At 37.1% G+C, this 535,552-nt stretch overlaps 2 protein-coding genes and 2 long non-coding RNA genes across 6 annotated transcripts; 2 read left to right on the forward strand and 2 right to left on the reverse strand.

Annotated features, from left to right (window-relative positions):
- Positions 1-5,088: 5,088 nt before the first annotated feature.
- Positions 5,089-50,415, reverse strand: PLPPR4 (phospholipid phosphatase related 4). Of its 2 annotated transcripts, XM_004026186.5 has the most exons (7): positions 50,033-50,414; positions 26,556-26,741; positions 17,815-17,944; positions 15,453-15,648; positions 13,707-13,764; positions 12,763-12,936; positions 5,089-8,982 (listed from the first exon to the last, which is right to left on the reverse strand). In XM_004026186.5, the coding sequence occupies exons 1-7, from the start codon at positions 50,252-50,254 to the stop codon at positions 7,657-7,659; spliced, it is 2,292 nt and encodes a 763-aa protein (XP_004026235.1). In that variant the 5' UTR covers positions 50,255-50,414; the 3' UTR covers positions 5,089-7,656. The 2 variants fall into 2 exon arrangements, with proteins under 2 accessions (XP_004026235.1, XP_055230658.1); XM_055374683.2 differs by lacking the exon at positions 12,763-12,936 and having other exon boundaries at positions 50,033-50,415.
- A 114,131-nt stretch (positions 50,416-164,546) lies between these two features.
- LOC134756905 (uncharacterized) lies at positions 164,547-310,038 on the reverse strand. Its single transcript, XR_010130345.1, has 3 exons — positions 309,669-310,038; positions 169,295-169,389; positions 164,547-166,629 (listed from the first exon to the last, which is right to left on the reverse strand). It is a non-coding gene; the product is annotated as an uncharacterized lncRNA (long non-coding RNA).
- LOC129529496 (uncharacterized) lies at positions 197,481-206,087 on the forward strand. The gene is made up of 3 exons (XR_008675031.1): positions 197,481-197,594; positions 197,766-197,843; positions 205,803-206,087. It is a non-coding gene; the product is annotated as an uncharacterized lncRNA (long non-coding RNA).
- On the forward strand, positions 309,272-421,745 carry PLPPR5 (phospholipid phosphatase related 5). 2 transcript variants are annotated; one of them, XM_019020746.3, is made up of 6 exons: positions 309,272-309,879; positions 357,551-357,683; positions 360,948-361,198; positions 392,143-392,319; positions 399,285-399,419; positions 421,013-421,745. In XM_019020746.3, the coding sequence occupies exons 1-6, from the start codon at positions 309,643-309,645 to the stop codon at positions 421,043-421,045; spliced, it is 966 nt and encodes a 321-aa protein (XP_018876291.1). In that variant the 5' UTR covers positions 309,272-309,642; the 3' UTR covers positions 421,046-421,745. The 2 variants fall into 2 exon arrangements, with proteins under 2 accessions (XP_018876291.1, XP_004026234.1); XM_004026185.5 differs by having other exon boundaries at positions 309,448-309,879; positions 399,285-399,404.
- Positions 421,746-535,552: the final 113,807 nt, after the last annotated feature.

The raw sequence follows: 535,552 nt of genomic DNA on the forward strand, positions 1-535,552 counted from the left end.
TTGGAGAATATTTGGAGGAGATCTGATCTGATTTTTTTAAGAAGTTCACCTTGACTGCCACCTGAAGACTATAAGGGGAGCCCCAAGCCTGGATAAGAGTATCAAGAGCTGATGGCGAGATAGCTAAGGGTAAAGGCAGTGATGATAGGAAAAAGCGATCATATGTTTTGGAGGAAGAGCTGATAAGACTTAGTTTGAGAGTGAATGGTGAGAGAAAAGAATGCATTAAGGACAGAGTTTAGAATTTTTCTTTAGCAGCTGTGGTGGGAGGGTGGAGAGTTAGATATTACTAAGAGAAATAAACAAGTTTGGGAGTAGGAATCAGGAAGCGTATTTTGCAAATGTTAAATATGAGATAGTTATAGATATTTAAGTAAAGATATCAATGAAGTAGGGAGTTACATATATGAGTCTAGAATTCTAGGGAGAAGTGAGGACTGGAGATAAAGAAGCCACAGAACACTTCCAAATAATAAAACTAAGAAAGAACATTTATGTGCTGCTTACTAAATGTCACATAGTATTTTAAATATTGTACCTATATTTATTCATTTAATCCCCATAACAACCCTAAATTATTATAATTATTGTACAGATAAGAAAACTGAGGCACACAGTAGGTGGTGCTGAAATTTGAGTACTTGTCAGTCTGACCACAAAGACTCTCACTACTCTAGAATTCTGAAAAATACTGTGATATTCGAGTGGCACATTGAGTAGCAAGAAGAGTGCAGTGGATATGCCAGGTACAAAGAAATCACTGTAGGTCCTGGTCTATTATTTGATTTTGAATTAAGAAAAAAACCTTGCATGCTTGACTATACAGAGGGTTTTCTGTTTTTTTTTGTTTGTGTTTTCTAAATGTTGGAATAAGTAGGTGTACTTTATTGTCACTTGCCTCCACAAAGATTACTGTGGAGGTGGGAACATCTGAACAAACAACTGTTGCTAAATCATATGTATTGTGAGAAGACAGCTTGTTCCAAGAAATCTGGCTTATACTATGTCAACACTTTTTAAACATGCTTCAAATAAGAAAAAAGGGAAAAACATAAATAGCGTAAGTTTGGCTTCAGGGTCTCAGAGTGGATTTTTGAGAAACTGGAACTTCAGGGCACAATCAAGTGGACAACCATTCCTTTCTCTTCCAAATAAGTCTCATTTACTTATTTTATTTATTTTTTATTCACAGTAGATAGAGCACACTGTACTCATTCAATTATTCTGTATCTATTAAACACCTGTTGTGCTAGAACTGCTTATAAAGAACTTACAGTTCAGTGTGTAGTAAATATTCAATGTCTCATTTATCAAATTGATTAATCATATAAATTGTATGATTAAGTAAATGCATTGGTCATACAGATCAAGGATCTTTAAGTAGTTTCAAAAAGGAGAGATGAGGTTAGCCCTTTTAAAAAATGTACTAACTCTAGTGATGTCAGAAGATTAATTATTTGATTATTTAAAAATGTTTAATTACCTATCTATCATCTATCTATATGTCTATCAAACAGGTTTTCCTGGAGAAGTAGTAGACTATAGGAATTTACAGGTTAGATTGTGAAGAGTTTTGAAGCTGGTATGACAGAGACTGATCATTAGTCCCCAGGAATTATTCTCATCCTCTTCTACCTACTTAGAAAAGATGCACACACATTTTAGCTGGGCCCAGGGCCTCCCAGCTAGAGAGTACATTCTTCAGCCTGTCTTGCAGCAAGGTAATCTATTAGGTTCGTGCAAAAGTCATCGCGGTTTTTGCCATTACTTTCAATGGGACCAACATAATAATTACTTTTGCACCAGACTAATAGTTTGGGCCAGTTGGGTAGATCATAAATAATGGATGCCAGTTATGCCATCTTCTTAAAGGTAAAGCTACTTATCCTTGACTTCCTCCCTCCTACTCCTACTTCTGCTTGGAAATTGTGGCAATTAGAACAACCTTGAAAGCCATGTATTAAAGATGAAAATCCACCTCTCCAAATACAGATTGCTTGTATCTATACTGTTTATTACATGAGATAAATTCATGCATTGTATAACTGTTTGGTGTTGGCTTTTTCATTCCATATAATTCTCTGGAGATTCAATCAAGTTAGTGGGGGTATCAATAGTTCATTTCTTTTTATTGCTGAATAATATTCTGTGATATGATTATATAATAGTTTGTTTAATCATTCACCCATTGAAGGACACCTGAGTTATTCCTAGTTTTTGGCTATTAGTAATAAAGAAGCTATGAATATATATGTACCATTTTTGTTGTGGGCAGATAAGTTTTCACTTCTGTGGGATAAATGCCCAAGAGTGCAATTGCTGGGTTGTGTGGTTAAGTGTATGCTTAGTTTTTAAAATAAATTATAAATATGTTTTTCAGAGAGGTTGTACCTTTTACATCCCCACCAGCAGTATATGAGTGATTCAGTTTCTCCACATTATTGCTATTTTTGATATTATTACTATTTTTAATGTTAATCATTCTGATAGATGACTACTGATATTTCATTGTGGTTGTGATTCGCATTTTCCAAATGGCTAACAATGCAGAATATCTATTCATGTGTTTGTTTGCCATCTGTATATGCTTTTTTGGTGAAACTTCTGTACATATTTTTGTCCATTTTTATTTTACTTTTTTACTTTCTTAATTTACTCTGTTTTTTTCTACTGTCGAGTTTTGAGAATTATTTTAATATTCTAGATTTGACCTTAAAAGCATGACTCATAAAAGGAAAAGTTTCACTGGATCTAGTTTGGGTCAATCAAGTGGATTATAAATGACAGTCACTTCTATATCATCTTTTTTTTCCCTCCTTCTTCTTCTTCTTCTTCTTCTTCTTCTTCTTCTTTTTTTTTTTTGACAGAGTCACATTCTATCACCCAGGCTGGAGTGCAGTGGAGTGATTTCTGCTCACTGCAACCTCTGCCTCCCAGGTTCAAGGGATTCTCCTACCTCAGCCTCCTGAGTAGCTGGGATTACAGGTGCCTGGCACCATGCCCAGCTAATGTTTGCATTTTTAGTAGAGATGGGGTTTTACCACATTGGCCAGGCTGGTCTTGAACTCCTGACCTCAGGTGATCCGCCTGCCTTGGCCTCCCAAAGTGCTGGGATTGCAGGTGTGAGCCTCCATGCCTGGCCTTATGCCATCTTTTTAAAGACAAAGAGGCTTACCCTTGACTTCCTTTCTCTCATTCTTATAAGGAAGTAGCCAGGCATACAAAGTGATAAATAGAAAATGAGATTTTATACAAATGCAATTTTCATATTTTCTCTTCTTCAAACTCATTCATCTAATGGTCAGTTGTACCATTTTGAAAATGTAACTTTAGAATTTAGATACATTTTTCTCATAGGCAATGACAGAATCTTAAGGTAGGGGAGTAAAGGAGATGAAAAGGGCATTCAAGTTCGTGAAGTAGAATTGGTGGCAGAACTATAGTTTCACTTGTCATTTACTGTGGTGCACAAATACACAAAATTAGGAACTTTCTTTGGCTGACAATTGTTTCGACAGTGAAATAAAAGTCACTTCTATATCAAATGGCTTATCTAAATATTCTTTCAACTTGAAAGCATCGTCAATGGGGAGCTTCTATAAATAGATCTTACTTGCAATCTATATACTATTACTGAAATATATGCTTTCTTCAAATGGGAATATTTGATCCTAGGGCATTTTAGAATCTTCTTACAGAATAAAGGCCGAAACATATTTAAGCAGAGGAAATGAAATATCCAGTCACAGACAGGCCTTTGACAATTTTCCAAGTCATGGTTGTTGTTTTTTTAGATTAAATCATCTTAATTCATTTAGATTTTTTCATTTATATTAATTACATTACTCTCTGAATCATGCATACATATTCATATTCCCTTTGACCTGTAATATGAAATTACCCATAGACATCAAGTAAAGACTTGACCTATAAAAGACAGAAATAGCAGGGCCCTTAATGATAGCTTCCTAGGTGTATAATAACCAAGAATCTACTCACCTGTTGCCTCATGAGAAAGGTACTAGGACTAGGGGTATATGTATACAGGTCACCTGTTTTGATATGTTATGCAGTGAAATAGTTGATGTAGGCTTTCAGCAGCCCCAGTTGGCTTGCTTCTATTAACTTTGTAGTCAAAGATGGCAATACGAATTAGTTACTTATTTTAGATCATCAAGTTGTTTCCTATTTTCTTACCAGTTTTTGCTCATTGGATAAAATACATAATGATAATCCATAGAAATTGAGAACTTTAGGACATCCTTTAGAAGGGAAATATGGCTGAATGTCTCCATTTTAGAAATGAAAAAATCAAGACCTAGAGAAGTTTAATTTAAAGACCTAGAGAAACTGTATTTCACCCATTATATAAGATACACATTGTTTTTTCGCATGTTAACTTCTCTAAAACCAGGGTGTTTCCTACAATCAATAGTATCTTACATTGGCTGTTGGCCAGGTAGTGATTGTGATGTCGTTGGCTGGTATGTATGAACTTTGTTGCAATTGGACAGCTACATGAACTTGGTGGCATTACTGGATGTTTGTAACTTCACATATAATTCAACAAACTCCTTAGGACCATTTGAGTAAATCCTAAGTTCTGGTTGTGGTCTAAAAACTTGTGCTAATACCTTCCAGTGAGATGTACAAATCATCAGCAGTAAAATTAATATAATGAGCCTTAATGGCTTGAAAGAATATCGTGGAGTTAATGGTGAAGCATTCTTTTAAGAAAAGCTGCAACGCCAATGGCCATGATGACATAAAGGTCTTTACTGTTTGGGAAAATAAGTACATCAACTACTCTTAGTCAAGTCCTTCATATTTTCTTTGTCATACACTGTAACATTGACATGCAAAAATATGTGTAAAGTATAAAAGAGCTCCTTTAATAAACATAAAAGAAAATTCTAAACAATAAGAAAACATGTCATAGATTGAGAAACTTTTCTTTCTTAGTTGTAACCCATTCCTAAACAATTATGAATTTAATCAATTCTGATTTTTTCTTATTTCCTCAGTTATTTTCCTATAAGCCAAGCGATTATCTATTCAGACTCTGAAGTAAAAACCAAACTATTCCAATTTTGATGAAGAAATCTAATCTTTATTTCTATGATTTTAGCACAATATACTCACACAATAGCTTTTATCTGTACTTAACAAAATACATTTATAGCACTTTACAAACTTTATCAGTTTGGAAAACATTGCATAACATTTTTTTAAACACAATACTTTATATATACTATATATATTTTCATAATTTTATTTATTTTAAAAAGATAATTAACTCTCTTTATTCAATACTTGGTTTTATCAGTAAAGCACAGCCTAACAAAGGAAGAAGTGCTCCCATTAGCAAATAAGATAAATAGAACACTAAGAAGAGATACCACCTTTTAGTCTGATTTATTTTAAATTAAGGTACCAGTGGAATGTAAACAAATTTTTTTGTAATTTTTGTTTTACAAAAGACATGTTATCAAATATACATGCAGAGGTCTGAGTTCTAGTGTCTATCATTATATGTCCTTAACAATGTGGTACAATTTGTTAAGTCATTAAAAACTGTAGCCTTTGGCACTTTGAGTAGAAAAAGAATATATCAATATTTATGTAAAGAAAAAAAAACTTCAATGACTAGAGAAGTACTTTAAAATCTTTTGTTAAGAAATAGGAAAGATTAGGAAATATCATACTGCACCTGAAATGCTGCAGCAGGGGTTTTTGTTTGCTTGTTTTTGTCCTTCAGAGTACTAAAACCAGCCCACCTTTCCCTCTACAAACAGGCAAAAGCCAGTATGAGCGTCATGATGGCGGTGGTGGTGAGAAGTGGGGAAGGCAACATTTTATTCCCACTCCCCTCTCTGAGAAGGAAATTGCCAGAAGGGATATGGTTGAGTCCATGTTTTATTGCCAGAGTTTTCAATTCTGCTGGTTTCAGCTAAATTCCTAATGCCTTAGAGGTTGGTTTTTCTAGAAAGCTCCGCCTTTATCATGTGGAAATTGATAATGATATGATACTATTCATCTGTAAACAACTCCTTCTGTTATTGGAAAGTGAGCTAAGATCAGATCAACCATCTCTGTTGTTTCCTTTCATCCCCTTGGCAATCATCAAGTATATATCGGAATTCTTATGAAATGGCGTAAAAAAGGTTTAATACTAAGTTCCAAGAACTGAGTATGTCTTCATACTTTAAGTTGGAAAACACTCCAAAATATTTTGTTTTTATCTTCTTCTTATCAATGGTATTGGTTTGCTTTGATTTAGGCTCAAGGCTTGATTCAGGATAGGTAGCAACAATGGTTGTTTGCATGTTAAACTAAAACTGCACCTATTCAGATATTTTGAAGAAAGTCATTCTTAATTTATACCGTGAGATACTTTTACTTACCAACATGCATTTTTTTTCAGATTCTTCCTCTTGGTGTCCAATTATCAAAAATGTTTTAGAGACGAGTCAAACTTAACCAGTGTGGCTCTAATTTACTGGTCATCAGGATGTAGAAAAAAAAAGTTAATAATGTAGAACCGAATGGGACTTTTAGATTACTTGTTAAGATGGCAACCTATGCCAGCTAGTTGTACACATCTAAGGGCAAACTTGACCAACATTTCTGGCAATGTAACCCACAATGTCAAGTTTTGGCTCAGATTTCTCGTTTGCAAATTCACAGCAGTATATTTTGCTCAAGGAATGCCAATTGTTATTTTTGCTTTTAAAATAGGAGAACATATCTATAACTTCAAAAAATTAATCAATAAGTTAAGGAGAAGCCATAGAAAGCAAAATATGATCACAACAATTTTAAAAGATTCTCTAAAATAATATTTATAAAATTATGCAAATTTACTCACTAAGAAAACAGATTCATTAGCAGTACCTATCCTTAAATAAAAAGTAAGCAGCAGAAAAACTATGCAGAAAAGTACTAGTTATTCCCTTTCACTGAAAATATTTCTACACAATTTTTGATGTTGAAGAAAGCAGAATTTTGAAGAAACGCACAAAAACCTTTTCATTTTTTGACTGTGACAGAGCCACTACAGAGAAGCTGCGGGGTGTCCTATTCTAACACAAAGCAGCCAGCATCTTCTTAATAAAGTAGCATTTCTTTAACAAGGAATTGCACACCACTATTTCACAGCTAAATAGAGTTTGAGAGTTTACATTGTATATGTACTATCATCAGCACCACCCGTATTGAGCTGTAGGTGCAGATTCTGCAAAATGAATATATAATACTGCATGGCCTCTGCTGTAGGGAAAACGTGTGTGTTCTGGGTTCCCACAGCTCACTAAAGAAAAATCTCCAAAGTTGGCACATTCAGGAAGTAGAATAGTATACATTTGAAGAAAACCACTTTCTTTTGATACTGCCCTCTGCAAAACCTTTTAAGTTTGACGACAGGTCTTAAGAAAATTCTTCATATCATCACGTTAGTTAGGTTCTTGCATTGTGCTTTTCCCTCTCCTTGATGTGAGATCTACAAGTTTGAGTATAGCAGTTCTGAAAAGTTACAGAGTTCTGGGCTGATGGTAGACAATCTAGCTTGGTAAGACTTCCCAATTCGCTGGAACAGAACACAGGTAGAATCAACATATGGTCTTTTGGGAGTAGCCCTAATGATGGAATGGACATCACTTAATCCTTATAAGCCCGTGTGGGGGAGGTTCCTTTGTAGAAGATATTTCTAGTGTTTTCGGGGCTGTTGCTTCTTTCAGGGATTAGAATGATGTTGCCCTTTCTCCTCAGGGTGGAGTCGCGGGAAGAAGAAATGGACAGCGTCTCTGAGCCAATTTCGCTGCCCTCTACTGGGGTGACGCGGATGGTGGTAATTCCGTGGTGGTGATGCTCATTGCTATCAATGTTGCTTCTCTTGCGATCTCCAGAACCAAAGCTGTCTTTCAGAGACTCACAGCTTTCTGAGTCCCTGTTGAGATCGTTGAGCTCGTAAGTTTGGCGAAGGCTGCCCTTTTCAGGGGCTTTCCACTTCCAGGAGCCACTGCCTTCACCTTCAGTGGACGGGATCTGTATGATGGGCCTGTTGTTCTCTGGGTGAGCCTCAACCCTCACTATCCCACTGGGCTCATGGTCTGTCAAGGTTTTATAGCGGATGGAGCCAGTGCAGGAGACGGTGCTGCCTTCAGTGTTCTTGGGGCTACTTTGGAGTACACCCTGCTGCTTGGACATGGCTATGACTTGCATGATTCGGGGCTGGCTGTTGCTTCTGTTACAGGCCACAGTCTTCTCAGCAGCTTTTAACCACTTGGCCCGAGCAGAGCTGCTTTTGGGGGAGGTGCTTATGTTTTCCTGAGTCTCCTCAGGGATGTGCACCAACTGTGAGGACCCAGGACGGGACTGAATGGACACTCTTGGCCCTCCAGGCATGCTGTTGTTACATCCGGGGACAGCGCCAGGCTGGATTTTGAGGTACTGATTGCCAGGACCATGGTGGTCTCCATTCACCCCTACCCTCGATGGCTCTGAGCTTGACCTCATTTCTATGGATCTGGGTGGTGACTGTCCAGGCTCAGGCTCTATAACTTGCAAGGACAACTTTCGACTTTCATTCTTATTCTTCCACTGGGTGAGGAGCTGCTTTGATCGAGCGGAATCCATAGAGGCATGAATGCTCGCATTTCTTCTGACAGGGTCTTCTACAGATGGGGTATTGGCTCGCGGCAAGGTATTGCTGAAGGTAACCATGTTCTCCTTCCCCATGGGGCTCCGTGGAGTAATGATTTCCACATCAGCATTTGCTCTTTTGAGATTTGTCAAAGAGCTAGCATCTCTGTGGTTTCGGTTGAGGATGCCTTCTGTATGAGCAATTCCATCACTGCTGCTACCATTTTTAGCAGATAAAAGTCGGTTGGGATCTTGATTGAGGTCTGTCAGAGACCTGAGAGCGTCTCTGTGCTGAAACATACTCTCATCACTGGGCAGGAAATTCCCCACAGCATACAAGCCCTAGTGTTTGAGAGAAAGCAATAAATATCATGTACTAGAAGACAGTCACTAGGGTTTCCTTAGAGTACCCACTGAAGTACATACATAGGTATATGCTTCCTATACACCATTGACTAGTACAAATAATGAAACATGAAAACTATATTTTTGCAGGGAAATACTTTGTAAGTTATATCATAAATCACTGCATGAATTGCTCAGCAATGTGAACCCCATTCTTTTCTCCATCCTACTGGATGTTCTTGTCAATCTTATCCTGTGTATATTTTCAGAAGAAAAAGCAGACAAGAGAGAAATAAGGACATTTTTTTCTGCTTTTCAAAGCAATTCATTTTTCTGGATTTAGGAACTTCTTTTTGAGTGACATCTCAAATGGCTTAAATGATTTATTTTACCTTCCATTTTCAATCATATGATGGAAAGTAGAAGAAATGTACAAAATATAGAACAATATATCATTTATAAAAAATGATATCTGGTTTTGAAAGAAGGTCGGAGACATATGTTATTACGACTCACACTGACTACAGCCTTGTGTGCTCAGCATTGTACAGGGTGTTCTTGGAAGACAGGGCAAAAACCGTTGCCAGATTGGGGCACCTAGATTCTTTCCTGATTTAAACTTGGTCATAAATTGGGAAATACTGTTTGATCAATTTAGTATCATTGCACTAAATTTGAGCCAGATTTTATTTAATTTTGTCTTCATACACAGTGTATCTTTTTTTGTTTGTTTTAGATTTGGGAAGCAAAAATTTGGAAAAGGGCTAAAGTTCAGACTCAAAATCATTACCCTTTTGGCACATAGAAGATCTAATCCCTGCTGGACTTTCAGTTTTTGAGATATTTGGTATTAGAGATAAAAAATCAAGCAGCAGACACCTGTTTGTGTGCTAATTTCAAAAGGCAGTAACCACACTGTCTACTACTCAAATTCAAAACAAAAAAATATTGATTTAACATTTTATAGAATGCTTAACAATGAACAAAGCATTGGCTTAGAACTGAAAATTTTCCAATTTTAGGGCAAGAGTGCAGACAGAAATGAAATAAAGTCAAGCTCCTGCCTCTTCAAGTATTTTAATTCCTGGTTGAAACCTTCTTCTAAATATCTGTCTATTCTCTCACCAGAATGAGCAATCCCTACCTCATGTTCTATTAATAATTGTACTTAAATTTGTAAGTTGGGGAAGATCCTCCACTAAACTATAAGCTCTCCATACAAGTACAGCCATGTGTCATTTAATGACAGGGATACATTCTAAGACATGCATTGACAGGTGATTTTGTCATTGTGTGAACATCATAAAGTTCACTTACACAAATCTAGATGGTATAGTCTCCCACACACCTAGGCTTTATGGTACAGCCTATTGCTCCTAGGCTACAAAATCCTACAGTGTGTTACTATACTGAATACTCCAGGGAATTGTAACACAATGGTAAGCACTTGCATATGTAAATATAGAAAACATATAGAAAAAATTCAGTACTCTAATCTTATGGGATCACCATGGTATTATATATGGGGTCCATGGTTGACCAAAATATCATTATGTGACACATGACTGTAGTTGTTTAATTCTTGTTATGACATGGGAAAGAGAGTTAGTATCTTTATTTTGTAGGTGAAGAAACAGGCTTCTGAGAAGCTGTGTAACTTGCCTAAGTGGAGGAAGATTTGGATTCATAACCAAATCCTTTGCGCTATAAATCCCATGCTAATTCCAGGACATCATGAAATGACACACATGCAAAAAGCAATACATAAACTAGAGAGTGGCATTTCCAGTCTCCTTTATTTCTTCTGCAATGCACGTTGCCAACTAACACTCCCAAGGGCAACCCAGGCTTATGCACAATTCCTGGCACACCAACTTTAATTTGATCCCTTTCTCCTGCAGCAAAGAATGCATGCGAGTAAGAATAACTTTTCAAGTGACAATCTTGACTGTGCTGGTTTATGAAAATAAAAAAACTTATAAAATTATAGCACACTTCAGTACTTTACCTGTATTTCAGTAATCATTTTCTTGTAATGCCTTTCCAAGGGCACTAAGACCACATGATTGAGAACTGTAGCTACAGATAATTTATTTTTATTTCTGTCAGTTTCTTTCATTATTGCCTTTTCCTCCGCATGTCACTTGTTTATTGGTATTCCCTGGCTACCTTTTATTTTTATGACCTGGCAGTTTTATATACCCGTAGTAACTACAATGGTACTTCCATTAAATATCCCTCTCCAGTACTGATTGCTCTTTTGAATTCCAGAAGCAACTACTCAACTGCTTATTGATTCAATTGATCCCCTCAACTCCCTTTACCCCACAAATCTGCTTCATCTGTCATTTACCTGGTCTGCTAATGAAGTCATCATCTGTCCAGTGTTCCATGCTGGAAACCTGGCCATTATGTCTCATTCCTCCTGTTCCCCCACCTTCCACTTCCACTTGCTCTTTCAGATGCCTGTCTCTTTGCATATGTAGTTTCTTCTTCTTGAATGCCCTCCCTTCTTTCTTTACCCCATGGAACTCCCATTAAAAACAACAACAACAACAACAACAGCTACATACACACACATCACTTTTGTGACGTCTTTTCTAACTTCCTCAGGCAGTTTGCTATTCCTAAAATACTTTGTTCATACCCTGTTATATCGTTTAACATGTTGTAACCATCTATATTTATGTTAGTCTTTACATTGTAAACTTCTAAAGAATACATCTCAATAGCAAAGACTTGGAACCAACCCAAATGCCCAACAATGATAGACTGGATTAAGAAAATGTGGCACATATACACCATGGAATACTATGCAGCCATAAAAAATGATGAGTTCATGTCCTTTGTAGGGACATGGATGAAATTGGAAATCATCATTCTCAGTAAACTATCACAAAGACAAAAAACCAAACACCGCATGTTCTCACTCATAGATGGGAATTGAACAATGAGAACACATGGACACAGGAAGGGGAACATCACACTCTGGAGACTTGTGGGGTGGGGGGAGGGGGGAGGGATAGCTTTAGGAGATATACCTAATGCTAAATGATGAGTTAATGGGTGCAGCACACCAGCATGACACATGCATACATATGTAACTAACCTGCACATTGTGCACATGTACCCTAAAACTTAAAGTATAATAATAATAACAATAATAAAAAAGAATACATCTCATTTCTCAGTGTTACAATGTTCAGTATAATCCCTGGCACGGAATAGATATTGAATAAATGTAAAATGCATGAATGCATGCATGCATGACAAAATGAAATGGACAATCTCAGTTTCCTTATGCTGAGGATATTTCCCTTAGAGGCAGACCAGGCTTGAAAAAAGAGTAGTGTTAAAGAAGTCAGTATTAGTTGGATCACAGTTACATTCAGGTGCTAAATTTGTGGTGTGGGGCAAGTTATATAACCTTTAACTAAATTTTTGCTTTCACTAACCTTACTTTTGGCAATAATCACTTTCCTCATCTGTAGCATTATAATTATACTATTAATAGTAGTCCCTGCCCACCTCCTGTTTGGTTGGCATTAAGACAAAATTCAAAAATCTTTCCAAAATTACAATTTCTGGCTCATAGTAAGAGTTCAATAAATGATTTTGTTGAAAGTGGGATATGTGTTTTGGCATAGAATGGAGATGCGGCCAGAGATTTTCTCATTAATATAAAATATATCACAAGGAAGCTATTATAGTGCAAAATATTCTATGCATGTTTTCCATTTTAAACTTTGGCTTATAAGATAATAGTAACTTATTTACCAAGTACAGTGCAATTCCTCCTCCTATTAAAAAGCCACAATAGACATCAACTGGGTGGTTCTTATACTGAGTTATCCGTGTTAGCCCGCAGATTATTCCACAGATGATAAATGTGAAGACCAAGAGAGGTTTCAGAAGCTTAGAGGAATCCGTTAATGTGGAATTGAAGTACATCTTAAAAATGGAAGAAGTGGGTTAAGTATGTTAGAAAGGCCATTTTATTAGTAAATTATAATCAAATAAAAGTTAAAAGTCTGATACAATTGACTTCAGTTTTACTGTTTCACCCCCTCTTCCTATGGCTATGTTCTGTACCTGCCAAGAAGGGATATGCATGATGAAATTTATCAAATAAATAACAAATTAATTACACGAAAGTTGGAAAAATACCAAAACAGTAGAGTTAACCATTTAACTGTTTAGTCTCCATGTTACTTGTCATATAATTTTGCTCATTTTTCTTAGGAAAGACTTCACGGACTATTGTACAAATTAGATAAAATGACTATTCTTTTTACAACATTTCTAAATTTACACTGACCTAAAACTTTTTGTTACAGAAATACTAAAGTAGCATATGTGTGTGTGTGTGTGTGTGTGTGTGTGTGTGCACGCTGTATGTCTTTGTGGGTACTTATTGTGATTCTTTCAAGTTTTGTAACATTCCTATAATTCACAATATCCTCCTATGAAGTACAATATTAAAGGGATACCAGAATAAATAAATACTATTATAACTGTGTAGAAGAATTCTTTTACTGTACTATTTTTTATAGTAGTGTTTAATTTCTGCTTTGGATGCCATTGTATTGAACGGCTGCAGTGCTAAATTTACCATTCTGTTATTACATGGCTATATCATCTAATTAGTCACCTGGAGACAACATTCATTCCTCAGATTTTCTGTAGAACACAACTTAACCAAAAAAGAACCAGTTACTTACCGAAACATACACAGCTGCAAAGGCAGCAAGGGTTGCATGTTGAGAAGGGAAGGACTTTCTGCCAAAAGAAGATAGTCAAATTATGCCTTGTAGTTCAGATACACTGCTAGCAATCATCTCAAAGACACTGAGTGGTTAAAATGTTCAACTTAAAAGTCACAAGGCAATAAGCAATAATTTTACCTTCTGTCCAGCTTTCTGGTGAAAGACCTTAGTGATAAAATAAATGCTGCTAATCACCATTAATATTAACAAATAGTAGTGATGTACTTTCCAGTATAAAAAACTGCTAGCTTGGCAAGGGGCCACTTCATTACATCACTAGAAGGATGGTTGAAGTACAAATGGATTGGAAAACATCATTGTTCTTTGGTGTAAGAATTATACCAGTTCTAAGTAACAGCTCATAAAACCTAGGGGTTTAAAGCTTTAAACTTTTTCTATGCTCCTAAACACATTGTTTTATTTACATAAAAATTTTAAAAAATGAAGTTATTTTCTCATGGCATTGGATCTAAATGTGTTTTGTTAATACTCTAGAAAGCATAAGAAAAGTCTAATTTTAACAAAATGTTTCTCTACAAAATTAACAAAATGTAGTACACTTTACAATAATTTCATCTCAAGAATTATAGATCATCTTATTTAAACAGTTTAAAGAGCAGGCAAAGATAGTGAAGAGACTCTGAAAAGGGCAGGCAAAAGAAGAATAGAGATTTGTTTCAATGAATTAAAAAATTAGAAAAAATAAAATTCACTTAAATTCCTAATGCCTAGTGCCTTCCTAATTATTTGGTACCATGGTAAACAAGATCCCCATTCAACAGAGATAAGTTAATGTAATAGGACTGAGAAAAAAATAGAGGACATAGGTCTTGACTGTAGGTCCAAAATTATTGAATGATACATGAGAACCTTAATGTGTATAATCACAAAACATCAGGCTTTAATTATTCAGGTGTACCTATTAACTTATTTTTGACTCTTTAGTCAATATTTGGGAACTTATTGAATGGAAAATTCAATTCTTTCAATAATTGATTGGCCCTTATCCCTCTGCAGTTTATTTCTTTTGAGGCTGTAAACTACTGTCTCTTGTCATGTAAGTTTATTTTTGCTTTATTTATTAAGAAATTTAATGCATTGGTAATTTCTTTAGTTTCCTTTATTTTCTGACATGTAAGGCCAGAAGCTATGCACACCTGGGTTCATTCAAAGAATGAATGAAGTTATGGCACAGAGTCTGGGGCATGAGTTAGATCTGATTCAAAGAAAACATATGCAATCCTAGATGTTACCCCTTCTCAAACTTTACAAAAAGGAAAATTCACATTTTTTTTATGGAACATATAATGGAGACATAACTTTCATATGTGTTTAGTTTTTAAACCAGTACAAGAGTTATATTGACTGCCAGCCATGACTGACTGTAAATATTCTGAAATAAACCATTTATAGTAACCTAAAACCATAATGAGTATAGGATTGATCACAAAACATGGTGGAGTTTGGTGAAATAGGGACTAGTAGCAAAAATGTGAGGCTGAAATTTTGAGACATAGAGAAGAATTTGGAATAAACCCCCAATGAGTTTCTATGGTTTAGTAATTGAAGAGATCATTGAATTGAAAAGAAAAATAAAAACAAAATCATTATGACTGAAAAAGGCATGCTTAAAGTGATACTCCAAGCAGCAATTGAATAATGAAAACAATGATGCAGAGTGTTTTTAGATCTGTTTCTAACCTGCCACTGTTGATAACTGTGAGGTCAGATCCTGAGCAAATATCTTCCACAATGTAGGAATTTTCTTTGCAAGATACATTCAGAGAGGTATAGTTTGGTTTGCACACAGTCAGAAAGTAAGGTGCTTGATATCCTGTGGACAGCTGTATGATATCCGTAATGAGAGCTGTAGAGCATAATCCAAATACATGAACACCTATAAGCAAAATGAAAGAAATTGTTACCAAGTTGGTGGTTGTGTCAGCATCAAACATATTCATTAAACATTAGTGAATTAAGATCTTAAAATCTATTGTGTTCATTTTCTCTAAGTTAATTTCAAGAAGATAGTATAGAAAATTCCTAAACTTCTAAACAGATACTTAAGGCCAAAATAAAGGCAATGAGTATCTCCAAAGTAATAACTTTAGGCACTTTTGTTAATTTGGTGATAAAGTGCCAATTCTTAACATTAACTGTAAGTCACTTGTCAGACACTTGGAGCATGCTAAGGTATGATTTGAGAGGGACGACATGTGTGGAATGAAGAAAAATTTAAAGTAGTTTTAATTTGCTTAGCATTTTTAAGTTGCCAGGGTTATTTCTCCCTGATGGTCTCTAACACTAGCCACAGTTATCACACTCTACAGAATCCATTCTAATTCTCTTCTAGCTGTGATCATACTAGGAATGCTAATTAAAACAGAGAAGAAGTCAGACAGGCCCTAACGTGGAAATGACAATCGTATCCTAGGTACACGAATGTGGGGAGCCCACGTGTGTGTTTGGAATTTGGACACAATATTCTTACATATCTTGGTCCAAATTCTTTTTTCTGTCTCTCCTAGGACCAGTTTTAAACCATGAAATAAAAAAATCCTTGCACTTGTACATGCAAACTCCATGCCTGCTTGAAGTTGTTTGCTTGGCCTTATCTTTGGGAGTCCAGCTCTCTGCTCACAGGCACATGATCTGGAACTTTCTCACTCTAGGTTTTCTTGTCACCCTAGATTCATTCTGACTTGACAGCTTGCATTCTGATTCATGAGTTGCTCATAGAAATCATTATGAGAGGACCAGGGTAATTCTTCAGTCACCGCCTCCAGACCAAGAGTGCTGGCTTGCACATTACCCTGTTTTGCATTTTTCTTCACTGCTTACTGTCACCTAACCACCATTCCTCCAATCGCTTCTCCACCCACACACCTGGGATTCATGACACAGAAACTTTATTTCTACATTCTAATTCCTAGAAGCATGCAAAGACTTACTTTTTCCTTTGGATAATGGACTTTCTAGACCTGTCGCTGATGCAGGCTCTGGAACATTGTTCTCTAGGGTAGAATGGATCATCCTTCCAGTCGAGAGAGGGTATGTGGCCCTTTGTCCAGAGTATTTTGTTACATTAGGGAATATTTTCTCTGTGTGCAGCTACATGTCCTGGAGTTTTATTTCCTTGCCTGAGTTTGCGATGCTGTTAAGCTGTCTATTGTTTTCTTATCATCTCAATGTGATGGTAAGAAAATGCTTAGTGGAGCAGAGTCTGGGGCATGAGTTAGACCTGATTTTTCCTCTTGTGGGAAAGAAATTTGTGTATAGTTATCTACTAGGGATTAAGCAAAGCCATCAGTTATTTTGAGCTTACGTGTTACAGGTAAAAATAACTTTATGCAGACTTATTGGGAATGAATAGAAAACATTCAGGTTAGTGTGATGTATTGTGTGTGACTATTCAACTATATTAAAAAAATAAAAGACCTATGACTGGAACAACATTAGGATGGTCCAATGCTAAGCAGAAGAGATGAAGGTTTGAAAACTGGTTTGATTCAGATGCTGGTAGCCCGGTCTATAGATTTTCTATAGGTCTCATAAAAGATGAAAGGTAACATTAGGGGCTACAACCAAGGAAAAATGGCCATGATGCAGTACTCAATAGTGACATTTCAAAGTGTAGTAACTTCTGGATGAAAACACTCCAGGACAATTGAAATGGAATCACTAATGTGGCTAAAGTAATTTCTGAAGAGTTGTCTATTCATTCTGGCCTGCTGACGTTTGTTCTCCATTTTGAAAAACTGAACACAGATCCAGTGAAACCATTTTAAAATAAATTCATACTTCAACCAGAGCTAAGGCAAAAATAAGTTGAAACACATGGCATATTAGCTCTCAAAACAAGGGCTACAACTGTAAATAACACATTTCAGATACAAAACCCAAATTTTGGTGTTTTAACAGTTTCTTGTACAATATAAAACTCATCATGTACTGAAATTATACATCTAAATTATAGCGTACGAGACTTAATACCTATAATTAAATATAACATTTCAATTTGGAAAAAAAAACATTTCTTTTCTTTGTGGTTCCCCACACCCACCAACGAATCTGACAGCTCGTCTGAGGAAGGAATTGAAGTTGCAGCCTCCAGCATTAATGTTGGGCTCTAGTCCGACCCCATTTCTTCTTTTGGAGAGGCAACAGTAGAGAATTCCTTCTCCTACCATAATCTGCAAAGATAGAAGGGTATTCAGGAAGAGGCATGTTGGAATACCTATTAAGCCAACAGGTATAAAGGAATTATATATCACTTTTTAACATATCGATTCAATAAAGTAAAGATGTAAATTTTCTTAAAAGCTTTAGAGGCACAGCAATTTCTTCTGAGAATTTGATCAAGCAGTGAGAAGTAAGTAATCAGGCCACTCTAATGAGATTTTGTAGGGTCTTCTGGACTCTCATGTACTGGAACATTTTACCAGCAGATTAGGTCCATAAACCAATTTGGGATTGAGCAGAAGGATCAATCCATGGAAAGTATGTGAGTGTAGAAAGGTGCTTTCTATAGCATAGCTGTCCCATAAATATTTCTGCAATGATGGAACTATACTTTGCACTGTCCAGTACAGTAGCCACTACCCATATGTGGGTATTGATCACTTGAAATATAGCTACCGCAAATGAGTAGGTGAATTTTTAATCTTATGCCATTGTATTAATTATTTAAAAATTAAATACACTTAAATATAAAATGAAGTGGCCACAGGTGGCTAGTGGCTATCTTATCAGAGAATGAAGATTACAAGAGAATCTAGGCCAGAAGGGTAGTATTTCCTAGATATAGACGTCTAAACAATGTGTTCACAATGTCATACAGTAGTATCAAGAGGACTCTCTTAAGATAAGGAACATGGCACTTTGCTGCAGGATTTTAGGACCTGTGAGATCAATGAAGGATCTCAGTATGATTTAGGCATGATTTCCTTCAGTAAGTTTTCTCTGAAACCTCTTACTGTACCCTAAATTGAATCACATCTCCGTCTATGTGGCTCCCTTAGCATCTTATCCTTCCCTCTAGCATAGCTTTATGAAATTGTTCATTTGGCTGTCTCTCACTAGACTAGGGCCCTCTGAGGGAAGAACCATTTCTTATTTACCTTTCACCTTCACTTGTCAAGCACAGTGCCTGGCACGGTGAGAATTGCATGTTTGGCTTTTACTGTGGGACTCACATTTGCTAACTACCTTAGGCCGTTGGGTTGTCAATTATTCTGTACAACAGAAGCAAGATTTAAAATTATCCATTTTATTCATGAAAAAGCCTTTCAAATATTTGAGATAATTGTGCCTAAAAGATTGTTGTGAAATTAAATATTGATTTGCTATAAATGCGTGGAGCTGAGGAAAGTACAATTAATGAGATACAAACAGTCTCTTAAATGAGATACTAACAGTCTCTTAAATACAACTAATCATGTCACTGTAAATACTATAACCCTGATTTGGACTGAAACAGGTTTTCCATAGAAAACCTCTCAGTTGTCATTACTAGCTTAACATTTATTTTATGAAGTGTTCAAAATTATAGTTTTTTTTTTAAAATCTAATGACAGCAAGCCTATGGCCTTCTGCTTTGAATGCTTAAATTGCTATATTTACTTCTGTAGGGAATATGGTACATGTTTAATTACAAAGAATCTTACTTTGTATTAAAAATTTAAAGAGTAATTATCATAGTAGAACTCTACCCATAACCATATGTGTGAAAATCATGTGGCATAATAAACTATTTTAAGATCAATCATTATAGAAATAATCAAAAGTAATTCATTTCAAACCATTGGATGCTGAGTTAACCATTTATACTTTTTGAAAAATATAGTCCTACATTAGCACTTCAAGTTAGACATAGAAATTCAATAGGTTCTATACTCTGTGTAGACAGATACAACATAGTACAACAATTACACAGAATAATATAACTGCTACCTCAAATTCATCATTTCCAGAAAATTAACCACTTATTCTTGAAATGTATTGTATTCAGCTAAAAGAGGTTAATTTCACCTTCACTTCTTCAATAAAAATTCTGTGAATAATTTTTTTTCTCTCTGTATAATTATATTTGTAATGATTCACATCTTGTCCATGAGTGTTGAATTACATAAGAATTTATCTGTATAGAAAAGTGTGTTTTGTCATACAATACAATAGTCATTATCTCAAATGAGCTTGAGACCTTGAGATTTCAGGAGTTTTTTTTTTTTTTTTTTTTTTTTTTTTTTTTTTTTTTTTTTTTTCAGACTGAGTCTTGCTCTGCAGGCCAGGCTGGAGTGCAATGGTGTGATCTTGGCTCACTGCAACCTCCGCCTCCTGGGTTCAAGCCATTCTCCCGCCTCAGCCTCCCAAGTAGCTGGGAATACAGGCATGCACCACCAAGGTTGGCTGATTTTTGTATTTTTAGTAGAGACAGGGTTTTACCTCGTTGTCCAGGCTGGTCTCAAACTCCTGACCTCAAGTGATCCACCTGCCTCTGCCTCCTAAAGTGCTGGGATTACAGGCATGAGCCACCGTGCCCGGCCAAGAGTTTTATTTTAGTTGTTTGAATATGTTCAAAACTCATATGCAAAGAAAGTGCTTCAATACTTATTTGTCTAGACCATGTAATGTGGATAGAGGTTTCTTGCCAGTATTCTGACATCACCCAACCATCCCTCTCATTAAGCAGGACATTAATTTTCTCCTCACACTCACTTCTGTCACTTAACCTCAGCTAATGTCATTCACGAGTTTTCAAAATAATTCAATTTGGCATAAAGATAGGTCTCCTCAGGGTATAGGGAGATGTTTCCCAGTGCGTTTCCAAATGCCCAGCTTATTTCTCCTTTTTTTTTTTTGAATGGCACAGTGTTGTACTGCGGTATGGTGTCAGAATTTAGGTTCTGATAAGAAAATTATTTGCTGCTGTTGCATTTGTAAACAGAAAACAGTTTACAACAAGTATCTTTTCACAATCTCTGTTTTGTGCTGTACCCAACCCTGAAAAGGACGCAATTTGTTGTTGTTGTGGACAGGTTTTGGGAGGAGATATTATAATGACTAGTTCAGGGGAGATTTTGAGAGGAAATGTATTTCTTAGTACTATAAGGACCCTGGCCATGGAACAGTCATCATAGGGAGAACTCACAGTCCAAAAAGTCTTTCTTGTAAAACAAAACAACAAAAATTATTATAGTATTCATCATAGTATCTTCAATGTTTCAATTTTCAATGAATGTTTTTTGGAAGCCCTAACATGTCTAATATTCTGCATATTGATTGTGTAGCCTCTTAAAGCTAAGGCTATCCCAGGAGCTAGAATTAAATTCTGATGGAATTCTTCTATGAAATTAGATATATTAATTCTTTAACAATGTGTAATAAAATTGTATTTCCAGGAAGAAAAAGCGCACTTTTTTTTTCTGTTCACATAGACTTCATGAAGATTTATGATAAACCCAAATAGTCTTTCTTGTTTTCTCTGAGAAATAATCTCCAAAGAACCTAAAACAGAATGCTTGTTTTATCACTCTAAAGTAAATGAAAATTGAATATTAAGGAATAAATTTTTCAATTTAAGGGCAATTTCAGAAAAATAAAAATATACATTTCACATAAATGAAATACATTTTTCCACTTCCATGTATAACATCACGAAGACAAGTTATTTTTAAACATCTCTCAAAGCATTAAAAAAATCTGGGAAGCAAATACTGAATGATTCATATTTAAATTCCTGCATACAAATCAGCCGATCTTTTTATTCATATGAAGGTCCTTTTGGAGAATCTGGCTGAAGGGAGGCCTTTTGTTTTGCTTTGCCTTCCCCTCACTCCACGTGGCGGGTGTCAGCTCTCCTCACACAAGTCCTTTTGGACACTCATTCCCAAACAGAGAGTTCTGCTTACCTCCCTACCCCTTCTCATGACCCCATTTTTGGAACAGGCTTATGCCACCCTAAAGATAGAAAAGAAACTGGCATCCTTGAAGTCAGAAATTAGAGCCTGTTATTTTTACTTTCAGGAAGAGAGAGGGAAAGGAGTTAGCATAGCTGTATATGTAGGAAGATTCGAGATAGAATTATGGTTCTAGAACAAGATGACTGCAGACACTGGAGGATCACTGCTGAGAAAATGTATGTTTGGGGAGAAGGCCTTCCAAACCAAGAAAAAAAAAATGAAAGTAGAGTGAAATCTAGAAGTATAGTATATGTTTGGAGAGAAAGCTGTGACAAAGTGTTTGATGTCAGCAAAGTCAAATCTGTCTCACCATCCAGTTGGTTACCTAAAACCTATAAAACCAGTGTGGTAGGAAAGAATTGCTGTCATCTTGGAGTATCCTGAAGTGATATAGGGAAATCAGGGATCCTGAAGTGTAAATAGTCCCCTAGTTTGCCTTTCCTTCCATGAAGAGGCATGCAGCAGCTATGGAGGTTCTGTGGAGATGCAGGAATTGAGTGGCACCTTTCTGGAAGGAGTTGGCACTGGACTTCCTACGTCAGCCTGGTGGAAGGGAGCCATGGTGTATTTTCCCTTTTATTTCTCAGGCCTCAAGAAAGAAAGTTTTAATGCCAAATCTCTCAGAAAGCATCTCAAACTTGTATATTGAGAATTTATTATAGGATGTGAAGGAGTCAACACAAGCAGGCACACAGTGATGACACCAAGGTTATTGTCCCCAGGACATGTACCAGTGTCAGCAAAGGAAGCAAAATGAAATAAATAGTGCTGGTAGGGAGTGCCACAACTAAATTTGCTTTCCTAGCAACTTGATAAAATACCCTGGAGGAGAAGGACTTCTAGATATATACAAAAGAAATTGTTTCAATGATTACATATCAATACAGTTTTTATAACAGAGGCATGATCATTTGTGTAGTATTTTAAGTAATTTATCTCAAATTCAAATATATCAATTATAATAATTTTGAGCACTTTTAGGATAAGTGCTTTCTGGTGTGACAGTATGATACATTTAAGGCATCTATATATAAAATTTATATATATTATAAACTCTATCTAAACTTTTATTTTAAGTTCAGGGGTACATGTGCAGGATGTGCAGGTTTGTTATATAGGTGAACACATGTCATGGGGATTTGTTGTACCCAGGTATTACACCCCATATCCATTAGTTACTTTTTCTGATCCTCTTCCTCCTCCCAGTCTCCACCCTCAGGTAGGCCCCAGTATGTGTCTTTCCCCTCTATGTGCCTATTTGGTCTCAATGTTCGACTCCCAGTTATGAATGAGAACACGTGGTGTTTGGTTTTCTGTTCCTGTGTTAGTTTGCTAAAGATAATGGCCTCCCGCTCCATCCATGTCCCTGCAAACGACATGATTTCATTTTTTTTATGGCTGCATAGTATTCCATGGTGTATATGTACCACATTTTCTTTATCCAGTCTATAATTGATTGGCATTTAGTCTGATTCCATGTCTTTGCTATTGTGAATAGTGCTGCAATGAATATACGTGTACATGTGTCTTTATAATAGAATGATTTCTGTTCCTTTGGGTATATACCCAGTAATGGGATTGGTGGGTTGAAAGGTAGTTCTGACTTTAGGTCTTTGAGGAATCACCACTCTGTCTTTCACAATGGTTGAACCCACAACAGTGTATAAACGTTGCTTTTTCTCCACAACCTCACCACCATCTAATATTTTTTGACTTTTTAATAATAGCCATTTTGACTGGTGTGAGATAGTATGTCATTTTCGTTTTGATTTGCATTTCTCTAATGATCAGTGATGTTGAGCTTTTTTATCATATGCTAGTTGGCTGCATGTATGCCCTCTTTTGAGAAGTGTCTGTTCATGTCCTTTGCCCACTTTTTAATTGTTTTTTTTTTTGGTAAATTTGTTTAAGTTTCTTACAAATGCTAGATATTAGACCTTTTTTAGATGCATAATTTGCAAAAATTTTCTCCCATTCTGTAGGTTGTCTGTTTACTCTGTTGAAAGTTTATTTTGATGTTCAGAAGCTCTCTAGTTTAATTAGATCCCATTTTTCAATTTTTGCTCTTGTTGCAATTGCTTTTGATGTCTTCATCATGAAATCTTTGCCTGCGCCTATGTCTTGAATGGTACTGCCTAAGTTTTCTTCCAGGGTTTTTGTAGTGTTGGGTTTTACATGTAAGTCTTTAATTCATCTTGAGTTGATTTTTGTATATGGTGTAAGGAAGGGGTCCAGTTTCAATTTTCTGCATATGTCTAGCCAGTTATCCCAGCATCATTTATTGAATAGGGAATCCTTTCCCTATTGCTTGTTTTTGTCAGGATTGTCAAAGATCAGATAGTTGTAGGTGTGCAGTCTTATTTCTAGGTTTCCTATTCTGTTCCATTGGTCTATGTCTCTGTTCTTGTACCAGTACCATGCTGTTTTGGTTACTGTAGCCCTGTAGTATAGTTTGAACTTGGGTAATGTGATGCCTCCAGCTTTGTTCTTTTTGCTTAGGATTACCTTGGCTCTTTGGGGTCTTTTTTGGTTCCATATGAATTTTGAAATAGATTTTTCTAGTTCTATGAAGAATGTCATTGGTAGTTCAATGGGAATAGCATTGAATATATAAATTGCTTTGGATGGTATGGCCATTTTCATGTTATTGATTCTTTCTATCCATGAGTATGGAATATTTTTCCATTTGTTTGTGTCATCTCTGATTTATTTGAGCAGTAGTTTGTAGTTCTCCTTGCAGAGCTCTTTCACTTCTCTTGTTAGCTGTATTCCTAGATATTTCATTCTTTCTGTGGCAATTGTGAATGGGAGTTCTTTTTTGATTTGGCTCTCATCTTAACTGTTGTTGGGGTATAAGATTGCTAGTGATTTTTGCACAATAGTTTTGTATCCTCCGCCTTTGCTGAAGCTGCTTATCAGCTTAAGAAGCTTTTGGACTGAGACAATGGGGTTTTCTAGACATTGGATCATGCCATCTGGTGACTAGTCAGCAATAGTCTTACTTCTCTTCCTATTTGAATGCACTTTATTTCTTTTTCTTGCCTGATTGCTCTGGCCAGAATTTAATACTAGGTTGAATAGGAGTGGTGAGAGAATGCATCCTTGTCTTGTGCTGTTTTTCAATGGGGAATGCTTCAAGCTTTTGCCCATTCAGTATGATGTTTGGGTTTGTCATACATGGCTGTTATTATTTTGAGGTATGTTCCCTCAATACCTAGTTTATTGAGAGTTTTTAACATGAAGGTATGTCAAATTTTATTGAAAACCTTTTCTGCATCTATTGAGATAATCATGTGGCGTTTGTCTTTAGTTCTGTTTTTCTGCCCTGGTAAAATGACTGTATAATATGAATTTTTTGTTAAAACTTTAGTAAATAATAGGAAAATAATGTTATTCTGAGCAATATCGCACTCCAAGAATGTTTTATTAGTTTCAGAGTCTCAGCTTCTTCCAAGTACGTTATTAATAGTTCTAGTAATCTGACAGTCACTATAGAATAACTCATTAATTTTTAAAGTGTTTAGAGACCTTTTAAATATGATAAAGTTCTATGAAAATTAAGTTTCAATTTTATCTTCTGAGAATATTTTATACACTATGTATTTGAATTGTAAACAGCATATTATAATTATTTAGTATTGGGGAATTAAAAAAATCCATAGCTACATAAAAGTATAGAGTTTAGAACATCTATGCAGAGACTCTTCTTAAACTGCTGCTGTACTGAACCTGAATAGGCGAATTCATTAGAATGTGGAGCTTTCAAATAAAGCTTTTAATTTAATAGCCATTTCCTTTGACATTCATGAACATGCTAAAAGCAAAACAAGAGTTTTTCACTGTAGAAGTAAATACCATTTCCCTTGAAAAGTGTTTTTGGGTAGTATTTTTGGGGCCAAAGAGGTGGTGAAAAGGGTTGGCCAGTCTTATTTATTAATAGATTTATCTAAAAGTGTGTTACAATGTATATTAACACATTGAAAACAACTATGTTTTGAATTCAGTTCCAGTACATTAGAGCATTTCTTTATGTACATATTTTATCTATTTAATTATTTATTTTAGATTTTTTATTGATACATGATAGATGTACATCTTTTCAGGGTATAGCTGATAATTTGATACATTCATATAACATGTAAAGATCATATCAAAGTAATTAGGATATTCGTCATCTTATATATTTATCTTTTCTTTATGCTAGGAACATTTAAATTATTCTCTTCTAGCTATTTTGAATTCATGAACATATTTTAAAATGCAAATGCCATTTCTGAATATAAAACAGTTTATTATTTGAGTATGTCTGTATGTATGTGTATGTGTGCATGCATGCATGGCTGGAATGAGTTTTTATATCTTTATAATTATTTATGCTTAGTATCCATAATCAATAAACAGTGATAATCTAGTAAAAAATAAAACTGTGAGTGATAGCAAATGCACTTTTGGAAGAAAGTCTGTTGGCTATGTAATTTCTCCCCCATTTTTTCAGGCTTCAGATACTAAATAAACACATGTGAAGTAAGTTAATTAAGAAGTATATCAGAAATGTCCTATTAGCCATTCAAAGAGAATTATAAAGTTACAAAACTTTTCATAATGATTTATAAAAATAAACACTAGGAATCGATCATTTCTCCAATCATAAAATGTTTAAATTTTAATGCCAATAATGTTAAGCTATTAACTTCCACATGATACTGTCAATATATCTCAAAGACATGACTTTGATTTAGGATTTAGAGTTCACGTTTTGTTTGCTTTGAACCCATTTATTATACAAATGTGGTGATTTTTAGTTTTCCAGTCTGATAAACACAATTTTGGGAGTAATTCTTACCGTAATTGCAGGTCCAGCAAAAGCCAAGCTAAGCAACATGAGGAATGGAATTGCCTCCTGGGTTGGTTCAATGTACGGCATGCTAAGACTCCGGTCATAGCAGCTAAATCCAGAGTGTACAGGTTTGAAGACATCTGTGAGTTCGAGGAAATAGAGGCTAACCACCGATGATGCCAATATAGGCAACTAAGAATGAAGGACAAAGAAGATCAATTTATTCTACCTGATATACAGGGCATACATAGAAAACAAGTGGCTTTCTCTTCTTCTCTCACTATTCTTCTCCGATTCCAGAGTTAAAAATCGTTCATAAGTTCTATTACTTCTACCTTCAACATGGATTCCAATTCACCCCCCTTAGTCACAGCCTGTTACGCGTCTATGTTGACCCCAACCTTCTAATTGGTGCTACACCTCCACTCCTACCCTCCCACCGTACCCATTCATTTTCCACACAGCATTCCAAAGGGTCTTGTAGAAATATTTCAGATCAGACAGGTCAACATCACTGATAATCAGAGAAATGCAAATCAAAACCACAATGAGATACCACCTCATGCCAGTCAGAATGGCGATTATTAAAAAGTCAGGAAACAATAGATGCTAGTGAGGCTGTGGAGAAATAGAAACGCTTTTACACTGTTGGTGGGAATGTAAATTAGTTTAACCATTGTGGAAGACAGTATGGCGATTCCTCAAGGATCTAGAACCAGAAATACCATTTGACCCAGCAATCCCATTACTGGGTATATACCCAAAGGAATAGAAATCATTCTAGTATAAAGACACATGTGCATGCATGTTTATTGCAGCACTGTTTACAATAGCGAAGACATGGAACCAACACAAATGCCTATCAATGATAGACTGGATAGAGAAAATGTGGTATGTATACACCATGGAATACTATGCACCCATAAAGAGGAATGAGATCATGTCCTTTACAGGCACATGGATGAAGCTGGAAGCCATCATTCTCAGCAAACTAACACAAGAACAGAAAACCAAACACACATATTCTCATTCATAACTGGGAGTTTAACACTGAGAACACATGGACACAGACAGGGGAACAACACACACCAGGGCATGTTGGGGGTTGAGGGTTGAGGGGAGGGAACTTAGAATACAGGTCAATAGGTGCAGCAAACCACTAAGGCACACGTATGCTTATGTAACAAACCTGCACATTCTGCACATGTATCCCTTTTATTTTAGAAGAAATAAAGAAAACAAACAAACAACAACAACAAAGTATTTCAGATCGCATCAGTCTAGTGGTTCCCACTCAACTTGAATAAAATCCAAATGCCATCCCATGCAATGCAAGTTGCTTCATGCTTTGGCTCTTGATTCTTCTTGTACTACGTTTTCACCCCTTCTCAGCCCTCTGCTCACTGCAGTCTAATTGGTTTTCATTCTTTTCCTGTAATATTCAAATTCATTTCTGCCCAGGGTCCTTTGCGCTTGATGTTTCTTCTTCCTTTTGTGCTCTTTTTCTGGCTCTTTATACTACTGCTTCTTTACATCATTTAGTGATGCCTTTCTGCACGCTTTACCCAAGGTAGATCTTGATCTATCCTTCACTCTCTACTTTATCATCTTGCTTGATTTTTTTCATGACACTTATCATTAACTGAAATTACCTTGCCAATTTAATACTTCACTTATTTATTTTTCATCTCTCCCAGTCTCCCACTGAAATAAGTACTCTATGAAGTGAGAGTCTGCCAGTGTTATTTATAAGTCCTGGCACTTGGTAGGCAGGGAATACATCATTTGATAATTTAAGGAAGCAATCAATACTTGTTGATAACTAGATAATTGAATAAATGTGTAAACCTTAATTTAATTACAATAACTAGACTAGAGTTAACAGAGTTAGCTAATAAAAATACAAGTCACCCAGTGAAATCAGATTTTCAGATAGCAATGAATAATTTTTAGTGTAAGTATACCCCATGCAATATTTGAGAGATAGTTACACTAAAAGTTATTCATTGTTTATCTGAAAATCCTGACTTCACTGGGTCTCATCTATTTGGTCTCCCTAAACTAGGCACAGTGTACTTTCTAGGTTTTGTGTACCATTTTTGTGTTTAATTGTTTATTCATTCATGTGTGAATGTGCTAGGCACTAATGTAGGTAGATATAGTGAATAAGAGATAGACGTGGTCATCAAGGAGCAATAGCTTAGTGAGAGACCTGCTCTCAGCTAAAGAGAAAATATCACACATGCTTAACCTAGTGCCAGACCTTCCAGAACCCAAAAATGTGGACTTACATAACACTCAAAGAACTGCATAGTTTAAGGCTTTGTTCCTTTGGAGGATATAATATTTATTTAAGCAAACAGGAAATGTTTTTGATAAAGACAATATTAGCTACCCATGATTTCTGATTGTTCGGTTTGAAAAAACAGTTTTTTAATTTTTATTTTTAGAAGACAGCATTATGTCTTCTATTCCCAAGAGGTCTTTTTTTTTTGTAGTTAGGAAATAATTAGGTTTACTGGAAAAAAAAGAAATACATAGTGAGTAAACTTGCATAATCTTTCTGTTTTTCAGATGGATTCTTTGCAGAGAACAAAAAGTATATCAAAAACATTTAGTTTTTCTTATCGGCTATTATTCGATCACTTCAAATATCTGATCATTTTGCCTCACTACTTCTCTCTCCTATAGTGCACGAATAGTAGCTTTCAGTCTTGACCAATAAATCAGCTCTTCACGGTGCATGTACATTATTGAAATTTCCACTTAAATCCGTATAAATATACTTAAGTATTAATTTAACAAATACTTCATAAAGTGCTTACTACGCGCCAATATTATGTTTTAGAAATTTTAATTAATTTGACATATTTTAAACTCATTTAACCTAAAACTTTCTATTGTGACATAAGATAGTTGCTATCAGTATCCTCATTTTGCAGGTGGATAAGCAGTTACATATCGTAAGTGACAGAGGTGGATTTTGAATCCATGAATTCTAGTTCCACAGTCAACAATATCTGGAATAAATAGTTTATAAATATTATTAAGTATAGTTGTTATTGTTATAACCAGTAACAATAATATGTTCACTAAACATCACCTTTCTCATGAAGCTTTACTTGATAATACCTTTTGAGAGTAATTTCTTCAGTTTTAATCCCCTAGTACTTCTTTTTAGGAAATATTTACCCACTGCTCTTTTTTATCTGCTATAAACTAGGTTTAGTCTTTTGCTTTGCTTCCCAAACTAAAATCTCCTTAAGGCAGGGGCCTAATCGTGCTGATTTCTATGTTGCCACTGATATACGTCATAGTGACTTCCAAATATATATGCATGTATCTCTATATATACATATATGCCACATTAACATATGAATTAAAGTAATTTGTCATAGTATTATGCATTAGTCTTTTCAGCCAGTAGCCTTCCTGAAACTGACAATTTTTCCAATTATATCATTTTTCTAATTATATAATTTTCCATATATACATTAATATCTTCTATATTTCTATAGAAGCATGTTTTAAAACCTTCATTTTTTTTCCTAATAAGAATCTTTTTTTCTCTGGGCGCAGTGGCTCACGCCTGTAATCCCAGCACTTTGGGAGAGAGGCGGATCACAAGGTCAGGAGTTTGAGACCAGCCAGACCATCATGGTGAAACCCCATCTCTACTAAAAAGAACCTTTTTTCTTTTTGATGTTTATTTATCTTATTTTTTAAAAAGCATATTTACTCTGTTCCTTACATCATTTTGTTTGTAATAGTTATTTGTATAAAATCTTCATTATATTCATTATATTTTGGAAAAAAATAATTTTATACGTGGTGTTCCCATACTGTAGTTTACTACCCAATGTAATGAATTAAATGACAATGTTTATTTCTAACATAATTGTCTTCAGAGTTACCTTTTTATCTTTTGAAATGCTCAACAACAGATTTTTTTTTGAGTATAAGGAATTTAACAGACGGTATGTGCCAGTTTCGGCATACATATAGAATTGATATGCACATAATAAAATTACACAGACTTGTTTTGATTGCATTTAAAATGAGATTTTGAAAATGAGATTTAAAGAGATTTTTTAAAAATCTACATAGCCAAGAACTACAAATTTTATTCTCTAGTCATGATACAGCCCCCAAAAAAGTGTGAACCAAGCTTTTTTTGTTTTGTTTTTTTGTTTTCTGAGACAGAGTCTCGCTCTGTCGCCCAAGCTGGAGTGCAGGGGTGCCATTTCGGCCCCCTACGACCTCCACCTCCCGAGTTCAAGCGATTCTCCTGCCTCAGTCTCCCGAGTAGCTGGGACTACAGGAGCGTGCCACCACACCCGGCTAATTTTTTGTATTTTTAGTAGAGACGCGGTTTCACCGTGTTAGCCAGGATGGTCTTGATCTCCTGACCTCGGTGATCCGCCCGCCTTGGCCTCTCGAAGTGCTGGGATTACAGACGTGAGCCACCGTGCCCAGCCGAACCGAGCTATTTTTATGCAGCAATAGAGAGGAGGGAAGTTACCTGAGGATTAGGAAAGCGGTTTATTTTCAAAAGGAAAAGACTGATTCTTATAATTACCATCTGCTAAGGAACCCGTGAGTGAAAATAATAGAGCAATTTTTAAGAAGAAAAATTATAACTGTTTTAGAGAACAGGGCAAACAAAAGAAAGGTGTCTTAAAATACCACATTTGCTAGATAATATTGATTTTTCTGATGCCAACTTTAAATAGACAAATCTAGATTATATATCCATTTTAGTGAGACATTTTATCAAATCTATCATGATATTTTATCTAGATCAGATAGCTTACTTGTTTTTAGCCTGATTATAATAAAGACAAACTACTTTTCATTGGGGAGAGTTCAATTTGCTCTGAGCCTAGGGCAATACAGATCAGTTCCATTCTTTGCCTCTCTCATAGCCATTGTGAATTCAGAGTCCTATAACATCCTTTTGAACTGGTGGAAACCATAGTCACAAAGGGCCAATTAATATGTATGGTATTGGTGCCTCATCCATTTATTCATTCAACAAATATCTTTGATAGCCTGCTAGTCCCAAGCCTTGTTCTAGGTCCTGGGAATACAGTTATGATAAAACAAAATATCTGTTTCCATGAATATTTCATTCTAGTTGAGGAAGCCAGGTAAACAATATATATTTCATATATATAATATATATTATATATTAAATATATATTTCACATATATAATATATATTAAATATATATCAGAAAGATATATATATCAGAAAGAACACATACTATAAAGAAGAGGGCTGTGTAATTAAGTGCCTGAATTCCTATTTTAGATCTAGGAAGACCTATTTCAGTAGGTGCCATTTAAGCAGAGACTTGAATGGGCAAGAAAGAACTAACCATATGAAAACCAGGTAAAGACCATAATCAAAAGGCGGAAGTGATACAAAATGAAGTCAGAGAGGTAGATTTGGGACCAGATGTTGCAGAGACCTGACGTCCAAGGAGGAAGTTAGAATTTTATTTAAAGTAGGATCAGAAACATTCTGGAGAGTTCAAGCAGAGGTGTAGTATGATTTGAAATGTGTTTTACAAAGATCACTGGCTGTTAGATTGAGGATGATCATGGTGGGTCAAAAGTAGGAATAGGGTAAAAATTTAGAAGGCTGTTCAAAACTCAACAAATATTTATTAAATACCTAGTAGGCATCGGGTACTTCTCTAAGTGTAAGGGATGTAGCAGTAAACCAAACAGAGAAAACTCCGTGCATTCACAGAGCTTACATTCTAGTGGATGCATGGCAATGGCGGAAATCCAGGAGAGATGAGACAGCATGTACTAGAGTTTAGTACTGGAGATACAAAGAAATCGGCAGATTGTTGATATGGTTTTGGAGATAGATATGACAAACCTTGTTTATGGCTTGATCAATGAAGAAGATAAAACAATAAAGGTTGATTTCAAAGATGGGGTTTGAGGAATTAGGCCAGTAGTGTCATTCCTTGGGATAGGGAGAAGTTTGGATGGAAAGAATAGAAGATTCTGTTTTGAAAATATTAAAACTGTTAAGTCTCTTAGTTACTAAAGTAAGAGGTCAATTTGGAGCTAACAGGAGAGTCCAAGGCTGGAGGCATAAAGCTGAAAATTATTGGTACAAGATGATTTAAGCAGCAAAATCCTCACTTTTGGGGAACAACACTATCATAAGAGATTTCAAGGTTAAATTATTTTAGTTTTGATATAAGTAATGTTACAAGAAGTCAAAGAAAATAGTTGTGTATATTCATGCCAAACATATGCAAGAGCTATTCTAAGAGATTAAGGAAGATTTTAATATTAATAACACATTTAAAATGAGAGGCTTGGAACCAACTTGATAAATATCCCAAAATCATATATAATGTGAAATTTGAAACAAAAGCAGAATACATTGAAATTCAATTAAAACTGGGAAAAATACTAGCAGATCAAAGCAATTGTATTAAAGCCTGTAGCCATGAAGAAGATTGTCACAGGTCAACACACACGTGGTGAGGGAATTTTCTACTTCCTACAGTATGATCTTTAGTGGTATTCTGTAGTATTTTTTGCCTTGTAGCTAATACAGATTAATATTTTCTTCAAATATTGATAATAATAATAACATAATATTAGTCTTTATGGTATATAAAACTATCCTCACTCTAAGTATAGCATATTCAGATTGGCTGCAAAGAACTTCAAAAATATAGATTATAAACACAGACTAACACTTGAAGTGTCATTAAGGGAAATAATTGCTCAGAATGAGTCTGCAACATTACTTAAGGTCTAGAAATCTAAACTAGTTTTTATACATAAAACGGATGTGGCTTGTATGACATGAATAGATACAAATTGAAACAGGGCAGTGTGATTGAGGGAAACCAGTGCTGGCCTCAGAAGCAGGAGAATCCAGTTTCTCCCCTCATTTATTCTGCCAGCTTTTGGGATTTGGGAAAGTCACTTAACCTTTCTGGGCTTCATTTGTTATCAGTGAAATGAGGGGTTTTTTTACATTGCCATCTAATACTGAAATGCTTCATATACTGCCATGAATTAAGAATCATTTCTCTCATTTCTTTCACACTGTCACTGCCTTATATAAAGCATTAGGGCCTTTAAAAAAATCTCTATTCTCTTCATAATTTGTTTCATCCTCCACAATGCTTCCAAACTAATTTTCCTAGAATTCACACCTCATCATGCATTTAATGGTGCCCCATTAATAACAAAATAAAGTGCAAATTTTTTAGAATGATATTTATGACTTTTTAAAATATGGCCTTGATCTGCCTGTCTTGGTTGATTTTGCTTTCCACCTACTCTCCACTCTCCTAAACCAGAAAGACAGCCCATGTTCCCATTATATTTATATTTCAAAAAGACATGTTCTAGTCTCTGCTTCACATTATGGTTCCACATTTATTTCTCATAAAAATTGTACTTATCCTTTCAGGTTGAGATCATGTAATTTTTTTCTCCCTGAAACCTTCTCCAGGCTCTCCACTCAGAATTGAAGATTCCATCTCACATACTTCATATATAACTTTATCGAAGGGTCTGTTAGTCTGCCTTTGATTATAGTTATTTATATATTACCAACCCTTGCCCTAAGATCAAGTACTCAAGAGTGAAACCTTTGCAATTCACCCAGTGCTTTTAATGTTTTAGGTGTCCAATAAATGTTCACTGAATTTAATTGAAAGAAATCAAGAAATTATGATTAAAGGAACAAAAAACATAGGCAATTTCTGAAAAGTACACAGCATGTGTTGAGGACTTAGGTGCCAGATACTAGTTAAGTTTAAAAGATCGCTATATTCAATCTACACTGTATAAAGTATCTATTAGTATCCCCAGATTACAAATGAGAAAACTGAGGCAGAAATAGGTTATATAAATTGTGCAACAGCCACAAAGCCCCCAAATTGGGAACACCCAGACTCCTACCCAGGTGTCTAAGTTGGGAAACATGCTCAAAATTCTTTGCTCATGGAGCTCAACTGGCTTTCCTCCTCCACACCGCTAAGATAACTGCATGTGGGGTGCCCATGTGGGGAGAGGGGGTCCTAGGGGAAAGGTGCAGTTTGAAAAACGCCGCTCTGTTTCTCTTAATTCTTATTACTCTTAAACACATTCTCTACTCACTTATTCTTTATCACCCAAACATGAAAATTGCTTTGTTTGTTCCAATCTGAGATCTGTCTTTTCTAGAGCTCCTCTCAGTTTCAGTAGAATTTATTAGGTATGTACTCAGACCTAAAAAGCAAAGGACATTTACTGAGTTTTTATTTAGACGTTTCATCCTAATTATCTACTTTAATTCTTAACCTCCTTGGGATCCTTAAGATAAATTTAAGATAAGGACCATGCCCCAGATAAGTAAAATAGCATGCCTGGCTTCAAAGGCCAGTAATTGAAACCTGGTCTGCTAAATTCCTGGAAGCATGCACCGCCGTGTATCCTGCTGTCATTCTGCCACATGTCACCATCTGGCACTAGTCTGGTGCTTTTCAGGAAAGGACAGCCCCAGGCTTCAATGAGATTGCCAGTTTAAAGGACACAAGGTGAGAGATGGCCATGTGTCAAGGGGTTTCAACGGCAACAACAGGAAAGGGGTGGCAGGCACTTTCAAATCACACTCTCACTGATGTGGTGCCCTCAGGTCCTGAACGTTATTCCTTGTGCAGTTTCTTTGAAGTTATTTGTATTATTTTGGTTTTGGGAATATCTTAAGAGCATTTAATTATATTTTGGATATGGTCTGCTTTTATTTTCACTTTTGTCTTCCCTAGTGAATGATTTCTAATATAAAGTATCAGAAATTAGGCAAACTTAAGGTTCCACATGTTTTCCTGCTTTTAGTGCTTCCTTCGGATCACTTTCTCTGACCATACAGAGGTATCCTGATGAATGTCTAGATCATAGCAATTGTCATATGGGATGGCAGTTGTTCCTTTACATTCTCTCTTATTCAGCGACAAGATCCTTGAGAGCAGAGAAATAGTCTTATCCATCTCTTTATCCCTGACATACTAGGTGTCCCCAATATACAATAAACGAATACATACATGGACAATTTGAAGAGAGTTGCCAAATGTTGAGACATTCTTGCAGTATTGTTAGGAAAATATCCACCATTTAAAAAGATCTTCATTTATTCTACCACAAGAAAATGCTTTCTATTTTGAATTTCTGGAACTCTAATGATTTCATTAGCTTTAAAAAAATCAAGAAACTTCTTAAATTGGATCCTCCATAGCAATGATAATTAATAGAGAAGAGCTGCCTCACCTAATAGATGTATTAGGTTGAATGGGAAAAAATCTGTTCTATGTTTTTATACCTGAATATGAAACTACATCTTTACAGCTCTAAAAGGACCAATACAATCACACTGATGTAACAGTAAAGTCAAAAATAATGATAAATGGTTGTTTTATTACCTGAATATTGATCTAGCACTAGGCTTGGGGTAGTTGGTTTTGTACTCACCAGACTTAACCTCAGGTAGTGAAAATTTGTTCTTCTTACATAATTAGACACTGAAGTATGTGCATTGTCTTGGAAAGCATTTTATTCTTTAAACCGTTAGAGACTAAGACCTGAGGCTGAGAATCTGTATTTCAATTATTAAAAGTAATTGCTTTTAAATCCTTTCTTCCAGCTGTAATTTCTCTTCCCTTACAACATACAGCTGACATTTAAAAATTTGGGTAATAATAGTAATTTAATGATACTAATGTTTGACAGGTACCATTTAAAGTACTTTATATGTTTGAATTCATGCAATCTTCACAACACCTTTTTGATGAAGATACTATTATTACTGCCATCTTACAGATGAGGAAACTGAGATTACATGAGATTACATGATTTGTATGAGGTTATACAGTAAGATTCCATGATTTGTATAAGGTTATATAGCTTGTTAGCTGGATTACAAACTCAAGAAATCTGGCTTCCCAATTCATGTTTGTGATTATTGTACAGAATTATTGTATTCTACCTCTTCCTAGAAGCTTATACAATGGATCAATGGGTTTCCAAAGACATTGAGAAATAACAAAATAAAAAAGAGAATATTTCTCTTTATAGATAGTTAATACTACCCTACAATTTCGATAGTGCGTGATATTGTATATATTCTTCATATCCTCTAAAAAGGTAAGATCTTAATATACTTAGATTAGTGTTTTCACTATTAGTGGGATTGCTGTATTCACACAGAGAAAGCACACAGATGTTCACCTTGTAATAATGTCAGGCAAATGTGACATAACTAAAACTTCTACATGAGCGATCTTCAAAAGTCATGGAACATGTATATTATGAAAAAACTGAATGGATTTCAATTTTTTTGCACCAAAATAAGCCCATACTCACTCATAACATATCTGAAAAAGATCTAGTTTGAAGCACTGAGAAGGATGAGATATCAGTTTGAAAAGAACCCCTGTCAGAGCAACATGAATTCTGCTAAAATTGAAGCAAGAACATGCATCGAATTTATGATGAAGCTTTAGTAGAAGAATGGCAAAATCATTGATAATTTGCAGAAAGTTTATAAATACAAGAAATCAGCAGTTTACAAATGGATAATTCATTTTAAGAAGGGAAAAGACGATGTTGAAGATAAAGCCCACAACATCAGACCATCCACATCAATTTGCAAGGAAAACATTTGTCTTGTCCATACCCTAATTGAAAAGGACTGACTATTAACAACACAAACAATAGCCAACAACATAGACCTCTCACTTGGTTAAGCTTACACAATTCTGACTGAAACATTAAAGTTTAGCAAACTTTCCATTCAATGGGTGCCAAAGCAACTGTGGCCAGATTGGCTGCAGACAAGAGTAGAGCTTTCAATGGACAAAAATAAACAGGTAGGATCAAAGTCCTGAAGCATTTCCTCAAAGAACTGTAACAAGTGATGAAACATGGTTTTATCAGTATGATCCTGAAAACAAAGCACAATCAAAACAATGGCTGCCAAGATGGGAAAGTGGTCCTGGCAAAGCAAAAGTGGACTGGTTAAGAGCAAAGTTCATGACAACATCGTTTTGGGATGCTCAAGGCATTTTGCTTGTTCACTTTCTGGAGGGCCAAAGAACAGTAATATCTGCTTATTATGAGAGTGTTTTGAGAAGGTTAGCCAAAGCTTTAGCAGAAAAATGCCCAAGAAAGCTTTGCTAGAGAATCCTTCTCCACCATAACAATGCTCATCCCTCTCACCAAACAAGGGCAATTTTGTGAGAGTGTCAATGAGAAATCATTAGGCATCCATTTCACAGTCCTAATTTGGCTCGTTCTGACTTCTTCTTGTTTTCTATTCTTAAGAAATCTTTCAAAGGCACCCATTTTTCTTTAGCTGATAATGTGAAAAAGATTGCAATGATATTGTTAAATTCCCATTAGCATCAGTTCTTTAGGAATAGACTAATGGTTTTTATCATTGCTTACAAAACTATCTTGAACTTGATAGAGCTTATGTTGAGAAATAAAGTTTATATTTTTTATGTTTATCTTTTAATTCCATTTTTTCCATGAACTTTTAGAAGTCTGCTTGTATTTGAGTTATAGCATAAGAGAAGCAAATTTCTGACTTTGAGATTTAAATTGACATATAATCTTAACATTATATACACAGGAATGACTGAATTAAAGACCATCGGTGTTTCTAAATTAATTATGTTTTCACGATGTTTATTAAAATAAAGTATCAATTTTATTATTAAACCATTTTACTTAAACATTATGAAAGTTCATATTTTCTATTACATTCAATACTTAACAAATACTTTTTAGTATTTTCCATGTGCCTGATACATTTTATTTGACCTATTAATTATCCAGAAAAGGAACTTCTCATCTAATTTCAGAGATTAGAATGCTCTAGCATATCACAAGCTTCTCTTCCCTCTAAGCTTGTCTCCTACATACACATCTTTATACACACTTAGATGCCCATTATGAGCCCTTCTTCAAAGTTAAGTTTCCAATGCTGCTGAAGGCCTTGGTTATTTAAGTTTCATTTTTGAAAAGGCTTGGTGTATGTAAAAGAGATATTGAAGTTGAGCACTTAATGTGGGACATTAATAACTTCTATTTTATTTTCAAACATTTTAATGCTGTGATTATGTTAATTAAAGTAAGTAGGATTGTGTTATGTGTTTTACTGGAAAATGTCAGCCCTTGTGATTCTTAGGGTCATCTCATATGAGGTACCTCATACCCCTCTCCCTCTCCCTACTGTGCTGCATCGACCTCTGGAATCTTAGGAAGGTGAAGGGTAGTGGTGGAGGAAGAAACAGCCTGCTGAGTTTGGTGGGCTGGGGGATTTGGAATGAGCAGTTCTTAAAGTTTTTTGTAGTCCCATAGAGTAGGCATTTTCTAGGATGTGCTACACTTGGCCCTTCTTAGTCATGTTGGAACATACATTTGAGCAGTGAAGTCTTAGCAATCTCTTCCTCTATTTCTGAACAGGACTGAAAGAACCACTAGCCTTTAAGGTCAGCCAAAGAATAATGTGGCCAAGGCCAAAGCCAAAGCTGAGGTTCAGTCCAGGCTCTGTCTCCCTATGTTAATTAATTAAGCTGCTAGATTTATTGACCTACGCAACGACTAATCCATCACAGATTTATTGAGAGACTATCTGCTCTCAGCTATTTGCATTGTTCTACAGGCTGGAGTTTAAAAATAAATAATAAAAAGAATTTTTCCCTAATTATGTCCTGGGCCAACCATCTAAAAATTACCAGAACCACTATTATCTATGGAATAACCATTAGTCTGAGACTGAAATATTGAAAGATGTAACACCATCAAATAATTTTTCTTCATATACATAAAATTCAACTGGAAGCTAGAAACCAAATGAGGTCTTAAAGCAGAAGAGTTTTCAAAAATTCATCTCCCTATAATATATTGTTTATAACAGATTGCTGACCATCCTTTTTATCAGGTTTTGCCATGAAGAAGACATTATTTAGGTCCAAATCTTCACAGTTGGACGTTCTCCATGTTTTAATAACTCAAATCTCAGTTGCTACAATACAGGCATTTTCAGATCATCACCCAAGGGATAAGTAACCTGTTAATTCTTCAGGGTGTATCCAACTGCCTTAAAAAAAAAGATTCCAATGAATCATACAATAGCCTAAATGAGATGACTCGTTCCCAAAGACTAAATCTAATTTATTCATCATTTTTAGAAAGCATAATATTCTTTATTTCACAGATGGTTCAGTTGAGGCATGGGAAGATATTTAATTTGCATTGAACAGACACTGCTGCTGATGAGTTTATATATGATATTTTAGAATTCTGGAAAGATAAGAATGGCAGTGGCTTACAGGTTATGGGCCTACCAACAACCTTGGAGTAGAGACTTTCAGTAGAGTGTTACCTGGGCACTGTGTATAGAAGACACACAGTAAACGAGAATTCCCCTCCACTGACTAGGTCAAGGTAAGGGTACTGAAAAAAAGTGGTCTCTATTTTGTGAGTGTGTGCATATGTCCCTCTATCTATAAAAATGGGCAGGAGTTCCAGTAAATATTTGTTGTTATTGTATTATACATTGTAATAAACTGCTCCACCATTGTATGCACACTGTATAAAACATACATAAATGTGTGATACCAGTAAAAAACAATCAGGAGAACCAGCCCCTTTCCAGGGAATCAGGTAGCATCTAAAGCTACCACAAAGTTTACTTTTGACAAGATGGGAGAGGGGGTGTTGGTAAATGGGACAGAGAAAATTCATTTACTAGGCCTGACTTTGCTTTAGAATTCTTGGCCATATTTTATAATTTGCATATGATTAAAGGGTCATAATTACTCTAACCTGATCACAATAGTTCCATCATTTTCAAATGAGAAAAATGAGGCTTAGAGAAAATAAGTTAATTGCCCAAGATTCTAAAGCTAATTGGTAGATCAAGTAAAAAAGAAAACTATATTCTTTTAAAAAAGTAAAAAAAAAAATATATCTAATAGTTTGTTTTACCATAGGCATAAAAAATTGTCTGCTGGTATATGCACCTTATGTAACTAAAATAACTTTCTATGAAAATTAAAATTGCAAAGTTCTTTGCTTCAGTGATGCCTTTATTTGAAATTTCAAATCTCAAACAATCCATAGGTAAGTCCTAGATTATAAAATGAACGTAAGTACAATTAAGAGATGAGGACTCATATAGACCTTGGATATTGATCTAATCTTCAACTGTTCAATAATCCACAAGGCCGAGCAATGTCTCTGATAGGCAATTTATGATCACTTTACAAATAAAAATGTCTCCACCAGCTGATAAAAGACAGTTAAAGAAAAATTTATGTTCATATGATTAGTCCTATTTTATTACATCCAGTTAAAATTTATTGAAATTCTACTATAGACCGGAAAGTATGCCAGTTATGATTCCATTTTGTTTCTATTACTTTTACCAAAAGTCACATCATAAGCAACTGATAAATATTTATTCAACACATAAATAAATTGTTGTAAGATTACAAAACAGGTTATACCCTGGAATTTCATTTTAGCATTCCTTATTGAAGAACATTTAATATAAGATCAGTCTCTTTTGGACTCTATCCATGAGGACTTAATTTCTGAAGCATGCCTAGGATTTCATTAAATGGCAGTTTACCTCTAAGCAAACCCATAGCGCAGACTTTTGGTAAGAGCATTAAATTGTTAATGATATAGTCACATCTACTTCCATTGCTCTCACTCCCAAACATCATTCTTCTGTTAAATGTATGATTCCATGTTTACCTTTTCCCACAAATACATTGATTTTAATTACTTGTCTTTCCCCTTTTCTTTAATTTATTCTTAAGTGATCTAAATACCAGTTTTACACAGGCAGAAACCATCTTGTTACAGCAAATAAGAAAGCCATTATCCTCCTCTATGTTGCTTGACAGCCAACCAGATAGTAATGGACCTAAGTGCAATTGGTTCAGTCTAATTATTGGTAAGAAAAACACCTCAATGTTAGTTCTGCCAAAATTAGTATTTCTATCCTTGGCATCCATATTACAAAATCCACTTGACCATGAAAAGATTACTCCATTCGATAGTTATCTGTAAATACATTTCTCAGCTAATTAATACCATAAAAGGCTACCATGATGCTCATAATTAGACATTTCACAGTTTAAATATCACCTTTTTTTTTTCTTCTGACCAAGATGAAAAATAGCACTACTTGAGTTTTAGGCAAGTTTTTGGACTTCCCTGAGTCTTCATTACTTAAGTTTTAAAATAGAGTTTATATTTACTTCTCGGTTGCATTTAAAGGATCAGATGAGATAACGTATGAAAAATTTACATTGAAGTATAAGGGAAAATTCAAAGCTATTCCATAACTGATGACATAAATTATATTCTTACTGCTTCCCATGTTTATACTTCCCTGTACTCTCTGTTAGAGACCTCATGTCAAGGGAGTTAATTGTGAAATTACAGGTGGGCACTTAGGCAATGAGAAAAATCCCTCCTAATTTTCTAATCTTTAGCTATTACCGTGCTTTTCAAAGAGCCTAACAATTTGGAACAGTGGAAGATCCATTCATAATTGCTTTGACTTGTTTAATATAAGGTGGTCATGAAATGTGTTTGGAAGTTAGCACAAACAGCCAGCACAATTTGTTCACATGTAGAATTAGAATGACCTGTATTTTAAATGTTATAATCCAGAGGGAAACTTTCTAATATAAGGAATTCTAGAAATAGTAATAATTAGGAAAGAGCACTAGAACAGGAGTCAGGAGACCTAGGTTCTATTCCTGATCTGATATTAACCAGTGTGTCCTTAGGTAACTCTGGCATACTTGATGTGTCCAAAGTTTAACTCAGTTAACCTTTTCAAAGCAAAATTTTCTTAGGTGGTAGAAGAAACAGTGAGGCCATATGTTCTTGGATCACATAATTTTATTAGACTTATCTCTGTAATAAGACTTTTAAACTCTGTAAGACATTTGCTCACCTTTTAAATACAAAAGTTGCTTGAGAAATAGCCTACGCTGTATACATATGCTGAGAGAAAATGTGTTTGCTTTGAGTAATATTTGTAATACATTTCCAACATAAACAGCAATAATTGTGTCTCAAATAATCTTTATTTAACAAGCCAGCTTAGAAAACCAAAATGTTTAAAGGGGTCTCCATGGTTTGCTCACAGATTGGATCTCCATCTCACACACACACACACACACACACACACACACACACACACACCCACACACACACACACTTCACTCCTACCTTCAATTTTCTAATGCTTTTTCTTCTAATCCTGCTTGACTTGACCTCTCTCTGTTTCTATTACCTTGTTGAGTTTCTTTCTTTCTATCATTTGGACACACCTACATATTCTACTCTCCTAAACTCTATTTAAGTTCCAAGTCTTCCCTCTCACCCCCACCCACTGATCCTCATTAATCTTCATCAGAGACTCATGGGTGCCATTTGTGCTTGCCCAGAGGAAGCTTATTTTTAGGGGACACTGTGCCTTCTAGACATGTCAAAAATTAAACCAGTTACTATTAAGTAGGAAACACCACTAACACAGCCAAGTTTAGTAGCTGAATGTAGAGAAAAACTCTGTTCCAGAACTCTGACAGAGCCACAAACAGACATGTTTCAAATGCATGCATCCAGATACCATGAAGCTAGCCAAGTCACAGCACAGACAGGGCTCTCCATTGCACTTCATCACTAGGTTTAGCATTGTTGTTGGAAGCATGTGTGAGACAGTATGGTGTAGTCATAATGCAAGAGCAAGATGGACAAGCTCTGAAATCCTGACTCCCTCACTTCATTGCTATGTGTCCCTGGTAAAAACAGTAGCTCTCTGAGCTACAATTTCTGATTCAAAAAATAAAGATAACAATGCCTTCTCAGTAGGGTAGTTCTCAGGACTAAAAATAATGTATCTAGAGAGTCTGCCATATAAAGAAGACTTGAAATGAACTATTCTTTGTTATTACTATGATTATTATCATCATTATTAAAATCTCCTTGAAATTGGCAGAAACCAAGTATTTTTTATTTCCTGATAGAGAAAAGTAGAAAAAAATCACATTTTGAGTAACTTGGCCATGAAGAAACAGTAAGATAGTGGTGGTGTTTAGGAACAGAAAATAATTCCCTAATAGCAAGTGCTATGTTCGATGCTTAGATTTGTAGAAATGTCCTCATTTAACTCTATCTCTAAAACTTAGGACTCTGTTCTCTATTTATTTTGCATCAGACTTTATGCATTGTGACTTTGAAAGAGAAGAGACTTGCCAACTCATCTCATTTGGCAGGGTTTGAAGTACTTCTTTAAGCAGACTCTACTTCTATACAATCTAGAGAAGAGAAAAAAATCTACAGCTACTATTTTGGTATATGCAATGCAGAAATGTGATTTTATATTTCCTACTGATGCTAAAGTTTATGTAAAAGGGAATAAGCTAGCAATATTTCTCAGCAAGAAAATCAAATGAGTTATATAATTTGTACATAGATCATGAGATAGAACAGAAATCTTGTGAATTAATGTTTGCTACAATTAAAAACCTGTGGACACTTTCCAATGGAAAGAAAATAAAAATTGTATTAAGGTTTTGTCAAGATGCCACAATTTCAAAATGTGTGTCTTTGCTCAAAGGCTTGTTGAACTTCCCCAGGTAGGATGGCAACAGAGTAGCAGCAATGGCTTCTTCTCCTGAACAAACTGTTTAGTTACTGACCTTATAGTAATTAAGCTCCATTAACAAAATCCTGCAACGTATCTACTGCTAAGTACACATTCAAAGTAATGAAAACTTTCTGAGTAGGCCGGGTGCAGTGGCTCATGCCTGTGATTCCAGCACTTTGGGAGGCTAAGGCAGGAGGATTGCTTGAGCCCAGGAGTTCGAGACCAGCTTGGGCAACATGGTGAAATCCTGTCTTTACCAAAAATTATAAATACTAGCTGGGTGTGGTGGTGCATGCCCGTAGTCCCACGTACTCAGGAGGCTGAAGTGGGAGAATCGTTTGAACCTGGGAGGCAGAGGTTGCAGTGAGCTGTGATCATGCCACTGCACTCCAGCCTGGGTGATAGAGCAAGACCCTGCCACACACACACACACACACACACACACACACAAAAGGAACGAAAACTTTCTGAGTAATCTTAATTTTTTGAGATGAAAATATTCTGAATTGGAATGCTTCAGATACTGTAATTTTATGCTGAGTGGAGAGAGAGATGATATTCTTACTCCATGTGTATTTGTACATACCTATGCACAGAAGTGTGTGCATACATATGTGTCTTTGTGTGTTTTCTCGTATGAATAACAGGCAATTTCAAACTCTTTTCTCTATCTGTAGCCCTGTCAAAATATATTTGCATACAGGTCAAGCGTAACTCTTCTGCCTTCATAAAATTAGCATCAGGTTTGTTATAAAAATGTTATATCGTATAGCAGAATGTTTAAGTAAAAAGAATCTCTTTCCCATTTATTTCATGTTAGGAATTTATATTTTTTTAGGTTTAAAAAGATAATTTGTCATTTGTTTACATTATATAGTGAATTGATCTTTGAGCAGGATGACTAATGAGAATAAAATTGTGAGCCTGAGCCCCAGAGGGACCGCTGTAATCCTTTGCATAAAGGAAGTGCACTAGCCCCAGACAACCAGCCTTATCACATATAATATTGGGCTATGCCCAAATAATTATAAATCATTCTACTATAAAGGCACATACACACATACGTTTATTGCAAAACTGTTCACAGTAGCAAAGACTTGGAACCAACCCAAATGCCCATCAGTGATATTCTGGATAAAGAAAATGTGGCACACATTCACCATGGAATACTATGCAGCCATAAAAAGGATGACTTTATGTCCTTTGCAGGGATATGGATGAAGCTGGAAACCATCATTCTCAGCAAAGTAACACAAGAACAGAAAACCAAACACCACATGTTCTCACTCATAAGTGGGAGCTGAACAATGAGAACACATGGACACAGGGAGGGGAACATCACACACCAGGGCCTGTGGGAGTTGGGGGGCTAGGGGATGGATAGTATTAGGAGAAATACCTAATATAGGTGGCAGGTTGATGGGTGCAAACCACCATGGCATGTGTATATCTATGTAACAAAACTGCATGTTCTGCACATGTACCCCAGAACTTAAAGTATAATAATAAACAAAAAGTTTGAATACTCTTTTGTTAACTCTAGGTATACTGCTGGCTGCAATTGCCACTGTAAGTGATACAGCCATCACTTGCAGTGTACTTGGGAACTTTAAGGGCATGATAAACCTTTTCTCTAGTGGAACATTGCTTTTTACCTGCTTTTCTCTTTATCCTAATAAGGTGTGGGTATGCTTGTCTGAGAGTTCTTTTCACAACTTGACCTTTGTTTTCCCAGGCTGTACAGTGTAAAACTGAGTTAAGAAACTTGCTCATAAAATGAGGTGCAAAACTAAAAATCATCGTATTTTTCAAATCACCATCTAATATTACTGTCAATCATAAGCCATTTCATTAGTAAGCAGCAGCATAAACCAAAAATGTAAGAAAAAAATAATTCTATCCCTAAATTCTATCCCTTCAACTTATGTGTGCTTTAACATCAGGTATCGTGGTGAACAAGGACAAGATTTCTTGGTTTTAGTGGCTGAACACCAACACCTCAGCCTAATGCCCATTGGGGTATAATTAGAGATACCTTGACACTCTGCAAATGGGCTGCCAACATCTTTACTCCTTCCTTGCATCTATCCAGAGTTCTTGTTGAGGGGCACTAGCCACTAACTGATGAGCCAATGTGGGGAGTATGCACTGTCCTCCAACTCTTTGTTCTTGGACACTCCCAGTGGAGGAGGAACTGAGCTGAGGAAGCTGATCTGTTGCCAGAGAAAACTGTATCACCCTGTTTGTCAGTGTGCCCTTGCCTTACTACATCTTCCTTTTTTACCAGTGAGAAACCACAGAAAGTAACTTTGCCTATGTGAATGTTCTTTCAACAAGTTGAGAGAGATTGTTATTGCAGTGGTGAAGAGCGTGACCTTTGAGTTAATACCCAGCCCTGCCTCTAACTTTGCTTTATAAAATTGGGCAAGTTGTTTAACTTTTATGAGTTTCAGTTTCTTCTTCAAAACACAGATAATAATGGCCTCTTTCTTAAAGAGAAACTTTGAAGATGGAACAACATGGTGCATGCAAAGCATTTAGCTTTATTGTTAGTACATACTAAGTACTTTATAAATGGTTGTCATTATTATTGTACAAACTGTAAATAGTACTTCACTCTCCCCATTTGTGTCTATTAATGCAGGTCCATTTCAAGAAGCCTGTGGAGCCCAAACTATTTCTAGAAATTGGGGAGAAGATGACTTCTTCTCAACAATGGGAACTCTTAAGCTAGACCTTGTCAGGACTTGATCCCTTAAGTCCAAACTATAAGTAAAATCATTTATTTCAGGTCAAGAACAGTTATAAGAAAGGAAAGGAACTAACATATCTTGATTGCCTACCATATCTCAGTCATGATCCTTTAACCTCATAATATATTCAATATTCTAAGACGTAGGTATAATAATTTCTCTTATGTATGAATACAGGTGTATTTATATTTATATTATGTAAATTCTATTATATGTGAAGAAACTAAGGATGAGAGAAGTAACTTGGGCAGAATTATTCATGTAGTATCTGGCGAAGGTGGTGTTCGAACCAAGTCAATCTGTCTGCAAGGCCCAGGATTTTCCTAGAGCATGCTGCCATTTTCCTGACACAACTCAGTCCATCTTGATTTCAGCCCCCTCTGGCTCGAGTGAAAGTTTCCCTTCCCTCATTTTCCCAATTAAAGTTTCTTCACATCTCATACCTCTCATGAATTAGTAGTTTAAAACTTCTAAACTCCTTGAAAAAAAGGCAAAGTGTAAGTTGCTCATGGTGTCACTGACTTGAGAACCAGGGACTGTTTTCTCCTGAGATCTGTTTTGTTAGCCTCTTCTTGTTACTTAAATTGTGGTTTGAGTAACAGAGAAGGCTAAAAATATGTGCTTTAGACTGATATGTGATGGAAGGAGATTCACTCATGTTTCACTTTTCCATCTTAATTTCTAAGGTCTTGGGAAACTATGCTGTAAAGCAAAGTGTCATTACTCTAGAGCATTTTACTAACATGCAAATTCAAGCTATGTTTATTCATCCTACGAAGGAGATGTAAATTTAGTGCATTCTCACCACCTTCAAAATGAGTCATTTCAACGGAGCGTGGTAGTGCATCTGGTCAAACCCTTAAATAATTTTTATACTAATGCAGTCTCCCATTTTCTGGAGGCTCTTTAGTGGTTCATCATGCATTTAATTTTTAGGAAGATAATTTGCAATCCAATTGTGTGGATCTGTCTTTGATGTCTGTTAACCCCAAGACACAGTGTCATCAATGCTCATTTAAACTCCATGAATTGTGTTCAAGTAATTGTTCTACAGCTTGCCCTGCTAAGGAATTCATAGAGGGTATCTGAATAGGCCAAAGTAAAAGTAATGAATCTGGGCTATTTCCACTCATGGAAAAGAAGTAACAATTGTGAGATGTCTGTTCCTAAACACACAATTCAAATGCATTATGAGGCACTTGTACTTTTAAAATTCTTGCTTAAGGGACATGTACTCCAGTTAAAGGTGCCTCAAAAGCGCCCACGTACGTTCTGTAAAGGCACATCCTGAATTCTCTGGTTTGCCTCCTCTTTCATGAGAGCATTTTCCTTGAAGCCATATAGCTGCAACCCACATGTAGTCAGCTTCTAGCTGACCTCAGGTGTGTTCCTTCCTGGAGATGGAACTCAGCCATTAACTGATTTCTCCTAGACAAATGTCATTGATTCAGACACAAATGAAATCACTATAATACAAAACTACACGGATTAGCCATGCGACAAGTGGTCTGATGGATTGAACTTGAAGGCAGGTATCTCATCTTTCTATTCCTTCACCCTTTTCATCATGGAATCTTCTGCTACCTACATTTTTCTTGAGAAAGCTCTTTATTATCTTTCAACAAAAATTACCTAAACCACGTTCCCAAAAATCTCTTGTGAAAAGAGAAAGGATAATAAATGGATTCATTATTTTAAATACATAGATCTTTTTTTTTTGCTTCTTTTCTATGGTTCATGAATGAAGGGGTCACCCATCATTTCTCTGAAACTTATGCAAGTCACATACATCTTTCTTGAAACTGAAATTATTTTAAAAATTTATGACACTTCTACAAAACTTCCAAATATATTGTTACCTATGAGAACAGTCCGACAATGTCTCTTCTCCCAAGTTTCAAGGCAGTGACTATTCCTCAGCACAGATAAGCCTTACAATCATTGAATACAGAATCTACTGTTTGCACTTGGAAGGGCTAAACCTCCATATTTGGCTGAAAAGATGGCCAGAGAAGGATATTTATGATTCAGCAACAGTCTTATATTTCTCTATGCAACCCAGACTCTAACTAAACAGAATATAGTTTTGTGCCTAAAACCATCTGATTTCCTTAAACCTATGCAATACAACCCTTCAGTATCTGTAATTTAATAAACCTCTTGCTTAAAAATGTCTTCGTAATGCAATGGAGCACAGTACATGGAATCACTGTATCTGCTAATCTTTATAACACTCCTATGAATTGTTTCTCCCTCAAATACTGCATTTTGGTAAGTTAGAGGGTCATTACGGATACATCTGCATTTAATTGCTTATCTGTAATACTGCTCAGCACAGTAAATACTCAGATACAAATCATGTAAAATCAGATGATGTCATAGATTTAAAATATTATATATAGTTATGTATACACACATATATAATATGTATTTTTTACTGTGGAAAGAGTCCAGTACATTGATGATTGATGTTTAGAGATGCAGATCCAATTTCAGAAGCGTATGTGAGCACCATAATAATATAATAGGAGAAGGATTTGGGGGGGGTGGCAGGAGCAATAAAAGCAATTAATATTTGTACTATGTAAACACCTTCAACCCTCATATGCCCTAGGCATAGCTCTGTGCACACGGAGTTCCCGACACGTACTCGGCAGGTTGAAGACACAAATCCCGAAATATGGGCATCATGGCCCCTCTGGGGCACTAGCGGACGTTGTGCACACAGGCACTACAGGAGGGCCAAGGAACTAAAACCACACTCACTCACACAGGTATCCCTTCCCTGCAGGCCACCCAGCAGCGACACCTCTAATGGTAATCACCCCGGGCTGACAGGTATTCACAGGCACATTCGGGGAGCTGCTGTGAAATCTAGGGGAAGAGGGGAGGGTCGGGCATTTGGGGACAGCCGCGCGCGCCCGGCAGGATCTCTGCGCCTCCAACACTGTCCAGGACCTGAATTCGCTCAGGAGATGCCCAGAGGATCTGCATTATGCCAAGGCACTGGGCCAACTCACCTCGACGAAATAAAAGCAGGGCAGGAGGGTGACGCTGTCCTTGATCACTTTGCCCTTTGGCCTCTCCTTCGCCGACATCCCTGCCGCCTGCCCGGGTCTGCGTCCTCCCCCGGGCGAGGTGTGCACAGCGCAGCTGAGGCGAGCTGCCTCCTCCAGCCCCAAGCGCCCGGCACCGCTGATGTCACATTCCCCGCGGCCACCGCTGGAGCCAGCGCGCTGCATGCAGCGCCCCCGCCTTCTCCCCGCCCCTTTTTGCAGCAACCCAGCTATTCCCTGAGCGGGCCTGTCCTCTTCCTCCCCTAGTCTGGCTCCTGCTCCCCGTTTTTCTGGCGAGAGACCACGTCCAGCTCCCTCCTCCAAGCTGTTGCTGCAATGGCTTCCCCTCCCTGTCACCCTCCCTCAGCTCTCTACCGCCCTTGCGACGCTCCAAGGCTGTCGGAGCTTGACGTCAAGAATCCGAAAAGGGGGACGCACTCCTGGTTTCTGCAGTAGTTAGGCTGAGGAGCTAAGCCACCTAGTCTCCTCCTGGGGAACCTCCTAGGTCACTCTAGGAATGCTATTAAAGAATGCTAAGGATCAGAAGCCCTGCTCCAGCGCGCTGACCCATAGCAAGAAAACCAACCCCTACCTGCACGAAATGAGATCTTGGATCCCCTACTGAAAAGTAGGCTGAGGTAGGCATTAACTGGCAGCTGCTTGCTACCCAGGAATGACAGCTCCTACGGGGGATTCTCTGCCTAGGAGACTCCTTATCTCCCTTCCATATCGAAGCACCCACTAACAAACACTATCGGTTGTGTGGGAATGATGTGGGTTCCTTGCATCCAGAGAGGCAGATGTGTGAATGCACAGGTAATGGGCATCCTCACTGAGCCCAGAGGCTCAATGTTCTAATCTCACTGTCACACCCCCAGAACAGTGTCAGTATTGCAATCATAACAGTAAAAAGAAGTATGTCTTCAGATATTAATAATCTAAAGTCCTTCATCTTGTTGGCAGTATAAATGGCTAGTCTCAATTTTGTGATTACTTTGGCAATCAGAAGTATCAAGTTGATATAGAAGAGAGAAACACCCAGCAAACACAAGACATGATATTTTACTAATAAAGATAACCTAATTTTGTGATCACATGTCCCAGACCATTTCCAATATCTCCAAGTCTCCATTTCAAGCATGTGATGGCCAATTCCCAACTCATTTATCCATTTCCCTTTTTTAGTTGCTCCTCCAATAGGTCTTGGGCAGTATGGGACCATCCTATCTAATAATTATACTCGTTTCACTGCCAACACCACCTCTTGCCCCCACTTTCCTCTGCCAGGCTTGGGTTCCAAAGTCTAGCAATATAATTGCTTGTTTCCGCCTCCCAATTTGCCATACTCACCTGATAATATCCCGGCTTAGTTGAACCCAATTCTCTGCCCTTACCAGAGCAACTGAAAGTGGCTGGAGAAAAACACACAACCGCATGATGCTGTCTCACATCCAACTCATGACCACAAACTCCAAGTAGGTCCTGGAGTTGCCCCCACGATTCTATAATTTTTTCTGTCCAGCCATTTTCCCATTCACAACTTCTCACTTCTCAAATCTCCTCATTCTCAGTTCATGACATTAACTCTTATTTCACTTAGAAAATAGAAGTAATCAGAAGAGAACTACATCTTCTTCCTAAACTCAATGCTTGCCCTCACCCCCCACCACACACAGCGACCGCCATCTCTTGCCTAGACTGGCATAACCTAACGGCCTTCTAACTGTTCTACCAGCTTTTACCTTTGCCATTCCCACAACCTACAGACAATTCCCTACGCAGCAGCCAGAAAGGTCCTTTGGAAAGTAAACCCAATTGTTTTATTCCCCTTCCCAAACCCTCCAAGAGCTCTCTTCCACTTCAATGGAAAGTCCAAACTTCCCGTCTCTTCCTTAAAGCCCTCCCTGGCCACCTGGCCTGGTTCTAGGACCTCATTCACATCACTTTGCACCTCAATGGTCTGGCCGTTCCAGCCTAGCCTTTCACTGCCTCAGGAGCTTTGTACTTACTGTTCCTTTGTCCAGGAACTCTGTTCCGCCAAAATTGCATGGCTTAACCCCTCATTTAATTCATATCTCTGCACAAATTTTAACTCCTCAGGGAAGTTGTGTTTGATGCACCAAGTAGATTCATAATCTCAGACCTCTGTTACTCTTTATTCTTTTATACTATTTTATTTTCCTTCATAGAATTTGTCACCATTTGATAGTATATCAAGTATTTCTGTGTCCTTTTTTATCTTGTCTGCCTCACCCACTAGTGAACTCCATAAAGTCAAGCACATTTTCATTATTATGTTTTCTGTTAACTAGAAGTGTGCCTGGCAAAGAGTAGGTTGTCAGTACATAGTGAAGAAATAAATGGAACAATAAAATTAAGTGATGCATATATAACCGTATAGCATAGTTTTTCACATAGTATATGTTCATTAAGTGCTTGTTGATTCTGTTTAACTATTACATTAATCAGTAGTTATACTTTTCATTACTACCAATGTTAACTTTGTCTTGTGGAGGGGGTGGGTACTGGAGGCCTTTCTTTTTTCAACCTTCTTGGTACCTCAAGAAAATTTACAATCTTTGGTGAGGTAAAAAATAAGCTAGAACATATTAAACTTAAGAGAGATGTTATCATCCTGGAAACTCAGTGTTTTTATTTGAGAAGAGGTGAAATATAAGACTAAACCTATACCCACCTAATTTCAATAGCAAAAAAACCTGAAGGTATGTGATAAAATATCAGAGATGTATGCTGACCATACATCAACAATTCAGCAAATTGTCAAAACATCAGAAAGGTACCCTTTTTTTCCTCCCTAGCTGGTCTGCCCAGATTGACCTGCTCACATTGTCAAGGATCAGGAAATGTTTCAGAATTCAAAGCCAATACTTATTGTAAATCCTTTATCTTTCGTTAGGTCAGATTCTCCTTCCTTCTGTCTCTCTTCTTTTGAATTTTATTTTTCTAATATATAGCATTTCATAAAACAATCAAGCTAAAGAGTCCCTTAAATACTAAACACCATAGTAATGTCTTACATTGGGGTAACAGTTTGATATATATTACCTACTTTCACTTTTGATACTCAAAACAATGCAATGAAGTGAACAGGGCAAATGATTTCCCTATTTTATAAAAAAAATCAGTAGACAGAACTCAGAGATAGAATAAATAAATAGAAAAATTTGAACCAAAACAGAATAAAATTTGGAGTCAGAAGACATGAACTTGAGCTCAGGATTTGTAATGTTTGAACTCTGCTCATAAGCAAATCACTTAGTATCTCCAAGCTTTAGTTTTCTATTATGTAAAATGAGAAGAGTACTGGTACTATCTGACAACAATGCCTGGTAGCTTAATTGTGACGATATATGTGAAAGCACTTGGTGAAATGTAAAACTAGCTCATCCATTCATCAGTCCATCCATTCGACCTACAAGTATTTATTGATCCCCGGCTATGTGAGAGGCATATTTCTCACAAGACACCCACTGGAGAAAAGAGTATATATGCTTGTTGCCTTCATAGAATTCACAGGCTAATGTAGGTGAAGAGAAGACAGACACAGACAATAAATTAGTAATAGTAATAGAAAACACCTCCATGAAGCTCACTATGGAATAAGCATCATTAACAATACTTTGCATCTTACCTCACGTTGTACTCACAAGATCCTTATGAAATTAGTATCATTATTATCACATTTTATAGTTAAAAAACTGAGACTCAGAGGGGTAAACTATGATTTTATGGAAGGACCACAGATATAATTAATAGGGCTGAGATTGTTGAACTCAGTAGGTTGCAGCAGGCTATGTGATCTTAAGGGCTACACCTACTGCCTCTCTTTACAAACATATAATTATATCTTGTGATATAGACTACTAAACAAACAATTAAGGTGCAGTTGTAATCACAATGAGAAACTTCTTAAGAATGGTGGTTGTGGCACTATTCACAATAGCAAAGACTTGGAACCAACCCAAATGTCCATCAATAAAGAAAATGTGGAACATTTACACCATGGGGTACTATGCAGTCATAAAAAAGGATAAGTTCATGTCCTTTGCAGGGACATGGATGAAGCTGGAAACCATCATTCTCAGCAAACTATCACAAGAACAGAAAACCAAACACTGCGCATGTTCTCACTCATAAGTGGGAATTGAACAATGAGAACACATCAACATAGGGAGAGGAACATCACACACTGCAGCCTGTCAGGGGTGAGGGGCTAGGGGAGGGATAACATTAGGAGAAATAGCTAATGTAGGTGACGGGTTGATGGGTGCAGCAAACCACCATGGCACATGTATACCTATGTAATAAAACTGCATGTTCTGCACATGTACCCCAGAACTTAAAGTATAATAAAATAATAATAACAATAATAATAAAAATAAAAAGAAAGGTAGTCAAGGAAGTCCATGAGAGGAGTTGACATTCAAACCATTTACAGCACAGAGGCTACTAGAGAACACTCCAAAACTAAAAAATATGTTTCATCCCATCTTTACCACATAAATTCACATTGAAGCCAAGTGCAAAACTTTTATATTGAATGTTGCTTCATGTATGCTAGTTGCAGCCCTACATTATAATAGTGACATTAAAAACAATTTAATGTGCCTCACAGAACTTGAACATTTTCAATGGAAATCCTGTTTCAGTGCATTCGAATGAAAAATGGCACCCACTGAAAAAGCAGCCCTCTGACATTTCGCGAGACAGAGTACTTCATAGCACAAATAACCTGGAAAAAATATGCCTGAAAATGCATTTGACACTATTATTTAAAGTGTCAGACTTCTCAGATAAGAAAGAAGTCGTTTTTCTCTATATTGGATTTGTGTGCCCATAGCCAAATGCAAACTGCTTTTCTGTTTCCTGGCAACTATTTGCCCTTTGGGTATTTGCATGACATTTATCTTTAAGGTCATAAAAATATATTTAAATTAGTTACGTATTTCTCAGATATCAGCCCACTCCACCACATTTTAAGCGGACAATGTAAGATTTTATTGCATTTTTCTAAATGGAAGAAACTTAACATAATTGAATATGCAGATGTGTGAAGCAGGAAAACCACTGAAATGAGAAGCTTCTGAAGGATGAGAAAGTGATGTTTTAGTTACAGCCTCATCATTGACTAATTCCACGGCTGTAAATAAGAGCATTTTAACTCAGGGACTCCGTTTCCACATCTAAAATGAATAGGTTAGAGGAGTGAAATGGACATCTGTTGTGTGCTTGTTCAGGAGCCATCATTCCTTCTTTTTGTGATGGTTTCTTGAATTTTCATGATAAACTGTCCCACTTCTACAGTCCAAACTAGGACTGTAAATGAAGGTATTCAGTCAGCCCTAGGCCAGATAGGATAGTGACCAAAATGTGAGCAACTGGACCCTGTTCCCCAGGAATCTGAATCTTGAGGAAAGTGATACAGAGACAGAAAATTGTTGGTGCTGATGCATGATAGAAGAAAAGAGAATGATAATTAATGCTGGACTTTTGGTTCTCTGAACTGTCCTTTTTACCTTTCCCTTAAGAAGTCTGGCTTTTTTCTTTTCTTTTGTTTCTTTTTATATCCCCATTTTCTTTCCAAATATATCCTTTCCTCTCCTCTTTCCTGTCTTTCTCATTAATTTAGCCAGAGCCCATTTTCTGTACCCACAACAAATAAAAACATTTTCTGTGCCCACAACCAAACAAAAAAGTCACATACCTTTGATAAGAAGACATGACTTTTTTGTTTTTTAATCTAACATCAAATTTACCTAACGGCAATTCTTCTGGCAAGAGATTCTTTTTCTTTTTTTTTTTTTTTTTGAGACGGATTTTCACTCTCTTGCCCAGGCTGGAGCGCAGTGGCACGATCTCAGCTCACTGCAACCTCCACCTCCTGGGTTCAAGTGATTCTCCTGCCTCAACCTCCAGAGTAGCTGGGACTACAGGTGTATGCCACCACGCCACGCTAATTTTTGTATTTTTAATAGAGATGGGGTTTCACCATGTTGGCCAGGCTGGTCTTGAACTCCTGACCTCAAGTGATCTGCCTGCCTCGGCCTCCCAAAGTGTTGGGATTACAGGTGTAAGCCACCATGCCTGGCCCAGGCAAGAGATTTTTTAAATATAATTTTACCTTTTTTTTATTTTTTTATTTTTTTTACTATCAATGACTTTTGTCCACTATGGTCCTCTGTGATTCCCTATCAGGATATGGTAGAAGCTGATTTACATGAATCTACAGAGCTTCATTCCACAGGAACATATCTTTGCCCTGGAAATCAGTGGCTTCCCCAGGATAACCTATAGCAGTGATACAGGCAACAAAATAAAAAGTTCATTGCAGAGTTGTGTTGTGCATTGTCATACCAGTGTGTTGTGAATGGGTTTCAACTGTCCCATAAGATATTGATCCCCTCAGGGCCTTAGCAGGGTCTGTGCAAAGTCTCAATGCAGATTGCTTCCGGTTGCAATAATCCAGGTTCAAGGTGGAACACTGCGTGACAGCGAGTTCAGAAGGCTATTAAATCAGGAGAGAAACAACTTCAGAATTTGCTGCTGCACCCCAGTGTACTAAATATATCCAAGAGGGAGCCCACTACCTGGAAACCCACTGGACAATCAGCTGCAACATATGTTATTGCCCAAGGAGCACCGGGCACACCCCTAGGTGTGGTCTGTTAAAGATGCTTGGAGAGTGGAGAGATCCAACGCTTCTCCTCACGGGTACAACAGAGGGTAGAGAGTGCTATTTCTGTCTTCTCTCTGTAAATTCTGTCCATGGGTACAGATAAGTCTTGTTTATGGCTTCCATGCTACCTGCATAGCAATGGCTCTAAAAATGAATGTACATTCTGCAAATAAAGCATTATTTTTCTTTTGCAATATGTGATAAAAGATATTTAATTGGATTTAGAAACATCTAAGTTTATCACAAGAAATTTAAACATTACTTTTGTCAGTGAAGGCAGTGCTATTGAATTCTTCACATGTAATTTCAAGGGTTGTTGTATTTTTAATGATTATAAAGCAATAATATCAGATTTTTATCACCTAGTTGTGCAAAGTTTCTCTTCAATGGTTATTATCAAGAATTTAAAGAGGTCAAAAGTAAAAATTCTGATGAGAAAATGTATGTAGCCATTCTCTGCACAAGTAAGCTCAAGTAAGCTCAAGTTTCTCATTTAAAAATTGAATAGATTTTATTTGGAAGTTTTAAATTTAAAGTATTTATCCAAAACTTGATTTTTCTTCATGTTCATATACTACAAAAATGTGATGCATTTCCTACTAAGTTCTGCACAGCTGCCTTCAATTCCCTTTTAAAACATTTACCTTGCAGTGTTAATACACTAGTTTATGTGTGAAAGGGTTGAGAAATACACACATATAAATTGGCCATTCCTTTTTCTTCAGTGTCACACTGCAACTGGTTCTCTACTATATTCCTGGAAAGTAACAAGCAGCAGCTATTTAAAGTATAAGATGATCCAAACCACTCAATCTAAAAATCTTGTCATCATCCTTGATTTATGCATGCCTGTGTCCCTTATATTTAGTCTCCAAATTCTTTTGAATTTCCAATGAACTTTTGCCCTTTCGTATTTTTCTCTTCCGTATTTCCATTAGCATCAATTAATGCCTGGTTTCCTACAAAAGTCAGCTATGGCCTTCAGGCTCTTCCATCATACAACACCCCTCTGGGTAAGCCCTGCCCCACTAGACACTTGTCTTGTGTCCCGCTCTGCAGAGATGTATCCTCTCCTCTGATGAGCTTGTTTGAGCTGCACTTGCACCATCTTTGTTCTGTTCCTGTGCCTTCTCACATGCTGTTCTACTCTCCTGGAATGCATTCATATCTCACGTTTCTGAATTTTGTCCTTGCTACTCTAGCTCTCAAAGGCATCTCTCTGAATACCAGTAGACCTTATTTTGACTGCACAATCTAGCACAAGACTATAAATCATTTTATTTTATTTGATATATTCTCATCTTGTACTTCCAATTGTAGGAGTGAATTGGAGAAACAACACGTCATTTCTCTTTTCTCCATTTCCTCTTTTCCATGTCTGCTCTTACTGTTTTGTTCACTTCATTATTTCAGTGACAGTATCATAGCCTACTGGCTAATTTCCCTAACTACGAATCTTCCATTTTCTGATCAAGTCTATAACTTTGCACCATGAAAATTCTCTTAAAGCACAATTTTGATCATGCCACTGTCTTGCTCAAAAGTGCTTTATGATTCTTCATTGCCTATAAAATTGTATTCAGTCTTTAGCCTGGCATACAAGGGCCTCTGTCTGGCCTCCACCAATCTTTCCATCTTACCTCTCCTTCTCCCTGTACAGACACTAACTACAGACATCCTAGGCTACATGGCATTTTATAAACCATATTCTCTTGCATCAAAGCCTTTTTTGTACTCTTCCTTTAATGATTTTTCAAATTTCAAACCAAAGTATACTCCTTATGAGATTTCCTCAAACTTTCCCTCCTATGTGATCCTTTAGAGCTTTCTTTGGACATTTTTGTAGATCACGTATAAAAATTTTGCCTTGTCTTATTTTCCCCCAATAATATTTTTCTTCTTGAAAGTATAAGCCATATCTAAATCACCTTTTCTTCCTTTTTGAACCCTTAACATAGTATTTTGTACATATCAAGAGTTCAGCGAATCTTTATTGAATAAATAAATTCATTCCTTTTACCCTTCCTTCTACAGTGATGAGTATAACACTGGAACAACATAAATATTTTGAGTGTACAATTACTGATTTTATAATTTATATAAGCTAATAAGCACCCTGTCTCTCTCCCTTTCTCTCTCCCGACACTATGAGAATGCTATCGGCTCCAACAAGAAGTGCATTCTCTCAATCCTTTAGTAATTATCCATTGGTTGCATAGTTAGATTATGTATTATAATTAGTACAACATGGGAATTTTGAGCATCTCTTTGGAGCTGCTGAGAAATATGCTTCAGTAAAGTAGATCTTTATTGTCCCCTCTTCTCTCCACAGTTTCTAGTCCCATGCCTTCTCTTAAATATTGCATCTTAAATTCTACTAAAGATTTGCTTCCCCTTTGAAGTTTTCCGGGTTTGTTCCCAGGCTAAGACAGCTCCAAATGGTTCTATAATCTATATGTTAGTTGTCCTCGTTTTCTCTACCTGTGCATCTATGTGGCTCTTGCATACATCTTCCCACCTGTCCTGTTCTTCTTACTTGTTGAACTCTTCTGTGGGCTGGGATTTTATTTGTCACATTAAAATACAATTTTTCTTTACACCCTCTCTTAATTTGACTGTTGTGATGATAGCCATTATGTTTCAGAACCAATTGTAAGAAAAATTGGGGCAAAAGTCCAAATGATTTTAGAATAAATTAATAAAAGAAAACACCTTTCTGGATATGAAAAACCACCTTTGCTAACACTCATACAACTTTCATGTATACTATTTGTTATCGAAGCTCCTATCAAAAGAGCTGAAGCAAGATTATTCCTAAAATTAAGACACTTCATAACTTTAAAATAAAACACAGAATTAAAGTTTATTTCAATTTCACAGCAGTACGTAAAATACATAAAAATTGGCCAGGCGTGGTGGCTCATGCCTGTAATCGCACACTTTGGGAGGCTGAGGCAGGCAGATCATTTGAGGTGAGGAGTTTGAGACCAGTCTGGCCAACACAGTGAAACCCCATCTCTACTAAAAATACAAAATTAGCCAGGCATGGTGGCATGCACCTGTAGTCCCAGCCACTTGGGATGCTGAGGCAGGAGAATCACTTGAACCTGGGAGGCGGAGGTTGCAGTGAGCTGAGATCGTGCCACTGTACTCCAGCCTGGGTGACAGAGTAAGACTCCCTCTAAAAATAATAAAATAAAATACATAAAATTATAGACTTTAAATAATTTTTAACCCTTTAGTTACTCCTTTGATATAGATTTGTTCATCGACAGTTGAAAAATGACTCTATTTATACTGGACTCCTTTTTGATACATAACAGTAACACAAGCTCGATTTCTTTCTTTCTTTCCTTTCTTTTCTTTTTTTTTTTTTAATGAGGTCTTTCTTTGTCGCCCAGGCTGGAGTGCAGTGATGTGGTCATGGCTCACTGCAGCTTTGAACTCCTGAGTTCAAATGATCCTCCCACCTTAGCCTCCTGAGCAGACAGGACTACAGGTGTGTGCCACCATTCCTGGCTAATTTTTTTTTTTTTTGTAGATTTGGAACCTTACTATGTTGCCCAGGGTGGTCTTAAACTCTTAGCTTCAAGTGATCCTCCCGCCTCACCCTCCCAGAACACTGGGATTACAGGCATGTGCCACCACTCTTGGCTGCAAATGTGATTTCATATAGATGTGGAGTCACAAACAACAGAGAATCTCTAGTCCTGTCTCTGCAAATATGGAGACTATGCTCACTTAATCTTTAGAATTCTCAGATTCATTGACTTGCCCTTCACATGGAATTGTATGTTATTAATTTATCGTTCAATAAAATGTTCTTTCATAAAACTTTGACTTTGATCCCATGTATAGGAAATATCTGTCGCTTTGGTTTGCAACTACCCCTTCTTTTGAGAGAGGTCCTCTCTTCCAAATACAAGCTAATATGTGGTCCTGAGACATCCGGACATTTTCTGTTAGATTGCACCACACTAATAGTGGGGTGAGCACACAACTGAAGTGAAGCCTATCATTTATGCTACCCTATATCCTCTGGCCATGGAGATTTGTCCAGAGATGATCACGAAACCAGTAGGAGCCTATCTGAATACCCAGGAGTTTTCTAACTAGAATCAAAGGAGAAGAGTGTCCTTCTCTTTCTGGTGGCAAAGCTGTACAGATGTAAGTACCAAAACCGCCTATGGTCATGTCGCCTCAAGCAAATGAAGAAAGTCTTACACTTGTGAAAGAGAATAAAACTGGCATTAATAGAGAAGAGATGAGATATAGAAATTCTCGAGAGCTTTTAGTCCCTGAGTTCAATTACTTAGAAGAAGAGCTCCAACACAACCTTCTGTTCAACTTTTGAGGTTCAGTATGTGAGTTAGTAATCACCTCCTCCCCCAACTATTTTTGCCTAAGTTACTTGTTTGTGAGTTCCTTTCACTTATAAACAAAAATCTCTGTGCAATATACACTTTATAAAGTGCAAACAATATAGAATAATACTAATGATGTTGTAAGATTTTTTCTGTGGGAGTAAAGTATGAAGTGTTACCAATCAGTATCTGATTTCAAGCTACAATCAGTCTTACTATGCCATCATCCTGAGACGCATCACAATAGACTACAAATTAAGCCGTAACACAAGTTACTCACCACTGCATAATTTGCTGCCACCCACAACTTGCATGGAGAGGTGATGACAAGGATGCCCATCAACCCCTCTTCTATAGTAATTCTGGAGTTTCTCTACTTGCAGGCACATATGTCTTGCCCGTGGGCGCAGCTCACTGGGGTTAACTGCAGCTGGCAGATTTTGATTGGTGAATTGTGCAAGTTGTGTGAGAAGCCAGCAGGTGTGAGGTGATGCCAGAATAAAGATAAGTAGGGCACTGGCAAGTTAAAAAGAATCAATATACAAAGCTTTGGTTTAATTTGCATTTTAAAAACTTGAGCTCCTATTCAATTTAGAATGTCTAGCCCTTCCAGAAGGGACTTCTTGCATTCCAGGAAAATGAGCTCACACCTGAATAAGGGTTTCTTTTGAACAAGGCTAAATTTTATTTTTATGAAGACAAATTGCAAGTTTATTCTACAGGAAAAGAGAGAAGTCATCTTGGAGCAGATCTTTACTTTGAAAAGGGTTGATCTAGGCAAATGTAAATAGAATAGGACCCAACATCCCTGAGGAAGACTTATAAGGCCAAGGAAGCCACGAAAGTTGTTTGCTGTGGTATTTTGAAAAATGAATCTGTTTGATTTAATTTAAAAAGCTAGGATCCTCATGCAAGAAAGTGAAACCAGCCCAATTGTCTCACAGAATTGATATTTACAGTTTAATAAACATAGAAACTGAACCTCCTAGTCTTAATGTTTTTTTTAATTTTTTTAAACTTTTATTTTAAATTCAGTGTTACATGTGAAAGTTTGTTACATAGGTAAACTCATGTCACAAGGGTTTGTGGGACAGATTATTTCACCATCTAGGAATTGAGCCCGGTATCTAATAGTTATCTTTTCTGCTCCTCTCCCTCTTCCCACCCTTCACCCTCAAGTAGACTCCAGTATCTGTTGTTTCTTCTTTGTGTTCATAAGTTCTCACTGTTTAGCTCCCACTTACAAGTGACAACATGAGGTATTTGATTTCCTATTCCTGCATTTGTTTGCTGAGGATAATAGTCTCCATCTCCATCCATGTTCCTGCAAAGACATGATCTCATTCTTTTTTATGGCTGCATAGTATTCCATGGTGCATATGTACCACATTTTAAAAATCCCATCTGTCATTGATGGGCCTTTAGGTTGATTCCATGTCTTTGCTATTGTGAATAGTGCTATAATGTACATTCATGTGCAGGTGTCTATATGGTAAAATGATTTATATTCCTTTGGGTATATATCCAGTAATGGGATTGCTGGGTTGAATGGTAGTTCTGCTTTTAGCTCTTTGAAAAATCACGATAATATTTTCCACAATGGTTGAGCTAATTTACACTCCCACCAACAGTGTATAAGTATTCCCTTTTCTCCACAGCCTCACCAGCATCTGTTATTTTTTACTTTTATTAAAAAGCCATTTTATTATTTTAAAATTATTAATTTAAAACAATATATTAATATATAATTAATATTAGAGCAATGTATTTTATTAAATTAATATTATGTAATTATTGTTTATTATTAAATAGCCACTATGTCTGATATGAGATGGTATCTCATTGTGAACCATTCAGTCTTAAAGGTTGAGAAACATATTTGTCTTATCTGGATAGATAGATAGATAGAAAGATAGATAGATAGATAAAGATGATAGCAATGGAGACGATAATTTCCTGCATTCCTTTCTCAGGAAATCGACTATCAGGAGTCCCAAGTAGTATCAAGGAACTGAAATTTACTAGATCATTGCTTCTGGACCAGGAGACACCAGATCCGTTATTCATCATGATTGCCTAACCAACCACCTGCTGCCTATTGACCAACTCCTCTTACCTACCCATCCCTAATTCTTGTTTTCCTGCACTTTAGCTACATTCCTTCCCCACTATATAAACCCCTTATTTTGATCGATTGGGAAGATAGATTTGAAACTCCTCTCCCATTTCCTCAGCTGTAGCACCTTGTATGGTGTTGTGCTTTGAGGAACCATGAATCAGCATAAGATTGTGAAATAATAGAGCTCTAACCTGGCAGTCCCAAGGTGGGGCACTACTGGAGTCTGTGTCAGGCTCCAAGTGAGGGAGAGAGCCTCAGCATCCTCGAGGTAACTTGCACTGGACCGTGGAGGACCAGAATGCAGCAGCAAATAGAGCAAAAATGCCTCAGGCAAAAAGAAGCTTTTCAATTCTCTCTCTTCTGACATTGGAAGTGGACTCAGCTCTTTGATGAACCAGTTAGACCTTGGGGGTTTTGGAGCCCCTAGAGCAGGGGCTGGTGAATGACTGGCTCACAGCCCGAATCCAGCTTGCTTTTGTAATTAGTTTTATTGGAACACAAATACACCATTCCTTTCTGTATTGTCTATGTCTGCTTTGACCCTACAATGGCAGAGTGGAGTAGCTGTGACAGAGATTATGTAGCATGCAAAACCTAAAATATTTACTCTCAGGCCCTTTATAGAAAAGTAAATCCTCATCCCTGATATTCAACAGCTTCCACAATTTCCGTCACTTCATCTATCCTAATTCTCACTAATTCTGAATTTTAGTCTCTGAGTTTGGTCTGAACCCATGTGATTGATCTTACTGTCCCTAGCATGGACCATGACTTTTTCCTCATATACCATTTCTCACTAATTTCCCTCATGGCCAAGTTCTTAAACCACATTCTACCCAGCCACAATATATAGTGTTTGACTCTTTAATGTCACATTCTATGGATGTGAATTTCCTAGTGCAGTGAATTTCTGACACGACTTTAGACACACAGGAATAACAAGGACACAAAGTAGAGTTTAAAATTTATTTTTATAAAAAAGTTGACAGAAATGAAATATATTCCCTAATATGCCATAAAATACAGTGAAGTAATATTTTAATATGATATTTAAATTTCAGACATCTACTTGCCTCTGCAAATATTATTCATAGCAAAATTTAAACCTTAAAATGTCATAAAATGGCAAAAGCCACTTATAAAAATATCTTTAATTTATTCAGTCTGTGCTGAGTCTTTTGTAAGTTATTTAAAATGGCATGCAAATCAGAGTAAATTAAACATTATTTCATGAAAAGCATATTTTTAGATGTAATCAACATGTCGTTTGAATAACAGTCTTAATGTTATTTAAACACCGAAACCAAATGTTGTATTGATTAGAAAGGAATATGACTAGATTTGATGGAAATAATGTTGTTTTCTATTGTTGACCAGCTACTCATTGCCATCATAACACAATAACAATTTCAAAAGTATATATAATGATATACATATACATGTATCTACACACATATATGTTTATGTACATGCACATATAAGAGAGAGATAGCTGCATTTTCATCCATATTTATCAATCAAATTTAAGCTAAACTAAAAATTTGATAATTGAACAAATATTTATTGAGGGAGTATTCTAGACAAAGATAATTTTTCAAATAAAATTGGCTGGCAAATAACTTAAAATCACAATACATGTAATGAGTTAAGTTCACACAAATGAGAATCAGCAGAATTAATATACAGAAACAGATCCAAATTAACTCTAGATATTGGATACCTGAATAAAACAAGCACTCTGTAACTGTTCATGGAGATAAAAGTGGAACCAATTTTTTCAAGGGATTTAGGTTTGCATACTTGAAGAGGAACTATCTAAAAATTATGTAACGGAATGATTACATAGATAGGTTTAGCAGTAGATTAGACCCTGATAAAAGTATCGAAAAAGAAACATGATAAAAATGGCATGTAAGTCAAGAAAAGCTTACATAGATCTAGAGTATTCTAAGTCTTTGCATTTTCTCATAGAAAAAAAGAGGAAAAGAAAATATAACACGTAGAACAAATTAAAAGCATACAAGGAAATGGAAGATATATATTTAAAACATATAATATGCATACTGTATATAATATATATTATGTATATAATTACATGAATTTATATTGACTAAGTTATATAGTTAAAATGCAAGGATTAACACATGATATTTAAAAATTAATTTCATCCTATTCACAGAAGATTTTGAATATTTAAAAGTATAGATAAGAGAAATAGTAAACCATACAAAAACTTAGCCAAAAGAAACTAAGGTAGCTGTATTTATTTGCAACAGTATAAAAAATTATGCAGGCCTTAGAAATTAACTTAGAGTTGTGCAGGACTTCGGCAGTAAAAGTTAAACATTTTAATGAGATAAAATAAAGTTCTCGATATTATACTAAGGGAGTAATACTTTTTTTGGAGTGAAACACTCAATAATAAAAAAATGTTAGTTCTCCTGAACTCACCTATAAATTCAAGACGGTCTCAATAAAAATCCTAAATATTTATTTGAGCAACTTGACAATCTATTTCTAAAATGTATATAAAAATTAAAATGCCATGAATTTAGCCTTTATTAAAAAATTGTTGATTAGACATTATGGTCATCTGTTTCCTCAATTTCATAGAAGTATATTAAAAAATATTACCAAGACATAGCAAATGACTCTAAAGTATACCTTCCTCATTCACTTAAAACCACTTTGTTTATCCAGTAAAACTTATATGATGAAGGAGTAAAAGTAACTCTATAAAATTAGGTATTATTTACATTTGGAGGTTGCCCATTAATTACAAGTAACAACTTATATGTTTATGCCAAAACTGTTTGAAACGGCACTCAAAGTACTCTAAAAATATAAAAAAAGAGAAATTGACACAAGAATTCTTACCAAGAAATTGATAATTTTTATGATTAAAACTTAAATTTACAATTTTGAATTTGACTAACATAACTCTATCCGAGGAGGATAAATCGATCCTAGTTAATTGAAGCCAGTTCAAAATTCAACATATTAAATCTTAGATTGCATTTGGGGATCTTGCCTACTGCAGCAAGTCAAGGTGTCTGAAAATTATATCTGTCTTTTATAAAGGGAAAGGTGATTGCCAATAAGCAGATGAGAAAGGAGAACAGCATGGTGTTTTCTGAGGTAGACCAACTTTAGGAAAGAGTTTATGTGGCAGTTTAGCACTTGGACAATATTTTTTAAAAAACTGTGCAATAGAGAAGTCTTAGTGTATCGAACAGAATATCCATTACTCATTTTAAAGACCTCAGGTATAAATGATATGGTAGAAGGGAGTACATGGTATGACTTAAAAAAAAATTTGGACTTGCTCTGTATACTCTTACTGCTACCAAGACTTTAAATTTTATGTAATGCTAGTGACACCCGATCCTCTCTCTAAACTGACATAGAGCTGCTGGTGGAAATATCATTTTAATGCCTCCCAACTCCCATATGACCTCACATGATTTATCTTTCCTAAAAAACGTTCTTCCTGTATTCCTTTATTAGATTCACCCAGACACCCAAGACACTTTTCTTATTTACCTCTCCTATTGGCCCCTGAGTCCTGCTAATTTCTTGAGATATCCTCTCATTTATGTCACAATGCCCTAATCTCTTCTCATTGAGAATACTGCAAAATCCTTCCAACTGTTAGCCGTGTCTCCAGTTTTGTGTCTAATTAATCACTGTATTCTATTGCCAGAGTAATTGTCAAAAATGCAAACCTCAGCATATTATACACCTATGATCACGTTTTAATGGTGTCCCATTCCATTCAGCAGTGCTTGTCAAACTTTTCCATTTTTCATAAGAGGATAATAAATTTATATCTACAAAAGAGATAAACTTAGTTGAAGACTTGTATTTTATTTTTAATTCATGTGAATTAAGGTGTCATTCTGTAATATAATCATGTGTGGTGTTTTTAAAATTTTATTTATTTTTAAAATCATCACATTGTAATTGCACATTGAATCGTGTGTATTTTAATTATTTACCATTTAAATCTGTTCACTGCCTCCAAAGGCCTCCATACTTGCATTGATGTCTTTCCTCCTCTCCCCATTATAAATATTGAAACTCTAGAAAGTTGTCCTAAATTGAGTTATTTCTCTGGCTTATCAGATATCTTTTGCACACGAATGTATCCAATCCCCACATATTTAAGAATAATGAATCTACAAGACAAATATAAGGTTTTACTTATATTTTTAGTTTGCTTTTAAAATTGTAAAATATAATCACCCATATTCAAAAATACAGAGACAGATGTATAATTTAATAAGGTACAACACGGTTAACTCCAGAGTAATTTTCAGGTCAAAAAGTAGGAGGTTGCCAGCCTACCAGAACCTCCTGATGTGTCCTTTCTCTAGAGCTTGATTGTTTCACTCAACATGATATTTTTAAGAGTCCTCTGTGTATGATATGTAAATGTAGTTCTTTTTTCTTTTTTTCTGTTGCCTTTTTTTCTGTTGATTCTTCTGCCTCAGTCTCCCAAGTATCTGGGATTACAGGCATTCACCACCATGCCTGGCTAATTTTGTATTTTTAGTAGAGACGGGGTTTCTCCATGTTGGTCAGGCTGGTCTCGAACTCCCGACCTCAGGTGATCCACCTGCATTGGCCTCCCAAAGTGCAGGGAATTTAGCATGTGGAAATACCACAATGACTTAGGCATTTCAAAGATTACAGATAGTTAGGTCAGTTTTTGTTTCTGGGGATTCTAATCAGGCTTCTAAGAATATTCCCATACATGTCTTGTGGTACACATGTGCACTAGTTTCTCTAGGGTGTGTACCTAGGAGTGGAAGTGCTAGTCATAGAGAATGAATATTTTGATTTTACTACATAACATCAAACTGTTTTCTAAAGTGGTAGTACCAGCAATGTGTGAGAATTCCCATTGCTCCACATATTCTGTAGTGTGAGACTATTTAATTGCAACAAATGTGGTTGTTGGTTTGTGATACCTCATTTCAGTTTTACTTTGCATTTTCTAAACTTTTTTTTTTTTTTTTTTTTGAGACAGAGTTTTGCTCTTGTTGCCCAGGCTGGAGTGCAATGGTGTGATCTCAGCTCACCACAACCTCCACCTCCTGGGTTCAAGTGATTCTCCTGCCTCAGCCTCCCAAGTAGCTGGGATTACAGGCATGCACCACCATGCCTGGCTAATTTTGTATTCTTAGTAGAGACAGGGTTTCTGCATGTTGGTCAGGCTGGTCTCGAACTCCTGACCTCAGGTGATCCACCTGCATTGGCCTCCCAAAGTGCTGGGATTACAGGCGTGAGCCACTGCGCCCAGCTGCATTTTCTAAACTTCTAATGAGGATGATCACCTTCTCATACATCTATGGGCCATTGAATAGTCTGTTTTGTGGTGTGCTTGCTCAAATCCTTTGCCAGTTTTTCTATGAAGGTTCTTGTCATTTTTGTTTTTCATTTGTATGCAGATTTTTAAAAATATCTTTTGGATATGTTTTCTTTGCCAGTTTTTTCTGACAAATACAGTCTATCACTTTTTATTTTCTTTATGATATCTCTAAATGACATCATAAAGCTCTAAATCCTAATGATGTCCATTTGATTAACTTCTTTCTTTATAGTTATGGCTTTTTGTGTCTGGTGTAAGAGTTTTCCAAGATCTGAAATCAAGAAGATAGTCTGTTAATGAACTACTAAAATTTTTAATATGTAGGTCTATAATACTCCTGGAATTATTTTTTTATGGAATGAGTTACAATATTTATTTCCCAAAACATACTCAAATGTTATAACATTGTGTATTGAAAAGTAAAACTTTCCCTTTCACTTGGCTATAATACCACTTACATAAATCAAATGTCTGTGTATACATGAGTCTCTGTGTGAGAATTCTATTTTACTCAGTCTATCTATTTTGTCTACCCAAGCACCACTGCCCTGCGATCTCTATTGTTACTACATGACAATAAATCTTGTTATAAGGTAGAACAATTCCCTTCCACGCTGTTCTTCTTTGGGGGCTTTACTTATAAATTTTAGAATGAACTTGTCAAGTTTCACAGAAATAAACAATCAAAAACAAGAAGAGGTCTTTAATTGAAATAGCATTAAATCTATGGATCAATTTATGGAGAATTGACCTCTTTACAATATTTAGCCTTCTAATCCATGGACACACCTATTTTTCAATATATTTTTGTCTCCTGTAAAATTTCCCAACGATGATTTTATAGGGGGTTTTTTTTTGGCAGAGGTTTTTTTTTTTCATCTCTTTTCAAAATTTATTCGAGGTATTTGGTATTGTTGGTGTTACTGTGTACATGGTATTTTTTTCCTGTTTGTTACTGTTGTATAGGAAAATGAGTTACATCTGTTTATTGATTTTGTATATAGAAACATTGTTAGACTCTGTCATTAATCCTCATGATTTATCTGTAGTTTTCTTCATGTTGTCTGAGAATGACAGTTTCTCCCCCTCATTTTAAGCTTTATACTATCTTCTTTTCTTTTTTTTTTTTGAGATGGAGTTTCACTCTTACTGCCCAGTACATATTCAAAATACAGATGTTTTATAACTTGTCTCCAATACTTCCATTATATGAGATCCTGTGGATCTTTGTTTTGTCTTTGTCTCTGCTGGTTGTCACCATCAACTTTTGTAGGCCTGATTGTTTTTAAACATATTGGTAATTATAATTGAAAAGTTGTTTTTCAATGTGTTGAGGAGTTTATGTTAAGGTCAGTTCTGACATAGTAGTTTTGCAGTTGCTTCTGCTGGGTGACTGGTAGGATTATCAGCCTGAAATCATTTTAAGTCAAGTTGAGATTTCCTGATTAGACAACTTGAAAAAGGGCTGCAATTCCTTGAAAGGGCTATACTATTTCTGGTTCACTTTTACCCTGAGGATGTAACCTACCATGGTCCTAGCTCACTGCGGGGGGTAAGCCCCACTTGTTGCCTGCTCTGGGCTTCTGTCACTGTTGCCCTACAAGCAACCAAGATGTAGGTTCTGAATTTCCAGTATTAACAAATGCCTTAAGACCAAAAGTAGCTTCTGTGCTCAACTATCTCTCCAGGTTCTTGTTTTCTTTTTCAATTTTGGCTTAGTAATTAATCCTTACTCTCTATTAGCTCTTCAGTATTTTTAAAACGGCATAGGGGAGAAATATATATAATATATTTTTTATATACAGTGTGAAAAAGCTAGGATTTCTTCTGGCTGCAAGTAATAGCGCACACACACACACAAAAGTGGCTTAAGCAAATAAGGAGTTTGCTATTTTTCACATGACAGTACCAGAAGTTGGTAGTCCGGGGTGGGTACAGAAATTCCATGAATCCTTCCTGAACCCAGGTTTCTTTTACTGTTTCCTGCATTCTTACTTTGAGCTTATTTAGTCACAAGTTGGCTTCTCCATCTAGGAGGAGGGGAAAAGGCCTAACAGCATCAGAAATGGGATAATGTAATTTTCAAGATGGGCACATTGCCTAACCCAACAAAATCACAATTCTGACATTCAGGTGAGCAATTAGCAGTTCTGCCTAGTGTTTGTGCAGGTAATATGTGAATGCTAAAGAAACAAGTAAATGTAAGGCAATGTTTTTATATTTGCTAAACATGTTTTCTTCGAATAAATTTTAGATATATTTACTTTCAAGAGCATATGAAAGTTGGAAGAAAACTTAAATTTCACCTAATTCAAACTAGAAATCGGATGCAGAATGTTTTTCTTTAACATCACTAACACATGTTTACTAGTTTCTTCATGACAAATTCTGACTTCAGGTTGAAAAAGTTATCTGGTTAACAGATGATAACCAGCTTAGCATATTTTCTAGAAAACATACTGAGAACAGAAAAATAAATAATAAAATAATAAAAACATACAACACTGAACATTATAATTGTTAATCTTTTGTTAGAACCAGAGTAGATTTTCCATTAATTGAGAAATGTACTTGATATCTTACTCATGGTTTGTTTCAAGAAGATAAGCAATTCTTCCCATCTGAGAAAAGATAAAAAAATCTAAATTCTTCTTCAATCAAATGGCTCCTGGCTCAAATAATTGTTTTGTACAAACCAAGAAAATGAGGGGCTATTTTTTTTCCTCTGGAATTGCTACTTTGTGGGGTTATCCTAGTGTTCCTACATTCATTCAGAGACTACAACTTCCAAACACAAACAGGGAGAGACTTGCAATGTTGCACTGAATTCAGATAACTTAATTCCCCAAGTGAAATACAGTAAGCAGGATCAGAGGAAGTCTGAAGAGCTAGATTAAAGTACATTCCAAGGATTGCAGTTTTTCCTGGATTCCAATACATTACTGTGGGAGAGAATCAGATAGGAGGAATTAAAAAGGATTTACCTCAGTATAGCAGAACTGCACAAAGGGCATGCTTTGTACACAAAAAAAGACGGTGAGGTAGCCATGCATGTATACTAGCCATCCACTCATTTATTCATTTAGCAACTATTTACTGAGCATCTACTACATGGGAGAATAGGCATGGGACATACAGCAGTAAACAAAACAGACTAAGTCCCTGCCTTTCAAAGAGCTTACATTCTAACAGAAGGAAACAGACAAATATAAAAATAAAGATTTGTCAAGTAGTGAATATGGTGGGGTAAATACTACAGAAAGGCAATCTTATGAAAAAATGCTCAACATAACTAATTATCAGGGAAATGCAAATTAAAACCACAATGAGATACCACTTTACTCCTACAAGAATGGCTATAATAAAAATAGATGATGACATGGATGTGGTAAAAAGGGAACACTTTTACACTGGTGGTAGAAATGTAAACTAGTACAGCCACTATGGAAAACAGTATGAAGATTTGTTAAAGAGCTAAAAGTAGAACTACCATTTGATCCATCAATCTAACTACTGGGTGTTTATCCAAAGGAAAGAAGTCATTATATGACAAAGACACATGCACACACGTTTATAGCAGCACAATTCACAATTGCAAAAACATGAAACCAACATAAATGCCCATCAACCAATGAGTGGATAAAGAAAATGTGGAATATATACACCATGGAATACTACTCAGCCATAAAACGGAATGAAATAATGGCTTTTGCAGCAACTTGGAAACTTGGAGGGAGCTGGAGGTCATTATTCTAAGTAAAGAAACTCAGATATGGAAAATCAAATATTGTATGCTCTCATTTATATGTGTGAGCTAAGCTATGAGGTTGCAAAGGCATAAAAATGATCTAATGGACTTTGGGGACTTGAGGGAAAAGATGGGAGGCAGGTGAGGGATAAAAGACTACATATTGGATACATTCTACACTGTTACAATGTACACTGCTTGGGTGATGGGTGGACCAAAATCTCAGAAATCACCACTGAAGAACTCATCCATCTGACTGAAAACCACTTGTACCTCCAAAACTATTGAAATAAAAGACAAAAAAATGAAAGAAAGTCCAAGATCAAGACACCTGCAGATCTGGTGTCACTGGATACCTTGGTCTTGGTCTTCCCAGACTCCAGAACTTGAAGAAACAAATTTCTGTTGTTTATAAACCACCCAGTTTGTGGAATTTTGTTGTACCAGCCCAAGTGAACTAGGGCATTTAGTTTCACTTTTTTGTAACTTGAGATAATGATATCTTTATTTTATAAGTCATAGACTTAAGCTTTTGCAAATAAAAGCATGAGCAACTAATGGAGCTAGAAAGTGCTGGAGTCAAAAACCAACATTTGGAGGTCTTTGTAAATGTCCAAAGACCATAATATTTTCCTTTTTTAGGGCTGCCATGCTGCTTAATTGCAAAGGATACTATTCACAGAGAATTCTGTGTCTTGACCAAGAATTGTACAGTCAGGCTACTTTCTGGCCATTGTTTTGTTATCCAATGACACCATTCAAAAAAGAAAAAGCAATACACAATCTAGCCTACAGTTTCAGTTTATCACTCCCTCACATCTCTTCCCATTGTACTTTGTATCTATTTGAATACTCTATTCTAGCATCTATTTCATTGTGGTACAATTGTTTGTATGCATACTGGTACCTCTCCTTATGTCGTAGGTTACTTGAAAACATACATAGAATATTAGTCACTTTTGCTTCCTCAGTCTTACATAAATATTGTCAGTGAACCAATAAATTTTAAAAATTAGAATTGTAAGCTTCCTTTTCTTTTTTTTTGTCTGTGTATGTCTTTTCTCACATATTTCTAAGACGTGACACAATATAATTTAGCGTCAGTTGCCAAAACAGCTCCAAACAGTTTTATCCTCTTATTTAGGGCATGCTTGTGAATGGTCTTTCATGTGGTTTTAGTAGTCATTCTTTTAAAAGAAGCTAGTATTGTAACCATAATCATACATCTGGACAGACACAGATAGTCCATTATTTTTTTAAAGCCAACCAAAGAGTTTTTCAAGCTGTTTGTCAGAACCATTGAAGGCAAAATATTTGAACTTAGCTTAGGCGACAGGGGTTGTGTGATGAAGAAAATGCACCAACATTTTTAATGATTCTTTCTCTACACATCTTAAATTCTCTATTCATAAAACACATGTTTATTTCACAAGTATCTGATACATAAAATTTGGCATATCTATGAAAACACTCAAAACACTTTGCTATATAGTGATAATTATTTACATATTAGTGCATAGAACACATACTCTTTAAATTTTGTTGGACATTTGAGTTGTTATCATATTTTTTGTTCTAATTAAAAAATCCACAACTCTGATTATTTCTTTAGGATTAATTCCCAAAAGTGGAGAGGGGTTTGATTAATTAATTAGTACTTTGAAAATCTAATACATGGTGTTTGGAAAGTTTAAGTGGCTTAGTCAATTTGTGGCAGGTCTTTTATGACTACCTTGATGGAAGAGCTACATACATTAGCCCTTCCTTCTCTCTGTGCCAGTGACTCTGCGATTCTGCTAGAAATAATGACATTTATCCTCCTTTGTAGCCCAGCTGTGGTGGCATTTCCTCCATTCTGTTTTCACTCTTAATACAATCACATAAGCGTTACAATTTCCAGACATTAGAAAAAATTATTGTTGGTGCTTCATATGCTGTCTTTTCAACACTGATATACATTTATTATTTTATTTGGATTATGCAGTCTCAATGGAACTCTGCCAATAAGAGGAATCAAATGTGCGTCCTCAGCCTACGGTATTGATTCTGCAACACAGAGCGGGGATGGGGGAATGAGAAATGCTGTTGACTTGCTCCGCCTGGGGGCATGCTACAGCCCTCAAATGGAAACTGGAGAGAGAGAGAGCACATTGTTCTTGGCCTCACCTGCCTGGAATGGAGCGTTCATGATGTCGAGCTTGAAAGGAAAGGGAGGGCACCTGTCATGTCACCTGTCAAATGCCACAGACTCATGCTTCTTCAGATATTTAGTATATTTTCTTGATTGAATATGTTTGCACTTGCTGTATGCCCTAAGAACAGTTTCCAGAGATTGTTAAGTGATTTTTAAAATATAATTTTCCCAGCTATGGTTGTGACACTGGGAAAAGGATCTGCTGAGCTCCTCACACTGCTATTCTGGAAGTAGTTCTCCAGCATTTTTTTTAAGCCTCTTAGTTCTAGGGTAGTTATTATGCAGCAAAGGGTATCTGAGGCATCTGTTATTATTATTATTGTGATTATTACTCCTATAACCATTTATTTCATTGAGTATATATACTCTGTCTATGAGTACTCAGAACAGTAGGGATGTATATGGTGATAGTAAAAGACACTACTTGTATAACTACATATTTAACAATTCAGTTGGTGATTCAAAAGATACTCATGAAATATTGGGAGAAGGGAGATGGAATTAACTAATATTTATTAAACACGTCTTATGGGTCAAGAGTTTGTATACACTACTTTTTTATTTTCTCAAAAGCACTGAAGTAAAATACATTCTCATTTCACATTTAAAGAAAATGAAACTCGGAGAACTTAAATTATTTGCGCATGCTGGCTCCACGGCAAGTTTAGAGTTGAGATTTCAATCAACATTTAACTGATCCAAGTCTTTGATTTTCTTACAGGTTAGTGATCAACCAACAAACAGAAGACTATAAGAAAATGTATAATAGACCAATTTAAAATATAAATTTCATAGAAATTTAAATAATGAAGAATCTGTTTGAAGCTAAAATCTTATGGAGACTTGAAGGAAATAGGAACTGAATTGGACTCAATATTAATTATAAGAGAATGTGTTGGTGGAAAGGTTTATTCTTGAAAGGTAGCACATGGAAAATAAAGGTACGGTGACAGAAATCCATTTGTCTGTGGAAAATAGTAGGATAAGTTTGGCCAGAATTAAAATGTACCTATGATACATTTATGATAGGTGTTTGGTAAATATGTGGGAGTTTATGAAATTGTTCTTGAACAGTAGGTAGAATAGATTCAATGGGTCCATCAATACAGGATTCCTTGATGCCTGAGGAATGTGAACTTTATCTAAAAATTGACCACATGGTCAAGATCAGAAAGGCAGGAAAATGAATGGAAAATAGATGGTAAAAACGGGATTCCTTGATTGCTTGAGGAATGTGAACTTTATCTAAAAATTGACCACATGATCAAGATCAGAAAGGCACGAAAAAAGAATGGAAAATAGATGTTAAAAAACTAGATTAGTTATGACTGTTCACTTACATACTTATATTTGTATAGTCTGACTGGAATAAGTTCCTGTTGATTTGTGGGGTAAATATTTACAATTAGAGTAAACCATTTACTCCTCTGAAACAGACAGGTTATAAGGTTACATAAATTTAAACTATTTGTCTGAATAGAATCAGAGATGAGAACACGGCCTTTAAACAATAAAGGTCATTTTAATACGACACAAATCAGTTGGCTTACTTGCTACCTTAATCCTATTTCAATAAATGGTCTTTTGTTACTCTCTTGACTTAACCAGCCACCAGAAAGATTTATCCATCTCAGACCCTTACAAGTTGACAATTGTTTGACACTCAATTCCTAGGTTCTATGTCAAGTCCAAGAATTTCCAGTGGGCTCTGGATAATAAGTTAATGGAAGCCTAGTCTATTCTTGAGAAGCTAGTGGGGCGTGAGGGTTGGGGGAACTAAATGCCCAGGTAAATTGATTGTCTTTTACCTGCCGGGAAAGGATTTGCTGAAATTAAGTACATATCTTGAGTTAGGACCAGGTGAGCTGGGAAACCAAAACCATAAGTCAGAGAAGGAAATCTAAACTGTTCAACAAAAGTAGTGTTAGAATGAGGAAATCAGAAGGCCAGCAATAAATAAGTGAGATACCTAAAGTTTGGTTCTAGGCAAATATCATAGATGGCCAAGGTTGGCTTTTGAGAATTTTGTATTAATTGATATGTGGGAGGGACAACTCATGCAAAAGCTGGTAGCAAGAAAGAGTACTTTAACAGTGAAAAATTAGCAACATTTTTAAATAAGAGAATCACTTTTTATAGAAGAATACAAAACTAAAGTTCATAGGGCAGGAACACCTCTAGTAATAAGAAACATGTTACTTTTTGAAGAAATCTATTCATTGTTGAACATGTCGAATTTTAAAAACTATCTCCCTTGTATTGCACTGAACTTGCCATCACCAAATGGACTGCTAAAAGTGCCTTCCACATGACAGATCTTCAATATTTGATGACAGCTAGAGTGGTTCAATTTTAAATCTCTCCTAAATGCTAAATCTCTTCGTCCCATCAAGTGTTTCTTGTGTAATGTCAACTCTTTCTCTGGAATCATTCAGAATGTCAGTATTTTTTCAAATGGTCACTTTACGCTACAGCATCCACAAGCCTTTTCCACCTTGGTCTGAATATCACATAACACACACAAGTCAGTATAGTAAGCCAGTAGATATTAGATTCAGAATCCCAAAGACAGCTCAGGCACGTATTAGATGTGTGTCCTTAAAAAAGGAAATTAACCTTTCTTAGCCACTCTTTCCTAATCTGCAAACAGTTGATATCTTTGTGTAGTTATAAGAATTGAATGACCTAATATTTACATCTAAATAAGTGCTATTATTAATAATAATCCAATGTATTTTTATCAATTTAATACTAGTATCTTGTACTGGCTTTATGTCTACTTGAAGCCCAACATTTTTCATGTGAATTGCTTTTAAGCTAGATTGCTCACATGTTGCACTTTTGCAATTAATGGCTAAAAACAGGAATTTACAAGTTTCCCAATCCTATTTTGTTTTTGACAGTTAAGCCCACATTTACAGTGTATTGAAAAGTTTATGAATGCTGATCTGTGAATTGGCTGAATTGGCTGAATCTTCTGAATTGGCTACCTCTAAAACCATTATGAAATATTCAGATTTCTTTCTTTCAATGGACATTTATGGAGTTCCTTCCATGTGTCAAAATGGGCATAAGAGACAGCAGAATCAAAACACATGCAATTTGGTGAATATTATAAGTCAGCTGTGGATTCAACAAATATTAATTAATATCTTTATTCTGAACCTATACTTGTGTTAAAGGTATAAAAGTATTATCTCATTTAATCTTCACCCTGCCCTATGAGGTAGATACTATTATTATCCCTGTTTTAAAGATGAAAAAGCTGAGCCTATATGCCTAACTCTAAAACTTTCTTACTCATGAAATCCTAAAAGGAGAAGTTAATTGCCACTGTTCTGTGAAAGATGGATGGTATATGTAGCATGTGCTTGGAGTACCAACCTCATTTCTGGCTTAAACTTTTCTTACTTTTCGTTAATTGTTTTCTTTTTCTAAATGCTGTTTTCATGTTTTAGTATAAATATTATTATAGGCTATGCTAAATTTCTTTTTGGAACAAGAGTGAAAGCAAATAATCAGAGTGTTTGATAACAATCATTTCTATATTTTCAAGCCAAGGCCAAGAAGAAAAACTAATAGACATGACTGACTTCTTTAGGTGACATAAATCAATTTTCTTGCATATCATTATTTAATGAACTACTTACTCACATAATACTTGTTCTTATTCTCCATCATTATATCACAAAAGACCATCCAGTGCTTTTTTGAAATCTAGAAACATATTAATTTCTCCAGCATTCTCCTTGTCTACAACTGAGATCATCTCTTAGAGAAGAAAAGAAAGCTTAGTAGTGCTGGGTTGCTTTTTAATAATTCCACAACGAAAACAAGCTACCATTCTTTGCATTTCTAAGACACACGAACCATCTGTTTATGTCTTAGGGTTTCTTTCTGAAGCATCCACTTGTAAAGTGATATTCTTATTTTCAGAATATATGGTATTTTGTGCTGCTTTGAATACAATGAACTAGATTATTTTTGCTGGTGAACTTCTCTTGAGGACCTCCCCAGCCAAAAAAAAAAAAAAAAAAAAAAAAAACACCTCTTTGGACAGCTCCACTTACTCTCAAGACCTATTAGGGCACCACTTTTGAAACTGTTTCTAAGATGCTTAGGAATAAAGAGCTTTAATGACTTACAATAATAGTTTACAAAATGGTACCTCAGTGATTCGGGAGAGTTTAATGTGCAGGCAGGGCAGAATTTACCTACCAGCTCAGTATCAAGGAGTCAAGCTTCATGATTTCTAGGCTAGGCTTTGTCATTAACTGATTGTGTGACTGTGGCAAATCATTAACCTTTCTAGTTCTCAGTTTCTGCATCTGAAAAGTAGGAGAGTTGGGTCGCGTTATCCCCAAGAGTTGCTGCCTGCTTCCCGAAGTCATGATTTACAAGAAGAGACTCAACCTTAATATCCAGCAAAACCAAAGGATTATATGGCAATGCTGTGAGTATATATGTATACATAATATGTAGATCACAATAAATTAAGTACCATAATTAGTGGCATAATAAAGCTTAATTTATTATTTGAGACAGACCCTCTGAAATATATTCTTTTTTCACCGTGTATTACACAATGTTCCTCTACAGGTCTGTTTTCTACTTCTTGCTTATTTAAAATTGTTTTTATTAAAATCTCACCTTTTGACTGCAATAGTGAAACAACTACCCCTAGAAAGCACTTGCATAGACTCTCCAAAAGAAGAAAAGTTGCTTTTTAAAAATTACAGATTAATTTACTACATGACTTACTGATCAAAGATTTGGGAGTGACAAGGTCAGAAGAGATTTGAGACTCATAAGATCGATATAATGTATGTTGAAAAGTCTAATGGTTAATAAGTAATAGTTAAATTTTAATCTAGGAAGTAACTTGAGCTTCCTAGGTTCTGAGGACCTCAGGTTAAAGTCTCAAAAAGATGGTCCACCCTAAATTTTACTGGCATAACAGTTTTTCTGAGACTACAACCAGAAATTTGCTTGTGATAGAGCTTAAGTCAATCCTTATATCTCTATTCACAAGCTCCATCATTGGCCTTCCATGACTATATGTGTAATGCATTGGTTTCTAGAGCTGCTGTAATACAACTGTCTTTCCCTAGATAGGTGCCCAGTAATACCAGCTCCGCCAGCAAACTGGAAATTCTGGAAGCACTCTTAGCAATATTTTGTGTCCTGCAGGTTGCCAGAGGTATTTTGCAGAAAAACTAGATTTTTATATTTTTGTAACATTTCATCACTGGGTTAGGGCTCCTGAGAATGCACCAACCAGAGGCTGCTACAGAACCCCTCTTCCTCAAGGGAATACCTCAAGGGTTGAGTCAATTAGGGCTTTGCAGAGATTGGCTTACATTTTGTGAAAACTTTAAGACAATAATTCCAGTACACAAAAGTGTTTATACCATGCACCATGAAAATCATCAGCAATCACTCCGGCAGTATTTACCATAGGAACACAATAATGGTTCCACTCTTTAAATTGTTACTTGCGTTTTCAGATTACTATCATCATTGTTGTTATTTTTAATATTGAAGGGAAAGGTGCTAAAATTATTTTGTATCAACCATAGATAAGAATTTAACATTGAAGTTAAAATTATATACTTTCCTGGGAAAAGAAGTTAAATACTGCATTCTTTTCAAACCTAGCTTCACAGAACAATGCATCCTTTACAAATGCATTAAATATAAAGTAATTTCTTACCCTTTCATTTACAATTTTGTATTTAAAATGTGAGAGAAGGTGCTATACAAGGAGAGAAGAGTTTTAACAGGCGAGCTGCAGAAAAATACAACTTTGGATGAAATCTATGGTGCAGTGTGAGCATTTATACCAATAGCATTCACTAGTAAGTTTCAACAAGGTCACCTGCAGCAGAATTCTACTAACTTGCCCAATTTTCATGTGAAGCTGAATTTTTGCAAAGTAATGATAATATTGTTTTGTTCTTGATAGTAGAAAATACAAGAATGGTACAAGTTGATCAAAACTAGCATCCTGAGAATCCTGATTCAATGTCAGTAGCTTAGCTTTCATTGTAATAAAAGTTACCAACCATTGTATTTGCTGGCAGTGAGTTAATTCCATAATGGCATTGGCTATGATACAGTTTAAGGGAAATTGTGGAGTAGAATCTGTCAGCACAAATCTTGAGTAGGAGTAAATGTTTTGTAGCACACTGTGTGCTTCCATGTCCATCTGGCATTCTGAAATAAGAAAAGCCAGGGAGGTCTACAAAATGTGCCTGATGGTACGTTTGAGAAAGAGAAATTCAGAAAGTGATACATATTCATATTTTTGTTTTATTACAATACGTATTAGCAAAGGACACTGGACTGGACTGGCTATAGCTTTATTTGCCTAAAATAAATTTTAGAGAGACTCCACCTCACAATGAAGACAATCATGTTGTTTACATGCCTTTTAATTTGTTAACAATAAAAAATTATAAACAAAATTTTGATGCTAAAAGTGTCAGAGGTCCAGTTGCCAGACCAAAATGGAGACATATGCTTCTCCAGTGCACAATGCCAACCTTGCATTGTTTAATTTTATCAAATTATATATGTATGTAACATTTTGATATAAAATCCTCAATGCAACAACAAAAACAACTTGAAAACAAAGAAAATGATAGAGGAAAAACACCTTTACTCCTATTGCCAAAAGATGATCGCTTTAAACATTTTGGTAAGAGCCCTTCCAGTATCACACATATTTACACATTCAAATTATATATGCATTTCCCTCCAAAATATTGCTTACATATTACTTTGTTGCCTATTCTATTCATTTATATGGTAATATAGCATAGACATTTCCACAGAACTGTAAATCTTCACCTATAGTTTTTATACCACTTATGTTTATAAATTAGCTTTCTAACCAGATTCTAACTTGATGTTCATCTAGTTGTTTTTGAAAAATAATCTGCTTCATTGCTGGATGCAACACCACTGCTTGCTCATTGTGGTTGGAATAAAGAGATAAAACTTCAGGGACACCTGCCACGTGGCAGCTGATGCACCCAGAGAGCCTTCGTCCTCATTGTGTACCCACTGGTTAGCCGATGGGCAGCATGGGGCAAAACTTTCATCAGGTACTATTTCCTGGGACAGAATCCAGAATGGTTGGGATGCACCCAGCATCAGAGAAGGACATTTCATATTTCAACTGAAATAGTGTGTTGGAGCTCTGTTCATGTGAGGGTTATTAGTGATCATCAACAGCAGCCAGAAGTGGATGGTAAAAGGCCAGCTCATCTGACAGAGTGGCATTTTGCTTGGAAAAAGATGATGTTTTAATCTCCTAAACACCTCTTCTATATTCTGAATGTCTCTCATAAATTCATATGTTGAAGTCCTAACCCCACAGGTTAAAATCAGAAAATAGGAAGTGATTACATCATGAAATCAGAGCCCTTGTGGATGGGATAGTGCTCTTATAAAAGAGACCCTGGAGAGACCCTTGCCCTTCCCATCATGTGTGGACATGGTGAGAAGGCACTGTTTATAAACCAGGAAACAGGCCATCACCAGAGAACGAATCTGCCAGCATCTTGATCTGGGACTTCTGAGCTTCAGAACTGTGAAAAATAAATTTCTATTGTTTATAAGCTACCAAGTATATAATATTTTGTTATAACAGCCCAAACAGACTAAGATAATCTGACTAGTAGAAATGGCTATCATTAAAAAATGCTGTTGCCAAACAACTTAGCAGCACCCACATTTTCTGTTTCAAAGCTTTTGCCCCTATTTTGGTGTCTATTCCCTCCATCCTCCAGGCCCAAATTCCAAATGTGGTCCAGTTGCCCTAGACTCTCCAGCCACTAGACACAACCATTTCCTATCTTGACTCTTACTAAAGTATTGTCAGAATACATATGCTGTCTTTCTCAAGCACATTTTAAGTCTCAGCTTAATCATTATCTCTATGAAATATTTTCAATTCTCCACTTCACTCTGTCCCCTGAGATTTTGTATTCCTAGTGTCACATACAGTGCCTGGCTCACAAAAGCATATCAAGAAATATTGTGGAACTAATGGCTAAATGAATGAAAGAGTGATGTTTAAAAAAAGAACATAAACATGTATTTCTAGTGACGCGATGGAAAGCTTCTTGGTTCAAGCGTCTCTCAAATCTCTCAAATCTGATGCAGAGTTTTGTGCCTTTTTATAAAATCAGACCTGAGTAGGCAGCACAGGGTTTTGCAATATCCTAACGTTGACACAAGACCTCCATTTAGTAGCTGGAGCTGCTTTATTGCTGCTGAAGGCTTAAGAAAATCAACTTTATTCTGATATTTTCTAAACTCAGGAATTAAATAAAGCCTAAGGCCATTGTATTGGTGTTGTCTGTCTCATTTTCTTCTAGGTAAGATAAAGCTCCTGTTTGTCTACCAGACAGGCTTTCTCAAAGACTGAAGAACATAGAAACAGCTCCAGGTTTTTGATTTCCACAAAGCAATGTGAGGGAATGCTAGAGATAATAGTAATACACACTGCCTTCTCTGATTAACCCTGTCCCCAAATTCTGGCTCCAGTGGCTTTAGAAGTATACATTTTATTTAATGGGTATGATGTGCCCAAGCAGTCCACTCTCTTTCATTTACTACCCACTGATTGTATTATGTCTAGTATCTTGCTTATATTTGCACAGTGTCTCATCTTTTCTACTGATACAAACAAAGTGGCCAGGACTATGTCTTATTCTGTATTATTTCACCTGCTCCTAGAAAAGTACCTAGAATATAAGGTGACTTAAATCATTTCCTTTCCTAAATGCTTTGCAGTCTATCTGCTACTTCCTACATAGATGACATCAACTCTAGGACACATTTATTTAAAAAAATAGTTGTCTTTCCTTTGTTAGGTTATTTCTCATTGGAAAAAAATTATTGCTGATGTTACAATAATTGATTTTCTTTTAAAATAGCTGTTATTCTTTCTTAAGGAAATAATAATTGTGACATTTTAATAAAAAAATATTCATTCTATGGTTTTTGTAAGAGTGACAGCACTGTGAGTATAGATTAACCTAACCTCTTTACCAGAAAAATTTAGTTATCCTTTATCTCTTCCTCTTTTCCAACTCATCCATCCATCTGTGAAAGTTTTTTTTTTTTAAGATCCCAGCCTATTGATTAATCCCAGCAAGGCCTCAGCTGAAGAAAAGAGAAGCCAGAAAGTTTAGTGTCTGGAAGGGCCACAGAGTAAGTAGATAAAGGCCAGAAAGCTAAAAAAGCAGAAAGTATTTTGTAAGATTCGGAGAAAACATCCTAGGTAGAAAATTGAGTGAGAGAGAAATTTCTTGTTCAACTCAACTCAACTCAACTCTATTCTCAGAGAAAAGAATGCATGAGAAGAAGAAAAAGTTACCAGAATATCCATGTTAATATGGATTAATCTAGTCCCTATAGTAATCATTATCCATTTCTTAAAATCAGTCCTTCAAATGTTAGGTATCAGAGATAAAAATGTATAAAGAAGCCAAACAGATTGAATCCCTGGGTGGGGAAATATGACTTTTACTTACTCTCAGATCTTGTCATTGCAAACAATAGTTTTGAGTTAACTAGATATTCTTTAACTTGAAATTTTTCAGCGAATAATATGGGTAAGATCTTAGGAAACGTCTCAAAAATAATAAGAGCATATGAACAATTCTTTATCTGATGACAATATTCATTTGCCATTAGCACTCATGTGAGTTAATTATACCTTTTAATAAAAAAACTCATTATTTTTTATCTTGGTTTGGTGAAAAAATGTTTTTGCCCTCCTAGATTCCAAGTCTGTTCTTACATTGGAGAAGAAAATGGTATTTTTTTAATTCTCAAAATGCTATTTTACCTGAAAAATTATACAATTAAAAACTAATAATGAAAAAATTATAAGTGTAAAAGACCACAGGGGATATTTTCTAATTTAAAGGCAACATCCAAATGATACAATAACAAGAAGCTTTCTGTGTAATTTTTTTTTGTCAAGGAACCTATTCAAGCTTATTAGAGAGGATTTTATATAAAACTTGGAGGGTTTTCATAACAAAGCATTTATTTTAAATAACATAATTTTGAGAAAACTCTTTTTTTCTTGACAGTACTGATTCCTCAAATGTTTCCTTAGAGGAAAGGTTTCTAATAAATAGACAGAAAAACTGAAGTTTAAAAAAATCCTTCAAGTGGATATAATCTCTTTAATGTAGCCATTGACTTTACAGTTTTTTTAACCTAACGTATCTTATGTGAAGAGGTTTCCTCCACGGTTAATACTACATACTTATGGCTTCCTATTTTGCTTAGAGAATAAATTAAAAATTAATGTTGATTCTATAAAGTTATATTTGCTATAAGGAGATACAAATGAGCAGAGTATTTTGGAACGATTTGAAAATTCAGAAACTGTGGCTAGGAACAAGTCAGTGGTAGATAAAATCTCTCCTTTTAGTTGATTTCAGATGCTAGCAATACATAAATATGAACCAAGCCAAAACCATTATAATTTTGAACCCCAGATGGAAGTTGTTTATGAACAACTAGAGAACATCCAGTTTATTTATAGTACAGAAATCATTAACACTTGAAAAACAGAAAAAAAGCAATTACTGTATCTCCAACCGCGTAATGACCATGTTAGACAGAAGAATCACAAATTTAACTGCATTATTTTTAAATTTGGAAAACGAGAGAAAAATAACACTTTCAAAATTATAACACAAAAAAAGACAATTAAGTTGCTGCCATTATTCCTCAGGACAATAAAGTTCCAGTTTGGAAAAGACATAAAAGAATAAAAGTCATTAGAGAAATATTAAAATAAAATTAATCAGATGACAATAATTAGATGATGAACATTCTTCCATGTTTCACTCTCTCTTTCTTCTATGTCATGTATCTTCTTATATCCTTTCTTTTCAATTTCCCTTGTTTTGAGAGTCACAACTTTTACAGCCCTTTTAAATATTTATTTTTTCCTTTTATATTCTTTCCAGTTATCGTGTGATGTTCCACCACAATGTCCCTCTTTTCCTTCCTTTCTATTTGTTTCTTTTCTATTCTCCTCTTTGTCACTGCAGAAGAAAGAAGAGTACCATTGGAAGGAAGCTCTAAGGAAACAGTTTTCTACTTAGAAGAATGAAGAACTTTTAGAAATGTGAGCATTATCTGAAATTGACGCAAACAACTTTTCCAGGAGTGACCCCCTTGCTTTAAGAGATGTGCAAGAAGAAGATGGAGAGTTAATTATCAGAAAAGTTGTGGAGAAAGCTTATATTAAGTAAGAGATTGAATTGAATGACCTCTAAATTTCATTTCAGTGCTAACATAATATGCTTCTATAACTGTCTCTAGAGCAAAGCAGACGGAGAAACTTCCCATGATGCTGTATCATTCAGCACTATTTACAGAGGTAAATGATCATTCATATCTATTTTCCCCTCTGACTAGGAAAGTGAAAAAACCTTCACCAAGACTATACTAAACAAGTATTTGGTTATGCTCAGGTTAGATAAATCTTTTTTCTGTTCTGCTTTTCTATTTTCATTTTATCATCCATTTTTTTTCTTCTTTCTCTTGCTTCTCTTTTTCTTGCCGTATACCCATCTCCTCAGTTTCCCTCTTTCTTCATCTCATTCTCTTCTCTTTTCCATCTTTTTCCTTTAGTCCTCATCCTATTCTTTCCCCTTTCTTTTTGTACTCCTGTTCTTACCTGAGGGCTTGCTTTAGGCATTACCATTCAGTCCCAGAGCTCAGAGCAATTAGTTATTAGAGAAGGAAAGGAGATACTCTCTGGCCTGTTTCTGAAAAGATTACTTCTCATCCCTCCCCTCCCTTGACACCCCCTCCTACCAATGCCCGCTTTCCCCTTTAAATATTGATTGTATCACACTAGCCGCTTCCTAATGTAACTGTGGCTGGCACTCTGCAGAGGCAAGGGGAGCTGCAGGTTCTGTAGCAGGTAAGTGACTTGTACATGTTTTCCTTCCATTACTTGCTCTTCTGTAGTCTCTGGGCTTCAAGCTTGCCAAGGACAGAAAAACCCTTATGTGTGTCAATAGATTTACTACCCAGGGAGAAGCTCCACTTCTCGTGCAAGCTATAAATTTTTCTGATACTTATCAGAAAGTGCAGAGGCTATTCTCCCAGCAGGAGGAAATGTCGGCTTCTGTTCATCAGAGGAACAACTGCTCAGTCAAGATTCCAGGCATTGATGTCTTGGTGCTTCTGAGTTGAAGAAAGAAAACCCATTAGATACAGGGCTCTCTGCTTCCAAATATTGTTTATTCACAAGGCATCCTGCTGAACTATATCTGTGCCTACCTCTCTCATTGGTTTGAGTGTGCCCAGAATAAGGGCAGTGTATTTTCTGAATTTCAGTGCAGCAGCAGCAGGTCCTGGAGAATTATGAAACAGCTGAGTGCTTAAATGTGTATCACTTAATTATGTGCCACATGTAATTTCAGAGCAGTTCTATTTATAGTGAAACTTTATTTTTAAAAAGCTTGTATTTCAAAGTGGGAGGCGATACAAATCATTTTAGACCCTGTAATGAGCTTTAAAATGTGACTCAACGAAGCTATAAAATTGGGCAGCACTTCTAATGGGTCACATTTAGATCAAGATGGCAAAGAATACATTAGTGGCATAAAACCAAGCCCAAGGGCTGAAAATTTGAGACTTTTCTTGGTGAGTGTGTGTGTGTGTGTCTATGCCTGTTTGCATTTTGCTGTGTGTGTCGGTATGTGTGTGCGCTTGTGTTTTGCAGAGAGGTGATTATTGCTCGGTAGTAAAGATAGAGATGAAGTCAAAGGAAATTCAGGACATCTAACAGAAACTGGGAATTCATATAAATATCAAACAAGGTCAGATTTAGTCTGATGCATATTCAAGATGAGTTACTAATGAGGAAGACATAGGTGAGAGGTAAGTATGTGACAGTGGGCAGGAGGAGCAGAGCTCAGAGAGCTGAAGTAAAGGAGGGCCCTGTCTGGGTTTTTGGTCATGAACCAGCAGCCAGGAGAGAGGGGAGATCCTGTGCCTTCTCCTCCACTAAGGTCAAAATGTGTGTTTATGTATGTCAATGTGTGTGTGTGTGTGTGTGTGTGTGTGTGTGTGTGTCCATGTGTTGAGGAGAGGAGAAATAGCTAGCTTATTAGAGGGCCCTCCATCTCTTGTAGGCAGATAGATTCCTATCTTTTCCTGCTTTGGCTATGGTATAAAGTATGACTAAAAAAAGAGATCTATTTTTTTCTTCATTAAGTGAAGGCAGGAATGATTGAGGACTGTAAATCATTTGGGTGGACCTAGAGGGATACTCAAAAATACATTGATCTGTTCTACAAGTGACTGTAGCCCTTCATCACCTAATGAGGAATAGCTGTTTGTCTTTTCTCCTCCTCTGTCCCCATCCATCCCACATTCTACCCATGGAGATTGGTCTCAATCTCTAGCAATTCAGCTAGAAACGCAGAGAGTGTGCTTAGCTTTAGAGTTGGCACAACACCCAGGTCTGTGGGGGAAGTCATGATAAGGAGAATCAGTGAAAACAATTTCAGAAGCATGATCATCAGTTGATTGGATGTTTCTATTTTCTGGGACTGACTGTGGTATAGGGGAGATAGAGCTGCATATTTCTCACTGGTCTTAGCAGCTCTCTCTTATACTTCCTACTCACTTGCGCATCTACATTCAGCCTGAAATTTTACGCCTACTTTTAGGCCCAATCTCTAACCAAATTTGAATTATAATTCCAACATCCCATCCGCAATGCTTCTCCTTTCACCATGAATCTTAGCTCAGTGCCCACACATTTAGGTTTGCCAAAGCAAACTCATGCCAGTAACGGTTTTAAAAAGCAATCAAACAATAGCCAAGAGATTAAATGCATTTTCAAGATCTAGCACAATACACATTATGGAAGTAAGAATGAGAAGACTGGATTTAATCCAATGATCCGCAGCAAAATATCACTTCTTCAATTTTTTTAAAAAAGCCAATCTCCTTAGATATGGCTTCAAGGCCTAGAGTAGTACTCTGAAAAGATGAAATTATATCTTGTGGAATGTTACTAATTAGTTTTCTGTGGTTTGATTTTTTAATACTAAAAGATGAGGTATGAATCTGAATATTAGCTCATAAATTAGAGTATTGTCATAAATATCACTATTAACAACAGATAATATGGCAGTAATAAAAATTACTAGTAATAATAACATAGCATTATACTTATTTAGAGATTATAAATTCTGTGTTATGTTCAACGAGTGCTTAGTATTTATAGAATGCTAATATTTTTCGCATATATGCTTTTCTCGTTCTTGTAACAATTCAGGAATCTTGTCTCATTCACATCTAAATCTTTCACATGCCTAGTACTGCAACTGGTGATACGGACTGGAGGCAGGGAAATACTTGGTAGAAGAGGGTGGGGTCCTTGGCAAGGACCCCACCCTCAAGCCTGGACCCTTGGCCCAAAGTGCAAACTCTCCCTGTTTTCTTGCCCGAATGTTGCCTTTTGGCTCACCCCACCCCCTATCCTGTGCCTGTAAGACCCCCAAACCCCAGACTCAGCACACACACACACACACACACACACAAGAAAAGAAGCAGCTGGACATCAGAGATTATGGTCAGAGAGGAGTTCTGCCAGGGATAATCAGAGAGGAGCTCAGCCAGGGAGGGCTGGACTCCAGGGGAAGATTATCTTCCCACTTTGCCCCCTTTCTAGCTCCCCTTCCCACTGAGAGCCACTTCCATTGCTCAATAAAGTCTTTCACATTCACCACCCTTCAATGTATTTGTGTGACCTAATTCTTCCTGGACGCTGGACAAGAACTTGGATACCAAAGGGAAGGATATAAAAGGCTGTCACCCTGACCCTCCACTGAGCTGGTTAACACTTAGCTGTCCATGGACAGCAAATGCTAAAAGAGCACTGATTGTAACACACATTCTTTTGTGATCTGGGGGTCGGGGGGGGGGAGGTCATAGACACCCCCTACTGGACAGCAGAGCTAAAAGAGCATCATAACCCACTTGGATGCTGCCACAAGGCCCACACAGAGCCTGCTCCCCACTAGAGAGGAGTAACTGGCCAGTTCCAGCTTTTGTTCACTCTGGTTCCTGCACCCGTCCACTCATGGGCTCCCTCTCATAAAGCACTGAGCACAGCAGCTGAGTAAATGAGCCACCCCATTTGTGTGTCCTACGAAGGGGTCAAGGGAATTCTCCCCTCTCACTGGTACATAGTTGACAAGTAGCAAATATTTGTTGGCTGAGGATGAGCAGCACAGGCTTAATGTTTGCTTTGTGAATTCAGGACATATATCTATGACTTGGCCATCATCTGACTTAGCACAACCTTCTACAAGAGCAGACATTATCAGTTCCTACTGTTCACAGATATCAGGTCATACATTTTATAATAAATGTATGCAAACTGTGATCCCATGCCAATTTTAGAAGTTGCCATTACTGAATCTTCATCTGGAGATTGCCGGAAAGGCAGAGTTTTCTTGTATTCATATATTTATGGAGCATTGAGATTGGAGCAGCAATAGTTGGCTACCAAGAGGAATTCTTCCCAAAAATGACATTTTACAAATTTGACTTTCACACTTGGAATGGCTATGCAATCTTGCCACTGATTACTGGGACACTGCTCCAGGTTTCTGAGGATATTTGCTTAAATAAATAGTTCCAAACAGATTTGAAGTTATCTAAAATATTGTTGATAAACATTCTGTTATTCTTAAAAAAATTACCAGGGGAGATGATGGTGCCCTTGTAGGAGCAGTGACAAAGATAGACACCTGGGGGGTTGCTACGTGAGTAAGCACTTTGAGCCCTAGTGTCTTCATCCCACCTCAGATGTAATTGTGAAGAAGACACTGGAAGCACATCAGAAACTAGAAACCACTATATAAATGTTAGTTGCTATCATATCTGTGAAATAGAGGTCACAATAGTACATCTGTCTCAAAAAGTTGGTTGGAGAATCAAATGAGATAATGTGGAAAGAGATTTTGAGGACAAGAGGCTTTTCTATTCCCTAATAAAACTAATACTAAAACGTCCTCTTCAAGGACATCAATATCTTTTTCTGATGACTAAAATTAGCACAGATCTTCCTACAGAGTTCCATGGCAGTGGCACAAATTGAGTAACTGTTGCCATTACATGCTTATTGATTGAGTGCTACACTATCAGCTGCTTCTTCAACATCAATTCTCTGTGATTCAATGGGCACAGTATTAAAAAATGCCATCAAAATTATAAAACCCATATGCCAAATAAGTTACCTGTTTCTTCAGCATCCACTTGTGCTCTTTAAAGAGCTGATAACTTCAAAAGGTGCCTCCTTGGCCAGGCATGGTGGCTCACACCTGTAATCCCAGCACTTTGGGAGGCTGAGGCGGGAGGATCACCTGAGGTCAGGAGATCGAGACCAGCATGGCCAACGTAGTAAAACCCTGTTTCTACTAAAAATATGAACCTGGGAGGTGGAGGTTGCAGTGAGCTGAGATCACGCCATTGCACTCCAGCCTGGGCAACAAGAGCAAATCTCCATCTCAAAAAAAAAAAAAAAAGTTGCCTCCTTAGAACATAAATCATTGTAATTGGAACTTTGAAAGTAATAAGGTAACTAGAATGATGAATAAAGCACAGTTGGGGAGTTTCAAGTATGAGAGTTTATATTTCCTGTAATGCCTGTCTTATGAGAAATTGGGAAGTCAAACAATATCTGTAACAAACACATGTCATATGAAATCCAATTGACTATTAATTATTCTTTTTAGCAGCTACAAAGTCCTTTCATGAATAGATTTCAATTTGCCCCAAACAGAAAGAACAGACATTGGTTGGATTGTATAGCATTTACCTTCATAACTTCCTAAGTCAGACTAATCCTCCAATTTTCAGAGGCAGATATGCTGCACTATTTAAGTAAAGCTTCCATCATCCTCATTGGTTCTGAGTATACCAATGGTTCTTCTGCCCCTCAAGGTCTTTGGAAGGGGCAATTAAAAAGTTAGAACCAGTTTTGTTTGCCATATTTAGGGGTCAGGAAGGAGTAAGAGAAAAGAAGAAATGATGTTTCTGACTGCATTTGTGGTTCCCATGTTGCCTTCGCTCTTACAATGTCCCTTGCTTACCAGACTTGGCAATAGGAGAACTGCCTTTCATACTCTCTTCCCCACACACTCAGTTCTAGGTTAACAATAAAATATCAGTTTAAGAGGACAGAAACTATAAACATAAATATGGCATAATAGATAATGAGGTCAAGTGTCTGAAAACACTTTTTTGTAATAGAGTGGGTACCTCTGCCACCAGTCTCTTCTAGAAACATCACTCGAGGGACTGAGAACACTTGACCCCTTTGGATCTGAGGAACAGGACCCCAATTCTCATTTTCAGTGGCCTCCAGGAACCAGTACAATCTGAAATAATTTTATAATGTATATAAATTATTTTTTAATTCAATATAGATTCTCTGTGCATAAACTGCAGAGAAGCAGGCAAATTTTTGATTGGCCATATAATTGGAGTTAATGTTTCTATGTAAAGTTAATTTTTTTTTTCTTGAACTTGGACTTTACTCTGTTGGATAATATCTGTCTCTTCTCCTTCTTCTCTTTAGGACCGTGTCTGAATTAGCTAGAGGGATATCTCCAAGTTCAAGGAAATGGTACATATCATAATCTATCCATAACACCTAAAATTAGCGGCTCTTATCTTTGAATCCTTGTTCAAGAGTCCCCTCAAAAATCTTAATTTCCTACAGGCATTTCATTGGTTTGAGCTCCCTAAATTTTATTAACCCTTCCTCTTTCGAAGAGTCCATATATTTCCCAGATTCTTTATTTCCCAGTCCCTTTTTATCACTTTTCTCCACTGTGCCTCTTCAGGCTCTCTATTCCACATCAAGCCTACCCACTTAACCTGCTTCATTCCATCTAGAGATTTTTAAAAAATCCATTTAATTGTAAAGTTATTGGATCAGATGTAGGTTAATCTAGTCAGAGCTAACCAGTCTAAGTATACATTTAAAGACTTGCAATAGGCACCACTCAGAAAAGAGGAAATTCCTTTTCATTTATTTTTGTCTTCTTTAATTTTTTTTAATTCTTAATTTTTATGGGTACATAACAGTTTTATGTATTTAGGAGTACATGTGATGTTTGATACAAGCATACAATATGTAATAATAAAACCAGGGTAACTGGGATATTCATTACCTCAAACACTTTTCATTTCATTCTGTTGGGAACATTCCAAATCCACTCCTGTAGTTATTTTGAAATCTACAAAAAATTTTCTTTCAGCAATGTTTGATAGTTTTCAGTGTACAAGTCTTTCACCTACTTGGTTAAGTTTATTCCTAAGTATTTTATTCTTTTGATGCTCTTGTAAATGGATTTTTTTAAAATTTCTATTTTGAATTGCTCATTGTTGGTGTATGAAAACAGAATTGATTTCTGTTATGTTGATTTTGTAGACTGCAGCTTTCATGAATTTATTTATCACGTCTAATAGATTTCTGTAATCTTTAGAATTTCTACTTATAAGATCATCTCATCTGTGAATAGAGATAATTTTACTTCTTCCTTTCTAATTTAGATGCCTTTTGTTTCTTTTTCTTGCCTAATTTTTCTGCCTAGGGCTTCTAGTATTATGCTAAATAGAAGTGGCGAGAGTGGTCATCTTTGTTCCTGGTCCTAGAGGAAAAGTATTCAGTTTTTTTACCATTAAATATGATGTTAGCTGTTGACTTTTCATATATGACCTTTATTATGGTGAGATATTTTCTTTCCATTCCCAGTTTGCTTAGTGTTTTTATCACAAGAGTTTGAATTTTGTCAAATGCTTTTTCTGCATGGATTGAGATGATCATGTGATTTTTAATATCTTCATTTTCTCAGTGTGGTGTGTCAAATTTTCATGTGTTAAATCATCCTTATATCCCAGGGATAAATCCCCCTTGATTGTGGTGTATGATCCTTTTAATGTGCTATTGAAGTCAGTTTGCTAATGTTTTGTTGAGTATTATTTTTGTATCTATATTCATCAAGGATATTAGTCTGTAGTTTCATTTCCTTTCAGTGTCTTTGGCTTTGGTATCAGGATAATGCTGGCCTCATAGGAAGAATTTGGTAGTTTTTGTTGCTTCTTTTTGATCTTTTGGAAGCGTTTGAGTATCCAAAGTAATCTACAGACTTAAATGCAATCTTTGTCAAAACCTCAATTGAAATTTTTTTTAGAAGTAGATAAAACAAACGTAAAATTGATACAAAACTACAAAGGCCATGAATAGCCAGAACAATTTTGAGAAAGAAGAGCAAAGTTGGAGGCTTCACACTTCCTGATTTCAAAACTTATTACAAAGCTACAGGAATCAAAACAGTCTGGTACTGGCATAAAGACAGACATACAGAAAAATGGAACAGAACAGAGAGCCATACCTTTAGTCACCTGACGTTTGACAATGATGCCAAGACTACACAAGGGGGAAAGAACAGTTTCTTTAACAATTGGTGTTGGGGAAACTGAATGTTTACATGCAAAATGAACCCTTATCTTAAACCACACATAAAAATCAACTCAAAGGACATTAAAAACTTAAATGTAAGATCTAAGCTATAAACCCCCTAGAAGAAAACATAGGGGGAAAGCCTTATAACTTTGGTCTTAGTAATGATTTCTTGGATATGACACAAAAAGCACAGGTAACAATAGCAAAAATAGGTAAATGGGACTACACCAAACTAAAAAGTTTCTGTGTAGCAAAGGAAGGAATCAACAGAATAAAAAGGCAATCAACAGAATGGGGGAAGATATTAACAAATCACACGTATAATAATGGGTTAATATCCAAAATACATGAGGAGCTTTTAAAACTAAATAGCAAAAAAAAAAAAAAAAAAAAAAAAAAAATCAATTAGAAAATAGGCAAAGGACTTGAATAGACATTCTTCAAAGAAGACATACAAGTAGTAAATATGCAAAAAGATGTTCAATTTCACGAATAATTGGGGAAATGCAAGTCAATATCACAATGATATTTTACCTCATACCTGCTAGGATGACCATTATTTTAAAAATACAGAAATAGCAAGATTTGGTAAGAATATGGAGAAATTGGAATCCTTGTGTACTGTTGGTGGGAATATAAAAATGATACAGCTGCTATGAACAACAGTATGGAAGTTCCTAAAAAAATTCAAAATAGGACTGCCCTATGATCCAGCAATCCCACTTCTTGATAATCATTCAAAAGTATTGAAGAGATGATCTTCATTAGATATTTGCACTCTCATTTTCATTGCAGCACTATTCACAATAGCCAAGCAGTGGAAACAATTTAAATATCCATTGATGGATGAATGGGTAAAGAAAATGTAGTTTATACATACGATGGAATATTATTCAATCTTAAAGAAGGAAGTCCTGTAATATATTACAATATGAATAAACCTTGAAGATACTATGCTAAGTGAAATAAGCCAGTCATAGAAGAACAAATACCATATGATTCCACTGACATGAAGCATATAAAGTAGTCAAACTCGTAGAAACAGAAAGTAGAATGTTGGTTACTGGGAGCTGGAAAGAGGAAGAAGTGAAAGTTACTGTTCAATGGGTATAGTTTCAGTCACACAAGATGAAAAATTCTAGAGATCTGCTGTATAGCAATGTGCATATCATAAACAGTCCTGCACTGTACACTTAAAATTTTGTTAAGAGAGTAGATCTTGTATTACATGGGTTTTCATTTGACTGGAAGAAAAGACCCAAGCCTGGTTGGTGGTGGTAGCAGGGGAAGTTGGGGTGGTAATGTTTGTTGCCGTAATTGTTGTTTTGATCAAAGATTTAGGGTATTACAATTTATCAAAACCAAAAACTCTATTTACACAAAACATTTTTGAACCTTAGCAAAGTTTCACTTCAATTGTTTCCGCTCATAAATGACTCTGACAAAGCCAACATACAAAAAGCTACCATGGCTATTGTCTAAAGGCAACGTGGAGGTCACTGAGTATTTGCACATCTCCAGAACAAGAGGAACTGCTTAAAATCTCCCCTACTCTAGGGTGAGGGCAGAAGGGGGTGAGTTTCAAATAGATGAATAAATAAGTATCTAGCTCTATTATCATGACTGACGGCTCCCAGGCAGAAACTCAGGGCTCCCTAGGCGGTCAACTGGACTCTGCCTGTGTTGGGAAAATGTACTAAAAAATAAAATCTTCTTTCAACCTAGAAATCCTTTCCATAAAGGTAGTAGAGAAAAAAAAAACGTACTATTAAGCATTAAACCAGCATGTGATACTCATCATCAGCAATCTGCATAAGAGATTGCAAAGGCAGAAAATAAATCTCACTCTTTTCTGTAGCTAAGCAGATACAACCCATTACATCCATGTTTTCAAGATAAACAATAATTAGTCCTCAAATAACAAGGCTTGACAACACCTTTGGTCACACATAGTTGATCCCTACTTTATCTGATTAGGTAATTGAGGTGACCATCTGTGTTATCTAATTGGCTTACAATTAGGAAAAACAAACTTCTCATGTTTTTATGACAGTAGGTGGTTTTGCAACTTGGAGCAGGTTGCCTGCCCACTGAAGTTAGACTCCTACATTCCCACAGAAACTGGAAACTAGGGGTGCTATGTTTTTAATGTTTACATTTCAAAGAGATGGATCCCTGGTCCCTGAAAAATACATTCTTAGGTCATAAAGCTGACAAAAGGCCTATCTTATCTTTAAAGAATTTATATACGCTTCAAAGGGAAGAGAAAGTATTTACAATGACAAGTTTTCTAATGTAAATATTCTGAATAAGAGGAGAGGGAAATCTCTTCTTCTATTTTCAGCTGCCAGAATTAAGCCTCTTATTTTTAATGCATATTTGTCCTTATGCTCTAGCTGACAGCTTGGAGCTCCCAAGGCAACCCGAGTGCGTGAGGGGTGTGTTTTGGGGACTTGAGGAGCCTCAGATTTTGGGAGGGCCCATGTGCCTGACAGCAATGGGCAAGAGCCAGCACCATCTTCCCACTCCAGCCACAGGAGAGCCAAGCTGGGCTCTGGGTTAAGGGTTGAAAGGTGAGTACAGGGAGTTTCACAACCTCAGCAGCCCCTACCTCTCTAAGAAGGCATTTGGGAACCTCACGTAGTGTCAGGTGGCAAGGCCTAGCTATGCTCAGCTTTTACTTAAATTATAATATTTATTGGCTTATTGGTGTGGGGGAGAGGGAGGAGAGAGAGATTTTTTTAATGGGGGAAAACTGGGTCCTTTCTATGAACTTTTTGATGAATGTGTATTTTAACATGACTTGTATTTCAAAAGGACTAGATTTGAATCCTGTGTAAAGCTGTCTTTGGAAGCAGTTTGTTAGTTTTTTTTTTCAAAAGTTAAATTTCTTCTATTAATTGTTTCTCCCTAAGCTCAATTTAATTGAACAGCTGAGTCCTAGCCAGCAGGTTTTAAAATCACTTGTTAGACCAGAATCCATTCTTTTGTTCAGTGAGTTTGTGAGAATAAACCTAGCTGTCATTTGAAATGAGGGCATATAACACCCTTGCTGCAGTCCTAACTTTCTTGTTACCTGACACTACACCACTGGATCGGTTGCTCAGTTAAAGCATTTAACCCAGACCAAGTGATAGTAGCAGGTGTTTGTATCATAAGGCAAGATCAAGTTACATCACCCTCATCTATACAAACTCTGCTTTACTTTGGCTATTGCCACTATTAGTTCTTGATTTTCCACAGATAAACCGCTGTGTTGGAATTACAATATAAATTGCAACGTGCAAAGCCCCAGCTGAACGGAAGATGCTTTTAGGGGGACAGCCATTATGAAGTTCTACTCTGAAGTGGTTTGAATTTCTTAGTATGAAATAAATATATGTTAGCACAAAAGTTGCCTTAGCTACTTTATATTATTCTTTATATTATTTCTGATTGTTAATCACTTTCACTCTTATTCATTTATAAAATACACTCAAAATTTATTCACATTTGCTCCCTTTCCAAATGATAATTCTCTCTCCTCAATACTACTGAGCCTTCTACTTCTTGTATCATTGACAAGTTTTAGCAAATTATAGCCTTCATTCACAACCCTACCTAACATTTGATTCCCCTACCTAACAAAAGGTAATAATTTCCAAGCAATGAAATGGTAATATGGTAATTCTCAAACAAGAAATAAAATGAGAAATATGCCTGATAGTATAGTTACTTCTCTATATTTTGTATCTCCACATAGATTTTTAAGTTTCCTAAGAAAGAGGCCATGTTTTCCACGTCTGTCTCTCACAGTGACTAGTAAAGTGTCTAAAACATTGCTTTGTACAGTTAGATGCTCAATAAATGTTACGTTGACTGGAAGAAGAAATGCACGAGAAACAGATCCCCTTCATGATAAAGAAGACATCTCTGAATATCAAGGAAGTTGTGGTGACAATTTTCAAGATATTGAATTCATTAAAATGACTAATATTCTCATGCGTTTTTTGAGGACAGAATTTGTTCAGTTTTTAGATAAGAATTTGATTTTGTATTTGTTTGGGGGACTTATTTAAAACTTATAAGTGATCTTTTAATTTTAAGGAAGGGTTGAACGATACAGTCAACTATGTATTACAAGTTAACACAGAGTCAAAGTAAAAATAAATTGAATTAAATTAAAATAAGCCTGGAGTAAGTAATTAAAGGCTATTCTTTTTCTTTTCCTTTCCTTCCCAGAAAGCTGAACAATAGATGTGTTTGTTGAATATATTATATCTGTAACAGAAAGCGTTGACAAGTGGTCTTACAAGCTTATTTAATTCATTAAAAATTAATTATTTTTAAAAACTGATATCTTTACTGTATCATTAGTATAACAGATAGGCTAGTTTCTTCTTCCACATCCCTCCACTAAAGGAATTATTCTTACTATTTATATGTGACATTTTTCTTAATCAGAGAGCGGAAATGAATCTGCAAGCCTTTCTGGCTCTTGTGAACTTAAGAAAATTGGCATAACTGGTTTGAGAGAGTAAATGAAAAATGGTTTTTCTAATGCCCCTTTAAAATCAATCATATTGAACCATAATTTTGCTACCCATATTATTATCCTATTACTCTAATAAATAAAGGATTGATCAATATTTCCAATTCTTCACAATATAGTATATGACTTTAATATGGATTTCATCACCAGTGAAACTAAAAAACTGTATGTATTGTTGAATTATTTTTTCTCACTTCTCAGTATGGAAAAAGCAGGGGCTAGTGTACTGGGTCAAAAAACACCAAATAAGCGGTTCAGAAAACAAGGAAGGTGAAGAGCACTAGTATTTATTAGGTGTCTCTAGCATATTCAACCCCTTACCTCATTTAATCTTCAAAATAAACTGTATTGACTCTAGTTTAGAATGAGGAAACTGGGCCTCTGTAATTGTGTCTAAGGCTTATAGCCAGACAAAAAGTGGGAGACCTAAGATTAGAATCTAAATTTCTCTAGCTACCAAATAGTTGTACTAAACTATGACAGCACAAAGATGAGTCAGCTGTGAAAAATAAGACATAGAATGGGACTGGAATAACTTAGCATGCAAAAGTGAATGGATGGGGGAACATTCACGTTTTAACTACACCAAGAATAGTTGCACAGAGGGTGAGAAAAAGATGATCTCCAAGAGAAGCTAGGAGAACGTTAAAATGGAGCATGAGGGATTTGAGTTAGATTTGTGAAAGAAGTCTTGCCTATGAGGGCTGTAAGATGTTGTAGGAGATTATTGAGGGCAGGGGCTGCCCTTTTGAAAGTCTCTGTACAGAAGAGATTCTCACCTATTTGTGAAGATATGGTTAGAGACTTGGGGAGATTACACTATGTGGGTGTCAAGGGCACTTATTTGCCCTGAGTTCCAGTTTGTGGTGTCTGAGTCTCATCCCTGCCTCAGTTGACTTGTTAGTTGAAATAAAGGAAAAGGACTTGAAATCTGGCACAAAAGTAGAGTCTGTCGCTGGTGAAAGATTAACAGACTAGCTGAAAAACATGTGAGAATATAGATTTGGTATGACCAAAACAGCCTTAATGTTCTCCACAGCTTGAACAAACATTAGGCAGGCTTCTTTCTGACTCTAGGCTCCTGACCTCCCTTTTCTTAGAGCATTTGCTTTAGAAAACATAATTTTAGATTCTTTCCCTGCCCCTCTGAGATATAAATTTTTTTAAAAAAATACTTTTGCCAGAATTCATTCCTCCTATCTAACTGCACATTTGTACTCATTGACCAACTGTAGTTAACAATATTGTATAGTATATTTCAAAATAGCTAGAAGATTTTGAATTTTGTCACCACAAAGAAATAATCATTAATGTTTGAGGTGATGGATATGCCAATTACCCTGATTTAGTTATTACACAATGTATGCATGTATCAAAACATTATATGGTGTCCCATAAATATGTACAATTATGTGTCAATTAAAAACAAAATAAAACTTTGACAATCCTTTTGCCAGTTTAACATCCCAGGACTATCTTTCTTAAGGGTCTGAGAGTCATCCCTTTGAAATATAATCACCAAGGAAGATAGGATTCCTATTTCCCAGTTTCTGTGGGAGGGTGGGAGCCAAACTTCAGTGGATGCCTTGCTCCAAGTTGTAAAACTACTTACTGTCATAAGTTCAGAGAAAATTCACTTGTCCTTTAGGTAAAGCCAATTAGCAAACACATCTGACCTGTGATTCCCTCTTCTCAACTCTTAAAAACTCCCCAGGCCTTTGTTTCAACAGAGTTGAGCTGAGACTGAGCTCTGGCGTCATTCCCCTATGGCAATAGCCTTGAATAACATCTCCCTTGCTTGTTTAACTTTGTCCAGTGGATCTTTCGCTTTGATAGGTATTATAATACATCCTCAGTTACATATGATTAACTTATAAAAATTTGAAAGAAGTAGTAATTTAAGACAGAAAGTATAGTAATTTTCAGTTGTGCCAAAAACAGAATTAAAAATGCTTATGTAATTTTACAGGAAGACTTCATAGAGAAATTGTTTCCTTCATTGCCTGTATTTTATTTTTCATTTAGGTTTTAATTAATTAAGTTGATGTGCATCTTAGAAATATTAACATATCATTTCATGCTGGTTTTATGCTGAAAAGGCACACAATCTCCTTCTGTTTAAAGTGGAGTTTTTGAGAAATGATAATTATTTTGCTTGTTCTCATGCTTTTAAGTTTCTTATGAAGTAAGCTCTTTATTTTGGGGGAGAAAAATTATCCTGGTAGTTAAGCTCATTGATAACACTAAAATTAATTGATCATCAATCTTTTACGTAATTTATTAAGGTAGACATGATGTTTTTGAAAATCTCATTTGAGTTTTACTCTTTAACATGCATTCTATTGCCTATCAGGTTTTATCTTTATGCAAGATATCATAATACATTTAAAAATTCCTTTATAAAATTCTTTTAAAATACATATAAAGATTCCTTTATAAAACACCTTTATAAAGGTGTACACATTATTGTAATATTATCAAGCCAAATGTCTCAAGTTAAATGACACTCAGATTATTATTAGGTTCCCTTGGCTTCTTTTCACTTGGGCTTCTAAGAATTACTGCATACTAGTATTACGATAATATTTTGGATCATCCTTGGTTTCCCAAGCAGATACATGAGATTTGAATTCTTAGAGTTGAGTCCAAATTATACTAGATCTAGAAGTCAGGTGTTCTTGAGTAATCTTTTGGGCCACAACTGAGTCTTCAGTGAGTCTTTGGAAACAAGCATTAGCTTAGCTAGCCCATATTCCCCACTACCTTTTATTTTATTTCATCAATTACAGCTAAGAAGATTTGCCTCTAACCAATAGAGTTTTATGTCTAGAACTAGTTTTGATTTCAGACTTAGCCCCCAGGTTTCTTCTGGTAGGCAACTCTTTTCAGATGATTCCATGTAAGTTTAGACAAGCATAATGACTTTTGGTCACATTTGAGATAATTAACTCAGTCTCAAGTGATTTAAATTGTCATCTCTGAACTTGTATTTCCTTTCTCTGGGTAAATTCTAAAACCATAAACGTTTTAAGAACACTAGTCAGGCATCTTGAGGCTGAGGTGGTGTCCATTTTCAACCACCATGTCATGAAGCCACACAAGGAGTCCTGTGAAGAGGTCCACATGGCAAGAAACTGAGGCCTCTTGGCAATAGCCATTTGAGTGAACCGTCAGAAAAGTGGATCCTCCAGCCAAGACTTCTGATGAGTGCCGCCCAGCTAACATGATGACTACAAAACTTTTAAGGACCACTGAGCCAAAACCACCCAGCTAAGCTGAATTTCTGATTCATAGAAACTATGAGATAATACACACTTGTTGTTATTTCAAGCTGCTAGGTTTAGGGATATGGTTTTGCAACAATAAATAACTAATACAGAGTCAAAGATGTGTGTGTGTGTGTGTGTGGTGTGTGTGTGTGTGTGTTTCTTTCCTATGGTGGGCTGTCTTCACTATATTGGGGTATTAACAGTTAACTACTGAGTTTGCGTAGGGCCTGAGTTTGGGAGAGGGGAATGGGAGTAGAGATCGTCAAAAGGAATATATTGAAACACATTTTTTTTTATCATATTGTCACAGAAAGTAATATCTCTGAAGAGATGGAGGTAATGTCTTAAATTTAATAGTAATGACGCCCTCAAATCCATTTTCCACATTGCAACCAGGAAGCTCTTACTGAAGGGTAAATCAACTATATAATTCCGCTGCTTAAATCGCTTAAAAAGTCAAAGCCAGTACTCCATAAATGGTTCACAAGACCTCTGTTAACCTGCGCTGTGCTTATCTCTTTAGCCATGATTCACCAACAACTCCAGTCTCCAATCTCTGGTCTTAGGCTTTTTCTTCTGCATGGAATTCCAAACTCTTACCCTGACCTTTTTGGACTCCAAGTTATCTAGCCGAGTTTAGGTCTCCTTCAAGACTTTCCTGACACCCTAAACGCAGTTAGATGCTTTTTCTCTAGGCTGCCATAGTATCCTTGCTTACATCTGAAATGTCCTTTATTGATGAATGTTAATATTACCCTCCTAATATCTATCTTTCCCAGTATAGTATAAGAAATTTGAGGGTAAGGATTGTATCTGTTTTATTTTGCAACTTCAGTGCACATTTGGGAAAATAATTATTATTCAATGAAGACCTAATAAATTGAAGAATAAATAAACACAAACTTATTCCAAGCCAAACTGGTATAATGCACACAAACTTTCCAAAAAATAAATGATACTTTCTATTCATTTTTTAAACATATAGCATTACAAATGCTTGTAAACTTTGGGAGTTATTTCATTAGCAGAAAAGTCAAGATTGCATTCTTTGAGCATCACTAAATCTTTTAAAGAAATGTGATATTTTCCTTTGGGGTTATTTTAACTTGTTTATTAATGATATCCTTTGTAAAATGCATGAAAGGTTTTGTGACATTACAAATGTCCTTTTCATAAGCCTTATCATTAATCAGAGCAGCTAGATATGGGCAAAAATTGCATTATAGCAAAGAGAATTGAATGTTCCCTATAAATTCAATGGTTCAAGGCCTTTTCTTCTTAACATAATTCTCACTGAAGCAGTTATGCTCTACGTATACACCATAGTCTCACTGGTTGTCAGAAAACATTATTAATCCCATTCCAAACTTGGACCCACTGTTGTGATTCTGTATCCAGAAGGAAATAAAATATTTCATGCTTTTACATTGTCTTAGTTCAGGCTGCTATAACAAGAATACCATAGACTGGGTGGCTTAAACATCAGATATGTATTTCTTATCGTTCTGGAGGCTGGAAAGTCCAAGAGCAGGGTGCCAGTGTGGCCAGGTTCTGGCGAGGGCTTTCTTCCTGGTTTCCTCACATGGTGGAGAGAGACAGTGGGGGTCTCTTCATCCCTGTATAAGGGCACCAATCTCATCATGGGAACTTCACCACCATGACCTCATCCAAATTCAGTTACATCCCAAAGGTCTCACCTTCCAACCCTATCACATTGGGAATCAGGGTTTCAGTATATGAATTTTGGAAAAACAGAAACAGCCCATAGCAGATATTGACCCATGTTGGATTGTAAACTGGTATAAAGGGAAAGATTTTTTTTCCCTGTCATCACAATACATTGGTTCTGGCTCTGTGCTGTTGGGTCTTTGGCTTTAAGCCAGGAATCTAACCTCTCTGAACCTGTTTTTAATGATAAAATGGGTGTAATAATTTCCATATCACCAGATCACTAAGCGAATTAAATAAGATTATATATCTTTTCTATTATGTAAAATGATATACAACTATAAGATGTTAAAGTATAGTTGTTTACCACATAAGGACTTTTGGTCAGTGATGGACCATATATGACCATAGTCCCATAAGATTACAATGGAGCTGAAAAATTCCTATCACCAAGTGACACTGCAGCAGTTGTAAAGTCACAAACACATATTACTCATGTGTTTGTGGTGATGCTGGTGTCAACAAACCTACTGCACTGCCAGTAGTATAAAAGTATAGTGGATACATTTATGTACAGTACATAATAGTTGATAATGATAATAAATGACTAAGCTACTGATTTATGTATTTACTATACTACACTTTTAATTTTTATTTTAGAGTGTGCTCTTTCTACTTATAGATTAAAAAGTTAACTGTAAAACAGCCCCAGGAAAGTCCTTCAGGAAGTATTCCAGAAGAAGGCATTGCTATTATATGAGATAACAGCTTCTTGTATATTATTGCCCCTGAAGACCTTCTAGTGGGACCAAATGTGGAAGAGAAAGACAGTGATACTGATGGTCCTGAACCCATGTAGGCCTAGGCCAGTGCATGTGTTTGTGTCTTAGTTTTTATCAAAAAGTTTAAAAAGTAAAGAAACAAAATTAAAAATAGAAACAAGCTTATGGAGGAAATATATAAAGAAATTATTTTTTTACAGTTGTATAATGTGTTTGTGTTTTAATCTGTGTTATTACAAAGGAGTCAAAAGGTTTTTAAACAAGTTTATAAAATAAAAAGTTACAGTAAGCTAAGATTAATTTATTACTGAAAAATATTGTTTTGTAACTTTAGTATAGGCTAAGTATACAGTGTTTATAAAATTTACAGTAGGGCTGGGTGCGGTGGCTCACACCTGTAATCCCAGCACTTTGGGAGGCTGAGGTGGGCAGATCATGAGGTCAAGAGATCGAGGCCATCCTGGCCAACATGGTGAAACCCCATCTGTACTAAAAATACAAAAATTAGCTAGGCATGGTGGTCACGCACCTGTAGTCCCAACTACTCGGGAAGCTGAGGCAGGAGAATTGCTTGAACCGGGGAGGCGGAGGTTGCAGTGAGCCGAGATCGCGCCACTGCACTACAGCCTGGTGACAGAGTGAAACTGTCGAAAAAAAAAAAAAAAAGAAAGAAAAGAAAAGAGAAGAAAAAAAAGTTTATAGCAGTGTATAGTAATATCCTAGGTCTTCACATTCACTCACAACTCCCTCACTTACCCAGGGAAACTACTTACAGTCCTGGAAGCTCCATTCAAGGAAGTGCCCTATACAGATGTACCATATTTTGCCTTTTATATATCTTTTTACTGTACCTTTTCTATGTTCAGATATGTTTAGCTACACAAATACTTGCATTGTGTTACAAGTGCCTGAAGTATTCAGTACATAACATGCTGTACAGGTTTGTAGCCTAAGAACAATAGGCTCTATCACATCGCCTATACGTGCACTAGGCTATACTACCTAGGTTTGTGTTGGTATACTCTGACATTTTTATGACAACAAAATTTCCTAAGGATGCATTTCCCAGAACATATCCCCATTATTTATTTATTTATTTTATTTTATTTTTTTTGGAGATGGAGTCTCACTCTGTCACCCAGGGTGGAGTGCAGTGGCATAATCTCGGCTCACTGCAACCTCCACCTCCTGGGTTCAAGCAATTCTCCTGCCTCAGCCTCCCTGGTAGCTGGGACTACAGGCACACACTGCCATGCCCAGCTAATTTTTTGTATTTTAGTAGAGACGGGGTTTCACCCTGTTGCCCAGGCTGTTCTCGAACTCCTGAACTCAGGCAATCCACCCGCCTCGGCCTCCCAAAGTGCTAGGATTACAGGCGTGAGCCACCGTGCCTGGCCCATATCCCCATTATTAAGTGATACTTGAATGTAAATCTAATTTTTGGTTCCCAAGAGGAGCAAAATAACAACAAAAACAATTATAAAAACACAACTAGCATTTACATTTTATCCAGGTACTTTCCACATATTAACTCATTTACAATTAGCATTGAATTTTATCCAGGTACTTGCCACATATTAACTCATGTAATCCTCAAAACAACCCAGTGAGGTAAGTATTTTTATTATTTCCTGTTGTGGTTTGAATATGTTCCCTCCAAAATTTAGGTGTTGCCAGTGTAATCGTATTAAGAGGTGGGGCTTTTAAGAGATGATTAGACTTATAAACAATCGCCATTCTGACTGGCGTGAGATGATATCTCATTGTGGTTTTGACTGGCATTTCTCTGATGATTGGTCATAATGAGCACTTTTTTTCATATGTTCATTGGCTGCTTGAATGTCTTTTGAGAAGTGTCTGTTGATGTCCTTTGCCCATTTTTTAATGGGGTTATTATTTTTTCTTTGCTTGTTGATTTAAGTTCTTTATAGATTCTAGATATTGGACCTTTGTCAAATGCATAGATTGCAAACATTTCCCCACATTCTGTAGGTTATCTGTTTTACTCTGTTAATAATTTCCTGTGCTGTGCAGAAGCTCTTTAGTTTCATTCCCCTACTTGTCAATTTTTGTTTTTGCTGCAATCGCTTTTGGAGACTTAACCAAAAATTCTTTGCCAAGGCAGATGTCAAGAAGAGTATTTCCTAGGTTTTATTCTAGGATTTTTATAGTTTGAAGTCTCACATTTAAACCTTAATCCATCTTGAGTTAATTTTGGTATATGGTGAAAGGTAAGGGTCTAGTTTCATTCTTCTACATATAGCTAGCCAGTTACTCCAGATGTTGGTGAGGCTATGGAGAAAAGGGAACGTTTATATGCTATTGATGGAAAGGAAAATTAGTTCAGTCACTTTGGAAAGCAGTTTATACATTTCTCAAAAAACTTAAAACAGAGCTACCATTTGACCCAGTAATGGAAATAGATCATTATACCAAAAGACACATGCATTCATGTTTATCACCACACAATTCACAATGGCAAAGACATAGAATCAACCGAGGTGCCCATCAGTGGTGGATTGGATCAAGAAAATATGGTACGTATATACTATCGAATACTGTGCAGCCATAAAAAGGAACAAAATAATGTCCTTTGCAGCAACATGGATGAAGCTGGAGACCATAATCCTAAGTGAGGTAACATAGGAACTGAAAACCACATATTCTGACTTATAAGTGTGGGATAAACATTGAGTACATAACATGGACACAAACGTGGGAGCAACAGACACTGTGGACTACTAGAGAAGGGAGGGAGGGATGGGGCATGGGATGAAAAGCTATCTATGCTCACTACTTGGGTGCAATATACCTATGTAACAAACCTGCACATGTACCCCCTCTATCTAAAATAAAAAATCACATTTGAAAAAGAGAGAGAGAGATGATAGGCCATGAAGCTTCCTTCCTCATGAATGGGATTAAGGGCCTTATAAAAGAGGCTTTATGCACCATGCAGGGAGCTTGACCTTCTGCCTTCCTCCATATGTGGATGCAGCCAGACAGCTGGAACCTTGGTCCTGGACTTCCAAGCCTGCAGAATGATGAGAAAATCAATTTCTGTTCTTTATAAATTACTCAGTCTGTGGCATTCTGTTACAGTAGCACAAACAGACTTATAAATTCACACCTTATAGAAACTGAGGAAAAGAGAGGTTAAGAAAACGACTAATGATTTTGTCTTGATTCTTACCAATCATTTTGATTTTTAGCAAAGGCAGATAATACATTTTAAAGATAATTTTGCTTCAAATTTATTTAATGCTTGTTAATCAGAACTTTTACTCTCTTGCTGGCAGGCTATAGTAACCCAATTCAAACTACATTTCTCAAATAAAGAAAATTTATTGGTTTAGATGACTGAAAAGTCTATTGTTAGATTTGAACTCTTTCTCCCAACTTCTTCACTTTGGCTTTCTCCTGGTTGGCTTCATTCTCAGGCATAGCTTGCCCACTGGCCACTGGAAGCTGGAAGCTAACAGTCCCAATAGCTCCAGAAAATGACCTGGGACCTAACATAGTACATGTGCCCTCCCTGAACCAACCACCATGGTCAGAGTTACCTACTAACCTCAAGTTTCTTGTCTTCCCTCTAATGAGAGGTGGGTCAGCATTACTCAAATTATAGGGAGTGGCTTTGGGTAGGGCAAACCCAAAAAGGAATATATACCCACCATAGTAGTATCCCACTGAACAATGCATCTCACAGAAAATACCACTCTTTAAAAAGAAATTCTTTATATTATTAACAGTGTTTTCTTTTTATAATGATACAGAAAAATATATACTAATGGTGGAAAACACAGAACACACACTATATAAAGTTTATGTTATACCTGTTGAAAATAGAATTATAAAAACTGGAGCGAAAATATAAAAAATGAAATTAACAAGGTCCAACTTATCAATCTTTTCTATCATGGATTGTGCTTTTGTGTTGTATTTAAAACTCGTCCCTGAATTCCAAATTTATGTAGATTCTTGTATTCTTTAGAAGTTTTAAAGTTTTTCATTTTACGTATAAGCCTTCAATACACTTTGATTTAATTTTTGTGAAAGATGTAATGTCTCTATATAGGTTCAGCTTTTTGCATTTAGATGTTCAATTGTTCCCCTGCCATTTTTTTGGTAAAGATTATCTCCTTTCCTTTGCAGCTTAGATCAGTTGACTATATTTGTGCAGGTCAACTTCTGAGCTCTCTATTCTGCTCCATTGATCTGTGTGTCTACTCTTTTGCCAGTACATCATCTTGATTTTTACCTGATTTTTGTTACTTTATAGTAACACTTGAAATCAGGCGGTGTGAAACCTCCAAGTATGTTCTCTCTAGGTATTATTTTGTTTATACTGTTTTTTGCCTTTTCATATAAACTTTAACGTTAGTTTGCCATAGCTCCTAAATAGTTACTGGTATTTTGTTTGGGATTGTATTGAATCTACAGAACAAGTTGGAAAGAGTTGACATTTTAACAGTAGTGAGTCTTTCAATTCATGAACACAACTATCTCATTTATTTACATATTATTAAATTTTACTCAGCATTTTTTTAGTAATTAGGTAAATATTCAGTAAAAAACTAAAGAAATGTGAGTAAAGTATTAATTATACTTAATGACTTAAATATTAGTATTAGTTCATTAATTGTGACAAATGTATCATTATATTGTAAGATGTATTAAAGTGTTTTCTAAATGATCCTCCAACTGGGGTTCAGGCCTGAGGGCCTGAACCAATGCCTGGGTTGATGAAAAGGTATGGGCATCCAAATTATCCTCTCACTAAGAGTTTAGAGGCTAATTCTGCTCTTTTTAAAAATACACATGGTCTTCCAATTTCATATGCTCAGAAAATTCTTATGGTGACTGCCTTCATAGTACAGAAAACCAAGTTTACAAAATGTTGTATATCACCCATAAAGCAAGTTTTATGCAATCCTAAAATGCATTTGATACTTATATATATTAAGGCTGTTTCTCAGGCTCAGTCTTGAATAAGAGTTTTAAAACTCAGGTTCTAATCTAGATCCTGCCATGGCTTACTGTGCTACCCTGGATGACTTACTTAACCTGAGTTACTTTCCTCATCTGTCAAATTGGATAGTAATATTTTTCAAGCCTAAGGTTATTGAAAAGATCAAATCAGAAAATTATGTGTCAATATGTTTTGCAAGGCATAAACATCTATAAACATATAAACAAAGAATAGAATTTTTACTTGTCACTTGAAAAACTAGGAGAAAAACATTTCTCTGAGATAGGAAGAGGATCAATCATTTAAAAATATTTTATTCTCAGGAAAGAAAAGTAACTTGTATTAGAGAGCTATTTTGTGATAGAGTATTTGCACAATTTATTTCATTTCAGTGCCATCCCTGTGCCAGGCACTGGGCTAGGCACCAGGAATTCAACAATGATTAAACTATGTGATCCCTCATTTATCCCTTATGAATACCTTTCTTTTTTAAGAGAGGCAGGGTCTTGCTCTGTCACTTAGATTGCCACATCAGGCTCAGTGCACCATTGGACTCCCAGGCTCAACCGATCCCCCTGCCTTATCCTCCTGAGTAGCTGGGACTACAGGCGCGTGCCACCAGGCCTGGTTTTTGTTTTTTTTTTTCTTTTTTGTAAAGACAGGGTCTCACCATGTTGCCTAGGCTGGTATCAAACTCCTGGCCTCAAGTGATTCTTCCACTTTGGTCTCCTAGAATGCTGAGATTATAGGTGTGAACCACTGTGCCCGGCAGCATACAAATACCATTTCGAGCAGGCAGCTTAAATTAGTCCAGGTTATTCAAGAAGCAAATGCCAAGAGGGGATTAAATTTGCAAGTTTGTTATTTGGGAGACTGCCTACCTTACCATATCTGATTAAAATATATCCTGAGCACCCTTAAAGCATTTTATTTCCTTCCACACAGGTGTTCTCCCAGGGCCAGGTACCAGATAATGAAGGACAACCTTTAAACCCTACATCCCACTGAAATTATTCAATCAAGCCAATCCTACACCTGCTCACCCTGACTTACTCATTCCTTCCCACAGAAACTACAATAAAGGCTTATGCCCACAGTTTTCTATGCTCCCTCTGTCTCCTACCACAACCTGGCACACCCCTGTAGGGTCCTGGGCAGTGTGATATGCCTCCTGATTCCAAGAAACTGTAGGTATCATTTCCATATGTTCTTACCAGGTAAGCACCAGGTTGGGTTGGGAGACAGAGGGAGCAGAGGAAAATGTGGGCAAAACCCTTTATTGTGGTTTCTGCTGGAAGCAATGGCTGAGGCAGGGTGAGAAGGCTGGTTTGTTTCAATAATGTCAGTGGGCTCTAGGGTAAAAGGGCTGTCTTTAGTTGTCTGGTACCTGGTCCTGAGGTGATTAGGGCAAGTGGATAGTGACCCAGAGTGCAAGAGCCAGATAAAGTAGGTGGTTGGGTGTAAGGGCTTTGAATTGGTAGATTTGAATCCGAAAAGCATGCTAGTCTAGCAAGTTGTTGAATTATCTCTGGGAACTGGCTAACCCTGGGGGAAGAGGGAGGAATCCCTCCAGGTTTAGTGGACTCCAGATACCAAAGCATCAGAATACAGAAAATAAAAAGACATGGTTAATATAGAAAGGAGCCAACAGACTGCGACCTGAGTCTGATCCTGAGAGAGAGAAGGTTGTGTGGAAATGTTCTAGAGAACCAAGCAGCCCAAAGAAGGTTTGGCAAGGCACCTGGGGAATATTCAAGCTGAAGTTTGCCAGCAAAGGAATCTCACATCTCCCAGGAACAGGACTGAGAATCCTTGTCACACTCAGTCGCTGGCTGAGGCATGGCCTCAGTGCAAACGCAGCCAGTGTTTCAAGGAGCAGCAGCAGGAGCATGTGTACTTCCTGTACCAAAGGGACTGGAAAACACAGTTTCAAGACCTCCACTGAGCATCATCTTTATTTCACAGGAGGGAAAACTGCATTTCAGAAAGTTTGAGAAACGTTCCCAGAGTTACAGTGCTAACAAATGGAAGAGATGGAGTTCAGCATCAAAAACCTTTGCTCATACCCCATGCAACATGTCACCCTAGTAACAGACAAGCTACTTACCAGGCGGGGCACGTGCATCAATGTTTCACGTACTTAAAAAAAACCTTTTCGAGGTGTGGCCCTTCTGGGTAGCTTCCGCCAATTTCCTTTATCAGTGTGAATAATCCTTCTGCTGTCAGTTGAAAGTGAGTGAATTCATCAAGAAGCTGATGAAAAGAACACAACGTTGAATGATGGTTTTCATTTTTCAGACATTTAGAATTTAGGTGTTCAGCAGAGTCCAGATCACTTTAACATAGTAAGTTTAGGAAATATTTTCCTAAAAGGAAAATAAGCAGTGTTCTTTATCATTTCCACATGTTTATTGCTTGATATTAGTGGCCACTGACTTAGACACCTACAGTCACTATGTTACTCGCGCATTGTTAACCTTAGGATCAAGTACTCCGTTGGTTGGGGTTAAAGAGGTCAAGGTCATTGGCTTAACCATCTTGAGGTTCACGTTGGCTTTATCCAGTCCTAAGGTCACAGACATTATTATTATTATTATTATTTTTAGTAAAGTCAGCTATATTGCAAAGGCGTATGCACAAGAACACCAGCATGTATTAACACCCTGTTAGGATGGATTCACTATTCATTTACTGCCCACTTTTAGGCATAGGCCATGAGCATTGGCCATATTCACAGGGTTAAGTCTAGTCCAGAGGATGGATTTCACACATTCCCATTATGTCTACTCATCTTTGTCATCAGACTCTGGTGTGGTAGGCTTTGTCTATAACTTTGAAAAATGTAAATTACTATACAAGTATACATTACTAATGTTGAATAACTATAATTGTATGAGATTAATGTATGTCTTATAATTCAGCAAGTATTGGTTTGTGTGGTAGGCAGCCTCTAAAAAGATCCCCAATGATCTCTGCCTTCTGGTATTCACATCCTTATAAAATCATTTCTCCTAAGCATGGGCTGGATCTAGTGACTCAATTTAAAGTAATAGGGCAAAGTCCTTACACCTTATACAAAAATTAATTCAAGATGGATTAAAGACTTAAATGCTGGACCTAAAACCATGAAAACCCTAGAAGAAAACCTAGGCAATACCATTCAGGACATAGGCATGGGCAAGGACTTCATGTCTAAAACACCAAAAGCAATGGCAACAAAAGCCAAAATAGACAAATGGGATCTAATTAAACTAAAGAGCTTCTGCACAGCAAAAGAAACTACCATCAGAGTGAACAGGCAACCTACAGAATGGGAGAAAATTTTTGCAATCTATCCTTCTGACAAAGGGCTAATAACCAGAATCTACAAAGAACTTAAACAAATTTACAATTTAAAAAAACCCATCAAAAAGTGGGCAAAGGATATGAACAGACACTTCTCAAAAGAAGACATTTATGCAGCCAACAGACACATGGCAAAATGCTCATCATCACTGGTCATCAGAGAAATGCAAATCAAAACCACAATGAGATACCATCTCACGCCAGTTAGAATGGCGATCATTAAAAAGTCAGGAAACAACGGATGCTGGAGAGGATGTGGAGAAATAGAGACCCTTTTACACTGTTGATAGGGGTGTAAATTAGTTTTCAACCATTGTGGAAGACAGTGTGCTGATTCTTCAAGGATCTAGAACTAGAAATACCTTTTGACCTGGCGATCACATTACAGGGTATATAACCAAAGGATTATAAATCATGCTAGTATAAAGACACATGCACATGTATGTTTATTGTGGCACTATTCACAATAGCAAAGACTTGGAACCAACCCAAATGTCCATCAATGATAATGATACACTGGATTAAGAAAATGTGGCACATATACACCATGGAATACTATGCAGCCATAAAAAAGAATGAGTTCATGTCCTTTGCAGGGACATGGATGAAGCTGGAAACCATCATTCTCAGCGAACAATCACAAGGACAGAAAACCAAACACTGCATGTTCTCACTCATAAGTGGGAATTGAACAATGAGAACACTTGGACACAGGAAGGGGAACATCACACACTGAGGACTGTTGGGGGTTGGAGTGCAGGGGAGGGATAGCATTAAAAGAAATACCTAATATAAATGACAAGTTGATGGGTGCAGCAAACCCGCATGACACATGTATACCTATGTAACATACCTGCACGTTGTGCACATGTACCCTAAAACTTAAAGTATAATTTAAAAAAATAAAAAAAGAATAGGGCAAAGTGATGAGATGTGACTTCAGACATTAGATTACAAAAAGACTATAGCTTCCATCTTGCCCACCATTCCTCATCCTCTTCTGCTTGGAGACCTTGATGTGGAAGAAGCAAACTGTCCTGGTTGGGGGAAGCCCATGTAGGAAGAAAATGAAGTTTCCATCTAATAGCCAGTAAGGATACAAGTCCTGCCAGTAGCCATGTGAGTGAGCTTGGAAGTGGATGGATCTTCTGAGGCTTGCCAACAGCCCTGTGATTGAACTCAGAAGCAGATCCATTCTGGGTCAAGCCTCGAGATGACTGCAGCCCTGGCTGACACTTAGATTGCCATCTTGTGTGAGACCCTGAGCCAGAGAATCTCATTAGCCGTACCCAAATTCCTAACCCATAGAGACTACGACATCATAAATGCTGATTTAAGCCTTAAGACTTTGGAGGAATTTGTTATGCAGAAGCAGATACCTAATACACCTAGGAAAGCACGTTAAACATTTGGGATGTGAAGATTTGCTGCAGATTCATAAAGGACTCGCTTGAATTTTCAATGCTACTTCCCTCCCTCAGTGCCTCCAAAGGACTTGCAACAGCAGAAGTGGGAGGAGGTGTTTTTCCTCCTTTTAATTTAAGAAGTATCCATTAGGTTTTCTCTGAACGTTTCATATTAAACAATTTCCATTATTAGGTAATCATCTACTGCTTATCTCAGAATAAATTGGAAAGAGCTGAATTTTGTAACATATTTATGCTCCTATTCAAATCAGAAGAAACCCACAAACCTCTATTTTAGAATCACCAGTGAAAGTATAAGAACGTTTTGGAGTTTCAGTTGCCACTGGTGTGTTCAATAAGTATTTTTCACAGGCATACATTTATTTGTTCTGTCCCAAAGTATGGCATAGCATAGTGCTTTACAAATACCAAACATAGCACCTTATAAAAAGCCATTAGGGGAATATTAGCTCAAAATTCATTGATTTGAGCATAAATCAATTTGAAGATTTTGTGACCTGTACCACATCTTTTAGGCTCAGCAAAAATAGTTTCCATGTTGTTATGAAAGCCTAGAAAAATTGTGAACAGTTTTCCTTCAGCAAAGAGGTGCTGCAATGTAACAAAAACACCATGGAGTCAAACAGATATAAATTTGAAGCCTGACTCTTGCATTTTATGAGCTGTGTGACACTGGGCAAAGTCACTTCCCCTTTCTCAGTGGTTTTCCTTGTCTCTAAAGCAGTGATAATTAATCTCCTGGCATTGTCAAGAAAATGGAATGAGACATTCTTTGTGAAGCAATGTGCTATGCACATTGCAAGTGGACAAGAAACAGAAGCTACTGTAATTGCTCAAAAACCCTTTCACATTATGAAAACTCTTCTAAAAAGCTTTCAAACATCATAGCAGATCAATCACCCCTGAATTTACGCTGATCTCCCATTTTACCTCTGCTTATCTACCATTTTTTGTCCACAATTTTAGCTCCTTCTTTATGTTTTACTTCTTGCCAAACACGAAGTGAAGGGAATATAAATTGCCCAGGCTTAAAATCTCCACACTGGTCCATCCTTTCCTGCGGAAAGCTATGGAAGACAGAGGAGAAATATATTAATAGGATAATCCCTACACACAGTTTTAGAGTAAGATTTATGTAGCATTATAATTTATGAGACATTTACTAATGCACATATAAGTGTGATCATTTGGATTTCAACCTCATATCACTAATTAACTCGAGTGATGTGTTATATGTTCACATTCATTTTATTAACGAGAAAGACAAATTTTTAAAAGCTAAATCATATTTGATGTAACTATGACATACATAATATTTTAAAATAATTTTGAGAGTGAAATGTACAATTGGAATGTGTCATTTGAGACATATTTTAAAAGCTATAACCAGGTAATAATGTTAACATGGTAAGTTTCAGCCATGGTTTTTTAAAGTATTTCCTTATCATGGAGATAGGTCAGACAAAAATATGAGTCTCCTATGGCCCCCTCCTCGCAAAATCTAAATTAGGCTTCACTATCATTCTCTGCAATTATTATCTGTTTATCTTCACAGCTCAGAGTTATGGGTTTACTTGGTGATTTATATTTTTAATGTTCCTACTAAACTGTTAGCTTTAGGAGGACAGGGATTGGAAATATTTGTTTATCATGCAATACTCAGCCCAGCCCTTAGCACGGGGCTCAACAATTACAGAGTTAACATATGTGTTCATGGGCTAGTTTTAGCTGATTACTTTTGTGCATGTTTGGAACATTGATGAGCATTCAGAAACATTTACTGACCATAGGTTCTGATAACTATATATAACTGTGTATGTATGAAAAACTGTACATGTAACTACGTATATACAACTACAACTACAATTCTTTATATATATTCCAATTTATTGGAGAGGAATTATGTCTTGATCCAAAATTTGAAAAACTTGCATCTTAAGATTGCAGACTTTAAAAGGTAAATCATTAAGAATTCCAGAGTCAACCTTGAAGAATGATAGCAATTAGTAGAGGTCTTCTTAAAGTCTTAGTACCAATAAAGGGAATGATTTTGAGACTTCTCATTCTACCATACAGTCAATCTCTAGATACCACACAAGATGATTCTGATTGTTACAGCTAGATGGAGACTTTGTCTTGTTTGCCGCTGTATCCCCAAGACATACAGCAAGACTAAGCATATAGAAGGCAGTCACTAAACAACCGTTGACTATACTGCCCAGTCAGTGTAGATGATTTGCTAAACCAAGCAAATTAATAGGCTCTTCCTGTGTTGTCTTAATTTAACAAGTACAATTTTGTGTCACCTAACAATGGGGACATGCTCTGAGAAATGGGTCATTGGGCAATTTCATTGCCGTACAAACATCATAGAGTGTACTTACACAAACCTATATGGTAGAGCCTACCACACCCAGGTGATATGGTGTAGTCTGTTGCTCCTAGACTACAAACCTTTATAGCATGTTACTGTACTGAACGCTACAGGCAATTGTAACACGATGGTAAGCATGATGTAGCTACACATATCTGAACATAGAAAAGGTACAGTAAAAAGATGATGGAAAGATTTTAAAAGGTGGTACACCTGTGTAGTGCACTTACCATGAATGAAACTTACGGGACTGTAAGCTTCCCCAGATGAGTAAGTAGTGAGTGGTGGGGCCTAGGGCACTACTGTACACTACCAAAGACTTTATAAACACTGTACACTTAGGCTACCCCACATTTATAAAACAATATTTTCAATATTAAATTAACCTTAGCTTACTGAAATTTTTACTTTATAAACTTTTTAAATTTTACAAGCTTTTTGACTTTTTTTTTTTTTTAAGATGGGGTCTCTCTCTGTCACCAGGCTGGAGTGCAGTGATGCAATCTCCGCTCACTGCAACCTCCGCTTCCTGGGTTCAAGCGATTATCCTGCCTCAGCCTCCCGAGTAGCTGGGACTACAGGCGTGTGCCACCATGCCCAGCTAATTTTTGTGTTTTTAGTAGAGACGGGGTTTCACCATGTTGGCCAGGATGGTCTCGATCTCTTGACCTCGTGATCTGCCCTCCTTGGCCTTCCAAAGTGCTGGGATTACAGGTGTGAGCCACTGCACCCAGCCAACTTTTTGACTTTTATGTAATAACACTTAGCTTAAAACACAAACACATGGTACAACTATACAAAAATATTTTATTTCTTATATCATTATTCTATAAGCATTTTTTCACTATTTTTTAAATGTTTTCAACTTTTTAATTCAAAACTAAGACACAAACACACACATCAGTCTAGACCTACACAGTGTCAGGATCATCAGTATCACTGTCTTTCACCTCCACATCTGGTCCCACTGGAAGGTCTTCAGGGGCAATAATATGCATGGAGCTGTCATTTCCTATGATAAAAATGCCCTCTTCTAGAATACATCCTAAAGAACCTGCCTGAAGCTGTTTTAGTTATTTGTTTAATATGTAGAGGGAGTGCACTATGAAATAACAATTAAAAGTATAGTATAGTAAATACATCGCTAGTAACATAGTTGTGTATTATTATCAAGTACTATGTACTCTACCTAATTGTATGTGCTATACTTTTATATGACTGGAAGCACAGTAGGTTTGTTAACTCCAGAATCACCACAAATACATGAATAATGCGTTGCACTACATGATGTCACCAGGCGATAGAATTTTTCAGCTCCATCGTAATCTTATGGGACCACTCGTGTATAGGTGATCCGTCACTGACCGAACTGTCGTTATGCTGTGCGTCACCGTAATTTTGATGATGTGTTTTGATAGCAGTAAAGTGATCTCTGGATTCAAAAGTGACATATGCCAATAAATAATCTTAGAGAAGATACGTTTAGAACACCTTATTATTAGTTTTCTAGATGTTTGGCAGAAATACATATGCATAAATAGCTTCTAGTTATTCAGTTTGGAAACAACAGAAAGACATTTCTTCATTATGACAGGTTTTAAATGCCAACAAAAAGAGAAGATATTTAAAAAGAGTGCTCATTGGGTACAGAGAATAGTTCAGAAGATAGTATCAGTTTAAAAAATACAGATGGTTTTAGACGATGTGTTTGCTTTAGAAAAGAGAAAGGTCAGTCATGTGCTTTAATTCACCTTGAAGTGACAGATAATTTTGATAAGGCCATTTTGAAGCATCCAAGTCAAAGTAGTCCTACCAAAATGTAAGAATTTTATTACCAAATCATATTTACAACACGCATCTTAAGTTTATTCTCCTTTTATACTATACCCCCTTTCCACTCTCCACTTCCCAAATAAGGAAGACTTTCCCTTTTTACCTTAGTGTACCTTACTGTCTGTGTGTTGGAATTTTTAATAAGTATATGTAGATTTTACAATCAGATATTTTTATGTAAACCTGTTTTTAAGTCTTTAAGAGCTAACATTTATCAGAGTTTTTCACTTGTTTCCCATGATTGTCAAATAATTTAATGACATTGGGCTTTTTTGTTGTTGGTGGTAGCTATTACAAATGGGATTTTTAAAATTGTCTTTTTTGGATAGTTTGTTGTTAGTGTGTGGAAACACTACTGCTGCTTGTGTGTTCATTTTGTATCCTGCAGTTTACTGTATTTGTTTATTAGTTCTAACAGTGGTGTTTGTGCATGTGTGTGTGTGTTGTGTCATCTTTAGAGTTTACCATATATAAAATCATCATGTTGTCTGCAAACAGGGACAATTTAACTTCTTCCTTTCCAATTTGGATGCCTTTATATCTTTCTCTTGCTGAATTGCTCTGGCCAGGATTTCCATTACTATGTTAAATATAATGCTTCTCTTATTGATAACTGAGATACTATTAGACCTTAAAAATTATTTTAATTACATAAATGAGGCCTAAATATACTTATGTTAAAAACAAACAAAAGAATTCTGCTATGGTTACAACTCATGATTTACTTGTTCACCACTTCCAGTTGCATCATTATCCAGAGGTAGTGATGATTATCAGTGTGGTGGGTATCCTTTGGTATTTTGGATTTCCTTTTATATAAACTTTATGCTGTTACATATGTAATATGAAATAGGTATATAAACTTTATGCTATTACATATGCTATTTTATACATATTACAAATGTTTCCACATTTCCATTTTTAAATTTCAGTGCCCTTTGCAAATTTTCCATGTTAGTACTTATAGATGAAATACTAGAAATGTAATTGAGGATTTCCTCTGCAATTTGTACTAAGAAAAACATCATATTTTTGCCCAAATAGTCTTTCTTATCCTATCAATTTCTAAGACACAACTAATCAGATAAAATTACCAAAATCAGGAAACCTAAAAAAGGCCCTAAAGGTAGTTTTGCTGTATAAATGTTAAGTATGTCAAGCTGGAAATTCATCACTGCAATGCTTTTAGTTATCCAGCATTTCACACTGGAAAGCCACCTTCTTTTCTACAATTCCATGGCATATTTAGAAGTGTTTATAGAAAATTTATGCCTCCAAAACAGCAAAAAACCCTTTGAATCCTAACTTTAGAATTCATCATTTTTTATGCATTCATTTACGCCTTCATTTAATATTACCAAGCTAAAGCTATGTACAAGGCACTCTGCTAGGGGCTAAGAATGGGAAGATAAATACCTAATCCCTGACACAAAGGAGCTTGTAGGTTACTACATAAAACACTTAAATAACAAATTCAGTGGAGTGTTATAAATGCTGTGATAGAAGTATAAACAGTGCTATGGGTGCACTGAGGAGAGAAGACTGTTTCAGACCATCAATTAACCAATATTTATTGGCCAACAATATGAGCTAAGCACTGTGCTAGGTGCTGTCATTACACAGAACTTTTTTTCTTTTGTAAAAATAAAGTATTTAAGTGTCTTCTAATCTTATTGCTTTTCTGAATATGTTGGCGAAATACAGTTCAGTGATTAAGAGCAGAGATGCTGGTGCTAAGCTGCTTGGGTTCAAATCCTTGCTCTGCCCTTTTCTAATTGTGGGATCTTGAATGTAACATCACAGTTTCATCACTTGCAAAATATGGATATTAATCATTTCTGATCCATAAAATTGTGGTAAGATTAATACATGTGAAGCACTTAGTACACTGTCTGATATTGATTAATTACTCTAAATATGTTAATTTCTATTTTGTCATTTTTCGTGGCATTTTAAAAGAACTCATTAGGCATTTTCTCTTTATCTTCAGTTTCAGATGCTCAACATTTTGTCCTAGGTTAAATTTTCATGGACTGCCATAAAGATTGTCATATGTAGTCACTCATTAGTGACTTAGAGAAAGACAGATTTAATCTAGATATCTCCATGATGAGGGCAAATAGTCACTCTGAAAATAGTTTCAAACCAGTTATACATTAATAAGCATTGAATTTGTTTCTGGGATGTACTATCAAATACAATATTTCTTTTAGAAAGAAAATAAATGAAGATACTTCAAAACAAAATACGCCATGAACACTTGTGCACGTGCACCTGTGCATGAGGGCATGTGCACACACACACACATACACAGACACATTTTTTTTAAAATTTTTATTTGAGGTTTGGAGGTACATGTGAAGGTTTGTTATATAGGTGAACTTGTGTCACGTGGGCTTGTCATACATGTTATTTCATCAACCAGGTATTAAGCCTAGTGCCCACCTAGTTATTTTTTCTGCTTCTCTCCCTCCTTCCACCCTCTACCCTCAAGCAGACCCTAGTGTTTGTTCTCTTCTTTGTGTTCATGAGTTCTCATCATTTAGTTCCCACTGATAAGTGAGAACATGTGGTATTTAGTTTTCTGTTCCAATGTTAGTTTGCTAAGGATAATAGCTTCCAGCTCCATCCATGTTCCTGCAAAAGACATAATCACATTCTTTTTTGTGGCTGCATAGTATTCCATGGTGTTTATACATACCACATTTTCTTTATCAGATCTGTCATTGATAGACATTTAGGTTGATTCCATGTCTTTGCTATCACACACACTTCCAACCCAAATCTTGTTTGAGTAGTTCTCCAAGAAACTTCATGGTACAGACATTATAAATACAACATTTAAAAAGATCTAGCACTTCAATCTCTCTTAGCTTGTGCAATGCTGCTCCTTGGCAAAATTGACTATAGGCCATCTCCATCATGGGACAGGTAATAGAGTTGCCAGATTCAGCAAATGAAAACACCAGGCACTCAGTTAAATTTTAATTTCAGAGAGATAATGAGTACTTTTTTTAGCTTAAGTATATTCCATGTAATATTTGGAATGTACTTACATGGAAAAACTTACATGGTGTTTACCTGAAATTCAAATTTCACGAGGCATCATATATTTCACTTGGTAATCTTAGAGGGGACACATCAAATCTGTTTCTAGGAATGCTTTCTCATGCTGTTAGATTCTCTTGACTATACTTCCCTCCCACCATTCCTGTTCCAGCTCTTTAGAAATATTTCTTAAAAGCCTTCATAAATAATCACATTTTTAACATTTAAGTTTACTGAAGCAAATGGTATAGCCATCCCCACAATCAAATACTATCATATCTATCATTTTCTTCTGTCCCTTCACTTTATTTTCTCCTCAATTCACCTCCATTTTGATTCCTTTTGGCCTACGTTCGTTTTCTTTCTTTCTTTCTTTCTTTCCTTCCTTCCTTCCTTCTTTCTTTCTCTTTTTTCTTTTTCTTTTTTTTTTTTTAACGGAGTCTCACTCTGTCGCCCAGGATGGAGTGCAGTGGCACGATCTCAGCTCACTGCAACCTCCGCCTCCCAAGTTCAAGTGATTCTTCTGCCTCAGCCTCCTGAGTAGCTGTGATTACAGGCACGTGCCATCAAGCCCAGCTAATTTTTGTATTTTTAGTAGAGACGGGGTTTCTCCATGTTGGCCAGGATGGTCTCGAACTCCTGACCTCGTGATCTGTGCGCCTCAGCCTCCCAAAGTGCTGGGATTATATGTCTTTGGTTTAATGATTACTTTTCTTCCTTGGACAACATTCCTTCTCATTTGTTAAGATGAGGTGTTGGAGGAAAAGGATGGAAACAAATATTTTTAAAAATCCTATTGAGCCTAGATATAATGTCTCCCTTTATTTCACTCATTCTTTGCTCTTGTCCTCATCTCCATTAATTATTTCTTCTTCCATTGTCCCTGACTGATTCAATATGAATACTGGACCAATCCAAATGTCGTCTTTTTTTTTACCCTGGAATCTGAGCATTATAATGGGAACTGCAGATTGATGCCACTATAAATTGATAGTTTCTAACCAAAAATGTGTATTCAGGTCTGCACAGAAATATCCTATTGTTTTATTATTTTTTTTTTCTCACTGGCTGTCTTCTCATTGTCCAGATTGGCTATTTCAATTTTTTTATTCATTTCAAAACTTTCTAATTCCAGGCTTCACCCTTTGCTCTTAGGAAATAACTTATTCTTCAATTTTGCACGGAAAATAGAAAATAGAAACCATCACACAGGATTTTCTTCAGCTTCCTTAAATCATATATACAATTTGCCTGAACTCATTCTTCCCTGATGCTTGTGTTTGCAATGGAAGAGGTGCCATTTCCCAAGTCTAAAGTTGAGGATTCTAAAACTGCCTGTTTCCTGTGTTTTACACTCTTTTACTTGTATTGCTAACATTTTTCTCCTTGATATTTCAATTGTTTAAGAAGATTTAAACATATGATAGTTTAATCTTTTTTTTTTTAACCTTAAGGAAGTGAACAAGACCCTTAAGTTAACCCTACAAATCAGTTTAACCAGAGAGCTACCTCTTTCTTTCTCTTCAAACTCAAGCATTTTGAAAGAAAAGAGGTATGTAGAATAGCCATTAAATGAGGTAAAGTCCTCATTTAACCATTTACCATCTGGGACATTAAAATTTGCTTTTTATCTTTCAAATTGAACTGTTTTCACAAAGATTCTCATTGCCATACTTGCAGCCTTATCTAATAAAAATCTTTTAGTCTCTATTTTATTGATCTTTCTTTAGCATGTGATGGCCTAGATCACCTTTGGAAATGTTTTTCTCTTGAATTCTGTGATGCCACACCTTCCATCTTATTCTTCTTCCTCCTTCCATTATGCCTATGACTCCCAAATCTGTCGACCTAAACTACATGTTTTAATTTCTTATGGTTGTTGCAACAAATTACCATACACTGGGAGGTTTGAAACAACAGAAATTTACTCTCTCACAGTTCTGGAGACTAGAAATATGAAAGTAATGGGATCATCGGAACAACACTCCCTCCAGAAGCCCTATGGAAGCACCCATTCCTTATCTCTTCCTGCTTCTGGGGGCTGTTGGCATTTCTTGGTACAATGGTCAATTTTCTGTGTAAAGTTGGTGAGGTTATAGTAACCAGTGATTTAACCAAACACTTAACTGAGGTGTTGCTGTGAAGGTATATTGTAGATATGGTTAATATTTACAATCAATTGGCTTTAAGTAAAGAGGATTTTTAGACTAGCTAGTATAATACTATTATTTTCAATTAGAAAAATATATTGTTAATGTCAATGGAGCTTGCAAAGAAAGATTTTATATTCCTAGGTGAGTCTAGTTTTCCTGGGGTTCACCCGTACCTCTCAGCTCTGGCCTCCTCTGTGTCATGAGGGCTCTTCTCCAGCCTGGCTCATCACCATGCTTTCCAACTGTAGAGGGTCAGTGTCAGCAAGATGTGAGCACTGGAAACTACAAAATACTGCTTAGAGAAATCATAGAAGGGCCAAATAGATGAAAATATGTACATGTTCATAACTGACACACATACTCTTGAAACCTCAATAAAAATTCAACCAGGGATTATTGTGTAAACTAACAAGTTGATTTTGAGATTTACATGAAATAGTCAAAGATATAAAAGAAACAGTACAATCTTGAAGGAGCAAAAAAAGTTGGGGACTATCAGTAAAGATGCAGCTAATAAGACAATATAGTATAGGAACAAGGATGGACAAAGAGATCAATAGAACAATATAGAAAATCCAGTGGTAGCCTCATACATATCTGATCACTTGATCTAAAACAAAAACATCAATATATTCAGTGGGTAAAAGGGTTGTCTTTTGAAAAAGTAATGTTGGCCAACTGGATATCTATATGGGGAGAATGTGAACTTTGGTCTCTACTTCATATACCACACTTGAAAATTAGTTTTGAGAGAAAGTAGATACCTAAAGGTAAAAGGTAAAGTTTCTGTTAATCAAAAACTACCATAAAGAAAAGGAAACATTATGCCACAGAATAGAAGAAAATACTTGCACACATATATCTAAAACATGTCCAGAATATATAAAGAAACCCTTCGAATCAATAAACAAAAGACAAGCATAACAAATTTTAAAATTAAAAATGAGTTAAAGAGGGATTTAGCCCAGGAGGATATCTAAATAATCAGCAAGTATATGAATAGGTAAGGAATATCATTACTCATCACTGAAATGCAAATTAACATAAAAAGTGGTAATATTTCCCCTGACACCAAATAGTTAAAATTTATAAAGATTGACTACATCAATGCTGGTGAAGATGAGCAACTAGAACTCTCATATTTTGCTTTTGGGGAATATGAAATGATATAAGTCCTTTAGAAAATTAGCTGTTTTTGCTAAATCTAAACATAAACCTGTCCTATGACCCAGCAATTCAACTCTGGAGCATACACTCAGAAGAAATGAGTGCATACATTTACATTCTGTCATACACACACTAAAGATAAAAATGTTTCTGGTAACTTTATTTATAGTAGCTGAAAATTAGAAACTACTCTAATGCCCATCAATAGAATGAAGAAATAAGTTGTGATATGTTCATATAATGAATTCTACCTAGCAGTTAAAAAAATGAAATAATGGTACATGTAACAATATGGTTGAATCTCAGAGACGTTATGCTGCATGAAAGAAGTCAATTATAAAAGAGTGTGTATTGTATAATTCAATGTATAAACTTTAAGAATAGGCAAAACAAATCAATAATGGTAACAGTCAGAATATTCTTTATTTTCTGAGATGGGGTAAACTGGGCAGAGGACAAACAGAAACTTTTGTTTTGTGTCTTGATCTAAGTGGTGGTTGCATGGGGACATAGTTACATAAAAATTATTCAGGTTTTAATTTAAGCATATATACTTTTTATCTATGTTATGCCTCAGTTAAAAATGTAAATAACAACTATAAAAAATACTCAGGTTACAATTACGTGAAGTCAAATTCAAGATTATAAACTGTATTATAATGTGATTCCTTATATATAGGAAAAAGTGCTAGAAAATTAAAATAAAAGTGGTTACTTCCTGGACAAAACTGTTTTGGTCTAATGTGTATATTTGTGAAGAAATAATGCATTTTTTTATTATTATACTTTAAGTTCTGGGATACATGTGCAGAAAGTGCAGGTTTGTTACATAGGTATACACGTGCCATGGTGGTTTGCTGCACCCATCAACCTGTCATCTCTATTAGGTATTTCTCCTAACACTTTCCCTCCCCTAGCCCCCCACCCCCTGATAGGCTTCAGTGTGTGATGTTCCTCTTTCTGTGTCCATGTGTTCTCATTATTCAACTCCCACTTATGAATGAGAACATGTGGTGTCTGGTTTTCTGTTCCTGTGTTAGTTTGCTGAGAATGACGATTTTCAGCTACACACATGTCCCTGAAAAGGACATAAACTCATCCTTTTTATGGCTGCATAGTATTCCATGGTGTATATGTGCCACATTTTCTTTATCCAGTCTACAATTGATGGGCATTTGGGTTGGTTCCAAGTCTTTGCTATTGTGAACAGTGCCACAATAAACATATGTGTGCATGTATTTATAGTAGAATGATTTATAATCCTTTGAGTATATACCCAGTAATGAGATTGCTGGGTCAAATGGTATTTCTGGTTCTAGATCCTTGAGGAATCACCACACCGTCTTCCACAATGGTTGAACTCATTTACACTCCCACCAACAGCGTAAAAGCATTCCTATTTCTCCACATCCTCTCCAGCATCTGTTGTTTCCTGACTTTTTAATGATCGCCATTCTAACTGGCAGATTGACCATTAAGAAGCATAATTTGCAGGTGAGAATTTCTGGCAAGATGGTTTTTTGGTCTTTTGTTTTGTTTTGGAAGCTGGTGGAAGAGCGACCTGTGTGCCCACGAATGGGTATTGTAAGCAATCGGCTATTTGACAAGGCTTTAATATAGACATCAAGAAACACACCCACCTAAAATGGCCGATAAACAATTGGAAATCATTTGGTTGCATTATATACTCACCTCAGGAAAAGATAACTGTGTCTTACTTTAATGGGGGACCAAGTAGGATTCATACGTTTTTAGAAAAAAATATGCAAATAAGTATATACACCTACTATGTGCCCACAGAAATTAAAAATCAAAAAAGAAAAAATCATAAGTAAGTAGGTGCAAAAGTGGACAACTTTTGGACTTAGACTTGAAATCAGAAGATCGGGCTTGAATTCCAGATCTAGCTCATAATGGGCATGAAATATTCAATAATATAATTTACGACTAATTTTCTTGTATATTTAAATATCTTGTAAAGATAAAAATGAGGCAAGTAAGATGTTTTTGAACTGGAAAGCATTCAAACAAAGCATATTGTTGTATGTTATTATAATAATAAATAGTTGTGTGTGTGTGTGCGGGGAGATATTGTAGAGACTTCCACTCAGAGCAAGTCTTATATATGTTTTATACACTCCTACACACACCATTTCTTAAACCCTTCTGCATTGAAAAGCCTCCTTCTTAGGGACATTAGCTCCTTCCTCTCCCAATGTGATTTCAGGGAAAGTTGGTATATTACCTGTCCCTGCCTCCTAACAACAAGTGATTGGTCCAGACCTTAGAAATTGACCCAAGTCTGGACAAACAGAATATTCCTTAAAATTTTATGAACTAGATTAGAAAATAGACATAGTTCTTCTTTGATTGTAGAAATATGAAAATGTATAATATAATAGCTACATTTCTCATCCAGTAGAAGTAGCCCATCCACAGTGAGAGAATAAACCAGGTAGGAAAAGAGAAGCTGGATTACAGAAAAAGCAAGTAAAAGAGAAGAGAGCATAAGAGGATGAGAGGACATGAGAGAGTGATCTGGCAGTCTTCACTCTGTCATTTTAGTTGTTTCTAAGCTGGGTTGCATCTCTGCTCTGTCCACTCTTCATAGTTCAACCTGAGATAGCCCAGTATCCTTGTGATGAATTTCTCCCTTTACTTTAAGCTAGTTTGGTTTTGACCATTTGCAAGCTAAGGGGTTGACACAAGCTGAGTTCCTTAGGAAGCGAACTCTGAGATGATGATCGGCATGCAGAACATTTGCTCAGGTGTGTTCTTGGGATCAACTTCTGTGAAGGGAAGGGAAGACCGCAGGATTGGATAGAAGGAGAAGTTGAGATGTAATGCAATCTCAATGAAGACCTCAGCTGACCTGAAAGACAGCCTGGAAGCTGGAATGGCCTTAGACGTCTGTTCTAATTTGGGGCAGGAGATGTTTTCCCCTGACATTCAGCAGTCATTAAATGTAAGCCATGCTAGAAAGAGTGTGTAACTTATGGTGAGACATTTTTCTGCAACAAAGGCAATCACTGAAGTGGGGTGGCAGTTGAGGGTCATTCCCTGGCCATACTACCAGCAGCTGGGGGAGTAAACTCTCCCTTCCTGAACTGGGGATCTGGGTGGCCCATTACAGAATCCCCATAGTCCAACTCAAATCCTTTCTATCTGCATGGGTTTCAGGTCTACAGAAAAAAACACAAGCTCACCTGCAGGACTTGTGAATGTATCCTTAAAGTTAACTTAAAGTACTACAAAAGTAGTTACTAAAATTGAATGCTTCTTGAATTCTATGTTATTTCATCATCATATAAGCTGTTTAATTTTCTTTATTGAATTTCAAAGCAGAGTTTTCAAGTCTTCAAGTCTTGTTCTGGATCAGAATACTCTGTGGAGCTTGTTAAAAATACAGACATATGGGCTGCACTTTGGAGTGACTGAAACAGAAGTTCCTGAGTAGAGCCTGGGAAATCATATTTTTAAAAGCATATAAATGGCACAGGCCTTTTGAAAGGCAAGATCAACTCCTAGATATTAGTTGTAAGCTCCAGCTTCCATTGGTTTATTATTCTTTAAACTACTTAAAAAGAAACAAGCTATTCAAATGTACAACTTATTACAATGCAATTAGTGACTAAAATAGGCACCAAATTCAATGTCAATAAGTAACCTATGATTCACTGGCCCTTGCACTGACATGATAAACTAGGACCCTGTGTCTCCCAAGCTCTCAGAGTAATCCTAGGAGCAATTGTGCTTTTGGCCATGTTTTTCTCCTTCCTGCCTTCTGTTTTCTTGGTCTTTCCACTGGGCAGTTGCTTTAGTTGGCAGCTGTCACATATTGCTTTCACTTCCATGAGATGTCATTTACAATAGGCATGATAATCATTTCTACTCTTGAGGACAACAGTCTTCTCCAAACTTTGCCACCGCAAATGGGCACCACTACTGCTTGCTTTCCTGGGAATCAGCAGGGCCATCTCAGCTAAATACTATTGCCTATTCCACTGGGTGCTGCTGGTGATGCACTGGGCAAATGCAGGGCAAATAGATTCTGGCACTCTACAGTAAATTGGGGGAAAAAGGTACTCTCATTTTTTTTTCCATTAAAGATAAAATCAGGTATATTTGAGTGAAATATATCTTTTACTTTAGACTTTCTGCCTTCTCCAGAATTCAAACAAGGACAGTATCAGAAACAATTCTGAGTGACAGTACGTTATACTCAAAAATCTTCCCCTATTCAAATTCAGAAATCTGTTACTAGATGTGTGTGTCTACCTGTCCTGTGTTTTAGAATTAGCTTCTCTTGGAAGTTCCTTAGTCCTTTAAATAGTTAGGTTTCCAAAGGTCTGTTTGATAAGTTGACCAAATATACATGTTGACATGGTTTGGCTGTGTCCCCACCCAAATCTCATCTTAAATTGTAGCTCCCATAATTTCCATGTGTCATGGGAGAGACCCAGTGGGAGATAATGGAATCATGGGGACAGGTTTTTCCCATGCTGTTCTCATGATAGTGAATAAATCTCATGAGATCTGATAGTTTTATAAAGGGGAGTTCCCCTGCACATGCTCTCTTGCTTATCACCATGTAAGATGTGACTTTGCTCCTCATTCTTCTGCTCCTCATTCTCCTTTGCCATAATTGTGAGGCCTCCCCAACCAAGTGAAACTGTGAATCAATTAAACCTCTTTCCTTTATAAATTTCTCATCCAAAATATATATAAAACTCAGGCCTGATGCAGTGGCTCATGACTGTAATCCTAGCCCTTTGGGAGGTTGAGGTGGGCAGATCACTTGAGGTCAGTTCAAAACCAGCCGGGCCAACATGGAGAAACCCCATGTCTACTAAAAATACAAAACAATTAGCCAGGTATGGTGGTGGGCATCTGTAATCTCAGCTACTTGGGAAGATGAGGCAGGAGAATCGCTTGAATCTGGGAGGCGGAGGTTGCAGTGAGCTGAGATTGTGCCACTGCACTCCAGCCTGGGCAACAGAGTGTAACTCCATCAAAAACAAAACAAAACAAAACCAAAAAATCCAAAAAACTCAATATGCAACAGTAAGGAAACATACAAATCAATTTTTAAAATGGGCAAAAGCTTGGACACTAACCAAGAAGGTTATAAGGATGGCAAAGAAGAATATTAAAAATGTTCAACATCATTAGCCATAAGTGAAATGCAAAGTTAAGCATTAATGAAATACCACTGCACACTTATTAGAATGCAGAAAATAAAAAATGCTGACAACACCAAGTGCTGACGAAGATGTAGAGCAACTAAAACTCTCATACATTGCTGGTGGTAGTGAAAAATGGTACAGCTATTACATGAAATGCTTTGACAGTTTCTCATCAAGTTAAACATGTAGTTATGACTCAGCAAGTCTGATTTTTTGGGAAATGAAAGCTTTTGTTCAAACAAAAACCTCCATGCAGATGTTAATATAGTAGCTCTCTTCATAATATATTCCCAAAACTGGAGACAGTGCAAAAGTCCTTCAATGAGTAATGGAGGAAGAAACTATGATACCTCAGTACAATGAAACACTACTCAGCAATAAAAAAGAACAAACTATTGATTCAGATCAGAATTTGAATTAATTTCAAGTGCATTATAATGGGAAAAAGAAGTTAGTCTCAAAAGGTTGCATATCACATGATTCCATTTGTATGAAATTCCCAGAAAGATAAAAGAAATGGACAGGAGATCAGTGGTTGCCAAAGATTAGGGGAATGGAGTGCTGTGATTATAAAGAAATGACACCAGGGAGTCTGAGGTGATAGAAGGAACTCTTTTCATATCCTGATAATGGTGGTAGTTATTTGAATCTATAAAAGTATCAAAATTCAAAGACCTGTACAAGAAAGTCTGTGACTACATGATAATTTAAAAAGCAAAAATTAATATTTTTTAAATCCCATGCTTACAACTTACAAAGATCTGGATGAGTTTGTCAGGTTCTAGCTATAAGGAGCTTATACAATAACATTAGAGGTATTTTCTCTTGCTCGACCTTACAGTTAAAAATCTAACCAGGCCTCTATGTCTCCATGTGTTAAATCTATATGTTAAACATTTTTTGTGTAAGCTATATTTTCTTCCCTTTATCTGTGTTGGCTTCATTTTGAAAAGCTCTCCCTATAAGATGACAATAACTTCAGGTTTATGTTTGCCCTACAAGCAAAAAGAAATGATCTCTGGCCAGGTGTGGTGGCTCATGCCTGTAATCCCAGCACTTTGGGAGGCTGAGGTGCGTGGGTCACCTGAGGTCAGGTGTTTGAGACCAACCTGGCCAACATGGTGAAACCTCGTCTCTCCTAAAAATAAAAAATAAAAAATAAATAAAAAATCAGCCGGGCGTGGTGGTATGCTTCTGTAATCCCAGCTACTTGGGAGGCTGGGCTGAAGCAGGAGAATCACTTGAACCCGGGAGGCAGAGGTTGCAGTGAGCAGAGATTGCACCATTGCACTCCAGGCCAGGCAATAGAGCAAGATTCAGTCAAAAAAAAAAAAAAAAAAAAAAAAAAAAGAAAGAAAGAAAAGAAAAGAAAAAGAAAAAAAGAAATTATGTCTTTCTCAATAGCTTCAGAGTTCTCTGGGAGGAAACAATTTTCTTTGGCAAAGCTATGTCCCATGCGCATTCCTCAATGTATCATTTGGCAAGGAGATAGAGCTTTCTCTTTGTCTAGGCATCCGTTTTATGTCCACTGTTGAGCCAGCCCCATTCATTTCCAGGCAAGAATGAAGCAAATGAGGTTGACCAAAGGCATGCTGGACAGACATAAAACATATGTCATCTCTCTTGGACTTAGTGCTGGGGAAGACACTTAACTTTTCTTTGTCTCAATTTGACCACACAAAAAGGTAGTAATAATCATACTTTCTTCAAGCAATGACAACATCTATCCAAAGTAAGCTGGATTGCAAACTGGCTGCTTTATTTCTCCCGGCCAACATCATAGGATGTTAGAGATGGTTAAAATGAATGAAGCAACAGTGCCATAGTATCTACATTTCATGCCTATAAAAATCACAGGATGCTAGTAATGAAAGGGTTCATGAAGAGTCACCTGCCTCAGTCGTCTGATTTCAGGAAAAGTTATACTTGCACATTTCTAGGAAGGAGAAAAAAATACATGTTTATGATTTTCATGGCATAGTATTCTATGATAACTCTTGGTAATGTTTTACCACCTTGATTCCATTCTCAGGAATCTCAGAAATGTCTTAAACTCAACTAGTCTTTCATGTTATTGCTTATATGAAATAACATGAAAACTCACATCCCATTTTTCTATCTTTACTAATTTTTTAAAAAGGAAAAATATAACTGGTCACTCTATTTTTAAATATCTTCATATATGGTACTTGAAAATGTTATTAAGTCATAAATTCCTCCACCAATCATTTGTTCTCCATACGCTAAACTCTTGATCCACTAAATTTTCTTTACAAGTTGCATTTTTTAACACTTTGAATATATATATTTTAACTCTTCAAAATTTCTGAACAATCTCTTTCAGGGCAGCAGAAATCTGAGCTCTATCCATTTTTTCAGTAACAACTAAAAACTCCAGAAATGTCTTCAGAAGACGAAAAGAAGCATGTGTCTGGAGAAAAGGTTATTCCAGGATTCTGAGGGAGTCCCAACACTTTCCAGACCATCTGGCTGAAATCTAATTGCTAATGAAATGAACAGATTTTTTTTTTTTATCCACAAGTATAGCCTGAAGGGGAATTAAGCCAGGGTTTTCGAGAATGCCTGGCACAAAAGAGCTGTTGTCAAAGAAAGCTAAAAAGAATAGTGATAATGATAGTACATTAAACCACACAAAATATATATTTTCATTTGCTTTTGGAGAGGAGAGTTAGGGCTGCTTGTGTAATGAATTATTATTACCCACTAAGTCAGCTGCACTAATTAGAATCAATTTAATTTCTCAAATCTATTATAAAAAATGAATACTAGCCAGGACTCAGATTTTTTTTTTTCCTGAAAAAAACTGATACTGTAGCTTTAATTGTGCATGGAACTGAAAAGGTTGTCATGGAGATGGGAATCTGTGATAGGCCTGCTCCACTTCGCTGGCCTTGTTCTGAGCCTGAAGTGGAAGGTTCTATTGTTAGAGTAGGTTTTCAATTTCTTGCAATAAAACCTGTGTTTAGATTTTTTTCAGTGCAATTTTGTTCACGCTGCTCTCTTTTGTTTCATCAAAACAGTGAGAGTGCATATAATGACAATAATGAGACCGTTTTAGAATATTCTATTTGTGATTGTTGGGGAGCACACAAAATGGTGTCCAACGAACTCTGATAGTCCTGCAGGCTCCTGCAATAGTTTGGAAACGTTTGCCACCTAGTGGCGGCATTTGAGAAATGCTGAGAGATAGTAAACATTGTTACCTTTTGGCTAGTAGGAAGCAGAAAGAAAAGAGTATATTGTTCATTTCTTTTTTTTCTTAAGATATAGAACAATTCCGATTTCCCATCCTTATTTCGTTATTTAAAAAATAATATTTTAATGGTATTTGCTTATTTCATTTAAATATTGAAATTACGGACATAACATTGTTTATATCTTTCTATTATATTTTAACAATTATAGAATCTAAAGTAATATCCTGGCTTTTATTTCTGACTTTTTTGACTTCTCTTTTTTTCTTGACCTTGGGGTTTATAAATTGTGTTTTATTTTTGAAGGACCAACTTTTGGTCTTCTTTATTAATTTTATGTTTGTTTTCTCTTCATTGGGCTTCTGCCTGTGTCATCTTTTTCTTCAACTTTCGTTGGATTAATTTGCTTTTCTGATTGCTTCTTCAGATAGATATGTAGAGTGTTGATATTCAATATTCTTTTCTAACATATGCACATAAGCCTGCACATTTTACCTACGCATAACTTTAGTTATGTATTTTGATGTGCCAACCATGTTATCATTTATTTCCACACATTTATTTCCAAACATTTTCTAATTTTCATTGTGATTACTTGTTTTCACAACCGTGTTTTAACACCTATATACATGATAGCAATTATTAAGGTTTTTTTCCGTTTATCTTTTTGTTACTGCTTTCTAGTTTAATTCTACTTTCTGCAGAGAATAGAACCCCCTCTGAGATTTAAAATAAACACATCCATCAAACAAATTATTATTTAATAGACTTCTGGCCACTATTTACACCTGGTGCTTCTCTTCATGCTGTTGCTTGGAATACCTTTAAGGATCAGCTAACATGTCAATTACCCAATAAAATATTGGCCAATTCCTTCTTTTGATATTTCCTTAATCACAATTAATTTCTCCTTCTATTGTGCTCCCACAGCCTTTTGTACTTACTGCTGTTACAATACCGCTTCCATTGCATTATATCTAGAGGTAAGCGTGTGAGTGCATTTAGCCATCTTTTGCCAGATTAAGAATTTCCTTGAGAGAAAAATGCTTTATTACTTTTTTATTCCTCTGTACCTACATTACTAGCAGGGGTGTGGTAGGCTTCCCAGAAATATTTACAAAATTAATGAATTGTCTGCCTTTTACTTTTCAGCCCCTCCTGAACCATTCTGCTTCCCGTTACCTTTATTCTTTTTATTCCTCCTCATTAGGATGGTGTCCCCTGCTACAGGGCCTTTGCAAACGGTTTCATCTGCCTGGAATAACATTCTTTCCTCCCCTTTTTCACCTGGTTAACACCTACTCATCCTCTGGTTCTCAGTTCAGATATCTCCCTTTGAAGGAAGTTTTAACCCAGTCGCTGACCAGGTAATTCTCCTTATTATACACTTTCATTGTATAATATTGTTATTCTTAGTGTTCATAACATTTTTAAAATTTTCCACAAAAATAATTATAAAAGAGAACTTATAAAATCAATCTTAAAAAAATTTAACCTTATTTAAAAAAAAAACACAGACCAAAACTATTTGAAGGGAAAAATCCTCATTTGAATACTTGAGTTATTGCAAAAAGAATCTCCCCTTAGCCTATATATATATTGAAAACACTCCGTTATGTCTCTTGGTGGAATTTTCACAGTCTCTCTTCAGTCAGTAAATGCACAAACAACCCTGAGCACATGTGTGGGTCATTATAGTGAAGAAAACACAGGCTTCAGATTCAGATCTGGTTTCCAATAGTATGGCTATTTCAAACCGTGAGATCTTGATCTTAGAATTTCGATTTCTTCATCTGTTAAATGGGTTTAACAAAAATCGTTTTATAGGACAGTTGGAAATATTAGCACACCCTTATTTTTTTTAAATCATCCTTGTTAATTCTTGCTAACCAAAATGTGCTAGGAAAGCAAAAATAAATAAGATATCGTCCTGGAACTCAAGTAGACTGGTGACGGAGTTCAATACATAAATCAATGATTATTACGATGAGAGATAACACTGAGAGGTACGGATAATCCAGGACCGTGGACAGGTGGGCAGTGTGGTCAAGCAGGGATGGGTCCCCCAGTGCTGTCAGTGGGGGTAGGAATAAGCAGATGCTGTTGCCAATCTTCTCTTATATTAGAGGCATATTTGCTAGTACACGTTCTAGCACACTGGTTGGGCAAAACCTTGTATCTTTCCAGACACTGGGCGCACGATTTAGGGCATATCTTTTAATCTCTATGTGCCTCAGTTTTGTCCTCTGTGATGATAGTAGTACCTAAAACTTACAAAGCACTTACTAGGTGCCAGACACTCTTCTAATTGCTTCATGTATCTTAATTCCCTTAATCCTTACAACAACCGCATTTTACAGAAAAGGAACCAAGGACTGATAAAGTTAAATACCAAGTATCTTGCCCAAAGTCAAAGAAATAATACAAATGGCAGAGCTGGGATTCAAACTCAGGCAATCTTATCTCCAAAGTTTCATGCTGAACCATAACTGACTCTCTATAGTGCAATGAATAATAATAATAGCTACATATCCAGCACTAACCACATGGCCTGCACACAGGAAGCATTCCATCAATTTTGGCTTTGATTACTATTAGTTAACTCTTTAATTTAAAGTATTTTTTAAAAATTTAATTGTCCAGGAAATATTTCAAAATCTTGTTTCTCTGGTTTTTACCAATAGATGTAAGCAGATTACTAATCATGGGCAATATTTTTGACTTTCAAGAGCCCTCTTGTGGAAGAGTATAATAATCCAGGATAGCATTTTTATTTATCTAAGGATTGTCATATATGTGAAAAGAAATCCTAAATGTAAAGAAAATTCATTATTTTTTCAATCTGGCATCACACTTGGTTTCACTGAATGTAGGAAATATATTATTGATGACTCACATTATGAAATTAAGTAGGTAAAACATTGCAGTGCTGTAAAAAATTAAAAAACAATTCCACAGAAAAATTGAAATCCATTTTGTAAGTAACCGCAGAGCAAACTGCATGGCTTAACAAATAGTTCCTATTAACTTTTAAAATTGTCAGAAAAATTCTGAGTTAAAACATTACAGGTAAAAATCTACTTATCTAAAGAAAATAATTACAACATTAGCATTTAGTATGAAGCGATAATATTCTTTTGTGTCATTTATTCATTTTAAAACAAGTTTGACTAAGGAATTAAACTTGAATAAGTAATAACCCTGAATATGTTTAAATATGCTATAGTGTTTAAAAGGTTCTTAGAGCAATTGAAGATATGAACTGATTAAATATTAGTGTCTAGATGAATCATTTATTAGATGACTCTATTGTGAGAATTAATGCATGCCTTTTACCCAGGAGAAAATATTCCCCTGGCAATGAGTATTTATTTGTCTCTAATGTTCCCTGGTTTGTTATTGCAGAAATGTGTATCACAGTGACTTTATCTCTACTTTCGTTTATAAAATGATGCCGCTATCTGCTCTGAAAGCAGGGAGACAGCTGCACTTTCTAACTCATGTTTCTGAATCATAATGAGTGGTCCTAGCCATGTGTTTTTTTCTTGTGTTTTTTTTTTTCTTCTCATCTCCACTCTAAAAATAGAGATGATATGAAAAACCTGCAGTTCTTTCCAAATGAAATTTTATGTGGTCAAAGGATCTTTTAAATACAAGCTTACTATTTAAGTAATTTTCAAACCTCATCAATTTAATTTATTAGGAAGAACTCAATGTTAACTTCTAATTTTCTTCCAACAAAGATATTTACTGAGCATCTATACTGTTATTCAGGTAATGTACTAATGTTTTATGGCCATTATCTCTTATTATCTTTACAATAAAAAGACACCATCAATCAGGGTAGTTAAGTTTCTCAAGTTCCTAGAAAAAGTAAATGCAAAGCTGAGACTGGAACCCACACCTGTCTGACTTAGTGGTTTCCCAGCTATTTGTCAATGGCTTCCTTAATGCCTTAGAGACCAGGAAGCATCTCGGGTGCTTCCAAGTTTTGGGGAAGGATGTGAGAAGTGTCTGAGCAGGTATAACTTGGGTTTTCAGCATGTTGCAGAGAAATTTTTTAATGTTTCACATTTCGAGGTTCTCTGAAATATTTTATTTGCAGAAGAGTAAAAGAGTTCTGCAACTAAAAACAAGATGAATACCACTCTAACTACATATACTTCTCTCTTAATTTCTATTTCTCTGAATAGGGAGGGTAGAAGTTCCCTTCAGCGACTTTATTTCCTATCACCACCATCCCCTTTTTCCATCTTCCTGGCTTTCACTACAGGTTTTCTCTTGAGTTCCGATTTAGCTTGCTTTAGTATAACATACCCAAGTATATTACAGCTCCGAAGCCCTACCCATGTTTCTCTTCCAGCTACACTTGAGATGCAAGCTAGAGAATGAAGAGGTAGGGCCTAATAGGAAGAGGAACCCACACCTGGGTTCCAAGACCAGGTGGAATATCCAGCTAATATTAACCTGTTAGTTATCTCTCAGAAATCTACTTCCCCATCTATAAAATGGGGATAATAGCATTCACGTTATTTTGAGGATTAAATGGACTACCCCATGAAATTCATATATTAAAGTGCTAAATGAAAGTTAAAATATTAATGTTCTTTCTGTGTGTGTGTGTGTGTGTGTGTGTGTAAGTGTGTGTGTGTTTTCTGAGACAGGGTCTCGCTCTGTTGCCCAGGCTAGAGTACAGTGGCACAATCATAGCTCACTGCAGCTTCAAACTCTCTGGCTCAAGCAATCCTCCTGCCTCAGCCTCCAGAGTAGCTGGATTATAGGTGTGCAACACCGTGCCTGACTAATTATTTTTATTTTTGTAGAGACCCTGACTGAAAATAAAATATTAAAATAAATAAGTAAAGTTACTGGTGGGAAAGTCTCGGGGCTACAAGTAAGCATGGGTTGGAGAAGCACCTTAAATGAGACTGGCAGGGAGGCAGAATCCTGGTGACCAGGTTAAAGAATCTGGATCTTATCCTAAGCATCTCTCAAGTATCATTTTCTCAGGTCCTTTCATCTTGATTTAGTTCTGATGGAACTAAAAGAGTGTAGAAACCTTCTGTCCCTAAGAAGAAGAAAAATCCTAAATTAAACTACTCCATAAGGGAGAACAGTAATTCAAGGAGGGGCTAAATGACTTGTTCAGTGCTTTCCTCTGAACCACCAGTATTGCTGAGTATTTCCCATGAGCCCCCTAAGTTCTTTTCTAGTGCTCTAGTTTACAAAATATGATCCATGGCTAAGTGTCTGATTAGGCTCATAGAGAAACCCCATAGAGGCATAGTTCAATATTGCACTAAATGCAGTGACAATAAATTTACTTAGGAAATTTATTTTATTTCTCTTTAGTAAAGGGAATAGTTGCTTTTGCTATCAGAAACCTGTCACTTTCTTCTAATATTCTAGTTCCCGATACATCTTCAAGTAGAATTTCTTTTAAAGAAGACTTGTGCATGGCAGTTTTATTGCTTGGAAGCTCAATTTGTTACTGGGATAAACCCTGAGTAAAACAAATGGTATGTTTTCTGAAAAGCCTCACAGCTATAGTTTTTCTTCCTGTGTATGTCAAAAGAGATGAAGCTAGAGAAATAAGCAGGAAGACAACCTGGTTAAGATGGCTTGGAAATCTCAACATTTAATGTCATTTACCATTAGCAATGGAACTAAATATATCCAGAAATTATGTTAAGAAGGTGAATTGAATTAAAAATTGAGGTAGTAGGAAGAGAGAGATAGAAAAAAAAGAAAGGAAAGAAAGAAAGGGAAAAGGAAGAAACTCAGTTTTTACATAACTACATCAAAAGACAAAGCATCCTACCCTAGATTAGTATAGTGCATGAGAAGCTTTGAAATTACAAAAACAGATATTAATATAGCTCTCACTATTGAGTAACTACTAGGTGACCAGGTATTTAAGAGTATTATCTCTGATCTTCACAACAACCTTTCAAGATAATTATTATTGTTTATTTATTTATTCATTTATTTATTTTTGAGATGGAGTTTCGCTCTTGTTGCCAGGCTGGAATGCAATGGTGCGATCTCAGCTCTCCGCAACCTCCACCTCCCGGGTCAAAGGATTCTCCTGCCTCAGCCTCCCAAGTAGCTGGGATTACAGGCATGCACCACTGCGCCTGGCTAATTTTTTGATTTTTAGTAGAGACGGGGTTTCTCCATGGTGGTCAGGCTGATCTTGAACTCCCAACCTCAGGTGATATGCCCGTCTTGGCCTCCTAAAGTGCTGGGATTACAGGCATGAGCCACCACACCGTGCTTCTAGTTAATTATTATCTCTGTTTTATAGATAAGACTACTGAGACTTCAGGCCAAGTAACTTTCTCATAGTCACAGAGCTAACAGGTATTGATAATGAGAGTCAATCCTCTTCTCCATTTTATGATAGAGCCCACATTTTTTTCTTCTGCTGTAAAATCTCTAAAGAAGGCCTCAAATGTGACTACTACTGTTAAAATCAGCCACAGGAATTTGTGTTTTGAATGCTACATTAAACAAACAAATAATCAAATACACCCACTTCCCATCTCCAGTAGATGTCTCTATCCAGGTTATTTTGTGTGATCTCTACCTCTATCCCTTAGGAGCATCCATTATCACGGCTACCATCAGGAAGTGTAACATGGAATCTCAAGTTTAAGATCACTTTCAACCCCTTGACTAGTAACTATCTTTCATAGGTAGAAACACATTTGTTGTGAGCCATTACGAGGAAATGTAACTGACTCCCAGGTCGCCAGAGATAGGCAACCAGGTAGGAAGTGATAGCAAGAGAGCTACAACTTCAAATCCTAATCACTTTCATTCATAGCAGATGTAAGTTTCAGGACGGCAGCCTGCAAGATTCTTTTGGGTAGTAAAGATAAAATCACCCACATATACCATGGATTTGCCATCTGGAGTGTATTCTTTGGAACTGGTATATCTGAGTTAAAAAAAAACTCCTTGGCAAAATATTGCTATCCTGTTGCCATAGTCATAGTTACATTTTTTTCCATTTTATCATGTGTGTGCTTTTTTTTTTTCCTTGACCTATTTCTGGGATGTATTTTAAAAATGGAAAGAAAGTTCAAGTTGATGTGATAACAGCATCTGGTTTCCCAAATTAAACAAGCTACCTTTATTACCTTTATATTTCCACCTTATTTTCCTTTAAATTATTAGTAATAGAAGTCTTTTGGTATATGTTTGGATTTTAAAACTTAGGTGAATATATTTTGAATCACATTTCTAAAATCAAGTTGATATTCTTGAAGTAATTTATCCATTGAAATTGCTGAGTATGATTCTATTTCTGATATTAGAAGTAAAAAAGATATAGAAAATGATATCTAAATATTTTAATTAGACAAATATTTATGAAAAGATTTAGCAAAAATATTTGTGAAATCTATTTTCAGTGGTTTTAATTTTTGCTTCAAGGAACTTTTAAAACATTGAGATCATTTTGTTATTTTTGTCAGATAAGAAATACTTAAATTTCCCAAACTGTACTGTGAGTGGGTATATGAGTTAACATGTATCCCTTAGAATTTGTTTAAGTTTTGTTCTTGGTCAAACTGTTAAAAAGCCCTGTTTGATAAAGAAGAAATTAGAGACTGATGTAGATAATAATATGTTAAAGATTTCCTTGTCAATGATGTAAGAAAAAAAATCTTGTTTTATACAAACATGCACAGATACACATATGTATGTATACACACACGTAAATGTATATATATTTACCGCTATATCCATGTATTTCTAACTTCTAAACAAATAAAAATTGACTCAATTGCCTCCAAAGTGTGACTAAAATATAATAAAATTCTCAGTAATTAAATAAAAAATTAGATGGCGCTGGAAGCCATTATTCTTAGCAAAGTACCCTGGGAGCAGAAAACCAGATCCCACATGTTCTCACTTATAAGTAGGAACTAAATGGTGAGAACACCTGAACACACAGAGGAGAAAAACGCACACTGGGGCCCATCAGAGGGTAAGGGGTGGGAGGAGGGAGTGAACAAATAATCTGCACAACACATCCCCATGACACATGTTTACCTATGTAACTAAGCTGCATATGTACCCAAGATCCTAAGAGTTTTGTTTTTAAGAAAGAAGGAAAATAAACGAGAAAGAAAACAATAAGGATATTTAGCCATCTAAGCTAGGAGTATCAAAACACTTTTCTGTCTTTTAACATCTTCCTTAAGTTATTTGATATTGAGGAGAGGGAATAGAAGTTTCTAATTCTATATTTTAAAATAAGTCCTGTATTTTATGTTTATCACATAGGTACTTGTTTCATGAGAAAATACCTTAGCATAAACTTTGCAATATAAAGAACTCAAATTTCAAGCTCTGATTATGTCCACAAAGAGAATTTAATATATTGTACATGTGAGAATATGGTTTCTTTGAAGAACCTCAAGATTTGGGGGGTTTTCTGTGGACATGGAATTAGTTATTAAATAATGAAAGTTGGGCCAGTAGTTTTATTGACTTTATCTGACAAATTTCATTAATATTCATAAGATTTTATTAACAAAAAATTTTAGTAATGCTTCATTTTGTAATATACTTTGAATAAATAAAAGAAACTCATAATAATTATTGTATCTGTTTTCATTGGGACCAACTAGACTCCAAGTGCTTAACATATATTAATTTTGGTTAATAATTCTCCAAGACATTCTACAAGGTAGTTATTAACCCCATCTCACAAATAAGAATGACATAAACATCCAGAGGTTAAGAAAATAGCCAAACTCATACAATTCATTAATCAACCTCAAGGTTGCTTTCAGAGCCTGTGCTTTTACTATTAGACTGTCTTTCCTGTAATGAGCATGTTTATTTTCAGCCAGTGCCAACTATTTTAGCGCTAATTTTAGGTTGCACTGCATGTGCTTGTAGTCTCTTTTCTATTTGGATCAGTCAGGGTAGACTAGGATTTGTCGTGGTAGCAGTTAAACTCTAAAATGTCCATGGCTTAAGAGTAACCATGGTTTATTTCTTACTCATGTACGCTGTCAAGTTGACAACTGGAGCTCTGCACTAAAGGTCCCAGGAAGACTGAGGCTCCACCTTCTGGAACCTCACAGGTGCTTCAAGAGAGGGAGAGAGAATGGGGTGTGCCACAGATTTTTCAGTGCCTTTACCTGCAACGACGCAGTCACTTCTACTCACATTTTATTGCCCAGAACAAGTCTGAGGGCCCCATATAACTATATGGTCTTAGGGGAGCACAGCTTCTCTTATGCAGGGAAGAACAGGGGAACTGTTCATTGGTGAACACTAGTAATATCTACCATAGCACTCATATTGTATGTTAATTCTAATTAGCCTTAAGAAGTCTGGTAGGTATTCAGTGATATAATTTTTAAGACTATGCCCTCCAAATTATTTAGGGAAAAGCACATAGACTATATAGCACATACATTATAAAAGGATCAGAGGGAGCACAAAAACAAGCACACAAGCACACAAGCAAAAAGAATTAGATAAATGAGGGAATAAAACCATGCATAATTATTAAAAATATTGATTAGAAAATAACATAAGGACAGAATTAAATTTTAAAAAGATGGTGTCAGCTCTATTAAAGAAACAAAGTCCAACTACAATGCATCCTATGCAGATGAGTCATATCTAAATCTAGTTAAAATATGACTAATTTTGTATGAGTCAAATACAGGCAAAAAGATAGTAGGAGATGAAATCAGAGATGTGCACAGAACGGCAGGTATCTTAAATAGCTTCACCACCAAATATGAAAGAATCGAAATCAGTTAATTAAGCGTCCAAGCCAAGAAAGTGGGAAAGATCACCAAAATATATGTGAGGAAAGCAATAGGAATGTTTTAATAAGAATATTAATGAATTTTGGAACAAGAGGGGAAGGCAGAATCAAACACAAATTCCCCAGGTTTGATTCTTGGAAAACAGCAGCAGTAACAACAACAACAGCAAGATATCAAGCTTTATCAAGCATCAACGATAATTACCCAAAACATAAATGTCAATGTCACAAGAAGTAGTGTACCTTTCTTCTTTCACAAAAAACCTATATTTTGAATTTAATGATTCTTAGATATATGTCGTTGCTAACTCCAACCTATTTTCTTCTGTTGCCAATAAATTTGATAATCCAAATAAAGAGAAAAACAAAACCGACAATAACAAGAAAATTAAATCATGAAAGATAGGAATATTTCAGAAATTAGAAACTCATAATTTTCTCAACTAATGAATAATAAATTCAATAATATGTAATGAATAATAACTAAAATCCAATATAAACTGATATTGTTGATAAAATACAAATTATATAATTTGATACAAGAAGAGAAACATATCCAAAGTCCAATAACTGGAAAATATTTTGAGAAAGTTGTCAAGAGATCCTTGAACAATATTTCCAATCAAAGTGATTTCAAAGATATATCTTTCAAAGCATGAATAGAAATAGAAACATTGGTATTTAAACTGTGCCTGATTTCATAAAAAGAAAGAAATCTTTTCAATTATTTTGCAAAGTGAGAATTACACATACACTGGAATCTGAGAGAGATAATATAGAATTAAAAAACAAATCTTTCTCTAATCTGTGCAGATAAAAACCCCAGTAAAACAAATAATAATTTAAAAACAAAATTTGACTATTGATGCAAAAATATGGCATACTCCCCAAATGGTTAACATCATAATGTATTTAATATTTTTGTACATGACCTAGTTGAATTATTCTTGGAATTAAGGAATAGTTCAACATCTGGAATCTATTAATTTTATTAGTTATTTTAAGAAGTTACAAGAGTAGGTAAATGATCTTATCAATGAGTACTAAAACAGGTTTGCTAAAACTCAACTATGATTCCCTTTTAAAAAATCATAAACAGTCTGGGCGCAGTGGCTCACACCTGTAATCCCAGCACTTTGGGAGGCCGAGGCGGATGGATCACCTGAGGTCAGGGGTTTGAGACCAGCCTGGCCAACACAGTGAAACCCTGTGGCTACTAAAATACAAAAATTGGCTGCGAGTGGTGGTGGGTGCCTGTAATCTTAGCTACTCTGGAGGCTGAGTCATGAGAATTGCTTGAACCCGGGAGGCGGAGGTTGCAGTGAGCTGGGACCGTGCCACTGCACTCCAGCCTGGGGTAACAGAGTGAGACTTTGTCTCAAAGAAAAATAAAATCATAAACACAAGATGGATATCATTTCTATTTCTTATACACTAAAATGATACTATGTTTAAAAGTGTCATAATATTAAATGCTCCTTAATGTATAACTATGATATATATCTCATGGTTTGCAAAATGCTTTATAGTGAGCCATAAAAGTATTCTATTAAAGTCATGAACTAGAAAGACACAGATACTTGCTACCATCTCTGTTATTTAATATTGTCAGAGAAATGTTAAAGGAGTTAGAAGTTAAAGAAGGAAATACAATGTGTATGCACTAGAAAAGAAAATATAATACATGATTGTCTCTAAATGATATTGTTATATGCTATGCCTAGAGATGCCAAGAAATTAACTGAAAAACCAATAGAAGCAAATAAGAGAGTTTGATAAATTAAATTGCCAAATAATCTAAATAATGTACAAGGTAATGTAAAAGTCTCTGTAATGCCAACAACCGCCAGATAGAGGGAAATGAAGGAAAAAGGGATGTCATCTACAATAATAATACAATGATAATTTCCAAGGAAAAAAAACTTTAAATAAATTGTACAATATGCATATGTATAAGCCACAGACTTTACTAAGAAGTATAAAATAAAATTTGAATGAAAATAGAGACATCTTCTATTCTTCATTTGAAATTCTTAAATTAGAAAGATGTTGATTTTACTAAATTAATTTAAATATGCAATGTAGTACTACTCAAAATCCCAACAGAAAGTTTGGAACTTTATTACGTGATTCTAAAGTTCATCTGGAAGAGTAAGCATGGGGAAAATTTAAAATATAGCAGCAATGTGGTATATAGTAATAAAGCAGTGTGGTACTGCCTCAGAATGTGGAAATCAATAGAAAGGGCCAGATGTAAGAGATAAATCAAGTACATGTGGGATAATTTTCTCATAAGGTATATGATAAAAGTAGCATTTCAAATTAATGGCAGACAAATAGATTATTCAATAAATAGCATTGAGATAACTAGCTAGCCTCAAAGGAGGAAGTGAAATTGTCTGTAATAGCACAGACGTAAAGCCTATTGATTTGGCTCCTGGTCCTTCCATTTCTCCACTGCTCACTGCCAGTAACCAGGAGAAGCCATCATCACCTCTCCTGGACTAGAAGAGTCTTCTAGAAACTCTCCCCAACCCAGTTTTCCCTTTAACTTAAATTTAAACAAACATAAAACAAACTATCCAGAGTTTAAAAGAATAGAAATTCAGATTAAGATATTTATATTAATAGGAATTTTCAGAAAAGTTTTCTGAGATGTATTACTAATTCCATAATTTTATTTATGGTTATATTATAAAGCCAGTATTTTAACAGTATCTCACCAATAATATGATTTCAGACCTAGAATGAAATTTTGGAATATAATAAAGTAAGGCTTCTATGTTCAAATACAGTCACTTTTGATTATTCTCTGATTTCACAATAAGAAGTAAACTTTGATGCAAATAATATACAACATTAGATGATACAGAAACATTTCCCTTGGTTCGGAATAGGTTATATTTATTTTTGGAAGTAGATTTTTCTTTGCAACAGTCACATTTTTTATAGGTTCACACTGGGTGAGGGACCAGACCTTAGCACTTACAAAGTATGATTCTGTGATCAGCTGTATCATCTTTTCCTGGGGACTTGCATGGAATGAAGAATCCCAAGAAACATCCTGTAACTATTGAATCAGAATTTGAATTTTCACAAAATCCACATGTGATTCTTAAGAACGTTAATATTTAAGAAGCACTGAACCAGAGTGTCTTCTGGGATAATCTCAGATTTGAAATTTTCTTTCCATAATACATGAAATCGCAGGGAATAAACAGCTCAGTGTGTCTTTCTGTTTGTCTACCTCTTTTCTACCCCTTCACCAAATGTAAAAATTAATATATATCACAGAAAATGAGAATTGACAGGGATGTTTTGCCCTATGTTCCATGATATTAAGCTTAATCAAGCATCAAATATACTTACCCAAAACATAAATGTTAATGTCACAAGAAGTAGTATATTTTTCTTCTTTCACAAAAAAAGATATTTTGCATTTAATCATTCTCAGCTAGATGTCATTGCCAACTCCAACCTATTTTCTTCTATTGCCAATGATATATATATATATATATTTAAATTTACAATTCAAAGCATTGTGCAAAGATGAAAACATTGAAACAATTTGATTCAGTCAGTATGTGCATGTGTTACTACTCTCTATGACATTTATAGTCTCTCCCGGCAACAAATATGACTTTACAGTTTATGAATGACCTTGAAAGTAGTATGAAATTGAAACCTGTATCCCAAATTTTGAGGCTATGCTTCTAAATTTGTCTATTTTATATATATCTACCTACCTTGGGGAGACAAATTTCTTTTCTTTTCATTCTTTCGGTCAAAGTAAATTGAACAATAATTATGGGTGTACTTTTGTGGCATAAGTACTTTCTAATCTTTCTCTGTCACAGCAGGAAATTGCTTATTGGTATTGTGTATTTCATTTAAAAGCAGATGATCTACCCAACAAGATAAATCTTAGCCATATGCTGGCAGCCTGACAAAAATATCCTAAACAGAAAATATGTTGAGAAAATAAGGTACTTAGAAAATTGTCCAAGCTGCCAGTGTTTTAGGGATTTGGATATTGCAAATATATGCTGCTCTCCTGGATCTCAAGGTACACAATGATTTTTATTTTTTATAACAATGCTGAAACTCTCGTTTTCAACCACTGGAGTTTTCTCAATGTGTTTTCTTAGACCATGAAAGAAGGAGGAATCTCCTTTTTGTTCCAGAGGGAAACTTCATATTGAGTAATTCCTATAGAGGAGACATAGAACTTCATGGAAGGAGGAGAAAGGGAGGCAGTGTTGCTGGTCTCTGAGCCACAGTGTGGTGGTGCAGGGTGAGTCTGGGAGAGGAGATGGCATCACATAGCACTCACGTTGTGGCCTCAGGTACAATGGGATACCCGTGGCTACACTCTATCGCATCTCTTCATTCATCTTCTCAGCAACTCTCCATTGAACACTTACACTGTTCTAGACACTCAAGAAAGAGCACTCATTAAGGCAGACAAAGTTGCCTGCCCTCAAGAAGCTACTATTCTAGTGAAAGAAGACAAACAAAAATAAATGAACCAAAAAGTGGAATATTAGAAAATAACAGTTATGAGAAAAAAGTAAAGTTGGGGTGGGGCACAGGCGGAATTAGGAGGGGTCACTGTATACGGCTGGTCAGTCACCCTTCAAGAATCGGTTCAACACCATTTGAATCTCAGAGTTCCCCTGTGCTTTATAAGATGAATGCTGATAAAAGATTCTCCCTCTCCATGTCTATAGGAGATATCATTACAGCCCTGTGTCTCAGGACTAATTTCTTTTCCCATTTTGTTCATTTATCCATTCAGCTATTTTTAAACAAACATATGCTTGATTTTATAATGTCTCACCTCACAACCATCTAAGGGCTTACTGTCTCTCTCTTTGTAAAATCCCAAATCCTTATCATGGCCTATAAGTCCCCTATCTACGAGCCCATGATCTGGTCTGCTGCTGTCTGACTTCATGCCCTGCCTTTCTCCTCTTCGCTCACTCATCTCCAGCCATCATGGCTTCCTTGGCACACCAAATCTTGCCTCATGGCTTTTACACAACTGTTCCCTTTACCTTAAAGGTTTGTTGTCCAGATATCCACATGGCTTGCTCTTTGGTCTTTCCTCAGTATATTTTCAGAGAAGCCTTTTTTGAGCCTCCACCCCCACCCCCATTCACCCCATTGATCTGTCCTCTTCCTGGATCTCAATTTTATTTATAAACACAGACTGGGTATTTACATCCCTAAACTGGATGATTTATGAAAGGCTTCTCCATGTAGCTGACACTTATGCTGAGGTGCTGATATGGTTTGAGCCTCTGTCCCCACCCAAACCTCATGTCAAATTATAATCCCTAATGTTGGAGGTGGAGCCTGGTGGGAAGTGATTGGATCATGGGGGCGGATTCCCCCTTTGGTGCTGTTTTTTTGATAGTGAGTGAGGGTATTAGTCCATTTTCATACCCGAGACTGGGAAGAAAAAGAGGTTTAATTGGACTTACACTTCCACATGGCTGGGGAGGCCTCAGAATTATGGCAGGAGGTGAGAGGCACTTCTTACATGGCAACAACAAGAGAAAATGAGAAAGATGCAAAAGCGGAAACCCCAGATAAAGCCATCAGATCTCATGAGACTTACTCACTACTATGAGAACAGTATGGGGAAAACTGCCCCCATGATTCAAATTATCTCCCATTGAGTCCCTCCCACAACACATGAGAATTATGTGAGTACAATTCAAGTTGAGATTTGGGTGGGGACAGAGGGCCAAACCATATCATCCCACCCTTGGCCCTCCAAGATCTCATGTCTTCACATTTCAAAACCAATCATGCCTTCACAACAGTCCCGCAAAGTCTTAACTCATTTCAGCATTAACCCATAAGTCCACCGTCCAAAGTCTTATCTGAGAAAGGCAAGTCCCTTCCATCTGTGAGCCTGTAAAATCAAAAGCAAGCTAGTTACTTCCTTGATATAATGGGGGGTAGAGGCATTGGGTAAATACAGCCATTCCAAATAGGAGAAATTGACCAAAACAAAGTGGTTATAGGGCCCATGCAAGTCCAAAATCCAGCAGGGCAGTCAAATTTTAAAGTTCCAAAATGGTCTCCTTTGACTCAATTTATCACATCCAGGTCACACTGATGCAAGAGATGGATTCCCATGGTCTTGGGCAGCTCCGCAACTGTGACTTTACAGGATACAACCTCCCTCCCAGATAGTTTCGTGGGCTGGCATTGAGCGTGTGTGGCTTTTCCAGATGAATGGTGCAAGCCATTGGTGATCTACCATTCTGGAGTCTGGATGGTGGCCCTCTTCTCGTAGCTCAACTAGGCAGTACCCTAGTAGGAACTCTGTGTGGGGGCTCTGACCCCACATTTCCCTTCTGCACTGTCCTAGCAGAGGTTCTCCATGAGTGCCCTGCCCCTGCAGCAAACTTCTGTCTGGGTATCCAGGCATTTCTATACATTATCTGAAATCTAGGTGGAGGTTCCCAGACCTCAATTCTTGACTTCTGTGCACTTGCAGGCTCAACACCACATGGAAGCTGTCAAGGCTTGGGGTTTGCACCCTCTGAAGCCATGGCCCCAGCTCTACGTTGGCCCCTTTCAGCCACAGCTGGTGAGGCTGGGACACAGGGCACCAAGTGACTAGGCTGCACACAGCATGGGGACCCTGGGCCCGGCCCACAAAACCATTTTCTCCTAGGTCTCCAAGCACGTGATGGGAGGGACTGCCATGAAGGGCTCTGATGTGCCCTAGAGACATTTTCCCCATTGTCTTGGGGATTAACATTCAGCTCCTCCTTACTTATGCAAATGTATGCAGCCAGCTTGAATTTCTCCTCAGAAAATGGGGTTTTCTTTTCTATCACATTGTCATGCTGCTGATTTTTCTTAACTTTTATGCTCTGCTTCCCTTATAAAACTGAATGCCTTTAGCAGCGCCCTAGTCACATCTTGAATGCTTTGTTGCTTAGAAATTTCTTCCACTAGATACTCTAAATCATCTCTCTCAACTTCAAAGTTCCACAAATCTCTAGGGCAGGGGCTAAATGCTGCCTATCTCTTTGCTAGAACATAACAAGAGTCACTTTTGTTCCAGTTCTCTGTGGGAACACAGAGCCAAACCATATCAGCGAGTTATCCTGAGATCTGGTTGTTTAAAAGTGTGTAGCAACTCTGCCCTCCTCCTCTTCCTCCTGCTTCAACCATGTGAAGACATATCTGGTTCCCGCTGGCTTTCCACCACGATTGTAAGTTTCCTGAGGTCTCCCCAGCCATACTTTCTGTACAGCCTGCAGGAACCACAAGCCAATTAAACATCTTTTCTTTATAAATTACCCAGTCTCAGGTATTTATAGCAGTGTGAGAATGGACTAACACATATGCAAATGACAAAGATGGATTCAGTCAGTGAAAATCAGAAGAAATGCTTTCTAGGCAAGTGGAAATTGAGGCAAAAGGTCTAAAATGGGAATGAGCTTGACACCTTTGATTTACAAGAACATCAATGTGGCCAGAACAAGGAGGACAAAGAGCAGCAAAGTTTTTAGATAAAGTTGGAAAGATAAGCAAGGGCCAGATCATGTGAGAACTCGGTTTATAGTAAAGAGTTTAGGTGTTATTCTACATCTGATGGGAAGACTTCATAGAATTTTAAGCGGGAACTATTTAGGCAGGTAGTATTTTTCAAGAATCACTTCAGTCATGCAGTAGTGCTATTATTATAGAGACTAGGAAGTTGAGAGAAGGAGCTGCTTTGGAGGAAAATCATGAATTTTGCTTCAGCTCTCCTTGGTATGATGCACATATAAAATATCCATATATAATAATTAAATATCCTGAAGGTCTAGGAAAATACTATGGCTACAATATTGTTAAAACGAAAGATGGAGATTGCTGGCAAGATGGCCGAATAGGAACAGCTCCTTTCTGCAGTTCCCAGTGAGACTGACGCAGAAGGCGGGTGACTTCTGCATTATCAACTGAGGTACCCAGTTAATCACACTGAGACTGGTTGGACAGTGAGTGCAGCCCACGGAGGGTGAGCTGAAGCAGGCTGGGGCATCGCCTCACCCAGGAAGCTCAAGGGGTTGGGGAATTTTCTCTCCTACCCAAGGGAAGCCGTGAGGAAATGAGCCTGAGGAACCATGCACACTCCAGTTGAGACACTGCACTTGTCCCACTGTCTTCTTTGCAACCCGCAGACCAGGAGATTCCCTCCGGTGCCTACCCCACCAGGGCCCTCAGTTTCAAGCACAAAACTGGGCAGCTGTTGGGGCAGACACCAAATTATCTGCAGGAGTTTTTGTTGTTGTTGTTGTTGTTGTTTTCCATATGCCAGTGGCACCTGGAATGCCAGGCAGATAGAACTGTTCACTCCCCTGGAAAGAGGTGCTGAAGCCAGGGAGCCAGGTGTTCTGGCTCGCAGGTCCCACCTCCAAGGAGCCCAGCAAACTAAGATCTGCTGGCTTGAAATTCTCGCTGCCAGCACAGCAGCAGTCTGAGATTGATCTGGGATGCTGTAGCCTGGTGGGGGGAGAGGCATCCGCCATTGCTGAGGTTTGAGTAGGCGGTTTTATGCTCACAGTGTAAACAAAGCAGCCAGGAAGTTCAAATCGGGCGGAGCCCACTGCAGCTCAGCAAGGCTGCTGTGGCCAGATTGCCTGATTTTCCCTCTCTGGGCAGGGCATCTCTGAATAAAAGGCAGCAGCCACAGTCAGGGACTTATAGATAAATCCCCCATCTCCCTGGGACAGAGCACCTGGGGAAAAGGGCGGCTGTGGGTGCAGCTTCAGCAGACTTAAAAGTCCCTGCCTGATGGCTCTGAAGAGTGCAGCGGACCTCCCAGCATGGCGTTCGAGCTCTGCTAAGGGTCAGACTGCCTCCTCAAGTGGGTCCCTGACCCCTGTGTATCCTGACTGTGAGACACCTCCCAGTAGGGCCGAGAGACACCTCATACAGGAGAGCTCTGGCTGGCATCTGGCACGTGCCCTTCTGGGATGAAGCTTCCAGAAGAAAGAACAGGCAGCAACCTTTGCTGTTCTACAGCCTCTGCTGGTGATACCCAGGAAAACAGGGTCAGGAATGGGCCTCCAGCAAACTCCAGCAGACCTGCAGCAGAGGGGCCTGACTGTTAGAAGGAAAACTAACAAACAGAAAGGAACGGCATGACCATTCAAAGACCCCATCTGAAGGTCACCAACATCAAAGAACAAAGGTAGATAAATCCACAAAGATAGGGAGAAACCAGCGCAAAAAGGCTGAAAATTCCAAAAACCAGAATGCCTCTTTTCCTCCAAAGGATCATAACTCCTCACCAGCAACAGAACAAAACTGGACAGAGAATGAGTTTGACGAATTGACAGAAGTAGCCTTCAGAAGGTGGGTAATAAAGGAGCTAAAGGAGTATGTTCTAATCCAAAGCAAAGAAGCTAAGAACCTTGAAAAAAGGTTAGATGAATTGCTAACTAGAATAACCAGTTTGGAGAAGAACATAAATGACCTGATGGAGCTGAAAAACACACCATGAGAATTTCCTGAAGTGTACACAAGTATCAATAGCCGAATCGATCAAGTGGAAGAAGGGATATCAGTGATTGAAGATCAACCTAATGAAATAAAGTGAGAAGACAAGATTAGAGAAAAAAAGAATAAAAAGGAATGAACAAAGCCTCCAAGAAATATGGGACTATATGAAAAAACCAAACCTACAATAGATTGGCATACATGAAAGTGATGGGAGAATGGAACCAAGTTGGAAAACACTCTGCAGGATATTATCCAGGAGAACTTCCCCAATCTAGCAAGGCAGGCCAACATTCAAATTCAGGAAATACAGAGAACACCACAAAGATATTCCTTGAGAAGAGCAACTCCAAGACACATAATCGTCAGATTCACCAAGGTTGAAATGAAGGAAAAAAATGTTAAGGACAGCCAGAGAGAAAGATCAGAATATTCACAAAGGGAAGCCATCAGACTAACAGCAGATCTCTCTTCAGAAACCCTACAAGCCAGAAGAGAGTGGGACCAATATTCAACATTCTTAAAGAAAAAAATTTTCAATGCAGAATGCCATATCCAGCTAAACTAAGCTTCTTAAGCGAAAGAGAAATAAAATCCTTTACAGACAAGCAAATGCTGAGAGATTTTGTCATCACCAGGTGTGCCTTACAAGAGCTCCTGAAGGAAGCACTAAACATGGAAAGGAAAAACTGGTACCAGCCACTGCAAAAACATACCAAATTGTAAAGAACAACTACACTAGGAAGAAACTGCATCAACTAATGGGAAAAACAACCAGTTAGCATCATGATAACAGGATCAAATTCACACATAACAATATTAACCTTAAATGTAAATGGGCTAAATGCCCCAAGTGAAAGACATAGACGGGCAAATTGGATAAAAAGGCAAGACTCATCAGTGTGCTGTATTCAGGAGACCCATCTCATGTGCAAAGACACACACGGGCTCAAAATAAAGGGAGAGAGGAATATTTACCAAGCAAATGGAAAGCAAAAGAAAGCAAGAGTTGCAATCTTAATCTCTGATAAAACAGACTTTAAACCAATAAAGAACAAAAGAGACAAAGAAGGCCATTACATAATGGTAAAGGGATCAATGCATCAAGAAGAACTAACTATCCAAAATATATCTGCACCCAGTACAGGAGCACCCAGATTCATAAAGCAAGGTCTTAGAGACCTATGAAGAGACTTAGACTCCCACACAATAATAATGGGAGACTTTAACACTCCACTGTCAATACTAGATCAATGAGATGGAAAATTTAAAAGGATATTCAAGACTTGGACTCAGCTCTGGACCAAGCAGACCTAATAGACATCTACAGAACTCTCCACTCCAAATCAACAGAATGTACACTCTTCTCAGCACCTCATCGTACTTATTCTAAAATTGATCACATAATGGGAAGTAAAACACTCCTCAGCAAATGCAAAAGAACAGAAATCATAACAGTCTCTCAGACCACAGTTCAATCAAATTAGAACTCAGGATGAAGAAACTCACTCAGAATCACACAACTACATGGAAACTGAACAACCTGCTCCTGAATGACTTCTAGGTAAATAACGAAATGAAGGCAAAAATAAATAAGTTCTTTGAAACACAACATACCAGAATCTCTGGGACACATTTAAAGCAGTGCTTAGAGGGAAATTTATAGCACTAAATGCTCACAAGAGAAAGCAGAAAAGATCTAAAATTGACACCCTAATATCAAAATTAAAAGAACTAGAGAAGCAACAGCAAACAAATTCAAAAGCTAGCAGAGGATAAGAAATAACTAAGATCAGAGCAGAACTGAAGGAGATAGAGACAAGAAAACCCCTTCAAAAAATCAGTGGATCCAGGAGCTGGTTTTTTGAAAAGATCAACAAAACAGATAGACTGCCAGGCAGACTAATGAAGAAAAGACAGAAGAATCAAATAGATGCAATGAAGAATGATATAGGAAATATTACCACTGATCACACAGAAATACAAACTACCATCAGAGAATACTATAAACACCTCTATGCAAATAAACTAGAAAACCTAGAGGAAATGAATAAATTCCTGGACAGATACAGCCTCCCAAGACTAAACCAGGAAGAAGTCGAATCCCTGAATAGACCAATAACAAGTTCTGAAATTGAGGCAGTAATTAACAGCCTACCAACCAAAAAAAGTCCAGGACCAGATGGATTCACAGCTGAATTCTACCAGAGGTACAAAGAGGAGATGATATTATGCCTTCTGAAACTATTCCAAACAATAGAAAAAGAGGGAATCCTCCCTAACTCATTTTATGAGGCCAGCATCATCCTGACTCAAAACCTGGCAGAAACACAACAAAAAAGAGAAATTTCAGGCTAATATCCCTGATGAACATTGATGCCAAAATCCTCAATAAAATACTAGCAAATCAAATCCAGCAGCACATCAAAAAGCTTATCCACCATGATCGAGTCAGCTTCATCCCTGGGATGCAAGGCTAGTTCAATATACTCAACTCAATAAACGTAATCCATCACATAAAGAGAACCAATGACAAAAAACACATGATTATCTCCATAGATGAAGAAAAGTCCTTCAACAAAATTCAACACTCCTTCATGCTAAAAACTCTCAATAAACTAAGTATCAATGGAACGTATCTCAAAATAATCAGAGCTATTTATGACAAACCCACAGCCAGTGTCATACAGAATGGGCAAAAACTGGAAGCATTCCCTTTGAAAACTGGCACAAGACAAGGCTGCCCTCTCTCACCACTCCTATTCAACATAGTACTGGAAGTTCTGGCCAGGGCAATCAGGCAAGAGAAAGAAATAAAGGATATTCAGATAGGAAGAGAGGAAGTCAAATTGTCCCTGTTTGCAGAGACATGATTGTATATTTAGAAAACCCCTTTGTCTCAGCCCAAAATCTCCTTAAGCTGATAAGCAAATTCAGCAAAGTCTCAGGATACAAAATCAATGTGCAAAAATCACAAGCCTTCCTATACACTAATAACAGACAAACAGATAGCCAAATCATGAGTGAACTCCCATTCACAATTGCTACAAAGAGAATAAAATACCTAGGAATCCAACTTACAAGGGATGTGAAGGACCTCTTCAAGGAGAACTACAAACCTCTGCTCAAGGAAATAAGAGAGGACACAAACAAATAGAAAAACATTCCATGCTCATGGATAGGAGGAATCAATATTGTGAAAATGGCCATAGTGCCCAAAGTAATTTATAGATTCAATGCTATCCCTATCAAGCTACCACTGACTTTCTTCACAGAATTAGAAAAAAACTACTTTAAACTTCATATGGAGCCAAAAAAGAGCCCACATTGCCAAGATAATCCTATGCAAAAAGAACAAAGCTGGAGGCATCACACTACCTGACTTCAAACTATACTACAAGGCTACAGTAACCAAAACAGCATGGTATAGGTACCAAAACAGATATATAGACAAATGGAACAGAACAGGGGCCTCAGAAATAACACCACACATCTACAACCATCTGATCTTTGACAAACCTGACAAAAACAACAATGGGGAAAAGATTCCCTATTTAGTAAATGGTGTTGGGAAAACTGGCTAGCCATATGCAGAAAACTGAAACTGGACCCCTTCCTTATACCTGATACAAAAATCAACTCAAGATCGATTAAAGGCTTTAATGTAAGACCTAAAACTATAAAAATTCTAGAAGAAAACCTGGGCAATACCATTCAGGACATAGGCATGGGCAAAGACGTCATGTCTAAAACACCAAAAGCAATGGCAACAAATGCCAAAATTGACAATTGGGATCTAATTAAACTAAAGAGCTTCTGCACAGCAAAAGAAACTCTCATCAGAGTGAACAGGCAACCTACAGAAAGGGAGAAAAATTTTGCAATCTATCAATCTCACAAAGGGCTAATATCCAGAATCTACAAAGAACTTAAATGAATTTTCAAGAAAAAAGCAGACAACTCCATCAAAAAGTGGGAGAAGAATATGAACAGAGACTTCTCAAAAGAAAACATTTATGCAGCCAACAAACGTGAAAAAATGCTCGTCATCACTGGTCATTAGAGAAACGCAGATCAAAACCACAATGAGATACAATCTCATGCCAGTTAGAAGGGCGATCATTAAAAAGTCAGGAAACAACTGATGCTGGAGAGGATGTAGGAATACTTTTACACTGTTGGTGAGTGTGTAAATTAGTTTAACCATTGTGGAAGACAGTGTGGTGATTCCTCAAGAATCTAGAACCAAAAATACCATTTGACCCAGCAATCCCATTACTTGGTATATACCCAAAGGATTATAAATCATTCTACTATAAAGACACATGCACATGTATGTTTATTGCAGCACTATTCACAATAGCAAAGACTTGGAACCAACCCAAATGTCCATCAATTATAGACTGGATAAAGAAAATGTGGCACATATTCACCATGAAATACTATGCACTATTCACAATAGCAAAGACTTGGAACCAACCAAGATGTCCATCAATGATAGACTGGATAAAGAAAATGTGGCACATATACATCATGGAATACTGTGCAGCCATAAAAAGGATGAGTTCATGTCCTTTGCAGGGACATGGAAGAAGCTGGAAACCACCATTGTCAGCAAACTGTCGCAAGAGCAGGAAACCAAACACCGCATATTCTCACTCATAAGTGGTATTTGAGCAAGGAGAACAGATGGACACAGGGAGGGGGAACATCACACACTAGGGCCTGTCAGGGTGTGGGGAGGTAGGGGAGGGATAGCATCAGGAGAAATACCTAATGTAGGTGAAGGTTTGATGGGTGCAGCAAATCACCGTGGCACGTGTATACCTATGCAACAAAACTGCAAGTTCTGCACATGTACCCCAGAACTTAAAGTATAATAAAAAATAAAAAGAGAAAGATATTAATCAGGTAGTATTTATTAAGTACCTTCTATGTGCTCTTCACAATGTGAGATGCCAGAGGAATACAGAAGATATATTAGACATATTTATTTCTCTAAGAAACTTGCAAGCTAACTAGAAGTATCGCTAAAATCACAAATTAATTATAGTACATTTAAGTGTTAATTTGATAATCTCATCAATAACAACTGGTGGAAGAGGATGATTAGTATTAGTGTTAGTTGTCAAATAACAGCTAATGTTACTTTGCCAGATTCTTTTTCTAATTTAGTTATTGTCAACTGCAAATTCATTTATTCTTTGTAACTGGAACATAGTAGCGAGGAAAATAGCCTGGTCCCACTTCTCATGGAGCTTATGATATAGTAAAAGATAAAATATTTACACAAAATCTGTGACTTAAAACTGTGATGATTGTTATGAAATAAATAGTCCTATGTGTTATGAAAACATTTGAGGGACCTGGTCTAATCTGCTATCAGGAAAAACTTCTGTGCTCAAGTGTCATTTGAATTGAATGTGAATGAAGAGAAGAAGAGAAGATAGGGGATAGAGGTGGAAGGAAAAGCATTGGTTCCAGAGAATCATGGGTGAAGCCTCTGGATTGTTGGAAGCATGGTGTACTTGAGGAAGTGAGAGGAGGCTGTTGTGACTGGAGGTACTAGATGCCTGGCTGGAGAAGGAGAGTCAAGCAAAGGCTGGTTTAATAGGTTCTTATAACCATGTGAAGAGTAGTGAAAAGCCAGTGAAGGATTCTACACAGGGAATGTCATGAACATATTCTCATGTTTTAAGGATCTTCTAGCATGTATATATTCAATAGGTTTGGGAGAGCGTAAAGCAGGTTTCATAGGGATAAGAGGTTTGTGTAGTACAAGACCTCTGGTAGATGAATGGAATCCTGGTGGTGAGGCTGTTAAGAAGTAGATAAATTTGATATTACATAAATGCATAGATGGATAGATGGTTAAGTCAACCAGATGTGGTGATACATTGCATGAAGGTTTTAGGAAGACAGAGGTGTCAAAGATGATTACCTGATTTGTGATTACCTGGTTTGATGACAACCTGGTTTGTGTAGTCACAAACCAGGGAGCTGGTAATCATCTTTGACACCTATACCTTAGAGGATGGTGTTTCCCTTCACTAAGATGAGGCATTTATTTTTGTTGTCGTTCTTAACAAATTTAAATAAGAAAGTATGAAGAGTACAGACAGGAAGGATTTTAAAATAATATTTATAAAAATAAGTCTTTAAAATTTTTAGACTGGCATTATGACCACACATTAGACTTTTCTTATAACAAAAAGACTGGTTTATTATTATAGTACCTTCTACCTTAAGAAAGAATAAAATTATCCTCTAATGACATATGGTATAATCTTTCTTTAGACCTGGGCTAAAGATTTTATTTAATGACAAAATATTCTGCCAAAAAATAATCTGTCTAAAGTGTTTGTTTCATGTGCAATTGGGAAATATTCTGTCAAAAAAAGGTCTTTTCTCTGTGATTTCTTTTTTTTTTAATTATTTTAAGTTCAAGAGTACATGTGCAGGATGTGCAGGTTTGTTACATAGGTGAGATAGGGCATTTATTAATGTCACACTGCTTTCCAAAACAATGTATTGTATTGGTCACTGCACGGTGACCTTTTAAAATTAAATGAAGTTTTAAAGCTCACACCATAATTCCAGGTATTACTTTATTTTTGAGGGCTTTATTTTACAGTGCTTTGCATTTAAGCTAGATACATCCTCTATAAATAGAAGCTCTTTTATACACTTGGCTGATGTTAGATATTTACTTGCTATAAGTTTACCAAGTTAATCTTGTTAATTTTCCTCACAAAAGCATATCCATCATACATTCTGACCATGAAAATCTTCTTAGCTAGTAATTATGATTAATGAAAATGATGCTGTTTGCCTCAACTCTCATCTGCTCTTTTCTCTCATTATAAGCCATCTTTATCCTTTGGAGAGAGCAAAGGGAGAAATTTTATTCAATGAGTGGCACATATTTGCAGCTTTCTTACATTAATCTCAAGATAATGAAAATTTAAGAAGGCAAAGATTCTTTCCTCCTGTCTGACTTTTTCACATTATTTCCTGATAACGTTTTTTTAAATGAAATGCATATAATACAAAATTAACCATTTTAAAGGGTAGAATTAAGTTGCATTTGTTGTATTCACAATGTTGTGCAATGATCACCTCTATCAAGTTTCAAAACATTTTTGTCACCCCAAAAGAAAATCTCATACCCATTAAGCATTTACTTCCATTCTTCCTTCTTCCCAGCCACTGGTAGTCACCAATCTGCTTTCTGTTGATGTTATGTCTTCTACTACTTCTCAAAATTAACACTTATGTTTAAGTATAAAAATATTTATTCAGAATATGCTTAACATTTAAGTATATTTTTTGCTATATAAAATTTGAAAGCTCCACCAGCATAAAATTAACATTTATATCTAACCTACAAATTCTAATTTAATATACTAATTTAAATCTCCCAATTGTTTTAAATATTCAAATTTATTCAACAGAATTATAATAACTCAACACCTTCTACATACTAGGGATCATAAGGATTAAAAGAAATATAATAGTCCAAGCCTGGTGGTTCATGCCCGTAATCCCAGCACTTTGGGAGGCCAAGACAGGCAGATCAAGGTCAGAAGTTTGAGACCAACCTGGGCAACAGAGAGACACTACATCTCTACAAAAAATGCAAAGACAGTTGGGCATGGTGGCGCATGCCTGTGGTCCCAGTTACTCAGGAGGTTGAAGCAGGAGGATTGCTTGTGCCTGGGTAATAGAGCAAGACTCTGTCTCTCTCCCATACATACATACAAAAAGAAGTAAAATACATGGTTCTTACATTCAGGGAATAAATTTTACTTAATTTATTTTGAGTAGTCAGTTTGAATTGTCAGTAGTAAGCTTAAATTCAGAATCTATCTCATTTCTTAGGTGGAGAAACTGAGGCTCATATGCTAGAAAATGTTTCTATATCATGCTCTGTACCAACAAGAAGCTACTGGCTAATCAGGAGTGTTGGCGTTTTATTGTCTGAGTCTATGTATTGTCTGGCAGTCTATTATAAACATGTTTATTTGGTCTAGTATATAGGGAAAAAAAGAATCTGATTCTCTAGTGGGAGTTATAGTTGGAGTGGAATAATATTCATCCTAAGTAAAATTTAAACGCTGCTATCAATAAGAAAATAAAGCATTTCAAAGTATGAAGACTGGACTATATCTTTATTGGATAAAGATAGATGATAGATAGATAGATAGATAGATAGATAGATAGATAGATAGATAGATAGATGAAATTTATTTTAGTTCCCAACAACTACTCCATTACTTTTGCAAACAAACGGGAGGATGTGGAGGAGATAGAGAAAATTTATTGACAAGACACTGGACATCTTCAGTAATTTAGAGAGAGTTGAGCAATCTTATCACTTAAATCCAGGCTCAGTGTCTCTCCTTTTAAGATTTCAAATTCCTAGGGAAAATTTAATTTTCCTGGTTTGGACCAGGTATCTACCAAAAGACTGATTATTTATGGTGAGTGTTAGAGGAAGAAAACAGACATGCATGGCTTCTGGGGATATTCCATTCAGTACAGTTGTCTTTTCCAGTAAAGCAGAAATAATGTCTATAGGATAAATAGCTCAAGAGGTTATCTATTACTATTAGTGTTTGTTTCATGTGCAATTGGGAAATATATTGGTTTAAAGGATGTGATGTTACAAGGGTCAGACAAACCACGTTTCACGATTAAGTAGCTTAAAAGGTCAGATAGGGAAAAACAAGATAAAATACCATTAAAGCTGCTTTACACAGCTAGCGATCTTGATCACAAATACAGAATTGCAATGAAATTCTACATCTTTTGGCTATGCAGTCTCTGTATTATAGCTGTATATTTTAGAAATAGGAAAATAAAAACAGAATACTAGTGCAAACTTTCAGATATTACATTTCTGGATTGAAAAATATGACTCCTAAGAGAAATACTGATCATATTCATATCTCTCTGAACTCCTGTGGAAAATGTTAATTTCCTCTGCACAACCTGATTACCTACCCAGATGAGCCAAGCTGGATAACCTGCAAACTTAGAGAATATCTTGTTCCTTGATATGATTTAGATTTGTGTCCCTGCCCAAATGTCATGTCAAAGTGTAATCCCTAATGTTGAAAGAGGGGCCTGGTGGGAGGTGATTGGATCATGAGGGTGGATTTCCCCTTTGCTGTTCTTGTAATAGTGAGTGAGTGAGTTCTCATGAGATCTGGTTGTTTAAAAGTGTTTAGCACCATCCCCCCCACCCTCTCTTCCTTTTGCTCTGGCCATGTAAGACGTGCCTGGTTCCCCTTCACCTTCTACCATGATTGTGAGTTTCCCCAGGCCTCCTTAGCTATACTTCCTGTGCTGCCTGTGGAACCATGAGCCAATTAAACCCCTTTTCTTTATAAATTACCCAATCTCAGGTATTTCTTTACAGCAGTCTGAGAATGGACTAATACATCTCTTTAACTCAAGAGAAAGACCTGGATTATTTCTTTTCTCCCTCCTCTAAGTCTGGGTGGTACCTAAGTCATGGTAAAGATCCGATGATGCACAACAAATCCTGCAAACCTGCTTCTGCAAAGAAGTTCCATTTTTGTTTGTTTTGCTTTTTGTTTTCTGCTTCAGGCTTAGCTTAAAGAAAGGGCTCTGCTGCTAAAAATAATAGTCAATCGATTGCAATAAACAGGAAGGTTGCAGAAGTTTTTACAAAAGGGGAAGCATTGAAAGGGGTTTAAATAGATGACAAAAAGAGGAAACTCAACGCCAGGTAAAAGGAGACTGTGAATGAAATTCAATCACACAGATGAGGTAGTGATGTAAAGAACTTTCCTACAGCATCACCAAATCACATTTTCTATGTCCCACCATTTTATTAATGCTTTTCCTTTTCAAGAACAATAACTGGGGGTTAAAGAGAAGAAAAGTGAGTAGGGCCTGAAGTCTGAAAACCAGGGTTCCATTATGATTGTGCTATGTAATTGTGATATTGGTAAGCTATTTATGCTTATAAACTTCACTTTTCTTATGTACAAAGAGATCTTGTGACTGTTGCTGATTTTTATTAACTAGGCTGCCATTGTAGAGTTTACATCCAGGAGGGAAATAGGGATAACAGAAAATGTAAACCATGCTACTTGGTGATAAGGACAATAAAATGAAAAAGAGTAATGGTGGTTTGGTTCTGAAGGCCAGTGGAGTGGTGTATGTCCTTTTACAAATAGCAGTTGGAGCGGGCCCCTGAAAGGTTAGCATTTGAGCAGAGACTCGAATGAAGTGATGCACCAAGTCGTGCAGTTTTCTAAGGTAAGAATAGTTCAAGCAAAAGGAATAGCAAATACAAACACTCTGAAATGGGAGATTACTTGGTGTAATCTAAGAAGCCAGGATATCTGAAGCAGAGTGACCAAAGGATGAAAATGGCATCAGAGAAGAAGTTGATCTGGGGGTGGGAGGACAGACCAAGTACAGTTTATAGGTTGTGGTGAGGATTTTGGATATTATCGTGAGAGACATGGGAAATCACTGAAGGGTTTTGAGCAGAGAGGTGACATACAACGACATATTTTAAAGAAACCACTAAGGTTGTTCTATGGAGAATAGACAGCATGGGGTCATGAGTACAAGTGGAGGGACCAGTTGGAAAGTTATTGCAACCATCCAGGTGAAATACAATGCTGTTGTACAGATTATTTCTGTAAACTGTAATACACATATTTGTTATTACATTTTTCCTTTTTTTCCATTCCATTCCAGGAAATCCAGTTTAGCTCTAAGTATTTCCTCCTATTTCTTGCTAGATCCAGGAAGAGATGATTGACCCACAATGCAATTTCCATAAATCTGACTCCTACAATCTAGTTTGCATTATTTTCCAGGCTCTGATCTGTCCTATTGATAAGGATGCACAGCGTTTACTGTGTGAAAATGGCTGAGATGTCAGAAATCACCTAGTGGTATTTTGAAATTTACTTTCTACTTCGTAAGTGCAGGGTTTTCTTTATTAGATGGAGGTAGATAAGAGACATAATTTCTCTTGGGGCAGATTCCTTTTAGGCATGCATCTGTAATGAAAAGCACCATGGTTAGGGAGGGCTGTTGTACTTTAGAAAATTGTATTAAAACTGGATTAAAGAACATTTTATTATAAATTACATAAAAACATAATCAGTTTTAAAAAATACAGTATAACCCACTCAATTTAAAAGATAGCATATTACAACTTGCACTGCTTGGTTTTAATGGGTTGTTGTGGTGGTAGTCATAAGCTATTGTGCTGAGGCTTATTAATGTAGTTATTCAAATTTTAAAATATGACAACCTTTAAAAAAGATTTATCCCATTTCTTGGCTTAAATACTTATTTTGTGAAGGTGAACAATAAGAGGATTCCTAGTTTTTTGCTTTTGTTTCACTTTTTCTATCCTCAACATAGAACTGATTTAGTACAAAAGCTTTGGTCCAAGAATGGCTTAAATGTCAAACATTCTTAAATCCGTGATCTTCAGAAGTCCCAGGTTTAGGGAAAGCTGCAGTGGGGAATATTAGTTGGGGCAGAGTTTTTAAAAAACTGCTTACAATTCTGTTTTTCAAAACAAAGAATCACCTTATTTGTCCCTCATTTCATAAGCAGATGGTGATGATTTCAGAAGTGTTGTTTTCCATAGCCACTCGCCACTCATTTGCATTCATCCTGCCACTTCACCTTACAATATTTGCCACCAAGACTTCTATGTTACAGGAAACCACACTTCAAAAAAATTGCCATTTACTGATTTTTACTGAAATGATTCACTTACCACCTGGGTTTTCTGACTTGTTGCCAAACTGCTCTCATTTCTCTACAGTCTCTTTTTAAAAGAAATTTAGAACTGCAAAGTCCCCACTTTTAATCCATTAATATTTTAAATAGACAGTTACCACTCCAGGCACTCCACTATCTTCTCAGCAAATAAAACCATAGACTACACTGGTATACATATGGGGAGGGGGAGGAGTAGAGATATAGAAAGAGGAATCAAGGTAAAGATACAGATCAGTAAAGGATTCAATAGAGGGATGCAAAGTTCAATTTCTATATTTTTCAGAGCAAAAGTACTTCACAAAACATTTTCTAAAAATGATACATGCAAAATTCAATGAAAAACACAACTGGAAATATAGAATATATTTTTATTTCTTTGAAAATTTATATGAATAACAAAGTAATTTTTACAATTTTACGATATTATGGTAAGTAGTCTTCATATGTATACAATTTGTGCCTGTTATTATTGGATCTATTGAGTTGTCTTAAAGATTGCTGAGTAGAAGAAAAGTGTAGGATTAGAGCCAAAAGCTTTAAGTTTAAGCCTAGTGGAATGACTTTGGTCATTTAAATTTTCAGAACTTCTTGGATTTCCTTTATTTTTAAACATATAAATTTCCAGTCTCTCTATCTATATTTATATCTGTATCTATACTTATAGGATTGATGTAAGAGTCAAATCGATAACAAATATATAAGCTTTTTGAAGGAGCAAAATATTCAGCATAAATTTGTGATTGATTTCTTATATTATTACCTTTTCATAAATTAACAAATGATCTCTAGAAAGTGAGGGCAGAATTATGAGAATTTCAGAGGATAAAAATGTAATGCAATGACTTCTACACCCAATTGTGTAATATATATACTATCTTAGTTCTTTCTGGCATATTTCAATCAAATTAAGCTTTCTTAAACTAAGGCATTTATAAAAGAAGAAAGAAGATCTTTTTATTGTGCATAGCTTAGGAAAATATAAAAGCAAGCAAGCTTTGCAACAAATTATTATTTTTCATATTAATTGCATCAGAAATAGTGACTTATATCTTAATATTTCCAGGTGGGATATGCTATTGTTTGACAAATATTTATTCCCTACCCACACCTAATACTTCCATGGAAGCAGATACTACCTTAAGCCCAGATATTGCCCTGGCCTGTGGACTTCTGCCCAATAGATGAGAGTGAGAGTGTGCCAAACCTAATCCTTATGAACAACTATTACCACTACCCTATCTGGGAGCTTCCGATTTTCCTTATGAGAAAATATACTTCAGGATTTTGCTGTACCTCCTGTCTGGGTGCAAAATGAGACACATGGAATGGAATATCTTCACTAGCCTATCTGCAGACCTGTAAGCAAGTGACTAAATGCCTATTGTTGTATGCTACTGATTTTGGAGTGTTTGTTAGATGGCATTATTATGACAATAGCAAATTATTAATATTATAATTAGTCACTACTAAGCCCTAAATGAGCCTCTGACTTCTCCCCAGCCTAACTTTTAGAGTAGTATTAGCAGGGTAGTCTTTAGAGTTGGAGGGAAGTTTTGGGTCTTCAGAGCAGACACTAGCACCCAAATCACTTATCTTAGTGGAGGGCAGGTAAGGGTAAAAGAACAAATGCTCTTGGTTTAAGATGTGGGAAAATTTAAGTTTACCTAAGTAAGAAAACAAAAACCAAAAACAGCAGATAACTCAGTCTATCTTGGTGGGAGGAATCAAGGAAGTGAATCAAGAGGTTATTAATGTTTAAGGACAATCCCTCCTCCTGGAAACTAGAAAATTAGAGATGAAGTGTACCCTCCTCACAAACATAAACACTTTGTGCTTTTAATACATTAGACTTAACAATTAAGCATAGGTCAAACAGGGGCATGAGCAAGTTCTGTTATGGGATCCTTGGGGTGTCACTTTTCTGGCCGGAAACCTCTGTGGCCGGTGGCACCTTTGCCTGAGTTCTGGTCCTGTGTCCAGGAAGAATGAGATATGCAGACAAATGGAGGGTGAGCAAGGTGAAGAGGAGCTTTGCTGAGTGTTAGAAACAGCTCAGAAGAGACACACAATGGGTAGCTTCTCTCTGTAGGCAGGCTGTCCTGTTGAGCGTTCAGGTCTCAGCAGAGAGGAAGCCCTGGAGTGAGTGGAGGAGGAGGAGTGGACGCCCTGGAGTGAGTGAGCAGGAGAAGGCTCCTCTCCGCGGGCAGATCACCCCAATGAGTGTCCAGTTCTCAGCAGAGAAGCCCTGGAGATGGTAGCTCCTCTCTGGAACTGGTAGTCCCATCATCTCTGCAGGTCTCTGAAGTTCTCAGCAGAGGGCTCCTCTCTGCAGCTGGTCACCCAATTATCTGCTCAGCTCTGGCTGAGCACGGGTCTTTTGTGGGCCTCAGAGAGGAGGAAGTGGATGCCAATTGCTCCATGAGTAGCCATGGGGGGGCCTGCAAAAGGCACCACAAGCTCCCACTTTGGTCCATGGGACTGGCAGCCTGATCCTAGCCTCAGGCCCTCCCTGGCCTGAAGGTGGAGCCTCATGAGGGACCCGCCCCTTCTGTCCAGAAATCTGTCTGCCTCCTGCTGCTGTTCATCACCCCCCAGGCGCAGCAGGACTCTGCCCTAAGATCCAGCAGGTGCCAACAGCAGGGATAAGCCAGGCAGCGGGAGCAGGCACTTCTGAACCTGTCAGAGCAGTGGGAACCTTCCCAGGCTCCCAAGAGCACAGGGAGGCTGGATCCACAACTGCAATTTGGGCAGCTGCAGCCCTTCCGAGGAGGGCAGGGCTCCAGCCTGGTCCCTGGAGCAGGAGACCTGGGTCTGCAGCCACAGTTTGGGTGACTGCAGCGGCACCCAGCAAGTTCCCACTCCAACTTGGATGGGGCGGGGCTCCCGCTGGCTCCATGAAGCGTGCAGCCTGGGCAGCGCCTCCCCACTGCAGCCAGGTGATGGCAGAAGCAGGCTTTCTGGCCTCTGCCATCAGTTCCTCAAAGACAGAGGTCCGCAGCCTGTCAGGCAGTTCGGCTTCTACCTTCATAAGACCCTCCTTCTATCCCAACCACTGCACCTCTCTAGATCCTCCTGGTAGACAGTACACATTTTACTCAGGAAGACTCTGAAGTGACTCACTATTGTAATTAATTAAATTGAATCCAAGGTAATGCTAAATTCAAAGCCAAATGTTTATTTTTGATTTATGTTCTCTTCTAAAATATGACTACCCATGTGGTTAGCATAACAATGAAATTAAGATCTTCTAATAATCAGTGAAAACATTCTTGAGATGCTAAAAATTTTTACTGTAAACTTTGTCATATTACCACATTTCCTGGGAGAAATTAATTCTAAGGATTAACTTTCTTTATAAATCCAAAATTAAAGTCTAAAATGAATTCAAATCTGATATCAAATTATCTTGTCTTATGAATAAAATGTTCAAGGAAATAAAGGTCTTCCATCTGTCCTCTGAAACATTTAATTCTGCCCCCTCTCAGCTAGAAAATCCATGTTGGGTGGATTTGGGGTTTCTTCAACTGCTGCATTCTAGACTGTCTCTTAAGAGAATGGGGGATTATTTTAATGGAATGAGGGATTATTCCAGAGTCTCAGAATTAACTGTTTAGTCACTGACATTATGCTAAGGAAGCTGAAAGATTTAAGAAGGACATGAAAGATTTTATAGCTGTGCTCCCCTTTCCAAGACTTAAAATGAGTGACTCTCTAGCCCCTAACGAGTTAACTCAGGCAGCACTGTGATCCTAGACACCTGCTTGTACTTAATGTTGGCCACAACAGCAGCAGGAGCACAGTGGCATAAAGGTGAAGGGGATAGATAAAAACAAATCTTGATTTTAGGCTGATTCTATGCAGTTTGCCAGAATCAATGGCCGGTGGAATAAAACTTACTGGAGAGAAATCCCTCTACGAGAGGTTAATTTTGACATTACGAAATTCTCATCTCTAGGGAAATAAAATATATTTCTCTGTGTAAAATCTCTTAATTTCCATTTTGCTTTTGAACACTGAGTTTCTGGTATCCTCACACTGAATTGATTGTGGGTGTAGGATCTATCCACACACCCTCAAATGCAGGCTTTGGCAGACTTTTTCCATCATGGCTATTGTCACTGCTTTTTGCATGCACCTGTTTGGACCTATCTCCCGAAATCTATCTCCTAGGAAGGTTTTCTCTTCATCCCTACATTTGTTTAAATGGAGAAATCCTTTCCTCAGATTCTTAAGTTGTTGACGCTATTTTTAAAAATTTATTTATTTGTTCGTTTGTTTGTGCTGCAGTCATAGATCACTGCAGCCTCAAACTCCTGCGCTCGAGCAATCCTTTAACCTCAGCTTCCCGAGTAGGCACATGCCACGACACCTGGCTAATATTTTTAATTTCTTTCTTTCTTTTTTTTTTTTTTTTTTTGTAGAGACAGGGTTTCACTATGTTGCCCACGCTGGTATCAAACTCCTGGGCTCAAGCAACCCACTGGCCTTAGCCTCCCTAACTGCTGGGATTACGGATGTGAGCCACTGTGCCAGCCAATTGTTGCTGCTATGGATGCTTCTGAAGCTGTGTCCCTGAGGGCCTGAAAAGAATCAATACCTCTGCCATGTGCCCGCAAGATTCCATACACATTGGATTCGGTAACCCTAAAGCCGTGGTCAGAGCTTGCGTTATTAACTAATCCAGACCAGTTGGAGACCACACGCCAGGGGCATCATACTGGAGCGTCTGAACCAGCCACATGAATCCGAGATTTGTCCCTCCACGGGACTATGGGTGTAGGATGGGATTTGGAGCAGTTTTCTAACACTCTTTAGGGCTAATACCAACAATTTCAAATCAGAAATTCACTAGTTCACAGGGACACCAGCTTCTTTGCAATTAAAAGTAGCAACTATGATGCTGCCTCCCAGTGCATGAAAATAAATTGAATTCTATGTCAGCCTCTCCAGCAATAGTCAGAGCAGACTGCCCCTTTGGGGACAAGAGGATAAGCTGCAGCAGCTTAGGGTCTGTGAGCCCTGCATGCTTTTTAGTTAAGGCCACTTGCCCACAATCCTTCCTATATAAAAGCAGCCACTCACCTCTGGGCAAACCTGCCATACCTGCAGTAATGCCGCAAGGTCAAAATCTTGCCTAGTTTGCCTGCTTGATATCCAAGGCTTAAAGTCACTGGCTCAGGCTGCAGCCATCGGTATACCTGGAAACATACAGCATGATATACACCAGCAACACCTGCTAGAGTCACAAACCCACACGCTCTGTACTTTGTCAAGCCTCAGCAAAGCATGAAAGCATTCACTCTAACAACACTAGAAGTCTATTTTTTTTTTCTTTCCTTAAGCTAAATACCAGACCTCGTTGATCTTTCAGGTAGCCTCACCCACCCAGTCACAGGAAGCACAAGACAATATAGGTGCCTACTGGAGGGAGAAGGCAGTTACTACCAGTTTACTGCATATTTGAGAGTAGATCAATTGCATGCTTTCTGCAGGCAAGCCAAGTCCAAGGAGAAAGAAAAGAGTAATAGGTGGAGCTCAACCCAGTTCTTCCTGTCAAATCTATTAATGACTGTGAGGAGGTGTTGAGAGGCAAGAAGTGCTTAGAGAAATTCAGAAGGAAGGGGGAGGAGTCTCACTGGGCCCTCAAAGTAAGGGTTCAGATTTATTATTTTTTTCTAAGCATCTGTCATTAAAACACACTTTTCCCCACTGATTTGAAGTACCACATTTCAATTACTTCATTTATTTTTATTCATAGGCCTACAATTGTCCATTCATTCACCAGTTCTCAACTGTTTAAATCATAAAGGTGTTAAAGATTATATTTTAAATATTTAAGTAGATCATTATTCCCTCTTGCTCTTTTCCCACACTAATTTGATGGATATTTATGTGATCATTTCTTACATTTAAAAGTAATAATTTTCTGATATTTTGAAATCAGATTATAGATGTGGCATAGGATTCTAATACAATAAACACTTTATAACATATACTTATTTGTACTTTTTTTCCTTCAACTTCTAGGCTTTGAGCTCCAAAAGGACAAGGAGGACTTATTTTCAGCTCTGCATTTTATACAATAGTTCCCACCTATGTTGTGATTGAAACAACAAGTTTTTTAAAGAATATATCATTCTTTGTACACCACTGCCTTTTTAAAAGTATCCTCTACTTAGATTCCTTTTCTCTAACTTTTCTATCAGCCATATTCTGTTTATTCTGCCATAACCATACAGAATGTAAACTCCTCTGAGAAGCTTTCATTTATGCTTGCCCAGGTAGAATCTTAGCCTCTCCTCTAGAATGCTGTGTTACTATCTATTGGTCTCTATTTTATCCTCATCATCTTTAACTGTGTTTTTATTTATCTATCTTCCTAGAGATAACAAGTTAGGCTATTGATAGAAGAACTGTAATATTCATGGTTTTTTTTTTTTCACCCTGGATATTCCCTGACATATACATTTGATAAATGAATGAATGTAATAAATACAAATTGCTTTTGCTTTGTAATATTTGTCACAATTAAGAATAAATTTTGCGTAACTATTCTATTTTTTAATGAATGCTGTTAAAAATAATTGTAACTGGGGGGCTATTAGATTGGCATGGCTCTAGCGCTTTAAGTTCCTACCAAAGCAAATCAATCCTCTAGCCATTGAGAAACTATCAACTAATCTCTAACTAGGAACTTGCCATTCCAACCAATTATATAATTGTTTGTCTTGCTTGTGCCAACACTTCATAAGTTTCCTTTCTCACTTCTCCAGTGGAGTGCCAAACTATTTGCAGTCCAGTGCTGCCCGATTTATGAATCACTGAATGCTCAAATAAACTCTTTAAAATTTGAATGCAACTAAGCTTATTTTTTAACAATATCTTTCTCATTAGATAGTAAGCTCCAGGAGATCAGGGACCACGTCAATCTTGTTTACTATTGTATTGTCTGGTTCTGGAACAGAGTAGCTTGTCAAAAAATATTTATCAAATAAATTGCTATTATTTCTTAGGGATATTATGAGACCTTAGCAAATGTTTATGTGAAACATTTGCATAGAAAAATTATATATAAATGATCAATACACATTTCAGAAAATAACCCCATTTTATAATAGGAGTCTTTAAAGCCCTTATTTTTTACATCTTTATTTTTGTTTTTTTTGAATAAATAAGTGTTTATGGAGCTTACTATACAGTAATGTCCAATACTGTACAAAATTGTACAGTAATGTCCTAGGTCTTAACATTCACTCAGCATTCACTCAATGACTTACCCGAGAGAAACTTCCAGTCCTGCAATCTCCATTCATGGTAAATGCCCTATATATGTGTGCCATTTTTATCTTTTATACAGTATTTTTACTGTGCTTTTATTTTTCTTCTTCTTTTTTTTTTTTTTTTTTTTTTGGAGACCGAGTCTCACTCTGTCGCCCAGGCTGGAGTGCAGTGGCATGATCCCGGCTCACTGCAACCTCTGCCTCCTTGGTTGAGAATAAATCTGGATACATAACCCTGGAATATTATTTTTCAGAATTATTGATTATTTTACAGACCCTTTCTTATTAAAACAACTATAAATATTCAATACAAAAATCTAAATGCAATGACAAGATTTCTTCGGGAAGTAACAAGTGAAATAGAATAGTCCGTCTCTACTAAATATACAAAAAATTAGCTGGGCTTGGTGGCCTGTGCCTGTAATCCCAGCTACTCAGGAGGCACTGTCGCCCAGGTTGGAGTGCAGTGGCGCGATCTCAGCTCACTGCAACCTCTGACTCCCAGGTTCAAGCGATTCTCGTGCCTCGGCCTCTTGAGTGGCTGGGACTACAGGTGCCCGCCACCACGCCCGGCTAATTTTTTGTATTTTTAGTAGAGACGGGGTTTCACCATCTTGGTCAGGCTGGTCTTTAACTCCTGACCTCATCATGATCCACCCACCTCTGCCTCCCGAAGTGCTGGGATTATAGGCGTGAGCCACTGCGCCTGGCCTAAAGTCCTTATTTTAAAAGTCATCAAGAGACTGTGATCACGGAAGATATCCTTCAGGAAAGTAACACATCTTGCTCTAAGTCAAGATATGATGGGAAATCTATTCATAAAACATTGATAGGGTGCATATAAATAGGCTTTTAGCCATTGAAACAGCAGCCATAGGTTTACTGTGTCAACAGAAATGTATTAACATGACAGCTGGATAAAATAACATAAAATGAGCCATAATACTGGCTCATTTTTATTTCACTTGTTACTTCCTGAAGAAATCTTGTCATTGGATTTAGATTTTTTTATTGAATATTTATAGTTGTTTTAATAAGAAAGGGTCTGTAAAATGATCAATAATCATGAAAATAATATTCCAGGGCTATATATCCAGAACAGCACACTTCTAAAGGAAAAATGCTTCCAAAAATATAGAAATTACTGGATCTCCATATACACGACAGAAAATATCTAGATGCCATTATTAAACAATGTACTAACCACGAACCATCAGTAAGTCATTATTGTTAATATGCATGATACATATTGTACTTAATATATGATTATAGGAAAGGAAAAATAATTTTCTCTTATTCTTTCTGAGTTCTCAGCTGGAGACCCCTGTAACAAAAGACAGATTAACAGGAGAAAAACAAGCAGAAGTTTTTTAACATATATATTTTATATATAAAGTCATATATCACTTAATGACAGGGATATTGTCTGAGAAATGTGTCATTAGTTGATTTGATTGCTCTGCATACATCATAGAGTATACTTACACACACTTAGATGGTAGAGCCTACTATACACGCAGGCTACATGGTATAGCCTATTGCTCTTGGGCTACAACACTGTATAGCATGTTACTTTACTGAATACTGTAGACATTATAACACAATGGTAGGTATTTATGTATCAAAATATATCTAAACATAAAAAAAGCACAGTAGGCAGGGCTTGGTGACTCATGCCTGTAATCCCAGTACTCTGGGAGGCCGAGGTGGGTAGATCACCAGAGGTCAAGAGTTTGACATTAGCCTGGCTAACGTGGTGAAATCTCGTTTCTACTAAATATACAAAAAATTAGCTGGGCGTGATGGTGTGTGCCTGTAATCTCAGCTACTCAGGAGGCTGAGGCAGGATAATTCTTGAACCCAGGAGGCAGAGGTTGCAGTGAGCCGGGATTGTGCCACTGCACTCCAGCCCAGGTGACAGAGTGAGAATCGGTCTCCAAAAAAAAAAAAAAAAAAAAAAAAAATGCACAGTAAAAGTACTGTATAAAAGGTAAAAAGGGCACACCTATACAGGGCATTTACCATGAATGGAGATTGCAGGACTGGAAGTTTCCCTCGGGTAAGTCATGGAGTGAATGCTGAGTGAATGTTAAGACCTAGGACATTACTGAACAGTTTTGCACAGTAATGTACACTACTATACAGTAAGCTTCATAAACACTGCATACTTAGGCTACACTAAGTTCATTAAAATATGTTTCTTTCTTTAATAATGAATTAACCTTACTTACCATAACTTTTTTACTTTACAAACTTTCCAATTTTAACTTTTTGACTCTTTTGTAATAATTCTTAGCTTAAAACATAAACACTTTGTACAGCTGTGCAAAAATATATAAATTTTTTTGGATGGAGTTTCACTCTTGTCGTCCAAGCTGGAGTGCAATGGTGTGATCTCGGCTCACTGCAACCTCCACCTTCTGGGTTCAAGCGATTCTCCTGCCTCAGCCTCCCAAATAACTGGGATTACAAGCATGCACCACCACACCTAGCTAATTTTTGTATTTCTAGTAGAGACCGAGTTTCACCACATTGGCCAGGCAGGTCTCGAACTCCTGACCTCAAGTGATCCACCCACCTTGGCCTCCCAAAGTGCTGGGATTACAGGTGTGTCACTGCACCCAGCCAAAATTATTTTCTTTATGTCCTTATTCTATGAACTTTTTTCTACTTTTAAATTTTTTATTTTACTTTTTAATTTTTAAACATTTTTGTCAAAAACTAAGACACAAACACACACATTAGCCTAGGGCTACAGAGAGTCAGGGTTATATCACTGTCTTTTTGTGTCTTGTCCCACTGGAAGGTCTTCAGGGGCAATAACATGCATGGAGCTATCTCCTCTGAATGGCTTCTTCTGGAATACCTCCTGAAGAACTGCCTGAGACTGTTTTACAATGAACTTATGTTTATGATAAGTAGAAAGAGTACACTCTAAAATAATGATAAACAGTATAGTATAGTAAATACACAGACCAGTAATACATTTATTATCAAGTATTATGTATCATACCAAATTGTATGTGCTGTAATTTTATATGACTGACAATGCAGGAGGTTTCTTTACACCAGCATCACCACAAGTATGTGAGTGTCAAGGAAAAGAGTCCAACTCTGTAAAATATTTGAAAGGATTTATTCTGAGCCAAATATGAATGACCATGGCTCATGCCACAGCCCTCAGGAAGTCTTGAGAACATGTGCCCAGTGTGTTTGGGGCGCAGCTTGGTTTTACACATTTTAGGGAGGCATGAGACATCAATCAAATACATTTAAGAAATACATTGGTTTGGTTTAGAAAGGTGGGACAACTCAAAACACGGGCTTCCAGGCTATAGGTAAATTTAAACATTTTCTAGTTGAGAATTGGTTGAGTTTATCTAAAGACCGGGGTTTGATAGAAAGGAAATGTTCAGGTTAAGAGAAAAGATTGTGGAGACCAGGGTTCTTTTGAAGTCTTATAGTGGCTGTCCTTAGAGACAATAGATGACAAATGTTTCCTGTTTAGATCTTTAAAAGGTGCTAGACTTTTAGTTAATCTTTTTAGGATTGGGAGGGCCTGGAATAAAAAGATCTAGCTATGTTACTAGAGATTCTTTACAGGTGCAAATTTTCCCCCTACAAAGGACAGCTTTGCAAAGCCATTTCAAGATATGGCAAAGAAACATGGTTGGGGTAAAATATTTTGATTTTCTTCCTTGTCTTGTAATGTTATGCCAGAGTTGGGTTGGAAAAGTAAGTCACGATATATAGGGTTAAATAAAACTCATTTGATGAGAATTTATGATTTGTAGGGCATGACTCCCCAGACCCCTTAGATAGGAATTTGGGCAAGATAAAACTCTGAGTTTAGTCCTCATGAGCAATGTGTTGCACTGTGATGTTATGATGGTTATGACATCAGTAGGCGATGGAAATTTTTCAGCAAAGGTAGGACCACTGTCATATACATGGTTCGTTGTTTACTAAAAGGTTGTTATGTAGTGTATGACTGTACATGGGACATACCCAAAGAAGTGAGTAAATCTCAAAGAGGTGGCTTAGAATTGAGACTTAAATACCATCCTCAGAGGAAACAAAGAAACGAGGGTAAGGGAAGGCTGGTTAGGGAGGTAACCAGAAGTAGAGTAAAACAAGAGTAAGGTTTGTTATGCAGATTTAAATTGGTTACTTTTCCATTGATAAGATTTTCTGGTGATTTAGTCATCCTTCTGCTGATACAGAAAGAGAGACATCCTTACAAATGCAGATTTCCTTTATAAATGTAAATTGCTCTTACAAAAGGGTAATTTCTACTCTCTTTTCAGGGCTTCTTATGTGTTAGCTATTTCTAAAAATAATCAGCTCAAAATAATTCTTATGGCAAAGAGGCATATTTTGGGGTGGCATATTCTGATTTCCTGCATGATCATATATACTATATTTGTATGAATAACTGCAAGCATGAATCCTAATAATAAAATCCCAGGAACATTTAAAATAAATCTTTCTAGATCCTATTAAGAATACATTTGAAAACTTAACTGTAAAAACTTTTTGGAAAACTTGGTTATAATAATAGCCCAATGGGTTCTTCCTGTCCACTCCACAGACAATGATCAATTCACTGAGACAGTGACATTGTAGCAGAGAAAGGTTTTAACTGACATGAGGCTAGCCACATGGGAGACTGGTTTATCACTCAAATCAGCCTCCCCAAAGTCTCAGAGGTTGGGGTTTCTATGGACGATTTGGTGGGCAGGGAGATAGGGAATGGGTGCCGCTGATTGGTTGGGGATGAAATCATAAGGGCATAGAAAATTATCTCTGTACACTAAGTCCACCTCTGGGTGGGGCCACAGGACCAGTTGAGTCATGAGTCATGTGTCCAGGTAGGGTCCCTAAGTTGCAAGAATGCACAGTCTGATTAAAAAAAAAAAAATCTCAAAAGACTAATCTCAGGCTCTACAATAGTGATGTTATCTATAGGCGGAATTGGGGAAGTCACAAATCTTGTGACCTCTGGCCACATGACTCCTGAGCAGTAAGGAATTATAGAAAATATACCTACATCTTATCAGAATTTAGGTCCCTCTCATAATCCTAACCTTGAGCCTTTTTATTAGTTTTACAAAAGTGATTTAGTTTTGGGAAGCACTATTGTCATCCTTGCTTGAAGGATAAACTATAAACTAAATTCCTCTCCAAATTAGCTTGGCCTATGCCCAGGAATGACCAAGGGCAGCTTGGAGGTTAGAAGCAAGATGGAGTCAACTATGTCAGATTTCTCTTACTGTGATAATTTTGCAAAGATGTTTTCAGCATGATTCATTCATACTAATAATAGTTCATATATATTGAGAATTCACTATGTATCAGGTGCTGTTCAAAGCAATTTATATACATTCCCTCATTATTTGTTCCGTACTACAACATGTGGAGTAGGTGTTATTATTATTATCCTTTGATTAAAATGGGATCTAAGACTGATAGCGGTCAATGACAGGGCCTGTGTTAAAACTGTCAGCAAGTGGCAGAGCTAGACTTTGAAACCAGTTTTGTCTGTCATCAAAAACTGTGGGTTTTTAACCACTGTGCTCTTTTCATAGGACAAACTGGTGGTGTAAGAAACAGATCTTTCTTGGTCAGGAGACTGTCAAAAATATACATGAATTTGAACACATTTTGGCATGGCATAACTTTGCATCTCTTTGCATGTTTGCATTTCTTATTACTCTCTATTGCCTTATTAAGCAGCTGATTTGGCTCAATACAGTTAGTTTACCTTCCTGGTTACAGAAGACATTTGATTTTTGAGACTCCTGCTCTACTGGATCAAAGAAGTAGTAAATTTGGAATCTGGGAGGGAAAATGAAAGGACATAGGATCACTAAGACTAGTTGAAAATCCAACCAGAAAGGCTCTAAAGAACATCTATATATGTACCTGTCTTTGCATCTATCAACCTCTCCATCTGAATTGACTTTCAGTGTAGATCTCATCAATTTTGACCACACGTATGTCAGGATTTTTATATGAAGATACCTCAAAGTGGGATTACACAGAATGGAATTGACTTAGAGGACACAGACCTTGCCCACAGTCATTTTGTGATCTAGATTAGGAGACTTCTGGTTGAAAGCAACTCAATAGAGATGGTATAGAGATTGAAGTAAATGATATTTATCCCCCTAGTCTAGTATGATCTTTTTTCTAATCGATAATTTAGCTGCATCTGGGAGGGGTTAGAGTTTGAGTAAATTTCAAGGCACTACTTGTTCCAAGTAATTTGAGGGCCCTCTTAGGACTCTCACTCAAGCAGAACTTGACTGATTTAGGCACCCATAAAAATCTTATGATGTCTTAGTGCTTTATATGTATTGCTTTTAACATTAACAGGAAACTTTCTCTGCTCTGCAGTCCTATTTCCAGCTTTCATCATTCTATACATCTTTCTCTGACCTTCTGCTCTGAGAAAGAATTGGCAGGTGGGTACAAACTTGCTCTGCATCTGGAGTTCCTCAAGATTTTAATGTCATGCCAGCCTGTGTGTGCCCTTTAAAAGTTTGGCTGGCTTCTCCTTACCCTGTAAATTTCACCGTCTATGTTGGGCCTGCATCTTCTCCCACTATGTTTCTATGGATGAACTTATCAGGAGTTGCCTTTTCTCCTGGGAGGAGCTTGTAGAGCTCTGAAATTTAGTTCCTTTAACTTTTTTGTTCACCTCACCTCTCTGATGGGTATTAAAAATTATAATTTCTCTGTACTCCCTCCAAAAAATTCTTTAGGTGTTCTGTTGGAAGCAATGATTATTTGTGATTTCTACATACAAACTGAGAGACTCTTAACCATTCTGAGTCACTATTTTGTTCTCTCTATAAGGGAAAATTTTGAGAGGATTTAAATATGTCACGTGAAAACTACTTAGTTTGGAGCCTGACATTGGTAGGTGGTACCTCATAAGTATTAATATCCTTTCTCCATTAAGTTTGATATCAAGGGATGTCAAGTAGAGATACATGCAGCTGTGTGGGTTTTGCCTGGATAGCATTTGGAAGGAGTTAAGTTTTGAAGACAGAGAGCATAGATTGACAGTGAGGAAAAAGAAAAACTGAGTTTCTGTCTGCTTCATTTATTTTTTTCAACAAATGTTTACAGAACACTTACTTATGGATTGTCCTTATGATAAGCATTGTTCTTGAAGAGACTTCTAAACCAGAGATCTTGTACTTATTCTTTTAAAATCTTATGAATATAACCACTATGTTCTACAGAAGCAAACACAGTTATTTCCACTTAGATGCCTGTTTAAAAAGGAATGGGAGATAAAGTGGGAGTTACAGAAACATAATGAAATCTGATAAAAGAAAAATTAAACCAAGAAACAAAACAAGCACAATGGGTAACAAATGAAAAGAGGAAAACTGTCCAAGGACAACAGACAATGGGTGGATGGAAATGAATTTGTAAACACTTTGTGATATTCTAGAGAAGAGCTACAGATCAGTGCTAGGATTCATCTCAGTGCTCCACACCTGGAAGAATGAATTGGCTTACTGAGGGGGTGGAGGAAAGATCAAAAAGGGAAACTGCACTGTTAGTTACACTTAACCCTGCTTGAGTTTTCTCTTGATGGTTTTCATTTACTCTGACCAAAGAGAATCTTCTTATTAAAGCTTCTTTTTCTCTCACCAGGATAGCCAGATGGGTGACCCCAATAGGAAGATGAAGAAAGCCTTTATGTATGAAAAGACTGTTGTTGAACAGAATAATTACATTTTGGAGTATGTGGATTTTTCAAATCAGCCAGTTTTATTGTGAATACATGATTCATAGAAACAGAAGAAAGACAGGAAATAAAACATGAAGGAAGAAAGTAAGAAGAGAGTCCTGTATATTTTATTTGGGTCAGAAACAAACTAAGACCTCAATGAATTAAAATCCTATGGGATAGGAGTAGAGGTGGATTTATCCATTTGTGATCTTGACCTATCAGCTGTTACATGAGGTTTCTTCTCAGCTGCTGGCAAAACCACTCATCCCTCCCTGGAGGCAGCAGCTGGGATCTCATCATCCTCTCTACAATTTCCTGCTTGATCTGGGAGCATTTGATTAAAATACAAATACAAAAACAAAGAAACAAAAAAATTCTAACAAACATTAACGTGTATATACAGGCCAGATACTTTATTTCTCCTAAAGGCACTCTTTCTTTTTCATAAAGAGAGTTCTGCTGTGTCATCTGCATTGCTACCATGTTATCCCTTTTTCTCATTTCCTGTATCTCCATGGAAGGAGAGATTCCATCAGAAGTCTGCTCTCTGAACATGGAAACCAAGATTCTCCTGATTGTACCATTTACTTTGTTGAATATAGCACCATATTTTTAAAATTTTATTTATTTTTATTTATTTATTTATTTATTTTTGAGACAGAGTCTCACTTTTTCACCCAGGCTGGAGTGCAGTGGTGCAACTTTAGCTCACTGCAACTTCAGCTCACTGCAACTTCTGCCTCCTGGGTTCAAGTGATTCTCCTGCCTCAGCCTTCGAGTAGCTGGGATTACAGGTGCCCACCACCACATCTGGCTAATTTTTGTAGTTTTAGTAGAGACAGGGTTTCGCCTTGTTGGTCAGGCTGGTCTCGAACTCCTGACCTAGTGATCCACCTGCCTCGGCCTCCCAGAGTGCTGGGATTACAGGTGAGAGCCACCGTGTCTGGCCCCATATATGTATTTTTTCAATTACACTTATGAATGTTACTCCTTGATAGCCTATTTGTGGCAGTCACTACTCTAGGAAATAAACATATTCTGAGTGTTTAATTTATAAGTCACTGACCTTGATAACTATTTCATGACTGCCCTCCTTGGCATATTTGAAACCATAGTTCCCCAGGCTTACCTACATCCAGCACTTATCACATAATAGTTTAATTGAGATGTGATGCCAAATTAGAAAGTATATGAGCCTTGTAATTCATCACAACAGCTCAGATACTAGCTGTTTGACATTGGGCAAGTTACTCTAAGATTCACTTCTTTCACCTGTAAATTAGCATAATAATAAGATTTCTTTTCTACATGTGGGGCTTTAGGGAAAGTTACTGCTAAGCAGAAGCAGATGGCACTAGACTGGCTGCCTTAGAAATTTTTATTCTTTCCTTTATCAATTCATCAATTTCTGTGTTCTTTCAGGTCAAACAGAACATCATAGTTGTACTAATTCCTCAAGATGCATGTGGCTTGTCTTTGAATCTTTGATGCAAACCTTCCTTATGTTCTCAAATTGATTCTGGTTTGAGCATTGAGAAGCCCTGATCTCTGGGATTGAGTTACGCACAAGATCCAGTCTCTTGTGATCTGTGAGCCTTGACTGAGAAACATCTGAGAGGGCACTCTGCTTTATTTCCCCATTTAGAGTCTTTGGTGGATGTTAAACAATCCCTGATAGTGGCCGTGGATGTTACAGACCCAGAGGGAAGGAATAGTGGAATTTATCAATTTCCCAATGAACAGATAAAGAATAAATATTCTTACTACTGGAGGAATGTGATTTCTTCTTAAACAAAGTTGGAGGAAAACTAAAAGAAACAATCACAAACTCAAAAGCCCCATACTTCGTGCAATGTAATTTGATCTACCATTTCTGTGGAAGATCTCTGAAAATCCTGCTCCATTCTCAGAGACCTTACAGGATTCTCAGTCTCTGCAATAAAAACGTAATCTAAAAAAATTTGACTTTTGCTAATCAAATATCGAGCCCTGTTTATATGCCAATATGATCTGCTCTATTTGCATTTAACTAGCACTTAAAAAGGAAATGCTAGATATCAAGAGAGAAAGAGTCCTCAGGAACAAGGATCCTGAACAAACACACTTGGGCTTAAGTAGTCACAGGTTTCTAAGCATCACAAAAGAAAGATAATTTGTTCCTAGGGAAAAATATTGGCAAAGGAATACTTTAAAATTCTCAACTACTATCTTAAATTTAGTTAACCCCTATCTAGTGCTAGTTCTCCAAGGAGTTAAAAATCATCACATGAATAAATATTTCTTGCCTACAATAGTGCAGACTCCTGAGAAGTCAAAACAGGTTTGCTCTTCCCAAGGCTTGCCTCTTACTACTCCAACAGCAAGAAAAAGAAATCTAGAACATATGTAAATGGGAAATAAAAAAATGTTGACCTCAAGGTCTAGGGTGAACTGTCCTAGGATTCCTTTGCAAAGCCTTCCAATGCTGAACAGCTGCTATGGCCCCAGAGCTCCCCTTACCTCATCAGTGTTTCGAAAAACTCCCTAAGCAGGCAAAAGAGGGAAGCCAGAAAGACAGAGCAATGGCTGCAATTTCTTCCAACAAGTAGCTTCAATGTTCTTATTTGTATATCAGCTACTGAGAAAAACTACATTAAGAAACAGAGATGTGGGTCCTGAACTTTAATCCATTTCTACTTCAAAAAAATCTATAATATATATTGTAATTCTCTTTTTTTCTGTTTCACATATCTATTTTATATCCAATCCTTTTAAAATTTCTGTATTCTAGAAAAACATGTTAATTTTTTAATCAAACATTGAGTTGTCTTTCTGTAGCTTCAATTCTGCTGTATATGACCTCAACTGAATTTAAATTGCTCATATTTCATTTTAAGTTTTCTAGCATTTTAAAGTTATTTCAGCCTAGTTATATTCACTTAGCTATCATTCATGAAATTCTAGATTATTTTATGGCCCTGAAGATTGGCTCTAAGCCAATTCTAACTGAGATATTATATAGTTACAGTAGACAATTACTTAAAATTTGGTGATGACAAATTAATGTTACTTGGGAAAGTTATAATTTCTAATTCTTAATGTATATGTTGCTAAGAAGGGATATCATAACTTATATACCCTGTTGTCTCAATATGATGTTTCTATAATACAAAAATACTGAATGCAATAAGAGAAAATGTCCCAGAATGTAAAGCACAAAGACAAAGTATTAAGAATATAAAAGAGAGTTATGAGACATGGAAAATCAAATAAGGAGGCCAAATGTACTTTGAAAAAAATGTTCAGGTCTATTGAGCTGGAACTTAAAGAAAGAAAACAAAGAAAGAAAGAAAAGAATTTTTAGAGAAAGAGCAGAGATAATACAGGAATATAGGAGAGACATTAGTCAAAGGAATAATATAAGACTATTTACCAAAGATAAGAAAAACACAGGCCTTCAAGTTAAAAATATTCAGCAATATAAGTTAAAAAAAAAAAAAGACCCACACTTAGGCACATACTCCTAGGTTTTTTGAAGCTGGAAAGAAGGATCCTAAAAGCTTATGAAAACATTTTATAATAGAATAAAATTGGAGGAGCTAGCAAAAATGGCTGACTAGAAGCAGCTACAGTGCATGGCCCTCACAGAGACGAACAAAAGGGGAAAGTAAATACAGCAACTTCAACAGAAACATCCGGGTTCTCACATTGAGACTGATGGGGAAAACAGTTCAAACCACAGAGAATGAGAAAATCAGGGAAGAGTGGTGGCCCACCCAGAAGCAACACAGAGGCAGGGGACCCCACCCCCCCACACCGACCGAGGGAAGCAGTACTGGAAAATCCAAAGTGACTGGGGACTGGAGCAGATGCCCAGCAAATCATAGCAGCCCTACAGAAAAGTGGCCAGACTATTAAAAGGAAAAACAAAACAAAATAAACAAACAAACAACAACAATAACAAACACAAACCCCATCCAAAGATCAGCAACTTCAAAGATTGAAGGTAGTTAAGTTCACAAAGATGAGAAAAAATCAGCACAAGAACACAGAAAATTCAAACAGCCAGGATGCCCTCTCTCCTGCAAAAGACCACATCACCTCTCCAGCAAAAGTTTGAAATGGGGTGAGGCTGATATGGCTGAAATAACAGAAATAGACCTCAGGATATGGATAAAAATGAACACCACTGAACTAAAGGATCATGTTCTAACTCAATGCAAGGAAGCTAAAAATCATGATAAAATATTACAAGAGCTGAAAAACAAAATATCCAGGATAGAGAATAACATAACTGACCTGATAGAGCTGAAAAACACAATATGAGACTTCTATAATGCAATCACAAGTATTAATAGCAGTATAGACCAGGCAGAGGAAAGAATCTCAGAGTTTGAAGACTGTCTTTCTGAAATAAGACAGGCAGACAAGAATAGAGGAAAAATTATGAAAAGGAAGGAAGAAAACTCTGTATATAAAGAGACCAAATCTTTGACTGATTGGTGTACCTGAAAGAGCTGGGGAGAATGGAACCTATTTGGAAAATGCATTTCAGGATATCATTTAGGATAACTTTCCCAACCTTGTTAGACAGGGCAATATTAAAATTCAGGAAATGCAGAGAACCCCAGTAAGATACTGCATGAGAAGATCATCCCCAAGACACATAATCATCAGATTCGCCAAAGTTAAAATGAAAGAAAAAATATTAAGGCAGCCAGAAGGAAAGGCCAGCTCACCTACAAAAGGAAGCCATCAGACTAACATTGGACCTCTCAGTGGAAACCCTACAAACCAGAGAAGATTGGGGGCCAATGTTTAACATTCTTAAAGAAAAGCAATTCCAGTAAAGAATTTCATATCCAGACAAACTAAGCTTTACAAGTGAAGGAGAAATAGGATTCTTTTCAGACAAGCAAATGCTGAGGGAATTCATTACCACCAGACCTGCCTTTCAAGAGCTCCTGAAGGAAGCACTAAATATGGAAAGGAAAAACTGTTGTCAGCCACCACAAAAACACATTGAAGTACACAGACCAGTGAAACTATGAAGCAACCACACAAACAAGTCTGCAAAATAACCGGCTAGAATCATGATGACAGGATCAAATTCACACATAACAATATTAACCTTAAATGTAAATGGGCTAAATGCCCAAATTAAAAGACACAAAGTGGCAAGCTGTATAAAGAACGAAGTCCCATTGGTATGCTGTCTTTAAGAGACCCACCTCATGTACAAAGACACACATAGGCTAAAAATAAATGTATGGAGGAAAATTTGCCAAGCAAATGGAAAAAAGCAAAAAGGAGTGATTGCAATTCTAATTTCCAACTAAACAGACTTTAAACCAACAAAGATTAAAAAAGACCAAAGAACGGTATTATATAATGCCTTAGGGTTCAATTTAATAAGAAGAACTAACTATCCTAAATATATATGCACCCAACACATGAGTACCCAGATTCATAAAATAACTTTCAGAGACCTTCAAAGTAACTTAGACCCCCCACATGGTAATAGCATAAGACTATTGGGGAACACCCCACTGACAATATTAGACAGATCGTCAAGACAGAAAATTAACAAAAATATGCAGGACCTGAACTCAGCTCTAGATCAATTGGACCTGATAGGTATCTACAGAACTCTCCACCCCAAAACAATAAAATATACACTCTTCTCATCAGCCGCGGCACTTACTCTAAAATCAATCACATAATTGGAAGTAAAACTCTCCTCAGCAAATGCAAAAGAACTAAAATCATAAGTCTCTTGGACCACAGTGCTATCAAATTAGAGCTCAAGACTAAGAAATTCACTCAAAACCATACAAATAAATACATGGAATTGAATAACCTGCTCCTGAATGACTTTTGAGTAAATAATGAAATTAAGGCAGAAATCAAGAAGTTCTGTGAAACTAATGAGAACAAAGATACAACATGCCAGGATTTCTAGGACAAAGCTAAGGCAGTGTTAAGAGGGAAATTTATAGCACTAAATGTCCACATCAAAAGCTAGAAAGATCTCAAGTTAACAACTGAACATCTCAACTAAAAGAACAAGAGAACCAAGAGCAAATAAACCCCAGAGCTAGTAGAAGATGAGACATAACCAAAATCAGAGCTGAATTGAAGAAGATAGAGACATGAAAAACCATTCAAAAGATCAATGAAACCAGGAGCTGGTTTAAAAAAAAAAAAATGGATAGATCACTAGCTTGACTAATAAGGAAAAAAGAGAGAAGATAGAAATAAACACAATCAGAAATAATAGGGAGGATATTTCCAACACCACAACTACTGACACCACAAAAATACAAACAACCATCAGAGAATATTATAAATACCTCTATGCACATAAGCTAGAAAACCTAGAATAAATGAAATAATTCCAGGGTACATCTCCCCTCCCAACACTGAACCAGGAAGAAATTGAATCCCTGAACAGACCAATGAATGAGCTCTAAAATTGAGGCAGCAATAATAAATAGTCTACCAACCAAAAAAAGTCCAGGACCAGATGGATTCACAGCTGAATTCTACCAGATGTACAAAGAAGAGCTGGTACCATTACTACTGAAACTATTTCAAAAAATTGAAAAGGAGGGGCTCCTCCCTAACTCATTCTATGAAGCCAGCATCTGACAGAGATACAACAAAAAAAGAAAACTTCAGGCCACTATCTTTGACGAACATCAGTGAAAAAGTCCTCAGCAGAATACTGGCAAACCAAATCTAGCAGCACATCAAAAAGATTATTAACCATCATCAAGTAGGCTTTATCCCTAGGATGCAAGGTTGGTTCAACATATGCAAATCAATAAATGTGACTTATCACATAAAAAGAACAAAAGACAAAAACCACATGATTATCTCAATAGATGTGGAAAAGGCTTTTGATAAAATTTAACTTCCCTTCATGTTAAAAAACTACAGATAAACTAGATATTGAAGGAACATAATCCAAAATAATAAGAGAAGTATAGGAAAAACCCACAGCCAACATCATACCGAATGCACAAAACCTGAAAGTATTTCCCTTGAAAACCAACACAAGACAAAGATGCCCTCTCTCACCTCTCCTATTCAACCTAGGATTGGAAGTTCTGGTCAGAACAATCAGGCAAGAGAGGTAAATGAAGGGCATTCAGATAGGAAGAGAGGAAGTGAAACTATTCCTGTTTGCAGATGACATGATCCTATATCTGGAAAACATGATTATCTTATCCCAAAAGCTTCTTAAGCTGATAAGCAACTTCAGAAAATTCTCAGGATACAAAATCAATGTGCAAAAATCACTAGCATTCGTATATACCAACAACAGTTAAGCTGAGAGCCAAATTATAAATGAATTCCCATTCACAATTGCCACAAAGAGAATAAAATACCTAGGAATGCAGCTAACAAGGGAAGTGAAAGATCTCTACAAGGAGAACTACAAGCCACTGTTCAAAGAAATCAAAGATGACACAAACAAATGAAAGAACATTTCATGCTTATGGATAGGAAGAATCAATAACATTAAAATGGCCATACTGCCAAAAGCAATTTATTGATTCAATGCTATTCCCATTAAACTACCACTGACATTCTTCATAGAACTAGAAAAATCTATTTTTAAAATTCATATAAAACCAAAAAAAGAGCCCCAAAAGCCAAGGCAATCCTAAGCAAAAAAGAAAAAAAGCTGGAGGCATTAAACTATTTAACTTTAAAATATACCACAGGGCTACAGTAACCAAAACAGCATGGTACCGGTATGAAAGCAAGCAGATAGACCAATAGAACAGAATAGGAAACCCGGAAATAAAACTGCACACCTACAACGATCTGATTTTTTATAAATCTTACAGAAATAATCAATGGGGAAAGAACTCTCTATTCAATAAATGTTGCTGGAGTAACTGGCTAGCCATATGCAGAAAATTAAAACTACACCCCTTCCTTATACCATGTACAAAAATTAACTCAAGATGGATTAAAGACTTAAATGTAAAATCCAAAACTATAAAAACCATTGGAGAAAATCTAGGCAATACCATTCAGGACATAGACACAGGCAAAGATTTTATGACAGAACATCAAAAGCAATTGCAACAAAAGCAAAATTGATAAATGGGTTTTAATTAAACTAAAGGGCTTCTGCACAGCAAAAGAGACTATCAACAGAGTAAACAGACAACCTACAGAATTGGAGAAAATTTTTGCAAACTATGCATCTGACAAAGGTCTAATATCCAGCATCTACAAGGAACTTAAACAATTTACAAGATAAAAACAACCCCATTAAAAAGTGGGCAAAGGACATGAACAGACACTTCTTAAAAGAAGACATATATGTGGCCAAGAAGCATATGAAAAAAAGCTCAAGATCACTGATCATTAGAGAAATGCAAATCAAAACCACAATGACATGCCATCTCATACCAGTCAGAATGGCTATTATTTAAAAGTCAAAAAATAACAGATGTTGGTGAGGTTGTGGAGAAAAAGGAATGCTTTTACACTGTTGGTGGGAGAGTAAATTAGTTCAACCATTGTGGAAGATAGTGTAGTTATTCCTCAAAGATCCAAAGACAGAGCTACCATTTGACCCAGTAGCCGCATTACTGGGTATATACCTAAAGGAATACAAATTGTTATATTATAAAGACACATGTGTGCATATGTTCATTGCAGGACTATTCACAATAGCGAAGACATAGAATCAACCCAAATGTCCATCAATAATAGACTGGATAAAGAAAACGTGGTATATGTACACCATGGAATACTATGAGGCCGCAACAAAGAATGAGATCATGTCCTTTGCAGTGACATGAATGGAGCTGAAGGCCATCACTCTTAGCAAACTAACTCGGGAACAGAAAACCAAATACTGCATGTTCTCACCATAAGTGGGAGCTAAATGATGAGAACACAAGGACACATAGAGGGGAACAATACACACTGGGGCCTATCGGAGGTTGAAGGGTGGGAAGAGGGAGAGAGGCAGGAAATATAACTAATGGATACTAGGCTTCATACCTGGTTGATGAAATAATATTTACAACCAATCCCCATGACACAAGTTTACCTATGTAACAAACCTTCACATCCTGCACATGTAACCCTGAACTTAAAATAAAAGTTAAAAATAAATGAATAATATTTTAAAAACAGAATAAAATTGACTATTTTATTCTAGAAGTAAGAAGTTGAATGACAACATGGTTTTCAACGGCAACACTGGATGATAAAACAGGAGACATCCCTCACTTAAAAATTTTCAGAATAGGCCGGGTGCAATGGCTCATGCCTGTAATCCCAGTGCTTTGGGAGGCCAAGGCAGGTGGCCCATGCGTGTAGTCCCAGCTACTCGGGAGGATGAGGCACCAGAATTGCTTCAACCCAGGAGGCGGAGGTTGCAGTGAGTTGAGATTGCGCCACTGCACTCCAGCCTGGGCCAACAGAGTGAGGCTCTGTCTGTACCCACCAAAAAAATTTCAGAATATCAGGAAAATAAAACTTACACAAGAGTGGGCATAACATTTCTCTGTAACAGCTTAGTTACTTGTATGGTTTGGCTGTATCTCCACCCAAATGTCATCTTGAATTGTAATAATCCCATGTCTAGGGTGGGGTCAGGTGGAGATAATTGAATCATGGGGGCGGTTTCCTTCATACTGTTCTTGTGGTAGTGAATAAGTCTCACAAAATCCGATGGTTTTATAAATGGGAGTTCTTCTGCACAAGCCCTGCTGCCATGTAAAATGTGCCTTTGTTTCTCCTTTGCCTTCTGCCACAATTGTGAGGCCTCCATAGCCATGTGGAACTGAGTCAATTAAACCTCTCCTTTATAAATTACCCAGTCTCAGGTATGTGTTTATAGCAGTGTGAGAAGAGACTTATACAGTTAGCTAATCCTCAGCTATAAGGAGATGTTTTTCAGCGAAGTCCTTAATAAATGGTTTACTTTTCTGTTAAAAAGTGGAGAGTAAAGTTTCTTTCTTTTCTTGAGTATGCCTAAGAGACTGTAGCTATATAAATAATACATGGAATATTTCTCAGCCAAGAGGTGAACAGCCCAGCAACAAGCACTCAGGACCCATGGGAGAAAGACTCAGAGTAGTTGCATCACAAGACCTATTCTCTCAGTTACTACACATCAGAATGCTGGAGAAAAGCAAACCTTTCCACAGACTTTAATTAATATATTGAAGTCATCACAGATGTATAAGTAAAGTCATAAAAGTTTTAAGCATCCCCAAACCAAGGTGATAGATTACCATGGGATAGTTAGGGATGAGACTCTGATGGAACATGTAGGAAGTAGAGGACCAAGAAAGCCAGAGGATTTCCAAGTAACCCCTGTAGTGATTTTCCCTTAAAACTTGAAATAGTATCATAGTTACCAAATAGCATGATAGCATGTGCTTAAGATAATGTGTGGTAATGAACTTATTAGTTCATGGTCCCTAAGCATTGACAAAATCTGGAGGAATATATACTAAAATGCTAGCAGGAATTATCTCTGGATGGTAAAATTATGCAATATTTTTCCTTTTTTTCTTCTTACACTCATTTATAAAGAGAAGTAAATACTTTTATATTCAGAAAAAAATAAAGCAATTATTTCCAACTGAAAAAATAGAAATTAGAACTGTGTTAGTAATGGCAAATTCAGGCTGCCATAATGAACATACTGCTAGAGGAGCTAAGAGTAGTCCAATTAGACCAAAGGAAAGTGGAAATGACCAGTAACAACCTAGAGTGCTTTTTTCACTCCAAAGTTTTATAGCCTATGTTTATCTCACAATTTCTGTTCCTACTGAGAGAAAAAACATACTGTCACAGCTCTTACATGACATGACCACAGCTCTGAAATGCACAGGGAGACTTTCTGATTCACCATGAAGCACCCAAGGTATACTGCTGGATATCAGCTCTGCTGCTCCACATTTTACAGTGGACTACTGAATATCACACCAAGCCTTAGGACATGGCCTCAGTTTCCAATATGGTGTTTGTGGAATATCTGGGTTCTGAATTAAGATTTCTAAAGAAAAAAAGACATTTACCTATTCTTTCAGGTGGAAGAACTTACTCATCCCCTAAATTCTTCTCCATATAAGAAATTTCAGTGGGACAGATTTCTCAGCCTCACAGGTAGTTGGCTGTGGCTTTTTGAATATGGTCTGGCCAATCTGGAAGTGATGTTCATATATCTTTAAAAGGATAGGACATACTTTCCTCCCACCCCTTTCCTCATTCTTGTTTCCCAGAAAGCAAACCTGGTAAAAATGAACCATACTGGGCTACTTAGATGAAGGAGACACTGTGGGATGACTCAGTAATGTGACAGAATAAGCCTAGATCTTCAGCCCTGGGCAGCTTTACCTGCCCTAGACTACATACACCTGGACTCTTACTAAGTGGGAAATACAATTCTTTGTTTTGTTTAAACTATTGTGATTTTAGTCTTCTAATTTAGTCCTTTAATTTATATACTGAACTCATCACAAATGGAAAAGTAAAGTCATGAAAGTTTTAAGCCTTTCCTAAGTGATCCACTTTCATGTTCAAAATTGTTGGAATAACAAGGGAATAGCGTTTTCCTGGGAGAGTCAGTTATTAAACAGTTTTGTCATATTTAAGGACCCACTATTGTCAACCTAAAAGGAAGAAGCTGAGGCAAAATTAATGTAAGCAGAGAGTTTATTTGGGCCAAGCTTGAGGATTGCAACCTGGAAGCATAGATTCAAGTGGCCTTGAATATACACTCCAATTAGCAACCATTACAAGCAGGTTTTTAAAGGAAAAGAAGAGGCAGTACCTAAGTTGTTTACCAAGAATTCACAGCAAAATAACGTAAGTATTGTTTGGCTATCCTCATTCCTTGTATCACAAATTCTAAGAACATGAAGAGGCTGGGTGAAGAAGATAGTCAAGAACAAAGTAACTTTAAACAATTGCCCCCAGGCATGCGTGTGGGGACATGACCGAGGTCCTGGGCTCCTGTCTCTCTGAGCCTGCATTCCTCAAGGAGCTCAGGCTGCTCTGAGTCACTTTTCTTTTCTCAATCTGAAACCAGTAGGTTTTTACGTGATGCTCCCTTACCTGCTGGAAAGCTAACACAGTCACTTATTATTTTAAAACCTCATAATTTAAAAATCAAGGTTAGGACTTAACAAAAAGGAAACTTTCATGTTTAGGTTTTCCCCCTCCCCTCTCCTCTCTAAGAAAATGCATCATAGAAGCTACCAGTTTAATTACTATGGGCTGGTGAAAAGATAATCTAGCCAAATATTCTCTGAAATTAGACACAACCCATTATGACAGTCCTCTAGAGCACACAAGGTTATTGGAGTTATTGAAGATTTTAATCTCTTTTTGTGAAATTCCTCAATAGAAGCTGTAGTCGATCGCCAATGCAGTTATTTTATTGTAGAAGGTGCGTTCATATTTTGCAAGTGCTTGGGACACAAGGGGACAATTAATGTAAATCAATTAATACAGAAGATGGTATTAAAACAATATATAAATGGTAATAAAATGTAGAATACTATTGTAGGGATCTCTGGCAATAATAGAACAGCACTGGTGCAACACAATTACATTAATTTTGCCTTGCAAACATTATGTGACTTTTTCTGCTGATATTCACATGCTTTAAGAAAAAAATAGTATTACAAAAGTAGTAATGCTGCCCATTCCCCCCTCAGTTTTTTGCACTGATGATGAATAGATGTAGTGAAGTTAAGGCAAATTTCTGATCTTCCCCCTAAATAATTGCTAATGGGATACATTATTCGGTTTGAGGGATGGGAAAAGCAGCAGATTTACCTTTCTAATTATGTTTTTCTGAGACTAATATTAACATTAATTAGCATTCAATTTGCACCCACAAGGAAAATGATTCTAGAATTTAAATTTGCCAAGTTAAGCTAAGCTATGTGCAAATTAAGTAGATTTTTCTGTGTATATTATTTTCCATGTGAAAAATTTTTAAATTTCCCCTAAGTGGGTGAAACAAACCTTCCAGAATAACTTACATTTGAATAACTTGAATAATTCTTTCAAATTTTTGTCTATTTTACAGCAATGTAGAAATTGTTTCAAGATTACACAGCTAGTAACTGTTCTTAAGATTTTTTCCCCCACAAACTCATCATCTTTTATCACCACAAAACTGCTACCCAGATACCAGCTAGTACCAAAGGTATATAGATAAGTATTGAATCTGAAATAGCATGTGAGGCCCCACTCTTAACACCTTGGTAGCTATTACCTAATGTATTAGTTTGTTAGGGCTGCCATAACATAGTACCACAGATTGGGTTGCTTACACAACAGTGGTTCATTTTCTCACAGTTCTAGAGGGTGGATATTTGAGATCAAGACATCAGTAGGTTGGTTTCTTCCAAGAGCTCTCTTCTTGGCTTGCAGGTAGTCATTTTCTATGATTTTCTTTGTGTACGTGCGTGTGTCCTAATCACCTCTTCTTATAAGGGCACCAGAAAATTGAATTAAGGCCCATCTTAACAGCTTTGTTTTACCTTAATTACTTCTTTAAAGGCCCTGTCTCCAAATACAGTCACATTTTGAGGTACCGGGGGGTTAGAACTTCAACATAAATTTTAGAGGAAAAGAATTCAGCTCATAACACCTAGAAAATTTACTAGTCTCCCTTTTTTCTTTTCTATCACATATATCTCAAACATAGTTTCTGAGACAGGAGCGTGCAGTTAAACCATTTGGTTGGGAATTCAGGTCTGGAGGATCAGGCTCCATATTCACAGCCTATTTGGAGTGGACAGTACTTTAAAAAGTCCTCTTCATACACAATATTGCATTTGAGCCTCAACATGAACTTGTGTGGTAGGTATTATTATTATACTCATGAAATAGATGAGAAAATTGAGAACCCTGCAGGCTAAATGCCTTGCACAAAGTTCGTAGCCACTGATAGAGCTAGGACTCAGGCAGTCATAGGACACTGCACCTCCTGCAAGGAATTTACCAACCAACTTCTCTGTTTCTTCCCTTCTTTCCTTTCTACTTTCTTTCCTGTCTGTTTTTTTCCTTTTTTGTTGTTTTAGTTGCTCTATTTAACTTTTCATTTTTTTGAATGCTACAGAGTCAACAAGGAATTGGTCTTTAATTAAACCAAAGGAATGCACCAGACGAAAGTGCCAGTTTGACCTACAAAAGCGCGATTCCATATGATTCAGTTTAGAAATAATTTACAGCCAACACTCGGTTTTCTGGTTTTGTCTCCTTTGCATGCGTTCACTTGAGATTTACCCTCATTGTTTGCCTTTCATCTGACCCCATCTCAAACCTAGCCATTGGTCAGCCAGTTGTGCCCTTCATGATAACAACCTGAGACCAAACTAGAAGGGTCAAGGCAGACATGACAGTATGTATGTTGGGGAGTAAATAAGTTAGTGGATCATGAGCAAACAGTGAAACACAGGAACCACCTCTAAGATTACTGTTGGGTGTTCCCCTTCCCAGGATGGTTGTTTCTTTACAAAACACAAACAGACCGAAAACAAACCAAGACAACTTCCTTCTTGACTGATATCCAATATGCTAATGTATCACCAACAATATTTATAGCAGTTATCTATTACTGTGCAAAATATTACACTAAAATTTGATGGTTTAAGTTAATACAGTTAACATCTCACAGATGTTGTGGTCCAGGTATCTGGGAGTAGATTAGCTGGGTGGTTCTGACTCAAGGTCTCTCACGTTGATGCTGTCAGGACATTGGCAGGAGCTGCTGTTATCCAAAGGCTTGGCTGTGGATGAAGGATCTGTTTCCAAGGTTCCTTCCTCACACGACTATTGGCAGGAGGCCTCACTTCCTCACTGGCTTGTGGCAGGAAGTCAAAATTCCTGGCCATGTGGGTCTCTTCTCACAGCATGGCAGCTGACATGCTCTAGACCCAGAAATCTAAGAGTGAGCCAGTGAGCAGAAGGACACAGTGCTTTCTGTGACCCAGTCTCTGAGTTAAACCCCATCATTTCTGCTATACGTTATCCATTTGAAGTGTCACTAAGTTCAGGCCACAGTTAAGAGCAGGGGAATTAGGTTTCACTCCTTAAAAGGAGGATCATCATAGAATTTGTCGACATATCTGTAACTACCGCCCATATATATGGTGTGAAAAAACAATCAAGTTCAGAAAATTCAATGGCTCTCAAACAGCAATTAAAGTTCAAGGATGGGCTTATTTAGGTCTTAGCCTTGTCACATATAATGGAATACATTAAATAAGTTACATAAGCCTGAACCATTTCTGAAAAGTATGTCAACAAAATGAAATATACCAGCAGTAATTTGTCTTGGCCTATTTAAAAGTACAAAAATATTTTTTGGTTCTAAAACATTGTACACATTAGACAACATTGGCCTTTTATTTATGGTTAGCTCATCCCTTGCTGACATGTTCTGCTTCTATTCACCTTTCGATTTTATTTAAATCCCAAATGCATGGGTAACTTGTACAAAATTAAAAAAAATTGATCAACATGTATAGTTTTATGAACAGTATGACAAATCAGTATACAAAAGTTATCAAAAACTTCCCCTTACCTTTGCTCCAGCTCTCAAAAAGACAGCACCAAGAGCCGAAGAATAATGTCTTCATTTTCAAAGGAGGTCCCTGATACCTTATACTAAGATCTAAAAATATTTAAAATGTTTGCAATATGCCCTTGTAGTATCAGTCCTTACTTTCATTCCAGTTTAATAAATATCACATTTCCTTTTTCATCACTCATTCACTGTACATTTTAAATTTTGTAAAATATTACATTGTGTTACATGTAGCGAGAAGAGAGGGAGGCTACAGGAATGAACGCCCTGGGTGACATGGGCTGACAACACTTGCAGTGTAGCAGGTGTCTAAGGGCTACATGACCCACAGCTGAAGCAAGAGTCCCAGTCATTAGCTTCTCCCTCTCTCTCCCACCTTTTTCTCCTTCATCTTAAATTTCTGGGGCTCTCATTTTGTTTGTTTTTCATCATCATCAGTTAGGATTAATCTTTTATTGTAGAACTACTTCACAGTCAGCTCTACTTTTCTCCCAAGGCTTATATGAAAGTGATTTGCAAGGAAGTTCAGAAACCCCTCCATGTCTTCCAATCCCTTCAGTCCCCACTGAAGTCTCCCTGCCTGCATTCTCTTGTTTCTTGGATTTTGTAGCCTGGCAAAGTGGCTGTCGCTAGTATAGTGCTGGCAATAAAGCCCAAAGTCCAGCTACTTTCTCTTGTGTCTGCTCCGTTCGCCCTCTGTTCAATGGCCCCTGGGAATACAGGCCACTTTTCCATGAGCCCATTTCTTCAGCCTTACCATTTCTTTCTAAGACTCTAGTGAAAGTGTCAGAGTAAAATTGAAAAATATGTGCATCCCCAAAATAAATGGGTAATTTGGATATCTAATTGTCATCACACAGATTTCTTATCATTATGCTAAAAAATTAAAGCATACATATAAAGAAGTAAAATAAAATGTTTTAAAATGAATTTTATTAATGAAATTCAAATGTCATGCTGACGCATGGCATAAACTTCACTAGCTAAATAATGTTGTATTAGATATGAATACTTTAAAAGCCTTATATCTTGAAAACCTTACATCTTTAAATATTACATGTCTGTGATCACTTCTTTGCTTTTGCCATAACTGCATTACTGCACCATGCAATGAAAACCTCTTAAATTAAGTATGTAGTGGGGAATAATTTTTGGTGACAATAATGTTTCATGTAAGTTACAAAATTATAATTTTTTAAAAATTTCATGTTAAGTTAAAAAATTATAATTTTTATAATTGCAAGACCATTGTTCTTTTCCATTTAAGCTTCCCTATGCATTACAGTCTTCTTTTAAATTACCAGGATTTTCATATATGTTTTTATACTTTTATTATTATAATAACTGAACTGCTACTGACATATTTTCATAATAGGATATTAGAATGTAGGGCAGGATGTGGGAACAATTCTTTACTGCATGTTGAACTGTCCTGTACATTGTAGAGCATGTTACACACTTGGTCATTGTGCCCACATATCAATAAAGGGTCTAACTCATTATGAAAACCCACTTTCCATATATCATTTCCAAATATTCTCTGAAGTGAGACATTCTACTGAAAACTACTGAACTATGAGGAAAGTTGTGCTTTGGCTCCTCTCAGGAAGGAGGCTGATCTCAAATGTTTATAGCAAATTGAACTTAGAATATGGGATACATCAACATTTGGGCCTGGTCATGATATTGCAATACAGGAAAAAAAATTACACTTCCTCACCGATATGGTTTGGCTGTGTCCTCACCCAAATCTCCATTTTAGCCCCCATAATTCCCCCATGTTTTGGGAGGGACATGGTGGGAGGTAATTGAATCATTGGGGCGGGTCTTTCCTGTGCTGTTCTCGTGATAGTGAATAAATCTCATGAGAGCTGATGGTTTATTAAGGGGAGTTCCCCTGCACATGCACTTCTTCTTGCCTGCTGCCATGTAAGAAATGCCTTTGCTTCTCTTTGCCTTTCACGATGATTGTGAGGCCTCCCCAGCCATGTGGAACTGTGAGTCCATTGAACCTCTTTCCTTTATAAATTACCCAGTCTCGGGTATGTCTTTATTAGCAGTGTGAAAGCAGACTAATACGCCGACCACTTCAGTTTCATCTACAGAGGAATTTGTATATGTTTTCTGTTTTGATGGGTTATAGGATCATATTCATTTTTGCACATCATTCTCTGCTAGTGATTCCATATAAGCATCTAATTTTGACTCTGTAAGGTCTTCTGGTTTTGCCTACTTGGCTGTTTGAAAGGAGGTCAAACTATTTACTTGTGTATTTTTTTCATAAGGATTATAATCAAAGTATTAATTGATAATTCTGTGTAGATGATTCCACTGTTTTGACCCATGTATACCTAAATCAGGTATTTCATAATAAGATTTTATTTTGAAAATTTTAAACTATATAGCAGGGATAACATGGAAACTCCTTGGAATTTGAGTTCCTGCTGCAGCTTAGGTTTAAGATCCTCTTCCTCCTTCCCATAATCTTGGAGGCAGGAATACCTTTGAAGGGGTTATTGACAAGCTTCTTAATAAAAGGCCATCTCAGAAAATGCTTAAAATTTTGATGGAGCTAGGGGAAGGACAGGTGCAGAACTGTAGGGGATGATGTTGCCATGGTACCCAGTGAACTCTAACATACTGTTTCTAGTCAAATGTGTCTCTGTCCAACAGATATAGTCAAATGTTTGTTATCTGATTATGTGTGCACTAGGGTAGAAGTGAAAATGTTTGACGATCTCTCAAGCCAGAGGGAACATTTAAAAAGGAAGGATCCTTGTAGATGCTAGATGTAATGTAAGTGGAAGATATTCATGTTTTCAAACAATTACTCAGGATGCCAGATGTCAGTTCCTGGTAAAGACAAAGTTAGCTTTGTAATGAGAATTTATTGAACTTCCACAGAGCATGTAGCCATATACAAACTGGATTACAAAATCATTGTATTCTTTCCTCCTATCCCAACAGGAAAATATGTTTCCAAATCACCAAAGCCAAGAGTTTAGTAGAAGCGACACAATTTTTCCCTGCTTCATCTTTGTAGAGGTAAGAAAGCTCTGGACATTTACCATTAGAATATGTATTATTCAAAAGAAATAGACTGTTCCTTTAATACTTACTTCATGTATCCCTTTTGACATACATTGATGATGTAACTATAGAAACATGTAAGGTCATGGGCTTGTTACCATCTGAAGTGTTTTGTGGTCATTGTAGTTAGGAACACAGGGGCAGTTTTGCATCATGCACGAATGCGTTTTTAGATCCAGAGTTATTATTGTATTACTTCACTGATGCATCTTTTTCTATCTGTCCCCATTTTCTAGTATCTACCCCTCTTCTCACAAGCTCTTCCTTATCCCAGAACTTCTCAGCATTGTTTGAGAACCCCATAATGTTACCTTTACTTGACTGGAGGATACAGCTACAACTGACCCCTATTTAACCAGCAAACCCTGAGGTTAATGTCAAGCACTTTGGGATCTTTCTCCTCTCTCCTGGATCAGCACCACTCACCTGTTTCAGTTCCCTCCACTTAACTTTGCTTCTCTCACATTCGTTCCTCATACACATGACAAGATCTATGAGTTCTGGTGTTCTCTTCTTTCAGTCTCATTATGTCCATGAAGGATTGTAAGAAATACAAACTATCATCAGAGAATACTATATACACCTCTATGCAAATGAACTAGAAAATCTAGAAGAAATTGATAAATTCCAGGACACATACACCCTCCCAAGACTAAACCAGGAAGAAGTTAAATCTCTGAATAGGCCAACAACAAGTTCTGAAATTGAGACAGTAATTAACAGCCTACCAACCAAAAAAAAAAAAAAAAAGCCCAGAACCAGATGGATTGACAGCTGAATTCTACCAGAGGTACAAAGAGGAGCTGCTACCATTCCTTCTGAAACTATTCCAAACAATAGAAAAAGAGGGCCTCCTCCCTAACTCATTTTATGAGGCCAGCATCATCCTGATACCAAAACCTGTCAGAGACCAAACAAAAACAGAAAATTTCAGGCCAACATCCCTGATGAACATTGATGCCAAAATCCTCAATAAAATGCTGGCAAACCGAATCCAGCAGCACATCAAAAGCTTATCCACCATGATCAAATCAGCTTCATCCCTGGGATGCAAGGCTGGTTCAACATACGCAAATCAGTAAACGTAATCCATCACATAAACAGAATCAATGACAAAAAACACATGATTATCTCAATAGATGCAGAAAAGGCCTTCAATAAAATTCAACACCCCTTTATGCTAAAAACTCTCAATAAACTATTGATAGAACGTATCTCAAAATAATAAGAGCTATTAATGACAAACCCACAGCCAATATCCCACTGAACGGGCAAAAGCTGGAAGCATTCCCTTTGAAAACCAGCACGAGAAAGGGATGCCCTCTCTCACCACTCCTATTCAACATAGTATTGGAAGTTCCGGCCAGGGCAATCAGGAAGACAAAGAAATAAAGGGTATTCAAATAGGAAGAGAGGAAGTCAAATTGTCTCTGTTTGCAGATGACATGATTGTATATTTAGAAAACCCCATTGTCTCAGCCCAAAATCTCCTTAAGTTGATACGCAACTTCAGCAAAGTCTCAGGATACAAAAATCAATGTGCAAAAATCACAAGCCTTCCTATACACCAATAATAGACAGAGAGCCAAATCATGAGTGAACTCCCATTCACAATTGCTAAAAAGAGAATAAAATACCTAGGAATAAAACTTACAAGGGATGTGAAGGACCTCTTCAAGGAGAACTATAAACCACTGCTCAAGGAAATAAGAGAGGACACAAACAAATGGAAAAACATTCTATGCTCATGGATAGGAAGAATCAATATTGTGAAAATGGCCACACTGTACAAAGTAATTTATAGATTCAATGCTATTCCCATCAAGCTACTGTTGACTTTCTTCCAAGAATTAGAAAAAAACTACTTTAAACTTCATATGGAACCAAAAAAGAGCTTGTATAGCCAAGACAATTCTAAGCAAAACAACAAATCTGGAGGCATCATGCTACCTAACTTCAAACTATACAAGGCTACAGTAACCAAAACCACATCGTGCTGGTACCAAAACAGATATATAGATCAATGGAACAGAACAGAGGCCTCAGAAATAACATCACACATCTACAACCATCTGATCTTTGACAAATCTGACAAAAACAAGCAATGGGGAAAAGATTCCCGATTTAATAAATGGCGTTGAGAAAACTGGCTAGTCATATGGAGAAAACTGAAACTGCACCCCTTCCTTACACCTTATACAAAAATTAGCTCAAGATGGATTAAAGACTTTTAAATGTAAGACCTAAAACCATAAAAGCCCTAGAAGAAAACCTAGGCAATACCATTCAGGACATAGGCATGGGCAAAGACTTCATGAATAAAACACCAAAAGCAATGGCAACAAAAGCCAAAATTGACAAATGGGATCTAATTAAACTAAAGAGCTTTTGCACATCAAAAGAAACTACAATCAGAGTGAATAGGCAATCTACAGAATGGGAGAAAATTTTGGCAATCTATCTATCTGACAGCGGCTATTAACTAGAATCTACAAGGATCTTAAACACATTTACAAGAAAAAAACCAAACAACCCCATCAAAAAGTGGGTGAAGGCTATGAACCGACACTCCTCAAAAGCAGACATTTATGCGGCCAACAAAAACAAATGAAAAAAAGCTCACCATCACTGGTCATTAGAGAAATGCAAATGAAAACCACAATGAGATATCATCTCATGTCAGTTAGAATGGCAATCATTAAAGAGTCAGGAAACAATAGATGCTGGAGAGGATGTGAAGAAATAGGAATGCTTTTACACCATTGGTGGGAGTGTAAATTAGTTCAACCATTGTGGTAGACAATGTAGCGATTCCTCAAGGATCTAGAACCAGAAATACCATTTGACCCAGCAATCACATTATTGGGTATAAACTCAAACGATTATAAATCATTCTACTATAATGACACGCACACACGTATGTTTATTGCAGTGCTATTCACAATAGCAAAGACTTGGAACCCACTCAAATAAATGCCCACCAATGGTAGACTGGATAAAGAAAATGTGGCACATATACACCATGGAATACTATGCAGCCATAAAAAAGGATGAGTTCATGTCCTTTGCAGGGACATGGATGAAGCTGGAAACCATCATTCTCAGCAAACTAAAACAGGAACAGTAAACCAAACACTGCATGTTCTCTCATAAGTGGGAGTTGAACAATGAGAACACATGGACACAGTGAGGGGAACATCACACACTGGGGCCTGTCGGCGGGTGGAGGGCTAGGGGAGGGATAGCATTAGTAGAAATACCTAATGTAGATGACGAGTTGATGGGTGCAGCAAACCACCATGGCAGATGTATACCATGTAACAAATCTGCATGTTTTGCACATGTATCCCAGAACTTAAAGTATAATATATATATAAAATAATATGTATATTTTATATATATTATATAATATATAACATAATGTTTATAAACATATAATATAATTATAAATATATTATATAATATATTATATAATTTATAATTATATTTATATAATTTATAATGTATATATTATATTATATAATTATATATACATATATAATTATATAATTATATATACATATATAATTATATAATTATATATACATATATAATTATATAATTATATATACTTATTTAATATATTATATAATTATATATACGTATATATGTAAAAATATATATGTAAAATAAGTATATACTTATTTAATATATTATATAATTATATAATAAATATAATATATTTAATATATATAATATGTAATTTATATATATTTAATATATATAATATATAATAAATATAATATTTATATTTATTATTTATAATATTATATTTATTATATATATTTTTATATAATATATATTTAAATATATATTATATATTATATATAATATAATAATATATAATATATAATATATAATAAATATATATATAAATATATATAAATATATAATAAATATATATAATATATAATATATAATAAATATATAATAATAAATAAAATATATAATAAATATATAAATATAAATATAATATATAAATATAAATAAAATATATAAATAAATATATATAAATATAAATATATATAAAAATATATAATAAATATATATAATATATAATATATAATATAATAAATATATAATAATAAATAAAATATATAATAAATATAATATATAATATAATAAATATAATAATATATAATATAATTATATATAATGATATAATAAATATAATAATATATAATATAATTATATATAATTATATAATAAATATAATAATATATAATATAATTATATATAATTATATAATAAATATAATAATATATAATATAATTATATATAATTATATAATAAATATAATAATATATAATATAATTATATATAATTATATAATAAATATGATAATATATAATATAATTATATATAATTATATAATAAATATAATAATATATAATATAATTATATATAATTATATAATAAATATAATAATATATAATATAATTATATATAATTATATAATAAATATAATAATATATAATATAATTATATATAATTATATAATAAATATAATCATATATAATATAATTATATATAATTATATAATAAATATAATAATATATAATATAATTATATATAATTATATAATTATAATTATAAAACCATTACTTATATTGGCTTTTTTAGATTGTGTGTGGATAAGCAACATATCCATAGTAGTGCATCAACAACAATCAACAATCAAGGGACACCCAGTCGGAACCTGTTTGCCCAGCCCAAACTACTGTTGTATATTTCCTTACTTTTTAAGTGCATATAAAATATTAGAAATTTCACACATACACTTTTACAGTGATGTCACCTTTATGATATGTATGTAATTTCCATGGTATAATGAGTAAAATTAATAATTTAATGAAGCCATAAATGCTAAATTGGTAATAGCTTCTTTCAACAATGACTTTAACAAGATTATAGCTTAGTGCTCAGTCATTACAATTACTTTCTTGGAGTCTGCCTCCTTTTTTATTATTGCAATTCTTTTCTAGTATCCTTCTAGAAAATGATCTAAGGCACTCTGTATTGGGAGGCAATGGTATCAGGAAAGTAGGGGAGGGTGGGTAATGAAATCATTTTCATTTAGTTTTCAAACTTGTAGATTGTTTAAAATATTTTTTAATGAATGAGAACTACAAGAAGTAAAACAATTTTAAGAAACTATGGTTTAAAAAAAATTTAGCAAAAATCCGAAAGTAAGGTAAAATGAACTATTTTTAGTGTTTATGGCAAAGAAGTTTAGCCTTAGCATGAGCAACATTTACCTAAAGACAGACTTACAAATGATGGACTGTAGACAATGCTTTCTTTACGGTGGAGTGAAAAGATATCTTACATGCTATTCTACCAATCATTTATCTTTAATCTGGGGGAAAGAAGAGATTACGGCAGTGGGAAGAATTTCAAATGTTAATTTTAGACCACAAGTAAAAGAGGAAGAAGCTCCTAGGTAGCTGAATAGGGCTGGCAATGGGAAGCACAGATATGAGAGATTTTGCTATTGAAAGTTCTCGAGATTATATAGAGCAAGAGAACTGGAGCACAGCGGGATAAATGACAACCTCTAATGCCAAATCACGTTGCTCTCTAAACTGAAACAATTCTCGTGTTTGGGGAGCAATGGATGATCTTTAGAAGGATTCTAACAACTGAAAAAAATGCTTTAGGGTGAGTTGGGGATGCTAGCTAAATTATCTGTGGAGTATATCCAGGAATCCAGACAGTTAAGCAGAGACAGAAAATAGTTGGGACTGAAGTGGGGAAGGCAGAAATGGGGACTAGGTGTTTTAAATTATCTTTAAATGGTATTCTGACTGATGTTATGTAGGAACAGAGGTTGTTGGTCTATCGATTTACTTTCGGTATGTTAACCTATGCCCCAGTTGGGTAAACTAGAGACTGGATTAAAAAAAAAAAAAACCATGTTGCATAGCATTCACTAATCTACCTAACTTTGCATAACTAAGAAGGGAAACCCAGGCATGTCCCTTCTTTCCCAACTATTGCACCAACTCCATCCACTCTATACTTAATTAGGTAGGTGAGAATATAAAATCCTATTCTGACCTGGTTTCCTGGACCCTCCTTTGTTAGCTCAACTTCTGGACTTTCACAGACCCACGTGCATTTTCCATGTTCCACGTCCTTGGTCTCTCAAAGCAATGAGACAAAACCAGCAACTTCTGCTGGATCATCCAGCCCACTCCCCTGTTTTCTTCCTAGACAGCACTTTTTCTTTTTCTTACAAAAAAGAGACTTCTTTTTCTAATTTTAAAGTAATAAATATTTGTAATGTTTAAAAAATACTATAGCAAAGTTTTTAAAATTTCATTTATTCGTTTCTATTTGAATGCCTTCTATGTAGCAGACATTGTTTTAGGCTCTGGGAATACAATGGTGGTGAAATTATGTAATCTGTCTCCTCATGAATGTTGCATTCCAATGATCTGAGAAAACAATTAGCAAATAAGTGAGTAGAGTATTTATGGTAGTAATTGTGGATAAATGCTATGGAGAAAAACAAATCAGGAGATGAGGGTGAGGTCTGGTGATGGCAGATGGGGCCTCATAATTTTCCTTATAATATTGCTACTTATCTGTTAATATTTTAGCTATAAATTACTATACATTTTCTTTTTAACATTTATTTTAGTTTTTAATTTATTAACACATACACATAGCTTAAAAGGTTAAAAAACTGTTGAAAATTAAAACAAAAAATTCCAGTATACTAATTCTGTCCCCCTACTATAAAATAACTTTACCTGTTCTGTATCCCCCTATTATGAAATAACTTAATCTATTTCTCCAAGTAATATGTGTAGACTGCTATGTTTTGACTTATAAATGTTAAATATTATCTATTGATTTCTTTTTAAGGGAATTAAGTCTCTAGCTTTTACCCTCACTCCTTTTCCTCCTAACCATTCTCTTATAATAGATGGATTACAATTTTTGGCAAAATATATATAATGTCTTTATTATTATTATGACTACATTGATTCTACTCAAGTACTGTACTATGGGTGAATGAATTTCCTTTTTTTCACAACTTTTTGCTTAGTTTTCTTAAATAGCTGGCTAACTCTTGACACACAATTTAATAACTGTTAAAAATATCTTGCTACAATTTTCTGCATGATTAAATATATCAAATAATCTATTAATTACATTTTTCCTCTGAATCCTTCAAGTGCCTTTTTAAAAATTTTGTTTTAAGTTCCAGGATACATGTGCAGGACGCACATGTTTGTTTCATAGGTAAACGTGTGCCATCGTGGTTCACTGCACGTATCAACCAATCACCTAGGAATTAATCCCAGCATCCATTAGCCATTTATCCTGATGCTCTCCCTCTCACCCCTACAGGCCCCAGTGTGTGTTGTTCCCCTCCCTCTGTCCATGTGTTCTCATTGTTCAGCTCCCACTTATAAGTGAGAACATGCTGTTTGGGTTTCTGTTCCTGTGTTTGCTGAGGATAATGGCTTCCAGCTCCATCCAATTGCCTTTTATCCCCTTGTTTCAGATTGGTCTATTCAGTCTCTAGGTTTGGTCCACAAAAGTTGTGTTGAAATTTTCTTTTGCAGCCGTCTTGGGAATTACCTTTTCTTTCCCTTTCTCCTGTGTTATAGTGCCTGTATTGACCTGTATCCTAGGTCTCCTGTTCTTGGTTTATTCTTCCACTTTAGTGGAGAAAATCTTACTGTACATTCTCACAAAAGCATATGTATTCGTTTTCTATTTTTTTTTCTGTAACAAATTACCGCAAATTTAGTGGTGTAAACAACACCGATGTGTTACCAGGTAGTCCTGTAGTTTAGAAGTCTTAGATCTCATTGGGTTAAAATCAAGGGGAGTATCACTTTTTTTTGTCTGTTCTAGTGTCTAGAGGCTTCCCACATTCCTTGACTGGTGACCTTCTCCTCCATCTTCAAAGCCAGCAACGGTGGCCGGGATTCTTCTCACATTACATCTGACCTCCTCTTCTGCACCCCCACTTCTACTTTTAAGGACCCTTGTGATTACACTGAGTGCATCTGGATAATATAGGATAATCTCCATATTTTAAGGACAGCTTGTTAGTAAACTTTATCCCATCTGCAACCTTAATTTTCCTTTGCCATTTAAAGTAACATATTCACAGATTCCAGGGTTGAGAACATGGATATGTTTAGAAGTCCATTATTCTGCATACCACAAGATGCATGGAAAATGTGTCTTAAAGTTTCCATTGTACATACACATCTAGTTAATGGATTGGCTGGGTGTACAATTCTAGGTTGAAAATAATTCCAATAAAAATTTATAAAGCATGACTTCATCTCTTGTATCTTGCAAATTGCTCAACTAAGACGACGTTCTGAGTCTCAATAAGTTTTAAATCTCAAGGCCTTGTTATTATCGGTATTACAAAATTTTGCAAACATTAGTCTTGGTTTATATTTTTTTATTTATTGTTTTGGGCACTTAAGTGGGGTTCTTCCACATTTTTCCGTTCTGAATTTTTTCTAATTATTTGCAATTATTGATGACGTCATCATCATTTTTCTATTTTCTCCATCTAGAGCTCTAACGGTTTGGATGTTGGACTTTCTGAATATCACACATTGTATTAGTCCATTCTCACACTGCTATAAATAACCACCTGAGACTGGGTAATTTATGACGAAAAGAGGTTTAATCGACTCACAATTCCTCATGGCTGTGGAGGCCTCAGGAAAGTTACAATCCTGGTGGAAGGCGAAGGGGAAGCAAGGCATGTCTTCCCCCTGTGGAGCAGGAGAGAGAGAGAGTGAAGGGGGAAGTGCCACACACTTATCAAACAACCAGATCCCCTGAGAACTCTATCATGAGAAAGGCAAGGGGGAAGTCCACCCCCGTGACTCGATCACCTCCCAGCTGACCCCTCCTTCAACACATGAGGATTACAATTCAACACGAGATTTGGGTGGGACACAGAGCCAAACCATATCACACATATATGAGATAGAAGAGATGTTACACAGACACATGCATACACACAGTGTATAAATACATAAAAAGGGGAAATTATATATATACACACACACACATTCAACATTCTCTGTTGTTTTACTCTTAATTGTTAACTCCTTGCTTTCTGAAAGATTTCCAAAATTTTCCTAAGTTTTATCTTCCAGCGTTCTCACTGAATTTTAAATAATAAATTAATTACAAAATGTGTGATTTATAAGAATTGCACTTAGTCCCTGATCTGTCCTTTTTCATCTCATTCTTTTCTAGATTTAGAGATGCAATGTTGTCTCTTAAAAATTTTTTTTTGAAATTTTCTTCTGTGTCCTGCACTGTCTCCACTTGCTCTTAATTTCATTTATTTCTGCATTTTTTTTTTTTTTTTTTGAGACAGAGTCTCATTCTTTTGCCCAGGCTGGAGTGCAGTGTCACGATCTTGGCTCACTGAAAGGTCACATATCTCTGTTTCTGCAGAATTGGTCCTTGGTAGCTTATTCAGTTCATTTAGTGAGATCATGTTTTCCTGGATGTTTTTGATACTTGTAGATGTTTGTGTCTGAGCATTGAAGAGTTAAGCATTTATTGTAGTCTTCTCAGTCTGGACTTGTTTGTGCCTGTCCTTCTTGGGAAGGCTTTTGAGATATTCAAAAGGATGTGGGTGTTGTGATCTAAGCTGTATCTGCTTTAGGGGGCCCCCCAAGCCCAGTAACACTGTGGTTCTTGTAGACTCTTAAAGGTACCACTTTGATGGTCTTGGACAAGATCCAGAGAAATTCTCTGGCTTACCAGGTAGAGACTCTTGTTCTCTTCTTATTTTTATTTCCAACAAATGGAGTCTCTCTGTTCTGAGCCACCTGAAGCTGGGGGTGGAGTGTCACAAGCAGCCCTATTGCCACCACCACTAGGACTCTGCACTGGATCCAATCTGAACTAAGTGCAGCTTTGGTCTCATCCAAGGCCTGCTGTAACCACTTCCTGGCTATGTCCTATGTTCTCTGAAGGCCCTGGGGGGCCTATAATCAGCAGGTGGCAAAACCATTCAGGCCTGTGTCCCTCCTTTCAGGGTGGCGAGTTCTTCCAAGCCCCAGGTGGGTTCAGTGGTATCATCCAGGAGCCAGGGACTAGAGTCATAAACCTTAGAAGCCTTCCTGGTGTTCTGTTGTACTACAGCTCAGCTGATACTCAAACCCAAGATGCAGTCCTTCTCACTTCTCCCTCCCCTTTCCAAAGGCAAAGAAGCCTCATCCCATGGCCACTGCCACAACAGACCCATGGGGAATACTGTCAGTCTACCACCAGGGTTCCCTTAAGGCCCAAGGGCTCTTCAGTCCACTTGTGGTATGGCCTGGGGCTCACTCTTCAGCGTCGTGGGCTTCTCTCTGGCCCAGGGGAAGTCCAGGAATGCTGTCCAAGAGCCAAGTCCTGGAATCAGGGATCCCAAGAGCCCAGTTGGTGCTCTACCCGCACTGTGGCCAAGCTGATTCCTAAGGTGCAAGACAAAGTCCTCTTTATTTTTTCCTCTGCTTTTCTTAAGCAAGAGTCTCACCCATTAGCCACCACAGCTGGAAATGTGCTAAGTCTCACCTGAAGCCAGCAAGTATCAGAGTCTCACCCAAGGCCCTCAACGTATTACCTGCATATCACTGCTGGTATTCAGGGCCCAAAGTCTCTTCAGTTAGCAGGCGATGAATCCTGCCCAGACTGGGTCGTTCCCTTTAAGGCACTGGGTTCGCTTTCAGCCCAGATTGTGTCTAGAAATGTTCTCTAGGCTCTAGGGCCTGGAAAGGGGATCTCATGACTCTGGCCAGTGCCCTATCCTTATGTGGCTGACCTGTTATCCAAGATGTATGCCTAAGTTCTCCCTATTCTTCCCTCTGCTCTCCTCAAGTAGAAGGAAGTCTCTTTTGGAGCCATGCAGCCTGAGGTTAGGGGAGGGGTGATGCCAGCACTCCATTAGCTGCCCTGGCTAGTGTCTCAGTAGGTCATTTGCCCCCAGAGTCCACTGTCTCTGAGTCTAGTTCGGCACTAGGACTCACCTAGGAGTTGCAGTCCTTGTGGTCTGGACTGCTTTTCAAGTTTATTTAGAGCCCTAGTGCAATTTAGCCTATGGTGGTGAGGCTTTCAGGAACTCAAGTTCAGGAACTCAAGTTTGGGCTACTGGGATTGGTGATTCACCTCTGGCTAGGGCTGATTTAAATACTGCCTCTGTGGCTGGGCATCAGCGGAGTATGGTCCAGTTTGTTTTCTTAAACTCAGGAGAGCACTGAGTTTAAGGCCTCAAAATTGCTGTGCTCTCCCTCTCCCCGGAACACAGAAATGCTCTCCACACCAGTCTGTCACTGCCAGGAGAAGGGGAGGGGTGGCACTGGCAACTCAAGACTGTTTTTCCTATCTCTTCAGTGTCTTTTCCAATTATATGAAGTTAAAACCAGGTACTGTGAGTGCTCACTAAGATTTTTTGGTTCTTATGAAGGACAAAAAATGTTTTTGTTGTTGTCATTTTTTTTTTTTTTTTTTTTTTTTTTGAGACAGAGTCTCACTCTGTTGGCCAGGCTAGAGTGCAGTGGTGCGATCTCGGCTCACTGCAACCTCTGTCTCCCAGGCTCAAGCAATTATCCTGCCTCAGCCTCCCGAGTAGCTGGGATTATAGGCATGTGCCACCATACCTGGTTAATTTTTGCATTTTTTTAGTAGAGCCGGGGTTTCACCATGTTGGCCAGGCTGATCTCGAACTCCTGACCTCAGGTAATCCACCAACCTAGGCTTCCCAAAGTGCTGGGATTACAGGTGTGAGCCACCACCCCTGGCCTCTTTTTTTTTTTTTCCAATTCTTTTTTTGTGTAGATGGTTGTTACATTGGTATCCTTGAGGTGGGGGGACAATCAGTGAGATTTCTATTCCACCAACTTGCTACACTTCAAGTCCCTGAAAGTAATTTAATTGATGGGATATTTTTTATAAAAATTAGAGTGGTGATGGTATTCCAGATTCTTTTCTGTGAAGTCTGGTATAGGAAGACCACACAGAACAATATTTTATTAATTAACTTTTGTAGTGATAAAATCCTAAACTATTAAGCAGCATAGTATATAAAGAGGACATTATGCATCTAAGGTGTTGTTTCTAAGGGAAATAGCAATAGTCACTCAATGATTAAGTACCTAGAAAAGAGAATAGAGAAGTGAAAGATAAAAAAAACTTCAAGCTTAGAACCAACTTTAAGAAATTTGTGTGCTAAGAAATATTTTCAGTATTAGGTAGCATTCTAATACTGAAACCACTAATAGTGCTATTATATAGAATATAGGTGGTCTATACTCTCAGCATTTCCTGTTTACATTTAAAAAATTTTAGTCATTCTCCATTTAGTCTTATCTCTTCCTCATCTCCATTTTTATGACCAAGTTTCTGGCTTCTTCCTGAAAAGTATTATATCTTAGAAACAACAACTCTTTAATTACTTAATACTCTGTTTGTCTATATGAATGAAATGCCCACATAATTTCTATTCACTTCTGGATATTTAAAAATTATTATTCAGATCACATAGTGATTTGAGTATTATAACATAGTTTCTTCATATTGGATAATTCCCAAACTAAGAAACGTATACTTTTTATGCAAGTTTTTATAAATTGATAATATTTTTAAAATCCATCTTTTTCCCTCCTATTTTTAACATGGGTTAAATTGCTCAATAGTATTAATTATTTTAGTCCTATGCCCAAGTTTCATTAGCACCACATAATAAATATTTGTGGATAAGCAAGTGACTATACCTAGATGTCATGAATACTATAGATTAGTGGGTGCCATCATTCCCCAAAATAAACATAACCAGGTATCTACTAATGCATGGTATAGTAACAGGCACTAGGGATACAGACAGATAAAATATTACAGTTGATTAGGAGACAAAATATATACCTAAGATGGCAAACAACTATTAACAGTTGCCTGAGGCCAATATATCATTTCATGGCTTATACTAAATCTCAACCTTCTCTTTAAAACTAAGTCTTAAGTCAAATTGTCTCTGTATTCTCTGCCAGAAAAATCTTACATATCTTAATTCCTCAAAACTGTCAGAATAGAAGAATGTGTAAGCAAACAAAATAAATGAGGAAATGGAGCAACTTTTACTTTTACTTTTACGTGTTTGAATTTGTCTTATGTTTATTCAACTTACTAGGTAACTATAACACATACTGTCTCAAAAATTCACCACGAATGAGTAGATAGTGCTTTCTATTCTATTTTACTATAAGACAATAGGATATTTATCTTATTTATATTCCATCTGACACATTTTAAACTCAGTTGGCTCTTGAAAATTATTTGTGACTCCTGCTGATCCTTCACCCCTTTCTCTCGTTTCTTTTTATCTTTAGAGAAAAGGCATTTTTCAAAAGTTACTTCTAAAGCATCAAAGAGCAGTGTTGTTGCCATATACAATACTCTTTCCATCAGACAATTTGAATTGCTTTGGTAACCTAGCAATTTACATTCACTCCCTTCAGGTAGCATTCGGACTCCACTAAGGCATCTTCCACAGCAGGCTAATTGCTTTTTCAATCCTATGGAGTCTTGTATGAAGACAACTTCTTTTTATTATTATTATTATTATTATTATACTTTAAGTTTTAGAGTACATGTGCACAACTTGCAGGTTAGTTACATATGTATACATGTGCCATGCTGGTGTGCTGCATCCATTAACTCGTCATTTAGCATTAGGTATATCTCCCAATGCTATCCCTCTCCCCTCCCCCCACCCCACAACAGTCCCCAGAGTGTGATGTTCCTCTTCCTGTGTCCATGTGTTTTCATTGTTCAATTCCCATCTATGAGTGAGAATATGCAGTGTTTGGTTTTTTGTCCTTGCGATAGTTTACTGAGAATGATGATTTCCAATTTCATCCATGTCCGTACAAAGGACATGAACTGATCGTTTTTTATGGCTACATAGTATTCCATGGTGTATATATGCCACATTTTCTTAATCCAGTCTATCATTGTTGGACATTTGGGTTGGTTCCAAGTCTTTGCTATTGTGAATAGTGCCGCAATAAACATACGTGTGCATGTGTCTTTATAGCAGCATGATTTATAGTCCTTTGGGTATATACTCAGTAATGGGATGGCTGGGTCAAATGGTATTTCTAGTTCTAGATCCCTGAGGAATCGCCACACTGACTTCCACAATGGTTGAACTAGTTTACAGTCACACCAACAGTGTAAAAGTGTTCCTATTTCTCCACATCCTCTCCAGCACCTGTTATTTCCTGACTTTTTAATGATTGCCATTCTAACTGGTGTGAGATGGCATCTCACTGTGGTTTTGATTTGCATTTCTGTGATGGCCAGTGATGATGAGCATTTTTTCATGTGTCTTTTGGCTGCATAAATGTCTTCTTTTGAGAAGTGTCTGTTCATATCCTTTACCCACTTTTTGATGGGGTTGTTTGTTTTTTTCTGGTAAATTTGTTTGAGTTCACTGTAGATTCTAGATATTAGCCCTTTGTCAGATGAGTAGGTTGCGAAAATGCACAGCAAAAGAAACTACCATCAGAGTGAACAGGCAACCTACAAAATGGGAGAAAATTTTCTCAACCTACTCATCTGATGAAGACAACTTCTGACAACAGGTCTTCCACCCAATCACAACTCCTGGACCCAGTAACACCCTGCTGTGGTTCTTATATTCATCACAAGATGACTTGATGGTTATAATTGCTAACTTCCCAGAGAAATGGTAAGAGCAGAAATGTTTAGAAGATTTGGCCTTTAAATCTCTATAAAAATTGGCCAGTTAAAAACAATTATTAAAAAAACAGCCTCCAAACAAGTTTTTCTTCATTCTGATGAAAGACATAATGGAACACCTTGTAACATCTACTTCACCAAAGAAAGGTAATCTGTCAAGTTCTGTATAAGTAGCTGGATGTATGTATAGTGATGAATGCTTGCTTTTACTCAGTTCATTTTTTAGAGAAGAAAAATAGCTGTAAATTTAACTGAGACTACTAAATACTAATACAAATGATGAAAGGGCAGTGTGTTAGAGAGGAAGACCCCTAAGTTGAGATGCTCAGGATCCCTGGGAAACCTGGGATCACTTGGTACAGAATAAGTGTTGATTTGTTGATAATTTGGGAGTTAGAGTCTTAGATTCAAGTTCATCTCAATAGAAGTGAAAGCTTAGGAAGTTACTGCAATCTCTCTCTGAGACTCAGTTTTCACATCTGTAAAATGAAAATAATTATGGTGGCTACCACAGAGGATTGTTGTAAGGAATAAATAAATTATTTTATGTAATGTATTTATCAACATGCCTGATACATATTTGGTTCTCCTTAGTGTTAGTTACTTTGTTTATTTATTCAAAAAATGTCTACTCTTCTACTTTCATCTTATAATCCTTTCTAGATATTACAAATTGAACAGTTCTGCACTCAAGGAGTCTGCAATCTAATATAAAAGATAACTTCATGGACAAGTCAGTTAAATGAGCAGGACCTATAGTGGCAAATCCTGGAGGCTGTGTTTGTTTTTTGTGATGTTGCTCTTTTGACTAGGTGATTGTACCAGGTGTTGCTATTCGATTCAAAGTGAACCAGTCAGTTTACGGCTTTAGGTAATTTTGAATTGACATTCAAAAATGAAAATTGGCCTCTGATTATTACCTGAATTGAGGAAAAGCACAGTCAGAAATTATAGGATTCATGGTCAGCTAATTCCAAAATGAATCAGAGAAATTTGATAAGGTAGGAGTGAAAAAGACTGTGAGTACAATTGCTTTGCTTTCTGTAAGTTTTCCGATTTCTGGTTCCATTTATTTGTAAAAGCAAAATGTACTTGCTGTTTGTGGGTTAAATTTAAAAATCTGTATCTTAATCATCTTTTTTTCAGTTTGTATGATTTAACTTCTATTACTTAAAACCAAAGTGCTTTAACTAAGACACATGATTTGATGTGAAGGAGTGAACTAATATTTAAAGATCTGTAAACCAAGTTCAATCTGATGTAAGATTTGTTGTTGGTCATAAAAAGAGAAGCTATAGGAAGAGAAGAGTGAAAACTGAATCAAAACTGAGTAGCAAAGTTAGTGCATGCCCGGGACCCAAACCAAATTGTGTTGAACGTATTATTGCTTTCTCAGCAGACTTTTATTCTCAACCATTTCCTTATGGAAATCTAAGTTGTGAAACTGTGGAACTTCTAATAATAGCAGTGGTCAAAGTTCATTGATACTATAACTTGCAAATAACATTTGTTAGTAAAATGATAGAAATCCCTGCCTCAAAATTGTGTGCCCCAGCAATGCCCTGACTCATGTTCTAATGTATTTTCTACATGGAATACAGTAGTGAATATACAGTAGTTGCTTATTAAAATTTATATTTTGCATAATTAATATATACTGGGTTCCTGGAAAATGTTTTTGAGAATATAAGGTAATATTTTATACTAATGATATACATTAATGAACCCAAATAAAACATGTAAATTACCTTCTGCTAATTCTATAGTTATTAGTTAATGTCATTTGTTTGGGATTCTAATTTTATTTAATTAAAAAATTATAAATATGAATAATATGTAGATTATTTTGAGACTTAAAGAGGAGCTTTCCTCAGTAGTAAAACCAATTTCATGCAAATGCATCCTTAATTCTAATTTTTGTGTGTTGCTGAATATCAGAAATATTTACTTCTCATATTGGGGCTTAATTTCTGAAAAATTTAAGAAATCATTCCAAAGGAAGAGAGGTCCAAATTTAGTCCTCTAGGTATAAGTTGAATGAGATAACAAAAATTTTTACCTAAAATCTTAGAAATTTGGAAAAGATGTCAAATGCTTCACCATCTAAGAATTCCTTTTACAGGAAAAGGTTTTCTGCTTTTAGTAATATTTTATGTATGTACCACATTTTCTTTATCCAGTGTATCATTGATGGGCATTTGGGTTGGTTCCAAGGCTCTGATATTGTGAACGGTGCTGCAATAAACATATGTGTGCATGTGTCTTTATAGTAGAATGACTTATAATTCTGTGGGTATATTCCCAGTAATGGATTGCTGGGTCAAATGGGATTTCTGGTTCTAAATCCTTGAGGAATCGCCACACTGTCTTCCACAATGGTTGAACTAATTTACACTCCCACCAACAGTGTAAAACTGTTCCTATTTCCAGCACATATACACCATGGAATACTATGCAGCCATAAAAAGGATGAATTCATGTCCTTTACAGGGACATTGATGAAGCTGGAAACCATCATTCTCAGCAAACTAACACAGGAATAGAAAACCAAACACCGCATGTTCTCACTCATAAGTGGGAGTTGAACAATGAGAGCACATGGACACAAGGAGGGGAACATCACACACCGGGGCCTGTTGGGGAATAGGGGGCTAGGGAAGGGATAGCATTAGGAAAAATACCTCATGTAGATGATGAGTTGATGGGTACAGCAAACCACCATGGCATGTGTATACCTATGTATCAAACCTGCACATTCTGCCCATGTATCCCAGAACTTAAAGTATATATATATATATATATGAAATATTTTATAATATATTTACTTACAAATATACCACATTTTATTTAAAGTGCTTACATGGCATTTTGCATCAGACCAAATGGAGGAACAAAAATTGTATTTTCAGTCCCATATGAAACAAGAAGCAGATATGATATGTAAAACAACAGTTTTCAAATATTAGAAATCAGACAGTGCCAGAAAATTATACAGGAGAGAGATGAAATGATAAGGTAAGTCAAACGACTGTCCCAGCAGTTCCATAGGGGCCACAGAACAGAGGGGGAACCTAAGCACAGCCCAGTGTTCTTTCTGAGTTGAAGCATTGAAGTTGAGAGTCCAGGAGCAGGGTATTAGTAAAGAGAGAGAGAGACAGAGAGAGAGAGATCTGCAGAGGATCCTCTTTGAATATCTAGCTGAGTATGGATCAGTACATGCATTTGAGAAAAGTACTCAGAGCTAGAAAAAGGATTATTTAAAAGAAGTAGGGGAAACAATTGATAGTTATTACATAAGGCCAGGAATAGTTTGCATTTGTTTTTTTGTTTTTGTTTTGTTTTGTTTTTTCTTTTACTTTAAGTTCTGCGATACATGCACTGAACATGTAGGTTTGTTACATAGCTATACATGTGCCATGGTGATTTGCTGTACCTATCAACCCATCATCTAAGTTTTAAGCCCTGCATGCATTAGGTATTTGTCCTAATTCTCTCCCTCCCCATTCCCCCTATCCCCCGACAGGACCCGGTGTGTGATGTTCCCCTCCCTGTGTCCATGTGTTCTCATTGTTCAACTCTCACTTGTGAGTGAGAACATGCAGTGTTTGGTTTTCTGTTCCTGTATTAGTGTGCTGAGGATGATGGTTTCCAGCTTCATCCACGTCCCTGCAAAGGACATGAACTGATTTTTTTAATGGCTGCATAGTATTCCATGGTGTGTATGTGCCACATTTTCTTTATGCAGTCTATCATTGATGGGTATTTGGGTTGGTTCCAAGTCTTTGCTATTGTAAATAGTGCTGTAATATACATATGTGTGCATGTGTCTTTACAGTAGAATGCTATATAATCCTTCTACTGAAGGATATCAGATATTGAAGATCAACTTACTAAAATAACGTGTGAAGGTAAGATTAGAGAAAACAGTATAAAAAGGAACGAACAAAGCCTCCGAGAAATATTGGACTGTGTGAAAAGACCAAACCTATGATTGTTTGAGGTCTCTGAAAGTGACAGGGAGAATGGAACCAAGTTGGAAAACACACTTCAGGATATTACCCAGGAGAACTTCCCCACTCTAGCAAGATGGGCCAACATTCAAATACAGGAAATACAGAGAACACCACTAAGATAATCCTTGAGAAGAGCAACTCCAAGACACCTTATCACCAGATTCTCTGAGGTTGAAATGAAGGAAAAAATTTTAGGGACAGCCAGAAAGAAAGGTCAGGTTACCTACAAAGCAAAGCTCATTAGACTAACAGTAGATCTCTCTTCAGAAACCCAACAAGACAGAAGAGAGTGGGGGCCAATATTCAACATTCTTAAAGAAAAGAATTTTCAACCCAGAATTTCACGTTCATCCAAACTACGCTTCATAAGTGAAGGAGAAATAAAATTCTTCACAGACAAGCAAATGCTGAGGGATTTGTCACCGCCAGGCCTGCATTACAAGAGCTCCTGAAGGAAGCACTAAATATGGAAAGGAAAAACCAGTACCAGCCACTACAAAAACACACCAAAATATAAAGACCAATGTCACTATGAAGAAACTACATCAATTAATGTGCAAAATGACCAGCTAGCATCATGATGACAGGATCAAATTCACACATAACAATATTAACCTTAAATATAAATGGGATAAAAGCCCCAATTAAAAGACACAGTCTGACATATTGGATAAAGAGTCAAGACCCATTGGTGTGCTGTATTCAAGAGACCCATCTCATGTGCAGAGATACACATAGGCTCAAAATAAAGGGATGGAGGACTATTTACCAAGCAAATGGAAAGAAAAAAAAAAAGCAGGGGGTTGTAATCCTAGTCTCTGATAGGACAGGCTTTAAACTAACAAAGTTAAAACAAAACAAAACAACAACAACAATAACAAAAAAAAAACAAAGAAGGCATTACATAATGGTAAAGGGAGCAATGCAACAAGAAGAGCTAACTATCCTAAATATATATGCACCCAATACAGGATCACCCAGATTCATAAAGCAAGTTCTTAGAGACCTACAAAGAGACTTAGACTCCCACACAATATTAATGGGGGACTTTAACACCCCACTGTCAATATTAGACAGATCAATGAAACCGAAAATTAACAAGGATATTCAGGACTTGAACTCAGTTCTGGACGAAGCTGACCTAATAGACATTTACAGGACTCTCCATCCCAAATCAACAGAATATGCATTCTTCTCAGCACCACATAGCACTTATTTTAAAATCAACCACATAATTGGAAGTAAAACACTCCTCAGCAAATGCAAAAGAACTGAAATCACAACAGTCTCTCAGACTGCAGTGCAATCAAATTAGAACTCAGGATTAAGAAACTCACTCAAAACCACAAAACTACATGGAAATTGAACAACCTGCTCCTGAATGTCCATTAGGTAAATAGCAAAATTAAGGCAGAAATAATGAAGTTCTTTGAAACCAATGGGGACAAAGAGACAATGTACCAGAATCTCTGGGCTACATCTAAAGCAGTTTGTTCAGAGGGAAATTTATAGCACTAAATGCCCACATCAGAAAGTAGTTTGCACTTCCACCAGCCAGAATTTACAAAAAAAAAAAAAAAAAAGAAAAAAAAAACCCTCACATTTCAAGAGATTTTATTCAAAGTATTCAGAAGTGTATTGTCTCAGTAGCTGGAAAAAAAAAAGCCATCAACCGAATGCTGCTTTGGTCCAGAATAACAAGCTTAAAGCAGTCCTCAAAATATCAAGCAGTTACCAAGTAACAGATTCATCGCATCACATCACATTCATTCATTCATGTATTTCTACACATGAAATCCAAGATATCCAGCACCCCAAAGAGAAATATTTACAATGTCTAGCATACAGTAAAAAACTACAAGGCATGCAAGAAAGCAGAAAATATGACTCGTAATGAAAATAAAAATTAATCAAAACTAACATAGAAATTACAAAGATGACTGAATCAGTGGATAAAGACAATAATACAATCATTTAGCTATGTTTCATAGGTTCAAAAAATAAACAAAAGATTAAACATATTAAGTAGGAATAATATATTTAAAAATACCCAAATAAAAACCTCGATATAGAAATTACAATGTTTCTATATTGCTAAAAAGTAGGTGTATACTGAATGGGATTAACAGCACATTTGAACCTGAAGAAGAAAAACTAGTGAACTTGAAAACATAGCAATAGATACTATGAACAGGAAAGTATAGAGCAACATAATAATACACAAATAACATAGTACACATGCAGATGGAGTGCCCAAAGGTGGAGGGGGGAAAGTCAGAAAAATATATAAATAAAAGACTGGGTAAAATAATTCCAATTTTCACATAAACTAGAAGTCTGCACATCCAAGAAGTTTAATAAGAGCAAAACATGAAGAAAAATTGATCCAGACGTATTGTAATCAAATTTCTGAAAAGGAGACATAAAAGGAAAATTTTTTTGTCCAAGGAAGAAAAAAATGACAACAGTCTTTTTGCAGAAAGTCCTGTAAGGAGGCAATCATGGAGTAACATCTTCAAAGAACTGAAAAACAAATTGCTAACCTAGAATTCCATACCCGCAAAAATATATTTCAAGAATGAGGGTGAAATGAGGACAAGATAGTATGATATTTTTACTAGACAAATAAACCAATGAAATAGAATGGAGAGTACAGAAACAAATATATGAATCTACAATTGACCATTAAAAAATGTCATAGTCTTATGCGGTTGCCCAGGCTGGAGTGTAGTGGTGGGATCTCAGCTCACTGAAACCTCTGCCTCCTGGGTTCAAGTAATTCTTGTGCCCAGCCTCCCAATTAGCTGGGATTACAGGCATGTGCCACCACACCCAGCTAATTTTTGTATTTACAGTAGAGACAGGATTTCACCATGTTGGCCAGGTTGGTCTTGAACTCCTGTCCTCAAGTGATCTGCCTACTTCGGCCTCCCAAAGTTCTGGGATTTGTAAGGCCACTGCACCCAGCCTTATTTCATATTATTGATTGAGAAACTTGTGTATCCATACAATGGAATACTGCTGAGCAATCAAAACTATTGATATATACAACATAGATAACACTCTAGTGTATATCTATGACATCAAGAAGTTACTTAACTCAAGATTTCATGAATCTAATAGCGATTACTTAGAAATTAGTGAGCCTACTTTTTGAGGGGGAACTAGGCATTTTACCAAACAGGTCCACTAACAGAGATGAAAATGGATTTCCACGAACTCACCAACACTAATCTGTTAGCAGTGGCTGCCTGAACATTGTGTGGAGAAGAAATCTGAAATCAAGATTGGGTTCAACATGAAAGAATATGATTCTTTATTATCAATATCTAAACTAGCTTAGCACATGGAGTGAAGGTTCATATGGTGTACATTTGCCATTTTTGGACTAGATTGTAAAAGATGAAGGGATTCAGATAATAATTATTGATTCCTTCTTTTATTAGTTTGTTACAGCTGCCATAACAAAATACCACAGACTGGGGGGCTTAAACAACAGAAATTTGTTTCTTCCCAGTTCTGGAGGCTAGAAGTCCAAGATCAAGGTATCAGCAGGTTTGGTTTCTCCTGAGAGCTCTTTCCTTGGTTTGTGGGTGTCCATCTCCCTGTGTCTGTGTCTGTATTGTCTGCATTAGTCCTCTTTTATTTATAAGGGTACCAGTCATATTGAATTTGGGACTACCTATATGTCCTCATTTTACCTTAATTATCTCTTTAAAGACCCTGTCTCCAAATATAGTCACATTCTAAGCTTCTGGAAGTTAGGACTTTAACATATAAAATTTGAGGAGCTATAATTCAGTTCTTACCAGAGATTCAGATACAAATTTTTGATTCCTCCTTAATGAACTGACAGAAATTCTCAATTCAGGGAATTATCTGCAGTCTGAATTGTTTTTCTTCCAGGTTCTCTTTATTTCTTTTTTAATGTAATGACTATCACCATTTTCCTGTCAAGGTTTGCACTAGAACAAAATGTTCTTTCATAAGATACCTTACTAGTTCTTGAAGAAAATTATTGATCTTAGCTTACATATTTGCCATTTTCTACATTTTTTTCTATATTTTTGTTTTCCTTGCATTTGATCTCTCCTCCTGTGCTGTGTGAATTCACCACTGTATAAGTCTTGGTCTTGGTGAGAGGTGAAGCCATTTTAAATGCCTAAATGGTTACATAATCTTTATTCCAAACTCTGTTATAGCACAGGAACACGCAATTGATCTAGGTTAAACCAAGCAAATGCTACAGGTATTCAGACAGAAGCCAGTAACAGATAGAAGCAGATATGGACACTGTGATGGTGGTTGCAGTAGAAGTAGCAGTATCCTTTCAAAAACGGCTATTACCGTGGCTCCAGTGGAAATGTCCAGTATCCAGCACTGGCCTTTGTGAAAGTGGCAGTTATAACACATGCTGTGGCTTCCTGTGGCCAATGGCAGCAGTAGCAGCAGTATCTCTACCAGACTTTTCTGTGCTGTGATTCTGGCTGAGGTTCTTATTGCTGCTATCATCCTTTGCTTTTGCACAATATTAAAAGCCTATCTCTCCAGCTTTGTCATAAATATTGTAAAAAATCTAATATATTTAAAATAAATGCTTTTTCAGCTTAAATAAGTCAGAATCATTTCCTCTTCTTTGTAGCCAAGATCATTGACTAACAAATTTATGAAAAACCTTCATTATTAATGAAACTAGGTAAGTTTTTGGCCAAGGCAATCAGGCAAGACAAAGAAATAAAGGACATCCAAATACAAAGGAAAGAATTCAGATTATCCTTGTTTGCAGATGACATGATTCTATATCTAGAAAACCCCATAGTCTCAGCCCAAAAGCTCCTTCAGCTGATAAACAACTTCAGTAAAATTTCAGGATACAAAAATCAATGTACAAAAATCATTAGCATTCCTCTACACCAACAACAGCCAAGCTGAGAGCCAAATCAGGAACACAGTTTCATTCACAATTGCCGCAAAAGGAATAAAATACCAGGAATACAGATAACCAGGCAGGTGAAATATATCTACAATGAGAATTACAAAACACTGCTCAAAGAAATTAGAGAGGAAAAACACAAATGGGAAAAGCATTTCCTGCTCATGGATAGGAAGAATCAATATCAGTAAAATGGCCATACTGTCCAAAGCAACTTACAGATTCAAGGCTATTCATATCAAACTATCAATAATATTCTTCATAGAACTAGAAAAAAACTATTTTAAAACTCATATGGAATAAAGAAAGAGCCCAAATAGCCAAGGTAATCCTAAGCAAAAAGAACAAAACTGGAGACATCATGTTACCTAGCTTCAAACTATACTACAGGGCCATAGTAACCAAACAGCATGGTACTGGTACAAAAACAGACACATAGACTAATGGAACAGAATAAAGATCTCAGAAATAAGGCCACACACTTATGACCATGTGATCTTTGACAAAACTGAAAAAACAAGCAATGGAGAAAGGACTCCCTATACAATATATGGTGCTGGGAGAACTGGCTAGCCATATGCAGAAAATTGAAACTGGGCCCCTTCCTTACACTTTATACAAAAATGAATTCAAAATGGATTAAAGACTTAACTGTAAAACCCAAAACTATTAAAAACTTTGGAAGACAACCTAGGCAATACATTTCTCGACATTGGAACTGGTGAAGATTTCATAATGAAAATGACAAAAGCAATCACAACAAAAGCAAAAATTGACAATTTAATCAATTAGTTTATCTAACTAAACTTAAGAGCTTCTGCACAGCAAAATAAATGATCAACAATGTAAATAGACAACTTATAGAATTGGAAAAATATTTGCAAACTATGCACCTGACAAAGGTCTAATATCCAGTACCTATAAGGAACTTAAACAAATGCACAAGGGAAAAACCAAACAACTCCCTAAAAAAGTGGGCAAAGGACATGAACAAACACTCTGCAAAAGAAAACATACATGCAGCCAACAAGTATATGAAAAAAATGGTCGGCATAACTGATCATTAGAGAAATGCAAATCAAAACCACAACGACATACCATCTCACACCAGTCAGTAGAGCTATTATTAAAAAGTCAAAAATTACAGATGCTCGCAAGGTTGTGGACAAAAGGAAACACTTATACACAGTTTGTGGGAGTATAAATTAGTGAAACCATTGTGGAAATCAGTGTAGCGATTCCTCAAAGAGCTAAAAACAAAACTACTATTCGACCCAGCCATCCCATTACTGGATGTATACCCAAAGGTGTATAAATTGTTCTGTCATAAAGACACATGTATGTGTATGTTCACTGCAGCACTATTCACAGTAGCAAAGACATGGAATCAACCTAAGTGACCATCAGTGGTAGACTGCATAAAAAAAAATGTGGCACACATACACCCTGGAATGCAATACAGCCATTACAAAAAGAATGAAATCATGTTCTTTACAGGAATATGGATAGAACTGGAGGCCATGATTCTTAGCAAACTAACACAGAAATGGAAAACCAAATACAGCATGTTCTCACAAATGGAATCTAAATGATGAGAACACATGGACAGAAAGAGAAGAACAACACACACTGTGCTCTACTTGAGGGTGGAGGATGGGAGGAGGGAGAGGATTAGGAAAAATAACTATTGGATCCTAGGCTTAGTGCCTGGGTGATGAAATAATCTGTACAACAAGCCCCTGTGACAGGAGTTTCCCCGTATAAGAAACCTGCACATGTACCCCTAAACCTAAAATAAAAGCTTTAGAAAAAACAGAAACTAGGTAAGTTTTGCTTCCCTCTACTTTGCTCTGTAGATGGGAGCTAGCTTTGTTAGTTGGTAAACTAGAAAGGGTTTTCTATCTCCTTGTTAAGATTCGCTCCTCTATATAAATTCTCTCTATATTATACACCATGGTTTCTGCTATAGTACAGCAATGGGACTGATCAATTTTGTGCCTTTTGACTCTAAAAGTCTGAGCTAATAGTAGAAAATTCATCTTGAGAAACATGGATATCATAAACCTTTCTTGTTACTGTTTCTAATGATGACAAATGTATTCCAAATCCAACCACTTATTACATCTCCATTCCAACATCATTACCATCATTTCCCCAAAGATTACAGAATAGCCAAATAATTATTTGGTTCCTATACTAGTCCATTTTCATGCTGCTGATAAAGACATACCCAAGACTGGGCAATTTATAAAATAAAGTCTAATGAACTTACTTACAGTTCCACATGGCTAGGGAGGCCTCAAAATCATGGTGGAAGGCAAGGAGAAGCAAGTCATATCTTATGGATGGCAATAGGCAAACAGAAAGCTTGTTCAGGGAAACTACCATTTTTTTAAACCATCAGATCTCATGAGGCTTATTTACCATCATGAGAAGAGCACAGAAAAGACCTGCCCCATGATTCAATTACCTCCCACCAGGTCCCTCTCACAACACATGGGAATTCAAGATTATATTTGTGTGGGGACATAGCCAAACCATATCATTCTGCCCCTGGCCCCTCCCAAATCTCATGTCCTCACATTTCAAGACCAACCATGCTTTCCCAACATTCCCCCAAAGTCTTAACTCATTTCAGCATTAATTCAAATGTCCACAGTCCAAAGTCTCATCTGAGACAAGGCAAGTCCCTTCCACCTATGAGCCTGTAAAGTCAAAAACAAGTTATTTACTTCCTACATACAATGGGGTATAGGCATTGGCTAAATACAGCCATTCCAAATGGGAGAAATTGGCTAAAATGAAGAGGCTACAGGTCCCATGGAAGTTTGAAATTCAATGGGGTAGTCAAATCTTAAAGCTCTAAAATTATCTCCTTTGACTCCATGTCTCACATCTAGGTCACACTGATGCAAAAGGTGGTTCTCATGGTCTTGGGCAGCTCCAACTCTGTGGCTTTGCAGGGTACAGTCTCCTTCCCATTTGTTTTCATGGGCTGGTGTTGAGTGTCTGCAGCTTTCCAGGCACACAGTGCAAGCTGTTGGTAGATCTACCATTCTGGGGTCTGGAGGATGATGGCCCTCTTCTCACAGCTTCACTAGAGGGTTCCCCAGTAGAGATTCTGTATGTGAGCTCCAATCCCACATATTCCTTTCACACTGCCCTAGCAGAGGTTCTCCATGAGAGCCTACTCCTGAAGCAAACTCCTTCCTGGACATCCAGGCATTTCCATACAACCTCTGAAGTCTAGGCGGAGGTTCCCAAACCCCATTCTTGACTTCTGTGTTCTTATAGGCTCAACACCACATGGAAGCTGCCAAGGCCTGGTGTTTGTACCCCCTGAATCCACGGTCTGAGCTGTACTTTGGTCCCTTTTAGTTACGGCTGGAGTAGCTAGGATGTAGAACACCAAGTCCCTAGATGACACACAGCACAAGGACCCTGGGCCCGGTCCAACAGAACCCCTTTTTCCTCCTAGGCCTCCAGACCTATGATGAGAGGGGCTGCCGTGAAGACCTCTGGCATGCCCTGGAGACATTTTCCCCATTGTCTTGGGGATTAACATCTGGCTTCTGGTTACTTATACACATTTCTGCAGCCAGCTTGAATTTCTCCTCAGAAAATGAGATTTTCTTTTCTATCACATTGTCAGGCTACAAATTTTCTGAACTTTCATGCTCTTCTTCCCTTATAAAACTGAATGCCATCAACAACACCCAAGTTACATCTTGAATGCTTTGCTGCATAGCAATTTCTTCCACCAGATACCCTAAATCATCTCTCTCAAGTTCAAGATTTCACAAATCTCTTGGGCAGGAACAAAATGCTGACAGGCTTTTTGCTGAAACATAACAAGATCCACCTTTGCTCCAGTTCCCAATGAGTTCCTCATCTGCATCTGAGACCACCTCAGCCTGGACCTTATTGTTCATATCACTATCAGCATTTTTGTCAAAGCCATTCAATAAGCCTCTAGGAAGTTTCAGACTTTCCCACATTTTCCTGTGTTCTTGTAAGCCCTCCAAACTGTTACAACCTCTCTGCATGTTACCCAGTTCCAAAGTCACTTCCACATTTTCTGGTATCTTTTCAGCAATGCTGGTACCAACTTATTAGCCTATTTTCATGCTGGTGATAAAGACATACCCAAGACTGGGCAATTTATAAAAGAAAGAGGCTTAATAGATTTACAGTCCCACATGGCTGGGGATGACTCACAATCATAGCAGAAGGTGAAAGGCATGTCTTACATGGTAGCAGATAAGAAAAGAGAGCTTGTGCAGGGAAGCACCCTTTTGTAAAACCATCAGATCTCATGAGACTTCTTCACTGTCATGAGAATAGCATGGAAAAGACCTGCTCCCATGATTCAGTTACCTCCAACCAGGTCCCTCCCACAACATGTGGGAATTCAAGATGAGATTTGGGTGGGGACACAGCCACACCATATCAGTTCCTCTCTTGCCTATCACACATGTATAGTTTGTCTGACAAATAATAATCCTTAATGGTATTTCCAGGTAACTTAGAAAAAATAAATACAGAATCTTTACTATGGTTTACAAGACTCCATTATTTTGCTCTTGCTTACCTTTCTGACTTTTTTTCTTTTCTCTTCTTTTCTTCTTTCCTTTCTCCCTCCTTCCTTCCTTCCTTCCTTCTTTCATTCCTTCCTTCTTTCATTCCTTCCTTCTTTCATTCCTTCCTTCTTTCATTCCTTCCTTCTTTCATTCCTTCCTTCCTTTCTTGCTTTCTTGCATTTTCCAAGTCTCACTTATGTTGCCCAGGCTGGTCTTGATGTCCTGGGCTCAAGGAATCCTCCTACCTTGGCCTCTCAAAGTGCCAGGATTACAGGTATGAGCCACCATGCCTGGTATACTAGTCTGTTCTTGCGCAGCTATAAAGAAATACCTGAGACTGGGTAATTTATAAAAAGGTTTAATTGGCTCAGGGTTTTGCAGGCTGAACAAGAAGCATGACAGCTTCTGGGGAGGCCTCAGTAAATTTTCAATCAGGGTGGAAGGCAAAGTGGAAGCAGGTATGTCTTACATGGCTGGAGCAGGAGGAATAGAGAGAAGGGAAACGTGCTACACACTTTTAAACAACCAGACCTCATGAGAACTTAGCACCAAGGGGACAGTGCTAAACCATTCATGAGGTACAGCCCACTGATACAATAGCCTCCCACCAGGCCGCATCTCCAAGACTGGGGATTACAATTCAATGTGAGATCTGGATATGGGCACAAATCCGAATCATATCACCTGGCTTCTCTCTGACTTCATTTTCTACAATTTCCTCTCTTGCCAAACTGGGCCTTTTTGCAATTCGTTTACCATGCCAAGAAAACTCTCACCTCAGGGCCTTTGATTTGCCATTCTCTAACGTGAGAATTCTTTTCCCAGATATTCACATAACTCATTTACTCACTTAATCCAGACGCCTGTTCCAATACCTTCCCACAATAGCACTTTCCTTATTGTCCTTTCTAAACGACCATATTTGTCATTCTTTGATCCCCATCCTACTTTATTTTTTTCCTTGTAATGCTTATTATCATCTGACATCATATAGATATTTGTTCTTATTTATTTATTTGTTTTCCCCCCATGTAAATGTGAGCTTCACGGAAAGGCAGAGACTCTAATTTTTTTTTTTTTTTCACGGCTGTATGTCCAGTGCCTGGAAGAGTTCCTAGGACATAGTATTAAGTGAAGGAATGAACCACAGTGGTTCAGAGTTGGGTCTTGGATAAGTGAAGAAAAGTTTTGTATAGAAACTTAGACTTTCTTTCCTACTACTAACAAGCTGTTTTATTTAAGCTGGACTCAAACACATCATCTCTGATATAAGCACTAACAAACTAGGCTGCCAGTTTGTCAGCATAGCATCTGACAAACTCAAACATGCATTAGTGGCTGACTACATACAATTAATTAGTGACCAAAATACTCAATAAATATAATTTATTTAAATAATGATGAAATGATTAAATAACAGATAAAATATTAATTGGACATGAACTTGGAAGCCTCACAAGCATTAGGAAATGTCTTTGGTGGCCTCATTCTTAAATTCTATAATTTTTCCAGGTTTCTATATTTTGTATTCATATCACTGGTTTGATAAATTTTCTTGGATCTTTATGTTAAATCAAAAAACGTGAAAAATTTAAATATTTTTTAAAGTCATAGTTGTTTTTTGGTTGGTATTTATGGCTTTTACAGAAATTCAGCTAAGCAATTCGTTTATCATCATTTATCATGAGTGTCCAGGTCAATATTTTTCACTTCTGAGGATATGGTGTTATCTGGTGCTTGGTTCAAGTCAATTAAATTCAGAGCATGCTGCTAGGGAATGAAGGGATTCTCTGGAGAAAATGACATATTTCCTGCCTTCAAAGAGACTGTCAGTTCTAACATTAATACAAATTGGGTCTCTTTCTGGATATGACACTTGGTTTATTTCTAGCTGAGTCAATCTTTGCCTTAGATTTCTCAGCTGAAAAATAAAGCTAATAATAGAACTGTTAAGAAAAAATAGTATAGAATAGTAAGGTAATGTTTACAGTTGGAACTTAATAAGGTACAAATTAATACATTCTAGAATGTTTCCTTGTGTGCATCAATAAAGAAACTAGAGTCTGTTCTAATTTTGATTAGAGCTAGAATATCTATTAGAACTGGAATGTTTAACACCCTGGTAGTTTTAAAGTTTTTTATGAATTATGTTAAATGAAATTTTAAGCTGAAGCATAAGCAAATAAGCTTGTTAAAACTGGAACTGTACACCTGGGATTGCTTAAATAGAGTTCAACATCACTAAGACCTAACTCCTGGAAATTTGTCACACAGATACAAATGATTTCGAGCAGAGTCTGACAGTTTTATGGCCTCTTGCACTAATCTGGATACAGTTTTCCCATTTGGCACCATTAGACAGACATTACTCATTTCCAGGGCAACAATATAAGTTATCCCAACACACAGAGATAATGGAAAGAAATTTAGTTGCCTTGGTTATAAGAATAACTCTAGTCTTCATCTCAGTAATCTCCATTTGATATTTTTAAACTGTAGAGAGCCTTCCTTAATTCATGGTATCCAATCCTTGCATCTGTGATGTCATCTGAAAAATTAGAAGCCCATCTGTGATGCACTCTTGCCCTAAATATGATTATCTGTCACTCAAATGTACTCATATGTGCACACACACACACAAACACACACAACCTGATTCCATTCAAGTTGTTGGTCACAACTGAAAGTGAACTTGCCTCTATCTGTTCTGCCAAGACAGTGTGGACAGTAGATCTCACATTCATCATTGTATCTCAAACACCTGTCACAGTTCCTTTGTATTCATACATGTATGTAGGCGTGCATTTATTCACCATTCAGTTGAATACATGCATGCTCCCTCTGTATCTGACACTGTTCTAATGACAGGGAAATAGCATTGAGGAAATTGGTTGCTGCTCCATGGAGCCTACAGACCTATGTATGGTTGGTGCTTTATAAGTATTTGTTCAGTTAATGAAAACATTTTATTTGCTCATATATAAAGAAGAAGTCATGGTAGAGTTTTTAAGAAACTAAACTTTATCTTTTAGAGCAGTTTTAGGTTCACAGCAAAATTGAGCAGAAAGTAGAATTGCCCTATAACCCCTTGCCCCAACACACAGCTTCCCTATCATTAACATCTTGCACCAGAGTGGAATTTTGCTACAATTAATAAACCTATATTGACACATCTTTTACCCAAAGTCCATAGTTAACTTTGTGGTACACTCTTGGTGTCATACATTCTGTGGGTTTTGACAAATATATAATGATTATGTATCTGCCATTAAAGTATCACACAGAATAGTTTCACTACCCTAAAAATCTGACTAGACTTTTGAAATTCTATTTTGGGATTTATAGAAACTAGATTGATTGGCAGCTTCTTTCAGATTTTCTTAAAAAATTCTAGTCTACACGATATTTGAATTTCTGAGGTAGCAGCCACCCTGGCTGAAACATGCTTTCAGATCAGGTGATCTCACAAATGTGTAAGGGATCTGGTTTCTCAATCTCTTATAGCAAAGTAGTTTCTGAAGACTTCTCCAAAATGAGACAGTTCATAGAATGAAAAAAAAAATCTCTGCCTTTATGATCACTATGCATGAGCATGACTTTGACACTCCTTTGTTTAATCCTCTCTTCTCCTTCTCCTTCTCTTTCTTCTTCTTCTTTTCTTCTTCTCCTTCTCCTTCTGTTCCCACTCCTGCTTCTGCTTCTGTAAAAGGGTGGATGATTTGATTTTCAGAAATGCGTGGTCTAGAGGTGCTTCTTTATAAATTAGAGATTGTGTCTGATATGAACCCCTCATCAGCCATGACACAATCATAAGGCTGAACAGGATTACTATTCAGACTTTTCTTTTGCATCTGACCACCCAATGGGCTCTGGTCTTTAAAGCCTAGAGAGTCTCTGACCTCAGAAAATGGGATCCATTGAACACAGTACCCTCTTCCTGACTCAGTGATTCTTGGGACATCAAACACACTTTAAAAGTCACTGTTTCCAGCTTCCTCATTTTTTAGAGCAGGAAACAGAGACCCACAAGCATAAAGCTATTGCTTCAGTGGAGACAAAAGTTATACTAGAATATCAAGATTTACAACATTAATTTTCACTGCTCTATATTAATGATATATTCTATGATGTATTGACTTTCATCAATTAATCATAAACCAAATTTAACAGAATTTTGCTTAGAGATAATATCACTGATTTAGTAAAGCATTTTGTAGTAAAATGAATCAAAATTTTCCCATTGAGGATACAGTTTTCAGGAAACAGAAACATGACATTTCACACCGAGGAACATTTCTTGGTCCTAGAAATGTTCAAGAATCCTTTAATAACACTGCCTTTTTCTTTCTGAATTCCATGTGCCAGGGCACCAGCAGTCATTTGCAGGACTCTTGGATTTCTTCAAATTCTATTATTTTGTCAGATATGACTGCTGTGGACATAGGATGATTCAATTTTATATACATGTATGTAAATATATACACATATGGGCATTTAACCCCATTTAAACTTCCGTGTGATTATGACCAATACAACTATGCAACGACTGAAACCAGAACAAAAGAATGTCTTAAGCCTCTGAAATTCCTACGGAACTTAGACAAGCCACGTAAAATGATTCTTTTGGAAGCTGGTCCTGGCATGAGCATAGCCATCACCACACCAGAGAGAATGGCATGGCATTTTTAATAAGAAGATGTGGTAAAACATTGGTTTCTATTTTCAAAAAATATATATCATATTTAAATCATCTAAGAATAGTGCAAGAGTTCAGTATCACTTCCATCTGATTATAGACTTTTGAAATAGATGGAAACTGACAATTTCATTCAGTCAAGGACTGCAGCATCCCTCAAGGTGTCACTGGAGTACTCACAACAGAAGGATGTCTAGACTGTTTTGAACACCTCATGGACAAAATTCCACAGAGTTTTAATTATAAAAAGTATTTATATATGTGTTAATATGCTTACATGTAATTTTTCCTACTATGAGGATAAAATGAGATACCACAGGCAACATGTTAAGCACAGAGTCTGAAACATTATAGGGCTTAATATATTTCATTTCTATGTCACCAAAATTTAAAAAAAATTCCAAAGATAATAAGCTAATTGCATGTGTACTTTTTTCTACTAGACTGTAAGCACTTAGAGAAGCCATTTTTTTTTTCTGCACTTCTGGTGCCTAGTTTAGTGTATTACTGAATAGTAGAAAATAATATGAGAAGAATGCAGAAGAAGAGAGGAGGGGAAGATGGGAGAGGGCATGGAAATGGAAGGAAGGAAGAAAGGAAGGAAGAAAGGAAGGGAGGGAGGGAGGAGGGGAGGAAGGAAGGAAAGAAACAAGCAGGAAGGGTGAGAATAAGAGATAGCAAGTAGACGAAGAGGTATATTTCTCCAATAATTTCCTACCACTTTAAGTATAGATAGACTTCCAACTATTTAGCATGGTTTACAAGACAATTCTTTGCTCTGGGAAGCTCTGTAACCTCTATAAATACACCTCATGTTCAGCTTCAGTCACACCCAATTAGTGGCGTTTCCTCAAGCATTCAGTCACAGCCCTGGGCTTTGCATTTGTTATTCCTCTAACTAGAACATATACCCTCTTCATTTCTGTCCCTTTGTCAATCTAGCTGGCTTCTTATCCTTTAAGCTTCAGCTAATGCATTTCATATAATCACAGTAAGTAATTTTTTATAATTTCCTCTTATATCTTCTTCTTTTTCTGTTTCAATAAGATGTCTTGTCATTTTTTCTTTTTTATGTATTTGTACATGATAGCATATTTGTTTTCTCAGAATGTACACCAAATATTTTTGTTTACCATCCTATTTTATTCATACCAAATTCACATATAATTCTTAAAGCCATATGTTCACAATCTTCTCCCCAAACGTTGCCTATTGTCATCTAGCTTTTTTCTAGTGTGCACTCAGGAACCAGTGTTGAACCCTTCCCCCTTACGTAGATGCACTCTCTTTAACTCTGGAATTCTGGAATATTCTTTAGGAAAACATTTTTTTTCCTCCAATGCTACCTTTTTAAAATTAAGCTTTTTATTTTGTATAAGCATAGACTGACATCCAGTTGTAAGAAACAGTACAGAGAGATGCCAAATACCCTTTACCTATTTTTCCCCAAAGATAACATCTTTCACAACTCTAGTATGATACCACAACCAGGATTTTGATATCGGTATAGTAAAGATACAGAACAATACAGAACAGTTCCATCATTGCAAGGATTCCCTGTGTTGCCTTTTAAACCACAACCACTTCCATTTCTCCAACGCTGTCCCCAACAGGTGGCAACAACTAATCTTCTCTTCATTTCTATAATTTTGACATTTCAAGTATGTCATAGAAGTGGGATCACATAGTATATGACCTACTAGAATTAGCTTTTTTCACTCAGCATAATTCCTGGAGATCCATCGAAGTTATTGCATGTATCAATACAGTAGTTCATTCTTTTCTATTGCTGAATAGTATTTCATGGTTTGGATGTACCACAGTTTATTTAAACATTCACCCATTGAAAGACATATGGGTTGTTTCCAGTTTCTGTCTATTTCAAATAAAACTGCTATAAACAACTATCTACAGGCTTTTTGTGAATATAAGGGTGCATTTCTCTGAAATAAATGCTTAGGAGTACAATGATTGGGCCACATTGTAGTTGAATGTTTAGTTTTAAAAGAAACTATCAGTTTTCCAAAATAGCTCAACATTTACATTCCCTCCAGCAATGCTTCAGAAATCCAGTTTTTCCATACCTCATCAGCATTTGGTGTTGTCACTATTTCTTATTCTAGCACTTTTAATAGATGTATGATTATACCTCTTTGTGGTTTTAATTTGCATTTTTCTTAATGGTTATGATGTTAAATATTTTATCATATGCTTATTTGCCACTTGTAAATCCCCTTTAGTGAAATGTCTCTTCATACTTTTGTCCATTTTCTAATTGGGTTTCTTATTGAGTTTTGAGAGTTCTCTATATTAATATTCATTAATATGTTAATGAACATCTATGTGTTAATATTCCTTAATATATTTATGATGATGATAATTAATTTGTGATGAATATTAGTCTTTTGTTGGTAATATGGTTTGAAACAATTTTCTTTCAGTCTGTGGTAATATTTTCAACATGTTGACAGTGTGTTTGCAGGATCAAAGTTTTTAGTTTTGATGAGGTTCAGTTGGTCAGGTTTTTGTTTTATGGGCCATACTCCTGGTGTAAAGGTTAATAAGTTTATGTCTAGTCCTAGATCCAAATATTTTCTCCTATATTTTTCAAGCAGTTTTATAGCTTTATGTTTTAAATATAAGTTCACAATCCAATTGGAGTTAATTTTTGTGAAAGGTGTGAAGTTTAGGCCAAGGTTTAAATTTTCTGTCTATGGATGTCCATTGGCTTGCAGCATGATTTGTGCAAGAGGTTACTTTTCTTTTATTGAATTGTGTTTGCACCCTTGTCAAAAGTAAGTTTGGTGTTGCTATGGATTGAATGTGTCCCCCAAAGTCCAAATGTTGGAAACTGAATCCTCTATGCAACAGTATTGAGAGGCGGGCCTAATAAGAGGTGATTAGATCATAAGGGCTCTGCCTTCATGAATAGATTAATATCAGTATCAAAAAATTGGGTTAGTTATCACAGACTGGGTTTGTTTCAAGTGAGTTTGGCCCCCTTGCAGTCTTGTGCCCACTTGTCCTTCCACCTTCTAGCATGAAATGACAGCAAGAACAGCAAATGTGATCTCCTCCACCTTAGACTTCCAGACTCTACAACTGTAAGAAACATACTTATTTTCTTTATAAATTACCAAGTTTGTGGTATTCTGTTATAGCAACACACAACAGATGAATGCAGGCATATTTTTGTGAGTCTACATCTGAATTCGCTATCGTGCTCAGTTGATCAATTTATCTGTCCCTCCACTGATACCACACACTGTTGTGATTGCTATAGCTACATAGTAGAACTTAATATCAAGTGGAGTAGTTCTTTCTACTTTATTCTTCCTTTTCAAGATTGTTTAGCTATTCTAGGGTGCTTTTCCTTATATATTTTAGAATATATTTGTTTGTGTCTATAAAAAACCTCGCTGGAATTTTGATAGGAATGGCATAAACCTATAGATCAGTTTGGAGATAATTGACGTTTTCACTATGCTAAGTCTCCCAACCCACAAATACGGTATGCCTCTCCATCTAGCTGAGTCTTCTTTGATTTCTCTCATCAGCATTTTGCAATTTTTAGCATACAGTTCCTGTACATGTTTTGTTAAATTTATACCTAAGTATCTCATTTTCTTTAGAGAGATTATACATGGTATTCATCCTTTAATTTCAGTTTCCACATATTCATTTTTAATATGTATAGGAAAGAAATTGTCCAAATCAGAAAGGAAGAAGTAAAATTATCTCTGTCTTTATATGATATAATCCTATATGTTAAAAAACCATAAAGATTCCACACTGTTTAAACTAATAGTTAAATTCAATAAAATTACATGTTACAAAATTAACATACAAAAATCGGGAGCATTTTTATACAGAAATCACAACCTACTTAAAAAAGAAAATAATTCTCCCTCTCCCTCTCCCTCTCCCCGGTCTCCCTCTGATGCCCAGCCGAAGCTGGACTGTACTGCCGCCATCTCGGCTCGCTGCAACCTCCCTGCCTGATTCTCCTGCCTCAACCTGCTGAGTGCCTGCCATTGCAGGCGCGTGCCGCCACGCCTGACTGGTTTTCATATTTTTTTGGTGGAGACGGGGTTTCGCTGCGTTGGCCAGGCTGGTCTCCAGCTCCTAACCGGGAGTGATCTGCCAGCCTCGGCCTCCCTAGGTGCCGGGATTGCAGATGGAGTCTCATTCACTCAGTGCTCAATGTTGCCCAGGCTGAAGTGCAGTGGCGTGATCTCGGCTGGCTACAGCCTCCACCTCACAGCCGCCTGCCTTGGCCTCCCAAAGTGCCGAGATTGCAGCCTCTGCCCGGCCGCCCACCCCATCTGGGAAGTGCGGAGCGTCTCTGCCTGGCTGCCCATCGTCTGGGATGTGAGGAGCCCCTCTGCCCAGCTGCCCAGTCTGGGAAGTGAGGAGCGCCTCTTCCCCGCCGCCATCCCATCTAGGAAGTGAGGAGCGTCTCTGCCCGGCCGCCCATCGTCTGAGATGTGGGGAGCGCCACTGCCCCACCGCCCCATTTGGGATGTGAGGAGCACCTCTGCCCGGCCGCGACCCGGTCTGGGAGGTGAGGAGCGTCTCTGCCCAGCCGCCCTGTCTGAGAAGTGAGGAGCTCCTCCGCCCGGCAGCCGCCCCATCTGAGAAGTGAGGAGCCCCTCTGTCCGGCAGCCGCCCCGTCCGGGAGGGAGGTGGGGGGGCAGCCCCCACCCGGCCAGCCGCCCCGTCCGGGAGGGAGGTGGGGGGGCAGCCCCCACCCGGCCAGCCGCCCGGCCAGGGAAGGAGGTGGGGGCCAGCCTCCGGCCGGCCGGCCAGCAGCCCCGTCAGGGAGGTGGAGGGGCACCTCTGCCCGGCCGCCCCTTCTGGGAAGTGAGGAGCCCCTCTGCCCGGCCGCCACCCCGTCTGGGAGGTGTACCCAACAGCTCATTGAGAAGGGGCCATGATGACGATGGCGGTTTTGTCGAATAGAAGAGGGGGAAATGTGGGGAAAAGATAGAGAAATCAGATTGTTGCTGTGTCTGTGTAGAAAGAAGTAGACATAGGAGACTCCATTTTGTTCTGTACTAAGAAAAATTCTTCTGCCTTGGGATGCTGTTGATCTATGACCTTACCCCCAACCCAGTGCTCTCTGAAACATGTGCTGTGTCCACTCAGGGTTGAATGGATTAAGGGCGGTGCAAGATGTGCTTTCTTAAGCAGATGCTTGAAGGCAGCATGCTCGTTAAGAGTCAGCACCACTCCCTAACCTCAAGTACCCAGGGATACAAACACTGCGGAAGGCCCCAGGGTCCTCTGCCTAGGAAAACCAGAGACCTTTGTTCACTTGTTTATCTGCTGACCTTCCCTCCACTATTGTCCTATGACCCTGCCAAATCCCCCTCTGCGAGAAACACCCAAGAATGATCAATTAAAAAAAGTAAATAAATTAAAAAAAAAGAAAATAATCCCATTATATTTCCTGATAAAAGTATTAAGAAATTTAAAATACTGAGGAGCAAATTTAATCAAGGACTTATAGACTGAAAACTATAAAGCATTGCTGGAAGGAATTGAAGAAGACACAAATAAACAGAAAAATATTCTGTACTCATGGACAGGAAGAATTAATATTATTAAAATATCCATACTATGCAAAGCAATATACAGAGTCATGCAATCGTTATCAAAATCTCAATGGCATTCTTTGTGTAAGTAACAAAATCCATCCTAAAATTAATATGGAGCCAAAAATACCCCAAATAGTCAAAACAATTCATAAAATAAAAAACAAAGTTGGAAGCATCACACTTCCTGATTTAAGACTTTATTGCAAAGCTATATTAATCAAAACAGTATGGTACTAGCATGAAAAAGTGACACACAGCCCTGCTTAGTGCTAACACTACCCTAGCAGGGAATCAGGGCACCATCTGGTTCTGTCAGACTGTGCTTTATACTCCACCACCACCTTATTGGGGAGTGAAAATTTATTCCCTACTTCCCTGGGATGAATGAGGTTTTTTATTGGTGTTTAGCTGGACTAGGGAGGATATTGCAAAAAAAAAATCTGCTGTCAGGCAATCTTTTTACATGTCTCTTGGCTAAAGGGACAGGTTTTCTTTGGAGCTTTGTGTCCATGTCTATTGGAGGTTTGGGGTTGGAGGCTTCTGGATCTCCCTGTCCAGGATATACGGAAGGCACTAAGAAATCCAGTGGACCCACTGCTATGTCTTCCCTCAAGTTCTGAGATCCCTAGGCAGAACATCTTCCTTCTACATTTCGGAGGCTTCCTATGTTTGTTTGCTACATATACCCAAAGTTCTTTTGTTGTAAGAAGGATTTGGGAGGAATAGTACTACTAATCTTCATGGAATCTGGAGACCGTCAAGGCTAACTTTTTTCATATATTAAAAGTATTTAAGTTCATAAGTATAACCATTACATTACACAGGTGTGAATGTGTTAACTATGTGAAAATGTAATAAAATATAATACCTGCCATAGGACCCTGTATAGTGATATGCTTCCCTTAAACAGTATAAAATAGTGATTACATCTTACTCTCTCTTCTCTGCATTGCACTTTTCATTCATTCATTTATTTATTCACTTACTCCTTTGACCTATGTTTGTTAACTGCTTTATACAACCCATAAAACTCCAAGGATATAAAGATTGAGATATATTTTTACTCAAGTTTTGCTGCATTTACCCAGTAGCCCAAATGAGAAATTTAAAAATAATTGACCCCTTCCTCTCCATTAACCATACACCCTACATAGATACAATTTATCAGCAAATGTAAATATTTTCCCTGCGATACAGGTCATAAATCCATCCAGTTCTCTCCATATTTCTTATGAGCCTCTAATTCAAGCTGCCATCATCTTTCATTAAGGCCCACCTTTCAAGTTGACCTTCCTCTTTCAACCAGCAGCCAAGTAATCTGTTAAAAGTATCAATAGGAATGCGTTAGGGCTCACCTTAAAAGCCCTCCAGTAGTTTTCCTTAAGATGAAAGATAAAATCCAAATCCTTTATAATGGACCTTAATAGTTTGCCTACACTTCCGAGCTACCTTGGACCAGTCTACTACCTCTCTTTAAGCTTTATACTTCTCCAAGTTGCTCAAACACCAACCTTTTTTCTACCCTAAGTTCCCTGCCTGTTCAGTTTTCTCCGAATTAACATTCATTCCATTACCTCTTTCCCAGAAAATTTCTGTTCAACATTTTGAGCTCTTAAACCCTTAAAGTTTCTTAAGGCTTTCCATTTATTCTATAATTACTGAACATCTTCTGTGTGCCTGCCACTGTATTTGGAGCTGGAGATAAAGCAGTAGACCAGACAAAAAGACAGAGTCTTAGCTTTTACGGACCTCATATTATATGAATGAAGACAGACAATGTATATGCAAACACACAAATTAGCAAAATTTCAGATAATGACAAGTGCTCTGAAAAAGACAACATGATATAATATGGTGGAAATATATATACATATGCACATACATATACATATACATAATATCATGGAAATACACTGGTGGTATGGGTATGATGGGACTGCTTTTGGAGCAATAGATTAGAGACAGTCTCTTTGAGGAGGTAATATTTGAGTTGAGAGGTAAATAGTATGAAGGAATCAGTCACATAAAGATTTAGGGAGGAAGAGGATTTTAGGCAGGGCAAATAACTAGTGCAAAGACAGAAGAAAAACAGGCATGCTTGGGAAGCAAATGAAGAGCCAGTACGGTGGAGCTTTGATGGTAGGCAGTGATCTTGAAGAGGTAGGCAGAGAACAGATCATGCAGGACCATTCAGTTCATGAGGAGCTTTGGGAAATATCTGGAGTGTAAAGAGAAGCCACAGAAGGGGTTTAAAACAAGATAGTGACACAATTTCATTTATATGTAAAAAGGTCACCCTGGTGATGAAGTGGAAAATAGTTTGTGAGTAGGCAAAGAACTGAAGAAAACTAGTTAAGATGCTCTCTTCATGGTCTAGGTAAAAGGTAATGGCAGCTTGAAGGAGAGGAGTGAAGAGGAGAGCGTCATTACAGTTAGAAAGTCTTGCCAGTACTCTTGAAACCCCCTCACTTCTCCAGGCATGATCATCCTCTCTTTTTTTTTTTTTTCCAATTTAAAACTGTTAATTTAAAAGTAAACTTTAACGTCAAAAATGCAAACTTGGGGAGGGCAGAAAGATCACACACAAGACTGCCGCTTCACACTTGGAGCGTTGCACAGCGGCCAGGCAGAGGGGCTCCTCCATTTCCAGACTGTGGGGCGGCCTGGCAGAGGGGCTCCTCACTTCCCAGACGGCATGGGGGCTGGGCAGAGGCGCTCCCTCTCTTCTTATAAGGACCACCACTACACTCACTTTTAACAGCACAGGTAGATACGTTTTGTTGGGATGTTTTGTATTGTGTTGTTTTGTAATTTCTGTGACTGGAATCGTAATTTTTTGTGTCTTTCACTCCCATCTTTCCATATTTTAAGATTTTTCCATCTTGTTGCATGCAGCTATAATTTGTTAATCTCATTGCTGTTACACCATTCAATCAGTGATTCTATCAAAATTAATTTACTCATTTGAAGGGTAGCAAAGTATGTCACCCCAAAATATGCCATTTTGGCATAAGGGTTATTTTGAATTGAAGGGAATTGAGAAGAAGCAGATACAAGAAAAACTTTCTGTCCTCCCACATTTGCCTAAAAGCAGAGCATATATTTATAAAGATGTCTTCCCTTCCACCTCTACCAGGAAAAACAAAGATTGATCACCAAAGATAAATTTAGACTTTTATAAGCCAGGAGACAGAACCAGAGGAATCAACAAAACAAACCTTATTAACTAGATTTTACCTACCATTAGTTTCCCATAACTTGCCTCCTTCTTTCTTTGAACTAAAGATATTATATAAACTAAAATTCTAGTTCATCTCTTTGAGAATTACTCATTTCTTGGGTATGTCACATGTATATATGAAATATACATGTTAATAAGCTTCCATTTGCTTTTCCTTTGTTAATCTGTCTTTTGTTGCAGATATCCCAGCCAAGAACTCAGAAGGGTAGAGGAAAAATTACTTTTTCTTCCTACACATTTTACTGTTGATGGACATGTGGGTAATTTCCAGTTTGGAACTATTACTGATAGTGCTGCTATGATCATTTTAGTGCATGCTATTTGGAGATATGAAGTAGAATTGCTAGGCCATAAGACACACATATGTTCTACTTTAGAAGATACTGCCAAACCATTTTCCAAAGTAATTGCACAGATTTTAATTCCCACCAGCAATTAATGACAATTCCGGTTACTTGGCATTTTTTTTTTTGTATTTTCATCACAGTCATTCTGTAGGTGTAAGAGGTGTCAATTTCTATTTTTTGGATATGTTTATTTCTTATATTTACTCTCTAAATTTTTTTAAGCCTTTGATCTATACTCTCTTTTTGTTTCCTTTACTTTTAGACAACAACTTCCAAATTTGAATATCTTTTCCTTTCATCAATATGTTCACAATCCTCTGTTAGTCTATGCTGCCAAATAAAAGAAGAGCACTTGCTTTCACAGTTATTGCTTTCATAAGCCTTCTTATCATTGAAATACAGAAGTATTAAGCTTTCAACAATCCTACATTGTCTTACATTCACCATAGGCTCTAAGCATTATTCTGTGGATTCATGGGAGTTTTATCAGTAGCTGATTTCAAAGTCCCTTGCATCTTCAAATTTTATTTGAATAATTTTCATCATTCTTTCTTTTTGTGAATCCTCTTTCCTTTGGACCAGGCTCTACTTGTTTCTGCGTCAATGGTATTTCCCCTTTTACCACCCATTTTCACTCAGTCTAGGATCCCAAAGCAACTCTTAGGTATAATTATTCCACTCTGATAGAAAGTTATATTTTATGTATGAGTTTAATTTTCCAGAAATTTAAAAGTTATTTTCCCTAGAGAAAAGGGTCATAGAGCAACACCATTTTTAAATGCTTTAAAATAGAAGGTCTTTAGTAATCAAAGCAATTCAAGATCATTTTCACAGATATAGAATTATCCAACTTGTTCCTAAATCAACTTCAGAGTTGACAGTCCTTATACACTTTGGACAATCAAAGTGATTAATACTTCTGGGATTTTGCCTATCATAGCACCACATCAAAATAGTAATTACTTCAACTGAAGGTTATGAGTATTACAGTTTAGGGTTGTACCTGCAGCTGTGCTTGTGGGAACACCATTGATTCAGAAAATAAAGAGCAATAAGGGTCTACAAGCAGGCAATTGAATTCCCTGGTACATGAATTTATAAAAACATGTCGCGCCCGGCGCTGTGGCTCACGCGTGTAATCCCAGCACTTTGGAAGGCCGAGGCGGGCGGATCACAAGGTCAGGAGATCGAGACCATCCTGGCTAACAAACGGTGAAACCCCGTCTCTACTAAAAATACAAGAAATTAGCCGGGCGTGGTGGTGGGCGCCTGTAGTCTCAGCTACTCTGGAAGCTGAGGCAGGAGAATGGCATGAACCCGGAAGGCGGAGCTTGCAGTGAGCAGAGATCACGCCACTGCACTCCAGCCTGGGCGACAGAGCAGAGCGAGACTCCGTCTCAAAAAAACAAAACAACAAAAAAACATGTCTTGGTGACACTGCTAGCAGTTAATGAGATATTGCGGTGCTGCTACCTGAGTCCCTTTAGTCACATGATTCCATATTCTGCTTTTAAATAATTATAAATAGTGTTGGAGGAATCTCAGAATAAACTATCGTCTTCTCATTGTCCACTGCTAGGGTTTAGTGGAGGTTACATAAGTTGTAGAACAGATTTATTAGAAATTTTTTCATGACTAAGAAGCTTTCTACGAAAGAATATAAGCTGTGTCCTCTGCTGAGTTTCAAACATATCTGATCCTATCTGATGAACTGGTGAGTTGGCCCCAAAGAAGTCTGATTGTGAGCAAGAGATTAAGAGCTCTAGGGAACTCATTCCAAGGAACCAGGCAAATGGTCCCGACCCAACAACAAAGCCATCAGAGGAGAAGGAACTCTGGATACAATGTCTTGGCTGTTGCATGATTTCCTTCTAGGCTCAGCTTCATGGATCTAAAAGTTAAAACAGGAAGATTTTTGGTTTTTTTACTAAATACTGTGAAGTACTATACGATGCTTCCTTGATGCAGCAGCTTCTCTACTAGTGGTCTTTGCAATTTCAGGGTGTGTCAGAGGCTGCTTGCTGTGTTTACACAAAGTGTAAACACTTTGTGGCACCGGCGACACTAATTTTCACCACTGTAACAAAAATCTATTTAAAAAATATTTGAAGGGAAACAGGACAACTCTCAAATCCTTTCACAGGCCACATCCAGCTTTGTTGTAACTGAGGCCTTAGTGTGGGCATTCAGACACCTTGGGTGCCCAGACAAGCAAGAGGAGAGTGTCTCATAACCAACAAGCTGTGTGGTGATCAGCAAGCAGCCTCTGACACACTCTGGAACTGCAAAGACCACTAGCAGAGAAGCTGCTGCATCAACGAAGCACCATATGGAGCATACAGTCAGAGGAGCAGCATCGATGCTGCATTAGGTCTTGTTATATGAGACATTTCTTGGGTACTCTCAGAATCATTCATTGCCGGGTATGTGGAGTTAGGGTGGGGGTGCTTTGATAGGAAATGAGATTTTTTTCAGAGTTTGGATTTTTCTATGTAGCCAGGGTAATTTGACTTATAATAGGATAAAAAGTTTAAATTCTCCTTAAAATTAAAAGTCATCTCTGCATCTGTCCAATCATCCAGCTATATAAACATACATGTATATGTTTTATACATATTCAGAGACTGCCTTTATTTCTTCCCTCTGAAGACAGAAACAGAATTATTTGCCCATGTGGTTGTGCTTGTTATATAATTTCCTACATTTTAAAGTTCTTTGTATTGTTTTAATAATCTTAATTTAAAAATTCCTTCTTAAATCCCTTTCTCTCTTTGATTTAATTTTGAAAATGGTTCTTTGAGAACTAAAATAGCAATATTTCAATTAAAATGGGCATATGTGTTGTATAACTCCTGGTTCTAGCTAATTGAGAAATAGAATCAAGAGACTAAATAAAGAACAAATTTCAGTGCCAACTTTATTATTGGTAAAGCTAGATAGAGAGCCCTGCATAGATTTGAGGCCAGATTTGTGCTTCCTATGCCCTCTTCTGAACTAAGGCTACCTAGCTTTTAGGGATGTATTCATCCAGTCACAGGCAGAGACATTGGACCAGGGAGAGCAGAGGACAAGCTGGGCTTGCCAGGGGTCTTTTTTGGTTTGGTTACAGAAGGATGAAGGAAGTGCAAGTCAGGCCCTTAGCACTTGAGGGTAAATGGATTTTTGGAATGGGGGAGGGAAAAGGAACATCCTTAGCAATGCAGCATTTCAACTAGTGACCCCCTACCTTCCAGTGTGGCTCATGGATATTAAGCTCTTCAAGAACTCACCAATTAGATATTTTACCTCTGCTCCTATGTGACTATGTTCAAACTCCCCTCTCTACAAGGAATAATAGAAAAAGAAGTCAGGAAATGAGCTTTCTTCTTGAACACTCTCAAACTTTTTGTTCCCTTAACCTTTGACCACAACCAAGCATATGGTCAACCAAGGTTGTGGCTGTATCTCTTCAGAGGAGTGACTAGCAGAGTATCAGAGAGCTCCACTCTCTATTTGGGAAACCTCTTTTCACTCCCTACCAGTGCCCCTCTGGACCTCCTTCTGGGACATTAGTGAATAGTTTCATTTTTGTTCCCAGAAATTTCCAATATATCTCAGAATAAACCATTAACTGATGTAACTTGCAGGGTACAATGCACTTTTAGCCAACAGCTCATTCTCTATTCAATTTCCAACTTTAAATTATGCCCAGCCATATTGTCACATAGTTCTTATTAGAGAATATACCAAAAAATTCAAACAAAAATACCTCCAATAATACAGTATAACTTTACAGTTGATTCCAACTTAAATCACATGGAGTTCCCTGTATTATTATATTCTCAGAGAGAAATTATGGACCCAAAACAAAATCAGATTAAAGTTCATTAGGTTTTAAATAAATTAAAATCTAAAATCTTTTCTATCCAGTGGTTTTCTGTTTTCGGCCAGAACAATTTCACTCATGTGGAATCTGGGCTCCTTCAGAAGCAGAAACGCCCTTTTCCATGAGAATAAGTGTAGCAACTTCAAAATTTAATTACTCCAATTTCAAGTCACTCAATTTCAAGGCACATCATGTGTGACATGCCATCAGACAAAGAATCCAAAAAGTCAATAGGATACATATGATGATCTCAGCTGCGGCCCTCACCCATGCAATTTAGAATAGACGAAATAATTTCAATTCTCCCAAAGCAGTTATTCCTGTTCATAATATAATGCAATATTGCAATTGCCAGCATTGAACCATAGAAAACCAGAAGAGAATAGATTTGAATTCAGCTTTACCAGAATGCCCAATAATCTAGGCTAGTTTATTGAATATTTAACCTATGAACTTAAATTTAAGTATGAGAACATTTTAATTAAGTTAATTATGGCATTGCTTCTACATTTATTGCATTCTTTCATTTTGCAAAAATATATACATATAAATTTGCTGTGATGGCCTCACCAGCCTTCAGGCCTTATTTGAAGCCCTTTTCTTTCATTTCATATTCATTTCACATTTTTTCATTTCCATATCTCCTCGGAGCCTTATGATTCTGGCATGTGGATGCTGAAGGCTGAGCATTCTGCCTAGGGATACAACCTCTTCTTCCTCTGGAGAGCTGAGTGTCCCACATTTAAAGAGTCCATCCTCCAGAATTCATTGCATTGTATTCTCCACAATGTCAATCTTCTGCTTTTTTTTTCTTTTTTCTGTATTTCTCCAACCACAAAAATATCTAAAGGCATTTTTAGCAGTGTGCCATTTGTCTGCTGCTACTGCCTCCCCCTCTAGAATTCCTTGGGCTTATGAATCCTGTGCCTTAGAGGGTTCTTTCCCTTGTCTTTGCATCACAATTGCCTTAGCTGGAGATTTTCCTTCAGGAGATTCTTGAACTGAAACAGCTGCTGATTTTTACGAAGCTTGTGCCTTAGTGGATTGAGGACAAATGTTTCCTTCCTTTGTGTACTTTGCCCAATACTGCCTTTGTGGAATTTTGGAGTTGGTAGAACTTCAATCCCTAGGTTCCTTCCATGTCATCCCAAATTCTGCTCTTTGCCATCTTTTTGGCACTTCCCCAGAGTGTTCTATTTCTCTCTGTTCCTCTACTTCTGTCAGCTACGCCCAGCTGAGCTTTTAAAATTTTACTAATTTCTCAAAATTTTTTCTTCTTCTCTTCTCTTTTCTAAAGCAACAACAATAATATTAATTGTAACAACGGACATTTATTGAGCATTTACAAGGTGCCAGACCTTATGCTTAGAGATTTAAAGGTAGGCATGCATATTTCCAAGTTATACAGATGAGGGTATTGATGATTAATGAAGTTAAAGTATTTTTTGAAGTTTACAAAATTTAGATTAAACTAAAAGATAAAGTTAGAGGAAAGAGGTGAATTACTCATTGTCCACACTTTAATAGAACATCTCTATCCCTAATAAATATACACTAAATTCCTCATTTTATTAGCCACTCCTGCAATAGAGATGAGTAAACGAAGAGGTGGAGATATGAGAAAATATTTGGTTTACTGGAAAAAGGCAGTGTTTCCTTGTGGTTAGTGGCCCAAACTCTCTAACTGAATTGTCATGGAGACTAAATGATTTCATATAAATTAATTCTCATTATTGAAATAATTGCTGCTCTTTTCTCAAGAATATTGCAAAAGTCTCTAACCCTCTATAGCCATGAGAGGGAATAAGTGTGCTCTTCAACAACAGCTAAATCCAACGCACTCAGCCAAGGATGTGACTACTCACAATTATAATGGAAGGAGAACCTGTTGATTAATTCACATCATATTTCTGTCTTTCCTACAGTGTGGAGGAAGAGCTCTGTGTGTTGATTACTATTTAACTTGTGACTATGTGACTACTTCCCTTTTATATTTTATGATAATGTTGCTTGATCATTTATTCACAGTTATATACAAACAGTAAGGGTTTTTCCCTAAAAAACTGCCTTGATTTTAAAAGAATATAAGGCAAGTCATTGCAAAAAATGATAAAATACTTAAACAAGGAAAAGAAAATGAATATCTTTGGTGATTCTACTTCCAAGAGGTAATTCCTTTAATATTTTGGTGATAATCTCTTAGGGCTTTTTCTGTTATAATCACACATACCTTAGAAAAGGTAAAGTTTTACATCCACTTTTAAAGCACTCACTAATGTTTAAGAATGTGTTTTTTTTTTTTCTTAATAATATATCATTGGAAAAAATCTAGGTGGGGCGCAGTGGCTCATGCCTGTAATCCCAGCACTTTGGGAGGCCAAGGTGGCCAGATCACCTCAGGTCAGGAGTTCAAGACCAGCCTGGCCAACGTGGTGAAACACTGTCTTTGCTAAAAATACAAAATTAGCTGGGCATAGTGGCGGGCGCCTGTAATCCCAGCTACTCGGGAGGCTGAGGCAGGAGAATCGCTTGAACCCAGGAGGTGGAAATTGCAGTGAGCCGAGATTGCACCACTGAACTCCAGAATGGGTGACAAGAGTGAGACTCTGTCTCAAAAACAAACAAACAAACAAAAAAAAACACAAAAAAATTGTGTTAACACATATAGACATCAACATTTTTAATTGAGGTAGTCTATTGTATGGTTGTATCTTCATTTATATGTCCATTTCCTATAATCAGCATTTAAATTAGTTCTAGTATTAAAATGTATGCTAAGATGAATATTCTTTTACATATATATTTGTGCATTTGTCCCATTGTAATCCAAAAGATGAACAAATGGATCATTTTTTAATCTTTTGCAGAAGATGTATTAAAAATCAGGGACATTTGCTGGTACATACAAATCAGAATGTGTCTGACAGGGGGAGTGTACACTGAGAAATCTATTTTGTTTCTGAAGGCAAAGCAAATCTAAGTCATGATTTGCTCCTCAATTCAGTTTCACTGATCTTGCAATTAAAAATTCTTGCAAGAGTTTGAAACTAGCGTGACTATACATTTAGTTTCCATTGTTCTTATAAACTTCTCCATTATTCTGTGCTTTTGTAACTATTTTGTTAATATTTTTCATTAAATTGTATGTTTTTAAATATAGAGAATTGCAAATAAGATAACATGTACAGCACTTTTTGAGACACAGTCTTTAATTTTGCAAGAACACTCTCTTATTTTCAACAACATTTTCCTGTTTTGTGGGAAACTTTGTTTAGGTTATTCAACCACTAGTTAAAACAACTAGGTCAAAGATAAACTCTCTGCTGGATTATGTCACAATGAAGAAGAACTCTACCCTTTTTTAAAGGGTAGTAATATCTGGTCTAGGTATGTAGAGAAGTTATCTTATACCCATGGGACAACAGAGGTGGATACTTGCAGCCCTGAGTCAACTCACTGCCACAGCTTTACCCATGTTTTGCTGTGGAATCTTTTTAGACCACCAATTAGGACCAGAAAGTCAGTAAACCAAACTCAGGGATTTACCTCCCAGTGAAAACAAGTAGAAGAAAAACAGCTATGAGTAGCCAGACATCTAATCTTTGATAATTTTACTTCCAGTTGATAATTGGCCTACTACTATGTATCATGGCTAGCATATGAACCTGAACTCTGTATTTATAATTTCAACATCCATATTTCATTCTTCAGTTACTTATTCAATAGTTATTTATTGAGCATTTATTAAATTCCAGGTTATATTGTAGGTTCTGGAGATACATTAGTAGACAAAACAGAAATTACTGCTCTCATAATTAATGAATGCCTATTTTGTGATTCAGCAACCTGCCTCAGATATGCCTAGATATTTAATATCAAATTCAGATCTTTGGAATTTTTGAACATAGTAGAGTTTCCTGACACCTTTTCAGACTTGACAGTTGGATTTTTATATTTGACTCTTCACTGTCCTAACATTGATAAATTCCACATGGCAATTGGTAACAAAGACATAGCAACTTGATTGTGCACTAAATCAGTGTTTGTGTTTGTAAAAGAGCCACAAATTTACATCCACAGAAAATATGGCTTACTTGGAATAACTGATATAATCCTTCTTTAAGACCACCTCCCTGCCACCCTCACCAACAATGCTGGAGAGCAGAGAAAATATAATTTAGTTTAATTCAGTAACTTACATTGATCCAACAATTTAAACTTTGTTTTACAGACAACTATCTTATTTTGGTAAATTCTGCATCTTTCAGGGTTCCCATCTGTCCCTCTGGTATGTCCAAGTGGGTCTCAAATTGCAAAATGGGGAGAGTTACATAACCCATAGTGGTTGAGAAAAAGTCTCTTCCACTCACAGGTCTCGCTATCTGCTGGTGTACCATGCTAACGTTTGTGCCTGGGGAATGTATTGCATCCTCCTGGATCTGATCAGGGCCCAGAGATCCTCCCCTCCTGACTCAAGTTTAGCTTTACTTACTGGTGCTGAGAGGGCTTGGGTGTGACTGCAGGGTATTGTACTTGACTCCTAGATCACTCAGTGCCTGCCAGACCACTGTGGAACTCCGGCAATTACCATAGCTGGACTCCCAACTATCTCTATATCCCCACATTCACCCGGCTCTGCGGGCATGTGGTATTTTCCAAGACTTTTCCATGGCATGTGGGAGTTAAGAGTGACTTGAGAGTTTTATCTAAGGCTCTTATTCTGCCTAAGATTCCAAGAGGAGGTCAGAAGGAACATGCTCTGAGGCTGTGTCCTCTTTGAGGTAGAGTTGTTTAAACAGCGCTTGACCTAGGACTCAGTACAGCTGATTTATCTCTCCATATTACAATTGGTGTTTGGTGTGATAGCCACATGTACATGTCAGGTATGATACAAATCCTATATTCCCAGCTTGTGCTATAAAAGGTCTTTAATCTCCCCTGGAATTTTCCATTTAAGAACTGACCTAACTTAGTGATGTACATAGGATTAGATGAGCTTGTCATAGCCCATAAAGCAGAACCACCACCACCAAGCGGCTGCAAAAGCTTTTGATTGAGGCTGAGTGAGCAGTTGATGCAAACAAGCGTAATAGAGATATATCCTTTGGCAGGTGAAATGGTGTCTGGATCCGCATTGTAGTATACAAAATTGTGGTCAGCAGTCTTTATTTTCTCAAGTTATTTACAATTTTAGAGATGCCCAGTTTGCATTAAGGCAGAATGAACCTCATGTGATTTTAACATTGTCGGCCCAGTTTTAAAATGTAACTAACTGATTTGCTAATGTAGTGTGAGTTCCTAGGATTACATTAGGTCTATCAGTCTAATTAGGTTGCATGCCCACTGGGCATCGACTGTGAGTGCTTTACTAAGTTTTTCTTTAAGACCTAGGGCATTTTTATGTCTCAATAAATATCTTTTGTGTGAAATCTCACAAAGCAGTACTCAAATAACCACTTATACATTGCAAAAATAAAATCACATGATGTATGGAACTAATACTTTCACTCAATTTGAAAATTGGCCTCTGATTTTTTCCTTAGAATGATCATTGGAACTGTTATATAATTTCTTTCCAAAACAGTGAAGGGAAAAATCTAGTGATCTGTATACGTTAGATAGACGTCAAACTATTATACCCCTGTAATTCCATATCTACATAAAGACCACTTTTAAAAATTATAGTGTATTATTTTCTTCCAAAATTCTGCAGACTGATTTATTGGTGATTCATCTCTTTAATCAGTAACTCAAGATGATCTTAGGATACTTTACTTCCTCAGTAAGCTGAACTAACATTAACACTGGTCTACGTAAACATTACTTTTGTGCTTCACCAATAGCTAACCTTTTTTTTTTTTTTTTTTTGGTAGAGATGGGATTTTGCCATATTGCTCAGGCTGGTCTAGAACTCCTGGGCTCAAATAATCCACTTGTCTCAGCCTCCCAAAGTGCTGGGATTACGGGCATGAGCCACCACATCTGGTGATAGCTAACTTTTAACACTTTATCAGAACTAATACTTTTCTACTGTTCACAGCTATTTGTAGTACATATGCAATCAGTGGTAAAACATTTTTCAAGATAAATTTTCTAATCAGATGCCTAGATCATGGTATCTAGGCCATAAGATCCACAAGGACACAGACAAGTCTTTTATAGCTTTGTTTTACAACACAGAGTCTGAATGTGGTAAGGACACAACCAAATAGAAATGAGTATATACCTGATTCAAATCTCTCTGCACTAAGGGACACCCAAACATGTGTTCATGAGACATCACCTTGGAAAAGAAAAGGGATAGGAGGCCAGGAGACTTTGTCCTATGATGCTCCAGAGGACTCGTAAGTACTTCAGTCAAGATCAAATGCTCTATGCAGGCAAATATTTCCCTGCAAATAATACACCTGCACCTTGATTTGGTCATTACAGCTTTGACTTCTTTTAGAACACTTTGTAGGTTTCACAGGGTCTATAAGCTCCATAGGAAGCACACAAAAGAGAAAATAAGCTCAACATTGTATGAACATTTTATAGTGTCAGAGAATCCTAAAGTTGAGAAGATTCTCAGAAGTCATCAGTCAAAGCTTCTACCAAGACTTAGAGATCCCTCTTCACCCATAAAAATCATCCAGCCGGAATCCCTCCACTGAGAGAAATGATGTTCTTTGTAACTATGCACTTAGGTGCTTGTCATCCGAACTTAAGAGGTCCAGATCTTAGAGAAATAAATGAGCCTGAAGAAAAGAACTGTACATGTGAGACAGAAGAAAATTTACCTGATTCAGAATAAAACCTATATCTATATCAAAGAAAATCATTATGTTTCAAAAGCCAAAATTAATGAAAGAGACCAAACCCCTTCTACAAATGTTAGAAAAATTTTAATTTCAAGGACAAAGCATCTTTTCGGTCATATTAGAGGCTGCTAATTGACACCTCCCCCTTCTCCTCACCCCCCTGCTCCAAATATTTCCTGTCATCTTCTTTTGTGGTAAGAATATTTTAACAGAGCTACCTAAAGTAAGGATTCCCTTTCTCAGCCTCCCTTGTGTCTCAATGTGGCCATGTGATCAAGTTCTGGTCCAATGATATAAGCAGAATTTGTACGTGGCTTCTAGTCCATGCCCACTCCCCTAATAGGAAGAAGTGTATCTACCACTTTGCTCTCTTTCCCCTTCCAGCTGGCTGAGATGTGAGCATGGTGGGGAGCCCTCCTCGATATGGATAAGGCAACATTTTGGAAATGTCAGAGCAATAAGATGAAAGGACCTCCATATTAACCCTGAATTGCTTATTCTGGGGTTATTTCAGAAAGAAAGAAAGAAAGACAGAGAGAAAGAAATGTTGGACTTGTTTAAGATACTTCTATTTTAGGGTCTTACTATCACATAGGTGTGTAGATAAACTGCAAAGAATCAGCCTTTCAATAATATAGGTGTAAATTTGTTTAGCTGATATAAAACAACTGAAGGATCCTACAACAGATACAATACATTCTCTTCAACAGCTGATAAAATATTTTAAAATATGTTAGGTCATAAGAAACTCATTAAACCACAAAAGCAAAAATGTGTAAAAATTGTTTTCTTTGTTCAAGAAAACAATAACAAAAACGAAAATAGATAATTGAAGAAAACTGAAAAAATTTAAAATATACTTTTTAGATCAAAGAAGAAATTAAAGTTGTAATTGCAGATTATTTAGAAAACAATGATAAGGAGTTTCCATTAAAACTTATGAGATATTACCTCAGTACTGTGATTATGGTATCCTAATGTCATTTTCCACTTTTAGGACCAGGACTCACTGAAGAAAACTAATTTCAGGTCTGGGTGAGGAAATTCATAATGTAAGTCTAGAACATTTGTCATAACAGAAAGTAAGGAAGCTCTCATAGTATGCAAATTTCCTATCAGAATGACTCAGGAGTAAACATGAAGAGGTTTCCACTGGACAAAGATGAGCATCTTGAGCAATAATAATAATATCTGCTCTGGATAGAAACAAGTCACACATAATTAAATCCCTGAATCTATAAGGTTAAGTACCTCTCCAACTCCCCAAAATATTCCTTGGATACCTATGAAAACACTAAGGAAGCAACTCAATATTTTGAAAAAAATAAGCAAAAGGAATAAATCAACCTGCTTTTCCCATAGGAACTATATCTCAGAATAATCAAATAATTGATGAGTGAAACTTTGTCTTTTGTGGAAATTTTGCAGCTAACAAAGAATGATAAAATTGCAAATGGCCATTCTGCAACTTCTAATGTAAATCTAATGTAAACAATCTAGGCAGTAATCATTAATGGCTGCTAATATGGTAAAAACATAATCAACATATTATGTATCTCTTGATGAAAGCATATTACTCTACCTATGAAATGAATATGCTTAAGCGTCTCAACATAAAAACCAATTTACAGTGAAATAAGAAAACAGAGAAAACCTAGCAAATGACACACACACACAAAAATCATCATCAGAATCTATACTGTGGGAAATGCTATTGAATAATAGAATAAGTTGACACCAAAAGGAAATAATCATCAGAATCCGTACTGAGGGAAATGCTACTGAATAATAGAATAAGTTTTCCTTCAATACAAAAGGGGAGGAGGGAGGGAAAGAGGCACAGAGAGGAAAGGCAGGGGGAGAGACAGAGAGAGAGAGAGAGAGCTGTAGAGTATATTTAAAAGACATAACAACTTACATAAGAAGATAAGAATCGTTACATAAAATGATACAATGTCTCACTTCAAAATGATCCAATGGTGGGAGATCTATCTGGAGACCTATACAGGAAAGAAGATTGGCTATCAATTGATATAGCTCCATTTGGGTAATCGATGCACACGAGGGGTCATGACACTGTTCTACTTCTGTGTAGGTTCAAACTTTTCTAAAATTCATGAGTTAAAGTTATGGGATAGAAAAAAAACATTTCTCAGAGAAAATATTTTAATCATGGATGTCCTCATTATTAAGCAAGGTATAAACAAATCAATCAGCTCAAGAGTTTAAAAATGAATAACAACAAAAAACTTCAAAGAATATAAAGTAAATTTAAAAATTAAAGCAGATAGTAAGGATTTCAAAAGTATGATGACTTCTATGTCACAAATAATAGTAAAGTAATTAATTCATAATTGCCTCTGTATCCTCTGTGAAGGCGATTAAGTCCAGCAGTCTTAAAATCTAGCTTAATAACAAAAAATCCTTCCATTGGAATTCAGTCAAAATAAGCACTTCTTTTCATCTGCACTCCTTGTTTCTAAGAATGTGTAGAGCTTCTTATGGATCCTGATGTCACAGGATCAGTGGAGGTGTTGGAAATGACTTCTTTCAATCCAGTCAGAATCCTGGCTTGTTTCTGGGACCTCATAGCTGTACTCTTAGGACTGTTGGCTCTCCTCTGACTTGAAATCTTGCCAATGAGCCAAGCAATAACTCACTACAGGCTTGCAAATCACTATCAACACAGAAATTCCTCAAGAAAGAGTTTCCCAGTATCCCATATATGGTTCATATACAATTGACTACTGCCTTCACTGGTGTAGATTGCTGTCTCCTCTTCCCCTGCTCGCACCTGGCCTCAGCTTCCTTCCCTGATGCTTCCCTTTATGACCTCCATACAGTGCACAAACATCTGGCAGGGAAGCTTTTTAAATGATAAATTTCTTTTACTTAATCAAGGTAAGATTCCAAAATCAAAATTATTATACAAACAACAGAGATAATAGACTCTTCCATATAAGGGACCCTGACATCCAGGTACTTAAGTCTCTGATGCAGAAAGTCACTTTATAATATACTCCATAAATAAATGGTAAATATTTAGCTACAGTTTATGATATATACTTTTAAGATGTAAAATCACTTATTTAAAAAATATTTCCACAAATTTTGAATTGGCAATAATTTATGTAGGCATTATTTTATGTATCTATGTATCTATCTAATTATTTGCTCAAGGATTTACATTCTATGCAATATTGGGAAAATATTTTGTGTTTCTGAGGCAAATCTTCTTCATAGATAATGTTGAGATAGTAACACTTCTCTCATATTGATGTTACAAGGATTAAGTAAGATAACAACATGAATTTTCAACAACTAATTTATGGTATGTACCCTATATGTCTTAGATTTCTCTTAAAAATAAAAGAACAAACATTTAAACACTAAACATATATTCCTGCTAAATTGTATATTACTATGCGATTACACTAACAATGTGGAGATTTTTTTACAATAATTCTTTTGTACATTAGCCAGGACATTCTTTCCATGATTTAGAAGAATTATTTGGAGAAAATCATTTATAAAGAAACACAATTTAAATTATGTTTCAACTTAATGACAAAGAAATTATGCATTATGCATCTAATAGAAAAAATACTATGCAAATGAAATAAAAATGAGGCTATTAATGGTAGCTTATTCATGGATTATTGATTACACTGATTTAATCACACAGAGTTATAAAATTTTAGAATTAAAAAAATTGGAGGGCATCAAGTGAAATCCTGATCATTTAATCTTCTATACTTGAGAGCATTATTAATCTTTTTAAAGGGGTTATAGATCCCAGTAAATAAAAAAATAAATGATTTTTCTCTGTTGAATCATTTCAGGATATGAACATTACAGGAGTTTCAAAAATTTAAGGGTAAAACCTTTTGTTTTCTATATTCATTTGATCACACTGGTGGAATGGGGTGAGTGTGGTGGGTGGGGCACAGAGATGAATCCCTAGCAGGGCATGGTGGTGTACCTGTAGTGCCAGCTATTCTCGAGGCTGAGGCGGGAGCATCACTTTAGCCCAGGAGTTCAAATCTATTCTGAGTAACACAGCAAGACCTTGTCTCTAAAATACATTTAAAATTAAATACAATTTTAAAAAGAAGAGAAGTACAGGGAAATAACATTTGGTTTATTACAAGGCATAAGCTGGTATTTTTTGTCCACCAAAATATCAAATAGAGAAGGCATAACAATGACTTACTTTCAAACACGAAATAGAAAAAAGGTTAACATACTAAAATGCATGTTTGATCACATGGTTGCCTGATCAGTCTCATTTTTTACTGATTTATGTTATTACCTTCAGGGAATTTTAAAAGTTAAAATCTGGTCCAAACGACAACATTTTTTTGTTTCTTTCTTTTTAAAAAATTTTTCACTTTAGTTCTTAAATTTGGTGCACATTTTCAAACCCAGAAAAATGTCTTAGTTGTGTGGGTAGAAAGGATGCATCCAATAGGATATTTTGTCAAATTCAAAGTTCATAATTTTTTTGTGTGTGTTAACAAAAGACATCAGTAAAAAGTCACCAATATTTGGTCCCTTCCAATAGGTAGAGCTTTCCTCCCTTCCTCTTTCATCACCTCCCACCCCTGCTCACTCCGTTAAAATATTTAGGATATATATAATGTAGAGGCTAATTAGACCCATCTATTTGATGATCTCCATGATTCCTTGTCTCACTTAGACTTTTAGTTTTCCAAAACTGTCCTTCTGTTTGGAAAGACCATCCAAATATTTTGGCCATTCAAGCTCTATACAAATCTTTGATTTCTCCATTTGGAATTAGTATCTCTCCATTGTAATAACTTATCGAAACATCAACCCTGGTTAAATTCATTTTTTTCCTTTTCCTTTCCTGCCCCAAGCAGCTAAACATGGCTAGAGGAAAAAAGTCATAATAACCACTGTAATTTTAAATTAATAAACACAGACCTTAAGGTGCAAGTAATTCTACCACATCTCCTCAGCTAGTTCACTTTCTCAATCTCCTAGGTAAATATTTCACATTTTCTCCTCTCTCATAAAACTCCAATACCCTCATCCATACAAGATGTCCTTGATTATTATGTCATTGAGAAAATACAAGGAAAAAGAATACAATGTCCCCATGCTCTTATTACCAAATTTACCAAATTATGTACATCTATACTCATATAACTCGTCTTCTTTCCTAGGATAATGACACATTGATTGTACTTCTATCTAAGAACAAACCATACCTTTGTGCATAGAGTTATATTTTTCTCACTTATTCTAAGATACTCTCCTGTAATTGGTTCTTTCTCTCTTCTATCATTATTTTTCCCCTTTGTAGATAATTTTTTTACCAGCACAAAGACATGTCACGATATCTCCCATCTTAAGAAAAAGCCTTTCTTTACCCCACATCTTTTTCCAGCTACTATTTTCTTCTTCTGCCCCTCTTTACAGCAAAATCTCTCAGTAAGTTATCAACACTCACACTTTCAATTTGTTCTTTCACTCTCTGGACTCCAAAAGATATTTGCTGGCTAACTAATAATATAACATGTTTGATCTTCCATTATACGATGTATTATAACTTGCTTTTACTATGTATGTAGTTCCACATACATATACTTTATTTTCTTTAGAGCAACCAATGATGCCAAACACTAGACCTGCATTTTATATACATTATCTGTTTTATCTCTTACAACTCTGAGATAAGAATATTATTAATATTTTATAGATGCAGAAACACATTCAGAGAGATTAAAACTGCAACATGTTACTATTCAATAACCTCATTCCTAACCCTCAAACAAAAGGCTTTTACTATTACTTTACATTTTAGTTAAACTTTCTAACATTTAATTTAACCTGTGTAATTTTAGGGAAATTTCATGAAATTAAGCATCAAGTTAACTAAATGTATCACATATATACTTTTGAAACTTTGATCTATAGAAATTGCAGTTGAATTAACTACTTGAAGTGTTTTCTCATTTGCTTTATTTACTTCTATAATCATTAATGAAAACACATATTCATTAATGAAAACACACTTAGAGTTCTACAAAATAATGGAGTTGCCTAAACTATTGAGCATGAAAGGCTAGAAAAACACACTATTTCAGCTCAGTGAGACATAGAAATTTTTATTTTTGGAAATATTTTTGGAAACAGTAAGCCTTAATGAAGTATATGAAACTTGAATTTAAGTGTTTTATTCATCAATTTAAATTTTTCAATAACCCATCCTTTAATTTTTTTGCAGGCTTTTTTTTTTTATGCCACTAATTTTCTATTACTTTCTACCCACACTCCCACATCCCATCTCCCAGGACTTAATAGTTCTAATTCGTACAGATGCAATATAGGCTAGAGCAAATTAATGAAAAAAGTAGAAATTTGCTCTCCCAAATTCTCTCTGTAATTTTCTAGATGTGCCTCCCTCACTCCCATATAATCCCCAGTTAAGGAAGCAATGATATTAAAGTTCTAGAGTGAATCTATAAATATCTAGAAACTTGAAAGAAGCTGGAATTGACAGAGAGAACCTTTCCTTCACTGCTGTCCCCCCTCTGTCTTGTTCATCTCCGTTCATGGTTATGCCATTTGTCCAGGGGCACCGTATCTATTCCCACTATCCCTGGAAATCATCTTAGGCATTCTTTTCTCTCACTATGCTTTCTGTCCCTAAATCAAATCAATCACTAAATCCTGTTGACTTTACCTTCTAGATAACTCTCCAAAGTATGAACTTCTCTCTCTGTCTGTTGCTGCAACCCTGGTCCAAGCCCCTGTATTATAGCAACAACTTTCACATATGTCTTCCTGCTGTCAAACCTTTTAAATAAACAGCCAGTCTGATTTATTTTAAAGACAAATCAATTCATGTTTACGCAAAACACGTCAATGTCTTCCCAATGTGTTAAAGAAAAAGTTCAACTCCTTACCATAAGCTATAGGATTCTGTGTTTAGCCTGGCTAATACCACTTTCTTTCACTGCCTACCATTCTGTGCATGAAACATTGCTGAAAGGTTTGCAGGTGAACGTCCCTGTGCCTAGAATGCTCTTTCCCAGACTCTGTAGGGTTGGCTTCTTTTCACTTTCAGGTCTCAGTTTAAATGACTTTTCCTTAGAGAGGCTCCCTCTGACCACCTGAAGTAATTGTTCTCATTGTATTCTTTGTCAGAGTTTTATTCATAATATTTTTGAATTTTCTTCGTAATACCTTTTGCCTCACAATTACATATTTACTTGCTTTTTCTATGTGTCTTTCATTAGACTAAGCTTCACGGGACAGAGACAATGTCTATGTTGCTCTCCAGTGGACGCCCAGGGTCTAGTGCAATGCCTAGCATATGGTAGTTTCTCAATAAATAATTGTTGAATGCATGAATGAACAAACAACTGAATGAATTGCTTGATGAATTTAGTAAAGATTGACTATTCCTTTTTGTTGAAATGTTGTACTTTCATTTTCAAAATTCTTTGGTTTAGATCATTTTACGAGATATTTAAGCAAATTTAAGCTTAAAATCCTTTAAGCTTAAAATTATCAACAAAACAAAAATATGTATAGTCATATTTTATAGTAGGGTTTTACTTTTTTATATTAAATGAGCAAATTTTTCATTCTGGAACATCAACTTATCAACAAAGCATTAATTATTAGACCATATATGTTGAGGTTCCCTAATTAAAAGTGAAGGCACATCTGACTCAGCACTATGGATACTCCTCCTCTTACAATATCCCTCATAAAAGCATCTCCTTCAGTTTATGCCTCTTGTCGTTTTCTCTACAAGGCTGAGATTTACTTAGGTTAAAGTATTGCTCTGGGAAAGGAAGACACATTTTCCGCCTTCATCGCCTTCATATTCTGCCATATTCAAAGAAACTTGTGCAAATAGATGTCTGAGAGCGACCGCCTCTGCAGACTCAGCAGATCTATTTGTATCTTTATCTGGGCTCAACTAGGTCTCACATCATCTATACAACTGCATGATACAACAATAAAAGTTGCTTCTTTATTTTTCAAGGAAAATTCTTAATTTAAAAAGTTAAGCTAAAAGGAAAGGGACAAAATAAATATGGAAAATAAATTATAGGACATTTGACTATAGACATAATAAGTAGTCACATTATAATCTAGGAAAATTCTTTACTACAGAGACAAGAAAACATTTAGCTTTACCACCTATTCATTTTCTAAAAGACTACTAAATTTTGGGAAGAACTTGTAAAAAAATAAGAACAGTTAAACTCTTTTGAACCATTGGTTTATGAGAGGTATTTTTCTAAGCATTTCACGTGCATTAAATAATTTATGCTCCACAAAATTTCTATTAGGTAGGAGCATTTATCCACCCTGTTTTACAGATAAGTAATTATGATATAGAGATATTAAGCAACTTTTACAAAATCACAGAGCTAGTATATGGCAAGGATGAGATTCAGATTTAAAGCCCACATCTTTAAACATCATGCTATACTGCCCTCAATATATAAATTGTATTCCAATCCATTTATAAAGAACCTATAGATCAGGAAAATGTGAAAATATGTACAAGCACAAGGTATTAATCTTTTCATATAATTCATAGTTATAGTTTCCAAAATGCTTTCACTATACTATTACATTAGTTTATACATGTAAATATTTAACATAATATCTGGTATATACTACACGCTCAAAAAGTGGTACTCTTCACTAGATTCTCACCTTGATTCTATGAAATAGGAGATCATAAGTGTCAGGTAAGAGAAGCTGTCTGCGATAATAAATTAACACGACATAATTCAACACAAGTTTATTTCTCACTCAAGCAAAGTGTCATGTGAGTCAGCATGCATCCACCTTCAGGCGTAGATCAGAGAGACTAAAATCCTTGACAATGGTTACCATTTACAAGTCTTAGTGCTAGCCCATCCATCTCAACACAAGGCTACTGGATAAGGGATAGGGTGCAGTGAAAGAGGCAAACCACATGATAACTCCCTCAGTCTAGTCATTTCTGCTTTCATTTTCTTGATCAGAATCAGTCAAATGATCTGAAGGTAAATCCAAAACAAGTTAGAAAATCCTGTTTTCCAATGGGCCTGTAAAAAATAAATCCTACAACAAAGTAAAAGCATTGTCTCTCCCACAAGAACTAGTATTCCTCTTTGTCAGGTTAGTATAATGAGATATGTAAAGGTTGATAGACAGGCTCTTGACCATTCAGTTAGTAATTGCAGAGCTGGAACTTTAAACAGGCTTTCTGTATTTCAAATTAATTAATGGTCATTATGGCAAGTTTCATAACCAAAAAGCTACAATTTTACAAAGCTAATAATATTTTCAGTTTGAAATTATGAGAAGTACTTAATGGAAGAGGTGCCATTTAAATTGTTACTGAAGGATAGATGGAATTTGTGTATGGACAGATGGGGGAAGGGAAATCTAGGCAAAGTGAGAGAGTACATACAGGAACTAGGAAATAGCTCAGTCTGACCAAATCAAGAAGATTATCCTGCCTGAGTGAAAGAATTCATCTCGATTTGATGGATATAAAAATTGAATTGCTAAATTGATGTGGACATTAAGACAACTTATTTTTTCATAATTTGATCAATTTGTTTTCTTTCATTTTTATCCTAGTCATAGCCTTGGGTTCTGAATGATGCCTGAAAGCTCACATGATTTATTTAAATTTTGCTATGGTTGAAATATTTCAAAATATTCTTCCAATTTCCAATATGATCATTAATGATTAAATATTGATCTGTACTTAAAAATTATCAGAAGAGCCCTCATTATAGAAATATTAAATTGAAAAAAAAAGAACTTGCATTTATTTATTTATTTATACATCTTTCCCTTTCAAGGATTTGTTATATTACAGTGAAGGTGCTAGATGCAGATTAGACATGATTGGGATGGATCACTCTCATTCTTCTTACAAGCGTAGGCTAATGCCTTCAGCATACAGCTGGAATGAACAGAGTTTGCAATAATAAAAATACGCATTATATGTACTTGTATTTTTTCCCTTTTAAAATAACTCAAATTTTAAACTAGCAATAGAAAGTAAAGCTGGGTGAAATTATACTGATATACAAAGGAACAGAATGTTATTTTATCATACCCAGAAGCATTTAAGTAAAGCAGAGAATCAGTTTTTTCTCTCTTTGTGTGTATATTATCCTAGGGAGACTCTGAGGTTACGGCAATGGAGTTGAAAAAAGAAGCAAAATCTCCCTAGGCAAAGTTCCAACAAGATTTAAACTTTTTGTTTCTATGAGGCATGCTATATGTGATATTATTGGGATGAAGCAGCCAAGAGCACAGAAAACAGTATAAATAGTCCAGATTTCTATCTGTGTACCTCTTACAAATTAGGCAAAGAGGATGCACCCAAGGACAGATTAGCTACATAAAACATGACACGTGCACTCTGTTAGAGGGCCCTTTCATGTTTACATTCTTTGGTCTCCTGGGTTACAGAAAACTGGACCAGACTAAGATTGCCTTGCCTTCATCTGTCTTGTAAATTGAAGAGTGATAAGCAAATTTTGGGTCACAATTTTACCATGCCCAGAAGTGTCAGAAACAAGTAGACTATCAAGGGATGACAAAATATCATCACAATTATTCATACAAAGTTGAAAAGACAAATTTATTTTTGGATTTTTGGTATACAAAGATGATGAATTTTGGTATGAATTACAAAGTGTTATAATTTAAAACCAACTATATATTCTAGAATGCAGTCTAGGATTAAAGGAAGTTTTGACAATGAATAAAAATAAATAATTGAGGAGAGACAACATGGGCCATTCAATGCATCCAGAAGTGCTACTCCCATGGAGGGAGACCAAATTCTCAAGTAAACCAACAAACTTTGAAAAGATCTTTAGAGAGAAAACACTGAGTCAATGGAGCCATGGCTCAGACACTAAGGCTGAAGAGGGGGAGGCTGAGTCCTGTGCGGGGTTGCTGAATGCCAGGGCTAGTGCCCGCCCCTCAATAGCTACTAAGTAAGGGGTGAATGAAGGGACAGAGGGACAGCCAACTCTTGCTGCAGACCCCTGGGATCCTAACTACAAGAGAGCCCACGACCTCCATAGACATTTGAACTGGCAGGGGGATCTGCACTAAAAGTAGGCAGAGACAGAGCTCCAGCCTGCACAGAGCCCACGGAGTTTGTGCGCACAGGGCAGCTGCAGTGGAATGTGGACATATTAATAGGTGCTCAACTCCCAAGGCTCCCCATCTCCCTCTGAACAGCTCTAGCCCAAGCTGACCATAGGGCCCAGAGAGAGCACAGCAGACTTTCCACTGGGAGTGGAGCACATCTGTTCTGCAGGCCTACCTCCCTGCCAGCCCCTCCCAAAGCCCATACCTGGCCGCTCCTGTGGGGTTGTGTACACAGTGCAGCCTCTGCTACCCAACCTGGGTGTTTTGCAGGGGCACCAACTGAGTACTTTCTTGGAAGCTTGGGTGTACTTTGGATCCTCCAGTGCCACTGGTGCCCGACCTCAAGGGACTGGAGATGGAGCCACGGGCTGGTCTCAATGCCATAGGGCTGTAGTGCTGCTCAGCAGTGCTCAACCAAGATTCACAGCCGGTGCTCATGTTGGGGAGGATCCCCCACTCTCAGAACACTGAGAGAGGTGAGATGAATGGGCTAGTGGGCCAGCGCCAGAGCAAGGATGTGCCTTCCTTTACAGGGCTGGTCCTAGAAGGTTGTGGCCTGTCTGCCAGCTGTGGCCTCTGCCTGATGGAGTCCACGGCTCAGAATACCTAGCAAAGGAAATGCGAGCCTTGTGCCAGTGGTTGGAGGGAGCTCTTCCAAGGCCCAGGAGAAGACATAGTGAGGGGATCATCTTTCTCCCCCTCCTATACCACAAAGAACTGCAGCTGCAAATGCGCTGAAATACAAAGGGGATGCATCGTTGAGTAAGAACCTATCTGCCAGTCATTACTCTTAACCATCATCTACCGGTTCACTTGACAAATTACAACATCAATATTCAATAAACATGGCCTGTGAAACCCAGGGCAAAAATCCATCAATAAATAAAGGTTCCACTTCCAACATTAGGAATTACACATCAGCGTGAGATTTGGGTGGTGGGGACACAGATGCAAACCATATGAATACCCAAAGGAAAATAGGTCATTCTACAAAAAGATACATGCTCTCATATGTTCATTACAGTGCTAATCATAAGAGCAAAGACATGGAATCAACCTAGTTACCCATTAGTGGTGGAGTAGATAGAGAAAATGTGGTATGCATATGCTATAGAATACTATGCAGCCATAAAAACAAACAAAAGTACATTCTTTTTATGTTTTGCTGCAACATGGATGCAGCAGGAGGCCATTATTCTAAGGGAATTAACACAGAAACAGACAACTAAATACCACATGTTTTCACTTACAAGTGGGAGTCAAACATTGAATGAATACACATGGACATAAAGATGGGAACAATAGATGCTGGCCTCTACTAGAGGGAGGAGGAAGACGGGGTGTGGTCAGAGCAACTACCTATGAGGTACTATGTTCACTACCTGGATGACAGATCATACTACCCTAAACCTCAGCATCATGCAACATACCCATGTAACAAACCTGCACATGCACCCTGTGAATCTAATATAAAAGTCGAAATTACTTTTTAAAAACATTTTTCTCTAGAAGAAGTAATCTAAATAATGTTCTCTGGAGTTACAGTTTTGGAACTTTATTATTTAGTGAAAATTTTTGATGTAGGAAACCAAATTATTTACTGGAGATAGGTAGTGACAAAATGAATCTACAAGAGATTGAATATTTCAAGTAGGGCTTCAAGGTTTTGTTAGAACAGGGAGATTAGCCACCTAAAACCTAAGAAAGAGAGTGTTTCCAGGTTGTCTGTCTTAAGAAACAAAAACAATCAAACAAAAATATTCACAATCAATAAACTTGTTATTGAAGAAGAACAGAATTATGTCCTTTGCAGCAACATGGATGCAGCTGGAGGCCATTATCCTAACTGGATTAACACAGAAACAGAAAACCAAGTACCACATGTTCTTACTTATAAATTGGAGATAAACATTGGACATAAAACACACATGGAGCCCTTGCTATAGAAGATGGGGGCTATTTAAAGGAACATTCAAGAACTTTGTGCCTGCTCCCAGAAGACAAAGATACCATGTGATGAGTAGTGCTGATGTCAGTACTGAGGGCTGAAGGAGGATGGAGCCTAACACGCAGTAATCAGAGTGATGTAAGTTGGGACAGAATGAAGAACTAAGTTGTTGGTTTTCAATCTTCATGTGGAAGTTTGGGGAAAGAGACTGTGTATAAATACTAGATTAGACAGATTAATTTCAAAAGAAAAGTGAGGCTTGAGGTGAAGCTTAAATGAAGGGTAGAAAGAATACTGAAAAGAAGGAGTTAGAGAATTCCAAGACGGGGATGGCATGAACAGAGGTATGGAAGGAAGATGATGAAGCTTGGGAGTCAGCATCAGGGAGGAGTGGGAAGTCATTTTAAGGTGACGTCAGGAGGTTCAGAGCAAACAAATGATTTTAGAATTGAATCTATGTTTAGATTACAGTTAATTAGAATAGAGTCAATGTTTAACATAAACTCCATTGGAAGTTATTATAAAATGTGTGATGTGATCGACTTCGTTTCCTCTGAAGAGTAGTCTGGAATGACTGAAAAAAAGATGAATGGGAGGGTGAGATGTGGAACCAGGGAGACTGGAGATTGCAAGTAAGAGATGATAAGAGGCCAGGGATACTCTATGTCATATACAGAGCAAAAGATGGTCTTCTTTGACTACTAAAATTAATCTGCTCACAATGACACTTTCTAATCCTTTCCAGGAACTGCTTTTTCATAGCTTTCCTTACCACTTTATTTTTATTTATTACCTATATCTCCCCTGTATTATGTAACATGTTTTGTCTGTTTTTCATTGTTATATTTCCACAATCTAGAATAGTGACTGACACATGGTAGTTGTTCAATGAATTTTTTATAAATTAATAAATAAATATCACCAAAATTTTGCAGAAGGTAGTACTATGTAGCAAACTGAATATAAAGAATGAGGAGAAAGAAAGAAAAACTAAAATAACGATTTCAGAGAATACAGCCTAAAGTGTGATTTTAAATGGTAACAACAGTTGGAAGCTTTTATATAACGGAGGGAGTTTGGAGATGGTTTTAGACTGGAGCCTAAATAATATTGAAAGTATTATTTGGTTAGTACTGCATTACCAGCACTTAGCGTGGTACCTAGCACAAGGCTGGTGTTCCATAAAGAGGTTTTTAAAGAATACATGCTCTACTGGGTTTGAGGATTTAGTAAACGTGTTTTTTGTTTGGAGTTTGAAAAGTAGGACTGAAGGGCAGGAAAAAAATCCTGACCAAAAAAAGTAGATTTGAACTTTGCATAAAAGCTGGACAATCTGGTGTGGCAGAGGAGTTTTTAGAGCTCGGAAATGTATAAAGGGTTTACTATATTCATGTAATTAATTTTATGTAAGAAAGGCTAGTCTCATTGGGCCAAAATCATGTTTTAAAAAATTTAGAGATTAATTTGAGAAATTTGCAACCTGGAGGCAAGAGCACAGAAATGTTAAAGCTTTGAATTAATATTATGAAAATGTGTCTTTTATTCATTTGGTAAATTTCTAAAAAGCTATATGCAAATTAAATAAGGGCAAATCTACTTACATTGACTTATATTAGAACAGTTTATTTCATCTGCATTTCTAATTGATTTGCAATTGACAATCCTTCATAACACCTTTGCCATTTCTCTGCCCTTCAGGATATTCTGTCAATTAGTTGATGAACTGTCAGCATTTACATTCATCAAGAGCTTCCTATTTAAAGGCTGTCTGTAATGAATGCTTCAGTTATATCAGAAAATCATATTTATATATATTTAGTTTTCTAAAGAGCAAGGATCATGTATCATTAAATCTCAGAAGACTTTTGGTATCATAAATTTATAAATGAAGCATAGATGGCCAGGCGTGGTGGCTCAGATCTGTAATGCCAGCACTTTGGCGGGCCAAGGTGGGCAGATCACTTGAGGTCAGGAGTTCTTCAAGACCAGCCTGGCCAACATGGTGGAATCCTGACCCTACTAAATGTACAAAAATTAGCTGGGTGTGGTGGTGCACACCTGTAATCCCAGCTACTCAGGAGGCTGAGGCAGGAGAATTGCTTGAACCCAAGGTGGTGGAGGCTGCAGTGAGCCAAGATTGCACCACTGCACTCCAGCCTGGGTCACAGAGCAAGATACTGTCTTAAAAAAAATAGAATATGTGAAAATCATTATTTAAAACAGCAAATGTTGATACAAATTAGTTCATTAAAGTGTAAAAATAAGATACATGATGTCTTTAACCAATGTGAAAATTTAGCCAGCTATTAAGATCTCTGAATTTGGATTTTCCAAGGATAGGGACTTCATATGAAAACCTGGAAATGTTACCGATTTTCTTCTATGTCACTCTCTCTGGTCTTAAGTCAGGCTTAATATTTGTACTATAAGGATATGTTAATTCCATGGTGGGCGGGTAGGTGTGTCTTCTGTATATCATGTATACATACACATAAATGATTAATCAATTTTTATATATTTTTCTTTAGGAAACCTATAGTGCACAGTTTAAATCCACTTGAGCCAATTAACATTTTCAAAAAATATTTTATACCATCTACATTAAAACGTTAAGAAAACAAACTTTGAATAAGTTTTGAATCTCAGTCAGGGAGTTCTGAAATTAGGGACCAAAGTTCAAACTGAGAAGAAGGAACCTGGAGAGCAGAATGCTCATCAAATCCTCCCTTTTAGATTCCCAGAGCACTCATTAACGCTACTCAGTTAGTACTTAATAAATAATGCATCCCTTGCTCTGAAAATAATCAGATTTATTGGATTACATAGTGATATAGTTATCTTCTTTTTCTGCCTTCTGAAAAAGTAGACAAAAGTATTAGCAACATGAATGAGATTAAGGCAGATACATATGTACCATGCTAAAAAATTTCAACTTTATCTGGAAGATAATAGTGAAACACAGGAGATTTTCTGCTTTCGAAAGAACATTCAGTTGTCAAGTAAAGAATGATGTTCATTGCTTTGTGCAATGCCTGATACATTTGGCTCATTGTATCTGTGGGTTCCACATTCATGGATTCAATCAACCACAGAAAGAAAATATATGGAAAAAATATTGTGTCTGTATTGAACATGTACAGACTTTTTTCTTGTCACTATTACATAAATAATACAATATAGCAACAATTTACATAGCATTTACATTGTATAGGTATAACAAGTAATCAAGAGATGACAAAGTATACAGGTGAATGTGCACAGGTTTTATGGAAATATTATGCCATTTTATATCAGAAGCTTGAGCATCCATAGATTTTGGCCTCTCAGAGAGGTCTTGGAACCAATCCACTGCAGCTACTGAGGGAAAACTATGTATAACAGGCACTCAAAAAACAATGTTGAGGCCAGGCGCAGTGGCTCATGCCTGTAATCCCAGCACTTTGGGAGGCTGAGGCAGGTGGGCCACAAAGTCAGGAGTTCAAGACCAGCCTGATCAATATTGTGAAACCTCATCTCTACTAAAAATACAAAAATTAGCCAGGTGTGGTGGCACACACCTGTAGTCCAAGCTACTCGGGAGGCTGAGGCAGGAGAATCGCTTGAATCCAGGAGGTGGAGGTTGCAGTAAGCCAAGATCTAGCCTGGGAGACAGAGCAAGACTCCATCTCAAAAAAAAAAAAATGTTGAATGAATGAGTGAGTGAATGGTGGCATGTAGGGCTCAGGGGAGATTTCCTGAGTATAATACATTAACCATTTTCTTCTAAATTTAGAAATAGCATACATGCAAGATCTTGGTAATGCTTACAGTGAATGTTTCTAAATAACGTAACAATTCATAAATGCAACCATTCATTTATTCATGCACTGATTTTTTCTTTAGTTCATTCATGTGACAGATATTCTATGCAAAGTACTATATAAAGTATCATGGGAAGCAATGATAATATATTTTGTTCTTGCAAGAAATCTAGATCCCAACAGAAGAAATAAGACCAATATTCAAATATTAATACAACATAGTCTGTGGTGAGAAGAGTAAGAGAAACAGAAATTGAAGTTTACTTTATGCTGGCAGTTACAAATGGTTTCTGGAATAGGTATCATTTGGGCCCAACTTTAGATAAGTAGATTTATTTTAGACTTTAGAGATAGTCAAGATAGAAGCAAATAAAGCAGGCAGCAATACCTACTTGTAATAATTTGTTCAATTTTTTATGGTTATTGCTTACTTTATTCTGTCAATATTATGCCAGACTACTTTTTGACACTATTATTATTAATTAATTTATTTATTTTTAATTTTACTTTAAGTTCTGGGATACATGTGCTGAACGTGCAGCTTTGTTACATAGGTATGCATGTGCCATGATGGTTTGCTGCAACTATCAACCCGTTCATCTAGGTTTAAGCTCTGCATGCATTAGGTATTTGTCCTAATGCTCTCCCTCTCCCCTTAACACCTGACAGGCCCCCGTATGTGATGGTCCCCCCCCGTGTCCATGTATTCTTACATGGAAACCAGGGATGGTTTCCAGCTTCATCCCTGTTGCTGAAAAGGACATGAACTCATTCTTTTTATGGCTGCATAGTATTCCATGGTGTATATATGCCATATTTTCTTTATCCATTCTATGATTGATGGGCATTTGGGTTGGTTCTAAGTCTTTGCTATTGTAAATAGTGCTGCAATAAACATACGTGTGCATGTGTCTTTATAGTAGAATTATTTATAATGTTTTCAGTATATACCCAGTAATGGGAATGCTGGGCCAAAAGGTATTTCTGGTTCTAGATTCTTGAGGAATTGCCACACTGTCTTCCACAATGGTTGAACTAATTTACACTCCAACCAACAATGTAAAAGCATTCCTATTTCTCCACATCCTCGCCAGCATCTGTTTTTGCCAGACTTTTTAATGATTGCCATTCTAACTGGTGTGAGATGGTATCTCATTGTGGTTTTTATTTGCATTTCTCTAATGACCAGTGATGATGAGCTCTTCTTCTGTTTGTTGGCTGCATAAATGTCTTCTTTTGAGAAATGTCTGTTTATATCCTTCACCTGCTTTTTGATGGGGTTGTTTTTTCCTTATACATTTGTTTAAGTTCCTTGTAGATTCTGGATATTAGACCTTTGTCAGATGTATAGATTGCAAAAATATTCTCCAATTAAGTAGGTTGCCTTTTCACTCTGGCGCTTGTTTCTTTTGCTGAGCAGAAGTTCTTTAGTTTAATTGGATCCTATTTGTCAATTTTGGCTTTTGTTGCCATTGTTTTTGGTATTTTAGTCATGCAGTCTTTGCCCATGCCTATGTCATGAATGGTATTGCCTAGGTTTTCTTTCTTTTTTTTCTTTTTTTGAGACGGAGTCTTGCTTTGTCACCCAGGCTGGAGTGCAGTGGCACAATCTTGGCTCACTGCAACCTCCGCCTCATGGGTCCGCCTCAGCCTCCCAAGTAGCTGGGATTACAGGTGCTCACCACCATGCCTGGCTAATTTTTGTATCTTTAGTGGAGATGGGATTTCACCATCTTGGCCAGGCTGGTCTTGAACTCCTGACCTCATGATCCACCCACTTTGGCCTCCCAAAGTGCTGGGATTTCATGTGTCAGCCACCACACCCGGCTGCCTAGGTTTTCTTCTAGGGTTTTTATAGTTTTAGGTTTTATGTTAAGTCTTTAATCCATCTTGAGTTAATTTTTGTATAAGGTGTAAGGGAGGGATATAGTTTCTGTTTTCTGCATATGGCTAGCCTGTTTTCCCATCACCATTTATTAAATAGGGAATCCTTACCCCATTGCTTATTTTTATCAGGTTTGTCGAAAATCAGATGGTTGTAGATGTCTGGTGTTATTTCTGAGGGCTTTGTTCTGTTCCATTAGTCTATATATCTGTTTTGGTACCAATACCATGCTGTTTTGGTTACTGTAGCCTTGTAGTATAGTTTAAAGTCAGGTAGCATGATGCCTCCAGCTTTGTTCTTTTTGCTTAGGATTGTCTTGGCTATACAGGGTCTTTTTTGGATCCATATGAAACTTAAAGTAGCTTTTTCTAGTTCTGTGAAGAAAGTCAATGGTAGCTTGATGGGAATAGCATTGAATCTATAAATTACTTGGGGCAGTATGGCCATTTTCACAATATTGATTCTTCTATCCATGAGCATGGAATATTTTTCTATTTGTTTGTGTCCTTTCTTATTTCCTTGAGCAGTGGTTTGTTGTTCTCCTTGAAGAGGTCTTTTATGTCCCTTGTAAGTTGTATTCCTAGGTATTTTATTCTTTTTGTAGCAATTGTGAATGTGAGTTCACTTATGATTTGGCTCTCCGCTTATCTATTAATGGTGTATAGGAATGCTTGTGATTTTTGCATATTGATTTTGTATCCTGAGACTTTGCTGAAGTTGTTTATCAGCTTAAGGAGTTTTGGGTCTGAGACGATGGGGTTTTCTAAATATACAATCATGTCATCTGCGAACAGAGACAATTTGACTTCCTCTCTTCCTATTTGAATACCCTTTATTTCTTTCTCTTCCCTGATTACTCTGGCCAGAACTTCTAATACTATGTTGAATAGGAGTGGTGAGAGAGGGCGTCCTTGTCTTGTGCCGGTTTTCAAAGGGAATGCTTCCAGCTTTTGCCCATTCAGTATCGGTTTGTCATAAATAGCTCTTATTATTTTGAGATATGTTCCATCAATACTTAGTTTATTGAGAGCTTTTATCAGAAATTGGTGTTGAATTTTATCGAAGGCCTTTTCTGCATCTATTGAGATAATCATGTGGTTTTTGTCATTGGTTCTGTTAATGTGATGTATTATGTTTATTGATTTGTGTATTTTGAACCAGCCTTGCATCCCGAGAATGAAGCTAACTTGATTGTGGTGGATAATCTTTTTGATGTGCTGCTGGATTCAGTTTGCCAGTATTTTAGTGAGGATTTTTGTATCAGTGTTCATTAGGGATATTGGCCTGAAATTTTCTTTTTTTTGTTGTGTCTCTGCCATGTTTTGGATTCAGGAAGACACTGGCCTCATAAAATGAGTTAGGGAGGAGTCCCTCTTTTTCTATTGTTTGTAACAGTTTCAGAAGGAATGGTACCAGCTCCTCTTTGTACCTCTGGTAGAATTTGGCCGTGAATCTGTCTGGTCCTGGGGTTTTTTATTCTAGAACTTCAGATGAAGGGGTGGCCTGCCCCTCCACACCTGTGGATATTTCTCGTCAGATGGGACGAGAGACTGAGAAAAGAAATAAGACATAGAGACAAAGTATAGAGAAAGAACAGTGGGCCCAGGAGACTGGCGCTCAGCATACGGAGGATTCGACTTCTTCCTGGTTTAGTCTTGGGCGGGTGTACGTGTCCAGGAATTTATCCATTTCTTCTAGGGTTTCTAGTTTATTTGCGTAGAGATGTTTGTAGTATTATCTGATGGTAGTTTGCATTTCTGTAAGATCAGTGGTGATATCCCCTTTATCCGTTTTATTCTTCTCTCTTTTCTTCTTTATTAGTCTTGCTAGCAGTCTATCTGTTTGTTAATCTTGACAAAAAACCAGCTCCAGGATTCATTGATTTTTTTCAAGGGTTTTTCGTGTCTCTATCTCTTTCACTTCTGCTCTGATCTTAGTTATTTCTTGTCTTCTTCTAGCTTTTGAATTTGTTTGCTCTTGCTTCTCTAGTTCTTTTAATTGCGATTTTAGAAGGCAGATTTTAGATCCTACCCACTTTCTGATGTGGGCATTTAGTGCTATAAATTTCCCTCTAAACACTGCTTTTCCTGTTCCAGGGATTCTGTTAGCTTGTCTCTTTGTTCCCATTGGTTTCAAAAACGTCATTATTTCTGTCTTAATTTCATTATTTACCCAGTAGTCATCCAGGAGCAGGTTGCTCAGTTTCCATGTAGTTGTGTGGTTTTGAGTGAGTTTCTTAATCTCGAGTTCTCATTTGATTGCACTGTGGTCTGAGAGACTGTTTGTTATGATTTCCATTCTTTTGCATTTGCTGAGGAGTTTTACTTCCAATTATGTGGTCGATTTTTGAATAAGTGCTATGTGGTGCTGAGGAGAATGTATATTCTGTTGATTTGGGGTGGAGAGTCCTCTAAGTATATGTTAGGTCTGCTTGTTCCAGAGCTGCGTTCAAGTCCTGAATATCCTTGTTAATTTTCTGTCTCATTGATCTGTCTAATATTGACAGTGGAGTGTTAAAGTCCCCCATTAATATTGTGTGGGAGTCTAAGTCTCTTTGTAGGTCTCTAAGAACTTGCTTTATGAATCTGGGTGTCCCTGTATTGGGTGCATATATATTTAGGTTAGTTAGCTCTTCTTGTTGCATTGATCCCTTTACCATTATATAATGCCCTTTTTTGTTTTTGATCTTTGTTGGTTTAAAGTCTGTTTTGTCAGAGACTAGGATTGTAACCTCTGCTTTTTTTTTTCTTTTTTTCTTTTTTTTGCTTTCCATTTGCTTGGTAAATAGTCCTCCATCCCTTTATTTTGAGCCTATCTGTGTCTTTGCACATGAGATGGGTCTCCTGAATACAGCACACTGATGGGTCTTGAGTCTGTATCCAATTTGCCAGTCTGTGTCTTTTAATTGGGACATTTAGCCCATTTACATTTAAGGTTAATATTGTTATGTGTGAATTTGATCCTGTCATCATGATGCTAGCTGGTTATTTTGCACATTAGTTGATGCACTTTCTTCATAGTGTCATTGCTTTTATATTTTGGTGTGTTTTGCAGTGGCTGGTACCAGTTTTTCCTTTCCATATTTAGTGCTTCCTTCAGGAGTTCTTGTAAGGCAGGCATGGTAGTGAGAAAACCCCTCAGCATTTGCTTGTACATAAAGAATTTTATTTCTCCTTCACTTATGAAACTTAGTTTAGCTGGATATGAAATTCTGGTTTGAAAATTCTTTCCTTTAAGAATGTTGAATATTGGCCCCTACTCTGTTCTGGCTTGTAGGGTTTCTGCAGAGAGATTTGTTGTTAGTCTGATGGGCTTCCCTTTGTAGGTACCCTCAACTTTCTCTCTGGCTGCTCTTAACATTTTTTCCTTTGTTTCAACCTTGGAGAATCTGATGATTATGTGCCTTGGGGTTGTTCTTCTTGAGGAGTATCTTAGTGGTATTCTTTGTATTTCCTGAATTTGAATGTTGGCTTGTCTTGCTAGGTTGGGGAAGTTCTCTTGGTTAATATCCTGAAGTGTGTTTTCTGACTTGGTTTCATTCTCCCTGTCATTTTCAGGGACCCCAATCAATCATAGGTTTGGTGTTTAACATAGTCCCATATTTCTTGAGGCTTTGTTTGTTCCTTTTCTATCTTTTTTCTCTAATCTTGTCTCATGCCTCATTTCAGTTAGTTGATCTTTAATCTCTGATATCCTTTCTTTGGGTTGATTGATTCAGCTGTTGATACTTGTGTATGCTTCATGAAGTTCTCGTGCTGTGTTTTTCAGCTCCATCGGGTCATTTATGTTCTTCTCTAAACTGGTTATTGCAGTTAGCAGTTCCTATAACATTTTGTCAAGGTTCTTAGCTTCATTGCATTGGGTTAGAACATGCTCCCTTAGCTCAGAGAATTTGTTATTATCCACCTTCTGAAGCCTACTTCTGTCAATTCATCAAACTCATTCTCTGTCCAGTCTTGTGCCCTTGCTGGAGAGGAGTTGCAACCATTTGAAGGAGAAGCAGCATTCTGATTTTTGGAATTTTCAGCCTTTTTGCACTGGTTTTTCCTCATCTTCGTGGATTTATCTACCTTTGATCTTTGAGGTTAATGACATTTTGATGAGGTTTCTGTTTTGGGGTTCTTTTTGTTGATGTTGATGTTATTGCTTTCTGTTAGTTTTTATTCTAACAGCCAGGCTTCTCTCTTGCAGGTCTGCTGCAGTTTGCTGGAGGTCAACTCCAGACCCTATTTGCCTGAGTATCACCAGGGGAGGCTGCAGAACAGCAAAGATTGCTGTCTGCTCCTTCCTCTGGAAGCTTCATCCCAGAAGGGCACCAGCTTTATGCCAGCCAGAGCTCTCCTATATGAGGTGTCTGTCAACCCCTGTTGAGAGGTGTCTCCCAGTCAGGAGGCACAGGGTTCAGGGACCCACTTGAGGAGGCAGTCTGTCCCTTAGCAGAGCTTGAGCGCTGTGCTGGTAGAATCCTCCTTGTCAGGGTCCACTGCTCTCTTCAGAGCTGGCAGGCAGGAACATTTAAGTCCACTGAAGTTATGCCCACGTCCGCCCCTTCCCTCAGGTGCCCTGTCCCAGTGAGATGGAGTTTTATCTGTAATTTTATCTATAATCCCCTGAATGGGGCTGTCGACTTTCTTTCAGAGATGCCCTGCCCAATGAAGAGGAATCTAGAGAGGCAGTCTGGCCACAGCTGCTTTGCCACACTGTGTTTAGTTCTGCCCAGTCCAAACTTCCAGGCCTTTTTAGTGCAGTCAGGGGAGAACTGCCTACTCAAGCCTCAGTAATGGCAGACGTCTCTCTCCCCATCAAGCTTGATCATCCTAGGTCGACTTCATACTGCTGTGCTGGCAGCAAGAATTTCAAGCCAGTGGTTCTCAGCTTGCTGGGCTCCATGGGGGTGGGAACTATTGAGCAAGACAACTTGGTTCTCTGGCTTCTGCCCGCTTTCCAGGTGAGTGAACGGTTCTGTCTCCCTGGAGTTCCAGGTGCCACTGGGGTATGAAAAAAATAAACTCCTGCAGCTAGCTCAGTGTCTGCCTGAACAGCTGCCCAGTTTTGTGCTTGAAACCCAGAGCCCTGGTGGTGTAGGCACATGAGGGAGTCTCCTGGCCTGCAGATTGCAAAAACCATGAGAAAAGTGCAGTATCTGTTCTGGTTAGCACAGTCCCTCACAGCTTCCCTTGGCTGGGAAAGGGAGGCTCCCATGCTCCTTGCACTTCCTGGGTGGGGCGATGCCCCATCCTGCTTCTGCTCACCCTCCATGGGCAGCACCCACTGTCTAACCAGTCCCAGTGAGATGAATATGGTACCTCAGTTGGAAATGCAGAAATCACCCACCTTCTGCATTGGTCTCGCTGGGAGCTGCAGACCGGAGCTGTTCCTATTCTGCCATATTGCCAGCTAAATAGAGACTATTTTTAACTAAGTAACTAATTCAAGTAAAATAGCCAATCAAAGGTTTGCATATAAATGAGGTCTCAAAGCACCAGCTATTCACCTTGAGTTATCTTTTCTAACTTGTGGAACAAATATTAACAATCTCTTTTATCACCAATATTTTCAAAAAATTAAAATTTAGCAGCATTCTAAATAGTTAACAAATGTTATCCTTTAGAAAACAAGTGGTAACAGAATTATTTAGTTGATATGCAGATATTGCAGACAATATGTTACCTTTTATAACCCAATAGTTTATATAATCCCTTCATTTATATTATTTCAATAATTTATTAACAATTTGAGTAATTATATTGCTGAAAATGTACCAAATGATTAATAATCATGTCAGATTCATTAAGACTTTCCATTTGACAGTAACTGTACTGTTTGTTTTATGTATCTTACCTCATTTAATCCTCAAAATGACAATATGCAGTAAGCATTAACATTCCTATTTTACAAATGAGAAAGCTTAAGTGCAGAGAGCTTAGATAACCTGTCCAATATCACGTAAACTGTATATGATGATCCAAGATTCAAACCCAGATCTGTCTTTTCCAAAATCGGCACTCTTAATTGCTGTATATACTAATAAAGACATAGTAAAAAATCTGACTCATCCCTAATATTGACCAAGGATAATCAACTACAATAATGTAATACAAGTGAGAAATTGGGACTGAAAGTTCTGAGAAGGTGCTATCTTTTCCCTTTTGAAATACCAATGCCACCCCTTGTTCTTTGGTGTGTAGTAATTGCTTAAGATGCATTTGTTGAATGAATAAATGAATGAATGGATACAAAGAAATACAAAGAGGGATTGGAGCATCAGGAGTTACTTTTGCAGAAGAATAAATAAAAAGTTAAATGTCTCCTCCAATGCCATATATTTATCTAATCAAAATGTAGAGGCTGGAACCCAGATCATCTAATTCTAACTTTATTCTTTTTCAAGGTTACTACAGATGCCTACCTTTGGCATTATCCAGGAATATGGCACATGACAGAGATGGTGCATGTCATTTACTAAGATGACAATATCACGTTTTTGCTTTGGCTCTTTAAATTGTTTCAGCTTTATTGGTGTATAATTGACAAAAATTGTATAGTTTAAGGTGTACAACTTGTCAAACTAGTTAACATAGCCATCATTTCACATAGTTAACATTTGTGCATCTGTGTGTATGTGTGTGGTAAGAACACTTAAGATCTACCTTTGATATGGTTTGGCTGTGTCCCCACCCAAATCTCACCTTGAATTGTAACTCCCACAGTTCCCTCATGTTGTGGGAGGAAACTGATGGGAGATAATTGAATTATGGGGGTGGGCCATTCGTGTGCTGTTCTCATGATAGTGAATAGGTCTCACGAGATCTGACGGTTTTCAAAACAGGAGTTTCCCTGCTCAAGCTCTCTCTCTTTGTCTGTTGCCATCCATGTAAGATGTGACTTGCTCCTCCTTGCCTTCCACCATGATTGTGAGGCTTCCCCAGCCACGTGGAACTGTAAGTCCATTAAAGCTATTTTTTCTTCTCAGTCTCAGGTATGTCTTTATCAGCAGCATGTAAATGGACTAATACAGTAAACTGGTATCAAGAATGGGGTGCTGCTGAAAAGATACTTGAAAGCATGGAAGTGACTTTGGAACTGAGTAACTGCAGAGGTTGGAAAAGTTTGGAGGGCTCAGAAGAAGACACAAACATGTGGAAAGGTTTGGAACTTCCTAGAGACCTGTTCAATGGCTTTGACCAAAATGCTGATAATGATACAGCCAATGAAATTCAGGCTGAGGTGGTCTCAGATGGAGATGAGAAACTTGTTGGGAACTGGAGCAAAGGTGATGCTTGTTATGTTTTAGCTAAGAGACTGGTGGCATTTGTCCCTGCTCTAGAGATTTGTGGAACTTTGAACTTGAGAGAGATGATTTAGGGTATCTGGCAGAAGACACTTCTAAGCAGCAAAGCATTCAAAAGGTGGTTTGGATACTGTAAAAAGGATTCAGTTTTAAAAGGAAAACAGCATAAAAGTTTGGAAAATTGCAGCCTGTCTATGCAATAGAAAAGAAAATCCCATTTTCTGTGAGAAATTCAATCTGGCTGCAGAAGTTTGCACAAGGAGGAGCCGAATATTAATCCCCAAGACAATGGGGAAAATGTCTCCAGGGCATGTTAGAGGTCTTCATGGCAGCCCCTACCATCACAAGCCTGGAGGCCTAGGAGGAAAAAATGGTTTTGTGGCTGGGTCCAGGGTCCCTGTGCAGTATGCAGCCTAGGGACTCGATGCCCTGCATCCCAGCTGCTCTGCTCCAGCCATGGTGGAAAGGGGCCAATGTAGAGCTCGGGCCGTGGCTTCAGAGGGTGAAAGCCCCAAGTCTTGGCAGCTTTCACGTGTTGTTGAGCCCACAAGTGCACAGAAGTCTAGAATTGGGGTTTGGAAACCTCCACCTAGATTTCAGAAGATGTTTGGAAATGCCTGGATGCCCAGGCAGCTTTCACGTGTTGTTGAGCCCACAAGTGCACAGAAGTCTAGAATTGGGGTTTGGAAACCTCCACCTAGATTTCAGAAGATGTTTGGAAATGCCTGGATGCCCAGGCAGAAGTTTGCTGCAGGATCAGCGATTTCATGGAGAACCTCTGCTAGGGCAGTGAAGAAGGAAAATGTGGGGTTGGAGACCTCACACAGTGTTCCCATTGGGGCACCACCTGGTGGAGCTGTGAGAAGATAGCCACCATCCTCGAGACCTCAGAATGGTAGATCCACTGACAGTTTTCACCATGCACCTGGAAAAGCCACAGACACTCAATGCCAGCCTGTGAAAGCAGTCAGTAGGGAGGCTGTACCCTGCAAAGCCACAGGGGCAGAGCTTCCCAAGACCATGGGAACCCATCTCTTGCATCACAGTGACCTGGATGTGAGACATGGAGTCAAAGGAGATCATTTTGGAGCTTTAAGATGTGACTGCCCCACTGGATTTTGGACATGCCTGGGGCCTGTAGTCCCTTCATTTTGGCCAATGTATCCCATTTTGAATGTCTGTACTTACCCAATACTTGTATCTAGGAAGTAACTAGCTTGCTTTTGATTTTACAGGCTCAAGGTGGAAGGACTTGCCTTCTCTTGGATGAGACTTTGGATTATGGACTTTTGAGTTAGTGCTGAAATGAGCTAAGACTTTGGGGGACTGTTGGGAACACATGATTGGTTTTGAAATGTAAGGGCATGACATTTGGGAGGGGCCAAAGGCAGAATGATATGGTTTGGCTGTGTCTCCACCTAAATCTCATCATGAATTGTAACTCCCACAATTCCCACATGTCATGGTAGGAACCTGGTGGGAGGTAATTAAATCATGTGGATGGGTCTTTCCTGTGCTGTTCTTGTAATAGTGAATAAATCTCACGAGATCTGATGGTTTTGAAAACAGCAGTTTCCACATTCCGGCTCTCTCTCTTTGCCTTCTGCCATCCACGTAAGATGTGATTTGCTCCTCCTTGTCTTTCACCATGTTTGTGAGGCTTCTCCAGCCATGCAGAACTGTAAGTCCATTAAACCTATTTTTCTTCCTAGTCTTGGTTATGTCTTTATCATCAGCATGAAAAAGGACTAATACAACCCTCTTAGTAAATTTCTAGTTTAAAATTCAGCATTATTAACTATCGTCAACATGCTGTACATTAGCTCTTCAGGACTTATTCATCCTCCATAACTGAATCATTTTGTCGTTGATCATATTCTTATTTCCTCTACCTCCCAGCCTCCTGGCAACCATCATTCTCTCTGTGTTTCTATAAGTTTAACTATTTTAGATCCCAAATATTAATAAAATAAGGCAGTATTTGTCTTTCTGTGTCTGGCTCAATTCACTTAGCATAATGTCTTCTAGGTTCATCTATGCTGTTGCAAATGGTAGGATTTTATTATTTTTAAAGGCTGAATAATATTCTATTGTATAAATATATACCTAATTTTCTTTATCCATTCCCTGTCCACAGATGTTTAGATTATAACCACATTTTAGCAATCACAAATATTACTGCAATGAACATGAGTGTGCAGATATCTCTTCAAGATAATAATTTAATTTCCTTTGAATATTTAACCAGAATTGAGATTTGCTGAATCATATGGTAGATTTATTTTTAATGTTTGGAGGAATCTCCATACTGCTTCCATGATGGCTTTGATATTTCCACTAACAGTGTACAATGGTTCTCTTCTCTCCCCATCCTTACCAGCACTTGTTATTTTTTGTCGTTTTGATAACAGACATTCCAACAAGTGTGATGTGATATATCCTTGGGGTTTTGATTTGCATTTCCCTGACAATTAGTGGTGTTGAGCACTTTTCATGGACCCGTTGGCTATTTCTGTGTCTTTTCTTTAGAAATGTCTATTCAGGTTCTTAGCCCATTTAAAATCAGGTTATTTGTTTTCTTGCTATTGAGTTGAATTCCTTATATATTTTGGATACTAGCCACTTATCATATATGTGGTTTGCAAATATTTTATCCCATTCTGTAGATTGCCTTTTCACTCAGATGATTGTTTCCTTTGCTACAATCTCACTTGTCTAATTTTGCTTTCATTGCCTGTCCTTTTGGGGTCATATCCACAAAATTAATGCCCAGACCAATGTCATGGAGTTCTTCCCTATGTTTTCTTCTATAAGATTTACATTTCAGGTCTTGCATTTATATCTTTAATTGATTTTAAGTTGATTTTTATATACGGTGTGAGACAAAGTTCTAGTTTCATTTTTCTGCATGTGGATATACGGTTTCTCCAACACTATTTATTGAGGAGACCATCCTTTCCCCATTGTGTGTTCCTGGAAACTTTGCTGTAGACCAATGGACTGTAAATGCTTGGATTTTATTTCTGGGATCTCTCTTTTGCTCTGTTGGCCTATATGTCTATTTTTATGCCAGGGCCGTACAATTTTGATCATGCAGCTTTGTAATACATTTTGAAACCAGGAAGTGTGCTGCTTCCAGCTTTGGTAAATGAAATTCTTTTCAGATAGCTCATTGTATGTGTATAGAAATGCAACCAGTTTTTGTATGTTGATTTGTATCATGAAACTTTACTGAACTTGTTTACCATAACAGTGTTTTGGTTGAATCTTTAGAATTTTCTACATATATGATTGTGTCATCTGCCAAAAAAAAAAATAATTTTACTTCTTCCTTTTCAGTTTGGTTACCCTTTATTTATTTTTCTTGTCTAATTGCTCTGGCTAGGACTTCCAGTACTATGTTGAATAGAAGTGGTGAGAGTGGGCATCCATGTCTTTTACTGGATCTTAGAGGAAAAGATCTGAGTCTTCCTCCATTGATTATGATGTTAGCTGTGTGCTTTTTATATGTGGTCTCTATTGTGTTAAATTCCTTTGATGCCTTGTTTGTTGAGCGTTGTTATTAAGAATGGATGTTAAATGTTGTCAAATGCTTTTTCTACATCTATTAAGATGATCACGTAGTATAAATTTTCATTCTGTTAATGTGGTGTATCATATTGATTGATTTGCATATGTGGAATCATTCTGACATAACAGAGATAAATTCCACTTGGTCATGATGTATGATCCTTTTCATATGCTTTTGAATTCAGTTTGCTCTCTTCTCCTTCCAGTATTCCCACAATACATATGTTGGTTAATTTGATGGTGTACCATATTGTATGCTTTCTTCAATCTTCTTCATTCTTTTTTGTTTATGTTCCACTAACTGGCTAATTTCAAATGATCTGTCTTCAGGTTTATTGATTCTTTCTTTTGCATAAATGAGTCTGCTGGTGAAGCTCTCTATTGAATTTTGCTGTTCAGTCACTGTATTCTTCACCTCCAGGATTTCTTTTTGGTTCTTTTTAATGGTTTCTATTTTTCAAATAAAATTTCTCATTTTGTTCACATTTGTTTACCTAATTTCATTTGATTGTCTATTAAATTGTAGTTCATTGATATTCTTTAAGATGATTGAGTTCTTTGTCAAGCTGTTCATATAACTCCACTTTTAGGATTGGTTACTGGTGCTTAATTTTCTTTGGTAGTGTCATATTTTCCTAAGTCTTCATAATCTATGCAGCCTTGCCTTGGTATCTGTGTATTTGAAGGAGCAAATAGCTCTTTCAGTCTTTACAGACTGATTTTGGCAGGTAAGTACCTTCTCCTGTTGAGATGATAGGCTGATGGGACTGCCTCTGAGAGCATAGTCAAGCAGGGTGGAGCCAGGTCAAAATATAGGATGCCTTTATTCCAGTGGTATAGATGAGTGTGACTTCATCTAGGTCCTTGGGGGATGAAGTAGAGGGATGCTGGAGCTTGGTCACAGGACTGCTTCATGGTCCACAGTCAGGTCTGAGGTGAATGGGCCTGCTACTGTGGGTGCTAATGAGTATGGCTGCCTACAAGTCCCTGGGTGGGAAGAACTGCCCCACAGACTGCAGCAGAGCAAGATTACAAACAAATCATAGGGCTGCTCAGGGTCTACAGCCAGGTCCAAGGTTGGCAGGCCTGTTAGGGAGGTTATTGATGGACATGGCTCTTACCAGATCCCTGGGTGAGCAAGACTGCCTCCAGACCATGGTAGGGTGAGGCCGGAGCTGAGTTAGAGGGCAGCTTCAGGGTTCACAGCCAGGACAGAGGTTGTCAGACCCACCTTGCTGGCATCACTTTCAAGATAACAACATTCTTGAACTGGGGTTTTGCTCCACATTTACTCTAAAGCTCCAATGTCCTATTGTATGCACCAGGAAAACAGTAGGTAGTGATTAAAAGCATGAACTCTCAGTCAGGTAGACTGGGTTCAAATTTAGGCTCTCCCCTTTACTAGCTATGTGGTCCCAGGCAAGTTGCTTTAATTTCACTAAACCTTGGTTTTATCATTTATAAAATGGACATAATAGCACACAACACATAAAACTATGAGGACTGAATATTAAAATCCATGAAAAGTGCTTAGTCAGAAAGTAGCATGGTGATTACCAGGGGCTAGGGTATTGGGTGGCATATTAGTCCATTCTCACATTGCTATAAAGAACTACCTGAGACTGGGTAATTTATAAAGAAAAGAGGTTTAATTGACTCACATTCTGCAGGCTGAACAGGAAGCACGTCTGGGGAGGCCTCAGGAAACTTACAATCATGGCAGAAGGTGAAGGGGACGCAGGCACATCTCACATGACCAGAGGAGGAGTAAGAAAGAGCAGGATGAAGGTGCCACACACTTTTAAACAACCAGATCTTGTGAGGACTCACAAACCATCACAAGAACAACAAGGGGGAAATCCACCCCCATCATCCAATCACCTCCCACCAGGCCCCTCCTCCAACGCTGGAGATTACAATTCAACATGATACTTGAGCAGGGGACACAAATCCAAACCATACCAACTGGGGATTTGGGAAATATTGGTCAAAGGATACAAAATTTTTGTTGGAAGGGAGAAATAAATTCAGAAGTTATATTTAATAACAATACATTATATATATAAAAATTGCTAAGGGAGACTTTACATGTCTTCACCACAAAATAAGAATGTGAAATAATGGATATGTTAATTGGCTTGATTTAGTGATTACACAATGTACATATATATCAAAAACCTCATGTTGTATGACATGAATATATAACTCATTTTATTTTATTTTATTTTACTTTATTTTATAGACAGAGTCTCGCTCTGTCGCCCAGGCTGGAGTGTGGTGGTGCGATCTCGGCTCACTGCAAGCTCCACCTCCCAGGTTCACACCATTCTCCTGTCTCAGCCTCCCAAGTAGCTGGGACTACAGGCGCCCACCACCATGCCCGGCTAATTTTTGTATTTTTAGTAGAGACGGGGTTTCACCGTGTTAGCCAGGATGGTCATAACATTTTTATTTGTCAGTTAAAAAATTAAAACTAAAAAACGTGCTTAGCACATTGCCTAATGTATATTAGTCTTAAGGAACTGGCTGTTATTTTATAGCATCAGGTTTGTTAGTTTCTCAGGGCTGCCATAGCAAAGCACCAAACAATGGATGGGTTAAAACAATAGAAGTCTATTGTCTCACAGTTCTGGGAGTTACAAGTCTGAAATAAAGGGGTTGGCAAAGCCATGCTCTCTCTGACAGTTCTAGAGGGGAGAATCCTTCTTTGCCTCATCTAGCTTCTAGTGTTTGATAGTAACCTTGGCTTTCCATGTCTATCTTCTCCCTGTTCATCTTCACATCATCTTCCTTCCATCCAGGTCTGTTTCTGTATCCAAATTTCCGTTTTTTATAATGACCCTAGTCATATGAATTAGAGCCCATTCTGATGTCATCTTAAACTGGTTACCTCTTTAAAGACCCTATTTCCAAATAAGGTCACATTCAGAGGTAACCGGAGTTAGGATTTCAATATATACATATTTGGGAAGACACAATTCAACCTGCAACACCAAGCATTTACTTTTAATACTGCTGCTCAGAAGAGCCATGTAACTTCAAATCACCCACCCCAAAAAAGCAATGTGAAAAGCACTTAAACTGATTATTTCTTTAAAGACTCCATTTCCAAATTAAGGTGATATTCAGAGGCACCAGGAGTTAGGATCTCTATATATATATTTGGGAGGACACAATTCAACCTGTAACACCAAACATCTACTAAAAGTACTGCTGCTTAGGGGAGCCATGTAACTTCAAATCACCCAACCCAAAAAAGCTATGTGAAAAGCACTTTTCTGAGAACTGTCCCTTGTGTGTCCTACTTTTCTTCTCAGCCAGCTCCTGACAGCCTCAATTGAGAGCTGCCTCTTGGGTCTGGTTTAGCTGTCACTCCTGGTCTAATTAGGGGAGTCACTGGCTGACCTACAGCCTCTGTCCCCAGTAGGGCCCCAGTTCTGCTTTTCTTGTTTTAGTACCTGCCTCTCTAGTGACATGACTGCCTCCCTTGGAGGCTGACCTTGTCCTCATTTTACCTTCACTAATTCTCTATTGCATAAATGATAGTAGTAAGAGCTCATATTTATGGAAAGTTCTTATGAGTTGCAGCAAATGCTAACACTCTATAGGCATTGCCTTATTTAATTCTTACAACAGTCCTATATGGTAAATTGACCATTTCACAGATGAGAAAACTGAGGTTCAAAGAGCTTAAGTTGTCCCAAATTGCACAGCTAGGAACAGACAACACCAGAATGTAAACCTAAGTATATTTAATATCAAAGTTTGCTTCTTAGCTATACAGTAAAAGGCAAAAGATTTATACGATCTGAGGAGAAACCAGAGTATAAAGATTGCTTCTTAACTGTATAGGCTCTGCTCTGAGAGGGTGCATTGCTTATGGGGAAATAAGTCTATAAACACAACAACAAAGTAAAATGATTAGAATAAGAAGTAAACATAGAAAACTATGTGAACACCCAAAAAAAGGGTCCTAATCCTAATGGGAATTATCAGGAAAGGCTTTCAAAAGATTATGATTTATCATGCATATGTGAAAGTGTGTGCCATGGACAGAGACAGATGAAGGGAGAGATCAGGAAGAGCCTTTATAGGATACAAAAGTTTGAAATCTTAAAGACAATAGAGGAATGGAAATTTACAAAGAGAAGATCATATTAACAATTCTTATTTAAGCAAGGAAATGACAAAATCTGTTCATATGTTGGAAAGTTCACTCTGAAAGCCATACGGAGAGGAGATTAGAGGGATACAAATCAAGAGCTAGCGCATTTATCAGAGGCTATTGCCTGAAATAGGCAAGAAATGATGATGCTTGAATTAAGATCATGGCAGAGGGAATGAAGAAGAGGGAGAAGATTCCAAAGAGAAAGAAGTTATAATTATTGCACTTGGGATTGATTTAATGTTAGCATAAAAAAGAGGGAAAACAATGAAATAATGTCCAAGATTCCAGTATGATTTCTGGATACACAGTGATGCTACTTACTGCAATAGGTAACAAGAAGAAAAACCAGGTGTGAAGAAGGTAGGAGGCAACTATGGATTTAACTCTGAATATGTTAAGGTTGAGGTACTGTAAGTCATGAAAGTGGAGACATCTGTTAGGCAGGCAGATGTATGGACCCAGAGGGCAGGGAATCATTATAATTGCCTCCTAAATGATCTTGTTTCTGTCTCTGCTCCTCACGTCCCTCTGCAACCTGTTCCCCCTACACAGTAAGTTAGATGTTGCCCCTTCCCTATTTCCTAACAATAGCTTCCCATCTCATTCAAAGTGAAAAGCCAAGTCTTGACTATGACCTACAAGGCCAGATATAATCTGCTGCTTTCTGGCCATTTCTGATCTTCTCTCTTAGTACTTTCCCTCTTACGTACTCCACTCTAGCCACACAGGTGCCTTTGTTCTTTTTGAAGCCATGAAAGTTCCTACTTCAGCCAGGCAAGTTCTTTGTTATTTTTCAAGTGAGGCAAGTTCCCACTGCTACACTTGACGTTTCTTCTTCCTGGAACATTCTTCCTTACAGGTAAACCTGTGGTGGGTTCTTTCACTTTCTATAGATCTTTACTAAAAAGCCACCTTCTTTCTCACTGGGACCATTGTATCTTAAATTGTGTAATTGTATCTAAAATTTCAACTCTCATTTGGCATTTCATCTCTTCATTCTCAGCTTTATTTGTCTCTCCTTTGGACTCATCACTATTTTACCTACACTACATTGTACTTACACGTCTTGTTTTTTTGCTCAAATGCAAGCTCCCTGGGGCACAAAGATTTTATCTGCTTTGCTTGCTGCTCTATCCACAGTGTCTAGATGAGTGCCTGGCACAAAGTAGGCATGCAACAAACACTTGTAAATAAACGAATGAATGGGAACATCTGCTCATTCATTCATTCAGTAATTATTTCTTGAATATTGTTTCAACCATTGTTCTAGATTCTGAGAAATAACAAAATAGATCACTTATCTGCCATCATAGAGTTTATTTCCTACTTGAGGAGGGCAAAAATGCCAGATGGTGACAAGCACTATGGAGAGAAACAAAGGAAGCTAAGGAAGCTGGATTTCAGATTCATAAACATAAGATGCTGGAGTCCCACGTGAAAATGAGGGACAATATATAATTTCTGATGTAAGGAAATGCCAACATTTAAGGGATTAATGGAGGAAGGGAAGTCTATGAAGAAATCTGAGAAATGGAAGAAAAGCCAGGACAGGGCAGCCTCAGGAAAGTCAAGGAAGTGAAGAATCTTGAGAAGGAAGGAGTAATTCATAATGTCAAACTTCTAACTCATAGAGGTCAAGTACTATAAAGACAATAATGTGTTTTAAAAAATTGGGCATTTAGGTGAATTTACAAAGATCAGTTTCAATGGACCAGTGAGATCAGAAGCCATATTACCATGAACTAAAATGAGAACGAGATACAAGGAATTCAATTCGGTAGATACGATCCACTCTTCTCAAAAAGTGCTGCTTAAAGAAAAAAGAAAAAAAAACAAAGGAAAAAACCAGATATTAAAGTAATAAATGAATTAAGAAGACAGCTAGGGGAACACTTGAAAACTTCATTACAACTGTTTTGAATACAGTCAGGAAATTGAAGGCAGTTCTCTCATTCTCTCTTTCTCTCTCTCACACACACACACACACACACACACTCACACACACACTTTGCCCTCAGGGAGCTTGCATTTGAGTACAAAAGACCCATTATAATCTTAATTTTCAAAGGATGGCATTCTCATAAGCTTACATGAAGTTCCCAGAAGCATACAAACTTTATGAAAGCTGGGGCTTGGTTAGTGGTCAGCAAACTGCAGTTTAGCTTTACCCACAGGTTTAATGCAAACATAGGTGAGTCACAAAATGTATATTAACAATAAGAACAATAGTATCAGCAACTGAAATAGAATGAGAGCAATAATTTTAGCACCAGCTAAAATAGAATGAATATCTAAACACTATGCTCCACACTGTAAATTTATTTTAGTTCATTTTTGAGATGTGGAAACTGAAGCTCACAGATGTAAATAACTTGTCCAGGGTTACAGGGCTTATAAAAGTAGAGCTGGGAATCAAACCCAGATCTGTTTAATTTCCTTTATGATTCCACTGTACCAGGCTGCCTCAGCTATATAATGCTTTAGTGTCTTACGCTATTGCAACCTGTGGATAAATTCCAAATGGGTGAAAGGCCAGAATGTAATAAATAAAGACATACAAAAACTAGAATGGATACATTAGTACTGGGAAAACTTTCTTGTTTTCAAAATTGAGAAAAATAGAGAAATGATTTAAAAACGTGAGTACATAAAAATGAAATAATTTCAAACTGGGAGTATACTTATATTACATGCAGTAACATAATAGCCCTAACATATAAAGAGCCTTGAAGAATAGAAAAGTACCAGCAAATTTATAAAAAACTGAGCTAAACATATGAGCAAGAAAAGAATGCAGTATGTTAGTAATCTATTGTCCAGTAGCAAAGTATCCCCAAATTGGGCAGCTAAAAACAATAAATATTTATTATTTTACAGTTTCTATAGCTCACTGATTGAGGCACAGCTTAACTGTGGCTCAGGGTCCCTCACAAGGCTACCATCAAAATGCTGTCATCTTGAGGTCGGACCAAAGAAGAATTTGCTTCCAAATTATATTGTAAATAGTCTATATAACATATTTTGAAGAAAAAATATAATCCCTAAAATTTAAAAGCAAAATGAAACAAATGAACTTTACTATTTATGGAGTTGGTGACATAAGTACATAGGGAGGAACTATTTAAAATAACTTTAATGGCCAGTAATGTTGAGCATTTTTTCATGTGTCTTTTGGCTGCATAAATGTCTTCTTTTGAGAAGTGTCTGTTCATATCCTTCGCCCACTTTTTGATGGGGTTGTTTGTTTTTTTCTTGTAAATTTGTTGGAGTTCATTGTAGATTCTGGATATTAGCCCTTTGTCAGATGAGTAGATTGCAAAAGTTTTCTCCCATTCTGTAGGTTGCCTGTTCACTCTGATGGTAGTTTCTTTTGCTGTGCAGAAGCTCTTTAGTTTAATTAATCCCATTTGTCAATTTTGGCTTTTGTTGCCATTGCTTTTGGTGTTTTAGACATGAAGTCCTTGCCCATGCCAATGTCCTGAATGGTATTGCCTAGGTTTTCTTCTAGGGTTTTTACGGTTTTAGGTCTAACATTATGCAAATCAAAACCACAATGAGATACCATCTCACACCAGTTAGAATGGCAATCATTAAAAAGTTAGGAAACAACAGGTGCTGGAGAGGATGTGGAGAAATAGGAACACTTTTACACTGTTGGTGGGACTGTACACTAGTTCAACCCTCGTGGAAGTCAGTGTGGCAATTCCTCAGGGATCTAGAACTAGAAATACCATTTGACCCAGCCATCCCATTACTGGGTATATATCCAAAGGATTATAAATCATGCTGCTATAAAGACACGTGCACACGTATGTTTATTGTGGCTCTATTCACAATAGCAAAGACTTGGAACCAAACCAAATGTCCAACAATGATAGACTGGATTAAGAAAATGTGTCACATATACACCATGGAATACAATGCAGCCATAAAAAAGGATGAGTTCATGTCCTTTGTAGGGACATGGATGAAGCTGGAAACCATCATTCTCAGCAAACTATGGCAAGGACAAAAAGCCAAACACCGCATCTTCTCACTCATAGGTGGGTATTGAACAATGAGAACACATGGACACAGGAAAGGGAACATCACACACCAGGGCCTGTTGTGGGGTGGGGGGAGTGGGGAGGGATAGCATTTGGAGATATACCTAATGTTAAGTGATGAGTTACTGGGTGCAGTACACCAACATGGCACATGTACACATATGTAACTAACCTGCACCTTGTGCACATGTACCCTAAAACTTAAAGTATAATTAAAAAAAAAAAAAAGAAAATGCCTAAAATTCTCATTACTTATTTAATTGAACAAGTTTTCTCAGGGCTTAAGTCTAAAAAAATTAAAAATAAGAGTAGAATTAAAAAAATAAAATAACTTTAAAACACAGAAATTTATTTGTCTCTGTATTTCTAGTGAAAAATGGCTTAAAACCAACCAAGCAGACAAAATTGCCCCACTATCATGGGAAAAAGCACAACAAAAAGATTTAACTCTTTTCAATGATTATATTATTTGTGGTAATGTTGATGTCGTTGGTCTGTTATTTGTATGATGTGTGATAAACAGATGCATAATTATGTTGATATCCTTGTGAAGCAGGATTTCCAGCATGATAAAGTACAGACGTAAGATTAAAGAGATTAGGCACAAATCCTGTATTCTTGACTGTGAATTGGAATGTCAGTATAAACTCATGGCATATTTTCTCTGAAAGAAAAAAAATCTAGTTCTTTCTACTGAAAAGAACTGGAAACAATGGCCAGCCAATAGGTAACAACTGGCAACTCTATTGACCAGATTTCGGCCGCTACATAAATACCATTTCCCCCTAAAAGGAACCAAAGCACCTTGGAAAAATAGCTAGTTCTAGTTCTGAGACAAAACATATATAAGATAAGTGCTACATCTTATACCAGAAGGAAGCTAATGATGATACTGTGATTACAGTTCTGTGTAAACCAATTGAAGAGGCTTCTAGTGGCCAAAAAGTGAATAATTGGAGTATCAAGAATAACAATATAATGAATTGAAATATATCAAATGCCTCTAAGTTCAAAGATTTATAACTATAAAATATATTATATATTAATAATAATTAACTATATAATTGATAAGTAATGTAAAATATATTAAATAGTAATAATATATTAATTATATTAATGTTATATATAACATGCAGTATAGTAAAATTTATATATCATGAAATTTATATACAAATATTATATAAAATATATTAATATCCAGATTGTTTACCTTTGCAGGATGCTAGAAACCAACTCACTTTTTATACTACAAGGGAGCTAAAGAAAAATTTATCCTGCTTTTCTACATAAACTCTACTATTGACTAACTAAATAGTTGATTAGGTGAAGTTTCTCCTTATATAGGTACTATAGTTAATAAATGAGGAATGAATGATAAAAATAAAATTTCAACATTTTTCAACCCCTAAAAGGAAAAAACAGATCTAGGAGATAATCATTGATGATGGATAATATCAGTAATAGAGAAAAACAAAAAAAAACCATGTTATTTATTTCCTAATGAAAGTACATACCAATGCCTATGAGGTATTTTTGCAAAAAAAAAAATACAAAAACAGTAGATTAATCTTCTAATACACAGAAATGCAGGGGACCAAGGAATATGTCAATCAACCCTATTAGGTTGCAATTATCAAAATCTAGCCTATGGGGCTATGATTATGGGGCTAAAACTCTATGGCTTATTTTTAATTTTTTAAAATTTTTATTTATTTCTGTGACAGGATCTTTCTCTGTTGCCTAGGCCGGAATGTAAATGGCATGATCGCAGCTCACTGCAGCCTTAACCTCCCAGACTCAATCAATCCTCCCACCTCAACCTCCCAAGTAGCTGGGACTACAGGCATATGCCACCACACCTGGCCAATTTTTGTATTTATTTTTTATTTTTTTTGTAGAGATGGGGTTTCACCATGTTGCCCCATCTGGTCTTAAAGCCCCTGGGCTCAGTTCATCCACCTGCCTTGGCCCCGCAAAGTGCTGAGATTACAGGCAACTCTATGGTTTAAATGATTAATGTTTAAAATAAATTGCAAGGGAAAAACATATGGAAGAGGAACCTATAAATTAATATATAAATTGCAAAATCTGAACCTTATTTGGTTCCTTATTTGAAGAACGTATTAAGAAAAGAGACAATGTGGAAATGTGAATACTGACTGGATATTGAATATTTAATAGTTAACAATCATTATTTTATTTTTATTTTTAAAAAGCATATGTATACATACATATATGCTTACATTGCATATATACTGAATTATTTGTGGATTAATTAATATATACTAAACTATTTGTGGATGAAATGACAGGTTGGGGATTTGCTTCCAAATAATCTGTGGGAAATGGAGAGTGAGAGTAAAGATAAAGCAAGATTGATTATAACGTGATGATTATCAAAGGTGGGCAATAAGAACAGGAGAGCTTATTATACGATTCTCTAATTATATACATTTTTGAAATTTTCCGTGATTTTTAAAGGAGGGTTGTTAAAAATACCGTATCAGTCTATTTCTGAGTTGCTATAAAGAGATACCTGAGCGGGGGTAATGTATAAGGAAAAAAGGCTTATTTTGGCTCACAGTTCTACAGGCTGTACAGGAAGCATGGTGTCAACATCTGCTTCTGGTGAGAGGCTTAGGAAGCTTATTATTATGATGGAAGGCAAAGGGGCACCAGCATATCACATGGCAAAAGAAGGAGCAAGAATATGATGGAGGGAGGTCCTAGACTCTTTTAAACAATCAGATCTTCCATGAATTAACTGAAGGAGAACTCACTTATCACCAAGGGGATGGTGCTAAACCATTAATGAAGGAGCTGCCCCCATGATCCAATCTCCTCCCACAAGGTCCTACCTCCAATATTGGCAGTCACATTGCAATATGAGATTTGGAAGGGATAAACATGCGAACTAACATCACTCAGTTATGGGATGTCACTGGGATTCTTTTAAAACATTATTTCTGCATTTTTCTAAATGTTTGAAATGTTTTCTAATAATAGTACAAAAAATAGGTTGATTAGTACAGTACTTCCCATGTAAGAGACATATAAGTTATAGCTCTTATTATCATGTCCTGAAAGTAGCCAGCACCCCTCTATGACTGTTTATTCATTATTTTATGGATTTCAGTCTTTTTATGAATTTTAAGAAACTCATTTTCAATTAAGACTAACTCACTGATTCAGGGGAAATTGTTGAATTATCTTACTCCTTTAATAACTCCATTTTCCTACTTTTAAAAATAAAAACAAATGAAAGTTCATTGTTAATAGAGTTTAGTTTTCTGTGCTTCAAATTACTTGAAGAAAATCATTATTCAATATAAAGATTTTGTATGTAACCAATACGTAACTTACTCTATGATCTAAAAGAAAGATTTTGATAACACGGCTAAATTATAAAGAGGAAATAGTGCTTGTTTTCAGATAAAGTTACATATAACTTTATCATTAATAAATAAAATGTTTTTATATGTAACTAATCTTGTCAATGATTACATTGCTTTTGCCTTCTGTTTACCGCATATTTGAAACATTTTAACATTTTCTCACCAAAAGAAAAGGTAGGGCGCATAACACATTCTTGATTTTCCCTGACAAGTGCTAGACCACATGAAAAACCTTGTGAAATTAATTTTCTCCTTTGTCTTTCTCCTATGCTATGCTGATTTGATGTGCCCCATGACTTAGTTCAGTCTCAAAACATGGCATTGGATCAGTCGGTGAAGTTGGCATAACTTTAGTTGCTCTGATATAAGATTCTTTTAAAAGGAGTCACATTCATAAGATATTTCAGCCGCTAAAAAATAAAAATAAAAGTGTGTGTATTCTTGCTATTTTTTCCGAGGGAAAAGGGAATAAAAGCGGTGGTATGGGGAGTAGACGAAGACAAGGGAGTGCGGGACATGTGTCCTGGAGGTGGAACACTTTAGGCCTGTCTTTCATCTTCAGGCATGAGTTACAGGCATGCACCACTATGCCCAATTAATTTTTCAAAAATACTTTTTGTAGAGACAGGGTCTCGTTGTGTTACCCAGACTGGTATTGAACTCTTGGCCTCAAGAAATCCTCCCACTAGGGCCTCCCAAAGTGCTGGGATTTTAAGCATGAGCCACTGTACCAGGCCTACTGAATAATTTTAAACTAATTACAAAATTAGACATAGCAGATCAGCAAAGGTATAGTAACAATTTCTTTTAGATCGGTGACTAAACAGGAATGTTAATATCGTCTGCCTCCCCACTTAGTCCAAGCTCTGAGATTGAAAGAAACTACTCAACGAAACAAAATAGATCCGTGGGGCAGACATATATACCCAGAATTGCTGCCTCCCCACAAAAAGAGGGGACATATCTCCGGATCTTTCATCTTTTAAGTAGATAAGATTTGTCTAGTGGAACAAACGTGAACCAATGTATGTCACTGTCCCTCCCAGTTAGGTAAGTCATTGCTCCCACTTGGGCAGAAATGAGGAAGACACACCATGAGTATTACTCTAGTAGAGGTCTCTCCACAAGGAAATATGAAGCTATGTGTACACTCACAGTGTGGGATATTCTCCATTTTTATTGTTTTGACCCTCATCTTTATGTAAATACTTTCCAAGTCCATATCTCTAAGTCATTATGTGTGTCCAAACTTTCCAATATTAAAACTGCCTACTCTCTTTCTCTCCATCCCCTGCCCCATGCTCCCCTCTGTTTTGGTCAGCAGCACTATGACTCTCCAGTAATCATTTGCATCATCTTTTATTCATCACTCTTCTTTGTTCTATTGGTTCTTCTTTTAAAACATCTCTCATGTTCCTCCTTTCTCTCCAATTTGTACTTCTGTCATCCTATGCCACTTTTTATTTGTCATGCATTCCTTTAACAGCTATTGATTAAGACATACCAAATGCCAGAACATTTTTTAGGCAGTGGAGATACAAAAGAAAGGTACATCAATTCATCCTTCATGGGGCTTAGAAAAATGAATGAAGAGTTATCAAATAGTAGCCCAAACAAATGTATAGACTCAACATAGACAACTGCAATGCCTCAAAGACACTTAGTGCTATGTGAGCCTATAATCAGAAGCTTAGGGAGGTGGGAAATGACTTATCTGGGAAGTGACACTCAAGTTGAAATGTAAAGTATGAGTAGGAGTTAATTAGACAAAGAAAGCAGAGAGGAACACTCTAGGTCACACTCCACATGTGCAGATGCCTTACAATTGGAGGTAGCATGGTGAAGAGAGGTTACAAGAAGCTAAGTGCTGATTTGGGAGAACACGGTACAGAGTCAGAAAGCTGGAGAGGTAGGGAGAGGCCAGGTAGAGCCTTGTATAACATGTTAAGAAATATTTTCTTTATTTTGAGATAAAAGAAAGTTATCGACATGATTAAACAAAGGGGTAACCTGATCAGATTGAATTTTCAAAAGATCACTTTTGCATTTTTGGATCACTGCCTTTGCTTCCCAATTGATTGTATGTGTGCCTCCTATCCCTTCACCTTGTGAATTATTATACATACCAATGTCCACATAATCGTCACAGGGTGCTGTTTTAATCTTATCTGTTTCCTGACCAAATAGTTTAGATGGCTTCCCATTATTCTTAGGATACAGTCCAAACTATTAGATCTGTTCTACTGAAGCTTGCTAGCATCTGGGTTCAGTCTCTTTGTCGAAAATAATTTCCCACTTCTTCCCAACACTGATTGGTTTGGCTAAGTCAATCTTCCACTTGCCTTGCAAACACATCTATCTCACTTCTGCCTTTCATTTTGTTGTTCAAAGTTTTGAGGTTTTGAAACTCCTGCCAAAATCTTTCCTCTTACTAAAATTCAAACACATTCATGATTCCGCTCAAATCCTCCCTTCTCTGTGAAATGTCCCCTAACCAATCCAGATCATTGTGTGAGGGCACTGCCCCTAAACCCCAACAGTACTTGTATAATTGTGACAGAGCTAAACAAGACTGGGCTTTTCACAGGCATAGTTCTCTTGCAAAATGCAATTTATTTCCTATTTTAGGCACCATCATCTTGGCTTCATATGTCAATTTAGACCTATATATGACCTTCTTAGCAATATCATTTTGTTATGTTTTTCCACTCTGAATGTGATTTTTTTTCTAAAGAAAGCTTTGGAAAATAGAGAAAAAGTAAAAGAGAATAAAAGTCTAATTCTAATTCTTATAAAAGATTTTCATTCAGTGTTCTTAAAAGTTTTTTGGTAATATTTTTAGTTGCTTCATGATATACTACTATTCAGTTGCTATTCCACAATTTATTCAACCATGCTCTGTTTCTGGGCATTAAAATTTTTCCATTTCATTATGATGTAAATAATATTGTTAAACCATAATTTCTTTTCATAGGTCCCAATTATTTTCTTAGGACAGATTTAAAAATATAGACTTACTGGGTCAAGGAGCCAGTTTTTGTCACTTACCACCTAATAGCTTTCCAACAAGGCTGTACTACAAATAGTACACGAAAATATTCATCTCAGCACATTCTCACTCACACGGGTTTTTATCATTGCATATATATTTAGTAATCCAATATTTTAAAAGTAATGTAGTGGTAATTTTTTGAGTTGAATATCCATATATAATGAGGTTTAACATTTGTATATAAATTATCTGAGAGAGTGAATGTTGGGGAAATTACAGCAAGAATGGGTGCAGGACTAGAAGGCTGCAATAGCTAGAAGGCTTTTTATCCTGAGGCTAGATTCTTTTATTTATTCTGCAAATACAAGTGCTGTGCTGGCTCTGTCAGGCACTATACTCTGTATCAGATTGGCCATAAAGCAGTGGTTCCCAAACTTCGTTACATATTGAAATCACCTGGGGATTATTAAAAACTGTGACTACCTAGCTCCCACCCACAGACATTCTGATTTAATTGGTACAGGGTGTGACCTGGGCAGCAAGAGTTTTAAGTTTCCCCAGGCAATTTCAATGAGCTGCGAAGTTTGAGAGCCCTGTCAGGGTTAAAAAAGGTGAAGTCACAGAACACAAGACAACAACAACCAGTGTTTTGAGAGTCTGTCAGACTTCCTCTCCAGTGGGTTATCTCAGACAGTGACTTTAAACAGTACTGCTTGGATGACTTCAAAAGGATAAGACTATGCATTCAGCAAAATGAGACACTGATCATGACCAAATAGCTGTTTACTATCTCAGCCTAAATCTTAGCTTTCATTTGAGAAGCCTGATAGCCACAGATACATCAAAGGTGACCTCCTCAGTGTCCCTTGTGAATCAGTTGAATGGAGCAGAGCTTTGCCTGAGAGAGTCACTGTTAAAACAGAACTCAGGCGTTTACACAATATGCCTGGTAAAAAATATTGGCATATTGTAAATACGCTTAATATTTTGATATATGTGATTATGTTAGTCAAAAACAATATATATTTTTTATTTCCTCTGTAAATTACTTATTATAGGGTATATCTCTCCTAGCATAAATATAAAAAGTGTGTGCAAAGATTTATCTATCTTGATTTTTTTGTCAGAACATACATCTCCGGATTTAACACTTGTGAATCAGTTAGCTGGAGAAGGGCTTTGCCTGAAAAAGTCATTGTTAAAACAGAACTCAGGCCTTTACCCAGTATGCCTCGTAAAAATATTAGCATAATGCTGTAAATATACTTAATATTTTGATATATGTGAATTGTGTTTATTAAAAATAGTATACACTTTTTAATTTTCCCCGTGAATTACTTATTATAGAGTATATCTCTCCTAGCAAATATATATAAAGTGTGTGCCAAGATTTTTTATCCATCTCCTTTTGATTTAGTTGTCAGAACATACAACATCTGGTACAGCTAAAGCCCACAGTCTTAGACATTTTTCTTTCATTGCACTCTCAGTCTGCACATCATTAGTACAATTCAGATGGAAATTTCATAGAGATGCAATACTGCTAAAAGATTGTACGTCCCCAGAAAATTTGACCCCCCCAAATTTGATTTATTTAATATATTTGCATTTTAATGTTTTTTCTGAAAGGGCAATCTTCTAATCAAGATGGGCTGCTGTGGTTTTACTGAGTAATTCACAATTTTCAACTCATTTGTATGTGTTCGTTAATATGCAGTATGAATATTTACACAATGTACAAGCACATATGGATTATGTTTACCTGAAATGCATGTTTAAAAATTTGAAAGACTGAGCATTTGGTATTTTGGTTACCTTACAGATGTTAGTCCTTTAGTTAATTATATTCCACTGAGTCAGTCTCCCAATTTCAAGGTTAATAATAACTAACTCCTGTGTGGTACCCTAATGTTTATAGTACTCTTCACATACATGAACTCATTTAATAGCATTCCTGAACCTTTGGGAAGGTTCAATAATCCTAAGAAGCTACAAGTAAACCACTTTAAAGAGCCAGCTCTTCCCCGCAAGCCTCTATCATTAACCTTCAAAGATGCAAGTTCCTAAGCTAATTCTGAATAAGCTGTTAGATTTAGGTAGTGGACATGGTCAGTGGATGTGGTCAGAGGGTGACCTACTATCTGATATGGCCAGATTGAATTCTGGCACTCTCCCCTCTCACCAGCCCCAGCCTCCTGCCAAACTCCACTTTCTAGGTTCGATTGACACAAATGTGTTTTGTTCCCCTCCAATGCCTCTTTCGTAGTCCCCTAGTTCTCCACAGGAATTGGTACAGTCTCCCTAATCACTGAGACAGGGTGCCTATTCGTGCCACCCACTGGCTACCCTGCAAAGGAACTATTGGATTTAAGGACTAAGTTCTCTCCAGCTACTGGATGGGATCTGCTCTTAATGCATTGATTTGTTGTCTGTGGTGTCCACCATACTTCTTAGGATAAACACCATACATACCAATTTCAAAACACTGTTACATGTCAGTCTCCATTATTCGTAAGCATCATGTTTATCATCTGCCAAATGCAGATACCTCAGAATATGTATCTGTCCATATGGGACTAAAGACTCTCACAAAACATGTCACCTTCTGTGTAAAAATAAAACTATAAAAATATTAGAAGCTTAGTATATTGTCATCCTTTCTTCTTTTTCCATGTTTCAGATATTTTTCCTTGATGTTTTTGGTATACAGGTCTATGAATTATAATACACATATAGTTCAGATCATCACCATAACAACCAAGATGCAAGACAGTTCCATCAGTCCAAAGAACTTCCTCGTGATATTCTTTCATGGTCACACCAAAGCCCTGGGAACCACTGATTTGCTCTCTGCCACTACAGATGTGTCTTTTTAAGCATGATATAAAAACAGAACAGTACAGTATATAACCTTTTGAGACTGGCTTCCTTCCTGAAGTATAATGTCTTTGAGATTCATCCAAATTATGGAGTTTTTTTTTCTTTCATTGTTCATTAGTATTCTATTATATGGATATATCACAGCTTGTTTACTCAAATATATTGTTGAATACATATAATGGTTTTTTGGAATTGGTATAACATATTAAAAATTGTCAGTATGATGCAATAGAAATACCTTGGGAACTAGCCAGATCTAGATTCAAACATCAATTCTGCTGCTTATGAATTGTGGGCAAGTAGGAAAGTACTCTGACACTCAAAATTTGCAAAGCAGGGAGTAATGATATTAATTTCATAGGGTTTTCAAAATAATTAAATAAAATTAAAGCATGTAAAGTGTCTGTCACATAGCAAATAGCCAAACATGTCTATTTTTCCTCCCATCTGTCATAAATTGAGGTAGCCTGGTATATATGTTTAGAAATTGTTATCATCCTGATTCATAGGTGTGGAAAATCTCAATACTGACTTTTTTATGAATGATTTTGTTAACAGACCAGAGATAATCTATTGTACTATGCATAATAGAGATCTTTGCATATCATAAATTCTTAACAAGTAAGTTTCTATACAAGTGCAAAACACTAGGTTGCATGACTTTCTAGTACAAGGTTGTCTTATGGAGTGAGTTCCTAGAAGCCAGGAATTTGGTAAATCTGTTTGGAATATAACCAGCAGAACTGGTGACACCATGTAATCTGATGCTGATAAGTGATTGATGCAAATTTTATCTGTTCCTTTTCAGGCAGTCATATCCAACTGGAAAGAGGGAAGCAAAACTTAAGGCAAAAAAGGCTTGGGTGGTCCAGACAGCATTAGGAAAGTCTTCTGATGAAGCTGATTTCTAAGCATCCTTATCTCAGTTGATACTGGACCCCATCGCTTGTCAGTAATTGACTTGTTGCAATTCCTGAAGCATAGCATATGACTTTATCAGTATGAGCAAGAAGATGCAATTAAATTTCTAATCCAAAGTTAAAAAATATGAGTGTGCTTATTCCAAACTCCTCATATTTTGCCATTTCCTACTTCTGGCTATAAGTAAGAGTGACCTTCATTATCAATATTTATAGTATGAAAATCACATTGAAGAGGGTTTTAGTGGAGTTGTTTTGCCAAATAAATCATTAGAGTTATGTGCCATTAATTCAGTTTTAACTCATGCTTTTTGACTTTTATAATGAGGTAATAAAAATTAACTTTGTCTCACACTTAACTTTAAAGAGTTCAAATCTGTCAGATTGGGAGGCATGATATCATTAAAAGTGAGTACATATGATATATTTCTCAGTTATAATTTATGAGATCACCTAGATAGTTCAGCAATAAAGCATACCTACACGACCTTGTATAGACTGATGCAATTAAAGTTGTCAGTGAGCAAGTCTTTTTCACCTAAAGAAATGGCAACTTCACATAGTTCAACCTAATAAAACATCCCAAGATGCTGACTTAGGAGAGCTGTGGGTTCTTCTAAGTAGAATTTAGTGTGTAACACCCTCCCAAGTAGAGTCTAAGCTACTCCGGGAGCTGTTATAAACTAAATTGTATCCCCCTAAATTCATGTGTTGAAGACATAACTTGCAATGTAATGGTATTTGGAGACGGGGTTTTTAAGGAGGTAATTAAGGTTAAATGAGGTAATAAGGGTGGGGCCCTAATCAGGTTCGACTTGTGTCCTTATGAGAAGCAACACCAGAAATCAATGTCTCTTTGTGCACACATGAGGGGAAGGCCATGTGAGGACAGGGCAAGAAGGCAGCCATCCACAAGCCAGCAAGAGAGGCCTCACCAGAAACCAATCCTGATGGGTGTCTTTGTCTTAGATGCCCAGTGTTCACAAATACGAGAGAATAAATTTATATGGTTTACAGTCTGTTGTTACTTTGTTATGGCAGCTCAAGGAGACCCTGATACAGGTGTCTACACCCAATTCTCCTCTAATCTCCTGGTTAGGTAACCAAGACAGATTATCAAATATTAAAGGGATATAGGGGCACCTACTCTTCAAAACTACAGCCTCAGCTGCAGGTCCACTGAACACCAAAATGAAAACTGTGTCACTCAAGAGCAACTTCCATTTCTATTTCCAAAAGATTAATTTTATGCTTCTGTAGAATTACAATTATGTTAGGTTTCAAAGTCTGCAGACTCAAGCTTGAAATTTCTTGAGGTCTCTGTACTGCATGCTGTAACAGCACACGGAAGTCCTGTGATCATGTATTTTGTCCACTTTGCCCCAAATTCACTTTGCCACATCCCTGACATGCCACCATTAGCGACTTATATCCTAAAAGTTAACAGGGCTTAAAAGTGAAACTGCAAATACACCTGTGGCAGATTCCTTTGTAACACAAGTTACAAAGTATATTTGTATATGCTCTCTCATTTATTTCTCTCAACCAAAAACACACATTGTTGTTAGGTCCATTACGCAAACTGAAATTTCCCACATAAACTTTTATTCCTTAACATTTATATTAATCAGGTACATACATAAAGAAGCTTTTTTTTTTTTTTTTTGAGACAGTATCTCACTCTGTCACCCAGGCTGGAATACAGTGGCACGATCATGGCTCACTGCATTCAACCTCCTGGGGCTCAAGGGATTCTCTCGCCTCAGCCTCCAGAGTATCTGAGACTATAGACACACACTTCCATGCTCAGCTAGTTTTTTTTTTTTTTTTCCTGTAGGAATGAGGTCATGCTATGTTGCCCAGGATGGTATCAAACTCCTGGGCTGAAGTGATCCTTCTTCCTCTGCCTCCCAAAGTGCTGGGACTTCAGGTGTGAGGCACCTCACCTGGCCAAGAAGCAACATTTTACAGAAGAACACCTGGACTAAGATTCAGAGAACTTAGATATAGGACATGCTTGGAATCCTTTCTCATAAAAAGTCATTTAGATAGAGTTAAATATAATAGATACAGTTACACTCAGTCCAAAGAACTAAGCTACTTGATAATGATAAAAACATGACTTTGTCTTGCTGAAAATAGTAATAGTAATAAAGTAAACTGGAAATTAGAAAACCAAGAAGTTCTCTTCCTTGCTCTGTAGTTACATGACCTCAGACAATTAGTTAATTAATTTGGGACTGGTTTCTTTGTTTAAGATGAATGGGATTCAAATTGTAGCTCAATCCAAGGTTCACTTCTGGCTCTTCTTGTCTTTGAGAATGATAACAGACTTAGGAAAAACAGACCTTGCTTCATGCTCTGTCTAGTTTCCTAATCATCTGCTTTGAATGAGGTATTCTGTCATGAAGAATGAAAAGGTGGACGAACTGCAATTGTCTCAAGGGCGTTTTTCCATAAAAATTTCAGATGATTTTCAGAATGCTATTTTGGTGATGGTGAAAACCCTGCTCTAAATTTCATCACACTTGCATGGATTACCAAATTATGAGGCTATATTCTCCCCAAGAGTTTACAACTATAAGCAAGGAATATAATTTTCATTAAGGAAAGAAAATAATGTCTTAATTGTCAAATTGGAAGATACTAAGTCATGGAAAATTTTAACTTTAAAAATATAATTATTGGCCGGGTGCAGTGGCTCACGCCTGTAATCCCAGCACTTAGGGAGGCCGAGGTGGGTGGATCACCTGAGATCAGGAGTTCAAGACCAGCCCGGCCAACCTGGTGAAACCCATCTCTAATAAAGAATACAAAAAAAAAATTAGCCAGGCATGGTGGTGTGCGCCTGTAATCCCAGGTACTCAGGAGGCTGAGGCAGGAGAATCACTTGAACCCGGGAGGTGGGGGTTGCAGTCAGCCAAGATCACGCCACTGCACTCCATCCTGGGCGATAAGAGCAAAACTCCATCTCAAAAGAAAATATATAGATATAATTATTTAGGCCAGGTGCAGTGGCTCACACTTGTAATCCTAGCACTTTGTGAGGCCAAGGCAGGAGGATAGCTTGAACTCAGGAGCTCAAGAACAGCCTAGGCAACATAGTGAGATGTCCTCTCTACAAAAAAGTCAAAAAATAAGCCAGGCATAGTGGTGCACACCTGCTACTAGCTACTCAGGAGGCAGAAGTAGGAAGATGGCTTGGGCCCAGGAGGTCAAGTCTGCAGTGAGCCATGATCACACCACTGCACTCCAGCCTAGGTTACAGAGTAAGACTTTGTCCCAAAATAATAATAATTAATAATATTTATATACTGTACCACTATGAAATTAAACAAAGTCATTTTGAAAGAAAGTTGGGGAAAATATTTGGAAGAGAAGCATATCACTGTGAATATTGTTTTGTTTACTTTTCTGAGTATCACTGTTATTGTATCAGTATTTCTAAAGACATTTCATTATATCAATCAACCATTATAACCAATGCTTTAATGTGTAATGATGCTTTACATGTTCAATTAATGGAGAAGTACAAAATATTTCCACTTGTTTAGTCACTGATGACTTGCTTTAATACATCCTTAGGCTAATATAGATCTCTAATAAAGATAGAAGAACATGAATAGTAAAAACTCAATTAACTTCATAAAAGTCTCATAAAAGAGGGTATCCTGGGGAACTACAGCTTTTATTAACAGAAACCCTCTTTTTTTGTCAGAACTCTTAAATTAGTAATCAAAACATGCTGAATATACTGCATTTATCTTTGATGATCTGACACGGGGTCATTATTTTAATGTTCAGTTCTTACTGTTCATTACTGTAGCAGAACAAGATGTAGAAGATTGAACTTTTTAAGTGCTGATGGCAGGGTAAACTCTGGACATTTTGTAAAAAAGTGCCTGAAATATGTTTGTTTGGTTTTTTTTGAAACAACAACAAGACTATTTATTTAGTGACTATTATACGTCAGAAACGGGGGGGTGCCATTTTACTCACAAATTTCTGATCCTCACAACTATCTCCACTTTACTGAAGAGGTGTAACAGCATGTTTTGGTTTACTTCTCTTTCAAAAAGTGGTGTGCAGAATACTGTTAAATGTTCTCCATTTAATTGAGGCTTCCAGTGTGGCAGGGGGTCCAGTTATGAATAAATCAGGTTTTCGTTAATCAAGATTATGAACCTTGATTTGTTCATCTGCTCTTGATCCCAATTTTTAAAGATGAAAATTAATAGTTGATTATGGTCCAAGTATTAACATAAAGAATGATTTTGAGTGCCTAGTTTCTGTCATATTTTTATTTCAGTCATTTACCTAGTACAGGACACTGAAGGACAACCAGGCAAATGCTGATTAGCATTCATAGTCTGTAGCTTTGACAAAGAACCTGCAGCTGTCATCAGCTTAGTTGCCCCATGTGTTCTGTATCAGTGCTAAAGAACCTTTGTTTCTCAAAGTATTAACAGGACTTGTGATTTAGTTTAGAGTGGTCCTCATTTATCATAACACAAATAGTGACTTTCAAGTGTCTTCAAGAAACATGAAGTTACAAAAACACTTCTGTAGGAATGCTGCCACAATTCCAAATGGATCAATGAAAGTTTTGCTGATTCAGCAGTGGCAGAATTACACCAGTGTAGGTGATGAATAACAATCACAGTAATGATCAGTGGCTATCATGAATGGCCTAGGCTCTGTAAGGCACTTCGGTGAAGCAGGAAACATTATCCTCATTTTAGGATACTGTAGACACTGAGAAACTGAAATGACCTGGTCAAGCCCCACCATCATGATTCTACAGTGCAAAGATACAAACTCTGATCTGTTGAATCCCCAATCCTTGCATTTAACCACCATATTTCACAGACACACTCTTATGTACTTTTCTTAGTAATTGTTATAGTTATTCTCAGGGAATTTGAATATTTTGAAACGTCCTCTGATTTTATAGACTCATGGATTTATACTTAACAATGTGTATTTTTATGATTAAAGCATATAGTAAACAATCCAATATTCACAGACGTGAAAACAGACCAGGCAGTGATGAATCTGAGTTTTTGTGAGTTGGAACCCAGTGATGGGAAGAAAACCCGGGACCTACTTAGATTAGTCATTCTCTTTTCCTGATCACATATTTTCTAATGCAGATTTTCCCAATGCTTTACTATTTATGAAGCATTTTATAAATATAAGCCTTTCAACATCTTTGCATAGTTAAGATTCATTCACCCAATTTTAGGGATGAGCAAACTGAGACTCAGAGACTAAGTAATTGCCAGGTTTACACAGTAAACATTATCAGCATGTTCCAATTAACTTTTGCTAACTTAATAATTTAAAAATGTTATGTTCACATAGAAGTGTCCCCTTACACATTAGTTAAGTATTTCATTTCTTTCCCAGCCTTAATATTTTATTTTATTTTAGCTCTTTTCACCTGGTCCATTAATTTCACATCTGTACCTTCGGTGAAATATAACTAGATTCTCTAATAAAATATATGTTCTGTTTGTGATAACTGTATTAAAAGTGAAAACTTAAAATACTGGAAATGTAGAACAGAATAAGCTATAATACAGTCACAGAGTAAGGCATTTTAAAGACATCTCAGTGGTCCCAAGATAAGTACTACTTGTCCAGGTCAGATGCATCTGGCCTTTGAGATAAATATCCCATAACAACTGGAAACTCAAAGACAGACACTCCAATTACTACCCTAGCTGTTTTTCTTCCTGTTTGCTTAAGAAAGCAGCTACAACCTAAATTAAGCACTGGAAATCATTTTGTGAGGATATAGTACCGTATGATGTCAATATGAAGAGGTCAAGGGTGTAATCCCAAATGTTCCTACCTTTTCAAATTTGCCTTTCAGAATTTTGTATCTTTTAATTTATGTGAATGTCTTTAAGCACACATTTCTTGAGTTAACCAGATTCTACATCTTATTTCTCTTATTCAAGCTTCAGGGGCATTCCTCACATCAAGTAGTCTGGGAGTTAGTAGACTAGTGTATTTGTTCATTCTCCAGATTCAGTCCAATAATAAGCTGCTAGATACTGCCTTTTGTAGGCTTTTAAATAATTTTATACTAAAATACCAGATACTCTTACTTATTCTGAAAGCAGTTACCCGGTCTATTAAAAATATCTCTTTCCAAATTTTCCTCTATGAGATCTTCCACCAATCTATATGTTAATATTTGAAGTTCCTCATTAGTTCATATTCATCTAACTTTGTGCACCCTTGAATCTCCTTAACTATCTCTAGCTCAGGTTTGACATTATGAATATAGGTTTTGTTGCTGCTGTTGTTTAAAGGAGAAATCTATTCTTTTGGAGATGCTTCCCCAGTTTGTCTTATGTAAAACTGTCTCAATCCTTCATATTCCACCATCTCAGCTAAAATTTTTTTCTCTGTTTTTGCATATGGAATGAGAACATTTCAGGAAAATGGCTTGGCTTATGTACTATTTACCCGAAACACATGGAAATCAACATTTAACATTCTGTATTTTTTTTTTTGGAAATGCTCAGGTATGTCTTTGCCAACAACATTATGTCTATAAACCAATGAAGGTCAAATCCTTGGCCCTTAGAGGAAAATCTCAATCTAGCTCTCTCAACAATAAAAGATTTGTTGTATAGAACCCAATTAATAATAATCTTGAGAAGCCAGGTACAGGTGTACCGTACTCTTCGAGCACAAACCTTAGGTTTTCGAAGTTAAATAGGAAGAATATATTCACTTATCTAAGCCATCCACAAATATTCAATGCTCGCCCGTTCAAGGACTATTCAGTTTGTCCTTGTACTTCCTACCAAGATGGAGGTCCCCTCCACCTTGACTTTTTGTACATCCATCTTCTGTCTGTGAAAGAAGAATTATAAACCTTATGGACGAGGACTATATCTTCCCATGCTAGTTGAGCACCTTACTAGTTCTTTTTTTTTTTAGTTGCTGTTCATCAGTTTATTGTCTATATCTGAAAAATCATCATAGAAAATTGTTTGGTTTAGCTCTCAGCAGCCCACTCCTAAGCTCTGAAGAAGCTTGCCTTCTTTTGAGCTACCCAATCCTTCTTCTGAGCAAGGGACATTTTGGGATGGTTCCATCTCTTCTTTTTAACTTCTTGGGCTTCTTTTCATAGACCGGATTCTCTGGTACAGCAGCATGAGCTTTCTTATACATCTCCTCCATCATGTCTGGAGTTACACTGTTCTTTATGTATTGAGAGAACTGTTTCTTGTAAGCATCTTCATCTTCTTCCAAGAGCATATAGTATTGGGGTGGAGAGAGGTGTTGGAATTGATAAATGTTTCTCCCAAGATTTGTCTTAACATTTACCATGGTTCATATTTTATGGCGGAGAAACAAAGTGGGAGTGGTTAAGTCATGCACATATAACTATAATATGAATGATGAGAAATTGGAAAATAAAAGTTATAAATTCCACATTTTTAATCTAGAGTATTCACGTTGGTAGCAGCTGAGATAGGGACAATTTGAAGGACAAGACAGTGTTTTGCTAAGACTGACAGCTATAATACATTTGAAAGCACAGTGATGTGCCTAAGAATGAAATTAAGGACTCAGGCAGGATTGTAAAGGATTAAATACCAGTAGTGCTGTTTTTCATCTAGAAAGAGCCAGAAACTTAAGTAAAAATTGAGGCAGGATTCCAAGGGATTCTTTGCAGTTGGAAAGATATATTTTGGAAAAGAATTAGCTTAAGTGACTTAATAGAAAATAAAGTGAAGAAACATCTAAATAAGTGCCTACTTTGGACCAGGTAGCTCACATATTCTCATTTAATTGCCAAAATAAGCCCAAACGTTAAAAAAATTACTTCATTTTGCCCCCAAAGCAGCTCAGGCTTAGGAAGGTAAAGGAATTAGCCCAAGGGCACATAACTCATGCTCTTTCATCCACCCTGAACCACTTCTATGAATATCTAGTCTGCTCAAATATTCATGGAAGGTGAATTTAATACTGGTATCCTTATAACATGTGTTAAGATTCAATATTAACTTTGAATTTCAGCACTGGATTGTTATCCAGCCATGAATCAGTCAACAACATTCTTTCACCATCTAAAACAGACAAATAATGGGGGATATTAGAATTCTGAAGGAATATAATATCTTATTCCTGAGATGGATAGCATTTAAAGGAGAAGACAGAAGGTGCACAAATCTATAAAAATATTTGCACACTTACAAAAATATGGGTTCAACCAGAATCATTCTGTAAGCAATAAAATGAGAAGAAAGTGACTGGTGATGGCTGTTGAAATGCCGAGTTACTTAAGGTAGGTTAGATACATTTATGTCTAGAAATTAAATTTTACAAAATGTGCCAGACATAATAAGCTTAGCATCATTTAATCATTATAGCCACCTTGTAAATTAGGTACTAGTATTATCTCAATTTTACTGGTGATGAAACTAAGGCAGAAAGAGTTCGGACACCATGCCCAGGCTTCCAGAGGTGGTAAGTGGCAGAGCTAGCATTTGCACTGAGGCAATACCAGAGTCACTGCTCTTATGCTGAACTTACACCTTTTACTTCAGTGTGACCATGTAAGTATGTGGGCTGTGTTTATCCGGATTCTGACTCCTTAACCCTTGACAACTTTTCTACGTGAAAACAGTTTCCCATTGTTCTTAGAGGAGTCAGTTCATTTATTTACTCGACAAATTTTTCTTAAGTAACCATAATGTGCAATACAGTGCAGTGCTCATGCTGGGGACACAGCAGTGAACAGGTCAGACAAGGACTCTGCTGTGTTGCATTTACTGTGCTGGGCACTCCATACACATTAACAACGCAATACAATGAGTCTTAATTATGAAAATAATGCGCACTTTCATTAGACTGAAGAAATGAGTTGCCCTTAAAAATTAACATAATTCTTCCGAAAATTGGAAAAATGTCTATAAACAAGACTTCAGGGGCATTCAGGGGCATTCCTCAGCGAATGAGATAGTTTGGGGGGATTCCTACTTAGAACCAGAGTACCAGTTTAAATACCCTTACAGTCTCAGAATGATTTTCTTAATGAAGCCTTAAAACATGTATCTTTGTAGTAGTTATATTTTCATAATATAAGCTGCTCACGTCCATTTTGGAACAGCTTACTCCCACTGCCCAAAACTGCTTGTTATACACATTGCTTAGTGTTGTCTATCCTGTAGCTCTAAGTAATTAGTTGTGGAATTATGTTTACAACAATGCGGAGGGTGAGGTATGTATAATACTACATTAAAGAAACTCACACTGCCTTTACTATCCCATCCCAAAACTACCAATCATTTGCCAAATTTCAACAGATTTTTAAGCCAACAGTGTTTTGTTTTGTTTTTCCTGATGATGAAGGCCCACCTCTAAAATTCATCAAGCTACAGCCTATTACAATGAACCAACATTCTAGAACCCTGCTAAGGTGATTCCAGGTTTTAATGAGCAGGGCAGGGCTCTAAAAATATTTTCCTCCTCTTGCTTGTATTCATGCTTCCTCACCTGCTCACTGGAGTAGAGGAGTGTCAGCCTGAGGCTCAAAGAAAGACCCCTTGAGAGTCTGCTGACTAAGCTTGCAACAGGGACCCACATGGCATGACAGAACGGGCTCCTTGCATATATGCAGTTCCATAGTTAGTTACATACCCACGCACAGGCGTGGATAGCCATGGACGGATGAATTTTTGTATGCATGTGCTGTGAGCCAGCATTGGTCTCCCTCTCCTTTATCCCGACCCCTGAGGAATCCCTGCAGTTCCCTGGAATTCAGGGAATAAATAACGAGATGAGGCAAATAGTCCTTTTTCCTACCCTGGTGGCTGGGACCGCTCAGTGCCTGGAATCTGCAATGCCTCCTCTCATAAGCAGCTAATAAAGACAGACTGAAAAGATGAGCAAGAGAATGCATGGATCCAGGAAGGGGCCGCTGTACAAGAGATGATGCTTCGGGAGCTACTGGGCTATGATTTCTATTATTATTTGTATATACATATATATATATACAAAGCCCTAGGAGGCTGCAGAGGAGGCAAAGAAACCTCGCTGAGATTTTTCTAACAGCGCCTAGAAACCACCGCCAGGCTCCAGCCCCGGGCTGGGTCAAGGAATTCGAGGGATGCAGGCTGGACGCACCGGTTGAAACTCTAGGCGCCGCATCGGCACTTTGCGCCTTGGTGGGCTTTGCGCTGGGAAGACGCGTCCACGCACCATTTTCCCAGGCGTTGTGCGGGTTTCTTAAACCTCTCAGCTGGTGCCTCGGAAGAGTTTCTGGAAGCTCCATCTCTACTGCCTCCCCTCCCCCCTTTTTGATTTTACCCCCGCGAGGAGCTTCTCCAGCCCCACAGCGTCCGCCCTGTGAGGGGTACAGGTGCCGCTGTCCCGCCGGCTGCGCCCCGTCCGCCCACGCAGCGCCTCCTCCGGGCTAGCCTGGGGGATTGACCCAGCGCCGCTGCTTCTCGAATGGTCTCGTGCAGGGGCGCAGCGGCCGCTGCCCGTCGCCCGGGACTCCCCGCCCTCCCTCGCGACCCTGCGCCGGGGCGGGCGGCGCTTGCGGCGGGCAGGGGGCGGGCAGGGGAGAGGGGGCTCGTCTGGGGGTAGCCGCCTCCTCTGCAGCCTGCCGGCGCCTCGAAGCCCGGACCTGCCTCCGCCTCTTCCTCCAGCGGCTCCATCCCGCCTCCCGCGCCTCGTCCTCCCGCCGCCTCCGCCGCCGCGCCCCCGGTGGCTGCCTCGGCGGACCGGGGAGGGGGCCCACCGCGTCGGCCGCCCGCTCGGCTCGGCTCGGCTCGGCCCGGCCCGGGAGGCGTGCATGCCCCTGCTGCCCGCGGCGCTCACCAGCAGCATGCTCTATTTCCAGATGGTGATCATGGCAGGGACGGTGATGCTGGCGTACTACTTCGAGTATACGGACACGTTCACCGTGAACGTGCAGGGCTTCTTCTGCCACGACAGCGCCTACCGCAAACCCTACCCGGGCCCGGAGGACAGCAGCGCCGTGCCCCCCGTGCTCCTCTACTCGCTGGCCGCCGGGGTCCCTGTGCTCGTGGTAAGCCCGGGGGCGCTCGCTCTCGTCGCCGACTCCCTGATCTCGCCCCTCGCCTTCGGGGTTGAGGACCCTCTAAGGGTTGGGGCGCAGTAGGTTTTGCCTTCTAAGTTCCTCCAAGTTATGGGCAGCCCCTTCTCCAGAGGACATTCTAGGGCGCGTGAGGGGTGGGTGCGAAGGAAGCCCCCAGCTCTTCCCACACGTCACCCCCGCACACCCCGCGGTGGCTTCAGCGTTGGGTGACTGGGCGGGGGTGGAAGGGAAGAGGGGCCGTAGGTGGTGAGGAGTGGGGATCCGGGTTGCAAAGGAGGTGAGCTTTGGGGGTGAACCTTGATTCCACCCACTCTGTGGCCTTGACTCGCTCACTGTCCCCTCTTCTATTGCGCCTGGAAGAAGAGCAGCGGCGGGCGGGCCGGCGAGGAGAGAGGGGATCAATTGCTGGGGTGTGGAAGAGACTCCCGCTTCCCGAGTCGGGGCACGTATTTCTATTTCGCCACCTCCCTCCTTTTCAGATGAAAAGTGCCAATGGGACTAAGCTGACCAGGGAACAAATATCTGAAAAAAGAATTTGAGAATTTCTAAATGAAGAGGACTCAGCACCAGTGCTTTGCTGAAAAGCAGGAGCTGTACCTCAATTACAAGAGCACTTCAGATTTATTTAAAGGCTGCTCCGCTCCCTGGGCAATTTAAGTCCTTTTCTCTTAGAACCTCACAGAGCATGCCTTTTGGATTTATTGAGTGTATGTGTGTGTGAGAGAAAGAATGACTATACAGATACACGCACGTGTATACACACACCTACATATATACATATGAAATTATTGGGGATAAGTTACACATAATAATATTAATTTTATTATAGTAATTTACATATGTGAATATGCTACTTATTTATTCTTAAGAGAATTGTTGGTGTTTCTTTAGAAAACCTGATATTTTATGGTTCCTTTAATATTGACAAAGTATTGGAGATTCCCTTCCTGTGATGTGCGCTCTCTCTCTCCCTCAACAGATAACAAACGGGAAATAAGAAAACGAAGGGGAAAGGAAGAATGAAGTTTTATTTTCAGTAGCTAAATGTGTAAATTGAATGTTAAGAATGTCTGTTGAATCCATTAGGTTTGGATATTCATCTTTTTTTTAATTTTAGGAGCAATGACTTACTAATTAGTAAAATAATGAAAAGTTCCTAACACATAAGATAGAAATCAGTGAACAAATCAAGGAATTTCTTGATAACCTTAAAGTAACTTTATCACATGTCCTGTGATAGTTGACCGCAAATTGCCTCTGTCATAATGGTTTGAAATGTGTTAGACCTTGCCCCAGATAATGTTTTACATATATATATATGTAAAATAAGTTGCTAAAATGTGTTAGAAGCCCCAAATCCAGCCTTCATGTTTGTGTTCTCTTTTCTTCATTTGACAAGCTGGCAGAGAAAAAAAAAAAGGTCGATTTTTGGGGGCCCTTTTTACTTTCTGGAGATCGGGGTTTCCCATGTACATTTTTTCCAGGAGACTAAATAGCTCAGATATTTTTCAAGGATTGTTTTAAAGAAAAAGGAACAGCCTGTCACTTTCAGCTCATTGGTTTGGTCATAGCTATAATCAATAATGTCTGTAACTCATCCTTTAATTACCATTCTATGTCTTATTTAAATAAGATAGCACTTTTCAGTCCTAACCATCCAATCATGGTGGCAGGTGCTAGTTAGAGACGAGAGCACACTCACCCAAAGATGTGGATGATTCTCCACTTAGGGGGAATGTAGGACGGAGAAAAAGAATGAATTAGTCACTATTTAGTGCCTACTCTATTTTGGGTACCGAATAGTCATAGTCACATATATTTCTCAGAGCAGCTCTTTCAGGAGATATTATCTCCAATTAATATTTGAAGAAAGTGAGGTTCAGATAATAAGGAATATCTGAAAACAAAAAAAGGTGGGTATGGCATTTGTATGCCTATAGGACTGACGCCTGAATGCCATGCGACTTCCATTGCTTCCAAAGAGCTTGTTCTCTGAAAGAAGGTGGAAGCTGGCTGGTCAGGCAGGCATTGAGAATATAAGTGGATAGATTTTTCTGAAGTCAGAATCCAACTTGATTTCGATGTTTTGGCTTTTAGTTCTTTTAGGTACAAGAGAATGGGTTTGGGAATCAGTTTAGAAGAGAAGGAACTGGTAGGTTTGGGAGGATAGCTGTGCTGCTGGCGTTTGTTTTCCCTTCTGCTTCTAGGAATAGTGCACTCTGTCACCATGTGAGGAGCTGGGAGCAGTAAGGGCAGCTCTGCCTCTCCACTCTTCTCAAGAACACTGGGTTAGCATGCTCACTTGGGCATCAAAATAATAATAATAATATTAACAGTACCCATCATTTGTTGAGTTACTACTTTCTTCCATATACTCTAATAAACTTTCTACATACCTTATATCCTTCTAATATTTGCATTATCTCTGAAAGCAATAATTATTATTCTTATCTAATATTTGGGAACATGATGGGTTAGAAAGATTAAGTATGTTCTCCAAGGACCAAGGCTAAGAATGTTACACCCAGAATTCTCCCCCTACTCTGTCATACTCTCAAGTGTGGTTTTTCTATTACAGGATGAAAATTCAATTCGCTCATGAATCGTTCTTCTAAATAAATGCCTCAAATAGTCTCTTTTACATTTTTTGTCCTGTAATAATAAAGCTTCATATATATATATATATATATATATCTTTAACTTTCAAACTCATTTCTAGTTCTTGAGGGTAATTTTGAAAAGTCGTTCTCCTCACTACCACAGTCTACAGATTTGTTTCATACTTCCTAAATTCATTTATGTAAAAATTAAAAACAATATATATTTTGAATTTTATCACTTTTATATAATGCTGACTAGGGCTCAGGTTCCGAGTCTAGTAAATTTGGATTTAAATCCAAAGTACACTCTGCTGCATTGTTAAGAGTTGGGGGTCGGTTGCGGTGGCTCACGCCTGTAATCTGAGCACTTTGGGAGGCTGAGGTGGGTGGATCACGAGGTCAGGAGATCGAGACCATCCTGGCTAATATGGTGAAACCCCGTCTCTACTAAAAAGTACAAAAAATTAGCCCGGCGTGGTGGCGGGCGCCTGTAGTCCCAGGTACTCGGGAGGCTGAGGCAGGAGAATGGCGTGAACCCAGGAGGTGGAGCTTGCAGTGAGCAGAGATCACACCACTGCACTCCAGCCTGGGCGACAGTGCAAGACTCTGTCTCAAAAAAAAAAAAAAAAAAAAAAAAAAAAGAGTTGGGAACTCTACTTTCTGTGTAACCTTGAACAATCTATTTAAGCTCTTTAAGCCTCAATTCCCTTATTGACAAGGTTTTGAATATCAAATTAGTTATAATATGTAAATGTCATCTTTGGTCCATAGTTGATACTCCATAAGAGTTCACTACATCATTAACATTATTGTTATTAAGAAAATAATAGTTCAGTAAAAATTTATTGAATTCCTGTGTTCCAAGCATTATATCTGGCTGAGTAGAGGTTATAAAGGCAACTTCAGAAGTAAACCGTAGTAACTGATCCTAAGGCATTTACAGTCTAATTTGTGAAATTAGATAAACATACCACAGATCATAATATAAGTAATTATGACAGAAGTTATACATATGTATGTACATATGCATATCCATGCATCTGTATATACCAAAAAGACCTCTAGTGGTTCAGAAGAGGAGGAGATAGATCACTTTTGTTTGGAGACATGAGGAAAGGCTTCATGGAGAAGATGGTGGTATTTAAGGTGTGTCTTGAAGGAGAGACTGAAATGGAATTTGAGTTAGGACATCACTCCGTGAACAGCTCCGTGAACAACCCCTTGGAGGCAGCAAATGGAGACTGCACTCTTGAAACAGCAGTTGGTTTGTTTGTTTCTAAGAGTGGTGTGTGGGGAAAATGGCGTATACCTCTGAAGGTGAAGTCTGGGGTCACATTGATAAGACCTGAAATGCCATGCCAGGCTGAGAGATTGTCTCAGTTTGGTAGGAATTTAGCAGAGATATAGTTTGATGGGTGGTGGTTTAGGACATTTTTTTAGGTAGCAGTATATAGGACTCTAATGTTATCAAAGTACATAATTTCAAACTCTTCATCTCCAAGTTTATTTTGCATTGTCTAATATTACTTCAATTGCATTTTCAGAAAATGCCTGTAATTTGGGCTTATTTACACAGATGATATAGTTTATAAACTCTTTGAAAATAGGTACTGTTCAGTTTGTTCTGTATAGCATTTGCCAGAGCACTGGACATTGCTTGTACAGATATAGGTTTAGTTAGTGATCCTTGGTGTTCATTGATGAAAAGAACTGGTGATGACAGTGGTTTCTGCTCCCCAAATTTGGATACAGTGGCCACTAGCAGCTATTGTTCCTTAGATCTCTGAGCAACATAGATGATTTAAAGGAAATGAAGCTAGATCACCATCTTCACAAAGCTAGAATAAAGATAAAGAAAACTAGCACCAACCAAGGCAGCCCCGGACACTGAGCACGGCAGGTTTGAACAGTAAGGTACATCTCAGATTATTTATATCTGCCACTCCAGGAAGCTCCCTCTGGACCCGGAGCCTCAGATTTGAGAAATGTAGCTACTGCTGCTATCCCAAGGGTGCTGGCGTCATTGTATGTGGTACAGATAGATGATAGAAAGTCATCTCATACCTAGAGCTCCCCATTGGATCAACCTGCCTAAAGCTTTCCCATAGACCTCTTTTTCCCCAAACCCTGCCTTGGGCATCACTGCCCATCCCCATTCCTGGAACATTTCTGTGGTGTGGTGTAGGAGAAAAAGCACAGACATGGGTTTCAGATGTGTCTGGATTCTTATCCTGGTTTCTCCCACTTACTAGCCATGTAACCTCGGTCAAAATGTTCTCATTCATAAACTGAACATAAAAACACCCACCTCTTGGAGACTCAGTACATGCACAGGTTAAGATCACAGACTCTGGAGCCTTCTTGGGTTTGAAGGCCAGATCTGCTACTTTCCAGCTGTGAGAATTTGAGCCAGTTAGCCTCTCCATGCCTCCGTTTTCTCTATTGTAAAATTGAGGTAAATATAAGTACTGGCCTCACAGGATTACTGAGTATGAAATGGGTTAACATGTGTAAGTATCAGAGCAGTGCCCAGCTGTATACGTGTTAGCTCCTATTAGGCTTTCCAAGGCTGTGTTGATTAATCAGGAAACCTCTCTAAAGCACCTAGCAAACTACTTTTGTTTGTTAGTGGATTCCAAGGCTGGTAAGAAATTAAATGTGGATAGAAACCACCTAGTTTAGTCTACTGACCCTCACAAATTGGGAGTCTGAATAGGAAGAAAAGCAAAACTTAAGCAGAATTCAGTTCTTAGAATGAAATTAATGATTCCTATCTTTGGTGACTCCTCTGTTTGTCCAAGTGGGCTAACATTAGCTAAAATTGGTCATGCATTTCTTATACACCAGCCACTGTGTTAGGTGCATTTAACCCATTGATTCATTTAATACTCCCCAGAATAGTACTTTCCTTAATCATATTGGGGACTAACATTAAATATATTTATTTTATAAATGAGAAATAGAAGTTTAGTGAGATTACTGTATGTCAGACTCTAATTATTTAAATTCATTAATGTAATCAATTTTCACAACAAATTTATGAAAGAGATTTGGAAGAGGTTAGATGACCAATCTGGAGTCCCGTGATGGCAATGGCAGAATCACCAAAGGCTGTGCATTTCATTTTTTGTTATATACTTTTATCCTAACATGTTAATTAGTCTTTAAAGATTTTACTCATAGCGATTCAATACCAGGAGTCAAAATTTTCTCAAACCTTTTATCCTCGATTTCAATGTTCCTGCTTTGATGGAAAACTTCGTGTTCTGTTGTAGATGATGATTTCAATGGGTGGTGTAGGAAATCGTTTGTTTCCTATTAAGCTTGGAAATGTTGTAGAGGAGTAGGTGGCAGCAGAAGGGATTCAAAGATATTTCTATTGTTTTGATTTAAAGGCATGTGTCTCATCTCAGTAACACACACTACTACAGTGCTATAAGCACCACATTTATGTGGAACCACCCTCTGGTTCTAGATCTGCAAACCGTGGTATATGGAGAGGTGGAGGTACTTCTGTTTCTAAGGCATGTTTCTTAAAATGAGAGCTGGCACTAGATTTGGGGGTGCAGTGACTCCTTCTTGTGTCTCTTAGGATTTTGGTTCACTTAGATACTTTCACTCATACTCATTTATTTTCTCCCTTCTTTCCTGTTTCCCTCCCTTTCTTTTTCCCTTTTTCTCTTCATTCCTCTTTGTCTCTTTTTCCACTTATTTTCTCTCCTTTGCATACTGCTAAGGAGATGGTGATGCTGAGGGAAAAGCGAAGACCCATAACACCAGTTAGTGTTTTTTTCTCCCTTCACCTCTCCCACCCTTCTCTCTCTTTCCTGTTCCTGTCTCTCCCTCTGTCTTTCATTGCTCATTATCCATGTGGCTTCTCTTGCCAGTTCCTTATCTGAAAAATATTGACTTATTTCTTCCTACTTTTCAGTGCTGTTGTGAGAATGAAATGGTTGAGAAAACACTGTGGAGACAATAAACCACTTCATACATATAAGGAAAATATAATGTGAGCAGGTTACATGGGTTATGTAGCTACCTGGTCATTGGAGATGGTTAGCACTGCTTGCAGCACTACTTTGCCAGCCTTAGTCTGTGGTGTGGAAAAATGAGTAAGATTTTTATACTTTTTTTTCCTGATTTTCCTATAGAAAGAATAGCAAAGATTAAAAAAAAATGTAAAATGGTCTCCTAACTAATTATTAATGCAATACCCAAGGCTGTTTTCAAAATATTTCAATAAGCTCTGAGTATTGTCAGCATGATTAGAAAGAATCATCTCGTTCATTTTGTAATTTGAAATAAATAATGTTTCTAGGGAGCATAGCTGATACCATGTATTAAGTATGTCGTGTATCATATTAATTTTTAAATTGGTACTGTGCCACAAACACATTATCTGCAAAAGTTCTGAAAGATGACAATGTATCTACTATGTAATAGGTATAGTGCTATTGCCTGGGCTTATAAAGTAAATAAGGCATATCTCTGCCCTTCGGAAGTTCAGACAAAAATACTTAAAATTACATATCCAAGCCTCAGTTTTTTTAATCTGTAAAATGGAGATAATACTTAACCTGATACCTGATAAGAGTTAAATGTTTACATGCACTAAGTGCTTGATAAGTGATAGCTAGTTTGTTTAACATAAATGCTAATAATTTTTATTGATAATGCAGAGCAAATGACATTATGTGTACTTAATCATTTTTGTTGAATGAATGAGGTAAACCATTTACTCTTTAATCCTTTCAGATAGCATATGTAGGAACATATCCAGGGAGCTTTAGCAATTTGCTCCAGTTGGTAAATGACATATCTAGGATCTGAACCTATTACTTCAGGTCCAATGCTCTGTTGGCTGCAGTTGCCCACTGATTTGATTTATAGCATAAATGATGGCATTCCTAGCAGGCAAGGGAGAGTTAAAACATATTGAGTATACATCAATATGTTCTTTACAGTATCCACATGCTTGTTAATATATAAGTTTAGTTACAACCAAACATAAAAAGAAGAAAATAATCTATGTTTAAAGATAAAACTTTATTGATTCCTAAGACCAGTGGAATAGCCAGTAGAACTAAATTTTCCCAGCTGATCATACCCATTTATACAGGTTGAGAAGGTAAGTTCTGAGGTCAGAGTTAGGATCTTAACCTATAATTAGCAGCACCCGTATAACAGACTTTGGAAAATCCTAAGGAGTATCATTATTATGAAAGATATTTTAACATATGTGAAGTGGAGTTCTATATTCAGTACTATTTAAACTTTTTATGAGAATGCCAGTTTTCACTCAGCAGGCTGGTTACTTTTTTAGTCTTATTATGACAGATGTAGTTTAAGAATCACTGTCAGTAAAATCACCATATTTTTTTTTTGGTGGCAAAAACAGGACTCTAGAGTTTTATTCTCCAGGCCAGGTACATTTAAAACTCTGTAGATAATTTATTGTGGGCTTTTCTCACTGATACAACATGTAAGAGTTAAGCATGTGTATGTATGTGTGGGTGGGGGTAGTGTATGTGTGTGTATAATACATTTGTAGTTTCTTGTATGAATTCATTTTTATGTTCCTTTCTTCTCACCTCTATTATGCTTCCCCCACCCCCACAAAACCAAAAAACAACTTCCTGGAATATTCTGATATATTCTTCCAAGCTAGCACCAATGCCTTTATGTAGGTCTCTTGGACTCTTCAGTTGAATAACTGCATTCTCTTCTATGATCCTTTCATCATTTATACAAGTTGTGAAACTCAGATAACTTTATATTATACTTTATATTATATTTTATTTACATTTCCATAACTAGACTTGAGCATCTCAAAGTCATGTGGTGTTATCTGATTCAAGCCAATTTGGTCATGCCCAGCTTTTAGGTTATTTTTACTAGATAAGGTATCCAGACACCAACTGAAGTTCATGGTGATGATGTTATAATGAATTAAATTCAACTGTCAGAACAAATTCTGCTGTGCATAGTTATTTAATAACAATTTATTAAGCAACAGTTTACATATTCCGTTCTCTAAGTTCTCTAAGTTCAATGAATTCCCATCTCTCTGTCCTTGAGAAGAATCCTGTATGAAAGTGTGGGCACAGCCACAGTGGGATTCTGGGTCCCCAAGTTGACATGCTCCAAGCAGAAACCATTTTAAACCAAGGGCTGGACTCTAAATCCATTAAGAATAAGCCACTGGGGGAGAGGGTGCAGGCCTTAGTAGAGTCCTGTACCCTATTCATTCAAGAGTAGGAAGTATCTCCAAGCTATTTTAGTTAACCCACATAGCTTGAAAGTCTGTTTTTAAACTTTTATTCTAAGTTCAGGAGGTACATATGCAGGTTTGTTATAAGTAAATTGCATGTCACAGTGGTTTGGTGTACAGATTATTTCATCACCCAGGTAATAAGAATAATATCCCATAGGTAGTTTTTTGATCGTGACCCTCCTCTCACCCTTCACCTTTAAGTAGGCCCCAGTGTCTATTGTTTCCTTCTTTGTGTCCGTATGTGCTCAGTGTTTAAGTTGATTCTGTTTCTTTGCTATTGTGAATAGTGCTGGGATGAACATACATGTGCATATGTCTTTATGATAGAGTGATTTATATTCTTTTGGGTGTATATCCAACAATGGGATTGCTGGGTCAAATGGCAATTCTGTTTTAAGTTCTTGGAGAAATCACCAAAATGCTTTCCACAATGGTTAAACTAATTTACATTCTAACTAGCAGAATATAAGCATTCCCTTTTTTCTGCAACCTTGCCAGCATCTGTTATTTTTTGACTTTTAAATAATAGCCATTCTGACTGATGTGAGATGGTATCTCATTGTGGTTTTCATTTGGATTTCTCTAATGATTAGTTATGTTGAGCTTTTTTTCATATTGTTGGCTGCAAGTATATCTTCTTTTGAAAATCTTTGATTTTACCAATGAGTTCATCTTTAGCATTCATCATGCGAATTCAGTCATTACTTTCATCAATGAAAAATTCTTTTTTACATCCACAATGCTAATTAAATCATTGGTAATTAACATGCAGATAGCAAAAAGACTTTGGAGTGGGACCTTTCTGATAAAATGCTGGTGACTATGTAGGACTTGGCATTTTGATAGCATTTTAGCTGACTACTCCTTAAATCAGAATATAAACAAACTGGTACATACATATCAGACAGATTATGGTGAAGTGTTTTAAAGTAAATTACAGACTTCATAACTTAGGAACTAGGTCTTCTTTGTCCTCATTATTTCTAGAATAGACATACAAAATTTGTTAGCTAATGGATAACTTAATAATTGTGGAAGTGATTGAATTTTATTTGCCATATTGCCACAATTACATTTGCTAGTCTATTGAATTTTTCAAGTTTTCATTAATTTGTTGATGACCTGTTTTGTGTTTGGCATGGCATGGAAATATCTAAAACACTTGGAATTGAAACAGTGTGGAAAGAATGGAAGTACCAAAAGAGGAGAGTAAAGGAGGGAACTTTTTCTGCTTCCATTCTTGCTGCCCTCTCCCCTCCCTCCTTCCATTTTTTTCCTTCTCTCCCTTCATTTCCCCCTTCTTTCCTTTCTCCCTCCCTCTCTCATCCTTCCTTTCTCCGGACAAATATTTGGTGAGCACCTTCTATGTGCACCATACCTTGAGATTAAGGCTTAAAGAGGTTAAGTGACTTGTTCCAAATCCTAAAACTAGGATAAAGCTCAGCCCCCACCACTCCTTCAAATCTTTCAAAGAAATATCTGGAAATAAAATACTTATGAAATTATAGAGCAGTTATGTACAAATGTACCCCTGACATATCTGCATAACACTAAAATAACGTGGCATTTCCTCTCTGAGGAAAATTGAATTTGTGTTGATATAACCAGAACCTCTGTGCTGAGTAAATTGTGTTCTAGTGCAGTGATCCCTTTTTTGAAGGGTGCTTTTGATAGTACCAGCAGAAACTGTACTTTCTAATATCCATTTCATATTTAGCGTTTTCTCACACTGGGGTTCATAGAAGCACTTTTTACACTCAGAAACATCTTGTATTTCCAGAGATCTCATCAAAGCAGAACACTATGTTCTCACACACACCAAAATTGAGCAGTCCTGGATAGAGATAATGCACTTGGGGATTCATCTTGTAATTTAAAATGAACCCCTAAAATTTCCAATTAAAAAAATACTAGACAGTATTTTTGGGTTGGTGACAATGTCCTCTTCCTTCACATGTGTCTTCACAGTGTTGGGCTTGCTCAGTTACTAAAATGAATGAAGAGACTTAGTCAAAACTATATGACAATCTTTTTGATCTTTCACAAAGAGATCTTTATTTCCTCTTCTCTCTGGCTCCTTATCACATGAATACTTGGGATTCCCTTTTTATTTTTCCTGGGCTAAATCTAGAATACAGATATGAGAATCCAGTGGACACTTTTTTCCAGCCACACTATCAGGCTCTTTCTGTCATCCCATTTTTGGAAAAGACTCGTGAATCCAGTGTGAAAGAGAACATGCTTCTTCATAACTGGAACTTTTTAGTCATGAAGAAGGGCTTAGAGATTATATAGTTTTATCTCATAATTGTCAAATCAATGCCTAGAGAGACTAAATGACTTGTCCAAGGTTATGCAACTAATGAGTTAACACAAATACACAAGTAGCTGACATATATAGAGCACTTACTGTGTAGCAGACATTGTTTCAACTACTTTATACATATTGACTAACGTAGCGCTTACATCAGCATTATGAGACCCTATTGTTATTTCAGCTTACAGATGAGGACACTGAGGCACAGAAAGATTAAGTGACTAACCTATGACCCCACATAAAGGAAGTGACATACCTCGACAGAATGGTTCCGTATGTGCTTTTCATACAGGGATGGCCCTTCTCACTAATACTGTTATTTTTTGCCATTTCCTACAGATGTTAAGGCCATCTGCAATGAATCTTTCTTTATGGCAGTATTCATTGGAAGATAGATGAAGAGTATGCGACTACTATGAGAGTTTTTTCTGAGTGACTATACTGTTGTCCCAAAAGATTTTACTGAATACTGTATTTATAGTTAAATACTGTGATAGTGAAGAGGTAGCAAAAGACAGGGAAAAAGAGCATTTAACACCCATGTCATTTGGCTTGATGATGATGCTTTTTTGTTTCTAACATCAAATCTTTTCAGACAAAAAGTAACACTACATTTGAAACTTGCAGAACACTATGGATATAACCAAAATCTACCCATTTTTGATGCACAGATTTTGAATTCTTACAGTGTGATTTTCACATAGCATAATATAACAGTATAAGTAACATATAGAATATCTATTGCACCTGAGACATAGTCATTAGTTTGGCAACTGCTTAGAGGCAGAAGAGATATTCAGTGGTATAAATTTAAGAGAAAAGCATAGACATTTATATATTTATATTTTGAACTCATATTTATTTTTGAAGGGACACAATCTGTTCTTACGAGTACTCTCAAAATAATAGCAAACATAATAGCAGGACTGGTTCAGTCCTGGTACCATTTCCTGGGAAGCACCAGTGACTTGAGAAAGCAGTTCTATGAGCTACTGTACTTGATGTTGTTTTCTGTGTTCTTAATTTGGATTTAAACACTTTCCATCCTTTAATTTAGACAGCTCCAATACTATCTCTTTCATAACTCTTTCCTTAATGCTTCTACTCAACAGTAATCCATCTTTTCTATAAACGCCTGTATTTTTCCCTTATCTTATATATTCTGCATAAGATAAAAGGGTACCTGTGGGTATGGGATGGATTGCTGGAGAGAAAGCAAGACAAATGAAATGAACAGTGACTCATTGGCCTGACAGGCAGGCACGTACATGTTCCTCCTTGCTCTGCTGCTTACTAGCTATAAACCCTTGAGAAAGTCTAGTCCTTTTTTTTTCGGCCTCTGTATCATTAGCTATCTGGTTAGCAAAGGTTTGAACTCCAACTGGGACAGGATACTGACTCATTGCTTCCCCCGGGCAGCTGTTTCTATGTAAAAATCAAGTCTGACTATTGGGATGCTCTGCCTTCCAGTGAAATAAAGTCTGTCTCTCTGAATCTCCTCACTGACCTCACTCAACCTTTTGAAGTTATTTGGAACAACTTAGGTGGTTTCATAGTGTTTGAAGTTACTTCTCAGTTCTCTGACTCTTCTTTTCTTGAACTGAGAATCTTTAACTTCATATAACATGGACATGAGTCCCTTCTACTATTCTGGCTGCCCATATCTGACTGTACACAAGATGTCTTATGTTCTTAACTGTTGTCACCACTACTGAATGATGTATTTTGAGTGTACCTTGCAAATGGAGTAGAAAGTGTACCTATTTTGCAAATGGAGTAGAAAATGGAGTAGAAAGTGTACCTATTTTGCATGCTATTTTTTTTTCTCAATGCATTAGACTTGGGGCGGGTGTAAAGACACCTTGTGGTCAATTTGTTTCATCCTTAGAGTAGATTCATCTTTTTTTTTTTCCAAATAGGCAAAACACAGTATGGTGACACTGTCCTGCTTCATGAACACAGTAAATGTTGCTGAGAGATCATGGCATTTTCTCTCCTGCTGAGACTAAGCTGGGCTTCTAAACCTTAAGAGAACACTCCAGGAAACTTCATCTAATTGGGTTTACTGTCTTGGAATCAGATGATTATTAAAATGCTTCCAATTGTATGTAGTATATATGATGTAGTATACTACATGGTTGTGCATTATAGTTAATTACATACACACATATTTTGGCTGTCAAAAGATTATAAATTCCTATAGACTAGCATATTTGTCTTGCGTATTTTTGCTTCTTGCTCACCACATCCTGACTACCATAATGCCTTTAAAATGGTAGATATAAGTAACGCTAATATTTGTGTATTTAAAAAAATAAAATTAATAGAAATTAAAATTAGTTTAGACACTCTTGTTTCTTTAAGACTGTTAATAATTTCCTGGGCACTTGAATGAAAGAAAATTTTTATGAGAAAATATATTTAGGTGTACTGCCCATCCATAGAGGCCTAGGTTATAAAGTCCAAATTATTTTTCCAAAACTCAAGTCTTTAGTTTTACTTTATTTCCTAATCATCACTGATTTCTAATATTTTCCTCATGTATATTCATTTCATTTTTTGTTTAATCAAAGCTGTATAAGACAGTCCAAAATAAATCTCACTTACTTCAAATGGAGAATATTTCACACACTCATCATTTTGTTTTAAAAATCTTTAACATAGTCTTATTTTGCCTCTGTAATTACTATTTCACATTCCTATATCTTTAATAGTACATAGCACATATATTCATAACTTTAAATTTTCACTACTTAAGCATTTATATAGTATGGTATGTGCTTTTTCTTTTTTTGTTTTTTGTTTTGTTTTATTTTGGGATGAGCCTCCTTACTCTGTCACCCAGGGGGAAGTACAGTGGCACGATCTCAGCTCACTGTAACCTCCGCCTCTTGGGTTCAAGCGATTCTCCTGCCTCAGCCTCCTGAGAAGCTGGGATTACCGGCGTGCACCACCATGCCTGGCTAATTTTTGTATTTTTAGTAGAGATGGGGTTTCACCATGTTGGCCAGGCTAGTCTCAAACTCCTGATCTCAGGTAATCCACCCACCTTGGCCTCCCAAAGTGCTGGTGTGAGCTACCATGCCTGGCCTGCTCTTTCTTTATCAAGGGTGATATTTTATATACTTTGTACACTTTTTAACAATTTTTTTCTGAAATTAATCAGATGACTTAAGATCATCTTTCTTTCACTTTTATAAATCAAACTACTGTCAAAAAATTACAACAAATTTGGTTTAAATACCTTAATTGGCTTTTATTTGTGATTCTAGAATTGGATAACACTTCATTCTATAAAACAGAGTGGGTTCCAATGAGCTGAGCAGAGGAGTCTGGTTATATAGACATAAAAGGGCTGAGGAAAGAAGAAACAGAAAACAAAAAGCAGATTGGTTATTTCACAGTCACTTCTCTTACACAGGTTAAAGCAGAGTGGACTTTCTTATCATGCCAGCCAGAACTGGCTTGTTTGGGGTTTTGGCTATTGTCTCTTATTCTGATTTCTTGGAAGGGCAGATAAATAACTTAGTTTTGGCTTGGTGACATGGAACTTTAGCATGGATGATTACGTTTAGTTTGGTTCCTTAGGCCTAGTGCAGGAGCTCAGTCCAAGCCTGTGTTCTGTACATTTTATTTAACAGTTCTCCTCTTTTGATCACACTCTTACTTTTGGTAGATTGGAGCATTACCACAACTCTGTTACTGTTATTCTGGGTTTCTAGTCTTAACACACCATTTGTGGGTTACAGTGTCCTCATGATTAAGCATTTCTTTGAGTTCTTTTTCTATTCCAGCCAAAGAGACCATTTGACATTCCATGAATAGTTGAATGCAAACATTTAAAACTTGAGATAATACAGTATACCAAGGAGAGTACTATTATGATTATTAGGAGAATAATTCCAAGAGTTTGGAATATGTCTCTTAGCCAGGGTCCCCATGAACCAAACCAACTAAAATTGAACAGCTTAAAGAATGAGCATATGATGATTCTGCCCATTTTAACCAAATAGGCTGTTTATTAACTTTTTGCAACTGAGTTCCTACAGTGCTTCATGTGTTTATTCATGTGCAACGAGAAGTGTCAGCAACTGCACAGACTCCTCCCTGTTCAGTTAGTAGGTAATCTGACAACCCATGACTCTTAAATTAAAGAGGAGTGAGAACAAGCAGATCTAGAAGTCTTACTCTATAAAAGGGATCACTGGTACAACTTGAACAGCAGTTGTGTTAGGGATGTTGCTAAAGTTACATGCTGGGTGGACTAAAGGATTCCTTAGTTCATATAATAATCTGAGTTTGGCATGTCAAATCCAATATTTCATCAAGTTACCCACAGAAGGCACTGACTGTGAAATTACAACTATAGCATGGTCCTGCCAAGGGAAAAATATAGGCATAAGCAAGGAAAACTTAAGAGAAGCAAGAATCTTATTATGATATGTCCAAACATCTTGAGAAAAGTAGTATACTACATGAAGTCATCAACTTCTTGTCCTAATTTATAGTGTCAATATCTGTGGTTATGGTATTGGGTGTTTGGTGAGCTCTCAGTATGGCCCACATATCAGGCATGAGACTTATTCCTTGAAATTTAAATTGAGTTGTCCAGTTTTAGCTTACAGGGCTTCAGGAACAAAGCAGATCTTGTTCTTAGAGAGTTGTAGCCCAATATTGGAGGAAACTAGATAATTCAGGATATAGTCTAGCCTACAAGTTGATAATAAATCTTGAAAACAATGAATAGGGCTACAACCTAATAACAGGTATAGTATATTTTTTCTTCATAAACATAAGCTTTTTCTCTACAGTTATCCCATTTATAATAAAGATAATTAGAGTAAGACCAATTTGTTTGCAACATAGGTCTAATCTCGTTAAACTTGGCCTGAATATGTAAATGAAACAAGAATAGAGATTGACCACATAGGCTCTTTGCAAGTTTGCTTTGCTGCAACTTTTGACAAAGAATTTCGGATTTGACTTTTTAAAACCTCTCAAGGCTGGGAAGTCAAATCAAAGTGGACTTTAGACTTGACCTGCAGTACATACAGATTCATTCTAGGTCTTTTCTCAGATACCACATTCCAGTCAAAGTTTTGGTAATATAACCAATATTTCCGACTCTATACTGTTATAAGCAGAACATACTCTTACTGAACTTGTGCAAATAACTTTATTTCCATAAAAATAAGAATGCCCATGAATAGTTTCCAAATTCTGGAGAGATCGGTTATGGAGAAAAAGTAAATATTTCATTTTTTGTTCATGAAAGTATACTATACCAAATTGCTATAAATTTTCGGTAGCTTAAGAGAAAAAACATTTTCTTAAACCTAGAAAAACAAATCAAAAGAATCAGCAATGTTAAAAAAAGTATAAAATCCATAATTCTTTATTAGTTTATTTCATCTCATATAATTAATTTTTATTCTGCTTGCCTTTGGTTAACAGTTTCATGAACCCACTGGTTTCTTCATTAGAGTGATAGAAATTCTTACCCAGTCCCATGGTGTGATCTAAAGTTATCAGAAAACAGTATTTGTCAGAGTCTTTTCCATGAATTTATTTGAATGCATCACACATTAGGATTACAGTTGCTTGCAAAAGGCTTTCAGAAAAGCATTAGAATAAAGCAATTAACTGTGGACAAAAGGACTTAAAATGACCATAGTTAAAGATCTGATTTGAGTTCACTATGATAATGGCACAACTCATAGGGAAATATGGTATTTCTGTTGTGTACCATGTTTTAAAATAAAAACCAAAATTATGACTAATAACAGATCAGATTTTTAGGAATTTCATACAGTATTTTAGGACACTCATTAGTAATATACCCATAAATATCACTTAAAGAAAAATCACTTAATATTTGAAAGTGCTTCCCATATAATTTAACATATCAAATAAGCCTAATTATTTTAATACCTCTCTTATACTACATAAGAGACATATCCTTAGAGGTTTTTCCGGGGCTTAAGTGGAAAATCCCAAAGTTAACTTGAGATCAGGAAGGCTTAATTTAGCATTTGATTTTGGGAAGTTTGTCAGTATCAAAGTAGTTAAAACACTTGATCAAAACAATATTACATATCACTGTAAAGTAATAGTCATTTATCCAGAGTGATAATTGAAAGACTTTAAGAGGCAAATACAGGAAGTTATATAGATGCTGGAAAACCTTAGCTCTTTCAGTATGGAGAAGAATCAATTTTTTTAAGTAATCAAAGAACTAATAAAGAAAATTTGAAGCATAGGGAATCATCTTGATAACAGAGAATCCCTGTTTCCTAGGCCAATTACCTAAAAGGTTAAAAAAAAACACCCATTTCACTATTTTCTATTAAGAGCAGATCAACTCTCCAAGAAAACCTTGTCATTGTAACAGAGGACCAAATTTTAGTTTTGCATCAGTGTACTTTTGATGTGTAATGTTCCCTATTTAGAAAAACATAAAGAGTTACCTTCTAATTTTAGCCAGCTTTATCACGCATAAAATTCTTTTCACAAGATTCATCTTCCACAAATATTCTACAGTTTTCTTATCCATTCAGTTTTTGGCCTATACTTTTCCTATTTTCTCATTTTGGAATAACCACTCTACTTTGGAACAAAGATTATTCCCTTATTCCTTTAACAAAAATATATCCTTATACTTTACAACTTCTTTTATTAAAAAAAGCCTTCCTTTTCTCACATCCAGAGTTGTTCCCCTTATTATTTCTACTTTTAGTTACCATATGTTAATTAGAATTTTAAATTCCTAGTAACCTTAAGTTTTAGTGAAAACCTGGGAATTAAGCAATTTTGAACTCCGTGTCTTATACTAACATTTTATGAATGTTAGTACATTTTATAATTTTTAAAATGATGTGTTTCGTCTAGAACAATTTTTTCATGTTTACTAACATACCTAAATATATTTAGCTTCTCCATACCATATAAAAATAAGATGCCAAAGTATATATACTTTAAACATATGTTCAGCAATTAATGTTTTAGTATTATAGCTAACTTAGAAATGACTCAGACATTTCATAAATATCCATTACTTAATTTAATATAATGTGACTTTAAGATTTCAAGTTACTGAAAAAATATTTTTGAAACGGTGACAAGTGCATTTGTAAACTTTTATCCCATTAACATTCTCCAAATTTACTCATTCTTAACAATTATACCTCAGTTGTTCCTTAAACAAACTAGCCATTGAAGGAATTCAGGAAATGCCACCTCAAAATATGTTGGATTGTATACAGTCATATGTCCCTTAACAACAGGGATACTTTCTGACAAATGTATTGTTAGGTGATTTTGTCATTGTGCAAACATCATGAAGTGTACTTACACAAACCTAAATGGCATAATGTGTATACACTGAGGCTATATGGAATAATCTGTTGTTCCTAGGCTATGTACAAATGTGTACAGCTTGTTACTGTACTCAAAACTGTGACAGTTGTAACACAGTGGTATTTGTGTATATAAACATATTTAAACAGAGGAGGTACAGTAAAAATATGGTATAATAGATTAAAAAATGGTACACCTGTATAGGGCAATTATCATGAAAGGGGTTTGCAGGACTGGAAATTGCTCTGGTGATTCAGAGAGTGTGACGAGTGAATGTGAAGGCCTAGGACATTACTGTACACTATTGTAGACTTCATAAACACTGTACATTTAAGCTACACTAAATTTATTTTAAAAAATAAAGTAGTTGTGCTACAATGTTATGATGGCATAATATCACTAAGGAATTTTTCAGCTCCACTAAAAAGGTTTTGAAACCACAGTCATCTGTGTAGTCAATCAATGACCACAATGTTATTATGCAGCACCTAACTCTGTTGATTAGTTTGAGGGCACCTGAAAAACAGCATAATGCAAGGTGGAGCTTTCTGAATTCCCCTTATCTGCCTAAAGACAGATCATCCCAGAGGAACTCAGTTATTATCAATCCTCTCCCTAGGAAGTTCCAGCAATCAGGGACAATTAACTTTTATTAAAGGAGAGGAGACTTCACCAAACCTAGACAGCTGTCATCTATTGTTCTAAGAGCGCCTTCATCCCAAACAAGAAAAGGTGTAGGTAGGAAGCCAAGTTAAGACAAAATGGTCAAAGGTCAGGCTTGTTGAGACCAATGAGCTTTTCTGTTTTAAGGATTTTGAGTAGTTTTTCTTATAGATATAAATTTTTAGGAAGAGTTTTTACATAGCCAGCTCAATACAAGAAAGATATATTTTGGAGACAAATTTAGTTAGCTAGGTAGTTTTTTTTCAACTTAGCTTGTTTCCTTACTAGATTACCAACTTCAGGGTGGAACCTATTAACAAATAGATCAAAGAAAGTATTTTCTTTGCCTGGACTCAGCATGGATACCTCTGAAAAAGAAGGAAACCTGCTCTACCTGAGGTCCTAACCTTTATAAACATCTTAGATTTCTTTTCACTTTTGGGATAGGATAGTAACTAAGGGAAAAGGTTAGTAGATTCAAATTTTCTTATCAATTAGTCACTTAAGATTTTTATTCACCTTTGCAAAAGAATATTTTTAAAGAGTCAATAAAATGTTTTGAAATCTTTTTAGAAGCTTCTGCACATGATAGGTGTTCCTGAGTGGGCTTAATTTGAGAGCCCTCAATTTTAGATGCACTCTGTAAAGTTCTGTGTTGTTCACCTGGAACATTCTACATAATGGCCACTTTAATTCTAAATTACCTTTAGTAAGATTTCACCATTTTTGTAAGCATTTGAAGCTTCCAGGGACGAATACTTATACATGTAAAAGGCAGGCATAGCTGGAAGGGGGTGTACTCAGTTCTTTAGAAATTAAGGATCCCATTTTTACATTGAATCTTGGTTCCCTTAGAACAAATATAAGATCCTAGGAGGGAAAGACTGCAGGGTTGGGTCATGTAATGCTTTGGCAGGGTATCTCATTGCAGACACTCTCTTGCTGCTGGCAGGCACTGCCCTGTTCCATGTCCAGCTTATCCTAACATAATAGTCTTATTTTCTGTTGCCAGGCTGCTTTAATAGTTCTTAAGTTCCTGAACTGAGCCCACCAGTCAAGTTGTGGCTTTGGCTTTGAGATACACTTGAGCAGCTTAGCTAGTGATATTCCAGTTTCTGTCTGACTCAGGAACCTGAGGCCTCCCTTACCTAAGTGCACAAGAAAAAGAAATTAAGAGAATAGAATTCAAATTACATGTGAATTTCAAAAAAAAAAAAAAAGGAGAAAAAAACAAACAACCGCATCAAAAAGTGGGCGAAGGACATGAACAGACACTTCTCAAAAGAAGACATTTATGCAGCCAAAAAACACATGAAAAAATGCTCATCATCACTGGCCATCAGAGAAATGCAAATCCAAACCACAATGAGATTATCCCATCTCACACCAGTTAGAATGGCGATCATTAAAAAGTCAGGAAACAACAGGTGCTGGAGAGGATGTGGAGAAATAGGAACACTTTTACACTGTTGGTGGGACTGTAAACTAGTTCAACCATTGTGGAAGTCAGGGTGGCGATTCCTCAGAGATCTAGAACTAGAAATACCATTTGACCCAGCCATCCCATTACTGGGTATATACCCAAAGGACTATAAATCATGCTGCTATAAAGACACATGCACACATATGTTTATTGCGGCATTATTCACAATAGCAAAGACTTGGAACCAACCCAAATGTCCAACAATGATAGACTGGATTAAGAAAATGTGTCACATATACACCATGGAATACTATGCAGCCATAAAAAATGATGAGTTCATGTCCTTTGTAGGGACATGGATGAAATTGGAAATCATCATTCTCAGTAAACTATTGCAAGAACAAAAAATCAAACACCGCATATTCTCACTCATAGGTGGGAATTGAACAATGAGAACACATGGACACAGGAAGGGGAATATCACACTCTGGGGACTGTTGTGGGGTGGGGGGAGGGGGGAGGGATAGCATTAGGAGATATACCTAATGCTAGATGACGAGTTAGTGGGTGCAGTGCACCAGCATGGCACATGTATACATATGTAACTAACCTGCACAATGTGCACATGTACCCTAAAACTTAAAGTATAATAAAAAAAAATGGAGTTTATGCCCTCTGTAGTAATAAGCACTTACTGCAACAGCTATCAGGTAGCTTTAAAACTGCAGCTCTTACCAGTGACTCCTCAGCCACCCCAAACCCAAAGGTTATGCGCTCTGTCACAGCACAAACTAACTCTTGGTACCTAACCCAAGGTCAAATGTCTTCTCACAGAACAAACTAAGTCTGGCTTCAAAAGCCCATAAAATCAGTAGGTTGATGCAAAAAGATCAGAGTCCTACCTAAGAGGAACTTACAACCCTTGGGGCTCCATGAGGAAGACAGGGGACCTCAAAAGGGTCAGCAGTGCCTCTCCTGCTTTCCTCAAGAGATCTCTGGAGTTGTCAGCAGTGATATTCAGGTCCCTTAGGTTGCAAGAACTGTCAAAAGACAAAATTACAACACATTTAATTTAAAGATCTTAATTGGCTTTTACTTGTGATTCTGGAATCTGGCAACACTTTATTCTATAGAATGAGTGTTCCAATGAGCTAGGCAGAGGAGGTTGGTTTATGGAAAGAAAAGGGCTGAAGAAAGCAGAAATAGAAAACAAAAAGCAGATTGGTTGTTTCAAAGCTACTTTCTGTATAAAGGTTAAAGCAGAAGGGACTTCCTTATCCTGCCAGCTAAAACTGGCTTGTTTGAGGAACTGGCCATTAACTCTTCTGGCTATTAATTGGCTATTAACTTCTGATTTCTTGGAAGGTCAGATAAACAACTTAGTTTCTGTTTGATGACGTGGAATGTTAGTATGAGTGACTCCATTTTGGTTTGGTTCACTGGGCCTAGTGCAGGAGCTCAGTCCAAACCATTGGCATCCTATAAATTTTACCTAACACCGCCAGTAAAATTTACATCTGAAAATGTGTATATATGATAAAATTAGAACACTTTTTTGGATGTTGTTCTCATGGTGCATTCAGATAGCTGGCAGAGTTTCTAAATGAGATGAGTCATGATTTTATTGTCACTCAGGATCTCTGAATCATACTCTGTACATTTTCATCAGTAATCATAGAGTAAGAGTTGAAACATTTGACTCAATACATGGAACTATTTTTGAGAAAAGTTTCTTTCCTTGGAGAGTGATAAAAATTAGTGGTACTTTAGAGATTGACATTAATGAGTAAAGGAAGATTCGGTGCTGCTTGGGCAGGCAATCACTTACAACTTCAATTAACTTCAGGCAGAAAAGATAAAATAATATTAGGATTTTGTTGTTTATAGATACTGTTCATTGAAATTCAGGATTTCCTAATTTGTGAAATATCAAACAAGTGCAAATTAGCTTCTCCCCTTATCATATGGGTTCAAAATGAAATGGCCTATTAGCAATTGTGTTAAAGCACAATGACTTAAGCATGCTTAAGTTAGTATTCAGTAATTCATTCCTTCATATAGTTATTAAAAACATTTACCAAGTGTTTCTTGGACAAGTCTGTCTGTGTGTAATGGGTTCTAGACAGTCAGAGATAGAAGAAAGGATCCCTGTATTAGTATATTTTTAACTAATCCTGATGGAGGTATGCATAACTGGAAGTGGAATGAGGTGGAGTGGAGTGAGAAAAATGGAAGAGGCAATCATGAAAGAGGTTTCTGAGAGGAGGTGATGTTGCTAGTCGGGGAAGTGAAGGACAAGTGTTCTCAGCAAACAGCATGCAAAGTTGTTTAGGCTGAAGAAAGCTTGGTAGGTTGAAGGAACTACAACAATGCCTAGACTGGGAAGGTGTAGAGCACAGAGGTAGTTAGGTTCAGAACATAAAGCTGTTGAGTCGAAAATATATTACAATGATACTGAGAGGTTGAAGTCAAGATTCCTTTACCAGCTTGAAGAGGTAAACCTGTAATACACAATTTAACATCTTACCCTCACTTTCTTCATCTGCAAAATGGGGCCTCTAAATCTACCTCTCTCACACGAGTAATTCTATTTCTGTGACCAATTTTAGTTTAGTAAACTAAAGAGAAAAAATATAATATTGGTTTTAAGGAATCTAGGGCAATATTTAGCACATAGATCTCAGCTGCTAAGTGTGTTGCAGAATTCTTACGTTTTTCTCACTTTGAAATAAAAATTAATACTGTGAAATGCAATTTTGATTAGATGGTTACTAAGAAGTTAACTTTTGTCACAAACATGCTACCTGATGTTAAACTGTTATTTGCATCATGGACAATGCTAAAAGATAAATATTTGTGCAATTATGAAAGTTTGTGTTGGAAATATAGAATTAAAATTCAACTTGGCAAGTTTATTTTTTATTTCTCTTGCTATGTTTTGCTTCTATAATTAATTCACCTTGACTTGCATTTTCTAAATTGCATAACAGGTGTGTTCACCTGTATAGTACATGTCTTCAATCTTCTCACTATAAATTGAAAATTAAAGTGTAACACATACACCTATATATTGCTCTATAAATTTGAGGATATGATACTGCAGTTCTTTCAGAAAAACACTGATTGTAATTAATGTGAAGTCGAACAGTACTATTCCTGGTAGGTAAAACTCAGGTTTTTCCAGTTTATACTGTTAAGGATTAAATGTGCTTGGTTTTCTTGCAAGATGCACTATCCTTCTAAATTTAGTCATCTAATTAAGATTTCCATTCATGGGAAATGACTTCAAAGAGCACATAAGACAGGCTTTTACACAAATAAGTTTTGATTGGATTAATTGGATTTGCATAAGTTTTATGATATGAGTGTACTAGAGTCTTGACTTCTTTCACTTATGAGAGAGAACTTAAAGGAGTTTGAAAGAGAAAACACATAAAAGTTTGCAAAGGAAGCAGGTAAAAGCAGTCATGTTAATGGCATGGCAAGAACACACTATGAGGAACAAAAGTAGTAAAAGCTTTGGCAGTATATAGGCAGGTCAAGCCAGAAAACCTGGGCATAGGAAGAAGGAAACTGAAGATTCAGACAGATCACAATATTTTGTTGCTTCTTTCAGGAGAAAAAGGGTCTAGAGCATCCCTGGTGCCTGAGGTGGGTTTGGTTATAGAGACTGCCACAGAAACCAGTAGTGCATTTAGGACCAGGAAAACCAAGATAAGGATGGCTGCTTGGATTATGGGCAGGCAGTCAGGCATCAGAAAGATAGCTCTAATAGGGGGTCACTTGGACATGAGAGAGCAGTGCTGAGCCAGAGTTACGGATATGAGGGCAGCCTGGAACCAGGATGCTGAGAGGCAAGGCAGAGCATGGCAGTCTGGAAGAAGCAAAGATGTGGTGAATTTGAGAAAAGATACCTTAGTAAGATGAGGCAGGCTGGTCAGATTCAAAGTCAAGAGAGGGAAAAGTATAGAACATGGTGGTGAGATGAGGTCCCAGGCACATGATCTGGGTTGCAGAGCTTGGCAGCCCCACATCAGATTACCAGCAGTCGGAGGCCAGAAATCCATCGCAGGAGGCAGAAATCTGCAACCTGGGACCAGAAATTGATTCTAAGGAGAGTCTGAGCAACAGATGTGAGGTAATGTAATTATGAAAGCCTTGATATGGAACCAAACAATCTGACCTTACATTTGCTAATACAGAAGCTAAGTGCAGAACATTCATCCTAGCATTCATATATTAAATAATAATGTGATGTCTATAATAGCAACAACATAGCCCCTTACATTTGTATAGGCTCTATCACTTAGAGAATAGCTCACAATAATCAAATGGCATGGATATTGCAGTCATTTAGAGATGATAAAACTGAGGCTTAAAAAATTAGACTTGCTCACAGTCATGCAACCAAAACAGTAGCAGAGCTTAAACTAGAACATAACCTGGCATTTTTAAACCTTTGTTAAGTACTTTGCAGTGAGTAAAGAACAAGAAAACTGCTCTGAAGATAAATTAGAAGGGCTCTTCCGACCTCAGGAAGTTTACAGTCAACATAAAAATCATACAGAAATAACCTAAATGAGAAGCTAAACTTTCAAAAATTCACTCCAGTACCTAGAAGAATGCCTGGGACCTGGGAGGTACTTAGTCACTGTTTTATGTATAAATGAGTATCAGATGAAATGCTGGGGTAGCCCAGTGAAGAAAATAATCAATTTGAACTCAGGATATAGAGAAGCCTTCTCTGAGAACATGCGTTTTAGCAATTCAATGACAGGATGTTTTCATGTCATCCTGTCAGGTGTATTTGGATTTGGTTGGGAAGGAAAGATAACTAATAATTCATTGAGAGAGATTTAGAATCAGACATGCCTGTGTTTGAGTCTTGGTTCTCCTACTAATTCTTGTAATATGGAATGAATTATTTGACCTCATTGATTCTGTTTCCTTATGGTATGTGTTCATTGTATAGAAGCTAATGCTTTTGAACATCTTAATTTTTCTGGTGAGGGGAGCTGATTTAATTTTCACAACAGATCTGTCGTTTTGTATTATCATTACCCTTTTGCAGAAGAAGAAACAGATTAAAAAACCATCATGTAATCTGCATAAAGTTAAGTAATTTGAAACCAGTTTTGCCTGGCTTCAAAATTCATTCTCTTTCTCTCACTCTCCAGTAATGGCAAGAGATGTGTTCCAGGGGTCCATGGGGAGTTTTGAAGACAAGGAGCATGTTTCTTCTACTTAGTCCATTTTATAGTATTGAGGAATTTGTAGAAAGAGACAGAGAGTTATGAACACGTGAAGAGAGCAATAATTTACATGTAGCTGAAACGAATCCCAATGCAACATCGAACCATCATTAATGGAGAAGAAGATTGAAGATGGGATAAAAATTCTATGTGAAAATCAAAGACTGAGAGACCAATTGAAAATGCAGCACTATTTGAACAATTGAAATATACAATTGAAAATGTAGCACCCCTCCCTCCCTTTCTTCCTTCATTCCTTCTTTCCTTCTTTAGCAATCATTAGTTGATTTTCTTCTCTATGTGAGGAACTGGGCAGAGGTCTAGTGATACAAAGATAGAGTCAAGAATTCATTGTCAAATGTAATCATTGTCGATGCCAGAGGAATTAAAAATCATTTCTACTTTTCTCCTCTTGCATTTGACAGACAAAATTTGGAGCAAGTAAAAGATTTTACAACTTTTATCTAAAGTCACATTCATGATTATTTCATAGCTATACTACTAGAGGTAGTTTGATTTGATTATGCGTGGACATTTTGAAAAAGTTAGCATTCTTGATATTCTATCATGCCATTATTATTTGTTTTCTTTGGTTACTGGTTTGTAAGACTGATTGAAAAGGTACTTTTCTAAAGCGCCATTTACTATAGTATATGTATTTACTATAGATGATGTGAATGCTCCTTAAGAGCCTTCTCTGGGTCAGAGGCTAGTTCTCTACCAGAAGATAAACCTTTCTTCCAAGCAAATGTTAGGTTCACCGTGTATAGAGAAATTAACCTGAATAAAAACATACCAGGAAGAAGGTATGTTCAAATGTCAGCATGAGGAACCAGATAAGGTTCAATACATTCACAAGGAAGAATGTATTGAACTTGCTGCCTTCAAATAACTTGTGTCAATAAAAACATGATGGTCTTTTTTGCTTATTATCTAAGCATCATAGCATCCTAGATGAAAAGCAAATAGTCATAATAAGAAAAACAGGTTAGAAATTCTAGATATATTAGCATACATTCATAGAACCAATGAGAACATTGCTTTGGGGCAGGAAGATGGGAGAAAAAAATAAGGAACAAATTTTGTGAGTTGACTCCATTGTGATCTGTTTGTTTTAGTTATTACAGAATATATGGGAATAATGGATCATGAATTGTTACAGATTAGACCTCAGATGTGATTGACATGTTTAAGCTGCATCTAATTCAGGAACATGAAAAATATTAGGACAATTGATTAAAATGCCCATCGAATACACTAGAGTTTCACATGTATTTATTTAATCCATCCACAAATGTATGCCCAGTTGCCTGGTGGAGTCTCCATCATATGGCATTTTATCTTTTAAAGACCAAGTCACTGGAATAAAGAAACAAGATGAAATTTATCTAAAAGTTCTGCTCATATTTATATTTCGACTAGAATATCAATCAGATGTGCCTGCCAAAAGAGGCCTCAAAAATCTATATCCATGATACCTATGCAGCTGTCTCCTCCACTCTGGCTCCTTTTAAACCTGGGACCTATTGAGCAATTATTATTGTGGAGCAATTATCTGCTGCTATGATGGGCCAGGGGACATGAGAAGAGAATCTGGACACACGATATTCAATAGAAATACAATGTGAACCATATTTTAAATTTTCTAGTAGCCACATTTTAAAAAAGAAATGGGTGAAATTAATTTTGATAATTTATTTTACTAACTATATATGCAAAATATTCTAACATGTAATCAATATACACACTTATTAATAAGTCATTTTTTATTTTTATTAATAAGTTATCGTTTTTGTACTAAGTCTTCGAAATCCAGTCTGAATTTTGCACTTACAGCACACCTCAATCTGGACTAGCCACCTTTCTGGTGCTCAGTCACCAAGTGTTCAAGGCAATTGGCAGTTTCATCAGACAGGGCAGATCTAGATTTTTTTTCTGGCTAATTAAAGAAACTTGGTGGTTTCCTAGTCTACTTTTTCTGTGGGTTTAGGAAATACCATTGAATTGATATGCACTATTTTGATCTGTACTTTAGAAGATATATCTGAATAGATTTTTAAAGCCATTTTCTCAAATGCTTGGTTTACAGTGCCTGTTTCAAACATGATTTTTATATCACCTTTTTGTAAAAACACTTTTTCATCAACGTTAGGACATAGAGAAGGATGCGAAAATATTAGAACATTTTTGAAGCTTAAACTTGAATCAAAGCATATTACAGATTTCCCTTTCATGTATCTCACTGTGAGAGGAAAAGATTCATTACTATGTGTGGATTCTCTCCCCAACTCCTCTTCCTTTTGTTAGCTCATTTTATATGTTAAAAAAAAAGTTGTTTGAGAAAGGTTATTCATGGTATCATTTAGGCTTTTTTTTTTTTTTTTTTTAATTTTTAGTAGGATGATCTCATCTTCAGCACGTGCCTTACAGATTGCAGGGCCTGTCTATTCCCTGGAGCCACAACTGCCTTGACTCTATCACAGTCCATTTAACATATGTATTCATTAATAAACTCTTAGTATATATATATTACATGCCAGGCAGCTTGCTAGGCGTGGGATCCAATAATGAAAAGGAAGTCCTCAACGATCTCACATTAGTGGGAAAATTGTGCAAGAAGATTACAAATATTAACATATGTTGTTCACCACTACCCTCAACAGGACATATTATTTGTTCCTTTTTGGTTCGGTAGAGCTTGGGTCGAGATATCCTGATTTGCTGGAAATCTGGAAGTGTCCCCCTCTTCCTTGACTTTTCTTAAAGGTACAAAGTGTGTTCATGTGTATGGGTCCCAGCCGACCCTTTTTCCAGGTAAATACTCCTATCAGGGGAAGCTTATGTCTGTATTTATGCATAATTGTCAGAGGCATCAGATCAGGTAGGATAGATATTGAAAGAAGTCAGTGCTTTGCAATCTCCAAATAACATGTAGGTTATATTTGTACTTCTGTTGACAACTTTATTTGTACTGCAAATATTGGCAACAAATATTCCGCTGAAACCTCAAAAGGCTTCAGTTCATCTGTATGCATGGATCAGTGCTTCTCCTTGCTTCCTGTACATCTCCAAGGACATGAATCACATGCCGTCATTTCTGTCGATGGAAGAGAACAATGCAAAATCTGTTTTCCTCTGGTTCCAATTTACAAGTGTTACCACATGCCTGAATACTTCCTGCAAAGAAGGGATTGGACACAAAAACCTATTATGCATCAGGACAGGGTGAGGCAGAGTCCTACTCTATAAACCAATGAGATGAATTAAGTCAGCAAGAACTAGGGTGTGGAAACATTTGAGGCACGGACGCAGTCAAGGCATAGAAGGGTAGACTCTCCTGACGATTCTCTGGGCATCTGGTCCTGCAACAGAACATGATCTCTGAAAGGAATAGTTACAAAAGAGGCTGCATCAGGGAGGTCTTGTGGGGAGCAGTGACATGTCCTTGTAGGTGGGCAGAACATAGCTCCCAGGAATCTAGCAACTAGAAACCTGTTGCTAAGTAAGAGGACAGTGCCTTAGCCACCATATAGGGTTTAGCAGCAAAACTTCACTGCCTGTAAGACAGACAGGAATCACAGTCCCAGACAGTCCCAGCCTTAGAGCAACTGAGGTGCAAAGTAAGTGATCAAAGTGAAAACTCAGGAATAGGGATCTGCTAATGGAATTCAGGTACAAAGTAGAAATTGCGTTTCAGGAATAATGCATACATCTTGTTATCAAATATAGGCCAGAATATACAACCTGAATTAGCAGAGGAGACTTGATACTGAATCACAGCTTGGATTATAGCTCTATAACTTTTTCCTGCCTCAGATCAGAGTTTTCAGAGATCAGAGAGAGTTTAGGGAGCAAGGGAAAAGAAATATATTTAAGCACCTATGACTTTGTAAAGAGAGAGGGGATGGTGGGACAGAGCTAAGAATGAAATAGGATGAAGGACCTGTGATCCATTTCAGAGTTTCTTCTATTTTCTACTCCTCACCTAATTGATTTCATCATTTAAGTCAAACCCATTGCCAGGTCATATAATGTCAGATTTGCTGTGTGTGTGGAGAATTCTTCCATTGACTTAACTAACAAAGTTTTCTGAAAGGCAAAGGCAATGTGAAAAAGTTTTGTGCTTTCATTACTGTCAAGCTTTTTCTCAGAGGTCACCAATGACAACCTCCTTGCTGGAACATTTACTTCTCTCACTTCTTTGTGACACTGAATGTGGCTGATCGAGGACCCCTGTCTTGAAAGTCTGTCCACTCTGGTTTTCATGGCATGATAATTTTCTTCTCTACTTGCTGACACTTCTGCCCAGTGTCCTTTGTTTGCTTCTCTTTATTGCCCACTCCCCAAGTGTAAGTGATCTAAAAATTGACTTTGGAGCCTTCCTTTCCCTTTGCTCTTTTCTCCTCATTATTTGCATGTGCCCGTTTGCTTTCCCGCGGCTTTAAGCGTGGTTCACTGCCTGGAAAGGATTTACTACACCAGACGCTTCCTGGGCTTTCTACCTCCTCTCTCCAGTCTCCCCTGCCTTTTTCCGGATTGATTTTCCTGCAGCATAGGTCTGACCTCACCCCTCCCCTACCCAGAAATTTTATGGCCTCCCACTGTGAACAAAATTAAGTACCGGCACCTCACTTGGATCTTAAACCATTTACATCATGGTCCCAGGATAATGTCCCATTAGGCCCCTGTATCTAGTCTGCATGCCAGCCAAGTGGGCCCACTTGCTGTTCTTCAAGGACATTCTATACTTCCCCTCCTCTGAGACTCCATTTATATTCTTCTTTGCACTATAATTGTGTCAACCCTATGTGCTGGTTTCCCTGGGTCAGTCCTGGATTATTTCTTTTGTCTTGGTATTAATATTATTAAGCCTCCCATTTCACATTCAAAAATAGTAGTTTGAATGATAAATTACATGATGGCCCTACCTGTAAAGCTCTTCCACTTGTTGCTTCTCTGAGTCTTATTCCCAGTGTCCACTCTGTTTAGCTTTGCTTGTGATCAACATAACCCTGTCCTTTCAAGCCATGTGCCATGTGAAAACATCAACTTTTGTAAGACTTTCTTCCTCTCTCCCCATCCTACTGTCCCTAATTTAAGGTATTCTCTTCCTACTGTCAATCCCTACATTTACCAACATGGCATTGCAGTTATTTGTATTTATAGATAGTTATTTGTATATTTTAAATTTTATCTTCTATGGTACTTCACAGGTTCAGGGTCTTTGTAACGATTAAATTGCTTTCATCTGCAAATAACAGAAAACTCTGACTTAGATATTTAAACAATTAGGAAAATTTATTCTGTCACATAACAAGCAGTGTTAAGTTAGGATGGCTCAGAAATGACTAATTCAATATCTGAACAACAGGTCAAAGATCCAGGTGTCTCTTCTCTGTCCACTCTGCTACAGTATGTGTCTGTTCTACTCTGGGCTGACTCCCCTCGTGATTGCACAACGATTGCCCTTTTTCTAAACTTCACATCCAAACATAAGGATGTCTAGCTTTAAAAAGAGTATTCTGTGAGTCCCTTTAAAATAAATAAACCCCTATTTCAGAAGCATCCATCCCTACCAGAAGTCTCCTCATGCTTCATTGGGCAGAATCTCACGCCATGCCCAGGCCTACACTAGCCCCAGATCAGGGCCATCAGGACCTGACAAATCATTCATCACTTGAGGCAAAAGATGGCCCTGACTCCCCTGAAGATCATAGCCATTCAATAAGGTTGGTAACTGAACAAAATTAAGGCTGTTTGAAAAGGAAAGATAATTAACATTGATTAGGCCAACAACATTGCTACTTATAAGTTTAAGTTCAATTAATAATTATTAAATAGAGCTTTAGTTTGACTTCAGAATGTAAAGAATTTTGATTTACCTCAATATTCTAATGGTATCATAAATTATAAAAACTGATGTTAAATAGGCTTTAAACAGTATCAGTACTGCACATAACAGGTTCACTTTCATATTGTTTTACTTAAGTTTATACGGGGAGATTATAATTAAGATTTTGAAAGAAAACTTGATCGAGATTTTAATAGCCATCTAAAACTGCTGGCCAGCAAACTGTGTTCAGAATTGCTCATTAAGTAGAATTGTTTTCTGTTGCTTTTTGAGGCAATGTCTAAGTATTTGTTCATAGAATTTCAAATATATATTGCAAATTCACCATTTGGTATTGGATTGCAGAATTCTCAGATATCTGCCAGCTGTGAAATGTGACAAACAATTGGTTAAAAAATTGTGATTTTGAAATGTCTTATAGTACCAAGGGGAGCTTGGGAAGAGAGGCTGCTAAATGAGGATCCTTGCCTCTCACACCCTTTATGAATTCTTTCTTCTCATTGAGGGTTCGTTTGGGCCCAACACCACTCATGATCCTCCATAGTTAAGTCAGAGGTGGCAGCTGGAGAATGTAGCACAGAAGTTAGTATGTATTCTGCAAATGGGGGCTCATTCAAGCCTCTGAATTGTTGTCACCAGTCAGAAACACAGATGGTCCCAGTGGTGAGACCATGGGGGGAGCCTTGCCTGCTCTGTGTCAACATGAGAACTCTTAACATGAAAATATTCATCACAATGAAGGGGTCAGAAAGACTAATTCTGTTTTTGAATGAAATGGAAAGAACAGAACAGAGAGAATCTGCTTCTAAAAATTTCACTGGGCATTGCTGCTCAGAGTTATAGACCTTGGTGCCAGGGGGCTTGCAGCTGGCATTTTATGTTCTCAGCAACACTCATGCTAACTGCTGGGATGTGATGACTCTCAATATTTTAGCAGCCCACAATAGGACTCAGTAGAAAAGCAGAATCTAAGATTGTGCATGATTTGGACATTTGGACAAATATTCACAAGGATGAAGGGGCTAGATAGGATAGATTGCCTTACAAGTATAAAAGTCAAGGATTCCTATCTCAGAGTTCAAAAAAAATGGAAATGCTAATCTGAATCTTGAAGGGAGGGGAAATCAGATAAAAACTGAGTAAGTTATATGTGAAAGAGATAGTGTAGTCATACTTTTTTTTTTCCTTAGCATTTAGAATCAATAGGAAAGCTTACATACCACTTCTATGGGCTTCTGCTATGCTGTGCAACATCTGCAAATAAATATATAATCATTATTGCTTTGAGATGTGATATGAATCTGTAACTCTTCTCCAAAGTTTATTTTTCATAAATGAACTTCCTGTTAATATTATCTGAAATCATGTTATTTTCTTCACCTCTCACCAAACTGCCCCATCACCAATATTTCAAAAGACATTTTGGAGTAGCAGGCTGCTTCTAAAAATAAGATGTAGTAGTCTGGGAAAACACTGCAGAAATGAATATTCCAGGCCTCATCACACTGCCCACCAATACAGACTTTGTTCTCTACTCCTCATTTGAATAAATGTCACTGTTTATTAGAGCATCTTATTGGTTTATCAAGCATTTTTTATGCTTTATGCAAAAAAGCTTATTGGAAGAAATTATACTGACAAGTGCAGAAGTTCAGATAAAAAGTTTTAACTTTTCTTCCTAAAATAAAACAAAATAATAAAATATTATAATGTCAAGTTTGACATTGAGTGATAAAGTAGGTTAATATGTATCTCATAAAGTGCTTTGACTCCATTCCTACAAAAATCTCTTATGATGAATATAATATTAAAATTGAAGTCAGACTGTCAGATCTGTCATTTACTAGCTGTGAGACCTTGGGAAAATTACTTAACCTCTTTGTGCCTCAGTTTCCTTACCTGTAAAATGAGGTAATAATATCAACCTATAGGGGAGTTGTGAGGACCAAGTAAAGTTAATATATGTAAGATGTTTACAACAGTACTTGGCCTAGGGTAAATGCTGTTTGTCACGTTTTAAAATGACAAGGAAAGGGAATATATTTATGAATTTATATAATAAATATACATATATATTATAAACTGAAATTAAAGGCATTTGGAATAATAATCTGATTTCTAAATATATTTCCCATTGTGTATTAGAAACCCTTAAATTGGCTTGCATAATAAATTCAACCCATTCCAAGCTGTTAGAGTTTCACATTTAAATTATAATTGCACCTTTTCCTAGTACATGTGAGCAGTAAGCTGGAAAGCTGCATTTATCCCAAGCACAAATGAGACCAGACTGCAAAATGAGTTTATGTTCCAAGACTCATTCATTTATTTTTGGGTTTCAATCATGCTGTTCTTTGTGTATTCTCATCAAACATTTTTAATGGCTTGGTAAAATATAAGGATTTCCTATGTAATCAACATTTACTCTTCCTGTGAAAGCGTTTTAAAAATAAAGTCCTTCAAATGTCTAGTTCTTTTTTCAGTAAAAATGAGTGGCCTTAAAAGACATTTGTTCTGGCAGTCTGTTTAAAGATGGGAGAGATGAAAGCCAAGAAACCCGGAAGAAGATGGCCTCAAGGGAATGATCTGTATGATGAATTTGAAATTGCAAGGAATACTGTTTCTGCTTTCTTAGGCAGAGCTGTCACCTCAAAAGCCTATTTTCTTGAAAAGGAGAGTGTTACTCAGAGTATCATGGTTTAGTCAATTGAATATATATTCCCTGAATGCAGTGGCAGGGCACTTACAGGTGACCAGTGTACAACAGAAACATGTATTTTGGAACTGAAGACATCTCAACCATATGACAACATAGATTTTTCTGAACTAGCAAAAAGAAAAAGAAAGGAAGGAAGGAAGGAAGGAAGGAAGGAAGGAGAAAAAGAGGTAGAATTTACTGTTTGCTACCAGACATTGGCAAAGAGCCACCCCACTGATTCAGGTCCCTGATAATTCTCCCCAGATACAGTCGTCAGAGACACTCCAAGGAAGTCCAGTGAGGAAAAGTATAGGTCTTCCATACTGTAAGAAAAAGAATGTTATTCTTTCTAAGCCATAGATCCAAAAGGTCCGGTAAATCCTTATATCCTCCCCTAGCCACTTCTGCTGCACATAAATCTCAAAACTCTACTTAAATGCCTTTTTAGTTTCCTTCCTGGGTTACCTTTTAGAATCATATTTTTTCTCTCCCATTGTGTGAATTAATATTTGCTCTCTTTTATTTTAAACTTCCCTCTCTTCTTTTTCTAATAAGCAGGGAAGTGGTGAATGAGTTTTTCACTTTCTAAAGACAGCATTTCTCAGCTTTACTTTTGCCTTCTGAAGGCCTCTAATTCTTTTCTCTGTCATATAATAGCTACACTAGACTATCTTTCCTAAATTTAAGTTTCTGTCCTCTAGAAAGGAAGAAGACTTTTACTTTTGCGTATTCCCTGTAGTGTTTCTGAGACGCTAGCTCTACCAGATATTTAGGATTGTCCCTGGAATATATATTTCTAAGCTCAGATAAGTTTGGAAAACACTGGACAATAAAGTTAACAATTCTCTTTAACAGATTGTCATGCTTTTGGTTCCTACAGGGAAAGTAGTTGGGAGGAAACTATACTCATAAATTCAGAATGTCATACGAGAAAGCTTAAGCTACTCGGCCTTTCTTCCTAAAATGAAGCAAAATAATCAAATATTATAATGTCAAGTTGAACTCCAAAACTAGACTGCATGGGATTGGGTCTGGCTTTGTATCTTAGTAGCTAATGACCTTACATAAGTCATATAATCTCTCTGTGCCATTGTGTCCTTTTCTATATGCTGAATACAATAAAATAATGCCATCATGGGGCTGCTGGAAATTATGAATCTTTTTACATTTTTAAAAATTTTTTTTCACTTTTATGGGTACATAGTAGATTTATATATTTATGGGGTACATGAAGTATTTTGATACAGGCATACAATGCCAAGTAATATAATTTATAAATGTTGATGAACAAGTAAGGTTTTAGCTGATGTTTTTTCACCAGAATTTTTTTTCCTAGAAAATATCACTTAACATCCTGCTACATAAATATTATTTGAGAAACATTGACCTAGGGACAGTTAAATTTTGCTTGTGCTTAAAAGGTTTATTTCTAAAATCTCCATCATCTTTAAGTCCCAGAGAGTATTTAAATTTTATCATGTTGCTTTTTTATTGTTGATAAAGAAGAGGGAAAATGATTCTAATGGGTATTTTAGAAAAACTGGAAAGCTTATTAATAACCTACATACTAATTTTTTATTAATTATAAGCTCACTCTTTTGAGGAATGATAGGTACATTATAACAGTACTGGCCAACAGTAGATCTGTGAACATGGAGACATTGACTTTATATATTAAAATTAAAAACAAACTATAAGTATATAACATGAGTGTATATTACAGTACTCTTATTCATTTTCCTTAGAGCTTATGTTTGCTACATTTATGTGAGTGGTTGGGCAAAGCATAAACATCATGTAAAGTTTAATCAGCAGCATTTGTTTTTGCTAGGGAAGTGTTTGTTAATGGTTTCACCAGCTTCTTGTCATTTAAAAAGAATGCTCGTAGCTTGTGAATCTTGGTGTTCTTGTTCAGCAAACTGAATCTCCTTTTTCTGTATCTTCCCACTGACCCTGCATCTACATGTGCAGTGAAAGATTAGTGTCAGGGCTTTTACTTTATCCCAAATGATCAAACAACTCTGTTACCCTATTCTAGGCATCCCAGACTCCTTTACTCTCTTACCAAAAACACTGATCCATTGCAGATATGACTTAGAAAGAGCCTTCAGGGCTACCTAATAATGACTAAAATTTACGTAGTGCTTACTCTGTGCCAGCCCCTTTACTACGAATGTTATAACAATAACCTCATTTCTATGAATGTTATAACAATAACCTCACGACATCCCCATGATGGCATTATTTCTATTGTTTCCATTTTGTATGATAACATTGAGGTGAAGGGAAGTTATATGACTTAATTAATTAATTAATTAAGATCATTCAGCTAATAAGGCTGAAAAAGATTGGATACCTTTCTGCCAGATTGTTTCAAAAAGGGGCACTGAGTTTCTTTTTGTGCAAGTTTTGGTGAGTTGCACACTCAGTTGTCAGTTATCACTTACCCCTAATCTCATCCCTTCTTCATTTATTTACTAGTATTTTTACATGTGTCTGTACTGGCACATGCATGCATAAATAAGTGCAAGCTAAGTTGTAAGTTTCTTTGATGGCCTCCCCATTTTAAACATAGTGAGCCATGCAGTAGACTCACAGAGGATGTGAGTGGCCTTCCTGGGTGCTGAGCATTGGTTAAGTGAGCCATCCTTCTCAGGACAGTTCATCTCTTCATATTTCACTTAAAATATCTAGAAAATGAGAGTGTTGGATTTGTTTTTACTTTAGGATTTATTTAACTTCTCTTTCTATAGTCCCATCCTTTTATTGCAATACCTAGAATAGCTCTTTGCACAGTACAAGTACATAATAATTATTTGTTTGAATCAGTATCTAAAAATCCCTTTTAACATAACCTTGACAAATTTACAATGTAATAAAAAGGAGTTTTAGACACCTTGAAATATCTTATAGAGCTTAGAGAACTTGTTGAAACACAGATGGCCAGACCCCCACCCCCAGAGTTCTTGAGTCAGTAGGGGTGGGGCCCGAGAATGTGCATTTCTGTCAAGTTCCCAGATTGCTGATACTGTTGCTTCAGGGACCATATTTGAGAGCTACTGTCTGTAGAGCTCTCAAAATAGACATATATCTTTCCCAGTTGAAAAGTGAGTTAATAAGCTCATCCCACCCAGTGGCTGGGATGGCAGCTTCATGTGTTTCTTATCCTCTGGTATCTACATTTTAACAGGGGTCTCCTAAAGACTGCGAATCTTAACTCAAAGGTTCAGATCCACAACTCAAAGGATCAAATCCAATTCTTGACCTCATATCCTTCCATCAAAGCGGCCTTTGTCCCTCCACTTCCCTTAACTGTCCTCTCCCCAGAATATTAGGGCTTCCTGGTTGCCACATCCCCACAATTATAACCACGGCTAGTAACATATATAGGTTACTTTATTCTTTATTTTCTTCTTCTGTAACTGGATTTTAATAATAGCATCTACCTCATCAGATTGCTTTGAAAATTAAATTGGCCAATATTTGGAAAGCACTTAGAACAGTGCCTAAAACCTAAGCCCTATTTACATGAACAGTGTAAATGAGCTTTTATTATATGCTAAATGTTTCCCAAATTTTCCTCTCAGGACATCACCTTCATGACTTAAATCATAGCTGCATACCAACTCAGCTAGCATTCATTTTTTTCTTGAAATCAGTTCACTTTACTAACAAATTATTATAAAAGAATACATTCTATTATTACTACAAATGGAAAACTAATATCACTTGGTAAGTAGAAGGGAACCATAAAATAAATACAAAAAAGCCTACATTGTTTTAAAAATTCTAGCCAGGCATTGTTTTCTGGAAAAGACCCTGAGACTGATAGTTGCTCTCTCTCTTTTTAAAAACAGGGAAATTAGCAAGTTCCAGCTTCTGTAACAAATAAAACCCCACATTTCACTGGATTCACACATTCAGAGTTTAAAGTTTAGGTGTGTCCCATGACTGTACTTCTGTGGATTCATTTTGCTTTTTGGATATTATTTCACACATCTCTGAAGGATGTGAAACACATGCCAAATACTATCACACTGATTACATAACTTCTGTTTCACTGCATTACATCTGAAATGGTTTTCTTGTACCAATTTCAAATCAATGATGCATGGATATCTTTGAGTTACCACCAGTTAGAGGGGAGAGGAATTTCTAATTGTGTGCTTATAAATGAAAACATAGAGCTATTTGGAGTTTGACATTTGATGAAAATCTACAGCGATTTTCTCTTCCTAGTAAAACTTCAGTATTTTGTCATCAAGGACTGTAGATCACAAAGTTGGACTATGCATAACAAAGGTTGAGGTATGAGAACAAAGTGATGTGCACATCCTGGAGACATTTATGATTCACACCTGCATTCTTGTAGGTTGCTATTCATCAGCAGAATGGGGCTTTTTACTCATTACCAAAGACGGTAATTGATTAAAAAAAAAAAAAGGGCTAGATACCAGACCTGTCCTCAAAGACATGATGGAGACTTAGTTGCGTCATTAGGAAGGGGCAGACAGTGTGTAGATCCAGCTTGTTAGGCAGGGCAAGATTCGAGGAGCTTCATAGTGTTCAACACTGGGACTAATAAAGCATAATGTAATGTCCAGCAAGGGGATGAGGTGTAATAAAGAATGTGATACTCAAGTTTGAGAAGGTCTGTCAGTGGGGTGCAAGGCTTCTATCAGGTTGGGGTTCAGGAGCAGATCTCTTCCTCCCAATGAGGTAAACTGTCAGATTGCAATAGGGAGGGGACTGTGACTAAGAAACACCACAATTGCTCAGACCCAGCTCTGAATGCATAGATAAAGTAGTGAGGCCAGGTGCAGTGGTTCATGCCTGTAATCCCAGCACTTTGGGAGGCTGAGGCGGGTGGACTGCATAAGCCCAAGAATTCAAGACCAGCCTGGGCAACATGATGAAATCCCATCTCTACCAAAAAAAAAAAAAAAAAAAATCAAAAATTAACTGGGCATGGTTGCACATGCCTGTAGTCTCATCTACTCAGGAGGCTGAGGCAGGAGGATTATTTGAGTCCAGGAGGTCAAGGCTGCAGTGAGCTGTGATTGCACCATGGCACTCCACCCTGGGCAACAGAACAAGATCCTGGTTCCAAAATAAATAAATAAAGCACTGAAAGCCCTTCAGTATTAGTTTCTGAGCCCTTGGTGGGCATCTCATCACATTCTATATCAGATTGATAAGGACTATGAACAGTCACTAATCTTCCTTGGAGGTTGTTTGAGGGCTTCCTGTACAACTGGGAACAGACAGGTGCTTTGCCTCTCTTGGCAGAGGAGGAGTAGGGATGGGTTGAGTTTAGTGAGCCCAGATGAGGGGAGCTGGAAGGCAGATGTAAGAGAAACGAGGTAAGGGTTGACAGCTCTGCACTTACTGTGCCAGCCTGCCCTCTGTCTACCAGCAGAGTCCTTTTTCCTCTCCTTTTTCTTTCATGTCCCAAGCAATGGAGAGTTTTTGCTGAGGTGGGGGAGGAGTACCTCCGTGAAAGGCTGATCCATGGGAGGCCCGTTGATCCTTCCCACTGGGAGCACAGGTGTCCTTCCCAAGGTTCTGCTTCTTTCTCCTCCTCTATAGACAGCTGGTGCCTGTGGGAGGCAGGAGGGGCCCTGCTGCTTCTCAGTCGATCTCAGTTAACACTGTTCATCATCTCAGCTCTGTCTAGAAACAGCTTTCATTGGTTAGTTCACAGAAGAAAGGAAGTTTTATCAAAGAAAACTGTGAAGTGACAAAGCTTTTAGCATCTCCATCTCTGGCTTCTGTGACCTGGAAATCTCATATTTTCCACTCCCAGCGGGGAAAGCAAACCAGTTATGCTCGTTGCCCCAGGGATGCTTTGGGAATCTAGTGAAAATGGTAGCGCGTGATTCCAGAATTAAGAACCTCTTCTTGATAAAGGTGAGAAAACGACCAAAACACCAGATCCTCAATGGCACCTAAGAACCAAGGATATGCAAAGAAGACATGACGACATTTCAGTGAAAAGAGTGTCTCAAAAAATTGCAATGGAGTTAGAAAGGGCGATGTGAATGTTTTTGGTATTTGTTGGAAGACTGGCTTGTGTGTTAATAGGATCAGGAAAATCTTTTTTTCTATACTCGGCTTTCTTATACCTGGACAGCAGAGGAGTCCAGAGGTCCTTATGAGGTGCTTTGTGCCCTATCTCCTATCTTTTGAAACTGTAGAGATGCTAGGAATGTGGTAGGACTCCAGGGTGTGACCTGTAAGTGGGCAGCAGGGACTGACCTATCTTAACTTGGAAAAGCTGGAGGAGAGGCTCACAAGTTCCCAGGCAGAGGCTGTGGTCAAAATAAAACTCTGAACTTGGATTCAGACTCTGGCTGTGCTGGTTACCATGTGACTCAGGCATATTCAATCTCTCTCTCTCTCTCTCTCTCTCTGGAGGTTTCCTTATCTATGGAGATGGGAAGATTGAGCTGCATTCTCTTCATTCATACAGTATTCATATTTATTGTCAGTCACTGTGCTATAATAGTAGAAGTTTAAAGATAAATGTTATGCAATCCTTACCTCAGAGAGGATCTAAACTGAGTGGAAGACACAGATGTTACTGATACTTATAAACGCATATGCAAATTATCATAATAAATGTACAACGTGCCATTGGAACACAGAGAAGGGAATGATGAACTGCATCAGGAATAGAATAAAGTTGCAATAGAATAGGCAATATTTAAATCATGTCTCAAGCACAGAACCATGCACTGCCTACCAAGATATACTAAGTCATAGACCAAGCATAAAAACCTGGATGTATGGAAATACTGGATATGTTGGAGAATGAAAATGCTTAGCTGTGACTAGAGCACAGAGTGTCTGAAGGCTATGTAGGAATTGCTGAAGCTGTAAAAGATAGGTTTAGGCTCAGCAGTAAATGATCTCTTATGAAATTTTAGTTAATCCACAAGCTATGAGGACACACTGAAAATTGTAAACAGAAAATGTGGGGCTGGGTGTGGTGGCTCATGCCTGTAATCCCAGTGCTTTGGGAGGGTCACTTCAGGCCAGGAGTTCAAGACCGGCAACATAGCAAGACCCAATCTCTCTACAAAAACTAAAAATAAAAAATAAAAGAAATTAATTGGGCATGGTGGCACACGCCTCTAGTAGTTAGTCTTAGCTACCCAGGAGGCTGAGGTGGGAGGATGGCTTGAGTCCAGGGATTTAAGGTTGCAGTGAGCCATAACTGCACCCCTGCACTCCAGCCTGGGTGACAGAGGGAGACCCTGTCTCCAGAAAAAGAAAAGAAAATTTGGATTATACAAAATTTGCTTTCAATAAACCAATCTGACAGTAACAGTTTGAAGAGCAGAGAACATGGAAGCACAGATGCAAGTTCTGAGTATGCTTTAATGAAGGAAAAAAGTGAAGAGGGACTGGATTTTAAAATGGAGGTAGTGATAAAAGTGGTCTTATTTGAAATAGAATTAAGATATATAATCAACAGGATTTAGCAATTGATGGAGATTCAGTTAGAAGGAATAAGATCTCTTGTGCAACATGGTGACTACAGTTAATAAGAATGTAGTGTATACTTAAAAATTGTTAACAGAGTAGATTCTAAGTGTTTTCACCACAAAAATGCTAATTATGTGAGGTAATGCATATGTTAAATAAGCTTGATTTAACCATTACATAATTCACATATTTCACATTATGTTGCACACCATAAATGTATATAATTTTGTGTCAATTAAAAATAATATAAATAAAAGCAATTGATGAAAAGAGACAAATGAAGGAACTGGAGGTGTCAGCATGATATGTAAATGTATGAGAGTTTTAGCTTGAGTCCAAATAGAAATTGAATGGATTAATTGAGATGGTGACACGGAAGAGCAGGAGGAACACATGGATTTTATTTTGGATGTAAAGGCTGTGTGGCCTTCCAATAGGTAGATATGAGCATGTTGAGATGTCACTGTTTAATAGGTGGATGGAGGCCTGCATCTGGGGTTTAGGGGAAATATGCAGATTTAGGATTCCTTAGTGGAGCAGGGAATGGTAAAGTCTTAGGAGGAATGAAGTCCACCAGGGAGAGCTTCTGTCAGGAAAAGAGAGCCAAAATAAAATGCCAGATAATATAGAACTTAGGTCTGTAACTCACTGACGAGAGCCTCTGATTCAAATTCAAGAGGAAAAAGAGAAATGTATACCTTAGAGTCAATATGACCTGGTATTAAATTAGTCATAAGGACAGACATATAGGGCAGTAGAAAATGAAAATTCCCTACTTTGTGCCTAGTACTGTGCTAAGCTTAGGAAGAAAGAATAGATATGAATATCAATTATTAATGGAAATATAAACTGCATACAATTACATATATATTAGACTGTTTACTAATGCCGTTGGCTTTAATAGCGACATTGCTATTGTTAATCATGCTCTTGTTGCCAATAATTTTTTCAACAGTTATGACAGTGGTTAACATTTACCAAGTGCTACCTACTGTGCCTCTGCCTTCAAGGCAAACTCAATCTACTTTAGCCTCTGTTGAGGTCAAGCTGAGAGCTAATAGGAAAAAGGTTACCTCCTCCTCTCCAAATGCGTTCTAGTTGGAGTTGTTTTTGAATTCTGTGTATTTATCTAATAACAAGCTTTAAGTGTAGTAAGGATTGCACCCTATCTTTGATGCTGTGTATGTTTATATTCTCCTAGAAGCAATTATCAAGTGAGATTAGAAGTACAAGAGTTGTTAGAAAAAACATCTGTGAAAAACAGTAGTTGAGGGGTAAGCCAGAGACAGCAAGGAGAGCCTTCAGACTGTGATGGAGGTCTGTCCCCTGTGCGTGAGAGGGAGAAAGAAGGAAGACTGGGTGGGAAACACTTCAGACTAGGTTAGGTAGTCTCATTGGGGTAGTGGGATTGTATAGGAAACATGGCTCCAACAAGGATTTGGTCAGGCTCATGGAGAATCTTTGAACCAAAATTGCCAATTGGAGGTATCCCATGTTTCAGAAGATTAGGCTCACTCCCACCATGCTTAGTCATTGGCTAGGAGGAGCCTGTAGAAGTGTGGCCTCAGCATGGATACAGTATTGGATCCAGAGGAGCGCAGCAGCCGGGGCCATCTGTGTGTAAACATCTCTGCAGTGGGAGATTTGAGTGACGTGTTTCATTGCCACCACAGATTCTCTCAGTGACTCAGTGACACTTCTTCCTAAGTGTTCTACTAGCATGTATTGTCCAAACCAGTCAAATAAAGCTCAGCCTATGCAACCTTGTAGCATTATTAATCAATTTGCTTGTGTCTACCCTGTTAGATTATAAACCTTTCTTCAAACATTAGTGTCTAGCACTGTGCCCTTAACTCAGAAGGCATTTACATAAATACATTCATCATAATTATAATTATTTTATTTTCATTATTTGAATTTATCTGAGAGCAGGCTGGGCACGGTGGCTCATGCCTGTAATCCTAGCACGTCGGGAGGCAGACGCGGGTGGATCACCTGAGGTGAGGAATTCGAGACCAGCCTGGCCAACATGGTGAAACCCCATCTCTACTAAAAATACAAAAATTAACCTGGTGTGGTGGCATGTGCCTATAGTCCCACCTACTTGGGAGGCTGAGACAGGAGAATTGCTTGAACCTGGAAGGAGGAGGTTGCAGTGAGCCAAGAGTGCGCCACTGCACTCCAGCCTGGGTGACAGAGTGAGACTTCATCTCAAAATAATAATAATAATAATAATTATTATCTGAGAGCAGTAAACAATTGGAGTTTTAACTCAGGAAGTTGGGTGGGGGAAGTTAAAAGAGAATATGGTTTTGATGAGGGGTTCCATGGATATCACAGTGAGCTGTGGGGGAAACAGAACTAGGGTGTGTGAATTAGACATACCCTTGGAGGAAAGCAGACACCTAGGCATATGCATTTGATGAGATGAAGTCCAAGTAGGTGGACAGAATACAGTATCCAGAGAACATGCTGGAAAGAGCTAGTCTAGACCAAGAACTGGCCGGAGGGTCCAGCAAGATGTGATGGACAGGCGTTTGACATCGGCGTCTAATGACAGCAACTCTCTGTTTGAAAACTACCTTCTCTACCCACAGTGACATTTTCATGTACCATGACATACCTTCTTAACCTTGGCTCATCGGACTGAGGGAGATGCCTTAGCTCAACCTAAACCTCCTGGGAATTTGGAATTGAGGTTTGGAAAATCTTATCAGTTGAACTGTTTCCTTGGACCGAGCTGACAAATTCAAGATAAGCTTCTTGAAGACAACTGGGGAAATCATGTATGCTCGGAATCAGGAGCACTGGCTGGCAGAAAGGCATACAAAGAGAAACTGAGATGAAAGACAGTATGACTCCAGGGAAAGAGGGAGAATGAAATGGTGACAGCTGTTGCCCGGACTCCTGAGGACTTTCCATTCATGGGCCTAATCCCCAAGCTCCCTGCCCTTCAATTCTGAGGAAACTAACTCTAGAATAAACTTATTATTTTGGTTAACATAGTTCAAGTGGGTTTCTTATAGTAGCAGCCAAATGACAGTGACTGAGAAACTGTTCTGGCAGAAATGCTCAGGACACAAATCGGAAATTCAGCAACGTGACATGTGCTGAGATGCAGGCAAGCAAGAGGTCAGCATTAGAAAGCCACTGGGAAGAGAGCCCCAGGAAAAGTGGCCCCAGCAAGGCAGTTCTTGGTCTGTTAAGACCCTGGTAACTAAAAAGAATTATCAAGTCAGGGACTTCATATACAGGCTCCAGTTTTAGGAACTAGGTACAGGATAGATCCTTCATCACAGGAACAAGCCAGAAGTTGGTTTTTAGAAGTCAGGCAAAAGATTAATAGCAGACTAGGACATTCTGATCTATTGAAGCTGACAGTTTTTTGAAAATGTGATTCCTTTATGCATTAAATAAGAATTATTGGGTACCTACTACATTCTAGGGAGTTTAGCATGGTAGCCTGAGTTGGGGTGCAGTGTACCATGGGTTGGGGCCTGCCAGGGGATGGAGACCCCGTGGAAGCTGCAGTGGAGAAGAGGAGGCTGAGAGGGCAGCCATCATGTGCGGAGCCGGTCAGCTCATGAAGTGGAGTGGATGATGCATTGTTAGAATTTGGAACATTCTGTGGTAAAACAGACCCAGAAGAAGTTGAATCTGAAAACCCAGAAAGCATCATCATGGTAATCTCTTTCAAGGTGCAGTGAAGAGGAGGTAGGACATGAGAAAAACGTTATTCAGAAAGAGAGATAAGGTATCAAACACACAGTTCATTTACTTATCAGATTCTCCAGATACTCATGAAAAATAATTCTTGTGCATCCTTTGGCTGGATGAACTGTTTCATCACACATCCGCTCTACTTCACCAATTCCAGAGTTAAAATTCAGGAGGAAGTTGGAAATTCTTATCTCTCCCAACTCAATCCACTCTCACCAAATAGGCAAGACTAGTCTCTTTTAATTTAGTTCCACTCAATGTCTTCTGATTTAACATTGAACCCTGGCCTACTTGAAAAAAAAGTATAGTTAAAAAAAAAAAAAAAGAGGAAAAGGGGGTAGAAAGAAGGATGAAAGTGAAGAGGTATCTCATAATCTTTTATTCACACTGGGGTAAAAGTAGGTCAAACACCTAATCTCCTGTAACCTCCTTCTCTACCTCACACTTTCTATTTTGAATATCTTATAATCATAGATACTACTTTTCATAGAGACCCCAAAAGCATTTCCCCAGGGAATGTCAGGGACTCCCTGTATAGCATGTTAATTAAGCTTGACAAGACATAATAAAAGCAAACTTCACAATGACAAATTAGTAGACACACTGTTAGCTCCAGTTTCTTTTTCTCTTAATCTTATTTCTCGTGCTGTTGTTCATAGTATTAGAGAGAAATTTCTGCTTGGCTTCTGACTGGCCTTAAAAAGAACACATTATTTAACTTCCCTAAATCTCCATTTCCTCATTTGTAAAATGGAATATTAATACTTCCTGTAATACCTTACTAGGTGATTTTGAGGATCATGTATAAAAATCACTACCAATGGTACAAATATGGTTGTAAGATAGCCAGGTCCTTTAATAAGTCAACAGAGTAGAGCAAAGCATCTGTAACAGGACCTTGTTCTTGGGCAACTCACTTGTGTTCCAAGTCCTGGTGTTTCTTTACTTGTAAAAAGGGTAGGATGCTATTCCTAGTTTCATATGGTTTTAATGAAGATCAAAATAACATTTATACTAAAGTATAAGTAGTATATTATGACAATTCCTAGTAATGTCTCAGAACAGGAGGCTCTCAAAGTCAAACGTGTGCAGATTTATTCTTATTTATAAAAGTATTAATATGATTTTAAATTAGTATGTGTGTATCAGATGCCTTAAAAATATTTGCATGGAGAATCTGTTGTGAATTCTGTAGCAGAGTCAAATTTAAATAAGACACAGTAACTTAAAAAAATAAAACATGGAATTTAATTACACATAAAAATAAATGAGTGCTTCCTTACATATCTTTTGTATATTTTATTTTTTTAATTAAGACTTTTGGAAACAAAAATGTTGTCTATTTTTGTTCATAATTTTTCTTTTTATTTATTCATTTATTTATTTATTTTATTTATTATTATTATACTTTAAGTTTTAGGGCACATGTGCACAATGTGCAGGTTAGTTACATATGTATACATGTGCCATGCTGGTGCGCTGCACCCACTAACTCGTCATCTAGCATTAGGTATATCTCCCAATGCTATCCCTCCCCCCTCCCCCCACCCCACAACAGTCCCCAGAGTGTGATGTTCCCCTTCCTGTGTCCATGTGTTCTCATTGTTCACTTCCCACCTATGAGTGAGAATATGTGGTGTTTGGTTTTTTGTTCTTGCGATAGTTTACTGAGAATGATGATTTTCAATTTCATCCATGTCCCTACAAAGGACATGAACTCATCATTTTTTATGGCTGCATAGTATTCCATGGTGTATATGTGCCACATTTTCTTAATCCAGTCTATCATTGTTGGACATTTGGGTTGAGAAAAATATGGTTTACATACATACGGACAAGGCTATAATCAAAGGATCTAGGAAATCGATTATGGCTCTGTTTTACATTGAGATTATTACCATTCAAAGGGGCTCCATTTTACATTTTTAAAATAAAAATATTTTACATTTATACTGGTTAAATTCTAATATTCCTTAATCTTTTATTTTCTTTCAAGATAATAGTTGGAGAAACTGCTGTCTTTTGCCTACAACTAGCCACAAGGGATTTTGAAAACCAGGAAAAAACTATTTTAACTGGAGACTGTTGCTATATAAACCCGCTGGTGCGCCGAACTGTCCGATTTCTTGGTATGTGTTCATTAAATTATTTTTAATATTTCTGAAACAGTGTCTGTGTGTAAGCTAAACCTTAAAATAACCCACATGTTAACTGTTTGCAAATATTAGGGGTTTTTTTCTTTGAAATGTTTCAATTTGCTTTTAAAAATAAACATTACACACTGCTTGGGTGATGGTTGTATGAAAATCGCAGACATCACCATTAAAGAACTTACTCATGTAACCAAACACCACCTGTTCCCCTAAAATCTACTGAAATAAAAAATAAATTAAAAATTTAAAAAATAAACATTACATACTACCTTCTCTTTAATATAGCAAGATCCCACTTTAGGATGTCATTTCCACATTCTTTTAAGGCAAAAAGAACACCACCTTTGGATGTTTAATATTCTTTAAGAGCCAAAAATTACGTGATTACTGTGTTTATGAAAATCTTTGAACAGTACTTAGTGGGAGGGTGGTGATAATCCAGGTAGGTTGTTGAACATCACGAAGGATAAGAAAAACAACTTGGAAAATAGAAGAAATGTAGCACTCCATGCACTACTTCTAAGTTGATTTTTATATAAACAAAAAAGTATTGGGGATTTTATTAGAGGACAAGATTCACTAATAATTTAACTTTCAATCTCAAATACTAGCAATAGTAAATATATGCATGAATGAATTATTGAAAATCATTTTAATTCAGAACTTAGCCTAGACCCATTTTTTAACTGACGCAATACAATTTAATATAAATAATTGTTTCCTGGATTTATCAGATTAAAATAAGTGCATATGCTAAATGCCATTTAAGATAAATTTTTATTAGTATTAAGAGGTGCAGTAAAGATAATGTAACTCTTCAACATAGTTCTCATATTGAAGGGAACTCTTCCACGTATTTCTCATATTGAAGGGTTCAGGATGAAGACTTTGAAGATATCATGCATAGATCACCTAATCTATCTATAAACCCATTAAAGACTAGCCAAATGTTATCAGGCTTTTGGATCTCTCTGTAGACGAAAGGCCTTCATATCCAAGATTGTTATTTTTACTGACATCAAGTTATGTATCTCCAAAGCCCTCATTTATCCTGTTGAAGGGACAACTTTTATATGAGACCTTGAAAGTTATTTTTTCACATGTATCAATACTGTGTTCTTGACTAATTTCTTTTTGTATAAGTCATTTAATAAAAAAAGCAATATGCAACAATATGCTTAGAATTAAAACTATTTAAAGAAATTGATGCTTTCCTAAATACTGTTAAGCAAATTACATTGTGCCTATTTAAGTAAAATATTTTTCTGCATTTGCACACATATTTCTAAAGAATATTTGGCTGAAAGTACAGTATGCTTTTAAGTCTCTGCATGCTTCTTATTATATGATTTTATAAAATACGAAAGCCCATTTGTTTCTTGTTCCCTTATGATTTGGATGTTTCTAGCTGTAGTAAGTGGAAGCATGTAAGCGAAGCATCACTGTATAATAGTACATCATTCTGTATAGTGACTTTATTCTTTAGGTCAGTGGAGTAGATACACTTACAGGATCTCACTTTAATAATTTTCTTTGTGGTCAACTACAGTATTAGACTTGGGCTGATGCACTGACATTTTAATTCCAAAACACATTTGGGAACTTTAAAGTGTCAAGAGACATTTCCACATTCTTATCAAATATTTCTCTCTGTTATAAACAGGAAAACCCGTTACACCAAACAGCCTAGATTTCAAAGGTGTACAAATGAAGAAGACTTGTAATTTAGGTTCCCATGCTTGGCCATGAGATTTTGGAAGAAGTTTTATTGAGCTCAGTTCTCTTTAATTTCTCTTCCTCTTTCAAATTTCTGATTTTGATAACCTTTACTTTGTATGATTCAAACAATGCTGGTGAGATGTTAAGAAAGGGCTTCTTATTGTTTGCTTTTTAGATAAAGAGTGAACTAATATCTTTGTTTCATTCCCATTTGTGTACACATAGAGCTTTGCTGTGTGGGAGTTTTTGTATGTAAACCTTTTGTAATCTTATATAATATTTCAAAAATTTAAAAGAACAGCTATGCATCTAATACTGGAAAATTATTTGATCCGGTACAACTTTTATGGTGATATACTATACAACAGCCAATAATGATGAAAAGGCTTGGGAAACAAATAATCCAGAAATATATGACTAAAAAGAAAAACATCTAACTATTGTAACCTAAGTATATGACATTTTAATAAATCAGTACTTTTAGAAGTATTACTTTGGGATAGTTTTAAAAGGTCCTGTTGGATTTTATTCCCAAAATTATAAAAGGATGAATTTCCTTTCATTGGTACCACATCCTTGAAGATTGTAGCTCTAAGTTTAATTGAAATTAATGCCAAAAATTATTTTGCCCGTATAATAGAAGAATAAGTTTTAACAATAATAACCAATGACTTTGAATTTAGAAAATGTTTTTGGTATTCAAGTAAATTGGCAAGTTCCTTAGCAAAGGAGGAAAAAATATCTACACACTTAGTTCTATACCTTCAGGTAACCAAAGCAAATAAATTTTAAAACTGTAAAAATAATTAATAACCTATAATTTTGATTGCCTTGTTTACTAAATAGCCCACATTGGATCAATTGGAAGCCAGTCCATATAAGATAAGGTGGAAATAAATTACTAGCTGTTCTATGACTTTAAAAAAAATGTGTTTCTGAAGGCAATGTAGAGATTACTCTGAAAGCATTCTGGTTTACTTAAGATTTTCCATATTTAAATGAAAACTGATGGCACTGGATTTACTGCTAATTGGCACCTCCAGCAGCGTTAACATCAGTCTGAATGGGAGTAACAGCATAATCAAAGAGAGACAACTGCTTTGCTTCGTTAGTGAGATAAAAAAATTTTCAAAAAATGGGGGAAAAAAGGAAATTGCTAACATTAGTAGAGCATGATAGACTATACCCTCTCAAGGAACACATGACTCCATGAACAATTGCATTACCCGGAGTCTGAGAATACATGTTCTTATTTTGTCTTATGTCTTATAAACCTGCCATGCACAAAAACCAGTAGTAGACAGAGCAATATTTACCACTTTCACCACTCCAGAAAGCCAAGGAAAGAACTGGAGAGGGATGAAATGAAAGGAACTATGTATATGCATGGAATATTTTATAGTTTCTAAAATATTTCCATTTTGGTTTATGGTAAACTGAAATTCACACACACACACACACACACACACACACACACACACACAAAAGCAAGAAGTTAAAATTATTTGTTTTCTTCCCCAGGAATTTATACATTTGGACTGTTTGCTACAGATATCTTTGTAAATGCTGGACAAGTAGTCACAGGAAATCTGGCCCCACATTTCCTTGCCCTGTGTAAGCCCAATTATACAGCACTTGGATGTCAGCAGTATACACAATTCATCAGTGGGGAAGAGGCCTGTACTGGCAACCCAGATCTCATCATGAGAGCCCGAAAAACCTTTCCATCCAAAGAAGCAGCTCTCAGTGTCTATGCAGCTGTGTATCTGACCGTAAGTAAGGATTATAAATTTGTTGTCTTAGTCTGTATTATTGTTAATTTTTCCAATGTAGAAATTCTTTTTCTCTGCCATAATGAAAGTCACTTAAAACACATTCATATCTTTCTGTAGGCCATTTAATCTATTTTTAATAATAGCTGTTTGTACTCCGAACAAAATTAAGTCAGTTGACTCTCATGAGATTACGTGTGGGTAGTTGGTTGTATTAAAAAATGTAGCCATTAGCATTTCTATTTGAGAATATGTTTGTCTTTATATTAAACAGGACTTAGTGGAAACAAATCTGTTGTAGCATTCCCCATGAACTTGTAATAGCACGATGAAGAGAACTACCTAGGCCTCTTAGCTGCCTACCCAAGCTCTCATAGTCCCTGCTGGGGATGAAAGGGACACTCTTTTTTTCTAGAAAGCACTATTATTACAGGCAACTATATCTTCATCATATCTCAATTAGCGTTTAACGTTTTCTCATAGAACTAACCAAAGTGTCCTTAGAAATTCTATTTTTTCCTTTAGTCTTGAGAGTATTGGCCACCATCTTAGTGGCAAGAGCCAGGCCCCCATGCAGCTATCCTAGGACCTTTAGTTGGAAGTGAGTGAGTGCATTACCCATATGCAGAAGGAAAAAGAAGGGCAGCTTTGGCAGGCAGCTCTTGTCCCCAACAATGGTACCATCAACCTCTCCCTCCTCACAAGGATGTACCTTGCAGCTCAGGAGGTGGACTCCTAACGCGTTCCCTGTAGGCTTTTCCACAAACCCCAATAAGGTCAGAGATTTTTTTTTTTTTTTTTTTTTTTTTTGAGACGGAGTCTCGCTCTGTCACCCAGGCTGGAGTGCAGTGGCGCAATCTCAGCTCACTGCAAGCTCCGCCTCCCAGGTTCACGCCATTCTCCTGCCTCAGCCTTCCGAGTAGCTGGGACTACAGGTGTGTGCCACCACACCCGACTGATTTTTGTATTTTTAGTAGAGATGGGGTTTCACCATGTTGGCCAGGCTGGTCTCGAACTTCAGACCTCAAGTGATCTGCCCACCTTGGCCTCCCAAAGTGCTGGCATTACAGGCGTGAGCTGCTGCACCCGGCCAGATCAGAGAATTAAATGTCTTCTGGGGTTCTCCTTCCCAGTGGTGCCAAATCTACTTACTTCCAATTTCAGCTCATTAGCAAGAGATCTGTGAAGTCTCAGGACCAATTCAAAACCAAATTTGATTATTTCTAATGACTTGGAAAAATTTGGAATTATTTTTTTACCCTCAGAGAGCTATTTGATAATGGAAATGTTTTCAATACAGTCATGTTATTTCTAAAAGCAGAAAGAATATATGGAATACCTTGTGACATCTCTACTTGAGATTCAAATAAAGATTACTGAATAAAAGGACAATTTAGGAAGGAAATACAGCATTACATGTAACATTTACAATGGCAGGATAATTTTAGAACCATAGAGTATGCATTTTAACATTTTTAAAGTTTTTAAGCCAAGTTAATTCTATCCCTCACTGCCTGGACATTTTAAAAATCCCATCCAGAAACTTTTTATGGAGTCAAGGATTCTTTCCTTTATCCTATCCTATTTATTTTCTCTTTCACTGCTTCCTAACTTTTCTAAAGTTTGTGTGTTACAACTCTCTCCTTGCCATCTCACTGTGTCCCCAAACTCTGTTCTTCTAATTTCCCCTGTTTTCTTTAGCCCATCAGCATTGCTTTTTCTTGCACATTCTAAGGTACCTTTGGGCCTGATATGAAGTACGGTAGCCCATGCATATTCTTTCCTATTCAAGAAATCTCTTGACTACATGTTTCACCTCTACTAGAATATGAAGCACTCAGCCTTAAAACAGGGATTGAAACTTGAGTGAATCAGAAGTCACAAAATACTTTTCACTCATTGCCATCACGTCTAAATTTGATGTTCATATTTGTATCTGGGTATGAATTGCAAATATATCTGCATATAAATACGTGACCTAGCCAATGATGGGAGACAAATTCCAGAATGCTCTCTGACCCCAAATATTCTTATACAAATATTTTAATACTAATAGACATTAGATTCAGATGGGGCGTGGTGGCTCATGCCTGTAATACTAGAACCTTGGAGACCAAAAAGCAGAAAGATCACTTTGGAGTTTGAGACCAGCCTAGGCAACCTAGGAGATCCCATCTTTACAAAAAAAGAGAGAGAGAAAGAAAAAAAAAATAAGCAAAACCTCAGCCAGGTGTGGTGCTGCATGCTTGTAGTCCCAGCTACATGAGAGGCCAAGACGGGAGAATCTCTTGAGTCCAGGAGTTTGAGGTTACAGTGAGCTATGATCACTCAACTACACTTCACTCTGGGTAACAGAGCAAGACCCTGTCTCTAAATAAATAAGCAAATAAAAATTTAAAACACAGTACATGTTAGATTTTGCTGTGTAACCAATGTTTGCCAGTGGTGTTGATTGTGCTGCTATAATAATATACTTGGCCTTTTTATTCTGGCAAAATAGTGTTTCAAAGGCATTGCTACAGGAGAAAGTATTATTGTTTATGCGCTAGAAGAATCTTAACATCTTGTCTTGCTCCAGTCTACTGGCCACCGGCATGCATTTGTTTTATAAACTTCTGAATTATAAATCATACTGTTCTATAATAAAAATTGGGAAATATTAATGATAATAATTATAACAAACATTTGTTGAACATTTACCATGTGTCAGGCACCAATTGCTTCACTTTTACTAACTTAGTTAATACTTTACTAGTTCCTTTGTATTTTTAAAGTTATCATTATTGTTTATTTAATAATTGATTATTTGTGATAATTTATTGAATCCTCGTAGCATTTTCTTAAAGTACATGATCTTATTTTACCCATTTTATAAATGAGGAGACTCAAAAAGTAAAGTAACTTTCTCAGATCCATAGAACAACAAATTTTTCTGGTGGCGATGTTTCTGAATGTTCCAGAGAAGGAAACATTAGATTATTTTAGCCCTAGTGTGTGCATCTGCCGCTGAATTCTTTCCTGCATAATACAGCATCCAGTAAACTGTAAAGCCAAGGGTGCAGATGGTAGATTCATTTAGAGCAAAATCCCTTAATAGACACTCCAGCACTGGGAAGTGTTGTACTGTTAAACATTGGTTCAGACTACAAACTAGGATTCCTGCTTGTAATTACATTGATGGGTACTTCTTTTTAACAATAGATTCTGTTCTCTGCTGTTTCTTTGTCTTACCCCACCACCCCTTTGTGTGTGTGTGTGAGTGTGGGTGGCTGCTATGGCAACTCTGAATATAACTCCTGCTGCAAATGTAAGCCTTATAGGCAGGCTTTGCTGTTATATTTGAACTTACATACAAATATATTTTTTCCCACTTTCACTAGAGACACCTTGGGAAAACTTGATAATAGGAATGTTGGGGTGTTTCAAACTAATGCAGTCTCATGAAATGCTTGCCAGAATTTTGATGGGTAGTAAATAGAAAACAGCCATATATTCAATATCCTCTGTGGAAATGGTCTTATGGCTGTATTTAGTTAAAGGCATATTGATTTAATTTAGTGTTGGTATTATAAACATACATAAATGCATAAATAAAAATCAATGAGCCCTGTTATGGAGTACGTAAATAATAACTGAGAAATATGTTTCTGATGCCTCTTTGTGTGGATTAGGAAATAAAACTGAGGAATTTGAACTCTCCCTTAACATCTGACTTTAATTAAGGCTTTGGTGCTAAGTTGATCATGGAGGTTTATTTTGCTTTACTGAAAACTTTCAGGAATAATAAAAAAAAAAAGCTCTATTCCTATTTTTGTAAGTACCATTGGTTCTCCGGGAAAAAAAAAATTGTGAGAGTTATTTAACTCTCAGTCATCAAATTTATAATTCAGTGTTCAGTGACATTAGAGTGTTTAAATTTACCTTTGTGGTATTTCTTTTCATATAAATGGGTAAAGTTTTTTTCAATTAAAAGCAAATGAACTTCAAGGTTGAGAATGAATAATTATGTTTGGTGAATTTCCAGTTAACCTCATATAAATTGTTGAAACAGACAGACATGAAATGACCTCCTCGGGTCACTTCCAATTCTGACCTTAGATTTTTGAAAATGTCAGGAAAAAAGGGTCAGTTACATTTATTGGCCTCTGTTTCTGCTATGTGTTGCTGCATTATAAACCACCCTAGACCTTAAAACAACAACAATCTGTTACTGTCAGGATACGTAGGGTTGACTTGCAGTTTTCCTGCTAGTCAATCCTTGCTTCTTTCACATGACACATTCAGCTAATTCAGAGATCTGGGGTTTGGGCTCAGCCGAGACAGCACAAATAGCTGGGCCTCTCTCCTCCTCAACAGGTCTTTCTCACAGGGGTCATCTTCCCTGATGGCATCTCAGAGCCGCCTTCCAATAGGGTAATAACCCAAGCTGCAGGGTATCTTGAGACTTAGGTTCCTAAGCTTGTTACACATCTCTGTCACTGTATTTTGTTGTCCAGAGAAATCACAAGGCCAGCCCAGATTGTTGGGGGTAGAGAAATAGATTCCACCTAGAGATGGGAGGTGCAGCAAAGTCACACTGTAATGAGGAGAATTTACTGGGATGGGAAGAATTTGTGGCATTAAATGATTTATCCCAGTCTTTTCCCAGAATACTGGTGGAAACTCTAAAATATCATTCCCTCTCTCCCCTTCCTCATTGGTGGCCAATCGTTGGCATTATCCCACTCTCACTTCCCACACAGCCATCTTTTATAATAAGCTCACAAAGTCCCATGCACAACAACCACTGCTCACAGGCTGCTGAGACAAGGGTTAAATAAACACAACCCACTAGTGTCTGTTTGCCCCTCTCTTCTTTTGAGACTTATTACCTAATTCTGTACAGGAGCATGAGCCAGCCCTCACTTGGAGGTATAAGGATTCAGGGAGTGCATGTCCGTTTACTTGTAGCAGGTGATTTCATGAGACTGGTCAGGGATTGTGTTTGGAGTAGAAACAATAGGGTGAGCCAAATGAAAAGCTCCAGGCTGCCATCATGTACTTCTTTTCACTGGCAAATGAGATATAGCTGCCATCAGAAGGCCATTCCTCTAAAGCTCCCTGCTTAGGAGTAATGTAATGCTGAAATGTATAAGGTCCCTGTGCTCTAAATGTCAAACAAGCAAATTTGATGAAGCATCTGCTATGTAATACATCAAAAATATTTACTGAGCATGCACTCATACTGTGACTGCTGTACTATTATTATGACTACTGGTGCCATGACCACTATTATTAGTCGATTGATGTTTCACCTATTAGCCTTCAGCTAAGTGTTATTGATGTAGTTGGGGGAGAGTACAAAAGACATTTGTGAAGTATCTACTGGGTTCCAATATTTTCACTACCATGGACCCCTTTCATTATTAACCCTGTCTCCCTTTCCCCACACTACTCCATGAACTGCGTGTTTTAAAATCTTTAAAACACTTTTTAAATCTTTAAAATACTTTCCCATTGTATCTTAGGCCCAGATATTAAATAATTGCTCATAATCATAAAATATAATAATGCTGTTTTGCAGTTACACACATACAGCTATTAAAATGGCTTGGATGATAATAAACAGTTAAGTAAATGACTAAAGACCTAGGGATACTCTGCATCCTTACCTTAATTTTACTTGGCTTCTGTAAAAGACACTTACATTTGGGTATTCTGTGATTGACATGTGGCTTTATAATGGTTTTCTGGTTCTTCAGTCACATCACAGAAATTCCCGTGTCTTCAACAACCACTAAGCAGCATGAGATCACCAGTGTTGCCAAATGACTTAGTGTACTCCCAGCCAAAAGCAAAGAAGATTGACGTTTTGGTTAATGCATGTGGGCTTATTATGGATAAATATACTATTTGATTAGGCTGTTTGAAATATTGAAAAATATGTCAGAATTATATTTATGTGTCTGGGGTTTCTTATGTTAGCAAACGTCGGCTTGGGGACTGCTGATAGCCTCTTGAACATTCTAATTAAGAAAAGAGGACTTTCTATTCTAGGACATTATAAGATAGGGCTGTATTATGACTTCCATGGACCCTAGGTACTTTTGCCTTCATGGGCCCCTTCCACCATAAATAAAATTAAAAATGATATTTTACAAGTGTAGTTCTATAAAAATAATATATAAATGTTATACATTAAACATTTTCTTTTCACCTAAAAATTCACATTTACCTTCCGCTTCTAAAAAAAAGTTATGATATTTTCACACGTCCTTCAAAGTGTCATGGGCCCTAGGTACTGTGCTTACTGTAATGCTGGATTAGTCTGCCCTGAGTAGGGGGTCTAATAAAGTTCTCTATGGAATATGATTGTAAGAGTATCTGGTAATGATGAGTCCCACCCAATGTCCAGGAGGGATGAGGTCCTGCTGGCAAGCATCACGGGAAGTGCTTCAGAGGTGAGTGGTACTTGGGGTGAGTCTTGGAGATGGACATGATTTGAATAGGGGGAGAAGAAGTGTCCCAGGGAAGGGCAATAGCAGGAGCAAAGGCAAAGAACAAGAAACACTGAAACAATCAGAAACAGGTAAGGGGGAACCTCAGCACGAGGGTGTATATTTGGAACTGTGGGATTTAAGGATTAGCAAGGGTGAATAAATCAGGAAGACTTTGTAAACCAACCTGAGGCTTTATGACTTGAATTAAAAAGCAATGTGGAACTGAGAAATGACATTACAGAAGCAGTGCTTCAGAATGGTTGTATTTGATTCAATTCCATAAATATATATTGAATACCTAGAATGCATAAAGTCTCTACATACTGTTATAAACTCCTTTGGCAGCTTAAAAATGGTCTGGTAGAGAGTAAAGAGAGAATTAAAATTGAAAGAAACTAAAGGCAAGGGAAAGCTTTTAAGAAGATCAACACAGAATCTTGGGCATAAAATCAAAATCCCTAGACAGAGTCTCAGGATTTGGATTTGGATTTAGCTGGTTTCCTTAAGATTGAGAGCCCTTATACTGATGTGACCAAGACCAGATGAAATGAAATGAAAGTCATAATTTCTGAGGAATGGAGTAAGCTGGGACTCTGAGCTGCCAAGCCTGAGCCATGGCAGGGTGAGTACAGATTGGAGCTGCTAGGGAATGTCTAAGCACTTTCTCCTAAAGCACAGGAATAGGCAAGTAAGATCTAGACCTAGAGCCAGTACTGCATTGTCCACCTCAGAGTTTCTAAACCATCACCAGCTTACTTACACTATGGCTAAATGTGGCCAAGTTCATGGTCCAATTGTTCTGCTGTTTTATTTCAAACCTATGTCCCAGTTACCATTTACTGAAAAGTGACTATTGGCCTACTATCGTACTAGTTACTTTACCTTACCTCTTTATATGGCTAATTCTTTAGAGTGGCTGAAATGAAAGTATGGCTGTATTTATTTTACAGGTAACAAAATTGAGACTATGAGAAGCTAGTTGACTTGTCGAGGGTTATTCAGCTAGTCTGTTTTACAGCCAGGAATGTGACCCAGGCCACTGTGACTCCAAAGTCCATATTTGGTCTTTTACATCACACTACCTCCTGGAAGGTACCCCCATTGAAAAGAAGGCAGCCAAATTTTGAGTTATCCCCAGAGTGCAGTGCCTCACACACAGTAAGTGAAGGAAACTTGTTAGTTGATTTTAATTAAATGATGCATAATATGAATTAGGAAGATAGTTGAAAACGTGTGTGCTCCAGAAATTCCTGTCTTATGTCCTATTTTCCAGGTGACCAGGTAGCTCAAGCACTAAAAGCCATATAGATAGTCTTGATTATTGGATTTTAATTGTTCTTTAATTTTAAGTGAATGCATATTTTATAATTTTTATATGTTCTGCTCTGCATATCATCTAAGGTGTTAAAGAGCTTTGCTTTTTAAAGTGACAACTTCTAAGTATTTTTAACTTCTTTTCCATATGCAACAATTGACTGCCTAACAGCAAAACTAACACTGGCAGTGCTTATAGCTGGGTAGAACTCCATGGTAGGTAATATCACTTTGACAAGGTGGAACAGAAAAACAACAACAACTTATAATGAGCAGCTCTGAATACATGGTCATTTGATGTCAGGCCCAGTAACATGCTCGAGTCTGCTTTCAAATGACACAATTATCTGCTGCAGGTGACATGGCCTTACTCTTGGACCCCTGGGGCATACATTGCGATGCCCCCACTGGAGCCTGCCATAAGCTCCAGACTCTATGTTTTCCCACCACTGACACATCAATCCCTAGAATGTCTGCTGGATCCATGGCTCAAGTACCAGAGCTGCTTTCCCCACAGCCTGTACCTGCTGCTGCAGAGCCCTTTCTTGCTTCAGGTTCTATTCAAAGTTGGCAGCTTTGTATGCCACCCAGTATCTTAGTCCATTCAGATAGCTCTAACAAAATATCACAAACTGGGTATAGCATATAAACAAAAGAAATTCATTTCTCACAGCTTTGGAGACTAGAAAGTCCAAGATCAAGGCTCTGGTAATTTAGTGTCTGGCAAGGGCCTGCTTTCTGGTTCATACATGGTGTCTAGTCATTGTGCCCTCACATGGTGGAAAGTATGAGCTAGCTCTATGGGCTCTGCCCTCAAAACCTAAGCACTCCACCTCTTAATACCATCACTTTGCGAGTTAGGATCTCAACATATAAATTTGTGAGGGGGATACACACATTCAGATAATAGTGTTTAGTATATGGGGCAGAGCAATACTTACTGGTATGGGATGTATTTTTCCCAAAACCCAAAGTGATCTACAAAGCATTGTGCATCCTTCTTTGTGGTAGGGGTACGAGATGCAGTAATTGTCTTTTACTTTGGAGGGAATGTCTAGCATGCCACTGACCACTGGATCCCTAAAATCTTTATTGATGTCATTAGGCCCCTGAGTATTGTAGGATTTATCTCCCCAAATCTGGAATGCATGTGTCTTACCAAGGCCTACAGTGTGCTAGCCACCTCTTGTTTATCTTGTCAGCATGATGTCTTGTATATAAGTGATCAATGACTAAACTGGGGGACATCCAAACTATCTCTATCTCCTTAGTCTAAGTTATGGCAGAGAGTGGGAAGGTTAATATAGCACTGACATCAACTGTGATGTAAGGAATTGCCTGTACCAGGTGAATGTGAACTGTTCCTCATCCTCTTTCTGGAATGGAATTGGAAAGAACCCATTAAACAAATCAATGGTCAATATTAGTTGGTTGAAGATTCAGTGGTCTACACTTATCCTTCAGGATCTGAACAGTCTTGTGAATTACATGGAAATAGAAGAACCAGCACTCCTGCATTATTGAGATCTTGAGAGGTGACATTAAATCTTCACCATCCTCCCTTCAATAATGTAGTAGTATTTTTTATTTATTATCTTGGAGTTTCCGAATATTTCAATTAAATTCCCCTAATAAGTAGTTACTCCTCTTGTCAAGTATTGTGCATCCCCATTTATGCACTCATGGACTGAGGAAATGACCCCTGGATATGCTCAGAGACTTAATAGATCCACTTTCAGCCAGACTTTGGCCTGGACTTATTTATTACCTAGGCTCATATGTGCCTACTCTAACAGGGGACCGTGATGACACTAATTCAGGTCTCCATGTATCATTGTCTACACAGACCGTGTGTCCAGTCATCCTCAAAATATCTGGATATTTTTTTTTCTCCAGTGTATGGAAACCTGAGTAAATGGCTGTGGGTCTTTTTGAAGAAGGACTGGGGAAATCATTACAATGTATACCTCCTACAGAGTTTCAGGGTCCTTCCCTCTGGGGACCTGATGCCTCTTCAGGCAATGAAGTCATTCAGTGTTGGTAACTGTGCAAAGGGTTGAAGATTTTCCCTGGGGCACCCACCCTCATGTCATACATTCCCATTTTCTTGGGATGATATATATTAGGTAGTCTCGTGGCTCCCCGTCTATTTTGCCCCTAAGGGATGCTATGTTCTATAAACCACCTCTATAACTTTCTGTGTATTAAGTCCCTTTGGCTGTCACTCTGGCTTTGTGCATTGTTATGACAATTGGGACCCACTGGCTTTTGGTGGTTAAGCCCAGCACCTGGCTTCTCTTTCTTAAGGGACGCTGTAATCCCCATGGATATTAAGACACCCAGCTTTGTGACAGCTTCCCCTACCATCAGCCCTGACCTGCAGAGGAAAGGTATCACTGAACTTCTGAGTGATGCTGGTTTCCCTCTCACCAGTACACTCTGATGCCTCAGTGAATGAGGTGTCCACCCCTCAAGGCTAATATCATCTGGTGGGCCTTCAGTTCTCACATGATGTGTACATTCCAGCAATGCCCACTTCCTGGAGCCTTTTAATTCCTTCTACCCATTTGCCAAGACAATTCAGGAAATTCACCCTCATTCAGATAGAGCTATCACTTTCTCCATGCTTGTAGGGGCCAGCCCAGCAGGGAGTTTTTACCATCCAGTGCACTAGAGGTGGAAACTCAGCTCACTGGTCTCCTTACAGCACAATGACACAGTATTTCTTGAAATAGAGATTAGAGAAACTTACCTCTGTGGCTGCCACACTGCTTTCACCTAGTTCTAATGCAGAGAGGATCTAACAAGCTAATGCACAGCCAGAGATTAATAGCGTGATATAGTATCTTCTCTGATCCTCCCTGTGTCAAATATATTTACATTTTAAGTGCCTTAACATATAGGAAAAAGTATATAGCACTGTAGTCCGGGTGCTACAGGCTCATGCCTGTAATCACAGAGCTTTGGGACGCCAAGGCGGGCAGATCACTTGAGGGTGAAACTCCATCTCTACTAAAAATACAAAAAAATATTAGCCAGGCCGTGGTGCATGTCTGTAATTCTAGCTATTTGGGAGGCTGAGGCCGGAGAATCGCTTGAACTCAGGAGGCAGAGGTTGCAGTGAGCCGAGATTGCGCCACTGCACTCCAGCCTGGGCGACAGAGCGAGACTTCCTCTCTCTCTCTCTCTCTTTCTTCCTCTCTCTCTCTATCTCTCATATATACGTATACGTATATATATATATACGTATACGTATATGTGTATATATATATACATATACATATATATATCTGTAATTGCAGTTATCAAACTCCTTCTAAATTGAGGATGCATTTAAATCGAGGAGATTTCTTGGTAATTCTTCTGTTGTATTACAAGAAAGGTTACCTTCTTCTTATAAGCACAGTCTGCTTTGAGCTATTTGTTTGTTTATGGCATTTAAAGAAACTCTTGGAAGGAGAACAAAAGCCTCCAAAGAACAAGTAGAAATCTCTCTATAATAATACAGCAATTTGAGGTATAAAAATAATTATTGAGTTCTTACTGTGCTAAATACTTTATGTACAGTGTATTTACTGCTTTGTTCTGTCAAATACATTAATCAGGCATCTTTCTATTATAGAGACTTATGCTATTAACTTCTGTACATTATAGGGAAATATTTTCTCCTTGGACATTCTAAAACTTCCACTATCAAAAAAAAAATCCCACAACCACACAAATCAGTTCCGTTAATTCAAGCTACCGTCGCATCTTTGAAAGAAATTTCCAGAAAGACTGTTTTACACTTTCTCACCTTATAAACCAGTCACATGGGGTTTGCCCCTTCCACCTCCACAACACACACACAAACACACATATGCACACTCACTCTCCTGAAACCACTCCTCAGACCTCATCCCCCAGATCCTATCAAGAGCCTCTTCAGATCCTTGTCTTGCTGGCCTTCTCAGTAGCATAGATACTCTTAATTATTCCCTCTATTTGAGCTTTTCTCTTTTTAATATGTTGGAAACATTATATTCTTCAAATTTGCTTTTCTTCTCATTAAGTGCTTCATTGCAATGTCAGAAAACTGTTACCAGCAATTACCGAGTTTCTGTTCTAGATCTTTTCTTCCCTCGGTTATCCCTTCCAACAGTGATCCCATCTATTCCCACCTCCATGCCTTTCAAGTGAACCCCACAACTCCTTCATTGGCCTTAACCTCTCTCTTCAGCTCCAGACTTTATGCCTAACTTGAACATATCTCTGGAGTGTCTCATCAGCACCTCACTTGCAGAATTTCAAAAACCGAAACCATGATCTTGCCACTGCTCCCAGCCATCTCCTGCTTTTGTGTCTTCTGATTTGATTATTGACATTCCTACCCTCGTTACCCAAGCCTGAAATCTCTGAGTCATTCTCAGCTCCTCCCTCTTCCACACCCCCGCATCCAGATGTCTGATTAATTCTGTTGGTTCCACATTTGAAATATCTCTGAAATCCAGACTCTTCATATATGTTATTCTACTGGTTGAATTTACCTTCTTTGTGTTGTTTGCCTTGACTATTGCAGGATCATCTCCAATAAGCTTCCTAACATAATTCTTTTCTCATCCTTGTCCATTCTGCACTTTGCCACTGGAGTAACACCCCTAAAGCATGAGTTATAAGCGCTTATCCCTTTGCATAAAAGCTCTCCATAGCCTGCCCTCCCAGTGAAAGCCCTTTCAAGCGTTACACTCCTACGTGTGCTATACAAGGCCCTCTTAGCCCTGGCTAAAAGCTGTCTTCCCTCCAGTTATGGACTGAATTTTTTACTCCCTTGATTCATATGTTGAAGCCCTAACCCCTAAGTGATAATATTTGGAGATGAAGCCTTTGGGAACTGATTAGGGTTAGATGAGATCATGAAGGGGTAAGGCCCTCATGATGGGATTGTGTCCTTATAAGAAGAGACAGCAGAGAGCTTGCTTCCTAGCTCTCTCCACCATGTGAGGACACAGCAAGAGGGCAGCATCTGCAAGCCACATAGAGCCCACACCAGTACTCAAGTATGCCAGCACCCTCATCTTGGACTTCCAGTCTCTAGATCTATAAGAAAATTAAATTCTGTCGTTTATGCCACTCGGCCTATGGCATTTTGTCCTGGTGCCCAACCTGAACCCCCTCCCTTACTGCATAATGCCCTCTCTCACTTCCTGTGAACCCAGTCCATGTTAGACTACATTTGATCACTCTATTCCACTCGTTTACACTAGACTATTTCTGCTATTCTCTCAGCCTACATTTCCAGTGCCTCCAACCTCCATAATCACCCGTCAAAATTATATTCACCTTTTTGTGTGTCCATTAGCGTTCTCTACGATAAATAATAGAAAATGAGTCAAGTTGATTTAAGCAAAATGAGGTGAAAGGAGAGGCTCGAAAATGAGGCTCAGGGAATGAGCAGGAACTGATAGAACCTAAGCAGCCAGAACCACAGCCAAGACCAGACAACAGGAAGGGTACGCTGAGGATACACGGCTGTGACTACAGGACCCAGGTATCGCTGGCACCACCACTTCTCCATGCCTCCAGCTGCACTGCCACCACTGTGGCTGCCAGTGGTGTGGATGTTTCACTTCACCCACTTCTTTGCATCATTTGCAGAGCATCTGGTTGAGTGTGGATCACGTGCCAGTGGCCTGCCTGCCAAGGCTTTGAGGAAGGCCACACTCAGATTTTTGTTTAGTTTTGGTGGTGGCATAGAATATATGCTTCCCACACAGGAGACAATACATGTGGAGAATTTCCCAATCACAAGAAAGGGGTTAGATGCTAAGTAGTGGGAAAAAAATTCTTTTTACCTTTGCAACCTAGATTAAGGCTGGTCCCCTTTTTAAGGCTTTATCTCATCTTTTTATTTAAAATTAATCTGCACATCTTCAGTGGTGCACCTAGCATATTTGACACAAAAGCAAATCACTTTTAGCATCCCTTCCTCTGTATGGAAAAATTATTTTCAGTAATAACTATGTGATAATAATCATTATTTTATTGATTTATTTTTTATTTTTAAGATAAGAATAGGTAAAGTATATTTTAAAAATATACTATATATGCATGGTTAAATTTAAAAAATTTAATATATATTTAATTTCTAAATTTTATTTTAATTTCAGGGGTTCATGTGCAGGTTTACTATATAGGTAAACATGTGTCATGGGGGTTTGTTGTCTAAATTATTTCATCACCTAAGTGTTAAGCCTAGGACCCATTAGTTGTTTTTCCTGATCTTCTCTCTCCTCCCACCCTCCACTCTCCAATAGGCCCCAGTGTGTGTTGTTCCTCTCTATGTGTTCTCATCACTTAGGTCCCACTTGTAAGTGAGAACATGTGGTATTTGGTTTTGGTTTTCTGTTCCTGCATGAGTTTGCTAAGGATAATGACCACCAGCTCCATCCATGTTCCTTTAGAGGACATGATCTCATTTATTTTTACAGCTGCATAGTATTCCATGGTATATATGTGCTACATATTCTTTATCCAGTCTACCATTGATGGGAATTTAGACTTCAAGCACCAGTGTTCCAGTGAACCGGGCAGAACTTCATCTTCTTTTATGAGCCCATAGTTGATTCCATGTGTTTGCTATTGTGAGTAGTGGTACAGTGAATATACATGTGTCTTTGTGATAGAATGATATATATTACTTTGAATATATAAGTAATTTAAATAAATATATATTTACATTTATATAAATATATAAATGTATTTTAATTTTAAAGCTATAAATATTCAATATGCTATTTTATGTATCGACTAAAATTTGCACTTACCCAGTAAAAATACTATACTTTTTTTTTTTTTTTGAGACAATCTTGCCCTGTTTCTCAGGCTGCTTAATTATTTGTACATTCCTCACTGCAGCCCTGAACTCCTGGGCTCAGGCAGTCCTCCCACTTCAGCCTCCCAAATAAAATACTATACTTTGCATTCACACTAGTTTATTATTTTAAGTTTTAGACATGAATAAAAACTCCAGGTGGTCACATAGATTGGAAGAACTGAAATAGCTCAAGTTCTCTTTCTTCGTTTTTACAATTACTATGCTATCATGTCTTTTTTTTTCCTTTTTCTTTTTGCTTTTTTTCAAAACTACTGTTTAAATGCATCACCACAGGGGCTGGAGACACTAAATGGAGCAAAAGCCACAAATGATTCCCACCCTCTATGAGCTTACTCTCCAGATGAATATGAGTAGATGAGTCCACATGTCTGCTAGGGGGCAAATGTATATAGGTGGGCATTCTTTGAATTAATTTCCATGTGTAATGCAGTATTTATTACAGATTATGTAACAAAAGTGTCCTTATTTAAAGCTTACATACATATTTTTAATACTCAACAATAACTGCAACAGTTATTTCAACTTATATCAATGTTCTGTTTACTATTGCTCCTTAACAAGCCACCCCAAACTTAGCATAAAACAACCATTTTACTATGCTCACAGACTCTGTAGGTCAGATATGTGAAAAAGGCAAAATGTGGCTATCTTTTCTCTTCTCCATGGTGTTTCCAACCTTAACTGGGAAGATTCAAAGGCTGACTTCAAAGGTGACTTGATAGCCAGGACATGCAGTTATCTGAAGGATTGTTCATTCACCTTACTGCACCTGGGCTAGGAGAAGGTGAAGACCACAACAGCCTACCCATAATCTTCTCACATGCCTTGGCTTCCACACAGTGAGGCAGCTCCAGGGAGTGCAGCTTCCTACAGGACTCCAAGCACCAGTGTTCCAGTGAACCAGGCAGAAATGTGTCTTATGAGCTCAATCTTATGAGCTCATAGTGTCACATCTACTGCATTTTCTTGATACAAGCAAATTGCTAAGGCTGCTCAGATTCAGAGGGAGGGGAATTGGACTCCACCTCTTGATAGGGAAGATTCAAGAATGCAAGGGGTTAGAGACTGTTATAGCCATCTTTGGAGAATACGTGTGCCACAACCAACAAGAGATTTAGAAGGCAGGAGTATGTTATCACTGACACTGCTTAGAATTGCTACAGCATGGCAACAGTGAAGAGCAGATAGACATTTAGTAGGTTTTACTGTTGCATCCCCTCACTACCTGCACCTGGGCAGACTGCTGCTATGCCCACCCTTACTTTGCCACTGCCCATGTTCTGATCTCTGCAGGCCTTGGTAATGTGGCTCTTAAAAAGGTTAGAGATTACCCTTGTCCAGTTATCATGTGTGTATTCCTACCTCATGTAGACTATAACATCTCTGAGGCTACAGACTGTTTCTCTATAGCTGTCACAATGCCAGCCGGGGCATAAATACAACCCAGACTTAGAAAAATAGGTTGATTGGTTCAAACAACAACAGCCATATATTCAGTGCTCATTATTTGGAAGTAAGACTTTCTAATAGATGACTTGCCCTTGTCCTCTAATAAATCTATTGTCTCAATGTATTCTGATGCAGGAAAAATACCCAAGACTTAGAGGCTGTGCCTACACAAAGCATAGGATCGATTGTTCTGAATAAATAGGTCTAATTCCTTAAATAAAGTAACCATTTGCATTTTCTGTGGCAATTCTGTTAAAACCAACAAAGACTGTCTGATACACCTTGGCATTTATAGAAGACCCCACACGTCCTCCTACTAAGTAGCCTCTTCACCACTCCAGTCTCAACTGGGAAAACTTTTAAGCAATCCCATAGTTGGAGATACTGCCTGAAGGGGATCCATGCACATCCTGAGGATCAGGAAATTTTGTTGCACACCAGTAAACAATTCTGAGTACTTCTAACATGCCTGTAGATGTGGAAACAACTGGGTTGGGTTTGGAGATGCTGGCTGGAGGACTCCTTGTCTCTAGCTGAGTCTATGGCTGCTTATGGCCATGTCAGCATCTGCACAGCACAGGACCCTTCAGCAGCCCACTTCAGAATGCTCTTTACACACTCTAAAAAGCCCTAAAACTTAGGACCTTTTAACTCTTATTTTTTCACAGAAGGGTACACTGTATTTGTGTGAATAATAAGTAATGTCCTTCTATTATTTATGCCAGTACTGTGCTAAGTGCTTTACATAGATTATCTCATTTAATCCTTATAGTCAAATTCCATAGGTACTATTATAATTCTCGAATTAAAGATGAGAAAACTGAGGCTCAAAGAAATTCATTAACTTGCCCAGTCACACAGCTGGCATATGCTGGAGACAGGATCTGAATCCAGAACGTCCCCCGTGTCTATTCTCAGAACTACTTCATTCCATTGCCTCCCCCTTCCAGCCAGTAAACCCAGGTGCACGTTGAGGTGGCTGACCATGCAGAATTCCAGGTCCCTTACCCTGGGCACTTCGTTCTGGGTGGTGAATGTCTCTGTAGTTTTTTGGAAGAGAGTGGGATTTTGATTTCCAGCATGGTCCTTTGCTACTCACATGGCCATGGCATAAAGCAGTGTTCTGGCACTGCTGGCTTCTCAGTAAAGAGTGAGCAAGTAATCAACGTGCACCTGCCAGATAAAGAACACGAAAGGAACCACTGCACATAAAGCAAGCATATTTCTTATATTTAACTGTTCTTAATGGCCCTTGTGTTCTCATATTCCTTGCTTTTAAGTTTAACTTACTTACAGTGACACCCACTAATTCAGTGGGGCTATTTTTAACATAGAATCATAGGGACGTTTGACTTGTTCTTATAATTGGTTTTTCTTATCCCATTAAAGTTTTCTTATTGGGTACTTTCTATTGCATGAAGCTCTATGGTGTTGATATCATAAATTGGGGGTTATTACAAATATAATGAAGAAAATTAAATAGTAAAGGTGAACAGTCGTATTACCTAGGATGATAAAACTGCTCTCCTCTCCCACTTGTACAGACTTAGTTCAGGCCCTCATTATGGCTTACCTGGATTGCTAATAAAAATTTCCTAATAGCCCCTACTCTTGCTGGTTGAAATTATTCATTCTTTATATAATTGCCTACACAACTTTCTAAAATGGAGATTATGATGTGCGGACCTGGCTTCAAGGATATGTGACCTGATTCAAGTCCTGTCTCCAGCACTTGGCTTAATGCTCTGCTGTCACTATCTTGTAATTTGTAATGATTTTTGAAAAACAGGTCTGTCATTCATTTTCATTTTGCACTGGACCTTACAAATTATATACCCAGTCCTATAACATGCAATCATGTAATCCACCCCCAACTCCATAAAGGCTCCAGAAGCCCCCCTGTGAATTACCTAAGAATTCATGAATGTGGTTTAGAAGCCCCTGGATTTTCTGTAAACTTCCTTCCACTTTATTTTTTTTTAATTCTATGAACCATAAAGTGTTTCACAGATGGAGGGATGTCACAGACTTAATGTTTATACAAACACCTCAAAAATGATCCTCACTCTTCTTCTCCTGTTCCCTCATTTTTAAATCTCTCATAACAATGGCCCCTACAGGAAGTTTTGCCTAACACTCCCCTCACGTCCGGGTTGGTGGTTGCTTCCATTTTGCTTGAGGGAAAGAGTCTTTTTATACTTGAGACTTAGAAGAAACTGTTGATCAACCTGACTTCTATTTCCTGTGAATTATTTCTGTGATTTGTGCTCTTCAACATACACCTCAGTTATTCTTACTTGTCTTTTATATGTCTCTCCTTTCTCTTGGACTAAGAGCTCCTTGAGGTCAGCAGCAACAGACTTCCCTATCTCTATATTGCTAGCCCAAGCTCATTATCCAGGACATGGGAAAGACACCATAAATAGTATTTGAAACTGGATAAATGAGTGTGGGAATGAATGAATGTATTCTGTACACTCTTTCTTTCTCATGAAGCCTCAAGCTGTTTTTAAACTTTTAATTAATAGCTTTTTCTATATACTATATGTTCAGTGGTATGGATGACAAGCTTGCATCCATTGGCTCCTACCTATCAGCAAGCACATGCCTGCTCTGCTCCCTCACTATATGTCCTATTGCCACCCAAGCTCCAGGTCCCAGAAAAGCAAGAGTTGGGAGACAAAGCCTGTGAAATAATTTATCCTCTGTCCCACATTCCCATGGACATTTATCCCAGAAGCATAGCTAAACTTCTCTGCCTTCTGGTTCCAACTTCTATGTCTCCTGATGCTGCCAATGAGAGCCTAGGATCCCTGTGTTGTCTTCCTCCCCTGGTGCCCATGCTGCACCACCTGCCAGAAACATCTTCCTCTAGCCCCTCAAGCACCTAGGACACTACCCCCTCTCCTTTTGCGTAAGTAACAAATTCCTTCACACAGCTTTCAAGGCCAAGCTAGTTTTCCCACCATGATTCTCCAGCTTTAGCCAGATACATCTGCTCATGTTGCCCAAATCTTGCCTGACTTCATGCCCCATGGTGCCTTTCCTCACATCACTACATGCATCAGAGACAACCCCATCCCCGGCAGCCCCTTTACCAGGAAATACCTTCCCAAATCAACCAACATTCTCTGGCTATTCGAATGGTCAGTATGTCTTCAGTACTTTCTCAGGTTTCGGAGCTAGATGTAAATGCCTTCCTGCCACCATAATTGGAGCTGCCAAGTAGTTCCAGCACCAGCTTTGGTTATGCAAAGCTCAGCTTTTCATCTCTGCACTTGGTTCTTTAGTGTCATTATCTCATCTGGTCCTCAGAACAGCTCAGTTTCATAATCCTTTATTCTTAATTCTGAAATCCTTTTTTTTTTTTTTTTTTTTTGAGACGGAGTCTCACTCTGTCGCCCAGGCTGGAGTGCAGTGGCACGATCTCAACTCACTGCAAGCTCTGCCTCCCGGGTTCACACCATTCTCCTGCCTCAGCCTCCTGAGTAGCTGGGACTACAGGCACGCGCCACCACGCCTGGCTTATTTTTTGTATTTTTAGTAGAGATGGGGTTTCACCGTGTTAGCCAGGATGGTCTCGATCTCCTGACTTTGTGATCCACCCACCTCAGCCTCCCAAAGTGCTGGATTACAGGCATGAGCCACTGAAACCTTTTTTTTTTAAAAAGCCCTCTCTATGCAAGGCAAGACAAATTTTTGTTTTGTTTGTCCCTGGATGAAAAACTTTATCTGACCTGAATTTATTGGGGTTCTTTACTTATTCTGCTTACTGTGAGTAGCCATCTGTTTTGAGGTAGAAATGTGAATGTGTTTTATTATAGGGTGCAGCCCGGACCACACTGGAGGTATCAATGGGTGGTACATAGATCATATTATCCCAAATCTGAAAATGTTCTGAATGCTGAAATACTTCTCTACTTGAGGGCTCAGATAAAGGAGTGTGGAGCTGTAGTAAAGCAGACCTTGCTGCTTTCCAGATTTGACCAATGAGGAGACTCAATGAGGATAAGTCATCACCTACCTAACATCATAGCCCTAATGTACTGAAGGATCAAGACTGGAACTCAGATCCTCTGATGCTCTCTGGGCCATTATCCACTCATTATAACCAACTAATGTGCATGCTTACTGCAGGCTAGAGGGGAAGTAGAGATTCTTTTACCATAGCCTGTTAAGTACATTAGATTTTAGAAAAATCAATAGATTCCTGGAAAATAATACAGTTTCTTAGAGGTCATTTCCAAAATATAGTAACTACTACACACCTAAAAAATAGCTAAAGTAATGCATAAGGCTGAAAGGTCACATAGATTATTCATTGTGAGAGTTGCTGTACATTTTGTATATATTTTTGTTCTAATTAGATATAAGCAGTGTGATATACACAAGCCCAGCTCTCCAAAGCAGTACGTTCATTTATTCACCCATTGAGTGACCCTGTGCCAGGGCTGAGTATTGAGTAAGCGGCAAAACAAACATAACCCCTGTCTCCACGGAGGCCTAGATGGTGTTTTAACTCAGTTGTTTGAAACTGTGACCTGATGGAAATCATGTCATACACAGAGTTTAGGTATATAACTCAGCCTTCAAAAGCCTATTTAACCCATGATGTACTTAAAATATATTATTAATCGTGGACTACCATGAGGTACAGTGTTTCCACGAGAAAGCAGGTGGAACATCTTGATTCTTGTCATATGTCTGGATATAATTGTACTTCCAAGTGGAACTATAGATTTCCTGCCTAGAAACTTCTGTTGGCCACTGAGGCCTGAGACTTGTTATGTTTTATTCCTCCCTCACTGCACTTTCACCTTCCACCCATGACCTCACCCAGTTCAAACTCATGGGTGCACATAAGCACGCATCCAATTTACCAACAATTCTGGCCAGTTTAACATCCTAAATATTCCAGTCTGTTCATAACTGCAGCCATGACTCTAGTTCAAGATGTGATGATCCAGCACTGGGAACTGCTTCTCCCAAAGTGATATTTTAAAATTCAAGTGTACTCCCGTCACATTCTCATATCCCCTTTATGGCCTCCCATTTTCCTTTTAATACGAATCCTTCACTTGGCACACAAAGCTTTTTGAACCTGGCCTCTGTTAACCTCTCTGGCCTAATTCCTGCTACTTCCCTCTGTACTCACCCCCGTCCCGACCCACACAACCTCCAGACTGACACACTGAGTCATTTTCAGCTCCTCCTTCAGGCATGCTCTTGAAGGTAAGTAGTCTTACCTCTGCTTGAAGACTACTCCAGCCCCGCCTTCCTCTCCAAGGCTGAGGGAGAAAGGATCCTTGACTCCTGTACTGCATGTATTAATAGCATCTTTGTTAGAGCATGGGCTCTGTAACTGAACTGCTTGAGTTTGAATCCCAGCTTCATCACCTTTTAGCCTTAAGTCCATCGATAAGTTACTTAACCTTTCTGTGTCTCAGTTACCTCTGTTGTTGAGTACCAATGTCATGGAATTGTTTGGATTACCTGATTGAGTGCATGTAAAGCACCGAGCACAGTTCTTGACACATAGTAAGCATTCATGAAATTTTAACTTTTATTATGATTAGCTGTTACTGAGAGTGAGCCAAGAACCATACCAGGCGCTGAGGTTACAAAGAGAAAAGGATATTCCTATCCCATATAAGCTAGCATGGGAGAAAAAGAGAAATATTTTTATTTAAAAATAACTCTTTTTATAATAATTATGAACAGAATACTGGGTAGCAAAGTGAGAAAGAGTCATCCTGCTCCTCCAACAGCTGAGACTAAGGCTGAGGATGTGATTTGAGGTGCAAGCAGGCACTAAGCAAAGAGATGTGTTTTGACACCTTTGATAACTTAACATGCCTTAAACGAAGTTTTTGTTGTGAATGGTAGAATCTGGTAGGCGTGGGAGAAGAGAGGTCACAGAGGTTCATCCCCATCACCTTCCTCCTTCTTGAAAGGGTGTAAAGTGAGAGTTGGAAGCTGGGTGGGGACTCAGTGGGAATGGATGTAGGAAGCTTTTGGTTGAATGAAAATTAAAGGAGTTGGGGAGGGTAATCGCAAGCCTTGAGAGGGGGAAAGAAGAGCACTTCCTGAGGACCCGACCTGGAAAATTTCTCTCCTGCCCTTTACTTACTCACTAATGAGGGTTAGAAATGAGGTCAGAAATACGTTATAAGCACACTCTTAAATTTTAGGACATCCTTTGAAATGTCACACTGTCATTAATATTAGTTATATGTATTGAAATTAGTGTGGAGCTGATAAAGTATTTTGTTGCTGATCACCAACCTATAATGTGCTGCAATATTATATTTATCTTTCTAAGGTATGATGAGTCTTTTTCTGTTATTATATAATTTAAGATAGTATCTCAACAGTATCTCATACTCTAGAATCTAATTGTGACTTAATATTTAAAATTTTCTGGTTCTAGATGATATATGTATATTATGTACATAGTAGATCATACAAAGATCAGACATATAGATTATCACATTATCATTAATTATAGTTTCTCTCCTTATCTGAAGAAATCCTGAGAAATATTTTGAGTCCTAAAGATTTAAGTACTTCAGACAGCTTTAAGGACTATTCAGAGATACTTGAAATATGCTTTTATTGTTATACTATTAATTTCTTGTCCCTGACAGTAAACTTAAATTTTTTATTTGTGTATTTTAAGTTTTGCAGGTTCTACTTCATTTTTGTTTAAAGTATACCAAATCTAACCCTTCAATTCGCCCAAATGTCTTGTGCATATTTTTGTAGTATTTAAAATTTCCAGATTTGTCTTTTACATATTGATTTTAGTTCCTTACTTGCTAGTCAGGGAATTTTAAATCTTGGAGATGATGGGATAGAATTATAGCAATCAAATATATTTTGCTTGCAGATAATTCTTCAGATGTTACACAGCTTATTTATTTATTTATTTTTGCTCGTATCACAAGCTATCTTTGTGTAAATATCATCTCACTTTCTATCTGGTGTATGGAAAACAAATGTTAAGTGGTGAATATGTGTGGTTCTTGATTTCATAGATGATAATGTCAAGCAAAAGTGTATTTGTTCTTCTAGCTGATGGATGAAGTGCCACATGTGCAGTATATTTATTGGGTCAGGGGGGAGTCATACTGGAGATAAATAGTCTCCATGTAATATCAGCCATGGCTGCACTTTAGGGATTAGGTAAATGTGTCCGTGATGAAGGAGCTGTTATTCATAACCAAACCATCAATCGGCCTTTGTGCTGAGGGCAGCAGAGTTACTGAGCATATTCAGATCTTAACTTCATGTACCAGCTGGTCCTGAACACTGAGGTTGTTGTTACTTACATCACATTTGTGACTCCTTAGTGTTTTTCATTCAAGGACATCAGCTACAGGATAAATTCTGTGTTCATGATGACATAATCTTTTGTTAGGTACCCATTAAGGATATTGTAAAGAAAGTGGATGTTTACTCTTGATTTTCAAATACAATAAGGAGCTTTATCCCCATGCCCATAAGTTAGAATACATTATTTCTCCTAACACATGTATAGTTTTAATCCAAATATATTGTTTTAATCCATTTAATTTATTCTAATCACAAAGCAAACAAAAATTCTCATGGTGCCATGTGACGGCAATGAAACTTACACTTCTTATGTGATTACCATTCTAAATCCTACAGATTATCATAGTTATTTTCATTTTACAAGTGATATAACTAAGAGTCAGAGAAGTTCAGTAATTTATGTAAGGTCACAGAGCTAATTGGTGGTAGACTGAACTTTTAACCCTGACTGTTAAATTCCTAAAGCTGAACTTTTCCTCAAAGCTTACACTGACTAAATACGGAATCTCCCAAGTCTCTAAAGGTATCAATAAAATACAAAACAACTGGTTAACTTTGATGAAGTAACATTTTTAAAAAGTAGCCATTGTGATAATTAGAATCTGAAAAAATAGGCTATATATATATTAGTTTAACTTAGAAAACCCTAAATAATTCCATGATATTATCATTTTATTGCACTGTTTACCATTTGACATGGTAATATATTAACAAATATTTAAAAATAAATGTAGATAAAAATATGCAGGTAAATGTTGCCTAACGCAGCTCAGGCAGCCTGGAAAATGGTTTTAGGATCAGTGCCCAACTCGAAGCAATATAATAAATAAAAATAATAAAGTAGCAGTAACTGCTGAAGTGGGTATAATCTTTTTTGGAATATTCACGGATCATTTTGCATACCCTTTAAATTATGATGCTCTTGTCTAGGTCAGCATTGTTCAATAGAAATAGAAAGTGAACCATATATATATATATATATTATATATATATATGATTTAAAACTTTCTGATAGTTTTTTAAAAGTAAAAAAGGTGATATTAATATTTAATATTTTGTTTAACCCAGTGTATCCAAACTATTACCATTTCAACATGTATCAATATAAGTTAGTAATAAGATAGTTTGCATTTTTCTTTTTCAAAATTTTCTAAATCCAGTGTATGTTTGACACTTGCAAAATACATTTCAGTTCAGACACTAAATTTTCATCTGAAATCCTTATTCTGTATTTAGATATAAAATTTACGTGTAAAAAGTAGATGTGAAGCCCAATTTGTTTCAAACATATATTAACATTTTCTAATAATCTAGTTGAGTACCATTTTTGAAATCCTTTTCATTAAAACCAGATAAATTGAAAATTTAGTACTATAGTTGGCCTCATCATATTTCAAGTGCTAATGGCTACAGTAGCTACTGGCTACCGCATTGGTTCAGTGCCTCAGAGAAAGACCTCAAGATAAGAAGAAAAAGAAGTGTTTAGCTTCAGTAGTTAAATGAGGCTAGCTTTGTCAAGAGAGAACAGGAATTTCTAAATACCACAGCTTTACATATCAAAAGCAAAATTTGAATATCTGAATATTTTATTATGAGCATAAAATATAATTATAATTATATATAATGAAAGTCTTATTATTATATTTTATTATCTGAGTATTTTATAGAGAAAACACAAATTATAAAGGGTGATACCACCAACCTAGGGGAAGGGAAGGAAGTACTTCCTGTCCTAAGAAGTGGAGGGTTGGAGGAGAGGGAAGGGCTGAATGGCAAATGTGCCCATGTAGGTGAGCACCCTTACGTCAGAAACCCAAAGAAGGCAGTTGATCACTGGATAACAGAAACTCCAGAGAGGTTGTGGAGATAACAGAAAGTAGAAGGGCTTGTACTTCATTTCTGGCTTGAAACTGGGATAACAATTTCTCTTAGTACACCTGCAGCAGGTAAGTCAGGCTGCAGAGAAGACAGTGGGAGCCCAGGGACCTTGCAGCAGAGCTTGGGAGGGCAGGCAGCCCACCTGGGGCTACAAGGAAGGTGTGCGGGAGACAAAAGGATCTTTATTTCCTGTGAGCCTAGATGGACCAAGTCAGTATGGGGCCACAAGGACGTTAGCAGTGGTTGTCAGTAGGGCACCAATGAAGCAGTGGGATACACACCTGGCAGTGGAGGCCAGTGAAGGCCGGTGGGTTGCCTCCCCACCTTGACCTTGAGGTCTTGCAGGCCTCCAACTAGACCCCACTGTTGTTTTTCCAGAAGAGAGAATGGTGAGAAACTGAGAACAACTAAGCATTTATTCAGAATTCCTCCCATCCCATTTCTATTCAGTGGAAGATGGGTGCTTATGATGAAGTTTTGATCAGTTATGGAAACTAGAGTTACTGCATGTTTTATACAATCTAGATTATAACACCGTATAGAAAATTTATGACTTCAATATCCCACTGCATATTGTACCACCATTACCAACCCTGGCCCCCATCACAGTCCTGAAAGGTCTGAATTAAGTGAACACAGGTCTGTCTGGCAAAGTCCATGGTCTTTCCACCATTGCATCACAATTTTGTTACACACCCCATCAGACACCTTTACATTGCTCTTTGGCAAATTTATCAGTGAATCAAGAATATCAAGTCTAGGTACATAAATAAAACTTTCAGGACATTACATGGTTGGCTTAACAAACGAATGCCCCATTTTTTAAATAAAAATTTTATATGAAAAATGTCAGTAGCAGTTTGTAAACATATCTCAGGCAAAGTGCCATGAGGCTCTGTCCTTGATGCTGTCTTGTTATTAGTGATCTGTGTGGAACTAACTAGAATCTGGGAGAAAGACAACTAATATAATATGATAGATGCCAGCATAAAAGTTCAAAATGGTGTTGACAGGGTAAAATATTTTTTGAAAACAATAATAAATTTGATTTTTTGAACAATTTCAGGAGCCCAGGGTAAGGGGAACTTGATAAGGCATCAGTTCATGTGAAGAAGTCATGGAAGATTCAGTGGACCACAAACACAGTTTGACCAATAATGCTATGAAGTTATTAAAACACACACACACACACACACACACACACACACAAACTAATCAAACCTAGTGCCCTGTTAGATTGCATTAATCAAAGTCATCAAAATCTGGAAATTGGTTTAAAGATAATCCAATCCTAACTTGACTATGAGATACAAATCAATGAGTTAAGACTATAGGGTGCAATCTGGAAAAATCTCAACTGCACTCTGGGCTGGTCAGTTGTAGTGGGCACCGGTTTGCTTAATTTTGGGCTGTACTCTTTGAGGGAGGGAAGTACTAACAGATGTCAAAAGCACTAGAGTGTGCAGAGTGCTGAGGGATCTGGCCACTGAGTTATTCCCATACTGAGGGGAATTGAGGCTGTTTGATCTGTAGAAAAGAGGCGAACAGTAAAAGAATACGTATAATCATCTGCAAATAAACAATTAGTGGATGTCTTTAGGGCTAAATAGCATAAGAAAAGGGTGAAAGAAGCATGAAAACAAGAGAAAGAAAAAGGTTCTCCAAAAGCTAGGCCACAATGAATAGCCTAGACTTGGCTTCTATGTCCTCACTCTAGTGAAGGAAACAATGAAAATAAATTATAACCATACATTGTGGCCAGGGTTCTCAGATGAGGAACAAGGTGCTTTGAGAACACACAGGAGGATTGTGTATGTTGTCTAGGACACCTTTCCCCCACCATTTCCCTTTTGCCTGGAACTCTCATGCTCATTCTTCAGGATCTAACCATAGATGCCTCCTCTTTGAAGAAACCTAGCACAGCCTCTGATGCATAGTAGGTGCTTAATAAATATTTGTGTTTTTTAATTTCCATTTATTTTTGTAATAGCATTGTTTTATTATTAATAATAGTTCAGTGTTTTCTCAATTTACACAAAAAAGGATGTATATTATAACAAGTGAGTCAATGCATATTACAGACTAATAGGACATTATGATTATATTTTAGTAAAAGCAAACAAGTAAGCAAAACCTTTTTATATGTATGTTAATTATTGTATATATTTGTATAAGCAAAGAGAAAAAGTGTAGAAGAATATACACCAGGCTCTTAACAGGGAGCAAATGATCAGCTTTGGCTTTCTGCATCTTAGTGCTAATGGATCTTTGTGGAATGGATGAATAAGCTCTGCTAATAATGATTAAATGGATTGGCCTGCGAGATAGTGAGCATCTACTGACCCTAGAGGACTGAGTGAATACCGTCCTGCTCAAATCACACACCCTGCTGTTTGTATTTTATTTTAGCTACATTTTGACATCTGGTTAACCTAGATGGTTTCATAAGTGAATTAAAAACCAAGAGAGCATAAATAATCAATTCCTGTTCTGTATCCCACATGCTTAATAGATTATTATGCCATAATTTCCTCTTCTGCAAATTAAGAATAATAGACTTTCTGTAAGGATAACAAAATTAGACTGGCTAAAAAGGCACTTATGTTCATAAAGTACTAAAGAGTTGCTGAGTACAAGTGAAAGCTCTCTTAATTTTTCTTTTGTAACATCCATGCCAACTGATTATGCTGCAGAAAAATTTGTACATTATAAAGCACTGCTATGATCTACTTTAAAGTTAAATATATAACCCTTGAAATTCACATAACCCTTGAAATTCAGCCACTGTCCACTCTCCACTCTGATGGAGGGAAGAGCCAAATACCAGGCTATTCCTAAAATAGAAGCTTTTTCATGAGTTTGCATTGTGGCTGGACTGTCTGTGGGCTCCTTATGAACCTTGCTTGAGTCATTAGGGCAATTTAATGATCAACTCGACATTCAAGAGAAACTTCACAGGGATGTAGCCCAAGCCCACATTTTACTATGGGCTCATACAACTTGGACAAGTAAGGGCTGGACTGTATCTGAGATGGCCTTCAGGGGTGAGGGAAAGGCAAATGTTTTCTGAAGCCATATAGATTCTGTAGGGTATTTTGCACAAGGACCACATTTACACTATTTCCCACTTCTCCCTAATAGCAGAGCATAGATGTAGCCTTACTCCTATGATTCTATGGTGGCCTCCTTTCTCCTGTCTTTAGTTTCTGACTGTCTTGCATTCACTGGTACTCAACTTATGCTCATTGGCCATTTCCTCCAGGCAAGAAATCAACGAAAAAGAAAGGAAGATTAGGAGATACCTAAGTGCCTTCCCTCTACTTTCCATTTACGCCTGTCTTTTCTCAACAGTGCCACCACAATCATCAAATTGTGTAGTCTTCATAATAAGCTTTATCTTGATTCAGTTTTTAACCTATAAAATGGAGGTAATAATGATACTTAACTTCAATGATTGTTTTGAAGATTGAATAAGTAATTTGTTAATAAAATGCTTAGAACATTGCCGTGAAGAGCAATCACTCATTAAATGGTAGCTATAATTGATATTAGCAGTATTAATATTATTCAATTATCATCCCACATTTATTTTGTCTCAATGAGGACAGAATATCTTGAGTGTTAACAGATGTAAAGAAATGCAAAAGTAAGAAATAATTAACCAGCCTTATAGCTGTGTTAAAGAAAACCTCACAAGAAGCCTGAATTTCCCTGTCTATTCATACGCACTAGTCATACAAGGAGTTACTCAATTAGCTGCATCACTGAAACCTGAAGTGATGTGATAGCCTGGCCTTGTTATTCATGTGGGCAGAACTCTTTAACACATTCTCTCAGAATGGCAAAAGCATCGTTTTCTCTTTCTCATCTCTTCCTGTTCCCCTCTCATGTATACTTATCCTCCATAACTGAAATTATCAAGCTTTTCCAAGCACAGTCTTCAACACACAGACCCAGCTCCGAAGGTCACAGGCCAAGATGGAGACAGTTCAGCTCCCCCTGCCCCAGAGTATTGAGACCTGGGATGGATTGTAAAAGGCTAGAACTTGGCTAGAGAGATGCCTTGTATCAATTGGACTGCTTACATATTTATACAGCCCCTTTTGGCAGCTACAAAGGCTGCAAACTGCCCAGAAAAAAAAAATAGAGAAGATAATTACTGGATTTCATAGTGTTCTAAAATGGCAGGTATGAACTAAAAACTTAAATTCTCATTTTGGTTTACTCTCTTAGGCAGATGTATTGTTTATTTAACCAGGGACAATAGTTAATGGTATATATGCGTTTCTAATAATTTTTCTGAGTATATTATCAGTACCAGATACTTACTGATGTTTATACCATAAAATCTGATTATATTATCAAAGTCATTTCTTTTACAATTGCTCTACTAATGACTTGAAATAATAATTGAATACAGTCAACAAATTTGCTTATAAAATAATACATAAACTTATGAGCAGTTGAGCTATAGAATACATTAGATGGGGGAAGGACCAAATTATTCTTGAGCATAGTGGCTCATGACATTTCATTTGCTGCAATCAATTGACACCATATGTTCATTAGCATAAGTCCAGATGCCAGAAATGTAGGTACCTATTCACTGTTTTGTTTTGTTTTTAGTTGACACATTTCCCTTATTGTACTTGTGGGTTTTTGTTGTTGTTGTTTTTTTTTTTTTTTTGAGACAGAGTCTCGCTGTGTCACCCAGGCTGGAGTGCAGTGGCACGATCTCAGCTCACTGCAAGCTCCGCCTTCTGGGTTCACGCCATTCTCCTGCCTCAGCCTCCCTAGTAGCTGGGCCTACAGGCGCCCGCCACCATGCCCAGCTGATTTTTTGTATTCTTAGTAGAGATGGGGTTTCACCATGTTAGCCAGGATGGTCTCGATCTCCTGACCTCATTATCTGCCTGCCTCTGCCTCCCAAAGTGCTGGGATTACAGGAGTGAGCCACCGCGCCCGGCCTACTTAAGTGTTTTATTGTCCTAATTCTGGCTGATAAAATGTAGTTAAACAAAGTAATTTCACAATTTCATTTAACAACATGAAAGCAACCTCGGCATTGCATTGAATCTTAAAGTCTTCCTTCAAAGTAACATCTGTTTGGTAGAAATCTATTCCACTTTATTTTTTCTAGCTATATTCATAATGCTGGTTTTTATCAAGTATGCGTCCTCTAAATATGGCATACACAAATGGAAACATTAAAAACACTTAAACACTTCATCAGTTTTCCCCCTTCTAATAATATTGTTGAGGTTGATCTAAAATGAAAATTCAGATAAAACAAGAACGGATACAGTAAGAATAAAAAGAAAAAAAGACAGTTGGACTATCTGTGCTTGGTGTTTCTAGATGATTAAGAATGTTATGCTAAGAATTGGCCATTTGTAAGAGATTGCCATACGAGGTAAGTAAAACGAAATAATTGCTACTATTGAATTCTGCTTTTAAGAAACTGATTTCAAAAACTTCATAAACTCCAGTTAATGATTTGAATCATACAGGCATATATATGTCTATAAATATATGTTTGTACATACACATAATATGCTATGCTAATAAAGGAAATACCTTCATGAAAAGTCATTTTTTTTTATTGAATGTTTCAGATGTACATCACCAACACAATCAAAGCCAAGGGAACCAGACTTGCTAAGCCAGTTCTATGCTTGGGCTTAATGTGTTTGGCATTTCTTACTGGACTCAACAGAGTAGCAGAATATCGAAATCATTGGTCAGATGTTATAGCAGGCTTTCTGGTTGGAATATCTATAGCAGTATTTCTGGTAAGTACAAATTTATTTATATATCATTGGGTTTTTAATTAACTTGCATAATCACCATGAGAAAATACAAGTGTGAATCACTGGGTTTGTCTAAATGTAGTATATCAAACAAATCATTCATTTAAGTATATAAAACAAATCATTTAAGTCATTCATTTCTTCCTCCTCCCCCATTTGTTCTGCCACAAGTCAGGTTTGGGGATGAAAAAAATAAAAATCCTATGCTTAAAGTTGAACAATATATTTTCATATAAAATAGAGCTGGCCTAAAAACATACTGTCCTTCCCAAATAGTTTTTAAGACTGGGTAAAAACTGCCTATAATATTTTTTAAGGATTTATAACAAACTTTATATAAATCCTTAAAAAATGTTATAGGCAAGTTTCAGGACTGGTTTGGATATTTTTTAAAGATTCCTCAGGGAAGTTGGCATGCTGGGGTATTGAGAGAATCCCAAAGTCCCCTACTGCGTCCCTGCTGTACTCTCCCTGAGCCTCCATGTCCCAGTGCTAGCAGGTCAGCCTCACCTGTGAGATGAGGCATTTTACATCAGTAACTAAAAACTCATGAATAGTTTCCAAGACCATACCATGTCAAATCATATTTCACCGCATAGTAAAGAGCATACACAGTGACTTCTAATGAAGTAAGCATTCCATTTATACTCTTATTATAAAATCTTCTAGGACTATTTCCATAGGTTTTGGTTGTTGGAAAATGTATTTTAGTCTGACTTTAGAATTCATTATTATTTATTTAACCAGAGGCAATAGTCAAGGGTTTTTATGCATTTCTAAGTATTTTTCTGACTTATTATCAGTACCAAATACTTACTGATGTTTATACCATAAAATCTGATTATACTCTTAAAGTATAGTATAAGTTGTGAGTGTATAACATTTTATAAGTATGAGTATATAATAAACAGCCTGAACTTCCCTCTATTCATGTGCACTAATCATTATGAGTATATCACATTTTACCCAAATGAAACAATGTGTAGACTATGAATCAAAACATATTTTTGCATTGACACATTATAATTTAAAAAATACTTTATGTCCATTTTGATTACATTTAAATTGCCCTTACATGTAACTTAACTTTATTAGCCTCATTTTACTAGTTAATAATCAGTAAGCAAACACTTCAGTGAATCTTTCCAGCTACCAAATGTTGAAACATAATTTATGTACTGGGCATTTTAAATAAGTTATTTCCTCTAGAATCTCCTGCGGTAAAGTAGTCACCATGACCTCATCCTGTGCTGCTTTTTTTTTTTTTTTTTTTTTGGTGATACCACTCTCTGTGATTCCCAAGGTCCCTGGGAGACTTAGACTCAACCTTCTGTCTTTCCTGGAGATATCCTGTAGCCTCGTGAGAACTGGGGCCCTGGCTTGAACCAAAAAAAATTTTTTTTTTTTTTTTTGCATTGACTCACCACAGTTGAAACTGGTTAACATTCAAAAAGCAAAACCAACAACAAACTTTACATAAATCCTTAAAAAATATTATAGGCAAAGCCAAGAGCATACAAGTAGCCTAAATTTCAAAGCACTAGTGTCAGATGCAACTGTGTTTCAGCTCTGTGGGTCCATAACATCTTCACTGGCATCTCATCAGCCTTCTTGTTTATCTGTGGCTATTGCCACCTTCCCTATACTTCCAGTGAACACCTTACCTTACAAGGCCAACCTCAGAATGCTGGTGCCTTCCAAGTCGCTTCCCTGTCTGGTGAATGTTGAGCTGAGCTCTGGATCCCCCTTGAGCTCAAGACCCTCCAATTGCACATGTTGAGAACGTTTCATGATAGCCCTTTGAACATTCCCGTACTCTCAGGAAAATGACTTCATGAAAGGATTATATGTAAAAACTGCCTATATAATAACTAAAAATGCATTTATGCATTCATTCACAACCATTTATGAATGTGAATGCCTATAGGTATATTTAAATGTGGCTAAATAACAGCCTCCCTAAAGGATCATTATAAGGCTCTATAAAGGTTAAGCAAAATAGTGCATGTTCAGCGAACTTGTGACATGAATGACTGGAAAAAGTTCCATAAACTATAGTTTGCTTCCTCTCAGTCCCTTTTACCCTACGTAAGATTTGTGTTTTGAAAACGTATTTGCAGGACAATAAGACAAAGTTGAGGATAGAAGAGATGGGTTATGCAGAACCAGGGAAACAGGATGGTGCAAATTGGCCCTCAGTGGCACAAAGAGGGAGGATATCCATCATGTCCTCCAGGATATTTAGGAGGTGGAATGGTTTGGAGCCTGGTGGAACATGGAAGGTGATGTGGACGAGGCACAGGGAGCCTTCTATGATGATTCCCAGTTTTCTCATTTGGGAAACTCAACACATTTATTCTGAGCAGTAACTCCAGCTCTGGCCTGTAATATGTTGTAATATCCTAGGGTGTTTCTAATTATCTTGCAGTGTGTGCAGAATTCTAAAGTGATTCCAAAATAAAATTAATGCTAATCTACTCCAGGTCTCTATGTCTCAGTTAAAGGAACCCAGACCACCCAGTCACCCAGACTCAATGCCTAACATTTGCCTTTGGCTCATTCTCCTGTTTCATTCCACACACCAGTGATTCATTTAGGCCAGGTTAATTTCCACTATAAAAATATTTCTTCCATGTCTTGTATCTTTGCTCTCTGACCATAACTTTTGAATTGTAGACATTATTGCTTCTTACTAAAATAGTGAGGCCTTCCCTGAACCATGTTTAAAATGACTTCTCCTCCTTGAGGATTCCTTTCCTTATTCCTTACTTTACTTTTCTACAAAGGATATTCCAACTTTTAATATGTAATATTAATTAATGTGTAATAAATTACTGTGCAGTATACCATATGGAGCATTTTTAGTTTTGCTTTGCTATCAATCCCACTACAATGTAAGCTCCCTGTGAAGTCTTTTTCTTTGTTTTGTTCACAGCATATCCCCAATAACTAGAAAAAGGTCTGGTACAGAGGAAGTACTGAATAAATATATGACGAATGAATTAATACATGAAAGAATGATTAAAGAATTTTTTATTTACTTCCCAGAGTTCTTTTAAGGATTAAGTGAAATCACACACTTAAGAAGTGAAGCCTAGTGCAGACAAGACACTGAATACCACAGTCTTCACGTTTGATGACTATATTCAAACCCTTTACACATTTGCGATTTGGCTCAGACAAGATCCAATTTCCCCAGGAAGTTTCCCTGATTGGCTGATTTTTCCATTTTTTCCTGAATTTCTACCACTCTTTCAGTCTGTCCTCTTATAATTTAATAAGGAATTATGTGCTGTGTTAATTGTATTACTCTTATCTCATGGGCATTTTGTTTCAGGTTAGAGAGCAGAATCACCACACTTAGCAAAATACATGGCAAATACTATTTGAACAATATTTTTAGATTGATTGTGATATTTATGACAGTGTCAGGCAGAAGAGCTCAAGTTTATTGAGCCACAAAAATAGTTTGTCATGTTATCATATACAACAATAATAGTTATTGTGCTCTTTACTACATTAATGCAATTAACCCTCAGAACAGCTCAGTGAAATGTTTTTATTGTCTTCATTTTGCAGGTTTAAAAAAATTGAAGCCTGATTATATAAAGTAACTTGCCCATGTTTACAAAGTTAGTAACTGAGAGATCCAGGATTATGATCCAGACCAGTTTGACCCCAAAGCCCATGCACTTAACCCCATGCAATAATGATGTTTCATTTGCCAACAAAGAGTGAAAATGAACAAGAATGGATCAGATTAAGTTATCATCATGACAGGAAAAAGAAAATATATATGCAGTGATTATTTACTCATATCATCTTGGTAGGAGAGAATAGAATTACAAGAATTATACACGTGGAAGTCACTAATGTAAAACCAGAACGTCTGAAAGCAAAGTAACGTTAAATTATATAAGCACATCAGAAAATTTGAGAATTTCTGTCCTAGATGCTTGCTCATTCATTAATCTGATCCCTCACTGTGACAGTGGGAACACAGCAGTGAGCAAAAAAGAGCATCTTTGCATTTGTGGAACTTGGAAGAGACACATCAATCAAAGTATTACTTTAAATGATGTTTAATTTCATACTAAGTGCTCTGATAAAAATAATCACAGCTCCATGTAAGCAAAAAGCAAACAAACAAAAACAAAATAAACCATCCCAGCTAGGAGTTCAAGGAAGGCATCCACGAGGAAGTGAAGCTGAGATGAGATATCATGGCTGAGTTAGGTATGGCATCCAAAGACAGTGGAGGTGAGGAGTATCTAAACAGCAGGAAATGAAAGGTAACAGAAAGTGTTTTGAAAACAGAGAAGGAAGGCTGCAAAAGTGGGGCTGGGCCGGAGTTTACACATTAAGAAAAATGGAAAGCCAAGCCATGAATGGCTTTAAGGGGGTAACATAATCCAGTTTGCATTTGGAAAGATCATTCTCACATTATGGTGGAAATAGAGGGGCCAAGATTAGATTTAGAGAGATAGTTTAGAAAGCTGTGTAGGAATCCAGGCAACAGGTGGTAGTTGCTTCGTTTTTGGAGTTGGTGGAGGAGATAAAATGAAGCAAATATAAGAAATCAAGATATTTAGGTACCAAGATATTTGGAAAGTAACATTGAGCAGATTCAGTAACTGGTCAAGTATAAGAGGTGTAAAGGATTAATTCAAGTTTTTAGCCTTGTGAATCTGCATTGGGGCGGAGGTGGGTGTTGGGGAGCGGGGTGGCATGTTGCCTTTCCTTGAACGTGTCCAGAGAAGAGATCAAGTTTGGAGTGGGTGCTGGAGGGGGCAGATCTTGAGTTTAGTTTTGAGTAGTTGTTGAATTGTCATACCTTTGCCAGCCAAAGAAATGACGTTAACTTAGTGATCTAATGCAACCTCTTCGTTTTCTAATTGATAAAACTGAGACTCAGAGAACTGTCGGAGAATGTATAGACTCAGGCATGCTCAGGATCAAAAACCATGTCCCTCACTTTTTCTTATCACCTTTTTTACAAACAAGACCTCTGTTCCATATCGTAAATGTTAGCAGACAAGACTTATTAAATATTGGAATATAACTCTACAGAGGATTAGGTAATTTCTTTCCTAATAATTAAAATACTAAGAGTAAGAAGAATAATCATCATTGTTATTGTTGGCTAAAATTCTTGATTATTTCCTTTGTATTTTAGAGCAGTGGTCAGTCAGCCAACTGCAGCCCACAGACCAAATTTGATCTGCTGCCTATCTTTGTAAAGAAAGTTATATTTGAATACTGACACTCCCATTTGTTTATAAACTGTCTGTGGCTATTTTTGCACCAAAAAGACGGAGTTGAATAGTTGCTGCAAAGGTTGTAAGGCTGTAAAGCCAAAAATATTTACTGTCTTCCTTTTACAGACAAAATTTGCTTACCTTATCTCTAGAACAATCAGTATCTGTTAGACCTTTGTGGGGTCATGAAGCTGGTAACATCATGAGGTAGTAGCTTTATCAAGTATCCATCTCCAAGCCCTTACTGTCCCTTACTTTAAAGATCTTTAAAGTGGCAACTACAAAGTTGAGGTATCAAATTATCAGGCTTTGATCTATGTTTCTAATCTGTAGTTCTTCTGGGAAGTGGAAGGATAAGAAATCTATAACAATTTGCAAAGAAGTATTTTTCTGACATAAAATCTCAGTAGGTGTTATTATTTTGTAGATTTGTAAATTTTATTTAAAAACTGGAAAGCAACCAAGATCTAATTTATCTAATTGGCCTTTGAAGATATTCAGTAATGAACTCTATGAAAGAAAAGGCTTTTCAGTGTAGCATTTGTGAAGATATGAAATGTAAATGTATAATTATATATTAAGTACTTACTTTACAAAATGAATGTTAGGTTATAGCTGCAAATGAGGCCTGTATTTTGATTTGTAATAGAATATGAAACACAGAAAATAAAACTCAAGAATACCTTTACCAAGAATACCTTGTTTATTGTGTAAGCAAACAGTAGCAAATAATCTTCCTGGTATGTTTAATTCATTATTTCTTAAATATGATTCACCTGCATTAGAAGCTTCTCGAATGCATTTTTGAAATGCCAACTCCTAGGCCCCATTCTTCATTTACTAAATCAGAATCTTTAGGGGAGGGCTTAGGAATATGCATTTTTAACAATGCCAAAAATGTATTTTTATGCACATTAAGGATGAGAACCTCTGGTTTAGTTCAAATTCTGTCACCTGTGAGATATAATCCATTGAAACAAGGGTCAATTTTCTTTTCTTTTTTTTTTTTTAGAACATCAGGCTTTTTATTTTTTATTTTTTAAATTTTATTATTATTGTACTTTAAGTTTTAGGGTACATGTGCACAACGTGCAGGTTACATATGTATACATGTTTTATGTAGAGGGTTTTCTATTTCAGTGGTAGCCCCAGTAAGCTACTGTTGGAATGCCAAGTATATATGGGACACAATAATAGACAATAAACTAGGTTAATTAAGGGACGCTGCTAAATTAGAGAGTACCAATTGTAGAAGGTTTATTATGAATATAATGATACTGAAGCAATGAAAAACAATTAGCATTTAAATTAAGTTGTAGAATAGCCATATTAGGAAAAGGTTAGCTTGCTACGAATTTTTATAAGGTTATGGTGTTATGATTGATTTCAGCATTGACTATACTTCGATGTAATGAAAATTTTCGAATAATAAAATTGTCATAATTAAGTGAGCTACATATTAACTGATGAGTTTTCTTAAACATATCTGCATTGGAGTAGCTATTAAAATTTATACAATAAACTTTACAATAAATGTATACAATAAATCTGGATATAAATTCATATACGTGTAACATTTAAGTAATTTTAATACTTTCTTACATGCTTAGATTTATTAAGCTCCTCAAAAGGCTGAAAGTCACAGTGAGCACAGTTTGCTTTAACTGTAATTGTTTTCTGAAATTTTAGGTTGTGTGCGTGGTGAATAATTTCAAAGGAAGACAAGCAGAAAATGAGCATATACACATGGATAATCTGGCACAGATGCCAATGATCAGCATTCCTCGAGTAGAAAGTCCTTTGGAAAAGGTAACATCTGTACAGGTGATTCACAATTTAAATTCTAAATTACAATAACTAGAGCAAATGAATCATTATTCCTGTATGTATATCTGGAGCATGTCCACACAGTTTATGTTGATTTACTTAGTGTAATGTGATATTTAGCAAGAATTTAGCCACTAAAGAGATAATCACAGAAAAACATATATCACATTTAAAAAATCTGTTTGTAGGCCGATCACAATGGCTCACACCTGGCCTGTAATCAATCCCAGCTCTTTGGGAGGCCAAGGCAGGCAGATCACTTGAAACCAGAAGTTCAAGACCAGCCTGGCCAACATGGAGAAACCTCATCTTTACCAAAAAAATACAAAAATTAGCTGGGCGTGGTGGCATGCACCTGTAGTCCCAGCTACTTGGGAGGCTAAGGCACCAGAATCACTTGAACCTGGAGGCAAAGGTTGCAATGAGCCAAGATCATGCCACTGCAGTCCAGCTTACGCAACAGAGTGAGACTCCGTATCAAAAAATAAAATATGTTTGTCTTCCTCATGCTAAAAGCTGAGGAGTACCTGTGTGTGAAATCCATTTAGTACTTTGCTGTAGTTTCTAAATAAGGAACATTGTGTACTGGTCTCACACATAGGAAAAATAAGATAGTTTTACTTGAGGATATATGCATTTTTTACAAAATATATTCCACATCTTCCATGCTCCATTTATATGAGAAAGTACTCAGCACAACGCCTGGCACACATTCACGGTTCAATAAATATTTGTTGAATCTCAGTGCACAAAGGTCTGACATCAGGAAAACACCAGTCGTGCTCTCCTAATCAGGGAGATTCTGAGACTCCATTGGGCTGAATGCAGCCAGAGGGTAGCACTTGGACTGGTAGGCCAAGGCCTCATTAGGCATGGCAGTGAGCACAGAAACCAGGTAAATACTTTTCTTGAGACTTTTGTGAACCACATAGGATAATATTTCCTAAATGTTGGTGCAGTTATGTGCATTTGTAACTAGTTAAATGGTTGCTCTGAGGGCTACTACTGGCTTCTCTTCGGTCCTGTTCAGTTGCACATTTGGTCAATATCTTAGCTGAGGAGTCAGTTACACACTAATCAGGTGTTCTGATTGTGTAAATCTGTGAGAGATAATTAACATATTCAATGAAAGAATAAAAATTCTTCAGTGACTGCAATAAGATACAATTCATAATTAACTAGAAATAAAGGAAACATTTTGTATTTGGATTTTTTAAAAACTTCATGTGTAAAGTAGGGTACATCCAGGTTAATTGCACAAATGAAAAAGGCTTGGGGTGTAACAGGCACCAAGTCAACACGTGTCAACAGCATGATAAGGCTGCCAAAAGAGTTAAATGATCTTAAGGCCCACTTGGGGAAAATGATACCCTGAATGAGGGGATTGATGGTGTGCATTGCTAGGCTCTGGTCAGACCAACTTTGAATATTATGTACTGATCTTGACAACACAGTTTTAAAGTGGGCATTGATAAAATAGTTGACACTCAATAAATATTTGTTAAATGAGTGAATTAATGTCTTTAGGATGTACTCAACATCATGGATTATGAGGGACTGTCGCAGGAACAAAAACGTGCTTAAAGAAAACTCATGAAAGAAGCAATAGCTTCCCATAAGAATCTGAAGGGCTCTTGTATGACAGAGGGATGAGATTTGTTCTGGAGGGTGTCTGAGATAACAGTTAGGACAAAACAAAGAAAAGTGAGTGTAAGAAGATAAATAATGGCTAGAAAGAAGAAAAAACTCTGAAAATGAAATGGCTGCCTTAAGAGAGATAAAATTTCCTTTTACTATAGGAATTCCAGAATAGCTAAATAATTACTTGCCCATGATACTTTGGAGAGAATTCAACCATTCAGGTAAGGATAGAAGTACTTAATAATAATAATATACTAACACTAATAATGATTACCATTTAATGATCATCAGTATGTGTCAAGTCCTGTGCTGATGGTTTATATAAATTCCACAAAATACTTCTGTGCTCTACAAATACAATTTCAGTCCTCACAGCAATTTTTAAACATGATCCTCATTATAATGGTAAAAACTGCTAATACTCAGTATTCCTTCTCACCTTCTTCCTTTTAGTAATTGAATTCCCTAATTTTAGCTATATTCATGACTGCCCAGCTACAATCTGTATTTCCCAGCTTCCCTTGCAGTTAGGTGTAACCATGAGACCAAGTTTAGACAAATGGAATGTCAGCAGAAGGGATAAGTTCAACCTCTGATTTATCTCTTTGAAGACTCTTGCCCTGGACATTCCCTACCCCTTCTCACCAAATGAAAAAGGTAATGACTGGAGCAACCTTGGAAATCACTTTGTAAGATGACCAATCTATCCTGTAGTCTGGGTCCCTGGATGAGCTTATGGAGCAGATTTCACCCAGCCTAGATGGTTCTGAGAAAGAAGTGAACTACTTTCTCCTCTAAGCCATTGAATTGTTCTAATTTCTTTTCTATAGTGACTTAGCTGATATCCTATTATAATGCATATTCCCATTTTACAGTTAAGAAAACTGAACTTCCAAATGGTTAAGTAATTTGCAAAAATCCAGATCATTGATAAGCAGCTGAGAAAAATTATACAATGTAATGTTTTGAGACACATACCTATGTAAGAAAATACGTTTAAAAGCTGAATGACCTGTACAAAATTAGGTCTTGTTTAACTTACTAAATAAAGTTTAAAAATAGTAGAATTTAGCCCAGGGATAGTGGTTCATGCTTGTAATCCCAGCACTTTGGGAGGCTAAGGTGGGAGGATCGCTTGAGGTCAGGATTTCGAGACCACCCTGGGCTGTAACAATAGTGAGACTCCATTTCTACAAAAAATAAAAAATAAAAATTAGCCAGGTGCGGTGGCATGTGCCTGTAGTACTAGAGACTCAGGAGGCTGAGATAGGAGGATTGCTTGAGCCCAGGAGTTCAAGGCTGCAGTGCGCTATGATCACACCACTGTACTCCAGCCTGGGCAACAGATGGAGAACCCATCCCTGACCCCATCTCTAAAAAAAAAGGGTTGTGAAATATAGGAAGAGATCTTAGACATATTTTGAATAATATGGTCAGGGTAACTATTACAACCTTTTCATTTTGTATACCTCTGAAATTAACTTCAATAATAATCACTGCCATCTACTTTTTAACATTTATTTGCATGAGTGTTTTTTGGTAGCTTTCTAGTATTGCCAAATATTCATATATATCATTACATCATTGTATCTATTAAATTATTTAAAAGGTTCTTGTTGATGTTATGCTAGTTCATTTTTATTTATAGTGAGCTTTGAAATATTAGACAGTAAAAGCAAAAAAATTCTATTCATCTATAAATTGTTAGAGATGAGTATTCATTAATATATGTATTCATGTACATATTAGGTTAAGTGGCATGTTCCTTTTATTAATTTTTTGGTTCATAACAAATTTATGTGCTCTGTTTTCACTCCAGTAGCTAGGAAATAAAAATGGTTTGAATCTGATTTGGTTTCCCCCTTACTCACTATAGTGCATTGGCACCACACCCTGCTGAGCTCCAGCTTTACTCTCCCATCTTTTTATTCCTGTTCCCAGGCAGAATGCTATCTGCACAGTGCAAGTTCTGTCCCCTGCACTCACACAGAGCATGGGATGACCACAAGGCCAGGTGCTGAGAATACATCTCAGGCTTGCCTTTGTAACTGTGCTGCTGAGAGGACATGTATTTGTGTTCATCAGGCAGAAAGGGAGGAAGGCTACCACTTAAGGGAAGCCTACAATAGCTTTCTTTTTGTGTGTGTGATAAGGAGCATTTGGGATAAATACACAGCAGGTCTTTGAATTACATCGTTTCATTCAATATCATTTCTTTCTAACACCGATGAGAAAAAAAAAAAAACACTCTCTGGCTAGGGCTGCTGTCTGTGTGGAGTTTGCACATTCTCCCCATATCTGCATGGCTTTTCTACCCTGTTTTCCTCCCACCTCCCAAAGATGTACCTATTAGGTGAAGTGGCATGTTTAAATGGTCCCAGTGTGGGTGAGTGTGATGTGTGCGTCTTAGCGCACCTGCTGTGGGATGGCATCCTGTCCAGGGCTGGTTACTGCCTTGTGCCCTGAGTGGCTATGCTAGGCTCTGGCCACCTGCTACCCTGAACTGAAATAATTGGGCAGATAATTATCATGCTTGTTTTTATTAATCTTTCTTAAATGTATGTATAATCACATTTATTCCAATGTTTTATACTAGAAACATTTTGGTCTTTATTTAGAAGTTTGGTGATGTCTTTATGACCAGAAATATGCCATAGAAACTTAATTCCTGTTTATATCAATTAGCCTGTGGTCAAATTGGTTTCATTATACTTCATTCTACTTAAACTTCATTTCCAAGAGCCTGTCAACATCACTGAGTACTCACCTTATTGGATTCATCATGGTTCATACTAGTAAACAAGTAAATGCAAAATTCTTCCCAGTACTTTGATCTTAATAACTGATAGTTGGAGAGTGACATTAGACGTTAAAGCTGGCCCTCTGAAAAAAGTAAGGGAGTCTGGTGTGAAAGTTTGGTCTGCAAGTATGGCCAAGAGTTAGCATTATTATGCCAAGCTGTCATTTTCTGGTTGTCACTTTTGTATGGAGAAGGCAATGGGTTTCGTTTAGAAGTTATGTACTTATATAACCTTTTATGTTCAAAGTACATGTTTGATAAACTGTAAGCGGCGGTGTAATTATAGTATAGCATACAAGTATTCTTTATTTTTATGCCAGCAATTTATCCCTTAATTATAGGAGTTTTTCATATAGTTAATTACCATAGTTTATGAGGAAAAGTCCTGATTTTTCTGGAAGACAAGTATATCTGAACATTCATTACATTTGGTTTGTGAAAAGAATTAATCATCTGTGGAAACTGGCCCGTTGTATTCCAACGTCCACTAAATATTCAGGTTACTAGTAACTTTTTGATGACTGTTTGTCATATTAAAATATATAAGCTAAAATATATATGAGCAGTGAATTATTAAATCAGTGGGATCCAGTACATTGTAGTGTAGTGCTTCTGCTCGTAGGTTCTGGATGCAAACTAGCTGAGAATTTTGGATAATTTTGACCTTAGGCAACTCACTTAAATGCTTGGTGATTTGGTTTTCTCTTTCATAAATTGATCATCATATGAGTTCAATAAGTTAATGGTAAAAGCACTTAAACTGTGTCTGGTACCAGTGAAACCCTTAATAATCATAACTATAATTATTATTTAACAGCTAAGATGGATGAGGTAAATCAAAACATGGAAAGTTTTCCAATATATATCAGAAAGTTTTTTTAAAAAAGACTTTATATGTATATTAAATGTATATATAATAAAATCAATTATGCAAAATACCATCTGTTTATCTTTAGTAGTATAGAAAGGAACATGTGGATGAGAGGAACAAAGAAAAGAAAAGAAAAGAATAAAGAAAAGAAAGAAGGAAGGGAAGCGGGGAGGGAAGGGAGGGGAAGGGAGGGAAAGGGAAGGGAGGGGAGGGGAGGGGGAAACAGACACCAGTCAGAGCAATGCTTAAACTTAAGGAGGCAACTGAGGTTAGTGGACCATGACCTTATCCACATTCCTGACCCTTCCTTCCTCCCTCCATCCCTCCTTCCCTTCCTTCCTTTCTTCTTTCCTTTCTTTCTTCCTTCTTTTCCTTTTTTTCTACAATGAAATACTATACTATTCATGAATAATTTTATGACTGAAAATCATTATCTTTTAAAAATTTTTTCAATTATTTAAGCTGCTCTCTAAGGAGGCTCCAGTGCTTCCTCATTGGATTGACTGCTGACATGTTCAGATTGACTAAAGGCCCTCAGAAAAACTCCCCCAGGGTAATTTAAAACCCTGTACTTCCTTGGGGCTCACACAACCTTTCTGAAAGTGTTTGGTTTTTCTGTGCCAAATTGTGCATGGAAATCTTGGCGATAGCTCTCACACCTTCATGCCCAGGGTTCAGCTTCCTGTGGCACCTGCAGCCATCCCCATTTTAGGTACCATTAGCCCTGGGGCCCTTCATATGAGCTGTGTGCAGGTGCTTGTCATTTACAGGATCCACAAACCCCCCATCCACCCAAGGACCCAGGGAGCCAAATCTCCTCATGGGTCACATGATCCCTTTCTCTCAAATTCATGCTTTTCTGGCTCTAGTCTTCAATGGCCCACATATCTCAAATAAAGCACTGGTGTTGCTGGCTTCAGGATATCTCCAAGACACAAAAACTCTATTAATTATCCTTAGGAGTCCAAGAAACAAATTTCTGACTCTTTCTAGGAAATAGAGATGGAGACGTTTACATTTCATTACCTTTACACTCCTATATTATCAAAAATATTGTAGGAATTAATATCTTAATAGCTGTGTCACCAAGAGTGAAAACTAAAGTAAATTTTTTTGGCATTTTGACTAGATATGGTATAAATAAATCCAGTTTTAGGAAATCCCACAAAGGACAATTCCATTTTTCCTTTGCTCTTAAAGAACTACAGTGCTGTACATGTAGCTAAAATTCTGTGCAGCCTCAATAATGTCCCAAAATTCCAGAGTGAGAATGACAGCTAGGAGCAATCTCTAACAGAATAAGGAGTCCGTATCATTTACAGAACGTCTCAACACCTTGGATCAACACCATTTTGAGACAGAGTTAGCAAATAAGTAAATACCCAAAGAAAGCTCTCAGACAAGAAGCTGTCCTTGGATTAGGCTTCTCACTATTAGGGGTTCATGCCAGATGAAGGAAACCTTTTGTGAACTGGATGGGTACCCCACACCTGGATGGGGAGTTACCTCTGGCCAAAACCAAAAGCTGCCTCCAAGGATTGCACATACTCCTGGAATAGAAGTTAGACTGAACTAATCAGTAGTCTTCCTGGTTTCAACAAACAACAAAAAATTGTATAGAAACAAAGTGACCTTCCTGAAAATGCTCATGGTCTTAGCTTCTCACAATCCATTCAGACTGATGACATAAAACTACATCCTCCAGCTCTTCTGCTCAGGATCTAAGTGGAGGATTCCCTAGCAATTCATGGTTATCATTAAGAGATAACTGATGAATCTTTTCCCATTCATTTTAGGAAAATCAACTGAGCTAAATCTGTCCTATTTCAAGCATGAATAATCAGGACAAGAACTTAAATCCTTTAAAATGACACAGAATAGAGAGAAAGAGATATTTTAATAGAGCATTAAAAAAAGAAAAAGATTACAAGAAATTTGGCTGGGTGCGGTGGCTCACACTTGTAATCCCAGCACTTTGGGAGGCCAAGGCAGGTGGATCACCTGAGGTCAGGAGTTCGAGGGCCGACATGACAAAACCCCGCCTCTACTAAAAATACAAAAATCAGCTGGGCATGGTGGCATGTGCCTGTAGTCCCAGCTACTCGGGAAGCTGAAGCAGGAGAATCACTTGAACCTGGGGGGCAGAGGTTGCAGCAAGCCAAGATCGTGGCACTGCACTCCAGCCCGGACAACAGGGTGAGACTTCATCAGAAAAAAAAAAAAAAAAAAAAAAAAAAAGGATTACAATAAATACAATTAAATTTATTTTAGATAGCATCTTCTTTCCACAGTCAAGGAAATTAAAGAAAACATATGAAATGAATGTCAGATGAAAGATAGCTGACACATCAGAAATGTAATATAAGAAAACAAATAATGCCGTGGTGGGATTAAAACTGTACTAGAAACCATAAAGAACAAAGTCCACACTGGAAAAAGTTGACGGTTATATTACTGACAGGTTTTATAATAAAAAATGAGAATTAAATTGATATCTGAGAAAAGATCATAGATATGGAGGACATACCACAGAAACCTAACATATGAATCATTGTATCTGAAGAAGATGACAAATGGGGCAATAGCAATATTCAGAAATATACTTTAAAGGAAATTTTCTTCCAAATAAATACCTGAATCTTTAAGCTGGAAGGGTTAAACAGATACAAAACAACTATTGAAATATATATATTGGAATTAGACGTTTCTCAGTGAAATTTTTGAATTTCAGTACTGGAGAAAGAACCCTATAAATTCCGTGATAGGTAGTAGTATTGTTCCCAGTTGTTAGCTATTTCCTTCCTTAGGCAGAGTGTTCTTCCTACTCCAGTTACTTTGGACTTGGTCAATAACATGTGAATAGACCTGATATAAATTTCATTAATCAGAAACATGTAGAGCTGTCACGAGTTTCTGCCAGTATTCTTGGTTCTGCCTTCTTGCAGGAAAAGATCATTTTCCAGGCAAGTACTGCTGCCTCAGCCTGGGCTGTAAAATGGAAAGACAGGAGAAGCCAACCTGCCCCCAACCTGTGGCCTAGAGCAGATCCATAGAACCTGGCCAACAACATGTAGTATGAGGATGGAATAAATATTATTGTTGGAAGCCACTGAGCCTTTGGGGTTGTTATACAGTATATATGCACATATATATGTATATATATAGTACTAGGTAATACTATATACCTAGTATATATACACACACACACTGTGTATATACACACTGTATATATACACACACACTATATATATACACACACACTGTATATACTAGGTATATAGTATTACACACACTGTATATATACATACACTGTATATATACTAGGTATATAGCATTACCTAGTGAAAACTAACACAACCACAATGACAGAAAGAGTTGTTTACCTACCCAAGGCTGATAGCATGCTGGTCTCAGACTTGTGTCTGCATAACATTGGATGCAAGCTCTATCCTACTCTATCTATTCTAGATGGAGTAATGTCTTCAGAATTTTCAAGGAATTAGTTTGTGACATAATCCTATTTCCACCCAAAAGGTCATTTAAGTATTAAAACAACCATAAAATATCAGCTATGCAAGAATTTAGAAATTAAACTAATCACAAAAAAGTACAGAAAATGTTTAGCAATTAACTGAGTAATATACCAGTAACTAGAGATCAAATTGGATATGAATGAATTGGCAGAAAGAATAGAAACCATTTAAATATAAAACTTAATTAGATTTAACTGTGGTAAAATGAAGTAACAGAAACCGTACAAAACTATAAAATTTAAGTAGAAGATATATAAGAAAAGAAAATTATCTAAGATGACAAAATGAGACAAATTCTAGATAATACCAGCAAAAATGTTAAAGTACAAGACTCTCCAGATTTCATAAAGGTGGGACTCATTATCACTGCTTCATTCTTGGCATTGCTAACTAGGAAAAATGTTCAAGCATTTTAAAAAATAAGTTACCAAGAGTAGTTTAAAATGATTTATAAAAGGCCAATTACAAAGTATAAAATGTAAACAACACACATGTCAAAAAGTTGATGTCTATAATATAGAAAACATCCTAATTGGTAAAGTTCATGAATAGACAAATCATTAGAGAGCAAATACAATTAGGAAATAAATACATGGAAAAGTGTTCTGTGTGACCTTGTATGAATGTTATGAAGGATCTTTTATGCAACATTAAGAAGTTGATTCTTATCCTGTAAGCAATTGAGTACCTTCCAAAAAGGACTTCCTTAAAGTCCTTCCATAAAGGGACTTTAAGGAAGTGAGTAGTTTAATTCCTAAATGGCTTGTTCAGAGAGGAGAATAAGAGAGCAGCATGGAAGAACAAAAGAATCGGAAAGGCTATCGTAAGAATCCAGTTGAATGCTGCAGATGATGCTTACTAAATCTTAGTAAAGCCCAGCACATTATGCCATTTTGACTGATGAGATGTCATTTGGCAAAGTCTGCTGTTAGGTGCTGATTTAGAGGACTTATCTCACCTCATGATTTACAGTAGAAAAGGGCTCCCAGCCAGAGTGTCACTAAGAAAACCATCCCTCTCCCCTACCCATAGTATATGCTGATCCTTCATCTATGGCCTTTCCCTGTTCTTTCTTCACGGATTCCTCTCCTTTGTAATTAACAAATAAGGTGTGCATTGGCAGTCCTTCCAGATGATCCTCATTGGTCAAACTGCAGTCACCCCAACAGCAAAGCACTGAGCTCTGTCGTCCTTCTCTCTGTCCTGCCTATGCTTATTCTCACTCCAAGGGCCAGTGCTGGGTCTATGAGACTGGCATAGGTCAGCACATGGAGATAATATATGAATTATCCATTTTAACTGATGCCATATAGAAAATATAGAGAAAAAGGCTTTATCTGGTAAAAGAACAAAAATATTTAAAAATAAATATAAGGATGAATAGGATTTGATAGAAAATGGGATATTTCCAGTAGATCTAAGGGAAATTAATATCCATATAGTTTTATTAAGGCAGGTACAGCAGGCCACAATAACCACTCCTGGCTAATTTGAAAATGCTTTTTGAGGAAATGATTTTTTCCATCTAAACTCAGGCATTATTTTTTCTTAGGTTGATGTGCTCCTAATCAATTGAACCAAAGGGAATTCTCTCTTGCCAAAAAAAAAAAAAAAAAAAGGGAAAGTAATGATAGGAATAGTTTACAAGATTCAGTTTTATACTTAGGATAAGGGGCTTTTCACCAACCTATACTACCCAATGAAGCTCATCATGTAAAAGCACACCCCTTTTAACAGAAACATCAGCTGAATGAAAGTGATAAGAAGTGATGATAGCTCCAAAATCTAGAAATATTATAATGAGGATGTACTATTACAGATGAAAATTACCATGTTTAATTCCCATGGCAACTGCAAAAAAATTATATGGATAGGAATGTTCTGAAAGAGCTCATGGTGACCCAAGGAATTGAACTTTACATTGATTGACTCTTTTGTAGATTTTATAAGATTATAGTGGTCATGGTGAAACGTGAACTGGAATGTAGTCAGAGTGATGGGTGGACAGAGAGCTTGGATTTTGCAGCTAGGTTTGAAGCCTGGTTCAGCTGCATAATAATGAAGTGGAGTTAGACAAATCACTTCTCTCCTTATCTGAAGAATTGATACAATGATGGTTTCCCTGTAGGATAATTGTTGGAATTAACACATCACAGATAAACTTCTCGGCACATAGTAGGTGCTTCACACAAGTTAGTTCCCTCCCGCAACAATCATTTCTTTAATGGGATTTTTTTTTTAATTTCACACTAGGATACTCCCATACAAAGACTTCATGGACTTAAAAGTTTATACAGATATTGTCTACTTCATACATCGCACAAATGCAGGAAATACTGTAGTATAAGATGTTGCATATATTAGTGTCATAGCAATAGCAAAACAATCCTGTGGTTTCTTGCCAAGACAAATATGATTATACATTACTGTGTTCCCTGTGATAAATTCCTTTGAGGTTTCAGAATGCTGTGCGTGAGTAACTCTGGCAATCTATTTAAGATTCAGTTGATTTTCTATAATGCAAATCTTTGTTTTACAGAGCTGCTGAACTGTAATATAAATGTTATATAGGACCTTGTCAAAACAATCTTATTAGTGATTAGATATTGGAATAGTTAGTGGAACTAAATATGTTCATATTTAGGCATTTTTCTTAATCTAGGCTTTGAGCATTTATTAAAAATATTTGAAGTAAGTCAATATTTACATGCTGTACTGTGTTCTCATTTGTAAAATTTAATTTTGTTTAAAAAAAGGAAATTGAAAGTGGAAGCTTAAAAATTTCCAACAGGCATCAACATTTTAGGTTGAAAATACTGGCACATTCTGTTATTATTTTGCCATATGTCATTTTCCTATTTGTACTCCAGTATACTCAGAATCAATTTTTCCACACTATTTATGAATTATTACATACTACACGAAAAATAAAAGACAGCTTTTCCCTTCAGTTATCTAACAGGCCTTTTATAAGAGCATCTTTCATTAAATTACTTTGGAATATAGACTAGAAGCTTTCTCATCTGATTTATGTGAATAACTATAGAATTGATGACTGTATCTTTAAATTATATGATTCATTCAGTCATTAGTTAAGGAGCGAATAATCAATGATAGATTTAAAAATCATTTCCAATGCACACATAATTAGTTACACATGGATGGGAACCTGATCCCAGCCGTTCATCTCCCTCTTTTTTCAGGTCTATTTCCTTATTGGAGACCATCCTGGAGACACTATGGAGGGCCTTCAAAATCAATCAGAGGATCGCAGTTCTGTGAAAACATTTTGTTGAAAAAATATAAAATTTTATTTGACTAAAACTAGGTAAATAAGCAGTGACTCAATTCACAGTTTTATGAAACAAGCAGTTTATTTTTCATAGTTTTGATTAAAGAAGCAATCAGTAAATAATTTGCATATATTTATGATCTGAAAATCTGAATAAGCAAAACAAAAAATGAATAGGAAGTATCTATGGGGTCATCACAATAATCACAGGAAACATTTTCTTAAAATAACCTTCAAGACCCAATGAGCATGTGTATGAGTTTGTGTTGAACACAGAATTTCCCTGTATATTTTATTGCTTTTATTCACATAACAATGCATCATAGATATGATTTCAGATCCATAAATATAACAGTCATATCAGGCATACTATTAAAAGCTAATCTTCAATTATAGCTTAATATGTGCTTGGAATTATGCAGAGAACTTCACATATAAAATATGTGAAGTCATTTGAGTGTGTCTTATTTCCATTTTAAGGAGAAAGGGACATAGGTTAAGTAATACATCCAAGGTCATACAACTGGTCTGTGTTCTGAAACAAGTATATGAATCCTTACTTTCCATTTTCAAAGAAATATGTTCCATATTTGTCACTTTAGAGCTCCAAATCATAATCACTGTGCTGCATGATATTATAAGATTATATTATTAAAAGTTATAATCCATATAAATTCTCTAACCATTATATTTGTTAGACATAGATTATTGCTTCCACTTCCAATTTTCCACAATTATAAGTAATACTAAGGTAAATGTTCCTTAAATATATATTTTTGTAAGCTCAATTAATAATTTAAGATAAATTCATAGATATAGAAGTGCAGAAACAGAGCATGAACACTTTTAAGGCTTTTGGTTGAATTCATATCTGTATGTTCTCTGCAACAGTGGAGAACATTGTTCTTCATAACTTTTACAATCTTATAGGCCAAAAATAAATAAAGTTCTCATTTCAATTTATATTTTTGAATATTTTTCAATAAACTTATTTTGTATTTTTCTTTCGTACTGAAACAACCAGATGATAAAACAATAATTCAATAACTGACAAACCAAATTTTAGACATGTCTTGGCCTTTAGACTTCATGTTATGTCTGGTGGGCCTAATTTTTTTTAATTTGGATTTATTAAAGCATAATTTGCATCCTGATACATCCTTCCTTGGCATATAGCTTTATGAGTTTTGACGAATGCATACTTTCATGAAATTATCACCATAATCAAGTCAGAGAATGTTTCTGTGAGTCCCAAATGTTTCAGCCTTCCCCTTTGTAGTCATCCCTCCTTCAGTCTCCAACTTCGAGAAACCACTGATTTGTCTTGGTTCCTCGTGTTTTGCCATTCTCAGGATATTATATAAGCGGACTCATGCATTTTGAGTTTTTGAGTCTGACTTATTTGTTACATGCATCTGTAGTCTGTGTTTTTCCCATTTAATTGCTGAGTAGTATCCTGTTGTATGGATGCACCACAGTTTGTTTACCCATTTGCCAATTGAAGGTTGGGTTATTTCCATTTTTTGGCAATTATGAATAAAGCTGATACAAACATTCATATACAGTTTTTTGGTAGTATACATATTTTATTTCTTTTAGATAAATACCTAGCAGTGAGATTGCCAGGTTGTATGGTAAACATATATTTACCTTTATAAAACATTTTTCAAGTTATCTGTGTCATTTCTAATGGCCCTTATGATTTTGAATGGTTCTAAAATGAATCTTGATGTAGCTCATTCAGATTTTTATCAATGGTGCCTCTTTGTGAAAATAAGCAAGTTTTTAAATGAGGAGTTTTAATCAACTCCTGGTTCTACAAGAATTTATCATGCACTTGGTCCATTATCCACATCCTCCGATTCTTCTCTGTCAAGTAGTGTTAGGATGCTTATTTAGTAAATCTAAAGCATTTTAAAAAGTTAAAGGAAAATGAAATAACTAAGAAGAAGCCAATTTTATAGGTTAAAGTATTAGTATATAAAACAAGGCATGGATACAATTTACTGTTGAGTTACCTTATCATCAGCTGTTATGATAGTGAAATTTTATTTATAATCAGATTCGTAATATATGAAATGTAACAAATATTAAATACAGAGCACTATGATATGTCTCGTGGGAAGAGAGAATTTTGTAACTATATACAGAAGATGATGATGGGTATACTGGAGGAACACATAAAGGGAGACCTGTCTAAACTTAGCAATGCTTGAAACATCATCTTAGGGGAGATCTGCAGGACCATGAGCCAAGTGAGGACAAGAGAGAAGAATGGTCCAGGTGGAGAATCCAGCTCGCGCAACGGTTTTGTTTAGCAGGCAAGATAAGGGCACGAGGGCGAGAAACTTGAGGATGCTGTTAAAGATTGATCTTATGATCAACTGTGGGGTCCAGAAGGAGTGAAAAAGAAGCGGAATTCATAAGGAGCATGATAGACTGGAACAGATGGATAAATTAGTAGTCAGGAAATTTCCTCATGGCCAAAGAAACCTTGTTGTGTGAGGGAGGTAAGACAGGAGGTAAGTTGGGATTTTACATTTCAAACATGATTACTGGTTGAGAATATAGCTATGAATAAGGGATAAAAATGTGGTAGAGAGGAAGGTTATTATAGTTGAGGAGGTTAACAAACTTAGAAGACAAAGTGCATGGATACCTATATCCACCAAATACCATAAACACATTAGTATTCATAGACTTCCATGAAATTTCATGTCAATACGTTTGGGAAACATTGAGTTAAAGTGAAACAAACAATTAGCTGGGTGTGGTGGTGTGTACCTGTAACGCCAGCTACTCAGGAGGCTGAGGCAGGAGAATTGCTTGAACCCGGGAGGCGGAGGTTACAGTGATCTGAAATCTCACTACCGCACTACAGCCTGGGCGACAGAGCGAGATTCCGTCTCAAAAAAAAAAAAAAAAAAAGGGAAATAAACAGGTATTTTCTGAAGGTCTTCTTAATACTTTTATGCATTGTGTAACTGTAAGCATGACATATAATGTGCAGTTAATGTAAAAAGGCTTGAATTCAAAGATTTATTTTTTGGAATTATTCCAGTTCACTGATTTTTTAAGCAATACTCTTTTGCCAGTGAAAGGACAGCATCTTAAAGAAGGAATTGATTTTACATCCCTGATAATGCTTACTTCATTAATCACTTTTCTTCACCTTTAGGCAGTGGTACTCAGACTGGCATAAAAGACAATCCATTGCTTGTGGCACTTGCAAAAAGAGAAGATATCTGGGTTTCACACCAAGACATTCTGATCCAGGAGGCCTGGGCTTGGGCCCCAGGACTTGTACTACATCAGTCATATCAGGTGATCTGGATGTGGAGTCAGCACTTGATCTGGATACAGCTGGGCCTGCAGAACCTCTGACACAGTGGTTCTCAATATTGGCTGTACATTACAATCATCCAGAGAGCCTTCAAAAATTCCAGTAACCAGGCCATGCCTCATACCAATTAAGTCCTGGTCTCTGGGGTTGCATCAGTATTTTCTTAAAGATCCTGGGTGATTCCAGCATGAAGCCACAGTAGAGAATCAGTGCCTCTAAAGATTTGGTGTGAAAAGCCTTAAGCTTCTTTGGCTTCTCAGGACTTGGAAATACTTCATAAGATCTGTAGCTAATGCTCTCGTAAAAACTGGGCCTGCCTCTGGTTTAATTATCAGAGAAAGCTGCCTAGAGATTCTTTTAGAAGGTAGCTGTTAGCTCCTTTCTCTGAATAGTAAAAAAAAAGGAAACTTCTGAATGGAAACAAAACTCTGAACCAATATAAAACTCTGAACTAAAACAGAACCACTGTACAGAAAGGTTAATAGTCCCCCAAAAAAGTCACCTTTCCCAAGAAAACTTTGGTTCTGTCATGATAGCTTTTATGTCTCCAACTTCTTAAAACAACAAGAAATTGCTCAACATACATTTTAGAATCAGTTTTACAGCTTCAAATCTGAGTTTAACTAATTTCTTCTTAAATAGTTCTAACATTGTTTCTCTTTACTAAAATACCAACTTCACAACCTACCAGAAGGAAAACAATGTGACAAAGTAGAACCTTCGAACACATACTCCATGTACTTTGCTTTTTGCCTTTCTTCTGCTCACCTTCCCCTCCTCAAAGGACACAGTGAATGAAGCAAGTGAATGAGTTAAAGAAGCAAATCGCAAAATAAACAGGGACAATATTCGAGATTATGACATCCACCTATCTTTTCCTGATGCAATGTAGGCTATGTCAGAATTGTTGGTTAATTTATTGGACCATGATTCCTTCTCCAGAATCCTTAGTGTCAGATATTTTTACAGAATTCAAAATATTTTATATTTTAGGAATATGTATATTTGGTTACACAAGCAGCATCTGGAGCAACAATTGTAATCACAGATGAGTATTTCTGCAGCAAAACATGGAGTATAAATTGCCTCACAACAGATCAGGTTTTGCCACCGAATGAGTTTGCATCAATCTTAAAAGAAACATTTTGTTGGGTTTTAAACTTTGTTTGGATATGAGCATTGAAGATCGGTAGAATAGTGTATTTTATATTCAAATAGTGAGCTTCATTTGTAAAATTCTAACCAATTACTTAAAAATTATTTATTTTACTTTTTCATTTTTTTAACTTTCCTTTTTAGCTTGTTTCCGTGGCTTTTATAAGTAACTATAAATAAATGATGAATAAGTTTGAGTAGGGACAGGGACCTTTGTGTATATAATCCCACTTAATCTTAATAAAAATCCATTCAAAAAGTATGTATTCTTGTCTCTATTTCACAGATGAGAAAGCTGGGTCTGTGAAAGGTTAAATTGCTTGCTAAAATTTCACTTGTGATGGAGACCACATTTAAACACTTGACATTCAGATGACTTGACTGCAAAGACCACTGTACCACACAGCTTCCGCAGCAACAGAGTCAGAGACATAAATCATTGCATGAAAGACAGGTGCACAGATCCCATTTTATGTTTAGGTTAAAACCCTATGCTGATTGTTGATAGCTTCTCCTATTCAAACACAAAAGCTTTTTATCATCAATCATCTTGAAAGAATGAAACTGGAATAATATTTAATCTCAGCATTTGGTCTAACGATGTAAGAACATGGAACTTTAAATAAACCAGTACTTTGAATAAATTAAGACAATGTTTAAATAAACATTTAAGTAATATGTAAAACACATTTTGTAGGTGTGCCAAAATCAACCTATTGAGAATGGTCAAGAAGAAAATTCACAGGAAAGGTCCTTTAAAGACTGTCTTGCCAGGCTCTTCAGCTGGATAATGGGAATAAGCCACTGTGAACACCTTCAATTAAGGCAATAAACGTATGTGCGCTGGAGCGCACTGGTGTTGGAATTGGGTTGCAAAGCTAAGACAAATACAGAAAAATGTGTCCTTCTGTGCAGGTTTTCCTTACAACCAAAAGCAATATAGGAACTAGAGCTTTTGGTTGCTGTTGTTGTTGTTATAATTATTAATCTTTCAAATACATTTTATCATTAATATGAATTTAGCATTCCTTAACTAAGAAGCCATTAATAATGGCATTTTACTTGTTTTCCTATAGCTATAATTCCAAAGACTTCCCTGGAGTGCCCTTTTTGCATTTTCCCATATTTTTCCCCTTATTTGTTGATTGAGTGACAGGTCTTGCCAGATGGCAAGTCATCACCAAAGTTTCGTGCCACGAATCGTGACAGTTTTGTCTTAACATTTTTTTTTTAAATTACAGACTGTATTTTCTATGTGGAGGTGTAGAATAAATAGTAAAATAGAGATTTTCATGCAGAACTTAGAGCTTTTAAAATGGACATGCTATAGAGACTTTAAAATTTATTAAATTTAAGTATCCAGTACAACTTCCCAGAAACGTGTTTGCTTTCTCTTGTGACCCCTGCACTCAAGGACCAGACTCAGTATTTTGCTCAGTGGTTTGCTGTGCACCTGAGTGAACACTTTCTAATGGATGCTTCATGTAGCATATTCTAATCTACAACTATTTGGGGTCAAGCTTTGTCATCTCCATGGTAAGCCTCTGTTAATGTAATTGCAGAAGGTACCAGGAACTGTGACAATAAATTATATGACCAGTTTCTTCTCATGATTCTGAATAGAACTTTTAAGCATGAGCTTTTGGTTTGCCTACTGCTTTTTTGCACTATCATCTACTAAAAAGATTTAGTATTGCATATTCAGAATTTAGCCATATTGAAAAAGAGAAACACTTGGTCAACTACTTTGCCTCACAGGCAGTCCATTTCTCAAGATAGCAATCTGAAAATATTAAACACAATTCTGGTTTTCCATGTTAATGGGAAAAATACTGCTGGGAAGTGAATAGACAATAACTTCCTGCACAGGAATTAGGCCATCTGTATATTTCAAATTATGCATGTACATACCTTGGTAATGTAAGTTGTATAATGTACCATCATATGATAGATTCTTATAAAAGGACCTCAAGTAATTATCTTGGTTCTTCTTTAGATTCCTTCAGGGAAAATCACCCCTGTGCCAGAAGTGAATTAAACTTAAAAAAAAAACTACTGAGATAAATAATCCATCTCTTTCATTTATGACATAGGTTCATTAGCTCTTAAACAGTAAAGTAAATGAACAGAAGCTCTCTGATCTGTCTGTACACTCCTTTCATGTACTATGATTAAATTTCCCCTTAATTTTCTCTTCCCTAGGCATAGTCACTTCAGTGTTTTATTTTTGTCTGTTTATCTGTCTGCTAACTACAACTACCTTAAAATGATGAGCCCCAAGCAGGATACTTCTAATCCCAGTCAAATAGGAAAAAATGAAAGCACCGCAGAAGTTAAAACTTAAGTGATGTGAAATGGAAAGATGCTAATTTGGGGGAGGGGGCAAAAGTTTTCCCTAGAATCCTAGGATCTAAAAATATAGTCAATCTAGAAATCAACTGTTGTCCTTGTAGTTTAACTTGGTGATATTTTTGCATAGGAAAAGAGTATTATGGCTTAAAATGTATGGGCAGTTAAAGGGAGATCTAGTGATCACTGAAGCATGTGATTTTAAATGCCAAGACTGAATTCCAGTATTTTCTAGATCTCAATAGCTCACCTACAATTATACATCCATGCCTCATTATTAAGGTTTCTTAGTCTGTTTTGTGCTGCTATAACAGAATACCACAATCTGGGTAATTTATGAGGAGCAGAAATTTATTGGCTCAGGATTCTGGAGGCTGGGAAGTCCAAGGTCAAGGTGCTCACATCTGGTAAGGGCCTTCTTGCTGCACCATAACATAGTGGAAGCACAAAAAGAGGGAACGAGAGAGAAGGGGACTAAACTTGCTTTTTTATAACAAACACTGACCTATGATAAGGACATTAATTCATTCATGAGGGCAAAACTCTAGTGGTCTAATCACCTCCCATTAGGCCTCACCTATCAACACTGTTGCCTTAGAAATTAAGTTTCCAACATGTGCATTTTAGTGGACACATTAAACCACAGTATAGGGTGACTTTATATTACTATTTGGGACAATCCTCATTTAAGCCTGTTGTCCTTGTGTAGTATTAGCACCCTTTTCCCCCTTCCACATGTCCATATTTAGATGATAAATTATATGGTCACCCTACAGTTATTACAGTTTCTTTGTTACACTGTCCAGCTTGCACTTGTGCACTTGGTTTTTCCTCTATTTCTGTCAAGCTCTGCATTGATCATCAGTGGTTTGCTTCTGGTTATTTCTCTGTTTATTAAAGTCCTTTAATGTGTATTTAATTCTCCCTTCCAGGTTAGTGGTTGTCCCCTTAAGATCATCTTCAGCAAATTTAATGAGCCTTGTGAACCCTCCCTTCATTATCTGGGTCAACAGTGGGAACCCTGAGGCTTAGGCCAGTGGCCTTTGGGACACCATCCATGTTATTTCTTACCTCCTTTCTTTTCTCTGTACTGCCCCTTATTGACCCTTTTCCTACCCACCAGTTGTCACTGACTGATTAATCTTTAATTTCTATCTTAACATCTTTCCAGAAATTATGTTGTTCTAGATCCTATTAAGAAGTGTGATGTTCATGACGGTTTTGTGCTGAAACACTCTAGATCGAATTGCATTTTCTCAGTTCACTGGTTTCAAGTACCCGTGGGGCCACTGGAAATAAAACTGTGATGTATTATTTCCACAGTTCTTATTGTTTTAATTCAATCATAGTGCATTATATAACTCTGACAAGTCATCTTTACCCTGAAGTCATGCCTGAGCTTTTGTAAGGAAAACTCAAGAAAACTTACAGATGAGCTACTGAATTTCCAGACATTTTCATGATGCATTTTTAAATGGGAAATTAAAGTTTCTAAAGTGTTACCAGGAGTTAGTGGAAAAACTCAGCATGCTCTGGTCACTCCTGATTCGTACTAATTTTGTTTTTTTCTAGTATTAAGTGGGTCAAGCCTAGAAGATAATGCCCCAAATTGTAGTCAATGAGATTCCTTTTGTGTGGTTTAATATGCCTAAATTCAATGAAAATGAATTTTAATTTCTTTACACACATTTTAAATATGTTTTGATGAATTAAAATACTTAAACTTGAAAAAAGCTATATGTATGTTGAGAACATTTTATGGCATACATTCATGATATGAAATTCTGTTTATGATATCATTTGTTATAAAAATCCAATGCAAAAGCCATACGAAAACTATACAAAACACATTTAAAATGGGTAGTATGATGGTAGAACCCTTTTGTAATGCTGATGTTATTTGTTGGGGTTGTCAGTCATATTAGATCTTGACATAAGCCCATATGTAGCATGATTAATTATGTAATGGTAGTTTTTCATTGCAGTATTTCAGCAGGCATGACATGGCCTGTTGCATGCCTGAATCTATTTAAATATTAGCCATTCCACAGAGTTTCTTTGTACATAATTCTGTTGATTTAAAAAAAAAAAAGGCTCTGTGAAGAATTCTGTGGTAGAGGTAAACAACAGAGACTACAGTCTGGAGTCAGGATTTATGCATCAAAAATGAAGTGTTTAAGTAGATTTTTGTCAACTAGCAAATGCCATTTTAGTCTGAGCATTTCACCATCTCATTCTACACCATCTGTCTCTCAGGGAGCAATTAATCTGAAACTCCAACATGCAGCATTAAAATTCCATTAACACTGAACAGAATATTAACGTGTCTGGCATTGCCATTTTTATCTTTTCAAATTTCAGAGTTCATTTTGAATAAAGCAGGTATAACATTTTAATCTATTTGTATAATTAAGATTATTGAATAAAATATGTAATTAGCAGCAAAAATTGTGTAATAATACATAAAACTTAGTTTAATAATGCTGGATGTTTTGCAACTTCAACATTCAGCATATAAGCTAATGATTATTTGTAAAGGTACTACATATTTTACAAAGCTAATGTTCCCAAGCCTCTCACTTTGTCATTCCTTTTTCTTTTTGCAGAACCACATCACTGCCTTCGCAGAAGTCACATGATATCGAAGCAGATGGTTTCTCACTGCATTGGACATCATCCCTTTTCACCATCCATTCATAACACCCAAAGTTTGTTTGATTGCAAATGAAGTTTATAAAGTTGTTTAATAATTTTTATAATTTTAAAATCAATGTCAACCTATCTGTTTCCCCCACTAGACTGTGAGCTCCTCGAGGGCAGGATTGTCTTTTTTTTTTCTGTGTCCCCAGCACTTACAACAAAGCCTAGCACAAAGTAGGTGTTCAACAAAAATGTGATGACCAAATGAACAAAATTCTTAAATAAAACATTCACTTTAGTTTCTCACAGAATCATTGCAATTATGTTAAAAGAAATCTCTACATAAATCGTATTTGTGTATGAAAACCTTCTATTTTGGGCTAGTTATTTTTTTAATCTTCATATATCTATTCAGCAGTATGCCATATTTAATTTGAAGTGGACTTCGAAAGTCATGGGGGTTTTTATTTTGTTATTCAGCATGACATTATTTCCATTCTAACATTTCAGTGTATGAAATTATTTTTAGAAAGTATGTTCTATAGTAAAATAATGTTTCCACATTATATTATGTTATATTTCACTTAAAATACCATTCATACTATACATTCTAAGACTGGTGCTTCTGCTTTTGAAGGGGAAAATGCCAATTTTTACTGTAATAAGTAATGTATCATAATTAAAAATTATTTATTTGGACTTCTTCTCCTGACAATTGTGGCTTAATTCATGACTTGTTTTTGAATGCAGGCAGTATTTAGGGTAGTTTAAATGAGTAAATTCAGCACTGGTACCTTATTATTGAGTAATTTCCCATGGGTAGCAGTGTCTCAGGAGTGGTCAAAAGCTCCACTCTTAGGCTTTTTTACTACTAAAGATTCCACATAATTTAAATGGGAAAGAACTATACCCTGACACATAATTTAAATTATATAAATGCTAGAAATATGGTTAATGTATTTTACTTTGCATTTGTGTAGTACTTTATAGTTTACAAAGTATATTTACACCAATTATTTTATGTAATCCTCATAATAACCTGGTATAAATATGAAGAGTATGGCTTTATTTTTATAGATAAGAAAAATGAAGCCAAGACAGGGTAAATAACATGCCAAATCACAAACTAGTAAGAGACATAGTTGAAGCTTAAATTCAGGTTTTCTGACCCTGAACTCATATTCCTTTCTAATATAGCACAGCTGTCATCTCATTTTGGACACTGAGGCCTTTCAGAGCTCAGTAGAATCCTGGGCAACTACCTATGGTTCAAAAAATAAAGAAATGCCAGAATACAAATAGGAAAGCTCTGCTGTATTTTAAATGTTTATGTTTTAAGAATGAACACTTTTCAAATATAAAACTATATAATAATTATAATCCAGTTTTAAAATAATATCAAGAGTCTAGATGAGAGGCTTTTTGTAAAAGAGAAGCCTAAATTCAGCATCTCCCCTTCCACCCTCACCCCCAGGTCCCAGCCTCCCACTCAGGAGAGTGCCCAAGGGACATACCTTACGTTTAGCATGTAGAATTACAGATTAAAATCGCCATAATATAAGGAAGGTGAGCTCCTCAACAATAACTTTGCAATAATTAAAACTACCCTAAGTAACTTTGGCTTATATGGCAAAGTAACTTTGGCAGTAATTGACTGAAATGAATCTTTCTAAATTTTACAGTACTAAAGAAAGCAAACTTTTAATTTTCTCTGTAATTTCAACAGAGATCAGCAAATAAATATAACCAAAGATTGTCCATTACTCCCCAAATAGATGTTATTTGCCTATTTCTATCACTGTGGAAGCTAAAACACTTCTACTAGGGCCAAAAAGAAAAAAGAAAAGAAAAGAAAATTTCTACTAATTTCAGACCTCTAGAGCAATTCAGTCCTGTTGGAAATTTAGAACATGAAGAAACTTTGAATGTCTTGACCCTTTTTAAAGATTTTTTAGGCAATAACAGTAATAGGGAATTCACTTATTGAGAATGAAAGTGAAGGGGATGATCCTAATGTCTTAGAAAGCTAGATTACTAGTAAGGCTTCCAGACTTCTATCAATGCTATTGATTCTACATCAGACTTCCAAGCAGCCAAGCAGGAATGTTTTTCCTGTTGGAAGCCTTAGCTATATATTCTTATGTCAAGGTTGCTTCTTTGCACCTTGCTAAACCTGATACGAATGCAGGAGTTTTAAATTCTTCAAAAACTCAGATTTAACCCAGAACCAGAGTAAAGTCACCTCTACTATTTACACATCATAGGCTCAAGATTGTACAATGAGTGATGCTGTCATGAAGAAAATTCAGATGAAAAAGGCAAGATACATGTGAATAAGGCAAAAGCCAGAAAATAGCCCTTATTCATGATGCTGTTACTGAGAATAATGAAAATCATATTTCAGAAAATATTACCATGTAAATATGTACATATGTAGTCTAGTAAAAGCAGGCAAACACATATCTTTCTGATAAAAACATCTCCTTTTTATTCTACTTACTTGGGGCCCAGGTCAGTATAATTTAGTCATCTTGAAAATTTCGGTAGTCTCTGTTTGCATGGCAGAAATTCTGCACATGTTTTATCTGATTCCTGTGATAACTTAAAAGGCTCTTTTATGTTAAAAGAGAGGTGAATCTTCTTTGACAGGCTTTGTATTTTCCACTTCTAACTGGGCCTCTCTTTTCTCAGGATCTATCCTAGCCAAATATCTCAGTTACATTCACCATACAGTTTCCTTTGTGAAAGAACAGTAGGGGAGGAAATAATTCTCTGCTGTGTATTGTATTTTTCAAATAAAAATTTAAAAATTCAATTGAAAACTGAATTTTGACTTTGTAATATATTGGTCTTGATAGGGGATAGAGGAATAAGGAATGCTTATTAATGTGCATGAAAGAATTCTCAGAGTGACTGAAGAATGTTTGGAAATGGATCACAATGGATCAGATTAGGCCAGTTCCTTGGACAGCTCAATTACCCTCTGCATCTCGTGGACCATCCTGGGATCTTACTAACATCCTTATTTCCAAATCACAACTCCCTAGAAACTATTTGAGACACTGAGCAGGTATATGATCCACTATATAGGCTCACTTCTATGTTGAGCAAAGCATTTAAGATTGGATGTAAATTAGCATATTCCTGCCTTCTAAGGCACTATTTATTACACTTTGATTGCATGCTCTAACAAGTTGCCCTGGAAATATACCAAATGGTTCTATTTATGCTTTGAAAATATTGATCTCAAAATTTGCCAGGCATGGGCTTTCTAATGAATTTTCCAAATTACAGTTCTTTTAGAATATCAATTAAGGGAATTTCCTCCAGACTTTAAGTGAATGAATCTCTTTTAAGAAAAATGAGAGTATTCAAATTCCTCTTTCCTGTCCACTTTAGATTATAGTCTGATCTTAGCCTAATAGAGCCTTGGGACGTGGCCAACACTGAATAAAATAAGTCTGGTCTCTTTACCCCAAGTCTTATGAGCCATGAATGGATCATAGCATCTAAATTCTAAACTCAGATTGCTATCTTTCAAATCTGTGGCCTTGCTCACAAAGGAGCTTCAGATAAGAAAATATAGATGAGTGGACACAACCGCCTTTAGCATTCACATGAAAACTCAAAGCCATGTCTCAAAGGCCTCATTCTTTAGATGAGTGATATGGACAGGTGCCATCCTCTGGCATGATTATCTTCATATTATTTCATTTATAAATATGTTCTCATTTTTGCATGGGAACTCTACTGCTTGTAGACACAGAATTATTTTTTCTTCTCGGGAGGAGCAAAAATGAAATTTTAATTGAATTTTGTTTTAAAGGAAAACCTTTTCAAAATGGTGAGATGTTTTGAGCATTAATCAAGTATCCCTAGATGTATTGCTCCTTGTCAAGAAGCACTTTCAGCCTTCATTCATTTGGCATGTTTATTGAATGATCTTGTGAAGCAGATAATTTGCAATGTGCTGACTAAACAGTGCATAGAAAGATCTGGCCTCTGCCCTTCCAGATTGTACACTTCAGCAGCTCTGATGATGGAGCTGTAAAAGATCTGTTTTAAGTTCAAGTAGGAGAACTGGCTTGGAGTTAATCTGCTGCTGAGGACTAAAGAAAGGGCATTTTTATAGATTACAACAGCAGCTAGGTTAATTTAAGAAAGCAAAAAGCAGTGCCCCCATAAACAGTATTGTATTATTCAACTACTGGTAATTTTTAAAACCCTAAAATTCTATATAATAAACATTTACTATCCTTCACAAGTCTGTGGTTCAGCCGAATCCTTTTTCTGGTCTGAGCTGAAATTTTCATGCAGCCATGATCGCGTTGGGAGGCTCTGGCTGATCTTCACCGAGCTGTCTCATATATGGGAGTCATCTGGCTGTATGCTGGTCTAGGATGGCTTCTCTTGGGACAACTTTATTTTTCTGTATGTGGTCTCTCAAACTCCATCAGGCTAGGTAGGCTCTTTGGCAGAATGGGCTGAGAGAGTAGAGGCATGTAAGGCAGTAGTACATTGTCACTTGGCCATCTCAGTCAATTGGCCAAGGCAAGTCCCAAGGCCAGCCAGATTCAAGAAGTGAGGGAGGAGCTACAAAGTCACATTACAAAGAGGCGAACACAGAGATGGGTGGAGAACAAGGGCCGTTTTTGCATTCAATATATCATAAACTTTTACTGCTGCTAAACTTGTTCAAGCAGTACTCCCCAGAGTTGAGTTCCTAACTTGTCAAGTACCGATTTATTCTGATAAACATGAGAAACCCACAAATGACAATAGAAAGCAAGTTTGTTGTAACTGAAAAAGAATGGCCATGCCACCAGTCACTGAGTACATTCCAAAATGCCTTTGTGTTGGCTGTCTAGAGAACTGTCTGCCCAGCACCTGACAGCAACAGGGAGCTTGCTGAAGTTTTGTTTACAGACAAATTTCCTAGATCTTCTCCAATAGGCAATAATGAAGGAAGAGAACATAATTTTACAAGCAGAAATAAAATAAAGGAGAAAAACCACCTAGGCGGAAAGAATAGGAAAGTAACTAAAATATAAGATCAGGTTACGACACAATTGATTCTATATATGTACGTGTGATGTGTGTGTGTATATGTATGCATGTGCTTGCTTTGTATAATTCTGATTTTTAGAAATTTCAGTTACTATGATTTAGATAACACTACTCCCCCCAAAACAGCATTCAAATTTTAGTTACAGTATAATAACTGAGAGTAACGATTAAATGTACAAACTTTGCTGCCAGTTCTTCAGTCCAAAAATCACTATAAAAATAACACATGCACATATGATTAGTGACCAGTCATCTCACTTCCTCCAAAGTCTTCCAGTGATCTGTCACTGAATATTTGCTATTCTGTTCATGCACAGACAGCAAAGCATGTATGTGTTGACTCCTTGTCTCCCTGTAATAAATCCACATGACATCTTACAGAAGAATGCATAATTTAACCAGGATCTGGTCAACAAAAATGGAACTACAGCAAAGACAAAAAGGTGGCAATACTGAAAGTGAAATTTGAATATTGAACATAAATACATTTATAAAAGACAGAGCATAGCCAACCTTGGAAATGCTGAAACTACCACCACCATCTGAGAGACTCTAGAAATGCATCCAGAGAAACAGTGAAAGTGAGCTTATTGATATAAATGGGAGAAAAGTTTGTGATGAAGAAGATGAAGATATCGTAGGAGAAATAATTCTGATTCAAAAAGAATTCACATTAAAGGAATTCTTGGAGATATTTCACAACACTGAAAATACAAAGGATAAAAAATTAATTAGTAATGGATCCAAATGTAGAAAAGGATATGGCAATTAGCGTAGACACAGAAAAGATGCTTGCCCCATATCCTAAGTTACATGACAAGATGGTGGTGGTAAACATTTTTCAAACTTGTCTTAGCTTGGGATGCAGTGACAAACTACCATAGACTGAGTGGCTTAAATACAGTCATGCATCACTTAAGGACACGGAAGTACTGAGAAACACATCATTAGGCTATTTTGCCATGTGAACATCATGGAGTATACTGACACAAATCTAGATGCTAGAGCCTACTGTATACCTAGACTATAAGATATATAACCTATTGCTCCTAGGCTTCAAACCTGTACAGTATGTTACTGGACTGGTGATACTCCAGGCAGTTGTAACACAATGGTAAGTATTTGTGCATCTAATGTATCCAAACATAGAAAAGTTACGGTAAAACTATCATATTATAATCTTATGGGACCAGCGTTATAGGTGTCGTCTCTCGCTGATTGAAACATCATCAGTATGTGGCACTTGACTATAACAGACATTTATTTCTCACAGTTCTGGAGGCTAGGAAATCCAAAATCAGAGTGCCAGCTACAATGGTCAGGTTCTGGGGAGGGCTCTCTTGCTGGCTTGCAGACAGATGCCTTCTCCCTGTGCCTTCTACGTGTCTCACATGGTGAGAGAGAGTGAGCTCTGGTTTCTTCTTCCTTTTGTAAAGATACTAATCCCATCATGAAGGCCCCACACTCAGGACCTAATCTAAACCTAATTTTCTCCCAAAGGCCCCACCTCCAAATACCATCACATTGGAGATTAGAGCATCAGCATTCGAATTTATGGGAAACACAAACATTCAGTCTGTAACAAAACTACTTGATAAAATTTTTACAAAGAAATAAGACATTTAATTCTCAACATTTCTGTTTTAGATAACAGAGTATGGAATAAATATCAGCTATTTTTAATTTTTTTCTGTATTTAAAACTGTCAGTAAGAGAGTTTTAAATACTTTAACAAAATGTTTAAAGGTAACATTAATTATAATTTTTTTTTCATTGCTTATTAAGACACTTTGCATGGTTTCAGCTTGCATGGTCTTTTTCTGGTCTCACACTGCTGTACAAAGTAAGGACTGCCTGTCTATATTTATATATAGGGATACATAGATGTGTGTGTTTATATGACTGCCTGTCTATATTTATATATAGGAATATATATACAAACCCACACACCCACATATATATCCCTATATGTAAATATAAATAGGCAGTCCTGTCTATGCATATATATGGGGCTGTGTATGTATATATATGTGTTTGATACATATGTCTTAATACATACAGATATACACCTATTTTTAATACATATATATACACACCTATATACACATATAAAACCCCATATATATGAATAAAATCCCATATATATATGCCTTCTTTTTAAAATAAATATTGTTCCTACTTTATATTAATACACAGCAAAGAACTTTGTAGCCTCCTAACTGTTAATTATTAGATTTATTTCTCTTGGTCACTTATTTTCCTATGGCCAAATTTAAAAATACTGTTCTGATCAGCGGATAGAAAAGTATTTGTATTAGTGTATCACTTCAGCTATTCAGAGAAAGAAGGATGAGGAAAAGTGATTTTTTTCAAAGTTATTTGTATTTGATTTTTTTTTTTTTTTTGAGACAGAGTCTCACTCTGTTGCCCAAGCTGGAGTGCAGTGGCACAATCTCGCCTCACTGCAACCTCTGCCTCACAGGTTCAAGCGATTCTCCTGTCTCAGCCCCTTGAGTAGTTGGGATTACAGGTGTCCGCCACCATGCCTGGCTAACTTTTTGTATTTTTAGTAGAGACAGGTTTTGCCATGTGGGCCAGGCTGGTCTCAAACTCCTGACCTCAGGTGATCTACCCGCCTCAGCTTCCCAAAGTGCTGGGATTACAGGCGTGAGCCACCGCTCCTGGCCTGTATTTAATATTTTAACCATCTTTTAAAATTATATTGCTCACGTTCTGTCTTGGTACACACACACACATAATTTAACCCACCACACCTTTTGAACATGAATCATTTGTTGGTACTCTAATGAAGTTCTTGAAAGTTATAAAGAGCTATATAGGGGAGTTGAGTCCTTTGATCTAAAGCATCTCAGAAACTATGATTGTTTATTTTTTTTCTGTTCACCTTTTTTTATGGCTTTATCTGCCCTCTGCTGTTAATTCTCATTATTTCTTGTCTTGAAAACTATCTTAGAAACTTGCTCACCTACTTCCAGTCTGCTATTGTATTTGTCAACTCAGGCTGCTATAAAAGAATATCACAGGCTGAGTGACTTAAACAACAGAAATTTATTTTCTCACAGTTCTGAAGATTGGAAGTCTGAGATCAAGGTGCCAGCAGGATTGGTGTCTTGTGAGAGCTCTCTCCATGGGTTGCAGACGACTGCCTTCTCCATACACACATGGAGAGAGAGATCTATGGTGTCTCTTTTTATAAGGACACCAGTTATATAGGATTTGGGCTCCATCCTTATGACCTGATTGAACCTTAATTGCCTCCCTAAAGGCCCAATTTCCAAACACAGTTACATTAGGGATTGGGACTTCAACATATGAATTTGGGGGGTGAAACACAATTCAATCCATAACAGCTATCCACTGTCTTGAAATTTCATCTCTTATAGTTACACCCTGCAGAAGAATTAAAGGATGCCAATGTAACACAGATAACCATGGTGTGATTGTATGTAAAATTAAGTCAATTAGGCAGAAATGGACTCTACTTCTCTCATATAAAATAAAATATCTGGGCTTTGTGATGGATGTTTTCATTGCTGCTATTCTGACTTATTTGCTGTACTTCTGATTTCAGATGGCCCTTTATTTATGGCTCAAATTAAAGTCATCTGATCATCAAAAGTGGTACTATGATTATGGGTAAGTATATCTATGATCGTGGATAAGTATATCTTTAAGTCGAATATTTTTTTTCTCACTACTAAAAGTAAAAAAGTGAAACTTGAGGTTCATAGATGTCATGATAAAGAATAATCTTCAAGCACCCAAACAGATCTCAGATAATAATATTTGCTCTCTTAGAGAATGATTCTAGCATATGGTTTGATGTTAAAACAGTTTTATTACAAATGAAATTTAAACCTCTGGGATCCTAAATTGCAGTGATTGAATGTGAAGCTTCAATGCTATAAAAATTTCATGCAATCTTAGCTAGCTTGCTTTATTTATGATTCATTGTTTTGTGTTATAGGAGAACAACTTGTATATTATACTAGATAAGTCAAATGATATAGACTTTGTATTTTTAAATGGGAATTTCATAAGACATATGGTGACAGTATCTGGGATCAGATCCATACCTTTTCAGATGCCTTTATATTTATTCTGAGTACTTAGTACTAATCTTGAAATACTGAAGACATATAGATGTAACAGCTGGGCCACCATCAATTGAAACTCTAACACTGTTCACTTTAACAACATATATTTTGAAAAATAACAATGCTGCTTTTCAACTCTTTTTTTTTTCATTATTGCTTTTTATTTCTAATTCACCAAATTCCCAGGAACACTGGAAGGATAACAGAAGCAATTGTAAGCTAAATTATCTTACATCCAGGTTAATCCAGATGTTGTCAGAGAATTGTTTATACTGTTTATATCCTGATATAAACTCATGGCAATTATTTTTAAATTTTGGTGTGTGTGTGTGTGTGTGTATTCCAGCATCAAAAATGAAAGACTCAAAATAAATTTTGTAACAATTCAGTTATAAAACACAGAAAAGATTAAAATGCCTAATTCTGGCAAGAATGTAATATTTCTGATGCAAATATATATTTCTGCTGGCAGTGTAAATCCCTTTGGAAAGCACTCTGGCATTACATTTCATGAGCCACTAAAATGCGAATAACCTTGACTCAGTAATTTCATTCCTGTGAATCTGTCTCCAAAAGTAATATAATTTAATAATCACAAAGATGATTGTAGCAGTGTTATTTGTGATAGCAAAAACCTAAATACATAGCAATAGGAGAACTGTTAAATGAATTATGGTTTACCAATTACATAGAATATTATGTAGGCAATAAATGAAATTATGCACATTCTGTAGCAACAGGAAAAATGTTTATGATATAATTTTATGTTAAAAAATATATAAATTATACCCTACAATTACTGTTATGTAAAAATCATAAATGTAAATGTGTAAGATTAAAAGTGAATGTGGAAAAGTGAAATCTGGAATGTGCAAATTTGTTGTCATTTAAAAAAATACTTCAGTCATTTCTTTATCTATGTCAAATGCTTAACAAGTAATTCTACAGTACTGTTTATGTAATTAATTCAAAAATATAATTAAAATGACCACAGAGAACAGTGCCTTCCCTTTCAATTGATTTGATCTTGACTGAAATCCTAATATCTATATCCTGTAATCTGACTGAACCTTATTCTATACTAATTTATAATCATAATATTAGCACTTTTGTGATTTCTACTTTAAATTACTGTTGTAAATGGTGCCCTATTTCTTAAACAAATACATTTGCAATTTAGTGAATGATATAATAAACTATAACATATGTATTAGTCCATTTTCACACTGCTATAAAGATGCTACCCAAGACTGGGTAATTAATAAAGAAAATAGGTTTAATTGACTCACAGTTCCATATGGCTGGGGAGGCTGCAGGGGGCTTGCAATTGTGGTGTAAGGCAAAGGGGAAGCAAGGCATGTCTTCCATGGGAGCAGAAGAGAGCAGTGGAAACTGCCATTTTTAAGCCATCAGATCTCCTGAAAACTCTCTCATTATCATGATAACGGCATGGGGAAAACTGTCCTCATGATCCAATCACCTCCCACCAAGACCCTCCCTCAACTCCTGGGCATTACAATTCAAGGTGAGATTTGGGTAGGGGACACAAAGAGAACTCATATCAACATATTTCTAATACATTATTTTAAAATGTAGATTAAAAATTTTTAGATATTTGATATCCACATTACTGAAGTTTGGAGGCAAGGCATCTCTGCCTTCATTGCTTAAAAGTGGATTGTGTACTAAAGCTAGTAGTTCTCTAAAGAGAGCAAGTGTGTTCCCCAGGGGACATTTGGCAATGTCTTGAGACATTTTTGCTGTCACAACTTGGGGAGGGGAAGTTTGCTCCTGGCATTCAGTGGGTAGAGTCCAGCGATGCTGCGAAACATCCTACAATGTACAGTACAGCTGCAGGACAACTCCCACAACAAAGAATGATCTGGCCTAAAATGTCAGTAGTACCAAGGTTGAGAAACCCTGGAGTAGGCAGTGAAAAAAAAAAAGCTAGAATAGAGAAACCTAGCTTTTCGCTTTGTTTCCACTGCAAAAAGAATGGGCTTGTGCTAGCTGCTTACATTCTGTCCCTAAATTTCCTTATTTGTAAACTGAAAGTAAATAAGATTTATTTTATCTCACAGGATGGTTCTGAGAGTAAAATGAGAAACAAAGTGATAGTACTTTGAGAGGCTAAAATGTACCATACTGGGTTCTGTTCCAAGATGGCTGAATAGGAACAGCTCCAGTCTGCAACTCCCAGCATGATCCATGCAGAAGACGGGTGATTTCTGGATTTCCATCTGAGGTACCTGGTTCATCTCATTGAGACTGGTCAGAAAGTGGGTGCAGCTCACAGAGAGCAAGCTGAAGCAGGGCTGGGCATCACCTCACCTGGGAAGTGCAAGGGGTCAGGGGATTTCCCTTTCCTAGCCAACGGAAGCCATGACAGACCGTACCAGGAAAATCAGGACACTGCCACCTAAACACTGTGCTTTTCCAGCGGTCTTAGCAAATGGCACTCCAGAAGATTACATCCCATGCCTTGCTCAGTGGGTCCCACGTCCAAGGAGCCTTGCTTACTGCTAGTCCGAGATGGAACTGCAAGGCAGCAAGCCTGGCTGGGGGAGGGGCGTCCGCAATTGCTGAGGCTTGAGTAGGTAAACAAAGTGGTCTGGAAGCTCGAACTGGGTGGAACCCACTGCAGCTCAAAGAGGCCCGCCTGCCTCTGTAGACCACCTCCGGGGGCAGGACATAGCTGAACAAAAGGCAGCAGAAACTTCTGCAGACTTAAACGTCCCTGTCTGACAGCTCTGAAGAAAGCAGTGGTTCTCCCAGCATGGTGTTTGAGCTCTGAGAACAGACAGACTGCCTCCTCAAGTGGGTGCCTGACCCCTGTGTAGCCTAACTTGGAGACACCTCCCAGTAGGGGCCGACTGACACCTCATACAGCTGGGTGCCCCCCTGAGACGAAGCTTCCAGAGGAAGGAACAAGCAGCAATATTTGGTGTTCTGCAGCCTCCACTGGTGATACTCAGGCAAACAGGGTCTGGAGTGGACCTCCAGCAAACTCCAACAGACCTGCAGCTAAGGGATCTGACTGTTAGAAGGAAAACTAACAAACAGAAAGGAATAGCATCAACATCAACAAAAAGGACATTCACACCAAAACCCCATCTGTAGGTCACAATCATCAAAGACCAAAGGTAGATAAAACCACAAAGATGGGGAAAAGTCAGAGCAGAAAATCTGAAAATTCTAAAAACCAGAGGGCCCCTTCTCCTCCAAAGGATCACAGCTCCTTGCCAGCAATGGAACAAAGCAGGACAGAGAATGACTTTGACGAGTTGACAGAAGTAGGCATCAGAAAGTCGTTAATAACAAACTTCTCCGAGCTAAAGGAGGATGTTCAAACCCATCACAAGGAAACTAAAAACCTTGAAAAAAGATTAGATGAATGGCTAACCAGAATAAACAGTGTAGAGAAGACCTTAAATGACCTGCTGGATCTGAAAACCATGGCATGAGAACTATGTGACGCATGCACAAGCTTCAGTAGCTGATTTGATCAAGTGGAAGAAAGGGTGTCAGTGATTGAAGATCAAATTAATGAAATGAAATAAGAAAAGAACTTCAGAGAAAAAAGAGTAGAAAGAAATGAACAAAGCCTCCAAGAAATATGGGACTATGTGAAAAGACCAAATCTATGTTTGATTGGTGTACCTGAAAGTGATGGGGAGAATGGAACCAAGTTGGAAAACACTCTTCAGGATATTATCCAGGAGAACTTCCCCAACCTAGTAAGGCAGGCCAACATTCAAATCAGGAAATACAGAGAACAACACAAAGATACTCCTCGAGAAGAGCAACTCCAAGACACATAATTGTCAGATTCACCAAGGTTGAAATGAAGGAAAAAATGTTAAGGGCAGCCAGAGAGAAAGGTTGGGTTACCCACAAAGGGAAGCCCCTCAGACTAACAGCAGATCTCTCAGCAGAAACCCTACAAGCCAGAAGAGAGTGGGGGCCAATATTCAACATTCTTAATGAAAAGAAATTTCAACCCAGAGTTTCATATCCAGCCAAACTCAGCTTCATAAGTGAAGGAGAAATAAAATCCTTTACAGACAAGCAATGCTCAGTGATTTTGTCACCACCAAGCCTGCCTTACAAGAGCCCCTGAGGGAAGCACTAAACATGGAAAGGAACAACTGGTACCAGCCACTGCAAAACCATGCCAAATTGTAAAGACCACCGATGCCAGGAAGAAGCTGTATCAACTAACTGGTGAAATAATCAGCTAACATCATAACGACAGGATCAAATTCACACATAACAATATTAACCTTAAATGTAAATGGGCTAAATGCCCCAATTAAAAGACTGGAAAAGACTGGCAAATTGGATAAAGAATCAAGACCCATCAGTGTGCTGTATTCAGGAGACCCATCTCACATCCAGAGACACACATAGGCTTAAAATAAAAGGATGGAGGAAGATCTACCAAGCAAATGTAAAGCAATAAAAAAACAGGGGTTGCAATCATAGTCTCTGATAAAACAGACTTTAAGCCAACAAAGATCAAAACAGACAAAGAAGGTCATTACATAATGGTAAAAGGATCAATTCAACAAGAAGAGCTAACTATCCTAAATATATATGCACCCAATACAGGAGTGCTCAGATTCACAAAGCAAGTCCTGAGAGACCTAAAAAGAGAGGTAGACTCCCACACAATAATAATGGGAGATCTTAACACCCCACTGTCAATGTTAGACAGATCAACGAGACGGAAGTTTATCAAGGATATCCAGGACTTGAACTCAGCTCTGCACCAAGCAGACCTAACAGACATCTACAGAACTCTCCACCCAAAATCAACAGAATATACATTCTTCTCAGCATCACATTGCACTTATTCCAAAATTGACCACATAGTTGGAAGTAAAGCACTCCTCAGCAAATGTAAAAGAACAGAAATCACAACAAACTGTCAGATCACAGTGCAACCAAATTAGAACTCAGGATTAAGAAACTCACTCAAAACTACACAATTACATGGAAACTGACCAACCTGCTCCTGAATGACTACTGGGTAAATAATGAAATGAAGGCAGAAATAAAGATGTTCTTTGAAACCAATGAGAACAAAGACACATAATACCAAAATCTCTGGGACACATTTAAAGCAGTGTGTAGAGGGTAATTTATAGCACTAAATGCCCACAAGAGAAAGCAGGAAAGATCTAAAATCGACACCCTAACATCACAATTAAAAGAACTAGAGAAGCAAGGGCAAACAAATTCAAAAGCTAGCAGAAGGCAAGAAATAACTAAGATCAGAGCAGAACTGAAGGAGATAGAGAGACAAAAAACCCTTCAAAAAAATCAATGAATCCAGGAGGTAGTTTTTTGAGAAGATCAACAAAATTGATAGACCACTAACAAGACTAATAAAGAAGAAAAGAGAGAAGAATCAAATAGACACAATAAAAAATGATAAAGGGGGTATCACCATTGATCCCATAGAAATACAAACTACCATCAGAGAATACTATAAACACCTCAACGCAAATAAACTAGCAAATCTATAAGAAATGGATAAATTCCTGGAAACATACACCCTCCCAAGACTAAACCAGGAAGAAGTTGAATTGCTGAATAGACCAATAACAGGCTCTGAACTTGAGGCAATAATTAATAACCTACCAACCAAAAAAAGTCCAGGACCAGATGGATTCACAGCCACATTCTACCAGATGTACAAAGAGGAGCTGGTACCATTCCTTCTGAAACTATTCCAATCAATAGGAAAAAAGGGAATCCTCCCTAACTCATTTTATGAGGCCAGTATCATCCTGGCACCAAAGCCTGGCAGAGACACAACAAAAAAAGAGAATTTTAGACCAATATCCCTGATGAACATCAGTGCAAAAATCCTCAATAGAATACTGGCAAACCAAATCCAGCAGCACATCAAAAAGCTTATCCATCAAGATCAAGTTTGCTTCATCCCTGGGATGCAAGCCTGGTTCAACATACGCAAATCAATGAACGTAATCCATCACATAAACAGAAGCAAAGATAAAAATCACATGATTATCTCAACAGATGCATAAAAGGAGTCTGACAAAATTCAACAGCTCTTCATGCTAAAAACTCTCAATAAACTAGGTATTGATGGAACATATCTCAAAATAATAAGAGCTATCTATGACAAACCCACAGCCAGTATCATACTGAATGGGCAAAAACTGGAAGCGTTCCCTTTGAAAACTGGTACAAGACAGGGATGCCCTCTCTCACCACTCCTATTCAACATAGTGTTGGAAGTTCTGGCCACGGCAATCAGGCAGGAGAAAGAAATAAAGGGTATTCAATTAGGAAAAGAGGAAGTCAAATTGTCCCTGTTTGCAGATGACATGATTGTATATTTAGAAAACCCCATCATCTCAGCCCAAAATCTCCTTAAGCTGATAAGCAACTTCAGCAAAGTCTCAGGATATAAAGTGAATGTGCAAAAATCACAGGCATTCTTATACATCAATAACAGACAGAGAGCCAAATCATGAGTGAACTCCCATTCACAATTGCTACAAAGACAATAAAATACCTAGGAGTCCAACTTATAAGGGATGTGAAGGGCCTCTTCAAGGAGAACTACAAACCACTGCTCAATGAAATTAAAGAGGAAACAAACAAATGGAAGAACATTCCATGCTCATGGATAGGAAGAATCAATATCACGAAAATGGCCATACTGCCCAAGGTAATTTATAGATTCAGTGCCATCCCCATCAAGCTACCAATGACTTTCTTCACAGAATTGGAAAAAACTACTTTAAAGTTCATATGGAACCAAAAAACAGCCTGCACTGCCAAGACAATCCTAAGCCAAAAGAACAAAGCTGGAGGCATCAACACTACCTGACTTCAAATTATACTACAAGGCTGCAGTAACCAAAACTGTTACCAAAACAGAGATACAGACCAATGGAACAGAACAGAGGCCTCAGAAATAATACCACACATCTACAACCATCTTATCTTTGACAAACCTGACAAAAACAAGAAATGGGGAAAGGATTCCCTATTTAATAAATGGTGCTGGGAAAACTGGCTAGCCATATGTAGAAAGCTGAAACAGGATCCCTTCCTTACACCTTATACAAAAATTAATTCAAGATGGATTAAAGATTTAAATGTTAGACCTAAAATCATAAAAACCCTAAAAGAAAACCTAGGCAATACCATTCAGGACATAGGCATGGGCAAGGACTTTATGACTAAAACACCAAAAGCAATGGCAACAAATGCCAAAAGAGACAAACGGGATCTAATTAAACTAAAGAGCTTCTGCACAGCAAAAGAAACTACCATCAGAGGGAAGAGGCAACCTACAGAATGGGAGAAAATTTTTGCAATCTACCCATCTGACAAAGGGCTAATATCTAGAATCTACAAAGAACTTAAACAAATTTACAAGAAAAAAATCAAACAACCCCATCAGAAAGTGGACAAAGGATATGAACAGACACTTTTCAAAAGAAGACATTTATGCAGCCAACAGACACATGAAAAAATGCTCATCATCAGTGGCCATCAGAGAAATGCAAATCAAAACCGCAATGAGATACCATCTCATGCCAGTTAGAATGGCGATCATTAAAAAGTCAGGAAACAACAGGTGCTGGAGAGGATGTGGAGAAATAGGAACGCTTTTACACTGTTGGTGGGAGTGCAAACTAGTTCAACCATTGTGGAAGAGAGTGTGGCAATTCCTCAAGGATCTAGAACTAGAAATACCATTTGACCCAGTGATCCCATTACTGGGTATTTACCCAAAGGATTATAAATCATGCTACTATATGCACACATATGTTTGTTGTGGCACTATTCACAATAGCAAAGACTTGGAACCAACCCAAATGCCCAAGAAAATGTGGCACATATACACAATGAAATACTAAACACCCATAAAAAAGGATGAGTTCATGTCCTTTGTAGGACATGGATGAAGCTGGAAGCCATCATTCTGAGCAACCTATCTCAAGGACAGAAAACCAAACACCGCATGTTCTCACTTACAGGTGGGAAATGAACAATGAGAACACCTGGACCCAGGGCAGGGAACATCACACACCAGGGCTTGTTGTGGGGTGGGGGGATGGGGGTGGGATAGCATTAGGAGAAATACCTAATGTAAATGATGAGTTAATGGGTGCAGCAAACCAACACGGCACATGTATGCATATGTAACAAACCTGCACATTGTGCCCATGTACTCTAGAACTTAAAGTATAAAAAAAAGTACCATATAAATATCATCCCTACACATACTTGAAAATCTCCTGAAGTTTCTTACCAATAAAAGGAAAGTAGAGACAATTATCAGATAGCTTATGCATAATTGCTTGACATTTTTAATTTGTCATGTTTCCCTAAAGAATATTAATGAAAACCATAAAAATGTAATTCCACTTTGCTTATGTTTTCCAGATAAAATAATCTAGCTTTCTTACTTGTCTGCCCTGTCCTGTGTCTTGAATTTCTCCACTGTCACTTAATTTTTGCTTCAGATACAAACATGCCCAGTATCACTTTGTGACCACCCAGGCTTGATCTCAAGCTCTCACTTCTTCTGTCCCATTTTCTACTTGTTACTGTGAATTTCTCACTTCCCATTCACTCCACTGTCCAGTGGCATGTTATTCTTCCATTTCTCCTACAACTGCTGAGATTAATCTCAATCTGCCTCTTGGCTTCCCAGGGGTTAAAGGGAATGGCATAGAAGCAATTATACCTCAGTAGCAGTGAGCACACCCAGTGCCTTTATCTTGGTTTTAATACAATTCTCCAATAAAAGTATTTACCTTTTAGGTAGGGCTCCTTGAAGAAATGCTGATTCTAGGACTGGGGCAGAAAATATACAAGATGAGCCTGGAGCAGTAAAGAAGTCACACACACACACACACACACACATACACACACACACACATAGTGAAGAAAAAGTAATATCTTCTCCTCAGCTGTTGTAAGGTTTGTGCTGGGGCGCCTATAACAAAAGACAGATTAACAAGAGAAAAGCACGTAAGTTAACTTTTTGTACATGACTCGAGAAGGACCCTTCAGAAATGAAGACCCAAAGAAACAGGGAAATTTGTATATTTTTATGCTTAGGTTTAAAGAGTGGAAACTTGTGCAGAAGTATAATTAAACAAGGGGGCAGGATGATCTTATGGTAATAAATCAGAGTGAATTTAGCAAGGCCTAAGTTCAGATTCTTCTTAGTGTCTCTGCGTCTTCAAGGACAGGATGTTTCTGGACCTCAGGACCAGAACCTCAGGACCTCAACCTCAGGACCAGGCTTAAGGAGATACCTCTGGATGAAGCTTTTATGATCTGCTTCAGAAGAGAAGAAAGACGGGAAGATGAGAGTGATCCTCCTACTTCTGCTTGTTTCTCAAATGCCAAGGTCATATTTTGGGGTAATGTGTCCTGAACCCCATGATATGTGATGGGCAGATGTTAAAGTGACATAGGGCTCAACTAAAAGATCTCCCAATGGCCAGTGTTGGAGCAATTTGAGCAAGAAAATAAATAATATAATATTGTACAGATTATATAACATACATTAAAAGAAAAACAAAGATTCCATACTGATGTAAATAAATGATTGAATTAATACATTAATAAATGAGGGAAGAATAGACACATCTACTCAGCATAATTGTGAATAGGTGGATACTCCAGTCTCAGAAAGGTGAAATATAGCTCCCCACTCGTTAAGTGTGTCCTACATATAGTGACTCCTATACAGAAAGGATTATATGAAAAAGAGTGTTGATAAAAAGGGTAAAACTGTGTGAAATATTTGAATAGATTTAGCCTGAGCCAAATATGAGTGACCAATGGCCCACAACGCAGCTCTCAGGAAATCCTGAGAACATGTGCCTAAGGTAATCAGGCCACAACTTGGTTTTATACATGTTAGGGAGACATAAGACATCAATCATTGCATGTAAGATGTACATTGGTTTGGTCCAAAAAGGTGGGACAACTGGAAGTGGGGGCTTCCAGGTCATGGGTAGATTCAGTGATTTTCTGACTGGCAGTTGGCTGAGAATTAAGTTATTGTCTAAAGACTTAAAATCAATAGAAAGGAATGTCTGGGTTAAGATAAGGGATTGTAGAGAACAAGGTTCTAACATGCAGGTGAACACTCCAGGTTGCAGGCTTCAGAGAATAGATTGTAAACGTTTCTTATCAGACTTAAAGAGTCTGTTTTATCAGTCTTAAGGTCTGTGTTGATGATAATGCCAGTCAGCTGGGCCTGAACTCCAAAAGGGAGGTGGGCATAATGAGGCATGTCCAACTCTGCCTTTCCATCATGGCCTGAGCTAGATTTTCAGGCTAAATTTGGAATGCTCTAGGCCAAGAGAAAGGGTCCATACAGATGGTCAGAGGGGATCAGCATTTTATTTTTGATTTATAAGAGTAACTTTACAATGCAGAAACATGACAAATACTACCTCAACCAGATGATCAAAAATAATATTAATAGCCATAAATCATGTTTATAGTATGTACCCTTCATGTGAAGCACTGAGAATGGCACTTTACCTCTGTAGTCTTCTCAAAACCATAAACCCAGTCTAATCATGAGAAAAATATCAATCACATCTCCATTAAGAGACATTCTACAAAATACCTGGTTAGTACCCCTCAAAGTGGTCCAGATCATCAAAAACAACGAAAGCCTGGAACACTGTCATGGCCAAGAAGAGTAAGAAATAAGACAAGCAAACGTAATATGGTATCCTAGATAGGATCCTGGAGCAGAACAAGGACATTAGGTAAAAACTAAGGAAATCAGAAATAAGTATGGACTTTAATTAATAATGTATCACTGAGTTCATTAACTATGAAACACTTGCCAGGTTAATGTAGAATATCCAAAATAAGGTAAACTGGGTTTACTAGGGTATATGGGAATTCTCTTATATCACATTCACAAATTTTTGTATGAATTTTGTGAACCTATTCTAAAATAAAGTTTACTTAAAAATAATGCTTATTATATTAAAATTTTTAAAAACTGCTTTTAAAGATTAGTCAGTGCATCTTCTTCTTGCTGAACTGCCTGAATGTCACAGAAGACTTCCTTTACTATCCGGACTTCAACATCATCTATTGTTTGTTATCAGTTACTCATAAAAATGCCTAAAATCTACTTGGCAGCCTCTCTATGAATATTCATTTACATATAAGAACTAGACATTGTTGGCCGGGCGCAGTAGCTCACGCCTGTAATCCCAGCACTTTGGGATGCCGAGATGGGCGGATCACGAGGTCAGGAGATCAAGATCATCCTGGCTAACACGGTGAAACCCCGTCTCTACTAAAAATACAAAAAATTAGCCAGGCGTGGTGGCGGGCGCCTGTAGTCCCAGCTACTCGGGAGGCTGAGGCAGGAGAATGGCGTGAACCCAAGAGGCGGAGCTTACAGTGAGCCGAGATTGCACCACTGCACTCCAGCCTGGGCGACAGAGAGACTCTGTCTCAAAAAAATAAATAAGTAAATAAATAAAATAAAAAACTAGACATTGTTGAGATAGTTGATGAAAAATTAAGAATAATAAAGGGAAACAAGGCTCATGTCTCCCTTAAAGGAACAGGGCTTGCTGCCAGGCTGCAATTCATTTCTAGCACAGCCCTAAATAGGATGCTATTTGTGTGATTTCCATCTCCCTACACTGAAAACAATGGATGAGTTAATTAACCCTCTACACACCCTGAAAACTTGTTCTTTCAAGCATGGATTTTTGACTTCTGACAGGTTTGGAGTGAGACAAATTTGAGTACAGGGCCCCTCCCGTCCCAGGGCGGCCAATTCTCAGTCCTATTTGTTTTTCAACATGAAAGGCTTATTCCAAGATCTACCAAGTATCCTGGGAAATTGGTCTGGGAACCTGCTTAGCTCTACTATTCCTGCCTTATACATAAGTCAAGAAGCTCCAAAGGGTAGCATTTTGATAAATCATTCTTAGTTCATTTTGCTACAACTCTATGTCCCAAGCCCTCGTGGTTTTGTTTTTATTTCTGTTTTTATGGCAGACATTGTTAATCTATCACTGAATCCATTCTCACTGAGTAGGCCAGACAGGCAGACAGGCTTATTTCCTGTTTTCATGTGGTTTAGAGAAAAGATCAAAAGCCCTTTACTCAAACTGTAGCTTACCTAACTTCCAGCCAATCAGCAACAAAAAACCCAAGAAGCTATTAACCACAAGTTCCTGCTTTAGGGGGATAGGGACTTCCCTTCGGCTCCACATGTGCAGGTAGACTTAAACTTTAACTTATAATTGCCCCTCCCCCTCATTTTAATACTAAAAGTCACACAGCCAGTGGTGGAGATTTAAAATGGTAATATTACATGTGGCGTATGAAGAAACATGTAGAGCCATTGCACAAGTGCTAGAAAAACCCCTCCTATACATGCCATGATGAAATCCTTCCCTATAGAAAGTCCGCATAAAACAAATCCACATACTACCCTCCAGGAGCAGCCTGCCCTTTTCCTTTTGTGGTGCCGACTTCCTTGTGCACGAGCTAAAATAATGCTTTCTCTTTCTCTATGCTGCTATATCTAGTGATCTCTCTTGATTTCTATTGTCATCTTTCTTGAGACATTACAAGAACAGAGGGCACTGATAACACCTGTATGCAGCTTCAGAATCAGGCTTAACTCAGCAACTCAATGGATAGGGAAGGCACGATCCGCTCAGGCTGGAATCAGGTGGACCTATCTTCCTTATCAGCAGATGAGCAATTATATGAGAAGTCATGATTTACTCTAATGACATTATGTCTTCTCTGGAAGGAAAAAATTAATCCTAGAGACAGAGCGCCTCAAAGCCAGGATATCCTAAGTGTATTGACAGCTGAACTCAGACAAAATTATGGACGAGACTAAATTAAGTTTCAAGTCTCCTCCCACATGCCCACCTCTTAGTTTCTCCATAATTAAGCCTGCTTGGAGTGATTACCATACTTCATTCCCTTCCAAAATATATTTTTTCTTCTATTTCCTCTACCACAAAACTTAGTAATTTATAGACTCATTGCTTTAAAAATAACCTTTCGGCCTTAGCACACCTTAGACATTTAAGAAAATGCTGGCTTATCTGATAAGTGGGGAAAAAAGTGTCAAGAAAAAAATGCTCATTAGATGCAAGGAGTGCTTCCAATTAGGTAGTTAAATATGCTGAATCCTGTAAATCTTTGTATAGCAACACATGGCAGATTATAACTGCTGGGATGACCCTTACATATAGTGAATATGAAATAGTCAAACAGTAAAGTCCTAGCTAGGTGGCTGGGTGGCACTCTGTTTTAAGTAATTTTTAAAACCAACCACAATATCCCCACTGGGAAATTTGCTACACAGAAAGTGGCCATTGTTTACAGCCATTGGTCACTCTCCAACCCAACAACTCATTTATTCTTCATAACTCTTATCAATATGCAGAAATATTTACTTGTATTATCATTATTTATTACATATATTCCCTTACTAGAATTTAAGCTTCAAGAAAAAAAGAACCTTGACCATGACTAGATCCTTAGGAACTAAATAAATATTTGTTGAAAGAATAAATGAATCTAAAACCCAAGCCTTTGACAGTACCCCATAATTAAAGCCAGAGATAATTATAGAATCCCATTCTTCTTAGCTACTGAGAAAATTTTAGAAGATACTTTATCAACGTATATGTGTAATACATATATTATATACAAATATATGCACATTTTACATAAAGACCAGAAAATATGATGGTATAACTTAATGTTGAAGAGAAAGAAAGGGGCAAAGGGAAAGGCGGCTTTTTAGACACTAAGTAAAATTTGGCCACTTGGTAATTTTCCCTTAGGTAGGACCTCATCAGAAAGCCTACTTAATTTAATGCAGTTGAGATTTTTCCAGGTGTCAGCCTTCATGCTGATGATATTTCTCAAAACTTCTTATTATATCTTTCAAAATAAGCAATTCCAACTTCTTTACTCATCCTTTAGGAGTCCTGTTGTTTCTTCTCTGTTGGATCCAGCTATGAATTACTCTGGCACTTGAGATTTCACTTGCACCTTATATCAGAGACTGTGAAAGCAAATGCTTACAAGACCAGGAAGATAACAATAATGAGTGATACCTTGGTCTTTTTGTGAAAATGTTTTTCACTGTATGAATGAGGGGTATGTACCCACACAGAGTGGTGGAGGTTGCTATGTGTAGCTCCTGTCAATTGTTGTGATACCAGAATTAAGACCCTCCACCACCGGATCATCTAATATTTCAAGAGAATCCAGAAATCTGGATTGTATGAGAAAATTTATAGTCTTCAGTTGGATTGACTTTTATAAACCACTTGAGGATACACAAGTTAGGTCTGTGTATCCAGTGCAACATGCTATCAGTTGTTTCTCAATTCTAAAATAATGATACTCTGGTTACTTTTCTCAGGACATATGCAGACTTTGGCTCTCTAAGACCTTTGGCTAGCTGTGTTAGGACACATTAGTCTACCAGACTGTGTGGGGCAAACAACATATCATGCAGCACCCTCGTTTAATAGTGATTACAGCAGTTTCACCCAGCTAATGTAAATGCCTAAGACAGTCCTGGCTATTGGCAATACTGTAGAATATTAGAATGACCTTGCCTTTCGTCTGGGTCATACACTGATTTTATATACATATATGGGTTTTCTGTGTTGGTTCCTTATTACAGACCTTCTTGCCTTCTTTTCAGCTTGTTGGCATTTGAGCCAATGCTATAGCCCAGCCATGTTATAAAATCATAATGATTCCCAATTACCTAATATGTGAAGTGTTGGGTACTTTTTCCCTTCAGGGTTTTTCATAGCTAGTAATCTAATAAACTATGTTCAATTTGGCCCATTCATTGTACTTGAAGAGGATGATATATATTCCATACCTGAACTATTGATTATTCATTAAAATTCAGCCCTTCCTCTTCCCCTGATTAATTCCTGTCAGTTTAATTTCTCTTCTTCTATTACAATAAGCTTTCAATTTTTTCCTGACCGCAAGTCTCATGCTCATTTTGCCAGTCATTCAAACAAATGCCCAAATAACTATTTAAAATCTATGTTTCTATCATAATCAGATAATATTCATAGTTACTTATCTGTAGGATAACGTCTATGCATCAAAGCATGTGATATTATCAGAACAAAATATATATTTAAAATGGTGCTTTTTGCCACTTTCTCAAACAATCTAATATTTAGTCCCAATTCTGCAGAGACCACTTGCTTTCACACCTCTCTGGCTTTACCATGTTTACACTATTCTTTTCAGCTATCCATACCCATTGTATCTTTTGAACACTGACCAAACAGCAATTCTATTTGACCATTTCCTCAACAATTCCAGATAGTAATTGTTTTTCTTACCTGTGCTATTTACCTTTATGATAGCATTCAACATATCTTTTTAGATTTTTTATTTGTCCTTATATTTGCTTGGGATCTTAAAGTAGATGGGGACCATGTGTTCATTTATATAGAACCACTACTCTAGTGCTGAAACTACAAAATAGGAGGCATTTATTAAAATATTTTCATATAAATAAATAATTTCATGAATCTTTAGTAATAAAGCATAAGGAATAAGAGGTAGGATTTGGAAAACAAAAAGAATTGAGTTCAAATTCCATATCTGATATTTTTAGCTGGGAAATTTTAAGCAAGTCAAATTATCTGCCTTGGCCTTAGTTTCTTCTTTGAAATATACCGTTAAGAAAATGAAGAGGAAATCCAGAGCCTGCAAGAAAATATTTGGAACACATATGCGGATGCTCCTCGATTTATGATGAGGTTACATCTCAATAAATTCATAGTAAGTTAAAAATATTGAAGTCAAAAATGCACTTTAGTACACTCAACCCACCCAACATTATAGCTTGGCCTAGCCTACCCTAAATGAGCTCAGAACATTAGCCTCTTGTTGGGCAAAATCATCTAACACAAAGCCTATTTTATAATAGTGACTATCTCGTATAATTTATTGAGTACTATAAATACATGGTTTGATATATGCAAATCAATTTATGTGACTCATGGCATAAAAAAATTAAGGACAAAAATTATGTGATACGGTTTGGCTGTGTCCCCACCCAAATCTCATCTTGAATTGTAGCTCCCATAATTCCTACATGTTGTGGGAGGCACCCAGTGGGAGATAATTAAATCATGGGGCAGTTTTCCCCATACTGTTCTCATGGTAGTGAATAAGTATCATAAGATCTGATGGTTTTATAAAGGGCTTCCCCTTTTGCTTGGCTCTCATTCTGTCTTGCTTGCTGCCATGTAAAATGTGCCTTTTGCCTCACACCATGATTATGAGACCTCCCCAGTCACATGGAACTGTGAGTCCATTAAACCTCTTTTTCTTTATAAATTGCCCAGTCTCAGGTATGTCTTTATCAGCAGCATGAAAACAGACTAATAGAATAGAGTGGGGCACTGCTGTAAAGATATCCAAAAATATGGAAATGACTTTGGAACTGGCAAACAGGAAGAGGTTGGAACAGTTTGGAGGGCTCAGAAGAAGAGAGGAAAATGTGGGAAAGTTTGGAACTTCCTAGAGATTTGTTCAACGGCTTTGACCAAAATGTTGATAATGATATGGACAATGAAATCCAGGCTGATATGGTCTCAGATGGAGATGAGAAACTTGTCAGGAACTGGAGTACAGGTGACTGTTGCTATGTTTTAGCAAAGGGACTAGCAGAATTTTGTCCCTGCCCTACAGATTTGTTGAACTTTGAACTTGAGGGAGATGACTTACAGTATCTGGCAGAAGAAATTTCTAAGCAGCAAAACATTCAAGAGGTGATGGGTGCTGTTAAAAGCATTCAGTTTTAAAAGAGAAACAGAGCATAAAATTTCAGAAAATTTACAGGCTGACAACCTGATAGGAAAAAAAAAAAAACATTTTCTGAGGAGAAATTAAGCAGGCTGCAGAAACTTGCATAAGTAAAGAGGAGCCAAATGTTAATCACCAAGACAATGGAGCAAATGTCTCTGGGCATGCCAGAGGTCTGCATGGCAGCCCCTCCCATCACAGGCCTGGAGGCCTAAGGAGAAAAAATGGTTGCATGGGCTGGGGCCAGGGCCTCTTGCTCTGTGCAGCCTAGGGACTTGGTACCCTGCATCCCAGCTGCAATAGCCTTGGCTAAAAGGGGCCAAGGTACAGCTCAGACAATGGCTTCAGAGAGTGCAAGCCCCAAACCTTGGCAGCTTACACATGGTGTTGAGCCTGTGAGTGCAGAAGTAAAGAATTGAGGTTTGGGAACCTCCACCTAGATTTCAAAGGATGTATGGAAATGACTGGATGTCCAGAAAGAAGTTTTCTGCAGGGGTAATACCCTCATGGAGAACTCTGCTAGGGCAGTGCAGAAGGGAAATGTGGGGTTGGAGCCCCCACACAGAGTTCCTACTGGGGCACTACCTCGTGGAGCTGTGAGATGAAGGCCTCCATCCTCCGCAGCCCAGAATGGTAGATCTACCGACAGCTTGCATTGTGCACCTGGAAAAGCCACAGATACTCAATGCCAGCCCATGAAAGTAGCCAGAAAGGAGGCTGTACCTCCACTGGGGCAGAGCTGCCCAAAACCATGGGAACCCACCTCTTGCGTCAGTGTGACTTGGATGTGACACATTGAGTCAAAGGAGATCATTTTGGAACCTTAGGGTTTAATGGCTGCTTTATTGGATTTTAGGCTTCCATGGGGCCTGTAGCCCTTTTGTTTTGAGCAATTTCTCCCATTTGGAATGGGTGTATTTATCCAATGCCTGTACCCCAATTGTATCTAGAAAGTAACTAAATTGCTTTTGGTTTTACAAGCTTATAGTCAGAAGGGACTTGCCTTGTCTCTGATAAGACTTTGGACTGTGAACTTTTGAGTTAATGCTGGAATGAGTTAAGACTTTAGGGGACTATTGGAAAGGCATGATTGGTTTTGAAATGTGAGGACATAAGATTTGCAGGGGGGCCAGGGGTGGAATGATATGGTTTGGCTGTGTTCCTACCCGAATCTTATCTTGAATTGTAGGTCCCATAATTCCTATGTGAGTGGGAGGGACCCGGTGGGAGATAATTAAATCATGGGGTAGTTTTCCCCATACTGTTCTTTTAGTAATGAATAAATCTCACAAGATCTGATGATTTTATAAGGAGTTTCCCATTTTGCTTAGTTCTCATTCTCTCTTGCTTGCTGCCATGTAAGATGTGCTTTCGCCTTTCCACTATGATTGTGAGGCCTCCCCAGCCATGTGGAACTATGAGTCCATTAAACCTCTTTTTCTTTGTAAATTACCCAGTCTCAGATATGTCTTTATCAGCAGCATGAAAACAGACTAATATACTGTATGATCAGCTCAATAGATGCAGAAAAAGCTTTTGATAGAATTGTGCATCTCTTCATGTTAAAAAATCCCTGAAAAAACAGCAGAAAAAACATACCTCAAAATAATAAAAGTCATATACAATGAACACATAGCTAATATTATCCTGAATGGGGAAAAGTTGTAAGCAGTCCCATAAGAAATGGAACAAGACAAGGATGCCCACTTTTACCACTTCTATTTAACATAGTAGTGAAAGTCCTAGGCAGAGCAATCAGGCAAGAGAAAGAAAGAAAAGGCATCCAAATTGGAAAAAAGGAATTTAAATTATCTCTCTTTTCAGATGATATGATATTACACCAAAATCCCTTAAGATTCCTCCAAAACTCTAGATTTGATGAATGTATTCACTAAAGTTTCAGGATACAACATCCATGTGCAAAAATTATTAGCATTTCTACCCACCGATAACAATCAAGCTGAGAAGCAATTTAAGGAGGCAATCCCACTTAAATAGCTACATACACACACACACACACACATACACACACACACACACCCCTAGGGATATATTTACCGAAGGAGGTGAAAGATTTCTACAAGGGAAACTATAAAGCATGGATAAAAGAAACTGTAGATAAGACAAACACATAAAAAATATTTTGTGCTAACCGATCAGAAGAATTAATATCACTAAAATAACCATACTGCCCAAAGCAAACTACAGATTCAATCCAACCCCTTTCAAAATACCAATGCCATTTTAACGGAATTAGAAAAAAAAATCTTAAAATTCATATGGAACCAAAATGGAGCCTGAATAGCCAAAGCAATTCTAAACAAAAAGAACAAAGTTGGAGACATAGCATCACCTGACTTCAAATTATACTAGAAGGCTATAGTAACCCAAACAGCATGGTACTAGTATAAAAATAGAGACATAAACCAATGAAACAGAATAGAAAACTCAGAAGTAAAGCCACATATCTATAGCCAACTGTTCTTTGACAAAGTTGACAAAAACATATGCTGGGGAAAAGATACCCTTTTTAATAAATGGTCCTGGAAAAATTGGATTGCCACATTCAGAAGAATGAAACTGGACCCCTATCTCTCACCATATACAAAAATCAACTCAAGATGGATTAAAGTCTTAAATGTAAGAACTGAAACCATAAAAATACTAGAAGAAATCCTAGAGAAAACTGCTGGATATTGGTCTAGGCAAAGAATTTATGACAAAGATCTCAAAAGCACCGCCACCACCACCAACAAAAATAGACAAACAGAAATTAATTAAAGTAAAAAGCTTCTGCATGGCAAAAGAAATAATCAACAAAGTGAACAGATAATCTGCAGAATGGGAGAAAATATATGCAGGCTATGCAACCAATAGAAAATTGATATCCAAATCTACAAGTAATTCAAACAACTCAACAATTGAAATAAACAAATAACCCCATTAAAAGGTGAGTGAAGGATATGAATAGATATGTTTCAAAAGAAGACATACAAATGGCCAGTAAGCATATGAAAAAGTGCTTAATATCATTTGCCATCAGAGAAATGCAAAAAGAAATTTACAATAATCTATCCTCTTAGACCAGTCTGAATAGTTATTATTAAAAAGGCAAAAAGTAACAGATATCGGCAAGGATGTGGAGAAAAGGGGAACACTTATACACTGTTGGTGGAATATAAACTAGTACAACCGCTATGGAAAACAGTATGGAGATTTCTCAAATAAATACAAATAGAACCACCATTTAATCTGGCAATCTCACTCCTGGGTATCTACCCAAAGGAAAATGAATCATTACATCAAAAATATACCTGCACTTGTATGTTTATCACAGCACTATTTACAGTTGCAAACTTAAGGAATCAACCTAAGTGTCCATTAATGGAAGAATGCATAAAGATAATGTAGCACATATACAAAATGGAATGCTACTCAGCCATAAAAAAAAGAATCGTGTTTTTTGCAGCAACATGAATGGAACTAGAGACCATTATCTTAAGTGAAACAATTCAGAAACATAAAGCCAAATATCATATGTTCTCACTTATAAGTGGGAGCTAAATAATATATATTTTAATACATGGACATAGAGTGTGGAATGATAGATATTGGAGACTCAGAAGGGTGGGAGAGTGGGAGGAAGGCAAGGGATGAGAAATTACTTACTGGGTACAATGTACACTATTCGGGTGGTGGTTATACCAAAAGCCCAGACTTCACCACTACACAATACATTCATGTAACAAAACTGCTATTGTACCCCTTATATTTATATAAATAAAAAACCCTTAAAACTCACAACCTAATAAAAAATGGGCAAATGACGGCTTGAGAGGCTGAGGCAGGAAGATCACCTGAGCTCAGAATTTCTAGGCTGCAGTGTGCCATGATAGTGCAGCTGCACTTCAGCCTCGGCAACAGAGTGAAATCCCACCTCTAAAAAATTGGTCTGAGGATTTGAACAGATACGTTTACAAAATAATGTATGTGAATGGCAAATAAGTACAGGAAGAAATGTTTCACATATTTAGGCAGCATGAAAATGCAAACTAAAGCTATAATGAGCTACCACTACATATAGGTTAGAATAGCTACATTTAAAAAATAATAGAGAGTCTGGCCATATCATATGTTGTTTAACATGTAGGGTAAGCGGAGATGTTATTCACGACTGTTGAGAATATAGAATGCTATCACAATTTTGGCTAACAGTATAGCCAAAACTATTAGTTTCCTAAAAAGTAAAAAGTTAAATATGCATTCACCATACACACAGCCATTCTATTCTCAGATATTTACTCAAAAGAAATAAAAACATATGTCCACTCAAAGATTTGTACATGAACATTCATAGAATTTTTATTTGTAATAAACAAAAGCCAGAAAAATCCAAATGCCCATCAATAGTTAAATGAGAAAAACAAATTGTGGTAGGTCTATACAATGGACAATTACCCAGCAAAAAAAAGAGGAAGGAATTATTGACACACATAACACAGATTAATATGAAAATTATTATGCTGAGTGAAAGAAGTAAATTAAAATAGTATATACTTTATATTTCATTTATATACAATTCTAGAAAATGTAAACTAATTTATAGTGATAGAGAGCAAATCAGTAGTTTCATGGAAATGGGAGTGGAGGAGGAATGGATTACAAAGAGACATGAGGAAATTTGGGGGGATGATGTATGTATTCACTTTCTTTATTGTGGTGGCAATTTCACAAGAGTATGCATATATCAAAACAAATTAAGTTATACACATTCTACATGTGTGCTTGTTTTATACTTTAATTTTATCTTAGCCATTTATGCCTAGTGTTCCACTATTGGAATGCTAAGCATGTGGGAGCTATTTATATGCTACTGCTCAAGGTCATTGCCAAGCTTTGATTGCAAAAATTCAAAAAAATTGCAACCTCAGGCATAAATGGGTTAATAAAATTATAGTTATATAAAAACTATACCTATCATTAGATGATAAAAAGAAGATAAATTTGACAAATTTAAAATTGGCAGAAAAAATTATTTTCAATTTTTTTCTAATTTTTTAATTATCCTCCTCTCCAATTACTCAAGACAAACTGGAATTAGACGGTCATCAGTGCTGACCAGAATTAATGATTCAAGGGACAAAATAACAAAGAGACTGTCCTGACATCCTCCATACCTGAAAACTGGTAGCATGGCACTTGCACTGAATTATTATTATAGTCATCATGGGTTTTCTACTGATCTTATATAAAACCACCTGAATAAAATTATGAATGTCAGAATGATATCTGTGGCCAGGCAACCAGGGAAAAGAAACTCATTAGCCTGTAGAATAACAGGTCCCAAACCTGTAGCTCTATGCTATAACTAATTCATCTACACAGGTCTCTGGCTATGCCCACTACTGGAGACCAGTCTACATATTTAACTTGTGAAAAATGCCACTAGCCCTGTACTCAAGTGAGGGGGATGTAAGGGCAGAGAGAGAGAGAGAGAGAAAGAAGAGAGAATAAAATTCACGTATGAAAAAGGGGTGGAGGAGAGAGAGAATAAAATTCACTACTAAATAGGAAAAAAAAAAATAGAAGAAAAACCAGTCTATCTTTTTACTAAAGAGTGCATCCCCCGAGGAGGGTACAAGATAGGAAATATAAATCTAATGTTTCCTCCATAGGCATCAATCTCCCAAGTTTCTCTCCTACTATATGCACTTTATGATCTAAGGCTTGTGGATAAAAGAACTTTTTTAATAACATGGGCCATAAACACTAGCTAACTTCGTCCTCTGATGCTCAAAGAAGCAGAGCAACTATCTGTTGGACTTCCCAAGAGACAATGTGAATCTCCACTCTGAGGGATTTTCTATAACAATTATGAGCACATATAACTTATGTCTTATATTCCAACTTTAGAATTTACCCTAGACACACATACATACCCCATCACCATCTCTACCACAACCACCATCATAAGCACTTAAAATGTGATCTCATTATATTAATTACTCAGAATTTCTACAGCATATTTTCCTAGGACTGAAAAAATTGTCATTTAAAGATTTTTTTTTCTAGGGGAAAACTTAAAACTGTTGAAAATGATTAAAAATAACAAATCATGATTCAGTTCACAATCAAGTAACTAATATTGTACTTACCGTCACATAATAAAGAATTATAAAATTGGAAAAACTATTATTTTAAAAAACTGTTTTCAGATATTGAACAATGGACAGCACAAGACTGTGATCCTTGAAAGAAGGGGGCCTCATGGAGTCAATTTCATTCACGCATTCTGGCTTTCTCTCTGGGGGAGATTTCCAAATTATTTTTCAGAAAATTGAATAAGCAAAAAACCTCTACATAACTGGATAGAGAAAAAGGTAAGTGGGTTAAAAAGATGGATATTAGAGTCGGAGGATTTAATGTCATCTTGGAGTTGTTAGGGCAGGGCTCTGAAGAGAGAAAACTACATCAAGAAAGTCTGAGAAATTTGCATAGAAGTTTCCTGCCAAGTCATTGATCAAATTCTAAGTTGTACATGTGTGGGGCATGATTCTGTGAGGATAAGCAAAAACAGCTGCTGGGGAACTGAAAGGTGAATAGAGACTTCAAAGGTCTCACGGTGCTGGGGAAACATTGGCATTCCCATCCATCCAGATGAAGGCACCTTTTTTTTTTTTTTAATACTTTAAGTTCTAGGGTACATGTGCACAACGTGCAGGTTTGTTACATATGTATACTTGTGCCGTGTTGGTGTGCTGCACCCATTAACTCGTCATTTACATTAGGTATATCTCCTAATGCTATCCCTCCCCCCTCCCTCCACCTCACAACAGGCCTCAGTGTGTGATGTTCCCCTTCCTGTGTCCAAGTGTTCTCATTGTTCAATTCCCACCTATGAGTGAGAACATGCGGTGTTTAGTTTTTTCTCCTTGTGATAGTTTGCTGAGAATGATGGTTTCCAGCTTCATCCATGTCCCTACAAAGGACATGAATTCATCCTTTTTTATGGCTGCATAGTATTCCATGGTGTATATGTGCCACATTTTCTTAATCCAGTCTATCACTGATGGACATTTGGGTTGGTTGCAAGTCTTTGCTATTGTGAATAGTGCTGCAATAAACATACGTGTGCATGTGTCTTTATAGCAGCAATGGCAACAAAAGCCAAAATTGACAAATGGGATCTAATTAAACTAAAGAGCTTCTGCACAGCAAAAGAAACTACCATCAGAGTGAGCAGACAACCTACAGAATGGGAGAAAATTTTTGCAATCTACTCATTCGACAAAGGGCTAATATCCAGAATCTACAATGAACTCAAACAAATTTACAAGAAAAAAACAAACAGCCCCATCAAAAAGTGGGCAAAGGATATGAACAGACACTTCACAAAAGAAGACATTTATGCAGCCAAAAGACACATGAAAAAATGCTCATCATCACTGGCCATCAGAGAAATGCAAATCAAAACCACAATGAGATACCATCTCATGCCAGTTAGAATGGCGATCATTAAGATGTCAGGAAACAACAGGCGCTGGAGAGGATGTGGAGAAATAGGAACACTTTTATACTGTTGGTGGGACTGTAAACTAGTTCAGCCATTGTGGAAGAGAGTGTGGTGATTCCTCAAGGATCTAGAACTAGAAATACCATTTGACCCAGCCATCCCATTAATGGGTATATACCCAAAGGATTATGAAGGCACCCTTTTGAACAACCTGAGCATTCAACTGAGAACCTAGGAAGCCCATGCCTCAGGGGTTAGGACCACAGCCTAAGAGTAAAGACCACATGCCAGGACTCAGAGCAAATTAAATCAAAGTATCTGCCACAAATTTGACTGTTGGTCAGCACAATGCTCTCTCTGGAGCTGGAAATGACATAATCCAGAAGTTCTACCATATATAATTTGCAACATTCAGCACACAATAAAATTACTAAATATGCAAGAAGCAAGAAGCTGAAATCCATCAACAACAAAAAAAAATGGCTTATAAAAGACCCACACATAATCCAAATTTTGGAGTTAGCAGTAAAGGATTTAAAAGGGCTATTATAAGTATGTTAAAAACTTTAGTGAACAATACAGATAGGTACAAACAGATGGAGAATTTCAGCAAAAAGCTGAAAGACTAGAAAGAAACTAAAGGGAAAATTTTAAACTAAAAATAAAATCTCTCTATGGCAAAGAATTTATTGAATTGCTTAACAGCTGACTTGAAAAAGCAGAAAAAAATTTAGTAATCTCAAAGTCAGGTCAGTAGAAATTATCTAATCTCACATACAGAGAATAAAAATAAAAGAATGAAAAATGCAGGCTAAAGTTTCCATATCATGTGAGATAATGCCACTTTAACATACATGCAGCTAGAATCCAGAAAGACAGAGGGAAAATGGAGGACAAAATGTATTGGAAAAGATAATAGCCAAAACATTTTTAAATTTTATTAAAAACATCAACCCACAAGTCTGGCAAATTTCAGGAGACTTAATAAAGGCCACATGGGGCACATCAAACTGAAACAAAAGCATACGAAAAAGCAAAAAAGAAGAGGGAGAGAAAATCTTAAAACCAGCAAAGGGCAGACAACATTATATTCAGGGATACAACCATAAGAATGATAGCTGTCTTCTTATTATAAATAAATAGAAGACAAAAGATAATAGGATAACATCTTTAATATTTCGAAAGGAAAAGTCTACTAGCCTAGAATGAATATATATATATATATATATATATATATATATATCCAGGAAACATGTCTATCCACAAGAAATATCTACCCAAAATGTAGGCAAAATAAAGGTATTTTGGACAAATAAATGCATAGTAAGTTCAATATCAGCAGACACACACTACACAAATACAAAGGAAGTTCTCAGGTCAAAGAGAAGTGTTCCCAGATAAAAATGTGAACCTACCAGAAGTAATGAAGAGTACTGAAGATGGGAAACATGAAGGTAAATATGAAAGGTTATTTTTAAAATGTTCTAATAACACATTGATTAGAATAACAGTAGAACAAAGGAAACATGGACATATAGAAAACAAGGAACAAGACGGTGGGCTTAAACTCCACCACATCAGTAATTTCAATAAATCTAAATAGACTAAACCACTCTAAAAGACAATGATTGTCCACTAGAAAAAAGACCAACTAAATGCTGTTTACAGGGCTAGGATCTATTTTAGCATTTAGGATCCATTTTAGCATTTAGGTTCTATTTTAAGTATAAGGACATAGATATGTTGAAAGTAAAAGGATAGAAAATTATATACCATGCAAACACCAATTTAAAAATTCTATGGCTGTATTAATATCAGACAAAGCAGACTTTAAAGACAAAGAGGATTAATAGAGATAAGAAAGAGAATTCATAATGATAAAAGTGTCAATTCATCAGGTAGCTATAACAACCCTAAATACATTTAGCTGAATAATACAGTTTCAAAGTATTTGAAAAAAATGAAAAGAGGAAAAGAAAATAATAGGAAAATCCACAATACACTTGACAATTTTAACACTTTTCTCTCAGTAGTTGATAGATTTAACTGACAAAAAGATTCAATAAAGATATGGAAAATTGGAAGAATACTATTACCTAACTTGATCTGATTGGAATTTATGGAGTACTACACCCAACAACTGCCAAAAATATATTACTTTTAAGTATACTTGGAACATTTGTGAAAATAGATCATAAGCTATCTCATAAAATTGAGTCTTAATAAATTTAAAAGACTGTAATCACAAAAAGTATGTTCCTTAACTACAATAAAATTAAATCTAGAAATCAATTTTAAAGTCCCCTAAGATATGAAAATTGAATAACACACTTCTAAATAAATGTGTCAAAGAATAAATTGTCATAAATATTAGAAAATATGTTTAATCACTCTGACTGCTATGTAAGAATAGGCAAGAAAGAGAAGCAAGAAGAGAGATAAGGATACCAGTTAGGTGGTTATTACATTTATCCAGGTGAGAGATGATGTTGGCATGGATGAGGATAGTAACAGAGTATAAGGATTGGTCAGATTATGAATACATTGTAAAACCATAGACAACAGGATTTGCTGATAGATAAATATGAGGTTTGAGAGAACAAGAGAAGTCAAGGATTAATTTGAGATTTTGGCTTGAGTATGCAAAAAGATGAAGCCACCATTAACTGAAATGAGGGAGATTAAAAAAGAACCAGGTTTTGAGCAGAAATAGTATGAGCTGAGTTTTGATCACAACTACTAGTTTAAGATGCTTGTGCTGGGCACAGTGGCTCACGCCTGTAATCCCAGCACTTTGGGAGGCTGAGGCGGGCGTATCACCTGAGGTCAGGAGTTTGAGACAAGGCTGGCCAACATGGCGAAACCCCGTCTCTACTAAAAATACAAAAACTAGCTGGGCGTGGTGGTGGGCACTTGTAATCCCAGCTACTCAGGAGGCTGAGGAGAGATAATCACATGAACCCGGGAGGCAATATGTTGCAGTGAGCAGAGATTCCGCCATTGCACTCCAGCCTGGGCAGCAAGAGCGAAACTCCCTCTCTCTTTCTCTCTCTCTCTCTCTCTCTCTCTCTCTCTCTCTCTCTCTCTCTCACACACACACACACAAGATGCTTGTTATCCACTTAAGAGATGTTCAGTAGACAGTTGGGTTTGAGTCCATTATTCAGGGGAGAGTTTGAAACTAGAGACATAAACTTTTAGAGAGAAAGAGAGAGGGATAGATAGAGTCAGATATATATACACACATATATATATAATTTACAACCAAAATAAATTAAATACTATACACTTACATACTGAGATCACTAATAGAGTAAGTGAGACTTATCCCTTAGGCACCCCAATGTTACCTAGCCAGAGGAAAGAATCAGAGACTGAGGTAGTAGGAAAAACAGGTCTGAAGCTGTGGAAGCCAAGGGATAGTGTTTCAAGGAGGAGAAAATAAGCAAATTTGTGAACTTCCACTTGTAGCTCAAGTTAAGATGAAAACTGTGAACTGACCTTTGATTTAGAATAGTCATGAGTTTGAGACCAGGCTGGCCAACATGGTGAAACCCTGTCTCTACTAAAGTGTTTCAAGGAGGGATAGTGCTTCAAGTAGGAGAAAATAAGAAAATTTGTGAACTTCCACTTGTAGGTCAAGTTAAGGTGAAAACTGTAAACTGACCTTTGATTTAGAACCCATCAATCTGTGACCTGAAAAATGCTTGTGGTGAAACAGTAGGAGTGTGAGCCTGACTATAGTGAATGTAAGAGAAAATGGATACAGAAGAAGCCAGTGTGTGGAGATAGCTGTTTTGAGCATAGCTTTTCTAAAAGAAGAGAAATAATGGGAAAGTTGGGTTAAGAGAATTTTTAAGACATAAGAAATAATAGCATTTTTCTATACCAATAACGACAATCTAATAGAGAGAAAATAACTACCAATTCAGATATAAAAAAAAGAGAGTTAGTTGAAGCGATATTTTTAATTGGGCAAAAGATGATGAGATTTAGAACCAAAGGGAAAGAGAGGTTGGTGTTAAAACAGAGGACAGGCAGTTCTATTGTAATAGGAGAGAACACGGATTGTACAGAAATAATAGAAACTTGGGAAATTCTGATTGCTTTATCAGCTGAGAATGAGGATGGTGAAGAGGAGGTGGAAGTTAGAAGTTTCAGGAGAGAAGAGGAAGTACAAAGTATTCATTTAGGAAAACGTAAAAATGAATGGAGTGGGAAATAGAGTACTACTGCTGAGCAGCATTTACAGGCACAATTAAAGTAATCAATTGTGAATTTAAGTGAGACCAGTAATCCTGGTTGTTTGTTTTTCTCCATACATTTTCATCTAAGCAGGTACAGGTGCAAGATAGGCAGAGATTTCGATTTAACCAGGATTGAGGCAAAGCCTCAATCAAGCACATGAAAGGTAAATGTGTATTTGAGGAAATGATTATGAAGATTAACAATGGAATTTAAGGAAAGAAGGGAGGACTTAAGGATAAGTAAAAAGCTGGTAGAATCAATGGATTTAATTCTTGAAGGGGGTTGAAATACTAAGTAAAAACAATAGTAGGAATGAGCAGAAAAGATAACAGAAACCTTTAGAGATTAGGATGCTTACATTTAAGATTATGGGGTGATTTCAGTCATTGGAATGAATGTCAGAGATGGTTTAGAGGAAAAAAAATCATTTAAGGAGAACAGTTCAGGAAATGGAAACGTTGGGGTTTAGAAAAATAGCCTATATGAATATTGAAATCACACACAGTTACGATAGGAGTACTGTGGAAGAGATGGACACTAAGCCAGGATTTAACATCTTCAAGGAAAAAGGTGACTTTAGTTAGCAGATAGATTGGTAGATGGGCTGCATCTGAGTGTAATTTGTTGACACGAGATTAACACTCGAAGGGTAGGGCTTAGAAAGGAAATAAAATGTTCTGGAAGGGATAATAGGAGCAAAAGGGATTCCTGCACCACCTCTAGGCCCTGGTGTATTACAAGAGCAGGATGGGAAAAGCCACCCCAAAAGAGATTCACAGGAGAGCTTCAAAGATGTTCACAGAGATTCAAAAGAGAGCCTGGTTTCAAACTTACTTTTGATGACAACAATCGTGGTCTCTATAAATAGCCCAGGAAAGAATGGCTGCAGTAAATCTGCTTTTCTGGCTGCTGAAGTGTCTGGTCTGTCTTGACACTTCCTATGGTGCCATAAGAAAGTGTTTCTGCTGCATCTCTGACAGTCTCAACCAACCCCCGAACCACTAACAACTTTGAAGATTTCACACCTATTGATAACAAAATCAGTTTCCATGTGACGAGACGGAGGTTCTTTCTTTTTCTCTTTTTCTTTGGCTCCCTCACTTCTTCCCTCCTTCCCTCTCTCTTCTTACCACCCTTTCTATCATTTAGAGAGGGAAGACAAATGAAGAGATGATGAGATATTCAAAACACTTTTGGCTCCTGTTAGAACCAGAAAATAAGAAAAATATACTAGGAGAAAACACTACATATAAAACTGAAGTATGCAATTTGTCAGTATTCTCTAGCACATTAAGTAGAATGTGATGAATTCTGAAAGCAACAAGAGAGAATTCTGAAAAATGAGACTTCCAGGCCGGGAAAATGAGAATTATATTAAAGAAGAAAAATCATTGATGACCAAATGTCTATTTCCCTTTTGACTTTGCTACATTTCTTCACTTTAAGTTGATTCCTCAGCAGAGGGAAAATGTTCTTGGGGATAATTTACTAGATTATTAGACTACAGTTAGAAATCAATTTATCTCATTTGTTTGATGAAATTATGTGAAATAACTTTCAGTGGACCATTCACTAAATTTTCCTTGCTAACATGTCTTGCATTAGAGATAACTGAATTTCAAATCAGGGTCTTGGAACTCCAACCCTGATTCTGCTGTGGGACCATCCTCTTACCCATCCTACTAATCTTACTTTCAGTAACTCTTTCTCCACGAAAATTTTCCCCCTAAGTATACTTCTTATTCTGATAATAGTCTGCTATTGCACCTTGAAATTCTCTTTTGCATTCTACTGGAAATGTATACTTTTTTATTTATTTGATTAATGTATGTCTTTCCTATAGAATTGCAAGCTCTATGAAGCCAGAGAGCTCATATTACCAGTATCTACATAGAAGATAATCAATAAATGCTTATTGTCTGCCTGTCTGGCTTGGACAAATAACATACTGAATTTCAGTTTCTTCAGATCCAGTCTGTCAACTTCGTGGAACCATGGAGTCCAATATACATAAGGGCACTTCAAAACCTTTAAAGTATTTATCAAATAGGAAGGATTTCTTAATGCATCAAACAGTTTCCTGATACAGTAGTATTATCAGCATATATTATTGGCAGAGAATACGTTCCAAGACATCTAGTAGCTAATACCAAAATGTATATATATTATGTTTCTTCCTATTCATACATATCTATAATAATCTAATTTATAAACTGGGCACAGTAAGAGATTAACAACAATAAATAATAAAATAAAACAATTATAACAATACGACGGCACCACTATTCTTCTGCTGTGGGGCCATTATTAAGTAAAATAAGGCTTACTTGAACACAAGAAAGGTGATAACATGACAATTGATCTGGTAATGTAAACAGCTACTAAGTGACTACCAGGCAGGTAACATTTACAGCCTAGATACACTAGACAAAGAGGTGATTGACATCCCAGGTGGGATGGAGCAGGCTGGCACAAGACTTCATCACACTACTGAGAATGGCATGCAATTTTAAGTGTATGAATTGTTTACTTCTGGAATTTTTCATTTAATATTTTCAGACCATTGTTGACAATGAGTAACTGAAACCTTGGACAGTGAAACCATGCGTAAGTATATTCGTGATTAATTCACCATTAAGTTTTACTACTTCTCCTAGTAACAAGTGTTTATTTTCCATAGGATTTGTTAACGACTTTTTAATAGTGGGCTTCAAGAAACCAAAAAAGCCCCAGGAATTTGAGAACCTACTTTAAATTTTACTAGATTTATAAATGTCCCCTGAAAACTTTAGATTACAGAATTCTGAAACAAAATGTTACCTCATGGTTTTTGGAGATGCCTTACTGTCTTCTTTAAGTATTATAACAAATGGATTACCTCACTAGGTTATTTTGTTGTGAGTGACACTTATCATCATAACCCCACTGAATACGAGGTCAGATAAGGTGCATCCTCAATGTTAATCACAAGCTGGTAATTTTACAGGTTGATTCAGGCTTTCTAACTGGTGGACTTAGTACCTTAGCCGTTCATTTTTACATACTACTGACCATCTGCCCATTCAACAGATATTTAATGAGCAAGTACTTTGTGTTTAGGATACAAAGAAATGCAGAGAGGGCATTACGAGCCATAGCTTCAGTCTTATAATATTATGATCATAGATGTTATAAGTATTATAACAATTATGCCGTGACACATAAGAGAGATACATAACTCAGAATGGCAGGCTCAAGAAGTACTTTTCAGATAAGGATCCACCGGAGCTGAGACCTAAAGAATCAGTAAGAAATCAGTGGGGAAAAATGATAGCGGTATTATTTCAGGAAGAGGCATGAGTGTACAAAGTCATGGAGGTGATACAGTGATTGGTGAATTTAAAAAAATGTTGATCATTTAATACTGTTAGATAAAATAATACGTATCCTGGGAGGGAGGGCTGGAGAGGTCAGGGAGATGAACCGGGGAAGGACTGCGGACACCCAGTCATGAAAGTCTGCATATGTTTAGACTTCATCTTTAATGTGAATGGAAGCTATAACCTGGATGTTTGTCTGTAGAAACAATTTATTCTATTTCTCCAGGTTAATAGTCTAAAAAAAAGTAGAACTGGAAAATGGCAATTGTGTGTAGATCCCATAATATATCATCTGAAGAGGATTTGCCAAGTGCCTTCTACCTGCAGGGCAATGTTGCAGAAGCCTTCATTTATTCAAAGAAATCTAGACAATCTATCAACAAAGACTAATGAGAAATTATTACCTAGGAGCCCTCTCTTTAATTTGTAAAACCAGCCATTCCAAAGTCAACAGGAAGTAACACATCATGGGTCGCATGTCACCTGACCACTCACCATTTTAGCTGTAAGTAGTGCCTTAAACAACTGTTATTATTTATATGACAAATATGTATTCTAATTTTTCTGGAATAGTCATAATGTCATGAAATAGTTAAACTTTGGTAAGTTTCATTTGTTCAATACATAGCTTAAAAATTGATTAAATGTAATTTAAATTGGACTTATTCATAGTTTAAGAAATAAATATAAAAATTTAAAAATTCTCTTCAGGAGTATGTAAAGAATTTTTGTTCCTCAAATTTGCTTCCTATGCCTCTACATCTACATTTATAAAAACTATTAATTGTAATGTTCCCAACACAAAGAAAACCTAAGTGTTTGACATGATGGATACCTGTACACATTATGTAAAGTTATCTAAATATCACATGTACCCTTAAAATATGTACAACTATTATATGTCAATTTAAAACAAGAATAATATAGAGCACTTCCTCAGTTAGAAAAGAGGAATATATCTGATTTATTTTTTAGATCAATCGCATAGCATGAAGATAGCTGATAATTGAATTTGTAAATTTCAGTATCACTAAAAGTATAATTGTAATATTCTCATCACAAAAAGATGTTAAAAAAATTAAGAAACATAAAAAAACACAAACAAGGGCATTACATAATGGTAAAGGGCTCAATTAAACAAGAAGATATAATTATCCTAAATATGTATGCACCCAATACAGAAGCACCCAGATTCATAAAGTAAGTTCGTAGAGACCTACAAAGAGACTTAGATAACTACCCTCTAATAGTGGGAGACTTCAGCATGCCACTGACAGTATTAGACACATCATCAATGCAGAAAACTAACAAAGGTATTTAGAACCTGAACTCAACACTAGACCAACTAGACCTAATAGACATCTATAGAACTCTCACCCAAAAACAACAGAACATACATTGTTCTCATCTGCACATGGAACATACTCTCAAAGCAACCATATAATTGGACACAAAACAATCATTAACAAATTTAAGAAACTGAAATCACACCAACCACACTCTTGGACCACAGTGCAATGAAAATAGAAATCAATACTAAGAAAATTGCTCAGAACCATACAATTACATGGAAATTAAACAACCAGCTCCTGAAAGACTTTTGGGTGAATAATTCAATTAATGCAAACATCAAGAAGTTGCTTGAAACTAATGAAAACTAAGATAAAACACACCAGAATCTCTGCGACACAGCTAAGGCAGTGTTAAGAGGGAAGATTATAGCACTAAATGCCCACATCAAAAAGTTAGAAAGATCTCAAATTACCAATCTAACACCATAACTAGAGGAAATAGAGACATGAGAGCAAACCAACCTCAAAGCTAGCATAAGACAAGAAATAAGCAAAATCAGAGCTGAACTGAAGGAAATTGAGACGGGAAAAACCATACAAAAGAGCAATGAATCCAGGAGTTTGTTGCTTGGATGAATTAGTAAGATAGACCACTAGCTTGACTAATACATAAAAAAAGAGAGAAGATCCACTGAACACAATTCGAAATGACAAAGGGGACTTTACCACTAACCTCACAGAAAACAAAACAAAACAAAACAAAAAAACAACAAAAAAAACACCCTCAGAAACTACTATGAACACCTCTATGCACACAAGCTAGAAGATCTAGAAGAGAGGGATAAACTGGATAAATCCCTAGAAACATACAACATCTGAAGACTGAACCAGGAAGAAATTTAATCCCTGAATAGACCAATAATAAGTCCCAAAATTAAATCAGTAATAAAAAGACTGCCAATCAAAAAAAGCCCAGGACAAGTTGGATTTGCAGCCAAATTCTACCAGATGTATAAAGAACTGTTATCATTTCTACTAAAAGTATCACACAGAATTGAGGAGGAAGGACTCCTCCCTAACTCATCATATGAGGCCAAAACCTGGCAGAGACACAACAAAAAATAAAACTTGGCCAGGCACAGTGGCTCATGCCTGTAATCCCAGCACTTTGGGTGGCCGAGACGGGCAGATGACAAGGTCAGAACTTTGAGACCAGCCTGGCCTCATGGTGAAACCCCATCTCTACTAAAAATAGAAAAATTAGCTGAGCATGGTGGTGTGTGCCTGTAATCTAAGCTACTTGGGAGGCTGAGGCAGGAGAATTGCATGAACCTGGGAGGTGGAGGTAGCAGTGAGCTGAGATTGCAACACTGCACTGCAGCCTGGGCAACAGCACAAGACTCTGTCTTGGAAAATAAATAAATAAATAATAAATAAGTAAAACTTGAGGTCAATATTTTTGATGACCATAGAAGAAAAAATTCTCAACAAAACACTAGTAAACTGAGTCCAGCAGCACTTCAAAAAGCTAATCCACCACGACCAAGTAAACTCTCTCCCTGGGATGCAAGGTTGGTTTAACTTATGCAAATCAATGAATGTGATTCATTACATAAACAGAATTGAAAACAAAAAATATGCGATCACTTTAATAGATGCAGAAAAGGCTTTCAATAAAATTCAACACCCCTTCATGTTAAAAACCTTCAACAAAGTAGGCACTGAAAGAACATACTTCAAAATAATAAAAGCCATCTATGACAAAACCACAGCCAACATCAGACTGAATGGGCAAATGCTGGAAGCATTCCTTTCGAAAAGCAGAACAAGACAAGGATGGCCTTTCTCACCACTCCTATTCAACATAATCCTGAAAGTCCTGGCCAGAGCAATCAGGCAAGAGAAAAAATAAAAGACATCCAAATAGGAAGAGAGAAAGTCAAACTATCCCTGTTTGCAGATGATATGATTCTCTACCTAGAACACCCCACAGTCTCTGCCCAAAAGCTCCTTGAGCTAATAAACAACTTCAGCAAAATTTCAGAATACAAAATTAGCGTACATAAATTACTAGCATTCTTATACACCGATGCTATCCAAGCTGAGAGCCAAGTCAAGAATGCAATGCCACTTACAATAGCCGCAAAAAAGAATAAAATACCTACGAATATAGCTAACCAGGGAGGTGAAAGATCTCTACAATGAGAATTACAAAACACTGCTCAAAGAAATCAGAGAAGACATAAACAAATGGAAAAACATTCCATGCTCATGGATAGGAAAATCAGTATCATTAAAATGGCCATACTGCCCAAAGCAGCTTATAGATTCAATGCCATTACTATCAGACCACCAATGACACTCTTCACAGAACTAGAAAAAAACTATGAAAATTTAAATGGAACCAAAAAAGAGCCTGAACAGCCAAGGCTATCCTAAGCAAAAAGAAAAAAGCTGAAGGCATCACATTACCCAGCTTCAAACTGTATTATAAGGCCACAGGCCAGTTGTAGTGTCTCACGCCTATAATCCCAGAACTTTGGGAGGCCGAGGCAGGTGGATCACGAGGTCAGGAGATCGAGACCATCCTGGCTAACACGGTGAAACCCCGTCTCTACTAAAAATACAAAAGAATTAGCCAGTCATGGTGGCGGGTGCCTGTAGTCCCAGCTACTCGGGAGGCTGAGGCAGGAGAATGGCATCAACCCGGGAGGCGGAGCTTACAGTGAGCCAAGATGGCGCCATTGCACTCCAGCCTGGGTGACAGAGGGAGACTCTGTCTCAAAAAAAAAAAAAAAAAAAGGCTACAGTAACCAATACAGCATGGTACTGCTACAAAAGCAGACACATAGACCAATGGAACAGAATAGCAAGCCCAGAAATAATGCTGCACACCTACAAGCATCTAATCTTCAATAAAGTCAACAAAAACAAGCAATGGGCCGGGGCGGGGGGACAGGACTCCCTATTCAATAAATGGTGCTGGATTAAATATCTAGTCATATGCAGAAGATTGAAACTGGAACCCTTCCTTGCACCATATACAAAAAATCAACTCAAGATGTATTAAATATTTAAATGTAAAACCTAAAACTAAAAAAACCCTGGAAGATAAACTAGGAAATACCTTTCTGAACACAGGCCCTGGCAAGGATTTCATGACAAAAACTCCAAAAGCAATTGCAAAAAAACCCCAAAATTAACAAGAGGGACCTAATTAAAATAAAGAGCTTCTACACACCAAAAGAAACTATTAACAAAGTAAACAGACAACCTTCAGGATGGGAAAAAATATTTGCAAACTATGTATCTGACAGAGTCCTACTATCCAGAATCTATAAGGAGCTTAAACAAATTAACAAGCAAAAAATCAACAACTCCATTAAAAAGTGGGCAAAGGACATGAACAGACACTTATTAAAAGAAGACATACACATGACCAACAAGTATATGAAAAAATGACCAACATCACTGATCATTAGAGAAATGCAAATCAAAACCACAATGAGGCCAGGCATGATGGCTCACTCCTGAAATCCCAACACTTTGGGAGGCTGAGGTGGGTGGATCACTTGAGGTCAGGAATTTGAGACCAGCCTGGCCAACCTGGTGAAACCCCGTCTCTACTAAAAATACAAAAATTAGCCAGGCATGGTGGCAGGGACCTGTAATTCCAGCTACTGGGGAGGCTGAGGCAGGAGAATTGCTTGAACCTGGTAGGAGGACATTGCAGTGAGCTGAGATAGTGCCATTGCACTCCAGCCTGGGCAACAGAGAGAGTCTTCATCTCAAAAACAAACAAACAAACAAACAAACAAACAAACAAACACACACAATGAGATATCATCTAACAGCAGTCAGAATGGCTATGATTAAAAAGTTAAAAAATAACAGATGTTGGTGAGGTTGCAGAGAAAAAGAAATGCTTATACACTGATGCTGAGAATGTAAATTAGTTCAGCCACTGTGGAAAAACACTTTGGCGATTTTTCAAAGAACTCAGCAGAATTACCATTTGACCCAGCAATCCCATTATTGGGGATATTTCCAAAGGAATATGCATCATTCTTCCTTAAAGACACAAGCATGTGCATGTTCATCACAGCACTATTCACAATAGCAAAAACATGGAATCAACCTAGATGCCCATCAATGGTAGAATGAATAAAGGAAAAGTGCTGCATATACACCATGGAATACTATGCAGCCATAAAACAATGAGGTCACGTCCTCTGCAACAACATGAATGGAGCTGGAGGCCATTATCCTAAGCAAACTAACACAGGAACCAAATACCACATGTTCTCAGTCATAAGTGGGAGCTAAACATTGAGTACATATGGACACAAAGAAGGGAACCACAGACACCAGGGCCTACTTGGGAGTGCAAGAAGGGAGGAGGGTGAGGATTGAAAAACTTCACACAGAGTACTATGCTAATTGCCTGAATGGTGAAATAATCTGTACACCAAATGGCCATGACACACAATTTACCTATATAACAAACCCACACATGTACTCCTAAACCTAAAATAAAAGTATTTTTAAAAGTTAGAAATTTGAGGTGATGGATATGTTAACTACCTTAATGTAATCTTTTCATATTATATTTTAAAAGCATAATATCACTTTGTAACCAATAAATATATACAACTATAATTTGTCAACATAAAAGACTATACATGTGACTGGATATATTAAGAAATAAAGTTCTGTCTGAGAAAAAGTTCATATTTTCCTTTTGTCATGTATTAAGACCAATTAAAGAGCTGTGTCTCCTTTAATCTCAAATGTATTTACCACTCAAGCACACCAAAAGGCACACTAATTTGTATAAACCTATGTGTACAACCAAGCTCAAAAATGGCCCCCAAAGACTTTTCCCTCCTGGTATTCATGATGTTGTATAGTCCTCTATGCCCTGACTCATGGCTTGCCTGGGTGGTCAATTGGATACTGTGGAACTGATAGTGATGACTTCTAAGGGTAGATCAAAAAACACTGTGGTTTTCACTTTGGCATTTCTTGGATTATTCTCTCCAGGGGAACTCAGCTGCCGTGTAATGAGGATTCTTAGGAGGCCTATGCAGAGGTCCATTTGGTGAAGAACTGAAGCCTCCAGTAATAGCCAGCATAAACTTGCTATATATGTGAGTGTGTCATTTTGGAATCAGATCTTGCAACCCAGTGAGACCTTCGGATGACTGCAGCCCTGAGGACATCTTGACTGAAACTTCATGAGGGAACGTGGGCCAGAACCACCCAACTAAGCCACTACAGAATCCCTTACCCACAGAGACTATGTGAGATAATCAGTGTCTACTGTTATTTCAAGCCACAAAGTTTTAATTTGTTACATAGCAACTAAAGCTATGTAATACAACTGAATTCAGATACCTAATGCAACCCAAAAGGGATTATTTATAATCACAGATGATAGTGAATCTGGTGCTTTTAGAAGCAATAGGCAAAAAGAACAAAAGGTTTTGAGCATTGAAGTAGATAGAATTATGGTCTCCCAAAGATGTTCATTAGGATTCAAGGAGGTCTAAATCTCTAGAACCTGTGAATATGATACCTTACATTACAAAAGGGAGTGTAGTTGTGATTAAATTAAAAATTTTGAGATGGGGAGATTATCCTGGGTTAGACAGGTAGGTCCAAGGTATTCACAAGTGTCCTTATGAGGAGAATGCAAGAGGGTCATGAGATGTCAGGAGATGTGACAATGGAAGCAAGACGTACAAATGGTACAAAAAAAAAGAGATGATGATCCAAGGAATGCAGGCAGCCTCTAGAAACAGAAATAGGCAAGAGAATTGATTCCTCAGTGAAGCCCCCAGAAGTTACACAGTACTGCCAACATTTTGATTTTAGGTGAACTCCAGATTTGTAAGAGAAAAAAAATGGGTACTTTCAAGCCGTTAATTGTGTGGTAATTCATTACAGCAGTAATAGGAAACTAAAACAGTAAACTGATATTGTGCCACAAGGAAAAGATAACAATAAAAAGAGTCAAAAAGAGTGGTAGGTTTCATTACTTTATCTCACGAAAGTTTCTCTGAGCTTAGTGAGAAAACAACAACAACATTAAGATTCTATTCTGAACAAATGTCTTCCAAAGGCTGCAATCTAGAAAGTGAAAAGGGTCAGATGACTTATTTAATTGAAAAATGCATTTGACAATGCCAAGCCTCCTGTGCTTTCACCCAAAATGCAAATGTTTTTGACGCAAGGAAAGAAATTTTATTTCCAGTATGAGTTCAGTAAATATTTGTTGATGATGATATAGAGGATAATTTACCAAAAGCACTTTTAGCAAAAAAATGAATTTGGGGATCTTTGCATACTTACTTTCGAAAGTGGATTTCATGCCTCCTGATGTGTGACATTTTTTTTAAGTGATAAGAATAAACCTAATACTTATATAGCCTATCACAAACATTTTCACATACATGTCTCAAGTAATCTTCAACATGTGAAGTAAGACTATTGTTGTCATTTATATCTTATTCATGAAAAGCCTAAGTCTCAGCAAGTTTGACTTCTCAAACCTCACCCAACTATGAATGATAGAACAGCAAGAGTGAATGAAAATCCCTATTCGTTTAGTTACGACTTCACTCTACACTGTGCTTTTCTAGTGTTAAGTTAAATATAACAAGGTTATTAGAAAAATAATTGGATACAGTGTTTATCATTGTAACTTTTTCTTTTGACAAGTTAACACTGAGCAATTCTATGTTCGAGCCACCAGGTTTACAACAGTGAAACAAATGCGATGTCTATCTTGAAGTTCATTGTGTAGTAGAAGAGACAAATGAGTGGGTTGATATTTACCCTGAAGGCTGGTGGAGACTGTGACAGGGCTAAGTAGCACTGTGTCAAGGGACCAAATAGCAGGGGACATTAATCTGTAATTGAGGACTTAGGGAGAACTTCTCAAAGGTAGTAACTCAAATTTGTCAACTGAAGCTAAGAAGATCAGCTAGGCAAATAGAAGATAAGTGTAGGTAAGGCAAGGTGTTCTAGGAAGAAGAAACAAAAAAGTCTGGGAGTGGGCTGGGAGCGGTAGCTTATGCCTGTAATCCCAGCACTTTGGAAGGCAGAGGCGAGTGGATCACAGGAGGTCAGGAGTTCTAGACCAGCCTGGCCAACATGGTGAAACCCCATCTCTACTAAAAACACAAAAATTAGCTGAGCATGGTGGCCTGTGCTTGTAGTCTCAGCTACTCGGGAGGCTGAGGCAGGAGAATCACTTGAACCCAGGAGGTTGCAGTGAGCCGAGATGGTACCATTGCACGAGTGAAACTCTGACTCAAAAAAAAAAAAAAAAAAGTCTGGGAATGGGTTTCTAAGAATGTTTTCATCGAACTGTCCTATATTCAGATGGAGGAACACTCTTACTATTCAACAGATGTCACCTTGATGCCAACAATAGTGAGTGCTGAGCCTTACTGGTCCAAGAGGATATCTGAGGAGAATCTATTTTTTATTTTTCTTTTCTCAAGAAATTGGCAGACTTTTATAGTATCAAGTGTTATTTTTTTCACTTTATATCATAAAGGCCCATTTCTGGATTCCTTCTAGGAGAAGCTCTAAAATACACATCTTTTCAGAATAACTCCTGTTAGCCATTGTCCATGAGAATCTCCTTCTTTTGAACCCTGCTGAACCTTTTCCTAATATTCCTTTCCTTTATCTTGTATTCACTTGGAGCTTAATATTATTTTCTATATACTAGGCTCTTGCACTTGACAAAGAGCAGATGTGGCAATAACTTTTTGAAAGGTCATTAGTATATCATTTTGCAAATTGCTTAACACCAGAAGTATCAGGCCTGGAGTGTTTAAAGCATTTTAATAATTTAGAAATGCAAGATTAATGCAAAGCAATGTTACATTAAATAAAAGTTCATTGCTTACCTTGTTGTATGCTATGTCATTTGATGAACAGCCAAAATTAATTCACTAAGTGTCATGCTGGGGCCCAAAAGAAAAAAAAAGCTGCTTTGCAAACTTTACTACTAGATAGAATGAATTTATTTATTAAATATAGCTGAATTATTTATTTATCTTCCAGGTTTTGAAAAGGCAGATTGTATCTTCTTCCAGCTATTTGAAATATGAGATTAAATTGTTATAATAATGTGAAGAGATAATTCATAAGTAGTCCAGAGGGGTACAGTGGACAGCACCTTAGACTAGACAGGCACTAATGACACAACATGTCCTTAGGGCAGGAACCTTATCCGTTTTGTTCACTGCTCACTTTCCCAGCATCTAAAACAGTGCCTTGCATCCAGCAGGTATTTCGTGGTTATGTGTTCAATAAGTAAATGAGTAACTATCTGTTATGTTTGAATTTTGTCTCCTCCACACACACACACACACACACACACACACACACACACACAAATCATATGATGAAGCCCCAACCTCAGGTACCTCAGAATGTGACCTTATTTGGAGATAGGATCTTACAAAGGTCATCAAATTAAAATGAGGTTATTAGAATATGCATTAATTAAGTCTTGTGCAGTCCTTACGAAAAGGAGAAATTAGGAGATAGACATGCACACAGAGTGAATGCCATGTGAAGATGAAGGCAGAGATTGGGGTAATGCTTCTACAAGCCAAGGAATGTGAAAGATTATCAGCAAACCACCAGAAACTGGGCAAGAAGCATGGCACAATAGATTCTGTCTCACAACCCTCAGAAAAATCAACACTTCCAATGAATTGATCTTAGATTTATAGTCTCCAGAACCATGAGACAATAAATTTCTGTTGTTTGAGCCACCTAGTTTCTAGTACTTTGTTGTGGAAGCCCTCAAATTAATGTAATATCTTTCTAGTTAAGTCTTGCACATCCAAGTTACAGGCTATCTTGCTTTTAATGTTCTATTATGACTTAAGTTCTCCAGTTGCGTTTAGTGTTTGGCTACCTAACCACTCTCTAAAAGAGAAAATAAATCTATTTTCTTTGGATTTCACATATCATTAAGCTGTACGCAGTGCAAGTGGTCAAAAAATGCTTAATTGTATACACTGTATAAAATAGTCTTGTCTCTTCTGTGATTGAGTACCTTCTGCATATGCTTGTTTGATGATTAAATGAGACAACTTGTGAAAATAAAAAGCTAGCCTAGAGAAATCTCTCCATAAGTGAAATTTGCAAAGACACAGTTTAGTGCAAAATAAATATGAAATTAGACAACATGGGTTTAAACTCTTATTAACTGTAGAACCTTGAGCAATGTACACAATCTCTCTGTGTTCATGGAGAGATTATATTTCTTCAAGTTTCCTTGTAATGATTTTGTGACATGTTTTAAAGATTATTGCATAATATAAGAAAATCTATTAGCATAGTGATTACCACATAACTAGTATTCTATAAGGAACAGTTTTATTTTTACCCATTTAGTATGAAAATACTGTGCTAGATACTGAGTGGGAATTGAGCATGTAAGAAGTTTCAAAAATGAATCACTTTTACTTCTTGGAAAACACATAAAAGCATATGAAACTATTATAGTTAGGAAATGCTAGCTGCTGTAACAAATAAACCACCAAAAGTCCATGCCCAAACCCAATAGATGTGTATTTCTCATGCAAAACTCTAAGGTGATAGTCCCTATTTGACAGGCTTTCCTTGATAGAGTCATTCAGAGAAACAGGCTCCTGTCTTGTGGCACTGGATTGCCTTAAAATTCTGTGTCCTCTGCTCCAACCAGCAGAAGAGAAAAGGGAGAGAGTGGGAGAGACATTCGAGAAGACATAACTAACTTTTAGGAACCCTGGTCCAAAAGTGACCATCCCATTCATGTTCTGTTGATGAAAATTATTTAACCTGGATGCATAAGGTTCAGGACATGTAGTTCCTAACTCAGTAGAACTTCCAGCAACAACTTCATTCTGTGAAAGGAGGAGATGTATCTTAGCCATATCTGCTACTGTCACAAAGCTAAACCTATATATAGCAACAAAATGAAGTAAGCTCCAAATGGGGAAGAAGTACAGAGTATAGTCTGGGTGTAAAACCAGCCATTCTCAAAGCTCCAAGTTGGTTCTCTGGGGTTGTGGGCTACTCTAAAATCCACTGTCTGTTATGTAATCAAGAATAGAAAATCCTACTTGGTGGTAGAGGAAGGAGAGAAATAAGCAGGGGAAATGCTACTAAACCATATTTCAGGAATGTGGTTACTACTATAGTACTCCAGAGTGATATTCTAAAGAAAGAATTTAGACATGGGTGAAGAGTTTTCACATGGTTCTACTTACACTTATCCCTGATAGTTTAAGGCTACAAATCAGATTGGACATAATTACTTGGCACAGCCAGTCTTTAATAATACATGTGGACTCTGTGTGTGATGGGTCTGACCTTATGAGGTATGACCGAGTTTTCTGGGTTTTTGTTGTTGTTGTTATTTTAATCAATAGAAGATCATTAAAACAAAGTTAGTATTCAGTAGCAGCACTTGGCTTTAGAGAAGACCTTTTCCTCAAATTAGCTAGGTCAGCAGCACGACTGTACAATTTGTTAATGCACAATAAGAAACTCTAAATTTCAGTGCTGAGAAAGTCACTCATTGAGATGCGATGCATGGCATGCAGTTGTGCAAAAAATCTGTCAGGTTGTGAAAGCATTTTCTAAGAGCTAATAAACACAACCAAATAACTTATAGCTGGTCCCAGACCAAGGCAGGGGGAACTATCCAAAGGGAAATATGCGATAGCCAGCATTAATTTATCTATGAGCTAAATGTTCTGTACTAAAGTAAGTCAATAGAAAATGCTTTGCTAGAGGACTTAGATTTGGGTTCAATATGAAAATAACTCACTGTATTACCGTATTAATTTTTATTTAAAATTATATTATCCTAACAGAAGAGCAGAGTTTATGTTATTTCCTGGGTAACTTTTAAAATTATATAATCTGCCGGGTGTGGTGTCTCATGCCTGTATTCGCAGCACTTTGGGAGGCTGAGGCAGGAGAACTGCTGGAGCCCAGGTGTTTGAGACCAGTATAGGCAACATAGGGAGACCTCCCGTCTACAAAATTTTTCAAAGTTTAGTTGGGCATGCTGGTGTGCACCTGTAGTCCCAACTACTCAGGAGGCTGAGGAGGGAGGATTGCTTGAGCCCAGGAGATTGAGGCTATAGTGAGCTACGATCATGCCACTGCATGATCTAGCCTGGGTGTCTCAAATATATATATATATATCTTTTTTAATATCCTTCATAAGTGATGAAATCACAGAGTGGCACACACATTTTTTATGGCTGAATAGTTTCCTCAGTCATGTTCCTTCAAAGGCTATTTTTTGTAAGTAATGATAAAAAAATTGTTACATCTGTAATTTTATCTGCAAATATTATTAAGCCTGGGGGACAAATGATACTCAAAGAAAACATGAAGTTTCTATGTGCTACTTTTATTTATTTAATAGTAGAGCCTTCTTAAAAATGCAGTATTGATTTAAGTTCAAAATCTATTTAAAAATTCCATTAAAGTTCATCAAAGAAAAGCACTAGCACTATAATTTAGTACAAAAAGTAACTAGTAATAGATGAGAATTGGTATACCAGAAATAATAATAGTGTGAGACAACTGCTTATTGAAGTTTTAGAAGTTGCATCCAATGGCTAGCCATTCTATTTGCTAAATCAGATGAAATGAGTCCAATTTGTTTAACCCTTTTTGTTATACAATCAAAGACTTATGTATTTAGGAAGAAATAGGTTCTGGCAGTAAAACAGGAGCCTATCTAAGTGGTTCTAAGCATTTAGTGAAAGGCCACCATTTCCACGGCAGGGAAAGGAAGAACTTTTACCAATACAGAAAAAGTACATGATAGTTTACAAATTCCAAGGCGGAAAACATAAGGTTTAGGAATGAATTGCCTGACCAATGGTAAGAGGGGAAACAAAATAAACTGTAGGCATGTTCATAAGAGCTATAACCAGTAGCTTATCCCAAGAGCTCCAGATATTAGAATTAATAATTAAGGCCCAGAAACTAGCAGTGCAGAGGTAAGCATAATAATTTCATGGTTATCACATTTTATATCACTGACTTTCCAAATTGCTCTAATTTTTAAATAAAAGAAAGTTTCTTTTAGTTAAAAGAATGGAAAGTGATGAAATCACAGAGTGGCACACACATTTTTTATGGCTGAAGAGTTTCCTCACTCATGTTCCTTCAAAGGCTATTTTTTGTAAGTAATGATAAAAAATTGGTACATCTGTAATTTTATCTGCAAATATTATTAAGCCTGGGGGACAAATGATACTCAAAGAAAACATGAAGTTTCTATGTACTACTTTTATTTATTTAATAGTAGAGCCTATGGAAAGGGTATTGGTTGCTAAGTCTGGAGACATACAATGTATGACTTTGGGGAAGCCATTTACACACTGTGGACCTCTGTTACCTGAGATATAAAACAAAGGATTAGGTTGGATGAGTCTATCTTCTCTTTGCTCTAATATTTTAGGTCTCTATTTCATTATTCTAGTGCTAGGGCTCCCAGTTCAGTCATATGAAGAGGGAAGTGGTACCTCCTTCAAACTAGAGTTGAACAAGCAATCTGAGTTTTCCCAAGGATCCTGCAGTTATTTTCCAGAAATGAAAAAGAAGAAACCTCAGCTAGTGGCAACGTTGTCACTGAAACAAGGCCTTTTAAAAATATGTTGTAGCCCAAAATCAACTTCAAAAGCAGTCAGAGTAGCAAGGTGACATTATTATAAGTGGCTGCTAATCTCACATATCATCTATAGCTTGAATTCAAGAGATACTTTTTAATCACAGCAAGAAAAATTAACCAAATGTTAAGAGGAAACCATTCATTACAGAAGACAGACAATCCTTTACACAGCTGATTGATTTTATGACATCTCATTTACTTTTGCACACAATCAAAAAGTAACAGTTTTCCTACACATTGCCAATGTATAGGATATCAGTTTCCAACAAAACCAGGACACTTGTTTGAAAAATGAGTCTGAAAAGACTGATTTGAGGTTATATTAATTTCTCTTGCACAATAAAGCAATATGACTTCATATGTACCAAATGCATTGTCATGTCAAAGCCAAGAAAATGAAACAAATAGTTATTCCACTCTAAAATTCATTTTTAATGATGGAATCCAGGTGGTCATAAATAAGCATTTTCCAGGTCTCATTCCAAAATCAATAGTGGAGTTCAAGATAAAGTCTTTGCTTATAGATTTTCCCTTTCCACTGCCCCTTCCACAATTATGCATGTTTCAAGAGGCTGAAGCAAATAGATTGAATGAAAACTACACATCCATAGCATTCATTGTCTCTGTTTGCCTTCAGCCCATGCTCTGTTCTGAGATGAAAGAATCTGCAGAGTCCAGAGAAAATAGGCAAAAGTGTCAGAGAGCTCACCATTTTCCTTAGGCATGACAGGTAGGCACTAAATCACTGGACCCTTTGTCCAGTCACCGGCATCATTCGTGATAGCCAGCCAGCCCTCCAAGCTTCAAAGCTGATGTGTGTGTGAGTGTGTGTGTGTGTGTGTGTGTGTGTGTGTTTGATTTTCTTCTTTTTCTTTTTTCTTTTCTTTTTTTGAGATGAAGTTTCACTCTTGTTGCCTAGGCTGGAGTGCAATGGCGCAATCTCGGCTCACTGCAAACTCAGCCTCCCAGGTTCAAGTGATTCTCTTGCCTCAGTCTCCCAAGTAGCTGGAATTACAGGTGCCTACTACCACGTCAAGCTAATTTTTTTTTCCTACATAAGGGCTTTGATATAAAATAGAACTGGAATCTGGGTATTCTAATTTAAGCAACTTCCTGTTGCTTCCTAGAGAAAGGAGTGAAAAATGACTGATGAATGAACTCATCATGAGTGTATATATGAATAAATTAAAAAAGAAACTCTTAAATCATCTGAACCTAAGAAATTTGGATCAGTTCTATGTTTTTACCTAACACTGCTCCTATATAGATGAACTAAGAGGTCGTTTACAGCACCATCCCTGAGAAGTGTCTAAACCAAAAAGGATAGATCGATAGTCTCCAACTTAGGATTTTTTGACTTTATGCTGGTGTGAAAGCAATATGCATTCAGTAGAAACCATGCTTCAAGTGCCCATACAGCCATTCTGTTTTTCACTTTCCATATACTATTCTTTATGCCATCTCTTCTTTCTTGGATTTAATCTTCATATAATATTTAGAAAGCAGAGTGAAAATATTTTATCACTGAATATCAAGAGTTCTTATACGCTTACTAGCATGTATTTAACATTTTATTTATGTACAAAAATTTGTAGATATTTAGTTTGAAGACAAATTTATAAAAATATATTCTTTTAAGTTAAATTATGATATTTATAATCAATCTTTAAATTGAGGAAAAATCTATATATAGTGATTTCAAGTAAAAGGTTTCATGAGATATGACAAATGGGATACCAGTATCACAATCGGACAATGCAGATATGGAATATTTCTATCACTCCTGAAATTTACCTGTGCCTCCACCCCCTGTAGGCAACCACTTTTTAAAATAATTGCTATCATTATAGGATTAACTTTGCTCATTCTAGAATTTCTATATATGGAATTGTACTGTCCTTATGACTGCAACTCTGCAGTACGTGGGTACTTAATAGGGTGATATTCTTAATAGGGTGATAATGGCCTCAAGGGGATGAAAGTTGATTATTGGTGATAAGTGAAAAAATCTTGAATATTACAATGATGTGTGGCACTCCAAAACTCAACCTTATCTGACACGTATTATGTAAGACTTAATTTCTCTCATTAGAAAGACAATTGAGACTTAATTTACCTTATTAGGGAGAATTTAAATTTAATTTTTCTCAGGGCAGGGGATAATAATTTTTAAAATGTTGAGATGCAATAGAAAAGATACGATATTGTGCAATTGTTTGCCATAATATTTTATTAAGTAGACGGGGTCAAGTTGGTTGATAGTGTTACTTATGTCTTTTGTATCCTTATTGAATTTTTAGTCTACTTGTTCTATTAGTTATTTTTAGGAGAGAGTTAAGTCTCCATTTATAATTGTGAATTTGTCTATTTCCCCCTTCAGTTTGATCAGTTTTTGTTTCATGTATTTTGAGGCTCTATTATTAAGTACTCTGAAATTCCAGTTCTTCAGATCAAAAACGAAGAGTCATTCTGGGATATCTCTATCTTATTCCACACATCCAAATTGTTTTTATTTTGTTTGCTCTAACTTTAAAATATATCCAGGATCTAATTATTTTTTACCACCTTCACTGTTACAACTATGTCTAAATTACCATTATGTCTCACTTGCATTGCTGCAAAACCTCCTATTGGGCCCTCGATTTCTATCTTGGCAAGGTAGAAATGTTTAAGCGTAGTGAAGAAGGCATACTGAAAGTTGAGAAAGGCCAAAGCTAGGCCTCTTGTGCCAGTTAGCCAAATTATGATTATAAAAGAAAATGTATTGAATACAATTAAAATGCTACTCCAGTGAACATATAATAATACAAAAGCAAAACAGCTCTATGGCCAATATGGAGAAAGTTTGAATGATGTGGATAGAAAAATCAAACTAGCCACAACACTTTCTTAAGGCAAAGCTTAAATCAGAACAAAGCCATAACTCTCTTCAATTCTATGAATGTCCCAGAGAAGTGAGGAAACTGCAGAAGAAATTTTTGGAGCTAGGAGTTGGTTCATGGGGTTTAAGGAAAGAAGTCATCTCCATAATATAAAAGTGCAGGGTGAAGCAGCAAGTGATGATGTAGAAGCTGTAGCCAGTTATCCAGAAGATCTAGCTAAGATCATTCATGAGGGTGGCTGCACTAAACAACAGATTTTCAATGTAGACAAAACAGCCTTCTATTGGAAGAAGATGCCATCTAGGACATTCACAGCTCAAGAGAAGATGTCAATGCTTGGCTTCAAAGCTTCAAAGGACAGGCTGACTCTCTTGTTAGGGGTTAATGCAACTGGCAACTTTAAGTTGAAGCTAATGTTCATTTACCATTTCAAAAATTCTAGGGCCCTTAAAGATTATGCTAAATCTCCTCTACCTGTTTCTATAAATGGAACAACAAAGCCTAGATGACAACATATCTGTTTATAGTATGGTTTACTGGATATTTTAAGCCCACTCTTGAGATCTACTACTCAAAAAAGATTCCTTTCAAAATATTACTGCTCACTGACAATGCACCTAGTTAGCCAAGATCTTTGGTGAAGATGTATAAGGTTAATGTTTTTTCAGCTAACACAGCATCCATAATCTATGGGTCAAGGATTAATTTTGACTTCCAAGTCTTATTCTTTAAAATAATACATCAAGTAAGGCTGTGACTGCCTAGTGATTCCTCTGATGAAACTGGGGAAACTAATTAAAATCCTCTGAAAAGAATTCATCATTCTAGATACCATTAAGAACATTTATGGCAGGTCAAAATATCAACATTAATGGGAGTTTGGAGGAAGTTGATTCCAATCATTATGGATAACTTCAAATAATTCAAGAGCTCTATAGAGGAAGTAACTGCAGATGTAATGGAAACAGCAAGAGAATTAGAAGTGGAGCCTGAAGAGGTGACTGAATTGCTGAAATTTCATAAAACATAAACAGATGAGGAGTTACTTCTTGTGGATGAGCAAAGAAAATTGTTTCTTGAGAAGAAATCTATTCCTGCTGAAGATGTCGCAAATGTTGAAATGATAACAAAGGTTTAGAATCTTTCATAAAATTAGTTAATTAAGCAGTGGCACAATTTGAAAGGACTGAGTCCAATTTTGAAAGAAGTTGTACTATGGGTAAAATGCCATGAAACAGCATCCCATCATAGAGAAATCTTTGGTGAAAGGAAGTCAAAGATACAGCAAACTTCCTTGTTCTCTTATTTTTAGAAATTGCCACAGCCACCCCAATATTCAGCAATGACCATCCTGACCAATCAGAAGCCAGCAACATCGATGCAAGACCCTCCACCAGCAAAAATATTATGATTCCCTGAGACTCAGATGATCATTAGCATTTTCAGCAATAAAGTATTTTAAATTGAAGTTATGCACATTTTTTGACATAATGCTATTGCTCACTTAATAGACTGTAGTACAGGGTAAACATAACTTTTAAATGCACTGAGAAAACAAAAAACTTTATTACTCACTTTATGGTGATATTCCCTTTATTGTGGTGGTCTGGAACTGAACCCACAATATTTCTGAGGTATGCCTGTACTGGTAAGAATCTGCCAGTTGTTTATAATAAAGTTATACAGTACGTTATTTCAATAACAAATTAGGCATTTCACTCTCATTGCAGAAATACCACACTGGGTAAAAAAATTAGAGAAAAAAGACAGTTAAAGAAAGGAACAAGGTCCTCAGTTACAAACCTCCAGGTTGGTATGCATAGTATTATTACAATACTAAGTACTAGTCAATAATGTTTAGAGACTTTTCAGAATAAGTTGCAGTGATCTGCTGCTCTCCTGAAGTCATGTAAAAATATACTCTTCTTGCTCACAAATTACACCAAATACTTGTTTTGCCAGATCGGATTCATTCACAGTTAGTATGAAGAAGGAGATCCAATTAGAAGCTGAATAACATTTGCTTTCATTGATTTCCAAGTCCAAAAATCCCAGGTGAAACACAATTTTGATTAGTATAGATCAAAAATTTTGAATACTAGTTGCTGTCAACAGAATGCCTCCCTTGCCATTACCTCATTCTCTGAGTAAAAGTGTCAGATAGTACCTCTGCTAATAGACTTTTCACCTAGGATCAGGACACATCCTTTTTTATAAACTGCTGGGCTTCATGATTCTCAGTTAAACAATAACCTTTACATTGTTATGCATATTTTTACTTTGCAACATGCTCTCATTTATTTTCTCTTAGATCTTGGAGGATATATTAATGATACTTTTTCATAATTAGGTATTTTAGTTTCCACCTTACCAAACTCAAAATTCTGGTTGATCGTATCTACATCTTCAAAATATATTATTAATAATACACACTTGTATTTTTAATCCTCCTATTTCTTTCTCCTTTTTTCTGGTCTTCACTCTTTCTTACTCATAAGCATTCACATTTATGATGTTCCAGTCAAGCTTTTGCACAAGAGGAATGAGTTTAATAAATATTCTTCCTAGGTCCTTAAAATCTAATAAGTTTTTAGTTGGTAATAAAAATAAATGAATTTCAATTTTAGAAAAATTTGAGGACACAGATGTATAGCAAAAAAAGTAAACAAATAATAAAACAATCCCAAAGAGATTAACACAAAACTGTGTTGCAAATTTCAAGCCTTTCTTTAATAAAAAATGTTTGTTTTTAACATGTACAGTTTTGATTGTTCCTTCTATTTTATTTTTAGATTAAATGAAAAAAATAATTTTATGTCCAAGTTTGCTGAGTTTTACTCAACAGATATACTGCAAGCAGGATGTAGAATATTTCCATCACCACAGAAAGTATCTTCCTGCTCCTCCTTTCCAATAAATCTACTCTCATTTCTCAAGGAAATCACTGCTCTAATATCTATCACCATAAGTATAGATTTGCCTATTGTAAAAGTCACATACATAGAATCTTTTAGTGTGTGTCTAAATTATTTAGTTATTTAGTATGGACTGGATGACTGGCCAAATCATTTGCTTCTCTAGGTCCTTGTTTTTTCATTAGAAAAAAGAATAATTGGACGGGCACAGTGGCTCACACCTGGAATCCCAGCACTTGGAAGGCCAAGGTGGGTGGATCACTTGAGGCTAGGAGTTGGAGGCCAGCTTGGGCAGCATGGTGAAACCCTAACTCTACTAAAAATACAAAAATTAGCCCAGTGTGGTGGTACATGCCTGCAATCCCAGCTACTCAGGAGGCTGAGGCAGCAGAATCACTTGAACCCAGGAGGCAGAAATTCAAGCAAATAAGAATGAGAAGGAGGAGAAGAAGGAGGAAGCAGAGGAGGAGGGAGGAGTAGGGGTAGGAGAAGGAGATTGGATTTGATCTATCAGGTTCCTTTCAGTTAAGAGAGTGTGATTCTATAATACACCAGTTGAATGTTGTAGCATTATGTTCTTACTTGCCTCAGTTTAGTTGTTAAAACCTCTTTTAGAATTTTCTGACAAACACCTGTAGAGTCTTTTTGTATCTGCATTAATTCAATCAACATTATGTGCATATAATGTTGATTGAAATTATATATGTAATGTTGGTTGAATTTACAACATTGTTGAAGTTGTAGAGATTTTGCTTTTATATTTGGGTCCATGATACATCTTGAATTAATCTTGTGTATGGTGTGAGGTATGGGTAAAGCTTAATTTTTTTTAATTGTATATCTTCTTATTCTAGTAACATTTGTTGAAAAAAACTATCCATCCTCAGTTGAATTACCTTGGCACCTATGTAAGTGGTTATATACATTTGGGTCTATTTCTGAAATCTCTATGTGTCACATTTATTATTTACCTGTTTATTTACTTGTTCAGTTAAATGTATGCTTATTTATTTGTTTATTTTATTTTAAATACCACAGTGTGTATATTACTAACTCTTTAAAGAAAGTCTTACTTAAGTATATATTTTCCAACTTCATTCTTGTGACAGATTTGGCTAATTTACTTTCTTTGTATTTTGATACAAACTTTAGTGTCAGACAATTTTTTCTAAAAAAGAAATCCTGCAGATATTTTGATTTAGCACTGAATCTATAGATCAATATGAGAATAATTAACAATTGACAACAACAATATAAAATTTTTGAATCCATGAATATAATAGATATAGTATTCCATTTATTTAAATCTTTTTAAATTTCTATGGGTAATTTTCATTGTGGAAATATTGAAGATTTTTATTAAATGCATTCATAATACTTTATAATTTTGATAGTATTGAAAATAATATTGTGTCATTTTATTTTATATTCCACTTGTACTAAATATAGGAATTTAATTGTTTTTTGTACTGACTCATGTTCTTCAACTTTGAAAGATTAACTTACTGTTTTGTAAATAGTTAATTTACTTTAAATGTAAGAAATAATGTAAAAAATAAAAACATTTAAGTAATGTAAGCAAAAAAGATAATAAAAACAATGTAAGAAAAAATAAAATTAGTCTTTGATATTTACCATTTTTAGTTCTCTACACTCACTCCTGTTGACCCATATTTCCATCTGGTGTCACTTGTTTCAGCCCAAAGAGTTTCCTTTAGCGTTTGTTGTATTGCTTGTCTGCTGGTGACATATTCTTATAGCTTTGTTGTTTTCCCTTTAGTTTTGAAATACATTTTCACTGGATATAGAATTCTAAGTTGACAGGCTTTTTTTCCTGACATCTATTTAATGGTGTAGTCACATTGCCTCTGGCCTCTGTTGTTTCTGATGAAGAGTCAGCAATTACTTATAATCTTTTTCTTTTGTGTGTAATATGTCTTTTTCCCTCTGGCTGCTTTTACAATTTTCTCTTTATGATTGCTTCTTAGAAGTTTGATGCTGAAGTGACTAAATATGGCTTTCTTTTCATTTTTATCTTTCTTGGGGTTTGCTTAGCTTCCTGGTTTTCTAGTTTGCTTTTTATAATCCAATCTGAATTTTTTTTGCCTAATATTTTCTGCTTCAACTGTTTTTCTGATACATCACTCTATCCATGTCTTCTGGACTACAAGTTCATTATATAGCTTGATGCTGTCCCACAGATTATTGAGGCTCCTTTCATTTTTCAATATTTTTGTTTTGACCTGAATAATTTCTATTGATCTATCTACAAATCCACTTATAAAATTTTCTGTTTTTATCCAGTCCATTGTTAATTCCATCCAATGGACGTTTTATTTCAGATATTGCATTTTGCAGTTCTAAGAATTTCATTTGATTCCTTTCTGTAGCTCTGGATATCTCCTGAAATTTCTCAGGACTTCAATAATTATATTACTTTTTCATGTACAAAACGTACATGATAAGTACATGATAAGATATTTGCCATAGTTATTTTAAAGTTCTTGCTTACTTATCTGTTTTTTCCATGTTCACAATTTCTTTAAAATTTTAGACTACAAACTTTAGATAATAGTTGTGGAGCATGTCAATTCTGTTATATACCTCTGAAGAGTATTGATATTTGTCTGTAAATTATTACCTGATTACTTTGAACTAGTGAAGGCCATTCACTTTATGCTTTGTTAGGAAGGAGCTATTTTAGTTTTGCCCTTAATCTTATCATTATTCCTTTAGTTCTGGTCATGTTCTTTTTCTAATCCCCATAGTCCCTCTGGACTTTCAATAAAAACACTGAAGTGTTTAACAAGCCTGTCAGAAATCCAAGCACAGCTTAACAGTTACAACTCACTCAAAATCTTTGATTAAGGTGGCTGTCAGCCAGGGCTGTGGTCTTATCTGAAGTTTCAGCTGGGTGGGTATATGAGAAGGTATAATCTATTTCATAACCATTACATGTTTACTGTCAGACCTTTTGTTCCCTTGCTGCATGGGCCTCTGAAAAGGGCCACATAACATGGCAGCTGGCTTTTCCTGGGGTAAGAAATCCAAGGGAGAGTGGGAGAGAAAGAACCCCAACTCAGAAGTCACAGTCTTTATTACTTGATTTTGGAAATGACATACCATCACTTCTGCTATATTCTTTCTTTACAACTGAGTAAATAAATCCAGGCCATACTTAATCAGAAGGCAATTATACAAGAGAGTGAATACAAGAGGTGGGACTTTTAGGGGTCATCCTAAAAGTTGCTTACCACACCATGTAAGCTTTCATAATTAATAAAACATATAGTGACATATTGTCATTGTGTTAGTCCATTCTTTCATCACTATAAATAAATACTTGAAGCTGAGTAATTTATAAGAAAAAAAGGTTTATTTTGGCTCATGGTTGTGCAGGCTGTACAGGAAGCATGGTTCCAGCATCTGCATGTAGTGAAAGCCTCAGGAAGCTTACAATCATGGTGGAAAGAGAAGGGGAACCAGCATGTCCCATGACAAGAGAAGGAGCAAGAGAGAGAAGAGGATGAAGTTCTGAACTCTTTTAAATAACCAGATCTCACTTGAACTAACCGAGAAGTCACTTATTACCAAGTGGATAGTGCTAAACCATTCATGAGGGATTCATCCCATGATCCAACCACCTCCCATCAAGCCCCATCTCCAACACTGGGAATCACATTTCAACATAAAATTCGGAGGGAACAAGCATCCAAACAATATCATTCCACCACTGTCCTCTGCAAATCTCATGTCCTTCTCACATTTCAAAATATAATCATGAATTTGCAATAGTCCCCCAAAGTCTTAACTTGTTCCAGCCTTAACTAAACAATCCCAAGTCCCAAGTCCAAAGTCTTATCTGGAGATGAATTCCTTCCATCTACGAACCTGTGAGGTCAAAGAATAAAATGTTACTTATTCCCAAGATACAATAGTGGTATAAATACTTTTCCATTCCAAAAGGGATAAATTTGCCAAAGGAACAGAGCAATAGGCCTCAGACAAGTCTGAAACTTAGCAGGGAAGCCATTAAATATTAAAGCTCCAAAAGAATATTCTTTGGCTCCATGTCTCACAACCACAGCACACTAGTGCAAGGCTTTGGGCAGCTCCACCCCAGTGGCTTTGCAGGATGCCACCCTCATGGCTGCTCTCATGGGTTGGGGCTGAGTGCCTATGGTTTTTCCGTGCTGAGGCGGCAAGCTGCTGGTAAATCTTCTATTTTGGGGTCTAGAAGACTGTGGTCCCCTTCCCACAGCTCCACTAGGCAGTGCCCTGGTGGGGATTCTATGTGGGGTCTCCAATTCCACATTTCCCCTAGGCACTGCCCTAGTAGACTTTCTCTGTGGGGGTCTGCCACTGCAGCAGGCTGCCTAGGTGCCCAGGTTTTCCCATGTATCCTCTGGAATTTAGGTGAGAGATGCTAAGCTTCCTTTACTTTTGCATTCTGGGCACCTGTACGCTTAATACCGCATGGAAGCTGCCAAGGCTTATAGCATTTTGTGCTCTTCAAAGTGGAGCCCAAGCTGTATCTGGGGCCGTTTGAGCGACGGTGAGTGGCTGGGATGCAGGGATCAGTGTGCTATGGCTGTGTAGGGCAGCAGTGCTTTGTGTCTAGCCCCTAAAATCACTTATTCCTCCCAGGCCTCTGGGCCTGTGATGAGAGGCACTGCCTCAAAGATTTCTGAAATTTTTTTGAGACTTTTCTCTCATCGTCTTGGATATTAGCACCTGGCTCCTTTTTAGTCATGAAAATCTCTCTAGGAAGTGGTTGCTCCACAGCCTGATTGGATTCTTTCTCAACCACAGGGACAAGCTGCAAATTTTCCAAATGTTTATGCTCTACTGGTCTTTTAAATAAGAATTCAGACTTTAAGGTGTTTCTTTGCTTCTGTATCTAATGATAGGCTGTTGGAAGCAGCTATGCCACTTCTTGAATGCTTTACTGCTTAGAAATTTCTTCTACCAGATGCCACAGATCATCACTCTTAAGTTCAAACTTCTGTTAGAGCCCTAGGCCATGGACACAATGCAGCCAAGCTCTTTGATAGACATAACATGAGTGATCTTTACTCCAGTTTCCAATAACTTCCTCATTTCTGAGACCTCGTTAGCCTGGCCTTCACTGTCCGTGTCTCTATCAGCATTTTGGTCACAACTATTTAACCAGTTATCTAAAAAGCTGAAATCTTTCCATCATCTTCCTATCTTATCAGAGCCCTCCAAATTCTTCCAAACTCTGCCTGTTACCCAGTTCCAAAGCTGCCTCCTCATCTTCAGGTATCTTTATAGCAGTACCTCATTCTCATTACCAATTTTCTATGGTAATCCATTCTTGAATTGCTATAAAGAAATATCTGAGACTGGGTAATTTACAAGGAAAAAAAGTTTATTTTAGCTCATAATTCCACAGGCTGTACAGAAAGCATGGTGCCAGCATCTATTTCCAGTGAGGGCCTCAGGAAACTTGCAATCACGGTGAAAGGTAGAGGAAAACCAGCATTTTACATGTTGAGACAGGGAGCAAGAGAGAGAGCAAGAGGAGGTCTCAGACTCTTTTAAACAATCAGATCTTGCATGAACTATTAGAGAGAACTCACTTAACACCAAGGGGATATTATTAAACCGCTCATGAACAATCCACCACCATGATCCAATTACCTCCCAGGCCCCACCTCGAATATTGGGAGTCACATTTCAGTATGAGATTTGAAGGAGACAAACATCCAAACCATATCACACTGAGCACTCACTTTTAGTTTCCTAATCTCAGACATCCTTATGCTAATAATAATCCTATAAGTTTGGAAAAATTAGTTTCAGAGTAGAGACAATCAAGACACAGAACTTAAGTGACTTGCCAGCTGAAATCACAACTTTGATCTTCTAAGTTCTTTATTGTATAATCAAAGGCTGACACATTAAGAAGGCAACTCCCACCCCTTTATTTATTTTTTTTAACAGATAGGGTCTTCATCTGTCATCTGGTTTGGAGGTTGGAGTGCAGTGGATGATTATGGATCACTGCATCTGGAACTTCTGGGCTCAAGTAATTTTCCTGCCTCAGCCTCCCAAGTAGCTAGGGCTTACAGGCATGCACCATCATGCCCAGATAAATTTTTTTTAATTTTTATTTTTTGTACAGATGGGGTCTTGCTTTGTTGCCCAGGTTGGTCTCAAACCATGGCATCAAGTGATCCTCCTGCCTCAGCCTCCCATATCGTACTCTTTTTATGGTCTCAGTTTAATCATCATTTTTTCCAGAAAAATTCTTGAATTCTCCAAGACTAAACTTGGTATACATTTATAGGACTAATTTGATCTCTATTGTTGCCTTACTACAGCACTTAGTACCCTATATTTGTCATATAATAACTATAATACAAGCTTTTTGAGGGTAGATATGGTGCCTTACTCATGATGAATTTCCATTTATTTCTATAATAGCAATCTAGAGAGATAGTCTTATCAGAGTCATAAATACTGATTTCTGAATACCCTAGAGGGCAGTCTGTCCTTTTTTCATATATAAAGGTTAAAAACAATATTGATGTTTGATTTAAAAAAAGAAACAAAATGGCCAATAAGAGGTTAAAAAAAAAAGAAGAAAAATATGGAAAAAAGAAAGCTCTCTTCTTTGTAACATTCCCATTCCCAAATTTCCTCACTCAGTGACCTAGGGATTGGATTATTTTGTCTTAAAATATATGTCCAAAATGAAGCGGCACTAAGAATTTTAAGAACAGGTTGCACATTAGCAGGACAGTGAATGAAAGCACTGTGACCTCTTCTTAGTTATTGAGCATTACTGCTAGGCTAATTTGAGAAGCCACGACAGAATTGTTTGATGCTTCTTGAAGGTCATCTTTGACAGTTAGTAGTTAATTTTCTGACTTATGGCACTTTTTTCTTTTCTAAATTTGGAAATTATGATTCTTTTGTGTACTTTGGCTTTTCACTCATTACATTCTATAGGATTGCCAGAGAGGATTGTAGAAAGTCTTTTGAGTGACAACATTTCAGCAGGTTTTTTTTTTTTGAGCATTGAGAAATATTGTCACTGGGGCTTTTGGAGGATGGATTATTTTCTTGGCAGGTAGTGTGGCCTCCACAGGGCTCATTAGGCTTTCTGTTGGGAAGATCTAAAGTGCGCAGTTGAATACTGTCATAAAAAGAGGAAGTGGTTTGGGCCTAATTCCTAATGGAGCTGCAAAGACTACAGCTCCTTTTTGATCTCTGAATTCCAAATAGTCCTTTTATAGTTGTCATATTATTGACTGTTCATTCCAGAGCCATGATTCCCTTTCTTTCTAAATCTTTTATGCTCAGAATGTTATTCTGATGCTTAGTATTACATGAGCAGATTGGCACCCTAGTGTATTTAATAATATCAATATTTCCTTCTAACTGGCTGTGGTGTGTGTGTGTGTTTCATAAAAGAGTTCTTCTTTGCAGGACCTGGTTTCTCCAGGTTAAGCAGTCATACGTCAAACTCAGTTGTCATTTTCTATTTGTTCCTTGTGTAACCTCTTACAATATTCCTCAATTGATCACTGACAGAAATTTTAATGCATGATGTTATTTGGTGGTGTGAGGTAGAGGAAACAATTTCTTATCTTTCATATAAAAGTGATTTGCAAATTTTCTTGAGAATGATGGCAGGACTACCGTATTGACTAAAGTTAAAGATCTCTGTCTGGATAAGAAAGCAGAAAAATATGACAAGGTTATTCTACATGTAAAACTTGCATTTTTCCCCCATGAATAACTATTTCATATTGTTTTAAAGAAACATAACTTTAAGAAAAAGAAGGGTGACGGGCGCGGTGGCTCACACCTGTAATCCCAGCACTTTGGGAGGCCGAGATGGGCGGATCAGGAGGTCAGGAGATCAAGACCATCCTGGCTAACACGGTGAAACCCCATCTCTACTAAAAATACAAAAAAAAAAAAAAAAAAAAAAAAAAAATTAGCTGGGCGCGGCGGCAGGCGCCTGTAGTCCCAGCTACTCGGGAGGCTGGGGTAGGAGAATGAACCTGGGAGGCGGAGCTTGCGGTGAGCTGAGGTCGCACCACTGCACTGCGGCCTGGGCGACAGACAGACTCCGCCTCAAAAAAAAAAAAAAGAAAAAATTAGCCAGGCATGGTGGCACGCACCTGTAAGTCCCAGCTACTCGGGAGGCTGAGGCAGGAGAATTGCTTGAACCTGGGAGGAGGAGGTTTTTCAGTGAGCCAAGATCACCACGACACTGCACTCCAGCCTGGCAACAGAGTGAGATTCCGTCTCAAAAAAAAAAAAAAGAAAAGAAAAGAAGAAGAAGTTTTATTCCACTTATGAAATAAATCACATACCACTTATTCATCTTTTCTCTGTTGCAAATACAAAAGGCATGAGTTCAAGGTTTATTATCACGAAACATTATTATTTATATCTGTCATGAACTGGCAACTGTTCCATGAGTAATAACATGTTAATGTGTAAGATTTAAAAATAAAAAATGATTAAGAATTTTTTAATAATTTCAAAACGTAATTCAGTGTTTACTCAGATTAATAGTTGATACGAGTATGACCATTTTGTTTTCCTTTTCATTAATGATTGTTTTTATTTTAGTCCTTTCTAATCTTCTAATTTATCTGGATACTTACTACCCATAGTTTATTTTTTGCTTAGGATTATTATCAATTAAACTTGCCAGGACTTAGTAGTTTAGTGACAACATGAATGAAGAAGATTCGGTTTTGGACAAGTGGGCAAAGGTAGTATGAACTAAAGGCCTGTATTAGAAACACAGAATACTGTAACAATTCTAAAGGCATCATATCCATTTTTACAAAGAAATCCCAGACTGTTTGTTGATGTTTCTAGAATAATCTTTTGTGTTATAACGGCACCAGATTGTTCTGCTGTATCACTTTAAAAATAAAAAAGATAGTGCTCCAACAGTATTGAATATAATTTTGTAAAAGGAAAAATAGTTACCTATAACCCTAAACCTTAACTAGGTATTTTAATTTTTGCATGTTAGCTTCCAATCCTTGTGTATTTGCATCTATATTTTTAATAAAATTTATTCCACTTAATATTTACACCCTACAGACTTCACGTTTTTAGTAATCTTTATAATTATTATTTTCACAATAAGTATAGCTTTTCAAAGAGACTGGCTTACTTTCATAGCTAATAGATTTGAGTCTCCTATTCTTATACTTACAGCAAAAAAAGGTACAAAGTTACTCCAATTTGCTACTAAATCACTGGTGCAGAGCTGCTAGCACGATGAAGATTTAGGCAGACAGAATTTTAAATGTTCGGTTGGCAGTGCTGAACTGGGAACTTTCTTCAATCAGAACCTGTAACTACACATGCCACATTCCTGTGCTCTTGGGTCCCTAAAAGTAAATATTGCAATGCACACCCAGACCTTGTGAAAATCAAAGAAGAATCTATTACCTAAAGTCTCTTTTTAATCTTAAGAAACCGATGGAATTGTTCTATCTATGGAAATGAATTCTTATAATGATGATAGGGATTATTATTTTGTCAATAGCCAATGTACAAATCAGTAAAAGAAAAAAGGAGTAACATTTCCTTGAACATGTTTCCTTAAAATATCAAATGAAGATATTTTGAATGATTTAGCACCATTAAATATTTATCGATGCAAAAAGTATAGATTTTTTATAACTGACATTAACATTTCAAAATTAAAACAATTATGTCTTGTACTTAATTATAAGACATAGTGTTGGCTTTATAAACCTAATCCTAACTAGAATAAGAGCATCATAAAATTAACTATTTAGTGTTAGAGTTATCTAGGAACAAAATATAAAATAGGATCCATGTAAACCATTCATTCATATATTCACTTTATGAATATTTACTGAACACTTTCCTTGTATGTGGTAAGAATATAACAAACACTAATAGATCCTTCTCTTCAAGAAGCTTAAATATTTGAAATGAAATACTTTCGAAATTGAAGCCTGTTAGGAATATTAGTGGCCACATTGTTCTGTTATTTACTATACGATTTAGGTAGGAAAAATAAAAGAAAGCAATAAATATTTAGTTTCCTTGTTTTCTTATATAAAGACAGTTCCTATTAAGACCTGTCTGGAAAATTAAGAGCTTGAGGTATAAATATGTAAATTATTTTTCTCCTCAGTGAGATTGGATAATCTTAATTTAACAAGAATCTCAACTCTGTGGTGGTGCTCAGCTCCCACTGAGATGTTCATTTCTTTGCCAAAACAGAGTGATCAGCTTCCACTATGCAAGCACATGTTGGCTTCTTTTTAGGCAAATGGTGAACACAACTCACTTGCAGATATGTGTGTAAGGAGGCTGCCTCATATATGCCACACACGTGCTTTGCAAATTTAACAAATATTTTCTTACATGTGTTTCACCATTGATATTTTATGACCAAGGAAGCTCCGTATTTGTGGTAAAAGTGTGGTTAACAATACCTCTCTTAGATGTTGGCACTTTATTCCTTGAGGTCTGGGATCAAGTAAATATTTGTCCTCTTTTCTGGTCCACGTCAAAAAGACACTGTACTATTTGCAGTGTTTCCTATGACAAATGTGTTTCATTTTACTTTTAAAGATGTGTACTTCTAATCCATTTTCAAAGAATGAAATAGCTTAATTATTTTGAATATTTTTTCCTTGCCAGATTAGTAGTTTAAAGAGATAATCACATGCAAAGCTTCCTCTAAGCTAAATCACTCCTAAGGGGGGCTCCTTCAACAACTTAACCCATATTTTGGTTACTTTTTTTCCTGCTGGTAAATAAAGACATTCAACTGTAAATATATTCCAGAGCAGCATTGCAAGGTCAGTGAATTATTGGATAAATAAATAATTATTAGATAATCTCTGATTACTTGACAGAGAAAGACATTATTATTTATTATTACAACTACATGTATGTGAGCATTATCATAATAATGTACATTACATCATTGTACATGTGCTTTATAATAATATATATTATAATAATATTCACATGTACAAGTGCATTATAATAATAATGATTTCAAATTGGTTTTGTTTTATATGTTATGCTATATTTGTGTTTTAAATTAGCATTAATTAAACTATAATAAACCTACAACAGCAAATAAAAATAAAATGAGGTATAAAATGTGATCCACAAATAAGCTCAGATTTTACCTGAAAGAGGGATAAATACACATCTATCCAGGTGTCCTATTTAAACTCAAACTAAAAGTGTGGCTATTTACATCAGTGGGTTAGAAACACCTAATTGGATGTGGTTCCTTTGAGTCAGAAACCCGAGTGGATTTCGGTTCTGGATGGAGCAGGTTGAAGATATCTTGGAAACCTGCTGTCTAAACTCCTCATTATCTTTTTTTTTTTTTAAATCCTCTTACAGAATACTGTACATTCCCATTGAGATTGTTATGAATGTCACCTAACTGATCTTTCTACCTTTAAATTTAGCCCATTCTAGTCTGAATCTGATCTGATCATTGAAGCCAAAAAATCTTTCTAAAATATGTCTGACCTTTCCATCTCCCTGCTTAAAAGCTTCAATGAATCCCATTGCTTTTATTATAAAGTAAAAACCAGAAGTATATTTTCCAGGCTTCTGAATGATTGGGCCAGTGCTTAAATCTGAGTTCATCCCTGCCCAATCCCCATTCACATTACATCCTCCAGTAGAAATGAAGTTCCGATAGTTCTTTGAATGCATTATGTTCACTGTGCACTTGGGCCTTGGATTTCATGCACGCCCTTCCCTTTGCCCTGACGCTGGCAGCCTCAGTTTTCCTCCTTTCTGGCTGACTCCAATTAATTTCTTAGATTTCAGATTAGATCTCTTCATTCAGGCAAGGTTGAGGTTAGGTATTTTTTGTGTGTGTGGCTATGACCTCTGTACTTACATCATCAATATACTTCTTACATCCTACTTGAATTTCCTACTTGCTTGTCCCAGTAGTCTTTAAGCTATGTGAGGGAAAGTGCTTGGATACAATGTAACTGTGTTACAGTTTTATCCATTAAAAACTGTACTAAAGTACAGTTAAAAACTATATAGAAGATGTTAGAGGTTTTGGGGAATTAGGTTACTTGAGATTCTGTCCTATAAGAAATAATTGAAAGAGAAAATAAAATGTTTCATCAAAGGTTCTGAGAAATCTAGCCAGTTGAAAAAATTAAAAAAAAAAACAACTCTGGGAGTATTACATAGCAGACAACACATTTAGTGTTTTCTAAACATCCAAGTGCTCTCCTACGTTTCCCAGAGTTGGGTTATGGTCACAAGACTAGTTCTGACCAGTGGGCAGAGAGATACATCACTTCGAGGACATGGCAATGAACAGTTACTCTGCTGCTTCCATCTCTCTTTTCCTCTGGAAAAGTAATCCTGAAGGCCACATGTTCCAGAAAGCATAGTACAGGATTCAGAAAGGCATCCTGGCCCACACGAGAAAGAAATAAGCCTTTATTTTTCTAAGACCCTAAGATTTCAGGGTTTGTCTGATATGGTCAATAATTACCCAAACCAGTACAGGGAAAAATGACTGTCTTCAAGTATTTTAAGAAGCCAGTCATATATAAGAGTAACAAGATATGATCTATCAGTTCCTAATGAATAGGATTAAAACCAAAAGATAAATTTTATTTTATTTTTTTAACAATCAGAACTATACCAAGATGGTTTGGGGTCTTAAAAAAATGAGCACTACTGGTATTTGGTCACTATGAGAACATTGTAGAAGGCATTGGAGTGCTTCATAGGTGATTAGGCCAGGACATCACCAGAGAGCCTGGAGGAAGTGGTAGTTTTTAAGAAGAGGAACGACCTCCAGCAAGGCTGCTTGGAAGGTGTGTGTTATTGACTCAAATGGCAGCAAGAATATACATATTAGCCTATTAGCCACCTCCTGTGACCAAGCAGTTTAACCCTCATCTTGCCTCACCACCACCTTTGGTGAACTGGCAAATTTCCTTAGCTTCCCAAATATCCTTCCAATGATCCCTTCACCAGTGCCCACAGCTTTTGACCCTGGCTTTTCTAGCTAGCATTTTTTTCTCTTTCAACAGGTTTGCTTTCATATCTACATCACTACCTTCTGGGGCTCTTTACCTATTATTTTGTGAAACTTGGCCTTAAACAATGTGCCTCCCAGCCACAAATTCAGATTAACGTAGGTGCAAGCTGTTAGAAAAATACATGTATTTTAACTAGAAATAGATAGTGTATTATTTCTAATTTGTTCGTTTTTAAACTCCTTATATGCTACATTGATTTAAAAAAACTGTTCTGAGGCAAATTTGCAGTGACCCTTCCAAGTGATATATTTTCACAAAGGTAGGCATAGTTGTTGCCCATTTTATTGATTCCTAACACAACACACTTTGAGGTGGATGAGATCAACAGGCAGCAGGATGACATTCACTTAATTATTCAAGATTTGTTTATTGAACACCTACTATGTACCAGGTATGCTGGATATTTATCTGCACAGAAGAAATTCAGAGTCCGTGTCTTCTTAGAACTTGCCTTCTAATGGGACTATTAAAAAATAAACAAGCGGGGAAAATATATATTAAGCAAGTATCATTTAGTAATGTGAAGGGGGTATGTACAGTGCTATACTAGAATCTGATGGAAGTGAGTAATTTATTCCACGTAGGTTACTAATATCCCAGGTTAGGCTATTTGATTTATACAGAGAAATTTAAAAATTAAACTCTTGTTTTCTCCCACGATCTAGCTCACAGGCTTTCATATTTCATCAGATAATTACCACCAAATCCCAAAACATAACATTGTATAATGCTGGCTCACAACCAACAAATACAGCAGTCTAGAAGGAAAGAGAAGATACAGTATTCTCTTGAAAGAGGAAAGCAGAACTTTTGCCAATGTAATAGCGAAGATACAAAATTCAAGAAATTATCAGAAAAAGAAGGACAAAACAGAGCTGTTCAACCGTAACATCTTATTCCAGGCAGAGAAAAGGCACAGATGGACAAGGGATTACTGCCATGTGCAGCCCAGTGCCACCACCAGGCTAGGGCTCAGCAGTGCTGGGAGCCAGTGTGCAGAAGAACACCCGAACACCACACGCCATAGGCAGCCATGTGCAAGCCCCGCTGAAAGGCCGGTTGGTTGCTCTGCACTTTTTAAAGCTGGCATTTAAAATCACTCTGGCAGATGGAAGAAAAGTATGGAATAAAAGTTGACATTTAATTTTACTCTGTATGTTTGTTAAGTTAATTCTAGTATCATTTACAGGGAGATCTTCACTGAATGGTTATCAAACTGTGGCAGCTTGCAGCTAATGTAAACAGTATACAGTTTCTGGGGGTCAAATAAATACTAAAAGATTGGCAACAATTAATCATAAGATGTTATTATCTTAAGAGGTCCTTTATAAATTAAAGGTAAAGTTATAGAAGGTTAAATCTATCTTTGTATACATTTTTCAACAACATTCTCTTTGATTTGCACATTCCCAAAAAGAAAGAAAGAAGAAAGGGAGGGAGGGAAAGAGAAGGGTGAATTTTTTTCATTTTGTGTTTTCATTTTGTGAGTCATATCTCTCATAGTAAATCAGCATTCTCTTTTCTAATACTTTTTCTATTTCATTCAAAAAGACAGCTTTTAAGTAGATAACTCAGGTAAAGTCATTACTTTTGACTTAGAAATGTACCCATTTACACATTCGTCTCAGATAATATAAAACTTTTTTGAAGATCTTTATTTTATTTGACCTCCAAAGTTATAGTAAAAGTATTTGATTTTACATAATTCTTAGAAGTTATAGGAGAATTAATCTTTCCTCCACAAATGGAATTTCCTTTTTTCCTTGCTCCATTTCTGTTATTTCATCTTTATAGACGTTATTTCCTTTTTCACTTTATCCAATATATCACTGCAATAAATGCTGCCAGAGCCCTGCCCATATACCTGTGTCTGCCACAGAGGTCACCTGTGGCTTCATAAGCAGTTCCTGTCCATGCCCATGACTTCTTATCTCAAGCACTTGCATTTATGGAAGGGTAGAAGTACCAATAGGTTAATGATCCCAGGAGTAACACAACCAGTGAGGGGCTACATCTGATGGTCTGGTACTCCAGCTTTCTCATCACTTGATGCAATTATTCTGAGTTCTTTTTTTTTTAACTTTATAAAGAGCCCCAGTAGACACAGTCCCTCTTGTCCACATGGGTAGCCCAGTGTAACATCATCCTCTCTTCCCTGTCTCCTCTTCCCACTACCTCACTCTGCTTGTTGGAATACCTTCCCAAATAAACTACTTAGACCCACATCCTTCTCCCAGTGAATGCTTTTGGGAGATTCGTTTGGGGAGAACCGAAACTAAGATCAACGCTGATGAAAGAGAACTTGGAAGGAAGCTGGCCATTAAACAAGCACTTACTAGGTGCTAGGCACTGTCTAATTTTCGCACATAAGAAATATATTTTATTACTTACTCTTGGAAATACTTCCCTTTAACGTCCTCCCAGAACGATATTGTTTCCCCACCCCAAAGCAAGTATAATGTTCTCATTTTAACTTATGAATTATTTATTTTCAAATATGTAATAAGAACCCTATGGAATTGAATATTCCTATAAATTTTAGCCACAGCGCAATTCAAGCATGTGTGCAGGGGATGCCTATCCCAGTGTATCCCCATTAAGAAGCCACTGGAATCCACATTAAAAGAAATGTCCTCACGGAAAAAAAATATATTGGCCACAGATATGATAGACCAGGTTAATATATTCTCAATATACAAAGCATGTATACAAATCAATAAAAATTCAAAAATGAAGATTTTACAATGGGCAATGGGTATGAATAGGTAGTTCAGGAATGGCCCATAAACAGGACCTTTCTCAATAGTACTCATTGTAGCAGGCAGTTTTTTTCCAAACGTGGCAGTACAATTATCTCTCATTCCACATATTCTTCTAACAATATGACCTTGAAACTTCTCAACCAATAGATTTCAGCTGAAATGACGTTATGCGTCTTCTGAGTCAGGATTACAAAAATGTCACATACTTCCACTTTGTTTTCTTGGAATTCTCAGCCTTGGAACCCAGCTGGGAGGAAGACCCAGCACCACATGGGGAGACCTATGTGAAGAGCAACCAAGGTCCCTGACCAACAACCCTGGTTGAGCTTGCAGGCAGTAGCCTCCAGTGAGTAAACCCTCATGAAAATGGCTGTCACGTTTGATACTGCATGGAGCAAAAAGGAGTTACATCTGCCCAAATTATAGAATTGTTAACCAAATAAATGATTTTTGTTGTTTTAAGCCTTTATGATTTGGAGTGATTTGTTATGTAACAATGAGCAGCTAATACGTAACTTGATACCTGTGAATCGATACTGTCATGACAAAAACCTAAAGCACCTGGTATTGGTTTGAGGGTGCGGTGGTGAACGGAAACTGGAAGGAACTTGAGAAGATTGTTAGTGATGTGTGAAATGGCTTTGAGGAGAGTTTTAACGTATACTTAGAAGGTCTCAAGCCCAGAAGCTTATTAAGTGAAGGCTTAAATGGAAAACAAAAACAAAAACAAAAACAGAAACAACAAAAAAAACTACTGCAAATACAGGAATGTGTCCCTTGTTACATAATGATGGAGAGTTTATCAACACCATTGCCCTCTGTAATGTGAAAAAAAAATAGAATATGTACCTCAATGTGCTTCTTGAATATAATGATATAGCTAAGGAGATTTCTAGCATAATATTACAATTGTCACCTGGCTTCCTTTCTAAGCCTTTGATAAAATATGAAAGGAATAAGTTGAGGAATAAGAAAAAAACTGTTAATAAATATCAAGGACTAAGGACTTGCTGGGCTTGAAAATAAGACTATTTTTCATTTCCAGTGTTTCCAGGTTGGAAATGATTTTCAAATTAAGAAAGGACCACACCAAAGGTCAAACTCTGGATGGGACTATAAGCTATTTTGTTAAAACTTTAGAAAGTTCTAATACAGTGCCTCATAAAAGCTTTCAGACAAACAAAAAGCACTTTCAAGTGCTTAAGAGAATGTCTTGCAGATTCTCTGCACCAAAATATGAAGCTTGTGTTTTGGTGGGAAGCTGCCCTGAGTGATTCCAAGATAGACAAGGGCCAGTCTTAAAGATACTTCTACTTGTGACTTTTTAAAATTGGAATGAACCATAATAAGATTCATAAAACAGTCACAACATTTAAAAAAAATGTTTTGGCACAAGCACTGAGATCACACATGGAAAAGAGCAGAAACAGTACCAGATGAGAAGAAACCTTTGTACTCACAATATTCTACAGGCAGAGAGCAGGCTGAAAAGGTTCCTCAAATGAAACCAAAGACCTGTTCTTGTGGAAAAGGAGAAACTCAGAAGACACAACTGAGAAATATTGAGAACAACTCCCAAGGAATAGGACTGATCAAAGAATTGGCAAAATATGTCCCATTGCATATTAGAGCTGCTATGAACCAGTGAATACTGTCTATCATATCCCCCGGTTTTGAGTAGTTATCTTATTCCTGTCCCAGAATTATATGTTGGGGCAGTGAGGAGAAAGGTAGAGAACAGATAATTTGTCTCTTTTAGTTCAAAGGTGTTTAGATTGAGAGGAACTGAATTCCTTCGAGTACTGAAGAAGCTGTACTTGAGGAACTGCATTTAAGGAACATAGACCTGAGCTAAATAATGAAATACTGGGCTTTGAGCAGACGCTGTAATGAATTACAGTTTGGAAATCTTGGGGCAGGGGTGAATGCATTTTACCTATAAGAGTAATGTGAATTGTTGTGACCAGAGCCTGGATTGTGGCAAACTGTATTTGCAAAGATGCCCATCATCAGCATCTCTCATTTTGTGATCTTAAAATGTGATCTTGAGTCTCCTGTGATTTTGTGGTGGCATCTATGTCCCTTTCTAGTGAACATGGGTAGGGCTTTGTGACTGCCTCTACTCACTGAGTACTGTGGAAGTTACACCATGTGACTTCCAAGTCTGGGTGACAAAAATCTTCATAAAGAAGAAATGTGTTAAGAAAAGTGGAAACAATCTTTATGAGTCATAGAAAAATGAAAAGCAGAGAATGAGTTTGGCAGTAGTTCTTCAACACTTGCTAAAGAAAACAGGCATGAAATCTTACAAACACATTTCTTACTCACTAGAGAAGTGGAACCAGTTGTGTAGCAGGGAAGATGTGAAGAGCCTCACCATGGACGAGTAAAACCTATCTCAAACTTTCTGTTTCTCTTTCTCTGATTCTGTGCCTATCAATGAACATCCTAATAGCCAATTCAACAACCCCAGACTCTATAACTGGGTAGGAATTTACTTGGGTAGAAGAAGGATATCTTAATGGCTGGAAATGAAAATCCCTTATTGTGAACTGATGAAATAAAAATCAGGTTACTTAAATTTGGTTAGTATGAGTTAGTCTTTACGACCAATGAACTATGATCATGTCACTGTGTTACTGGGTTTACAAATGTGAGAAAGACAGCACAATGAGAAAAAAAAAAACACTTGGGAAACCCAATTTAGAAGGCTCTTTGTTTTCCCTTTTCATCATATTATTTGAACACTATTCCATTTCTAAATTCCACACAATGGATTTAGAAAAAATGTGATGTTAATAGAACAGGCTGAGTTGAGATGACAGGCAGGGTTAGATATAGGTCAATTTAAAAGACATTTGTGATATTAGAGACCTTAAATAGTGGATCAAATATTTTTTCCAAAGGCTTTTGCAATAAAAATAAGCATCTAAGTATGTAAATTGTATTTGTAATCTGAATAAATTCATCAACAAAAACCTGCCACAGATTTTTCACTCCAGCCTCCTTTTGGTTGGACATTTCCCACAGCTTTTTTGCAAGTAGAAATTGTCTATGAATATCTGCTTGGGAAAAAAAAATCCCATATGATCTGAAACCCCATTAGAAATTTTAAGATTTAGAGAATACCACTTAGAGCTAATAAATATATTCTTATAATTTTTATTTTATCATTTTGTGATTGTATTCTCTCCTTTCTGCCTTCCTTATATTTTTATATAGCCATATCTTAGAAAATGGCCATTAAATATCTTCGAAAACTTCCAGAATTCAAATCTCAGATACAGATAGGCAGTAAAGACATTTGAGAGAAGAAAGCCATGCATTTTCCATATCAGCAAATGAGAGATATATCTCTAGCATCATCTATACCTCCAACCTATGCTTCATAGTGGACAACTTGTGCTCACCAAGCACACCATGCTGATTGCCTCCTCTCTGCTTGGGAATATCCTCCTACTTCACAGTCTACCTGATAAATGTCTGCAGCAGATGGCTTAGTATGACATGCACTACTTTTTAAAAGGAGATAAGCTTAAACATACTTTGTTTTCAATTTCTGTTTTCATATTTTTTTTTCAATTTCATATTTTTCAATTTTTTGTTATCATATTTTGTTTTCATTTTTTTAAGTTCTCATTTACAGGTTAACACCTGATTTTCTTTTCTTTATCCTCTAAAGTGACACAATCATAAACTTTAAGAAATATCTAAAGAATAACTATTCATATTTTAAGACTTTTTTAAAGTGCTACAAACTTTACAAAGATATCATGATGCCATGTTACAAATTTCAAGATGAAAACAATCTCATTTTTGCTGTACAAGTATTGTACCTACCATAACCTCTTAATCAGAGGATTTATAATATTTCATTAAGCTATTAATTCCCACTATAATTTGAATACTGAAAGATCCTTGAAGGTAGGTACCTACCTCTGTTCCCATGGCCCACAACATTGTTGACATTATTAATTTTTTGTGAAAGAATGGGAATGAAGAGGAGAGAGAATGCGAATATAGAGAGATAGTGGAAAATGAATTATTTTATTCTGTATCCTATATTCTGGCCATGTATGAGCAGAGTTGGCCTAGAATCACATCAGCCTTGAGTGAATATGGAAGACCGCATCTGTCAGAATATCCCAGAAAAAAATGGCATGATGAATACTGGATGGTTTCTAGGGTCACTCAGAATTGTGCTCATTCTGGGTTAGTTTATGGTTTATTTTCAACTTGGATTACTGTGCCTTGTCTGAACACCTTCCAGTGACAGAAATTTCCAAATAAATGTCTTATTTCAGGTAAACTCTTAAGGAAAAAAGTTATCTTATTCACTTAATAAATAACAATTGAGTACCTACTATGCGTGAGACACTGTGGTAGAGGCTAGACATAACAAAAGTAAATGAGTCCAAGATCCCTCAAACTGTTAGGTGTGGCCTAAAATTGTTTGTTTGATGAGCATATTGAGAAAGTAAGGAAAGAGCCATCATTTCATACTCCCTGTGAGCTTAGCCTCAAGAGCTCCTCTGTAGAAAACTGATGCACTTAGCCAGACAGCTGACCTACCAGAAAGCGTGGGGTATTTAGAAATGGTGTTCAGCATCAGTGATTTCTCAAAAAAAAGACACAATTATTTTGTATCTTGAAGCTTTACAGAAGTTGTTTATCAGTTCCAAGAGCCTTTTCGAGGAGTCTTTAGAGTTTCTAGGTAGGTAGGTATGGAATCATATTGTCTGCAAAGAGAGATGGTTTGACTTCTTTTCCTATTTGGATGCCTTTTATTTCTTTCTTTTGTCTGATTGTTCTAACCAGGAATTCTAGTACTGTGTTGAATAGGAGTGGGCATCCTTGTCTTGTTCCAGTTCTCAAGGGGAATGCTTCTAGTTTTTTCCAATTCAGTATAATATTGGCTGTGGATTTGTCATAGATGGTTCTTACTATCTTGAAGTATGTTCCTTCGATGCCTAGATTCTTCAGGGCTTTTATCATGAAGGGATGTTGGATTTATCAAAAGCTTTTTACATGAATATTGAGATGATTACGTGGTTTTTGCTTTTAATTCTGTTTATGTGGTGAATCACATTTAATGATTTGTGTATGTCAAACCAACCTTGTATCCCAGGAGTGAAGCCTACCTGATCATGGTGAATGAGCTTTTTGATATGCGGTTAGATTTGGTTTTCTAGTATTTTGCTGAAGATTTTCTGTGTATATGTTCATCAATGATATCAGCTTGTAGTTTTCTTTTTTATTTGTGTCTTTGCTAGGTTTTGGTATCAGGGTGACACTGGCTTCATAGAATGAGTTTGGGAGGAGTCCCTCCTCCTTAATTTTTTGGAATAGTTTTAGTAGAGTTTGGAATAGTTTTAGTAGAGTTTAGTACCAGTTGTTCTTTGTATATCTGGTAGAATTTATGACTCCATCCGGTCCAGGGCTTTTTTTGGTTAGTAGATTTTTAATTTCCGACTCAATTTCAGAACTCAATATTGGTCTGTTCAGGGTTTCAATTCCTTCCTGATTCAATCTCGGGAGAGTGTGTGTTTCCAGGAATTTTCCATTTCCTCTAGATTTTCTAGTTTGTGTGCATAGAGGTGTTCATAATAGTCTCTGAGGATCTTTTATATTTCTGTGAGATTAGTTGTAGTGTCACCTATATGCTTTGGCTGTGTTCTCACCAAAATCTCATCTTGAACTGTAGTTTCCATAATCCCCGTGTGTTATGGGAGGGACCCAGTGGGAGGTAATTGAATCATGAGGGTGGTTACCTCCATGCTGTTCCTGTGATAGTGAGTGAGTTCTAACAAGATCTGATGGTTTTATAAAAGGCTTTCCCCTTCCTCTTTGCTGTCACCATGGGAAGGGGCATGTTTTCTTCCCCTTCCACCATGATTATAAGTTTCCTGAGGCCTCCCCAGCCTTGCAGAACTGTAAGTCAATTAAACCTCTTTCCTTTATAAATTACCCTGTCTTGGGTATGTCCTTATTAGCAGTGTGAAAATGGAATAATACAGTAAACTGGGGTGCTGCTATAAATATACCCAAAATACCAGTAGAGTGGGGTGTTGCTATAAGTATACCCAAAAATGTGGAAGAGACTTTGGAACTGGTAAGAGGCAAAGGTTGGCAGAGGTTGGAACAGTTTGGAGGGCTCAGAAAAAGAGAGGAAAATGTGAGAAAGTTTGGAACTTCCTAGAGAATTGTTGAATGGCTTTGACCAAAATGCTGATAGTAAAGTGGACAATAAAGTTCAGCCTGAGGTTGTCTCAAATGGAGATGAGGAACTTGTTGGGAACTGAAGCAAAAGTGACTCTTATTACGCTTAACAAAGAGATTGGCAGCATTTTGCCCCTGCCCTGGAGATCTGTGGAGCTTTGAACTTGAGAGAGATGATTTAGGATATCTGGAAGAAGAAATTTCTAAGTGGCAAAGGATTCAAGAGGAAGCAGAGAATAAAAGTTTGGAAAATTTGCCACTTGATGATGCAATAGAAAAGAAAAATCCATTTTCTGGTGAGAAATTGAAGCCTGCTGCAGAAATTTGCATAAGTAACAAGGAGCTGAATGTTAATCACCAAGACAATGGGGAAAATGTCTCCAGGGCATGTCAGAGAGCTTTGCAGCAGCCCCACTCATCACAGGCCTGGATGTCCATGAGGAAAAAATGGTTTCCTGGGCTAGGCCCAGGGCCCCACTTCTCTTTGAAGCCTAGAAATTTGGTGCCCTGTATCCCAGCTGCTCCAGCCATGGCTAAAAGAGGCCAAGGTAAAGCTCAGGTCATGGCTTCAGAGGGTACAAGCCCCAAACCTTGGCAACTTCCATGTGGTGTTGAGCCTGCAGGTATAGAGAAGTCAATAATTGAGATTTGGGAACTTCCACCTAGATTTCAGAGGATGTATGGAAATGCCTGGATGTCCAGGCAGAAGTTTGCTGCAGTGGAAGAGCCCTCATGGAGAACCTCTGCTAGGGAAGTGTGGAAGGAAAATGTGGGGTTGGAGCCCCCACACAGCAACCCCACTGAGGCACTGCCTAGTGGAGCTTTAAGAAGAGGGCCACTGTCCTCCAGACCCCAGAATGGTAGATCCACTGACAGCTTGCACTGTGAGCCTGGAAAAGCCACAGACACTCAATGCCAGCTCATAAAACCAGCTAAGAGTTGGGGGTTTTACCCTGCAAAGCCACAGGGGAAGAGCTGTCCAAGGCCATGGGAAACTACCTCTTGCATCAGTATGACCTGGATGTGAGACATGGAGTCAAAGGAGATCATTTTGGAACTTTAAGGTTTAATGGCTGCCATATTGGATTTTGGACTTGCACAGAGCCCGTAGCCCCTTTGGTTTCGCCAATTTCTCCCATTTGGAATGGATGTATTTATCCAATGCCTTTACCCCCATTGTATCTAGGAAGTAAGTAACTTGTTTTTTATTTTACAGGCACATAGGTGGAAGGGACTTTCCTTGTCTCAGATGAGACTTTGGACTTTTGGGTTAATGCTGAAATGAGTTAAGACTTTGGTGGATGGTTGGAAGGGCATGATTGTGTTTTAATTGTAAGGACATGAGATTTGGGAGGGGCCAGGGGTGGACTTATATGGTTTGGCTGTGTCCCCACCAAAATCTCATCTTGAACTGTAGTTTCCATAATCCCCAAGGGTCATGGGATGAACCTGGTGGTAGGTGACTAAATCATGGAGCAGTTACCTCCATGCTGTTCTCATGATAATGAGTGAGTTCTCACAAGATCTGATCGTTTTATAAGGGGCTTTTCCCCTCCTTTGCTATGCACTTCTCCTTGCTGCCTCCATGTGAAGAAGGAAATGTTTGCTTCCCCTTCCACCATGATTGTAACTTTCCTGAGTCCTCCCCAGCCCTGAGGAACTGTGAGTCAATAAACTTCTTTCCTTTATAAATTACCCAGTCTCAAGTATGTCTTTATTAGCAGCATGAGAACAGACTATGCAGTCACCTTTATCATTTCTGATTGTGCTTGTTTGGAACCTCTTTCTTTTCTTTTTTTTCTTCTTTGTTAATCTAGCTAGCAGTCTATTGATCTTATCTTTTCCAAAGACTAACTTTTGGTTTCATTGATTCTTTGTACGAAATATTGGATCTCAATTTTGTTCGGTTCTGTTCTGATTTTCATTATTTCCTTTCTTCTGCTAGCTTTGGCATTAGTTTGTTCTTGTTTTTCTAGTTCTTCTAGGTGTTATGCTAAATCATTAACTTGAGATCTTTCTAACTTTTTGAGGTAGGCGTTTAGCATTATAATCCTTTCTCTTATCACTGCATTTGCTGCATTCCAGGGATTTTGGTATGACGTATCTCTGTTTTCATTTATTTAAAATAATTTTTTTTATTTCTGCCTTAATTTCATTCTTTACCCAAAAGTCATTCAGTAGCAAGTTGTTTAATTTCCATATAATTTCCCATATAATTGTGTGGTTTTGAGAGATCTTCTTGGTATTGATTTCTAGTTTTATTCCAACGTGGTCCAACAGTATGCTTGGTATAATTTCAATTTTCTGAATTTATTGAGACTTGCTTTATGGCCACATTTTTGAGCATGAGGGCAATCTCGGAGTATGTGTTGTGTGCAGATGAGAATGTATATTCTGTGGTTGATGAGTGGAGTAATCTATTGTCTGTTACTTGTTTAGTAATCTAAATGTCTATTAGGTTCAATTGGTCAAGTGTCGAGTGTAAGCCCAAAACTTTTCTGTTATTTTTCTCTCTTGATGGTCTGTCTAATGTTGTCAGTGGGGTCTTTAAGTCCCCCACTATTACTGTGTGGCTGTATAAGTCTTTTTGTATATCTATAAGTACTGGTTTTATGAATCTGGGTTCTTCAGTGTTGGGTGCATATGTATTTAGGTTACGTATTCTTGTTGAATTGAACCCTTTATCATTAGGTAATGCCCTATTTGTCGTTTTTATTTTACTATTTTTATTTAAATCCTGTTTTATCTAAGAACAGTAACTCCTCCTCTTTTTTGTTTTCCACTTGCATGGTAGATCTTTCTCTAAACCTTTACTTTGAGCCTATGGGTGTTTTTATGTGTAATATGGGTCTCTTGAAGACAGTGGACAGATGGACCTTGTTTTCCTTTATTCAACTTGCCACTCTATGCCTTGTAAGGAGAGAATTTAGACAATTTACATTCAACAATAATACTGATATATAAAATTTTGATCCTATATCGAATATTAACTTGTTGCTTTGTAGTTTCTATTGTGCAGTTGCTTGATAGGGCCTGTAGGCTATGTACTTAAGTGTGTTTTTGTGGTAGGATTTCAGTGCACCAACAATATTCAAGCTGAGAGACAAATCAAGAATGCAATCCCATTTATGATAACCATAAATAAATCTAGGAATACATCTAGCTAAGGAGGTGAAAGAACTCTACAAGTGTCAGGCCTCTGAGCCCAAGCTAAGCCATCATATCCCCTGTGACCTGCACTATACATCCAGATGGCCTGAAGTAACTGAAGAATCACAAAAGAAGTGATATTTAAATGGCCTGTTCCTGCCTTAACTGATGACATTACCTTGTGAAATTCCTTCTCCTGGCTCATAATGGCTCAAAAACCTCCCCCACTGAGCACCTTGTGACCCCCACTCCTGCCTGCCAGAGAACAACCCCCCTTTTTCCTTCACCTACCCAAATCTTATAAAATGGCGCCACCCCTATCTCCCTTTGCTGACTCTCTTTTCGAACCCAGCCTGCCTGCACCCAGGAGATTAAAAGCTTTATTGCTCACACAAAGCCTGTTTGGTGGTCTCTTCACACAGACGCAAGTGAAATTTGGTGCCATGACTCAGATCAGGGGACCTCCCTTGGGAGATCAATCCCCTGTCCTCCTGCTCTTTGCTCCATGAGAAAGATCCACCTATGACCTCAGGTCCTCAGATCGACCAGCCCAAGGAACATCACACCAATTTTAAATCAGGTAAGCGGCCTCTTTTTACTCTCTTCTCCAACTTCTCTCACTATCCCTCAACCTCTTTCTCCTTTCAATCTTCATGCCACACTTCAATTTCTCCCTTCTCTTAATTTCAGTTCCTTTCCTTTTCTGGTAGAGACAAAGGAGATGCATTTTATCCATGAACCGAAAACTCCGGCCCTCATGGACTCAGGAAGACAGACTTCCCTTGGTGTTTAATCACCGCGGGGATGCCTGCCTGATTATTCACCCACGTTTCAGAGGTGTCTGACCACGTGGGGATGCCTGCCTTGCTCCTTCACCCTTAGCGGCAAGTACTGCTTTTCTGGGGGGCAAGAACCCCCCAACCCCCTCTCTCCGTGTCTCTACCCCTTTTCCGCTTTTCTGGAGGGCAAGAACCCCCCCACCCCTTCTCTCCATGTCTCTACCCTTTCTCCACTTTCCTGGGGGGGCAAGCACCCCCCACCCCTTCTCTCTGTGTCTCTACTCTCTCTTTTTTCTGGGCTTGCCTCCTTCACTATGGGCAGACTTCCACCCTCCATTCCTCCTTCTTCTCCCTTAGCCTGTGCTGTCAAGAACTTAAAACCTCTTCAACTCACACCTGACCTAAACCTAAATGCCTTATTTTCTTCTGCAATGCTGCTTGACCCCAGTACAAACTCAACAGTGGTTCCAAATAGCCAGAAAATGGCACTTTTGATTTTTCCATCCCACAAGATCTAAATAATTCTTGTCATAAAATAGGCAAACAGTCTGAGGTGCCTGACACCCAGGCATTCTTTTACACATTGTTCCCTCCCTAGTCTGTTCCCAATGCAACTCATCCCAAATCATCCTTCTTTCCCTCTTGCCTGTCTCCTCAGTCCCAACCCCAAGCTTCGCTGAGTCTTTCCAATCTTCCTTTTCTACAGACCCATCGGACCTCTCTCCTCCTCCCCAGACTGCTCCTTACCAGGCCGAGCTAGGTCCCAATTCTTCCTCAGCCTCCGCTCCTCCACCCTATAATCTTTTTATTGTCTCCCCTCCTCACACCTGGTCTGGCTTACAGATTCATTCCACGACTAGCCCTCCCCCACCTGCCCAGCAATTTCCCTTAAAAAGGTGGCTGGAGCTAAAGGCATAGTCAAGGTTAATGCTCCTTTTTCTTTATCTGTCCTCTCCCAAATCAGTTAGCATTTAGGCTCTTTCATCAAATATAAAAACCTAGTCCAGTTCATGGCTCGTTTGGCAGCAACCCTGAGACACTTTACAGCCCTAGACCCTGAAAAGTCAGAAGGCCATCTTATTCTCAATATGCATTTTATTTTACTACCCAATCCACTCCCGACGTTAAATAAAGCTCCAAAAATTAAATTCCATCCCTCAAACCCCACAACAGGACTTAATTAACCTCGCCTTCAAGGTGTACAATAATAGAGTAGAGGCAGCCAAGTAGCAATATATTTCTGAGTTGCAATTCCTTGCCTCCACTGTGAGACAAACCCCAGCCACATCTCCAGCACATAAGAACGCCACACGCCTGAACCACAGCTGCCAGGGGTTCATCCAGAACCTCCTCCCCAAGGAGCTTGATACAAGTGCCAGAAATCTGGCCACTGGGCTAAGGAATGCCCACAGCCAGGAATTCCTCCTAAGCTGTGTCCCATCTGTGCAGGACCCCACTGAAAAATCGGACTGTTCAACTTACCTTGCAGCCACTCCCAGAGCCCCTGGAACTCTGGCCCAAGGCTCTCTGACTCCTTTCCAGAGCTTCTCAGCTTAGCAGCTGCAGACCGACACTGCCCGATTGCCTTGGAAGCCTACAGGACCGTCACAGATGCTCTGAGTAACTCTCACAGTGGAGGGTAAGTCCGTCCCCTTCTTAATCAACATGGAGGCTACCCACTCCACATTACCTTCTTTTCAAGGGCCTGTTTCCCTTGCCTCCATAACTGTTGTGGGTATTGACGGTCAAGCTTCTAAACCTCTTAAAACTCCCCAACTCTGGTGCCAACTTAGACAATACTCTTTTAAGCACTCCTTTTAGTTATCCCCACCTGCCCAGTTCCCTTATTAGGCCGAGACACTTTAACTAAATTATCTGCTTCCCTGACTATTCCTGGGCTATAGCCACACCTCATTGCTGCCTTTTCCTCCAGTTCAAAGCCTCCTTCACATCCTCTTGTTGTATCTCCCCACCTTAGCCCACAAGTATAAGATACCTCTACTCCCTCCTTGGTGACCAATCATGCACCCCTTACCATCTCATTAAAACCTAATCACCCTTACCCTGCTCAACACCAATATCCCATCCCGCAGCATGCTTTAAAAAGATTAAAGCCTGTTATCACTCACCTGCTGCAGCATGGCCTTTTAAAGCCTATGAACTCTCCTTACAATTCCCCCATTTTACCTGTTCTAAAACCAGACAAGCCTTACAGGTTAGTTCAGGATCTGCGCCTTATCAACCAAATTGTTTTGCCTATCCACCCTGTGGTGACAAACCCATATACTCTCCTATCCTCAATACCTCCCTCTACAACCCATTATTCTGTTCTAGATCTCAAACATGCTTTCTTTACTATTCCTTTGCACCCTTCATCCCAGCCTCTCTTTGCTTTCACTTAGACTGCCCCTGACACCCATCAAGCTCAGCAAATTACCTGGGCTGTACTGCTGCAAGGCCTTGCGGACAGCCCCCATTACTTCAGTCAAGCCCAAATTTCTTCCTCATCTGTTATCTATCTCAGCGTAATTCTCATAAAAACACACATGCTCTCCCTGCTGATCGTGTCCGACTGATCTCTCAAACCCCAACACCTACAAAACAACAACTCCTTTCCTTCCTAGGCATGATTAGATACTTTCGACTTTAGATACCTGGTTTTGCCATCCTAACAAAACCATTACATAAACTCACAAAAGGAAACCTAGCTGACCCCACAGACCCTAAATCCTTTCCCCACTCCTCTTTCTGTTCCTTGAAGACAGCTTTAGAGACCGCACCCACCGTAACTCTCCCTGACTCATCCCAATCCTTTTCATTACCCACAGCTGAAATGCAGGGCTGTGCAGTTGGAATTCTTACACAAGAACCGGGACCGTGCCCTGTAGCCTTTTTATCCAAACAACTTGACCTTACTGTTTTGCCTAGCCCTCAAGTCTGCATGTGGCGGCCGCTGCTGCCCTAATACTTTTAGAAGCCCTTAAAATCACAAACTATGCTCTACTCACTCTCTACAGTTCTCATAACTTCCAAAATCTATTTTCTTCCTCACACCTGACACATATACTGTCTCCTGGCTCCTTCAGCTGTACTTACTCTTTGTTGAGTCTCCCACAATTACCATTGTTCCTAGCCTGGACTTCAATCCGGCCTCCCACATTATTCCTGATACCACACCTGACCGGCATGACTGTATCTCTCCGATCGACCTGACATTCACCCCATTTCCCCATATTTCCTTCTTTCCTGTTCCTTACCCTGATCACACTTGGTTTATTGATGGCGGTTCCACCAGGCCTAATTGCCACACACCAGCAAAGGTGGGCTACGCTATAGTACAAGCACTAGCCTGCCTCTTAGAATGTCTCATTTCCTTTCCATCGTGGAAATCTGTCCTCAAAGAAATAACTTCTCAGTGTTCCGTCTGCTATTCTACTACCCCTCAGGGATTATTCAGGCCCCTTCCCTTCCCTACACATCAAGCTCAGGGGTTTGCCCCTGCCCAGGACTGGCAAATTGACTTTACTCAACATGCCCTGAGTCAGGAAACTAAAATACCTCTTGGTCTAGGTAGACACTTTCACTGGATAGGTAGAGGTCTTTCCCACAGGGTCTAAGAAGGCCACCACGGTCATTTCTTCCCTTCTGTCAGACATAATTCCTCAGTTTGGCCTTCCCACCCCTATACAGTCCTATAACAGACTGGCCTTTATTAGTCAAATCACCCAAGCAGTTTCTCAGGCTCTTAGTATTCAGTGAACTAGTGGTCTTTTAAAAACACACCTCACCAAGCTCAGCCACCAACTTAAAAAGGACTGGACAATACTTTTACCACTTGCCCTTCTCAGAATTCAGGCCTGTCCTCGGAATGCTACAAGGTACAGCCCATTTGAGCTCCTGTATAGATGCTCCTTTTTATTAGGCCCCAGTCTCATTCCAGACACCAGATCAGCTTGGACTGCACCCTCCTACCCCACCACGAAAAAAAAAAAAAAAAACTTGTCATCCCTACTATCTGCTGTCTAGTCATACTCCTATTTATCATTCTCAACTACTCATTAATGCCCTGCTCTTGTTTACACTGCTGGTTTACACTGTTTCTCCAAGCCATCACAGCTGATATCTCCTGGTGCTAACCCCAAACTGCTACTCTTAAATCCCTCTTAAAGTAAATAAATAATCTTTGCTGGCAGGGCTATGCTGAACCTCCTTAGGCACTCTTTAGTTGGATATCCTGGGTCCTCCCAATTCTTAGTCCTTTAATACCTGTTTTTCTCCTTGTCTTATTCCGTTCTTTTTTCAATGCATACAAAACCGTATCCAGGCCATCACCAAGAATTCTATACGACAAATGTTTCTTCTAACAACCCCACAATATCACCCCTTACCACAAAATCTTCCTTCAGCTTAATCTCTCCCACTCTAGGTTCCCACGCCACCCCTAATCCCACTCGAAGCAGCCCTGAGAAACATCGCCCATTCTCTCTCCATACCACTCCCAAAAATTTTTGCCGCCCCAACACTTCAACACTATTATGTTTTATTTTTCTTATTAATATAAGAAGACAGGCATGTCAGGCCTCTGAGCCCAAGCTAAGCCATCATATCCCCTGTGACCTGCACTATACATCCAGATGGCATGAAGTAACTGAAGAATCACAAAAGAAGTGATATTTAAATGGCCTGTTCCTGCCTTAACTGATGATATTCCACCACAAAAGAAGTGAAAATGGCTGGTCCTTGCCTTAACTGATGACATTACCTTGTGAAATTCCTTCTCCTGGCTCTTTCTGGCTCTAAAATCTCCCCCACTGAGCACCTTGTGACCCCCACTCCTGCCTGCCAGAGAACAACCCCCCTTTTTCCTTCACCTACCCAAATCTTATAAAATGGCCCCACCCCTATCTCCCTTTGCTGACTCTCTCTTCGGACTCAGCCTGCCTGCACCCAGGAGATTAAAAGCTTTATTGCTCATACAAAGCCTGTTTGGTGGTCTCTTCATATGGACATGAGTGAAAACAAGGAGAACTACAAAACACTGCTAACAGAAATCACAGATAACACAAACAAATGGAAAAACATTCCATGCTTATGGATTGAAAGAATCAATATTATTAAAGTGGCCATACTGCCCAAAGCAATCTACAGATTCAATATACTTCCCATCAAACTACCAATGTCATTTTTCACAGAACTAGAAAAAACTTTTCAAAAATTCATGTGGAACCACAAAAGAGCCTGAATAGCTGAAGCAATGCTAAGAAAAAAAAAAAACAAGAGGCATCACATTACCCAACTTCAAACTATACTACAAGGCTACAGTAACCAAAATAGCATGGTACTGGTACAAAAGCAGACACACAGACCAGCAGAACAGAATAGAGAACACAGAGATAAAGCTGAACACCTAAAGCCATCTGATCTTGACAAAGTTGACAAAAACAAGTAATGGGGAAAGGACGCTATTCAATAAATGGCATAGCTGACTGTCCATATGCAGAAGAATGAAACTGAACCCTTGCCTTTAACCACATACAAAAATTAACTCAAGATGGATTAAAAATTTAAATGTAAGACATCAAACTGTAAGAATCCTAGAAAGAAACCTAGGAAACACCATTCTGGACACCACCTTTGAGAAAGAAATTAAGACCAAGTCCTCAAAAACAATTACAATATAAACAAAAACTGACAAGTCAGACCTAACTAAACTAAAGAGCTTCTGCACAGCAAAAGAAACTCTCAACAGAGTAAAAGACAATCTAGAGAATGGTAGAAGATATTCACAGGCTGCGCATCTGGCAAAGGTCTAGTACCCAGAATCTATACGGAATTTAATTGAATAAGTAGAAAACAAATAACCCCATTAAAAAATGAGCAAAATACTTGTGGAACCATGTATTTTGTCAAAACAAGACATACAAGCAGCCAGCAAACTTATGAAAATATGCTCAACATCACTAATCATCAGAGTAATGCAAATCAAAACCATAATGAGATACCATCTCACACCAATCAGAACAGCTATTATTAAAAAGTCAAAAAATAACAGGTGCTGGTAAGATTGCAGAGAACAGGGGACACTTATACACTGCTGGTGAGAATGTAAATTAGTTCAACCACTGTGGAAAGCAGTTTGGGGATTTCTCAATGAACTTAAAACAGAACTACCATTTGACCCAGCAATGCCATTACTAGGGGTATATCAAAAAGAAAAAAAATCATTCTACCAAAAAGACACATGCACTCACATGTTCACCACAATACTATTCACAATAGCAAAAACAGGAGATCAACCTAGGTGCCCATCAATGGTGGACTGGATAAAGCAAATGTGGTACATGTATACCATGGAATACTATGAAGCCATAAAAGGGATGAAATCATGTCTTTTGCAGCAAAATGGATGGAGCTGGAGGCCATTATCCTAAGTGAATTAATGCAGCAACAGAAAACCAAATACTACATGTTCTCACTTACAAGAGGGAACTCAACATTGGGTACTCATGGCCATAGAGATGGCAACAATAGAAACTGGGGACTACCAGAGGGAGGAAGAAGGGGAGCAAGGTTTGAAAAAGTAACTATTAGGTGCTATGCTCAGAACCTGGGTGATGTGAACATTTGTAACACAAACCTCAGCATCTGTCAGTAACCCAGGTAACAAACCTGCACATGCACCCCCTGAATATAAAATAAAAGTTCAAAAAAAAGGAGATGGTCAACCAGTATCTTGGGAAAAAAAAAAAAAGCTCAACACCGCTAATCATCAGGGAAATGCAATCCGTAATAAAGTGTTGTCTCACCCAAGTTAGGATGGCTACTATCAAAAAGACAAAAAATAAATGCTGGTGAGGATGGAGAGAAAGAGGAATGCTTGTACACTGCTGGTGAGACCTGTAAATTAGTACACCCATTAAGGAAAACAGTACGGAGTTTCCTCAAAAATCTAAAAATAAAATTACCATATGCTCCAGTAATCCCACTACTGGATATGTATCCAAAAGAAAGGAAGTTAGTTTGGGGAGGCCAAGGCGGGCAGATCATGAGGTCAGGAGATCAAGACCACCCTGGCCAACATGATGAAGCCCCATCTCTACTAAGATAGAAAAAAAAATTAGCTGGGTGTGGTGGCACGCACCTGTAATCCCAGCTATTTGGGAGGCTGAGGCAGGAGAATCGCTTGAACCCGGGAGGCAGAGGTTGCCGTGAGTCGAGATCACGCCACTGCACTCCAGCCTAGACTCTGTCAAAAAAAAAAAAAAAAAGAAAGGAAGTTAGTACATCAACAAGATATCTACACTCACATGGCTCTTACACCACAATTCACAACAGCTAAAATATGGAATCAACCTATGTGTACAACAACAGATGAATGAATACAGAAAAGTATTCTACAATGGAATATTATTCAGCCATACAAATAATGAAATCCTGTCATTTGTAACAACATGGATGCCACTAGAGGTCCTTATATTAAGTGAAATAAGCCAGGCACAGAAAGACAAGAGAACATTTCATGTTCTTGCTTATATGTGGGGACTAAAAAACATGGATCTCACGGAAGGAGAGAGTAGAATGGTGGTCCCCAGAGTCTGGGAAGGGAAGAGGGAAGGGATAAAAAGAAGTTGGTTAAGGGTACAAAAATTCAGTTAGATTGAAGGAATACATTCTAGTATTTGACAGAACAATGGGGAAATTGTAGTTAACAATAATTTATTGAATATTTCAAAATAGCTGGAAGAGAAGAATTGTAATGCTTCCAACATAAAGAAAAGATAAATGTTTGAGGTAACAGATATCCCAATTATTCTGATTTGATGACTACATGTTTTGTACATGTATCAAAATATCACATGTACCCCCAAAATATGTACAACTATGGTAAATCAATAAAAATACAAAAAAGGAAAGATTGGTCATCACAGAAAAGGAAAGACAATTAACTTTGAATACGTTTCATTTATGTTCAATGTTATCTAGTTATCCCCTCTCCAAAGAAACGGAAAGGGAGCTCAGGTCATTTAAACAAGGGCAAGACTCTTGTTTTTGTATTTGTAACTCTATACATCAATACTCAATACATTTGATACTCAATATATCAAAAGTAGTTTATCTGAAAGCTCTGCTTACTGTTAATCTAAGCAACAAAAGTTACCCTTCAACCTTCAATTAACATAAAAAATAAATCTGTGTTTGAATGCCTTTGAATGGATTATAAATCATGCTATATTTTCTCATTAAATACGGTTTTTGGGGCATTACATACCAGAAAGCAAAAAGCCCCATATTATCATATGCCACTAGGAAAAAAGTTCCCCAATTCACAAAACCTCTTCTAAGACAAAGTCTATATTCAGGAAACCACAAAGAACTTAAAAGTCAGTGCTTTCATTTTTCATCCTTCAGAGTAGCATAGGATTTTCTTCTGAGTGGTGAAGGACTTGCCTATTCCCTAGTTGATATGCTTAGAGAACAATAAAACAGACACACACAAAAATAAGAAAAGTACATGTGACAGAATTTAATATTTCTAAAAGTATTACAGTAGTTATCAACACATTGATGGACTTTGCCACGTGTATTTTAACAATGACTACCATTCTCACTTTGAATTACCTTGAATTACCTTTTAATTGCCTAAAGGCTCAGAGCCTTCAGATCGCACTCAGATCCTAAACAGTGAGGAAAACAGAGCCTCATTTCCTCATTTGTAAAGGGAATGTATTTTTGACACACTTGGGGTTGGGTTTACTGTTCCCATCAGCAATGAAAATACCAAAGCATCAGTGATCAATACAACTGGCACCAGCTTATATTTCCTTACTTAATGGCTGGTAGATTTTGAGGTTGGATCTACTGGCATGGAAAGTAATGGAAATAAAAATGGACAAAGGAGAAAACATCTATCCCAAAGGAAGGAAGAGAAAGGATTAAATTAAGAAGCCAGGTGAAAATTTATGTGAACCCCTCGGCCCCTCAACCCCCACCTTCCTCAGCAATCTGGCTCATTTTTTGAGTGCCTACCATGTGCCAGGCACTGTGCTTTACCCAAGTAAGAGTATTTTAAAATGCAATGCTATAAATTAGATATTATTAGTCCCTTTTTAAGGATGAGGAAACTAATGTTGAGAGGTTCTTTCTCACAATATCACATTTAACAGGTCTTCAAATCCAGGCATATTAGCTAAAATGTGAGACATCTAAGAATAAGAAAATGAACACTGTATATTCTGATCCAACAGTCTGTAATCTTAAAGTGACCGAGGTAGAGATGATCAGAATCAAAGTTGTAATTAGTTCAGGGGAAATGGGAAGACCTACTTGTCTTATAAAAAAATTTTCTATAGCCAATGATGTCTGAAATTTTGAAGTAAAGTATAATAGAAAGCACAGAAGATTTTTTTTAAGTAAATAAAGTATTGGGAGTAAGGAATAATAATACTAGAAAACATTTATTGAGTACTACCATGCACGAGATACTATTGAAAACATAGTTCCAAGAGTCATTTCATTGTAATCCTAACAACTATGTAACTAAGTTATTATTGTTTTATTCATATAAAGATTATGAAAACTGAGATCTAACAAGATTAAATAACCTTCCCAAGGTCACAGAGTTACTAAGGGTCCAAACCAGGACTCCAACTCAGAACTCTATGCCTCTAGAATCTGTGCTTCAAAGTACTAGGCTAAACTACATCTGTAAGGGAACTGATGATCCTAGCATAGGTGATCAAGTCATCATCTACCTTAGCTGGAATCCAAGCTCTACAGAAGAGGATTCCCCAAGATAAAGTGAACACCTAAGCATCAGATCACAATATATATATATATATATATATATATATATATATATATATATATATATATATATATAAATTTAGTGAAGCAGTACTAACACTGTAGCTAAGTTCTTTACCTGGATTATCTTATTTCTTGCTCACAACAACCTAAGGGATAGGTACTAATACTAACTTTGTTTCAAAGTTGAGGAAACTGAGACTTAGGAAAATTTACTATTTTGCAGGACTTAAAACCTAGACCCTAGGAACCATCACTCTTAACCACTATATGCTCCTTCAAGTCATATCTTTATGGGCTGAGATCTAATTCCATCTTTTATAGTACTGACTCCGTAGTACCCTACTACAGTAAAATCTTTTGCTCTTACATCTGGACCAGTCTTGCCTGTTGAGTAGTGGATGGAGTAGCCTCCAGCTCCTCCTAGTGGCTAGAATGGCCACTAACATTTACTAAAGAGTTGAGTATTGTGAATCATTGCAAACCAGGAACCACCAGCTCACGGGTTTGTCCAAAGGCCTGACAGCCATTAAACACCTGCAATCAAATTTATCCCAAACCTCGGAGGCCTCACTAAATGTCTGACATCTGGTATGCACCAGGGTACTTTAGCAACTGGGGAAGAGCAACATGCAGATTAAAATGATAAAATTACCCCCAAATTAGTTCAGCAGATGTGGAGTGGAGACACCAGGAGTTTTGTTTTTCAGTTTCTTCCTTGCATTCCACAACAATAAATATCAATGCTTGTTATCTCAGCTAATTACACAGTTCTTCAGCAGTAAAGAAACTCCATTTTCCTTTCATTTCTGACACATAGCATTTAGATGCATCCCCTCTAATGACCCGCTTCCTTGTCTTTTAAGAATGGAGTACTACTGCATCCAGCTAGTAATTCAAAACTGAAAGCTGCTCCATCCTTCAACACTTATTCTTTTCAGGGTTAATTTTTAAATCATACCCTAATTACAGGAATTTACAGTCTTTAAAAAAGTAGCTATTTTCAGACCTGTTTACTAGACCACAATCTGAAACATCAGTCAAAAACAGCTTGAACTGATTGCATCCTTCTCTGGAACAGAACATCTAGCAGCAGAACATCCTATTGTAGCTGGCCCATCTACCCCATAATTAAGGTTGCATTGCAGCCCTGCTCCAAACTTATTTCTGCAGGAGAACAGCTAAGATCCGTTAGATAAGATGTCAGAATATGTGCTACTGGAATTGCATCCAATCTGTTGGTTAACATTACCAGAGCCAATTTAGTGTTGAATTTAAATCACGGAAATGTTGGTGATATGGCAACATATATTCACAAAAGCTTTAGTAAAGTCAATAACGACTGCCTTGCTCTCTGAGGCTCCACTTGAGAATCCTCTTCATAAGACCCGGTCAAAGCTCAGTGAGGGAAACATATTGCTGTTAAATTAAAAAAAAGACTTATGATGTTCATCAACTCAATATTGCAAACTTAAAAGCCATAAAAACCAGCTTTTTGAATCGCAGGGGATTTTTAACCATAACTTCATTTTTTTTGCAATTATTCATACAAACAGATGATGTAATGTGCATTTTAAAAACAAGAAATCAACTTTAGGAATTAAGTGGGTCAAGGATAAGAACAGTGTGACTCAAAGAACTCAATGCCTCCTTTCAGATTAAAGTGAGAAACTCTAAAAACAAGAACAATATCGGGGAAAATCTTGATTTTTTTTCTTTCTAAAGCAAGTTTCATGGAAACAAAAAAACAGCAAGTGTTTTCAGAGGCTGCTATGTTTATATTATATAACCATATCTTGCTAATATATCTTTATGTGTTTATCCTTCAAAAGTAAATGAATTAAACAGACCCAAGGAATTCCTCAAATCTGAAACCAAAGAATACAATAGGACACTAACAGATTTGCAGAGAACCTACTATATGCAAAGCACTGTTTTGCTGTGAGCTGCATAGTGATATAGAAAATTTGGCACAAACTGTTTGTCCCCAATGTCTACTTTAAAAAAAATTCTTTCCTCTAAAACGTGATCCCTTCTGCTGTCCCTTAGCTGACAGCCTCATGCCATCACAAAGCCTTCCAGCCTTAAGATCTAGAGTCCATTTTTGAAGCAGCACAGTGCTACCAAGGAGAGGCAGATAAAACGGATGGACCCCATCTCAGCATGCTAGGCACACAACTCCCCCCTCCCCAGATTTTATGAAATCACCTCAGAAACCCTCACATATAATACTCAGATAAGTTAGTCTTTCCTTTTAGCTCCCTCTCTTGAGAAATGTTTTAAGAATCCAGCCCCATCCAAATGCTCTTTGTTTTCTCCCAAACACAGAACCTGTGAATGAGTGTGATTTTAAGTCAATAGAGACATACATAATTTATAAGAGGGTTTTTTTGAAAAAAATCATGCATTTCCAAACACAGTTGTTAAGGCTATAGCAAGTAATAAAAATGCAGAGAGCATCTTGCAGGAGAGACAGGCTTTGGGAACCCCCTACTGGCTTAGCCAGAGGAAAACGACCCCATTGGTTCACTTAGCAACAGCTGTGGGATCCAGATTACAAATTCCTCCCAAGGCAGTATGAATATGAGCTTGAAATATTCATCTCTCTTCCCAATACAAACTTGCTGATGCATTGCTGCCTCAATATTTCTATAAACCAAAACACCCCACCCTCAGAGCAGAGCTAGTTGAATCCTAAATTCTTAGGACATAAAGTATGCAATGCTCAGAAGGCACATATGAAAAGATTTTCCTTTGGAATCTCAAAATCAGTTGGCAATTGGTAGCAAGACCAAACACAGAGATAAAGTCAAAGATCCTATCACTATTTTTGGTTTTTGAATCTCAAAAAGTAAACATATTTGTGGTGGGATTAATAGTTTTCAGTGGGGAGCCATCTCCAGTAAAATGCAGGCACATTATTACACAATTTAGAGAATATCTTATGTGTGTGTGTGTGTGTGTTTTTTAAAAATAAACAGCACCATCGAATTGGATGAAAACACACAGACTATATAAGAGCCAAATTCACAGTGACTGGAAAATATCAAATATGGGTGAAGGTAAAACTCTTAACTGAAGCAGGAAATGTCCCTGACCCCTTTGTGGGCAGGAACTGGAGTACATGGGCGCTGGACCTAGCTGGGTGCTTCAGTGGCAGCAGGGACGAACTCCACTCACATGAACTCACTGCATTCTACCCCTCACAAGAGGGGGCGCACAGGTGAGCAGGTGCAGGATCCAGGGCAAGCACTTTTGGGTGCCAGCAGGAATGAATTCCGTATTGCCCCCACAGCAGCGTCTAGGGGTATGCCTGCGACTCTTGAAGCCCCAGAAGGAGTGTTACAGAAGGAGTGTTACACTCAGTGCTCGTTTAGCTTGCCATCTGCAGTTGGCTTAAGTGTTAACAGCTCAGTGGAGGGTCAGTGTGACAGCCTTTTGCACCTGCACTGGAGTTCTTGTCCAGTGTCCAAGAGGAATGATGTTGCAGGAACAAATTGGAGATGGAAATTTGGCGGGGGGGAGGCGGTTTATTGCCAATCAAAGTGGCTCTCAGCAGGAAGAGGAGATGAAAAGGGGATGGAGTGGGGAGGTAATCTTCTTCTGGAGTCCAGCCCTACTCAGAGGGAGTACTTTCCAAAGCTACACCATCAAGCTATCCCTCTGAAGGCAAGCCTCTTCTCTCTGACATCCAACCATAGTCTCTGACATTCAATTGCTTCCCCTCTCCTCCTCTTTCTGCTGGAGAGCCTGGGGTTTTTAATGGGCACAGGTTAGGGGACAGGGCAGGCCACGGGTGGTTTTGGAAAAGGCATTATTGAAGCAGGAAAGCAGGAATGTATGTTCTCATTTTGGGCCGCTGTTCCAGGCTTGAGGGTGGGGCCCTCACTGGGGACCCGCTCTCTGGGGACCCGCTCTCTTCTGCCAAGAATTTCCCTGCCTCCTGTTCCTATCAGAACTACTGGCCTCACCTGAGATTATGATGAAAGTGAAGTGTGAGTCTGATAACAGTCCACATTTTTATTCTAATTTCAGTTCAAGTATTGGTTATAATCCATTTTCCTGATATTACATTGAGTGTCAGAAATACAAGGATGAAAGACAAATGTCCTGCCCTCAGGACATAGTCTAATGGGAGACTCCCATAGTCTGATGGGAGAGACATATTAGGTTGGTGCAAAAGTATTGCAAAAAGTAAAACCAATTACTTTTGCACCAACTTAACACATGTAAATATGCACGCTAGTTGATGCAGTTTCTTCATAGTGTCATTGGTCTTTATATGTTGGTGTGTTTTTGCAATGGCTGATGCCAGTTTTTCCTTTCCATATTTAGTCTTTTCTTTTCTGTTCTTTTCTTTTTTCTTCTTTTCTTTTCTTTGGAGACAGAATTTTCACTCTTGTCACCCAAGCCAGAGTGCAATGGTGCGATCTCAGCTCACTGCAACCTCTGCCTCCCAGGTTCAAGTGATTCTCCTGCCTCAACCTCCCGAGTAGCTGGGATTACAGGGGCCCGCCACCACACCCAGCTAATTTTCATATTTTTAGTAGAGACAAAGTATCACCATTTTGGCCAGGCTGATCTTGAACTCCTTACCTCAGGTGATGCACCCACCTTGGCCTCCCAAAGTGCTGAGATTACAGGTGTGAGCCACCACACCTGGCTTTAGTGTTTCTTTCAGGAGTTCTTGCAGGGCAGGCCTGGTGGTAATGAAATCCTTCAGCATTTGCTTTTCTGGAAAAGATTTTATTTCTCCTTTACTTGTGACGCTTAGTTTGGCTGGATATAAAAATTCTGGGTTGAAAATTCTTTTCTTTAAGAATGTTGAATATTGGCCCCCAATCTCTTTTGGCTTGTAGAGTTCCTGCTGAGAGGTCCGCTGTTAGTCTGAAAGGCTTCCCTTTGTAGGTGACCTGGCCTATCTGTCTTGCTGCTCTTAATAGTTTTTTCTTCATTTTGACCTTGGAGAATCTGATGATTATGTGCCTTGGGGTTCATCTTCTCATGGAGTATCTTAGTGGTGTTCACTGTATTTCCTGAATTTGCATGTTGGTCTATCTTGCTAGGTTGGGGAAGTTCTCCTGGATAATATCCTGAAGTGTGTTTTCCAGCTTGTTTCCAGTCTCCCCATCTCCTTCTGGTACTCCAATCAATCACAGGTTCGGTCTTTTTATGAAGTCCCATATTTCTTAGAAGCTTTGTTTATTCCTTTTCATTCTTTTTTCTCTAGTAAGGTCTGCATGCCTTATTTCAGCAAGATGGTCTTCAAACTCTGATATCCTTTCTTCCACTTGGTCAATTCAGCTATTGATACTTGTGTATACCTCGCAAAGTTCTCGTGCTGTGTTTTTTCAGCTCCATCAGGTCATTTATATTACTCTCTAAACTGGTTATTCTAGTTAGTAATTCCTCTAATCTTTTTTCAAAGTTCTTAGCTTCTTTGCATTGGGTTAGAACATGCTCCTTTAGCTCAGCATAGTTTATTATTACTCATCTTCTGAAGCCTACTGCTGTCAGTTCATCCATCTGATCCTCTGTCCAGTTCTGCACCCTTGATGGAAAGACATTGTGATCATTTGGAGAAGGGGCACTCTGGCCTTTTGGGTTTTCAGCATTTTTTCGTTGATCCTTTCTCATCTTCGTGAGTTTGTCTAGTTTCGGTCTTTGAGGCTGCTGACCCTTGGATGGGGTTTTTGTGGGGGATTTGTTGTTGTTGTTGATGATGATGATGATGATGATGATGCTGTTGTTGCTTTCTGCTCATTTGTTTTTCTTTCAATGATCAGGTCCCTCTTCTGCAGGGCTGCTGCAGTTTTCTGGGGGTTCACTTCAGGCCGTATTCATCTGATTCACTCCAGAGCCTGGAGATGTCACCCAAGGAAGCTGGAAAACAGCAAAGATGGGTGCCTCCTCTTTGTTCTGGGACCTCTGACCTTAAGGGGCACCAACCTGATGCCAGTAGGATGGCTTCTGATGTGTTCCTCGCTGAGGGAAAACCCACTCATCTGGGCTGCCCAGATTCCTCAGAACTACCAGGAGGAAAGGCTAAGTCTGCTGGTCCGCAGAGACTGCAGCCACCCCTCCCACTAGGGGCTCATGCCCAGGGGGATCCGGGTTCTGTCCCTGAGCCTCTGGCTGAAGTTATTGGAGTTCCTGCAGGGAAGCCCCATCCAATGAGGAAGGATGGGTCAGGGTCAGGCCCGAAGAGGCACTCTGGCCACAGACTGCCACAACTGGTGTGTTAGGCTGTGGGGGACAAGTCTTAGGACCAAGCCATCCAGCCTCCCTGGCTCCAGCAGGGGAAAATCACAGCCTGGGACTATAGAGATGGTTGCTGCCCTTCCCCCGCCCAGGGAGCTTAGGCAGTTGCAAGTCCCAGTGCTGGCGGCTGCCTCTCCCCCAAGGAGCTCAAATGGCTTAGATGGCAGGCAGCCACAGTCCCGTGATGCTGGTCGCCCCTCTCCCTGAGAGTTTAGTAGGATTGAGCAAATTCCAGCTGAGAGGCTAAGAGTCTGCGCGTTCCAGGGTTGGGACGCCAGGCCCCGGTGGTGTGGGTTTGTGAGTGGGATCTTTCAATCCGTGGGTTGCAAAGTTCCGTGGAAAAAGTACGGTTTCCCTGCCTGGGTAGCATCCTCACTCACCACTTCCCTTGGCTGTGGAGAGGGGGCTCCCCGATCCCACGTGGCTCTCAGGTGGGCCACTGCACCACACTGTTCTTCCTTCTCTTCATGGGTCATGTCAGCCTCCTAGTCAGTTCTGATGAGAGAATCTGGATTCTTTGGTTGCTGGTGAAGGATTCACATGCTTATTATGTTTTTTTTTTTTTTTTTTATGGGTGCCTCTGAACACCACTGTTTCAAGTAGACCATCTTGGCTCCACCCCCAATTATACTATTTTCTATTCTCACTAGCAGTATATGAGGGTTCAGTTCCTCCGTTTTTTTGTCAGCACTTGATATGTTCCGTCTTTAGTTTAATCCATTGTAATAGGTATGTGGTGTTATTTAATTGTGGTTTTAATTTGCATTTTTAAATAACTAACAGAATTGTTTATTATTTCATTTCTTATTTGCCATAAAGGTATATTTTATTTGGTGAAGTATCTATTCAAATCTTTTGACTATATTTAATAAGCAAATTGTTTCTCTTTTATTGAGTTTGGGGAGGATATAAATTAATGATATATTTTTAAATTTTCTGTTTATCATTGGTTTTTACAATTGGATTATAGGCTTGGTTTGGTGGATGACACCTGGAATTTCAGTGCTTTGGGAGGCTGAGGAGGCAGGATCACCTGGGTCCAGGAGTTCGAGATCAGTCTGGACAACAGAGTGAGACTGGGTTTATACAAAAAAATTTAAAAATTAGCCAGGTGTGGTAGCATATCTATGTAGTTCTAGCTACTTAGTAGGCTGAAGTGGGAGAATTACTTGAGCCCAGGAGTTTGAGGCAGCAGTGAGCTATGGTTGTGCCACTGAACTTTAGCCTGGGTGACAGAGAGAAAAAAAAAAAGGATGTCTCAAAAAAAAATTTTTAATTAAAAAACCCAATTAATTGGATTATGATGAACTGTGTTTGTTATAATTGCCTTCATGTTTCTTGAATTTGGGGTTCATTGTGCTTCTTGGATCTGTGAGTTTACTGTTTTTATCAAATTTGAAAATTTTCAAACTTACTTTCTTCAATATTTTTTCTGTCTCTCTCCTTGCTTTGGCCACTTAACTTACAAGCATGTTAGACCACTTGAAATTGTCTCATATCTATATAGTCCATTCATTTTTTAAAAAATATTATCCTTTATTTTTGTGTTTTATCTTGATGGTTTTTATTTTCATGTCATCACGTTTACCAATATTTACATCTGCAATGTTGCATTTGTCATTAATCCCATCCAATATATCATTCCCCTCACACATTTTAGTTTTCCTTTCTAGAAATTCCATTTTTGTCTTTCTTATAAATTCCATTTCTATACTTAATATTTGAACATATATAATAGTTATATAACTGTTTTATGTCTTTATTTGCTAATCGTAATGTCTATGTCAGTTGTGGTTTTCAGTTGATATTTCCTCTCATTATAAATCATATTTTTGTACTATCTTGCCAGTTTATAATATTTTATTGAATTCCTGACATTGCAAACTTTACTTTGTTGGATGTTAAATGTTTTTGGATTCCTATAGATATTCTTGAGCTTTGTTCTTGATACACGAATAATTTATTTGGATACTGTTGGAGCTTGCTTTTAAGGCTTGTTATGCGTGACTGGAAAGGTGTTTTAGCCTAATTATTTCCTACTATTGAAGACAGGTCAGTGTGCTTTACCCAGTGTTCCATGAAACGTGAGATTTTTCCAGTTTGGCTGGTGGGAGTGGGTGATATGTCCAGCCTTGAGTCACTTCTAGGCAATGTCACTTTTAGTCTATTTAGGCAGTTTTTTCCTCTGTCCTTGGGTGGTCTCCTCATACATGGGCACTCAGTAGCACTCTGCTAAAGACATGGAGGGGCTTGCTGTTGACCTCTGGAGTTCTCTCTCTGTGAAGCTCTCTCTTCTCCAGCAGACTATCCCACATACTCTCAGCTCTGTCTCTTCAACTCAGAGAATTGGCCCGGCTCTGCCTAGATTCTGCGTCCCTATACATGTCCTGAAACACTCTTGAAGGCAATAAGATAGGGAAATAACAGGGCTCACATCATTTTCCTCTGTCTCTCGGAGATCATTGTCCTACATTGCTTGATGCTAGTGTTTTGATAACTTTTGTTTCATATATTTTGTCAATTTGTTTATTTTTCAGGTTGGGTGAAGTGTATGTCCCTAAGTGCATTCATTTTGCTTCTAAATGATAACTTCGTAAGTCTCAGATTTCTAAATAATGAATAAAATATTCCCATAGCAACTGTTATGTCTAACCGACCATGTAGACCCAAATATTCCTTTGTAAAATACTTCACATAAGAAAACCTCAAAACAAAAATAAAACAAAAAAAAATGATGGCTTCAACCAGAATTGTTTTTTGTTGTTGTTGTTAAGGAGCATTGCTTTGAATAAATATTTCTCACTTTATCTTTTGAAAAATTGCCTTTTAAAATTAATATTTTAATACTATTCTTGAGTAGCTATGTTTATTAAAGCACTAGATATTAATTTTGATTTTTCATTTCCAACTTAAAGCTGTTCTCAATAGACTATAGAGATAAATTCAGAAACTATTGGTTTTACATTTTATTCTTTTTTGAAATTTAGGATACTTCTCTGCAAACTTAATTTTAGAAAAATATTTGAATATTTTTTAAAAGCACAATAAAGCAATGGCAATATTTTCTAACAACACATAATTTTTGTGTGGAGAAAACATACTAACTTATAAACCTTCAAATCAGTTGCTTAGACTATACCTGCAGGTAAAATGAGCTGTTTGGCCTGAATTGACTGCTTGGTTGTTTCAAAATCCCTGAAAATTCAGTTAAATTGGTTGGATCATTACATAGTATGAAACTGGCAGATTGCTTAATCAAAAATGGTTGAATTGGCTGTATGTGGAGCTATAACATGAATCTGGAATAGTAGTCTCATGCTGGGTGCTAAGGGTACTAGAAAGAACTAAGAAAACATTTGTGAATATTTTTTATCCCATAATTATGCTGTTTTTCATCAAAGGGCTTTGAAGTTACAATAGTATTAATCTCCTTAAATCTAAGGTGTGTATGTCATTAGAGAAATGATGCTGGGTACTTGCAAATTGTCCATGGCATGTATTATAGACATAATAGTAAATGAGAGGAAATCACAGCAAGAACTTAGAATTATCCCATTTACACAATAAATAGAACACCTGTTATAACTAAATTAAACACACACCAGCAAGAAACTGGCCCAATCTTTACCCAAAGACCACTGAAAAGCTTAAACAGAAACCTCAAATGACATTCAATAAATAGATTAGTATATTCATGCTAGATTTACAAGGTATACCTCAGCAATTCTTGTCACTGGAAAGTCAGTAAGCGTTACAGTTACCAATAGACCTGCTTAAAACTTCTTACTAAAAGTAAGAATGGAGGTTTTTGCTTAGGATGTTATTTGGGGGATTAAAAGATTTAGACAAAGCTTAACTGGGAAGAATAGTATAGTTTCTTTGAAATCTTGTAGTTTAAAGCTGAGTTGAGAATTGCACATTCACTAGTTTAGTTTCTTTCCTAACTCTGAATGGTTTTGCTAAGAAAGAAGAATGTAGGCCAGACTGAGCATTAGAAAAGAAATATCATGATATAAAATGAGGGCTGAGGTAAAGGTGAGGGTAAATGACTATCCAAATGTGATATCTCATAGATCCAATTAACTTTAGAGTTAGAAAATAGTTCAACAGCCAGCTCATATTCCCTAATTTTGCAGATATTCTAGGAAGTGAAGCGACTTCACATGAACACAGGATAAAAGTCCACCCAAACAGATTGATTGTTAGTAGTTCTCAAAGACTTACCAGGTAGATCACCAAATTTGTGGACACTGATAGTTCCCCTTCCCTGAGGTTCAACAGGGTTTCTAAAGGTGAGGGAGGCTGGCTGTGGCTGGCAGCACGCAGTGCTTCTTTCTGCCTCTACATAGTGTGGCTGGCACTCTTTCTATCTTCCAAGGGACTTCGCTGAGAAGCTCCACTGCTTCCCATCACTGTAGATCTAATGTTTCAGAGAAACATAAAGTGACTGATGCTTCCAAAATAAATTCTTGATTTCTTAGACTGGGGAAGGGAACTTAGGGGCATGGTTGAGAGCACTGACTTAGGTGTGAATCACACTGATTGTTTTGTGAAATTGTATGAGCTATTTCACTTCTCCAAGGCTTACTTTCCTTATGTGAATAAATACAATAATTGTTCCAGTTTCATAATACTGAGAAGGAATAATCACATGTAAGGTGCTTAACCCAGTATCTGTCAAAAAATATTATCCGTTGTCACAATAAAATAGCATTGCTCATCTCCTATGTTTCTTTACCTGGAAGAGCATTGTTGTCTGGTAGACCCTTATTTTACTCTAGATTCACAATGGGGGGAAATGACATTTTTATAGATTACAAAGTTATTGAGGCAGCTATGGAAAAAATTGTCACGCATCAAGTGTGAAGTATTGTAAACACATCATAATGAAATCAACACCATATTATTACAAACTTCTCTTTCATATTTATCTGGGGTCACAGGTTTCTCAAAGGACTGTGGGCTTGAAAATATAGTGTCAATGGAGCTTCAATGCCCGTCCAATGGTGATGGCAATGACCCATAAGATTCTGGAATTGGGACTGGGCGTGGTGGCTCATGCCTGTAATACCAGCACTTTGAGAGGCCAAGCTAGGCGGGAGTTTGAGACCTGAGGTCAGGAGTTCGAGACCAGCCTGGCCAACATGCTGATACCCCATATCTACTAAAAATACAAAAATTAGCCAGGTGTGGTGGCTCGCACCTGTAATCCCAGCTACTTGGGAGGCTGAGGTAGGAGAATTGTTTGAACCCAGGAGGCGGAGGTTGCTGTGAGCCGAGATCGTGCCACTGCATTCCAGCCTGGGCTACAAGAGCAAAATTCCATTTCAAAAAAAAAAATGTGGAATTGGGAAAAATGTCTTTCTGCACTTCTTTACCCTTTTCACATCCTCTTTTTCCTCAAACAAGCTGGATTCAAAGAAGGGCTGGGAACCGTGCGGCTTGTTGGTAACAGCTCCTGAAAACTCAGTGTAGCAGTGTAATAGGAGAGAATGAAATGGTAAAAGAGAAAAGTGAGAATCACTGAATTAATTCAGTCAAGTGTCTCTTTGCTTCCTGTACTAGAACTAGAGTCAATGTATGTTGGAATAGTAATCACTTATATAAATTATATTTCTCTTATTTCTGTTTAAAGAACTTTGAGTGAATGAATTATTAAATTATTGAATGAAGGTGAGCATGATATAAACAAATTTATTCTTCTCCATAAGATTTGTTTGACATGGTGCAAAATGAATGGCTCTCAGCGTTCAGAAAGAGTGTTCCCTGCACAGTGTGCCTCCCTTTTTCTGCTGTGCCACATGTGACAAGAAAACACAATTAAATTTTCAGTTGGGTTTTGCATTTTTCTGATCTTCTAACAACTGGGTGTCAGATATCTCAATGCATAACCACCCACTCACAACAAGATTATACATTAGACTCTTTGTTATCTACTTTTATGAAGGATTTCTGAATGCTAAAAGGAATAAATTAACTGTGCCAAATCTGTAATAAAGTTGTTCTCTCTATCTGATTGTTAATATTTCCACGATTGTACAGCAATCCTCATCAAGGACAAGAGTATTTACATCATCCTAAAAGAAGGACACAGAAAGGAATATAAAATGCATTTGATTCTTGGAACTATATATCCATATTTGCTCTAGACTAAATATCACAATAGTATCTAATAGCCAGGTGTAAAATAGCTATTAGAATAAATCTTTCCAAATATGAGAATACAAACCAGGAATGCAAAATCAAATAAAACGATTTTATTTAAATTTCTCAATTTTAATAATCTGATACCTAGGTTTTCTTCTAAGTGCTATTGTAGTGTTAATATCCCTGTGCCCACACTTGGTAGAAAGGTACTTGCTGGTGACTGCCTGTGAGCAGAGAGGTTCATCTTTTTCAACATTAACTCCATCACCAATGAGAGTGACTGGCACACATACTCAAAACATACTTGTTTATTATTGAATCAAATAGTACATAAATCATAAACTGTGAATTATGGAGATTAATATACATTTTAAATAAAAATAATAGCTACAATGTTTGGAATAGTCTCAATGGGTAGGCTGCTTCCATGTATATCATATCTTTTCAAAGTCATAAATACACGATAATATGTTAGCATGATCACTTTGAAGATTTGAACATAAGCAAACTTTTAAAATATCTCTTTTAACTTTTCAATTTAAAAATGATTTAACATAATTTGTGCAGAAAGGCAGAGGATATATCACACGATCTGTTACCTGTGACCACTCTGATATCATCCCCAGCACTCTTCCCCTCCCTCATTCACATTGCTCCAATTATCCTGGCTTCCCTGTTGTTCTTGAAGACACCAAGTTTAATGTTGGCTTAGGGTATTTGTATTTACTGTTCCCTCTCCTGAGATATTCCTTCCTTTGTACCCGCAAGACTGGCTTCATCACTACTTCATATATATCATTGTCTTCTCAAAGAGACAGTTACTGACTACCCTGTGTCATATAGCTACCCCACTCTCTAGCCCCTTGCCTTGATATAGTTTTCTTCACTGTACTTGTTGCCATCATATTAAATACTTGCCCATTTGTTTACTCTAGATCTCTTTCCACTAGAATATAAGCTCCAAGAGAGCAGACTTTGTCATTTTCTTCACCACTGGCTCCTCCCGGTGTATAATAATGCCTGGCACATAGTATCATTCAATAAGTAGATAAGTATTTCTTAAATAAATGACTCAATTGGTTGCTCTTATTTACTTAAAAATATATTTTACATGTGTTACGAATAAATTCATTTGGACTTTCTTAGTTCACTATAGATTAGAAACAAAACTCCAAAACAATGGTCTAATTCTGACTTTCTTGAGACATATTTTGAGAATATTTTGCAAAAATGATCACCAGTACTCATCACTGCTATGGATTTGCCTAAGGAGAAAAGGGATACCTCAATTTACTATGTTAACTTAACCCAGGAAATGTTGAGATATACAGAGCCCCACAATTCCAACACTCATTAGCCACGCAAATTAAGTTTTTCATAAAAATTTTAGTGAACGCAAAAGGTTATTGTGGAATAAAAATTCTAGTGATTGTATTTCTGTTGCTGTGTGCCAGGCATTGTATTTAGTACTTGACATGTATTAACGTATTTAATTCTCACTTCAGAGCTCTCTGAGGCACTATTATCACGCTATTGGTTATGGGCTGAATTACATCCCCCTCAAAATTCATATGTTGAATTTCCAACCTCAGTACCTCAGAATGTGACTATATTTGGAGTTGGGTCTTTAAAAAAATGAGTTAGGTAAAATGAACTCATATAGGTGATCTCTAATCCAATATGACCAACATGCTTATAAGAAGAGGAGATTAGGACTCAGACAACACACAGACTATGAGGCATTGTAGTAGTTAAGAGTTCTCCAGAGAAACAGAACCAATGGGATTTTATATACAGATGGTGCCTGGCTTACAATGGTTTGATTTAGGGTTTTTCAACTTTATGATGGTATAAAAGCAATAGGTATTCATTAGAAACCATACTTCGTGCAGCCATGCACTATTCTGTTTTTCACTTTCAGTACAATATTCAATAATTTATATGAGCTATTTAATATTATATTATATAATAGGCTTTATGTTAGATGATTTTGCCTAACTGTGGGCTGAGGTAAGTGTTCTCAGAGCATTTAAGGTACGCTAGACTAAGATATCTCTTCAGTAGTTTAGGTGTAATAAATACATTTTTGACATAGGATATTTCAACTTATGATGGGCTTATCAGGATATAACCCCATTGTAAGTCAAGGAGATTTATTTGAAGGCTCTCAAGATTATGAAGGCTGCCAAAAAAAAAAAAAAAATCTGCAGGGTGGGCCAGCAGGCTTGAGACCTAGGAAAGAGGCAATGTTGCAGATGAAGGTCTAAGGCAGTCTGCTGGCAGAATTTCCTCTTGCCCAGGTCAAGTCAGTCTTTTGTTCTATCCAGGCCTGCATCACCAAAAACAATATATTTTATTCAAAGATCATGCACTTAAATGTAAATGCCATCCAAAAACATTCTGAATAACATTTGACCAACTCTCTGGGCACCATAGCTCAGCCAAGTAGACACATAAAATTAATCATCACAAGTCCACTCCATGTGAACTTGGTGCCCACACACATCTTTAACCATACAGTAATTCCCCCAGGCTCATTGTTTTGATTTCCTTGGTTTCAGCTACTCAAGTCAACCATGGTCCTAAAATATCAAATTAAAATTACAGAAATAATCAATTCATAAGTTTTAAATTGAACACTGTTCCGAGTAGTGTGCTGAAATCTCACACCATCCCACTCTGACCCCGAGACGTGAATCCTCCCTTTGTCCAGCATGTCCACTGTCTATTCTCTCTGCCCATTAGCCACTTAGTAGCTAACTTGGTTATCAAATCGACTGTCATGGTTTACAGTGCTTGTGTTCAAGTAACCCTTATTTTACTTAATAGTGGTCCCAAGGCGCAAAAGTAGTGATACTCGCAATTTGGGTATGCCAAAGAGAAGTTATAAAGTACTTCCTTTAAGTGAAAAAGTGGAAGTTCTTGACTTAATAAGGAAAGAAAAAAAAACATATGCTGAGGTTGTTAAGATCTACAGTGAAAATGAATGTTCTATCTGTGAAATTGTGAAGAAGTGAAAAGAAATTCATGCATACTATTTATAGGTTTGGGATTATCCTCAGTTTCAGGCATCCACTGGGGGTGCTGGAACGTATCTGCCACCGATAAGGGGGCTACTTTACTTTAATCTCCAATAAAGACAATAACAAGGTCATACTTCCATCTAGCATAACACAACTATCCTGTGTACAACTGAAAATGCACTCTTTTCCCAGAAAAGGATGTGAAGTCCTTACATGATGTTTACTCTTCTTGATATCTTGTAATTTAAATATTATGATATGAAGTCAACAATACTTAATACTATGACATGAAGTCAATACATCTTATATCACATAATAAGGGGAAAAGAAAGGGAAGAAAACAAAGATACTATATATTATATATATAAATACATACATATGTATGTGCATATATACACACAAACATATTGATAACAAAATAAGGAAGAAATACTCATGACAATTACAGTACATAGTTCTGTAACTGGTCACATGGTCATAACTGAGATCTATAATTACCTTATTTCACTGCCCATTCTGCATTCTAGCACCTCAGCTGGTCATAGTTCCTTCCCTGGCGGGGTGACCCAAACCTTCATTCCTGAAGGGTCTGGGCCATTAGCAGTTCTATCTGGATTGGGTTATTTTTCCATTGATCTTAATCAATGTATAGTAATATATTGATTAAGGTATAGTAATACTAGGAGAAACCCTAAGGGATCTCTTGTATTGGACGGACTCTTACTTAGTGTCAGTCCAATTTCTCCTTGGTATAATAGTTAGGATCAATCACCCCAGCTAACACAGTAACTCCTGTATTTGCCTATTGATTCAGAGGCATGAGTAGCCTAAAGTGGTTGGGTGGTAGTCTTAACTGCTGGTTCAATGGGATCATTGTTATCTGTCCTGGTGGAAGCATTCCCCCATTTGGAACTGAGACCTCTAGGCAAGCAGAGCACAAGGTCACAGGAACAGAAAGCATATATTTTGCTAGTTGGTTATAAATGGTGCTGCTCCCATTTCTACCCCTTGATTCCTGGACATTTGAGTGTCTGCTGTGGAAGAAACAACATGATATATTGCACACTAATTCAGAGTATGTACAGCCTCTTGCAGAATATTGACCCAGCTGGGCAAGGTACCACCCCTCAGATGTTGCTGAAACTGAGTCTTCAAAAGGCCATTCCACTATTCTATCAAGCCAGCTGCTTCAGGATGGTGGGGAACAGTTCACCATGTGTGGACACAGTGAAAAAGTGGCAATCCTTAAAAACAAAAACAAGAAGATAGGACTCAGAAGAAACCAAACCTGCTGATACCTTGATCTTGGACTTCTAGTCTCCAGAATTATGGTCTATTGTTATAGCAGCCCTAGCAAACCAATGCACTATTTTGGTAGATAGATAGATAGATAGATAGATAGATAGATAGATAGATAGATAGGCAGACAGACAGACAGATAGATAGATACATAGATGCATAGATACATAGATACATAGATAGATACACAGATAGATAGATAAAAACCCTGAGACTCAGAAAAACTGATAAATTTGCCTAAAGTAACACAGATAATAAATGATTAATTTGTAACCTCAGAGCCTTCATTCTTGACCATTAGTTAAGAGAGCACCCAGTTGCCTTATCTGCATAACTAATGTCAAGTACTTCTGTGGTTTTGATTATGCTCGGCACATTAGGTGGTCAACAATTAATAACTGGTGATAAATTTGTTCACCAGTCTATTCAAGGATTGTCAAGCAAATTAATATCTAGGAGGCATGAAGCTGTAAAGAAAAATACTTGTTCTACATGTAAGAGGGAAGAGAATATGGGGCATTCATTTCTTGAGTGACATAAAATTTAGAGAACATTTTTGAGAAAATTTTTACTTTATGAAGAAAATTTTGAAAACTTCCAATGACTTAGCAGCCCAAGCTGGCCCATGTGCTGAGGCTGAGGTGTATCCACCAGTCAACAGTGCAAAAAGCAAACACAAAATCTCCAGGTGCTTCTGAATTATTTCAGGAGCAAGGTGCCTCAGATTCTTAGCTGAGGTCAGGGCAGCTTCACACATTTGTTCCCTCTGAGAAAAGAGTTCTTTTTAAAAGATTTGGCAAATGTTTACTTGGAAAACTCTTCAGCGTAGTAATAGTTGGGGCTGTAATTTACTCAAAATGGACAGAGAACAGCCAAAGAAGAAGAGAAGCATCTTCATTCAGAATGTAAAATGTAAAAAACAATCGATACCAAGTGGGAAGGAGGAAAGATTTATATCTGAAAAGAGTAATT

Source organism: Gorilla gorilla, chromosome 1, assembly GCF_029281585.2.
Source record: "Gorilla gorilla gorilla isolate KB3781 chromosome 1, NHGRI_mGorGor1-v2.1_pri, whole genome shotgun sequence".
Taxonomy (NCBI): Eukaryota; Metazoa; Chordata; class Mammalia; order Primates; family Hominidae; genus Gorilla; species Gorilla gorilla.

What these genes read in the sequence shown, in the direction of transcription:
- PLPPR4 (XM_004026186.5), bottom strand. Translation starts at nt 50,254, where the DNA reads ATGCAGCGCGCTGGCTCCAGCGGTGGCCGCGGGGAATGTGACATCAGC. An exon ending in CCTGCTTTTATTTCGTCGAG is followed by an intron (nt 26,742 to 50,032) that starts GTGAGTTGGCCC and finishes CTTCATTCTTAG; the next exon opens with TTGCCTATATTGGCATCATC. An exon ending in ACAGTTATCAACAGTGGCAG is followed by an intron (nt 13,765 to 15,452) that starts GTTAGAAACAGA and finishes TTCTTTTGGCAG; the next exon opens with AAAGTCCTTCCCTTCTCAAC.
- PLPPR5 (XM_019020746.3), top strand. Translation starts at nt 309,643, where the DNA reads ATGCCCCTGCTGCCCGCGGCGCTCACCAGCAGCATGCTCTATTTCCAG. An exon ending in CCGAACTGTCCGATTTCTTG is followed by an intron (nt 357,684 to 360,947) that starts GTATGTGTTCAT and finishes TTTCTTCCCCAG; the next exon opens with GAATTTATACATTTGGACTG. An exon ending in TATCTATAGCAGTATTTCTG is followed by an intron (nt 392,320 to 399,284) that starts GTAAGTACAAAT and finishes CTGAAATTTTAG; the next exon opens with GTTGTGTGCGTGGTGAATAA.